General features: G+C 38.2%; 2 protein-coding genes, 2 long non-coding RNA genes and 1 other non-coding gene across 18 annotated transcripts; 2 read left to right on the top strand and 3 right to left on the bottom strand.

Moving 5' to 3' along the window:
• Positions 1–70,493: 70,493 nt before the first annotated feature.
• SIM1 (SIM bHLH transcription factor 1) lies at positions 70,494–142,278 on the bottom strand. Of its 7 annotated transcripts, none has more exons than XM_055535393.1 (12): positions 141,893–142,278; positions 140,623–141,228; positions 131,356–131,438; positions 128,087–128,176; positions 127,459–127,567; positions 127,238–127,323; positions 126,301–126,500; positions 125,997–126,103; positions 125,224–125,371; positions 100,899–101,067; positions 76,246–76,648; positions 70,494–74,021 (listed from the first exon to the last, which is right to left on the bottom strand). In XM_055535393.1, the coding sequence occupies exons 2-12, from the start codon at positions 140,795–140,797 to the stop codon at positions 73,291–73,293; spliced, it is 2,301 nt and encodes a 766-aa protein (XP_055391368.1). In that variant the 5' UTR covers positions 140,798–141,228; positions 141,893–142,278; the 3' UTR covers positions 70,494–73,290. The 7 variants fall into 7 exon arrangements, with proteins under 7 accessions (XP_055391368.1, XP_055391373.1, XP_055391370.1 ...); XM_055535398.1 differs by lacking the exons at positions 140,623–141,228; positions 141,893–142,278 and adding exons at positions 130,056–130,138; positions 134,364–134,447 and having other exon boundaries at positions 127,459–127,744; XM_055535395.1 differs by lacking the exons at positions 140,623–141,228; positions 141,893–142,278 and adding exons at positions 130,056–130,138; positions 134,364–134,447.
• A 19,523-nt stretch (positions 142,279–161,801) lies between these two features.
• LOC129619903 (uncharacterized) lies at positions 161,802–165,145 on the top strand. 2 transcript variants are annotated; one of them, XR_008698276.1, is made up of 3 exons: positions 161,873–163,431; positions 163,527–163,638; positions 164,093–165,145. It is a non-coding gene; the product is annotated as an uncharacterized LOC129619903 (long non-coding RNA). The 2 variants fall into 2 exon arrangements; XR_008698275.1 differs by having other exon boundaries at positions 161,802–163,638.
• A 17,359-nt stretch (positions 165,146–182,504) lies between these two features.
• Positions 182,505–218,178, top strand: LOC129619902 (uncharacterized). 2 transcript variants are annotated; one of them, XR_008698273.1, is made up of 4 exons: positions 182,505–182,663; positions 194,879–195,001; positions 195,709–195,846; positions 218,043–218,178. It is a non-coding gene; the product is annotated as an uncharacterized LOC129619902 (long non-coding RNA). The 2 variants fall into 2 exon arrangements; XR_008698274.1 differs by lacking the exon at positions 194,879–195,001.
• On the bottom strand, positions 197,466–548,635 carry ASCC3 (activating signal cointegrator 1 complex subunit 3). Of its 6 annotated transcripts, XM_055535388.1 has the most exons (43): positions 548,262–548,635; positions 539,789–539,822; positions 527,789–527,919; positions 526,099–526,249; positions 509,680–510,239; positions 485,792–485,912; positions 479,455–479,659; positions 478,639–478,780; positions 477,948–478,073; positions 460,540–460,740; positions 459,954–460,094; positions 418,948–419,112; positions 398,845–399,021; positions 396,321–396,392; positions 345,148–345,282; positions 331,236–331,427; positions 330,700–330,924; positions 324,262–324,381; positions 319,940–320,104; positions 317,553–317,639; positions 316,516–316,692; positions 313,033–313,258; positions 311,414–311,568; positions 308,578–308,676; positions 307,468–307,636; positions 305,128–305,348; positions 302,962–303,047; positions 301,349–301,515; positions 301,093–301,238; positions 300,852–300,972; positions 298,537–298,679; positions 280,357–280,494; positions 280,130–280,250; positions 278,648–278,780; positions 272,231–272,356; positions 266,410–266,521; positions 266,088–266,222; positions 230,066–230,290; positions 207,623–207,774; positions 205,300–205,447; positions 201,613–201,822; positions 198,938–199,113; positions 197,466–198,607 (listed from the first exon to the last, which is right to left on the bottom strand). In XM_055535388.1, exons 3-43 carry the CDS (start codon positions 527,876–527,878, stop codon positions 198,463–198,465), a joined length of 6,606 nt encoding a protein of 2,201 aa, XP_055391363.1. In that variant the 5' UTR covers positions 527,879–527,919; positions 539,789–539,822; positions 548,262–548,635; the 3' UTR covers positions 197,466–198,462. The 6 variants fall into 6 exon arrangements, with proteins under 6 accessions (XP_055391363.1, XP_055391364.1, XP_055391365.1 ...); XM_055535389.1 differs by lacking the exons at positions 539,789–539,822; positions 548,262–548,635 and adding an exon at positions 542,922–544,176; XM_055535390.1 differs by lacking the exons at positions 539,789–539,822; positions 548,262–548,635 and adding an exon at positions 542,653–542,773.
• Positions 304,379–304,451, bottom strand: TRNAW-CCA (transfer RNA tryptophan (anticodon CCA)). Its single transcript has one exon. It is a non-coding gene; the product is annotated as a tRNA-Trp (tRNA).
• Positions 548,636–576,716: the final 28,081 nt, after the last annotated feature.

Here is a 576,716-nt window from a genome sequence, read left to right as displayed (position 1 = left end):
TTATAAGAAAAAGGATTTTTAAAATGTTATTAGTGACATTATCACAGTGAAATTACAAGCCACCAGGAGAGTCCCTCAGCCTTATGGTTGACACCCAGAATTTCTAGAATTATTTATAAAATGTTCAACAAGGATTAATAGCCTATGATATTATTAATGTGAGTGGGTCCTAATCCTATTTTCAACTCCCAATTTGAACTTTCTTCACTAGAATTTTATTTTAATCTTGCAACTATCCAACAAGTCTTCAGTAGAACATTTTAAAAAGTGCATTCCACTTTTTAAAAGTGCATGCCACTAAATTTGGGTGGCAGTCCGTGAAAAAAAAAATTCATGGTCAAATAAGTTTAGGGACCTGACTATTCTTTCTCCTCCCCTTTCCCCCAAATTCTCAGTACACATTGGCGTAGAAAGGCTTCAGGAAATTCAGAAGTAAATTGCTTAATTTTGTTTCAACTAGGACTAACTTCTAAACACTTCTGTACAAGGCATCTTTCAACACTAATGCTACAAAGCTTCCTTAGAAGGATTTTTCCTGCCTATCAGAAGTACAGTGAAGAAAAATTGTTTTCTAAACCACGATGTTTTTCCAAACATCAGGGGCTGGTCAGAAAACTAAGAGTATCCACATTGTTTTATTTGGTGGCATTTATTTCTCTTTCAGAAGTTCTAAAGTCTTATTGGGTCTAATCATGATTGGGACCTTGATATACAATGGAGGAGGAGTGGTCCATCCAACGGCCCTCCTCTCTCCACAGACCCCTCTTTCTCTCTATCCTTCCCCCACACAATGAGTCAGATGATATAAAAGGCCAGTGCAACCTCTTCCAGCAGATGCCAGAATACTCAATATGTATTTCCTTGCCTAGGGTACATTGGGAATCTAATCAGTGAGACCAATGGCCAATCATTATTTTATTTCTGAATTCTAAAGTTCCTACAATCGGCTTCCCTAGTGGCTCAAATGGTAAAGAATCTACCTGCAATGCGGGACACCCGGGTTTGATATCTGGGTCAGGAAGATCCCCTAGAGAAGGAAATGGCTACCCTCTCCAGTATTCTTACCTGGAGAATTCCATGGACAGAGGAGCCTGGGGGGCCACAGTCTATGTGGTCGCAAAGAGTCAGACACAACTGAGACACTAACACTTTCACTTTTCAGAGTTCCTACAAAATGCAAAATCCAATGAGAACATAGTGAAAACAGAATATTTTAGTTCCACTGGGTAATTTCAACTTGATTTGGTTCACATGACATTTTAACTTTTACCAGCATTGACTAACACTTCTTTTATCTCTATGAATTGAAATGAAAATGTAGTTATGACGATGTAGAGCAGAAGCAGAGATTTAATCCAAGAGTGAGTATCACCCATAATGTGAGAATAGCCGATTTATGAGTCAAATCAGATGTGCTTTCACTAGTTGATGAAATGGTCCTGATATTCCTAGTTTCATTTTTGATGAAAAAGTCTTAATATGTGTATATAGTACACTGCCTATGAGTTTACAATGTAAATGGAATGGAGAAAAAAACACATTTGATATCATTCAAATGTACTATTATGGTTCCAGTTCCTAAAGCTGCTTAGAGTCATTGTTAGTTTTCTAGAGTTTTCAGTTTGTTGTCCTTTCTAGTTTTAACACATGTCATCACAGCTCCTAGGACATTTCCCTCCTCAAAACTCTTAATAGACCCAAGGGCTTTCTCTCAAGGCATGTATGCTAAAATGTGTGTGATAGATTAAAGGAAATAATATCTAGAACTTGTTCTAAAATGTGATACACTTTCCCTAATGACAAAGGGAGGAGAAAGCTGTATTTCTGAGTCAGTGGAACATTTGACAAAGTCACCCTTATTGAGGGAAGCAGAGGGTGGAGCGAATGTCCAAGGAAGACTGACTCAGGGTTCGAGTCTGTGCACAACAGGAGGCCCAGGGTTGGCTTTGTCCTGCTCTGCCCCTTCATCCACAACCTGACTGAGTGTGCCACCAACATGACCAACCTGGTGGGGAAGGGCCTCAAGCCAGAGGAACAACAATGACCCATGGAAAACACAGAAGGGATGGAAGGAAGTGATGAAGACCCTGTTATGGGATAATCATGCATAGGAGGGGATATTGGACCCCAAAGGGAGAAAAAGAAGAGTCAAGTAAGAGAAGTGGTCTCAGTGTGGGCTTTCACTTGGGATTGCCTGAGTTCAAACCCTGACTCAGCTTCCTACTAGCTGTGTGGCCATGGACAAGTTTCTAAGTTATTCTAAGACTCAATTACTGAGGGTACTAACAGGACTTATCTAAATAAGATTACAATGATGGGATTCTGCCATAGATGGTTAAGCAAAGAAGGGAGGCTGGCGTGTGGTTGGTCTTCAATTAATCTTTCTTATTAATAAGAGAACACATGAGAACATACTGCATAGCACAGGGAATTCTACTGAACGCACTGTGGTGATCTGAATGGGAAGGAAGTCCAAAAGGGAGCGGATATATGCATACTTATGACTGACTCATTTTGCTGTACGGTGGAAACTAACACATTGTAAAGCAGCTATACGTCAATAAAAATCAATTTAAAGAAAGAGAGGACACACTCTCCATGTTTTCTGTGGCAGGGGGTGTAGATTCTGCTGTGAACCTACAAAGAGAAAAACTAGGACCAATAAGGGCAAAACTAGGACCCATAAAGGGGTTTATAAAGAGACAGAGGTAAATTAAAAAAAAAAGAAATCATTAAAGTTTGAAAGTAAATTTGTGAGTAAAAGAATAGATGTCTTTTCCATTTCCAACTACAATGCATGCTGTCCACGTATGGAATAGAATCCACACCCATGCGGTGCGCTGGAGGCCTCCCAGAAGGTGACACATACGTCAACAGATGTAAAGGAAATTTGCTCCCTTAGTCAGTTGGTAGATTATTTCTGTGCTCTACTGTAAGGTTTTATGACCAATCGGCATATATGCCACAAAGCACTCCAAAAATCACTAAGTGCAGCTCTTCATAAGAGCTCATAAGGGTAAGAAAGCACACACACACAAAATGTATCAGCATTCAGGTTTGATATGAAAAATACAATGCGTGCGCGCACACACACACACACACACACACACACACAAACACACACACGCACGCACGCACCCAGACCAGCTTTGCTTGCTCCTTCTCTCCTGTTGCTCTGACATCCGCAAAGCATCTTCCAGTTCAGGACCCAGACTGTTACTGGAGCTCAGGCACAACTTTGCAACAAAAGTTGTAACAGTATCTTTTAAGAGTTCAAACTCTCTTTAATAATCCTAAAATATTGTGCCTTCTGCACAGAGGACATTCTGAAAGACCATCCTGTGTCTCTCCCCCATGTCAAAGTTTCTATCCATTTTTAAGGATTCAGAGGTAGAGGCAGGAGGACCAAAACTGATGTGAAAAGGAAAAGCAAAGTAAAGAGGAGGATGAATAGCTAGTCCACAATACACAGTATTTGGGGTGAGGATTGGAACCTGAGGCTTCAGAATCACCCTGCATCAGAGGAGTCCTCTCTAAGCCCCAAAGCTGCTCAGGCTCTCTCATCAGTGTCATTGTGGGGACACCTACCACCCGTGATCTAAGTTTCTAGAAGCACCAGACTTTACCAAGAGACTCTAATGGATGAAACTGTCTCCAGGCAGCTGTAACCAGCTGCCTACTCGACATAAAATAAGACATGTGGCAGCTGGGAAGACTGAATAGCCAAAATAATACATTTGACTTTCATTGCAAGAGGTACCTCTCCATCAAAAGGGATTATGCAACAGAGGCCCACATCATGGCCGGAGCCAAGGCAAAGCCTAATATGGAAGTCTTGTTGGTCTATAAACTATAGCATAGGTTTCCCAGGTTCTTCTCAGAACACCCAGGATGTCATGTAAATGAGATTCTGCAGTAATCTGTATTGACTGTCCTTGAAATCCCAGCTCCAAAGGTTACACATATTCTGGCAAAGGATGCAAAGGAAGGCAGGTGTGTTCTCAGTTCAAAAGCAGGCCAGTGGCCCCAGTGCTTATGACCCAGGATTAAGCTTAATTACATTACTTCTTTTTATTTCTGACACACTTAAATATTTACTATCCCGTATTGACTCAACCAGACTCTATTGCTATCTCCAACCCGTATTTCTAAATGGCCGAGAAAACAACAAAGGCACTCTCTCACACTGCTTTAATATCCAGTCTAGCTTAAATTCACTTTTGGAAATCAAATCATTAATTCTATGTGAAATTTTCCTGGATGTTCATAGGGGCAGGTTTCTGCTGTGATACAATTTTATCACTTAATTTTACATAGATATGAAATGGGAGACCAACACCTATACATAATTTGAATAATTTCATTCCAATTTAACCCAAGGGATACTAGTATTGGCCAATATGATTTAGATATTCTTTTATTCCCTAAGAAAATGATAGAAAAAAAATCAGTCAACTGTTTCTTACAGAAAAATTATATTTTTAAAAAAAGCCATTTATTCACAGTTTCCCATTCAGACTAGACAATAATTTCTTAAAAATTGTTCTGATATCTTTGAGGGGGAAAGGATTGAGACTTTGTTAGCCAGCCATTTCGGGGAGAAGAAAGACAAAATTTCGGTTAATTTTTATGAATATATTTCTTCTAAGTATGCAGAGATTTTTGATGTATAAAATGAGACCTCTAGAGGTTGGATTTGCTAAAATATTCAAAGTCACTACAGACAACCAGTAAATCTTTGAACAGTTGGAACAGAAGCTGCTGTCCACCAGCAACACTGCCTACTTGTACTGATGTTTAACACTTCCAAATGACATTTCTCATGGCGTTGACTCTAGTCAGTCCCTTCTCACCCACATGGTCACAAAACATTGTCTTCCAGCTCAGACAAGAAGATCAGATTAGCTTCCTATGGACTTAAAAACTCATAATTTTGAGAATGTAGTTTGAAATACAAAATTAGTATGCAACTTTAAACATACTTGAAATACTGAGTTGGTACTTTCTAAGAAGTCATACAGTTGCATTTCGGGACTGAGTTTGCAAGTTGTGCCAGGATGCAAAGTTGGTAGTTCTGAACTGTACAGTTACCATATTTGAGCAGATCTGTCTCAGTGAACCTCAACTTACACAATGGCAATTGGGAGCTGGAGGGTGCCTGCTGCATAAGCATCAAAACACCATGATGATGAAGGTAAGTGTACGAAACTTATTCTTTTAGAAGCATTAAAAGTTAAAAATGGAAAGCAAATTTTTAGAAGGAAAAAAGAATACATTAATAACTTGGAGAGAGAAAGGATTTCTTAATACTCAGAATATATAAAGGAAAATTTTGATGAATTTGGCCAAGTAAAGATTAACAGCTTTTTTCATCAAAAGACACCACAAATAGAGTGAAAAAAAGCAGGTAGCAAATTGAGAAAAGGTTTTACAACACATAAAACCAAGTAAAAGAGAGACAAATATACCTCAAAAATATTTTTTTTAATTCATAAAAATCAGTAAGAAATAAATAATAGAGAAAAATGCACAAGTCACACACAGGCATTTCACAGGTAAAAATATCTAGATGACTAATAAATATGTAAAATATATTAAAATATGTAATAAAATACTTTACAACTTCATTAGAATTAAAGCCACAGTAAGATATCATTTTGCACCCAAGAGATTAGCAAAAGTTTAAAAGACTGATGAGATGAGGTGCAAGGGGGTCTTTTATTCACTGTTGCGGGAAGTCACACAGTTAAAATTCATCCTAAGTGGTACAATGTAGTGTCTAGGCCAGTCTTTTAAAATACCTCTTGATTGAGAAGCTATTTTACATGTGTTTTAATTTATTAACCACAACAGCATCTGCTAATGGGTGCATATTATTGAATGCACACAGTCTGCAGACAATCCTGGGGGTACATGTGGGTTGCAGCCTCTTTCAGTAGTTCCACATTTCCTCAGGGTCTTCTGCCCACAAGTAAAGAATTCGTCTTGTCCTAACCTTTGTGAGAGCTGATACTGAGCAAGATCAGGTTTCCCTACTCTCTTTGAAGGGCAAGGAAGGCAAGAGTGAGAGATCCTCCACTCACTAGAAAAATTTCATTTGACTTGATAGAAGAACAATCTACATACAATGAAGTCAAATGAGAGCAGAGTCCAGAAAAAAAAATATTTTGGTCAACACCCTCATGAACCTGAAACCTTCTTCTTCTTGTTCCCTCTCTAGTTATCTGGCAATACTCAACTGATTCTCCCTGTTGTATGAAATTTTCTATAAGCTGCAAATTTTTCCTTGATTAGTATGACCACACTTACTTAGTATTAATTTATTCTACTCTGTGCTAGCATATGATACACTTTGAGCATATATTGGTAATATTTTTTAAAGTAACTAGAGTTCTTGCTCTAAAGCATTCAGTAGAAAGTTAGATAATAAGTGTATATACATATAATACAAAGCAAATCAAGTCTATAAAAGAAGCCATGGGTGCAGGAATGCGGCTATACCTCAAGAACAGTCAGATCAACTTGGTTGAGGCAGTCTCTGAGGACCAGCCCTTTAAATTGAGATCTAAAGGATGAAGAGGAGCCAGCTGGTTCAGGGAGGGGACACAAAAACTGATGATTCTGCTTGATTTCTAGGTGTCTTATAAATAAACAGGGCTTCCCTTGTGGCTCAGACATTAAAGAATATGCCTGCAATGCGAGAGACCCAGGTTTGATCCCTGGGTTGGGAAGATTCCCTGGAGAAGGAAATGGCAACCCACTCCAGTATTCATGCCTAGGAAATCCTATGGGAAGAGGAGCCTTGTGGACTACAGTCCATGGGCTCACAGAGAGTTGGACACAACTGAGGGACTATCAATATAAATAAACATACCATGACATCACCCACAGTGCTTGTTGTAGAATTCTAATTTGGTGCTTCCTTCTGTAAATGAAACATTATGAAGGTACTGTTATCCTATCTCTTTTTTTAAAAAAGTAGAATTTTATATTTTCCCTAAAAAATTAAAGCCAAATTATTTTACTAACCGAAACTGAAATCCCCTGCCCTAGAGGTACACTTTTTTTATTGACCACCTCAACTCCTTTTAGCCTTCCTCCTCAGTCCCCTCCAGTGTTAAGTCCTGTGGGTCTCTTTTCCCCAATCTTTTGTTTTTGTTTAACTACAGTTGATTTACAATATTCTATTGGTTTCAGGCATAGAACTAATAATTCAATTATATACATATATATATACACTTTTTCAGATTTTTTCTATTATAGGTTATAACAAGATATTGAATATTGTTCCCTATGCTCTAATGTACATCCTTGTTGTTTATCTATTTTATATATAGTGGTATAGATCTGTTAATTTCTTACCCTTAATTAATCCCCCCTTTCCCTTAGGTAACCATAAATTTATTTTCTGTGTCTACGAATCTGTTTCTGTTTTGTAAATAAGTTAACCTGTGCTCTTTTTTAGGTTTCACATATAAATTCTTCCATATAATATTTGTCTTTCTCTTTCTGACTTCCTTAGTCTGAATAATCTCTAGGCCCATCCATGTGTGCATGCTCAGTCACTAAGTCATATCTGACTCTTTATGACCCTATGGACTGTAGCCTGTGAGGCTCCTTTGTCCTTAGGATTTTCCAGGCAAGAATACTGGAGTGGGTTGCCATTTTCTTCTCCAGGGGATCTTCCCAACCCAGGGACTGAACACCTGTCTCCTGCATTGTCAGGTGGACTCTTTACTGCTGAGCCACCAGGGAAGGCCAAAGTGAAATGAGTAAGATATTAGAAGGAGAAGTAAGGAATGAGAAAGAACAAAAACACATAGAGATATAATGCAGGCATTTGTGGGAAGGTAGGAATGGAAATGGAAATACGTTACAACAGAATAAAAATATGAAGAGAAACATGGGTCATGTCAGACCCTCATTCTCTCAATAATTTTTTTAGGCTCAGGAGATAAGTTGTGATGCTATTTTCATTTCCCTCTTCTTTTCATCATCACTTGCCCCAAGCTCTGGGTCATTGTCAGATTTCTTTGTCTTGTCAATACAGATTTCAGACATCTGGGAGGATTCCACATGCCTCGGAGCAACTAAGCCCGTGTGCCACAACTATCGAGCCTCTGCTCTAGAGCGGGGGAGCCACAGCTACTGAAGTCTGAGTGCTCTAGGGCCGGTTCTCTACGGCTCGAGAAGCCACTGCAATGAGAAGCTCTTGCACTGTAACTGGGGAGTAGCTCCCCCGGCCCCGCCCCACACAACAACTAGAGAAAAGCCCACACAGCAATGAAGACCCAGTACAGCCAAAAATAAAGAAGTTAAAAAATTATTTAAAAAAAAGGTCCCAAGTTGTTATTGGAATTTTAGGCTAACTCTAGCATTTCTTTACATCTTACATAAAATAAGAAAACATCTAGGAGAGGGAAGAAATTATAAAGACAACGTGGTAAATTGACTTGGCACAGCAATTGTGCCAGATGAGGATAATCACTGCGAGTGTTTTAGAAAGCAGTGAGGAGTACAATCTGCTATATTCTATAAAGTAGCTTGCCATTGGGCTTCCCAGGTGCCGCTAGTGGTAAAGAACTGGCCTACCAGTGCAGGAGACATAAGAGATGCAGGTTCAATTCCTGGGCCAGGAAGATCCCCTGGAGGAGGGCCTGGCAACCCTCTCCAGTGTTCTTGCCTGGAGAATCCCATGGACAGAGGAGCCTGGCGGGCTGCAGACCTTAGGGTTGCACAGAGTCAAACACGACTGAAGCGACTTAGTACGCACGCACACAGCGTACCGAAGGGTTTTCTTTCTGATTTTCAGATTATTTCTAACCCCTGGTTTAAAATTTCTTGGGTTATGGTTCCCATCTGTAAAACTTCTATAACTTTTCTCTGAAGTCAAGCAACAGAGAAAGGCAATTATCATCTTCTCTTCCCATGGAATTTATCCAAATTAAGTCCTCTGGTGACCATGAAGCAAAGAGAAGTTAAGCAGTGGATTGAGAACCCAAGAAACAGGCACATAAAATCCCATCCCATTACCGAACCACCACCAGCAGCTTTTTTAATTTGCTTTTTGCTCTTTATAATGCCAAAAAAGCTTTTACACATTTCTCAGTAGTTTCATCCCTTTGCTTAGATATCATGTTGACACAGTCTTGCCCCATCAGATTGTCCATTCTTTCCTTTGAAATTTGGGCAATGGACAAGGAGGGTGAGAGAAGGCATGTTGGGTATAAGGAAAAGTAGGAAAGAGATTCTAGTTCATCAAACATCTTGGACTTGCTTCCAGCCATTTTAAACCTGTTGAAATCTAGAATGTATTTTTTTCAAATACTCTGCTCTTAATTTATAATCAAGATCTATTTTCTTGACAATTAATTCCACATGTTTCCATTCACAGCTTATTAAAGACACTGTAAAGATTACTTGAGGTCAGGTCTTGCTTGAGTCTTTTACATTTACTCAACTTTTAGATAATGGGTTAAAAAGAGGGGTAGGGAAAAAAAAAATTATCTTCCTTAACTAACCCTGAACACTGCTATCCATCTACTCTGTTTAGAAATATATTATTCTTCACAAAACTAAACAAATTGGCTTTCCAGCCAGAATAATCATCAAGGCAAAAAGTGCCTCAAGAGGGCTTCCCTGGTGGTTCAGTGGTGAAGAGTTCACCAGCCAGTGCAGGAGACACAGGCTTGATCCCTGGTCTGGAAGCATCCCACGTGCCTGCCGAGGAGTGACTAAGCGACTACTGAGCCTGTGCCCCAGAGCCTGGGAGCTGCAACTACTGAGCCCCCCTTCCACAACTACTGAGTTGTGGAATCTCTAGAGCCTATGCTCAGAAGCAAGAGAAGCCGCCGCAATGAGAAACCCATTCACTGCAGCTAGTGAACAGTCCCCGCTCACCACAACTAGAGAAAAGCCCACACAGCAACACAGACCTAGCGCTGCGAAATGAATAATTTTTTTTTAAAGTATCTCAACAAAACAGATTGATTTAATTTTATATTATAATTATAAAATAGTATAGAAAAAGAATTAAAATATTTTTATAAGTCTTCTCAATAAACCTAAAACAAGAAGCACATTGTTTCAATATGATGCACTCATAAAAGAACTTTGTGATTAGTCAGAATCTTCAAGAAACATACTTTCCTGGTTCTCTCTCCTCCTGCACTCAAAGTTCTGAAGCAGATTTAGACAAATTTGGTGACTATTAGAATCTGTCATGCTTGATTCTGATACTGTTTGGGACCTCAGCTCCTGAATAAGCACTTGGCATCACATCACCCTATAGAGGCATGTTTGTCCATGAGATATTCTTTCTTTGCCTCCATGAGCACTTTGGAGATATAGTTAACAAGGGGGCCCTAAAAGGGAGACAAGAGATGGTAAGCTAGTCATTTTGTTATCCACACTTTCTTGGAGAACCCCTTTCTTAGGTTCCTCATGGCTTCATCAGCATCCAAGTCTTTGGTGTGAGGCAATCATGAGCCAGTCTAAGTGAAATAAATCTCCCAGGAGCAAGTATTCTGAAAGCAAAGGGGAGGTGACCTTAACAGAGGATAATCTACCATCAGCAAATACAGCTTTGTCTCTGGTAATTAGGACCATGCATGCATGCTAAGTTGCTTCAGTCATGTCTGACTCTTTGCAACCCTATGGGCTGTAGCCTGCCAGACTCCTCTATCCATGGGATTCTCTAGGCGGGAATACTGGAGTGGGTTGCCATGCCCTCCTTCAGGGGATCTTCCCCACCCAGGGATCAAACTGGAGTCTCTTACATCTCCTTCATTAGCAGGTGGGTTCTTTACCACTAGTGCCACCTGGGACTATATAGCTTTATAATTTCTCAAGCACCAATGTAGGAAGAAATCATATGCAACAATTTAACTCTCAGCATTTCTCAAATATCTGCTGCTGTTGCTGCTGCTGCTAAGTCGCTTCAGTCGTGTCCGACTCTGTGTGACCCCATAGACGGCAGCCCACCAGGCTCCCCCAACCCTGGGATTCTCCAGGCAAAAACACTGGAGTGGGTTGCCATTTCCTTCTCCAATGCATGAGTGAAAAGTGAAAGTAAATATCTACTATGGGTTTACCAAAGATACTTGTGGGGAGCCAAGTCTCTGTTCTAATTTTAAATTTAAATTCAGAGTGAAAGCTATCACTCCTTATTGTTTATTTACTTGTACCTCATTTGTGCTTAAAGCTTATTTGAGTGAAGTTTACCAAAGTACCAGAGAAAATCTTTAAATGAACTCAGAAAATTTGACTCTTTACCTTCCTAGAAATACAGTAAATAAGAAAATTGTGATTAGTTATAAGGTGTGTAATATCCGTAAGTAAAAGTGAACTACTGTAACTCTCAATAAAAATGTAGGTCTTCTGGGTACCAAAACCTTGGGACATTCAGTTGTTAGATATGGCTTTTAGCAGAAAAAAAAAAAATTAAGAGAAAGTTTAGTGAATTTTTTCCTAAATTTATCCAAATACTTCAGATTTTTATGTTCTAACTTGGGTCAGCTATTCATTCAACAAATATTTTTGTACCCACTTTTGCCAGGATGGCACCCCACTCTAGTACTCTTGCCTGGAAAATTCCCTGGACAGAGGAGCCTGGTAGGCTGCAGACCATGGGGTTGTGAAGAGTCGGACACGACTGAGCGACTTCACTTTCACTTTTCCCTTTCATGCATTGGAGAAGGAAATGGCAACCCACTCCAGTGTTCTTGCCTGGAGAATCCCAGGGACGGGGGAGCCTGGTGGGCCACCGTCTATGGGGTCGCACAGAGTCGGGCACGACTGAAGTGACTTAGCAGCAGGAGCAGCAGTGCTAACCACTGAGCGACTGAGCACACACACGTGCGCCAAGCAGTGGCCAATGAACAGTGAATGACGATGGTCACATTCCTGTCCTAATGGAGCTTGCAAAGGGTCAGAGAGACAAAAAGTTAAATAAATGTTAGTGGAAAATTAACTAACAAGACTTAAAGTAAGTGCATAAAGAGAAAGCATTGAGGACTGCGCTTGAAAGAGGCACTAACCTGTTAGATCAAGGAAAGCTTTCCTGAAAAAAATGATACAAAGGATGAATCAATATCAACCAGCTTACAGACGGAGGTCAGCACAGAAAGGACACTATGGGCAGGGGAAAGAGCATACGTGAAGGCCTCAGGGGTCTTTAACACTATTTTGAGGATACACACACACACACACACACAGACACACACACAGACACCCAGAACTGTCATTATATTGTTAGGATTTCATACCATATGGGAACATTCCAGAAAGTAAAGGCACTGCTGCTGTGAACATCTGTTGCTTTTTCCCCTACCTAGTCATAACTGGACCTTATTTTTCCTTTGACTTACCTCCCCTACTTCAGTCCATGTAGTTTGTTGGGACTGACTGCACCACGACCTTCTTTGCTGGGTTTAAATCTGGCCCATCAGAGTGTCCCATCCCTCCAGAATGCTCAGAGACAGGCCTGTGACTCAAACAGGTGAACCTGAGTCACCCAGGATTGCTGACAGGCTCACGGGGTTAGTCTGGAGTTTCTGCAGCGACAGCCCCACATTCTAAACATAGTCTGCCTAAACAAGCTGATACAGAGACAAGCAGAGAGGGGAAGGGAGAGAGACCAAGTCACATGACCCCTAACTCTAGATACGCCACCAAATTTCAGTTAAGTGAATCAAGAAATTCCTCTTTTTCTCCCACTTTATTTTCTGATTTATTTAAGCCATTTTGAATTAAGTTATCATATGCAACCAAAATAATTCTTATATTAAAACTATATCCTAAAACAGCATTTCTTTTTCTTTTAATAGATTTCACACGTAACTATAAAGGAACCATTGGCTTATGCACCACTGCTCTTTTTTGTTCCTAGTTTGGTATTATTTGTTCTCCAATGTCAATATTCAGTATACATTTTCCCATCTCCACTGGATCCCAGAATCTTTGGTTCTATAAAGTCACAATTAATCTCTGCTGTAAATTGGCATTCAAGGCTTACTTCACCAAGAAATGCTCTCTGATTCCCCATGTACCCATGTTCATCTTGTTCTCTGTGCTCTGAAACCAGTCACATGAAGGAATGGCCTTGTCTCATTCTTCTCCTCCCAGAACTGTTTTATTTTCAGTCGGGAAGAAATCATGCCTTCAGTGGTCTATGGCAGAGGAAACAGACATAAAAGAATCAACTTGTAAATTGCCTGGACTGAAAGGAGAAGGATTCAAGGGCAACATAAGACCAGTAGGAGTGAATGAGCTGTAACTGTGATTCCATGGTATCTGCCTGGAATAAACTCTCTTCAGGATTGCTTGCCCTGTCTTTCTGTGTCAGTTTGGAATCATAATGACAAACGTGTGCTGTTTGGTTTGCCAAGCTGCCTGGTAAATTCCATTTTCAAATGCCAAGGTCCTATATGGCGTAATGTCTTTACCACTGCCCTGGACTGGGAGGTCGTTTTATGAGTGGATTACTCAACAGAGGAAAGTAGATTTGGGATCCTGTCCCCACCAAGTTGTCTGCTTCTCACCTTCTTACACTTCTTTCTTTACTAGCAGCGTCAGCAGTTTCCAGGTGGGATGCTTTCACAAATATAGAGATGTGTCGTGGAGATCCCAACTGAGCAACTGATCCCAAATGATCCCAAGACATCCAATTCTAGAGAAAAGTGTGACATGAATTGTTATTCGCAGTCCCTTTTTCCTTGCCATCTGCTCCAGCTCAGCACTGACCACTATCAGACTGAGCATATGCAATAACTATTGCATCTTTAACACCTTTGTCTTAATTCCAAGCACTCCTTATTTCTAAGCCTTCTCTCTGCCAAAGGATAAAAAAAGAAGGGCTGCTCCCAGCTTCTCTCAGCAAAGATCACACACTGCTGTACTGAGCTCTTAAGGTCTGCCTCCCATCTGCCACCTGGCAGAAAAGACCCTTCAAAATGTGTGACATCATCTGCGGTGAAGTCCCACTATTGTCCTGGATGAATTTAATGATGACTGTAGATGATACGTTGAACACTCAGCCTTCCCAGTTCTGTTAATGCTCTGGTTCTTCTCCACTTTATTTCTGCTATGCAAACTTACCTTGTATCTTATAATTAACATAATTGATACTATGCAAAAAAAGAGAAAAAAGAAAAAAGGAACAGAGGAGACAAATGGAAATGTATATAAAAATGGAAGATTTAAACTAATACGTGCTAGTGGCTCAGATGGTAAAGAATCTGCCCACAATGCGGAAAACCTGAGTTTGATCCCTGGGTCAGGAAGATCCCCAGAGGAAGGGAATGGCTACCCACTCTAGTATTCTTGCCTGAAGAATCCCATGGACAAAGAAGCCTGGCAGGCTACAGTCCATGGGATCGCAGAGAGTCACAGACATCACTGAGAGGCTATCTCTTTCACTTTTCTTTCATGCTAGTAATTACATTAACTGCAAATCAAATAAATACCCTAACTGAAAGGCAATAATTATGTGTGCACATATACACACAAATATATATAATAAATATTATACTTAGAAGAGTCATATTTTAAATACCGTGACACAAAAACGTTCAAAGTATATGGATTAAAAATGACATACCATGCAAGTATCAACCAAAATAAAGCTTCTATAACTATAATAATATCAGACAAAAGAGCGCTAGGGCAATAAGTATTAAATTTTACTAGAGGTAAAGAAGGACTTTCTACAATGACAAAAGAGTCAATTTAACAAGAAGATGTAACAGTCCAAATTTTATATGTGCCTAATGACATCAAACATGTAAAGCAAAAACTAACACTAAAAGAAAAAATAAACCCATGATCACCATGAGATATTTAACATCACTTTCAGTGATTTATAGAAGAAACAAATCACTAAAGTTGTGGAAGAATTGAACAACATGATTAACCAAATCAGACTAACAATAAAATTTGTTTAGAATTTAAACAGTATTCTCTAAATAACAATGATTAAAGGAAAAATGACAATAAAAATTAGAAAATACTTTAACCTGAATATAGTGAAAATGCACTATATTATAAGAAGCTTGAAGAAAGTAGTTGAAGTTGTGCCTTTATATGTAAGGGGTTCTTAATCAAGGACTAAAATTCAGGAGACCCATGAAATTAAAAAGGAAAACAACTTTATTTCTATTAATCCCAAACTGGAAAAGAACAGTTATTTCCATTATGAATAGGCAAGAAACCATTTTAATAATGATAAGTTTGGGGGAACTTACAAATGATGACAAATTTTATGTGCTGTGCTCAGTCACTTCAGTTGCGTCCAACTCTTTTTACCCCATGGACTATAGCCCACCGATCTCCTCTGTTCATGGGGTTTTCCTGGGAAGAATATTGACGTGGGTTGCCATGCCCTCCTCCAGAGCATCTTTCCAATCCAGGGATTGAACCTGCATCTCCTGCATCTCTTATGTTGCAGGAGGATTCTTTACTGCTGAGCCACGTGGGAAGCTCAGCTTGACCGCTTCCTCACAATATAAAGAAAAATCAGTTCCAGATTATCTCATAGAAGAAAATATGGAAAAGTGTCTTCTTACCTAAAAGAGGTATTTTAAATTTTTTTAAAAATATTTTAAAAATTGTATTTATTTGGCTGTACCAGATGTTAGTTGCAGCATGCAAACTATGAGCTGTGGCATGTGAGATTTAGTTCCCTGACTAGGGATCAAACCCTGACCCGCTCTGGTTCAGAGTCTTAGCCACCGGACCACCAGGAAAGTCCCAAGAGAGGCAAGTATTTTTTAAACAGAACACAAAAAGCTTTAACCACAAAGGAAAAGATTAATAAAGTAGATTTTATTAAATTTAAGACTTCTGTTATTCAAAAGACATTAAGAGAATGAGAGGTAAGCCACAGATCAGGAGAAGATAGTCCCAACATAGGTTCCAAAAGTATTTTCCAACAAGGAACTTATATCTAGCATGTAAAATCAATTCTCAGAAATCAATAAGCAAAAGACAGGCAACACATATTTTTTAGTGGGTAAGAGATTGAACAGGTATTTTATAAATGGCCAGCAAGGCATGATCTCCAAATGGCCAGCAAGCATATGAAAAGGTGGTCAGCATCGTTTGCGACTCCATGGACTGTAGCCAGCCAGGCTCCTCTGTCCATGGGATTCTCCAGGCAAGAATACTGGAGTGGGTTGCCATACCCTCCTCCAGGGGATCTTCCCAACCCACGGATCAAATCTAGGTCTCCCACGATGCAGGCGGATCCTTTACTTTCTGAGACACCAGGGAAGCCCTCATTAGTTACAAGAAAACATGAAATAGAACTGCAGCATCCCATGGCACAACCCTTAGATTGTGAAAAGTTTTTTAATTTGAAAATTGTAACTACTGGAACACCTGAATCTCTTGATTAGTGTTGATAGGAGTCTAAACTGGATACAATCAGTTTGGGAAACTATTTGATATATCTCCTAATGTTGAACGTACTTAGAAACCATGAACCAGCATTTTTTGTATGTGTGTTTTTTCCATTGAAGTGTAGTGACTTACTATATTAGTTATTAGTTTCGGGTGTAAAACTTAGCAATTCGACATTCTTATACATTACAATACCATACAAAGTTATTACAATATTATTGACTATTTTCCATGTGCTGTACATTCCACCTCAGTGACTTATTTATTTGATAACTATTTGTTCATATCTGTTAATTGCCTTCACCTATTTCACCCATCCCCATCTCCTCTCCCTCTTCTGCAATAACAAGCTTGCTCCCTGTATCTATGCAATTCTAATAGAATGTGTATATATATATATATATATATATATATGTGTGTGTGTGTGTGTGTGTGCACCAAAAAAATGTACAAGAATATTTATGCACCATAATTAAATTAACACAAAAATAAAGACAACCCAGCAGTCAACCAATAATAGACAAAATAAATTGTGATATATTCACACAGGGGGATACAATTATAATAGTTTTTAAAGAACAATCTACTGCTGTATGCAATAACATAAATATTGAGTAAAGATGTCAGATCAAAAAAAAAAAGAATACTGTATGATTTTATATAAAATTCAAAAACAACCAAAACCAACTTCTAGTAACAGAAATCAGAGTAGTTCCTCTTTGGAAGATATCTTATTGACCATTTAGTCATCTCCTAAGTAGCTTTTAAACTTATCCTCTCTTCTCTGTTTTCATTTCCATTGCTTTAATTCAAGTTCTAATTATATCTCACCAGGATTACTGCAATCATGTACAACTATCTCCTGACTTAGTCTTGCCTCACTGTGTTAAAACCTTCATTATTTGTCTGAAACTTTCTTTCTAAAACACGTCTAATTATGTTTCCTCCCCTACTTAAATCTTTAAATGGTTCTCTTTGACCGTCAAGATAAAACCCTAGGTCTTTACAACAGTACACAAGGCAGTTTATTTTGCAAACTCTATTTTGCCAGCTTCATTTCCTATGCTTCATGTTCTGTCTGTGAAGTTTCTAACTCAAGCCCTGCTAATGTGTCTGTACCTTTAAGTCTTTTTTTTTTTTTTAATTAAACTTTTTATTTTCTACTGGAGTAGGGCCAATTAGCAATGTTGTGATAGTTTTGGGTGGACAGCAAAGGGACTCGGCCATACATATACACATATCCATTCTCCCCAAAACTCCCTTCCCATCCAGCCTGCCACATGACATTGAGCAGTTTCCTGTGCTATAGTAAGTCCTTGTTGGTCATCCATTTTAAATGTAGCAGTGTGTACCTGACCGTCCCAAGCTCCCTAACTGTTCCTTCTCCCATCCTTCCCCTCAGCAACCATAAGTTCCTTCTCTAAGTCTGTGAGTCTGTTTCTGTTTTGTAAATAAGTTCATTTGTATCATGTCTTTTTAGATTCCGCATATAAGGAATGTCATATGATGCATCTGCTTCTCTGTCTTACTTCACTTGGTATGTACCTTTAAGTCTGGTATTTCTCTTCTTGCAAAACCCTCCACTCCACCCTTTCTCTACCTCAGAAACTTTTGCGCATCTTTCTAAATGTATGCAGCTCAAGGATCACCTCCTCAAGGCAGCCTCCCCACTCTCCCTCAAGCTAAGGAAAGTAAGTTTTAGGAAGGAAGAACCTTTTCTATGAACTTAGATTTGCCTCTGATTTGGTCCTACTCATACTGCATCTAATTATCTATTTACTCAACTAATTCCCCAACCAAACTGTAAGGAATCGAGAGCAAGAATCATGCCTTTTACGTCTAGATATCAATCAACAACATAAAATCAGCTATTAAAAAAAATTATTTTTTTCCATTTGTTCAATCATGCCCCAGTTAGTTATCTGCAGCTTCTTTCTTGAATCCGAAGAGTCCACACAGTTTATTTTTTTCTGTAAATCTAAAGCTTTTCCATAGACATAAAAAATATTAAGCAAATCATTTTTCAGAATTTTATGATTTTTGCTCATGAAGTTGTGTCATTATATCAATGAAACATAAAATGGGAATTCAAATAGATTCAAATCCCTTATCTATGGAATTTGAGACATGGATTCTGGCATCAGACTGCCTGGGTTCCAAATCCCAGGACCATCATTGGCTAGTTATGAAAGTGACCCAGTTACTTAAGCTCTCTGTGCCTCGATTTCTCCATCTGTAAAATAAGTGTCTCTGCCTCATGCAGTTGTTGTAAGGATTAAATAGGATAATACATATAATACATTAAGCACAATGCCTGGAAAAATTTAAGTGTTTGATACTATCTATTGGAAGTAACAGCAATGGCAGTAATTATGATCTTTTAACAAAATGGAAATATTCTAAAAAAATCGTTTGACAGGAGTCTGTGGCTATAAGGCCAAAAAAAAAAAAAAAGGCATTCTATTGATGCTTTATTTCCTGAAAAAAAAAATCTTCAAAACATAACTTAGAAAGATAATTGTGTAAAAAGTATTGAATCACTGTCATTGTAATTATGCAAAGCAAACCACAGATATCTCAAATACCAAACTTATGTTTTTAAAAAAGATGAAGATAAATTAATACCCTAGGTCTTTGCATAACATTTTAAGCTAGTAAGTTGCTTTTTCAATACTATCAAAGTCTTAGAAAATATGAAATCCATATTGATTTAAAAGTAAGATGATGAAAATACTGCTTCAAGAGTTTGACTCTTTTTTAAGAATAAAGCCATTATCTTACTTTAAAAAATTAATTTTCACAATGCTCAATTAAAATGATCTACTAATAAAATAACTTTCCAAATTCTGAATTATGGATACCTTTCCTCCTGTATTTAGTACTAACCATTATCTCTACAGTGAACAAAATTTTCACAGGCCAATAATGTCATTACCACTTCCAGCAGGGCCTTTTATGATAAAACAAAAAGTTGAGTACAAGATATATATTTAATCTTGAAAGTCTGCATCATACCTATAAACTTAAAAATAAATCTTCTGCCCTTAAATCCAAGTAACAATTTTCAACACATGCTCATTATCTATATGATATGAAATTTTTTAACTAATTATTTTCTGCATTTTGAAACACAAATAATTTTATTTTTATTTGTTTTGAAGTATAGATTTAATATAGAAACACGTCATTGTTTTTTATTCTATTTTTGCTTCAGGGAGATATCAGAAACACTCCTTAAAAACTGAATTATTCAACTGACCAGTTGTTTTTGCTAAAAGTTTTCTGACAGCTTGGCTCAAATGATTTTGTTATTAAACTTATTGTTTTGGCATCTTTTAGACACAAGCTATAATTACAAAATTCTGTCCTTTTTTGTCAACAGCAGAATATATCTTGGAATTAATGAATTATTACCTCACATGTATATAGCTCTAGTTATAGGAATAGATGAGCATTATTTTTGAAAATTGACATTGTTTTTAATCTTAAAGATCCTATTTCAGTGTAGGGCAAAATTAAACAATTATTTATTCTAGATACTAAAAGTATAACTATGAAATGGAGAAAATAACTACACCCAAGAGAAATAGAGAAAATTTAACTACACCCAAGTGGATGTTTAGAATTGAAAGACACTCTCTTGTCTTATGAAAACCTATCACATTGCACATGAAGTCAGACCAGAATGATATGCCAAGGAAATATAACATTCCAAATGAAACGATGTAAATAGAGAAAATCCTATCACTTTAAAGAACACCAAATACAGGTAATCCCTACACACTTATATAGGATGCTTCACTTCAGCCTGGCAATGGTTCCCAAACGCCCATGAGTGGCAATTAGGTAATATCACAGAAAGATCTCAGTATTAATTTTTTGCCATAAGAAATCTACAGACAAGCAACTAACTTTAAATCAAGCAAAACTCTGATCACCAAAATATTCAGATGTGAAACTTTGCAGTAAGAAGTGGCACAAAAGCAAGCCACAAAATTAATTGAAGATATATTTTTGACTGTGTGTTTTTTTCCCTATCAAAATAACCTATCAGGATTTATTAGAAAGCACACGAGATGAGGCAAGTTTCCTTCAGAGCAACCACAGGAAGAATTATAATAATTTGAAAAGAAACACTTCACGCTGAACTGACAACGCTGCTAATTCGCCAAAGTAAGGACAGAGCCCAACCTGGGAGGCCAGCTTCTTTAGACAATTCCTAAAAGCAAAATAATACAGCTGCTTAATTTCAAGCTTTTTAAAAAAAATGCTTAAATTTTATTTATTAAAAAAAATTATTAGCCAAGGTATTTTTACACAGGAAATTACAAAGAAAAAAGAAATAGCACATAATTCCATTTAAAATATTTATTTTAATCATTGACTTTGAAAAAAAGTAAAACACACATAGTTAGAAGATTCCAAATGTCCAGGACATAAAACAGAAAGTAAAAATCTTCCCCTTCCTCTCACAATCACCTGCCCCAGCTCTCTCTAAAACTGTTTAAACTAGTTAATATATCTCTCCAGAAATGCATATTTGTGTTTGTACCCACATTTACAGATACTCACCTACCATTGTACAAATATTTGTATAATGTTCTTCCATTTTAAAACACAAACGGAAAAAACTATTCTGCCTTAATGATTAAAATCCTGGTGTAGAAAAGCACAAATGTTTTCTTTTTACATACTACACTATATTTTGTAAGATGCAGAATTTTAAAATAAATTCATCTATTGTATGTGGTTTGTTTCATGTTATTTCTAGTCCCTATGACTAATTCTAATGACTCATCATATACAACATATTCAAACCTACACTAAAGTGAGAATTATCACAGAATTCTACATAGGCCCAAAGGTAAATGAAGTCAAAAAGCAAAACAAACACAAATAAATAGAAAATTTTAAAATATTCACATTTTCAAAAGTCTTAAAAGACAAGTCAGGAAAAACCTAAAGCTAATCTGTAGGAAATAAATTTCTTTCATAAACTGCTACTTAAAGCTATCTTAAAAAAAACAAAACAAACCTAACTTTATCCACCATTGCTTAGATTGAACATGAAAAGATACAAAAATGTAGATAAGAGATGAAGATATTTTTAAAATATATATTCCAGCATTCACATCTATTTTATATATTTATGAAAATAAGAAAAATTCTCCAAAAATTTCCATTTAGAATTTTTAAAAGGCAGCTGAATTAGGAAAAAAGTCTCAATTTTACAGTTTTCTTTGAAATCTCATCAAATTGTAACTCTAAATATTGTCTACTCTACTACTGTCTACTCTATCTGAACATATTTTGAATGTTTTAATTAAAGTAATTTGGTTCTGTTCTTTATTTTTAAGTCCTCAAAAAAAAAAATCCCAATTTTGTGAAAGACAAATATCATATGATATCGCTATATGCTGAATCTTAAAAAATGATACAAATGAACTTATTTACAAAACAGAAACAGACTTCTAGACTTAGAAAATGAATTTATGGTTAAGATACGAAGGGTGGGAGGGAGAGAGAGAGTGGGAGTTTGGGATTGACATGTACACATTACTAAAGATAACCAACAACAGCGTACTATAAAATTTTTTTTAATTCTTTAAAAAAATCCTAAGTTTGTTCACTTACAAGAATAAAGAACTATTTTTTCACACCTCAACATATTCTCGCCTGAAATAGAATTATCTATTAAAAACTTCATTTTTAATTAGAGATATAAAAAATAAAATTCCCATTTTAATTCTTCTACTACATATTTTATCTCATGTGAGAAAAATACTCTTCAAGTAAAATCTATAGTTGTTTTCTTAATTCAGAATTACTGATCAAGCCATTTGATAACTTTATGGCAAATCTTGTCAATATTTGTAAAGACTCATGATGGAATAAAAATCCAACTTCTAAATTGGCTCTCACATTAAGGGGAGGAAGATACCATTCAAACTGATCATCTAATAGACAAGGAGACTTCTGTCAGAGGAGGGTACAGCTCTTAATTTGGAAGAGACCCTCTAAAATTCATAATAAGCAGACAAAAATAAAAGAGCTACATTGCAGGGTAGTTTTAGGAAGCCGATTATGTGCACTTGGTCTGCATGGTTCAGAAAAAGGTTTTGAAATCTTTCTCATGATTCGTAATGGCTTGTTTTCTGTCCAAATGCCTTTGAGGTTTGAACACAGTGCGGTTGAAAGTCAGAACACCGGCATTTCAAAGTACTAACTTTTCCTCTTTGGTCTTGTCTTTTGGCAGCCAGACCCAGCAGCTTCCTCTTATTCCTCCAAGCGCTGCCGTGGAGCTACAACCAGAAGGGGAACCGCAAGAGGCCAAGTTCGTCTACCAACCCGACCCCTCCAGACACATTCACCTTTATAAGTTCTGGCAGCCTCTTTTGATTAATATTGTCATTTTCAGCCAATGAAATCAATTCTTTCACCACTTTCAAAGCTCTACAAAAAAAGACCAACAGAGGTATGGGAAATGGGGTAATTTGTCCTTTATGATTTACCAAAGTGATAAAGAATTTTAGCAGAAGAAATAGAATATTTATCAGTAAGTTAGGGGAATTCTGTCACTGGGCAAATTGAATCACCAGGTGTTTACCACTAGTTCCACACTAATATGACAAAGTATTTCCAATTCTGACCCAATTTCTTGCAGATTCCCTACTGCACCTTAGCTTGTTGCATCCCTGAGCAACTTAGAGACTATTTGCTCCGAATTTGCCATGAACTGTATGTTATAAGCAATTTGTCATTCATAGTTTGAAACATCAATCTCTTTGGTTTCTCTCTAGAAGAATTCTGAGTTGGGAGGAAATCTCTAACCCCATAACCAGCATCGTTTACTGATAATCTGAACATCTTGGTTAATTCACAATAATAAAGCACTGGTTAAAAAATAATCTTCCCCACTGGTCCTTTTACTTCCCCTCTTTCTTCTGTGGGGACTTAAAAATCTTCTCTCAGGTTTAGAGCCATTCTCAGAAATCAACTTTTAGCTTCATTCCTTTGCCTTTTCTCTTTTTTTTGTCCAGAGTGAAAAATTCCTCTGGAAAACGACATTTTCTGCCTGAATTGATAGCCCAAGCTTTCAATTCTAACATTTCAATACATGGACTAAGGGAGATTATATATGTGTCTTGTGTTTCATGGACTTAGGGTTGTGATAATTTAGGTCTAGATTGCTGATAATCTTGGGGCATTGTACAATATATAGTCTGACAGTGGCTATAAAATGGACATTTGTTACTGCATTTGCCTTCATGTTGCTTAATGGTGTCCACAAATATTTGCAAAACATAAAAAATACTGATATTTTAATGATGCAGTAGGATTACATCAAATAAAAAGCACTTTAGCTATAGCTGTGTGACAACGAAATTTACTGCACAACAATGGCTACAGAATTTAAATGAAAAGTTCTATAGAAAAAAAGAAATAGCCGGCTTTTTCAAGGTTTATACGTGTGTGTGTTTTTATTGGTGTGCTAAATTGATTCTATACCGTAAATGGCATCATTGCCTTTACATAGCATTTTGATAATTTCCAGATGGTTTGTGTTTTCATTTTACATTGGAAATTATGAACATAGAATTATTTTTCCAAAGTTTTAAAACGTGACACGGATGCAAATCTCAAACCTAGGTAAACACCATGACTATGCAAAAACACTTTCCATATAAATGTAACATTTATAGACATATTCTGGATTAACTATACAAAATCCCTTTGTGCTTAAAATTAATATCACTGTTGGTGATGACCAGACAGAAGACAGCCATTGGGAGGCAGATTACTTTATAGTCCATCCATCCACTAATAATACCCCTTCAGTTAGAGCTAATGCTGCAAAAATTTTTTCTTTTGTTCTTTATTCTCTTCCCTTTCCCCAACGGGACTCTTGGCCTGAAAGGAATTTTTCCATTGCATCTGATTTCCCAGAAGTCCATCTAGGCAGCCTATCATTTGATATTAAATCGCTGTGTTTCTTGTGCCCACCCTGCTCGTGGCGATCCCGTTTCAGCTTGGTGCCGAGCCTGCATTGTCATCCATTCTCCACACGTTCTCCCCAAAGATCTTGTGTTGCAACAGCTTTGCCACAGGGTCGGCAGCCTGGCTGAGGTCCAGGAGCCCGTTGTGGGTGATCCTGCTTTGTGTTTCATGTTAAGTACGGCTGGTGGATGCTGCTGAAGGAAGGGCACGAGAAGCCAGATGTGACGTCTAGGGAAGGCTGGACACCATCGTCATCTGGACAACTTCCATTTGGTATGAAGCTGGGTGCCATGTTGGTTTCTTGTAGTCTTCTCTGTTCTCACTGAGCATGGTTAGCAAATGTTCTTGATGTTAGTGTCTTTGCTGTGGAAACAGAGTTAAGCCAGGTAGTAAAAGTCATACTGTCTCTAATATGCTAAATAATATCATTTGTTCAATATTTGCATTTTAAGTCATAAAAAGATAGGCTTCCAACAGATGTTGGAAGATGTTCCAAAAACATCCATCCAATTAATATTTACTGAACCCTTTGCTTTATACTGTGATCTGTATGAGGTATGGGAAATAGAATGGAGAACAAAGTGTATAGGAGTTTACCACTTATCCCTGGATTGGATCTGTATTTATTTCCATCATCAGTTAACTGTTTTGGCATGATAGAACCAATTCCAGAGCTCTCTTCAATTGTACTGTCAGTAGGAATGTTACAGATTTAGATATATACCAGTATCATATTTTAACCTAAAATTGACTGAAGTATATCCAATTAAACCATTTCTTTTCTTGTTTGGGGATGGTTGTCCTATACCTACATGTAGTCTTGTAAAATATGCAAACAAAAAGAATCATACAGAACAAAACCTGTTAATCTCTGGCTCATTGCCCCTCAGGTCACCTGCAATACACATGTGTACTTATACACACATACTCACCTACTCCCCTCCCAGAAGTAACCTCTGTCAATAGTTTGGTATACATCTCATGCCCTTATATACATAATGTGTTTATATCTCAATTATACTTCATTTCTTTCTGTGTAAATTAGATTATACAGTATTATTGTTCTTGCGTTTTTCATTTAAAAATATGTCTTAGAGATTTTGCCAAGTCAATATGTGTAAGCCTACCTCTTTCAACAGCTGAATAGTATTCTTTACTAAGGATGGACTATATTGGATTTAACCCAGGTCCCAATTGATGCATCATGGAACCATTTCTCAGCTTGAAGGAATAGCATTTTATTGCCAATTTTTTTTTCTGTTTTAAGGAATTTCTGAGAAAGGCTACACCATACATATGATCTCCATTTTCAATATGCTATTTCTTTTCATTAGTTGTGTTTGAAATGTATCAAAGCTCCATAACAGAATTCTGGGTCTAATTCTCTCTGGAGTCTTCTCTGAAGTACTCATTGCTTGGAGGCATACGTTTCAAGTTATATATTTAGTGGCAACAGTAACTTTACAATGACTTCACACTTTGCATATTTTAAGACAATTAATTAGTTTATAGTATTGCATGTCCAGCGTGGAAATCTAAAAACCATATTTTGGGCAAAAAATATAAAGTGACCTTGTAAGTCTTTATTTACATGAGTTGGAAAAGGACATGTCTCAGAAAACAGAGAATAATAGTACAGTACATTATTCATTGGATGAATTTTGAAAATTTGGTCCCAATAGCAACAGAGGATGGATCAGGATTAAATCTGAGAGCTTTGGTTATAATCCTTACATAGACCAAGACCCCTTAAGTTTGTCCCCTCAAATTCCTTTTTGATAAAGAGATAAACAAGTGTCAATGAAAAAATGTATTAGTGGGTAGTGGTGCTGACGTAGTTTAAAATAATTTTGAACATCAATTTCATCCATTCTGGCTGTCACCTGTTGACCTTTGTTCCCCATCACAGATGACGAATTGCTCAAAATCACTCTTCTCTGAGATTCTCTCCCAGGTTGTGAGCTTTCTGATACCCCATTAGGAAAAAAAATGTACATACATAAGCATCAGTGGTATTCCAGGGAACAGGAATATTAACTGGTTTTGTGAAATTTTCTAAATTGAATGTTGTTATTTTTATCATCTTATGCTAATCTTTTAAAAGATCACTGAGTTGAAATTATGACCATCCACATGTCTCTACACATTTTACCAAATTCTGCATAAGCAATAAGTTTAATTTCTGGAGTACAGGGGATTAGCTTCACAAAGGCATCAGACTGGGGAAAAAGCGTCTGACGTCCATGAACCACTTTGGAGACTGAGGGTGGGGCATGATTACTGGTGACTCAGGTGTATCAGCTTTACCCTTAACCCCTGGTCAGGTTAGACTGTCTTCATGCTTTCTGCTTTCACAGCCTGAGTCTAAATGGTGTCTCAGCAACAAAGCCTGGGCAGAAATTGAAGGGGAAATCATTGTTCAACAACGGCAAATATTCAACACCATCCTCTTTTCTCTTGGGTTTAGGAGGTAAAAAAAGTGAGTCAACTGGAAAGTGACATAGTCTACCGAATGCAGCCTCTATCAGGACAATGAGAAAGGGAATTATTCAGCCTCAGAACATCTTGTCAGGAATTTTTCCTTGCTTCTACAGATGAACTGCAAGCACTCAGCCTGTCTCAAGGCTTCTCCAGCAGCTCACAATGCTGTCTCTGCCTCCATAGCCTCTTCTGTTGATGGAGTGGGGAGGTCTGTTCACTTGAAACAAATCAAAATATCCATACTTTGTGAAGTCATCTTACGTGATAAAATCCATTTAATGTCTTTTTATTTCCCTACAACATATGGTTTCTTTTCTGCCTTTTTCATTTCCCCTTATTTTCTTTACAATAACAGAAATTGACTTTTTATTATGTCTTTATTCCATTTCCCCCTATTTTCAATATAATAATAGAAATAAATGTTATAGCTTGTTTTTTATTCAAAAACTGTAGGTAAAGATCACATCAAAATTAAATGACCAGTGACAATGAGATACCAGTTCACACTCACTGGAACAGTTAAAACTAAAAAGACTGATCATACCAAGTATTGTCAGATATGTGGAACAATGGAACTCTATGGCTAGAGGGAATAAAAATTGGTAAAAAGCCATTTTGGAAAGTAGTTTGGCAGTTTCCTACATTAATCACAAGCATGGTGAATCATGCAACATGGAATAGCAGCCCCGGGCAGATTTGTTAAAGGGCCCACCTGGCTGTTCTTCCTAATCTCTTAACAATGGTTCCTCCTGGAGCTGAGACCCTTGTCTGTCATGGGGTCCCTCCATGGGCCATATATTGTTTCCTATTGATGCCATAACAAATTACCATAAGCTTAGTAACTCAAAACAACACAAGTTTATTAACTGAGTTCTGGAGAGAAGTCTAAAATGTGTTGACAGAGGCTTCACAAGAGAATCCAGTCCCTTTTTCCTACAGGTTCCCACCTTCCTTTACTTATGACTCTTCCTCCATCTTCAAAGCCCAACTTCTGATTCAGTCTTTACATTGCCTTCTTTGTCCTTCATCCTCCTGCCTCCCTATCCATTTATGATAAAAACTCTCAATAAACTGGTATAGATGAAATGTATATAAAGGCCATATATGACAAACTCACTGCTAACATCACGCTGTTCTCTCAGTCATGTCCAACTCTTTGTAACACCATGGACTGCAGCACGCCGGGTTTCCCTGTCCTTCACTATCTCCTGGAGTTTGCTCAAACTTATGTCCATTGAGTCAGTGATGCCATCCAACCATCTCATCCTCTGTTACCCGCTTCTTCTCCTCCTGCCCTCTGTCTTTCCCAGCACCAGGGTCTTTTCCAATGAGTCGGCTCTTCACATCAGGTGGCCAAAGTATTGGATCTTCAGCTTCAGCATCAGTCCTTCCAAGAATATTCAGGGTTGATTTCCTAGGCTAACATCACATTCAGTGGTATATGCTGTCAACTGGCACATAAAAAGATGTTCAGCATCACAAATTGTTTGGGAAATACAAATGAAAACAGCAATGAGATACCATCTTACACCTGTTAGAATGGCTATTATCAAAAATACAAAAAATAAAAAATGTTGGAGAAGCTGGACAGGAAAGGGAACCCTCATACATTGTTGGTGGGAATGTAAATTGGTGCAGCCATTATGGAAAATAGTATGGAGATTCCTCAAAAAATTAAGAATAGAACTACCACGTGATCCAGTTATTCCACTTCTGGGTATATATTCAAAGAACATGAAAACACTAATTCAAAAAGATGTGTGCATGCCTAGGTTCATTGTAGCACTATTTACAATAGCCAAATATGGTAACAACCTAAGTATCCAATAATGGATAAAGAAGATATGGTATGTAAATATACTGGGATGCTACTCAGCCATGAAAAAGGATGCAATACTTCCATTTGTAATGACATGGATGAACCTTGGAGGTATTATGCAAAGTGAAAGAAGTAGGATGGAGAAAGACAAATACCATATAATTTCACTCATATGTGAATTTGAAAGAAACAGATTTCCAAACAAAATAAATGAAAACAGACTCATAGATTCAGAGAACAGATTGGTGGTAACCAGAAGGGAAGGTGATATGGGAGTGGGCAAAACGGGTGAAAGGGATCAACCATATGGTGAGGGATGGCAGCTAGGCTTGAGCTGATGATTACTTTACAGTGTATACACATGTCAAATTATAACGCTACACACCTGAAACTTATATATAACTTATAAACACAGACTCATATATATTTATACATACATGTTATTGTAGATGGATTATTAGGAAGCAAGTTTGGAAGCATTGTAAAGACATGCTAGCCCACACTGAAACTTTCCCTTTGATATACTCAGAAGAATTTAGAACATTTGAAAAGAAAACAACTTACTCCTAATATGACTTGGTTTTGTTTAATCCACGTTGGGACACAAATAGCATCTCTTGTGCCATCAGCAGCGTAACTCTCACACTTTGGGAAATGCTGGTTTTAGTTAGAAAGCTGCCAAGCCAGCCTCTCTCTAAAGGAACACAGTAAGGGAACAGAGTCCTATTCTGCTTATATTTTATGGATCATATCACATTCATTCCACATAAACAACATATCAGCACTAAGAAAGGAACTTGACTTGGATTACACAGCTAAAAAGCAGCTTCAAGAGGATTTAACCCTAGGTGGTCAGACTCCAAAGCCTGGGCTTATTTCATGTCTGAACCAGTGGGGAAAATGCAAACAAGGACATACTGCTTCAGACTTTGGTCTAGAGAGGATTCATTCAGCTTCTCACATGGATGTGAACACACACATGCACACACACACACACACACACACACATGCATACACACACATACACACACACACACACACAGGTTCTGGGCCCCTGGGAACATTTAAGCCATATTCCTTGATTTCTTACCTTGTAACGGTGAGTATTGCCCTTAGCTGTCCATTGAAAATACCTGAGAAGTTTTGCTCCTGAGCTGTGGCCTGGAGGTCCCAAGATACTTCTAATGTACAGTCAAAGTTGAGAGTCCTGGAGAGGCACTGGGGGGTGGTGGCAGGGGGGCTGCGGAGGGGTGCAATGGGAAGGAAATGAGTTCTGTGGTCAAGCTAGTTCAGATCCTAGCTGCTGAGATTTTTTTAAAAAGGGTTTTTTTAAATTTAATTTGTATTGAAGTATAGATGCTTTACAATGTGGTGTTAGTTTCTACTGTACAGCAAAGTGATTCAGTTATACATATACATATGCCCCCTCTTTTTTGGATTTCCCTACCATTTAGGTCACCACAGAGCACTGAGTAGAGTTCCATGAGCTGTATGGTACGCCAGTCTTCCCTGTCCTTCACTGTCTCCCAGAGTTTGCTCACATTCATGTCCATTGAGTCAGTGAATCTCATCCTCTGTCATCCCCTTCTTCTCCTGCCTTCGCTCTTTCCCATCATCAGGGTCTTTTCCATTGAGTCAGCTCTTCACATCAGGTAGCTAAAGGATTGGAGCTTCAGCTTCAGCATCAGTCCTTCCAATGAATATTCAGGGTTGATTTCCTTTAGGTTTGACTGGTTTGATCTCCTTGCAGTCCCAAGGACTCTCAGGAGTCTTCTCAGCACTTCAATTCAAAGGCATCAATTCTTCAGTGCTCAGCCCTCTTTATGGTCCAACTCACAACCCAGACCTACTGAATCAGAAACTTCTGGGGTCAGTGGCCCAGCAATCTGAGTTTCAGTGAGTCTTCCAGTGACTCTGATGGACTGAAGTTTGAGAACACCAAGTGTGGGCAGTTTTTCTTTCTGAGTCTGTTTCTTCTTTTTAAAAAATGGAGCTATACCCATTTCTACTGTGATGCTGTTTGAATCCTGTAAGATAATGTGGAAGGATCAATGCTTGTTCCTTAGATAGCCCGTGGGAATTTGCTGTATGTTTCAGGGAACTCAAACCAGGGCTCTGGAACAACCTAGGGGGGTGGATGGGGAGGGAGTGGGGAGGGAGGTTCAAGTGGGAGGGGATATATGTGTACCTATGGCTGATTCATGTTGATGTTTGGCAGAACCCAACACAATTCTGTAAAGCAATTATCCCTTAATAAAGAAATATATAAATTAAAAAAAAAGAAAAGAAAACTAGTTCCTAGAACACACTATGTGCTCAAAAAGTTATTTTGTTCATGGAGTAATAGTTTGAAGGCACAGTGCAAATAATATGGGTGACCCTGGAGACCATCTTGTGGTATACTGATTTTTTTTTAAATATAGTTTTTATTTAATATCTTCAGAAAATACATGGTTCAGGTGGACAGGGGGAAGGGACAACATTACACAATAAAACATCTTAGAAAAGCTCTCTCCCCATTTCTGCCACTCCCCATGGACTCCACAAAGGAAGCCACCAAATCTTCTCCGATTCCTTCACAACTGCTATTCATGTTCTTGTCCTCATTTTATTCCTGTCTTGCCCACACTTTTATCCTTCTAAAGTCGTCACTTTTTCCAGTGGACACAAGATTTAGTCTTTTTCTATTCCTGCTTGAATGAAGGATTTCACCCTAAAGGAACCAATACATTAGTTATTCTGACCTATTGAAATGAGAAGCACATCGACAAGATGGGGCTACTGATACCAGGTACCTACAAAACACAAGTTTTTCCAAAAATATGCACAAATGTCCAATAACATGTCCACAAATTTCCCAAAGTTTGATTTTCCCTCATTTACAGTTTTCTTAAATCTGGCTTTGATTACATCAGATCAGATCAGTTGCTCAGTCGTGTCCGACTCTTTGCGACCCTATGAATCGCAGCACGCCAGGCCTCCCTGTCCATCACCAACTCCAGGAGTTCACTGAGACTCACGTCCATCGAGTCAGTGATGCCATCCAGCCATCTCATCCTCTGTCGTCCCCTTCTCCTCCTGCCCCCAATCCCTCCCAGCATCAGAGTCTTTTCCAATGACTCAACTCTTCGCATCAAGTGGCCAAAGTACTGGAGTTTCAGCTTTAGCATCATTCCTTTCAAAGAAATCCCAGGGCTGATCTCCTTCAGAATGGACTGCTTGGATCTCCTTGCAGTCCAAGGGACTCTCAAGAGTCTTCTCCAACACCACAGTTCAAAAGCATCAATTCTAATAATTCTTTAGATGTATATAGCACTAACTCACACTTTCACGTATAATAACTGATTTGAGCCTTATGTCAATTCTTCAGGACTTGGAAAGTGTGTACTATTACCCCAATTACATGTGAGGTATTCTTTGCTCTTCCAGAGCCATAAGCACAATAAGCTCATAGACTCCTCTGCAAATTTTAGCAACACATATTGAAAGTTTGCATGTGCCAGGCACAGTTAAGTGATTACTTTCAAAAACATATATATTATATAAGACATAGCTATATAGGATGTATATTATATCTGCTGCTGCTAAGTCACTTCAGTTGTGTCTGACTCTGTGCGACCCCATAGACGGCAGCCTACCAGGCTCCCCCATCCCTGGGATTCTCCAGGCAAGAACACTGGAGTGGGTTGCCATTTCCTTCTTCAATGCATGAAAGTGAAAAGTGAAAGGGAAGTCAGTCGTGTCCAATTGTTTACAACCCCATGGGCTGCAGCCTACCTACCAGGCTCCTCCGTCCATGGCATTTCCCAGGTAAGAGTACTGGAGTGGGGTGTCATTGCCTTCTCCAGTGTATTATATAATATAAAACAAATAGGAATGTGGCACATAATACACCTGCAGAGATTTATACATTAGGACACACTTTCTCATCCAACTCTTCCTGCCAGATGCTACCATGCTTGGTTTGTCCCCTGGCCAATCCTAGTTAAATCTGAAGTCCTGGAGCCCACAAAACCCTCTGGCAGAAGGAAAAAACTCCCAGCAGTGCACCCCACTGGATGGTACCTCACCAACTGGTGAAGATCCCAACAAACATATTGTAAAAGGAATTATTGGTGAAGCAGGAAAGAAAGCAACTGAAAAAGTAAGGACAGAGGTGGCGTCACAGGCAAGTTCAACTGACAGAACTGTCATCTTATCCTAGAAAATGCCCCAGGCCTCACTGAGATTGGGCTCTTCAGTCCTGGACAGCTTCCTGGCCTCCTCACTTTCCACTGATCCTCAGGGTCAACCTCACGAACTGAGGCCCAGAACATACTCCTGTTCCTCCCCTCCTGAGAGAGCCAACACACTGATTCCATGAAGGGAAATGTTATTCTGGATTAATTTTATTAATTAATGTTATTCTGGATTAATCTGAAAAAATCCAATTGTTTCTTGTATCATTGAGAAAGAGAGTAACAATAATCAACATTGTTTCAATATTGGGGAGAAATGGTTTCATTGTCCTGAACAAAATTCTAGTTTTAACTATGAAAGAAAGGAAATCCTTCAAACTTGAGAAGAGAAAGTGTTTTCCCAGGGAACTCTGCTCAATGTTATGTGGCAGCCTAGATGGGAGGGATGTTTGGGGGAGAATGGATACATGTATATTTAGGGCTGAGTCCCTTCCTTGTCCACCTGAAACTATCACAACATTGTTAATCAGTTACATTCCAATATAAAATAAAAAGTTTAAAAAAGAGAGAAAGTGGTTTTTGTTTCCCCTCTTCTCCATGCTCATTAAATCAAAATATGAGCAGCCAACAGAGCAACACAGTGTTAGACATAAATGAACCAAGCACACAGGTCTGCACAATTTAACAGATTGTTCAGGTCCATTTAGATCACTTTAGATTTTTATTTAAAACATATCACATTTTATTTATTGTTTATATTTATACTACAATGCTGCTAAAATGACTAAATCTAGAGGGTGCCTGCAGCAGGCTGGGGCCAGACACAAGGTTCCAGCAGACCGGGAATGTGGGGCTTGATCTCCAGGGGTGTACAGGGTGAATGCTTTTTTCCCACACAATGCACTCTTTGGAACTATGTTAGGATGAAAGCATCAGCTCCTATTTTGTGAATCCATGTTTCACTTTAAAGTCACTCTCAATGTGTTGCTGTCACTGCAGGTAAATATATCAAAAGTATATAAGCAAACAAGAAGAGAATAGACTCTTCCTGTAGCTAAAAGTTATATGACCCTTGTATATGTTTTTCTTCTCTGCTGGTTGGAGCAAGTGTATTTGGACTATGTGAATAACAAATTGGGAAGCAACAGTTTTTGGTTTAAAGGAAGAAAAACGTGGCTCCTGATTAATCTATAAACGTTGCCACTTTGTATTCTGACCCCATGACAGCAGGCTGAGTATCTCTCTTCCTTGCCCCCAACACTCACACCTGTGTGTTGTAAGCTCCAAAGTGTCATTAGTAGAAAACGCCATCTCTGTTTAAAAGATGATAACTCAGTTATTCCAAGATAGGAAGCTCTTCTTCACCCTCAACACCTGCATAAAACTGCCAGTGGTATTTAAAACAAGTGGGCTGGTATTTATTTCCAAACACCAACAGCTAGATAAATACCACATGAAGTGAGGGATAACAAACATTCGACCATGGCCTCTGATAGTTTACAGAGATTAAGTCAGACAACATTGAGAAAATCAAGCAAGCAAAGAATTTAAGATGTAACTTCCTCCCAAAAGTGTGAAAAGCAGTGGGAAATTTTAAAAGTAAAAAAAAAAACAAATGTCAAAAACAGTACAGCTATCAGTGTTAAATTAGACATCTCTGGAAAGTGAAAAAGTGAAAGTGAAAGTCACTCAGTCGTGTCCAACTCTTTGTGACCCCATGCGTTGTAAAGTCCATGGAATTCTCGAGGCCAGAACACTGGAGGGGGTAGCCATTCCCTTCTCCAGAGGATCTTCCCAACCTAGGGATCAAACCCAGGTCTCCCGCATTGTGGGCAGATTCTTTGCCAGCTGAGCTACCAGAGAAGCCCCAGACATCTCTGGAAGTGGACTTTAAATCAGACAATGAGAAGTAGATTTTGACACTGCACCACTAAGTCCAGTCTTTAAATGGATGTGAAATTGGCAGGAACAGGTATAGGACTGGTACAATTCCAGGGATATTGCTGCCTAAAAAGACCTCCCTTATGTGCTGATGAGTAAAATTCCTCCATTGCAGTTTTATTTCTGTGGGTTATAGTTTGTTTCGCATCAGAAGGCCTATGTCCTTGAGGAAAGTATTATTTACACTTTGGTGAAAATTATATTGCTATTTCCTCAGAATAGCTTTCAACTGGAATGTGGAAGAGAACAGGAGATCTTAAGAGTTGTTCTTTAAGCAAAAATATGTCTATTTTTATGTTGGAATCCCCCAAATAACCATCAAGGTATAACTATGGACACCCATTTTCACCAAAATTTCCTTTTTTACCAGATATACATCCACAATTTCTGTTACCACATGTATAATATTTAATGGAATATAAATGCATAATGAAATGAAAAAAGGTGAAAAGGATACTTTGCTGCAGAGGGTGAGTATAATATAAGAAGGAAAAATCCATGTTAGGACTCAGGGCCTCTGGGTTTCAGCTCCAGGTTTGCCTCAACTGACCATGTGACCACAGGCAAGGTTTTGACATTTGTGAAACAGAACTCTTTCCTCTGTTTATAGAAGGGGGAAACTAAAAATAGAATTACCATATGACTCAGCAATCCCACTCCTGGGCATATACCCAGAGAAAACTATAATTTAAAAAGACTCATATACACCAGTGTTCATTGCAGCACTAATTACAATAGCCAGGACATGGCAGCAAGCTAGATGTCCATTGACAGAGGAATGGATAAAGAAGATGTGGCTCCATACATGCAATGGAACATTATTCACCCAAAAAAAGGGACAAAATTGTGCCATTTGCAGAGATGTGGATAGAACTAGATACTGTCACACAGAGTGAAGTACGTTAGAAAAAGAAAAACAAATATCATATGATATCGCTTCTATGTGGAATTAGAAGGGCTTCCCAGGTGGTGCTAGTGGTAGAGGACCCGCCTGCCAACACAAGACAAAAATTAGATGTAAGACAAAAATTAGAAAGACCATACAGATTAATTTATTTGCAAAACAGAAACAGAGACACAGATATAGAGAATGGACATATGTATACCAGTGGAGGAAATGAAGGGTGGAATGAATTGGGAGAATGGGATGGACATCTATACATTACTATGTATAAAACAGATAACTAATGAGAATCTATTATACCCAGGGAACTCAATGTTCTGTGGTGACCTAAATGGGAAGGGAATACAAAAAAGAGGGGATATATGTATCAGTTCAGTTCAGTCGCTCAGTCATGTCCCACTCTTTGCGACCCCATGAATCGCAGCACGCCAGGCCTCCCTGTCCATCACCAACTCCTGAAGTTCACTCAAACTCACGTCCATCAAGTCGGTGATGCCATCCAGCCATCTCATCCTCTGTCGTCCCCTTCTCCTCCTGCCCCCAATCCCTCCCAGCATCAGAGTCTTTTTCAATGAGTCAGCTCTTCTCATGAAGTGGCCAAAGTATTGGAGTTTCAGCTTCAACATCAGTCCTTCCAGGACTGATCAGAACACCCAGGACTGATCTCCTTTAGGATGGACTGGTTGGATCTCCTTGCAGTCCAAGGGACTCTCAAGAGACTTCTCCAACACCACAGTTCAAAAGCATCAATTCTTCGGCACTCAGCTTTCTTCACAGTCCAACTCTCACATCCATACATGACCACTGGAAAAACCATAGCCTTAACTAGATGGATCTTTGTTGGCAAAGTAATGTCTCTGCTTTTCAACATGCTATAGCTGATTCATTTTGCTGGACAGCAGAAACTATAAATAATACAATATTGTAAAACAACAAAAATTCATTTTAAAAAATGAAAATAAAAGAGGGAGGGAGGCACTCTTGTGTCAAGTCTGTCTTAACTAAATAATCCGGAGAAGACAATGGCACCTCACTCCAGTACTCTTGCCTGGAAAATCCCATGAACGGAGGAGCCTGGTGGGCTGCAGTCCATGGGGCCGCTGAGTCGGATACGACTGAGCGATTTCACTTTCACTTTTCATTTTCCTGCATTGCAGAAGGCAATGGCAACCCACTCCAGCGTTCTTACCTGGAGAATCCCAGGGACGGTGGAGCCTGGTGGGCTGCCGTCTATGGCGTCGCACAGAGTTGCACATGACTGAAGCGACTTAGCAGCAGCAGCAGCAGCAGCTGAATAATCAGAATTTCTACCTAGGCGGAGAGCAAAGTTTTGCTGGGCTTCTGTGGCTCTCCCGCACTCTGCTCTTCTATTGGGCTCACACTGCATTTAGAACTTTCTTCTTAGGTTTCTTCATGATTCACTGTGAGGTTCACTGGACATGCGAGACCTGTACAGACCCCCCAGGACTCCCACTGCAAGATCTTCTCACTCTCCAAAAGCTAAACATTGACATTGATACTTTGAAAAATAGAAACATTAGGAATGGAATTGAAAATGACTTAATGCCTTCAGAATTTTAAAAAAATTTTTAACAATTTTAATCATTATATTAACAAGATCTGTAACTTATATTTGTGAACACCAAAGAAAAATCCTGTCCTATAGCATCATTATCTTGTTAACAAACTTTGCTGGAACTGATTCGTGTAGAAGGAATTGAGACACAGCAGACTACTTGTGATTTTAACAGAAATTATTTTGCCGATGGAGGCTTTCACCAGGATGTTACCCACACATACATGCCGCATGCATGTTTGTCTACTAGAGGAAGTATGATAGATACCATGTTAGGTTCTCCCTTCTCTTACGGCCCAAAGAAAGAGAAAAAAAAAAAAATTCTACTGCCTTAGCAGTTTGAAAGCAAATGAAACCAGCTTTTCACTTTCCAAAGCATTCCTCTTATTTAGAACACTATGCAATTCAAATTCACTTGCCAGAATATAAAATCAGATCATTTAAGAGGTGGGGGTGGGAGGGGGAACAATTCAAGGGAAAAAGACCGAAGGAAGCCATGTGTCATTAATTCAGTTATAAATTATTAGCCAAAAGCAGCCTCTCAGCATTTGTATTTGATGAACAAAAATTGATTGCTTCAAGGGCATTTCAGTCCTTTTGATGTTCCCATCTTTTAGCCCACCACAAATCTGAATCCTTAACAGAATGATTATAGCATTATAGTAATCCTGAGAGCCAATACTAAAGGATTTGCAAGAGCAACGGAGATCAATAGTTTGAAAAAAGAATCTCTTTTTGAATCGACAGTGCTGTCTCGCCTGATCGTGAACCTGAACAAAATAAGTGGGGGCTAAATACACAAGCAATCACCCAGGCTGCGCCGAGGGGCTGGAGGAGCCAGGACTCTCCTGCTTGAATAGGACTGAGCGCTGAATATTTCTAAAGGATTAAACCCTAACTAATGGCAACCCAAAGATATTTTGCAAACAATCAGCCTCTCCCTCAAATAGTTAAGATAATACATTATGGGTCTTGGTTTGGTATTCAAAAGACTGGGTTCAGCTACAGGTTCAACATTTGCTTTTGCATAGAGTTTGAGATTATGGGAAATTGGATTAGAGGTAACGTTGTCTTAATGGCTAGCTCCTTCGGGCCACTTTGAAATAGAGAATCCCCCGCAGTATTTCAGGACGGACTGGAGAGAACCATGTTCTTAACACACAACACATTAGAAAACCCAATGGGCCAGAATTGTTTAAAGACACAATTGCCCACATCTATGGGATTTCCAAGTTGTAACATCATTTGATACCTCAAAAGACAGCGAAAGGCAGCTGACTGTTAAAGTCTCCTTGAACAATTCGGGGATTAGCATAAAATTAGACATAAAGGCGTAAGTACAGCAGTGGCACTTGCCCACCACAGTAGGGGCATTGTTAGCAAACGCATATGGACTCAGTGAAAGTGAGAAGGCATCTTAACATTGTCTGAGGACCTGCATGCTTTAACATTGATGTATATATTTTCCAGTTCTTTGTTTCCTCAACAAGAGGCCAGCTTAGTCCACTGGAGTGAGGAGACTTCAGATGGCACACATCTGGAGAACATCCCATGGAAAATTGTGAATGGCTAAGTAATCTCTTTCAGTACCAAGACAAGGAGTGGTAATTTATGGTTTAACAGACTACAAAACCTGCCATTAATTCTAACATAACAAACTTTAAACCAAATGATTCGGAAGGGTGAAATAGGCAATAGCAATTAACAGAAGGAAAGCAGCTCTTCCAGATGACATGAGTGTCACACTGTCTTTCGAACACACACAAAAAAACTTTTCTCCATCAGAGCTTATGTTTTCGGCCATCGTGTGGGATAGTCTTGTTGGCATTACACTGTTCGAATGGCATTGATCCCCACATTTCTGGCATCTAAAAGGGTGGCTCAAATTAAAAGCATGTTAAAGTCACAATCCCTGAGTGTTGTGCTGGAGCAGATGAAACATTTTATTTGGAGGCTGTGCATGATAACATGTGATCCTTAAAGTTAACCTTTTTCTCAAGCTGTTTAAAGTGTTTTGTAGCTGTTCTTGTCCAAATGAATCAAAAGAAGGATAAGCAGGAACTGGCATAAATAATAGTGGCCTTAAAAGGGGGCAGCAAAATTGATAGCTCTACAAATGGCAGCCACCTGTACCAGGAAAACTCAAAGAAAGAGAATAAGTATTTGAAGAGAAAGAATAATTGGAGATGTGACAGCAAAGAATAGAAATCACTCCCCAGGAGGTGTTTAAAAAGCTCTTCTCTCTCCTACTTAATCACAGTTCCCTTAAGCCCATAAATTAAAATGCAGTGCGTATGGTACATGCATTATAAGTATGAATACTCATGTAATCTAAAGCATCTTAACTTTGCCCAGCTTGTTTTCCTACTGCCAGAGTCAATTCCATTAATGATATAAGAACAACACAATTTTACAGTGAACTGTTCTCTATCACATTTTCTTATACTTTAATTAAATTATCATATTGATGGTGTGTTACTTAAGATCTCAACAAAATTTTGGTTTCCCTAACTAATAAAGATTTACCATTCTTCCCTTTAGCAAAAGTATAACAGATATTTCACTAAATTTGAAAGAAACTTGTAAAAGAGTAAAGCACTTGCTGGTAATTTATCCCCAAGAGTTAAAATGGTGCGGCTTGATGTTGCCAGTTCAGTTACAGCTTTACTACATTAAAAGAAATGTTTTAAAGGAAGCTATTGTGGAAAAAGAGAGGCACAGTTTCCTAACTGTTGAAAAAAGTAACATTTAGTTCTTTCTCTTCATCAAATTAATAATTCTATTCAACCAATATGATTGGCATGAACTGATCCTATAGGAGAGATCCCAAGAAGAATAAAACACTTTACAGCAAGGATTGTAAACCAGTAAGGGTCCATGAATCAAGGCAAATTGGAAGTGGTCAAAGAGGAGATGGCAAGAGTGAACGTCAACATTCCAAAAATCAGTGAACTAAAATGGACTGGAATGGGTGAGTTTAACTCAGATGACCATTATATTTACTACTGTGGGCAGGAATCCCTCAGAAGAAATGAAGTAGCCATCATGGTCAACAAAAGAGTCCTAAATGCAGTACTTCGATGCAATCTCAAAAATGACAGAATGATCTCTGTTCATTTCCAAGGCAAACCATTCAATATCATGGTAATCCAAGTTTATGCCTGGACCAATAACGCTGAAGAAGCTGCGGTTGAATGGTTCTATGAAGACCTACAAGATCTTTTAGAACTAACACCCCAAAAAGATGTCCTTTTCATTATCGGGGACTGGAATGCAAGAGTAGGAAGTCAAGAAACACCTGGAGTAACAGGCAAATTTGGCCCTTGAGTACGGAATGAAGCAGGGCAAAGGCTAATAGAGTTTTGCCAAGAGAACGCATTGGTCATAGCAAACACCCTCTTCCAACAACACAAGAGCAGACTCTACACATGGACATCACCAGATGGTCTACACAGAAATCAGATTGATTATATTCTTTGCAGCCAAAGATAGAGAAGCTCTATACAGTCAGCAAAATCAAGACCGGGAGCTGACTGTGACTCAGATCATGAACTCCTTATTGCCAAATTCAGATTGAAATTGAAGAAAGTACGGAAAACCACTAGACCATTTAGGTATGACCTAAATCAAATCTCTTATGATTATGCTGTGGAAGTGAGAAATAGATTTAAGGGATTAGATCTGACAGACACAGTGCCTGATGAACTATGGATGGAGATTCATGACACTGTACAGGAGACAGGGATCAAGACCATTCCCAAGAAAAAGAAATGCAAAAAAGCCAAATGGTTGTCTGAGGAGGCCTTACAAATAGCTGTGAAAAGAAGAGAAGTGAAAAGCAAAGGAGAAAAGGAAAGATATAAGCATCTGAATGCAGAGTTCCAAAGAATAGCAAGGAGAGATAAGAAAGCCTTCCTCAGCGATCAGTGCAAAGAAATAGAGGAAAACAACAGAATGGGTAAGACTAGAGATCTCTTCAAGAAAATTAGAGACACCAAGGGAACATTTCATGCAAAGATGGGCTCGATAAAGGACAGAAATGCTATGGACCTAACAGAAGCAGAAGATGGTAAGAAGAGGGGGCAACAATACACAGAAGAACTGTGTATTGAACAAAAAAGAGCTTCATGACCAAGATAATCACGATGGTGTGATCACTCATCTAGAGCCAGACATCCTGGAATGTGAAGTCAAGCGGGCCTTAGAAAGAATCACTATGAACAAAGCTAGTGGAGGTGATGGAATTCCAGTTGACCTATTTCAAATCCTGAAAGATGAGGGTGTGAAAGTGCTGCACTCAATATGCCAGCAAATTTGGAAAACTCAGCAGTGGCCAAAGGACTGGAAAAGGACAGTTTTAATTCCAATCCCAAAGAAAGGCAATGCCAAAGATTGCTCAAACTACTGCACAATTGCACTCACCTCACACGCTAGTAAAGTAATGCTCAAAATTCTCCAAGCCAGGTTTCAGCAATATGTGAACTGTGAACTTCCAGATGTTCAAGCTGGTTTTAGAAAAGACAGAGGAAGCAGAGATCAAATTGCCAACATCTGCTGGATCACCGAAAAAGCAAGAGAGTTCCAGAAAAACATCTATTTCTGCTTTACTGACTATGCCAAAGCCTTTGACTGTGTGGATCACAATAAACTGTGGAAAATTCTGAAAGAGATGGGAATACCAGACCACCTGACCTGCCTCTTGAGAAATTTGTATGAAGGTCAGGAAGCAACAGTTAGAACTGGACATGGAACAACAGACTGGTTCCAAATAGGAAAAGGAGTTCATCAAGGCTGTATATTGTCACCCTGCTTATTTAACTTCTATGCAGAGTACATCATGAGAAACGCTGGGCTGGAAGAAGCACAAACTGGAATCAAGATTTCCAGGAGAAATATCAATAACATCAGATATGCAGATGACACCACCCTTATGGCAGAAAGTGAAGAGGAACTAAAAAGCCTCTTGATGAAAGTGAAAGAGGAGAGTAAAAAGTTTGGCTTAAAGCTCAACATTCAGAACACTAAGATAATGGCATCCGGCCCCATCACTTCATGGCAAATAGATGGGGAAACAGTGGAAACAGTGTCAGACTATTTTTGGGGGCTCCAAAATCACTGCAGATGGTGACTGCAGCCATGAAATTAAAAGACGCTTAGTCCTTGGAAGGAAAGTTATGACCAATCTAGATAGCATATTGAAAAGCAGAGACATTACTTTGCCAACAAAGGTCCATCTAGTCAAGGCTATGGATATTCCAGTGGTTATGTATGGATGTGAGAGTTGGACTGTGAAGAAAGCTGAGCACCGAAGAATTGATGCTTTTGAACTGTGGTGTTGCAGAGGACTCTTGAGAGTCCCTTGGACTGCAAGGAGATCCAACCAATCCATCCTAAAGGAGATCAGTCCTGGGTGTTCATTGGTAGGACTGATGCTAAAGCTGAAACTCCAATACTTTGGCCACCTTATGTGAAGAGTTGACTCATTGGAAATGACTGTGATGCTGGGAGGGTTTGGGAGCAGGAGGAGAAGGGGACGACAGAGGATGAGATGGCTAGATGGCATCACCAACTCGATAGACATGAGTTTGAGTGAACTCTGGGTGTTGGTGATGGACAGGGAGGCCTGGAGTGCTGCAATCATGGGGTCGCAAAGAGTCAGACATGACTGAGTGACTGAACTGAACTGACTGAAAGGTAGTCTATATGCCAGTCATAATATTATTTCATTTGGGCTTTCCTGGTGGCTCACTGGTGAAGAATTTGCCTGCAACACAGGAGGCATGGGTTCGATCCATGGGTTGGGAAGATCTCCTGGAGAAGAAATGGCAACCCACTCCAATATTCTTGCCTTGGAAATTCCATGGACAGAGGAGCCTCGAGGGCTATAGTCCATGGGGTTACAAAGAGTCAGACACAACTGAGCAACTAAACAACAACAACTGAAGAAGTCTATGTGCCATTTGTAGATTATTTCCTTAGTGCCAATGTCACCTAAAATCTGGTATTGATTTAAAAAATACATATAATTCCAAAGGGATTCAGGCATCATTTATAAATAAATGAGTCGTATGTAAGCAATAAGAAAGCAGGGCAAGCCAAACCACACCAGGCAACACCAACCTTCCCCAAATACTTCCCTTAGGACAATACACCCCAAATACTAATATATTCCATGGAACATTTGTCTCAAAAGATGTTCTCCACAGAAAAATGATTCCATGGCCATATACTTTAGGTATTACTACAACTATACACTGATCAGAGAATCACAAAATGTATTGTATAAAATCCTTTTATAGACCTTTAATAAAGAACTGAACTGTGTTTAAATTTCAGTATTTCATAGCATATGTGCATGCAACCCCTTTACACTCATTAACATACCTGAAAACAAGAGCTCAAACGAACAAATTTTGGTAAACTCTGCTGAGGGCCACCCTCTTGCATCAAGCCCTGGGCTGGACAAAAGTGAAGATTTTTCTGCTCTGTGATTCAACTTCCACTGATACCAGGAATATTGCAGTTCCTTTCTTTCTTTCTTTCTTAAACATAAGTTAGCACGAACTATTACAAATATTCTTTACAGAATTTAATGCAACTTCAAAAATTGGATTAGAAATGAATATATTTAATTAATCATCATATCTTAAACTTTCAGGACAATTATAAGATTAGACTGTTTCAATGTTACATAACTAAACCAAAAATGTTCTGTGTTACAAGAGGTAAAAAGAACAATTAACTATCTGAAAAACTGGTGGATATCAAGTTCCACTGCACAAAAATAGAAAGAAAATGACACAGGTCATAGGTAAGTGATGGAGGCCCTTGAGTAGATGGTAATGTACTTGAGAGCTTGATTTCAAACCCTTAATGATAAGAACCAAGAGACTTTAAGGTATTTCATTGTTACTCTGTACCTTCAGTAAAATCAGAGAATTAATTATAGAGGCAGAGAATTCTTCATGAAACGGAAGGGTAAGAATACAGCTGGGACTGCCAGGCTGTCCTGGCAGGTAGGTCAGGTCTTTTCAAATCTCTCTGAATCACATCTTGGCTTTTCTTGTCTGTTTCCATTCTTTTTCTGGCTGCAGACAGGTTTTCTCTACTCATGGCCCAATTTGACAGCCCTGTGGTTCCCAGATTTACAGGTGACAGTAGCAGCCATGTGCAGCAACTAGAGGTCTCAGTTCCAACGCTAAGTTATTGGAGAAAAAAATGCAATTGATCCATTTCAGGACAGGTGTCCAGACAGCCTTGGTTAAAAAGATGGGTGAGTAGGGTTAGTGGCTCAGTTTGTCTGACTCTTTGCAACCCCATGATTTTCAGCCTGCCATGCTCCTCTGTCCATGGAATTCTCCAGGCAAGAATACTGGAGTGGGTTGCCGTGCCCTCCTCCAGGTTATCTTTCCAACCCAGGAATCGAACCTGAGTCTCCTACAAAGCAGGCAGATTCTTAACCATCTGAGCTGCCAGAACAGCATATATATATGGGACTGCTAAGCAACCACCCTGGGGAGCTGAGAGGAGGCTCTCAGAGAGCCATAGATAGCACAGGTTTAAGAAGACTCTTCAGAAGTACCCACTGCTGGCGCTGTGACTGTGGGTGTTTCCCACAGTCCATAGCAATTAGTGTCTTGGGAAAATGGACAGGCTTTACAGTCCCAGAGATATAGGAAGATTGGAAAACACCATTCTGCTGCTGCTGCTGCTGCTGAGTCACTTTAGTCGTGTCTGACTCTGTGTGACCCCATAGACGGCAGCCCACCAGGCTCCCCCGTCCCTGGGACTCTCCAGGCAAGAACACTGGAGTGGGCTGCCATTTCCTTTTTCAATGCATGAAAGTGAAAAGTGAAATCGCTCAGTCGTGTCCGACTCTTAGTGACCCCATGGTCTGCAGCCTACCAGGCTCCTCCATCCATGGGATTTTCCAGGCAAGAGTACTGGAGTGGGGTGCCATTGCCTTCTCTGGAAAAATGCCATTACTCGTACTAATAATGGAAAGGTCTGTTAATATTAGAGCAGAACTGCAGTGGTTTACAGAATATCATAATCTCACTTCAGAGCAGGTGGTATCCTAAGAATCCTTCTCCCTCTTGTCTGACTACAAGAACTAATTTTTTAGTAAGGTAAATACCTTGAAGACAATCTTTTAGATATGGTTCTACTTAATAATTGCTAACATTTTCTGAGACACTGTTCTAGGTTTTTTAGATGAAATAATTCTTCCCTAGTGGCTCAGATGGTAAAGAATCCATCTGCAATGCAGGAGACCCACATTCAAACCCCAGATCAGGAAGATACCCTGGAGGAGAGCACAGCAACCCACTTCAGTAATCTTGCTTGGAGAATTCCATGGACAGAGGAGCCTTGCTGGCTACAGTTCATGGGGTCTCAAAGAGTTGGACATGACTGAGAGACTAAGACAAACTTCATCCCCACTTTATAAACTGTGAAACTGAGGCTCAGAAAGGTTAAGTAAATTTTCAGAGGCCACAGACCTAGTCAGTGGCAGAGCACCTTTTCAACCCAAAGAGTCACAGTGGACCCTCAGAGTAATCAGCCTGTCCGATCTAAAATCCAAGAGAAAGGGAAACTTATGTGTCTGGAGCTGAGTGATAGAACACTGCCTTGATGTAGTCTAGATATCACCCACATTTCTCATGAAATAAAATAAATATATTCCAATTTTAAAATGCAATTGAAGGACTTTCCTCATTCTCTGGTGGTTAAGACTATGCTCTCTGAATGCAGGGGTCATGGGATCAATTTCTGATTGGGGAACTAAGATCCCACATACCACACTGCTCAACCAAAAAAATTAAAATTAAAAAAAATGAATTAATTGCTTTGTACACAGATGCTCAGTCGTGTCTGACCCTTTGCAACCCTATGGACTATAGCCTGCCAGGCTTCTCTGTCCATGGAATTTTCTAGGCAAGAATACAGGAGTGCCAGCTCAATTCCAAAAAAATAAACGACCCAATCAAAAAATGGGCCAAAGAACTAAACAGACATTTCTTCAAAGAAGACATACAGATGGCTAACAAACACATGAAAAGATGCTCAACATCACTCATTATCAGAAAAATGCAAATCAAAACCACAATGAGATACCATTTCAGCCAGTCAGAATGGCTGCTATCCAAAAGTCTAAAAGCAATAAATGCTGGAGAGGGTGTGGAGAAAAGGGGACCCCCTTACACTGTTGGTGGGAATGCAAACTAGTACAGCCATTATGGAGAACAGTGTGGAGATTCTTTGAAAAACTGGAAATAGAACTGCCATATGACCCAGCAATCCCACTGCTGGGCATACACACTGAGGAAACCAGAAGGGAAAGAGACATGAGTTCCACAATGGTCATTGCAGCACTGTTTACAATAACCAAGACATGGAAGCAACCTAGATGTCCATCAGCATACGAATGTATAAGAAAGCTGTGGTACATATACACAATGGAGTATTACTCAGCCTTTAAAAAGAATACATTTGAATCAGTTCTAATGAGGTGGATGAAACTGGAGCCTATTATACAGAGTGGAGTAAGCCAGAAAGAAAAATACCAATACAGTATACTAATGCATATATATGGAATTTAGAAAGGTGATAATGATAACCCCACATATAAGACAGCAAAAGAGACATAGATGTATAGAACAGTCTTTTGGATTCTGTGGGAGAGGGCGAGGGTGGGATGATTTGGGAGAATAGCATTGAAACGTATATTATCATAGGTGAAACGGATCACCAGTCCAGGTTCGATGTATGAGACAGGATGCTCGGGGCCAGTGCACTGGGATGACCCTCAGGGATGGGATGGGGAGGGAGGTGGGAAGGGGATTCAGGATGGGAAACACATGTATACCCATGGCGGATCCATGTCAGTGTATGGCAAAACCACTACAGTATTTTAAAGTAATTACCCTCCAATTAAAATAAATAAATTTATATTAAAAAAAAAAAAAGAATACCGGATTGGGTTGCCATTTCCTCCTCCATGCGATCTTCTTGACCCAGGGATCCAACCCGAGTCTCCTGTGTCTCCTGAGTTACAAGTGGATTCTTTACCGTTTGAGCCATCAGGGAAGCCCTAAAAGAAATGAATAAATAAATAAATAATAAAATTCTTTTTTTTAATATAAATTTATTTTAATTGGAGGTTAATTACTTTACAATATTGTATTGATTTTGCCATACATCAACATGAATCCGCCACAGGTATACACGTGTTCCCCATCCTGAACCCCCCTCTCTCCACCCTCCCCGTACCATCCCTCTGGGTCGTCCCAGTGCACCAGCCCCAAGCATCCAGTATCACGCATCGAACCTGGACTGGCAGTTCATTTCATATATGATATTATACATATTTCAATGCCATTCTCCCAAATCATCCTACCCTTTCCCTCTCCCACAGAGTCCAAAAGACTGTTCTATACATCTGTGTTTCTTTTGCTGTCTCACTTACAGGGTTATCGTTACCATCTTTCTAAATTCCATATATATGCATTAGTATAAGTTATGACCAACCTAGATAGCATATTTAAAAGCAGAGACATTACTTTGCCAACAAAGGTTCATCTAGTCAAGGCTATGGTTTTTCCAGTGGTCATGTATGGATGTGAGAGTTGGACTGTGAAGAAGGCTGAGCGCCGAAGAATTGATGCTTTTGAACTGTGGTGTTGGAGAAGACTCTTGAGAGTCCCTTGGACTGCAAGGAGATCCAACCAGTCCATTCTGAAGGAGATCAGCCCTGGGATTTTTTTGGAAGGAATGATGCTAAAGCTGAAACTCCAGTACTTTGGCCACCTCATGCGAAGAGTTGATTCATTGGAAAAGACTCTGATGCTGGGAGGGATTGGGGGCAGGACAGAGGATGAGATGGCTGGATGGCATCACTGACTCGATGGACGTGAGTCTGAGTGAACTCCGGGAGTTGGTGATGGACAGGGAGGCCTGGAGTGCTGCGATTCATGGGGTCACAAAGAGTCGGACACGACTGAGCGACTGATCTGATCTGATACTGTATTGGTGTTTTTCTTTCTGGCTTACTTCACTCTGTATAATAGGCTCCAGGTTTTTTAAAAAAAAGGCCATGATACTGTATTCCCTTGTGGTGGTGGGAGGTATAAAATTATCCAGGAATGGCACATTAGACAACAAAAAACAAGAAACAATTGTTCCTGGATCTGAATAAGAAGAGGTGATGCCTGAAAACTACAAAAAAATCTTAACATGCACAGGCTGGACAGTTTAAAAAAAATAAAAATAATAAAAATAAAAACAGAATTTAAATCAGCGTGCTAGCAAAGACTAGGGAGCACACAAAATTAATTAGCAACCAAGACGAAAAATTATTGCCTCCAAAGGCAGTCAGGGACATGTCCTGTATACCATATGTAGAGAGACACTCAATCCATAGTCTCAGGAATTAAATTATTTCCTCAGTTCATAAGAATTGAGCAAGAAATTAAAAGAGTTCGTGTTGGAGTAAAAAGCTTTCTAACCAGGTTTGTTCTCTGGAGTTAAAGGACTGTTAATTTTAAAATATGTGTCCTTAAGAACAGCATTTGATCTGGTGACAAGTAAACCAAGAATTTTCAATAAAATGGAAAAAGTTAAAATCTGGAATTGATAAAAAATTGTCATGAAAAAGAAAATGTTTCAGTTGTGTGATAGCAGCTTGGTGCCAGGTCTGAGAGATACTGGGAGGATGCAAAGATTTTCAAAGCAGAGGCACATGGTAGAGAATTGTCCTGTACACCATTCAGGTGTGGTATGGTCCTCGTCTTTTTTTTTTTTTTTTTTTTCTTTTTTTTTTTAATTTTTATTTTATTTTTTTTTTAAATTTTATTTTATTTTTAAACTTTACATAACTGTATTAGTTTTGCCAAATATCAAAATGAATCTGCCACAGGTATACATGTGTTCCCCATCCTCTTTTAGGAATCCGTAGTTAAGAGCAATGGCAACCCACTCCAGTACTCTTGCCTGGAAAATCCCACGGCGGAGGAGCCTGGTAGGCTGCAGTCCATGGGGTTGCTAAGAGTCCGACACGACTGAGCAACTTCACTTTCACTTTTCACTTTCATGCATTGGAGAAGGAAATGGCAACCCACTCCAGTATTCTTGCCTGGAGAATGCCAGGGACAGGGAAGCCTGGTGGGCTACCATCTATGGGGTCGCACAGAGTTGGACACGACTGAAGTGACTTAGCAGCAGCAGCAGTTAAGAGCTACTAGAGTGTCAGTTTTCTTCTAGCTTCAGCTGGAAGGGAGTGAGGGAGACAAGGAAAGTTCTCCCTGTTTTTCCTAGTCATGGTTGTAGCCTCTGGACACGCTGTGGATGACCTGGGGTGTGCTCATTCATAGATGACCTCACATTGCTCTCAAACAGCACCTATGCTGTCAATCAGTACGATAATTTTCAAAGAGATGAGTCTGCTCTTAACTTGACAGCCCTATCTCCTGTCCATGGAACCCCAAAGGCAACAAAACTTTCAAAGGCTGGGGTGGAGAAACAAAAGTTGTAAGATAGGAGAAATTAAAGCTGGAAACAAATTCCAGGAAGTTCCACAGGACTGAACTGAAGTGTCATCATCAGGTAGGAGCAGAAACCTGAATATGATTTTCACAGGAAAGAAAATCATATCTTACCCTTGAGCTTGACTGGAATGTGAGAATGAAGAATGCATGGCGGGAAGCCCTAAAATATCCTTTTCCTCTCTGGTCCTCAGCAAATGAGCCACAACTTTAGTCCCAGAGACCACAGCTTGAAAAGCTCCACTTCAAGATGAGAAGGAATGAGAATTACAGAAACTCAGAGTTCATTGATTATAAACCATTCACAGCCTTATTAGAAACAAAATGCCCTGTTTCATAAAATTAACCCCAGTTACCATGTATAATATGTATGGATTATTAGTTTCCAAAGATATGTATGCAAAACATTACATTCATCTCATTATATGGAATAAACTTATTTGTCCCTTAGTGGTGTAGGAGGCCATGGAAGATCTCATTCTGCTTCAAGCACAACATTATTTAACACCATTTATCACTCAGCTAAACATGTGTGAAATTGCTAGTTAACACAATTCCTTTCTATGGTCTGCCAGATTACAAACCAGCTCTCACTGTTTGCAATATGTGTCCTCTCTATAAATTAATATAACTGGAGTCAGAACCACAGCTAATACTGACATTGCTATACGATTAGGCGAAGGTCCGTTACGTGTTCTGAAATTCCAGATTTCAGCCTTGCAGAGATAACATTCACAGGGACTAGGTCCACATTCCCTCCCTTGCTTGCTCTGTCTTCCCCTTCCTTTTCTCCAGGAACCCTTTGAGGACTTTCTCATTTTGCCCTTTTTTCACTTGGTCTGCTTTCCGTTTTCTGCCTTTCCTATGTCCCTCTGGATTGCAGGATATCTTCTCCAAATTTGAATGTAAAAATCAGTTCAGAGAGCGTCTCGATAGAATTTGATAGCACTACTACGGGAAAGACTTGGAGGGGGGTGGGGAATGATTTAATGCGTTGCAGAAGAATCATCCTTTTCTGCAAGCAGAAAGCATAACCCATTAGCATTCCAAACAGGCTGTTCAAAGCTTTCAAATGACGAGGCTGAGCTAGTCTTGCTCTCTCCCCAGGCACACACATCCCAGGGGTGCCTCCGACCTGGAGCCTCCACACGCACGGCTGGCACAGCATCTGGGATTTTATCACCACTGCAGAGAGTCTGGACGGACCCACTGCTGCTTACTCCAAATATTTTTCGTGACTGAATGACTTGATATGCATTAACTCACATGATATTCTTTGTAGTTGATTTTTGCAGATATCTGCTCTTTTGACACATTTGTATTACAAAGAGGAACATATGGCCCCCAAAAAACCCTTTCTATATGTATAGGTTCCAGAGTTTGCAGATCTTTTTGTTTCTAATTTGGCTTTTTAAAAAAACTTCTTTTTTTTTACACTTTAAAAGTGGTTTTTCTACAAGGAACCCATGTAGTCATACTTAAAATTCCTTAAGGTCAATGGAGTTTGAGTGTGTTCATTTTACTTAGGAGATAGATAAATAATGTTAATTAGAAGGCTACAACAAGCAAGAAATACAAAGACTGGATTCCCATGAAACAACAATGTAGTGGGTTACCAGACCCATTTTGCCCCTTATCTGGCATTTCTCCTAGCCCCTGCCCACCCAAACCCCACCTTCACCATCACCTCTAGGATCATCACCACTGAGACTCAGAGGCCATACTCCTTTGACAGCTGGAATGCACAGAGAAACATGGGTGTTGTGGAACTAATGGGAATAAAAAATAGTCCTGCCAAATTAAAAACAGAAAAGTGGATAGATCTGTTGTGTTATGTCTCTGTTGAAGAATCCTGGCTCAGCTGGGGAAGAAAACTGTGAGAGATGATACATGTCTATGTTTTAAGTGCTGAAATGAGTACCCTATGATCTAAGGACAGAGATTTTCAGCTATGAAAATTATAGTTATTTGTAGCTACTTATCACAAGATTACTTTATGATGATAAGAGCAAAAACAATTGAAACAAATTTCACTTCATGGTTTACTTCTGTAATACAAAAATAATTATAATAATAGCTCAGTAAACACCTCCGTTGGTGGGATGGGGCGGGAGGTGGGAAAGGTGTTCAAGTGGAAGGTGATATGGGTAAACTTATGACTGATTCATGTTGGTGTGTTTGGTAGAAACCAACACAATACTGTAAAGCAATTATCCTTCAATTAAAAATAAATAAAATTTAAAAATAATTATAATGTTATATTTCATAAGAAAATTTCAAAAGAAAATTGTTAAGTACATGACTTCAAGGTCATTCTGCCCTGCTTTCAATGCTGGTTCTGTCACTTGTGAGCTCCTGACTTTGGTTTAGGAACTTGTTCTCTCTAAGCTTCAGTCATTGCATTTACCTAATATTCAATAGATGTTAGCTATTCTTATTATTTCGAGTCATTTTTGTGTTAGTAATAAAAGCATTTTTACTGTTTTAGTCAAAGCAAGCAATATTAGCTGGTATAACAAACAACTCCAAAACTTCAGTGAACTTAATTCAACAAAAGTATTTTCTGTCCATGTTACAGGATGAGATTAAGGGTAGTACTTTTTTCCCCTTTCAAATCATTTTAATAACCTGGCAGTGATTCAAAGTATGAAAATAAGATTTAAATTCCTCCTGCTTAAAGGGATACAACCATGATTGCCTCATAACACTCATGATCAAGGGCAATGATGAGACCAGAAAGGGTCATAGGAAGGCTTCAGGCTCGCAGATTGAAAAGCCTGGTTTCAGAAAATCTCTTGAGGGCTAGCAGGCAACAGGAGATATGAAATTTTACGAGATTCTCAGAAGACAGGGCATGGTTGCTGGGTAATGAGCACATTGAAGCATTCCTAGATTTCACATAGGAGTACTTGTCATCCAGGCGGGGGTGAGCAGGATGAGTGGAGCAGGTCTGTTGTCCCATAGGGTCAAGATTATTCAGGTGTAAACCCAGTCGTCCTGCTTGTTGAAGTCGCCCTGGAGAAACCTGACCACACCAAAGTCAGAGGGTCCGATTCCATCCACAGCTGTCTCTAACTAAGGGTGGTTCTGCTCATCAACGTGGGGCTCAGACTCCTCCCATCTTGTAGCCTCTCCATAGTCTGTGGCCTTGGAGTCCATCACTAGATCTTCTCCATCCAGTCTATAGAAAGGGAACTCAAGAGACAGCAGCAGTAGCCTGCATAGATTTCACCACTTTTTCTCATCTAGCATTTAATCATATGGCTCCACCTTGATGTGAAGAGAATGGAAGATGCAATCTAGCATCATGCCCAGAAGAGAGGAGGGCAAGGTTCTGCAGCAAGAAGACATCCTTATTCTTACTAGTCATCCTTGACACACAGGGCATTCACTGGAGGGCTACTTGAGATGGAAAGATGAAAAGAGAATGGTGTAATTATGATGTGACATTTTGTGAGCACTAAATGACTTAACCCACAGTAGGGCCAAAGGCTCAACAATTGTTAGCTATTTTGTTAACTGCTGTATGCGAATTTACAAATCTTAGGCACATTACATACCAAATACCCTGTGTGAGACTGTACAACCTCCTTCCCACAGACCTTTCAAAACCTATGATATATTTGGTACTCTACTTGACTAAGACAGAAACAGAATATCCTTGGCAATAAGAGGATAAAACCAAGGCCCTAAATCAACATTAAGTTTCATATTTTCTAATAGTCCCGCTACTTACATCTCAGTCTTCATCTCAGCTTCTCTTAGTTGTTTTTCTGAGAGTTCTGAGAGTGGAAAAGAGTAACGGTGTAACCTGGTGACACTATTATACGATCGTTCAAGAATATGAACTTACAGTTTCTCTATCTCATAGCTCTCATGTAAAAATGAGCTAGAATTACACTTTCTTTTGCAGAAGATCTTTAAAACCAATGAAATTGAGACTATCATTTCAAGGAGTACTATAACAACCAATCTTCGCAAAACAGAGACCTGTTAAATAAAAAGAAAATAATTATGTGATTCAAATCTAAAGATGACTTGTATCTGTCAGGCCAGTGAAATACACCAAAATATTATTTCTTCCATGATGATACTCTATACGAATTAACTCATAAATGTGTCAAGAATATGTTTATTTTATTGAAGTTATAGTTATCAATGGGGAAGAAAATCTCCTCAAAAAGCACGAGTTGGTTTTTTTAAAACTCTTGCCATTTGAGTCTAGGAGAATTTGTTTCAGTTACTTTCCAGCAAGAAGAATTGCTAAGTCACTTCAGTCGTGTCCGACTCTGTGTGATCCCATAGACGGCAGCCCACCAGGCTCCCCCGTCCCTGGGATTCTCCAGGCAAGAACACTGGAGTGGGTAGCCACTTCCTTCTCCAATGCATGAAAGTAAAAAGTGAAAGTGAAGTTGCTCAGTCATGTCCGACCCTCAGCAACCCCATGGATTGCAGCCTTCTAGGCTCCTCCATCCATGGGATTTTCCAGGCAAGAGTACTGGAGTGGGGTGCCATTGCCTTCTCCAGCAAGAAGAATAAGCTACCAATATAATGTTGACAAAACAGAATCACAAAACAAAACAGAATGATCTTCCTAATACCTTGTGATGCAACAATACCAACTAACATACATATTCAGAATATTTACCAGATGGTGGTCTAGATACTTTGAGGTAGGTTATATTACTAACCTCATTTTACAGATGGAAAAATGGAGATCTGGAGAAGTAACTTACCTAAGGTCATGGTGCTAGTTTGGGGCAAAGCTAGAATTTGAATAGAGAATCTGGCTCCAGAGTCCAAGTTCTTAACCAGAACCAGTCCTTAACAACTAGGGGGTGACAAACTCTCTGAAATTGATACTTGATGCAGTATGTTAAATATTTCTCATGCCATTTCTGGGTAGAAAAATAACCACTTGGTATTCCAAGCCAAAAGTTGATCCCTAGGGCTGAATATAGGGGGTAAAGTGATGAAACTAAGAAAAGTGTTCACTACTTTCCTCCTGTCCCCTCTCTTCACCAAAAATATCTCCCTCTGAACGTGGCTGTGTGCTGCAAGCATCAGACTGATTCTGGGCAGTATGGAAATTCAATGAGGACAAAGAGAAACCAAGAACTCCATGGTGTAACCTCCCAACGGGGATGAGGCTGCCTAAGATGACAGTGCCATAGGCTCTTCAGAAGTTCATGTTCACGTGCATCTTGAAGAACGAATTTTCTAGCCCAGATCTGTGGTCCCAATTCCAATTGAGGAGGTGGTTTTGGTGTGAAGTCACATAGCCAGGGCCCAGGAACAAGAGTCCCTCATAGCCAGCTTCCTGGAGAGAGCTGGGGGCTACTCCATGGAGATGCTGTCCCTCCCGCCCCTCAAGCTTACAGGCAAGCCACAGAAAGGATGTACTTTCTCCAGCTTTTACAATATGGTATAAAGGATAATGGATGGATGGCAAAAGAAGTTATTCAAATGTTCTTGGTCCTTTTTGCTTTTTTCAGTTGGTGTTTGCCATGCAAAGGGTGAAAGCCTGTTGAGTTTTTTTTTTTTTTTTTTTTTTGGTACATTGAAGGGTATTAATGTTTTATGGAGAGGAGATGGATTGGTCTTTTTGAAGTGCTTGGTTTGCTATTACTGCTCAAAGGATGAAATCAGTTCCGCATTAAGCCAAGGCTCTCATAGTAGCCTGGGAGGCCAAAGGCTTGTCATGTCTCCACTTTCTGAACTCAAGGCACACAGCTCAGAGAAAGTCATGGGATAGCTGAGATCTGCTTAGAGCCACTTGCAAATTAGTAGCTGTAATTGGATCAAAACCACCCAGCTGTTGTTTGTTGCTAAAAGGGTGCCGCACAGAGTAGCCTCTCTTGTCCACGGTGGGAAAGACGCCTCAGTCAGACTGCAGATTAGACAAGAGTGAGGAGCCTTCTCAGGCCTCGGAGAGTCTACCACTTTTACACAAACTTTCCAAATTACTATGCAATTAAAACACTAGGGACCCATTTCAGAGTGAATAAAGAATGTATCATTCAGAGTGAATGAAGACCAAGCCATCTTCCCTTGGTCTTCCTCTTCATCATGCCCAAAAGCTGAGCAGAGTAAACTCCATGAGGAGACACAAACCTTTCCTGTTCTCTCTCCTACCTCCCCTCGGCCCCTCAAACTCTGGCTGCCCAATGTTCTCATCACAGCAGTTGCACAGCTAAGATTTGCTCCCAGGTTGACAGCACTCTAGGATTTCCCAATGCACTCAAGGGACCAAGGCCCACTGCTCTGATATACATCTGCAGCTTTACCCTTAACCAAATTATGACATTTTATCTCTTACAAAATGAAAGTTTGTAAAGTCTGATTGTGACCCAAGTGACCTAGAATAAATCATGGAGAAATCTCGGGGCCTCAGGTTCCTCACCTGTCAAATGAGGATATTAAGGTTTGGGGGGAAGAGCAAACATGCAAGTCCCTTGATGAGGTTCCAATGTAGGGCAGGCCCTCTGCCCTTTGTCTATCCCCTCATGATTAATGCCCTGAGCACCATGGAGTTCTTCCTACATGCTGGGAAAGTTATCCAATGAGAAATATTTAGGACTTCCTGGTGGTCTAGTGGTTAGGAATCCACCTGCCAATGCAGGGGACACTGATTTGATCCCTGGTTCAAGAAGATTCCACATGCGATGGGGCAGCTAAGCCCAAGCACCACAACTACTGAAGCCTGCGCACCTAGCGCCTGTGCTCTGCAACAAGAGAATTGACCACAACGGACTGCACCTAGAGAGGAGCCCCAGCTCACTGCAACTAGAGAAAAGCCTGCACAGCAACGAAGACCTAGTGCAGCCAAAAATAAACACATTTTTTAAAGTACAGTAAAAAAATAAAAAGAATTTTTAAAAAGAAATATTTAGAGTCATTAAGGACACACATATTTATATGAGCATAAATGTTCAATTGCTCAGTTACATTTCTTCAATCTCATCATTTCAGCAATAGAAGAATAAATAACATGAAGATGGAAAATGGGTTGAAGATATATGACCCCAAACTTCACACCCTCAAAAGGTTTTATTCATCAATAACTTCTTGACCAGAGAAGAAAATTACTTTAGAATATTAAAGAGAGAAGAGGAGGAAATAAGGATAAATAGTCCACTGCTGTTTCTCTGCCTTCCCTTCAGGATGGCTCCCTGTGCAGCACTGGTTGGGGGCTACCCCTGGAACTCAAATCACTGTATCAGTAGGGTAAGAAAACAGCAAATTTCTGTTTCTACTCTAGACATCAGAACAGCATATTTTACCGTGGGCTACAGATGCTAAATTATTTGAATCTTCATTCAGATGTTCCTGATTTACATTGTCTGTGGCAAATAAAAAGATAAGTACAATCCATATTGCAAATGCATCATACCATGATAAATCTGTAGCCTTCTTTCTCTGGGTCTTCTCCACCTCGTGGAATTTATATTGAAGTCATAATAATGTCAGACCTACACTATGAATATCTTCCTGCTAATTATGCCTGGTTTTTAAAACAGTGCCCGTTTATGAAGACAGTATTATGGTATTCTTGATTATACCCTAAATAATTCTGTAAACATAAAACATGCTGAATAATATTGGAATTCCACTAAAGAACTGCAATAAAAATAAAACTATCACATACATTCCAACAGTTTTTTTTTCTTTTTGTAAAGAATGCTTTTGATGAGATGCAACATCCTTTGAAAAAAAAAATCCCAGAACAAAAAAAAATTCATAAATATTAATTCTGACTTCAGTTTAATCCTTAGAAACAAAAGTTACAGAATTTAGCTCAAAGAACAATATCAAAACAATAGTGATTATAAAAATCATAGCACTTATTATAACAAATAATATTTGAATTCTGAGCTAGTTATATCCTAAGTATGATGCTCCTGTGCTTTAAAAACATTACTTTTTTAATCCTTTCATCAACCTTTTAAAAAGTAGGTTTTATCCCCCATTTTATGGTCAAAGATATTGAGACTTAGATCAAGTTCTTTGCTCAAGGTCATATTGCTGGTGAGACAGAATGCAGAATAGCAAGACTTTGGCTTTGAGTTCACATTTAAAATGCTTGGTTTTATGAGTTCTTAAAATGCTTGCTTTTATGAGTTTCCTGCCAAAAATGGCAGAAATTTTCTCCAGTTAGGCTTAACCTATCTCATCAACTCTTTTTTTTTTTTTTTTTCCAAAAAGGACCTAGTAGATGACTCTTGTACAGTTTCGGTAGCTATCATAACCATGTAAAGAAAATATCCAACAATCAGACTCTGATTCCAGGTCAAATGTGTTAGAACACAGGACATAGTTGGACCACCTGCAACCTCTGTGACTGGTTTTCTTCCTAATGCTCCCCAATCACCCAGCCCTCCCTGCTTCAGTCCCAGCCACTGTGTTCACAGCTTGCCAACTAGAAGAATTTCTCAGGACAGTGGCGGCAACAACAAGATCCCCGTCTTAAACAGGTCCTGACAACACCAGAGCAGTAGATGCAGCTGTGTGACCTTCCCAACTGTTCTTCTGACTTTTTAAAGCCTTGATTCAGATTCCAAAGCTTAATTTACATCCAGTTTGGCCATGTTTATGGTTCTGGAGTCCATGTCCAGCTCTGCAGCTGTGTGACAGAGTCCAGATATGTGGTAAGGGTTGTTATTCCCGTATCTGATGGTCACCTGTACCTTTGACACCCACTTGAGTCTGGGACAGTCCCATGGGTTGATGGGAAAGTGAAAAGCTGGGTTCAGAGTGCTTGAAGTGTTCGATTTCATTCCATTGAGCAATCCTAAACTTAGTGAATAAGATTAATAATAAAGATACACCACATGTGCTAAAGGCACTAAAATGATTTACTCACTTTGATGCACAAAAAAAGACAAACTTCCCTATAATTTAAATTTTGAAATATAATGCTAAATTAAAGAAACCTAAAAGGGTAATCGAAGAAGGCGATGGCACCCCATTCCAGTACTCTTGCCTGAAGAATCCCATGGATGGAGGAGCCTGGAGGGCTGCAGTCCATGGGGTTGCTAAGAGTCGGACACGACTGAGCGACTTCACTTTCACTTTTCACTTTCATGCATTGGAGAAGGCAATGGCAACCCACTCCAGTGTTCTTGCCTGGAGAATCCCAGGGATGGGGGAGCCTGCTGGGCTGCCGTCTATGGGGTCGCACAGAGTCGAACATGACTGAAGTGACTCAGCAGCAGCAGCAGCAAAAGGGTAATAGCTTCATTAAACTGCATTTCTCCCCACAACATCATCTCAAATCTTAGAGTAATTAAGTGATCTGGCAACTTCTATATAAAGTAATTTGAACTGTGTGAGTAGCCTCTATGTTACCCTATATCCCAGGGCACCACACACACACACACACACACAAATCTCAATAAAAATGAAATGACTCCTTGGAGAAAAAATGAACACTTTAGCAGAGATCAGTGCAAATGAATATTTTCTGATCAATTATAGTTTATTAAATAGGATTTGGTCTGAAATAAATAGCTCAAGCTTTGGGGTGCACTAATTTTTTTAATATTTAAAAGATTTATATTCTTTGTATCCTTCACAAAATCTTCTTTCCAGGGCATAAATGAAAAGGAAAATCCAGTTCAATTCATTTCTTCCAATATAGCACACTAGGACTTACTCATTTAGACTCCAGACAATGTCCCCTCCAGTCTCCTTGTCCCCTGAGCCTGAATGGAGGGAGACTCTCTCAATGTATGCTCAGCCACCAGCTACCACAAGTCACTTAAGTAAACACAGAGGCACCTCGGTGAAAGCAATTGCATGGTCTGAATACCATCAACTGATACTTCTATTCAGTGACCCTCTCAGGTCTCAGAAATGGTCTTTTCAAATTCTGGGTCTTGAGGTATTGATTTCAATCAGCAGCTTTTCCTAAGAGCATCATTTCAAAAATAGCCCTGTCACAATTGCTACCATCTCATCTTAGTTTCATCTGGGCTTTGTATTCCAATTTGAAACCATTCAGCAAAATGACACGAGAGGGTTTTCCGAGGCATTGATTCAACTTCATGCATAGGTGATAGAATTTATTCTCCTGTATATGACAAAACATTGATATTTCAGTTTGGTGGAGGGAGGTTCGGGTTTATACAGTCTAGTTACTCTTTTTTCTCTTTCTGAAGAAATAAAAACCTCAAAAGAGGCCAATCTCATCACAAAATTCTCATGCTTACTGCTAAACTGGTGACTTAAAACAGCATCAATTTTATTCTTTCAGGTTCTAATGTGGACAGACAAAAATCTTTAAAGATATGTGGCAGGTATGCACACGCGATTAAAATTGAAAACATGAAATAATAAACTATAATTTCAACATAAATTTTTTACTAATTGGCCTCTGGCATCTATATGATATTAAGTTTTTCTCGAGCTGTAATTATGAACCGCCTAAATAGTGTTTATTTGCTGACAGTGAAAAGAAGGCGGACACCAATCCGCTCATTTTGTGGTGAGAATGTAGAAGTTCAGTCACCGATAATTTTATCTGTTAAAAAATTTTTGGTTGCCTGGGTAACTGTCCCATGACAGATAAATTCAGCTTGTTTTTCTATATCAAGGGGAAGACAAAGGGAGAAAACCTTAATTACTTTCTATGCTCTAAACACTGTTATATATGCTTTACATATATTCCTTCATTTAGTCTTTATATAGACCCCTTAAGGAAATAATACTATATTTCACAAATGGCAAAACAGACTGATATTAAATGACCTGTCCACATCATTAGTAAGCAGCAGAACTTGGATTTGAATACAGGTATTCAGAACACAAATATTGGCATTGTTTTAGTATCTAGTATGTAACTAGGTGTTACGTGAGGTGAGGGGCATTTATAGTTGAACAATATATGCTTGCTGTCCTCAACAAGCCCATATTCAAATAGGGGCAAATAGAATGACTACAATTGAAAAAATAGAGAAAGGTCTGAGGTTAACATTAGCACACTGAATACAGACGTATATTAAAAGAATAATCTGATGGAGTTGGTTTTGGCCAGGAATGCAAAGATGTTTCCACATTAGGAAAGAATCCTTCAGATTAGGAAATTAGGAAAGAAATGTACTATCATCTTGAGTGCCAAAATGGCATTTGATGAAATTAAATGTCTATTATTGATGTTTAAAACTTATTAATACAGAAATTTTTAAAAAGAATTGCAAATATTAGAAAATAAATATTATTATTTACTCAGAAAATCCAAAGGGATCAACTGAACACTATTAGACATGGGTAAACACTAAAAGATCATTGGTATGAGATATATATATATAAATTAGCACTTTCCTATACACTACCAATGGGAGAAGTCAATGGCACCCCACTCCAGTACTCTTGCCTGGAAAATCCCATGGATGGAGGAGCCTGGTAGGCTGCAGTCCAGGGGGTTGCTAAAAGTCGGACATGACTGAGAGACTTTACTTTCACTTTTTACTTTCATGCATTGGAGAAGGCAATGGCAACCCACTCCAGTGTTCTTGCCTGGAGAATCCCAGGGATGGGGGAGCCTGGTGGGCTACCGTCCATGGGGTCGCACAGAGTCGGACACGACTGAAGCGACTTAGCAGCAGCAGCAGCATACACTACCAATTCAAAATTAGTAAAAAGTTATACAGTAAGGTCCACGTATTAATAGCTCACAAAATTATTGAGAACCTGGGAATAAAGTCAAGAAATACACAACACCACATGAAACAAGATAGGAAACTGTTAAAGGACAAGGATATAGTCTCGTATACTATATGGGGGAGAGTTCACTTTTACACTGTCTTTGGAAGGCAACTGGATAGTCCTCAAAATTAAAGATACTCTTTGACCCAGCAATTTTACTTCTAGAAATCTATTCTACTGAAAGCCAGTGACAGATGCAAAAGGATCTTTTTGCAGGTATTTATTGTATGTTATATATATATATATGTAATGTAAAATAGTAAATAAAAATTAGAAAGAAGTAGATGTCTACCAAAAGGGGAATAGAAAAGTAAACCATGGCACATCCATACTATAATATATAGTATATCCATTAAAGAGAATTAAAGATATATAGAAACTGATGTAAAAGGTTGCCCATGATATATCATTAAATGAAAAAAAAAGATAAAAAATTGTTTGCATTCTCATTACTAAATACATTTATGTATTGTGTCAATTTTTAACTCACCTATTGTTTTTGTAGTTATAAAGCACAACTAAAACTCACTGTACACTTGATAAACTTGATAACAGAAATATGGACCAAATAGAATGAGAGCCCAGAAAGGAAGTGTAAAACATTTCCAGGGGGAGTAGTCAGGTTTCAGGCATCACTTGAGAACGCTGTGCCATGAAGGGTGAAGAGGGACTTTCTCAACAAGGGCTGTGGAGAATTTCAGAAGAGAACCTCCTGTGCCAAGATGTAGGAAAGTGAAAGCCATGATGTGTTCCAGGAAGACTGAAAAACCAGTGCAGTGGAAACCTAGGAGGTCTGGGAGAACAGATGGAAAAAAGAGCAAGGATGTAGTCTGGATCTCAGTTGTGAAGCACCTAATGTGACAAGCTCAGAGATTTAAAGCTTCCTAGGTGGCTCAAATAGTAAAGAATCTGCTTGCAATGCAGGAGACCCAGATTCGATACCTGGATCGGGAAGATCCCCTGGAGAAGGAAATGGCAACCCACTCCAGTATTCTTGCCTGGAGAATTCCATCGACAAAGAAGCCTGGTAAAAGTCTACCAGAAGTCTGGTAGAGTCCATGGAGTCACAAAGAGTCTACCAGAAGCCTGGTAGAGTCCATGGAGTCACAAAGAGTTGGACACAACTGAGGGACTAACACATGCACAGCGGCCAATAGGAACACAAAAGGCCTTTTGAAGTACATGAAAGGCATAAATTCTGGGGGAAGACCTTGTCCAGAGTAGAGGAAATGTATAGAAGGAAGGAGGAAAGTTTGAGGGGAAGGAGAGGAATTTGGAAAAGAAAGGAAGGAAGTCGAATTTGTGGTAGTATCTCACACAGTGACAAGCTAAGATTTGGGAAAAGTATTCTTAAAAGTGAATCTGTGTCATGTAACAAACTTAGAGATCTGGAATATGCATCAGTAGTGTAGAAAGAGGACTGGGAAAATTAGGAGGCAGGGTGGGTTTGAGAGGCAAGCAGAGGTGGGAGACGCAGCGCTCATACTGACAGAAGTCAGGAACTGCCCCCAAAGTGTCACATACCTGTCGTCTCCTTCAGTATACAAGTCACAGGAGAACATCACTTACACACATGAGACCTCAGGTCTCAAAATCAGAAGATTGCAAGCAAGTTGCAACCCTTCCCCCATAAAGAGAACATGAAGCAATCACAATGTTTAGAGAATTCAGAATCCACAAGCCACAGGACCTTAAGTAACACTGACTATAGAGCAAGGCGAAATAACCTGAAATAACAGCACCATCTTTGGTGAGGGAGCACGCAGTCGAGCATGTACCTATTGTGTTTCTGTCATGTGCGGGCACTGTGCTGGGGGCTGGGGCTGCAGGGAACAGAAGGGTTGGGCACGGTCCCTGAGATGAGGGCATTTCCTGCTAATGGAAGAGCCCAGACAAGCACATTAGAGAACATCAGCTGCCAAGCTGGTGAGAACGTCAACCCTGGGGAGTTCAGGAAAAAAAAAAGTGGGTCAGTGAGGGGAGGTCAGGAGAGGTGGGCATCCGAGGAGGGGCAGCACGGGGGGACGTGGAGTGGAAGGGCATCTGGGTTCTCCCTCCCCTCTCCCACCCCCACCGTGGATCTCTTGACTCTGGGGCCACAGGTATTTTGTCTGTATTCCCAGTAGTGAGCTACATATTATCCCTGGAGCCACTTGGTACCTGTTAGTTGAATGCTCACAGGATGACAAATGAGGGGAATGTGGAAAACTGCATAATCATATTTTCAGAGGCTCAGATGCTGAATGCCAACCTCTATCATGCACTTGCTGTCCACAGAGGGCATTGTCTCATTGAATATCCACCACAGCTTTTGGAGATACAGAGCTCAGAATCCTCATTTAACACAGGAAGGCACCTGGTTCATGAGATGAGCAGGCAAAGACCCATCTATTTTGAGATGTTGGGGAGAGATACTAAGATGTTTCAGGAAATCAAGAACTACAGAACACCTAGTCTGCACCTCAGAGTGGAATTTCAATCGTTCTCAGGATTTAAAGCAGCAGCTGTGAGGGCTAAGAGTTGTTGTTGTGTTGCTAAGTCATGTCTGACTCTTTGCAGCCCCATGAACTGTAGCCTACCAGGCTCCCCTGCCCATGGGATTTCCCAGGTAAGAACACTGGAGTGGGTTGCCATTTCCTTCTCCAGGGAATCTTCCTGATCCAGGGATCAAACCAGAGTCTCCTGAATTAGCAGGTGCATTCTTTACCACTGAGCCACCAGGGAAGCCTTGAGTTAAGAATAACTGAGCAATAAACAGGCTTGATGAACTGAAGGCTGGCCTCATCTGGGAGACCCTGTATGTGTGTGTGTGTGTGTGTGTGTGTGTGTGTGTGTGTGTGCATGTGCACATGTGTGTGTAGGTATGTACCTAAATATGGCTCAAGCAAACACTAGCACACAATTAAACATCCTGGGGAGGCAACAGTAGGAGTCAGGAAAGAGAGGAAGACCATGAGGCAAGTCCATGAAGAGAGCCATGGAGGGACTGAAAGCTGCAACTGTCCAAAGAGGAGCTTCAGGACTTTAAGACATATGGACGATTTTTCAAGCCTGATCTCAATCTCTTGCATTTACAAAATTCACATACTGAATGGCAAGATAGTGAAAGTTAGTTATTCAGTCATGTCCAAACCTGCGAACCCATGGACTGTAGACCGTCAGGCTCCTCTGTCCATGGAGTTCTCCAGGCAAGAATACTGGAGTGGGTTGCCATTTCCTTCTCCAAAGGATGTTCCTGACCCAGGGATCGAGCCTGGGTCTCCTGCATTGCAGGGAGATTCTTTACTGTCTGAGCCACCAAAATGCCATACACTGAATTGCAAGAAGTTACCATTAATTTTTGCAGGTGTGAGAGTTTTATATATATACATATTTTTTAAGTCTTCACTTAGAGACAGTCGCTGAAGTAAAATGAAATGACGTCTGCAGGATGAGGGGAGCTTGAGAAAAGAGTAAAAATTTGGAATAATACAACATGACAATCTCTGAAGAAAGAGTGTACATGTGTGCTAAGTCGCTACAGTTGTGTTTGACTCTTTGTGACTCTATGGATTGTAGTCCACCAGGCTCCTCTATTCATGGGATTCTCCAGGCAAAAATACTTCAGTGGGTTGCCATTTCCTCCTTCAAGGGATCTTCCCAACTGGGGATTGAACCTGCATCTCCTGCGACTCCTCCATTGCAGGCAGATTCTTTACTGCTGAGCCACTAGGGAAGCCCCTAAAGAAGGAGACCTGGCTATAAATCAACCAAAGGGAATCTGAAAAAGTGATTGAAGCCTGTAACCATCTTATTTCATTTTGAGGACATGAAGTGGAGCAACAGCAAAGTCTATGAAAGAAAAATAAATTTCAAAAATAAAAATCTGTCTCTTACATAACAGGACACTTTCTACATATTTTAATTCATGCAGAAAAAACATCAGGACTAATTATATGGGGTATTAACAGATGTGAATATTAACAAGGTACACAGGTGAATGAGAGAAGAATTTAAGTAGTGTGAAGACTTGCTCGTTTTCCCACCACTTCTCTCACCCTGGGAGAAAAAATTTCTTAACTATGGATAACCTTTCATTTTGTAACAGAATTGTAAATGTTTTTTAATAGGGTGTCTCTGATCTTTTAAATGTAAAAATGGGTTTAGCATCACGCCATGAGCAGCCCCAGTATCTAGCCTAATTAATAGGGCATGTGACTAACACAAGGACTGAGGTTGAAATTAGAAATGTAGAAATTCACTGAATAATGAACTTCAATTATTTTCTGGATGATTATTCTCAATTCTCAACATTCAATCTCAATTCCCCATTCCTAAGTGAACTCTAGAGATCTTACCCATAAAGAGTCTTCAGGTTCAACTTAAAAAAAAAAATACATATATACATAAAATACAAAGCTATCAGAAAATCCTCACCAGATACTGAGAATGATTTCCTTATGGCTTGGGAGATTCTGCCAAGATTCCCTTTAAGGTTTACTTAGATGGCACTCAAGGCAGATTCCCATATGGAATTACTCCCCACACAGGAGCCTGACCTGGGGGAAACTGAACAAAGCAGAGATTATTTACAAACTCCCAAAGCACAGGCTGTTTTACATTTCTCCCACCCTGGATCTAATTCCACTGGTAAATACAGCACATATTAAGTTATAAAGCATAATTATGAAAAGGCCAAGAAATGCTACAGAGGATCAACCTTCCTGACACTGTGAGGCTGAGGCCAGGGACCAGGGGTGGCTGGACAGGCTGCCAGGGTTGCTGGTACCCAGGAGTTATCACCATCACAGAGGGAACCAGAGACAGACTGATGCCAGCAAGCGTGCCATTGCTTAAGGACATCTTACAGGAATCATCTGTGTTCTGAGGGAGAGTCTTACTGTCAGAAAACTTTTGGGCAGTTTTCCCTCGTATGGGGAAAATACATAATGTGGGAGTTGCAATAGCCCTCTAAGCTTTCCCTGAAGAGTATCCTTGAAAGCAGGCCCTTAAATAATACAGATAATACTGATACACATAGGTTCTTGATGGAGTGGGTTTTTGGTTGGTCTTTATCCAAAGAGGAAGGAAATTTTTCCACGAGCCAAAACAATATTTAATGGCAATCATGATAAAGTCATACCTTTCATTTTGGCTCATATCTTGAATATGTTGGTTATGTAGTTTATACTTACTGCTTAACCCACTTGTATCTTTGTTAATTGAGAGAGACTCAACATTTTTTTTTCCAAACATTATGGAGATTCTGATAGAATAATTTTGCTTGTAGCTTGTTTAAGCCCTAGACTTTTCTTGGGATCACAATCATTTAAAAGAAGCATCAGAACACTCACTTAGCAGGAAGGCAAAATATCGTGCAAGGATGTAGCAGGCTTGGCCTCTGTCTGCCTTGGACCAGTCATCAGCGTGTCAGTGTGATAATGGAGAATGACCTTAGTACAACCTGGAGACCACGCATCCAGTTACTGGAGTCACCACTAACTGGACTGAAGGAACTAGTTTATGCAACCACCATTTAGACCATATTTTCTTTCACTTATTTATTTATATACATAAAGCAGACTAAAGTAAGGTAGCCTTTTGGAGTAAACCTGTCTGGGTTCTACTTTCACCTCCACCACTCACTTAGCTGTGTCACTGAATTACTGAGTCAGTCTGTCTCACTTTCCTCATCAGCAGAGATAGAGTGTATTGGTATTTCCCTCTGTGACAGGGTCTATTCAGACTCCAGTGATAATCTGAGCTTGGTTCAATGCCTGGCACATGATGATTCAATAAATGCTTGTCATTTTTATGATGAGCTAAGGAATTTACACTTTCAAAGCACATAAGGAAAATTAAAAACCCTCTCCATGTGCTTTTCTAGAAGGTCCTACACGGAGAAAGATTCTGGTGTCTATCCTATGTGGGGCTTATAATACAGATTCCATAAGTGCTGTGAATTAAATTGGAAGTGCAAGTTATTTTGAAATGTAAAGTAAGTGAAAACAATTTTATTTTCAGAAATGGAAGCACTAAAACAAGTATGTAAAGAATCACGTAGAAAAATACCTGATAAATGCTGTTGTGTTAATGGCAATGATATTTTGTGGTACTTTGTCAAAAAGCTTTATGAAATAGAAGTACCATTTCCATTGAATTAAAAATATATCATGCAGGTTTGTTGAATTGTCTAATGGTTGACCATTTCTGGAATGCATGAGTGCTTGCTCAGTTACTTCATTTGTGTCCGACTCTTTGTGACCCCACCAGGCTCCTCTGTCCATGGGATTCTCCAAGCAAGATTACTGGAGTGGATTGCCATGCCCTCCTCAGGGGAATCTTCCTGCCCCATGGATCGAATCTGTGTCTCCTGCAGCTCATGCATTGAGGCAGATTCTTTACCCCTGTGCCACCAGGGAAGCACCATTTCTGGAATACATCAAGGTAAATCAGAAATCCCTGGAAGGGGAAAAATACCACACTGAGTTCTATGAAAATGAAAAAAAGAGAGAATCACCTGGCAATCTTTTTTGTTTGTTTGACTTTAATTTCTAAATTTTAAAAATACCTTGAGTTCCAAAAGAAAAAGTATTCAAACTATATTTTTAATGTTTTTAAATTACAACAAACTAAATAATCTCAATATTATAGGTTTTATTTTCCCTCCTTGGACCTTAAACATGTAACCTACACTTTGAAATTTCTCACTTTATTTTAGCAAAGTGGAGACTGAAATAGTCCCACTTAAGATTCTAATAAAAAAAAAATTGAGAAAACATTCTCCAGTATCTAAAGAAAATCAGGTCCTTTACTTAATAGATACTGTGCATGTGTTTAAGTTTCTATTGCCAGGTCTCTTAAAGTGTATGCGGGTGTGTGGGTGTGTGTTATCAAGAGAATCTAGTGCTAAAACAATCTTTATTTTTTTACATTGCTAGTCTTCTTGTTGGCGGTCTGTTTTGTCCTACAGAAATTTTTCTTTCAATGAATAATTCAGACTCATATTACATATTGATAACTATATTTTAAACCAAAAAATTCCTCACATAATAAATACATTTTATGCACATTAACTTCAAATTTACTTCAGAAAGCTATTTACAATATAAATAATTATAAATGGGGACACTTTGCAAGATATCATTGACATAGCTAATATTTTCTACTTTACATTCCAAAGTAAAAGTTCAAATTACAGACTTGTACTACGATATCACTAAAAACTATACATTGCAAGATGGTATTTGAAATATTGGCAATCAGTATCTTCTTTCACAAATATAATCCTTTTTATAGCGTGTCAGTCAAAAAACAAACAAAATATTTTATCTCTTCTTTGAAGTGCCTACTCATATGTTTCACTTTTTGAAATATTTCCCTTTGGGGAAAAATAATGGAAAAAAAAGTTACAGTATTTCTAAAATTTTTTCCACGCCAATTTTAGTTCTTTTGAAATGTAAACACACCAGGGTTGTTGGGTGCAAATTCAAATGTGATTAAATGTGTTCCAGATCAGAAAATTAGGACAAACTCTCTACTCTATAGGCTTATGAAAGCAAAGTCCCATGCAGCAAAACTGCAATAAATAAAATGATAAAGTTTGGTATTAAATTATTAATTAGAATTTATCATGTGAACCATCAGTTTTTCAGGAGCACAGCAGAATAGAATCTTGTTACTTGTTTTACACTTGTGTTTGTGTGTATACGTATATACACATGTACTCAGCCTTTCTGCATACTGTCCTAGAGAAGGAACTCTGAGCAAACCCCTATTTGGATATGAGCACAATCTCACTTTTCAAATTCAGCATTACCCGTAGAACTCTTGTGCACAAGAAATGAGCCCCACACAAAAACTCCTCTCCCCAAGAATACTTTCTATGCACGTGTCCATAGCTGTTCTGTCATTCATCTGACATTTAGCAGGAAAATGAATGTTTTCTCTACAATGCATTTCCCAGTTAGAACTAACCAATCGATTTTGCTGTCAAATTCTTATTCACAAAACTGACACTGACATGAAAGTTGAATCACTTATTTGGAGAACCACAGGATTCACAATTGTTACTAAATTATTCCGAAAACAAGATGCATCTTTCTGTCCTGTAATTTGAGTGAATGAAGGAACCAAATCTGGGCACTAAAACTTTTTAAATCAAAAAGAGCACATGGAAATGTAAGCTCTTCCACTGGTCTAGGTAAGTGACCCCCAAATAGCCAAATTCTCAATTTTCCAAATATCAGTGTTCACTCTGTCACTTTCAAATGCTACTAGCACTAATAGAATCACGCAGAATATTTTAGTAACATTCAGCTCTTGAAAGAAAGAGAGAGCTACAAAATACTATCTCTGTACTCGGTCTCCTTAGCTGTAGTGTCTTCTATCAAACTCATTTGGTCTAGGTCTTGGGGGAAAAAAATCCTCTCATTTTATTTTAAAATGTCAATGCATATTTTCCAAATGATCTTTTATTGAACTGATTCTCATCCCCCATTAAAAGAGACAAGACAATGAAGGATATTATCCTCTTCTAGAAGAGCCCGTTAAAGTCTAGTTTAAGTGGAATTCTCTGCCCAGAGGCAGCATGTGGCAGCAGGGTGTACCAAGAATTAAGAATAGTACCCAGTGGAAATATTCTAGCCCTATAAAATATAATCAAGAAAGAATAAATGAGTTTTCTGTATAAACACTGAAGGCAAATCTTTTACTGCATCCTGTCTTTCATATTGAGTGTCATACCAGCCCTGTGTCATATTACCCTATATCAGGCAATTACAGTTTAGAAAAAGCCAGTCCATTATATTCAGCATACTATGTCAAAAAAAAACTCTGTGTAACACATCTAAATGTTGACCTGTAGTGATTGGGACATTAATATTATGCATCCAAAAATAATATGCCAAATCTGTAAATTCTCAATAATAGTTTTAACTAAAATTTCCCAAGGAAGATGGGCAAATATTCATTTATTTCTTTGGTCATACAAGTCTTTAAGTTAGGTAGGCAGACAGGTAAAATGGGAAATAAAAATATTCCTACCATTATTAGAAAGCATGAGGTTTGTATCATCTAACGAATTGCCACACATGTACTAGTAACTGGATATAACACATTTTTATGAATCCCCAAAGTGATAGAAAAATCGTACTTCTCTCTCTATTTCAACCAATTCTCAGCATTTAACAAAGTTATGAGAATCAAATTTTAAAACTAATTCCAATTTAAGTTTAGTTTTAAATGGGAACATACATATACACATATAGGTATTATGTTATAAAGCTGCTACCATAAAATTTTTGACCTGTAAATTATACAAATGGGTTATGTAAAACTGGATCAATCTAGCAAAAATTTAGTCAAGATGTAATTCAGTTAATTCTGTCTTCACTTAAAAATATTAGTTATAACCATTTTAAAGTGCATTACTCTTTCTGAGTACCCCCTATTTGTAGAGTTCATATTTTCTTTCATCAATTAACTTTCTTTCTTGTAAAAATCACACTGAAATTTCTTTGACAGTGTTTTCTTTCATTTCAGTTCATTTTTCTTGATTCTTGAGATTCCATTCCTTTTATATTGATAACATCTGTCCTTAGAGCACTTTTGGTAGAACATGTATCCATCAGTAACACCCACCTGTATAGATTTATTTTCCAAAATGCACCATATTCTTGAGCTATGTGTACCTTTGAACCATTTGTCCATCTACAGAATTCAACAAAAACTTTAGCATTCCTAAAACCTTACTTATGTTGCAAATTGATCAAAAATTCAGTTTAAGTGTTCCAGAGCTTGTATAGTTCAATTTTTAGTTTTTATTATTCTTTGAACATTTTTTAAAGTATACACTGACTGTCTCACTCACTTGCACCTTTTTCATTAGCACAAATATTGCTGTTTAAGAACTATTTAATTTTATGTAGCCTCCTTTCTCATATACAAACAGTATTCATCTCAGATTACCATCATTCAGATTGTCACCTGCCTCTGGACTTTCAAATAACTGTGTTAAAAGATGAAGATATAGTACCAATCCCTGAGTGCTCAAAATCATGTTCTGCCTTCAAAATGATAAGTAAGTTCTTCCAATATACCCCACCCCCTTCCATATCACATGAGTTTTAGGCAAGGGACTCTTAGGAAATATTTTCTATGAAATTTCTCTAATCACTTATGTCACCTTGCTTTGATTACTAGAGAATGGTGCATTAAATAAATATTATTTATATTACTTCTCCCTCAGTTTCTACCATCTATACCTTGGCTGAACTAGAAAGTTGACTGTAGCTATAACATGTCTAAAAGAGCCCATAGACCTGCTCGAGTTTCAAAGCATCTAGACCTCTCTCTGAGTGCAGAAAAGCCAGAAAGATGAGCCTTGATAACTCACATCAGATGGTTATTAACTGGTTGACAAGTTCAGTTCCAATGAACCACAGAAACTTGGAACTTAAGAGCTGCCATACAGATAAAGAAACTGGGGCCCAGGCATGGTGAGTGCTCCCAAAATAAGTTATCTGCAGGGTCAGAGCTGGAACTCAGAGATCTCGACATCTAGTCCACATCTTCTACTGTATCCATGAACCTAAGACCAAGTTTGTTTTTGCTGTTTATAAACAATATGGAAAATGAACACTTTGCCTGCTCCTTCAGAGAACTGCTCTTGCCCTTTTAGCCACTTGTCCATCAGCCCAAGCTTTTATCTTAGACTCTCTCCTGAGGCTTTCCACGTGTCACATTTGCACATCTGTGCATTGACATGTGTTCAAACACTTCAAACAACTATACTGCTGTCATGTAGTACTTCACTGGTTTTCCTTAGTTTTTCTGTTGGCTTTTTTTTTTTTTCACTTAGCAGCCTTTTTTCCTGGTGAGTTAGTTTGAGTTTTTATTTGGTTAGTTTTATAAGCTTCCAATATGTTGATTACATCTGCTGACACTTGTTTGTTTTGAGATATCATTTCCTTTTCCTCTGCTTCTGGTCTTGTCCATCTTTACTAACCTATTTCCAATAGGGCACACCAGGCTTTTGATGTGTGTCCCAACACTCAGTGTTTTTACTTAGAAAAACCCTTAACGCTTTGTCAATGTGATCCTGTTCTTTGTCGAACTCAAAAGTAAGGTGCAAAATCACACTTCCTGATTGCTTATAATGGATACCAGGTGAAAACTCATTCTTGTATTAGATTCAGAGCCATTTCCTTAATTTATGCCTAAATCAAATAATTTGGATGGTTGAAACCACAAAGAAAAACTAGTTTATGAGATGTATCTCCCTCTTTCTTAGTTATTTGGGAATAGAAATTTCTTTCCAATGTTCTATGTGCTAGGGTTAAGGACAGTTACCCACTTGGGGTGTACTTATGAAATACAGTCAGTATGTGAAGTATATACAGCAGATTGTGGATAGTGGTCTATGTGCATGAAGTTCACTGGATCATTATAATGCATTGTCATCCATCTGTCCTTTCATGTGGTATATATGCTCACTTAATCTACACGGGTATTTTTCAATTAAAATTTATTCTGTTTCCCATATAAATAGAGGGGCAAATCTGTGTATTCACTTTAGCTCCATTATCTATGTATAACCCTGAATGCCAGTGCTCTGTCTTTGATTTCACAAGAACATATGCCAAATACCCAGTAACTTAAATTATCCATTCTAACAATCTGTGGCATTGTAAATGCTGGTAGTGGGGCATTAAATGATAAATATGTTTCAGAGATCCTTAAAGAACAAAACATTTTAGAAAAAAACATCAGCTTCCATTGGTTATTATAACAGATGTTCCCTTATGTCCTTGGGCTGGATCCGGCTGCATCCTTAGATGGGAAGTTACATCAAAGTGTGAGCCATTACAGCCCAAGGAATAGTTCCTAATGGTTTCGCTGTCATATAAGTGCTCCAGGGCATATCCAGTTAACGTGTAAGCATGCTTGTCAAAATACTGCCGGTGAGAGCCAAAGCAGTTTGGAGAGATGGCAGGATGGTCTCCTGGTGTCTGATGGGGAGACATATCAGAATGCAGATAATCTTTAGCTAGGATCAAACTGGATTTGGAAATGCGATCTGAATTGGGACTACTTATCCGAGACAGCGCTGTGGGACTGTTGTCATAGTCATTTTCATGGGGGCTCAGCATCTTTCCCTCTCTCTGCTGGATGTGGTCACATGGTGAAGTGTTGGCAAGAGCTGAGCTGTGGCAGACTTCGCCTGTCGGTGGGGGCTGCTGGTAGTTTGCAAAACAGAGGGAGTGTTTTTTCCCAGCTCCGTTAATGGAAGCCAGTTGGTCTGGGGGTGCTTTCCTTAGCTGCAATCTGTTCTCCTCTTCTTTAATCATTTGCTGGGTGGCTCTTATCAGAGTTTCGATTTTGCTAGGTTCATGCGGGCTACTCTGAAACTGCTCAGTGCGGTATCGGTCACCTGATTCGCTGGCAGACCCAGGGTCTGGAGAACTGACCACACTCTCTTCATCCCAATGACCTCGCCCTAGAAACCAGAAAAAGTAAAAAAGTAAGTGGTCTTAAAATGCACCCCCAAAATTGCAAGTGAATTTCTTTTCCCTATGAGAAGGAAATGCAACCCACTCTAGAATCTCTGCCAGGAGAATTCCATGGACAGAAGAGCCTGGAGGGCTACATGGGTTGCAAAGAGTCGGGCACACTGAGCGACTTTTCACTTTCACTTTTCTTTTCCCTATTAAAAGAAACCTTGTATCTTTCTTTTTTAATATGTGCACCAATATTTGAAACGGACACAGGCGCACATGACGGAGTGTCAACATATTGTCCTGGAATTCATAGTTCTCAGTGGCTTTTAAGTGCAGATGAAGTTTACAACAAGTTTTCTAGAAGGTAAACTTGGTTCATGCACTGTGAGTGCCAACGAGTGAAACAGTAAAGTATGTTTATATTTGTCCATGGATGAATATCCCTGAGACCTGTCTGACTGTAAATAATAAATAAAATGCGCAACATTTGGTTTATGTTATTTTCTAGAGAAGTGTTCTGTTGATGCTTAGAAATGCTTTTAATTAAGATTGAGGATGAGGATAATATCGTCTGGACTATTTTCTCAATTTCCACTAAATCACCTAAAATGTTAAAATTGCTATACGTATCTTAAGTAGAGTTACAAAAACCCTCTAATGTTAGTTTTTAAACTATTTGAGGGTTAAAAATATCTATACATATTCATATATGTGTATGTGTGTATGTGTGAATGGAGATATAGATATGTGTATATATCATCCTGATCAAAAATATAAATATGGTCTTCCTAAATCTAGTGTTAAAAAAAAAATCTCAGTTTCACACACACATAATCATATAGAAACTCTGGCATTTTAGATTGCTTCTAAAATAAAGTGAAGAATAAATAAACATTTTAAATGTTAATAATACCTATTTTGAACCAAGGAGAGAGATGGACGAAGAGTGCATCCAAACCATTATTCCATAAATTAAATTATTCTCCAAAGAGTCTGAAGTCAATATAAAAAGAGAGAAGAGAAGCAGAAAGGGACCTATGAAAGCTGAAACTGCTTAATGCAGCAGAGAAGCCCAGGATCACACTAGTCATTGCTTTCCTTTTCCCTTTTCTTATTTTATATCTAATATTTCCCTCACGACCGTGTAGGTTAAGCCAGGATTCTCACTTCACTTTCATTCTTTGGCAAGCAATTACCCTTTGCCCTGGGTTTCCATTCCCAGGCCACCAAACTAGAGAAATTAAAAATAAAAGCAGAAAAATAAAAAGCAAAAATGGAAACAAAGCAAACTCATTCATAGAAAACAGTCAGTGCCCAGGTGGTATTTGCAGGAGACTTTATGGGGAGAACCGCAATGTCCAGCATATTTCTCATTTGAGAGACACAGCAGGAAGAGAAATACCATGGCCAGCAGATCAATCTTAGTGTCACTGCCTTTTAACGAAATGGGGAGGGGTTTCAAGACCTGCCTGGACCCAAGCTTGGAGTGGACAGGATGAGGTCTCCTTGAGCAGATTACATTGAAATGGACATAGAAGAGCATTAATAACATTAAAGGTTTTAACTGCAGCGCCCATTTCTATGTGTTCACAAAGCCATGAAATAATCCCAGGGTAAAAATTCCCATGGGTTCCACATCTCACTCCATCCTCAACTCACAGCGGATACTGTGGGTTGCTGTAACGGGATGAAGGGAGCAGTTGCTAGCATTTAATGCCTAGAGGACCAGGGAGGTTAAGACACCTGTGACAGTGAGTGATAGGCCATAAAACAAAGGCAGGCCTCCCCAACACCCCCAACACCACCAACAGTGCCCTCACTGAGAAACCCTGCTAAAGGAGCCCCAAGCTACTCCCTGTCGTCCATATTTGAAGCCTGAGAATACGGAAGAAAGTAAAACAGAAGAAATTTAAATGCATGCATACTGCACATTAGTAGGAATAGACTTAATTCATCTTAACTTCTTTACTTTTTTTAATGTTAAAATGGGAATCATGTTTACTTGCCTGTTCAAAATAAACGGATTAAGCAAACATCAGCAAAATCAATACTCTTCAAAAGAGCGGATTTGGTTCTTAAGATCCCATTGGTTGGAGTTTCTGATTTATAAACTCCAAGGAGAAAACTCACTGGGTGGGGTTCACTCCAGGGTCCAACCTAGACTAAGATAACCCTGCCCAGAGGTGCCAGGCTGCGCGTCAGGAGTCTGGAGCTCGCCCTTACCGTGGATCCTGTGCACCGAGGCGATGTGAGGCATGCTGCTCTCATAGGCTTCTCTGCTCTCCGGGGAGGCCTTGGTCAGGGGCAAGGCTGCGCGAGAGCCCCACCAGGGCTCCCTCCCCGCCTGCGGCGCTCCCAGGAAGTACCTGCCTGCCTCACACCGGCCGCCCTCGCAGGCCTGGGTGTGGAAATGCCTCTCCTCCACCAGCCTGGAGTGGTCGAGCGCGAAGCCGTAGCAGAGGGAGCCGCGGTCCGAGAACTGCCTGTAGGCGCACGACGCGTCGTGCTGGGAGCCCGGCCGGTCCGCGGGGTCCAGGAGCTGCGGGGAGGCCGCGTCCGTCAGGGGACTGCCGCCCCACTGGCTTTCGTGATCTGATTCCGATCTTTCCGTGGGAAATCCGGAGTACTGAAACCGAGAGGACGAGAAAAGAACATTTCAAAAAAAAAAAAAAGACCCCAAGGTCTGAAAGCATCCTTAAGGTCATATTGGGCTCTAGCGCCAGGCTGGGCTCCCCTGACTTGGATCACCCAAGTCAGTCATGGTACCGCAAAGAAAATCCTTTAGGCCGCTGAAAGAAGGAGATAAAACTAATAACAAACATGGACTGAACTAAATGCCAGGCACTGCTGGACGCACTTCCCGTGAATTACTCAATATAATTCTTACAAGCGCTTCAGTGGAAATATGTGTTGTTGTTTAGTTGCTAAGTTGGGTACAACTCTTTTGGGACCCCTGGACTGTAGCCCGCCAGGTTCCTCTGTCCATGGGATTCTTCAGGCAAGAACACCAGAGTGGTTTGCTACTTCCTTCTCCAGGGGATCTCCCTGACCCAGAGATGGAACCCACATTTCCTGCATTGCCAGATGGATTCTTTACAGCTGAGTCACCAGGGTATCCCAAGTGGAGATACTAGTAACCCATTAAATGGGTAGGTAAGCTAAAGCCCTAGGAGGGGAAATGACTTGCCCAAGATGACAGGGTTAGCAGCTGGCAGAGCCAGAATTCAAACCCAGGTTCTCCATTGCTACACAAATGGTAGTGTCAAAAAGAGAGTCCAAGACAGCACCCTATTATTAAAAAATATTTATTTGTTTATATAATTGGCTCTGCCCCCGTGTTTGTTGTGGCAGACAGAGTTTTGGCCACTGGGACCACCAGAGGAAGTCCTGAGAGCACCATATTTTACTCCTGTTGACTTTTCACATTTTTTCTTCCATAAAAAACAAAAGAAAAGCAAGGTTTAAGGCTTCACACTGGACTGGTAACTCTCTGAGAGTCATGCTGGATACAGGGCAAGGTAGTTAATAAATACTTAACCTAATTCAGTCTCAATGTGACTTTGGGAAAGTCTTGTCCCATATAAGTTAGCCTGTTCACTAGGATGTGTTTCTTGCTTTCTAAAGTGAAACTTCAAATATGCACAGGCTCGTCAGGATAACATAGCTGCAGGCAAGGCTGCACCTCTGAGGAATCACACTGCTCACCTGCTGCCAGAGTATTTGGTCAGGTGCTTTAAAGAAAACATAAAAGGCCAGAAGACCTCCCCAGGAGGTGAGGTTCCTCAAGGGCCATTAAAATCAGTAATATAATCATTTCTACCAGGTTTTGGTCACCTAATGCTAAACACAATTCTTGGTACCATAGAGAGATTGCTGCTGCTGCTGCTAAGTCGCTTCAGTCGTGTCCGACTCTGTGCGACCCCATAGACGACAGCCCACCAGGCTCCCCCGTTCCTGGGATTCTCCAGGCAAGAATACTAGAGTGGGTTGCCATTTCCTTCTGCAATGCATGAAAGTGAAAAGTGAAAGTGAAGTCACTCAGTCGTGTCCGACTGTTAGCGACCCCATGGACTGCAGCCTACCAGGCTCCTCTGTCCATGGGATTTTCCAGGCAAGAGTAGTGGAGTGGGGTGCCATTGCCTGCTATAATAATAGATTTTATTTATTGGGAACTTACTGTGTGCCCAGCAATATGCTAACCCTAACCACTCACAATATATGATATGAATGAATCCTTACAACCACTTGGACAGTAACATAGCTCCATTTTATAGATGAGGACACTGCATCACTGAGTTTTAATAAGATGCCACAGCCATCTCACAGTCTATCTGGTTTCAAAGCCTGCTTTTATTCTTCCATGGTAAGGAAGAGAAGAGAAAGAAAGGATTCAGTGTTAGAGAGATTACCAGAAAAGTGGCTGAAACTGCTTTATAGGTTCAGGAATCAAAATACAAGTCCAGTTTGCATTTTCTTGCTCATCCCCAAGAAGGAGGGATGGGTATGTGTGGTGGGGCGTGGGTAAGGTGGGAAGGAGGTTGAGCAGGGGGTAGGGATGGGGGAGGCACAGGGACAGGAGAAATTCCCAGGCTCTATTGTTCTTCATGTCACACGCTAGTTGAGCAAATGTGATCCCTGATGAGGGCTTATCAGGACAAGTCAAACTCTCCCTTCCCTCCTAGGCCCACCCTGAACAGAAGAAAGAATCCCAACCCTCCCCAACTCTGTGCAAACAGGCAGCTCCACCAGGGAGATGAGGTACAGAGGTTCCTCCGGGGCAACTCCATAGCACACTGATAAATATCAGGACAGAGTTCCAGGTGATTCGAGGGTCAAGATTTTTCCATGGCTATTTCTAATGTTAATTTAATTATTTTCTGAATGTACATATGGACTATCGCCATATTCCATCAAGACAAAAAAACAGAAAATTGAACTTCTTTCCTGCAGGCCTGTAGGGTGGACATATCATGGCACCCCAAGCTCCGTTTCTCCTACTCACGTCCCCACCTGCCATCTGCCTTTTCTCCCCCTGAACACCAGCCTCTCATTTCACCAAGCAGGGGCTGCCACCCTCTCTCCTGACTGAGTGGGGACCAGCGTGCTATCCATTTGCCCTCTGGTAGCACCATCCACATGCTTGCTAGGAAAAATTCAAGATCATTGGTACTATTCCACACTAGGAATTGCCCAGACTCTGCTTGTTTTTATAAAAGTATAAACCAGGCCTATTTCTGAAGTGCTCCAGTCAAGACTTTTGAGCCCTGCTGAGAGGAGGAAAAGCCTTCCCTGAGTGTGTATGGGAAAGTGCTGTTGGCGCAGCAGAGAAGAACATTCTGTCCTTCGCTGACAAAGAAAATTCAACATGAGGCAACCCTGGTGTACGTGAGGTACACATTTCAAGAGCACCTGAAGAAGAATCTGACAGAGAAGCCTCTTGTTGACAATCAGGAAAGCACAGCAGCACAGGCACTGACCTTCAAGCAGGTGGGAGTTGGGTGCTTCAGTTAGACTGAGCCCTCCCACGGCTTTAGAGGCATGGAGGAAAAGCCAAGCCGTAAACCTCTGTTTTATAAGACAAGGCCTATAAACTTGAACCTGAGTGCAGCATCAAAACTGGGAGCCATGGACTTCCCTGGTGTTCAGTGGTTAAGACTCTGCATTGCCCCTGCAGGGGACACCAGTTTGATTCCTGGTGGGAAATTAAGAACCCTCATGGGACAAAAAAAAAGCCCCCCAAAACAAAAAACTGTAAGCCATGTCCACCCTTTAAAACAGACCATACTTCATTAACACTACAACCCTGTAATTTGATCTGAAGTAGTTCAGTTGTTCATGACATGTTTAAGGAAAGAGAGAGGGCAGAAAGGGAGGCAGGCAGCCAGGCAACGTATGCCAGCTGTGAATGAGTGCTATAGATGAAGACTCCTGGTCTCCCTGGCACCTACATTTGCTACTTAACCACATGTACAGTCACAGGCAACTGATGTAATTTCTTGGGTCCTAACAGGAAAAGCTGAACCAGGGTTGGGGCCATTTAATGGAAGAGGCCCTAGGGACAGGGAGGCGGGAGACTTGGTTCCAGATCCTTTCTTGATAGTAACTCTCGGGGTGTGAATGCGTGCTGAGTTGCTTCAGTTGTATCCAACTCTTTGCGACCCTATGGACTGTAGCCCACCAGGGTAACCTAGGCAAAATTTATCTTTCTTAGCCTCAGCTATAGAATGACATATCAGGTTAGGTTAGTCCTTGAACTTTTCTTCCAGCTCTAATATTCTTTATGATAAGACAATTATTTGGTATCCTTTCTAGTGTTGAAACACATGATCCCTATGCCTGTTCCTGCTCCTGTTGCACTTATTTAAAGTAGATAATTAGAACTATAATACAAGTCCAGGAATTTTTATTTTCATGGTTATAAGAAGAAGGCTATTATGTCAGTCATAATTTTGCTCTAATGTTAATTCCCCCCCCCAAGTATCTCATAACACAAATTTTATAGGTATTATGAGGACTTTTGGTCAATAAATCATTCCATTCTAGAGGCTTCTGAGTAGGAAGGATAATAGCATCCATTTGAATCTGCATCTCTTCACACACCCTCCCCCAAGAAACCATAAGGTTATCAAGGAGCACAAATTAAACCTCACATGACCTATCCTATCAGCATTACTAGGAGGCAAGGAATATGCCAAATTTCAAATTTCTTATAAGTAAAAGCAGCAGTTCCTGTGAGCCTGTAGGTACAGAGAGTAAGGTACAAAGTGGTTTAAGAAACTATGAAAAAAAGAGAGAGAGAGAGAGAGAGAGAGTGGGAAGAGAGAGAGAAAGGGATTGAGGACATAGGCAAAATGAAGAAAATTATCCTTAGAAAGAAAGAGCTCAATCAACGCCAAAATACGAACGCAAGTCAATATTTAGTAGCTCATAGCACTGACCACAGGTAAGGAACTCAAAATCAAGCAAAATCCAGAACTCCCAAACTCAACAATAAAACACTAAAATGTGTGAAAGACATGAAGAGACATTTCACTCAGTAGATAAAGAGATGACAAAACATGATGGAAAATTCAAACAACTAAGAAATAGTATCACATACCTATTAGACTGGCTAAAATAAAAAAAAAATAGTGACAATACCAAATGACAATACAAAGATGAAGGAAAACTGGCTCACTCATGCAATGCTGATAGGAATGTAAAATGATATAGCCCCTCTGGAAAAGAGCTTAGAAGTTTCTAAAAAGCCTAAATGTGCAACTGCTATATGCAAAACTGGACACTTTTTCCAGATAAATGAAAATTATATTCATTTAAAAACCAATACATGAATGCTTATAGCAGCATTTTTTCCCACTTCCAGGTCCTCTGTAACCATTCTTTTGCTTTTTAAAATTATTTTTAATTGTGGTAAAATACACATAAGAGATACCCCATGTCCAAGGAAGAGAAGCCCTAGCAAGATGGTAGATGCAGGAGCAGTGGCTGCGCAGTGCTCGAGCAACTGTGAGGAGATGCCCCACGTCCAAGAACAAAGGAGAAGCCCCAGCAAGATGGTAGGGGGGCAAAATCGCGTTTAGAATCAAACCCCACTCCTGCCAGAAATGCTCAGAGGGCTCAAACAAACCTTGTGTGCACCAGAACACAGAGACCCCCACAGAGACTAAGACAGAACTGTGTTTGAGCATCTCCTGTGGAGGTACGGGTAGCGTGGACTGCCACGGGGACGGGGCTCTGGGTGCAGCAGACCTGGGTACAGCATAAGCCTTCTTGGAGGAGGTCGCCATTAACCCCACCATAGAGCCACCAGAACTTACACAGGACTGGGAAACAAACTCTTGGTGGGCACAAACAGAACCTTGTGTACACTAGGACCCAGGAGAAAGGAGCAGTGATCCGACAAAAGACTGACCCAGACTTGCCCGTAAGTGTCCAGAAGACTCCGGCAGAAGTGTGGGTTGGCGGTGGCCGGCTGCAGGGCTTGGGGCACAGAGTGTAGCAGTGCATGCATGGGACCTTTTGAAGGAGGTCCCCATTATTTTCATTACACCTCCACCATAATTAGGCCCCAGGTAAATAACAGGGAGGGAACACAGCCCCACCCATCAACAGAAAATTAAAGATTTACTGAACATGACCCTGCCCATCAGAACAAGACTCAGTTTCCCCTTCAGTCAGTCTCTCCCATCAGGAAGCTTCCATAAGCCTCTTATCCTTCTCCATTGGAGGCAGACAGACTGAAAACCACTATCACTGGAAACTAACCAAACTGATCACATGGACCACAGCCTTGTCTAACTCAATGAAACTATGAGCCATGCCGTGTAGGGCCACCCAAGACGGACAGGTCATGGTGGAGAGTTCTGACAAAATGTGGTTCATTGGAGAAGGGAATGGCAAGCCACTTCATTATTCTTGCCTTGAGAACCCTAGCAACAATATGAAAAGGCAAAAAGATAGGACACTGAAAGATGAACTCCCCAGGTTGGTAGGTGCCCATGATGTTACTGGAGATCAGTGGAGAAATAACTCCAGAAAGAATGAAGAGATGGAGCCAAAGCAAAAACAACACCCAGTTGTGGGTGTGACTGGTGATGGAAGTAAAGTCGATGCTGCAAAGAGCAATGTTGCATAGAAACCTGGACTGTTAGGTACATGAATCAAGGCAAACTGGAAGTGGTCAAGTAGGAGATGGCACGGGTGTACATCCACATTTTAGGAATCAGTGAACTAAAATGGACTGGAATGGGTGAATGTAACTCAGATGACCATTATATCTACTACTGTGGACAAGAATCCCTTAGAAGAAATGGAGTAGCCATCATAGTCAACAAAAGAGTCTGAAATGCACGACTTGGATGCAATCTCAAAAACAACAGAATGATCTCTGTTTGTTTCCAAGGCAAACCATTCAATATCATGGTGATACAAGTCTATGCCCTGAACACTAATGCTGAAGAAGCTGAAGTTGAACGGTTTTATGAAGACCTACAAGACCTTCTAGAACTAACACCCACAAAAAGATGTCCTTTTCATTATAGGAGACTGGAATGCAAAAGTAGGGAGTCAAGAAATACCTGGAGTAACAGGCAAATTTGCTTTTGGAGTACAGAATGAAGCAGGGCACAGGCTAATAGAGTTTTGCCAAGAGAATGCACTGGTCATAGCAAACACCCTCTTCCAACAACAAAGAGAAGACTCTACACATGGACATCAACAGATGGTCAACACTGAAATCAGATTGATTATATTCTTTGCAGCCAAAGATGGAGAAGCTCTATACAGTCAGCAAAAACAAGACTGGGAGCTGACTGTGACTCAGATCATGAACTCCTTATTGCCAAATTCAAACTTAAATTGAAGAAAGTAGGAAAAACCACTAGACCATTCAGGTATGGCCTAAATCAAATCCCCTACAATTATACAGTGGAAGTGAGAAATGGGATTAGATCTGAAAGACAGAGTGCATGAAGAATTATGGACAGAGGTTCACGACATTGTACAGGAGGGAGATATCAAGACCATCCCCAAGGAAAAGAAATGCAAAAAGGCAAAATGGTTGTCAGAGGAGGCCTTACAAATAGCTGTGAGAAGAAGAGAAGTGAAAAGCAAAGGAGAAAAGGAAAGATATACCCATTTGAATGCAGAGTTCCAAAGAATAGCAAAGAGATAAGAAAGACTTCCTCACTGATCAATGCAAGAAATAGAAGAAAACAATAGAATGGGAAAGTCTAGAGATCTCTTCAAGAAAATTAGAGACACCAAGGGAACATTTTATGAAAAGATGGGCTCAATAAAGGACAGAAATTGTATGGAGCTAACAGAAGCAGAAGATATTAAGAAGAGGTGGCAAGAATACACAGAAGAACTATATAAAAAAGATCTTCATGATCCAGATAATCACAATGGTGTGATCACCAACCTAGAGCCAGACACCTGTAATGCAAAGTCAAGTGGGCCTTAGGAAGCCCACTTGAACTATGAACAAAGCTAGTGGAGGTGATGGAATTCCAGTTGAGCTATTTCAATTCGTAAAAGATGATGCTATGAAAGTGCTGCACTCAATATGCCAGCAAATTTGGAAAACTCAGGAGTGTCCACAGGACTAGAAAAGGTCAGTTTTCATTCCAATTCCAAAGAAAGGCAATACCAAAGAATATTGCAACTACTGCACAATTGCACTCATCTCACACGCTAGTAAAGTAATGCTCAAAAGTCTCCAAGCCAGACTTCAACAGTACTTGAACCATGAACTTCCAGATGTTCAAGTTTAGAAAAAGCAGAGGAACCAGAGATCAAACTGCCAACATCCTTCGGATCATCAAAAAAGCAATAAAGTTCCAGAAAAATATCTACTTCTGCTTTATTGACTATGCCAAAACTTTTGACTGGGTGGACCACAACAAACTGGAAAATTCTTAAAAAGATGGGAATACCAGACTACCTGACCTGCCTCTTGAGAGATTTGTATGCAGGTCAGGAAGCAACAGTTAGAACTGGAGATGGAACAACAGACTGGTTCCAAATAGGGAAAAAAGTGTGTCAAGGCTGTATATTGTCACCCTGCTTATTTAACTTATATGCAGAGTACATCATGAGAAATGCTGGGCTGGATGAAGCACAAGCTGGAGTCAAGATTGCCGGGAGAAATATCAATAACCTCAGATATGCAGATGACACCACCCTTATGGCAGAAAGTGAAGAAGAACTAAAGAGCCTCTTGATGAAAGTGAAAGAAGAGAGTGAAAAAGTTGGCTTAAAACTCAACATTCAGAAAACTAAAATCATGGCATCTGGTCCCATCACTTCATGGCAAATAGATGGAGAAACAGTGGAAACAGTGTCAGACTTTATCTTGGGGGGCTCCAAAATCACTGAAGATGGTGACTGCAGCCATGAAATTAAAAGACGCTTTCTCCTTGGAAGGAAAGTTATGATCAACCTAGACAGCATATTAAAAAGCAGAGACATTATTTTGCCAACAAAGGTCCATCTAGTCAAAGCTATGTTTTTTCCAGTAGTCATGTATGGATGTTAGAGTTGGAGTATAAAGAAAGTTGAGCACCGAAGAATTGATGCTTTTGAACTGTGGTGTTAGAGAAGACTCTTGAGAGTCCCTTGGACAGCAAGGAGATCCAACCAATCCATCCTAAAGGAGATCAGTCCTGGGTGTTCATTGGAAGGACTGATACTGAAGCTGAACCTCCAATACTTTGGCCACCTGATGCAAAGAACTGACCCATTGGAAAAGACCCTGATGCTGGGAAGGATTGAAGGCAGGAGAAGAAGGGGATGACAGAGGATGAAATGGTTAGATGGCATCACTGACTCAATGGACATGAGTTTGAGTAAACTCCGGGAGTTGGTGATGGACAGGGAGTCTTAATTGCAGCACGTGGGATCTAGTTCCCTGACCAGGGTCATTCATACCTGAGGGCCCTGTCATTGGGAGCTCAGAGTCTTAGTCACTGGACCACCAGGGAAGTCCCTGAGATACCATTTCTTAACCATTAGATTATCACACATTCAAAAGCTTGAGAATACATTGCTTGGCAGAGTGTGGGCAAACAGGTACTCTGTCCCACCCACTGCTCATGGAAATGCAGACGGATAACAGCCTCTATGGAAGGGAATTTGGCAGCAGTTAACAAAAACTGAAATTCCCCACTGCTAAGAAGCCACTACACCAAGCAATATATTGATACACTGAGTAGTAAGGTATAGGTAAAGAGGTATTATATATGGAACCTATTCTAAGCTGGTTCAGAAAAAATAAAAAATGAGGGCAGATGGGAAAAGAGAAAGAGAATATGACAAAGCAAAAATGGCAAAATGTTAAGCTGTAGTGAACCTAGGTTTAGTAGGCAGAAATACTTTACTGTCCTTGCAACTTTTCTTTATGTATGAAATCATTTCAAAGTTAAGATTTTGTGTTTCATTTCTGTTTGTTGGTTTTTTGGCCCCACCATGTGGCTTGCAGGATCTTAGTTCCTTGACCAGGGATCAAACCAGAGCCCCTGAAGTGAAAGAATGAAGTCCTAACCACTAGACTATCAGGGAATTTCCTCAATGTAAGTATTTTAAAATAAGAAAATCCTATATAGCAAAATATTTCATTTTTATAGAATGATTAGAGATAAGACTATTTGTTTTAAACTTTTTTTCTGAAGAAATAGACACATGCTCTGATAAAGCTATAATTTAATTAAATATCTTTGTTTTTATTACTGATGATTAATATTTTATGCATAAAAATATTATTTTAAGTTATGAATTAGGGAGTCCAGTAGAAACAGCATTCAGATCTGAATTCAAATATGGGTGGACCCTGATCTACTATCATCCAACATGACTTGTTCTGAAGATCACCTCCTGTGGGCTTTGACTTTTCCATCTGCAGAACAGGAAGAGACTGCCTGCATTATACCATCGCAGGGAAGATCAAGTAAATAACATGCATCGAAATACTCTTAAAATGCAAATGTTACAGATATATATGTAACATGTAAAGCAGAGGTCCCCATCCGTCGGGGCCACAGATCAGTAGTGGTCCTTGGCTGGTTAGGAACCAGGCTGCACAACAGGAGGTGAGCGGCAGGCACAATAAATGTAATACACTTAAATTATTCTGAAACCATCCCCCACTCCACCCCAGGTCTGTGGGAAAACTGTCTTTCATGAAACTGGTCTCTGGTGCCAAAAAGGTTGGGGACCTAAAGGTCCTTAATCAATGATTTTCTTTTCAGTAGAGAGGAATAGTTATACCACTATCTTGTAAAAATGATTTTTTCCCTAGATTATATTATCTAAAGGTCATATTTTCAGTTCTATCCTATAGGCATGTCAGAGATAAAACACATAGGTTAAAGAATAAAGAAATCAACATCTCTTTTGGAGAAAACATCTCTTGTACACTGCTGGTGAGAATGTAAATAGGTACAGCCACTATGGAAAATCATAGGGAGGCACCTCAAAAAATGAAAAATAGAACTACCATATGATCCAGCAATTCCACTCCTGGGTATACATCTGGAAAAAATAAAAACTCTAATTTGAAGAGATACACCTCAGTGTTCATGAAGTGTTATTTACAACAGCCAGGATGTGGAAATAACCCAAGTGCCCATCAACAGATGACTGGTTTAAGAAGATGTGGTGTATATTTACAATGCAATATTAGCCATAAAAAATAATGAAATATTGTCATTTGCAGCAACATGGGTGGACCTAGAAAATACCATACCAAGTGAAGTACATCAGACAGAAAAAGACAAATATTATATGCTATTACCTATATGTGGAATCGAAAAAAATAATGCAAATAAATCTATACACAAAACAAAAACAGATTCACTGACATAGAAAACAAACTTGGGGTTACCAAAGGGCAAAGGGAGGGGGGAGGGGTAAATTAGGAATATGAAATTAACAGATACAAACTACTATACATAAAATAGATAAGAAATAAGGATTTACTGTAAGGCACAGGGAACTATATTCAATATCTTATAATAAACTATAATGGAAATAATCTGAAATATATGTATATATAACAATCACAGTTGCTATACATCTGAAACCAACACAATATTGTGAATCAACTATCAGATCAGATCAGATCAACTATACTTCAGTATAAAAATTTTTTAAAAGAAATCAACATCCCAGATGCAAAAAGAAATCAGGTGACTCGCCAATCACCTAAACATTACGGCCTTTTCTTCCAAATGCTCTGATTTTCAAGGTTCAAATGCCCTTTGGTACCAACGATTCTTATCACTTAACTTTAACAGAAAGCCCACAGATCTGTTTCAAGGGGGGAGAGAGAGGACACTTATGATCCATTAGCCAGCACCTGTGGATGGTTCTCCCAGCAATTGTTGATATCTAGACCATTTTTAGGTAAAAAAAAAAAAAAATCACAGTTTAGAACCTATAGAATATATGCTCTTCTTCTTTTGAAAAGGTAATGACACTTTCTCCTCTGTTTAAAGATAAGAAACGGAATGATTTGATTCCCTATTTTAATTAGATTTTATCAACAATGAAAGAAAGTTTCAGTTCAGTTCAGTTGCTCAGTCGTGTCCAACTCTGCGACCCCATGAATCACAGCATGCCAGGCCTCCCTGTCCATCACCAACTCCCGGTGGTTAATTTTGCAGAAACCTCTGTTTTTCCTTCTTAGAAAATTTATTATTATGAATACTCTGCACTTTAATTTACCCCTATTTCTTATTTAAAATTTAATTTTCAAAACAGGCTTTCATGTTGGTAAATTTAAAAAATGAGTCAGATGTAGGATGCCCTGGTTCTAATAAACTTGAAACCACATGTCACCCACCAAAGGTGGGCTAACATCAACCAGCAAAGAGCTTGGATGTCTGCCAGCAATGGATGTCAGATGCCAGTCATAGCTCCCAGCTCTCCTCTGAGACTCAGGGCTCGTGAAAGAATCATTCCTTCTAAAAGAGACTGACACTTCATCCGGTTAAAAATCTGAGCCATCAGCTGGGGTTTTACATGCATTCAATGGAAACTATTTACAACAATTCACTCTATGATTCATTCTGATATTTACTGAACATCTAATATTGGCAAGGCCGTATGCCAAGTGATTTGAGAAATGCAGCTCCATCTTCAAGGTGTTCATATTAGAAGCAGTATAAATAATGCACAAGACATAACTTTAATACAAGTTCAAAAATGGCAAGGGCTGAACAAAGAGAAAAGCAATGTAGTTAAGAAGTTCAAAGAAGGGAGCTCTTACTCTCTATTAACACTGTAGCTACTTGGGAAGGGAAAATGAACTTATGACTAAGAGGCAGTTTACCATATAATTTGCATATGCTAACACCCATCACACTACCTTTATCAAATACTTGCTTCGCTCTGGTCACTGTACTGAGATCCCACAGACAATATCTTATTAAATGCTCACAACATCTTAAAAGTATCATTAATCCCTTTACTGATGCAACAAATGAAGCAAAAACAAAAAACCTAAACTGCCCAAGTTCACATGAGTATGATATTTAAGAGGAGAGATGCAATTCCAGAGTCTTTGCTCTTTCCAGAATCCTGGACTCGTCTAGACTTAGGTACCTAGTTAACAAAAACAGCAGTGTCCCACCCTCTATGCAGCAGTAATGGATCCCAGGTCCCCAAGCATGTTCTTAAAAAGGGAGCTTTCTCCAACCTCTACATCTCCACACAGCCTCGGTGATGTCCTCTTAGTACTGAAGCGCTCTTCCACAACAGTTACAGCACAGATATTCCCCTTTTGATAACAGTCATGAGAGTCTCTCCTGCCTCAACAGCATGTTCCAGACAGGTGCTCTGCATTCATCTGGATGTGGCAGCAACAAGGCAACTCAGGAAAAATGCCAGATGTTCCAACGATAGATGTTATCATTATCTATTTTTATTCTGGCAGCTCACTGAGGTTTTTTTAAATATCATTTTTAGCTGTAAAATACATAGAGAGACCCTCTTATGGTAAAGTCCTGTTTTCTATGAAAAACTTTCACTCTATCAGGCATGAACAGCTTTCCTCTTGATTTGTGTCTGAACCATGAGAAAAAAACATCACAGATGCAGACTGCATTGTACTATGAACATATGCATGCTTTTAAATCACTTTTATCTTACTTTTTACTAATGTAACCCTGAAACATAAAATATGTCCTTTTTTTTTTTTCATTCACTGTTATGGGAAGAACAGATGGTAAAAGGGTTAGATTAAAGTAATACAGCATGTCCATTAAAATAGCCCCCACTGCTGGGGGTGCTTCCCTCAAACAGGAGTTGTTTGCTATGAAGAACGCCTTTGGTTTATACACGTTGGAAATTGCCGGGGGTCTTGTCAAGGATAAACATAAGCGTAAGAGAAAAACTAGTGTCAAAATCAAATGCATTTTAAGATGACAATTATGCAAGTTATTTTGCTAATCTGAAGGGCTGACTGAAAACATTTGCCTGTGAAAATGTAACTGAATAGCAGTCAAATAATGAAGTCCATTTCTAACATGAAAAACTTTACTACCTAGAAATTGTAAATAAATGAAACTGCAAAGAAGATATCAAGTAGACATTATTTGTTTCATTCCTGCACTCCTATTAATGGTAGGTAGAAATTTTTGCTTTTACTTCATGTGTAATTTATTGTCTAATTAATCAACAGCAAGAATAATTCAGGAACATTCAGGAACATACGTTAAAAAAGGCTAACTATAACATGATTTCTACATAAGTCTCGCACATGTTTAGCATTGGAAAAGCATCCTCATGAAATTTTAAATGAAATTCTGTTTAATTACATACAACTTCAAAAGAGTTAAGCTTAAGGAAACCTTCAAGGAAAATTAGAGAATGCATTTTAAAAGAAAAAAAAGTCAATCTTGAGTCACATTCCAGAGTCAAGAATGACTCCACTAGAGGAACTACGCAAAAAATATTTCTGCTTAAACTATAATTAGAAAGCAAATACTGATTCAAAATTTAATCATTAAACATTTTAAATACTTAGGCCATTTCTCCCTTCATTTTAGAAAATGGTATAAATCGTCATCTTCAATCAGATGAAGATGACAGTTTTAAAGAATGGGTTCACAAGACTTTTCACTCATTATTTTTATGATCTGCTTCACTCATAGTATATAATCTGTTGTTTTTTGTGACATATTTAGCTTTAACCCACATTTTAGTTATTTTTAGTTCAAAGAATATTTTGGTGAGAAATCTTTCATACCTGTAAGTTCCTGATAAATTTCATGAAGTAGAAACATGGGAAGTTTTTTAATGTACCTCAAATGTGGTTTGAAATGTCATAGGCCTTTTCTTAATCCACCCCCCACAGTTACAAAAATGTCCCTGGGATCCGGTTCAGTCATTTTTCTCACAGAAAAGTAAGTACAGTCGACATCTCATTAGCTGTCCGTGTGACGTGCAGCTGGAACCAGCACTCGGAACCAGAGGCCGGGTTTTCTCCAGCGTAATTCTGTAAGGAATCCCCTAGACGGTTCCATATGGAGAGAGCTGTTCCCAACCATGAAATCCACAGTCCACATCCGTCTATAAATCCAAAGGTAAAGTCCCAAAGGCTGGCAGGTATCTTCACTGCACTGAAGATTTTAAACAGGTAATAAACATTTAATTAGGCCCTTTAATGTCCTGGCACACACAGCTGTAACTGATCAAGGAGATCTCAACTTTGCATTGATAATACAGAAGTGGCTCTAGCCCATTGGATAAATCCTGGGTTTCCAGGACCAGTAGCACTAGTTTTAACGGTAATCTTCTTCCCTGATGGGCTTTGAGCATGAGCCAGAACTACTTCCATCTTTTCACTGATACTGTGACTCACCCTCTGATTTTTCACATAGAAGTGGCAGATTAGATGAGCTTGAATTAGATGGGTGCAGGTGGTGCCACCTGCTCCAGCCCCTTATTGCAGCTTTGTCTGGCCTTCCATTGGTTTATTCTGAGTCTCGACAAAGGACGGCTGCCCAAGCTGCTCTTGGCACTGTCCTAGACTTGGGCCAACAGATTATTGGCAGGCATATCACTGGCCTTCTGCATGCTGAAAGAGGAGATCTATCAGACTTGTAACTTTGTGAAAAGAAACTAAAGCTCAAAGGCTCTCTACCGAGGTAATCAATTTCAAACTGGTGTCTGTAAATGGAAGGATGGATCTACTTTCTCATCTTCTAAGTCAAGTACAATAAGGAAAATAAGGAAAACTAAAAAAGCACAAACTGTTAAATAATACACATCCAGGCCTTGACCTTCCAGGAAAACACTGCAATTCAATGTGCCATAATGTGCTTAAAGGGGTTTCGTAAAAATCTGTGAAGGATGGATGAGTTAAGGAAATCTAAATTTCTTAGCAAAGATATTCAAATCCAACTTAACTCTACAAATTTCACATTATGACTGGGTCAGATCCCACCAAAAACTGTCAAGTAAGGCATTGCTCTCTTGAATTTGACTATTTGGTTTTAATAAGATTTTATTTGATAGGTTTTCTTAAAATAAATTTCCCTGGGCATATTTTGATGGTGGATTCAGCCATCCCCCTGCTTCGCCTCTGTTCAGCTGTGGGGCAGAATCACAAATTCCAGCCATCATTTCCATTAAGTCAGAAGCAGAGGCTTTCCATTTGATTTAGCACAGCTGCTTCGCCTGCTGCCCAACTTCTTTTTTGACACTAACTCTCCCCTAGATCCAAACCATCCTATGTTATGAAAGAGAGATGTGTTTAACATGAATTATGCCTTATAGCCAGGGATCTGTGGGGATGAGAGGTGGGCTGCAGCTGTGCTTTGGGGGGCTGGGTAGGATTTAAGAAGCTCAACAGGAAAGGTGTCCTTAGGCGAGTACACAGCTAGAGTGGAGAATTGATGTGGTGGGGCTAGAGGTGGCTGACAGATGCAAAGATGTAACCAGGACCAGGTTGTGAAGATTGGACTTCATACTATAACCAACATAGAGCCTCTTTAGGTTTTTAAGTAGGGCTTGGGGGGAAGGGGGTGAGTAGTGGGTACACAATTAAAACGGTATTTCAGGAAGCTTACTCTGGCAGAAATGATCAGAGACCAAAAGAACAAAGGAGGCTGATGAAGTAGTCTAAATGTGATGTGTTCTGAAGAGCCCAGAACTGGACAAAGATAGTGGGCATGGGATAGAGGAGGAGCTAAGGGTCAGGAAAGATCATGAAGGAACATGACCTGCACAAGGCCTTTGGTGTCCAGAGGTTTGGTCAAAAACCAAACCAAACAAACAAAGAAACCAAAATTTTAAGAGACTTTTCCCTTTCTTATGGAAGACAACTATACAGTACCATAAATGCACTTAGATTATTAAAAGAATAAGAGAGTTATCTAGAAAGTATCTACTGATCATGGGAATTGGACCCTGGAACTAGGGCTGAGCCCATAAACAAAGACTTGTTTCTGAGATGGAAAGCCAAACAGCATTGCTTCTACAGTAAGTCCCCTACATACAAACAAACTCTGTTCCAAGAGTACAGTTATAAGTCCAATTCGTTTGTAAGTCCAACAAAGTTAGCCCAGGTACCCAACTAACACAATCAGCCATATAGTACTGTACTGTAATATGTTCATAATACTTTTCACACAAATAATAAAAAACAAACAAATAATAAAGAAAGAAAACATTTTTACTCTTTCGGTACAGTACCTTGAAAAGTACCAGCTACATCACTGCTGCTTTTATGCTTGCTTCTGGACATCCTGGGCTTGAAATAAAGATACTGTTCTACTGTACTCTATACAGTACTGTACAGTAAAGTACACAAAAGCACAACCATCTCTAGAGGATGCATATGCGTGACAATGTGCATGAACTAACTCACATGATCGGACATGTGAACACACGTTCTCACTATTAGAAAGTTCACAACTTGAAGGTTTGTATGTAGCGGACTTACTGTATAGATACCTCAAGGCAATCATTTTGTAATCAAAACACACACATACACACAGAGTAAATATCAGTTGTCACTTCTCTCTGTGGTTGCACTGGAGATGACGGTGGAGACGTGGAGACTAGAAAGCCCACTCCAGAACAGGATGCAGATGGTTCTCTGCCTTAGAATGTGAGCCAGAGAACACTTGTTCAAAGTTTTGCCCTTGAAAGAGCTTCTAGATTCTACCACATTTAACTCCTGCTCAGCAGGTAGGTGTTTGATTTGTACTGCAAGATTTTGTATTTGTGAAAGCATCCTTAGGTTTTTTTGCATGTGTATCTTTTGCTTCTTTACATAGGTTATAAATTCCATAGTAGCTGGCATCCCATTCCAGTACTTTTGCCTGGAAAATCCCATGGATGGAGGAGCCTGGTAGGCTGCAGTCCATGGGGTTGCGAAGAGTCGGACACGACTGAGCGACTTCACTTTCATTTTTCACTTTCCACTTTCATGCATTGGAGAAGGAAATGGCAACCCACTCCAGTGTTCTTGCCTGGAGAATCCCAGGGACAGGGGAGCCTGGTGGGCTGCCATCGCATAGAGTCGGACACGACTGAAGTGACTTAGCAGCAGCAGCAGCAGCAGAATATTTTCCCTCCTTGGGGTTCTTAATGTCTCTATAGGCAACCAACAAAGTATCCACCTTCTTCTTAAAGTCTTTACTTATCCATTCATTCATTTCATTAATATTCAGTGAGTGAATAAGTGGAGGACACACAGGTGCTGGGTCAAGGTAGGGGGCAGGTATGAAATAGACACAGTTACTACTTTCAAAGATATTATAGTCCAAAAGAGAAGCTCTGACATATCCAGAAGGCAGTAGAAGATAGATTATTCTAAATAGAGGCACAAAGGAGAAAGTTATATTTCATGAAAGAGGTAGCATTCAGTCCTTAGATGATAGGCAGAATTTTGAAAAATAGAGGCAACGCAGGCAGAATAAATGCATAAGCACAAGCATGGGGGCAGGAAAGGACAAGGCATTCAGCAGAGGGAACAGAGAAGTCTGGCTGGATCACAGGGTTCATGTAATTTAGGACTCAATTATAGGTAACCTTGAGTGACAGCTAGGACTGTGGCAATTCTCCAAACACTGACACGATCAGTGGTCCTTTAAGGTCAACCTGAGAAGCAGGAAAGGCTGAAAATGAAAAATTTCCAAAGTGGACAGAAAATTAAGATGAGCTCCGATCTCCAGCATGACAGAGCTCCTGGGACACAGGCAGTGGGAGAAGAAGGATAAATGGGTAAGGGGTGAAAGCACAACTGGAGGTGGAGAGTGAGTCTGCTCTTTGACGGGGCACCCAAGAGGTTCAGGGCCTTATTCACTGTCAGCCTGCAGCCCCACTGCAAACCTTGCAAATAGGAATAATTTTTTTTTTTTAGTATTTATTTATTTATTTGGCTTAGTTGATGCATACAGGATATAGTTCCCTGACCTGGGATCAAACCTGTGCCCTTTTCATTGGGAGGACTGAGTCTTAGCCCCTAGACCACCATGACGTCCCAAAACAGAAATAAATTTGAACCCCTGGAAACACCCCAAGGTATGAGGGTCTCTAGGCCTAGAGGCTATTGTCAGCTTCCAACTCCCACCTCCAGTTCACTGCTGGAAGGACAGAGGAGCCCCCAAGACACCACCAGAGCTTCACCACTGCCAACGATGCCTTTATCACATACATGCTACACTGTGTTTAAATTTTTCGTTTACATTTTTATCTCCCCCACTGAATCTGTAAGCCTTCTGGGGAAAGGGCCATATACCCAGGTCATCTCAGTCCTCCTGTTTCTTTATCCACCTATCTTATCAACTTCACTCATCTATCATTTACCTACTCACTCAATATGTTCTAAGGGCTTCTGGGTACCCAAAGCAATTTGGTTATCAAGGGCAAAATCTCCTATCCTCAAGGATCTTAAAGTCCCCATTTACTGCCTCCAAATTTTCCTACTTTCATCTTCTAATAATAATCTCCTGATATTTCTATAGAAGAGGTGATATCCGAAGTTCAGACATAACCAGAAAACATAAAAAGCCTGTATAGTATAAGAATTTCAGAGAAGATAACTTTTTTTTTGCAAGATGCATTACAGTTTTTGTTGTTAATGGTCAAGGATTACATGTTTTCATGTAACATATAAAACATGAAATGAAGGGCTATCTATCCTAGTATTGATAAAAGTATTGATACTATGTGTAAGGGAAATTCTTGGTCCTTCTTTTCTCTGTAGCTTCAAAAGTCAGCATAGGAGTCACCGGTGTATTTTTTGAGGCCAGAAAGAACCTTTGTAGGAAGAGAGCTTCTACCTTCACCGAAAGGATTGCTGGCAGTGAAAATTAAGAGGGTTCTGTGGGATTATTTAAGGTAACAGATGTGGAGTTAAACCTGCAGGTGTTACAGTGTATCTGTAACAAGAGATTAAACGCTTTCAGATTTCAGAAGCATACATAGTTTTATGCACTGTTATTATAGAATTATATAGTGTATTGCTTATTACTGACTAGGGAGAAAGCAAGAGAAGGGCAGAATGAGGCAATAAAACAGGAGGGCACGCACTGTCTTTAATAAATGTAACAACTATAAACATGCCAAGAGGAAAAGTTTCAAAGGAAACTAGAATCAGGAGGCAATTTATTCATGATTGATGTGGCTACACTATGTCAAGATAACTCACAACTGTATTGGAGTAGCCATGACTAGTTCCTTCAAAATAGATGGAAGAGACTCTAGCAATTGCTAGAGGTAAGGTCTGAAAAATAAATTCCATAAACTCAATATTTTTAATTCAACAGAACTGTGAAAAAAATAAGTTGCTATATTCATGAATATAAACCCAGTAACAATAAAATACAACTTTCATATTGTTAAGATAGCTCTACAGCAGCACAGTAGCTACCTGCAGAATCTTTGGGAGTTATCTATAATATTTCTTACAACAAATCTTTCAAAACCATGCAAAACAATTTTGACCTCTCTTGTCCCGAGTAATACATAGAGGTACAAAGGTGACTGAGTCATTCATTAAGTGACTATAATGTAATCAAGTCTAAAATCATTCCCAAGGGCATCTCATACCAAGTGGGGACCTGAAAGTTCATCTACTACTGCAAACTGAGAAGTGACAGTGAATTACAATTTGTGCATGTCTCACATCTTCAAATAAGGGTGCCTAAATAATTCCAAAAAGCAGTGGTGCTGTTTGCTATTCATCAAATGTCTGTTAGAAATTTCCGGATATGCCTAATACATAATAGAGTAAAGAGCTTAATAAATAATATTGATAGCATCATTACATCATTTTCATACCTAATAAAAAGCACAAGATGTTACCTTATGAGCTCAATTTTTTTTTTTTTTTTTTTTGCTCTGGAAACAGTCTCTTGAAAAATCTGATGAGAATTTGCGTACTAAAAATATGTAAACATGGAAATAACAAAAAGTAAAAGATTGTATTTTTGAGAGGAGGAAGAATTTAAAATTAACTACTACGAAAATCTTCATCATTTTGTAAATAAAAATATATTTATTGTGCATCTATTATTGTCATTAAATACAAAATGTAAGCTTTAAAATACAATTTCAGAGACTTCCCTGGTGGTCCAGTAGTTAAAAATCTGCCCTCCAGTGCAGGGGACAAGGGTTCAATCCCTAGTCCAGGAACTAAGATCCCCCATGCCATGGGGTAACCAAGTCCTCACACTACAACTAGAGAGCCTATGCTCCACAACAAAGACCCAGTGCAACCAAATATATATAATTTCAAAAATAAATCTATAATGATCAAAATATATCTATAATGAGAAGAGGTACAAGCAGTCGAGGACAAAAATAATTTTATCCTTCCTTCCTCTACAGTGCTTTTCACTGCAGTTGAGAACTTTAGCTCAGACCCCCCTAGACTCACCCAGGACTATGAAAATGAGCCTCCCGAGTAGTCTGCCTTGCTTCAGCCACCTTAATGCTTCATTTCCAGTTCAAAACCTTTACTGGTTTTCCATACAACAAAATCCAAATGCCTTGACCTCACAGATATTTGGCACCAATCAATGAATGTTTCCAAACATATAACCCCTTGTCCTTAACCACAGGGACCCACTCTCCCCCACTTCACCAGTCACACTCAGGGTGTTCCTGCATCTCTTCAGAATCCTGGTCTTTCTGAAGTGTCCTCTCCTTTCCCTTATGTGCATATACCTGAATTCTACCCCCAGAGCTAGGTCAACAACCCTCCCCAGGCATATAGACTGACATCTCTCTTGAAGCCTTTTGTATACATCATCCTCTATATGCCCCTCATTCTAGTTCATAACTTATCATTCCAACTGTACTGAAACACTTAAGGGCGTTTCTTATACCACTTTTTTATAGTCTAGCACCTACTCAACTGCTATCCCCATTCATCACAATGGCCAGCATAGCATCGCTCTAATGTAGGCACTCAGCTAGCACTGACTGAACCAACACATAATAGCAATAATGCAAGAAGGTTGAAAAATAAGTATTCTTCAATAATATAGGAGCGATTTGGACCAAATAAGACTTTTGAGAAGCTACATTATTTTCTTTTCTTTAAAATTTCTGAGGATGTAGGATTCCAGATGGCAGTACTGAGCTGTTTCCTTTCAGCAGAAATGGATGAGTTTGCCCTGGATGTCATGCTTTTCCACTGTGTTGCCCCAGAGGACCTACTGTTTACCTGAGGACAATCGTCCTAGGACAATTCACTGCAAAGGCTGTTCCCTTTTCTGTCTACATGCATGGCTCCCTGAAAGCAAAGACTGTGTTCCATTTCTGATCTCTACATATCAGTGGTCCATGTGCTAGGAACTCAGTCAGTGATTGACCTAGCACCATCATTATCTAAAGCAAACGCAATTAAAGAATAACCTTTACTAGGCGCATAAATGTTAAGTAAACTTAATTCATGACTGAGATTTCAAATGAGACACAGGGCCAAAATTCTAAGGACTGCATTTATCTAAGAATTAACACAAGAATGAACATTTTAAAAAGTCAAGAGAAACTCTATGTGAACATAGGTGTGTGCACGTGAATGATTTTTATGCATCATAGTACATTTCTAAAAGAAACCACCATTTTGGAGAGGGAAAAAGAGGAAATAGTGGTTGATTTTCTACTTTCCACTCTTCTGTATTGCTTTAAAAAAAAAAAAAAAAAACCATGAAACATGTACAATTTCAAATTAACTCCTCCTCACATGAACCCAAGGAGCAGTCTAATGGCAGTTAAAACATTTTTTTTTTAATGTGTAGATAGTCTAACATTGTGTGCTAAGTTGCCTCAGTCATGTCTGACTCTTTGCCACCCTATGGACAGTAGCCCTCCAGGCTTCTCTGTCTATGGGATTCTCCAGGCAAGAATACTGGAGTGGGTTGCCATGCCCTCTGCCAGGGGATCTTTCAGACCCAGGTATCAAATCTGTATCTCTCTTGTCTCCTGCATTGGCAGGTGGATTCCCTTGCCACCTGGGAAGCCCTAGTCCAACATTAGTGTAAACTAGAGAAATTTTAGACTTAAGAGCTGAGGTGAAATAAAATGTAGATGGTGAGGTTTTGGAAGTTCAGTGGGGATATTTGGGTTTTGTGGCTTTATTTCTCTGTAACAATGGACAAATTCCTTCTTAACTTAGTATTTCCTAATTTAAATTTTTCTTTCATTTAATGTGTCCAACACTCCTATCCATATAAGGATAAAATTACCCAAAAGAGTAATTCATTCTTCCAAGTAACAAAAAGAGACAGTAAAATTCTTTCCTCAAGGTATGAGATAGTAATAAATAAAGCTTCTCAGATACTCAATAAAAAGAAGCAACTCCTCCTCTACAGTAACTTGAACTAAAATGCACTTTATACATAAAGTGCTCAGTCTTCATAACTGAACGTTTACGTTGAAAAATGTCCAGGCATCACACATCTACTCCTCTTTACACTTTGTCAGGGTAAAGAAATCTGGTCTTGGTGGGAGATTTGAAACCACGTGACTGCAGTCCCTTGGGACACAGATCTCAAACTCCCATACCAAGCTAAAATAATCCAGCAAATAGTAGCTTCTTAGTGACCCATGAGCTCAACGAATGACACTTCCTCAAACAGTACATACTTGTTGACGTTAACAGAATTAAAAATGTTCTGATGAGTAAGGAAATAATAGTTTCTGGACTCGCTATTGATTGCCATTTTTACTTTAAAAAATTAAAAACACAAATGATAAAGACCACCTTGATGAAAAATCTCCGAATCCCGGTTGGTTTTCTACCAGCCCAGGAATCATCTCCTGAATTACCCTAATGAACTGCAGGAATTGGGACATGGTGCCCTTAAAGAACGGAGAAGGCGATGGCACCCCACTCCAGTACTCTTGCCTGGAAAATCCCATGGACAGAGGAGCCTGGTAGGCTACGGTCCACGGGGTCGTGAACACTCGGACACTACTGAGCAACTTCCCTTTCACTTTTCACGTTTATGCATTGGAAAAGGAAATGGCAACCCACTCCAGTGTTCTTGCCTGGAGAATCCCAGGGACGAGGGAGCCTGGTGGGCTGCCATCTATGGGGTAGCACAGAGTTGGACACGACTAAAGTGACTTAGCAGCAGCAGCCCTTAAAGAAAAGGATGGTCACAGGGTACCAGGAGTGAAAAATCCTCAGTTCTGTCCTACTTCCTTCAGGCCAGGAGAGGGTTGTGCCTACATTTGACATAGACAAGTTTCTATATCACAGAGGCTGATAAGGAAAAATATTCTTTTCTTCCTTCCAACCATCAGGACTTGTCTTTGTACCTTGCGGTGTTTCTGGAATACCTCCTCTGGGTCTCATCAGCTCACCACCTTGCAAAGATGAGAAGAGGGCTGCTTTTTCTACCATTCCTGCCATCTGGAAGACCCTCTTTGTTTCATTCCTCCCCATAAACAGTCCATCTGTGCTCAAATCTCATGGTGAAATGTACCCTTGATCTTTTGCCTCCACCTCTTAATTTATCCTTTGACTTCAGTTCCTGTCCTAAGGTTCCATTTTTCTACATCAGGCTCTCATTTTCCATATTTTTCTCTGCTTGCCCCATCTTTCTGGTTAATCATTGTTGAGGAAAACACTCAGGACCATTCTCCTTGAAAATACAGTTATGGTTTTGACTGCAATGAAGCCTCTCACAACCTTCATATAAAAGCAGTAAACCACAAGATCACTTCGAATTTTTACTAGCACAGTTATTTTAAAGGAAGAAGATATTTTTAGAAAGCTCTCCAGATTTATAGAAGTTTTAAATGTATTAAAGCCAGATAATTAATTCCAAACAGCTTCAATACTTCCTCCACTGCGAGACCAAACCAAGTCACAGAAGAAGAAAACTGCCAAGCGGCACTGCACCTACCTGAGGGTATGGGGAAGTCCTGGATTTGGACTTGGAGCTGGAGAGCCTGGACTTGGCCCCCTTCCTGCTGTCAGTCAGGGCAGGAGTGGAGCTGCCTGCATAGGAGAAGGCTGGTTTGGAGGCTGCGATCTGATCCAGGGAGAGCTGCAGCCCTTTGTATTCCGTGTCCCTGCAGGGTGGGAAGACACAGCCCTTAATAGGCCACCACAGGAGACAGATACACATATTCTGTTACTGGAAATGACAGTCATTCATATTTGAGGAGGAATCAAGTGAAAGTTAGCCATATAACTGGTTTCCACAAACACCTTGATTATTTTGGAAGTACCTAACATTTAACAAATCTCTGTGAATGTAGCTGCCAAATTATATGATATGCTCATGAAGATGCCTTGATTAAAATATACATTGTTCATTATTTTTATATAGTCTAAAATAAATCTAGAATTCCAGTTCTCTGAGCTTTTGTGTCCCTGCTGGTGAGTTATGGATTATAAAGTCTAAAGATTTTCTATTTGTGGGATGAGCTCAGCAGAAAACTGACCAACTGGTGCTGTCTGATGGTTGACAAAAAGAATGTCTTTTATCAGCTGTTCCTTTATCAGTCATCCTGGGTAAACATTCCAAATACCCATATGGCTGGCAAACTAGGGTATCCAGGCTAACTAGTTAAAAATCCTTTTTCAACAGGCTAACTAATTCAGTTACCTGAGGATATACTTTCCCACCAGTTCTTTCTACTCCTTTACCCAGTAAGTATTTATTAGGCTCCTAAAATATACCAGACTTTGTGCTATATGGAGATGAAAGGATGAATAGGGCATGTAGAGCCCCCTACCCTTGTGCAGATTACAATCTCTTGAGGAGAAGAAACTATAAAGAAATACACATAATGACTGCAGGCTGTGATGTGACAGGGGAAAAAGTGTATCTCAAGAGAGTTCACTGAGAAGGTACTGCTGAGGTGTTCAGGGACTAAAGATGACAGCTTGACCCTGCCCACAGCTACCAACCACCTCAGCCTGCTCCCAGGCAGCAGGAAGTCTCGGCTGACTCCTCGGGTTTCATAAGAGGATATCAATCCTTCCCACTGGCAGCCAAAATAAAATGTTTCAGAGTCTTCCTTATGAGGACTCATGGGAGAATCTTCTCTCAGGTTCCAGAACTAGCCCGGCTGCTTGTGAGTAATTGAGCTCTTTTTGTCTCACAGGCACTGTGAATCATATCATGCGTCATGTTTCCTTCTTTGCAATGAAGTCAAAAGCCCTGAGCCCAGGTTCAATGTGTCACCACCTCCAGCAAGTGTACAAATCCTCGTGGCATGAATTCTGTGCAACAAACTCCACTGTCTCTTTATTTTTTTCTTATATTATTTTTCCTTTCTCTAATGGGTTTACCTTTTTAAACATTCTGCATGCATTTTCCACACTCTTCAGATTAAGATAGCTAGGTTAAGTGTAGTATTTGATAAAATTATACACGTAAGAGTGGTTGGCAGATCTCCACCGTTCAGTGACTATTCATTTACCTTCTTGTCCTTCTCCCTATCTGTCCTGCTACAGAGGGATCAGGCAAAGGCAAAAGTATAATTCAGGCAAGGAGTTCCTCCCCAAGTGACCAGAAATAGAAACCGGCTAAAACAGGGCCAATAATATCACTGTTCAGTGATAGATGTCATCAAATTACAATGGTTTCATATCAAATAGCTCATCTACTCAGAAACCAACATAATTTTGTAATGCAATTATCCTTCACTTAAAAAATAAACTTTTTAAAAAAGACAAAAAAAAATTCTCCTTATGTGAGTAACAAAAATTTAGAAGATAGGCATACAATTTGTCTTTTGGGTTTTGGGGGCTCTGATTACCTCACTGGTCTGTTATATGCTCTACTTAACTCCCAAGAACCACACACGGTGCAGACTCTGAGCACTCGCTGGTCAGAAACTTATTGCCTGCCAAAATGTGGCACCCATCTATTTTTCTGACAATATCTCAGAATTTTCCTTCATTAGCCCCTTGCTTCATCCAGAATAGTTCTCCTCAGATTGATCTTATACTTTCTTGACTTTCTATTTCTTAAAATCCCTCTTATAAAGAACTACCTTAAGTCATACTCACCTCTAGAAAGCCCTTCCCGGGTGCTAAACCCATCCATTCCTTCAGGATGTGTTTACTGAGCATCTCTGTAGTGGCCGTGGGGGGACAGCAATGAACAGAAGGACTAAGTTACTACCTCCTTCACGACCAAGGCACTGGGGCCAGTTCCCGAGGGAAGTGAGGAGGGAACCAGAAGGTTACCTCTTTCCCCCTCAAATCTTATTTTTCAAGGGATTATATCTTATCTTGCCCAGTGCATTCTGAGTTCCTGGAAGACTACTGTCAAGAGCTATTTTGTCTGTTCCAATGGCAACTGGCACAGTAGTTCACCTCGGTGGAAGAGGAAGAAGGTAAGGATGCAACTAAAAAAGGATTGCTTTCTTCAGTGACTGCTAATAACCTGAAACCCAACAGCCTTTCTCTGTGGAAAAGACCCCTGTGGGATGTGAGTCCCCAGACACACCTGACCCTGAGGTCACATGCATGTCACAGTGAGCGAGCTAGGCACTGGCAGGAGACAGGGCTCCCATCCTTGACCATATTCTGTGTCAAAATGTACTTCCGTCCACTGGACAGTGGAGTATCCACTCAGCCTCTAGAACCGACAGCAAGAAACACATACCTCTGAAAATCAGCTAACTAATTTTTGTCAATTCATTCTTAATGCAACATTTCAGCACAGAGATGTACAAGCAGAGGCTACAATCAGAAAGTAAACAGGATTCACTTTTCTCTTACACACTATCAGACCCCAGAGTATGCATCTTAACCATTGAAAAAGTCCAAAATTTTTGCATAGTTTCCAACCAATGAAATACTCCAAATTAAATAGGCTTAAATAAAGTTTGAAAGCCAATAAATGATTGTAAATTCTACATATTCATATGAAAAAGCTAATAAATATAAAAAGTCATACTTTGAATTTTTTTTTTTTTTTTTTTTGCCACATTGTGGCATGTAGAACTTCCCTAACCAGGGATTGGACTCATGCCCCCTGAAGTGGAAGTCCAGAATCTTAACCACTGAACAATCAAAGAAGTCTCCAAAGAGTTATACTTTGGATACACCAATAAAAATATTAATGTTTTGGTGCACCAAAAAATACAAAAAAGAATTCATCAAAACTAAGCAGAAGATCATGACGTCAAGTAGATCACAGTGTGAGCCTCTTACTGTGTGATAACCTGTCTAGACTTCAATTTCCTCTTTACACCTCATAGGGATGTGCTGAGGTTCAGATGAAACACTGTGAAAAGCTCATTGCACAGTGCTAGAAGATAACACATGCTCAATAAATAGTATGGTTTCCACCCCCTAGGGCACTTTTTCACACCCACTTTCCCCAGAGCAATAGGTTCACCTTGATAGCAATTGTAATACGTTTCATTCCAAACACTTCCCTATGACATATTTCTTTTTTTTTTTAATTTTATTTTATTTTTAAACTTTACATAACTGTATTAGTTTTGCCAAATATCAAAATGAATCCGCCACAGGACATATTTCTTTCCTTTCTATCCCAAACTCATTTTGATTTGCTCTGTTCCTTTTTACCCTCGAAACTCTATTGTAGTGTGGCCAAAATATTTATTAAGTTAATTAAGTTTTTTATTGCTAAGTCACCAAATGAAGATCATAGCACAACACAGACGCGGCATTCTGAGACGAGTATTTCTCTGTTCGGGACTCTAACAGCTCAAAAGATGTGTCAGGATGAAAAGCACAATAAAAAAATACCCACTTAAAGACTTTTCAAGTACGGTTGATGTGCTGCCAAGAGCCACTCTGAATGGTGGATTCACTGAGAATAAAGCATTTGTTTTACTGTTAGAATTCTATTAAACTGAGTATTTCATTTGTATAGATTAAAGGTCTAGATACTGATGGGAATCACATTACGAGTTCCATTTCCTTCCTCCAAACTCAGACACAAAGAAGAGTCTGGGTCCCCCCTCCCCCTCGTCCCCTAGAGAGATGCATTCTAGTATCACACACATATCCTTAAAGGTAGGTGTACACCTAGGAAAGTCGGTCAGTGCTTCCCTGGGCAGTAGGACAAAATAAAATACGTGGGTGCACAGATTTTAGCCCCTGAAATGAGTATGGAGCTTGACTTAGCTGACTTTAATAAAGGAAGAAGTCAGCCCTGGTCAAGCTTTTCTTATTCAGGACCCCACAGGTAACCCTCTTAAGGGCAGCTCTCCCAGATACTTATCAAAAGCTTAGCAAAAGAGGAACTGTAGCATATGCCATTTGACATATTTTTCAAAATGGCTGTTGATACCAATTTACTGTTTATTTTTCTCCTTTTAATGACTTGAACCAGCTCTATAGACATCCTCAGGTACCCAGGCCCTAAAAGCCATGTGAAACAGGTAATTTGCAATCACTAGGACCTGCAGTTTGTCAATCTCATCCATATTTGCACAGACCAAAGTAATCCTCTTATTCCACTATGGACAGCCAGAAATCATTCAATTTGCAGAATTCACCATCTGAGTCTACTCCAAACTTTATAATAGTCATATACATATTTAGAACTATTCAAATTCCAACTGAATAAAAAGGGGCTATTTTTGCATCATTGGTCTCCTCAGCCTCTCCTTAAGCAATATCCCATGACCACTCACAAGGCAAATGCCAACTTGCGATATGGGAAGCTCAGAGTGATGCCCTCTTGCAAAGCAAACAAAAGATGTCTTCACTGCTGAAAGGTACTGTCAGCTTCAGAGAGATGCATCAATATCACGTCTATCATTTGACTGGGAGCCTGGCATTCTCTATGCCCACAGCAGCACCAACACATGTATGACCCTTGAAGCAAGTTGGAGTGAGTGCACAGAGAAGTAATCAACAGGATTTGATCAGTTCATGTTGAGTCAAGATTCTTTGCAAGAATTTCCCTCTTCATCTCTACCTTACCCTATACTGCTTTTATTTTAGATTACTGAATTTTTGCTTCTGTCCTATCAGTTTTGGAGCTGGCCATTCTGGAGTTTGTTGACTTTATGTTATGTGGCGATTCTTAAAAGATGTTGCCAGATTTCCCAATTGAGCTACATTTTTTTAAACAGCTGAAGGTGATCAAATTACTGAGGAAAACGTGGAAACAAAGACATACAATTGATTTGGCTCCAAAGGCACTGACTGAAATAAGCAGAGGATTGCATTAAACCGTGATCGGATTAAGTAGGAATGACTGTGCCTTATACTAAACTTTTTAATTGGATTCTAGAGTCACTGTTACACGAAGTGCATGACCTTCTTTATATTCTGGCAGAGTTGCAGCCTGGCTACTGGGTAAACCTCCGCAGCAGAGAGACCTACTTTCTGTTTCATTTTCAGGCTCCCACGGAGCCCAGCAGAGATAGCTGATAAGGAGGATTCCACACTGTGAGGGGTTCATGAATGAAGACAATCTGCTGGGAAATTAGGCGAAGGCACCCTTGGAAATGTAATAGTCTCATACTAATAAGTGGATTTGTGTTTGCTCCTTGAGGTTTTCTCCCTTTGATTTGGTGATTTTAATAGTTCGCCAAAAGTCTTGGGTTTTATGTAAACATTGCCTCTGCCTAGAAACCTCTTTCTCCTCCATTTTGTAGGTTTCATCCAATATGCTATGGAGTGGACAGCCCCACAAGGGTAAAGGGTGGTTTACCCTTCCCATATGTGACAGTAAATATTACATAATAGTCAATGAGGTTTACAATCATGTGATTTCAAGAAGGAAAAGCAGGGGTATAAACAACAGGCAAACAGCAACAACTAAAACGTAAGTCAAGAACTGTAACGTAAGATGTGACAAAACCAACCATCTTCACAACAGGGATAGCATAATGCATTTGTGCAAATCCACGACACAAACTGAAATACAGCTAAGAAAGACTGCACATGCTGCACCTAACTCTTCCCTTCCCCTCCCTGGCCACAGTGATCTCTCCCCGCTCTCTCTTCTGAGGCCCTATACCAGTCACTGCCCCACCACTCATTCGGCACTTATTCTCTCTCATGTGAATGGAATATCTAATGACGAGCGGGTGCCTGTATACTAAGTCACTTCAGTCGTGTTGGACTCTTTGAGACCCCATGGACTATAGCCCACCAGGCTTCCCTGTCCATGGGATTCTCCAGGCAAGAATACTGGAGTGCATTGTCATGCCCTCCTCCAGGGGATCTTCCTGACCTAGAGATCTAACCCATGTCTCTTAAGTTTTCTGCAGTGACAGGCATGTCCTTTACCACTTGTGCCACCTGGGAAACCCATCTAACGACAACCTCCTACATTTTTTCTCTTCTAATGGTCTCTGTTTTCTGTCTTGCAATATATCTTACAGAGAACAAACACTCACTTGCAAATGGTTGACAAAATAATTCTCACTGCAATAAACTCTCATTCTTCTCCAATCCAAATGACCCAAAATTTAAAAACTGGCAATACTTTCTACATATATGGGAAAGAAATATCTGCTAAGTAAGCAAGTTTATGTGAGGGATTTTTAAATTCCCAGGTTATAATTAATAATAATCATTCTGAAATTCTGTGTGATCGTAAATCAAAGAAACAAATCATATGCTACCATTTTAGTGGTATGTATATTAACTTCACTTTTAAAAAATCAAGTTGTGATGCAAGTATGACATACGTGATATTAGGGAAACTAGAATACTAAATTAATTTCATCCTCAACTATGTCTTTAGAACCATTAGAGTCGTATTGAAGCGGTGAGTAGTAATAGTGCTTTAAATCCCCAGAGATATACTTCTAAAAATCAGTAAGAAATATCTATGCAATCAGATCAGATCAAAAAGGCTGTAAACAATGCACAAATTGCTGAGAAATAACTCTCTAAAGGTTCAGCCTCACTAGCAATAACCTGTGTGGATTCATCAGCTATCAGATGTCATTTTTGCCTTTCAAATTAGAAAAGAGTTTTAAGATGACAATAAATCTCAATGAAGACAAGGTGAAATGGGCATATATATATACTACCAGTAAGAGAATAAACTAGCAGTTTTTACCAACAGTCTTAGGTGTGTCCAAACCTTAAATCCAGTAATTCCACTTCTATGTTTTATGAAAATAATCAGAGATGGGTATCAAAAGTCTATATACAAGGGTGCTTATTAGCATAAATCTTATATTTAATTGTAAATAAGCAAATAAGAACCAACAATAGAAGCATTATTTAATTATGGCATACCATTGTGATAAAATATTATGCAGTCATTCTTTTTTTTTAGTTAATGTAGAAATACTATTGATAAAGTAAAAAATTATCTTTTTTAAAACTAACATGTACTGTATAGGCATGTATATGGGTGTGATAAAGAGTTGGACATGCATGAGCAACTAAGCACAGCACAGCATAGCCTGTAATATAGTGGGTGGCAAAAAGCTAAAATGTTAACAGTAGAGATCTGTAAAATAGATTAATGATGTTCTTTACATTCTCTTTATAAAACTCCACATTATCTTAATTTTTCTATAATAAACATGTGTGACTTTTATAATCAGAAAAATATTTCTTAAAAAAGAAACACCAATTGAGGCAAAATTTAGGCACTCCTATCTAATGCTGAAATGGGTTCCCAATTTCTTTTCTTTATATAGAAGAAGCCTGGGCTGCTTCTTTGTGAATAATGTTGTTAGAAAAGAGAAAGCACGACTAAACTTCTTTTTCCCTAGGTTCAACATCTCATGCACGTCATTTATAATTTTTAAACATCCACATGTCCTTCTGCTCTCTCAGTGCCTGTACATTTCACTTACTTTCTGATCTATTTTCCACCCTTCCTACCTTCTAGAATTATCTGTCTCTAAAGGCTTTCAAATGAACTATGAGGCATTTTATTTCCTTCTTGGAGACTATGACTTAAAATATTACTTATAATTGAAAAAAAGGAAGCCTCACCATGGAGTTTCTTAAAACAATTTAGTTTCATGTGAGTTATAAATGACATATTTGTCATTGTTTAAATGGCATAAACCCTACTTTGGGGACACATTTCTTGTTCTGAGGAACTTAATTTTTTATGCTCAGAAATTCATTCTATACCTGGCTACTAAAGTTTAGGTGTGTTTGTGAATTTTCCTGGTCTAAAGTTCCAAATCCTATTGCTCTTAGAGCTAGTCTATATCTTATTGTCTTAAGGTGATATTTAAAAGTCAAATAAACAAATGCAAAATGTGCTGCCTCTTTTATCAAAGGCAAATTAAAAACTGTCAGTCTCCTCTCCCATCATGAGAACCCCTAATCTGAGTCTACTTCTAGAGGAAAAAAAGTCAAATATAAAGAAAGAAAAATGATACAAATACCAATCAAGTTTTTCTTATGTTTTGAAATTTCCACAAATAGAAAATAAAATGCATACATGTCAACTCTGACTCCTCTTTTTCATCTGTTTCCATCGGTCTCACCTCCCCACCCTCTCTGTCCATCTCTCTCACCTTTGCTCTCATTTATGAAACTGATGTTTTTTAAATATATCTTCTCTTTAGAGATCTTCCAATATCTGAAATAGATGAATAATGGGGGAATCCCTCACCTAACCCCTTACATTTGGTTGAGGTTCCATTCTCACAGGAATAGCTTGCTCACCTAGTTCTCCTGACCCTTAGAAAGTTGATTCCTAAACCCTAAAACCCTTTGGCAGAGAGGGTGAAAGAGCACATCTCCCGTTTTCAACTCCACACAAACTCCAGGAACAGAAAAGAAACCTGTAATCACAAAGAAATCATCTTCTCACAATACTGAGAAGTTTCCTTGGCTCCCTTGAAGATGTCTCAAGAAAATCTACTGATTGATGTTCAAAATCTATCATTAGACACTTATTTCTTTGGCTGTAGACAAATCCTGGGCTTCCCTGGTGGCTCAGATGGTAAAGAAGCTGCCTGCAATGCAGAAGACCTGGATTCAGTCCCTGAGTTGGGAAGATCCCCTGGGGAAGAGAATGGAAACCTACTCTAGTGTTCTTGCCTAGAGAATTCCTTGGAGAGAGGAGCCTGGCAGGCTCCTCTGGTGGTAAAGAGGAGGGTGGCAAAGAGTCAGACATGACTGAGCGACTAACACACACACACACAAACAAATCCTATCCTCAAGATCTCAGGGTCCCCCAATTCCCCACAGTGTTTGAGGAGGCCTCACAAGGCCAAGCCTCATGACACTGTTGGAAGCTCTGCCCTTTTCCATACAACACAAGACCTTAGCATTTCTGCAGATCACAGAAAAGGTGAACCTCAGGTTTCAAACTCCCTGGGAAAAGATGCAGCAAAAAATGATGGTGTGATGCTATGTTTTCAAATGCACAAGTCTTCATTTGTTTAACTTAAATATTTTAAAATATCTCCTATAGCATTTATTCTTGATTAAACCTATTCTAGATAGTTAATCATTTAATGGTTTCTTTACAGTTGCTGAGCAAACAGTTCATTCATACCTATGACATATCAAATCTCACAGACGTGTTCTTTAATTGGATTCATTTATTTCTAATCTCCTTAAGTCCTTACTATTGTAATGCCTAACTAAATATATATTAAACTCTATTATTTAAATAGCTAAAACAAATTTGACGTGTATTTTATGAATAAGAATTTACAACTCAACAAATGTTCTGTTATTATTATTATGTACCTTAGTATTCAGGCTTTATTTTAAATTGCCTGATAAGTAAGTTGTGTTTTAACAAAATAAGTTCTGAACCAGTGCTAGAGATTTTGAATTGCCCATTAAAATTTTTCATTATTGCCATATGTGGAGTTGGTGAACTTGTATAATACTATATAGAATATATAGTTATAAATAGAGCCCACGCTAAAGACAGGACCGGAGAAGGCAATGGCACCCCACTCCAGCACTCCTGCCTGGAAAATCCATGGACGGAGGAGCCTGGTAGGCTGCAGTCCATGGGGTCGCACAGAGTCGGACACGACTGAGCGACTTCACTTTCACTTTCCATTTTCATGCATTGGAGAAGGAAATGGCAACCCACTCCAGTGTTCTTGCCTGGAGAATCCCAGGGATGGCGGAACCTGGTGGGCTGCCATCTATGGGGTCTCACAAAGTCGGACACGACTGAAGCGACTTAGCAGCAGCAGCAGCATCAAAGACAGGATAGGCAAGTAGGCAGCTGCCTGCTTTTATGATTTGTGGGGATGGAGAAGTTTCCTTGGCTCCCATGAAGATGTCTCAAGAATAGTCTACTGGTTGATGCTCAAAATCTGTCATTAGACATTTATTTCTTTGGCTGTAGACAGATGGCTCAGAAAAGGACAACAGGGTAAGCCTCATCTATTATCTTTCATTGATTCAGTTTATTAGTTCCTTTCCCTAGAGCAGTGATTCTCAAATTTCTGCATGCATCAGAAGCACATGAAAAATGTATTAAAACACAGCTTACTAGGCTCTACTTCTTAGAGTTTCTCATTTGCAGGTCTAGGATGGAGCTCACAATTTGCATTTTAACAAGGATGGTGCTGATGCTCCCAGTCAGTGGACCACACTTTGAGAACAAGGGCAATTGTTATCAGGGATGAGAGAAACTAACGGAATCAGAGGAAAGAAAGGGCACCACAGGGAAAATAGAAAACCACTGAAAAGGGAGGGAACATTCCAAAGACAAAATTCACACTTCCCCCAGGAACTGCCCTGACTGCATATATTTCACCAGACTACTCCCATTCCCATCCCTGACTGTTGGCTTCCTTTCAGCCTCCTCTTGGGCACTTCCTGTTCCTGCAGACTCTATACCACTCAGGCTGCAGGGCTTGGTCCTCAGGTTGCTTCTCTATTCAAATCTACTCCCTAGTGATCTCAGTCCCTTTGCTGGCTTTAAATTCCATATGCTGATGATCCCCATCTCTAGCTCAGACCTCCTCAGACTCCAAGACACACAGATCCAATTGTCTACCTGATGTTTCACTCTGATGAACAACAGGCATCTCAAAATAAATATGTCCACATACAACCCTTGATTGCTGCCCTTTCCTACAAATCTATTTCTTCCCATTATTCACTCAGATTCCTGAGGTTGCCATTCTTGACTCCTATTTTTTTCCACAACTTATATCCAATCCATCTGCAAACCCCATCAGTCTGCCTTGAAAACATCCTGAACCTGACCCTTTACCACTACCTCCTTCTTTCAAGCCATCATTTTCCTTAATCTAGGTGATTATAATCACTTCCTACCTAGTCTCCCTGTCTCTTCCCATTACCCACCCTGAAGCTTACTCTCCACATCAGCCAGATGATCCTTTCAAAGCTTCTATTACTTCATGCCATGCCTTTGGCTCAAAACTCTCCAATGGCTACCCAAGGCCTTCAAAACTCAACATGATCTGACTCTGCCTATTCTAGCATTATCTTTTTCTGTTCTTCCCCTCTTTTTCTCTGCTCCAGCCACAACTCCTCCCTTCATCAACTTACCAAGACGGTTTCTACCTCTGGGCCTTTGCACTTACTTTTCTCTGTGGAAATGTTCTCCCTGCAGGCCTCCATTTTGCTGCCTCCCTCCCTTCATTTAAGAGTCCTCAGAGAAGCCTTCCCTGACCACTTCCATCTCTTTGTCCTGCTTAATTTTTTTCCTTTCATTTTTTGACATCACACAACATATTTCTTTGTTTATAAGTACTGTCTATTTCTTCCCACTAAATCATGTTCCATGAGGGTAGGAACCTTGTCTGTCTTGGTCATGACAGGGTCTCACCACAGAGCTTGGCATGTAGGAGGCACTGGGAAAAGACTTGCCAGGTAAATTTCAAGAACCATGCCCAGTTTTCAGTAGAGAGGACTATGCTATCAAATGTTTCTTACCATCCTCTTAATTACAGCCACAGAAATTAAGCTGAACCTAATGATAGAAATTTGTTTATAATGAAAGTCCTATTGAGTCAATGGAGATAAGACAGAAATAGAAAAGAGATTATAATGTGAAATGCCATGTAGCATCTCAATATTTTCCTCTGGTTTTCAATTAGCCCTCACAATAAATGCCACCCTGCACTTTGCTATTTCTTTAACTGCTCTAATTGGAGGAATGAGATTGACACCCACTCTGCCCTCCCCTTTGTGGGCTTCATCCTTCCAGCATTCCTGAGCTGTAACCCTGCAGGGTTCCATTACCCAAATCCGGCACAATAAATAACTTCACTTTGCCAGGACGATGGTGAGATTTCAACAGCTAATAGAAATGCTGTGATGCTATTAGTCTCTTAATGGCTTTTAAAAATTAAAATGAAAACTCTTGTGTTGCATTCGGTTAATTCTGGAGGGAAAAAAAAAATGCTGCTCTTTTCCTGCTGTATATTTGGACTCCAATAGCAATTAATGGGAGTGTTGAAAGAAGTAAATCTTGTGGGTCCTCACCTTCAGCCATCAGAACACATTACAGTCATCACAAGCGCAGAGAGTGGGATGAATGGCCGGGGAGCAGCAGCAGACTGAAAACCCCTAAAAATGCTCTGAACCCAGGATTCTATTTTTATCATGGGTTTCAGGAGGAGGAGGAAAGAGCCAGCACGTTCTCAGACTATGTTACCAGAGAATGTTGCTATTCTCAGAGAGATGTTTAAGTGGCAAGGGACTTGGGTTTAAAAGTACAAACACAGAGGGAATTCCACCTTAATGGGTACCATTATGACATCCAGTTCAATGTAATGAGGCTGTTTCCACGATCTGGCCAGCAGCCCATATTAGCACGGCTTTACTGATGTGGATACAACAAATTCTGTTTGAACAAGAAATCCCAGGGAAAAAAAGAGACAGAGAGAGAGATCTTTTCACAAGCTCTATCAATTTAGCAATCAATCAAAGGAAAGATGTTCTTCTAGTAAAGAAAGTAGCTTGCATTTGAATCCTGGTAAAATATTAGATGTTCTAAATAAAATAATGATCTATAGGTGATGCTTACAGCTTGCAGCTGTGAGAACATGTCTTAAATGTTGGTGCTTAAACTGGTAGAGGGGAGAGGGCTGGGGAGAGGAAGGTGAGCTGACTGGTTCTGAGTGTACCCAGACTGGAAAGCAATGGAGACTCCATATTGTACAAGAGAGTTAACTGTCCACAGGCCTTGGTAAAAATCTCTGTAAAACATCCTATCAATTCCTGAGTAATAGGTGAAATTTATGAAATTGTTAATTTTTAACTATTCTAATGTCTAGAAATGGCAATTTCATATGTTTCACCCTAGTATGACTTTTGAGAGTCTCTTGTACAGCAAGGAAATCAAACAAGTCAATCCTAAAGGAAATCAATCCTGAATATTCATTGGAAGGACTGAAGCTGAAGCTGAAGTTCCAATACTTTGGCCACTTGCATCAATATTGATGCAAAGAGTCGATTCATTGGAAAAGACCCTGATGCTGGGAAAGATTGAGGGCAGCAGGAGAAGGGGACAACAGAGGATGAGATGGTTGGATGGCTTCACTGACTCAATGGACATGAGTTTGAACAAACTCCAGGAGAGCATGAAGGACAGGCAAGCCTGGTCGTTCATGGGGTTGTAAAGAGTCAGACACAACTGAATGACTGAACAACAACAACATCCTAGTACAGTTACCAGCTTAAAGACAGCAAGCCCAACAGGAAATCAGGTAGGCTCTGGAGTCTAGGCCCTGGATTGGTATGCTCACTCATGAGCCATGTTGTATTGGCTAAGTCACTTGGTCTCTCTGAGCCTGTGGCACGAAGTAGCCACCCCTCAAACATAAGTCCTTCTTCCCCCCTAACCTTTCCAGGCAACAGAGCACCCTCTCATCCCTCCTTCAGCTTGAGCAGACCATCATCTTCCAGTCTCTCCAGGGCAAGAAAATCTGGGAATTACCCTTTACAAGAGAAAAGCTTAAAATATTATGAAAACTTAAAATAATTAGTGACACTTTCTAAAAATGTAATAAATCTGCAAAGACTATTTTAACTCTAGAGAGATTCTTTAATTTACAATTTGTTGAGCTTCATAATCCTATTAGAAGCCAGCGCACAAAATACTCAAAAATCCCATTCAAAGCAGAACAGAGAGCTGTTCAATATCTTTCCAACAGGACAGAAGTCAACCTGGGAACAGCTGTTCTCTCTGTGGCTCAGGTAGTGAGATGCACAGGACCTGTCCTGGGTACTGTCCCTGTGAGTATTCAAGCTGGACTCATCAGCTGCAATCAGTTACTTTGCTGCCAGTCATGATTCCATACATACACACACACATGCACACACACACACGCACGCACACACACACAGCTCTCTCCAGGGGCCCAGCTCTTCCCATCGCCTCCACTCCCTCCCATCACCTAACCAGAGGGGAGTCTGACCTTCCCTACAAGCTTATCCCCCAGGGATGTCCTAACAGTCCTAAGGTACTTGGGGCCCTCTTCTTTCTAATGTGGGTGGAAACACATCCCTCCAGGAAGGAATCTTGGTCGTCAGTAAGCCAAGGGGGAAATCAAACTAGTCTACTGCCTGGCGCTTATTCCTCTTCCTGCAGGTATTGTCTTGTTCATTTTGCTGTCTCCAGAATGTAGCACTGTGCCTGACACATTATAGGTGCTCAATAAATCATTTATAAATGCTGGTAGACCCACTAGTCTAACCAGCGGAAGGAGAGTCTCACAACCCTTTTCAGATGCATCAGAATGTTTGGTGACTTTTCATTCTTGGGCAACCCTCTGCCTTCCTGAGTTGTGCTGTCCCTCCTTCAGCCCAAAGACTCACAGATATTTATTCCATGTGTACAGGTAAGCCAAAAATTGTTCTCTTTAACTTCACTGAGATAATCACCCTAATAACTCACACTTAATCCTTGTTACTTTGTAATCAGGCATAGTTCCAAGAACCTCACACATTATCTCATTTAATGTTCACAGTGACTCTATAAGATAGACATAGTCATTACCTGCATTTTACAGATTAAAAAAAGAAAGACAGTGAAGGTAGGCAATTTTTCCCATAGTCCCAGAATGGCATCACTGGGATTTAAATAGGCAATAGACCCACAGCCCAAACTCTTAACTAATAAGCTATATTGCTTATAATAAAAGCTATATAATAAAAATGTAATGACATCTCATTTCATAACACATGTTTCAAATATCTTGTAAAACATCCCTATGACTATCAGAGTTTGAAATAAGAAAGTAAGAAACCTAGGGGTTAGGCTGCATCATATTCTAACAGTAGAATTACAATGTCAAATGCAGCTTGAAGGAGGCTTTCCCATCCTGCAATCTGGAGCTGGCCACACAGGTTCTTTGCGCCTCTCTCTCCTCCAGTCTGCTGCTTTTTGTCATTCTAATGCACATCTCACATTTGCTCCCTACAAATAATTTTAAAAATAGAACCATTATACCACTGTGGCACCATTGTGTATTCATTTCAATAAGATTTATGTTTGATGCAGAATATTAACATCCCTTAAAATTTTTTAAATGGTGTTCTATACCTGGATGCTAAAAAATATATTTTTATTACTAAAGTCAGATGAACATGTTGAAGATATACTAGCATTCATTTGGGGAAGGTAAGAGCCTTGGGGAAAAGAGTTTCCTATCCTGATTGAATGTGCTCAGTTACATCAAGACAGTTCAGGTAAAAAGGTAGAGACAGAAAGAAATTCAGCTTAGACAACAGCAGTGGACAAGCACAGTTGGATCAAATTGGAAGAGTGATACTATCAGAGGAATGCTGTGGCTGCTAAGTGGCTTCAGTCATATGTGATTCTTTGTGACCCCATGGACTGTAGCCCACCAAGCTCCTCTGTCCATGGGATTCTCCAGGCAAAAATATTGGGGTGGATCCTATGCCCTTCTTCAGGGGATCTTCCTGACCCAGGGATTGAACCTGGGTCTCTTATGTCTCCTGCATTGGCAGGCGGGTTCTTTACCACCAGTGCCACCTGTCCCAAGAATACTTAATGGAAAAAGAGCAATGGGACGAATGTGCAGAAAGCACTGCTTCATCTCCAAAGACCCCACCTCTGCTTCCAGCCCTTAAAATTCTACTCCTTTCCCGATAGCTCTACCCTCACTTCAAGCTCTTTTAAATTCTGTGCCCTTAGCAAATAGGGCAAGTGGATCACGTCATTTCAAACCGGCTAATCTGAGTGTTTAAATATTTAAGTGAAACTCTTATTTTGTCAACTAAATTGTAAACTACCCAAGAGAAGCCAAGAGCTCTGCTTCATGTATATACCCAATAAATCACTGCAATCTGCCATCCTCTGGAAAACACTGGTGAGGTAGCCATATCAGTCCATGGAGAGAGATGGGGAACACACAAAAGGCTCCACTAATCATCAACAGTACCAGTGCCATAGGTTTTATTCATTTTAAATTATAATTACTGATTTGGTAAAATTGACATAACACTGGTTCCAACTAAACTAACTTCAGAAATCTGATTAAAGTTTAATTTCTTAGAATGCTCTTTTGCCCCGTAAAGCACCATATCACAATGTAAGGCACTTAGGAAATGCTGCTTTACCTCTGTCCAAGCAGAAATCTCAGCTCCCTCTAGAACAGCAGTCCCCAGTCTTTTTGGTACCAGGGATTACTTTTATGGAAGACAATTTTTTTTCATGGACCTGGAGTGAGATGGTTTCAGGATGATTAAAGCACATTATATTTACTGTGTACTTTATTTCTATTATTATTACATCAGCTCCACATCAGATTATCAGGCATTACATCCCAAAAGGTGGGGACCCCTCATCTAGAAATTAACCAAACTGTTGAAGTTACCACACACAAAGAGCACAATGCTTGGAGGGGTGTGAATGGAAGGACTGAGGAAGGGAAAGAAAATAGGCACTTAAATTTGTGGATTCAAGGATTTTGAAATCCAAATTAAAGAGGGAATTATTCATCTTCTTTCAAAGTATATCAGTTGATGTCACATAGCTGGCAAGAGGTGAGCTACCAGGAAGTCCCTTAATAACAAGAGTTAAGATATTGTGAGCATCTGCTTTCTGCCAGCTACTGTGCTATATATACATTTTCTCTTTTAATCCTTTTCAGTTCTTAAAAATGGCTTTCCAAGTGGCACAGTGGTAAAGAATCTGCCTGCAATGCAGGAGACTCAGGCTCAATCCCTGGGTCGGGATGATCCCTTGGAGGAGGAAATGTCAGTCCACTCCAGTACTCTTGCCTGGAAAATCCCATGGATAGAGGAGCCTGGTAGGCTACAGTCCATGGGGTTGCAAACAGTCAGACACTACTGAGTGACTGAGCATGCACGCCATCCTTAAAAAGTGTGTGCAAATGTCTCCATTTCATAGATGGGAAAACAGAGGATCAAAGGAGCAGAGCTGTGCTCAGAGTCTCACAGCTGTTGTGCAGTAGTGCATGTTTGAACCCAGATACATCTGACACCAAAGTCCGTGCCTTTCCCTTGCAGGTTGCTTCAAATTATACTGTGCTTTTAAAAAAGCAAAATCACAATTCCAGTGCAATATAACTTCCTAGAGTTAGGTCACAGATGGTAAACAGATGGCTCAGACTCAGTCAGACCACAAACATTGTCAATGCCCAACAAAAGCAGGTTCCTCTCTTGTGGCCCTTAGCTCTGCCCTCACCATGGATCATCTCTCGCCCCTGCCAGCTCCCTGGACCTTGGATGCCTATGGCAGAGAAAAGGAAGTGGGAAGTTACTCCCTTAGACAAAGCAGAATGTTAAATTCCTCCATTCATAGGCCCTCAGATATTTCCAAGTTCCATCCAAACTCCAGCCAATCCTTTTTGCATGGTAGCTTAAACACAGACACTGGCACTTCAACCCAAATGAGCTTTCAATCACCACCTGCTCATCGGCAAGATGTCACAGCCAATGAGAATGGAAAACAGAGAGGAAAGCCCTGGATAAGAGGAAGAAAGTAGCAGTCTTTTACTAAATTATTAAGATATGCATAATCCAAAAAAAAGGAAATCAACTATACTTCAATTTTTTTAAAAAAAGAAACGCATAATCCACCCCCCAATACATATCTTATATGAAACATAACAGTGTTTGCCTCATGACTACACTAAATCAGAAGACAAATCATGCTTCTCTGGAGTTCCAGTAGAGCCTTATTTGAATTTGTCCATCCATTCACATGTTTTTCCATGATGTGACTCAAAGATCAGAACCTTTTTCCCTCCGAACAGCCAGAGACGAGTTGTCAGGCTGGTCATTTAGTCAACACCAAGTGGCTTCCACCCAGGAAATAAAGGGGAGGTCCTGTGAGTCAGTGCCCTCCAGGTAAGGATAACAACACAGGAAGGAGGGTAAGCCAGAGAGGCCTGTGGAAGGGGAAGCAGCCAGACAGCAGCAGCACCAAAGGACCAGAGGATGACATACCTATCCAGAGCATGCTGGGAAGTTCTCCATTCCCAGCCTCTGAACAGTGTCCCCAGGAGACAACCTTTTCTGCCATTCTCCTTCAGAAACATAAAAGAGCCAATGCTGCCCCTGCCCCAATGCCCACCTACTCTCTCTCTCTCTAGGAAATAGCCTGCTGCCACAGGAGGTAATTTAGTACCTTATGTGATTTTCTTTTTTAAAAAAAGGATGAGTTGGTTTGCCAATTCAATGACTTTTGTCAAGAACATAAAATGTTAAATCTGGTTGTAGAAATGAAATAATTAGTAATATCAATTTTGTATCTATGTAATCTAAAAACAAACAATTCGATAAAGCAAAAATGTTTGCAGGCCACATTTTTTTCTTACAAAATAAAAATGCCCATAAGGGGAAAAAAGATACATCCTTAACTAAACGTCATTGAGAAGGTAGCACTGCTAATTTAACCCCCTAAACTGTCAATATCTATACTTATCAATATTTGTGAAGCAGCAACACAGAGGCAGTGTTTTGCTCCATCATGAGTTCAGATGAAAGCCTATCCAGAAGTTGGGTAGCCTAACCCTGAAGGCCTTACTCATTTTAACCCATTCCTCTCTCCCAGACATTTTCTCCCAGCCCCCAGCCCCATACAGAGAACCAGCGGATACAGTCAACTCTCCAGGCTTTAACCCTGGCTTCACCACTTACTCAACAGACCTGACCTCAGCTTCCTCACATAGGAAATGGGGAGTGTGATCCTGGCCCCAACCACCACACAGAGCTGTCAAAAAAACAAATGAAGTAATAAATGTGACAGCATTTTAAAGAAATGTGAATTCAACATGGGGAAAAATGTTGAGTATAAATGATGAATTCAAGACTACACATGATCATTTTGACAAAAGAATTACAATTAGTGAAAAGTATATGAAAGGTACGGAAGGTAAGATTATTTAAATGAGTACTGGTATTACGTACTGTAAAACTGACTAAGTGTCCCAGCTCTTTCCTTTAACAAATTGTTTTGGTAGTTATAAAATTACTATTAATTGCTACTAATAGCTTTGATTGTCAAAAAGTACTATCTACACAAATGTGACTTCAGTTTGTTTCTATGACAATTCAATTACATAACAAGTCCTTTGAAAAGGACAAGGGGTTTTGATGTTCAACTTTATTATAATAATAATTCAACACAATTAAGGATCAGTCCTGATTTGAGAGTATACATTGGTATATAATTATTATTTTTAATGATCAAAAACATTAAATCTACTCAATGAGTGCTCCATCGATCTGAGGCACAAGAATAAATTACTTTACATTTTGATGTAGATTGCTAAGTCAAAAGGTGATTCATTTGACATTATTTGTAATATAAAAGGATGGTTTTGCTAACCAGAAAAATAAAGTCCATTTTTTATAACTACTCAAATTATTGTTCAAGTTTTTAGAATACATTTTTTTAAAATTTCCTAATAGTAACAATAATATCACTGGGCCCTTAAGTTAATTACATTTTTTTTAAAATTTAAGTGCTCAAATTAACTCAACACTCGTAACACACTTGAAAGAGCAAACTAATATGAGCATATTATGTTTACTGCTTTATGGTAAGGATACACAAGGTTTATATTCACAGAATATGTTAACACTTAAAAACCCTTTTTAATTACGAGAACAATGGTTTTATGCAAAGAAGAACAAAAATTATGGGATCTGCGATAATTACAATGTAGATATCCTCTTTGTCCCCTCTTCCCCATGAAGGAAGTATGGCTCCTTTGCCATTTGCCCTAACTTTTCTGCAAATTTACAAGATTATCAGTAGATAGCAAGTTATAAGGACCACTAATGTAAATTGTCTCTATTTGTTCTGCCTTCTCTAACACTAAGACAGAAACTGTAACACAGAAAATTACCTTCTTCTATATGTTCAATGAATCACTCTAAAACAGGATGTGAGATTTTCCACTGAAACACTGTTCCATCCTAAACTTAGAAATAAACAGAGAAGGCTTCTTTACCAACAACAAAAATGGTTGAAGATATTAAATGTATCTGATTCCAAAATTACCAAATCACTCTCAAAAATCTTCTCTTTTACTTTCCAAGTGAAATATGAGATTTTATTGCTTACAATTCTCATTAGAAGTCTAGTTTAAAATACACTAACATTTTACTACTATATGCTACAGAAGAGAACAAGGGGTTTTTATGTCCCCTCACAATATATCATCTATCAATCAGCTTAAATGAGATCACACATCAGTGAGTACTTGATGAATTTCAGTGGCAGACTGTCTTTAATGGCATCAGTAGACTAGATCTCATGTATATTTTTGCAGCCTTCTACACACTATAATTTGAACACTTTAAATGTGCCATCATAAATGGTATAGTGGCTATGTAAGGGAATGTTATTTAAGGATGATGTATCATGATGTCTGTAGTTTATTTTAAAATGATTCAGCAGAGGAAAAAGTGCATACACAAATAGACATACATATAGGAAGAGAGAGACATAAAGCAAATATGGCTTATAGATGACGTGTATACAGATATTCATTGTACTATTCTTTCAACCTTTTTGTATTTTTGAAAATTCTATGTTTTAAAAGATTTTAAAATGAGATTTTTATATCTTATTGGTTTATCCTTAAGAGTAGATAATAAAAGTTTTGTTTTTAAAACACAAGGAGAATCAAGACCATTCATTTTTCTAGAAATTACTTTTCATAGTTTATTGGGTGTTCCACATTTTCAATTTTCTTCACATTGAGTATTAATGTTTTCCATCTGAACTGCCTATGAATAATTAATACTACTAATTAAACTCGAGGAAATACAAATTTAAGAAAATTACTTAGGCTTTACACAGGATGCTCTTTTTCACTCTACATTTCTCTGGACTTTGCCCACAGTCACCGTTACTAGCTAGACACTAGCTCCATTCAACTCTCCTCTTAAAAATAATTAGGGAGTAAGGCTTTGTCAGCCTGTCATACTTAACACTTATTTCAAAGCCTGTGTGCACTCAAAGTTTATAGTAAGGTTTTTTTAAAAGCCAACAGGGTATGTGTGCCTTACAAGAGTCATGAGCTGGTCAGTTTTTTGTTTTTTTTTCCTGTTTTGGGTTTTTTTAGGGGGAGGGATAGCCCTTAACGAAGAGCTACATAAGCTTCAAGGAACCTCAAAGACTCAGAGAAAAACTAAGAGAATTTTTAAAATTTAATCATAGTGTCTTCTCCTTTTCTCTGCAGATTTTCAGAATATCAACATTTTGTACAGTGGGCATACACAGCCAGTATAAGTACCACTTGCCTCTAAAATTCCTACATTCACTCACAGCCACTAAATAAAACAAGGTAACTGAATATTTCTCTTCATTATTGCTTTTGTTAGATAATAATGACTGATTTTTCTAGGCATATTTTAACTTGAACAATAAATTTACCATCAGGAAATCAGAAAAATGAGTTTCTTAGGAATGTAGCTCCCACCAAAATGTCACACTTTCATTTGACCAATGATTATCTAAAATTCTCTCTACTTTCATGACATGAAAACCCCCTCACAATATATGCTATTAAAATGACTAAATTTGGAAAACATCTGGCCTATCAAGTTATTTGGAGGGGCTTGTGGTTTGCAGTGTATTGTTTGAGATAGTGTATTTGGAAGGAATTCACTTATCATTCTCAGGCTTCATAGAGAACTAGCCCTGAAAACAAATGTATGTGGTAGTTCACTGCTACCATAGAGAATCAATAGCCATCTATTTAATTTGCTAAGACAATGTAAATTAGTAACTTCCAGCCAGATGTGTGATACACACATCAAACAAACTGCAACCTGTTCATTATGAAAATCCTGTCAACACACACAGAGCCACTTGATGACATTCCATCTAAGGCAATTTCCACATTTACAGCTATAAAAATTGTTCTCAGAATTTTTATACAAAGAATTGGAGCTGAGACTCATAAAAGGGTAATCAATTTCAGCTTTTCATCTTGTGTGCTTCTGTGTGTTTATTTCTCTTTTCATTCAGCAGTATAAAACATTCAGAAAATCGTGTGCAGTGCTATTATTTCTTCTGTAAATCATTTATCCTCATTACATCTTTTTAATCTGATGTAAAGTTGGGAGCCTAATCCTGCAGCTCTGAAGAAGTGTGTAAAGTGAAGAATGACAAAGTCAACAGAAGAAAGAAAGTACACTTACCCACTGGAAAACAAAACAGAATATTTCAAAATGACTCTAAACATAAATTAAGTTTACCCACTGGGAGGTCCAACTTGCATTCTGATCATTTATATGGGGCTGTGTGACTATATACCCTGCTGTTTGATAAAAAATGATTACTAACCACAGGCACCCACCAGAGAACAGAGCGCATGTATAATGTTCGTGATGTCTCAGACATACAAAGCACCTTCTTAAAGAATGTCCATTTCCTTTCCATGGTAAGCAGACATAATTTTTCACTCTTTAATACTTCTGCTTCACAAAGTGGCTTGTTTTAGGAATTATATTTTGCCATTTTCTCTTATGTTTATCTTAATAATGTGAAAAGCTGCATTCATTAAAATAGATGGTTTTGTACCCCCAAATATTGGTATGTTTTCTGCTCTGTATTAAAATCCACAGCCTTCTTGTTATTACAAAAACTTAACAGTATCCATTTCAATACCATTTACTAAAATGAAAGAAAGAAAAAGTTTCTTAATAACCAGCTATTTTTCTTGAATACTGAATTCTCATTTAAGCCAAATTCATTTTCCAAGTCTACTGAATTAAATTTTCTTATTAAACAGGGCAGAGTAAATAATCTTACTGCCAAGCATAATATTTCCAACTACCACATTTTTAATTTGCTAATTTAAAAGAATGTGAAATTAATGTATTCCTCATGGCCAATAGTATAGTCTGATTCAAAATAGCACCCTTTAACCAACATCCTAATGTCAAAATAGCATTCCTACTAAGTGCTTGGTGTGTCAACGCTTCCAAAGTAAATAACTGCTCAGGCTCTCTAAAATCACAAGAATTTCAACCTGCATTAAAAAATTAAAAACAACAACAAGAGGTAACTGCACACAAAAGGGTTCTTCATAAAGGCTTCAACGCTAAGCAATTCTACCTTCACAAACATTATACAGAACGTGTTTTCTTCACCAGCGGCATACCAGGACATGTGATCAGTCTACAGGGCCACATTGGCAAACAGAAATGATTATCGTTTCTAGAAAGAATAAGGCTCCAGTGTGGTCACCCGGCCGCCCAGCCAGTCTCATCCACAGGTGGCTTCCAGGCCGGTTCCTCACCTAGGGAGGACAGGTCAACAGAAGGGCCCCGCCACGACTTGCAGCCCTAGCTCCGGTGGTGGGGTCTCTTCACTTTCTAGAGGTTCAAGTTAGACCCTCCTGGTCACTTAAACCCTCTTTGTGGTTCAGGGACGAATCACTCTCAGAACTCTGAACTTTGATTGGAGACTCTGGTTAAAATTAAGCACTTCAAACCCAGCTTTGAAAAGTGAAACAGATGTCCTGTTTGTTCACTATAAATGGCTCCGTACGTGGGACCCTTCTCCCTCTCTCTCCCGCCCTCTCTCTCTCTCTCTCCCCCTCCCTCCTTTCCTCTCTCTTCCTGCCCTATTAAATTTAAGAGTGCGCTTACAAGGTTAAAAAAGAGCGAGTAGAAATCAAAAATAGACTGTGAAGGGGAAAACTCCTAAACCTTTCTCTGGAACATAAAGACCGCTCTTCATGATGATGAAAGTGCTAGAGCTGTCACCTCCCAGCGCAGTCAGCGCTCGGGGTCAAAACCGACCCTACCCAGTGGACCCCAGCCTCGCCTGACGAGACCAGGGTCGCCTGGAGTGGGCCACGGAGTCCCAGACGTGCACTCACGTGAGGACGTAGTTGACGCTGACGATGCAGTGCGGCCTGGACGAGCGACTGTTGTGCACGATGGTCGCATAGCTCTGCACCCACACCCAGCCGCCGTGCTTCGCCAGGAACCGGTAGTATTTGGTGGTCACCTGCCCCTTTACCAGCACTGATGGAGAGACAGAAGACGGCTCGTGGTGAACAGACTTGCTCCTGAATCGGCCCAAATGTTATTCCTGGCGGTGGGGAGTGCAGGTCCCCAGGGAGCCCTAAGAGCTGCGCCCAGGTAGGAGGGAGAGACATCCAGAACATTCCCAAACGAACATTTCGTCCTGTTGAGTTGCATTGAGTCCTCTGGTCCCTCAAGATTTAAAAAAGAGGGGAACACTTAAAGTTTGGGGATTCTCGAGACTCGATATTTTAACTATGGAAGGTCGGGTGTAGGCATCAACTCCCGGACGCTCACATTCCCTGTCCCGGGAGATTAAGCTGAAAGCAAAGTTGTTTCAAAGCTGCAGTGAGTCAGTGCAAGCTTGAGCCCAGTGGGGCAGCTTTAGATCCCATTTCCATCTTGGGGGAGGAGAGGAGGCGGAACGAGACCCGTCCTGGGAGAACTTCACCCGGGAACTCAGAAACTCCCTCGGCCTGCAGGAGGGCCAGGGGATGATTAGGGAGCTGAGCTGAGGCCAGGCCTGGGGCAAGGCGCGCAGGGCCTCTCCTAGCAACACCACCGACCCTTCGCTTTCCCAACACCGTCTCGCCCCCACCTCCCGGCGGGCAAGGTGGCGTCTTACGCAGGTGGTGGGCGCAGCGCAGGTGGAAGGTGTCGCAGCCGTGAACGTGGTGGTACAGAGTCTTCTCAATCAGGTCCTGAGGTTCGTACCCTGTCAGCTCCGCCACTCTGCGGAGAGTAACCCCCGGGATGAGCGCGGGCTGCGGGACTGCCCCCACCCCGAACAGCCACCGCAGAGCCGTGCCCACCCTCAATTCTCAGGGCCCCCTCAGTCACCTCATCCGCAAAATGGGTCGAGGAGGAGCTCTCGGCGACTGAGCTGGGCCGCCCTCCCGCTAGGGGGGACTCTGGGCCTGACCACCCACCTGGAGTCCAGGAAGATGAGCTTCATGTCCAGGCTGGCGCGGAACATGAACATGTTGCTGTGCAGTTTGATCTCCGTGACGGCGCTAGGAGGCAGCGAGTGGCCCACGGCCACCAGGCCCACGTTCTGGTAGCAGCCATCGAAAGGGGACATGTCCAGGCTGTACTGGCGGATCTTCAGGTAGCCGCTGCAGTGAATGACCTGAGGCGGACGGGGAAGGCCGGAGGCTCAGCCACAGGCAGGAAACACCCAAAAAGGTGGGAAAGAGACTGAAACATTTGCAGACATTTCTCGGCCACAAACGCCTGTGCGCCACAGCCGGTGCACTTAAGTGTCCACAGTTATAGGGCTCCCACGTGTCTCAAGGGAGTGACGGTCCTGCCCCACTGGACTCACTTAAGAACTGATGAAAATGCAGAGGCCTAAGCCCGGCCAACCCTAATGCATTCAGATCGCCAAGTGGGGCCCTGGGATCTGCATGGTCGCTGCCATTAAACAAGAAAATCTTGCATTCCAGCTAAAACTCGGGTTCTTAACCTCTGGCGGGGTAGCGGGCAGAATCCGACGCTATGAGTAAACTAACTCTACCAATCTACCGAATTTACTGACTGTTTCAGATGCTTTACACATCCCTAAGGCCCATTACCAGCTCGAGGTTAAGATCCCAAGCGTTCAAGGCAGTATTCGAACCCACTGAGACGTCAGCAAGCTTAAAATAGTCTCCAGCTGTTCACAAAGTTTAATGGTCCTTGCCATGCGCCGGGCCGGCGGCGCTGTGACGTTTGGGGCTGGGGCGGGGGAGAGCCGTCCAGGGTAGTCCTGGCTGCAGGAACCCCTCTCCCCACCCTCACGCGCCTCCAGTTCTGCTCCCTTTGCCCTCACGCTGCTCGGTGGGCGCGGCCGCCAGGAGGCGTGGATCTTCTTTCTCAGCCACGCACCTTGTAGCCGCCGCAGGTGAGGCCCGCGTTCCTCTTGGCCAAGACGCACTTCATCCTCAAGAAGAAGGAGCGCTCGATCTCGTACTCTGCGGGGGGTGGGGGTAGGGGTGGGGAGCACGTGAGACAAGCGGCGGCGCCACGGTCCCTGCCATACCTAAAGGAGAAAGAGCTAGCAGCTGACTGCGATGGGTCCCGGTGTCGCTTGCACGCGGCTGCCTTACCCTGGACGAAGTGAGAGTGGTAGGGCTGGTGGGCCGTGAGCACCGCTGTCATCTCGTCGTGGTCCGCCGGGTGGATGTATTCGTAAATGCTGTTCCCGGTCAGCTCTACCTGTAAAGAGGTGGGTATCACCGTCTCCGAGGTGGTGGGACGTCCCACGGAGGGGCTGAAAGATTGAGCCAGGGGGTCTGCAGGGGACAGGAGCCTCAGCTCCAGAGTCGATCCTGAGTTCTAATTCCAGTTCTGCCTGCTACCTATTGCAACCTATCTAAGCCCCAGTTTCCTTATCTGTGAGAGGAAAGAATAACAATAGTAAGTATAGTAACAGTAGCAGTAGTAATAGTAAGAGCTCCCTGGCAATCTGGTAAAGACATCATGACATAAATATGTAGCCACCTCCCATGGTCTTTGGTTTAGGCTATAGCAGCTGGAAAAGGCATCCAAAAGGGCTTAGGGTGGATGCTAAAGGACAATTAGAGGAAGGGGAAGATCCAGACCTCCTGCCAACTGAGATGTTTTCAGTCCTAGAAACACATAGAAACGCTTTGGGAAAGCCCCACCCCACCCCACCCCCTGCCTCCAGCCCTGGCTATAAATATTGAAGGCTGGAGGTGTGGACCACTCACCTACCTGAGAAAGACCCAGGTGGACTGAGGCTGTCTCAGAGATGTACATGATCTTCCCATCTGGGGCCACCACAAAGATGAAACCATCCAGGGTCTGGGGAGACAGAAACCATTGAATGGAGAGCCCTCTGGGGCATTGGGAGAAATTGGGGGTGGGGGGAGTGATACAGAAGTACAGAGAGATGGAGTAGGCAGAGGCTAGCAGGAAGGAGGGCAAAAAAAGAAAAAGAAAACTAGCCACAAGAGTTCTTTTGTTCATTCCAAATTTGTAAGCATGGAGGAAGTGGTGGGTAAGGCTACTGTCCTCCAAGACTGAGGATTCAAGAAATGAACAAAGCAGACATAGCTACACATACACAAACATTCTGGGGGAAAACCATAGCCTGTGATAAGAGGTGGGATGGGTACTAAGAAAACCAGAGGTTTCCTGTGTCAGTCTTGGAGAGTTTCATGGTGGGACATTCTATAATGGAAAGCATGCTAGTGGGGCTTGGGGAACAGTAGGCACTGGGAGATGTGGAAGGGCTGGCAGTCTGAATAGTTTGTAGACAGAAGGCAGTTGGCCAGTGGCTCTGGAAAGAGTCCAGGAGAGGGGGATTTAGGAGATGAGAGTCTTTTGGGGGAGCAAGTCCACACAGTAGTGCTACAGAGTATATGTGTGTGTTTACACTGATGTAGCAAACTGACAGGCTCTCCACGAAGAAAAGTCTTAAACTTTCACCATTTCTTTATCTCTGTGAATGAGGCTTCAGTCCAGGTGGTGGAGCATTGGGATAAGTCAGATCCTGCTCTCAAGGAGCCAGAAATGTATAAGGGACAACAGACCTAAAGCCGATATAATGACCATACAGCTGAATGCACAGTGCTGTGAGGGCCTGGAGGCTGAGTACCCTGAGACCTGGGGAGAATCAGAGTGGTCAGAGAAGCAGAATTTAGAAGAGCTGTCTGAGCGGAACCTTGAGGAGGAAGCCTCAATGTGAAAAGGGAAGAAGGTCATCCTAGACAGAAGCATGATATATAGAAAGCAGGCATTGGGGGAGAGGAGAGGATGTATCTGGTGTATTCAGGCATGGTAAGTTTGGTGTACCAGAGATGAGACTGAGGAAATACTCTGGTGCTGGATTTTTGGAGAGTTTGGGATGTCAGTCTGAGGAATTCAGAGATGCTTTGCAGGTATCAGGTTCCAACAGAGTAGGGAAATAAATAGCAGGCTTGAATGTGTGTGTGTGTTGGTGGTGTTTTTTGTTTCATTTTTCTGGCAGAATGTGGACAGTGACCTATAGGAGGAAAGAGTGGAGATGAGGAAATCAGGGATGGTCAAGCCTGAACTTGGTGGTTCAAGGAAGACAGAGTAGGGAAAGAGTCTAAGATGATTCTGGCTGTTGTGGAGTTTGTGGTGGTAGAAAGAGAAGCTGAGACTGACTTCAAGATCATTGAAATTTACAGAGGCATGGTGAGTTTTAGTATAAGTGGAAGTCTGGAAGAAGGAGACAGTGAATTCTTATCTTGGGTATGCTAAATTTCAGGTATAGGCAGATTTCCATTTGGATGTGTCCAGATGGCAGCAGAAAATAAAGGTCTGTTGCTCAGGAGGGGGATGTCTAGACAAGCAGTCATGCAAATGTGGGGAAAGGAGTTGATGTGGTGGTGTTGGCTGAGATAGCCCAGGAAGCCTTGAAGCTGTAAGAGGAGAAACAAAGCTGGAACCTTGGGGAAATGCCAGCATTTACAGTCAGACAGTGGTGGGAAAACCTAGAATAGCAAGCAGAGAGGGGGAAGAATCCAGGAAACTGTGCTACTTTAGAGACTAAGGGAGAGGCAGAATGTCAAGTAAGCCATGTCACCTCCATCCAGTCTTTGCCCAAATGTCACCTTCCCCGTGAGGTCCTCTGCAACTGTCTTACCACTAAACACAGCCCTCTTCTTTACCTTCTTTTTGTCCATGGCACCCACACCACTCTCATACTATGCACCTGAATGGATATGCAAGGCTGCTCTCCTTAGAATGTCAGCTCCATGAGGGCAGGGCTTTCTGCCTGGCATACAACTGGACCTCCTGTGTTTGTGGAATGAACGAGGTCAGGTAAGATAAGAGATGAGCATCACTAAGTCCTGTGAGGAGTTTGGGGTGAAGATGAGGAAAAAGATTGGGCAAGGACTAGAAGGGGTGACTGTTTGGGTTGTGCTCTCTTGTTTATATTGATGAGGAAAGTTAGCTGGGAATATGGAGGAATTTCGGAGGGGGTCAGTTGCTGAGAGACAACCGATGGAAGGTGTCCCCGAGAAAGGGGAGAGATAGTGCCTTTTAGTTAAATTCAGGGGTGTGGAGGCCAGACCTGGAAGGGAATGCTCACACAGGGCCTCTCTTTGCCCTATGAAACTAAAATCTCTTTTGGCCTCTGGGATTGAAGGAGGGACTGAATAGTGATGAGACTGGAAAGGCCAGGCCACTCCTGCCATGAGATGCTGAGCATGCCTGGCCAGGGAAGGAGGACTATCTGAGAATCCCCAGTGTTATGCTAAGGTTCCCACGTGAGGAGCTTTGGTGGACTTGAATAACAAGAATAAGGGGGTGTAGGGTGGGATACAAGTGTCAAGCCTAAAAATTCCACGGGGAGTTTTACTATTTTAAATATTTGCTAGGCGACTTACTCAGGCAGTGGACAATTTCAAACGGTGTACACTGCAAACAACGTGGTAATGGGCGTCTCCACAATGGATAAACTCATTACCTGGGGAGGTATGTGTGCTACCGCGAGGGTCCCTGCACGGCCTGGCAGGGCTGGGATGAAGGCGCCTGGAGAGAGGAAGGAGCCCCGGGAGCTACAGGGTGCAGATGAAACGAGTTGTGGTCGCAGCTGCATCCGGAATGTGTGGGCTTAAAGCACTGACGGGCATTTCTACCAGATCCCGGCTATTTCCGGGATAAATTCTTCATTTCGGACCGTTGTGCAGCCGGGTTTCGGCAGCTTGGCCCGAGGACTGCAGTTCCCTCTGCCGAGTGGTGTCAGATGGCGCCCCCTCCCTCGGTTCAGCAGTCCTGATTGTGGCCTTAACGGGCTCCCCTCCAAACCCAACGCGCCCATTGTCACCTGCTCCTCCCTCTCCACCTGGCCAGGAGACTTCCACACCCAGCGAGGTCTGGAGCCTAACATTTTAACTTTTTAAGGAGTCGTAGGGACCGCGTGTGAGACGGCCACCTTGGGACAGTTTCCCATTTTCTGGGGAACAGGAAGCCTGGCTCGGGCCCTCGCACACGTGCCGCGTCAGTACCTGGAGCAGGTGCGAGCCCAGTTCGCGGCCGACGTTGTCCAGAGGGCTGGTCCTACTCGAGTGGCCCCACGCCTCGCCAAGCCCTGTGAAACACAGAGACACCCTTAAAAGATGCACTCCGACCCGGCTGGAGGTTTGAGAAGCAGTTTAGTGGGTCTGTCACCCAGGCAAGCTTTCACACACAACCGGACACCGTCCGGGCTCCCTCTCCACCTGGACCGCGGGAACCCATTGAGTCAACTGCGGCTCCGCCCTCTCAACTCCAAAGGAGTTTAACAGACGTCAGACTCCCTCTCCCTCTGCACGACCGGCCCTTCTCAGGTTGGACAGGGTCCTGGCCGAGCGCCCCACTCACCCACCCTGGCAGCATCCCGAGTGGCCTCGTTTGAAGTTAGTCTGTGCCCAGAAGAGCCCCAAAACAACAGCAGAGCGATAACTTTTGTGCAGGTTCACTAATGTGCTTAGAAGGGCGAGGGACACTACTTCTCACCCCAAGTTTCATCATCCTTATCACGAGGGCGAGTGTGTCCACATATTCAGCGAATACCGCGGCCTGCCCAGAAAGACCTGAGACTGAGGGCCAAGGCCAGCTTGTCCTGGTGGGCTTTCTGATTGGCTGCGGGGCTCTCCAGCCCTTTTCCTCCCCTTGGCCTCTGACTTTAAAACGCTTCGGAAAAATTCGTTTGGTTGCGGATGGCTTCCAGCACCAGCTACCCTCCGCAACCCTTCCTCTGCCTTTCCTCTCTCTCCTAGCAGCCCCTACTTAACGCGTCCTAACCTCAGGTCCCCACCCCCGCCCCAAGAAAAACCCAGGAGCTTTTCTGAAAGCCACTTATTTTCAGGTGCTAACACCATCTTACAATATTTACGTCCCATTTTGGACATAGGGAATCATTTCCCTTCTCTAATTCCCCGGCATCAACTACTAACAAAGACTGCCCCTTCCTGTCCTTGATGCTATCACCTTAAGCTCTCTCTCCAGGCTTTGCCACAAATCAGTTCTCTGGTGATGTCTGAAAAATAAACCTCCCTGTATGCCCGTGGCTCATTTTTCAAAATTTAATATGGAGTCTGCTATAGTACCTGTTTTCAGGAAGAAAATGAAAAATAAGACAGAAGAAACTTGCAGAGGTTAAACTACTTATGGGTAATATCTTCTAACAATGTTGCTGCTGAAATTAACATAACTAGGTAGTCCAATTCTTTTATGCTTCCACCACTGAACAAGGTTAAACGTGATAAAAATTGGGGGAGGGGGATGATTTACTGAATTACTGCTTTATGGGACAAATCACTATGAAGTACCCAATGACAAACACTCGCATTGTAAATGGGGTAGGGGCGGATCTTTCAGAATAAAACACAGAGTTGGAACTCTTAAAACTGCTTCCGAAGCAAGCGATCAAAACCCTGGTAACGAGTAACCGTGAGCGCCCCTTAAGCGCGAATCGGGTTTTTCTGGGTATTTGCACATCTAAATAAATCTAACGATTTCCCCACCGCTCTGCAAACACTGATCCGCCCCCACCAACCCCCGCCCTCGCCCAGACTCCTCTCCCTTCCTCGCGTTGGGCAACTCCTCCTGATTCTTCCTCCCTCCCCAGAGTGACTCCACTGCCCTGATCCCTGCGGTCCTCCTGGACCGTTCCGGAGGGCCCTGCCACAGCAGCCGGCACACACACAATCCTTCGCCTTGTTACTTTCCCTTAGCTCCTGCCGTCTGAGTCAAGCTCTATTTCTTGGTTTCACCCCCGATCACACATACCCACCCAGAAGAAGTGGCGGGAGGGTGTAGTCGAGGAGGTCGCACGGGGGAGTGGGGAAAGGATCCTGCCGGGAGAGCCCGGTACTCGGGTGGCGCTGGCCCTTTGACGTTGGGGCCCAACCGAGGCCTGAAAGCCCCGAGCTTCCTGGGGCGAGGGGCCGGGCGCTCGACGGGCAGGGAGCTGGCCGCAGCCGCCTTGCGTCTGGGATTGTGCCTTCCGCAGCTCCCCAAAGGGTGTGAAACTTGCTCGCGGAGCCAACAAACGCCTATTCTAAAATTACAAAGGTTCTCCAAAGCGGCTGGGGACACCCGGGAGCCGCCTCCGGACCAGAATCATCTGAAACCCCCTCCCCACGAGCTGAGCTCAGAGTTGAGTACCGGTTCCGAACTCCCGGCGCCAGCCTCGACTGGTTGTGGTCTCTGGGGGCTGCCTCATTATTATGCGCCTACGAGGGAAAAGTAAGACTTCCCTGCAGGTTAATAAACAGCCGGGCCGGGCACAGGGTGACAGGAGCCTCCCGCGCCGTCTCCTGTACCCCCCACCCCCTCACCTTTTAAGGAACCTTTTGCTTTCACGGAGCATTGCCTTCTCTTCTGTTCCCGGTTGAAACCTCCCGCACATGGTTGTGTCTGGGTTAATGTTTTATAAAGAACTGGCTGCCTTCCTCTACCTGTCGGGCTTTTCTGACCTAAGATCAGGGCTCTGAGCTCTCCTTTCAGCCGGCCCAGGACACCTTCCAAGGCCGGGGCATGGGTTTCATCTCTCAAAAAGCCGGGGGTAGGGTGGGAGCAGAGACCCCTCTCCCTGGACCCCGTTACCTTCCTCCCGCACTGACGCGCTCCCACCCCCAGTTTCTGTTGGAGAGGGGGTAAGCTGAGATTTCGTTTCTGCACTTGACCTACCGCAGAAAATTCACAAATCCTTTGATTGTCTGTTTAAAATGAGGAGGAAACCAGCTCCCTTTGCGGCAGGATTACAGTGGGAACAAGATCTAAAGATTCTCTTGTAATTCGGTGAGGCCGAGGGAACGGGATTTTGCAAAGGAGAGAAGGCGCTCTGCGAGGGAGGCGATAACTAAATCGGGTTTTAGACAAAAGGATTTTCCCCAGCTAAAGTGGCCGAAGACAAAGGAAAACATAATCTATTTTGGAAGACTTCCAAGATATGCCACATTAACCTTAGCAGATAAAATTTTCTTCTCCCCGCCCCCTCTCCCCTTAAAGTCTGGTTTATCATATTTACCTAAGTAGTATTAGAAGGTATGCATCTATTATGGATCTAAAGGACTAGCTCACATTTCACGTGAAACCCCGGGCGAAGTTTCACTGTTGCTTTACCCTCAGTGCGCCGTTGAGCCATTTCCATTTAAATACCCCCTGACCCAAGGATTACCTCAATGGACTGACTGCACGGGTTTTGTAATTTCCTGAAAATGAGATTTCGATTTATAAAACAAGAAACCAATTAGTAACCAAATGAGGCGAAGTAGATCCACTAAAATTGACCTAATCCCACAGGCACAATTTAGGCCCGTTCTTGGCGAATGAATGATGAGCCCCCGTCTAGCGTGAGCCCAAAGCATCATCCAGCTGTGTTATTGCTAGCAGCAAAAATAAATTGATCGAGCTTTTCCTTCGGAATGAGTTTCATACCCTTGACAAAATATAGATTACAGACCAGGTATCTCCTCCTTCACCCAGTCAGGAAGAGGAGGAGGAGAAGAGCTTGTTCTACTGTTTCGCCGCCGCCCCCACCCCCACTTTAATAAATAAACACAGTATCTCAATAGAAAGGTGTTCTCCTTATTGTCCTTCCCGGAAACCTTCAATTCTTGGATGACAGGGAGCTGTCCCATGACCTGACCACAACTTGGTGACTGAGACGGGAAAAGCCCTCCGAGACCCCGCGTCTAACTTCTGGTCCCGGGGGACTTGTCTCAGCCACCTGGTTTGTCCACAGGGCCTCCGCGTTTTCACTGTGCAACCCTTTCAGCCTCAGAGCAAGTGGTATTCGTGTTCCGGCTCCAGGAGCCTCAGCGGCTGGGCTCTTCGCGGCAGAAAGGGACGGAGATCAGGAGCGTTTGGCCCAGACCGAGCGGTCTGGAGCGGTCGCTGGGCAGGAGGCTGCTTCGCGCACCGAAACGCACTCAGTACCCTAACCTAGGACGCCTGGCCTCTGGGCCATCTGGCGGGTGTGGCCCACCTTCCGACGACGTTGGTGGCCGCGCGGGGCTGGGGTTTGCCCCGTGCAGGGTCCCGGGCCCCGGAGTGCGCGTGTGCCCGATGCTTCCCTGCCTGCCTCCGAGACCCCCAGCCGCGCCCAGGGTATCCACTTCTGTCAGCGTGAACCTGGGGTGGAGACCGACGGTCGCAGCGCGGATACTCTCTGGGCGCTGGTTGGTGCTTCGGCCCCTGAGCTAGGGCTTCCCGGGCGGGGCCGAGCCTGAGAGAACACGAACTGCAGAAACGAGGACAGGCCGGGTCCGGCCAGGTCCCGACTAACCCGTGGGACGGACACGCACGAAGCGTTGACAATAGTGTGCGACGGCTGAGAGCCTCACGCAGTGTCTCCCCAAGATTCCGGACCTTCGAGGCTGGCCGGGCTGGGCGTCCGAAGACCGGCGCGGGCGAGGCCGCTGGTCTGCCCCGCGGCGCGGGCCTGTCCCGCTTCGGTTCCACTTGGCGGGCGGGACGCACAGCTTTCCGCCTCGGGCAGCATCTTGGCTTTAGAGGAGTTTTAGAGGAGGGCCCGGCCTGGGGGCAGTGGCCCGCGCAGCACCAGGCTCGGCGGGCGGAGACGCCCTCACGCCCCAGGAAGGCAGAAACAGGGGCCCGCGCGGAGCGTTAGGAGACACCGCGCGGAGGCCTCGAGCTGGAGCACTCTCGGCTACCGGGGCCAAGGCGAGCGGGTCACTGGCCGCCGTCGCGGGGAGAGAATGGGCCGCACGGTGGGGATCTGGCCCGCGGGCCTTGGCCTACAAGCCTCCCCGGCGGCGGGGGCTTCGACAAGGTCGCTGTCCCTGGACTGGTCAGAGCCACGGAGGTCGAGTGATAACCGCTCCGGAGCCGTCTGCCCAATGGCGCTACCAGAGGAAAAGCTTTGGTAATCAATGCTCAATGTTTCAGTGTTTTCTAACTAGGAGGCCCGTTGCAAAATAATTGAGGATTCCCCGTCCCCATGCAAAATTTAAAATTCCGTGGACCACAGACTGACAATGAATGCACAGCTATTATCATAAGGTTTTAGCTGGGACTAAACCTTATTCTCTTGAGAAACACCTGATCCGACAAAGAAATGAGGCAAGAATTCATAGATTTGAATTCTGTGTCCACATTTGTATCTGCAAAACCTGGAATCTGCCAAGATTCCCCCAGATTGAAAAATAACTCCCCCTAGAAATCAGGTTTGTCCCCTGGAAATTTAACCTGATTTTAGTTTCAGAGGAGTGTACCCTGCTTAAAAGTATTCTGCCATAGTTATCATACCCTGTTTTTATAGTTTTGCTGTTGTTGCTATTGTTTTCATTAATGATTACTCCCTTTTCAAAAAAAAAAAAAAAAGTACTTCTTCCATTGATCTGGTCTACAATTTCTAGCACATAAATCTGCCTTGCAAATGCCCAGAGTTTAGTTTTGCACTCTACATTTTAAGTCAACATCAAAACTGGAATTAAACAGAGAAACCCAGCGTGGAGCATAAACTGTGCTTAAAGGCGTTTAAATGAGAAAAACTTCTGTAAGAAAATAAACATGGAAACCTAATGCTCAATCATTTCCCCAAGCAGCAAGAAAAACAGCCTTAAATCACCCATCCACGTGGGAAATGGGGCCTCTTTTCCTCTTTCAGTTCTCAGCCTCAAAAAAACATAAGGTGATTAAGGATTTCAGTCTTGAGGTGAATATTAGAGCAAGTGTCTGTGGAGGTTTGTTTAATCATCCTTTTCTTTCCAGACTTTGTAGAGACTTCTACACAGTTACTGATTTCAATTCTGTCATTACTTTTATTTTGCCAAGACATGTTGACAAAGAAATGGCAGTAATGTTACCAAGATACTGAATGGCCATAGATTTGAAAACATTTGATCTTTTCAAAGGCCACACTATGCAAGCCACTATGCCCCCAGTAAAAACTGTATTATAACTGGATAACAAATACATATTTTAGTTGAACTTGTTCTTTTTTGTATACAAATCAAGTCATAACATCTCTCTCTCTTTTTCTTTTATCTTGCCTCTTTGGCTTTGAGAACACCAAAGACATATATATCCAGATATGCCAACTTTTCCTTTGCAAGGCTGTTTTAAAATAGACTATGTTACCACTTGGGATATGCAATTCCACTGATTTCCCACTAATTGTCCCAGAGTTTTTGTTTTTATTTTTACTATGAAATTTCCAATTTAATACTTTATTCTTAATTATTCCAGGGGCCCATTTCCCGTTCTTCTGTTCCTTCTCCCTCGATTTTTTCCCTCAACAGCTCAATTTTATCTATTGAGATAAATAAAAGCTGAAATTTGCTCCCAGACCAGGAATTTACTAGACTCCTGGGGGCAAGGTGGTTAGGAATTGTATTCAACAAATAGGGGGAGGGTAGCTATATTTTAAGTATCTTTCATTTTTTTCATGTGTAAGTATGGAAGGATTTCTGTTTAAGTCTTTTGGCATTACAGGGTATTATAAATAAAATGTAATATGAGCAAAAACAGTAAAATTTTATAGTCATTTTTATGCCTAATAGCTGATGCCACCAGATTTAGAATTATTTTAGATTATATACTTTGCAAAATCCATACATTACATGTGATAGCAGGCTTATTGTGATGAAATAGTTACCTTCATTTTTATAGTCACCTTTAAAAATTTGTTGAAGACCTACTATGTGCTAGGATGGTGTCAAGACAGATGTAAAAATGTACATTTTCAAACAAATTCTTTGCATCTCTCCACACTAAAATATATTACCTCCATAAAAAGTGCTCAGTTTCCCCCACTGCCATGGACCTCATCTTGCCCACCTTTCTGCCTTCAGGCAACAGCTGAACCCAAATTTGGCACCCTCTGCAGGTTGTGCTTGGTTCTGCGGCCTTGTGATTATTTTGCTCCTGAAAACTGTTGGTTTTATTGTTTGTTGCTGTTGTCCTTTAATATTTTAAAGGGCTGAATCTGGGTTTTGGACTTTTGAAGCTAATCTAGACTCAAAATTAAAACCTCGTCCCTAGGAACCAGCTGTCCGGATGACCCTAACTCACCCGGTGGAGGCTTCCGGTGAGTTATGAGCTCAACAGTAGCTGGGGAAATAAATGATGTGCCCAGAGTTCACACATCGTCCATCCCCTCCTCCCCATAAACTCGCACGCATCCAAAGAAGGGAGAGGAAGGAGTGGCCCCTGGCCAGAGCTCTGAAGGAAGGTGAGTGGGGCTGCAGAAAGTACATCGCCTTTAAAGTAGCCACAGGGGACAGGCTTGGCCAACAAGGGGACTCCACCGGGAGTCTTCACCCGCGCTCTTTTTAAAATTAATGAGAAGTTGACTAAGAGGGTTTACTTTTTGTTCCTTCTATTTATCACGCAATTTATAATTTGTGGAGTTAGCATTAAATTAAACAAGAAAGCTTGCTCTCTTAAAAACAAAACAACAAAACCCAGCCCGATTCCCTCCGGCCGCGCCTGCCCGGGGTCTGCACGACACAGAGGAGCCCCTGGCCCAGCGACTCCCCGGGCTCACTGTCCCTCTCTGTGCCCGTCCGGGAAGCCGACCCGCTATTCTTTTCCTCCGCGATTACTCGCAGCCTCACAAGCAGCACCATATGCTGCTTCTGATCAAACAGCGAGCGACATCGGCACCGATAATTGACGAGACCCGCTAGAAATCACGCAGAAAGGGAGCCCACTGAGACCGCAGGGGCTGACAAATCACTGCTAATAATCCTGTTAGGAACAGAGCGGCCAGCGGAGTTCGCAATAGCTTTATTTTTATAAAGTAGGCGCTGACAGTATAAAGACAACGATATCTCTTTTTTAAACAGAAGGCAATGTAGCATAATAGAAATTTTCCCACCGGCAATTCTCAGCACAGGTTGAATGGGAAGTGTGTTTTTTTTATTACATAAGTTGCCCCTCCTTCTTTTTTCTCTTTTCTTTAAAAAAAAAAACTTTTCAGGTATGTTAGGTTTTGATTCCTCTCCCAAGGTCAAATGAGATAGTTCAAGGAACTGCTTTAAGACAAAATGACCATAATACTACTTATAGCTTTGGGCTAAAACTCAACTATAAAAGTTGTCCTTTAGTGCTCCTGACTAATTTGGGGGCATGCTTTGCAAGATTTTGATTCAGATAATAACTTGTAGTCAAAATGAAGCAAAGTGAAACTCAAAGCCCAATAGTGATTCTTTCCTTCCCTCTTTTCCCTAAAAGAAACAACAAATTCCAAACATCCAAAATCAACAATAACATAAATCTCTCTGGGTCAAATAAGACGTTCTGGTTTGTAAATAAACAGGGTTCCTTCTCTTGAATTTGTTTGTTTAGTATTCTCTCCTTTACACTTCCGAATCGTCCTTCCCCAGCAAAGACATATCTAAAATATTTAAAAAATCTGTTTATATGTTATTTGAATGTGAGTAAAGGAAAAGATGGGGAAACAGAAGAGAGAGGAGTCCTTCACCTACTGAATATAAATGGTTTTATACACGACAGTATTCTATGAAGGTTACTTTGTCTTCACACAGTGAATCTTGATAATCTAAATACACATTTTAAATCATGTCAACAGTTCAGCTATTCTAACTTCTAGGCCTTATAAGACAATTTTCCCAGGGATTCATTTGCCAACCTGCCACCTAAAAGATATTTTCTAAGCAGGCAAGTAATCTTAATTCAATCTTATATCTCAGAAAAAATATCAAGCCCAGAGTTGCAAATCAGAGTTAGTCTCAGAATCTGTGACCATCTCAACAACTCAGAATAAATTTTCAATAAGTAGTTGAGAGACTGGGTAAATTCAGAACATATTTGTTCATGAACTTGCCTGCTCCTCATCTGCTGAATTACTGACATATTGAGAAATTATTATCTCCATGTACATGGGTCTGTCTAGACATAGCAAAAATAGAAGAATTTAGAGGTGTTCCTGCTCTCTACTAGATATAAATCTAACAAGAGGAATTAAAAAAGAAATACATGTTTGGGTTATTAGTACTTTCGACAGAGCCCAGTTATCTAAGTGTTGACAAAAGCACCGTTGGGCTGCTTCCCAATCAAACACATCTGATGGACAGAAGAGAAAGTATTAATGGGGAAGTAGAAAGAGCCACAGAAAGGCAAGAGAAATTCTAAATCCAGCAAGGTCCGTAGTTATTCCAGCATGCTAAACTTCCCTTTGCAGTGAGTGTGTAGGTACATATGCGTGTATTTCGCTGCCGGTAGTGTAGTGTAGTCATTCACTGGCAAATCCCTTACCCCTTCTACCTTTGAAATTCCATCTGGTCAAAGTCACTTACCTTCTGGGAACACTACTCTCATTTTGAGATAGCTGGTGGTGAGTCTGATTATGGATGCTTTGTCCAGCTGCGAGGTGATAGCTGAGGGCAAAGGCAATAATTTAGCCAGTTCATAAAATTCACTGTTTTCCTTCTCCCTCCTAGTCCGGGCAGCATTTTTGGACTTCTCTTTCATCGTGTCTCGTTCTCCCTTTCTTCTTACAACATAAGTTCCACAGATTCATCCAAAATCAAAAATAAACTTTCAATTAGAGATCATATTTGGCAAAAAATATAATGCATACTTTGACGAGACTTTTGCTTCAGTGTTTTGATGGTAGTGAAAGAACAACGGCGAACGGATTTTTTTTTTTCTTTAAAAATATGGGATGCGAATAAAATTGCTGATCCACGGCAAGCGATCTCGACAATCCTAGGCGTAGCTGGGTATCAAATGCCGGCGGGAACCCCGAAGAGCCAGCCTTTTCTTCGGTTCCGCGGTGCAAACCCCGGTCCTCCGGAGATCGACATAATAATCCCCGACGGGTTCTCTCAGTCCCAAGGCCTTGGAGGCGGCTCCGAGCCCCTCGGGGAAGAACACGATTGCCGGACCACTCTTTCAGGCCACTGTGAAGACAACAGCATCAGAGCGTCAGAAATCTGCGGCTCCACAATCACCCACGCGCTCGCCCCAATTCTGGGGGAAATGGCCGGGAAGGGCCTCAGCGCGCCTCCGCTTTTCCTTGCCAGACTCAGTGCTTTGGTTGGTTGGTTAAGATTTGGAAAAATCAGCAGCGAGACTGGGTCCCCTGCAAATAATATTCGCCTTCTCTCACCCCCGTCAGACACATTCTCCAACCCCCTGGGAAGTTGCCCAAACCACAAAACACAGGTCTCGGGAGACCCTTAGGAGCCCCAGGCCAGGCGTACGTTCCCAGGAAGGCAGGTTTCTGCAAATCAGAATTTCTCCGCAGCGCTCGGGCGCCTCTCGGTCCCCCCACTTTGGTAGGTCCGGAACTTGACTCTAACTTGGGTCTCAAGTCTCAGGGATTCCTCAAAAAGTGGCACTTATACATCGAGTCCCTCGGGACTGCCGAGGAGGAGACCCAGCGCTTCCCCTGCCCAGCGGGGGCGGCAACACGCCGGGCACGGCAGCGCCAGGTTAACAGGTGGCACAGTCGCGACAGCCCCTCGCAGGCACCGGAGGGCGGGAGGCGCCCGGCCTCTCCTCCTCCGCCGTGGAGCCGCAGGCGCCACTGAGCGGGCGCAGGCCATATTCCACTTCACCTACCTTCAGTCCCTGCCGGCGGCAAAGCATGCGGAGGCGCCCACCTCTTAATTGTACTCATGCCTACCGTCCAACTAAGCCACTCCCCGGGCCTCGCCGCTTCCCACTAGCAGAGAGGAGCAGAGCGCGTCCAGGCTCTCTCTTCTTCTCTCGGTCATGAATTGGGGGATGGGTGCGAGGGAGAAGGTGGGGAGGATTCGGGCTTTGGGACGGGTGAGGTGGTTTTAGAATCCTCCTCCTCGGTAGTTGTTATGAAGGAAGTATTATTGCTAATTGGAAGCCGAAAACGCCCCCCTGTAACTTCTTTATGGCTTTACAGGGTTTAGCTTCAACTTCACTCCCGGGCTGCCTCTCTCCCGCCCTCTCTTAATGCCACTCACAACCTCCTCGTTTCTGATTGGCTCGGTGCGTCTCGGGGTGCGGCGCTCATTGGCCAACAGGCCTGAGTGACGCGTGCACGACCGAGCCTCCCCGCCCCCCGCCCCCCTCCCAGCAGCGCGCCCCGGCTCTCTGCAAGCCGCCTAGCTAGCCGCGTGGCCGTAACGCTCCAACTAGCCCCGGGCACGGAGTCTGCGCTGCCCCTCAGCAGCTGCTGCTTTTGGCCTCCTGGCTCTTGAGGGCGATGTGCAGAATCCACGCTCCCCTCTCTCCCGGGGGTCTAGGGGCTGTGCACTCACCCCTGAGCGCCGGCTCCGCAGTGCCGAGGGCGCCCCAAAGCGACTGGCAGCGGCCTCCGGGCCTCAAAGGTCGGGCCCGTGGGCTGGGGCTCCCCACAGGCGAGGCGGGAATCGCTCTGGCTGCGGGAAACTTTTGCCCAGAGGCCAACCAGCCGGCTGCTCCCTTCGGCCGGCAAGTCGCGGGGCTCACGGCGTGCTTAGGGCTGGTGGGTTATATTTTCTTGTTCGCATCTCTGAATTCATCGCCAGAGAGGATAAATATACCCATCTTTAAATTAATCCCAAAGAGGAGCGTCTTTTTCGAGATGGGTCGAATATGGGGGCTGACTTGTTCACGGTAGAAAGCTCAGTCTCGGGGTTTTCCTATGAGGAGCAGTTAGGGGACACTAGAGGAAAAGAGGTTACACTTCAGACCAAAATAGAGTCGTTGACATAGAGATATCTCACAGCGATCTGTTACCCTAATCCTGGGGGAAGATTTTTGTTGTTGGGTTTTGTTTCAGGAAACCAAAGTCCAACACCAGTATTCCTTAACGGAAGGATACAGTCTGCATGAATGAATTTACAGCATTTACAATCCTTTACAGGAACCACTTAAACAAACGCTTGTAAGTACTATTGCTGACAAATTATTTTTAAGACAACCTCTAATTTGAATCGCCTTCTCTGTCATCTGTGGATTTAAAAAACAAAACAGCAACGGGGGAAAGTTCCTTCGCCCTGGAAAATAATTATTGCTACTTGCAAATCACTCCCTACAGAAGCGATTCCTTGCTTCCTTTTGGTGCTGCTAGTGGCTGGGGTCGCACAGAGTCGGACACGACTGAAGCGACTTAGCAGCAGCAGCAGCAGTGGCCACTTAAAGGCTCCCGGAGGTCGGCTTGGAGGCAGTTGTTTCATCAGCGATAAAAGAGAACACTCGTCATGTTGCACTCCTCGTTTGTGGCGCTAATTGCCTCGGAGAAAACATATACTCTGAAGAGGGGTGTGTGTGGCATCCTGCTGTTATTTGGAACAAATTTAAGAGTGTTTGTTCAAAAATATATACATGCACCGCCTCCTTGCAGCCCAATGGCAGTAAGCTTGAAGAACCACAGTGGGAGAGTCCTGGGGATATTTACACATCTGGGAAACACCTGGCTGGAGGAAGTGGTGAACGTTCTGGACAGGAGGGGTGGGGAACTTTTTTGTAAAAGAACTAAATGTAGAGACGTTATAGGTGTTCCCAAACTGGAATCCAGCAAATGGAGTCTAATCTAGAAGGAGGAGTCATTTCCCCAGAGGCTGTAGCCACTTAGAAACCTGGCTCTGGGCGGTTCAACCACCAAGTAATGCTCTCTTATGAATAGGAATACACAGAGAGATGTACTGGGGCTCACTTATACACAAGATTCTGGAAAGATCAGATAAGATCAAGCTGACTGGTGCCAAAAAAATAAAAAAAGAGGGTGTTTGGAAAGGGTGAAAGAACCTTTCTTGAGAGCCTTCTTTCTCCCCACTTCCCCAGCCCCCAACCTGGACAGATCTTAGGAGTGAAATGGAGCGGCCAGATGAAGCAATGATACTTCAGGGGTAAAAAGCATTTTTCTATTCCGACTGTTCTAGAAAGGATTTCAATTAAGTCGACGGTTACCGTAAACCCTATTTCCGCTTCAAACAATGTGCAGAAGTGTTGGACCTCTACAGCGGTCCGAAACCCTTGCCCACCGCTGGGACTCCGAGGTGTCAGAAAGGGCCGACTTCCCATACAGGGCGTGTTTGGCGCCAAAGAAATGGAATGTTTTGCCTTCAGATCAAGATGAGTATGGAAGTCTTCACACCAAAGAGGACGTCCCGGAGGTGGGGGCCAGGAGGGCCACTCCAGTGTCCCAGTGAAGCTCAGTAGTCGATGAACTGAGAATGTGTCCTTTAATAAACAAACTGAATGCAGGGCCATATGGTGACGGCCCCCTCGCTAAGTCCTCCGCACACAGTTGTCTGAGCCGCGTTTACCGAGAGAGTGAATTAGCATGGCGACGTAACACCTGTTTTTCTAATCTTTGAACCCGGCTGGAGCGGGAACGCGGCTCTGGCACTCCCCCGCCCGGCGACCCCGCCCCGGGGCCCCGTGGGCACCAAGCCTGTCGGGCCGGAGTCGCGACCTCGGGTGCCTCCCACGTGCTCGGAGGATCCCTGCTCACCTCTAGCAGGGGTAATTTTAAACCAGCTTCTTGAGGCTAAGAGGCTGATCCTACCCACTTTTTTGACGATTTAAGGGGGAAAGCCCCAGAAAGGAAAAAGATGGGCACCGGGACCCACCAACACCAAACGGGAACCGTAAGAGGCTAGGCCACCGCCTCCTTCCGCGGGTGCCTCAATCTGCAGCCATCTGACGCCCCGGCACTGTCTATGCTACCCCAGAACCCGGTCCTGAAGCGGGAAGAAACCAGAACCGATTTATAAACAAACATCTCCCTACTTCCCTCGCCATCTCTGTCCCCCGCCTTTTCCCAGGAAAGCCAACAGCCTAGAGTGATAGTAACATCGCGCACTCGAGGTTCCCTTCCGAGATAACCCGAGGTTGCATGGATCCTATCCTCAATGGGCCTGGATGTCAAGATGCGCAGAGGTCCAGGGTTCAAGTTCGGAGTAGAGGGAGAAAGGCGTGCCCGCCGTGGCCGAGCCGAGAACCTGCGGAGTTCCGCGCGCTAAAAGAGGATCCTCTGAGGACCTCTCGCCAGCTCAGGCAAAGAGCAATCTAGAGAAGCTGAGTTGGGTTGTAAACGAACGAGTGAACGCCCAGCTGAATTCCGGTACACACCAAGGAGCCTGTTTCAGCACAGAGGCCCCGACCCCTGCCTCGGGCACAGACTCCCTCATGCCTCTGGAAACTCCTCCCTGCGCCCTGCTGCTTCAAAACTAGACTGCTGTCTCCCACGCCGCCCGCATAACGCTTAAGAAAAAATAAAAAAGACTGCTAGGGACTGACATATGCACTTTTACACTCTATCATATCACATATACACAATCGCATAAAGCACTTCAGGCACGGATTTTACTCAATGGCCAAGGTCAGGATGAAGGATATTTATTTTCAAGATTAAAATTTGAAGATGGTCACTTAAATATCTCAGTATGTTATATCCAGATATTCACTGTCTATTAGTGGAAAGGAGACTTTATCTAGGGAAATATTAATGTCTAGGGAAACTCTAACGTTTTTCTTCTTCATGTACGTGAATGAGTGTAGCCTCATTTTATTACCAGATTTAGTCGTTGTGATGTTGACGCATAAACAAAGGCCCCTGACAAATTTAACCCCCCAGAGGGGTGAGTCTGCTAGAAAACAAAGACAAGGAGGAACCTGCAAAAAATAGGGCAGTATTCAATCTTTCTCAAATTATTGTAAGTATATTGTAAGTATTCCTTGTTTGATCAGGATGTTTGGGAAAGTATAAGTTATTTCATGAACAAAAAACAGCTCTCTTCTGAGGTCCTACTTCTCAGGCGCCTGCCTGAATTGACCAGAAAATTAACTTAACATGGACTTTAAGGCCTTAACATGGACTAACTTTCTGGACTAACTTAACATATCCAGAAAATTAGCTTCAGTGGTTACACACTAAAAAAAGAAAGGGGGGGGGAGGGAGAAAGAGAGAAGGAAGGAAGGAAAATGTGTTAACGTGAAAATGCAAGTAAAGATTTTTTAAAATAGTTTTTCTAAATAGTCTGGATATTTTCCACCCAGATTTTGAACTGTGGTCTAATATAACCTTGAATTGGTCGCTGAAAAACAAGAGTGCCTGTTAAACTGCGCGCTTTTAAAGAGCTGAACCACTAGAGCATTAAAAGTAAAGGATAAACTGATGCTGCGCATTCTGAGGACAGGAGCCGGTGGGTGTCTGCAGCTCAGAGCGCGGGAACTTTCTACAATTTTCTTTTCTAGAAATCGAGCTAAAGATGTGTGTGTGTGTGTGTGTGTGTGTGTGTGTAATTCAGCAAAGCAGAGCCCAGGAACACAAATCAAAGTGTGCAAAAGCTGAAGATGACGTTGGTTAGCTACTTGGGGTTGGAAGACGTTTCGATTCCTAAACCAGTTTCCAATTTTCAGGCTAAATCATGCTCTCGGTGCGCTACTGGAAAGCACGCCAAGCCTGGGGGCGCAAGTGGGTGGCTAAGATGCGCAGGGGTGGGGTGCGGGGTGTGAGGGGAAGCCAGGTGGCCGAAAGGGGGCCGAGAGGAGTCTGTGACTTCGAAATGGGTGAGGGGCGTCAGAATTGTGAGGATCCAGAGGGCTTGTGCTTCACTCTCCTGCGTTGAGAGGAGAGTTAATCCTTCCCTGAGCCGCAACTTTTGAGTCTAGCTCCTGGGATCGATGTGGCCCAGGGACTGTGCGGTGAGCGCCTGAAAAGGATCCCCTAGCCCCGCACTCTAGGCGGAGTAGGTAAGGCATTCTCCCGAGGCGGATGCTTCTAATCCTTAAACAGATGACGGGGCTTCCAGACCTGGTTGAGCCCGGGGGTCCCTGAGGGTGGAGTTTTGTGCCGAGTTTAGCTTTTAAGTATGGACCTTCGGGCCCCATTCTGATTTAGGATCGGAAATCCCGGTAGCACTCTGGAGTCCGCATTTATAAAGTATGGGAGGGGCGGGGTGGTCCAAGCACTAGGAAACTCCACGAGCCGCAGAAGCAGGGGTGAGGACGAGCTCCGTGAGAGGGGCGCGGGCGTCTCCTCCCATCGCTCGGTGACTGCGGTCGCAACCTTCTCTGCTCCGCCCCCGACTCTGCTCTGCCGCTTAACCCGGCTGGGGGCGCCGGCAGACTGTAGTTTGGCAGAGATGCCGCCGCCCCACACCCCCGCCCCGCCACCCCCCCGCCGGGGGCATCACCGCAGGATCCCAGCGAAGTACCTCTGTGTTTTGGGACGGGAACCAAGTGCCTCTGGCATCTGGGGCATGTTGGAGTTTCACTCTAGCCAGACTCATCACCTCTGTGCCCTTGGGAACCTGCCCTTGAAAAGCTGGGCATCCTTGCTCCTGGCTGGTGGTTTTGGAACTTGAGCCTAAATGGGGATTGCCTCGGGAGGCCTGGAAAAACACTGATGGCTCGTCCTTGCTCCCAGAGTTTACGATTCAGCAGATCTGGGATGAGACCCAGTAAAGTCACCTTTCTAACATGTTCCCAGATGATGCTCATGCTGCCAATCAGGGAACCACAGTTTGAGAACCATTGCTTTAGTCTGCCTTTTCTCAGCTTGTCTTTGGAGAAGACAGTCTGGAGGGAAAAGATTTAAAGTGAGAGTCCTATTATAGGAGCCTGAGCATATGGCATAAAAGAATCTGATTGTCTAGTTGAGGTCCAGGGGTGAGGCTTGAGGCTGTGACGATGGGTCATTCCTACCTTCTTAAGAAAGAGGATAGTGGCCTCAGGATGACAGAAAGGAGGCCAGGGAAACCCAGCCAGGCCAGCCTTCAGTGGGGTATTTGGCCTCCAAAGAACAGGGAAGTTTTCAGAGTACTCCCAGAAGGTGCCGGAGTTCCAGTGCTCTCACTGGAGAAGTCCACAGGGTTTGAGCCAGTCCACCTAGGGTAGGACACGTTGGAAAAGTGGCAGATAATCTATTGGTCCTCCTTTTGGCCTTGAAATCATTCCCTGATTTTGCAGAGTTCTTAAGCATAAAGGACCCAAGATGTGTGTGGTTTTGGTGCAGGGGGACTGTCCCTTGGAGAAGCAGCCCTGGCATGCTCTGTCCTGTGCAGCGTCACGTTCAGCATCGCATTGGGACAGTATGACTTTGTAAGTCCTTGGGCACTTAGGTTTTTATGGGTCCCTTCCTCTGTTAAAAATACTAAAGTTTATATTTTACAATTGAGTTGGTGCAAAGATTAATGCAAGTTTGGCTGAATTCATAATCTTATATTCATTATTCTTAAATATCTTTTCTTCTGATTGTACAAGAGCTTAAAATTAAAACATATTATGGGCTTCTAAAACTGCCAGGGGCTTTAGGCCCTGTTCTGTGCCTGTTGTGACAAATGCTGCCCTGGGCACAGCTGGGAGGATGGGGCTGATAGGTGTGTCTTGTCACAGGTTCTGTTCCTAAGTCTCTTTAGGCAACTTGGAGAGAGGTTTGGGAACGTCGTATTTATCCATGAGTCACAGCCCGGCTTCTGGTACAAAATGGATTGGCTCCTCAGGGCTCACACTGCAGAGGCCCTCCACCCTGCTTCAGTTATGTTTGAGGTATGACCCTAAAACTGGCTGGAAAAATCCAAACAGATTAGGTTATCAGCACCATTTCTTAACACCTGGCCTGCTTCACTTTTTTTTCCTTACCTGGATATCAGATTATTAAGTGAAATCCAGTTTTAAAATGGTATGCAAACCAAGCAGATGCAAACCAACAGACTTGGTTGCCAGTTGGTGTCTGCTGCTATACAACAATACCTGATTTCTTACTATCTTTATCAAGTTGCTTTACACATATTCAAGCAAACATTAAGGTTGATACCTTACACTGTCCTGCACCTTGATTTGTTCACTTTCCATGACAACTTCTTCATCTTGTCTTTTCTAAAATCTCTACAACATTCTATCTTATGAATATATCAGTACAATCTATTTAACCTGGCATCCACCAAGGGCATTTAGGTTGTTCCTCATCATCACTATCACAAGCAGTCAGATACCTGTGTACCAGTGTAACCACAGGACAGACTCCCCACAGTGGAATTGCTAGGCCAAGGGGACGTGTATTTGTACTCCTAATAGATACTACCACATCGCCTTCCACAGAAGTTGTGCCCATTGATGCCCCCACCATCAGTGCATGAGGGTAGAGGGTAGCTGTTTCCCCACAGTTTTGCAATGAAGAACATTATAGCTTTTTTTTTTTTTTTTTAGCCAATTTGGTAGGTGAAAAAAAAAAAAATCAGTCTACTTTTGTCTTTCTTTTATTATGGAAGATGAATATCTTTTCATATGCCTAAGGGCTTTTCAAATTTCTCTCCTCTTGAATGGTCTTTCCAGAAACATTTGAGGGTGGGGCCATCTTGGCTCTGGACAAGGTTAAGGTTCCTGGGCTGGAGGAAAAGCTGGGACCTGACTTTTAAGGGAGGTGAGGGTTACTTGAACCTCTCAGGGAGGAGAGCTCCCCAGACCTCTGGGAAATGGAAACAGTCAGAAATACAAGTTCAAAGGTCTGGAGTCATCTACTGACATTTCCCTCACCCCTCATATAAAATATTTAATATTCTTTAGTGTAAAACACATAAGATAAATATACAATTATAATTTGAATGTGTCTTCATCCAATTGATCTCCTAATTATCTTCAATTATATTGTACATATGTTAAAATACGGGTTAATTTATGGATGCTGTATGTTTTGAAATTCACTTGTCCGAGGTTGATATTTGAACCAACTGTTTTTGTATTTTACCTGCAAACACAAGGAGACTTTACCACAAAAACAACTCAAACATTAACATATGCGAGCCAATTGTGTTGTATGATTTAAGCCCATAACTTGAAGGAACAAGGGGACAGACTGATCCTGGCAGTAATTTCGCAGGAAAAACTTATAATGATCTAGTTAAGAATCTAAATACAAATGATACATGGGAGAAAGCAGAGGAAAAAACAAGGGTGCTGCAAGTGTGCAGCCTACTGTGGCTTAGATCTGCTTTGATATTTATTTTTATTCTCAGAGATCTAATAAGTTGTTTGTGAAGATAAATGTCATATGATAAGCCACCGTATATTCTCCTTGAATACTCAGAAGTCACGTGATGACAATGTGGCTGTTTTACTCCAAACCAGACAGCAATATAAATGTATGTGAAAGCTGATATGAAAACCCTCCTTAGGTTTTAAATATCTGATTAATATTAGGACTTGAGTGTATAAGAATTATAATATAGTTTTATATCAAATAACAGCCCCATCTATTTGTCTGTGTGTCTGTCTGTCTCTCTCTGTCCCTCTTCCCTATGAGAAAGACATGATAATGAAAAACTATTCCTTCAGGAGGAGCTGGTTTAGAAACAAATGGATTCCATGGCAACTCCTGACTCCACATGACTTCTAATAACTGGCATTTCAGTTGGAAATTGTCTATGTGATATTCTGTCCAACGCTGGTGCTTTATGTGGGGTTTTCCCTACTTTACATCTCAGAAATGGAGTCTTACCCTCCAGTTTCATGAATAAGCAGCAGCAGCAGCAATATGTCACCACCTGTAACCATAATGTGGCCATTGATTTGTCAAGTGTTTCTGGTTCCAATTTTCAGACTAGCTGACAGAGATGAACACTGAATGAGAAATGTTCAGAGCTGGTATCACATAGTGTAGAAAATCTGGGAGGTGTGTTCCACAGCAAATTGACAGTGAGTCAAATGTTATTCAACTGAAGAGAATGTGTGTCTCAAAGCCCGGACAGCATGTCATGACTGTTGGACTGACCACAGAGGAAAGCTGAACAAGGACAAAAATAGCCAGCCAGAGTTCCCTCTTCCTCGTTAAAGGAAACCAAAATGGTTTGAGCTTGTCTCGGGCTCAGTGATCTGCTGATCTCCCAGTGAGTACTGGCACCACTGCTGCAGCGACAAGAAAAGAAACTTGTAACAGGATGAGTTTGTAATACCTTGTGTCTAAGTATTTTGTATTTTTTCCTGTGACCCAGGAAAAAATTGTGTCAAAAAAGGGTCAAGTGATTGCTCTTAGAAACAATGCAAGTCAATGATCGAATCGGTGTAAAGGTCAAAAGGAGCCAAGCTTGTGTTCCTGAACTTGGTGGAGAGCTTCTGGGTCCAGTTGGGGGGCTTGTGCTCCACCTGGGCAGGTCAAGATTGAAATTCAGCTATGACTCAGTCCCATGTCCTACCCAGGGAAGATACCTTTTCCTAAGTTGCACAAAGGCACTCTGTGGAGTAGCTCTTGTTGGGCTAACACTGCCCCACTTGTTGAATCTAGGCTGTGTGACACATGTCGAGGAATGTTTATGACCCTTTGGAAATCATCATGCAGGGGTTTCAGTGGTTAACTCCAGTTCCCAGTTAGTCAGAGCAACCAGCAAATAATGATTTACTCTAGGAGAGTATTAGAAGTGATGCAGCAAATTTGTTTACTAAGGTCATGTTCCTGAGAAGTACGGGAGTGAAAAAGAAAGGTTACTGTGATGAAGAGAAGCAGAGAAACATGTGCAGGTGGGAAGAGCTGAGGGAAGAGTGTTTGGAAAAAGTGTTGACATCAACATGCATGAGATAATTTTTAAATCTGTTGGTCAAATTCAGGGGGAAATGCCTTAAAATAGTGGAATATATTTATTTTTAAAAAATCCACTGAGCAGTAAGTTTATGCATTTTAGGTAACTTTCAGAAAATCACACTTGCGTTGACTAATTTGAAATTTGAGGAAGGGTATAAATCTACTGTAGACCCAAAATATTTAATAATGTTATTAACCACCAGTTATCCAACAGTTGGCAATACTGTAAACTCATAAAGACTCTTCACATCATTCTAGAATGAGCTGACACTTGACAAAGGAGACACTTTGGTGGGAGCCCCTGAGCAGTGAGGAAAATGAGCAAGACGCTCCATGGAGGGGATTCTCACTCCCTCGATGATTTCAGGACTTCATTGGAACTTCTGTGAGTTTGTAATCCTCAGCATTGCTATGAGGAAGGGGACAGATGACAGCTCTCCAAGTTTCCAAGGGCAAGCTGAGTAAGTAACTTCCTCAGAACCCCATGGGAATAATATTCACCCAAGTAAGTGTTTCAATATTTTCTTTTGAAAAGTGCTTGGAACTTTTAGAACACGATCAAGTAAAAGGGGATAATATGCATTGAAAATACAGAGAATAATCCAAGGGGCAAACATCCCCACGAAATCAAGGAAGCAGAAGCATCTCTAGATCTAGAAGCATCTGAAAAAGGAGGAACTTACTAGCTGGCCTGGATCGCTTTTTGAAATTTTTCTTAACTGTTCATTTTGAACTAATTATAGATTTATACTATGTTTCATAGAAATGTATGGGGGAATGCCAAGCATCCCTTACTCTCACCCTGCCTGCCTCAGTGTTAACAGAGCTTATTTGAGTTTCTCCAGTTATGAATGCACTCGTGTGTGTGTGTGTGTGTAACATCACTACAAGTCTCTTTCACACTGCCCTTTACAGCCACACTTGTCCCTTCCCCCGCTCTATTTCTTAAATCCTAGCAATGAACAATCTGTTTTATATTTCTAATTTTTATTTCAAGAATGTTATATAAATGGAACACTGTAATATGGAAACTTTGAGATTGGTGCTTTTACTCAGCATTAACTCCCTTGAGATTGATCCAAGTGGTTACATGTAGCAACAGTTTATTCCTTTTTACTGCTGAATAATATTCCATGCTATGAAATATCAGTAACCTCAGATATGCAGATGACACCACCCTTATGGCAGAAAGTGAAGAGGAACTCAAAAGCCTCTTGATGAAAGTGAAAGTGGAGAGTGAAAAAGTTGGCTTAAAGCTCAATATTCAGAAAATGAAGATCATGGCATCCGGTCCCACCACTTCATGGGAATTAGATGGGGAAACAGTGTCAGACTTTATTTTTCTGGGCTCCAAAATCACTACAGATGGTGACTGCAGCCATGAAATTAAAAGACGCTTACTCCTTGGAAGGAAAGTTATGACCAAACTAGATAGCATATTCAAAAGCAGAAACATTACTTTGCCAACAAAGGTTCGTCTAGTCAAGACTATGGTTTTTCCAGTGGTCATGTATGGATGTGAGAGTTGGACTGTGAAGAAGGCTGAGCACCGAAGAATTGATGCTTTTGAACTGTGGTGTTGGAGAAGACTCTTGAGAGTCCCTTGGACTGCAAGGAGATCCAACCAGTCCATTCTGAAGATCAGCCCTGGGATTTCTTTGGAAGGAATGATGCTAAAGCTGAAACTCCAGTACTTTGGCCACCTCATGTGAAGAGTTGACTCATTGGAAAAGACTCTGATGCTGGGAGGGATTGGGGGCAGGAGGAGAAGGGGACGACAGAGGATGAGATGGCTGGATGGCATCACTAACTCGATGGACGTGAGTCTGAGTGAACTCCGGGAGCTGGTGTTGGACAGGGAGGCCTGGCATGCTGCGATTCATGGGGTCGCAAAGAGTCGGACACGACTGAGTGACTGATCTGATCTGATCTGATGAAGCTTCCATAGTCTGTTTAACCATTCACCCATTGAAGGGCATTCTGGTGGTTTCCAGTTTTTGGATATTATGTATAAAAAAACCATTGTGAACATTTGGATATAAATTTTTATGTAAACATATGTTTTCATTTCTCTGGGATAGATGCCCATGAATACAACTTCGGGATTGTATGAGAAGTCCATTTTTAAGTTTTAAAAGAAACTGCCAAACTATTTTCCAGAGCGAGCGTACCATTTAATATTCCCATCAACAATGTATAAGTGATCTGGTTTCTCCGTATCTTCGTCAGCATTTGGTATTATCATTATTGTTTATTTGGCAGGTCTGATACCATTATGCTGTTAATTTGCATCTCCCTAATGGTTAATGATGTTGAACATTTTATTATGTGCTTGTTTGCCATCTCTGTCTCCCTTCTGATGAAATGTCTGTTGATGTCCTTTGTGCATTTTCTACTTGGATTCTATGGTGTTTTACTGTGAGTTTTGAGAGTTTTTATGCATTTGAACAGTTCTATGAAGACCTACCGGAGAAGGCAATGGCAACCCACTCCAGTACTCTTGCCTGGAAAATCCCATGGATGGAGGAGCCTGGTAGGCTGTAGTCCATGGGGTCACGAAGAGTCGGACACTTACTGAGTGACTTAAATTTCACTTTTCACTTTCATGCATTGGAGAAGGAAATGGCAACCCACTCCAGTGTTCTTGCCTGGAGAATCCCAGGGATGGCGGAGCCTGGTGGGCTGCCATCTGTGGGGTCGCACAGAGTTGGACACGACTGAAGCGACTTAGCAGCAGCAGCATGAAGACCTACAAGACCTTTTAGAACTAGCACCCAAAAAAGATGTCCTTTTCATTATAGGGGACTGGAATGCAAAAGTAGGAAGTCAAGAAACACCTGGAGTAACAGGCAAATTTGGCCTTGGAGTACAGAAAGAAGCAGGGCAAAGGCTAATAGAGTTTTGCAAGAGAACACACTGGTCATAGCAAACACGCTCTTCCAACAACTCAAGAGAAGACTCTACACATGGACATCACCAGATGGTCAGCACTGAAATCAGATTGATTATATACTTTATAGCCAAAGATGGAGAAGCTCTATACAGTCAGTAAAAACAAGACCAGGAGCTGACTGTGTCTCAGATCATGAACTCCTTATTGCCAAATTCAGACTGAAATTGAAGAAAGTAGGGAAAACCACTAGACCATTCAGGTATGACCTAAATCAAATCCCTTATGATTATACAGTAGAAGTGACAAATAGATTCAAGGGACTAGATCTGATAGACAGAGTGCCCGATGAACTATGGACAGAGGTTCATGACATTGTACAGGAGACAGGGATCAAGACCATCCCCAAGAAAAAGAAATGCAAAAAAGGAAAATGGCTGTCTGAGGAGGCCTTATAAATAGCTGTGAAAAAAGAGAAGTGAAAAGCAAAGGAGAAAAGGCAAGATATACCTATTTGACTGCAGAGTTCCAAAGAATAGCAAGGAGGGATAAGAAAGCCTTCCTCAGTGATCAATGCAAAGAAATAGAGGAAAATAATAGAATGGGAAAGACTAGAGATCTCGTCAAGAAAATTAGAGATACCAAGGGAACATTTCATGCAAAGATGGGCTCGATAAAGGACAGAAATGGTATGGACCTAACAGAAGCAGAAGATATTAAGAAGAGGTGGCAAGAATACACAGAAGAACTGTACAGAAGAGATCTTCATGACCCAGATAATCACGATGGTGTGATCACTCACCTAGAGCTAGACATCCTGGAATGTGAAGTCAAGTGGGCCTTAGGAAGCATCACTGTGAGTGAAACTAGTGGAGGTGATGGAATTCCAGTTGAACTATTCCAAATCCTGAAAGATGATGCTGTGAAAGTGCTGCACTCAATATGCCAGCAAATTTGGAAAACTCAGCAGTGGCCACAGGACTGGAAAAGGTCAGTTTTCATTCCAATCCCAAAGAAAGGCAATGCCAAAGAATGCTCAAACTACCACACAGTTGCACTCATCTCACACGCTAGTAAAGTAATCCTCAAAATTCTCTAAGCCAGGCTTCAGCAATACATGAACCATGAACTTCCAGATGTTCAAGCTAGTTTAGAAAAGGCAGAGTAACCAGAGATAAAATTGCCAACATATGCTGGATCATCAAAAAAGCAAGAGAGTTCCAGAAAAACATCTATTTCTACTTTATTGACTATGCCAAAGCCTTTGACTGTGTGGATCACAATAAACTGTGGAAAATTCTTCAAGAGATGGGAATACCAGACCACCTGACCTACCTCTTGAGAAATCTGTATGCAGGTCAGGAAGCAACAGTTAGAACTAGACATGGAACAATGCACTGGTCCCAAAAAGGAAAAGGAGTATGCCAAGGCTGTATATCGTCACCCTGCTCATTTAATTTATATGCAGGGTACATCATGAGAAATGCTGGGCTGGATGAAGCACAAGCTGGAATCAAGATTGCCAGGAGAAATATCAATAACCTCAGATATGCAGATGACACCACCCTATGACAGAAAGTGAAGAAGAACTGAAGACCCTCTTGATGAAAGTGAAAGAGGAGAGTGAAAAAGTTAGCTTAAAGCTCAACATTCAGAAAACTAAGATTATGGCATCTGGTCCCATCATTTCATGGCAAATAAAGGGGGAATCAGTAGAAATAGTGGCCGACTTCATTTTTTGGGGGCTCCAAAGTCACTGGAAATGGTGACTGCAGCCATGAAATTAAAAGATGCTTACTCTTTAGAAGGAAAGTTATGACCAACCTAGGCAGCATATTAAAAAGCAGAGACATTTCTTTGCCAGCAAAGGTCAGTCTGGTCAGAGCTATGGTTTTTCCAGTAGTCATGTATGGATGTGAGAGTTGGACTACAAAGAAAGCTGAGTACCGAAGAATTGATGCTTTTGAACTGCAGTGTTGGAGAAGACTCTTGAGAGTCCCTTGGACTACAAGGAGATCCAACCAGTCCATCCTAAAGGAAATCAGTCCTCAATATTCATTGGAAGGACTGATGTTGAAGCTGAAACTCCAATACTTTGGCCACCTGATGCAAAAAGCTGACTCATTTGAAAAGACCCTGAGGCTGGAAAAGATTGGAGGTGGGAGGAGAAAGGGACAACAGAGGATGACATGGTTGGATGGTTTCACCAAGTAATGGACATGAATCTGAGTAAACTCGTGGAGTTGGTGATGGACAGGGAGGTCTGACGTCCTGCATCCCATGGGGTCACAAAGAGTGGGACATGACTGAGCAACTGAACTGACTGACTGACTGATGCATTCTGAGTAAATAAACCCTTTGTTGAATATGTGATTTGCAAATATTTTCTCCCTAAATTGTCTTTTTATCCCCTTTTTATGATCTTTCACATAGCTAACATTTTATATTTTGATGATGTCCAATATTTCTTTTTCTTTTTGAAACTTATTTTTAAATCCATAGGACAAAATCATCCACTAGGGAATGCTTCAGTGTCAAAATCACTCCTCTGGGAATCTGTTTCATAACCACAACAGGGAAATGAATGGCAATTCCGATTGCATAGGTATTTGTTAAGTATTTATTGTGTAGCAGGTACTGCTCTGTGTACTCAGGATTTTTCAGTGAAAAAAAGTACAGCAAAGATCCCCACCAGTGTGGCAGTTCCAGTCATGACAGAGACATAGACAGTGAACATGATGAAAAATTACATAGCAGGTAAGAGGGTTGTAAGTGCTCAGGGAAAAGCAATAGGAACAAAGAAGACGGGGAGCCAGAGAGGGTATTTGCAGGGTGAAGTAGACTTGAAGGGGGTGAAGGACTTAAGGGTATCTGGAGGGAGGGGAATGCTAGTGGAATAGCAGTAAGGTGAGTGTCTGGAGCAGAATGGAGCAAGGAAGAGAGAATAGAGAAGTGTTGAGAGGGGCAGGTCACTGGGGTGGGGGAGAGGTGTGGATGCCATCGTGATGACATCACTGAGCGAAGTGCAGACCCTTCAAGCAGAGGGCTGCCACCAGCTGACCTGGTGTTAGCAGAGTCGCTCTGGCTGCTGTGCTGATAATAGTTTGAAGGAGGCAAGAGCAGAAGCAGAGAGATGTGTAAGAGACCACACAGGCATCCAGGACAGAGATGATGCTGGCTTCCACCAGGTGCTGGCAGTGGAGATGATGAGAGGGGCTGGGATTTTGGACATATTTGAAGGTGTATCCAATAGGGCTTTCTGATGATTGGATGTGGGAGAAGGAGGGAGAAAGAAGACTCTAAGGTTAAAGTTAGAATGTAGGATAAAAGTGATGCAGAGACTAGGATGAGAATAGAAAGTTAATAAGAAAGAAAACAAAAAATCTGGAATGAGTCAATCGAAAGTGAATGCAGCCTTCTTGGGGGATGATCTAACAAGATTTATAAAAATGTATATATGCTTTGTTCCAATGGTTTTTCATTTTTTAGGAATTTATCCTTGGGGGCTACTTCCACATGTGCAGTTATGTGTAAAAGGATTTCACTACAGAATGTTTGCAATAGTGAAAAGCAGAAATAACCTAAATATCCACCAGTAGGGGAATGTTTTATAGACTATGGTACCTCCAAACTATAAATCGCCATGCCACAGTAAACCCAGTGACATATATCCACAGGAAATCCTCTAAGGTATATTGTTAAATGGAAAAAGCAAGTGGCAGAATGATATATGAAGTGGGTAAAAAAACCTCTGTCTGCACACTTATGTATCCACATCTCTGTAAATACATAGTCATAGGTCTGGAGTAATACATAGGAAACTCTTGAAAGGAGCAGGGAGTGGGTTTACTCTCTTTCTGTGTCTAAAGTCATTTAACGTGGTTCTAATTAAAGATATTTTAAAAGATTGACTTATATCCAAAGATTTTTCAGTAGTGCGGAAAGACCTTTTTTCCTTACTGATAAATTAGATTCTTCATTACCTTCCTTAGAGTTCCCAGGCGGTCCAGACCTATACTTTAGGAAACAGCCACCCCCAACCTTGGTTAGGGAGCAAGTCTGGGTTAGCTGGGGCAGCTGAGGACACTATTCAGAAAAGCTCTGGAAGAACCAGCTGGGGCTCCTTTGTGAATGATAAAACCCAGCTGAATTAGCCCGATCCCCAGTCCTGGATCATCTCGTCACTTTGTGCCTTGTATTGCGGGCAGCATACAGCGGCAGACAGAGATCAGACTTGCAATCCAAAGGTTTGGGCTCCAGTCGTCACTGCTACTGCTGTGTGTGTGTATGAGCTTCTGTTTCCTCGTCTGTCAAATCGGGAACAAGGCCGCGCCAGATGAGAACTATTGCTGGAAGGGCTTTGTTGTGGAAGGCCCTGCACTGTCAGGGCTCTCAAGGTGGTGAAGTGTGTCTTTTTCACTGCAAGCCAGGGGGTGCTGTGTTGTAGCACATTTATTTGAAATAGCTTTCCAGCTATTTCAAATAAATGCATTTGGTGCAATTCTTCCCTATGTTTTTGCAGACAAATCAGACTAAGTATTTTGTGAAGTTATGTGGGTGTTTGTTCATCGTGCATTTGTGTGAGAATGTTATCTCTGGATCCATTTTGCTATCTTATTTTCTTTCTTTAAATTTCACTTTCACCTCCATCCCTGGTGACGTTTGTTTCAAGGACACTCAAGGACAGAATGCCAGCAGTGTAAGTTTGCCACCTATAGGGGAACTTTTTCATTACAAGTGTTTGCCTGTGTCTGAGATATTGATCTAAAACAAAACAAAACAGAAACCTGTCACACACAAAAAATCCCCATGACTTCTTCTCCAACTGTGTTCTCCAAGTTTGCTTTCAGTGTTCCCATAAGGATCACCAGCAATCTTTAGAACATTAAATACAAAAAACAGATCTAGATCACCCTGTCCCACTGCTTGTAATGTAAGTGAAAGCAGACTTGTACAGATATGAAGCATCATTCCTTCCCTTGAATAATGTTGGGCAGTGAGGAAAGACCATGGGCCTCATTTTATGACAACTGAGCTCTGCCTGACCATGGCCTGAGCATGTATTTCCACATCTGTGAATGAAGTGATTGGGATAAAATTTCTGTGCTGTCCCTTCTGGCTTTAATGAACTAGACTCTATGGGCTAAAAGTAATCATAACAGTGATCGCTAACATTTATTAAGGCCTTACTACCTGTCATGCCCTGGGCTAAGCACTATCTTATCTGATCTGCTTGACAAACCTACGAAAGTGAAAATTTTAGTTGCTCAGTTGTGTCCAACTCTTTGCTACCCTATGGATTGCAGCCTTCTAGGCTCCACTGTCCATGGGATTCTCCAGGCAAGAATACTGGAGTGGGTTGCTATTCCCTTCTCCATTATGTCTTCCTGACCCAGGAATCAAACCTGGGTCTCCTGCATTGCCAGAAGACACTTTACTGTGCCATCAGGAAAGCCCATCTTATGAAAGGTATTATTTATAAGTACCTCTATTACAACTTGTGTTTCCATGGTGGCTTAGGTGGTAAAGAATCCACCTGCATTGTAGGAGATCTGGGTTCAATCCTGAGTTGGGAAGATCCTCTGGAGGAGGGCATGGCAACCCACTTCAGTATTCTTACCTGAAGAATTCTATGGACAGAGGAGCCTGTAGACGACAGTCCATGGGGTCGTAAAGAGTCTGACACGACTAAGTGACTAAGCACACATTACCACTTGCCCAGATTTCAAGGAAGTGAGCAGTAGGAGCAGAATATGAACTTGGATGATCTGATTCATGAGCCTACTGAGAGTTTAGCCACTGTAATATATTTCCAAATAAATGCTGTCCTTTTTGCATAGTCCCTTTGAAATTCTATCCATATATTCCAATGATGCTGCCACTACTTTTTTGGAGCTGTTTTAGGAATAACAAATTAGTCTAAACTGTTGGGATAGTGTGAATCAAACAAGAAATTTGGCCTTGGCTGTCTCCAGAATGAGCAAGTGATTGAATCAATGGTTTCTGTTTTTGATATTATTGGCATGCATTGCTATATGTTATTGCAGCATGAGGAATCTTTAGTTGCAGCATGTGAACTTTAGTTGTGCCATGCTGGATGTGGTTCCCTGGCCAGGAATCAAATCTAGGCCCCCTGCATTGGGAGCACAGAGTTTTAGCCACTGGAGGGAAATCCTGGTAGGAAGGCACTGGACCACCTGAATCTATTATTTTTGTATCCATCTACATCCAATACTCATGGAGCACCTAATTCTCCAGATGGGGTGGAGACAAAAGACCCAGACCTTATAAGACAGCATGTGCTTCATGGTTGAGATCCGTGGGAACCACTAAGGGTCAAGAAAGGGAGCCATCGGCTAGGCCAAAACATTGTGAAGCGGGAGCAGGATGCCGGCAAGGCAAGGCATACAGCATGGGAAAGGAGGCAGGGTTCGGAAAGTGGAGGCAGGCTGGACAGAGACAAGGGTTAGTCTCTGGAAAGTTGACATATGTGGAGCCCAGGAGAGGAGGGCCTTGCTAGGCAATACAAGATTCTCTTCAAGTCTGGAGGAACTGCTCAATGCAGGGGGCTTGGAGGACCCTAGCTGGGTCCTTTTCTCATCTCTGCCCTGCAAGCTCCCCACGTGTTCTTTACCCCAAGGTGTCGGCCATCACCCATCCCATGGCTATCAATCTTTCTTCCTGGCTTTGAGACCTCCAGATGCTTTCCAGATCTGCATCTACATTGAGTGTTGACACATCCACCCAACGGTTCCTTACTTTAAGGACTTGCCTGTCCCATTCAGTTCAAGGCCCCAGCTCAAGGCTTGACAATCACAAGGTCAACCCCTATAAGATGTCGTCATATCTCCCCTCTTCCTCCCTTCCCGGAACCCCACCAGTTCCTGAGTCCTGTCATAGGTGCATCTTCCTTGGGTAAAGCACACAGGCTCCACGGTCAGAGAGACTAAAGTTCAGATCCTGACTCCACCACCATTAGCTGTAAGCCTTGCCCAAGACACTTAAGCTAATGGAATCTCACTTTCACCATCTGTTAAATGGGTAATGAGATAATGTATGTAGCACAACCTTGCTCAGGGTCTGGTGTGCAATCAGAAGTAATATTAAGGCAATGTACATCTTTGAGAGTCACTCAGTGTCCATTAGATTGAAGGCTTCTGAACAATCTCCTTGTAGCTGTGTGTTGGTTATTTTCTATCACCCCTTTCTGGGTTTCCCTGGTGGCTCAGATGATAAAGAATCTCCCTGCAAAATGGGAGGCTTGGGTTCAATCCCTGGGTTGGAAAGATTCCCCTGGAGGAGGAAATGGCAACCCACTCCAATATTCTAGCCTGGAGAGTCCCCATGGAAGACCCTGGTGGGCTACAGTCCATGGGATCGCAAAGAGTCAGACATGACTGAATGACTAAGCACAGCACAGCACTCTCTGCTACAGATCCATTCTCTGTGCCTTTGACTCTGCTCTCTGCTCCCCAGCACACCACTGAATCTCCCCTCAGAGGATCCCAGAGGGAAGCTGGGCTCCCTTCAGCTTCTGATTGAGTTCAACCAGTGGGCAGCCTTTGGAGAATAGGAGAGGGGAAAGGCTGGATGGTTTAGTATTTTATGCTCTTCCTGCCATGGCCATGGTGGTGGTCATGCTCCCCTAGGCTCCAGCCCTGGTGGATAGCCCTCTTGTATAGCTGCAGCTCTCTCATCTCTTGCCCTCTTAGACCTGGAGGTGGTGAGGGCTTCTTACTCTTGCTAGTTTCTAGGTGCTCCGTCATCCTTTTGATGGCATCCCAAACCCTGCTCCGCTCTTCACAGTCCTTTCATCAAACTCTTCTCACTTCAACTCTGTGTGTGCCTGCCGGTTTCTATTAGAAATACCTGCCAGGACAAGGTGCTCGTGGCCTTTTGGGAAGAACAGTGGCCCTCAAGATGATAGAGAGATGGGATCCATCTGGAGAGAAGGGTAGATGAGGGCCTGGGATCGAAGAGGCAGTGACGCAAGGGTGGGGAGGAAGGCAGTTGAGAAAACCCTCTCTTTTGCTCTGCGGAGTGCCTACCTCTTCCCCTGGCTATGCTGTGGTGATGACATGTGTGTTCATTGACATGTGTTTCATTGATTAGAAAACCAAATGCTACTTTTAGATGCATGTTCAGGGAATTGGAAGATAAATCTTGAGAACTGAGCATCTTATAAGCAACCCCAGCGTCACAGAAGCCCTAATCCTGTTTTGCCCGCTTGAGCCTTGCCTCAGGTGGCGTTACAGTTGATGCTGGATTTAATTAGGAGTGTAGACACCTTTTCCCAGGTGGACCAGCAGTAAAGAATTTGCCTGGTAATGCAGGAGATGCCAGTTTGATTCCTGGGTTGGGAAGATCCCCTGGAGAAGGAAATGGCAACTTACTCCAGTATTCTTGCCTGGAGAATTCCATAAACAGAGGAGTCTGATGGCCTACAGTCTATGGGGGTTGCAAAAAATTAGATATGACTTAGCAAGTAAAACAACAACACACAAAAGCCTTTGTGTCTCTCTCAGCAAAATCAAATGCAGACTCTCCAGGCTCCCATACCCCGTCACAGACAACCCAATTTAGGACAAAGTGTTGAATTTGGGCCTTGCTTCCCCAGTGCCCAGCCCAGAGCCTGTGGACCCTCTGCTGCTCTAAGGAAGCCCCTTTGGGTGCCTGAGGTGCTGGCTGCTGTCGGTGTGGATGAGAGTGAAGGGCCCATGTCCATGGCAGGTCAGGAGAGAAGTAGTTCTGAAGTGAGTGGCTTGTGGGAGGGAAAGGGGAGCCACAGGAGGAAGCTGGTGAGCTAAACCTGCACTCTTGTCAAGATGTCACAGCACTCGTGGGAAGAGGGCAAGGCTGGTTCTCTCAGCAGAGCTGCCTCTGTGACTCTGGATTCTTTGCCTAATTCTGGATCTGCAGTGTACATATATCATGCTGGTAAGTAAAGGCCACCATCCATTGCTCATGCTACTGAACTAGCCACGAAATTGTCTCCAAAAAGGGACTTTGGAATATTTCATTCAGTAAAAACAAGCCTATGGTTTTGAGTTTTGTCTTCTTGTCTCCTTTGGGGATTGGTAAGGGTAATTGACAACATATGTTTTCATTTCAGCAGGATCCATGTTGGGTTCATGGTTGAGTTGCCATAAGGCCTAGGGTATAGCAAATGCTCACAAAATACTTGGGAAGAGCCTGATCAAGGCAGGCTGGAGGACTGGGCATCTCATTGTCAGTGCCTAGAACTGTCTGCACCTCGCCAAAGATACCATCCTATGGTGGTCGACTCTCTCATCACAAATCTGAGATTGGGTTTAAATGAAGCACATTTTGCATTCTGTTCACTTCCGCTGGCTTTCCTTTGCCTTCATCCTCCCCTCTTTCTTCATGGTAGGAGCAGAATTGGCCCTGGAAAATGTTCAGGCAGAGCAGCAGCCATGGAGCAGGCCCTGCTGTCCTGGACTTTCTCCCTTGTCTTTCCCTGGCTCTCACCCACCGCATTTCAGGACTGGGAAAGGCATCGTAAAGACTGCCCTGATCGATTCCTGGATTTAAAAGGATGGCCTGTGGAAGCTGTGATAATCACAAGAGGAGAGCGAGACCCTGCCCCAAGTAAACTCTTTCCTTTTTTGTTTTTCATGTTTTGATCTTATGAGCCTTGACTAGGCTCCACTGAAAACAATGGCAACGTCTTCAAAGAGGAGCATCAAGCCCTCTGAATGGGCTAATTCTGCTGCAGGTTCCCGCTATCCATCCGCCCTTGACAAGCGCCAGTAGAAGTCAACAGGTGGTTGTCCAAATATAAATGAAAAGGCTTAACTCTGAAAACATCGCCGTCTGAGGGGATTTTGTGAAGACTTTACTCTGTGGTTTTGGCAGTGACTATGGGTTTCTTTGCCAGCGCACAGAGAAATTTGACCTGTGTCCCTCAAGGGCTAGAGATTTTCATCATGACTGTCTCCACATAGCACCTACCCACCCCTTCTTTTCCTCAACAAGCTAGTAAATTCAAAAATAAAAAGTGAAGAGAGAGAGAGAGAGAAAGGCTGAAGAAACAAAGGAGAGGGAGTACCTGAGTCTGTATTTTATTCCCTTATTAAAACCACATTTACATGTGTCAAAAACAGGGGTATTTTGATGTGTGGGAGGAGAGATATTTTGCAAGCAGATTTCTCTCAATAAAATTTCCTCCGTGCTGACAATACTGTGACAAATTATGAGTTATCTGTACAAACAACATATATTTAAGTTACTACCAGCTTCTCAAGTGAGGATTGAGAAATAAAGCAACAAGGGGGATGGAGGAGGGAAGCACCATAGTGTATAATCCTTCTAGTTTATCCATAATTTTCTTTGGTTCTTTCTCCTCTTTACTTCTTAGGCAGCCAGCCACCAGAGACAGGCCATGTGATCCTACAGGAATACATTGACTCCAGGCAAAAACCCATTTTCCAAAGCAGATTCTGTGTGTTCCAAAGTAGCTGCAAATTTGTCAGTAGAATGTATCCTATAGAAACCTTATTACAAACTTAGGGATTCAATTCGAAATCTAACTTTACGTTCTTTGTTTTCTTGAGCAAATAATTCACCTGATGCCAACTTAGAAGAATCACCTAGCTTCACATTCCATTTTGGGAAGCCATCCTGGGTGTTTAGGAATTACAAACAATCATTGGGGCTTCCCTGGTGGCTCAGATGGTAAAGAATCCAGCTGCAGTGAAGACGACAGTCTCCAATGCAGGAGACACTGGTTCATTCCCTAGGTCAGAAGATCCCCTGGAGAAGGAATGGCTATCCACTCTAGTATTCTTGTCTGGAGAATCCAATGGACAGAGGAGCCTGGCAGGCTAGGGTCCAGGGATCACAAAAGAGTTAGACACAAGTGAGCAACTAACACACAGTTAAAAGGGATAAATATGGCACCTTTCTCTAATCTAGAGTCACAAAGATTTGATTATATAAAGAAAAGAGTATATACATCAGAGCTTACATATATGACATTAAGTTATATTAATATTATAAAAATCTCCAGGTAAACATCAGTGACAAAGATAAACACTCACATTAAAAGTAGACCAGCATGAAGTCCTTTATCCTTTTGTCCAGGGGAGGAAAAACTTGGACACCTCAACCCCAAAATATCAGGTTGGGTCAGTAGGCAAAACAACTGTCTTTAGGAGCCGCCATCTGAAAGGCTCTTTGCAAGCAGGTCCCTGTGTCGCTTGACCCGGAGTTTTCTAAGATGCCGGAGTCTCCTCCTCTGAGCACTCTCCTCTGATATGGCCCAGGGGGACACACACCCTATTTTAGCCTGATGCCAATTTCAGATGGGCTTGTGACAGCTGACCTCTGCAGAACAGGCACCCCTGGTAGCCCGGGTGACTCCACTGTGTTCCCAAACACCAGGATTCCATCTCACCCTCTGTGGCCGAGCCTCGGCGTTCACTGGAAAAGGGAAGATGCTCGTGTGCTTTATTTTCGGCTGGATAAAAGAGGCAGACTTGGACCACAAGGAAGCACACAGATGCCTCAAGTGGGCGCAGGGAGAGCATCATTTAGAAATAACTTTATCCTTTTTCTTCCCATAGGTACTACCCTGGATCTTGTGCCAGAATATGGAGAAGTTGCCACAGGAACCGAGCAAAAGGCACTTATAAACATTGTGGGTGTAGAAAAATTTTGTCTTTGTGATGAGATGGCAGGGATTAGCACTTGATAACCTTGATAGTCATGCACTTTTGAAGTAAATAAACGTCTCCTAATGAGCTTCTAAATTAGAGAGGAGAGGAGGCCCAGCTAACCTCCACAGGTTATTGGCATCAGAAACATGGTAAAGCTATAACATAACTCTAATCTTAACAGCTTATGAATGCCAGAAAATGCTGTAAACTAAAGAATAAATCTATTGGGCAGATCTACAGTGGCTCCTCCACCAGCTAATTAGTTCTGTGGGCTCTGATTTTCTACACCAGAAAGTTTTCAAAAAAATAATCACTGATCCCAGGTGAAAGGAGTAGTAGTATCACCAAGTTGTAAGTGGCTAATTAAAACTTTGTGAAAAGCGACTAGGAAAAAACTCAATACTGAGATTTAGGCTCAAGAAAACTAGAAAATGACTTTTCATACAGCTGAGTGAACATCCAGCTTGGCAGGGCAAGCCCTTACTCCAACAGGCTGCTGTTGTAGAAAACACTTTTTCAGACTTCTCTTTGGGAACTAGTTTCAAAATCCGTGTCTCTGGAATCATAGTCTCATTTTGTTTTTGACCAAAGCTGTTTTTACCAAGACTGATCATGTTCATTTTTGGTCATTTCCAAAAGTCAAATTTTCTCTTAGAGAACAAACGTTTGCCACTACTAAGAAATATACCTTGGGTTCTGAATTGATTTTGGAAAGGAAGTTTCAAACACTTGTGGGAGATAACTTCATTGTTGAAATAAGCAGAGTCTTCTGAGCTAATGACTCTGAAGACAATAACACTCATTCAGATGCCATTTCGGGGATTTGCTAAAAGTCAGACTGATTTCCAATCATTATTGTAAACTTGAGTACTTATATAATCAAATTCATAAGTCACTTTCAACCAAAGGAAGATTGTTTAAATTTGCACAATTCCTTTTAAGATGCAAGAGGAAAAAGAGAAATCCTTTTCTGTTCACCTTTAAAACGTACTGGAGTGTTTAAGATCTCTGCTTTCAGGTTCCCATGTTTATGAAGACTTTAGATCACCTGCTATTAGGACTGGGTAAGACAAATTATTATCCCATTCTTATTTTTAATTTTTGCTACTTCTCTGTCTTCCATAACCTATGATAATCTTTGATCTCTAAATATTAGGGATTTTAACTGATTTTGTTTTTCTTAAAATTCCTTTCTTGATGATAGTTCTCAGGCAGCCCAAGTGGGGCCTGTTTAGGGCAAATTGAGACAGCAAACCCTAAAAGGGGGGGTCAAGGAAAGTTGAAGTCTGAGGAGATTCCATTAATTCTATTTTCAAGGTCTTTTCTGGTAAGATTTCCCAGACATTCATAGTAGTAATATGAGAGCACAAGTGGCCTGAGCTGGAAATCATTCTCCCCTCCCACCATTGTCCTGTCTCTGAAGGTCACATTCACATCTCTGGAACCTCTGGAAAATTTTTCAAAACCCCAAAGTTTTCCAAAGTGCTGACTTAGGGAGCTGGAATGCTTGGTGAACATTTATAGAACTTTTCCACAGGTTTCCTATTCATGTGGTGAAACAATCAATATGGATGAAGTGATCGTATAAAGCCCTGATTCTTGCCTCGTTACAAAATCACCACCTCAGCTACACACAGAGCCAGCACACCTGGGGCCTCACAAGGTATCTGGGGAGAGGAGGTGAGATGGGGTGAGAGGGTAGGTGGTGGTGGTTGCTTGGAAAGAAAGAGCATTTATCTCTCAAGGCTTTTACACAATCTCCTTAGAAGCCACTGGGGTAGCAGTGTAAGCTGGCACTCCCCTGTGGCAGCCTGGTGAGGGGGACAGGGTTGGAGGAAGGGAGGAGATCCATTCCCAGGGTCACCTTGGCTGCCCCAACCTCTCCCCCGACTCACTTTTTATGTCCCAAAGGGTGGAAAGACATCAACAGCCACTGTGGTTAATTAGCACCTACATTTTGGGAGGCCCACACCCCATGTGTGAGCTCGAGCAGCTGATCTTCAAGGTCACTGTGCCTGAGTGGACAGTGTGGTTGAGCTGGACCTCTGGGGTCAGAGGTTCAAAGCCCGCCCTCAACATATGCGGGTTAACGTCCTTGAGGGACTCACTTGGCCTCTCTGAGAGTCTTAGCTGTGGAATGAGGGGGAATGCCAGGCTCACAGAGTTGCTCACTAGACTTGAAAGAGAAGGAAAATAACACATGTGAGCGCTTGCCTCATCCCTTCACACCACCCTCACAATGAACCCCTACAACTCTGAAAGTAGTTCTCATCATTTCCTCATTCAACTGGAGACCCAGTTTCAGTGAAACTACAGAGCAGCGAGTAGGTAGTGGAGACATGACTCAGTGCCAGGACTGTCTGACTCCAAGTCCTGTGTCCTTTCTGCTACTCCAAGTTACTCAGTAAATGTTAATTTCTCTTCAAGAAAGTCCCTAAAGCTGGAGGGAGGCAGGATAGTTGGGGAGCAGGAGGCTGGGGGTGCAGACAGACTCAGTAACAGTCTGTGGAAGGCGCTGGAGATTTGTTGGGACATGCTGGCAAAAGAAAGATATGTTTTCAAACCCATGTCCTTAATACCAGCCAAGGTCAACTCGAGAACAATTTGCAGTGGAAAATTACACCTGGAAAATTCTGCAGTCTGATCCTAATTAGAAGCTAACCTCTCCTATTAGGTGAACTTTTTCTTTATACCTCCACTGTGGAGAATGGACTGTAATTTGTTAATGAAACAGCAGCTAATATATGTCATCTTATAATTTGTGGATGATCAAGAGAAAATGTTATTGCCTTACAAAAATAGGGCATTCACCTCCACTTTTTTTTTTATTCTTTTTAAATCATTAGTTCTTTAAACATGTTCCTTTTATCTTATAAGAAACAAGTGTGGGGGAAGGGGATGAGACCATGTACGTCTTCCAGAGCCTTCTTTAACCTCTACCCATTTGTTCAGTCTCCTGGTTTTGCAGTCTCAATCCAGCCATTATTTCTTCAGTTCCCAGAGGTCCCTGAATAACATTCTCTGAAGAGGAGGTTACTGCCCCAAAGAAACTCACTACCAAATGCAATCAAGGCAGATGCACAAGTAGACGAATGAGAGATGATGGGGGAAAAACACCCCAGATGTTGCAGATTTATAACCCAGACCAGGTGTCACTTCTGAGGCCCCGTTTGTTGCTCTGGGCTTGTCTCTCGCAGGGCCTCTGAGTGGGGACAAGTAACAGTTACAGAAGTGTGAGACCAGATGCCCCAGTTTCTCCTTGTCATGGTGTGTCTCCTCCCTGATCCCCCACAAGGCTGTTTAGGTTCTGGGCGTTGACTCCTATTGCAGCTGGCTGGAATGACAGAGCATCTCCTGACAGGAGGTACTCAAGAGGTACTCCACTTCAGCAGGTACTCAAAGGGCAGTTCATCTGAGGAACAATGCACTGAGCATCTGTGTGTTGGATACTGTGGCAGGCTTGGGAGCAAAAGATGAAGATGACGTGGTCCCTGCTCTGGAGGGAGTTACTCTCACAGGCTGGACAGATGCACAGAGAGACACTTTCAGCAGGCACAGCAGTGGGGGAGAGGGGAGGAACGGTAGGGCTGGGAATGGGAGCTTCTCCACTCTGAGGGGATGCCTCCGCAGGCTGAGACTTGAGGATGAGTGAGAAGCGACGGCCATGAAGGCCCCCAGGCCCCTGAAAGCCTTTCAAGCATGGAGACCAACTGGGCCAAGGCCTGGAGTTGCCGGCAGCACAAGGGGACTAAAAGCAATGAGGTGAAACAGAGGGCATCGATGGGATTTGAGGCAAAAGGTTACAGGCACTGAGGCCTGGCAGAGGTCACAGAGGGCTGGTAAGCCCAGGAGATACAGGGGAGGTTCGCATTAGGACCAGAGCTGCCGTAATGAAGAACCCCAAACTAAGCAGCTCAGGACAACAGGAATCCATCGTCTGTCAGCCAGAAGTCTGCAAGCCAGGCACTCCCTCTGAAATCTGTAAGGGGAAGATCTGTCCTGCCTTGTCCAGCTTCTGACACCCGACGTGTTAACTTGGCTTCAATATCTGCCCCCTCCTTCACGGGCATCCCCCCTGTGTCTCTTCACATACATGTCTATCTCTGGGCTCAAACTGCCCTTTTAATAAGGCCACCAGTGATAGCACATGAGAGCCCACCCAAGGCCCTGATTTTAACTTGATGACCTCTGTAAAGGCCCTGTGTGCAAGCCTGGTCAAGTTCTGAGGTTCTGAGGGCTAGGATGTCAACATATCTTTTTTAGGGGGTGGGGGACACAGAGTTCTACCCATGATAGAGAGGAGAGGAGAGAAATCACCTTGGGGTTCTCAGAGACACAAAAAGCACAAACATAAAACCGCTTCCCCAGAAAATCTTGTTTTCCTCCCTACATAGAACACTGAATCCTTCCTTGTTTTAATCATCCTTTAATGAAGAATCATCTCTAGCGGCCACCCCACACAGGTTCATGGTGTCTCGTGGAGGATCTGAGGGCTCCAGCACTAGCTATGCTGTTCTCACATGCAACAAACATGTCAGAGGACCTGTGCCTGCTCTCAGGAGGGTCCCTTCCAGGCGTTACAAGGAAATCACCCTCCTCCTCCCCAAGTTGTCCTCAGCAGTAAATCAAGTTTTCTTTTTTTTTTTTCTTAACATGCCATGGAAGCCTTGTCCTCTCAGAGGCACAGCTAGTGAAATTATTAAAGGAAAACCGAGCACAATCTTTTGGTTAGGTTTGGTTTGAAATAGGTTATAATTTTGAGAGTTTATTTTCTTTTATCAAACATTTTAAACTGACTATTTTCAATGGAAAAATACTAAGCACAAGGTTAAAAAAAATAGTGCAAAACATTACACATTAAACTTCTGCTTTCTGTCCCCTCCTCAGAAGCCACCGCTCATAAATTCCTCTTACGACCTTCCAGAATTATCCAATGGAGAGTACTGAGTTCTTGCGGCAACTCACATTTGGTTGGGAACATGTTAAGTGAGTAGCAATCTGGGGTGGAGGCTGTAAAATAGTCTCCAGCAGGGTTACACATCAGGGGCATTTACTCCTGCGCCCACTGCCTGAAAAATGCCTTTAATTTCCTCAATTCCGTGCTTGCTTGATTCTCCATCAGATCATCTTTCCCGGTACAGGAAGGCATTTGTCTGCCTAATGACCTGCAAGCAGGAAGGATATTCCGTGACCTTACTTTGTTCTGTTGACCTTCCCTGGGGACCCGAGGACAGTGGGCACAGTGGGTGCTGCAGAAGCGATATTACCTTCATCCTCTGCTAGCTTCATGGTCTACATGGGACAGCCCTTCAATCTATTATTTTAAAGTTGTATTTGTGCCACAGGTATTTTTCAAGCGCTTCTTATACCTGACTGAGGCCATGGGCTCTGCAGGTGAGGGTTTAAGGTGAACCAATTAGTGGCCAGGAGAAAGGCTGCAGCTCAGGGTCAGGAGAGGAGGGCAGGCTCAGGACCAGGTGGCAGAGGAGACCGGCACTGGCTGGTTTTTGTTGCTTCTTATGTTCTGAAGTATCTACATAGCTCAATTTTGGTTGAAAGTTGTGCTTAGTATGTTTTTGTTTGGTTGACATGCATGAGATAAAGCGTATTTTGAGAGAGATATAGATTGCTTCTGATAATGACTCAAATAATGAAGGAATTTTTTTAAAAGGCAATCTTTAGGTTTCTTCTTGGATAAATCTTAGGTTGTAATGAAATGGTAATACAAGTTCTTTGAAATGTCTGACAACCCTTTAAATAGATTGCCTTCCGTGTTCCTAAGAACAACAGCCATTCAAGGCAGGGCACCGAGGGGTATTACTATATTTGTAACTTGCATCAAAGCTGGCCTTTCTCTATTTAATACTTTTGTGTCTTAATGTGGGTGGGGGTATTGGGGATAGGTTGCTGCTCTAGCTTTAGCTAAAACTGGGAGGCAAGAGTCTGCAGGATTAGGATTCTCCTTTCCTATCCACACGTGATGGGAAATATAAAGAAAGAGATTTAATACAGTAACCAAGCTTATCCAAAAATGTGATACCATTTGACCGAATACCCTGTATGGGAGGAATAATTTTTAATGTCAGCTTTAAAAGTCTGTAAATCAAAAATAGAAGAGAACCTTTTAAGACCTTTGTCACACCATGAAGCATGCAGGCATGCTTGTTAATTCATGATGACATTTTAACCAGTCTTATTTTGCCAGGAGAGCTGATGACAGAGCATATTCCCATTTCTGAGGAGGTTTACAACTTCAGTTTAACTCCTGTGGTCCCTCTAGACACAGCCTGTTGAATCCCCGCTCAACAGAGCACTGAAAGCTGGGGCTCTGCTCCCTGACCCCTTTCTTCCAGTGACGCATCGCGAATCCATCTGTGAGGACGTCTCCCACTGAGGCACAAAAGAAGCATCCACTGGGAAATTCTGCAGTTAAATCTAAGCTTAAGAGAAGAGCAGAAAAGGAAAATTCATGCTAACTAGTTTCATTTGTACATAATCAAGGAATCGTGAGCCCATGTCTGCCTGTGTTCCATCAGCCTTGGCCTGGAATATGGTTCCTTGGCTGTCTTTATTATATTTTATAATGTCAACATCACCTACTTAGATATGTTACTGTGGAGAAATCCATGGCAGATTACATTTTGCCCTAAAAATACAAACATGCCATATTAGTCTGCTTGCTTGCATGCTCAGTCTTTTCAGTCATGTCTGACTCTTTGTAACCCTATGGACTGTAGCCTGCCTGGCTCCTCTGTCCATGGGATTCTCCAGGCACAAATATTGGAGTGGGTTGCCATGCCCTCCTCCAGGGGATCTTCCCAACCCGGGATGGAACCCGTTTCTCCTGCAACTCCTGCATTGCAGACGGATTCTTTACCTGCCGAGCTACAGGGGAAGCCCCATACTAGCCTAGGCAAATCATACGTTCTTTACATCTAGTTATTTTTGATTCCTGGACTAAAATATTGACTTGAATATTTTTATGTGCATTTTTATGAAATTAAAGCTAATTCAATAAGAAGTGGGAAAAATAGGAATTCCCTGGCAGTCTAGTGGTTAGGAATCTGAACTCTCACTTCCAAAGGCCCAGGTTTAGACTCTGATCAGGGAACTAAGACCCCGCAAGTTATGCGGCACAGTCCAAAAAAAAAAAAAAAGATATAAAGGAAAAATATTGATTGCAACAATATTTTAAAAATTTTTATTTATTTATTTTTGGTTGTGCTGGGTCTTCGTTGCTGCATGCAGGCTTTTCCTAGTTGCAAAGAGCAGATGCTACTCTTTGTTGCCCTGCTCGGGCCTCTCACCTTGGTGGCCTCCCTTGTTGAGGAGCACAGGCTCTAGGCCTGTGGGCTTCAGTAGCTGTGGCACACTGGCTTAGTTGCCCTGCAGCATGTGGGATCTTCACCTACCAGGGATTGAACCGGTGTCCCCTCTGTTGGCAGGCAGATTCTTAATCACTGAACCACCAGAGAAGTCCTGGTTGCAGCAGTTTTTGTGGTAGCACATATTGGAAACAAATATAAAAGTCCATCAACTTAAAAATAAATAAACTGTGATATATTTCAGAGGAGGCAATAGCAACCCACTCTAGGACTCTTACCTGGAAAATCCCATGGATGGAGGAGCCTGGTAGGCTAAAGTCCATGGGGTTGCTAAGAGTCGGACACGACTGAGCGACTTCACTTTCACTTTTCACTTTCATGCATTGGAGAAGGAAATGGCAACCCACTCCAGTGTTCTTCCCTGGAGAATCCCAGGGACGGGGGAGCCTGGTGGGCTGCCGTCTATGGGGTCGCACAGAGTGGGACACGACTGAAGCGACTTAGAAGCAGCAGTGATATATTTATTTAGTATGGTAAACTATGTTGACGTAGATAAATCTCAAAAACTATATGTGTGTGTATATATATATAAGTATATATATATATATTTAACCAGGGTATAGTTGCTTTACAATGTTGTATTAGTTTCAGCTATCCAAAAGCAATATATTTTATAATCTAATCTTGGAAGTGATATCCCATTATTTCTGCCATATTCTGCTCATTAGAAGTTAATCCTTACATCCAGAAAAGTTCAAGGGGAGGGGATTGTCCAGGGTGTGAACACCGGGAAGAAGGGTTGTTGGGGGCCATCTTGGAGGCTGCAGACCACTACTGCTAAATAGCTTTTTTGCTTATATATGAAAATAGTGTAAAAACATGTAATAAAGTTATGTAGTGTCGCCTAAAAAATATAGTTATTTAGTTGTAGAATTAAAGTAACTCCACAACCTGAAAGTAGAGTTATCTTATTTGGTGGGAATGTTTAGGACTCTAAGCCCGGAGACAGCATGTTAGTAGCTCTGAGAAAACTGCTCCAAGGAGGCAGGAGGGAAAGTCAGGCTATACACGTGTTTGCAACAAAGGGAGCAGGCAGTGGGAACATCAAAGATCATATATCAATTTAAGGAATGTAGCATTTTGTGTATGGGAAGATGGAAGCCTCTGGCTCACTGAATTCATTCATTTCATTTGCACCTCAGCTGCTGCTGCTAAGTCGCTTCAGTTGTGTCTGACTCTGTGCGACCCCATAGATGGCAGCCCACCAGGCTCCCCCGTCCCTGGGATTTTCCAGGCAAGAACACTGGAGTGGGTTGCCATTTCCTTCTCCAATGCATGAAAGTGAAAAGTGAAAGTGAAGTCATTCAGTTGTGTCCGACTCTTTGCGACCCCATGCACTGCAGCCTACCAGGCTCCTCCATCCAGCCATGGGATTTTCCAGGCAAGAGTACTGGAGTGGGGTGCCATTTTCTTCTCAGCTATCTGGGGCCAAATCCTGTTTTCTGGTTCACCTTGAGGAGTGGCAGATGGCTGCTTCTTGCATTCCCCCAGCTCCTCAGCAATCACCTGGGGGTGGGGAGTGGCAGCATCCTCTGGATTCCAGTTTGGGGAACTTGGAGAAGGCAATGGCACCCCACTCCAGTACTCTTGCCTGGAAAATCCCATGGCTGGATGGAGGAGCCTGCTAAATAGCAGTGTATGGGGTCGCAAAGAGTCGGACACAACTGAATGACTTCACTTTCACTTTTCACTTTCATGCATTGGAGAAGGAAATGGCAACCCACTCCAGTGTTCTTGCCTGGAGAATCCCAGGGATGGGGGAGCCTGGTGGGCTGCCATCTATGCGGTCGCACAGAGTCGGACACGACTGAAGCGACTTAGCAGCAGTAGCAGCAGCAGCATTCACATTTGGAGGCCAGAAATTGCTGATGGCTGTGACATTTCTTGTTTACTGATACAGCAGGAGTACATTGATATAACTACATTTCACAGTAGTTATATCAGTAACATTAAAAAATCATATACATGAAAAGTAATAATTCAAGGTAGGGATTAGCTATGGACTGGAAGAATTGGGAACAAGTGTACAGGACACCAACTATACTGTTTTCTTTCTCTTAAAAAAAGTAAGTGCAAAATGTTATCATTCAATAAATTTGGGAGACAGTGCAGGGATATTCATTATGTTCATTTCTGCATTTTTTATGTTTGGAATATTTTATAATAAAAAAATGAGCAAAATACAAATAATTAAAACTTGTCATTCTGTTCGCTGTGGGCTTGAAGAGTGGGGTTCCAAAACCTCATAAGCATAGGTCTGGGAGATGAGGGAGAGAGAAGAAAGCCTGACTTCCTGGTGATCAGTTTCACATCATTGGAGGTGTAGATGTCACAAAGGGACCACCATCCAACCAACTGGTAACTTTGTAGTGTGTCATGGGGCTTCCCTGGTGGCCCAGACGGTAAAGAATCTGCCTGCAATTCAGGAGACCCAGGTTAATTTCCTGAGTTGGGAAGATCCCCTGGAGAAGGGAATGGCAATCCACTCCAGTATTCTTGCCACTCCAGAACTCCATAGACAGAGGAGCCTGGCAGGCTACAGTCCATGGTGTTGCAAAAAGTGAGACATGGCTGTGAGACTAACATTTTCAGGTACAAAGTCTGGGGCCAAGTGTTGGGAATGCTGACGCACCCTCTCACTCTGAGAAGACCTAGCTCGGACCTAATTGAGGGGTATGGATTCTGACAGAAAAGTAGGGAAGGGTGCATGAAAGGAAATTAGTTGCTCCACTCTCTCTTTTTTTTTTTCTCTAATATCTAGAAACAATGATCTGACAGGTTTTTGAAATATATTTTCAGTGGAATAAACTGGCAAAATGGTCTGATAAGTTTTCCTTGTGGAGTGTTTGCTTTTTCTTGTATAAATATACTGACTAGGTACATTGTCCTGAACTTTTATTAAACGTTTTGAATGTTATGTGATTTTCTTATAATTCTTCATCTTTGATGCAAGACATCAATCTGACTTTTAAAAAATAACACCTTTTTTTTGGAGTTCCCCAGTGGCCTAGTGGTCAGGATTCCAGGCTTTTGCTGTGGTCTGCATTCATTTCTTGGTCATGGAACTGAGATCCTGCAAGCAAAAAGAAACCCCAAGATGAAACAAAAGATCTTTTTTATTATGGTGAAATACACATTTATAATTTACCATCTTAACCATTTTTAAGAATGCAGTTCAGTGGAATTACGTTCATATTGTTATACAATTGTTACCAGCATCCATCTCCTAAATTTTATTTTGCAAAACTGAAACTGTACCTATTAACTCCCCATACTCCTTCCCCTAGCCCCTCGTAACCACCATCTTACTTACTGTCTCTATGAATTTGACTACTCTAGGAACCTTGTGTAAGTGGAATCATACAATATTTGTGTTTTTGTGACTGTCTTATTTAACTTTGCATCATGCCCTCAACGTTCATCCATGTTGCAGCATATGTCAATATCTTTCCTACATGTATATACCACATTTTGCTTATTTGTTCATCTGTTAATGGACACTTGGGTTTCTTCTGTGTTTTAGCTACTATGAATAATGCTGCTAAGAAAATGGGTGTAGAACTATTTCAAGATGCCGTTTTCCACTTTTTTGGATATATATCCAGAAGTAACATTGCTTGATCATATGCTGTATGATCAAGCCACTCAAGATGTCTATTCTCTCACTCTCTGAACTCCCCTGCCCGACTAGTGCCTGCTTCACCTATATCTTATGCACCAGATCTTCCTATATTCTTGCCTTAGGCCACAGCTGGTGATTGTTCTTATCAAAGGGGGCTGTGAAGGGTGTGCTCCTCTGCTGGTTTTCCTGGGCAATGAGTCCACCTAATGTCAATTCCCCTATAACTAGTCATCTCCCCTTCCCTTCCCAACCCCTACCATCTGGGATGGAGCAAAGACTGACGCCAAGTCCTGCCTGATGTCTGCCACACTTAGTGGGGTGTTGCTCCAGGCCCTTCCTTCAGACAGGTAAGCTCTGCCATCCATTAAATCTCTGATGTCTCTATCATTGACTCTGGGTTATTTCTTTGGACTTGAAGCTGAGCAAGTACAGACCTTGTAGGCCTGTAGGGTTCAGCCCAACAATTGGCAGAGCAGCCAGGAGACCAAGGGAACTCCCCTGAGCTCTGAGATGTCTGGAAATACAGGACGGGAGTGGAAAGTTGCAAGGGCATGCACTGACATTTGGGCCCAAAATTTCCAGAGGTGATCTCAAAAGTTGTGGAGCATATCCTCGGCTGTCTGTCCACCAGTATGAAGAGCGCTAGGGTGGCTGTCCTAGTTCAACCGGGGCTTCCTAGAGATCTGGAGAACAATGGCCTCTAATGGCTCTGCTACTGTACCAAACTGAGCCTTTTCTAATTTAAGCCATTGATAGTTCTCTCAAAGGAGCTGACTCTCCTCTTGTACCTTTGAGATGTAAATGATCTACCTGAGCTCTCTGGAACTTAATCTCCTGTGATCTCTAAGAGTAAAGGAGAAAAAAACAGCTTTTAGATAAACTCTAGAAATAATTGCTTGCTCCTTGGAAGAAAAGCTATAACCAATCTAGACAGCATATTAAAGAGCAGAGACATTACTTTGCCAACAAATGTCCATCTAATCAAAGCTGTGGTTTTTCCAGTAGTCATGTATGGATGTGAGAGCTGGACTACAAAGAAAGCTGAGCACCGAAGAATTGATGCTTTTGAATTGTGGTGTTGGAGAAGACTCTTGAGAGTCCCTTGGACTGCAAGGAGATCCAACCAGTCCATCCTGAAGGAAATCAGTCCTGAATATTCATTGGAAGGACTTGTCAGGGGAGTGTAATCTCCTCGGTTCTGTCTCATCTCAACAATAATTTGAAGCGATGGATGTTAAAGCCCTCGGCGGGTCACAGCTCTCAGGCCATATTATATCTCTTGGGTCTCGGACAGATCGTGTTATAGCTCTTGAACAGATCAGTGTTACAGCTCTGTGTTACAGCTCAGTTTTATTTAGAAAATAACAGGAAAATACATCCTTGAGGCATGAGGACATGCCGACCCAAAGACAGGAAGAGAAGAGGGAGCCCCGGCCCTTTGGCTCCTCTCTTTATGTTTTTTCCTCCCCCCTGGCCTGCTCTATGTAAATTGGGCTAGCCAGGAGTGCTGTTTGTTCTACCTGAGGTCCTCATTCCGGTCCTCCGCCCTTCTTTTGTTCTATTTTGGAGGGCTTTTCCCTTCCTAGTCTTTTAGCCACCACCATTCGGGGACTCCTTTTTCCTATTCTACCTACCTAACAGATTGATGCTAACGCTGAAACTCCAATACTTTGGTCACCTGATGCGAAGAACTGACCCATTGGAAAAGATCCTGTTGCTGGGAAAGATTGAAGGTGGGAGGAGAAGGGGACGACAGAGGATGAGATGGCTGGATGGCATCACTGACTCCATGGACGTGAGTTTGAGTAAACTCTAGGAATTGGTGATGGGCAGGGAGGCTTGGCGTGCTGCAGTCCATGGGGTTGCAAAGAGTCAGACACGACTGAGCAACTGAACTGAGAAATAATTATGTTTTGAGATTATCTAAAACAGTTTCTCCAGATTTTTGTAACTTGAAACTAAACTAAGTTAAATGAAGAGAATTCATTGACTGTGTCATTTCAAATAGGATAAAATATTGGAACACTAATTGCTGGGTGGGTCTAAGTTTAACTACTCTTGCCTTCTTAGGAGATGAAGATTAAAGCATAAGTTTTCCAATAGTTAGGAAACTGGTAACCAAAACCATCAACTTTGGCCAGGCCTGCTTGCCTCCTCACAACAGGAAGTCTTGATAAGGAACTTAGTGTTGCCGCTGAAAACGGGAGCCAATTGGGAGAATTTGGGAGGGGCCAGAAGAGGGAAGAGATGACCAATCTCCCAGAGTTGCTCTCACTGGAATCCATCTTGGCTGAGAGATGCAGGCATCATCAGGAAGGACCCTGAGTCAGACCAAATATGAACCAAGCAAGATGACTGGCCAGAGACAATCTGAGAACTAACCCCATTACATAAAGCCTGAGAGGGTGAGCCCCGTGGCAGAGCAGTTCTCCTGGGTCTCTGTACCCTGCTATCTGCCCTCTTCCCCGGGTGCTTGTTTTCAATAAGGTTTCCTGCTTTGTCAGCACATGTCTCCTCAGGCTATTCATTTCCAAGTGTTAGACGAGTTCACTCTCGGGCCCTACAAGGGGTCCTCTTCCTGCAGGACTATCAGAAAGTGCACAGTGGCTTGATTCTTGGTTTTTGCCAGAGATTAAGGTTTTTAAGGGTTAAGATTATAATCAGTCATAATTCCAGTTCTTATAACCAAGTTTCTTTATTGATTACATTGTAATCATGTATTTAACCATGTCTTTTTTGTCTTTTGTCTTTTATAGAGAGTTATTATACTACCGAGCTGGTTAAGAACTTAATCCTAATGGAAGACCCGATGGCATCATAAAAGGTTAACAGCTTGGTTACTGAGTGAACTGTGGCTATGGTTATGGTGTTACAGGTTTTGTCTAGAATATTACTGGTTTTGATCAGTTATTTTCTGAACAGATCTAGAGGAAAGCCCTTCCCCTCAAGTTAGTTATGACTTCCAGTAGTTTGGTAAACTGCACCTATGGGTAGTATTGAAGCATATCTCTTTTCTCTCTGCCTGATCCATCCAGAAATTGGGGATACTAGGTTCTGAGCAGCCTTATCAGGTGAATGAGAAAGACTGCCTCCTGACACGTGCAGGATCTCAATACTCTGGGGGCCTCTAGGAGAGAGAAATTCACCAAGGCAGTGCCTGATGGCAGGGCTTTGACATGGCTTAGCTGACCTTGAGAGACCTTTTGGGAATTCAGTCTGAGACTCCTGAGGAGGTCTCCCTCAGCCAGTTTGGAGGAACCTATGTGGTCAACTGGGGCTTTCCAGGTGTCTCAGTGCTAAAGAATCCGCCTGTCAAGCAGGAGACATGGGTTTAATCCCTGGGTCAGGAAGATTCCCTGGAAAAGGAAATGGTAAACCCACTCCAGTATTCTTGTCTGGAGAATCCCATGGATGGAGGAGCCTGGTGCGCTAGAATCCATGGGATCATAAAGAGTTGGACAGGACTTAGCAACTAAACAACAACAACAGCAAAGTTGTTGAGCAGACTTATTTTGTGAACAAATTAGTCTTGATTGGCTGTGTTTGGTGGAGATGTGGGTAATTTTTTTAGAGAGAACAATATTATGTTTGAAATTGTCACAGAATGTAACTACTCATGAAGTGTGACACTGCTTAGAGTCTGCTGCTAAAAGCACATGAACAATGCCTGTGTGACAACTGGGTATGAGAGATAAATTGTGTAGCCTGTAAAGCATATCACATTAACATAACCTCGGCCTGTACATGAGATCTGATTAGTTTTCACTTGTGAATGGTTAGGCGAGTATACCGGAGGCCTAGCACCAAGGGACATGATCTAAACCTGGGATAGGAGCCAGCACCCTGACATCAAAGGATAGATATTTTGTAGTCAATGCTTTTGCAATCAAAGAGGGAATGATGGAAAAATCTGTCCATGTTGAGGTATGGGGTATAAGAAGACTTATACATGGTTTAACTTAAATTTTAATGACCAGAGCAGCTTGTTCTCTGACCTTGCCAATATTCATTGTACATTGCCTTGGTTATTGAGGAAGAGAATGCATTTGAAAGTCAAAATGAAGTAACTGTGGTCCAGAGATCCAAGGTGAAACTAGATGCCTATTGTATATGTTGATTTTAGACACATTCTTATATTACTGAAAACTTGAGTTTTCTCAGCTGTATTGCAGACTGGAACAAAACCCACAGGCAGGTGTGGTGTTTTCTCAGCATGTGATTACTGCTTGTATTTTGCTTAATTGTTGTGATCTTCCCTGTATTGTGCCTGTGAGATGGCTTACGTTTTATCCCTAGCTTGAGAGAGGAAATCTGTTTGAGGATTGAGCAGCAACACAGGCCTCACTGTGAAATGAGTAATTGCTGGGTTTACAGTGAGATGCTGTTGTCATCTCCGCTGGACTTCCATGAAAAACTGATCTAGCTCATGTGACTATATGGGGACTACTGACGATGGGGGGAAAGACCCATCGTCTTCTGGTCCCATATGCCAATATGTCAGAAGGACCCATCAGTAAATGTTACTGTGCAACTGACTGCCCATGAGCCCCTGGACTATACTGTGTGAAGAAGAATAGGCTGACTTCTGGACACACAAGTCCAACTAGTGGGATTAACTCTTTTTTTCTTTGGAAAGACCTAATGGGTCCACCCCTAATGTCACTCAACATGGAGTGGCAGACTGTTTGAACCTATGACCCCTGCAGTAGAAATGCAGAGTCCTAATACCTGGACTGCCAGGGAATTCCCAACAATAGTGTTTCTTTTTGACCCAGACCCACTCCTCCCCATGGGGGTGGCTCTGGGTTTGTGAAAACCAGGGGTGACCTCTCTGTATTGTATTTGTGGTATCTGGTTGCAGTGCCTTCTGCATACCTGACCCAGGGGATCGTGTGGAAGAGGGATGGACCAAGATTGTAAGGGTTGTGCAGGGTGTCTAGGGGTGGAGTGTATGATCAGGCCACCCAAGATGGATGTTCTCTTGTTCTCTGTGCATCCCCTACCCAACCAGGTCCTGTTTCGCTTATATCCCACTCACGTGACTGACCTTCCTCCATCCAGGCCTCAGCTGGTGATTGTTCTTATCAAAGGGGCTGTGAGGTGCATGCCCCTCTGCTGGTTTCCCTGCTAACGAATGAGCCCACCTGTTGTCAGTTCCCTTATAACTGGTAATTGCTCCTTCCCCATCCCCAGGAGGGAGCAAAGACTGACACTGTGTCCTGCCTGCCATCCACTGCATAAGTTGGGTGGTCTCTCCAGGACCTTGCTTCAGAATGTGTAAGTTCCCCATCTGTTAACCACTGATGCCTCTGTTGTTGATTCTGGGTTCTTTCTTTGGTTTTGAAGTTGGGCAAATGCAAACCTTGTAAGGCTGAGGGGCGCAGCCCAGCATTTTGTAATTCAATTTTTAAGTTTTTGAGGATCTGCCTTGCTATTTTTCCACAGTGGTTGTATCATTTTACATTTTCAATAATAGTGGAGAAGGGTTCCAATTTCTCTATTTCCTTATCAACACTGGTTAAATTTTTTCTCCATCTAATTGGTGTGAGGTGGTATCATTGTGGTTTTAATGTGCATTTCTCTAGTGATTAGTGAGAAGAAGGCAATGGCACCCCACTCCAGTACTCTTGCCTGGAAAATCCCGTGGATGGAGGAGCCTGGTAGGCTACAGTCCATTGGGTCGCTAAGAGTTGGAGACGACTGAGCGGAGCGACTTCACTTTTACTTTTCACTTTCATTCATTGGAGAAGGAAATGGCAACCCACTCCAGTGTTCTTGCCTGGAGAATCCCAGGGGCAGAGGAGCCTGGTTGGCTGCCATCTATGGGGTCGCACAGAGTTGGACATGACTGAAGTGACTTAGCAGCAGCAGCAGCGATTAGTGATGTTGAGCATATTTTCATGTGACCATTGTCTACTTGCATATCTTTTTTTTTTGAGACATATTTCCTTTTTGGGGCTCATCTATCTATCTCCATTGTATGGTCAGGCCACTCAAGATGGCTGCTCCCTTACTCTCTGTACATCCCCTGCCCAACCAGGGCCTGCTTCATCTGTGTCTTCTGCACCTGACTGACTTTCCTGTGTCCTTGCCTCAGGCTTCAACTGGTGATTGATCTGATCTAAGGGGTGGTGAGGGGCATTGCCCATCTACTGGTTTCCCTGGTAACTAATGAGCCCACCTGATGTCAATTTCCTTATAAGTGCTAATCTTTTTTTTTTTTTTCTGGGAGCAGAGACTGTTGCCAAGTCCTGCCCAATGTTCAGAACCTTGTTTCAGACTTGTGAGCTCCTCTGTACATTAAACCATTGAAGTCTCTGTTGCTGACTCTGGGCTCTTTCTTTGGTTTTGAAGCTAGGCAAGTACAGGGCTTGCAGGCCTTTAGGGTACAGCCCAACACTCTTTTTTAAATCAGGTTGGTTTCATTTGTTTTTGAGTTTTACGAGTTCTTGATATGTTGTGAATATTAATACTTTATCAGATATATAATTTGAAAATATTTTCTCTCATATTCTGTGGGTTGCCTTTTTACTGCTAATGCATGTGTGCTTAGCTGTGTCAGACTCTTTGCAACCCCATGAGACCGTAGCCTATCAGGTGCCCCTGTCCATGGAATTTTCCAGGCAAGAATACTGCAGTGAGTTGCTACTTCCTCCTTCCAGGGATCTTCCCAACCCAGGGATTGAACTTGAATCTCTTGCATTGGCAGGTGGATTCTTTACCACTGCACTAGCTGGGAAGCCCATACTGCTAACACATAGTGTCCTTTTAAAAGATTTTTGTTTGCTTGGCTGTACCTCGTCTTAGTTGCAGCCTGTGGGGTCTGTAGTTGTGGTGTGTGAACTCTTAGTTTTGGCATGTGGGATCTATTTTTCTAACCAGAGATTGAACTCCAGTCCTCTGCATTGGTAGTGCCCAGTCTTAGCCCCTGGACCACTAGAGAAGTCCCATATAGTATCTTTTCATGTGTAACATTTTTATGAAGCTCAATTTGCATTTTTTCTTTTGTTGCCTGTGCCCTTGGTGTCATATCCAAGAAATCATTGCCAAATCCAGTGCAGGACATCTGACTTTTAATTATAGTTGCTACTTCTCTTTCCCTCACTGTCCAGCAGGGTGGACAGTGGACACCAGGTGTCCACCAGGGTGGAGATTTTTCTATCTACTGAATATATATAACACATGTCATTACAGCTTAGGTGTACTGTGCGTTCATGTGTGCTTATGTCACTTCAGTTGTGTCTGACTCTTTGTCACCCCAAGGACAATACAGCCCACTGGGCTCCTCTGTCCATGGGGGTTCTCCAGACAAGAACACTGGAATGGGTTGCCATGCCCTTCTCCAGGGGATCTTCCCAATCCAGGGGTCGAACCCACTTCTCCTGCTTTGCAGGCAGTCTCCTGCATTGGCAGGCAGGTTCTTTATCTTGACCAGCGCGCCAAGAGGAGCTACCAGAGGCCGAGAGGAGCTACCCTATGTCCGAGGTCAGGGGCAGAAGCCGGGAGGACCCCATGCCCGAAGGGTGGCGGCCAAGAGGAGTCACCCCACGTCGGAGGTCAGGGGCAGCGGCCCAGAGTGCCTGACTGCGACGGTGCAGGAATGGCCGAGAGGAGTTACCCAGCATCCGAGGTCGGGGGGGGGGGGCAGCCGGGAGGAGCTACCCCACGCCCCTAAGCCCGAGGCCAGGGGCAGCGGGTGGGAAGAGCTACCCCACGTCCAAGGAGCCATGGCTGTGGGGGTGCAGGAGGGCCTAGAGGAGCTATCCCACGTTGAAGGTCAGGAAGGGCGGTGGTGAGGAGATACCCCTTGTCCAAGGTAAGGAGCAATGGCTGCGCTTTGCTGGAGCAGCTGTGAAGAGATACCCCATGCTCAAGTTAAGAGAAACCCAAATAAGATGGTAGGTGTTGCAAGAGGGCATCAGAGGGCAGACACACTGAAACCATACTCACAGAAAACTAGTCAATCTAATCACACTAGGACCACAGCCTTGTCTAAGTCAATGAAACTAAGCCATGCCCATGGGGCAACCCAAGATGGGCAGGTCATGGTGGAGAGATCTGACAGAATGTGGTCCACTAGAGAAGGGAATGGCAAACCACTTCAGTATTCTTGCCTTGAGAACCCCATGAACAGAAAGAAAAGGCAAAATGATAGGATACTGAAAGAGAAACTCCCCAGGTCAGTAGGTGCTCAGTATGCTACTGGAGATCAGTAGAGAAATAACTCTAGAAAGAATGAAGGGATGGAGCCAAAGCAAAAAGAATACCCAGCTGTGGATGTGACTGGTGATAGAAGCAAGGTCCAATGCTGTAAAGAGCAATATTGGATAGGAACCTGGAATGTCAGGTCCATGAATCAAGGCAAATTGGAAGTGGTCAAACAAGAGATGGCAAGAGTGAATGTCGACATTCTAGGAATCAGCGAACTGAAATGGACTGGAATGGGTGAATTTAACTCAGATGACCATTATGTCTACTACTGCGGGCAGGAATCCCTCAGAAGAAATGGAGTAGCCATCATGGTCAACAAAAGAGTCTGAAATGCAGTACTTGGATGCAATCTCAAAAATGACAGAATGATCTCTGTTCGTTTCCAAGGCAAACCATTCAATACAGTAATCCAAATCTATGCCCCAACCAGTAACACTGAAGAAGCTGAAGTTGAACGGTTCTATGAAGACCTACAAGATCTTTTAGAACTAACACCCAAAAAAGATGTCCTTTTCATTATAGGGGACTGGAATGCAAAAGTAGGGAGTCAAGAAACACCTGGAGTAACAGGCAAATTTGGCCTTGGAATACGGAATGAAGCAGGGCAAAGACTGATAGAGTTTTGCCAAGAAAATGCACTGGTCATAACAAACACCCTCTTCCAACAACACAAGAGAAGACTCTACACATGGACATCACTGGATGGTCAACACTGATATCAGATTGATCATATTCTTTGCAGCCAAAGATGGAGAAGCTCTATACAGTCAACAAAAACAAGACCAGGAGCTGACTGTGGCTCAGACCATGAACTCCTTATTGCCAAATTCAGACTGAAATTGAAGAAAGTAGGGAAAACCACTAGACCATTCAGGTATGACCTAAATCAAATCCCTTATGATTATACAGTGGAAGTGAGAAATAGATTTAAGGGCCTAGATCTGATAGATAGAGTGCCTGATGAGCTATGGAATGAGGTTCATGTCATTGTACAGGAGACAGGGATCAAGACCATCCCCATGGAAAAGAAATGCAAAAAAGCAAAATAGCTGTCTGAGGAGGCCTTACAAATGGCTTTGAAAAGAAGAGAAGCGAAAACCAAAGGAGAAAAGGAAAGATATAAACATCTGAATGCAGAGTTCCAAAGAATAGCAAGAAGAGATAAGAAAGCCTTCTTCAGCAATCAATGCAAAGAAATAGAGGAAAAAAATAGAATGGGAAAGTCTAGAGATATTTTCAAGAAAATTAGAGATACCAAAGGAACATTTCATGCAAAGATGGGCTCGATAAAGGACAGAAATGGTATGGACCTAACAGAAGCAGAAGATATTAAGAAGAGATGGCAAGAATACACAGAAGAACTGTACAAAAAAGATCTTCATGGCCCAGATAATCACGATGGTGTGATCACTGACCTAGAGCCAGACATTCTGGAATGTGAAGTCAAGTGGGCCTTAGAAAGCATCACTACGAACAAAGCTAGTGGAGGTGATAGAATTCCAGTTTAGCTATTCCAAATCCTGGAAGATGATGCTGTGAAAGTGCTGCACTCAATATGCCAGCAAATTTGGAAAACTCAGCAGTGGCCACAGGACTGGAAAAGGTCAGTTTTCATTCCAATCCCAAAGAAAGGCAATGCCAAAGAATGCTCAAACTACTGCACAATTGCACTCATCTCACACGCTAGTAAAGTAATGCTCAAAATTCTCCAAGCCAGGCTTCAGCAATACGTGAACTGTGAACTTTCTGATGTTCAAGCTGGTTTTAGAAAAGGCAGGGGAACCAGAGATCAAATTGCCAACATCCGCTGGATCATGGAAAAAGCAGAGTTCCAGAAAAACATCTATTTCTGCTTTATTGACTATGCCAAAGCCTTTGACCGTGTGGATCACAATAAACTGTGGAAAATTCTTCAAGAGATGGGAATACCAGACCACCTGATCTGCCTCTTGATAAATCTGTATGCAGGTCAGGAAGCAACAGTTAGAACTGGACATGGAACAACAGACTGGTTCCAAATAGGAAAAGGAGTACATCAAGACTGTATATTGTCACCCTGCTTATTTAATTTATATGCAGAGTACATCATGAGAAATGCTGGACTGGAAGAAACACAAGCTGGAATCAAGATTGCTGGGAGAAATATCAATAACCTCAGATATGCAGATGACACCACCCTTATGGCAGAAATTGAAGAGGAACTAAAAAGCGAAGAGGAACTAAAAAGCCTCTTGATGAAAGTGAAAGTGGAGAGTGAAAAAGTTGGCTTAAAGCTCAACATTCAGAAAATGAAGATCATGGCATCCAGTCCCATCACTTCATGGGAAATAGATGGGGAAACAGTGGAAACAGTGTCAGACTTTAATTTTTGGGGCTCCAAAATCACTACAGATGGTGACTGCAGCCATGAAATTAAAAGATGCTTACTCCGTGGAAGGAAAGTTATGACCAACCTAGACAGCATATTCAAAAGCAGAGACATTACTTTGCCAACAAAGGTCCATCTAGTCAAGGCTATGGTTTTTCCTGTGGTCATGTATGGATGTGAGAGTTGGACTGTGAAGAAGGCTGAGTGCCAAAGAATTGATGCTTTTGAAGTGTGGTGTTGGAGAAGACTCTTGAGAGTCCCTTGGACAGCAAGGAGATCCAACCGGTCCATTCTGAAGGAGATCAGCCCTGGGATTTCTTTGGAAGGAATGATGCTAAAGCTGAAACTCCAGTAGTTTGGCCACCTCATGTGAAGAGTTGACTCATTGGAAAAGACTCTGATGCTGGGAGGGATTGGGGGCAAGAGGAGAAGGGGACGACAGAGGATGAGATGGCTGGATGGCATCACTGAGTTGATGGACGTGAGTCTCAGTGAACTCTGGGAGTTGGTGATGGACAGGGAGGTCTGGTGTGCTGTGGTTCATGGGGTCACAAAGAGTCGGACATGACTGAGTGACTGATCTGATCTGATCTGATTCCTCTTTTTAACACCTCATCATTGTTACATCATCTTTATCTGATTTTATGAAAATATTTTTCTTCTGAAGAATCATCCCAGGTATTTTATTACTGTAATTGGTATCTCTTTTTAGCTGTTTTCCAGCATCTCAAAGGCATGTATTTCTGTTCTGATTGCTTATTCATGAATTTGTTAGAATGCACATACAGACTGCATCTCTGTGAACAGTTAGTTATTTTAAATATGTCAGAATTGTCCCTAGAAGATTTCCTAAATAAAAGCTGATTCCAATCAATTTACTTAAATTCATTCTGAATTACTTCAGACTCTGTCTTTAACGCATTCAATATTTATGCAATGCATCCTCATGAGTGTTTTAAATACATTGTTTGGAGACAGGATTGAGGCATTCAAAAATAATTAACACAGTGGGCAAAGATAACAAAATGACAAAACCGAAATAGAAGATGCAAATGTATAGTCATTTTCTGCATGAAAAGTAACAATCAGTTGAGAGTAAGTCTTTCTGGGTTGGAGAGCTACAAACAGCAGCACATATGATGTTTGTGGGTTGCAGCTTTTTAGAGGATGGACAGAAGCCAGGATCATCACTGTGGTATATTTTATGATCTGGGTACAGTTATGCTTCTACAATTGATTAGAATTGTCCATGGAGAATGTTCTCTATTGCAATCCAAGGATTTCTTCAATGTTTCAGTTTCTCCAAAGGCCACTTGAAGGATAATGTGTTTTTAGAGGAGATGTATTTTCAAAAGTATCAGAAAAGAAGATTGATGTTTTACTAAGATGTCTATATTATTCTCATTGCTTCTAATGTACTCTATTAGAAGCCAGTGGCATTTTTCTCTTCCTTATTTCTTTGGCTAGATTTAGGTTTCAGAAGTTGGACAGAATGGTGTAAAAATAGTTACTACTGAAAGAAAAATCAAATATTTGCTTTTAAGAGGAAAGGGTTTAGGTTTTTACAGAATATGCTTAAATTGATTTTCACACTTATACAAGCATGGGAGCAATGATACTCCCAGGGAAATTGGACAGAGTGGGTATTGCGTGCAATATTAAGGGAAGTACACAAAGGTTTTTAAGGAAATTTTAGAACTTACTTGACAATCATTTCACTCTGGGTGCAATATGTCTTGCAACCCAAACACTTAAAAGTGTGAGGTGCCCACAGCTCTTGCTCTCAAAAGCTATTTTGCTTCCAGAATGGTCCTTGTTTCTGCTAATTTGAACATTAGAAACAGCCTTGGGAGGGTTGTAAAGTGGTGAAGCTTGTCCTCAGAAACCAGAGGGGTACAAATGAGGTAGTCAGACTTTTGTGCTGTCAGGGGCTTCTGTCTTACCCTTCACTATCATTCCCAGGAAGCATCCTCAGAAAAGGCCCACTGAAGTAATAACCATTCCCCTCTGTGCGGTGGTGGTTTAGTCGCTCAGTTATGTCTGATTCCAGTAACGCCATGGACTGTAGCCTGCCAGGGTCTTCTGTCCATGGCATTTCCCAGGCAAGAATACTGGAGTGGGTAGCCACTTCCTTCTCTGGGGTATCTTCCTGACCCAGGGATCGAATCCACATCTCCTGCATTGCAGATGGATTATTTACCATAGAGGCACCAGGGAAGCCTTATTCTATGGGTGCTGAGCTATAAATCAAAGTGTGCATGCATTTGCATTTGGAGAGGTGGAAATACTGCAACACAAAGGAATGGAACACAAGCTCATCCCTCTCTGGGCACAAAGATTTGGTATTTTTGGTGGGAGTAGCATGATGAGGCGGAGAAAGCAATGGCAACCAACTCCAGTACTCTTGCCTGGAAAATCCCATGGACGGAGGAGCCTAGTGGGCTGCAGTCCATGGGGTCGCGAAGAGTCAGACACGACTGAGCAACTTCACTTTCACTTTTCACTTTCATGCATTGGAGAAGGAAATGGCAACTCACTCTGGTGTTCTTGCCTGGAGAATCCCAGGGACAGGGGAGCCTGGTGGGCTGCTGTCTATGGGGTCGCACAGAGTCGGACACGACTGAAGTGACTTAGCAGCAGCAGCAGCAGCATGATGAGGTGGGCTCTTAGACTATTGCCTACTGACATATAAAATCCATCCCGAGGAGGAGTTTATTTCTAATTTATTACCTTAGACTTTTATTTACATCTTATTTCCTCTTTAGAGCTCCTTATCACTTTCTAAGCATTTTCACATATTTCATCAAAACTGAGAGAAAAAAAATTGAGAAAACATTTGCTGTGGCACAGTAATGAAGATTGCTGCTTTTCTTACGATGGAGCCAACTACTCTGAGAGGAAGCCTGGGCAGGCATTACCTCTCTTCCTCACCTCTGTAGGTGAGGAAATGAGAGCTGAAGAGAGCTGATCAGATGTATTGTCCTAAAATCTTCCACTATGGAGCTGGATCACCAAATATAATACAGGGGTAAGAGATCATGAGAGGAGAATAACCACCAAAACCCCAAAGCTGCTTCTCTTGATACAGCAAGCCTAGCTTTTCTAATGCGTATCTATTCCTTCTCTGGTAAAACTATGTTGTGAAAGGAAATAGAGCATATTTTCTGACAATACCCAGCTTAAGTAACACAGGTAAAGGTGCACAGTTGTGATATACTGCCCACAATTAGCCTGTCTTTGTATTGCAATTAGAAAATCTTATTTGAAAGTTCAGTTGAAGATATTGGTATCTTTTATTGAAATGACTATTAGACATTTTTGTGTGGCATCAGTTTCAGGAACTTAAAGCAGAATGCAATGACCTGTGTCTAGTACAGAATTCAGTGGAAAGACAGCTATGATGTTGAGGCAGATAATGTTTGGTTAATGAAGATTTCTGTTGGCTATGGATTATTTTATAATTGTGCTGTGCAGTTTTTTTTTTAATGGACTAAAATGCAAACATTATTGAGATTTCACTAATATTTCACTAATATTCTTTTTCATGTTTTAGGACCCAACTCAGAATTTAGTCATCATGTCTTCTTAGTCTCTATTTGTGAACTTCTGTTTTTCACAACTTTGACAGTTTTCAAGAGTACTGGTCAGGTGTTTTGTACAATATCCTCAAACTAGGTTTGCCTTATTATTTTTTTTCCTCATGATTATACTGGGGTTATATAGGTTTGCGGGTAAAATAGGAGTCAGGTAGCATGCCCTCCTTATCACATCATATCAAGGTTGCATGCTATCAACAAGCCTTGTCACTGGTGATGTTAACTTGATAACTGGTTAAGGGTATCAAGATTAACAAGATTTCTCCACTGTTCAGTTACTATTTGCCCTCTGTATTCTTTGGGAATGAGTTACTATGTTCCGTACACATTCAAGGGAAGTGGAAATTTTAGATTTTAAAGGTTAAAAGAAAATAGTCTTCAAAATACCCATATTTATCTGTCTGTCTATATCTATCATCTATCAATCAATCAATCTCCTTTCTATTTATCTTTATTCTTGGCTCAATGCACCGATCAGCACTGCAGTGAAATAGCTAGCAATGTGAGACCCAGATGGCTATCAGAGTGGAGCTTCTGAGTGCTAACTGTTGCTTTTACATGGCAAGGAAATTACTAATGACTGAAAAATGATTTAAAAATTGCAAGGCAGAATAAGAGATCAACTGAAGATGTTGAATATATTAACTACATAAAAATTGTTTACAAATACTGCCTATGATCTAAATAAAGGTTTTGCTGGGAAGTTTTGTTGTTCCAATTCAAACTTTCTCTTCTGTAATCTAAACTCATTTTATGTGTTGCTGGTCCACTTTGGTTAGAACTTACACATCCAAATAATTTCCCTTTACAATTGCAAGCCATAATGGAAACATGATTATGAAACATGAAACCTAACAATAAATCAAATAATTACATACAATTTGAGGGGTTAAGTAGAGCGATGTGGTTAGTGGAACATGTGCCAATTCTGATGTATTGCCATGAGAAACTTTGGAAGAATCTCCTTTTTCTGATGGTCTTTGGTGGTGTTTTTTTTTTATGGCAGTCAACATTACTCAGTGTTACTAGCCATTTCACTTGCAGGAATTATTTGGTTATTTCAGAAGCTCTATTCCCCTCTGAAAAGTTGGTGCCTTCAAGGCTGTTTGGGAGAACGGGCCATTGGCTGTAGGGAGTTCACAACTGGCTAGAGCAGTCCACATCCTGCAAGGTGCAGTGTTTTGAAGCTAAGAGCCAGTTGTACTTGGATGAAAGTTCAGAAATAAAATTCGCCTTAGATCAGCCTTGCGATCCTCGAATCATTAAAAACTGCTTTCAGTATAATTGGAATCAAGGGTACAATCATTTACTTGGTTTTAATGGACAGGCATGGCATCTACAGGATTTAACAAGTCCAAATAAAACCAAGAACAAATAATAAAAATAAGTAAGGAAACACAGATTTCAGGATTCAAAGAACTTTTAATTAGGAGGAGGTGCTGTAATTCTGCTTATCCAAACTTGGATTGATTTATAATCCATTATGTTCTCCAGGAAGTCTCCATAAAGAGACACAGTACTTGTGAAAATTCACTCAAGTGCTTTTAAGAAATATTTTCTGAATCACAGGCCAGTTAAGAATAACAGTAAAATTTTAAGTATCTATTCAGATGTGGCTATTGGGGCCCAAAGCTTGACCTTGGGTAGGACTGGACCCAAGATCTGAATAGCACCCCAAGGTCTTTTTCAAATTGACATGCAAAAGACTTGGGGCAGAAGTTTCAAACAAAGAAGAATCTTTGAAATCTCATTTAAAGTCCTCAAATTTGAAGCACTTAATTTTTCTGAAATAGGACAGAATGCTCTGTAATGAAAAAAGTGAACTGAGCTTGAAACTGTGGGAATAACTCTTTCCAGAAGTCTCTGTAGCCATCCTCCATTACTAAAACAGGCTTTCAGAACAACCTGGAATCAACTATCATTCTGAGCATTTTGGGGGATCTTAAAATTCAAAAAATTTATCTCCTCATCTCTTTCAGATTTAGAGCTTAGATTTCTGAAAGCAGAAAATGAGTGCTAATCTACGGGCTCAATATATATCTTTGAAGTTTAGTTCTATTTTGGTAATAGTCAAAAGATTTAAAACTTAAATCAGGTTTTTTTTTTATAAGAAGCTAGTTCATGAAGTAATACATGTCTATTCATTTGGAATTATTTCTGAAAGAGAGAAGTTATTGTCAGTTCATATTTTTCAAATGTACGGAATTCCTGTTTGGGGAGCCTTTTCACTGTGAATAGTTACAAGCAGTGATGGAGGAAAGAAAGGAGTCTGGTGAGAGGAGAAAAACTTCAGGCTAGTTATACAGAGTGATTTAAGTCACAAAGAGAAAAAACAAATATCTTATACTCATGCATATATACGGAATCTAGAAAAGTGGTACTGATGAGCCTAGGGCTTCCCTAGTGGCTTAGTGGTAAAGAATCCACCTGACAATGCAGAAGATGTGGGTTTGATCCCTGGGTCAGGAAGATCCCCTGGAGAAGGAAATGGCAACCAAATACCTCAATTTTTGTGTTTGAGTACTGTAATATCCTGTAAATATATCCTAAGCAGGTTTGTTTTCAGCACTGATGGAAAGCACCAGTGTTGATTTTGTTTTTTAAGTTGCCAACAGTTGTATGTTTGCTGGTCATTTATGACCTGAAATAATATATATCTTCTTCTAAGAAGACATTTTGTCACATAAGGATGACTTTTTTATACAACAGAATAAATTATGGCATTTCCATTGAAAAAAAAAAAAAAAGGCCTGTGTTCTTGCCTGGGAAACTCCATGGACAGAGGAGCCTGGTGGGCTACAGTCCATGGGGTTGAAGAGTTGGACACAACTTAGCAACTAAACAACAACCGATGAACCTATTTGTGGGGAAGGAATAGAGAAGTAGATGTAGAGGGCAGACTTGTGGACACAGAGTGGGAAAGGAGAGAGTGGGACGAACTGAGAGTAGCATTGACATATATCCACTACCACGTGTGAAACAGATGGGGGGAGCTGCTGTATAACACGGGGTGCCCAGCCCGGTGCTCTGATACCTAGAGCGGGGAGACAGGTAGGTGGGGGCAGGAGGGGGGAGGCTCATGTACATATACTTATACCTGATTCAAGTTGTTGTATGGCAGAAACCAACACAACATTGTAAAGCAATTCTCCTTCTATTTTAAAAAAGAGAAACTTCAGGCGAAAAGGTTTTATGATGATTTGAAATTTTAACATACATGTAATACCCAAGATCCACTGCTATATAAAAATATTCCATAGTCTTCATCATAATAAAGCTACCACTCAGTTTTCAGTATGCTTCTCCTTTGTTGACAGGTGACAGGATGATCAGGCAAGTCCATGTTCTTGGTTGAGCCTGAGAGTATTTGTCATCTCTAGAAGAGGAGGTGTCAAGTGAACTTGTAAAGTAAAATAAAGGTGTCAAGTAAAATACCACAGGTGTGTGGTATTTTAAAATCCATGGTTGTCTCTATTCATTTAGACATTCAGCAAGAATATTTTTTTAACCTTATTTTTTGACTGCATTGGGTCTTAGTTGTGGCTCATGGGCTCTAGTTCCCTGATCAGGGATTGAACCTTGGTCCCCTGCATTGGGAGCCCAGAGTCTTAGCCACTACACCACCAAGGAAGTCTCTCAGCAAGGATTTATCAAGCAGTGACCATGTGCCAGGTGATGGTAGGTCCTGGTAATGTGCCCTGAATGAATGTGATAAAGAACTCTTCCTGAAGCTTAATCAGGAAACGTAGTTGGAGACACTAATAAACAAATCATTTTTATTAGTGGTGATAAGAAAAAACAGGAAAGCGTGATGGGATAGGTGAGCTTGGGTGGGCTGACATTTAGAGTAAGATGGTTAGGCCTGTGGGTGTCTGGGGAGAGCCAGACTGAGGGAGCAGCGCAAGCCATGGTCCACAGGACATTCACGGAGTAGCATGGTGACCACTGTGGCCGGCAGGGAGTGAGCAAGAGGGGGAGTCAAGGATTGACCCCCAAGGTATTGGTGTAAGCAACTGGAGGAAGTTGTGAAGAGTGTGCTTGGGAAGCAATGTGTAGTTTTCCAAGGCTACTGAATTAGTAGTTTTATAAGCTACTAGTCACGTCAGAATCTGAGGCAAGTCTCAATTTTGTTGGTATCCATCCACAGGCATGGGGGCACACCCTCCAACTCCACGGGTTCTCTGTCCTAGTCTCAGAATTCCTTCTCATCTTCTCTGGTGCCTTCTCAAGGAATTCCATTACACTCACTTATATAAGCTTCACAACTCTTACCCTGTAATTCAAGGTAAGTATTCACAATATTTAGTCTTTTTTTGTCGGCTCAGTCCCTTTCTCCTCTCTGAAAATGCAGACCAACTGGACACCCCAGGCTATCTCAGAGCCTTTCTTAATGCTGTTCTACCTGGAGTGCTCTTCTCTGTCATCTCTGACCATCTTCATAATCACCTTCAAAACTCAGCCTAAATGTCCCTTCAAGGTTTTTCCAAATATTTCACCACTGCAGTGACTTCCTTTTATTATAGTCACCTCTTTTCATCACCAGGCCACCTGTCTAAGAGGACACGTTTCTGATTCATGTAGATTTCAGAGTATTCAACGTCATGCTTAGACTGAATATTTGACTTGCACTTCCCTGGTGGCTCAGACGGTAAAGCGTCTGTCTGCAATGCAGGAGACTCAGGTTCGATCCCTGGGTTGGGAAGGTCCGCTGGAGAAAGAAACGGCAGCTCACTCCAGTATTCTTGCCTGGAAAATCCCATGGATGGCAGAGCCTGGTAGGCTACCGTCCGTGGGGTCACAAAGAGTTGGACACGACTGAGCGACTTCACTTTCACTTTCTTTCACTTTCCATTACTATTTGGAGTCAATAAAATCCAAGAGAATGTAAGATGAAATATGGAATTAAAAATGAAATATGGAATTAATCTAATGGTTAGCACATGCCCTATATTATAGTGCACACTTAACTCTGAAATTTTGGTTGAGTAATGAGTGAGGATAAAGCCATAGACAAATAGCATTGGTCACTCACTGGAATAAGATGAACTTTTCCATCTAAGCACACCTTGTCTTACTAGTGTCTTCTTAGCTTATTGTGAACTCATCGCTTTCAATATTAAAATTAATTAGTCATGTATTTTCTTTTAATGGATATGACATTCTTTCTACTGCTCCTATGTTCCCTGTCACACATCCAGTGCACCTCCTCCTTCCCCAAAGTAGCCAGCTCTTGTTAAAAAAAATAAAAATAAAAATAAAGAATGATGCTGATAAACATGCAGACAATGAGTTCTTTTCAGGTTCTTGTATGAACTGGTAATCCTCTGTCTCTATATAATTTTCACTTTCTTTTAATTTCACTCAAACAGTGCTTATGTATGAATTGCAAGTAGAAATAAACTGCCAAATGAAAGGCAGAAAGATCTCCTTATATGATGTAAAGTCCTGAGACTAGAGCTCTTTGGACACCTCATGCCCATAGCACTCGGTACGTCCATATTAGTTGCTTAGATTTAATGTGGGGAACTGAATGCCTGGTTCTCCCCATCCTACTTTTATTCCTCCTTCTCCACTGACCCCCCCTCCTCCTTTTTTTTCTATTTTATTTTTTGGTATGGAAAACGAGGTACACATAAGCAGTATGTTTCAGTTTCAGAAAAAGCTTTAAATTCCAATACTTGTGGTGGTTACATTGAAAATATTTTAAAATAATTCATCACAGGGACTTCCCTGGTCGTCCAGTGGTTAAGACTCTGTGCTTCCAATGCAGGGGATGTGGGTTCAATCCCTGGCCAGGGAACTAAGATCCCACATGTGACACAGTGTTGTTCCCCCCCGCCCCCCGCCAAATCATTGCAGGACCAGGAATAACTGAAATTATTTTGCAAAGGTAGAATATCATTTCACTAGAAAATGTATGTTATATGGACATTTTAATCCAACAACTTTGTAGTTGGAAAAAAGTATTTTTCAAGATGGAAATTGTTTGGGTATAGAGAAATGTGCTTTATCAAAGGTAAAAACCTACCTATGGGGGTTGAACATTTTCTGGGTTTGCCTCAGGCCCATCCTAAAGCACATAAAGACAAAGACCTGAACTATGAGGTCTGTGTGAATTAGACTGTACATCTCTCCTTGTATAAATAAACTATCAGAAAGAGAACGGAAGTGACATCTTGACAGAGAAGGAAATAAAGAGTCAAGAGGGGCTATGATGGAAGGAGGCAGAGGGAGTGAGTGAGTCAGGCTGTCTTGAAGTGGCACTCTAAATATTTTATTTCCACCAGTTACAGTATCTATATTTTTAAGTCCAGTATATTCTGCTTTCTTTTAAATCATCATTGGGGTCTATAAAGTAATTTTATATCATATATTATTAATATTTATAAGAAATTCATGAAATTACTTCTATATGTGATCAAAGTATAAATTTTGCAACTGTATAAATTTTGCAACACCACATGCACTGTGTGTCACTGTACAGAAATCTGGTTAGAAATCTGTTCTAACAAATCTGAACACTGTCACTCCCCCATGTAGTTTTCCTTAAAAAAAGAGGAGCCGATGTTCTTGTAAACAGTACACTGTGAAACGTAAAATTTGATAATTCCTAAGTAGCATCTCAATATACACAAATTGAAAGGTTCTCCTACGGGCGTAGTCACTTTACATATCTAGCGATCCATGAAGACACTTATAAAAGGCAACATTTGTGAAAAGGCCCCCCTCCCGCAGCCGACTTGGTGTTGCTGGAGTCAGAGCTGCAGCCATTGCCAATCTCTGCTGCGCCTTGAGGTTGGAAGCTGGTTCCTCCAAGGCAAACGTCAAGTAATTCGACTTTGTCCAGATGACTGAACAGCCAGGCTTCACCACTTCCTTCAAACGGATTGTCTAGGTTGGGTTACTTCACTTTGAGGTCAGTCAGGGCATCAGCGATCTCGTCGGCCTGTGCAGAGATGCTGGCTGGTGTGACGTGGAGGTGGATGTCGTACTGCTGGTCCAGGCCCAGGTAGCAGTCGCTCATGAAATACAGTGTGTAGATATACCTAACATACAACAGAGGAACGAAATGGTGAAACCACTGTGTTCATCACGTGTCTGCAAAGTTGCTTCAGTCGTGTCTGACTCTTTGTGACCCTACGGACTGCAGCCCACCAGGTTCCTCTGTCCATGGGATTCTCTAGGCAAGAGTACTGGAGTGAGTTGCCATGCCCTCCTCCAGGGGATCTTCCCAACCAGGGATCGAACCTGCATCTCCTGTGTCTCCTGCAGTGGCAAGTGGATTCTTTACCACTAGTACCACCCAGGAAGCCCATAGTCTGTGGTGTTCTCATCACAGTCATGGTTAATTCTTTGGGGGTAAAGATTCTGCTTACCTTCCGGGTACTTCAGGGGTATAAAAAGAGATGGAGACCATGTGATGACTTCGGACGTAGCCCACTCTTTTCAAAGCGATAAGTTCTCTCTTATCCACTTCTCCTAATATCAAAAACCATCCTTCATCCTTTGATTTGGGAAATCGAGGAGTAACTGCATGGCTGTCTTGCTTTCCCTGTAAAGCAGAAAAAGGAAAGATAAAGTATCATAATAGCTAGATTTTCTATACCACTTGGTTGTGGTTAAAAGGCCATGTTGTCTTTCTTGGTGGCCATAAATCTGAGTATCTGGGATGTGTTTAATTTTCAGGTTTGATGTATTTGATATGCCATCATCTACCTTTTTTTTTAAGATTCTCAAAGCACATTATAGCCACATTACTACTTTGTGGCCATAACCACCAGGATTATTTGGCTCAGAACACAAAACCTTTGAATCTTGACATCAAAAAAAATTCTGACACCATTCTTGTAAAGAAAATTAATACCCTATTTGCAGATGAACAAGCTGGGATACAATCATATTAACCAAATCTTCCAAAGCTTTATATACAAGAAACCAATACTTGGGGAAAAAAGTCAATTGAAGCTGGACTCTGGAATCTTAAGATAATAAACACTGTCATATAAACATGTTCCCCCACTCCCCAAGAATAAAACTCACATGAAAAAGCACATATTCCAATATGGCAATATTAAAAAGTCCTTTCTCTAAGGAATGGGAAATTGTGAGCCAAGCAAATTGTAAAATATATTAATCACCACCACCCAAGATTAGATATCTCCATAATGACAACACTTGAGGTCTGTATTTTAGCTTGATCTTTAGAAAGTCAAAGATTCTAGAGATTCCTTAAGACAATGAGTTCACGGTGTAAAAGATGCTAATAATGACATGCTCTCAATCAGACTTCACTCAATATTCCAGAGGGAGATGTTTCACTGAAGGCATTTTAAAAGAGAGGTCCGAGAGTAATGTATTGTTTACGGCACTTAGAAACAAAATTTAGAGTTTTTCTAGCATGATTAAATCTAATGTTTAAGTACTAATATTATGGTAAAAAGAATCTTATTGTCAGAAATGTTTGCAAAGGCCTCAGAGTTCTCCCTCACTAGTGCTCGCAACATACCTTAGCTACACCTCAGTACACGCTTAGTCTGGGCACTGTATTGTGTTGCTTGAGCATTTGTTGTGAGTGAGCCCCCTGAGGCTGGGGGTCCGCTGTCCAGCTTTTGGGACTGGCCTCATTTCTGTCAGTGTGTACACACACGGCAGGTACAAAGCAAACAGGGACTGGAATCAGAGAACTCTGGGTTCCCATCCTGCTCTCATATTTTCTGTCTCTAGGACCTTGGCAAATTCCTTACTCAAGTCCCATTATTCTGTAAAATAGGAAATCACATCTTCTTACATAGCAGTGATAAAGAAAACTCTTCAGTTTTTTTCCCTCATGATTTTATCTTTGTAATTACCACTGCCTTTTTTTTTGTAAGTTTGGATACCTTAAGTCATCTAAAAATGCTCATATGAAAGCCTCTGAAATGCCAGAGGCCAATCAGTTCATACTTACACTGATTGATTTGAATTAGAAATTAAGTGAGATGAGACTTAAAGGCACAGTACTGAAAAGACATTTTAACAGAAAGTTACTGATCATTTTGTGTGTGAATACAGGGAGGAGAATATTAGTGAACCACAACCTCATTCCTGAGGGAGAGTTCTAGATATGGGAAAGCCCCTTCTCCCTGGGCTAAGGAGAAGGCAAATTCTTATTTTGATGATCATGGGACTTCCCTGGTGGTACAGTGGATAAGAATCTGCCTGCATATGCAGGGGATGCGGGTTCTATCCCTGGTCAGGGAGGATCCCACATGCTGCAGAGCAACTTAGCCCATGCCCCACAACTACGGACCCTGTGCTCTAGAGGCTGGGAGCAGAAACTACTGAAGCCTGCATGCCCAGAGCCTGTGCTCTGCAATAAGAAGCCACTGGAAGGAAGTGTAGGCCCCCCTGTCCCCACAGTGCAACTAGAGAAAGCCCGCTCAAAACAACCAAGACCCAGTGCAGTCAAAAATAAACAAACGATTGTTATGGTCCCCAAACCAATTTGCCCACATGTTGTGAACTAATATTCTTGAAGGGCTCAGTAATTATTATGGTGCCACAGACAGCAGAATAGAGCACCGTAACTTAAAATATAAATTTTTGGCCTATCTGCATGTTGACAGAGCTCTCTCATATGCATTCTAATGAAGGAAGCAGGTAGCTGTGGCAAAGGAGGCACAGAAAAACTTAACTAGTATCTTCTTCTACTGGAGTAAACATCTAGATTTTGATATTTCCTTGGGCCCTGAGACTGCTGTGGGCCTGGTATAGGGTCAAGGAACCTGTACTCTTAAAGCTACTCTAGGAAATTCTGCTGAATCTGTACACCATGCTCTGAGAACAGGACTCTAGGCATTATATTATGATGTCCCATGGGTATTCTGGGGTTGAAACATGGCACATGAGGAGAAGTGACTCATTTCAGAAGACTGACTCTTGCTGCTTAAGGCCAGTTGAGGAAGCGGGATCTGTGAAGGGCACGGAGGCATTAGTCACATAACAGACATGTGTGCTGGCACGTGCTTGTATCTGGTGTGAAGCATTTGAGAATGGAAACCAAACACTCTACCTTGTGGAACCCGAGGCTGACTCTCTGCAGGCTGACTTGAAGCACATACTCTTGATCAGCATGCAACCTGACCCATCTGTTGTCGCTGCGTTTGTCTGAAGCCACAGTTGTGATGGAGATCTCGTCGTGTCCCTCTGCCGAGTCATCCCACCAGCCTTTAACACTCAAGCCAACATCAATCACTGGCAAATGAGATAAGAAATTCCATGCCTGAATAAGAAGAGAAAAGAATGGGTAACTGAAATGTAGTGATCAACTAAGAAGTAGTGAACTTTTAAAAAATCAACCACTTTGTTCTGAGATTAATTCTGGATTCAATGCAGTTGTAAGAAATAAAGCAGACAGATCCTGTGTACCATTCCCCAGTTTCCCCCAGGCAAGCACTTTTCACAACTACAGTACAAGTATTTATACCAGGATATTAACAGTGACACAATCTATAGCTCTTGTTCAGATTTCCTAGTTTTTCTTGTACTCGTTTGTAAAAATAGTGTGCTTTTAATATTATTAAAGTCCCTTTAACAAAAACTAAGAAAGTATTAATCATTACCTAAACTTGTGACCCTTTTATCATAAATCCCTTTGAGACATCGAGTGGCTATTGACTATATTAAAAAAGTAAGTTTTAAAATAATTGTTGAACTGGCTAGTTTTAGAGAAGCATCAAGTATAAGCATTTATGTGACTGCTAAGGTGGAGAGCATTACTTGGGGATATAAAAGCAACTTGAAAAAATGCTGTGATGCAATTTTTGATGTCAGACAGCATCTTTCATTGACCATTTAGTGTACAAAATAGACGATTCTTTTGTTTTTATGCCAAATTATTCTGAAAGGAAAACATTTTATATGTTTGTATATTGTAAGGAAATCTCTAGGTCTAGGGTTCTTTCTAGAAACAAATACATATTTTTTGGTATTATCATATTGAGAATACCAACTTAACTGACACATATTAAAGGAGTAGAAAATATTACCAATTTTATTCCTGCTCTTTTAATTAAAAATATTTGTGAAAAATCAAAATGCAAATAGTAAATGCTTATCAATAATGGGGCTTCCCTTGTGGCTCAGCTGGTAAAGAATCTGCCTGCAATGCGGAAGACCTGGGTTTGATCCCTGGGTTGGGAAGATCCCCTGGAGAAGGGAAAGGCTATTCACGCCAGTAATCTGGCCTGGAATATTACATGGACTATAGTCCATGGGCTTGCAAATAGTTGGATACGACTGAGTGATTTTCACTTTCACTTTTCAAGTGCTTATCATTGTTGAATGAATGAATGAATTCCTAAGTCTATGGAAAAGATGTAAAAAAAATAACCTAATATCCTCAGATAATTGTCATCTTCTAACATTTATAATTATGTGGCAAATATCACCACTGGTCAAGAAAACTCTCTATATTGGCTGTTTTATCTGTTGTTACCTTCTAAGTTTTTAAAAGCTCATGAATACTTTAATTTTTTCCTTTTATTTCTTTAATAATATTCCATAGGTATCCTTATAGGCTTTGATTTCTTATTCGCTAAGACTTTATTGCTGTTGAGTATACCACCTAATTGAAATGAAGAAGCCCTGATGAATCAAACTATCCCTCAGGAATTCAAAAAATGTAAATCCAATGCAAATTTTCAATTCAACACCAATCCTGTAACTGGTGAATCTGAAATTATGTTTGAAATAGATGCTGAAATACTCAAGCCACAGAATGGTCTACATGGTGCTTTAAGGTACAAATAATGGCTTATCCCCTGCTAGAACCAGCTGAGTCTAGAAGCTGTACCACTGGATATTCTTAGACTAGCCAGAGCGAGGACACAAATATACCATTTCTGAATAGCATTTAACTTCGTGAGACAACACAAGTAGCATTTATTATATGAAGTAAGACTTCATATTTTTCTTGTACCTTTAAATGAGTTAGCAATATAATAATTATTAGCAACTCACTGGAACTTTATTTTACAAAGCCCCCAAAAGTCAGATCTTGCTTTTATATATCTGTAATCTTTTTGCAGTGCTTAATATTATTATTTGCAATCTATAATGCATATACACATTTTTTGGGTGTGTGTATACATTTGTACATACATATATACAAACGTATATACACATACACACATATGTAAGTATATAAAACATGAGCTGTTTTTAAAGAAATTGCTAAGACATTTCAACACCAGCCAAACATATTTATCTGTGGATTAATCTTCATCTATTGAATCAGGCAAGAGCACTGCCATGCATACAATTATTTAATTAGCAGCCAAATCCTCTGCCAGTCAGCAGCCGTTCCAGGCATACTGATGGGGTAGAAGATGCAAATCTCACAGTCGTACTGCTTTTTCTCATTACTACTGCAATTAGCACTTAAATTGATGCTTTAAACATACTAATTTCTGGAATAATTCAGGATTTGTATGTTACCTGGGATCGCCTCAGTGCAGAGCCGACACCAGATTGCTCTGCAAATTGAAGCACTTTTGAGCCAAATAACCATCATCATATCAGACTGAGCCAATTTGCATTTGGTTTTAAAGATAACAGAATGGCAATTTATGCAAATAAATTAAGTAAGTTTACTTCTGAGTTTTCCCTGAACTAATTATAACAATGTTCTAATTTTTTATCACATCTAAAACTTGGCTTGAAACCACTGTATGTTATGTTTGAAATCTGTTGTTGCTAATAGAAGCCTTGTTTTAAATATATTGTTTTTATTCATAATTTTGATGATAATTTAGCTAGAAAGGGAGGCACTTATTATGAATATTTAAATAGATATTTTGTGCCAATTCTGGGTTCAACAGAAATTGAACAATCAGACTTAAATGCCTGTTATACTTTTTCAAAGTCTTGCTTGAAATAAGTTTTACTGGGGGCGGGGGGCCAATGACATGGTTTAGAAGTTTCTTTATTTTACTACCTGTTTGGCAAGCCAGTATGTTAATTATGTTGTAAACCCTGAACATTTACATGCTTAGGGTAAAATTGCTTAAGATTTAAAAGTCTATATATGCCAAATATTTCTGGCATTGTTCATTCATATTTTTGGTCTTTCCAAAGATAGTTTGGAGCAATGACTTATGTTGTCTTTCACAACACAGATTTAGATTTTCCTGAGCTACAAAGTATACAAACAAGGAGTTTGTTTGAAGAAATACTTTAGAATCTAGGAACAAAAAGTGATTAAAATGAGGGGGGCATAAAAGAGTAATTGAGGGAGTTGCATGAAAATATATCTAAGTGTAAAAAAACAACAAAAAACCACCTTGAAGAAGGGATTATTGATAGAAGGACTCCTGGGCAATGTAGCCTAGATGACTAAGTCTTAGTAGGCCTTTCTCAGCCGGTGTAACAGCATTATACTGAAACAACCTTCTAATAATGTAGCTGCTATTTCTAATTATTGTTATAGTCATTACTTTTAATACCATCTGTTGAGCTCTTATCCTGTATCAGGACAGATATAGAGCATACAGCAGTTTACATAATAACATCTTGCTTAATCTTCCCAAGAATTTCACGAGACTGATATAATGTTTTCATGTTTATAATCATAGTAAATGGCAGGTGGAATTTAAACCCAGGAGAGTCTGACTCTGAAAGCAACACTCTAAGTTAGAAAACTTTTATGTAACTTCCCAGATAGAGTGAGGGAGTGTCTAAACATGGAACTGATCCTTACCTGCTTCATTTTGGGGGCCGGTAGCTCTTTTTCTATCATGGAGCTGAATACATGGTCTTTCCCTGCACAGGCATGGATCAGTTCTGGGAGGCACTCAATGGACCCATGGTAACCAGCATGTGGGCCCTTCATACCTGGGCTCCATTTCCTAAGAAATAATATCAACACCAAATAATTATTTCATAGCACAAATGAGATTTTCTGACAACGATGGTTTCTATAAAGAGTTTAAAAATTAAATTTACTGTATAACTTTTTAAAGACCACTATTTTGAAGCTTCAAAATCAGTCAGGATTCTTGAAGGTATCAATCCAAGGCAGTTTTGCTATCACGACATAAAACGTGTGGAGAAGGCAATGGCAACCCACTCCAGTACTCTTGCCTGGAAAATCCGTGGACAGAGGAGCCTGGTGGGCTGCAGTCCATGGGGTCGCGAAGAGTCAGACACGACTGAGCGACTTCACTTTCACTTTTCACTTTCATGCATTGGAGAAGGAAATGGCAATCCACTCCAGTGTTCTTGCCTGGAGAATCCCAGGGACAGGGGAGCCTGGTGGGCTGCCGTCTGTGGGGTCGCACAGAGTTGGACACGACTGAAGTGACTTAGCAGCAGCAGCAGCAGCAGCATAAAACGTGTGAATCACGTGTGAGCCAGGATTGATAGACAGATGGTGTCTTTCTATAGGAAGGCACTAATATGTGCTGATGCGTCCATGTGTATAAAATACTGAACTGGAGCCCTGACCTGTTTGCAATGGATGCAGGCAAATGTCTCTAATATATTTACTTGAATAAAGTTTTCATTGTAAGTTGTGTTGACATCCCACAGTTAAAAGTATATTAGGGGAATATTTCAGATTTACAGTATAAATAGTGCTGGATCACCAGGAAAGGAGTCTACCTAAATCTATTCTCTGTTTATATAGTAAGATGAAAAATATCCTTGAAATTAGACAAATACAGCCACTTTTCTGGGTAACAATAATAAAATGGATCAAATCTCCTAGGCCCCAACCAGTTTCCATAACAGACCCACGTGCTGTTGGGTTGGTACCCTAGCGTGTCTCCTTTACTGCTGAAATCCAACTCTCGTAACTTCTAGTACCATGTTGAAAGAGCTCCTGAAACTGAGCTGTAGACACGTGAGGTATCTCCTTTCCCCGGCCCCAGGTCACCTGCTGTTGGTGTGGCCCATTCTCTGAACATGGCTTTTAGTTCTCAGGGACATCTCATAGCAGGGACTTGAGCACCATGGGATCAACCGCCCTGGAAGCCAGTGTATGTCAGTCAGATGGAGGAGACCCCATGTGTGCCTGAGGTTCTGGCTGACGAATATCTCTAGATGCATCACATGACTGCCACGCCTCGTCCAGCTGATGAGAAGCAGAAGGGTGCACGATGGCAAGCACAGGCAGACTCTTTTGTCCGTCTACATGACTGTGAAACAATCTTTTGGCTGCACAGTATCTCTCAAGTGGTGTGAAAAGAAACATTTTCATTTTAACACCGCCAATCTTGCTTGTAGTATGTACCATTCTTTCCTTTGCTAAAATAGTTGTAGCCATGTACATGGGACCTAGGCTTCCCTGGTGGCTCAGATGGTAAATAATCTGCCTTTAATGCAGGAGACCCGGGTTCAATCCCTGGGTTGGCAAGATCCCCTGGAGAAGGAAATGGCAACCCACGTCAGTATTCTTGGCCTGGGAAATTCCATGGAGTCTGGTGGGCTACAGTCCATGGGGTCGAAAAGAATCAGACATGAATAAGTGACAAACAGTTTCACTTTCTTTGCACATAGGACCCAAGAGTTGAATAATTTTATGATAACATAAACTCTTCTTATAGGCACAAGTTACATCTTGATGTGCTAGATATATATATATAACTACTTGGTTTTTGGACATTTTACAGATGCAGTTTACTTTTGACAAAAGATTTCTGATCTCTCAAATCTATTCTGCAATGATAGAAATTGGTAATTTCTTTTGCTTTAGGTCACTTAAAGTACTTGCATAACATTTTTTAAAATGAAGGCTGGCACAGCAAAGAAAGAGTTAAAATGAAGATGCATTTGATGTTGCAAATGGAAAACAACTTAATAGAAGGTTAAAATGAACTGCAGTTCAGCTTGAGGCCAATGATCAAATTTCAAGTGAGAATTCCACTGTCGCTAGTCTATGTTTCCCTCTGGGAAACAGGGGCATTTTCACCGTAAGGAATCAATATTCTAGGCACAACGTGAAATTCAAGTGACCACACATGTAAAGGAAATGATTTTTTGAAATAAAAAAACCCAATTACATCGAGAATTAACATACTTACCTGAAAATGTGCAGATGGTGGTTTTCTATGTGTGGTATTGTTAGGAGGGAGGAGTCTTTCAGCCACCGTCCCTGGATCACCATCTGCACCAGGTTGGTGATGTTCAGGGCAGTCACCAGCCAGCCCTGGTGTGCAGCCACGTCCAGCATTGCCTGAACAGGGAGAATACACATGTTATAAGAGTACCATGGCACCTTCCCTCTCCATGGGGGATCTGATGTCTAGCCTTAACAAAAAGCTCCCAGGGTTATGCCTCTAAATTACTACTAATCAAAAGAAGAAACCAGAAAATAAACTACAGTTGGATTGGAAGGAAATAGTGAAACGTCTGTACTGAAACATTAGTGAAACATCTCTTACAACATTTACTGCACATTACTTTGTACAAAATGCCAATTATTTAGCTTTTTTAGGTCAGCAAAGATTAGGCAGATAATATCGGCACTATAATAAAACAAAGAGAAAAACTCAGTGTACTTTGAGAGCAAATTATATATAATTCACTGTATCAAGAGACTCCAGTGTTCTTGCCTGGAGAATCCCAGGGACGGGGGAGCCTGGTGGGCGGCCGTCTATGGAGTCGCACAGAGTTGGACACGACTGAAGCGACTTAGCAGCAGCAGCAGCAGCAGCTCCATTTAAAAAGTAAATCTCAAGTGGTGCTGGTTTAATCACTAAGTTGTGTCTGACTCGTGCAACCCTATGGACTGTAGCCCACCAGGCTCCTCTGTCCATGGGATTTCCCCAGGCAAGAATACTGGAGTGGGATGCCATTTCCTACTCCAGAGGATCTTCCTGACCTAGGGACCAAACCACATCTTATATATTGCAGGTGGATTCTTTACTGTTGATTCAAATCTCAAGTAGTCTTTCCCAAATTTAAAGGCAACAACGGTAAGGTGATAGGTCTACTTACCCAAAATTTATTTTTTCCCAGAGAGCAGGCTAAAAGCAGAGCCCTGGTTTTCAGTGACTATACTATGCCACACAGTAAAGGGGGCAAGGACCAGTGTACATGTACATGGGGAATGATGAGAAGCTATTCATATTAGTCTATACATTTAATCCAATGTTTTATGGACAAACAAACGGCTGCATTTGCTTAAGGCCAAACCAAACAGTGAAATCTTATTTAAACAAAGGAGAAGTTTACACAGGCAAAGCTATTTCAATTAAATTAGATTCTAGTGAATGCTGACTTAAAGACACATAAGTTAATATCATGATCTGAGGCAGCTAGTTTATACAGTTTTAGGGGTGCACTCTCTTGTTTTGGGAAATGAAGGTAAGAGAAATCAGATGTACTTCATAAATGCCTAAAATGATATTTCACCATCTCACTGATTGTAAAATATTTATAAAATGTAGAAAACCTACAAGTACATTTTTAGAAATGGTTCTTAAAGCTTTATTATGTTAGTAAAATTAATCTGCCATATTACTTAGTACTTATTGAGTCAGACACATTTTCCTTCCAAGTTTTGAATTTCCTATTCTGGGTTTTCTAATTTACAAAATGTAAAATAGTTTAAAAAACATCTGGCTAAACCAATCTGTGGTCTTTTTATACATATTACAAGGAAATGGATCCACATCGCTGGGTATGGGGTATGATGCAATGGTCAACTTTATACGTGTTACAGGGAAATGGATCCACATCACTGGTTACTGGGTATGATGGATGGTCAAATTGGCCTTTAGTACCCGTGAGCCTGGGCTTGCCAGGTGGTGATAGTGGTAAAGAACCCACCTCCAATGCAGGAGACTTAAGAGATGTGGGTTCAATCCCTGGGTTGGAAAGAGCCCTTGGAGAAGAGAATGGGATCCCACTCCAGTACTTTTGCCGGGAGAACCCCACGGACAGGGGAGCCTGGTGGGCTACAGTCCATGGGGTTGCAAAGAGTCGGACACGACTGAAGTGACTTAGCACTTATGTAACCGTAAGCCTACTAATTGCACATTATAAAGCTTTATGGTTGGTATAATATATGTATATGTATGTGTGCATATGAAAGTGTATACATGCACGAATGTATGTGTTTATAAATCCAGGGGAAATCCACTTCTGTTCTTCCTATTTCTCTGCAGAGCTGATTAAAACGCTTAGCCTTTGAAGTATATGAGACAAGCTGGTCACGAGGAACATTCCTCAGACAAAAATAAAAGTATTAGTTCACAAGTCACAACTCTTGAATTCTGAAAGGGAAGACAAATGAGTAATTATACCTAATGCAGTATCATGATGATGTTGGAAGTTGTAATGTAGAGTAACTATGGTGATTTTACTTGTGATTTTTATATTACAACTTGACTGGAAATAAATTCCAGACCCAAAGCTCATATACTAGAAGAGCTAGACGGACGGACCATATGTTTTTAACTTTGAAGTTTTCATGATGAAGTTGAAAAATTTCGTAAAATTTATGAGAGCTGCCCACAATCTTTCCTTGTATGAGCCAGATGTGAAAACGTAAAAAATCATGCAAAGTGATTGCTTACGTGAAGTAAATGAAAAGGCCGTATCGTGAATTGAAAACTATCACTTATCTTGTTTTAATTTAGAAAAAAGGCAGGTAGGGAAGAATCGGGGATGAGATGGTTGTGACAACCCACAAGTGCTGAATAAATGTTGCCACACGCCTGCCTACTCACTCCCTACTGGGTCCTGTTTTTTCTTCCCCCTCCGGCCACTGCCTCTGTGTAGACCCTCATCAACGCCCACCTGGAATATTATAATACATACCACTTTATCCTCATTCTAAGTTTTCTTCATACTTTGTATTGTTACCTCAGGGCATTTTTACAGAGGTAAAACGGGTTATGTCATTCTTCTGCTTAAGTTTCTTCAACGGCTTCAAGCTTTGTAGCAGACAAAAAGCTAACACTTCTCTGCAGGTTCTCTTCTTACAAATCCTGCTCCCTCTACCTTGTCTACCTGGGAAATTCCTACACATCCTTCAAGTCAAGCTCAAATGCTACTTCTTCCTGTGAAGGCTACCTAATGGACAGGAGGTACTTCTTAGGTGTCTACTGCTCCCTGCTACTATTATCATATTGTGGGTCTTTGTTTACACACATGCCCATTAAATATATAGACTCGTTGATGGCAAGATTCTGGAAGTAGTCTTGGTAATTACAGACCTAGCACAGAGCATTCAAGAAATATTCATTTTATGAACGAACATTCGTAAAAATCCAATTACAATAATTATAACAAACATTCTATCTGTTATGGCATATCTGCCAAAGGCAGCACAGTGCAGGGGAAAAAAAAAAACAACTACAAGCTTTGATGCCAGACATAGGTTTGAATGTTAATTTTGTCCCACTTTCTATGTATAAACTTGGGGCAACTACTTAACCCTACGAGGATAGATTTCTTATTGATAGAAGTGTTATGTCTGTACAGGGGTTGATGTGGGTAAAATAAGATGCTGTACTACGTAAGATATCTATTACACTGCCTGGAACAGAATAAATCTTTTAGATCTCAGTAATAGATCTCAATAAACAGGTGCTTATTTTTAATGTTCCTCTATGAGGAAATGGAAAGAACACTATAAAACAACCTAAGAGAGACTTTCTAAGAGAGACTTCCTTTGGACCTTTGGGGATTGATTTCTGCATTGAGGAGTATAGGATTTCGAGGAGCAAAGTATGGAAGGTTGGGAACAAATGCATGGAATGGGCAGAACTGTTCATCAGGAGAGGTGTGCAACTGCAAGACAGTCAGGGGACACATAAAACCGAAGGCAGACCCTGCAGGGCAGGCCAAACTGGAGCATGTGGACTCGGTTCTCGGTTTGAGTGGACAAGTCTAAGTCACCATGTAGGTACATGCCTCAAGGGGCTACAGCTAAGGGATGGTCCAGGTAAATGCGTTTGAGGGTCTGGTGGGTCACCCTGACATACCCCTGCATGACTGTGCCTAGCAGGGACTCCCTGCATCTCACTATCTTCTACAGCAGTCTTCCTGGTAGACAAGAACTAGTGAGACAGCATGGTACTGGCACAAAAACACATAGATCAGGGGAATGGGATAGAGAACCTGGAAACAGACCCATGCATTTATGGTTAACTCATTTACGACAAATGAGACAAGAACATACAATGGAGAAAACACAGTCTCTACAATAAGTCATGATGGGAAAACTGGACAGCTACCTGTAAAATACATTAGAACAGTCTCTAACACCATATACAAAAATACATTTAAAGTGGATTAAAGACCTAAACGGAAGATCAGATACTAAAAATCTCCTAGAGGAAAACATACAAAGGTAGACCATTCTTTGACATAGATCTCAGTAATATTTTTTTGGATCTGTCTCCTAAAGGGAATAAAAGCAAAAATATATGGAAACTAATTAAACTTAAAAGCTTTTGCACAGCAAAGGATACCATCAATAAACAAAAAGTCAGCCTACTCCATGGGAGAAGATATTTGCAAATGATGTTGATAAGGGATTAATATCCAACATATATAAACAGCTCATACAATTCAATATCCGACAGACAACCCAAATAAAAAATGGCCAGAAAAACTGAATATTCCACCAAGGAAGAAATGCAGATGGCCAAAAGGTACATGAAAAGATGATTAACATCTCTAATCATGATCCCTGGGTTGGGAAGATCCCCTGGAGGAGGGCACGGCAACCTACTCCAGCATTCTTGCCTGGAGAATCCCATGGAGAGAGGAGCCTGGCGGGCTACAGTCCATGGGGTCACAAAGAGTTGGACATGACTGAGTGAGTAGCACTCTAAAAATGAGGGAAATGCAAATCAAAACCACAATGAGGTATCACCTCACACCTGTCAGAATAGCTATCATCAAAAATAACACAAATAGCAAATGTTGACAAGGAGATGGACAAAAGGGAACCCTTATACAGTGTTGGGGGGAATGTAAATTGATAGCCACTGTGGAAAGCAACATAGAGGTTCTTTGAAACATTAAAAATAGAACTACCATATGATCCAGCAATTCCACTCCTGGGTATATATTTAAAGAAAATGAAAATGCTAATTCAAAAAGATACTTGCTCCACAATATTCACAGAAGCACTATTTACAACTGCCAAAATATAGCAGCAACTTAAGTGTCCATCAACAGATGAACGGATAAAGCAGCTGTGGTATATTCACAATGGAGTACTACTCAGCAATAAAAAAGAACAGAATTTTGCCATTCATAGCAGTGTGGATGGGTTTGGAGGGCATTATGCTAAGTGAAACAAGTCACACAGAGAGAGATAAATACTGTATGATATCACTTATATATGTGGAATCTAAAAAAATACAACACTAGTGAATATAACAGATAAGAAGCAGACTCACAGATATAGAGAATAAACCACTAGTCAGGGGCTACACAGGGGTAAGAGTGAGAAGTCCAAACTACTGGGTGTAAGACAGGCTACAACGATGTATTGTAGAACACGGAGAAGATATGTAGCCAGTATTTTGTAATAACTATAAATGAAGTGTAACCTTTAAAGATGTATTAAAGAGATTTCTCAAGTGTTCCAGTGGTTGGGACTTGGTGCTTTCACTGCCAAGACCCAGGTTCAGTCGCTGGTCGGGGAGCTAGTATATATTGCAAGCTACACAGTGTGGCCAGTAAAAAAGAAGAAAAATTGTGTTTAAAAAACAAAGTACTAATAAGTGTATACTCCTCCTTAGCATAGGGCTGGTTTTTGTAATAGCTGGACATCATGGTTCAGTTCCCTAAGAAATCTCAAAATCCCTTATAGAGATCTAATACTCAAAAAACAAAAAGCTGCTTTAGTACACTGTGGAGAAAAAACTGGACATTCTTCACTGGCTTAGCACTGCTATGCTATGCTATGCTATGCTATGCTAAGTCACTTCAGTCGTGTCCGACTCTGTGCGACCCTATAGACAGCAGCCCACCAGGCTCCCCCGTCCCTGGGATTCTCCAGGGAAGAACACTGGAGTGGGTTGCCATTTCCTTCTCCAATGCATGAAAGTGAAAAGTGAAAGTGAAGTCGCTCAGTCGTGTCCGACCCTCAGTGACCCCATGGACTGCAGCCCTCCAGGCTCCTCCATCCATGGGATTTTCCAGGCTAGAGTATTGGAGTGGGGTGCCATTGCCTTCTCCGGCTTAGCATTAACATTAGGCAAATACTGAAGCCCATCTCCCACCCGCTTTTACCTCATGTCCATCTTCTACTGGGCATGCCCCTTATCAGACAAAGCTAGGATGATTCTAATTCTAGGGGCAAAATGGGTGGGGACTGACTCCATGCTGGAGACTTTTTCCTATTAAGTTGGAATCAACTTCAGTTGATTGCTGACTCAGAATTCTCTATCATTTCCGACTGTGACAGACTAGAAATATGACTCCTGGCATTGCATCAATTTATAAAATTATACTACAATTAACACTATCATAATCAACAGAAACTATGGGGTGGTTCATTTCTTTATAGGCAAGCAGGCAATGAATTCGGTTTTGAACTCATTTGAACCAAGGTGCCATTCTGAAGCCAGAAGAGTTAAATGCAAGCCTTGACCTTCCAATAAAATGCCAACATACACTATATTGTTATTTGTTTTTATAAAGTTCCCTTTCTATCTTTCAGAGGGACTGTAGTACCCTTGGAGATGGGGCAGAAAAACATAAGTCAAAAAAGGAGGCAGCCTACAGTAGGCACAGAGTAAGATGTCCAGAGAGAAAAGACCCTCTTAGGATCAGAAAATGAGGTTTCCATGCGTGGGGCATGTGAGCCTCATGGAGAAGAGCGGCTTCAGCAGGTCACTGAGACTGCACACAGTCATGGCAGAGAGGGAAGCTCTGAAAGGGGATGGACTTTGATAGCACTCATATCACAGGGTATCTAGCACCTCTGTGAGTGGAGGTGATACCTCTTTCTGGGAGAAAGTACTGTAAAGGAGCATGAAAAGATCTGGAATAAGTACTGGGGGGAATTACTGATATGAATAAAAGCTAAACATTGGTGAGTTTCAACAGCATGACTTTGAAACAGTAATTATAGAAATTATTAGAAACATTGAGAAATTATAGAAATAGTAATGTTTCATGACTGATTCTGACAGTAAAGAGTAGGATTAATTTGGGTGTGAAAGCAGAGAATTCAGATGTTGAGATTTTAGGTTACTGGTGATATCACTGTTGAAGTGGACAACTGGAGGGCCAATGCTGTGTGGGTGGCAAGTGAAGTCATAGACGACTGAGGACTGGACCATGGAATCAGGAAGGCGAGGAGAGACTCCTGGCTGATGAGTAACAGAAATGTTCAGCCATGCTGATGGGTAAAGAAGCTGTGGTCAGGAGAGTGAGAGGGTGATACCATGGAGGTGATGGCAGAAGTGGTTTGGATGTAGTATTACAGCAGCGGAGTTTGGGATGAATGTGATTACAGTGTTAAAAGGGCAGCTGCTGAAGCCACTCTGGTGAGTGTAGGAGCTGGAATGGAGCTGCACGCTATGAACTGGTGTTTGAGGGAGGTGGGAAAAGAGATCCAGACTTTGGAACACAGTTGAAAAAGAAATCTTATAGACACTGAAAGTAAAATATACATGGATAAGAGAAGCAGGAATCTGAGAAGATGTGGTTGGGGAGATCTGAGGAGGCAGACTTTGATTACTGGAGAACCACTAAGAACGAGCCAGCCCAGGAGTTTCAAAGAGATCACAGAAATGAGGTGGTATATGTGTCTGCCTGACAGCTAGAGAAGGAGAGGTAAAAACAAAGATGGGTACATATACTACAAACATCCCAGACCGGATCCTCACGTAGAACTCACAGGGAACACTTAAGAACTTGGCTTTGTGCAAAGGTAAAACCACTACCGCTATCACCTCCAAAAACAGCCCTGCTTCTCATCCCCATAATCAAAAGAACTGGAGTTTAGAAGATGGACACTCTCTGGAAGGAAATTTTTTAGGCTGTAAGCATTGTGAAGCCAAGGGCATGCTTTTTGACTTGAATATACCTCATGTCTTCGACACTTATTTTGAATTGATTTCAAGAATTCCTCAAGCATATCAAGCTTGGTCTTGCCATTTATAATAAATACAACCACATTTCACAGAGATGTAAACTATTCCTGCAAAGGATGGATTTATCCAAATCTACAGATATTTTTCTTCTTTCTCCGCTACTATAGATTATACTTAAAAATGCAAGTTTGATAATAGATCTGCGTTTTGTATCAAATAAAGTACATTGCATTCAATTATTCTGAAAAGTAGCAATGAGTTATATAAACTCAAACTGTATAGGCAGCACACACATAAAGTGTGACAAGAATATTTGTACAGTAGTGTGTTGGCTATACAACACTTTTAAAAATAGCTCACAACACCAATTATGAGGCAGACATGAGTACTGTCTCCTGAAGCTCACATCAGTCCAATGACTGTAACCACCCTGGTGAAAAGTGAAAAGACTTGATCTTGGTTTTCTAATTTTATATCTGTGTTCATCACACTATATTCCACAAGCTCTGAATGACATACCCTGAAGACATACCCTGTCTTATTTCAAGAAGGATTTAAAGTGGTTTACATCTATCCTTTCTCTTACACTTAATAGAAAAATGCAAACTCCAGATTTTATTATGCAGATTCCAAATTATTATTCAGTTAACTGATTATTGTCTCAGTACATTTGTCAATGGGAATTTTGAAAACCTAAAATCTAAAAATAAATTTTAATCCACCATTTGGTTATCAGTTCAGTCAGTTCAGTCGTTCAGTCGTGTCAGACTCTGTGTGATCCCATGGACTGCAGCATGTCAGGCTTCCCTGTCCATTACCAACTCCTGGAGCCTACTCAAACTTATATCCATCACGTCAGTGATGCAATCCAACCATCTCATTCTCTGTCGTCCCCTTCTCTTCCCACCTTTGATCTTTCCCAGCATGAGGGTCTTTTCCAATGAGTTGATTCTTTGCATTAGGTGGCCAAAGTATTGGAGTTTCAGCTTCAGCATCAGTCCTTCTAATGAATATTCAGAACTGATTTCCTTTAGGATGGACTGGTTGGGTCTCCTTGCAGTCCAAGGGACTCAGGAGTCTTCTCCAACACCACAGTTCAAAAGCATCATTGTAGTCCAACTTTCACATCCATCCAAGACTACTGGAAAAACCATAGCTCCGACCAGACAGACCTTCATTGGCAAAGTAATATCTCTGCTTTTTAATATGCTGTCTAGGTTGGTCATAGCTTTTCTTCCAAGGAGCAAGCATCTTTTAATTTCATGCCTGTAGTCACCATCTACAGTGATTTTGGAGCCCCCCAAAATAAAGTCTCTCACTGTTTCCATTGTTTCCCCATCTATTTGCCATGAAGTGATGGGACTGGATGCCATGATCTTAGTTTTCTGAATGCTGAATTTTAAGCCAACTTTTTCACTCTCTTTCACTTTCATCAAGAGGCTCTTTAGTTCTTTTTTGCTTTCTGCCATAAGGGTGGTGTCATCTGCATATCTGAGGTTACTGATATTTTTCCTGGCAATCTTGGTTCCAGCTTGTGCTTCATCCAGCCCAGCATTTCGCATGATGTACTCTGCATATAAGTTAAATAAGCAGGGTGACAATATACAGCCTTGACGTACTTCTTTCCCTATTTGGAACCAGTCTGTTGTTCCATGTCCAGTTCTAACCCCCACTTCTTGACCTGCACACAGATTTCTCAGAAAGCAGGTCAGGTGGTCTGGTATTCCCATCTCTTTAAGAATCTTTCAGTTTGTTGTGATGCACACAGTCAAAGGCTTTTGGCGTATTCAACAAAGCAAAAGTAGATGTTTTTCTGGAACTGGATAGGCAGCCGTTAAATATCTTTTGAAATATGCCTGAATTCCGGATTTAAATAATCCAAGGGTAAAACTGGAACTCTGAGTATTGTAACTGAATTAAGTCAACTTCATTGTAAGGAAATAGAATCACTCACCTCACCAAAAGGAAAAACTATCATTTACTGTACACCAAGAGGTATGTTAAGAGGCGCATAAAAAGATGTAGCTCTATGATCCAGCATTAAAAACTTTCTAAACTTCAGTTTGCAGAGTCTGTGAATTCAGTCCTCAGTGTGTTAGCTGTGGCTGTGGGCTGTGCATATGGAGTACAATGAGATGTTTCAGCCTCTCTACTCCCTCTCAGCATTCTGACGACCTACAACCTCTATTCTTCCTTCCTTTCACCTTTCTCCTCTTCAAGGACATTTTCTGCTTTTCCTCACATCTCTCCGCCATATTTAGTGATGGTGCAGGGAAAAACCACATGAATACAAGGTCATGACAAAGGTTCAAATGGCTAGAAAATGTTGCTATGTTTAAATTAAATGACATAAACATAATACATGGTCAGAGTTGAAGAAAAAGACTTATTCAGTCCAGAAAGAGAAGATAACATTTTCATTGTTTTTCAGGAACCAAGTTGTTATCTATGGAATATCAAGAAAATGCAAACTGCTATGGAAATACCATCAAAAGCAATGAAAGTCTGAGAAACTCACAGCCAAGAGGAGACTAAGGAGACATGACAACTAAATATAATGAGGTGTCCTGAATGGAATCCTAGAACAAGACAAGGACATTAAGTAAACTAAAGAATTCTGAATAAGCATGGACTTTAGTTAATAATAATATATCAATAAAGGTGCATCGTGACATGTTAATTGTGACATAAGGTTGACATAAGGTGTTAACTACAGAGGAAAACTGAGTGTGGGGTATCCAGGAAACATCTATACTGTCTTTGTAACTTTTCTTCAAGTCTAAAACTACTCTAAAATGCGAAGTTTATTAAAAAAAAAAAAAAAAAGCACTATGGTAATTCAGCCTAGGCAGTCTGTTAAAACATTAGTTGTTAGACATCTGCTAGAAAATGCACTATTTAGTTCAAGAGCTCCCAGAAGTTTTACAATGATGGGAAAAACTTGAAAAAAAGCTTTCTAGACAGAAAGGCACACTCCTTTAAAGGTTCAGGTCACTTGCAAGTAATGATACAATATTTTGTCAATAATTAAAATGCTGTAAGTACATGTACAAGAATCTTTTTCAATAGCAACAGTTGTTCACAGTAACTTTCTCCTGAACTTTTACCCCCAGAAGGTTAGCATTCAGGAAGCTCAGCTGCTGTCTAACAAACTTAATTAATCAAAAAGTCATTTCCGAGCTGTAACTATGAGTAAAAGCGCTTCAAGTGCGTTAGCAAGCCTACAAGTTAATCAAAATGCTAATGCAGTACAAATTAAAGTTGTGATTAACATTTCACAGTAGCTGCTTAAGTGAATTGATCACACAAATGGGTTAAGCATTACTCATTTCCTACAGCCCCAACCGGGAAAAGGGTTGTTATGTGGGTATGAGAAGAAGAGCTGGGGGTAGAAGGATCCTTCATAATAGCATCCTAGCGTCAATAAACCAGTACCAAATTGTCATACAAAAGCTTACAGGTAGAGTCACCCAGGGGGAAATAGCCTTCCAAATTACATTATAGTCCTTGAAGGGAGATTGTCTGTAAATCCACAAGAGTAAGTGAAGGTGTTTTACACCTCAAAATCCACACATTTGTGTTAGTTTTGGAAATGTTAAATGCATTAGTTCTGTGTTGCATCTGCAGTGGGGAATGGTGCTTTGTTTTAGGTGGTGTGGCTTCCCTGGTGGCTCAGATGGTAAAGAATCTGCCTGCCATGCAGGAGAGATCCAGATTGGATCCCTGGGTCAGAAAGATTCCCTGGAGGAGGAAATGGCAACCCACTCCACTATTCTTGCCTGGAGAATTCCATGGAGAGAAGAGTCTGGCAGGCTATAGTCCATGGGGTCACAAATAGTTGGACACCATTGAGTGACTCACACTTTCACTTCGGGTGTTCTATTGTTGAATGTGACTCTGATACGGGGTAAAAGAAGCACTAGCTGGATGATGATTCTGCACCACTGTGTGGATCTTTGCATTTGAAAGAATAACCACTCAGGATTAAGTTCATTTAGAATTATTTGTTTTGAAATAGACATCCATTAATAAAACCTCATCAGGCCTTCTGTGGTAAGATATGAGCTCCTGGCAGTCTTGCCAGGAAAGCAGCCTGAATTAGACTTCCCTGTCTCTATGAATTTGATAAGGTCACATGAATGTTTACAACATACAGACATTTGTTGGTAGACAATTCAGACGTGGCAGATAATTTGAAAAACATTATGAGAATCTGCACACAAGAAATCTCCCTTTTCAATCCTCTCCTAAGAAAGAACTAGAGAGGAAAAAGTGAAATATTTATTCATTATATTCACCCATGATATATTGAGATCTGTTATGTGCCAAGAATTATGCCCAGTCACCTTAACAGTCAGTGACATTATAAATAGTTATTGATAAGGTTCCAGCATATTTTGGATATGATACAAAATCCTCCAAATGTACGCTTATAGTGTTAATATTCCTTGAAACATACCCATAAAAGTATAAAAGATATATTTAAAACTTAATAGTGTAATTTTCATTTTCAGTTCAGTTCAGTTTAGGATCCTTCAAAGACTTGAGTTGCAGAAATTAACTCTTTATATATTATTAAATACGTGTAATCCAATTTAGGAAGTCTAAAAATTATTTACTGATCATCACCCATATTTTTCTCAAAATGATTTAAAGGAGCTTTCTGAAGTCTATTGTGCTGTACTGTCCACTTAAAGATAAGCTTTTCATTTGATCTAATAATCATCATAAGCATTTAAAAATGTGAAAGGAAAGATTCTATTAAGAATATACAGGAGAGTTAACCTATGATTTGCTACATCAAAAGATTTCTTACAACTTTTGGATTAATGATTTGATGTAGTACTTCTTCGGTTAAGCTCGGTAACACTGGACTATTCACCACTAACTATATTTGACTCTGATTCTAGAACTTGTTCATTTAATTGACACAGACATTCAATACATTCACAGCCCACTGAGCCTGTGCTGAGTGCATCCATAGGTAAATACACTTCAAAGGTTACGTTAGCCTTGCTTCATGAAAGTTTTATCTCCTGGTATCATCAAATAGTCTAGCTTTTTAATCTACTACAAATGGGGATCATTTGTTAATGGGAATATAGACCCAGCTATAGTTCTAATATCTCTCAGTTAAAATATTCAGGTCAATAAAAATATTCATATCATTGTATCTTCTTTTGCTTCCCTTATCCTATTCTTTTCTATTCTGACTCTAATGATGCATACGTTCACATTTTAAGTTTACCAGTTAAAAGAGATTGAAGATGCAATCTGTTTTCAGAATAGCTGTGGGTTATAAAAATGTGATACTAGTTATTTGAAATTTAATGCACATTATCAGATATTGTTACAGAGGTCAACTTACTGTTCTGAAGTTTGGACTAAATAACAACCCTACTAATAAACTTTCAGGGATTCAGTTTCACAAATTTAAGGTTTTCTAAAAGAGGTAAAGCATACCAATTCACACATTTACCCCCTTTTTTCTGTTTATGCAGCTTATTAAAGTATATGGTATATGAGTTACATGTTATCTCATGTGAAGGAGAAGAAAGGCTGGAAACTTACCTGTTCAAAACAGCTTGGGCATTAAAGAAAAAGATGTAAAATGACAGCTCCTATATTAAAAGTTAGATGCAAGAATTTACAAAACAATGGAAACTTACCCATCAGACCATAGCTCCCTAAATGTTTTCTTTCAGGCACTGAATCACCTATTAATAAGTCATTTTCAAAGCCAGTCTCCTGGTTTACTTTTTGCCAACTTCCATTAGTACAATGGAACATGATGAATTCAATCTATATAAACATGTGCCTTGTTATACAGAGTACAGAACTTTATACTCTCCTCCAACAGTAAAGAGGAGATGTCTGTTACCTCTGAAGGGGATTGGGAGTTCTGTATCTTGGGACAAGGAATCTCTGAGATTGCCTGTTGCTTCTAGACATTTGCACTTTTTCAAAAAGGACCAGGTGCATGGACAAAAGCTCCCTCCAGGGAAGAAGAGGTGGTTACTCTGAGAGAAGCCAAGAAGCTAATCTAAGCAGAGAAAGCAAACCTTAAGGAAGAAAAGAGGAACATAAAATGCTTGTATATGTGTTATAATAGTCAGTCTAAGCAGTCATTTAATAGTGTGTATCACTAGGAGTATCTTTATTATGGCATTCCCTTTTCTTCTTGTGGTTGTATCAGCAACCTGATCTTTCCCTCATTGCTCCCAATTATTGTAATTTTTGGTGGAGAACCTGAGGAATCAAATGGCTAATTTATTGGGCAACCAAGAAAAATATAAAAACTTTGGGAAGGATCATAAGCTGTTGAAACAAAAAACATATTGACTGGCAAACAGTATATCAATTGGACATTTCAGATAATATAATAAAGCAATTACAAACATCAGTCATATTAAGAAGTCCCTCTTAGAAACTGGTTAAAGTAATTATAGGCAGGCTGTTGAAAGGGAACTAGAGTAATTAAAGGGAGGAGATTTGCGTATACTCCAAAAAGAAGGGATTAATTAAAAAATATTATTCATGTTCTAGTGGGAATTCTTGGTCTAAAAAGAAAAGTAGAAATTCCTGTGAAGTTCTCATATCTAAAATAAATCCAGACTAGACCAAGAGTACAATTCTTAGATCTATCTTTATAGGCCAAAGGGAATCCAATAAGATAAAGTTTTATTATATAGATAACCTATGCTGAAAACTGTTTTTCTAATATGATCTTGGGCAGGTTATTTAGTCTTAATCTGTAAAATGAAGATAATAATTGTATTATTTCATTGGACTATTACAGCAAATAAGTCTATGCAATCAAAGTAGAACAGAGCCTGCTACAAAGAAAATTCTCAACAAGCATTCATCAGCAACACTATTAATGATAGCCTGCCTTAGGGACCATCATTAAATAGCAATTTTTTGGTGTGGGGGTGCAGAGATAATATGCAGTTCTCCAAATATTCTGGTTGAACTTAGTATTTAACACATTAATTCCAATTTCAATTTGGAAGTATAGGTTTCCAGAGATCTTTCTAATCAATCTACACTGTCATATTTCTGCTTGTGTGTGTGTGTGTTCTCCTTTCATGAGATGTATCTTGCAGTGGTTAAGAGTATCATTGCTAAAGTGAGTGAAAGTCGCTCAGTCATGTCCAGCTCTTTGCGATCTCATGGACTACACAGTCCATGGAATTCTCCGGGCCAGAATAGTGGAGTGGGCAGTCTTTCCCTTCTCCAGGGGATCTTCCCAACCCAGGGATTGAACCCAGGTCTCCCGCATTGCAGGTGGATTCTTTACCAGCTGAGCCACAAGGGAAGCCCAAGAATACTGGAGTGGGTCGCCTATCCCTTCTCCAGCAGATCTTCCCGACCCAGGAAGCAAACCGGGGTCTCCTGCATTGCAGGTGGGTTCTTTTACCAACTGAGCTATCAGGGAAGCCCATTATTGCTAAAGTCCTTTAAAATAAATCTTAAAATGCACACAGATATTTTGATCTATTAAACTTAAGCTGCAGGGTAGATAGCATTGGCTGAAGGGTAAATTTGGCCTCTCTTTATCTGAAAGCAACTTTTCCACATTCACCCAGCAAACTGACGGCACAATTACACTCTGAATCACACATTTTGGTCCTCAGCTCACTTAGCTCCTCGAGCCATGCTTTCCCTTTTTCCCCTTAAACATCTGAAAGTGTCCAGTTACTGGTAAGTTTTGCTATAAATACTATACAAGAGGTAGTGGGAGTGGCCATGATAAATCATGTACTCTGATACTATTTGGCTCAGTATTGTATTTAATTATTTTTCATTGAAATGAAGATGATTTTAATGTGAAGACTTATGGCACTTCTTAGAAAAGATCACAGCTATTAGAGCAGGATTTAAAGTCCTGGTATCTCCATTTGGTTTCAGCATGGACTGCCTCAACAGATCACCTTTTAGCTAAATTATTTAACTTATTTGAAAACCAGTTTCTTTTTTCCCTTGCTAAAAGAAAAAACAAACAAAAAACAGTATGGCGTTAATCAAGACACCTGAAACCTTTCAACAGTTCTGACTTGGTCATCAACTTTGAAAAATTTAGGCAAGTCACTTTAATTTTTGATATTTAATTTTCCTATAAAAGCTAACATTAAGTTTTTCCTGGGTATATGTGGCACACAAAGTATGTCACATCATTTACTACATTTTATAAATATATTTAGAGTTAATGTAATCAAGGAGAGGATCTCAAAGACTACTTGCAAGAGTAATTTTATAACTGCTCAATTTATAAACTAGCATATTTTAAGCAGGTTTACAAATTGAGATATATACATGAAGTTTTACTCATTTTTGTTGAGTGGGATGAAAATGGAAATGCTATTAACAGTAAAATATTAAAAGGAACCATGACAAAACCACCTTAAACCAACAATTGACCTTGATACATAATTTCAAATGGGTACAAGAAGCAAAGACAGGTTGTATTGTGGGGTTCTGACTTCAAGCCAGAGCGAACATGACGATAACAACTATGTCTTTCTTTGTAAAAGATTCCCCAGGACACGGTAGTTAAGACTACAGTTTTCATAACCTAAATGACAGCTCATGTAAAAGGTATATTTCTATAAATTAAAGGGAATAACAGAATTTATAGTTAATTGACTATGAAAAAGCAAGGAAGTAAAAGTACTACTAAGAATGAGAAGACTCAGACCTAGTTCCTTGAGTCCTCAAATCATTGTTCATTTTATAAATATTAAATAATGTCCCACTTTCGTAAGATTTTATTTTTTATTTAGACAGCAGGGATTCAGTGACTTGCCTAAGGCCTTTATACCAAAACAGGAGCAGAGCTGAATTTATAGTAAGATGGTGGTACCAAGTCCCATACTCAGAACACAAGGTCATGCTGATGTCCCATGAGGGCAGTATAATTTTCAATCAGCCAGCAGGGCTTCAGGTTGGAAAACTGCCTGAATCAATGCTTTCCAGGCCAATGGTATCAATGTAGCAAACGAGAACAACAGTGTACAATAATGAAAACTGTCACTCTGTCATGGAAAATTATCAAGTCATGACTTACCCTCAAATTTTCCATTAGCAACCCTAATATTTCCTCTTCCTGGCTTGTTTACTTTTATCATACTCTTACAAAAAAACTGTAGGAATGAGAGGATTTAGGATATGAAGCTGGTTGCCATTTCTTTACAATTAATTTTCATTTTAGGTGGCTTCCAAAAAGCCAAATCTACATTTATAAACATAATTAAGTGTAAGTGAAAGTTGCTCAGTCATGTCTGACTCTTTGTGACCCCATGGACTATACAGTCCTTGGAATACTCTAGGCCAGAATACTGGAGTGGGTAGCCTTTCCCTTTTCCAGGGGATCTTTCCAACCCAGGGATCAAACCCAGGTCTTCCACACTGTAGGCAGATTCTTTACCAGCTGAGCCACAAGGAAAGCCCATAAACATAACTAATGCTTGTAATTTATACTAACGGAAAATTGCACACATAATGCCCAACAATGGGAATTAATTAAACAAACTGTGACCTTCTTATGAAAAAATATAACGTGGCCATTAGAAATTATACTTGACGTTGTAAACTATTAAGTTAAAAAGGTTAGAAAATAACATAATAAAAATTTGCAAAGGAAGAAAGAGAGTAAAAGCACAAAGAAAAAGAGCCTCTGAGCCTCCAACGACCAAAAAAGAACTATACACAGCTATTTACTCTAGTTAGTAAACTTGTTTTTTGGCAGGAGTAAGGGATGCTGAAGCTGAAACTCCAGTACTTTGGCTACCTCATGCGAAGAGTTGACTGATTGGAAAAGACTCTGATGCTGGGAGGGGTTGGGGGCAGGAGGAGAAAGGGATGACAGAAGATGAGATGGCTGGATGGCATCACCGACTCGATGGACGTGAGTCTGAGTGAACTCCGGGAGTTGGTGATGCACAGGGAGGCCTGGCGTGCTGCAATTCATGGGGTCGCAAAGAGTTGGACACGACTGAGCGACTGAACTGAACTGAACTGAAGGGTTAGTCATCCTAAAGCTATATCAGAAGTAGGCTAGGATGGAGGAATTAAGTAAACAAACTTTGATTAGTGAGAGCCAAGTTTCTCATGGGTAGAGAAAAGAATTACAAGTTTTTAAAAGGGAAAGACTAAAATGAACTCTTGGTATTAAACTGGAATTGGAGGTATTGGAATGAACTCATGGTTTTATGAATACAAATGTTTTCTACATATCCAAACATGCACACACACACACGTAGATAAACAAACAGATATAGATGTCTATGTATACATACTTACATTTCCTAGCCTTTCCCACTGAGGAGGCTTAGAGGTAACGACACCCAGGTAGCAATGAAGTCAATGAGCATCTCTAAAACCACTCTCTAACTACTTGTGAGCCTATACTTATATAAATATATAAAGTAAATAAATAAATGGAGGAGAATGGAAATTCAGGGAATGACAGAAAAAGATCACAGTAGTAACTGTTTCAGGAGAAAGCCTCCAATGAATGATGAAAATAATGTAGGAAAATTTGATGAGAAACAGGACAACTGCATAATCTCAAAGTTTATTACCACAACATATTAGTTACAAAAGGAAAAAAAAAAGTAACTTTACAGTGGAGAAGCCTGGCAGATGCTACCTCAAGTGTACAAAGTCAATATCTCTGGTAATAACACATCCATGTCACAAGCCTCCTGATATGATATACCAAGAGGACAAAACATCACTTCTGTGGCATTCTTAGCCAGTAGTATGTAACTTCAATGTGATTATGAGGCAATATCAGGCAAGCCCCAACTGAGGGACAGCTCTGTAAGACACCTGGCCAGTGCCCCTCACACGTGCCAATGTCCTGAACGTCAAGGAGACTGAAGGGGACGTGACAACTAAGTGCTCTGTGGGATCCTGGACTGGATCCTGGAACAGAGAAAGGTATTAGTGGGATAAAATCCAAATGGACAGAATTGGAATGAGGTCTGTAGATTAGTTACCAGGATCAGCACTGAGGCAAGATGCTAACATTAGGGGAAGCCCAGTGCAAGACACATGGGAATTTTATTGTACTATGTTTTACAAACTTTTAATGTCTGAAATTAATTAAAAATGAAAAAAATTAAAAAACATTTTTTGAATTAAAAATTTTTTAATTCATCAACCAAAAAGGGTCTCATATTCACAGGGGTGAAGATATAACTACCATGAATGACTTTAAATTTAATACATTGCTTTTCCAAATTTTCTACAGTGACATGTATTACTTTTATAGTTAAGACCTATTTCTCTTTAGATGTTGTTTAGATGGAGCAAAAAATTTTTAAGAAGTATAAACATCCAAGAAATAGTATATAAGAATATTTAAGTAGAGGTTAAAAGTACCTGACTGAATCTTTTCGTTAGAGTAAATTTAGAAAAGACTCCTTGTAAAATCACTAATTTCTATTATTTATAGCTTTTGAATCATTATTGACTGAGTGATGAAAAAGAAACTATGAATGAGTTGATATATATTATAACTTTTATATATGATGTAAATATGTACACCTATAAGTATAACTGTAAGTACAAAAATTTAATTTCTCCTGTAATGTCTCTCCAACCCTTCCTGACCCTGAGTTCATTAGTAGGTCAGCCTTTGAGGAGGAGAAAAAATGGCTACAGGAAACACAAATGAGTATCCGCGGCCACAGCTAAAACTTTAGGAGCTTTAAACTTCATTGATAAAGTGTGACTAATAAAGAGTGGCAAATCATCTTCCTAGAGAGATAAACCATATGTTAGCTACAAAAAAGGGTTAAAAAATTTACTTGTGTATTATAGCCTTATATCCCTTCTAATTCCTGATAGTTTGTGAATATTATATGAAACAGCTCTATTTTTTTAAATAATAAGATTAAGTTTTTTTTCTCCTGATAATAAAATTGTTAAAAGCTCATCTGAAAACATACAAACATTTTAAAAGAGCATAGAAAATAAATTAAAAATTACCCCAAATGCTGTGACAGAGATGGCTACTGTTAATCTTTTGGTAGATACTGTTCTGGATCTTCTGTCATTAGATATATATATTCACATATTTATGTAGATATTCTAGACAGATACAGAATTAATAAAAGGAACTGTAATATTCTGCAGTGTTCTATAACCTGAAAGATGCCTAGGTTATCTCTTAAGTCTTTAATTTTGTAAATGGCTATACATAAATCTAGGACTTCCCTGGTGGCTCAGATGGTAAAGCATCTGCCTACAATGTGGGAAACCTGGGTTTGATCCGTGGGTTGGGAAGATCCTCTGGAGATGGAAATGGCAACCCACTCCAGTATTCTTGCCTGGAAAATCCCATGGATGGAGGAGCGTGGTAGGCTACAGTCCATGGGGTGGCAAAGAGTCAGATACAACTAAGCGACTTCACTCACTCATACATAAATCTTCAGATTCATTTACTCTACCTTTAAAAACACCATGTGAAAGTCAAAGTGTTACTTGCTCAGTTGTGTCTGACTCTTTGCAATATCATGGACTGACTGTAGCCCACCAGGCTTCTCTTTCCATGGAATTCTCCAGGCGAGAATACTGGAGTGGGTAGCTGTTCCCTTCTCCAGGGGATCTTCTGGACTCACGGATAGGACCCAGTTCTCCCCCATTGTAGGCAGATTCTTAACCATCTGATGAATCACTAGGATAGCCCCAAGAATACTGGAGTGGGTTGCCATTCCCTTCTCCAGGGGATCTTCCCAACCCAGGAATCAAACCTAATTTTCCTGCATTTCAGGCAGGCAGATTCTTTACCATCTGAGCCACCAGAGAAGTCCTAAAAACACCATAAGTCTCTTGAAAACCTTAAAACTTGTTTTTGCTATAGAAATGTCCCAAAAGGCATAAAGTAGAAAATCAAAGTCTCTTGTAAGCTCAATCCTTCAAGTGTGCATCTCCCACCCTGCTCTTCTCACAGTTATCTCCCAGGAAATGGCAACTCCAGCCTTCTAGTGGCTCTGGGGAAAAGCTCTGAAATCATCTTTGGCTTCACGCTTTGCCTAAAAACCCTTGTTCAATTCATTAACAGATTCTCCTTAAAAAATATACAGGATCCAACTACTTTTCACCAGTCTTTCCCACACCAACTTGGTCCAGCCACCATCATTTCTTGCCTAGCCTTACAGCTTGATTTAAGCTATAAAGTTTATAGATAACGATTTCAGGTTCTGCATGGCAACTAACTAAGGAATATCACATGTCAAGGTTTTGTACAGTATCAGAGAATATCTACACTTTTCTGAAAAGGCTATACAAATACTTTTTCTTCTTTAAACTACATATCTGTGTGAGGCTGGATTTCCTCCAGATACTTCAATTAAAATATCATATTGTAACAGACTGCTTGTAAAAGATGATAAATGAATTGACTTCTAGTGAGATATGAAAGATATTTGCAAAAATGTAAAACACTATTACACTTCTCATTGTTTTAAAAAATAGTTGTTTCTTATGAAAAATCATTAACATATTATGAGTTTATAACTGTTATTTTCAAATGAAGTAATATTTGAGAATGTGTTTGAATTACTATGGCAAATATTCATAGATATCAATATAACCACCATAACCATTAGTGAACCACGACTCTACAGCATCTCTCTCATTTAGAGTAAAACCAAAATCCCTACCATGGTTTACAAACTCCCTACATGACCTGACCCCATTTTCTCTATAGTCTCCATTCTCTCTCTCTCTGATCTCATTTCAAACCACTCCTTTTCAACTTTTTTACAATGGCCTCCTTCATTTTTCTTGAATATACTTGGCAAGTTCCTACATGAATTGTGGCACTAGGTCTTCTTAGTGTTTAGAATCTATTCTAAATAGATAACCCATGGCTCACCCCCTTCCCTTTGTTTCTTAAATGACTTCATAGGCAAAATGGCACCCTCCATCTTTCTCCATATTTCCTTTATTATACTTTAGTACTATTTTAACATAGCAGTGATTGCCACTTGACTTATATTTTTATTTACTTATTTTTTTACTTTACAATATTGTATTGGTTTTGCCACACATCAACATGCATCTGCCACGGGTGTACATGTGTTCCCCATCCTGACTTATATTTTTAATTGTCTGTCTTTTACATCTCCAGTGAAAGCCCATTACAGCAGGGTCTCTTCTGTCCTGTTCACTGCTGTCTGCTCAGAACCTAGAAAAATACCTGGTACTCAGTTTACCTTCAATAAATTTTGATGGAATGGATGGCTGAAACTGTCACCTTATTGCATTTACATTTTCTTTTCCTTCAAAAATTCCTGATTTGATTCACTAGGTTTTTCTCAATAATGCTACAATAAAAGTGTTTAAACACAAGTATATTTTCTTCTACAACAGGGGGAAAAAAAAAGAAAAAATCCAGAAAGAACTGGCGAAAATGTAGATAACTAGAAATGACTTTCATACCTGGCATACTCGGAGAGCTTGGTCCAACACTGTCTTGGTATCAGTGTCATAATCTGGGCAGGGCAGCATGGTTCGGCTGAGATGTGCCTGCAGTAGGAGATGTGCTTTGGTGTGAGGGCTGTCGAATGAATGAGGATTCGATTCCAAGGGAAGACATTTTGCCAGTTCACTATTCATATGATCTTCATTGTGTCTTACTGGCAAATCGGTATATTCTTCTGCATCCTGAAAAAACATACAAATTCACATAGATACATATATTAATGTACTGGATCAAAAGTATAATAGTTATTGTACTTAGCTTTAACTACTAACATTTAAAACATACTTTAGAAAAACCTTTAAGATAACCATATCTTAAATACTACTATTAATATTCAGGCTTCCTTAGTAGCTCAGACGGTAAAGCATCTGACTGCAATGCAGGAGACCTGGGTTCGATCCCTGGGTCGGGAAGATCCCCTGGAGAAGGAAATGGCAACCCATTCCAGTATCCTTGCCTGGAAAATCCCATGGACAGATGAGCCTGGCAGGCTGTACAGTCCATGGGGTCACAAAGACCTGGACATGACTGAGTAACTAACACACACACTCTATTAATATTAAGCAAAAGCTAGTAATTTATAATATATCTAAAACTCATGTATGATCTTATTTATACAGTCAACAAAAGTAATACAGATTCTGCTGCTGCTGTGTCACTTCAGTCGTGTCCAACTCTGTGCGACCCCATAGACGGCAGCCCACCAGGCTCCACCGTCCCTGGGATTCTCCAAGCAAGAACACTGGAATGGGTTGCCATTTCCTTCTCTCCAATGCATGAAAGTGAAAAGTGAAAGGGAAGTTGCTCAGTCGTGTGCGACTCCTAGCGACCCCATGGACTGCAGCCTACCAGGCTCCTCCGTCCATGGGATTTTCCAGGCAAGAGTACTGGAGTGGGTTGTAGTGAGCATCAAACACCATGCTTGACAGTGGGCCCACGGCAGTAAATCAGCAACTGAGAGTTCATCAGGAAAAAACAAGTCCTACAAAGTGGAAATTAATGCTATGATATGGTAAGTACAGAGTATTAAAGGGATAGTCAGTTTGGGGACTTAGGATGAGTGGAAGAAATAGGCAGCGCTGGGAGAAAGGTGGATGAGGATAGGATTGGTGAGGTAAGAAAATGGTGAAGACCAGGATCGTTAACTTAAGACTTAACTATGATAAATTAGATTAAAATAAAATTGTTCACATTTGGCGGTTTCCAGTTCCACATGCAAGGAGCATAGAAGCCACCACTCCATCGTAACAAGTAAAAAGCTGAACAGGCTGACATTTTGCTATACAGCAGAAACTAACACAACACTATATATCAATTATACATCAATTAAAAAAAAAAGAGCAGAAGAGGTTGAAAAAACCAACAACATATGGTCTTGGATCCATATGAGAAGGGAGGACACAGGACAAACTGCTGCCCCCAAGGCTGGAAAATGCAGGGAGTCATGGCTAAGAGGAGCAGAGACTCATAGGCAGAAAATGTCACAGGAATATGTGAAGGTAAGAAAACCTGAACTGTAACTGATGAATTATGGGAGATTCAGTGTGGGCAACTCCAAGAGCTAAAAGCTCCATGGGGACTAAGTTGTAGGGGCCCCACAATACTATGAGATTTACCTTCAGGAGCCCAGCCAGATTCCTATAGTCAATACCAGAGAAAAATCCCCTTGGACTTCTGGCAAGGGGAGGGGAAAAGAACCATTCTGAAATACACCAGAGCACTCTGTCCTTCTTAGCAAGGCCAGCTCTCAGGAGAACTAGTTAACTGGAGCCTAACCTGCTGGGATATTATCAAAACCTATCTGACCTGGATAAGAGAAATACCCAACTGTAACCAGTTCCAGCTTTGCACATGGAAGAATGGAATATCCCACTTTAGCCCGAGCTAGCCATCTTATCTCACCAAAGGTGGGAGGGTAGAAAAACACTGAGAAACAGATGTGAAATTCACAGTTTAGAGTCACAAAAACATGGGGCCTTATCCCTGGACCAGAGGATATTCCCCCTACACCTCTGTGCCCCACCTCACTGCATTACAAAAGGCCTATTTACTGCAGCTCTTTTTACCCAATACACTATGTCCAGCTATCAAGAAAAAAGGTATACCAAAAGGCTAAAAACACAGTTTGAAGAAATAGACCCATCATCAGAACCAGACATGGCAGGGATGTTAGAATTATCAGAGCAGGAATTTAAAACAACTATGATATATAATTGGAGAAGGCGATGGTACCCCACTCCAGTGCTCTTGCCTGGAAAATCCCATGGACGGAGGAGCCTGGTAGGCTGCAGTCCATGGGGTCGCAAAGATTCGGACACGTCTGAGTGACTTCACTTTCACTTTTCACTTTCATGCATTGGAGAAGGAAATGGCAACCCACTCCAGTGTTCCTGCCTGGAGAATCCCAGGGACGGGGGAGCCTGGTGGCCTGCCGTCTATGGGATCTCACAGAGTCAGACATGACTGAAGCGACTTAACATCAACAACAACAATGATTTATAATGATTTATATGCTAAGAGGTCCAACAGATAAAACAGACAGCCTGTAAAAACAGATAAGGGCTTCCCTGGTGGCTCAGTGGTAAAGAGCCTGCCTGCAAAGCAGGAGATGTGGGTTTGATCCCTGGGTCAGGAAGATTCCCTGGAGAAGGAAACCCACTCCAGTATTCTTGCCTGGGAAATCCCATGGACAGAGGAGCCTGGCAGGCTATAGTTCATAGGGTTGCAAAGAGTTGGATGTGACTAAGCACACAAGAATAGATGAACAATAGAAGTGGAGAGATGGAAATCCTAGAAAAGAGCCAAAGAGAAATGCTAAAGAGAAAAACACTAAGAGAAATGAAGAATGCTTTTGGTGAATTTATTGGTAGACTGGACATGGATGAGGAAAGAATTTTTGAGCTAGAGGATATAACAATCTTATCTCTGAAAACTGAAAAGCAAAGAGAACAAAGACTGAAAGAGACACAAGATGATATCCAAGGACTGTGGGACAATGACAAAAGATGTAACATCTATATAATGGGAATACCAGAAGGAGGAGAGAAAGTAAGAGAAGAAACAGCTGAAACAATAATGATTGAAAATCCTTCCCCCTACCCATTAATGTCAGACAGGGGGAAAAAAAAAATCATGTTACCTATAAAGGAACAAAGGTAAATGTTACTTCTGAATTACTCACCTCAGAAACCATGCAAACAAGAGGAGAGTGGCATGAAATATTTAAAGTGTTGAGAAAAAAATTCCACCAACCTAGAGGTTCTATACCCTGTGAAATTATCCCTCAAAAGGGATAGAGAAATACAACTTTCTCAGACAAATAAATACTGAATTAATTTGCTGCCAACAGACTGGTAGAATGGCCTTGCAAGAAATATAAGTTCTCTGCAGAGGAAGAAAATAATATAGGTCCAAAATTTGGCATTGTATAAAGAAAAGAAGAACTCTGATCCAACAGACAACACTTAGTTCAAAATAATAACAATGTATTCAATCATGTATGCTTATGCATGTGTCTTATGCTTATGTATATGACTTGTATGTAAGTGACATGAACAACAGCAATGAAACAAGAAATGGAAGGAATTATGACTACTTTGTTATACTTACATTACCCACTGGTGTATACTGCTACTTGAAAGTGGAATTCAATTATTTGTAAATGTACATTGTAAACTCAAGGGTAACCACTAAAAAAAGCCAACCCCCCCCACTATATATATATATATGCCAAGTCGCTTCAGTTGTGTCTGACTCTGTGCAACCCCATAGACGGCAGCCCCCCAGGCTCCCCTGTCCCTGGGATTCTCCAGGCAACATCATTGGAGTGGGTTGCCATTTCCTTCTCCAATGCATGAAAGTGAAGTCGCTCTGTCGTGTCTGACTCTTAGCAACCCTGTGGACTGCAGCCCACCAGGCTCCTCCGTCCATGGGATTTTCCAGGCAAGATATATATATATATATATATATATATATAACTGATATGCTAAGACAGTAGAAAATGAAATCATATAAAATGCTCAAATAAGACAAGAAAAGACAAAAACAGGAACATAGAACAAGGGCAATAAATAGAAAACAGTAACAAATATTTGTTGAATATCCACCTTATGATGGAGACAGACACTATTCAGCCACATAAATGCAACTGTGATATGATAAATTCCATGAAGAAAAAATATGTAAAAGGGTATGAGAATTTAGCAAAGAAATCTGACCAAGTTAGGGAGGTCATAAAAGGTTTCTTGAAGGAAAAGGCAGATAGGCTGATACCAAAGATGAGCAGATGGTACCTAGATGAACAGAGACGTGAATAGTGTTCCTGGAACCAGGACATTTAATAGAAATATTAAAATAATCATGACATTTTCTCATTAATTATGTCTCTTGTCTTACTTTGTTTTTTAAATCAAAAATATCACAGCTGCTTTACACTATTTTGAACATTGTCTTCACCAGTTTGTGCTGCTTTATGTAAGAAGTGTATACTGACATGTTAGCAGTTAATAATGTTTTGCCTCTATGAGTCATCTTGGATTTCTTTTTATATGTCACTTCAACTCTTTCCTATTCTCTCTGAAGTCATCTGCCAAAGAAGGACCAGTTATACATGGCAGGGCTATTCTTTTTGATTTCAGGTGAATTTCAGGGCTAATACATTGTCACCTGATGACTGACATATCTCAACTTAGTATCTGGGCTCTATTCAAATTCCCATCAATGCCTGTCCATCTCAGCCTTGCCAAATGGCTTAAGGAAAATGCAACAGCAGATAAGGAAGAAGATGGTTCAGAAATCTAAAACATGACCTTTTATTTCAAAAAAATGAAGTGGTATCAGTGAAAACAATTATATAAATAATTATTTTAAGTGCAGAATAAAGTACTGCTATTCAGAGAAGAGGGCTGAAGTGAATTGGATGTGTTGGAAAGTTTCCTAAAAGAGATAGTGTTTGCTCGAGGCTTAGAATAATTTGCAGAAGAGGAGAGAGGGAGAGAGATTCCTTGCATTCCAGGCGCAGAAAATAATACGAGCAGATCCATAAAAACAGATAAGGAGGGGTCTAAGGTCTGAGCCGCAGGGATGAGGAGAATGATGATGCTATTAATAACAGAGAGGCTGGGAACACTCAGTGAGCAGGAGCTTTCTGTTAAGCGTGCAAAATACACTTAAAGAAAGGACTACAATCCAGATAGTTGGGTGGAGGTGGAAGGAGACGAAATCAGCTTTAAATCTGTTTCACAATTTAAAATTTATTTATATTTAGATTTCTTCAAACTGTTCAAAAAATACAACCACCTCTGATTCATTGGCATCACTGACTCAATGGACATGAGTTTAAGCAAGCTCTGGGAGATGGTGAAGGACAGGGAAGCCTGGCATGCTGCAGTCCATGGGGTCACAAAGAGTCAGACATGACTGAGTGGCTGAACAACAACAACTGATCTTTTACCAAAAGAAAAATTGAATAACTATTTTAATACTGACAACTGTATTGGTCCTCCAGGTTTCAGATATGTAGGAAACAGGTTTAGACTTATAAATTACATGAAAGTAAGGATTTGGCTAAAAAAGTAACTAAGTATGGAAAGTAAGGATTTGGCTAAAAGCACTAATTAATGGTATTATCTAAGTAATCTACTTCCTTCTGTACAATCATGTTCACATTTTATTATATACATTACACACCCCTCTTCCCCACACTCTGTGTGTGTGTGTGTGAGAGAGGGAGAGAGACAGAGAGAGAGAAAGGGAGAGAAACAGATAGATTAGATATCAATTGATTGATTAGCAGGCAACAATATAAACTAGGCATTTCCCAGTCTTAGTTCGCAAATACTTCTGAGAGTGTGACGTATGGTTCCAGTATCCAAAGATGCACATTTTTTCATAAAGCTTGACTTCCAAATGCAAGCAACTACTTCATTTGGTGCTAAAGAAACAATGATCTGCTCTAATACTAGAGGGAAAACAAGTGGTGTCGAAGTCACGGAGAATTAGCATATCTGAGCAAGACTGACTACTCAAAATTATGCTTATTCTACTTTTAGGGTTATTTTCAGGTAACTTTTATCATTAGTGCTTCTTAATGTATTTGCTTACTTTAGAATCTAAAGTAAGATGTGACTCCACTGTTCTCCAAATCATGCCAATTCTGCTTGAATTACCCCCGATTTATTGCTTTAATCCCCTGCTTCACCAGGACTGTGAATTTGCTCACTGCCAGCAGTATCAGTATCAGATGAGTCTGCTAACAGCTGAGTACATTTTAGGTTGGAAAAAATGCTCTGCAGTGGAGAGATCTTTCTAGGTTGATTAGGGGAGCAATCAAATCTTTAATGTAGGTTACTCAGACAGTGATCTTACTGAAAAATTTAATTCAGTGATGGCTTTTCTTGGTGCATAAAAGCAATCGAAGAGTTTCTTTGTTAATTAAGGGGTCCTTCATTTCTTTGCAAAATCTATACACTTTAATAATAAAAATGAAAAATACTTTAATAAACACAATGCACAATGTCTTAGTCATTTGTTTACCAAATATTTATTTAGCATATATTATTGCTGGGTACCAAATGGTGGAAAAAAAAAAAGGACATGATTGATCCCCTACTCTCATTAAGCTTCGTAGTTAAATGGGGGAGCTAAACCTTAATCAAAATTGCCCATGTATAAATGTAAAATGACAACTGGACAAGTAAGGGAGGGGTACAAATAATAACCGTAGGTCAGAGGGAATGTATCTTTGAGGAGGTTATGACTGAGCTGAAAGACAGTGAAAAGAAAATTTTTTTAAGGTAAAAAAGGGAAAGTGATAGGATAAGGTTCAAACTTGAGTTCAAAAAGAGGGACACAGCCTCTTACTACAGGAAAACACTTAAGAATACTTGCATGGATTTGATTATTTAATATTATTCTTTTGATTACTAGGGCTTCCCCAGTAGCTCAGTGGTAAAGAAAGTGCCTGCCAATGCAGGAGACGCAGGTTTGACGCAGGTTCCCTGGGCCGGGAAGATCCCCTGGAGGAGGGAACGGCAACTCACTCTTGTTTGGGAATCCCATGGTCAAAGAAGTCTGGTGGGCTACAGTCCACGGGGTTGCAAAGCCAACTTTGTAGCTGTGGGCTTCCCTGGTTGCTCAGCTAGTGATGAATCCACCTGCATTGCAGGAGATCCTGGTTCAATTCCTGGGTCGGGAAGATCCACTGGAGAAGGGATAGGTTACCCACTCCAGAATTTTTGGGCCTCCCTGATAACTCAGACAGTAAAGAATCTGCTTGCAATTCGGGAGATCTGGATTTGATCCCTGGGTTGGGAAGATCCCGTGGAGAAAGGAACATGCTACCCACTCCAGTATTCTGGCCTGAAGAATTCCATGGATGGAGTGGCCCGGCAGGCTACATGGGATTGCAGAGTCAGACAGGACTGAGTGACTTTCACTTCACTTCACTTTGATTAGCAATGTCTTTTTCATTATTAAATTTTACAAAGACAATGTTTGTGAGATCTTCAAAGAGGTGACATTTGATTTGTTTAAAAATATCAAATCAATAATAGTTTCTGTAATTAAAAATTATCCATAATTAAATGAAGTCTCATCAAAAGCTATTACTTCCTTTGAAGGTCCCTCCTTTTCTGTTTCCAGTGTTTGAATTGAAGGGGAATCCAAAGAATGTAGCAAGTAATTCATCCCCTAAGAAATGTTACAGATCATGAGGGTGGTATGCACAGTGTGAGGTGGTAGAGAGAATGCTGGGTCTGGGAACTGATATAACAGGTGGATTTTCAGCTCTGCCATTTACAAGCTATGTGACCTACTGAGAATAACTGAACTTCCCTAAGTCCCAAATTCCTTAAGTTGGGACTTGGTGTGAAGATTCAATGTGATAGTGTTTATGAAACCACTTAAAAGCTGTAAGACTCTGTATGAATGTCAGGCATTATTACTATAATAATAATCCCCATATCTATATACTATATACTCTATATAGTATATACCATAGAGAATATTAACTGAGGCTTAAGATTCAATTATTTGAGTTTTGTTCTACAGTTTTCAGTTATAAACCTTTGTTTACAATTATATAAAAATACTTCCCTACCTAAAATGACATTTAACTCACTTTAAAAATATCATGATTCTTAAATATTTTTCAAAGAAATAGGTTATTATTATTTTTTTTCAACTGATGCTTTACTAGTAGGGGCACATTCATTTTATCCAAGTAATCATACAATTTTTATGTAACTGTGTTACAGAAAATATTGATTCTTTGAAAGACAATATTGTCAATACAAGATAGCCAAATTAAAGATAAAATATTCAGAAATTATATCCTCTTGAACTACAGGTTTGATACTGCAGGTTTTAGTCTCCAATATCCACCTTGGTTTCTTTTAAATTTACATTAATTAAATGTTCACAAAAGCATATCAGTGTGTGTTAAGGAAAGATGCTCTTTTCAATCTTCTTCAGTGAACTAACTCAAAATACAATGAAGAGACAGGGAAGAGAAAGAACCATTTATATTACACACTTGCTGCAACTTTTCCGAAGAAAAAGTGTTATGGATAGTTACAGTACTCTGAAATCCTACAGTATTTTCTACTTAAAACTTAAATGCTGTGACCCACAAGAATGAAACAAAAATACTGATTTTTAAATCAATTAGAATATATAAAAACATTATCAGCATTTTGAATTTAATTTTTCGTGGTTTGATTAGGGTTCATTTAAAATAAAGACTTGGCGGAAGACACTGCTGTTTAACCCTCAGTTGTTCCACCAGACCCTTCTGTGAAAACCATGATCATTTATTCCTGGCATTCTAGTTCACAATTTTTTTGAGTTCTTTAGAATATGGTATGTTTGCTTCACCACTTTACTTAGCTCTCACTTCCTTCAAGTATTTTATTCTGTGTGTTTCAGGATACTTACAAAGGAGATTTTTTTATTTAGATTGATTAGGAAAGCAGCAAACCCAGGATCTGCAGAGAGAGCTAGTAAAATAATAAAATCCCTGCTTAAAAACAAATGGCCAAACAAAACCCCTTTCTAGCCTCTTCTTCCACAGTAAGATACTCTATTTATCTCCAAATTACTCCTCTAATTCTAAACAACTTGTCCAGTTAATTTCCTGTGTGTGATCACTAACTATAAGTGAGGTTCATTTTCTTATCTACATCATGTAGGTAATTAAAGGAAATTGAAAGTGGGCAATGAAGCTTTTATGCAACTGGGATTGAAGCTGAATGGAGGGCAGTGAGGTCAGTGGAGCCCATTATATTTTCATGTGAGAGGCTGGTTTGTCTGCCCTGTCCTTGTTTACTGTTGGCTGGACAGGCTACTAACTGCAAATCTATGTCTCTGATTTGCCCAGCTGTCCTTGAATAAAGACATCTTCCCTGCAAATGTTGAGTGACAGTGATTGACAACCTATGATGAACTCTGCTTGCAACCCCCTGCTACTGTTTTTCGATTGCAAAAGAGAAATCAGAATAAAGAAACATCTTTCATAATCACATCAAATGGGCCCTGCTATTCACTCAAGAGTTTTCATTTTGTTTCCCTTTTTTACCACAAACCTCAATCTGTTTGAGAAATGCCATAAACTTAGCTACTCCACATAAAGAAAAAAAAAAACACAACCCACAAACATATGTATGTATGCTACTACATTTTACTTATATATTTACACTGATTTTCAGTTCAGTTCAGTTCAGTCACTCAGTCCTGTATGACTCTTTGCGACCCCATGAACCGCAGCACGGCAGGCCTCACTGATTTTAGTTTAGTGAAGATATACACTCTTACATAATGATACATTCACACTGCTGTATTACTGACTTATTTTGCTTGTTTTTGGAAGAACAATCTGGCCAGTCTATACTGATGAGGTATGTCTTTCAGAGATTAGGAGTACTTGGGTTTAGTTAGGACTTGGGTACCATTATCCAATATGTAAGTCTTACGTGTCCTTGTGGCCCTTAAATTTGCTGATCATACAGCTTACTTTTTAGATTTGCTAACAAGAAGCTTATCAAATACGTAGTATATACATTGCTTCTTCTCTTGAGTGAACGTGTATAAACAAATGAGTTCTGTTTGTGCATGTGTGAGTGTGTTTACTCTAGCTGCAGTGACTGTAAGAGTCTGCTTCACCTAAGCAAATCACTGAGGTAACAAACAGCCGCAACAGGTGCTGCACGGTCTTGTGTAAGCCTGACGTAACAGGAAACTGGTACTTTGACATTGCTGGACACATCACTGCCTGCATGGAACACACTAAGCAGAGCAGGTAAGAGGGCTCCTGGACAGTGGGGATGGTAAACCTGACCAAGGTGAGCGACTAAAGATGCCTTATGCTGCAACACTCTCTGTCATGGGAAAAGCAAAACATGTAAAGTTAATGAATTCCAGACTTTAAGTAGCACTTGATTAATCTGTAACATTCTGAGGCGTTAAAACAAACCAAAATTAGTTCTTCACATTCCAACACTGTTTTTTGGCCACTTAAGCTGTAGAAAGAGCATTTCAGTAAATTTCCCAGATAGGAACCCTGTTTAATTTCTGTGCCTTTCTGAAGGATTAAATTAATTTGTATATTATGTATTTTTTATGGGAGAAGGTAATGGCACCCCACTCCAGTACTCTTGCCTGGAAAATCCCATGGACAGAGGAGCCTGGTAGGCTGCAGTTCATGGGGTCGCTAAGAGTCGGACACGACTGAGCGACTTCACTTTGACTTTTCACTTTCATGCATTGGAGAAGGAAACGGCAACCCACTCCAGTGTTCTTGCCTGGACAATCCCAGGACGGGGGAGCCTGGTGGGCTGCCGTCTATGGGGTCACACAGAGTCGGACACAACTGAAGCGACTTTGCAGCAGTAGCAGAAGCATATATTTTATAATAATATATGAAAAATAATCTGGCATTTACTGATCCAGGTCTAGATATATTAAGGGATAAAAAAAAAGTCTCTTTTTTTTAATCTTTATTACTTCAGATTACCTTTTATTCAACCATTAATCTATGAAATAACTGATATAACTTATTTTCTAAATCATATATATATTTAAGCAGTATTGTTTCTAACCTTAAGACTTATACTTTTATTCAAATTATCTGTTCAAAGTGAATAACTTATATACCGCTATAATAAATAAAGTTCATCTCTAAAATGACTGCTAAAAACTAGACCTGCATGGAACTTATAATGACCTCAAAGTGCAGTGAAAGATATACCAGGAATGCACTTAACAAGTAACAAAAGAGCCCCTTGGTTATAAAACATTTATTGGAAAATGGTAAAACTAAGATCTAGCTAAGCAATAAAATATTTGTCCAACATGCATACAATTTGCTTTACTGGAATAAAGTATCAAAATAATTTTATCATATGCAGATGGCAAACATGTAAACACTGACAGATACACTTGTAATTACTCATAGATCTATGTGTGTGTTTTCTGTCAGGCCTTATGTTGAGAATATGTGTCTGATTTATATCACTGTCTTAAACTTATGGACCTATGTTTGGCCTTCAACCAATTAGGGCAACCACAGAATCATTTGCCAAAAATAAAAAATATGAACAAGAAATAATACCTTATTCTTTCCATTGTAAGAATGACCACCTGGTTGACAGCTGGATTTTAAGGGATCTTACAATAGTGAGTACTAGTAGGTCTGTTGTACTTAAAATAATTTCAGTGGTAAGAATTCCATCAAAAACTTCTATTTCCTAGGATTTATAGCTAAGTCCTTAAAAAATTGTTCTTTGATGAAACTTAAAAAAATTCCTCAGTTTTCAAGGATATAATAAAAATGCTTTATAGCTTAACAATGTTTAGATATTTTCCTCTTAGGAATAAAAATCTCGAGGCTATCAGGTTTGAATCCTAAAAGGGAATAACTGACATTAGCAGCAATATATAATAATTATGCATGGTTAAATGTCACATTTTGCAATCCATCTTTAAAAGCTATAAACAAACTTTATTTTTACAACTTGCTCCTACCTTTAAAACTTCGCGTTTTTACTAGGGAAACTTATATTTTTTTATAATTTGCATTTCTATAGGCTATAATGACAATAAAAAAAATGCAAAAAATTAAAAAATAAAATGCAAACTGAAAACATTAAAATACTTCTAATCTACTTAACAGCTACTGTATATCTTTCTCCCAGGAGTTAAGATATACATATACAAAAAGCAAAATAAATCTAAAAGTGAAATATCAAAATACGCCAATATACAATAAACATAACAAGATAATACAGGAGTGATTGATGAATGAATGAAACAAACACTGATGTCATGAATTTAGAAAAAGTAGCAACCACTGCATCTCAATAAGAAAATATTTTAGAGGGAGCTGAGCCAAGATGCTATGGATGAATGTTAGACACATTGTCTAGGTGAGAATCATAGCAAAAGTGTGAAGTTGACATCCATATAGCATGTTTACAGGTGAGAGTAAGAAGGTTCAGACTAGAAAGGAAGGCTGTGAAGTGGATACCCAGGTTAAGGAAATAATGCTTTAAAATCCACATAATTTTAGATTTCTAAGGGGAGAAATGATGCAAATGATGTTCTAAAACAAATAAACAGATAAATGAGTTGGTGGATTAGAGGAGATAGAAAGTAAAGTAGGAAGATCATTTAGGAGACTGGTGAGCACGGTTGTTTTGAAACAGGGTGATGAGAACTCTTGACAGGAGCTGAAGAGTGAACAATCTTTAAAAAGTCCGAGAAACTTGAGAAAACAATTATGAAGAAATAGTCTTGGTAATTTGTCTAATGTGTGGAACTGGGGAGGAGAAAAGCAGGAGTCATGGATTACTCTAAGGAATTCATCTTGGAGGTATGAAAGAAGGCAAAGACAACTGACAGACAAAATGAGGACGGGAATTTTGGGAATAGTGAAAAGGAAGATTGAGACATTGTGAGTCTGGGTCACAGAGGGACAATGAAGTGGGAATGTCCAGTGAGCACGCAGAAGTCAGAACCATAGTTTGTAAGAGAGGTCAAGACGAGTAGACTATGCTATGAGGCTCACCCATTTAAAGCAACACTTGAAACTGTAACTGTGATGAGACCTGGCCGAGTACATAGGAAAGTAAGAAAAAAAAATCTGAGAACAGCTGGAGTTTAGACACAGGAAAAGGAACCAATGTCAAACAATCAGAAAAAGAATGGGATAAGATGTGAAAGAACATTTTGAAAGATGAAGAGAGTATCAAAAAGCAACCTGTGTCTGTCAAATGCTATAGAAGATCCAAGAGAATGAGCACTAAGAAAAGACAGTAGCACTGGGTAATTCTGAGGGCACTAGGGAGCTGTGAAAATTTTGAGTAATACCAACCCAGATTGCAGGAAGTTACAAATAAATGGATGGAAAAGAGAAGGAAACACGTTGAGATTTCATTTTTTATCTTGGCAGTAAATAGCAGAAAGAAAATAAGATGGTAATTTGAGGATGTTAAAACCAAATAAATAGGTTTCTTTTGTTCAGACTAAGGGTGACCTATAAATGTTCAGAAGTACTTTTTTTTTTAAGTTAAAAAATTTATTTTAAAGTTTATAAGAAACAATATCAAGAGATCTACTGAGAAAACTGTACAACAAAAGAGTTATGAGGGGGAGAACGAGTGGAGTACTACAGCCAGCTACTGAAAATCAGTTGTTATCTATTTTTAAGAATATACTGCATTTTATCTATTCATAGTTTGGATTGTTTCTGCTTTTTAACTGCTATGAATAAAACATTTGTGTGTAAGTTTTTGTCTGAACATGTTTTGATTTCTTTGGGTATATACTTAGAAGTGGAACTGGAACACCATATGGTAATTCTGCTCAACATTTTGAGGAACAGTCAGTTTCCCAAAGTGGCAGCACCATTTTGCATTCTCACCAGCAATGGATGAGGAGTTCTAGTTTCTCCACATCCTCACCAATACTTTGTCTGTCTTTTTGGTTATAATCATCCTAGTGAGTATGAAGTGGTATCTCATTGTGGTTTCAATTTGCATTTTTCTATTAATTACTGATATTAAGCATCTTTTTATGTGCTTATTAGTCATTTGTATATCTTCTTTGGAGAAATGTTTATTCATATCCTTTAAAGTTGAGTTATTTGTTTTTTTATTATTGAAATGAAAAATTCTTAATAAATTCTGGATGCAAGTCTTTTATCAGCTATATGATTTGCAAATACTTTCTTTCATTTGGTGGGCTATTTTTACACTTTCTTGACAGTATCACTTGCAGCACAAGAACTTTTTTTAATGAAGTCTAATTTATCTACTTTTTTCTTTTGTTACTTGCACTTTTGGTGTTTTATCTAAAAAGCCACTACCCAACCCAAGGTGAGGAAAACCTACATCTTTTTTCTTTTTGCTAAGAGTAGTATAGTTTTAGCTACTACATGGTTAATTTAGAGTTAATATTTGTGTATGGTGTGAGGGAGGGGTCCAGTTTTATACTCTTGTATGCATATATCCAATTACTTCAGTAGCAATTGTTGGAAAGACCATTCTTTCTCCATTCTATTGGTTTGGCACTCCAGTATAAAATCAATTGTTTATAACGTAAGAATTTACTTCTGCACTCTATTCTATTTCATTGATCTATAAGGCCTTCCTTTTGCCACATAATTTTGATTAGACTAGCTTTGTAGTAAGTTTTGAATCAAGAGGTATGACTCTTCCAACTTTGCTCTTCTTTTTTAAAACTGCTTTGGCTGTTTGCCTTGCATTTCCATATGAATTACAGGATCAGTTTCTCAATTGTTGAAAAAAAAGTCAGCTGGGATTTTTGATAGAAATTGTGTTGAACCAGTAGATGAATATAAAGAGTATTGCCATCTTAACAATATTAGCCTTCTGGTTCATGAACATGGGATATCTCTTCATTTATTACTTTCAACAGTGTTTTATAGTTTTCAGTGCACAGGACTTACACTGCCTTGGTTAAATTTATTCCTAAATATTTTACTCATTTTCTTGATTTTGTTTCAGATATTTCATTTCTAGTGTGCAGCGATATAACTGATTTTTGTATATTGTTCTTATATCCTGGAAATCTTGCTAAATATTTTTATTAACTGTAATATATTTTGGTGAATTTCTTAAGGCAAAAGCCTATACACAAGATCATGTTTTCTGGAACTGGAAACAGTTTCACGTCTTTGGAAGGAATGATGCTAAAGCTGAAACTCTAGTACTTTGGCCACCTCATGCAAAGAGTTGACTCACTGGAAAAGACTCTGATGCTGGGAGGAATTGGGGGTAGGAAAAGGGGACGACAGAGGATGAGATGGCTGGATGGCATCACCAACTGGATGGAAGTGAGTTTGAGTGAACTCCGGGAGTTGGTGATGGACAGGGAGGCCTGGCATGCTGCAATTCATGGGGTCTCAAAGAGTCGGAAACGACTGAGCGACTGAACTTAACTGAATATCTTTTACTTCCCTAGTTGCCCTAGCTAGAATCTACATTACAATGTTCAATAGAATGGTGAGAAATGACATCCCCATCTTGTTTCTGACCTTAGGAAGAAAACATCCAGTTTTTCAACATTCAGCATGTTGTCAGCTGAAGGTTTTTCGTAGATGTTCTTTGTCAGGTTGAGGAAACTCAATTGTATTCCTTTGTGCTGAGTGTTTTCATCCTGAAAGGGTGTTTGATTTTTGACAAAAGTTTTTTCCTCTATTGAGATAATCATGTGGTTTCCTCCCCCTTTACTCTATTAAAATGTGAATTACATTAATTGCCTTTTGGATGTTAAATAAAGCATAAATTCCTGGAATAGATCCCAATTGGTCATGCTGTATAATCTTTTTACTCTGCTGCTGGATTTAGCTTGCTACTATTTTGTTGAGGATTTTTATATCTATATTCACAAATGGTATTAACCTATGATATCCTTGTTTGGCTTTGGTGTCAAGGTAATATTGGCCTCATAAAATTAATTGGGAGGTGTTCTCTCCTATTTTTTTTAAAGAATTTATATTTACAAAGAATTGATATTAACTGTTAGAATGTTTGGTAGGATTCATCAATAAAGTCTTTCGAGCCTGGGCTTTTCTTCATGGGAAGTTTTAAAGTTACTAGTTCAATCTCTTTCTTGTTAAAGGTCAAATTTAGATGTTCTATATTTCTTGAGTCAATTTTCGTAGTTTGTGTCTTTTTAGAAGTTTTTCCATTTTATATAAATTATACAATTTTTTTTGCATATAGTTGTTTATAGTATTCCCTTAAAATCCTTTTTATTTTTGTGAAGTTACCCCTGTTTTGTTACCAGTTATAAGTGACTTGAATGTTCTGGCTTTTTTTTTTTAATTAGTTTGGGTAAAGATTTGTCATTTTGTTGATTTTTTTAAAGAATTAACTTTTGGTTTTATTGACTTTCTCTATTGACTTTATATACTCTTTTTCATTTCTTTCAATGCAAATCTTTAATCTTCTGCTTATTCCTCCTTTCCCAGCTTCTTAAATTAGGTAAAGTCGCTGATTTGAGGTATTTTTAATATAGGCATTTACAATTATAAATGTCCAAAATTATGTTCTTTATTTATGCAGAAGTTTTTGTTAGTGAGTATTCATTATCTGAGTCTGCTGTAAAGGTGTACAAACAAGCAAGAGTCATAATGCAACTATTCTTAAACATTTCAACGAATTAAAAATGTCAACAAACATTCTTCCTACTTGAACATTATCATTTATTTCTAGCCATCAGTCAACAATTCTGTCAGTTTCTAACTGTCTAAAGATGGAGAAGCTCTATACAGTCAGCAAAAATAAGACCCAGAGCTGACTGTTGGGCTCAGAACATGAACTCCTTATTGCCAAATTCAGACTTAAATTGAAGAAAGTGGGGAAAACCACTAGATCATTCAGGTATGACATAAATCAAAGCCCTTATGAGTATACAGTGGAAGTGAGAAATAGATTTAAGGGCCTAGATCTGATAGATAGAGTGCCTGATGAACTATGGACAGAGGCTTGTGACACTGTACAGGAGACAGGGAGCAAGACCATCCCCAAGAAAAAGAAATGAAAAAAGGAAAATAGCTATCTGAAGAGGCCTTACAAATAGCTGTGAAAAGAAGAGAAGCGAAAAGCAAAGGAGAACTCTGGAACTCTGAATGCAGAGTTCCAAAGAATAGCAAGGAGAGATAAGAAAGCCTTCCTCAGCGATCAATGCAAAGAAATAGAGGAAAACAACAGAATGGGAAAGACTAGAGATGTCTTCAAGAAAATTAGAGATACCAAGGGAACATTTCATGCAAAGATGGGCTCGATAAAGGACAGAAATGGTATGGACCAAACAGAAGCAGAAGATATTAAGAAGAGGTGGCAAGAATACACAAAAGTATACAAAAAAGATCTTCATGACCCAGATAATCACGATGGTGTGATCACTGACCTAGAGCCAGACATCCTGGAATGTGAAGTCAAGTGGGCCTTAGAAAGCATCACTATGAACAAAGCTAGTGGAGGTGATGGAATTCCAGTTGAGCTATTTCAAATCCTAAAAGATGATGCTCTGAAAGTGCTGCACTCAATATGCCAGCAAATTTGGGAAACTCAGCAGTGGTCACGGGACTGGAAAAGGTCAGTTTTTCTTCACTTTTATGCATTGGAGAAGGAAATGGCAACCCACTCCAGTGTTCTTGCCTGGAGAATCCCAGGGACGGGGGAGCCTGGTGGGCTGCCGTCTATGGGGTCGCACAGAATCGGACACAACTGAAGCGACTTAGCAGCAGCAGCAGAAAGCCTTCCTGACTCTCACTGTGCTTTTGGTAGGCGCCTCCTTCATGAAGTGGTAGTTTTTGCATTTCACTGAGTGTTTTTAAAAATGTGTATCTCCTCTTGGACTATGAAATGCTCTTAGTAAATAACAAGATTTGGACTCATTACTAACAAAAGTCCAAAAGTTAACAAAAAGATAGGTGTGCAAAGTGTGACTAGAGTCAGAGGAGGGACTGATTTTAAATAAATATCCCAGAACACATGCATGTCATGCTATTCAAAATAAATATTCTGAGAAGCTATAAATTCCTTTCAAAAGGCTTCTGTCATTCAAAACATTTTGAAACATCTTTCAAATGTTTATAATTTATAACTTCAGTCAGAAAGACTTTAGGAACTACATTATCTTGTAGTCATAATCAACTTCACAACCCCAAATTATACTCTCTGACTTCATCAATCAACTTTAGTCCTCTGAATCTAGGCTTCATATAACTGCTTATCATTTTCTCAAAACAAAAGCAAATGTTCAAACAAGAAAGAACCATTAATGAATATCTACTTGGACCCAACAGAATCAACAGAAAGTGCCAAAGGCCTGGAAGAAGTTAAAATTTTTTGTAATAAGTGTAGTAAAGGACTTTTAAAGATAAATAATCTTAAGAAGACAATACCTACTGGATAAGTTCTGTTTACTAAAAAAAGTCACCTAACTTTATTTTGAAGCCTACATTAATTGCTCAAATCTATAAACATACTGATGGATCATATAATAAGACACAGGGAACAGGTGTCACATGGAAATCATATATTGAGAATAAAAATAAAACCATTAAAAAATAGACTGACTATACATTAAGGGAAAAAAACCCAACAACACCAAACCAACTGTGCCAATCAGATAGCTAGTGCCATACCTTTCTGGTAATATACTTAAGCGGGTATTTTAGGCATCTAAGTTTGAGTCTGCTTTAGGTAGAAAGCTTTTGTTCATGTTTGTAAAAATTAGGCATTTTGTCATTAACTCAAAAAATTAATTACTTCCTCATATGTAGAGTTACCAGTATTTTGGCTCCAGGACAAACTTGTAAGAAGTTATATTTAAAGACAACAAAGAAAAATAGAGATTTTCAGTACCAGATGTGTGGGAAGATCCCATTTGAATTTGAGCTACTTAAATTTGCAATCATGTATTTATACATCTAACGGAGCTTCTGTTTCCCCTAGAATCAGAAAATTAACTAGCTTTGTAGCATCTTCCTTGATCTGCCACCCGTGCCCTGAGGATTAGAGACTCCACCTGAGCTTGTTTTACAAGCATAACAGAAAAAATTAATCTCTGCTGGCAGCGCTCCCACTGGGATACTGATGAATAATGATATCCCTCTTTTGCTGCCCTCTCAGTCCACTAGAAAAGCCACTCTAACCCAGCAACGTGGAAGCTGCTGAAACCATTCCAGCTGTGGATTAGCAGGCAGTCAAGCATCCATCTGCTCTGTGTGAATCAAAAGAAAGCAAACATGCATTCTTAAGGCTAAAGTCATATTCAAACCCCAGAACATCTTAGAGGAATATCTATATATATCGACCTACCTACGTTCCTACCTACCTATTCAATCACAGGCAATCGCATGTTGTAAGCTAAATTAACCCAATTCCTCAACTTAGTCTACATTTCCTTGGTGCTTGAAATGCTGGAAAACAAAGTGTTTAGAGTTTATAAAATATAGCTCTTAAGTCTGGTATGCATATGGGGCTCATTAACTTGAAATTTAACTTCTATAGTGCAACATGATAATATATTTCAGGCATATACACATTTCCAGATTCTCAGATGTAGCAGCCAACTACTTGCTTCAATAAGAAAAGTAAGACTGTTTAATCAGTTTCTAACAAAGTGCTATACAGAGAAACTTTTGATTTTACTTGGCTTTATTTTACTGCCACACTGATGTAGTGGTTATCTGTGGACATCTGCCTGCTCTAAAACCAAAAGAACCATTGGTTTTGGTCCACAAATAGCAAATTCAGTTTATCCGGACTCTATCAGCTCTTTTTTAATGAGCCCTCTAGCATTTTAACATATCCATAATGTAATGATGACTGATGTTTATAAAGATAGCTTCAAGACCCTGAAAGATCTTTATAGGTCTTCTGAATGATCAAAGAAACATTTTTTCAGCACAGTTCTAAGAGTATTCTATGGCATTGAAGTTCTTTGAATTCTGAAATCTGTATAAGACATATATTTATAAATTTTATTAACAAAAATATTTTAAATAATCATCACAGCATATTTCCATTCTATAATAATTAAAAAAAAAAAGCTCACTCTGCTTTTAAGCTATATCCACACAATTTTAGTGTGGTCTCAATCGCAATTAACTCTTTTTTCCTTTTTCCCTGATTTTACTTGGAATTCACTGTTTATTCTTTCCTCTCTCATTTCTCTTCCTCCTTCACTGACAAAACATAAGTAAAAGAAGTTCAAGGTTATAACCCTTTCTGTGCTCTCGTCCAGCAGAGCAGTACACTGGCAGCTCAGTCACTGGTTCTGCAAGACAGTTTATTTGTTCATCTGTCAGTAGGAGATGACACCTGTTTGGCATTTGTCTTACAAATTTGCTGACACTGTTTAATAAATAACAGAAAATACCCACAGAGTTTGGATGGAGGACCTATGTTTTAATAGGCTGAAGAAAGTATATGTAGAACAATTCTCTGTTGCCAATGGAAATCTTTAAAATCCTTAAAACAGATTATAGTGCTTCTGCCAAACTGCATTATTCTTCTGAATTACATACAAAATAATGACTAGAACATATGAACATGTAGAATTTATGTACCTGAGGAGACTGACATTTGTAAATTTTTCTTGCCTTTCAGGTTCTTTCGTATTGTGTTTTCTGTTTTTAAAGCAAAGTGAGTTCTAACCTTCTGACGTAATCAAACCTCTGACACATGCTTAAATGCTATGGGTTGTCAGCTGGAAAACATTGTGAAATAAGTTCTTTTCTAGGAGAATGTGATGTTAAAACAAAATGCAGATGGTATGAATAATACTACTGTAATAAAGACCATCTCGATGCATTTTATTTGGTAGTAATGATGATTTTTTAGAATACATGTACGTACAAGAATGGGGCACATCCATTTCTTTGTGTTGAGAAATCAAAAGATATTCAGCTTTTAATGTATCTCTGGAGAGGAAATTCCTCTAGGCTTCTGCCATATGTATAATGGTTCAGCATAAAAGTATTCGTTTTCATCCTCACAGTGGTAAAACTATAGTTTGCTAAGAATTATTAATCACTAGTTAGATATTTTTCTTGAAAGAGCTTTTCAAAGCTATTCAGTTAATCAGTAAGTTATCCTCTATTGTCTAACAAGGTCAAGCTTTATAAATATCTCCATACAAGAATCCACCTATAGGAATATAGGAAAACAAATCGAAACAAAACCCATGTTTTCTGTTGCTTATCTTTCAAAAACTTAGCATAAGCAATTATAAATTATTCTTAAAGAGATATTGATCTTTGAAAAAAAACTTTTGCAGGTTTTTTTTTCCTACTATAAGTAATGCTGTGATGAACATCTGTGTACATGTATTTTGACTTGTTTCCTTGTTTCATAGATTCCTAGAAATGGAATTACAATGCCACAGAGCATAAACTTTTAAGAGTTTTTTTTTTTTTTTTAACTTTGATAGCTATCAAATTTCTTTCTAGAAAGTTTAAGTCAATAAAAACTCTATTTGGCAGTGTCTGGGAATGTTGCAACTCACAGCACACTCACCATCAATGGGTATTATCCTTCTTGAATTTCCAACAATTTAATAGGCTAAAAAGATTGCTGTTTTTTGTTTCAATTAATATTTTCTAATCACTGAGAAGTCTGAGGGGTTTTAAAAAAATTTGTTAAGACTGAATTTATTTTTCTGCAAGTTGTTATTTAATGCCTTCTTTTCATTTTATAACCGGAGTCATAGTGGTTGCTTTTTTCAATTTAATTTGAAAAATTAAAATATATTACTGTTTTAATATAATTAAAAATAATGACAAATATTAATGCTTTAAAAATTTTATATAGACACACATATATTTTATAGTTTAGGCAAATCCATTCATCTTTTTTATAATTTCTTCAATTCCTGTATGCCTTTTGCTTCTTCCCCTCTCCCTCTTTGAAATGTAAACATTATTCTTGGCTTTAATCCTTAATCTGAATTTTATTCTGGTATGTGCTATGAAGTCAGAATCAAATGAATATTTTTCCAAAATGTTATACAATTTACCCAACAATATCTGTTGAATAAACTGCCCCTTAAGCAATAATTTTATGGTGCTTTCTTTGTATTTGGTTAGTGCGTCACACAGATTAAGTGAGCTGGTCTTGACCAATGTGTGAAAACTATCCTGGCTGAGGTGGGGAAGGAGACATACTAGGCATATGGAGCAGCAAGAGCTCCACAGAGAGGCTAAAGGGAGAAAGGGAGGCACAGCTGAAGATGGAGGCTACTTTTACTCCAATCTGTACACTGGATCTAGGCTCCGAAGAGTCTCATATGGCATGGTAAGGAATCAGAATTAATATTATAAGGTTTTTGTTTTATTTTATGTATTCATTTATTTTGGCTGTGTTGGGTCTTCACTGCTGTGCATGGGCTTTCTTTAGTTGCAGTAAGCGGGGCTTCTCATCATGGTGGTTTCTCTTGTGGAGCACAGGCTCTAGGTGGGAGGGTCCTAGAGTGCATGGGCTTCAGTGGTTGCAGTAAAAGGGCTTAGTTGCCCTGTGGTGTGTGGTATCTTTCTGGACCAGGGATTGAACATGTGTCCCCTGCATTGGCAGGCAGATCCTCAACCACCGGACCACCAGGGAAGTCCCTTATAAGGTGTTTTTGAATAGGAGAGAATAATGATATTTGTTCTATATAGTTATGGTTTATATAAATTATAATAAATCAATTACTAGAACTTATCAGTATTAAAATATTATTATTAATGAAAACTAGCAATAATAGATATGAATGATTACCATATGGCAGGTAATGTATTGATTGAGGCTTTACACATATTCCTTTATTTAATCTTCTTCATTTTACAGAGGAGCATGGAGCTTGGAGAGATTAAGTGACTAACCCAAGGTCACATAGCTAGAAAATGACAGAGACAGGTCTGTGTGACACTAAAGCTCATGTTCTTAATAACTAGACTTTCAGCATACTCTAGACATGCTGGTACAGCTTACACTTTTAAAATAGTTAATATCAAACTAGAATTACTTCTTAGACATAGGCCTCTTCCTTTCTTGAAAGCAGGGACCGCATCTTCATTATCCTCTTGCACCTAACACAGTAGGTGTCCTCTTGCACCTAACACAGTAGGTGCTATATAAATACTTGCTGGTCTGTTGAAAATGTGTATTTAAGAATATCTGTAGGACAGTAATAGGCACAGAACAGAAAAGCTTCCAGATAAGAGAAAATGAAGGACAAGCAAGAGAAAGTATAACTAGTTAAGGAAGGCAAAGAAGAAACTGAAGTAGAGGAAGGAAGAGATTAGAAAAGTGCAGAAAAATAAAAGGTATGGTCATTTATTTCCTCATCAAAAATTAAAATGAAATAATGCTTTATCTGTGTATCAAAAATGCTAATTTTTGAAAAGCTGTATTTAGCAAGTACTGAGACTTTAATATGGTCCCGTTTCCCAAGCTTCATATTAGGCAATGTAATATTTACTTAATTATTCAGGAAGAGAAACTACTATATATCATAGCCCAATTGAGAGTTGGAATGACTAATGAACTATTAATATATTAAATTGACCAGAGCTTTAACTGCAATTGAATGAAGAAAATTGTTTCAGATGAATATATGCTTAATAAAATGGCTAATTTGGTTTGCCTGATTTTTCTGTCAGCCAGGTTCCAGTGGCTTCCTGGCTGTTTTATAGCTTACTGCTTAGTCCCAAAAGAAAGGACATTTTTCTTACTAATATAGCCTCCTCATAGATTTCAAGCCAAAGCTCCTAATTCAAAGAAGTGCTAATCCATTTGCAAAGCATCTTAGTGAAGGAGTAATCACCCAGCCATAATCACTATTACGAATCATAATTACTTTATGATTTCTTCTAATTACTAAGTGGTTTTTAACAACTATGAATAGATGAGTGCTCTTAGGAGCACAGACATTGGTCTGGAAGCCAGGGTAATGTCTCATTAAAGAACCGCAGTGCTTTTTTATTTGGAGGTAGGATAATGTGGCAGTGGGGAATCATTACTTTTACAGACTTTGTCATTCCCCCACGGTACGCTAAAACCTAGAGCCATGGCCTCGAGTAAAACATTAAGCTGGGGAGAAAGGCAGAGGGAACAAGGGAATAGGGGTAGAACAATCAAGGAGTGAAAACTCAGAAAATGACACTGTGATCAAGAATGCCAAGGTCTTTCAAATGAAGTTACCATATGTTCCTTAAGAAAAAAAAAAGGAACATCTTACAGAAAAAAACAAATGAACCTTTTGGCCAATCTGATAATAATGTCATATCACTCTTTTGATAAAAATTCCTCCAATGGCTTCTCTTAACACTTGAGATAAGCTCCTAACTCCTCAGCCAGGCCAAAGACACCTCAGCCCTGCCCTGCCCACTCTTGCCAACCAGGCTTTCCTGTTGTTCCCTGACAACAAAGCTCATGACCTTTCCATTTGCTATTCCCTCTGCCTAGAATTTTTTCCCCCAAGGATTTCTCATGAGTTTTCTTTCATGTCACTCAGTTCGCTGTTCAAATATCATGTGCTCAGAAAAGTTTTCCTCAATTGTTCTATGAAGAACAGGCTTCTCTATTATCTTCAGACTCCTGCCTTATTTTTTTTTTAAACTCATTTACACATTCCTGAATTTATATGTTTATTTGTTAACTTGTTTGCTAATTTCATTATGAAGTTCCATAATTATTGGAATTTCATCAGCTTAGTGTGCTGCAGTATACTCCATGCCTGGAACACAGTGTATCCTCAGTTGCTGCTGCTGCTGCTAAGTCACTTCAGTCGTGTCCGACTCTGTGTGACCCCACAGACGGCAGCCCACCAGGCTCCCCCATCCCTGGGATTCTCCAGACAAGAACACTGGAGTGGGTTGCCATTTCCTTCTCCAATGCAGGAAAGTGAAAAGTGAAAGTGAAGTCACTCAGTCGTGTCCGACCCTCAGCCACCCCATGGACTGCAGCCTTCCAGGCTCCTCCGTCCATGGGATTTTCCAGGCAAGAGTACTGGAGTGGGGTGCCATTGTATCTTCAGTAAATATGACTAAATACAAGAATAGCTAACACTATGTACTGCAGATGAGCAAATGAGCACTGTTCTCTTCTTTGCCTATATTAACTAATTTAATCTCCCCAATAATTCCATGAGATACTTATGGAGGTGATACCACAAAAGTCACAGTTATGGAATCACTCTTTAATTGAACTATAGGTTCTTTTCTTTAAAATACAATGACTATAAAAGGAACAATTCAGAAGAATTAATGGACAAGAAACTGTCTTTTGAGAAAGTGACCAGGATATATAAATCTCTTGTTCTGTTGCTAAGTCCTGTCCAGCTCTTTTTGTGACCCCAGACTCCTCTGTCCATAAGATTTCCCAGGCAAGATACTGGAGTGGGTTGACATTTCCTCCTCCAGAGGATCTTCCTAACCCAGGGATCAAACCTGCATCTCCTGCATCAACAGGTGATTCTTTACCACTGAGCTACAGACTAAATAATGGCTAATGTATGAGGGCCAGTAGAGGTCTGATGACAACCAAAGAGATTAGAGAACAATTCATTAGTTGTTAAGTATAAAGAAATATGGCCAGAATTAACACACAAATAAAAAAAGGGTAACTGTACTGTTTTCATTAAGTGAAGTTCAGTTCTCAGTCATGTTTGACTCTTTGCAACTCCATGGAGTGTAGCCCACCAGGTTCCTCCATCCATGGGATTTTCCAGGCAAGAATACTGGAGTGGGTTGTCATTTCCTTCTCCAGGGGATCTTCTCGATCCAAGGATCGAACCCGGGTCTCCCGCATTGCAGGCAGGCGCTTTACCATCTGAGCCACCAGGGAAGACCCTTAAAAATCCCCTCAAACTTACAAAAGTAATATTTTCTATAAAACAAGATTCAATAAAATAACAACTTGCTCTTGTTATATCACACATTAGGGTACGCCTTAACACACTATTTTTATATCTAGAGAGTTTATAAAAAGTTTCTCTGAAACTGTGTTAATACAGTTTAAAATTATTTTTTAAAGCACATAGTGTTTCTATTGTGTTTCTCTATACTATTACATAAAGAGAAAGTCTGGCATGTTAGTTAACATAATGAGCTGTATATCTCTCTCTACACCAAGGAGTATTTCTATGGTCACTTTTTAAAAACTCCATGTTTCCAAAACAATGTAATACCGAAGGACTCTGAATTATACTAATAGGTGCTTGGGAAGGATATTTAATTTTCCTTTAGGATGTTTAATTTTTCTTTTGCTCTATTACACAGAAAATGATACTGTATACTTAATACAGTATACTAAATAAAGTATATTTAGTTGGCTTTAAGTATTGGGAATGATCACACTTATTTACCTACTTGACTGCTTTGTGAAAATAAAAGGCAATACTTCAGCATTATTTCTATTGGGAAGATACTTAGGACAGGAACCATGAACCTAATCAACGCTATTGAGGATGGAGCTAGCATAGGTTTTTGAACTGCTCCACCTGCTGGACCAATGAAACCCTAATCATAATTTCAGAGTACTTGTATTTTACTGGGATGAAATTAGAAACATTTTGAGCTGAAACCAATTTCTGGCATATGGAAATTATATTTTAAAATGTTTTATTCACTATTAAAGTTTCTATTTTTCACTTATTTTTATAGTCTAAATAATGCTCTACTTACTCAAAGTAGAATGAAGTGACAAATGGTTAGAATTTAGGGAAGAGATTTTATCCTCGGATAGACAGTAACCTTCAATCTCACATTTTCATTACATTTTTATTTCCCAATGTCATTGCATGTGTACTGACAATTCTAGTTATGATATCATTAAGTTAAGCAGCGAGTTACTACCAATGATAAACAAAACTATATTCAAAACCAAGTTAACAATGATTTACTTTGCCAAGTGATTCATGATAGGGTTCCCTGAAAAGCAGACTACCCTGGAGTTTTATAAATATGACTTAATTTACATGAAACCACTCAAGATTTTATTTGTAATTTAAAAATGTCTAAGTGGAATCTCCTTTTGCAAATGCTTTTAACATGACCCCCAGGAGCTTGGTGATCCAATCTTGCCCCCAGGCCAGGCTAGTAACTTGGACTTTTGAGGACAATGTCAGCAACTCTTCTGCCATGCCATAAGCAGGACTGAACACTTTCTGTGCAGAGACAAAACTATTTGGAGCAGCCCCAGCAGCAGAGACAGACATACGTGGCACAAGCCTATTCCTTTGTTTTTATGAGGTTCTTTGGGCTCTAGTACAAATATCCTTAAAAGACATAGCTCTGTCTTCTATTTCCTTGGTATTCCCCCAAGAGTGCTGAGTATTGGCTAGAACACTTTGCAAATCTTAATTGTTGTTGACAAGCCAGAAGTATTTTTTATAGACGGCTTAGGATAAGAAGGTTAACGGTACATCCATTTTTTTATACCTTAAAAAACTACATATATATATGTGATTATAATATTATATGTATAATAATAAGTATATATGTAATTATTTATATATATATATACACACACACACACCTTTTTATATACCTTGGGCTTCCCTCATGTCTCAGAGGGTAAAAGAATCTGTCTGCAATGCAGAAGATCCAGGTTTGATCCCTGGGTTGGGAAGATCCCCTAGAGAAGAGAATGGCTACCCACCCCAGTATTCTTGCTTGGAGAATTTAATGGAGAGAGGAGCCTGGGGGGCTACAGTCCATAGGGTCACAAAGAGTTGGACACGACTGAGTGACTAAATTATTTTTTTTATATGCCTTGCTTTGTAAATTTAAATAAAAGGGAAAAATAAGATCCAAGAAGGTGAAAAAGAAAATGCTCAATACAAAACCCAGCAAAGGGGAAAAAAAGAGAAGGGCATTTAAAAGGTTTCTGGGGGATAAGAATTCTAATTTCAGTTCTGCCCTTTGGGAGCAGTTTTTGTATTATTTTTTTCCATACAGATTTCTGTCATCTTGAGCAAAACTGGGTCTCTGATGTTTGAAAACATGAGAAAGTTAAACTAGGTGATAATGAAAGAAATATTAAAGCTATTCATACTTGGGTAATCTAAACTCATTTCTTAGTTAACAACCCTATTTAATCACCAACATTTGGAATTCCAGTAATTGTTAGTTGTTATTCTGTGGGAGAGAATAACTGAAAGCCAAAGAGTAACTTGAAAAAAAAAGTATCAAAAATTTAAAACAGGTCAAATTTCAGGTAATTTTACAAATACATCTTAGGCTCACCAGAACATCATTAGCTTAAAAATCATTAGAGGAATCTACTACATCACAACAGATCTATCTGAGAAATGAAAGTTTTCACCAGGAAAACTTTACTTCCGTTTTTTCTGAGCTGAGAAAACCTTGTAAGTGTGGAAAGCTAGGAAGAAGCTAAGGAAATAACAGAGAATAGGGAATGTCTCAAGGGAAAGAGACCAAGAGAAGTAGAAATATACCTTTTTTTTTTTTTTTTAAAGACATCTGCCATCTGTGCCTCTCCCAAAGATGCCAACCAACTCCCCAGACTGAAGGTTAGGGAAGCTCTCCTCATGAACCCTGGAAGATATCCCATTAGGTTTCCCCACTAGGATGATGAAGAGTAGCAGATGGGATCCTGCGATTGTCAGGAGGTAATTTGGAAATGGAAGGCCATGAGGTTGGTGATGTTCACTGTTACTCAGTTAACCTTTCCTCCCTTTCATTTTTCCTTTAATGAACTCTTTAATTTTACATGTGCGGTTCCTTACCAACGGTGTTCATATACAGCTTGTCCTTTTTATTTATCACATTTAAAACTTCTTCCTTAGGAAAAAAACCTCTTGTTCATTTTTCCAAGTCTATAAGAAAGATACGTTTGTAATTTTCAACCAAAAGATCTGTGGTTGTGTCCCAAAGAGAACAAAATTTAAGCATTAAAGATGTTGTATTACTGAAAATCTTCTCTATATGGGCAAAGAAAGAACCAGTATGTTTTTAAAGAAAGCAGTGCAGAGAACTGTCGAACCTGGAAATTTATTAATATATCAAAATTTTATCGCTTTGGAGCTTTCCTAAATTTGGAATGGTTCAATTTTACATTAACACATGAAGCCCATAATTTTAGTCAAAATCCAAGGCTTCATGGAAAAATGAGAATCTCACAAGTTTTCAAATTAGATATTTGGATATTTGGTATATAATCTCATTTCTCAGTGTAGTCACTAGAACCTTAACAACTGAGTATATCTTTTTAAAAACAATCTATTGAAAATTTAAAGTGTGTTACTTTCAGGTGTACAGCAAGATGATTCTTTTCTCACATAGGTTATCACAGAACACTGAGTAGATGTCCCTGTGCTGTACAGTAGCTCTTTGTTGGTTATCTATCTTTTATATTTAGTGTGTGTAGGTTCATCTCAAGCTCTTGGTTTATCCCTCCCCGCCATGTTTCCTCTTTGGTAACCTTATGCTTGTGCTTGATATCTGTTAAGTCTGTTTCTGTTTTGTAAATAAATTCATTTGTTTCATTTAGATCAGAATACATTTGGGGCATATTTTGCTTTCTTTCAAAACTATTAATACTATAGCAAGCATATTATGAAAAATTCACTCAAATTTCCCCTGACTTTGAAATCTCTTCATTCAATTAGTCTGTTAAAACAGGCTCCTTCTAAAACTCCACTGCACATATCAAATCACAATCCATTATTTGCCATGATGACAGGCATTTTCTACTCTACTTGGCTGTCAGTGCCAACATCATTAAGAGATTCTTCAAATTACTTTTTAAAGGTCCTTTTCCCTCAGGATTTTCACTTATATCTAATTAGACTACTTACTCCATGCCATGTAATCCCTGTTGCCAAAACTGCTAAATGCTTCAATAAGTAGGAGGAGGGCATCAATGGAGCAAGACAGATGTAATGTCATTGGTTAACAATAGAAGTGTGAAGCAGCTGCCTTAATTATGAAGCTTATTAATTCATGGTGTTAGAAAAAAATCTTGGCAAGAGTTCTTATAAAGTACCTAACCTTTCCAAAGAGCATCATATTGCTTAAAACTTAAAATATACACTTTCAATAAAGAATGTTGAAATAATTATTTTGCCAGTAATTAACACCTGTGTTTAAAACCTGTAAGTCTACGTTACAAGGTCACACATAATTTTAAAAGTAATTCTGCTTCTTAACTGACTTTTAAAAAGTATCTACCATCACATTTCAGTACTTAAAATTTTTTTACAGTTGGAATTAAATCATAGAATAAGGATAAATTATGTCTAAGAGAGGAAGTAAGGAGCAGGGAAAAGAGTTCTAAACAGCTACTTCATATAAAACCTGGGGAAACTTAAAATATCCTCATCAAACATCAGTAGCATTCTCTACATAATATTAACATTTACCATGAAGTGTTTGAGTATTATAAATAATGTATATTAAATGCCTGGCATGTTGTAGGCCGTTCACAAAAGGTAGTTGGTATAATTGTTTAATGAATATATTGAAAAGACAAGATTCAAATAAATGGGTTGCTATCATAGAATAAGTGAAGAGAAATAGTCTCAATATAATCTTCAGTTTTACACCTAGATTATTTTACTATTTTTACTATCTTTACTCTTTATAGAATATTTTACTATCATTTAAAGACAAAAAAAAGAAAAAGACAATGACAACTAAAAATGTAAGCCAGAAAACAGCTCAATTTTTTTAGGAAGAAGATAAGTGAAAATGGGATTTTCAAAAGAGGTGTTAGTAGAGAAAAAAACTTTAGTGGGAGTGTTTTCTCTTTAGGTGTTGACTAAAACAAAAGATTTATATTTAATGAAGTTATAATTAACAGGAATTAGTTCTTGAGTGTGTAACAGACTGTCACATTCAGAGAAACAAATACCACCCCCATATATTCTGAAGGATAAAAAATAGTCCAAGTATCTGGTGAACCCAGAGAAAAATACCAATATAGATGATACATTTTCATCTAAGCCTCATCCTTGCCTTTTCTGAAACAGAATGATCAGCATCTACCATACCAAATATGATATGCAAAATTCCATTTTCTCTTTTAGTTCTGTTAATAGTTTTATCATTTGTAAATATTTTCTAGTCCTTTTTGAATCTATATATTTTTTGGCCTACATTATATTTGTCAAGTGAAGTAATAAATTCTCTGAGTTTATTACCTGCAGGATCAGATGGAGCTTCCTATTAATTATGAAAGTTACCTGTGTTCACAATCTATTCTTACAGTTCATGATTTTAATATCTGTTAATTGATTCAAAGCCTTTACCTCTTTAGATTGAAATGCTCCAATAATATACTTTCCATTATTGGAGCAGCTCTCCTGGGCCCATTCTTTTGAATGATGTTCTTTTGATGTGTGGCTAGCAGAAATGTATATAGCAAATCTTATGCACAGGAAAGATTAACTTGAAGGAAGAATACCGTATCCTATTTTGTTTTTAGAGACTCTTTTTCATGGTGGACAATATTTTGCTGTGATTCTTTGAGTATCACATTTGCTGGGGACCTCAGTCAGGAGCAACACCTAAGTCTTTCATAGTTTATTACCATGCCCATAGTTTATCTGTATATTAATACACACATACACAGAGTTTGTCACTAATGTTCACTATTCTATCTCATGCCCCTAGAAAGAGCCTTATACATTATAGGCATCAAATAAGTATTTCTTAGATGAATCAATATATAGTCTGTGGGTAGAAATGTGACTGATGGAGTTTAATATGGACTTGAATAGAGTAAAATATTAAAGATAAACATCCAAATTATACATACTTCATCACGTGCTTAAAATAGAGTTTAGTTTTCATCTTTAAACTCATCCTTTGTCAAAAGGGTGATATTGTCAATATAGTAAATACTATTCCGCAAAATACCAGGCTGATCCTAACCAGCCTACTGACAGAGAAAAAGGACAGAATTCAGAAGACAGGGTACACATGTACCTAATGTTAGGGATTTTTTTTAACCAAACCTGACGACTTTTTGCTATGAAACACTGTGGTAGAGGGAAATTTTAAGGGCCAAAAACACTGTGAAAGGAAGCATACCATGAAATGACCTGATTCTATGGCTTTCTCTTTTTAGTTTTGAAAGAAAAACTACTGGCAATAAAATTGTGAAAGTGTGAAAATGTAGTCGCTCAGTCACATCTGACTCTTTGCGATCCCATGGACTACAGCCCGCCAGGCTTCTCTGTCTGTGGAATTCTCTAGGCAAGAATACTGGAGTGGATTGCCATTCCCTTCTACAGAAATGAAAGTTGCTCAGTCATGTCCAACTCTTTGCAACCCCATGAACTATATAGTCCATGGAATTCTCCAGGCCAGAATAGTGGAGTGGGTAGTCTTTCCCTCCTCCAGGGGATCTTCCCAACCCAGGGATCGAACCAGGTCTCCTGCATTGCAGGTGGATTCTTTACCAGCTGAGCCACAAGGGAAGCCCAAGAATACTGAAGTGGGCAGCCTATTCCTTCTCCAGATCTCCAGACCCAGGAATCGAACCAGGGTCTCCTCCATTGCAGGTGGGTATTTTACCAACTGAGATATCAGGGTTCATGTGTTTTTAAATGCCTGGTAAAAGTCAATGAATGTTTTAATATTCTTTTTTCATTCTATTGTTACCTTCTAGTTTGTTTTCTTTTTACCAACAATAATCACATTGGAACATAATTAGAACACCTAAAATAAAAATCTTAATGAACATAATTTCTGCATGTAATTTAACCAAAAGTTAAATATAATATGTAGCCTAAAAAATGAGAAAACTTTATGCACTGCCAAAGTTAAACTGATGAAAATGTTACAGTGAATTCAAAGTAATGCCCAAGAGAACAGAAGCTTTTCAGCTGTGATCTTTTCAGGAATACTAAAAATTCCTCTTAAAAATAATTAAATTTTAAAAATAAAAAAGTTTGAAAATGACTTTAGAAACTTTAGTGACTGTATCTAAGTAAAAGGAGATGCTGACAGCAAATACATTACAATACTGTGTTGTTCAAAAACATAAGGTGACATTATTAAACACTATAAAAACAAAAACAGTGCTGGTAGACAACAGGACTTTCACACACGCTGTTTTTCTTTGCCTTCCTGTGTTTGTCATACCCTCCTCTATAGCTCCGCTTGACCACTTCTTTCTCCTTGTTTCAAAACCTCAAGGAGATTAATATGCAGTTTTGGAAGTGAGAGCAGAGATGATAATGAAGCTATGTTGAGACTCACTTAGGAATCTCAGGTGTGGCCACAGAATAATATTTAAAAACACTTCTCATTGAAAGAATGATTTCTAGAAATTGCATTATAATTACTTCAAACACAGTCCTGATATATTATTTAATGTTTCTCTGTTATACTTACGTTCTTGTGTATATATGCTTTCTAAACAAGAAATTAGCAAGCAAAAAGCGGTACCTACAGATCTCCTTTTCCTACATTTGAGTCCTACACTCCTAATGCCCCAATATCTTCACTTAAAAAGAGGGCTCACTTAAATATTACAGACTTAGTTAGATACTACTGAGCAGAAGCTGAGAGTTTCCTGGATCAAACACCATAGGATGAAGACATTAGATCATTGTTGCTGTGGAAATCATTAAGGGGGCTTGCTGAACAATATCTATGTAAATATACTGTAGTTTACTTTAAATACATTTGCAGATGATTCGTTTTTCTTATTATTCACAAAAGAGTTGACTCTATTTTAATAAAGCTATATCAGGAGATTAGCATAAGTCATTTTAGGCAGTGTGATACTGGAAAGAAAAAGGATGCTGAAAGGATGTGAACAGACCACTTGTTTTGATCAATGTCTTTTTATGTAAAAGACAAAAGAGAAAAATGATTGCATTCCCTTGGTACTATATACATTTGTGGGCTTCTGTAGTAGGTAGTTTGATCCCTGGATCAGGAAGATCTCCTGGAGGACAGCATGTCAACCCACTCCAGTATTCTTGCCTGAAGAATCCCATAGAGAAATCTGGCAGGCTACAGTCCATGGGGTCGCAAACTGGTGGATACAACTGAAGCAACTAAGCAGGCATGCACAAATAGTGGGTGGAAGAGATTACAGAATGTAACAGGTGTATGGTATTCACAAGAGGATACAGAATGTAACAGGTGTATGGTATTCACAAACCTTTACAAAAACAATATGCACCTAGTCTTAACATGATATACTTTAGACCTCCCACCTCAGTATTTTCCACCTCACTCTGTGTGTGTGAGAGAGAGACAGAGACATACACACACACACACACAGAGGAGAGGCAGAACAGGGAAGTGGTTAAGAACTTATACTAAGGTGCTAGACTGCAAACTACTCACTGGATGTGCAACCCTGGACAAGTTGGTTAATCCTTAAAACATGAATAATAATGGGATTTTATCAATATCAAATTAGTGACTGCTGTTAGGATTAAATGTTTATCAATGTGAAGTTCTTAGAATAGTGTCTGGCACATGAAAAGTGTTATCTATTACTATGTGTTCCCAAGCACTTTAAAATACTAAATTAGGCAAATACATCAATGTAGGTAAGTATGAAAGAAACATTATATTCTTAAATCTAACAGATACTAGTTTAAGATGCTGGCTGAAATTAATCATTATTTTACTGTCTTTCTCCTAATTTTGTTTTTATGAATCTGTCTAGAAAATGATAAAAAAAATCTCATTCTTAGAAATCTAAAAGAAATTCTTAATTAAAAAATATTCTTATCTCAGAAATGAGTTAATTTGACAAAAAATAATTTTTTGATAGCTGTCTCGTATACTTAATCCTCCTCTCATTTCTATAGAGCAAACAATAGGAAACTGATTTATACAGGATCCATCCACCCATCCATCAATTCGTTAACAAATATTTTCTGACTCATTACATTGTATGTGGCCCTATAACACACACGAAAGCTATACACTAGTTTCTCAAAGGGAAAACACTGAAAAATTGGAAAATTGTGAGGATGCTGATGCCTATTGAGAATGATAAAGCAATAAGAAAGGTAGGAAAAAAAGCTAATAATAAGTGAACTACAGCAGACTCAGTGACTTTATAAGAGAAGGGCCTTAAAGACATTATAGTCCAAGGGGTCTTAATTTTTTTAAAAAGTACCAACATATCTGAGGGGTAAAATACAATATTTGCTGCTGCTGTTCAATCACTAAGTTGTGTCCAACTCTTTGTGGCCGCATGACCTGCAACATGCCAGGTTTCCCTATCCTTCAGTATCTCCTGGATCCCAACTAATATGCCAACAAAGTTTTATGGTAAATTATTACACATCAAGTCAACAAAGAAAAAAAATAATACATATATAATATGCAGGAAAGAAGTGAAGAAGATACTGCTAACAGTAATTTTAACTTCAATATTAAATTTAGTTCACAGCTTCCTGGCAAAAAAACAAAATAAGCAGAGTATAATTTTTTACCATGTGATAAAGCTGACTGTATATTTTTTCCTTGGAAGGGGGGATGGGAGGAGTTAACTTTTCTGGCATTAATTCTAAAAGAACTTAATCAAGTGGATCCTTATGTTAAAAAACTTCAGCAATATCATGGATTCCACAGAATTCCTCAAAAAAGCAATAAGAAAAGCTTTCAACTATAATTCACAAAGCTTATTACACTGAAGGATAGGGTAATCACCTGGCTGCTGAGGACAGCCCAGTTTATAACTATTATCCTGGCTTAAATATTAACAGTGCCAGATTCCATTCTCAGGCTGACTCAAGTTTGGATGATAAATTACATGGTCATCTTATCCATGGGGAATTTGGCCCAGTTATATTGCTTTGTAGTGATCATGTTTGACAGAGCAACAAACTTCATACAGTTTCTGCCAAATTTCAAGAGGAACTAGAAGGCAACAGTTTAAGACTCAAATTAAAAGAGAAGGTCTAACACGTATAAAATATAATCCCTTTATATTAAAAACAGTGCAATAATATGAAACTCACACTTAGAAATGAAAGCAGTTCTTCAGTCCCACATTCAGGTTTTAAACGCTCCTTGAACATTTTAACTGTCTGGTGCTTCAAATAGTAATAAGAGGCAATGCGGCCGTATGTCAGAGGCTCAATGCTCCGATTATCCTATTTCAGAAGAAAGATAAAGTAATGTAAATAGAAAGCACGATAAATATGTTCATAATCTTAATAATTCATACTGCACGTTGCTATCGCAACATTTCATTACAGTTTTTGACTATCGTTAGCAAAAGCCCTATTGTTAGAAAGCTGGGCAATCTTTTCAATTGGAATGTATATGACCCAGTCGTACCTCTCCAATTTCAATACAATAGGAATGTTCCAATTCAACCAGAGACTTCTCAACCAGATTGGACAGAAACTTGTTCACAGAATCATGGCTCACATCACTCAAATTGTAGTAGCTAGAAAACAAGCAAGGTCATTATTTGTTTCAAAATATTTCCTATTAAAACTGTCACTTCAATTTCACTTTGTTCTTTTCAGAATTAAAAAAAAATCCATTTATAGCAAATCAAAGAATAAAGCAACTGCAATTGTCATTTCTACCTTACAGATCAAAATCCTCATATTAGAGTTTATTGATACTGATAGAATGGCAATACATTCAAAATATGAAGGATAAGCAGATAAAATTCAGCAACACATTAAAAAGACACTAATTTTCCAGCATTAAAACTATTTCAGTTTATGCATCTACAGCAAACTGAATCTATGTACTAGATTCAGTAGCGGCAAAAAGCTTATTACATATAAACATATAATACCCTTTTATATGTAAAACTCATTTGGAGTAACATTAAAAAACTCAAATAACTATTGATTTGGGTAGTAGATAAGTTCTTTTAGGAAATTTAGTCAACTGTTGTTCCCTTAAGGAATTCTAAAGATTAGAAGGAACATCTTCAGGCTAACAAAAAAGCATTCTAACTATGCTTACCTATACAGAAAACATACAGGTTCAGCTCTATATACCTTCTACGTAAAAACTTAAGGACATGCAATTCACCTTAATGCTCTTCCCTGTAACTCCAAGAGGTTTTTGGAAAATCCCTAAGATTACTAGGAATCTATGCCTGGGAAAAGATCCAAGAGGTGAGGGACCATCCCCACAGTCATGGCAGACCGCTAATTCCTGCTGGGTGAATCCTGTTCCCTAGTCAGCGTGGAGAATTACATGCCCTACCTCCATCCAAATCAAGGATACAAGCCTCAGAAAACAGACTGTCAATACTGAAACCCCAGCAAGAAGGTTTAACATCTGTACAGGACTAGGAAGGGGTCGCACAGAGTCGGATACGACTGAAGCGACTTAGCAGCAGCAGCAGCAGGAAGTGGGTAGTCAGAACCTGGGGAAGAAAGTGTTAACAATCTCAAATGGGAGAGGCCTTAAGGCCTGCCAAGTATGGTGATTTTCTTTCTTCCAAGGGAAATAGTTGGGGTCAATACTATAAAAATTTATTTAAAAACACAAAAAGCAGGATTTAAATCATGGCAGGATATATTTTCATTAGAAAGAGAAGTTAGCCCAAATGTTTAGGTACCCTCAAATATGAGAGTTTCCACTGAGTATGGATTAATAATAGGTTATTTATTTAAATCATAATTAAATGCTAAGGATTTTCTTATAAAAGAGAAATAGTTTAAATTTTAGTCTGTAGAGAAATTATTGCCTTTCCTGGAAAAGTTCTTTTCATAATCCCAAATGAAGCAATATTTATCAATGAACATATAAACACCAGCTAGATCAGTGCTGTTGTTAATTTAACCAAAATGTAACCAGCCATATGTGAAGGTGAAAAACCAGCATTAGAAACTATTAGAAAATACTTCCTTTATTCTGAATTATGACTGAGAAGCATATAGTTAGAATAATTTATACTACATTAGAGATAAAAATAAAAATTCTGGACATTCAAGTTTCCATAAAAGAGACAGATCCCCAAAGCTGTTTCAAATTATTAACAATATTTTTTCTCTTTTATATTTTTCCCAACAAATGAAATTTATCAGCCAGACTTTGTGCAATGTAAGCGCTTACTTTATATTTCACATTCTTTTGGCTTGCTAAGCCTATAAATTTTCCAATACTATTGTCAGCTGTCTGGACTAATACAACATTGATAAAGTTATATCTAACTGGATGAAAACTAGTGAAAATGTGTCCAGGACACTGAATAAGTAGTACTATTTGCAGAACACAAATCAAGCTATTCTTTATGCAATTAAAATTACAGAAAGAAGACATTGTGAAAATAATATTACCATGAAAAATGAAAAGTTGTGATTCCATTTCATCTATAAGTTTATTAGGCTATTAGAAAACAGAAAAAATCTCATGGTTGCTGCTACAGATAATCACAGACATTCCCATATAAATATAACTGGAATGTCAACTTTACCACTTTAATGAATTACTTTAATTACTTTAATGAATTTTAATTTTAATTAATTTTTAATGAATTTGGTACACTTAAAAATAATACTTAAAACCATTAATTGTAAAAACTTCTCTAAAAATGATAGATTCTTTTTAAATTATTTATTTTATTCACTATTTTATGTATTTATAAGACATATTGTGATGGGCTAAAATCTCATCTGAAGTTTGTTTATTCAAATCTATTGGAAAATATTTTAAACTACTTTGTGGCATTTATTCAGATAAAGTAGAGTCAGGATAAACATGTTTTAAACATTTATAATGAGTTGCAAAAAAAATTTCAAGTAAAATCATGACTCTGAGACTCCAACAAATTATCTAATAACTACAGTAAAATATTATTAATAATCTAACTTGCTAAAAACTAATAGCATTTTTGGAGCAGAATAACTTAAAAAGCTTCCATTGATAAATTTCTTAATATAGTTGTTCTTTTCCAATGTGCTCATCAACATTATTGACCTGCATAAGAGTAGAAATGAAAAACTCTATTTAAGTAATTGAACTGACATTCAATACATTCAGTATTGAAACTTTTGTCCTTACTACATCTGGGGGGTTATCAAGAATTTTCAAAATCCCTAAAATTGTTTTCTTCAGATATTCTGGCACATGTAAGTGATTAACTTTATTTTTTAAAAGCGACAACTTTAAAAACACAGTACTAGTTTAAATATTACATTGTTGAATATAATAGTAAAAACTTTTCTCCTATGTAGCCAACACAAATAGTAAAATGCATCTAGTTTTGCTAGTGATGACTTCACGGATCTATATCAAGTATTATTACTCTGTTAATATTTGTATTGAGAGTCTAAGGTTATATAAAAATTTTCACATCCATTTTTTAGATCCCATAAAATTTTGAGAGTATATTCTGACACTTTTTTGTGAATAAATGATGGAGTTTATATTTACATAGTCTTCATTAGTAGCATTATATGGCCTTTGCTTTTAACACGTGAACATTCAGTAACCATGCAATTTCTAGCCTAAATAATTATAAGCATTTAGCTTGAAAATTACATATTAATTTTAATAATCACTTTACTAGCTTGAAAAAGCATGCAACTGCTAAGTAAAAAGGTTTGTTTTCATGTTGCACTTGCCACAGTAGAAAATTTATAATTTATTGGTTATTAAAGCAGAAATATTATACAACTGTTTAATTATGGATAAAGGATACAATGTAGTTTCATGCTCACTGCATTGAATCATCAAGTCATTATCTTCTCTCTGCTATAAACAGACAGCCTACCTTTTTTGTCAGCATGGTATTTCATTTATTTCACAGAGAAACCCAGTTTCACAATAATTGACTTGTCAGAGGCTGTAATTTACGAGGCTGAGCTCTGTAAGATTTCTCTATATTGGACTCAACCTGCACACAAGCAGGGTTGAATATTTACAATGCTGTTAACAGGTGCTGAGTTGTTTAATGATTCTAATAGCCAGAAGCGTACTGAGAAAGCCAGCGGGATCACAATTACAGGCTGTTTGAACACAACAATTACTAGTCCCCTGAGAGGTGTGAAAGTCAAAGGCAGTTGGATACTGACAGCATCCAGCACATGGGCTAGACAGGCTACTTCTATTAGCAGTCCACTGGGAAAAAGTTTAAACAAACCTCTCCCTATCATAAAATTTTACAAAGTTGATTACATTTAAAGGATCAAAAAGTAAAACAAGCTTAAAAAAATTAACTTTAAAAGATCTTATCAAAAGATAAACAAGAATACCTCACACGAAACCTTGTTATCTTTTCCAACCTTAAAAAGAATGAAAGTTTACCAGCTGAAAAAGAGAGATTTTATTGTAATGTAAAACATAGATAAAGTCACACCAAACAGTTTGGATTTAATGTGAATAGTGGCAGTCATTTCCTGTTTGGTTTATGTAAACCTGGCCAGAGATCTCGCTGAGAAATTTTTCATCAGTATAGAAATGCTGCTCCTATAACTGTCAGTACTGGGAAGTCATTTGTTACAGCACCATGCTTTTTTATGTTCAGATTATGCAGCAGTAATAATGACACAAATAATGGAAGTGGTTACAGGGCAGCTGAAACTACCACAACATTTTTTTCCCCTAGAAATATTTAGAAGCTTTCTCAGGGGAAAACAGAGAGTAAAATTGAACATACAAATTGAATCCAGAACTCAATTTGAAATATATTATATTTCATGATGCACCAATACATGTGTTTATATATAAACAAACTAATTTATACATATGTCTGTATCTACATATATATTTAATCTTATAAATATATATCTTTATATGTATTTACATATATTTGCATATATACACACATGCATATCAAAACATAAAAATATACATAGACAGAGAACAACCCAGGAACTGAAATCTTTCTTAACATAAATTTTATTTTGGGTGGTGGTATGGTGTGGACACTTTACAGTAATATGAATAAATGAAGAGGGTTGGAGAATTGGGTCATATTTATTTATCTATATGCGACTGTATTTCAGGAGTGGTGCTTGCTCTTTCAATTTTTAAGTAAACTTCAGTTTCTCCTTGTGACACATACATGCATGCACACAAGTGTGTATACAAGCACTTCCCACCCACAGAAAAGTCAAATCTCAGTTTATGGCACTGAATGACAGGAAATATGAAGTATATATTAAAACTACACATAATACAAGCTCTTCATTTGAGACAATGCTTTTAGCCTTCTTAAAACTTTTACTAGATCTAAAAGTAAGCGGAAAAAGTGTACCAATTTCCTGTGCCTTTCTTTGCTCTGGCTTTGTGGATAGGGGCTTTTAACACAGACAACAATAAAAAGATATTAGGGCCAATTAGAAAGAAAACTGCAGAGCATGACTATAGCGGATAAGTAAAATATGCAAATTGTTAACTTTATTTGGGCCCTTTCTCTTGATTTGAAATGTTGCTAAAAATTTTTTTTAGTGATATTTAAAAAATAAATCTGAGAATTTCTACCTTTCAACAGGGAAGTTCAAATTATTTATAACATTTATGATTATAATTGGCCTTCTTTATGATATGAGAGATACTGTCAGTCCTCTGATCAAAAACCCGACAAAGGTTCTCATTTCACCCAAAATAGAAATCAAAGTTCTTACATGGGTGCCGAAGGCCTCATAAGACTAATAAGACCACTGACCACCCACCCACAACCCCTAACCTCATCTTCTACTACTCTCCACACCCCCACTTATTCCACTTTAGCTATACCTTCTTCTTGCTGCACCTTCATCACACCAGACATGTCTGTCTTAGAACCTCTCCTGTCCCTCGGCCTGAAATGCTGTTCACTAGATATTTATGTGGTCCACCTTCTCACAGTCTTTGTTCAAATGCCACCACTTATCCTATGTCTACTAAGAAAACCATATCTACTTTCCATTTTCAAAACAATATATTTAATTTCTGATCAAGAAAGTGAGATTTGAGCAAAATTTTTAGATATGATTAATTCAGTTTTAGGCACGTTGAATTTGTAATGATGGTAGGAAGTCCATGTGGCAACATTCAGAAGGTTGGTGGAGAAATGAGACTATACTTAATGAAGAGCAGATGGAGTGAAATATTTTGGGTCTTCCACAGACAGGTGATATTTTAAATACAAAAAGGATCTTTAGAGAAGAACAACAAAGATAAATAATAGTCCTGTGCTTACCTGGGGTTCATGATAAGACGACGGAAAAAGTAAGTCCAGGTAATATAATCCATTGCATCTTGCTTAGATGTTATTGTACCACCAGCAATCTCTGCATTTAAATGGTCAGACAGCACTCCTAATAAACTACAGAGTGAATAAGACATGGGAAACATACATGAAAATTAAATGAAAGACACTTGAACACATAGTCAAGACTCAAATTTGATGTTCCAAGATATAGGACAAATGTGTTTCCTGTAATTTATATACTTTGTATATAATTTTGGCGAAATGAATTGCTAGGTGCAAATAAACACAGGCTGATAGGAAGGGAGCTAGTAACTTTTACAAGAAGAAGATGAGAGCCAACCTATGAGTAGACAAGAGACGACACACCTTGGAGAGCAGAATTTTCTTATAGGGCATTGGAGTAAGTACAGAATAATACTGAGGCAGATGGTAGAAGAGTTGGTAGGAAATAGGGGATAGTTATGTTGGAGCAAGGATATTCCCTTCATTAATTCAGTGAATATTAAGTTCAGTCATATAAGATAAATGTACTAGGTGTTGTGGAATATAGCGATGATCAGATGCACTGAAATACTGGCACAACAAAATGGTCATTTCAGTTTCTTATATAAAATACAAAAAAGGGAAGTAATGTCCAATAAAGGATAAAAACATGTAAATTATGATACATGGAACAATATGTAGTATTAAAAACAGCTTCCACAAGGATGTTTTTAAGGATATGAGGAAAAGGTCATAATAAACTGAATGGAAAAAAGTTGCTTTATTCCTCTCCAGTCATCAGTGGCAGAGTGTATATCTGTATAGCTAATTCGGAGGGCAATTTGGCAATATCTATGTGAACAATCACTATGATCCAGCAATTTTACTTTTTCATTATCACCTGTTAGGGAAACATTCAAAAGTTAGGATAGGGAAGCAAAACCCTTCACTGCAGCAATATATATAAGAAAGAAAACTAGAAACTCTGAATGCCCATTAATAGAGAAGTTAATATATAACTTCTACATATATATTTTGTAGAAGATAAAATATTACATCCAATGTGCACATTTAAATTTTTAATCCACTTTTTACTGAAGTATATATAGAAAAAAATTACATAAACTATATACATACAACTCAAGTAAAATTCACAATGTGAACACATCTGTGTAACCAATGCCAACATCAAGCATTCTAACTGTCCCAGAGGTCTTCTTTTTGTGTTTTTTAGTCACTCCTCTTGCTCTAAGACCTACAAGACCTTTTAGAACTAACACCCAAAAAAGATGTCCTTTTCATTATAGGGGACTGGAATGCAAAAGTAGGAAGTCAAGAAACACCTGGAGTAACAGGCAAATTTGGCCTTGGAATATGGAATGAAGCAGGGCAAAGACTTAATAGAGTTTTGCCAAGAAAATGCACTGGTCATAGCAAACACCCTCTTCCAACAACACAAGGGAAGACTCTATACATGGACATCACCAGATGGTCAACACCAAAATCAGACTGATTATATTCTTTGCAGCCAAAGATGGAGAAGCTCTATACAGTCAGCAAAAACAAGACTGGGAGCTGACTGTGGCTCAGATCATGAACACCTTATTGCCAAATTCAGACTGAAATTGAATAAAGTAGGGAAAACCACTAGACCATTCAGGTATGACCTAAATCAAATTCCATATGATTATTCAGTGGAAGTGAGAAATACATTTAAGGGCCTAGATCTGATAGATGGAGTGCCTGATGAACTATGGACTGAGGTTCGTAGCATTGTACAGGAGACAGGGATCAAGATCATCCCCGTGGAAAAGAAATGCAAAAAAGCAAAATGGCTGTCTGGGGAGGCCTTACAAAGAGCTGTGAAAAGAAGAGAAGCGAAAAGCAAAGGAGAAAAGGAAAGATATAAGCATCTGAATGCAGAGTTCCAAAGAATAAGAAGAAGAGATAAAGCCTTCTTCAGAGATCAATGCAAAGAAATAGAGGAAAACAACAGAATGGGAAAGACTAGAGATCTCTTCAAGAAAATTAGAGATACCAAGGGAACATTTCATGCAAAGATGGGCTCGATAAAGGACAGAAATGGTATGGACCTAACAGAAGCAGAAGATATTAAGAAGAGATGGCAACAATACACAGAAGAACTGTACAAAAAAGATCTTCACGACCCATATAATCACAATGGTGTGATCACTGACCTAGAGCCAGACATCCTGGAATGTGAAGTCAAGTGGGCCTTAGAAAGCATCACTACGAACAAAGCTAGGGGAGGTGATGGAATTCTAGTTGAGCTATTTCAAATCCTGAAAGATGATGCTGTGAAAGTGCTGCACTCAATATGCCAGCAAATTTGGAAAACTCAGCAGTGGCCACAGGCCTGGAAAAGGTCAGTTTTCATTCCAATCCCAAAGAAAGGCAATGCCAAAGAATGCTCAAACTACCACACAATTGCACTCATCTCACACGCTAGTAAAGTAATGCTCAAAATTCTCCAAGCCAGGCTTCAGCAATATGCGAACCGTGAACTTCCTGATGCTCAAGCTGGTTTTAGAAAAGGCAGAGGAACCAGAGATCAAATTGCCAACATCCGCTGGATCATGGAAAAAGCAAGAGAGTTCCAGAAAAACATCTATTTCTGCTTTATTGACTATGCCAAAGCCTTTGACTGTGTGGATCACAATAAACTGTGGAAAATTCTGAAAGAGATGGGCATACCAGACCACCTGATCTGCCTCTTGAGAAATCTGTATGCAGGTCAGGAAGCAACAGTTAGAACTGGACATGGAACAACAGACTGGTTCCAAATAGGAAAAGGAGTACGTCAAGGCTGTATATTGTCACCCCGCTTATTTAACCTATATGCATAGTACATCATGAGAAACGCTGGACTGGAAGAAACACAAGCTGGAATCAAGATTGCCGGGAGAAATATCAATAACCTCTGATATGCAGACGACACCACCCTTTTGGCAGAAAGTGAAGAGGAACTAAAAAGCCTCTTGATGAAAGTGAAAGAGGAGAGTGAAAAAGTTGGCTTAAAGCTCAACATTCAGAAAACGAAGATCATGGCATGCGGTCCCACCACTTCATGGGAAATAGATGGGGAAACAGTGGAAACAGTGTCAGACTTTATTTTTCTGGGCTCCAAAATCACTGCAGATGGTGACTGCAGCCATGAAATTAAAAGACGCTTACTCCTGGGAAGGAAATTTATGACCAACCTAGAGAGAATATTCAAAAGCAGAGACATTACTTTGCCAACAAAGGTTCATCTAGTCAAGGCTATGGTTTTTCCAGTGGTCATGTATGGATGTGAGAGTTGGACTGTGAAGAAAAGGCTGAGTGCCGAAGAATCAATGCTTTTGAACTATGGTGTTGGAGAAGACTCTTGAGAGTCCCTTGGACTGCAAGGAGATCGAACCAGTCCATTCTGAAGGAGATCAGCCCTGGGATTTCTTTGGAAGGAATGATGCTAAGGCTGAAACTCCAGTACTTTGGCCACCTCATGCGAAGAGTTGAGTCATTGGAAAAGACTCTGATGCTGGGAGGGATTGGGGGCAGGAGGAGAAGGGGATGACAGAGGATCAGAAGGCTGGATGGCATCACTGACTCGATGGACGTGAGTCTGGGTGAACTCCGGGAGTTGGTGATGGACAGGGAGGCCTGGCGTGCTGCGATTCATGGGGTTGCAAAGAGTCGGATACGACTGAACAACTGAACTGAACTGAACTGAACTTGCTCAAAAAGTATTTTCACTTTTTTTTTCTTTACCTTAATGTACTGGCTTAGGTCTCTAGCACAATGCTTAATTACTGGCAGTGGTGAAAGCAACATCCCTGTATAATTTTCTATCTCTAAGAGAAAGCATTTAATATTGAACCCTTGATCATGGTATCTGAGGTAGATTTTTAGTAGATACTCTATCAGATTAAGAACATTTCCCTATATATTGTTGGCTAACAGTTCTTATTATGAATGGGTGTGGAATTTCATCAAACACTTTTTAAAATATCTGAGATAATCATATAATTTTTCTCATGTTTTTCCTGATAATACAGTGAATTATATTCATGTATTTTCAAGTAATAAGCCTTTGCACTTATATTGTAATTAACTGTAATATGTTATCTTTCTATACATTCCTAGATTTGATTTGAAGTTTTATACAGGATTTCTACATTTATATTCATGACAGACACAGCTCTGTTACCTTCCCTTCTGCTAAATTTATCAGGTTTTGGTATTAAGGTTATTCTAATCTCATAAAGTAAGTTGGCATATATTCCTATCTTTTCAACTATTATAGAGCAGAAAAGAGTTCATGTTCAATTTCTTCCTTAAATGCTGTAAAGAATTCACTAGTGAAATGTTTGGATCAGAAAATTTCTTTGGAATGATTTTAAATTTCAGATATAATTGCTTTGATAGACTATTTAAATTTTCTATTTCTTTTTGTGTCAGTTTTAATAAGGTTTTTTAAAAAAGAATTTCACCAATCGATATAAAATTTAAAAATCTGCATAAATTTTTTCATAATATTTTTATTTAAAATTTTTTATATCTTTTAATTCCTGATATTGTGTTGTTCCTTCTCTCTTTCTTCTTGACCAGACTAAAGGTTTATCAATATTATTGATAAACTTTTGGCTTTGCTGATTTTTTTGTAATGTATGTTTGGTTTTAATTCATTAATTCTTTATCTTTCTATCTTCTCCTTTGAGTTCAATTTGCTAATTTTTTTGCAAATTCTTGAGATGGATATTCAGATAATTCATTTTTCCTCTTTCTTTTAAAATATATATTTATGATCATAAATTTTCTCTTAGCACAGGATAAGCTATGTCCCACATATTAAATATTTTTATATTTTCCAAATTAAAAAAGTGAACATTAGTAGAAATTCTAACACAGTAAAAAAATATCAATAACTGTTTACAGTATAAATGAGAAATGTGTTTTATCCTTTGCATTTAGAATATGGTAAATGAAGTTCTGTATATTAAGAAGACAGTGATAAAAAGTAGCAAGTGTTAAGAATGAAAATGTACAAATCTGAGAGCGAAAAGATTATTTTTTGCTGAGAAATGAGCAAAGACTTTGTCAAAGTTGTTGTTCAGTTGCTCAGTTATGTCTGACTCTTTGTGATCCCATGGACTGCAACACACCAGACTGTCCTGTCCTTCACCATCTCCCAGAGCTTGATCAAACTAATGTCCATTGAGTTGGTGATGCCATCCAACCATCTGTCATCCTCTTCTCCTCCTGCCTTCAATCTTTCCCAGCATCAGGGTCTTTTGCAATGAGTCGGATGTTCACATCATGTGGTGAAAGTACTGGAGCTTCAGCTTCAGCATCAGTCCCTTCAGTGAATATTCAGGACTGATTTCCTTTAGGATTAATTGGTTTGATCTTCTTGCAGTCCAAGTGACTCCCAAGATTCTTCTCCAATGCCACAGTTCAAAAGCATTAATTTTTTGGCCCTCAGCCTTCTTTATGGCCCAACTCTCACATCCATACAGGACTCCTGGAAAAACTATAGCTTTGACTAGATGGACCTTTGTCAGCAAAGTAATGTCTCTGCTTTTAATACGTAATCTAGGTTTACCATAGCTTTTCTTCCAAGGAGCAAGCGTCTTTTAATTTCATGGCTGCAGTCACCATCTGCAGTGATTTTAGAGCCCAAGAAAATAAAGTCTGTCACTGTTTTCATTGTTTCCCCATCTATTTGCCATGAAGTAATAGGACTGGATGCCATGATCTTAATTTTTTGAATGTTGAGTTTTAAGCCAGCTTTTCTACTCACCTCTTTCACTTTCATCAAGAGGCTCTTTAGTTCCTCTGCTTTCTGCCATCATTAAGATCTTTTTTTGAATAGCTCTTCTGTATATTCTTGCCACCTCTTCTCAATATCTTCTGATTCTGTTAGGTCCACACGGTTTCTGTCCTTTATCATGCCCATCTTTGCATGAAATGTTCCCTTGGTATCTCTAATTTTCCTGAAGCGCTCTCTAGTCTTTCCCATTCGATTGTTTTCCTTTATTTCTTTGCATTGTCCATTTTGTCAAAGGGATGATAGCAAATAAGTGGTGGAGACCTCAGGTATGAACCTAAGTGTTCTGGCTCCAGAGCCAACGTGACTGAACAAAGTACTTCACTGCTTCTTTTAAACAGCTTTGTTTTTTAGTGAAAATTAAAATTTAATGTTGTCTTATTGTGATAAATCTATTGTTTCACTTCAAATAATTTTTCTGAACTACAAGTTACTGATTTTTACCTAATAAATGTAATAATTACCTTATTACCTTTATAAATAAAGGTAATAAATAAATAAGGTAATAAATAATTACCTTAATAAAATGTAAGCACAATAACATCAACCTGCTAAGACATAATCCATTTAAATTAATTTACAGCAAAATTTACCTTGATTCTACTGGGAAAGGTTCATAAAGAAACTTTTTGTAAAAGTCTTTCTTTATGTCATGAACCAGAATTACAGCTTTGCCTTGGTCATCAAACTGAGGCCTCCCAGCACGCCCCATCATCTGGAGTACATCTATAAAAAAAAGAGTTATTTTGTAATATGGCATGTACCACAAAAAATAGTGACGGATTATGGCATGCTTCTACAATACCAGAAAATAAGAGAGAGTATTTTAAGACAAGGGATGCTCTCTTATGCCTACTATAGAGTTCTCTAATAATTTAATAACCAATTCACTAAGACAGAAAACTGAGTCCTCAGAAGAGCCTTGCGGTGTATGTAAAAGTAAGAAAGATCAAAGGTTCCTTTAGTTAAATGTTTAACAAATGATATTTAAGAGTTATAATTACTATAATCAAATAAGAGAAAAATAAAACACATAGAAAAACCTCTTTAGTAGGGTAATTTGATTATTTTTACCTATGGTAATGGATCCATTTAGGCCTCATCCTCAACTCACCCATTGTATAAAATTTTTCTTTTATACTGCAGGAGTCTCTGACGTAAATTATTACTGAGAAATGATATAGGTCTTCCATACATTAACTAAGTTAAAATATCCATTTGGTATATCACCCTGTTCAAAACTCACCGAAAATATTCTATCAGGTTTTAAAATATGTTACTTGACTTATACAAATTATAGCAACAAGTGCTTTGGTTCTAGAAATCCTATGGAAACAATCATGTCTATTGAAAGAGATTTAAAATTAAACATAATATTTAATTATAATTTATGGGGGTTCCTTGGTGGCTCAGACGATAAAGTATCTGCCTACAATGCAGGAGACCCAGGTTTGATACCTGGGTCAGGAAGACCCCCAGAGAAGGGAATGGCTATCCATGCCAGCATTCTTGCCTGGAGAATTCCACGGATAGAAGAGCTTGGTGGGCTACAGTCCTTGGGGTAGCAAAGAGTTGGACAGGACTGAACAACACACACAGACACTGAAAGTCACTAATAGCTACTAGTAAAGTAAACGTCGCTCAGTTGTGTCCAACTCTTTGCGACCCCATGGACTGTAGCCTCCCAGGTTCCTCCGTCCATGGGATTTTACAGGCAAGAATACTGGAGCGGGTTGCCATTTCCTTCTCCAGGAGATCTTCCCAACTCAGGGATTGAACCCAGGTCTCCCACATTGTAGGCAGACGCTTTACCGTCTGAGACACCGGTGAAGTTCTTAATCAGTACTAATCTCTTTTTAATTAAAAAAAAAATTATTGTGCTTTTGACATTTATTAACAAATTAGATAAGTAAAAATAAAAATGGCTCAACACTTTGAGTTATATTTTTACTGGAAACAAAAATTTACAATTTGCTCATCATATGTGACCAATTCTCTAAAACTTAATTCATGCAAATTCAAATTATTAAGACTAAAACAGAAGTCTAATGTATTTGTAAATTTAAAAATATTACCTGTAATAGGAAAATCCACATATCGTCGTGTTTTTCCATCATAATATTCTGTTCCCTTAATAATTACTAAATGAGCTGGAAAGTTTACACCCCAGGCTAATGTACTTGTAGCAATAAGAACCTAAAAAATAAAAGATAATATCTTACATCTAACTAAAACACAACTTTCAAGTCACTTTTTTTTTTCAAGTCACTTTTAAATGTCTGTTCATGGAAAAAAAAAATACCTGAATTTTACAGTTTACAAATAGTTCCTCTACTGTTTTTCGGTCCCTTTCATGCAACCCAGCATGATGCATTCCTATTCCAAAAGCAAGTGTCAGCTTCAGGTTGGAATCCCTTATTGTTCCAATGATATTCTCCATCTGCGAATAAAAACACAATTACAAGTTGTAGGTGCACAAGCTTTACATTTTTCATAAGACTATATTTGGTTAATTTTGTTTTTTTAATTCTTATGGGCATAAAAATCTAGGCCGCATCTGCAGTAATGATTAAAGTTAAATTAGTTGAACTAAGCAGAATATCTGCTTAGTGAGAATGTATAGCCTACATTAATTAAAATTTAAATGCTATCAATCCTATTTTTATGTATCAAGGAAAAAAAATCTGTACTCATTACCCCTTGATGAGTCACAACTATTAAAAGGGATGCAATATTGCCTAAAGAAGTTTCAGTGTCTGCTTGTCTTGTTACAGAAAAGACTTCTATTTTTTGGCTCAGTAATAAAAATTTAGGAAGGACAAAAAGTTAATGGAAAAAGTCAGTTATAATTTTACCAAAGAGTGAGCATTCATATTTAGACTTTCTCACTGAACTTAGCAACCTGGTGGCAAGTTACATACCTTCTCTATGCCTCAGCTTCTTCATTTAAAAAACCAACCTGATATATAGTTTTACTTACTTCTCATGTTTTGATCAACAGTTCAGTTAAATACTTTTCATTTTTCATTTCATTTTTAAAAATGTTTCATTTTTAATAAATTATCATAAACTTTCATCCAGTTTTATATGTATAATACTAAATTTACAATTTATTATTTATTTATCAATTTATTTATTTATAAATTTATCAATTTATTTATTTATTTTTTTACTTTATGGACTTTAAATTGGCCTTATGTTTTCTTGGTTAGAAAACTGCCTCATCTTGAGATCAAATACATATGCACTTACTATTTCTTTAACTTCTGGTATAGTTTTATTTTTACATTTAAATATTAACTTGTAATTTATTTCATAATAAAAAGTATGGTAGAAATCTAAGTTTATTTTTTCTAAACAGTCCATCAAGTATTCTAGCAATATAAAGCAATTCTTATTTATTTATTTTATTTGGTTAAGTAACTCTTTACCTTATTTATTTTAAATGCTAATTTGATTGTATTCAGAATTCTCATACATTCCATGTTTTGCATTGTAAAACAGACTGCATTTCCAGCCTCAGTTTAGCTCACTGAATTTTATATGTACAAACAGTTTCTGAAACTCATATTTTATAAATACTCTCAGAATATAGTGAAATAAATCACTTTCCATTTTCTACATGGAAAATACTTAATGCAACACAGATTTTATGCAAAGGGAACAAATCCTTTTTTGTTACAAAACTCACTAGTTTTTCTGTGTGGGAAAAAGTTGTTTTATACCAATTATCCAAAAAAAAAGAAAAGAAAGATGAAGTTTCACTTTATAATAATTATCAATGTATAAGAAGTAGTGCATAGACTAGGTAACATTTTATTAACATATACATCAGAAATGTCATTTATCCACTTTCCTGAATTGAATGCAATGTATAAACAATTTGTTCTGTTTCACAGTCACAGTATAGTCACCGGGTATTGTTGAGTTATTTTCTTTATAAACTGTTTGCAAGAATATGGAAACGTATTAGCATAAAGACTGACTACAAATGTATGCTATAAAGAAAGGTGCTGTCCTGTCTCACAAATTATGTTAGCCATTCTCAAGTGACAGCCTATTATCCTTTTTTTGTTCAATAGTTCACTGAATAAAATAGCTTCAATTTATGCTATCAAGAATTAATTTGCTGATATTCGAGCTCTGATAATTAGTTTGGGGATTTTTCAGTTTCACATCTTAAATATCACTGTATATAACTTGTATAATTTATAGTGTTCCATGGTAATGCCAATCATATCGAAAAAAGAAGATACAATTTACCATAGGAAAGAGGAAGAGTCCTATGGCAGGAGGTTTGGCAAGGCAATAATATCTTGTCCTTCCACATTAGGGAAGCCTAGCTGCTTCTCATTCCTCTGCCCCCACTTTCACATAAATCAATGCATTAAAAAGAACTATTTGCCTATCTGAACTGGTAAAGACCTAAAATCCTCATGAGGACAATCACAAAAAACAACTTCATTTATTACATGGTTACTATGGATGAATTCTGAGTTATCTGTACATTATAAAAAAGCAAAATTTATAGTAATGTTACTCAACCAATAAGCATAAAATATTACTAGGAGAGCCTGTTTAAATTTGAAAATATAATTTTTGACTAGATTATATGCATCTTTACTGCTATACTTAATTTCATCTTGATCAAAACAACATAATATGAGCAAAATTTTTTAGGAATTTAAATATGATAATATATATAATTTGTTGAGTACTTACTAAGTATCAGGCATTGTGCTTATGACTTTACAAAAATGGTAACACTTAATTCTTTACATAAAGTAATATAGCTCTAAGGTAACACTCAATTCATTTATACAATACGTTATACTTCAAATTAAAAGACTGGGTAATCTTGAATACTATATAGTAGTTTTTCTCAATTCTGGTTCCATGAGAGAATTGAACCTCACAAAAAAATATCTGAATTACCATTGTCTTAATTTTTTCAAGGACAGTTAGTACCATCTAGATGCTTAGGAGAAGGTTCATTTATTACATTCATTGGATGTCATAGGACATTAAGGCCTAATTTTTGTTAGAAAGCTGCTATTGAATTTTAAAAAGAATAATCATAATTAAAACTCCTTGCTAGAGGAAGTTTTAATGCCACAGTTCACTTCTGTTCAAGTAACAATTGCTATAAGGTACAGGTATCTTTCCAATAAACAGTCTCTGAAATATGTCTGACTATATGTTAGTGAAACCAAAAAATTTTTTTCAATATTAAAAATAAAAGGAAAACAGACCTATGCTCCTCTAAGTAGTGCTCTTTTTTTTAGGGTGGTTGGGGAGGAGGCACATATGTAAACTGTTGAACCAATTACTTTAACTTAATAGAAATTTTTTTTTTATATTTTAAATTTATTATACTCAAAAAGCTTTTGTAGAAAGATAGGATTCCATTTAAGTAGATACATTACTCTGTGCCTGAAATACATTCCAGTCAGAATATAATTCAGTGAGTTGATGACAATCCTGGCTCCAAAAGAAAGGAGGAGACCAGATTGGACAAGAATGAGCTAACAGATTGTGCAGCCCAGTTCTGTCCCTTTGAGTGTGATATATTGTTTCAAGATGCTAAAAACCCATACTTTCTCAAAGCATATCTGTTGTGCTGGTTTTCCCATTTTCACAGAATCCTCATTATCAGAACTCTGTACTCTTTTCAAAGCACGTCAGACTCAGACCATATGCCACTGAATAATGCTTATCAATTGTATAAAACACTCAATAAAAGATGCACCACACAGAAGAATAATGAAAGTTACAAACACTTTCTTTTTTAAAAAAATAATTAAATACATCATATCTGGCACAGATGTTAAATGAAGTTAAAACATTTCCTCATAATTACTATTATTCTTAAAATACACTTCTTTATGATACACCCTACAGACTAAACGGGAAAAACAAAAATAAAAGAAACACCTTAGAACATTCTTTTGATCTACTAATATGAAAAAAATTTAAAAGTAAAATTAATTAAAGGTAGTATGTTTTCAAACTTTACTGATACACCTCAGAACATATTCTTCTGTGCCCTATCTGAGACCCAAAACAACCACACCTCAAAGTAATTTACCATACTGTTAATATACAAATGTATTTATAAATGATTAAATATAAAATTATATGAGAAGTAAATATGTAAATGAAATCTAAACAATAAGATATAAATCTTTGCTATATTTGCTAAATAAACACAGTATTATTTTCAATGTTTGCTTTTAGTTTAGTCTGATTCTTAATAATAGCAGTATCAAAACTGAGCTATAGGGTGAGATATTAAAATTTTTTCTTTATTAACATTTCCAACTTAATTCATTATGCTATTGGTCAGAAATCCCAGTATAAGCGCTTCGCATGGTGGCTGCCTGCCCGTAAAGAATCTGCCTGTGATGCAGGAGACCTGGGTTCTATCCCTGGGCTGCAAAGATCCCCTGGAGAAGGGAATGGCAACCCACTCCAGTATTCTGGCCTGGAGAATTCCATCGACAGAGGAGCCTGGTGGGCTACAGTCCATGGGGTTGCAAAGAGACTCAGACACGAGTCTGAGGGATTAACACTTTCACACTATTAATTTCTGAACATATATTTTATGCTCATTTCAATTTTTGGTGAGTGCAAATTTCAAAACATTCTTGGAGAGCATTTTCATAGATGTCTGCTCTTAAAATGCAGACAGGGACTTCCCTGGTGGTCCAGTGGTTAACAATCTGCCTTGCAATGTAGGGGATGTGGGTTTGATTCCTGAGATCCCACATGCTGCGGAGCAACTGAGCCTGCAGGCTGCAACGACTGAGCCTGTTTGCCACAACTAGAGACTCTGAGCGCTGCAACAAAAGATCCTGCGTGACACAACAAAGATTGCACATGCTGCAACTAAGACCCAAGGCGGCCAAATAAATTAGGAAATAAATAAATATTAAAAGATAACCAAAATACAGAGAAAGTTGATAAAAGGGACATTATAGCATTATAATCTAAAGCAGCATAATTTTAAGCAAACAAATACTATATTAATATGAATTAAATCTGTGAAGGATCACAAGTAAAAGATTATGAATATATGATCAAATTTTACCACAGAGCTTTCAGCAAAAGAATATCTGTTTAAAAAAGTGCTATTCAATGTAATGACATTTACTGAACATTTAACTCTGTTCTAGGTCTGTCCTAGGCACATTAAATATACTAATACATTTAATCCTCACAAGAATCCTGTTGGGATAGGATTACTATCATCCTTTCATAGATTAAAGGATGAGCTCAGAAGTGAAACACTTGACCAAGGTCACTAGCTTGCAGTGGGTAGTCAGTCCTGAACCTGGGAAGCCAGGATCTAGTCCATGCTATCAACCACAATGCTACCCTCTAACCACCACGTGAATGAGGGATGTTTCAAGTACCTACTTGAAATAATGACATCATCCACTTGGCTGAGGGTTAGACCTCATTGTTTTAAACAGTATGAAAAAAATAGGTGAGATTTGAAATCATGAGTAATGTCCCAGACTCATGCAGCTGGGAAACTCTATACAGATGATCTGCAAATTTCTTTTATACTGTTGATTTCTTCTCCTGTGCTCACAATGAAGAATTCACAATTAATTATCTTCTTCTTTAAACTATAACCTATTATTGAAAATGGCACAGTTCTTTTTGATTGCTTGCATTTGATATTTTAGCTACCATCCCTATCAAAAGACACACACCCCCACTTTGACTTTTCCATTTTCTCTAGACAGCATGTTGTCCATGATTCCATAACTATGTGGGGCAATAAAAAAACACAACTCTGAGATAGCCACTCTGATCTGCAGCTCCCATGCTCTGCTCCCTTGCTTTGTGCTATTGGGCAAGTCACTTAATTCTTTTAAGTTTGCAGTTCTTGCATCAGTAAAACTGGGATAACAGGAGCAATCCTCCCAGAATTCATGATTAAATGGGATAAGGTAAGCCTTTAGGGAACGATTAAAACACTTGATAAATATATCAGTTATTACTAAGCATAATAAGAGCTTTACCTCTTTAGTCAATAGGACATATATAATATCAACTAAGACAAAACAAAAAAGAAAAGTCTCATATCTTGAAGCTGCCCTTAATTACACAAACATTCCATGAGGCCCAACTCAGTTCAAATGTCCAATGCTCAGCAAATCTGCAGATAATGTCTGTTTTGATACTTAACATTCTTAGCCTAATAGTCTTCTGTATTGGATAGTCCTTAACCCACTCCAGTACTCTTGCCTGGAATATTCCATGGACTGAGGAGCCTGATAGGCTACAGTACCACCAGAAGGTAGATTTGGGGAAATAATCTGAAGCAGGAAAGGGAATAGCTTTCTGACTATATGAAAGGTATCTAGATGTGGGAACATGAAAATCAAAGTATGGAAGATCAGTCCATGGGGTCGCAAAAAATCGGACATGACTGAGAGACTTCACTTTAAGAGGTCTGAAGCTTGATCAAAATAGAAAGCATGTGGGATGGGACTGTTGTATCATGAACTAAATCTATTTTAATTTGATAAAATAGACCTTTTAAGTTAAAAATATGGTTACCTTCATTACAGTCAATTTCTGATTTTCAAAAATCTCAACATCCATCTTCAAAGCCTGGTGCTAAATTCTTACCTATAGGAAGAGGTCAGTATGTATATGTTGAATGAAAAAGCAAATGAATGAAAGAAAGCTATAGTAAAATGTCAGTAGAAGAAACTCCACCAAACCTGAACTTGTGATGATTTTGTATAAACCTAGAGTTCATCTATGAAGGCTTTACTTGTACTGTAGTGGGGTGAGTTATGTTTAGCTTAAAAAGAGAAAAATTTTCAAGCATCAGAAAATTCCTTCAGTATGAAGCATGTGGTGTGCATGCGTGCTCAAGTTGCTCAGTTGTGTCCGACTCTTTTGCAACCCCATGAACTGTAGCCTTCCATGGAATTCCTCTGTTTATGGAATTTTCCATGCGAGAATGCTGGAGTGGGTTGCCTCTTTCTCCTCCAAGGATCTTCCCACCCAGGGATCCAACCAGCATCTCCTGCATTGCTAAGAGGATTCTTTACCACCGAGCTGCCTGGGAACCCCCAGTAAACAAGTGGAAATAACATCAGTTCTACTTTTCATGAATGTGCTCCTACTGTGCACCTATGCAGTTTTTTATGAATTCACTTTGAAGCATTGTACAAAATTATAATTAGCACATTTCCTTAATAACGCTCAATGTCATCTACCTAAGTCATATAGCCAATTAATTTGAATTAACAAATTAACAGTATTGTTTAACAATACTATGTTCCAAGGAATTTTTATCTTCCATACTTTGATTTTCATGTTCCCACATCTAGATACCTTTCATATAGTCAGAAAGCTATTCCCTTTCCTGCTTCAGATTATTTCCCCAAATCTACCTTCTGGTGGTACCGTAGACCTTAAAGTACAACTCAAACACTGTGGTGCAGGACCTTTAGGGCAAAAAATATTGTAGAATTGTGTTTAATTCATTCCTACTTGTAAGGGTGTACGGACAAAAAAAAAAAAAGGTAGTTCTCTTTGATGTGCTTTTCCTTTAGCTACCTGGACCTTATTTAACACTGGGGAGGAAGAAAGGGTGAGCTATGCTACTAACCCGATAGATAAGTAGAGGAGATGAGGAGGAGAATGTAAGACAGGCTGAAGAATAAAGTCTAGTCTTCAGCCAGGGTTCTGTTTTCCCATTCCAGATATGCATCTCATCCAAAGTGGGAGTGATGAAATAAGCGCAGTATTCTGAGCTTTCAATTAGGAAACCCACTCAGAAGAAAGGGTGTTCCCTCTGCTCTTTTATCTTGCAGAGCTGGCTGGCAACTATCCAGATCTCAGCACCATTCACCCTGCACACTGAACTAGCAGAATATTTGGCAGAATCCAACAGACCATACTTATTAGGTACTAAATTATAACATTAATTAAATTACACAGAAAAGCTTCTAGAAGGAGTTGTATATGCTATTTGCTTCCATTTCCTTCCCTGCCCACCCATTTACTCAGCTCATTCCAAACTGGCTTATGTTCACAACATGTCACTGACCGTACTTGCCAAGTTCGTTCAGGACGTCCAAGTGCTAAATCCCATGAGTGTTTCTCTGTTCTTATCTCACTCAACTTCCATTAACATCTGATGGAGTCAAGCACTCCTTCCTTCATGAACCCCTCTTGCCTACAGAGTTCAGGATGCTATCTTTCCACACTGGCACCACTATCTCTGGGTCCTTTGCCAGCTCCTCATTTTCTCCTAAGCTCACAATGACAGTCCCTCAGGCCTGCCTTCTAAGCTCCACACTCTCTGAGGGTCTCAGTTGCTTATTTGGGTTCAAAGGCTGCTTCTTCGCAGATGCTCCCAAGTTCATGTGTTCGTCTCACTCACTCTGTGAGTTTTACAGACTTAACTGTATTTAACTCCTTGAAAGTCTTGCTGTGCTGAGTTTAGTTGTGTCCAACTCTGAGCAACCCCATGGACTGCAGCCTGCCAGGCTCCTCTGTCCATGGGGATTCTCCAGGCAAGAATACTGGAGTAGATTGCCATGCCCTCCTCCAGGGTTGAAAGTCTTAGAGATCTGTCTTCCTCTTTCCATCCTAAATCTGTTCTCCGCCTTCCTCTCTATCCTACAGGCTCAGCTCTCCCCATTTAAATACAAAATACTATTACTTACTCAGACGTTTAGAGTTAATAACTGGGGCACCATTCTTGATTCTCTTCATTTTTTTCAATCACCATTTCTTATTTATTAGACAGTCCTATTGAATCTAATCCCAAATACATCTTTTAATTCCTATTGTTACCACTCTTAGGTGGCCTCGAGGTCACCACCATCATTAATTCCATGCATACTTCCACTTCAAACTATTCTCCACCAAGCAGCAAAATGAAGTGAAAGTGAAAGTCACTCAGTTGTGTCTGACTCTTTATGACCCCATGGACTATACATTCCATGGAATTCTCCAGGCCAAAATACTAGAGTGGGTAGCCGTTCCCTTCTCCAGGGGATCTTCCCAACTCAGGGATCGAACCCAGGTCTCCCACATTACAGGCAGGTTCTGTACCAGCTTAGCCACCAAGGAAGCCCAAGAGTACTGGAGTGGTAGCCTATCCCTTCTCCAGCAGGTCTTCAAGACCCAGGATTTGAATTGGGGTCTCCTGCATTGCAAGAGGAATCTTTACTAGCATACTTCCACTTCAAACTATTTTCCACTAGGCAGCAAAAGTGATTTTAAAACGTTTAGCTTAAAAGCCTTCAAAGCCCAGGGACACCCCCTCCCTTAGATTCAGCTTAGTTTGCTTCCTCACTTTCTTCAGTTCTTTGTTCAAAAGTACCTTCATCAGGGAGGCTCCTCAACTTGCATTACTCTACAACATTTCACTACTATCCCTGGCACCCCCTATACTCTTTACTTTATTTTTTCTCCCCACATCAATGATCACAATCTGACATACTTGTTTATTAGCCATCATTCCCACCAGACTGTTGATCCCACAGGGCAGCAACTTTACCTGCCTGACATAAGAAGGAGCTCAATAAGTGTTGATTTAATACATGACTACATGAGTGTCTTCTCACAGTACTGAGAATAAAAATCCAAACTCCTTAACCATGGGTCAGTGGCCTTGCATGAGCTGGCTCTGGCTTGTCTCTCAAACATAACTTGTACCACCCTCCTCCTAGCTTATTCTGCTCCAGCTGAACCTGAACTTCTCTCAGTTCCTTTAACATGCTGTTCCTTCACCTGCAAGGCTGTTATCGTCTCTCTTGGTGTAGCCAGCTTGTTCTCATGCTTCGGTGCTCAGCTTAAATGCCATCTCCTTAGAGAACACTTCTCTGACCATTCTACTTAATGAAGAACCTCCCATTCCTCTATTGTATTTCATTTCTTATTGCCTTCTTCTATAGCAATTTTGATAACTGATATCAACTATTTATTTAATCATGTATATATTTTTAAACTTCTATTTTCTTCACTTAAGCTTTTTGAGATTTGGGATCAATAAGGCTAACACGTGTGCCTAGTAAGTTGTAGACATTCAATAAATAGATGTTAAATAAATGAATATTTCACTAATTCTGTTAAGAGCTACCTATTGATTTAAGTGAGAGGATTATTTAATGGATATTTTTGAAAGGGGAGAGAAAGAATTCCTAATTATGTACTGTCAGGTAAACTTGCAACTGAAGCTGCTGATCATGAATTGGATGTCGTCTGAATCATACGGCTGTATAAGCACTCATCGTTAGTAGAAATAAAAGGACCCAATGGAAAAATATTACAAAATGTGATCCATGAACCGTCCATGTGTGTGCCTATTCCTGCCATACCATCTCTACTTCAGTCCACCCACGTAGGCCCCATGGGGTACTTTTTATGTGAAACTGACTGAGGGAAGAAAAATTTCAAAGGGCTTTGAACAAGATGGTAGCACTCTAAGAAGTACACTGACGTGGTGTTATGGTCACTTCATGCATGACTCTAAAGACAGAAGTGAAAGTTGACTGTAAGGTATTTCCCTGTCACTTTACTGTAAAATAGAGATGGAGCGAACTGATGATCCACTCTTTACTCTGTAGTTACTGATTAGCCAAATGGCCAGGAGCTTGGCAAGAGTGTTACCAGAGAACAAGAGGCAAGAAAGCAGAAGTTTTATGTGGATGAACTTTTAAAACGGTCCAAGAATAAACAGCTCCCTATATCCCATGAAGATGTTTACCAAAAAGTTAACAGCAGTGTGGAAAACACTGTTAACAGTCTAGTGGGCATCTGAGGGCACCCAACAGCCTCTCTCCCAGGCCCTAGGTCTTGTGCAATGGTTCATGTACTAAGTGGCTCCATCCCGGGAGAGATGAACTCTGCCTAAGCTAAACACAGGCTTCCATCTCCTTGGGCAGACAGACCCACTGCTGCTGCTGCTCAGCACCTAATATGCGAGCAACGCAAAAAAGCCTGGGCCTGTTGTAAGTACTTTCCCCACGGGAACAGACACCTACTTGAAATTATACTGGACCCTTTCGAGCACAGAGGGGACATCTACTTGAAATGATGTCTAGAATGCACACTATAGATTTTGATTCTCCCATGCTGCCCATCATGTCCTGTCAGTGCCTTGAATGGCAGGATAACTGAAGAAGGCTTCAGTTAGGATAAATGAATGACTTATACATCATCATGATCTCCTGTACGATAATGCTTCTGACTGAGGAACTCACGTGATAGAGAAAGATTAAGACAAAGGCTGCCAGGAGATCCCCTGTTCTTACTATGTCTCTCATTACCCAGAAAGAGCTGCCTTTATAGATCAATGACTCAGAGAGAATGTGTATGAATGCATTTGGGCAGCAGAAGGGCTGTGCTGAACCTTCACTGTTTATAGGCAGCCTGTGCTTGAACATCTCTCAATACAGGCCAAAGAAGAAAAGACACTCCTTACCCCTGCTGCATGCTAGATACTGAAGCTTAGGCACTTAGATGTTTCTGTTTTGGACGTGAAGCTCAAGTTCAACTCAGTTCAGTTGCTCAGTGGTGTCCAACTCTTTGTGACCCCGGGGACTGGAGCACACCAGGCTTCTCTGTCCATCACCAACTCCCAGAGCTTGTTCAAACTAATGTCCATTGAGTTGGTGATGCCATCCAACCATCTCATCTTCTGTCGTCCCCTTCTCCTCCTGCCTTCAATCATTCCCACCATCAGAGTCTTTTCTATTGAGTCAGTTCTTTGCACCAGGTGGCCAAAGTAATGCAGTTTCAGCTTCAGCCTCAGTCTTTCCAATGAATATTCAGGACTGATTTCCTTTAGGATGGACTGGCTTGATCTTGCAGTCCCAGGGACTCTCAAGAGTCTTCTCCAACACCACAGTTTGAAAGCATCAATTCTTCAGCACTCAGCTTTCTCTATGGTCCAATTCTCTCATCCATATATGACTATTGGAAAAACCATGGCTTTGACTAGATGGACCTTTGTTGGTAAAGTAATGTTTCTGCTTTTTAATATGCTGTCTAGGTTAGTCATAGCTTTTCTTCCAAGGAGCAAGTGTCTTTCAATTTCATGGCTGCAGTCACCATCTGCAGTGACTTTGGAGCTCAAGAAAATAGAGTCTGTCACTGTTTTCATTGTTCCCAATCTATTTGCCATGAAGTGATGGGACTGGATGCCATGATCTTCATTATTTGAATGCTGAGTTTTAAGCCAGCTTTTTCACTCTCCTCTTTTACTTTCATCAAGTGGCTCTTTAGTTCCTTTTGCTTTCTGCCATAAGGATGGTGTCATCTGCATATCTGAGATTATTGATATTTCTCCCTGCAATTTTGATTCCAACTTATCCTTCATCCAGTCTGGCATTTCGCATGATGTATTCTGCATATAAGTTAAATAAGCAAGGGGACAATATACAGCCTTGATGTACTCCTTTCCCAATTTGGAACCAGTCTGTTGTTCCATGTCCAGTTCTAACTGTTGCTTCCTGACCTGCATACAGATTTCTCAGGAGGCAGGTAAGGTGGTCTGGTATTCCCATCTCTTTAAGAATTTTTCACAGTTTGTGGTGATACACACAGTCAAAGGTTTTGGCGTAGTCAATGAAACAGAAGTAAATGTTTTTCTGGAATTCTCTTGCTTTTTTGATGGTCCAACAGATGTTGGCAATTTGACCTCAGGTTTCTCTGCCTTTTCTAAATCCAGCTTGAACATCTGGAAGTTCATGGTTCACATATTGTTGAAGCCTAGCTTAGAGAATTTTGAGCATTATGTGGCTAGTGTGTGAGATGACTGCAATTGTGTGGTGGTATTCTTTGGCATTGCCCTTCTTTGGAGTTGGAATGAAAACTGACCTTTTCCAGTCCTCTGGTCTTGCTGAGTTTTTAAATTTGCTGGCATTCTGTGTGCAGTGCTTTAATAGCATCATCTTTTAGGGTTTGAAATAGCTCAGCTGGAATTTCATCACCTTCACTAGTTTTGTTCATAGTGATGATTCCTAAGGCCCACTTGACTTTGCACTCCAGGATGTCTGGTGTTAGGTGAGTGATCACACCATCGTGGTTATCTGGGTCATGAAGATCTTTTTTGTATAGTTCTTCTGTGTATTCTCGCTACCTCTTCTTAATAGCTTCTGGTTCTGTTAGGTCCACACCGTTTCTGTCCTTTATTGTACCCATCTTTGCATGACAGATGATGCTATGAAAGTGCTGCACTCAATATGCCAGCAAATTTGGAAAACTCAGCAGTGGTCACAGGACTGGAAAAGGTCAGTTTTCATTACAATCCCAAAGAAAGGCAATGCCAAAGAATGCTCAAACTACTGCACAATTGCACTCATCTCACACGCTAGTAAAGTAATGCTCAAAATTCTCCAAGCCAGGCTTCAGCAATATGTGAACCGTGAACTTCCAGATGTTCAAGCTGATTTTAGAAAAGGCAGAGGAACCAGAGATCAAATTGCCAACATCTGCTGGATCATGGAAAAAGCAAGAGCGTTCCAGAAAAATATCTATTTCTGCTTTATTGACTATGCCAAAGCCTTTGAATGTGTGGATCACAATCAACTGTGGAAAATTCTGAAAGAGATGGGAATACCAGACCACCTGACCTACCTCTTGAGAAATCTGTATGCAGGTCAGGAAGCAACAGTTAGAACTGGACACGGAACAACAGACTGGTTCCAAATAGGAAAAGGAGTATGTCAAGGCTGTATATTGTCACCCTGCTTATTTAACTTATATGCAGAGTACATCATGAGAAATGCTGGGCTGGAAGAAGCACAAGCTGGAATCAAGATTGCCAGGAGAAATATCAATCAGCTCAGATATGCAGATGACATCACCCGTATGGCAGTGGTCATGTATGGATGTGAGAGTTGGACTATAAAGAAAGCTGAGCGCTGAAGAATTGATGCTTTTGAACTGTGGTTTGGAGAGGACTCTTGAGAGTCCCTTGAACTGCAAGGAGATCCAACCAGTCCATCCTAAAGGAGATCAGTCCTGGGTGTTCATTGGAAGGACTGATGTTGAAGCTGAAACTCCAATAATTTGGCCACCTCATGTGAAGAGTTGACTCATTGGAAAAGACTCTGATGCTGGGAGGGACTGGGGGCAGGAGGAGAAGGAGATGACAGAGGATGAGATGGCTGGATGGCATCACTGACTCGATGGATGTGAGTCTGAGTGAACTCCGGGAGTTGGTGATGGACAGGGAGGCCTAGAGTGCTGTGATTCATGAGGTCGCAAAGAGACAGACATGACCGAGCAACTGAACTGAACTTGCATGACATATTCCCTTGGTATCTCTAATTTTCTCTAGTGTTTCTCATTCTATTGTTCTCCTCTATTTCTTTGCACTGATCACTTAAGAAAGCTTTCTCATCTCTCCTTGCTATTCTTAGAACTCTGCATTCAGATGGATATATCTTTCCTTTTCTCCTTTGCCTTTCTCTTCTTTTCTCAGCTATTTGTGAGTCCTCCTCCAATAACTATTTTGCCTTTTTGTATTTCTTTTTCTTGGGGATGGTTTTGATCACGGCCTTCTGTACAATGTTATGAACCTCTCTCTGTAGTTCTTCAGGCACTTTATCAGATCTAATCCCTTGAATCTATTTGTCCCTTCTGCTGTACAATCATAAGGGATTTGATTTAGGTCATACCTGAATGGTCTAGAGGTTTTCCCTACTTTCTTCAATTTAAATGTGAATTTTGCAATAAGCTTGAGAGAGTGATGCAAGACCCAACCATTTGGGGTTAATGGTGGAAGTGGTGGCTGTCCAACTGAGAAATCCAAGATGCATAGCAGCACATGCCTACAAACCTTTGGAATCACTGCAGGAGCCTTCATAATGGTAAATATGAAAGAACATTACTATTATTAGAGTTTTCTCATTCTGCAGTATGATTTCACATCAGTGATACTTTCTAATATTTCATTTTGATGCTTTACTGGGTAAAGAATCTAGTTAGATAATTTCTTTTGTCTTTGCTGATAATCAAAATAGAACACATATATTCTTCCTTGGTCACATTCTGTTTCTCCATCCTCTTCAGATTTGCCGTAGCTTTCTTTCCTCCCTCCCCTGAATCCCTCCCCTCCCACCTCCACATCTAGGGACACTTCCTGACTTCACACCATTCAACTGAAGAATTATTTTGATGCTACTATCTTCCCCAGGGTCTCCCTGCTCTACAGCTGCTGGGATAACTGCTCCCATGCTTACCCTGCCTCTTTTGAATGCTCAAGTTTCCTACCCAGAGTACTCATGACCTACCACAGAACACCAACCTGACACTGTCCAAGAAGCAGCAACAGGAATAGTTACTAAATGTCTAGGCCAGGATATCATGGAGAGTAACTCTTACAAAAATTGAAGCCTTGAAAAATCCTAATTTATTTAGAGGATTCAACAGTGAAAACTTACTTTATAGTAGGTTTCAGTATAATTAGATGAATTCGCATAATAATCAGTTGTAAACCCTCAGAGAATTTGACTTTAAAGGTGATGGCTTTTAGTGGCAGGAATAAAAACAAAGCTTGGGTTGTCTTATTCTTGAGATGTGCTTAGTGAAACAAAATGTCCAGAAATGACATAATTTCCAACTGGCCTATTTTAGCAATGAAATATGTGAAACAGAAAAAACGATGTAGGTAATTTCTGTACGTTCTAATAAGTCTTGGTGATAGATTTTTTGCTGATAAAAAAAAAAATACAAAACAGAGAAGTAGTTTCATACAATGGTGAGCAGTCCAGAGTTTCTAAGGCCTCACACCTTTAAATGAAAAATAAAGAATAGTAGAGTTGAACTACAGCTGGAGAGAGCACATGAGGTTCACATTTGAGGCTCATGTGAGTCACATATGTGCTAAAGGCACATTCTTATATAAATATGCTTTGAGCACACACCCCCAAATGTAAATAGCTACCTTGTACCCTGACTTCAAAGAAAAGTCTCCATTAGGAACACTGCTAGGGATAAGACACAAGAGGAAAAAAACAAAACCAAAAAGAAAATAAGGTTAGATAGATGCTGTATATAAACTAAACTGTATACAGGTATATATTTCATACATCTATTTTTCAGCATTTCCTTTAAGTCAAGATAATGTTTAAATACAACAGGGTCATTTATTTGGGCATAATAAGTAAATAACACAGGATAAGGAACTTTTGACAAAATTATTTTGATTTTAAATTATCTTGAATTATATACCTTGTATACACCTACAAATCACATTAAAGGAGTAATGACGAAACTTGAAAGATAAATGATGGCTTTCACCCTACTTCATGGGTTATGTGATAGCTTTTACATGAAGTTAATTTTGGGTTCTGCTGCTTATTAGTGATTAATAAGGTCATCTGTGGTCCTACATAAGAACATCTTGAAATATTAACTGTTGCTAGTCAACTAATGTTAACATACGACTGTAATATACACAGGACCATCCAACCCTAAATGAGTTGTGAGACATGGAAGGGGAGGAATATGTGACTGTTGAGACTGGCACTAGTAGGCTAGGAGCACTGTGATTACTGTCCTTCAGGCCACATGAGATGTGCAGGGAGAAGGAAGACAATGCAACAGTTTTATCACTGATTTCAGTTACTTTTTTCCAATCATAACTCCAGCTAGGAACATATTTTAAAAAACCAGAAAAGTGTAAGAAAGAAAAAATCACTATCTATCAATCTATGGCAGGAGACAGGAGAATACCTACATTTAGAAGTACTGGAAGGAATCACAAAGAATCATATTAACAGACTGTTTCACATAAAATGCAAAAACTGCCATTTGAAAAAACTAAAAGACACTCAGTGAACTACCAAAATTTACTAATAAAGCAGATGGAAGGTTAATACATGTATATATAACTAATACATACATATGGAAAAAAGTAACATACTTCATGAGTGACATGCCTCATACCAGGCATACCTCATTTTATTGTGCTTTGCAAATAATGTGGCTTTTTCTTTACAAACGGAAGGTCTGTGGCAATTTCATGTTGAACAAGTCTATCAACACCATTTTTCCAACAACATTTGCTCACTTCATGTCTCTGTGTCATATTTTGGCAATTCCCTCAGTATTTCAAACTTTTTCATCATTATTTTATTTGTTATGATGATCTGTGATCAGTGATCTTTGATATTACAATTATGACTTATGGAAGGCTCAGATGATGATGGTGAGTGTTTTTTTTTTAGCAATACAGTCTTTTTATAATAGATTAAGCTATGTACTTTTTTAAAGACATAATACTATTGCACACTTAGATGACTATAGTATAGTGTAAATGTAACTTTTATTAAGCACTAGGAAAACAAAAATTTTGTGTGATTAGCTTTACTGCAATGTTTGCTTTATTGCAGTAGCTGGAACCCAATCCACAATATCTCTAAGGTATGTCTGTATAAAGTTTTAGGGGTGTATGCATAGGTATATGGTATTTCAATTTGGTAAGGTTCCCACACAAATATATTTTTAAAATGCTGTACTGCAACAGATAAAAGCCCAAAGGAATGAAGGGACAAAAGAGGATAAAATTAAATATATGGAAAAAAATGTTCAACTACAAAAAAATTAAGGCACACATTAAAACACTAAAACAAGAAACATTTTATCTATAACAATAAATTACAACAAGTGAGCATATACTGAGACTGTTACTCTCATACACTGCTGACAATTCATACATCAATAGGGATGATCAAAATTGGTACAGCCCTTTTAGAAAGTAATTATCAGCGTGTATGAAAAATTATAAAAAATGGCTACATTATTTGAACCATTAATTTAAAATTTATAAGTCTGTACTCAGAAAATAACTCTAAATACAGAAAAACCCATAATAATAAAGATGAATGATTATTTAATTATAGGAGAAAAGTACAATGGAATAGTCATATAATAGAATTATGCAGATATGACAACATTTTAATGATGCTTATTACTTAAAGGACAATAGGCTTTATCAGTGTTTTCTAAATTTTTGAAGATGGTCATGTTATATAGTTTATACAAAGTTAATTTTGCAAAATTGATTATGAATTTCAAGAGCAGTGAACATTCAAATATTATGAAAAAACTTAGCCAAATATTAAAATATACATAGGTGATGAAGTTAAAGGGACAAATACAGTAATAAATGGGAAGCCTGGGTGGCTCAATGGTAAAGAATACACCTGCAAGGCAGGAGGCATGGGTTTGATCCCTGGATCAGGAATCTCTCCTGGAGAAGGAAATGGCAACCCACTCCAGTATTCTTGCCTGGGAAATCCCGTGGACAGAGGAGTCTGGTGGGCTACAGTCCACGGGGTTGCAAAGAGTTGGACGTGACTTAAAAACAACAGCAATGGTAATAAATAGATTAAAACTAAACATAATTATATATGTAATTCCCATTATGCTACAATACACACTAATTTGACAGGTATAAGAAGTAGAATTAAAATATGTTGCTTACCTCTCTTTCATCCATATTCAACCACTGCTTTGGATCTTCTTCAGTAGCTAGAAAGGCTATCAATTCCAAAGCAGTAAGACGAGTTTGACGTCTTGATGAGACAAATATCAAAACAGGTTTGGCTGGAGAATGGCTTCTAATTGCTGTTGAAAAATTGTAGAAAATAAAATAGTAAGCCACTTAAACCAGAATCTGAATTTCATTAGGATATTAAATAAATGCATGAAAACTAAGGATGTAAATGATTTAATCGAATTCTTAATTTTGTCATGAAATTCTGACATTATACTGGAGAAATGATAGGAAAGGAAAGGTAGCTGTCTCTACTTAGTGGAATTTTTTGCCCAAGACAGGGAAAACTGAACTATCCTGACTCCTGGTTCAGTTCTGACCTGCCAAGGAAGGAGACTTAAAAGCTGAGACTCTCCATAAACAACTGTATATGGATACAACTGTACAGGGATACTAGATCTCAGGTTGGGTTTTCTATTTTTGAGTTGTGTTTCTGCTTGCCTAAGCAATGATATTGCAGAGTTAGTTGGTCCTGGGGTCTGGACAGAGAATCAAGACCTGAGGCAGGGGTGGGGTTGAAGGAAAGCCACAAAAAATTCCTTTTATTTTTGTCCTGTCACCAGTAGATAGAAAAATTAAGTGAGTTTGTATTAATAAATTAATCAGATATGTCATAAAAATGTTTTCCCCAAAACATAAGCATAAGGTTTAAAGTGTGAAGATAAGAGAATGCAGAAGAGAGCTGAAGAAAATACCATGCTTGAATCCATGTCTGAGTGACGGCACATAGGGAGTAGGCACACAAGATAAGTAGTTTGAAAACTGGGTAATAAGACTGAAAAAATATTACTTAAATAGCCACACAAATCATTTGACTTAACTGGAATTGAAGTTTCTTTGCTATGCATAGGTTCCAAAATACTGATAAGATGGCACAAGGAGAATTTATACTTATGTGTACATAGGTCTCTTAAAACAGTCAGAGATATGAGAAATTTTTATACTAAAAAGTACAACTTCCTTGTAATTTCTTGTTTGAAATGTGAGCTGCAGAATTTATTTTTTATGGGGTAAAAGAACAAGGTTCATAAATGGAAATGTTGACATGACCTTGGCTATATGTATACCTAAGAGTGAGAAATAAAGCTACCACAAAATCATAAATGTAAACTCAAAGAAATATAGTGATCCACTACAGGTATAATAAAGAGTTTACAAGGATAGCTGCTGTACTTATGCAATATTTAGAGAAGTGTAGGCATAGTTAATTTACTGTTGATTTACATAATATAAATTGCTTCATTTCAGTCAGTGGTTTGGAATCAGTCATTCCTTAAATGCAACCAATCCATCAAACATACTATGAAAAATTAACACATTCACAGTTGATCAGAATTTATAGAATGCAAATGGTAATACTTTGATAAATCATATTAGAGATAATTTAAAATACACATATTAGCACAATATTGGTATCATTGGTGTACATAATCATGAATGAATGAATGTGCCTCTTTTTTAAACCTCAAACATTTAATGGATTTTTGCTGCTGCAAGAACAGGTGTGGCTGAACAGCTCACGGCAGATTTATTGTTCATTAGTGATTTTGTACAATGCTTCTTTGGAGGTGTAAATAATCTGAACTGCCAAGATTGGTCTCCAGTTCACAATCAATACTTTGCTTCTGTCATAAGGCTAATTACAGCAGCTAAAAAGTCACCTCACAACTGTCACCTCACAATCAACAGCAGTTCACATTAGAGAATTTATTTTGGAGGTTATTTTTAATTGATATAATAAATATTCCTTATGCAGCCTAAACATGAAAACATGTTTCAATAAAATAGGAGTGTTATTCTTAAATCTTTCCTGCCTGCCTAATTTGTTAGAAAGGGAAAAACAAAAAATAAAACATAAACACATACATAGCCAAAAACAGTACTTAAATTTTTCAGATGATTTCTGATAAAAATTAATATTATGAGTCTAAAATAAATATTCTACTTGTCATTTACTCAAGTTACTATCATAATACCTTAATAAATTAATTTTAAGAATAATATGATTTTTTTAGAGTACATACATTTATTCTACTATGAAGACACTTTCACTTATGAAATCAAACTTTCAATAGTCAGTTCAATATATATTAATATTCCTCAACAGTTAAGGTAAATAGTTCTAGATATTTGTAGAAGTTGGAGCAGCACCACCCTTTCAAAGAAGCCCACGATATTTAGAATGCATTTAAAGGCCACCATACAAAACGGCTGTTATTCATCTCAGGAAATCTGAAGCTTACCCTGAAATGTAGGCTTATTCATACTAGCCATACGAGGACAGTAATGTTGACCTGGGAAACCCTGAATGTGAACTTCCAGTGGAACTGGGCGTACTGATGGTCGGAAGTTGAACAAGCCCATCTAGAGTAAAAATGAGAGAGAAACCATTTCCAGTTTTTATACTTTATAATGTTCTACTGCCTCCTTAATAAGGCCCTAACCCATACCATGAAATGTCTGGTTTACCAATCTTTCACATACCTGACGAATATTGAGCCAGTCAGCAAGGTCTCTGGCATTAGCTAATGCAGTGGATAGTCCAACTATCCTAACAGGCTTTTCTGTGTGGGATGAGATGAAATTCGTTCGAGATACAATGACTTCTAGAACAGGGCCTCTTTCTTCCCCTAAGAAAGAGGAATAATGGATGTTAATCATTTAACAAGTCCTGATGCTAGCTGCTGCAGGTATGAGGAGTCCAAGTTTGTAAACTGGATTCAGATGCAGTGGTACCCACCGAGCAGATGGATCTCATCTATGATGAGAATAGTGACTTGCTTTACATAGTTCCTATTTTGCCAGCTTCGGCTGACTCCATCCCACTTCTCTGGTGTGGTCACAATAAGGTCAGCCTTGGCAATGGATTTCATATCAGGAGTTACATCTCCTGTCAGTTCAATAACTCTGCAGGAGAATAAAAATGATCCCTTTAAATTTTCAGGTAACACATGAGCTTAGAAAAAAATATGGCCTTCAAAATAAAATTTTACTATGCTTAAAACTACTTTATCTCCCTTTGACTTCTGAAATTTTCTGACTTGAGTCCAAAATAGATATTTCTTAATGATTCTAAGATGATTTCCTCCCATAAAATGAAGAATGTATAAAAGCAAATCACTGAAATCTAACTTCTATGCAGATATGCAAGAGTATCAAACTTTGTTTTGATTATGTTTACAAAGTCTCTACCCTTTGTGATTTTACAGAGGTGAACTCACACCTCCTCCTTATGTTGGAATAAACACCTTTCTAATGAGGGAAAGTGTTAACTTATTAAGACAAAAGGAGGCATTCATTAAGAATATGATTGTGTGTAAGTTTCATTTCTTTTCTTAGGTTGAAATTGTCTAGATATTATAGGCAAATTCAAATATATAAGGACACAAACAAGGTAAGTTGGGGCAAATATTGTCTTCCCATTCTGAGAGGGTCTCAGAATTATTGTGAGAAAGAAGGAAAATTGAAGGCTAACTCCAAATTTTAGGTAACCATGAAGTCATTTTTATATCTGTTTTGACATTCAAAAAACAGAAAAAAAAAAAATCAAGATTAGTTCCTCCAAGGATAGCATTCCCAAAGCTTTTTGTTCCTTTTATTATTTTTTTACATTTTATTATTTTGAATAGGTAATATATTTGTATGGTTCAAAGTATATATATATATATGTAGTAAATAGTCTCTGCAAAATGGATATTCTCATCACCTGATTCTAAAACAAACACATATTTATATTCTTCACCAAGTTTTAAAAACAAAAGGGGAATACTTAAGTTAAAAACATTTCTTTAAACAATATCTTGGAAGATCTATTTCTCAGTATACAGGATTCATTTTTTTCATAGAGTAAGACGATATTTTCATTGTGTGAATGTGTCCTAGTATATTTAGTGATGCTCCAGCAGTCACTCAGGATACATGCAATCTTGCTATTAAAAAAATATTATAATAAGTAACCTTGTTAGTAGTAAAAAAAATTTTTTTTAAGTCATGTTCTCCAGTGATTTTCTTTTTGTTTTTTTGGTAAATTATTTACATGCAAAATGCCTTCTAAGCAGTTTTTGGAAGCTACTTTGAAGTGTGTGAAAGAAAAATAGAGACATATCTTATTTTTCTTTTGTTTTTGAATCTAAAGTTTTGAGAAAATTTTCTTGCCAAATAAAAGTTTAAGTAAATTAAGGGTTTTCATTTTTCAATCTTGAAACAAGTGAGAATATTGATAACATTTTAACTATAACACTTTTAAATAAAATGAAAATCATTTAAAAGCATTCAACAGTTTTATGCAAATCTTTTATTTCTTGATCCTTTTCAATTATTCATCACATATCTTCTGAAAAAGTAAGAACTTACTTTTTACCAAGTTTTTCTTCTATTCTAACTTTCCAATCATCCATTCGTTCACGTACTAGGGCTTTTAAGGGTGCAATATATACTGCCTAAAATGGGGATACAAAAAGATCTCATAAAAACAGTGACATCATTTTCAAATAAAGGTAAACTCAATAAAATTTATCAAAATATAAGTGTAGTTAAATGTATCTTTTAATACTGAAAAACTTAAAATTTTAAATTAATGGGAAAATGTCATTAGCTTAAACTACATTTAGCCAAAGTAAGACATGAATGTAACAAATCATGAAAATACTGACATAGATAATTTTAAATATTTTTTAAAAAGCACCATTGGTATTTTCTTTAGGTGGCTTATAATGAAATTATCATTTAAAATTTTTTAATTTTAATTGGAGGATAATTGCTGTACAATATTGTGTTGGCTTCTGCCATACAACAACATGAATGAGTCCTAAGTATACATATGTGCCCTCTCTCTTGACCCTCCTCACCACTCCCTACTGCACGTCACCCCTCTTGGTTGTCACAGAATGAAATTATCTTTTAACATAATGTGAAAATTTTTTAAAAACTAGGAGATAATAAATTATATATGCTATAACCCTTTCATGAAAAAAGCTACTAATTTTGAAATTATACAGATAAATAATCCGGTTGTTTAAATTTTAATGTAGATTTTATGGAAGACGCCAATGCCAGTCATATATTTTAGGTGTTCTACAATTTAGAAAACAAAAATAAATTAAAAATAAAAAACCCTGGTCTTTAATAATCTAAACTTTCATACAGATTACTTACTGGAAAAAAATTCTTTCCTCTATAAAATGTTTCGAATTTAGAACAGAGCTCTACTGGTTGTGTTAAATTTGTCTCCTAATGGCTTCCCTAGTAGCTCATCTGGTAAAGAAGGCGCCTGCAGTGCAGGGGACCCCGGTTTGACTCCTGGGTTGGGAAGATCCTCTGGAGAAGGGATAGGCTACCCACTCCAGTATTCTTGAGCTTCTCTGGTGGCTCAGACGGTAAAGAATCCACCTGCAATGTGGGAGACCTGGGTTTGATCCCTGGCTTGGGAAGATCCCCTGGAGAAGGGAACACTCCCTGGAGAAGGGAATGGCCACCCACTCCAGTATTCTTGCCTGGAGAATTCCATGGACAGAAGAGCCAGGCAGGCTACAGCCTGGGGGGTCACAAAGAGTCGGACACAACTTAGTGACTTTTGTTTTCACTTTTTTTCACTTTCAATGGATCCATAGCCACATACTAAACTTAAGAGTGAAAGAAAGTAAAAGTGAAGTCGCTCAGTCGTGTCCAACTCTTTGCAACCCCGTGGACTGTAGCCTACCAGGCTTTTCTGTCCATGGGATTCTCCAGGCAAGAGTACTGGAGTGGGTTACCATTTCCTTCTCCAGGGGATCTTCCTGACCCAGGGATCGAACCTGGGTCTCCCGCATTGGAGGCAGAAGCTTTAACCTTTGAGCCACCAGGAAAACATAAAAGTTAAGCAGGGAAGAATAGCTACTAAATGAAAATCATTGAAAAAGGAAGTTAAAACATTTCTATAATCACAAATGATGAGGAAAAGAGCGCATAATTCTAATCATAACAAATAAATTCACTTTTTTGGAAAAGAAGGTTTCTGAGAGTACTTCACATTTCAAGAAAGCTTAAAATCAACACTTATTTGACTCGACACATTATTTACATTAATAATAGCATGGCCATTTGGAGAAATGTGGAATAAAGGCTGCCTTGGTATTTCCTGAGGGTAATCAGCTGAATTTATTAACGTATTAGCATTTCCTTCACAGCCAAGGGGTCTGATTATGATTAATGATTATGAATCATTATATTTCTTATAAGTATGGCTATGAACTACATATCTTACAATGAAATTTCTTATGAATTATAGATACTTTACAATGAGGAAAGGACATGTGAGCACCAATAAGTACATTAGAAATCTAACTAAAGGACTCCAAAGTGTTAATATAAATTTCCTTGTGGCCATTTACTCATATATTGATCTGGGCCCCCCTGGAAAACTCACAAGAGAGTGGCAAATCTATTCAGTAAGTCCTGCCAGTATATTTAGAACTGGCTAATTTACAGATTATAAATTATGTTTTATAATTGAATGTAAATATGTGATTGTTTCCAACTGACCTTTGAAGTAGGGTACTTGTTGAAGACTCTGAAAATGGCTAATTCAGCTGCAACAGTCTTTCCTGATCCAGTGGGTGCTCCAAGTAGGACATTACAGTCTGTGTGATACAGCGTATGAAATATTTGTGTCTGCACAGGGTTAAAGTGGCTGAAGTTGTACAGTGCTTCATATGCTTCACAGCCCAAAGCTGTGATAGGTAAAGGCTGAAGATCCAGTAATTCTGAAAAGATTCAACAGGTACATACAAAACTGGAGAACATGCACATTATAAAATACTGTCTTTTTGAAACAAATTATAATCATCCTTAATTCTTTAAAGGGAAAAAGGATTAACCAATTCTTATATACTAGTTACAGATCTCCCCCCACCCCATTACCACAATTATGATATTGACATGTATATTAAACACTTTTCTGGCAGAGCTCCCTCTAAGACAGTGCTAATGATCTTCCAATCAGGAAAGAGATCTGAATGAGAGGTATATGGATATATGCATGTTTTAGAAGAAAACTAAATCTACACCAACCTGTAGAAGAAGGAAAACCACTTGCAAACTAAGAACAGTTACTAAGAACAAATAACTCTTCATTTGTTAGATAATTGACAAAACAGAGTGGTTGAGTGCACTGTTGTTATAGACAATGCAAACTAACATGAACTTAAGAAGAAACTTGTGTGGGAGTTTTAAATCAGAGCATGACTGGGTAAATCAGAACTGTGCGGAGAAAACACGGAAAGAAACTAGATTTAACTGTAAATCAGCATGTAGACTAGAAGTCCAGGAGATTAGAAAATCAAAATGATTTCATGAAATTTATATCTAGATACCCTGGAACTTGACAGTCATTTCATTTTCCTATAATCCAGAAAGGTATCAGTTAGCTAATTTTAGGATTATTCCATGAAGTATGACTCTACTTATTTGAAGTGAATAAGAAGGGAAAAAAAAATCAAGAAGGGAACATGGTGGTCTGTATCTTGAGTTGGATCTTCATGGTACAGTTTCAAAGTGGAAAGTATGGAAAGTTCTCATCTCAAAAAATGTATTTAAAAGTAAAAAGCTAATTTTTAAAATATTATCACTGCCCCACCGCTCTACTCTATTACATAGGTAATCGATTGAGAACTAACTGTATGTTTCTTATACCAGATTACAATCACTGATATGTTTTGAAGCACTGAAAATCAAGAAGAAAGGAATTCTTAACTTGTAATGCCAATCAAAGCATAGACATATTCTTAAAAAACACTAAAAAACTAAACATTTCAGCATTTACTGACAATGTTAAATTAAGGTCTTTTACTTCTGTGAAATACGAAGATTTTTCCTAGCTGATTCGAGCTCAGTGGAATGCCTGTATATATACTTGGATCCACACAGAACTAGAAATCATTGAGGTTACATCATGTATTTTTTAATATCAATTGATATGTCATGGTGGTACATTTGTTGCATTTAAAAATGTAATCAGAAAATCATCTAATTACATAAATAAACATGCTTATCCACTCAACAAAGAAGGGATTAAATGAGAATTAAAATATAACATCAATACATGTTAAAATCAGGTACTACAACCATAGAGACCTAGTAGTGATGTTGGTAGCATATGTTTAAAACACCCACAAAAGAGAAACAGACTCAGAGACACAGAGGACAGACTTGTGGTTGCCAAGGGGAAGGAAGAGAGGGAGAGGGATGGACTGAGAGTTTGGGGTTGGTAGATTCAAATTATTACATTTAGTAGGGATAAACAACAAGGTCCTAACGTATACCACAGGAAACTAGTCTTAATATCCTGTGATAAACCATAATGGAAAAAATATGAAAAGTGTATATATGTATATATAACTGGGTCACTGTGCTATACTGCAGAGATTGGCACAACACTGTAAATCAACTACATTTTAATCAAAAAATAAAGCACCATTTTTAAGTATTTTATTTTGATATTCTAGGTATCACAAAGCTTATTTGATGAAAGAAAATCAGAAAAGTCTTCTTCAATGAATAGATCAATAGATATTACAATTTCATTATTTTTTGAGAAATCATAATGATTATAGAGATGAAGGTACAGTAATACAGCAACAGTGAGTGTCATTCTTGTTAACTGAACTAGGCTTAGTTTAATGTATTTGGAACTCAAATTAAAAAAACAAATTAAGGCCTGCATTAGTGTCTACATTTGATTTTGAAGTCTCTTCTCAAACTCTATTGATAAATAAGATGGGTTTTTACTTAAATTCAGACAATTTTAAAGCATAGATACTTTTCAACATGAACTAAAAACAATTTTGGAAAATCAATGATTCAAGTTACTATTCCACATGTTACCTGTATGGGGAGGATGTCTCTCTGGTAGAATCAGATGTTGAAAGTTGATAATACATACAGCCTCAGCTCCTAACCATCGATCAGACACTGCTCGGATGTAGTATTGGGAAGGCAGAGGCTCAAAAATAGGGATTGTAAATACCAGTAGTTGAGCTTCTTTACTAATGACCTAATGTGAAATAAAGTATAAAATGAATATGGTTATTCTAGTGGCATAGAGGCCTTATTATTCTCTTGTAAAAACAATGGTATCTACAGCAATATGTACTAAAGAGAAAGAAAATATCTTGGATTTCTAAATAGCTGAGATATTCAGATACTTCAGAAACTTGTAGGTGGTCATCCTCTTAGGAGATCTGATATTATAGAAGGAAAAACATATGCCGAACTTATAATATTTACATATGCATATCATCATGTATTATTAAGTTACCAATTTAACTCATTATCATAATTTCCCTAACTTCATTCATTCAAGTACTTAACTTCATGTTTACCAAATTATTCATTTAATATTTAAAAAAAATCTTGCACTACCATAAGTGGAGTAACAGAACACTTGGCATAAATAAAAGATAATCATGAACACAAATGCAATGAAAATAAAATATTGCTATAAAATTCTATAGATGTCCACTCAGGCCTAAAGCTTGTTTCTCTTTGATAAAAAGAGAAATTAGGAATGAAGCATCATAGTGAATTCCATCAAACTGGGTCTTTCTGGAATTTTAACAAAGAATGTCTTTTATATAATGTACTCAGTAGTCTTAATACTGTGCCTATATAACACTAAAGTTATTTTTTATTCATTTAATTTTAAAAATTTTATTTATTCCACCCACTTGACACATTCCACCCCTCTGGAATCTATGCCTTAAACCATTAGAAAGATTACAATTCAATTTCTCAGATGAAAATCACATTGAATATATGAATATTATAACATTTAATCAATATTCTCTTTTAAAACCAAACAGAAACATAAAACATAATAAATAAAGCTTCAATGGCATTATGAAATTGAAGAGAAATAGGTAAAAACAGAAATTAGTTTATATTTTCTTTTCAATGATAGCAACAAAATAAGGATAGTCACATAGACATATTTACCTGTTTTTTTAGAACTAGGAAATACTCTGAATGATAAATATGATCATTTGTAGGATCTTCTACCCAAATCCACCAGGGTTCTCCTACTGTCCCATGGACCTAGAAGGAAAATAGTATCCTAATACTATATATTTTAATTCAAGTAAGGGATTCTATTGTTAGCATTCCCAGAACCCATTCCTTTCTCTCTTTTTAACAGATTTATTGATATGGAATTTACATAACAAAGTTTACTCACTTAAAGTATACAGTTCAATAGTTTTAATACTTTTACAAAGTTTTGTGACCATCTTTATAATCTAATTTTAGGACATTTTCATCATCCCCTAAAGAACCTTGTACCCTAACCATCTTTCCATCATATCAACCTCCAACTCTTGACAACCACAGTCTATTTTCTTTCTCTACAGACTTGCCTGTTTTTGACATTTCATATAAATGGAATCATATGTGACTGGTTTCTTTCACTTGCCATAATATTTTCATTCATGTCATAGCATGCATCAGTCCTACATTCCTTCTTACTAACAGGTAATATTCCATTGGATAGATACATTGTGTTCTGTGTACTCATTCCTCTCCATTTTTATTCCTAACAAAGCCTAGACTTGTTCAGTATGTTCATCTCTTTTTCTCTCTCATGTAACATTGAAGGTTACCCCACCTCCAAGAGTAATTTTGGTTAGCATACGCTAATCAGCTTATAGTATCCCTCTCACCAGAGCGTGCGGCAAGGGACAGGCACATGGCCAGAACTGGTCCTATCGGGCTAAAGAAAAGGTGCATGCTCTGGGCTGCTGAAACAGGGAGTATTTTTTCCCGCTCTCTGTTAACTGTGAACAAAGAAGCATGAATACATTTGAGAAGTAGTCAAAAATATCAGCAGAGAAAAGAGATGGAAAGATCCTGGGTTTGGAACAGTATTATTAAACAGAAGACTCAGTCATCTTTAGGGCCTCTTCTACCCATGGACCTATCATTCTGCAAGAGGATATATCTTCTTTGGGCTTCCCTGGTGGCTCAAGTGGTAAAGAATCTGCTTGCATTGCAGGAGCTGCAGGTGACGCAGGTTCAGTCCCTGGGTCAGGAGGATCCTCTGGAGGAGGGCATGACAACCCACTCCAGTATTCATGCCTAGAGAAGCCATGGATAGAGGAGCCTGTGGGCTACATACAGTCCATGGGCTCGCAAAGAGCTGGACATGACTGAAGTGACTTAGCACACACACACATACCTTCTTTTCCTTAAGACAGTTTGAGACTACTCATATTTGCTATTCTTACAGCCAACAGTATTCTAACTGATAAAAGCAGCTATGCATTGTGGGAGATTTATTATGTATCTTAAGAGAAGAAAATAGGGTAAAAAATCTAAAACTTCTATGTATTTCAATATATAAAAACTAGAGTTTATGGCTAATGGTAATCTTATATTTTATATAAATTTTATATTTATAAAAATATTAAGTATAATTTTCTTTCATCTTGTCCTCAACAGAAATTCTGTGATAATTATTATTATAATACATGTTTACAGATGAGGAAACTGAAAGAATGAATGGTTAGGACACTTTAAGGCCAATGGTTGATTTCAGTTAGGGCTATGGTTGGGTATAATAAAATGCATTCACCTTAAAGAGGTACTAATGTCATGCAGACGATGACATTATGACAAATATAGTAAATATGCAGACAATATTTACTTACACTTAACTAGAACCTTATAAAGTAGGCACTGCTATACTACATTTACTGATTTTCATTCCCCACTGGCCTCTTGAAAGGACTGACACTTGCTTGTCTGTACCTACAATCTCTTTTCTACTGCACTCTTTGTATAGTAACTGGTGCAAAGATAGACCTTAAAGTTATTGAGGGTTTCCCTGGTGGCTCAGTGGTAAAAGAATCTGCTTGCAATGCAGGAGACCCAGGTTCAATCCCTGGGTCAGGAAGATCCCCTGGAGAATGAAATAGCAATCCACTCCAGTATTCTTGCCTGGAGAATTCCACGGACAGAGGAGCCTGGCAGGCTACAGTCTATGGTGTTGCAAAGAGTAGGACATGACTGAGCAGCTAATACACAAAGAATTACTGACTGAATAAGAGGATCCAGAGTGGATTTTCAACATGCGTATGTGTGTGTATATATACACACACATACACACAAAGTAACAGCTAAGTTTTAGAAGAAAGAACAGAAGTAGGGGTAAAAACAGAAATAGGAAAGGGATGGAAGCCAAAGAAGGACATTTGCAAGGACAATGTATAGCACTTAATGTTCATGGAAGGAAAGGCTATTTATTATGGCAATCAGTCAGTCTTTGGTGATCACTGAAGTAGTTGTCTCAGTGGGAATCAGACGACCAGGAGGTAAATGTAGATTACTCCTTCTACAAGTCTAACAGTGAAGAAGAGAATGATAGTTTGAGAAACATCAGGATTTTAAAAGGGCTCTTTTAGCATGAAGAATCTTGAATTTTAAGTATGTTAAAATGACAGAGTACATAGAGCTAGAAAAAAAAATGAAAGAGGATAGAATTAAGCAAAGTCACTATGGAGTTGAAACCACTATACCATTGTTTCATGTGAAATTTTAGGTTTCCTATAATTCTCTGATGGAGTCTCATTGGTTGACATATTATTCATCTATTATACCACATGCTTACCTTGAGGATGAGAGTAAATACTATTACAATGTTTTAAATGATTCTTCAATGCATATTCTTTTTAAAGGATTTTCTATATGCCTTGAGGACAGATGTAGGGAGGTATAGTTGAACCTGGAGTACAGACATATTTCCTTAATGTAGGTAGATTTAGGTGTTTTCCATGTCTACCTGATCATTCCAAGAGAAATCAGGAGAGATGCTAAGCGTCACTCGGAGGACAGTCCGTGTGATGGGCTGAATGGATGCTTCCATCGTTACAGAAGGAATCTGATGAACACATTGTTTGACCTTGAGCCCAATATTCACATGATGCAGAATGTGACCTGCAGAGAAAACACCACTTAGAAGAAATGTGTCCAGACAGGAAAGAAGCAATAAAATCTGACTTGTAAATGGGATTTCAGAGAAGGTGATTTTATTGCTTGTTTTATGATTTGCTATGTAGAACGGTTGACATTCTTGACCTGGCATGTTTGAATATTTTTTAATAGTTAACTTGAATTAGCAATTCATAGCTCTGAAAACCAGTATCAGGACTTTTTCTTTTTTCAGCTATTAATAGGGTTCTTAAAATTACTGAAACTTGATAGTTTTTAAACTACTACAAACAGTTCTACTTTTCTCCTAGTCAGTTTAAGACACATTATAGGAAACACAGATAAAATATAAAATATGGCCAATCTAGCACAAAATTAACCACTTATATATACATATTTTCATAAATGTTGAGATCCTGAAATATAGATATGCAGGAAAGCATCAGGGTGGCGTTGGGGGGCTCACAAACAGACGTGACTAACTAGAAACATTTTCCTACTCTAATTCAAGCGACTAAGTGGAAATAGTTATATTTTTTATAGGATCAGTATTTCTTATGTGTCCTGGTGGTTCATAATATAATTTTTTTAAAGCACATTTATAAGTAAACCAAATGTTTTATGTACACTAAAGTTTGAAACTAAGGTGAGTCCTCTTATTTAATAAAATATTTACATTAGAAAATGCAAGTAATCCCAACTTTCTAGTTCATATTTTCAATTTCTATTTTTATTGATACCTCCCTTTTTTCATTCCATCTTAGAAGTATTCTTATTACACAGGGGTAATAACTATCCCAGCCACTCCTCGTATCTATGGACCTTCTGCCAAACCCCTCTTCTCCTCAGCCTGCCTCCCTTCATGCGTAAAGCTTATTCTATTCAGAATCTGAAACATAACCTAATCCATGTTTGTTCAACAGAATGTTAAGGCACATGGCAAGATATGCAGGGATAATTTTTCAGAATTATGTGAAAAGCATAGAAGACCAAATACTATTTACATACTGATACCAACAGTATTTAAAGATCTATACATATATAATGATGAGGCTCATTTAGAATCTGAAGAATTGTACAGTGTATTGCTGACATACTTTTTTTGTTGAAATACTGTTGATACACATAACAAAAGGCAATGAAATGACTTAAATATTGAGAAATAATTTGAGAATAAATGTCATTAACTAATTCTCATTATTTGTAGCTAAGATTGTATCTGTAAAATAATCAAGGGTATGACAACCTAAACTCCATTTTAACTAATAATTTCATTGAGTAACTACATGAAATTTAAAGATTTTTCAGAAGTTTAAATTTTGCTTGAGTTTAGATCAATTAAAAAAACAAATAAAATGGTAAAAGTTTATCTGTAGTAAAATGAAAATTCATAGTGCTTTTTGTAACATTAAGCAAAATATTTTAATTGCATGTAACAGTTACATTAAAACATTTTTGCTTCCTTCTTACCTATTTCATCTTTCCTCATATCTTTCAGCTTATCCACAGTAAGATTTTTTTCTTCTAATCTTGTTAGAATGTGTGGTGGTAAGACTGAAAATTGTCTCAAAGGGCTAGTCCAACCCCAAAGCCTCTTGTCAATGACTTTACTAAGATTCAGGAGCCTGTAGGTCATGGCAGGCCAGCGTTTCCTCAAAGCAATTTCAAAAAGAGCACGGACAATTCTAGCTGCATTCTGAAGAATGAAAAGGGGGATTAATGGTTAGGTCCAATGTCATTTTTAATTTATCAATGAAATTATTATTCAGACTCAGTTTAAAAAGTATGTCAAACTGCATCCTTTAATTGTGGGCAACATCTATCCTCATATACCTCTAATTATCTTTATTACTTTTACACAAGAATAATTGATCCTTTTATGTGGATGCTATTCTGGTTAATTCTCCAAGAATAGCTTTATTTCCAAGTTCTTAGGAAGTTCCACATTACATCTCCTTAAACAGGAATGAAGCAGATGAGACAAAAGGCATGTAAAATATTTAGGAGGTTATTGAAACCATTTAGAACCTAAGAGACAGCAGTGGATGTCCTTGGGTATACAGTGTAATGATCAAATTTATAAAGCTGTTTGGAGAAATGTAGAAGACTTGGGATCCAGTCAGAGAAAAATTAGTGAGAAAAGAATAACAAAAAATGTTGATGAGTGCAACTACCCATTTTAATGGCTTCCTTACAAACCAGACAATGTGCTCATTGCTTTATATATATTATCTCATTTAATTTTTATGACAAATGCATTTGGTCTTGATATTATGATTTTATAGATGAAGATACTAAAGTTTAGTGACTTTAATAATTTGGAAAGTTGGTGTCAGAGTATCTTCTGAAAGCTAGATCTAAACATTAACAAAGTTAACACCAAGATTCTAAATTCAGTGATCTGAGGAAAACTTCATTCACAGACATATAGAAAGACACAATGATTGAGGCCCTTTTTCACATAATTAGTTTTCATTTGTTTTGCTTCCTTCTATTATTAACTTTTCAGATCGTTTTACGGAAGATTATTTTAAAAATCATGACTTAAGAGACATCTATAATATCTAATAATGTGAATTTGAAAATGAGGAATGTTAAATTTGGTCAAAATCATAAAAACAGATTAAAAATAATGAGATTTTAAATAGAAAAAAGGCAAACATGATATGGCTTGAAATTATGAGGTGAAAAATAATCATAAGAGTTAAGGGCTTTGGTTTTACATTTTATATAAAAGTATTATTCATCTTTTGATAAATTCGACTATTTGTTTCAGTATTAGAAATTTAAAAAATGGTATTTAGAAGTATGTGAGGCTATCTCTAATATGGTTCAAAAATGATAGGATGGCTCTCATTAGGCATTAAAATGATAAATAAATTGAACATTTTTATTATTATAGCTATCAAGTAAGTATTCCTATAGATGCTCTTCTAAAAACTGTCAGCCTAATTTTTTCAACTGTGTTTGAAAATGTGTTTTAATATTTCAGAGCCTGTGGTTGTTCCCTAAAACCTAAAAGAAATGGAAAGAGAAATTCTGTGTGATATAATACAAACAGGACATTTTAATCTGGAATGATACAAATTGGGTGGGAACAATGATCAAAATCTCTAACATGCAGAAGATACAGGCTCCTTTATAACACCATAGAATAAAAAAAACTAAGGATTTATTTTAAGGGCTGAGAGAAAGTTTCAGGAGTACAGAAGGAAGTACCATTTTACAGATCTGACAGTGCTTGTGGAACTAGTAATGGCTTAAACTTCAAACAAACAAATAAAAAACCCCCAAACTCAACAAAATTTATTTAACACAGTCAAGAATGATAAACCAACAGGAGCTATTTAAGAAGAACCAGGGATGCCTTGAGATACATCCTCAACCTTCTGAGACTGACTTTCTGGGTACCAATCATGAGGAGACCATGAGTTTTATATTGTAAAGCAATTTGTAAATCAGTCTCTGATAATATCTTCATAATCTTGAATCAAGCAGAAATGTGGTCAGATTATCCATCCAGAATGCAGTAAAACTTTGCCTTTTCATTAAATCATTAACTATTTCAATACAAAACCATTAGATTATATAAAATGACAATATATTATCTTTCAGAAAAACAGGTAAAACAAAAGACTTTAAAAACAATGGTTCCTTCTACAGCTTTAGGCTTTTGAGAATACATATATTTTTCCATGGCAGAAACATATGAGTTGCAAAATGAAAAAAAAGATGTTTTCACCACATCCATATTTACTTTATATTTGAAGTCATCATCTAGTTTCTTGGTTACTTTGATTAAATTACTGCATTTCATTCAAACTGTTTGCTAATGTATCTTGGTTTATGTTTGTAAATATTTCATGTTTACAGTTGTTTCAAAGTACTCTGGTGTATACATAGTTATTAACAGTAATTCATTTAACACAAACACACTTTTTCTATATTAAGTCTTTGAACAAAATTACAAAAAGAAACCACATAATGCAATAGTTTTTATATTTAAAGGATGATTAACATTTTATTCTACTTAACCTACAAGAGGCATTACTCAATAAAAATAATGGAAAAAAGTATTTTTGATAAAAAATATTTCTCCCTAGAAGGAAAACCTCTCATCTGAAAGGTATATACCACACACACACACAAATCTACTTTATATATTGTATGAGTTCTTGAATATAAAAACATAAATATTACAACATTTTATACTATGATAATTCTAAAAACTAAATATTTAATGAGCTGCAATTTATGGATTAATTTTCTTTTTTTTTAAATTTTATTTTATTTTTAAACTTTACATAATTGTATTAGTTTTGCCAAATATCAAAATGAATCTGCCACAGGTATACATGTGTTCCCCATCCTGAACCCTCCACCCTCCTCCCTCCCCATACCATCCCTCTGGGTTGTCCCAGTGGATTAATTTTCTTTCAGCCCTCAATTTATAAGAATCAGCTTAGTAGGGAAGATCACTTTTTAAAAATAAAAGATATATCATACTGAATATATGATATGAGGTACATTTATTAAACTCTGTCTAATGGTTAAAACAATTGTTTACATTTCTAACTTTTGAGAAAAGCTACAAAGTTTCCATAATGTTTTCTTTTTGCTTGAAATATTTTTGTACTATTGCTCTAAGTAACAGAAATGAACTTGACTATTTAAAACAGAAAAAAAATCAGATACTGATATTTTTACATGCTAAAATGTAAACAAAAGCAACATAAAAAAAAGCCAAAATGACAACCAAATCTGACCTCTGTTCCTGATCTAATAGCATAAAATGAAACAAAAGACATACAAATTAAACAGAACCAGTTCTAAGATAAAATGCTGATTTGACAGCATGTCAATCATGAACCAATACATTATAGCATGAATTAATTCCTTGAATCTCTAAAAGTAATCAAGGAAGAGAAAACAGAAAGGGAGCAATATTTTTACCTGTGCAACATATGCAGAATCTGATATGAGGGAGAAACTGTCCACCTCCCCTCGGCTGATGTAAGTTTGAAGTAGGATGTTTATTTTCCCATAACTGTTCTCTACACCTCCAGGAGCTGAGAGTTCACAGAAATTGCTTAGTAAGGTATCTAACTCCTCTATTTCCTCTTCTCTGACCTGGAAGAATTATGATTTTATAGAATTATCTGGGCTGACTTATTTAAAATGTTTACACTGAAATTAAACCATACTACATGTGTTCTAAAAGTTTCCATGTCATTACTCAACATTTTTCTTTTGTATATTAAAATAGAAACAATTTTTTCATAGGCTACTAATAAAATACAATGAAAAACTACCTTGAGACTGATACAACTACATTTTATTATTCATCACCAATATTAAAATTGCCATTGACATATAAAAATTTGATACACCACAAAAATTAAATCTTCTGACCTCACCATCCTTATATTGATGAGATTTCATTTTTTATTTGACCAGAGTAAAACCTCTGCCCAAATGGATTACAGCAAACTTGAATTATCTTCAAATGCATTCATTACAGTCATATATTTTTATATGGTATAACACATTCATAGCTTAAAACTGTGAAGTACTATGATTCAAAGCATTAAAGTTTTCACTGTTAATAAGATTAAATTACAATATGAGTACAGAAATATTCATATCTAAGTCTGAATCATGCATGTCCTTTATATTTTCTTCAGTGAACCTTACATTGCAAATAAACCAAAATCTACACACTAAATTCTATGATAGTTTCATTACCGTAAAACCTACTTAAATTGTATTTGATTTGCAGTAGAGAGCAAAGAATGGTGTCAGGTATGAAATACTATCAAAATCTATAATACTGGACATTGTTGATAAATGGAACAACATGGCTGGTACTCAAAATGTGAAGTGTCATATAGTTTATATTGTATCAGGAATAACAATTTATTGTAAATGTTTATAAATGAATAAACACATATATGACATATGCATTTAATTCAAGCTTCAAGCAATCTTACCTTGATTTGATCAAATTCTTCAGCTTTGGAGACTATAGCAAAAATATCACTTTCTGTTTTGTGAGCATCAAAGAGTTCATTGAAGGTCTGCCAAAGTAAGTGTTACATTTGATTAAAATAGAAGGCCTAGTAAAATATTTTAAATTCAAAACCTGACTATAAATCACACATTCTAAAAGGACATCTGAGCCCTAGAATATGCAGAGTTACAATGTTTGTAGCACACTGCTCCAAATCATTAAACAATTAATAAAGTCACCAAAGGCTAAAAAGAATATTTAGCTAGAGAAGATCTTTAGAAGAAGAAAAAAAAATCAATAAAATCAGTTAATGAGGCCTACATTAGATATCTAAAACAATGTTCAGCACAGCATTCTGGTTTTGGCTCATTTTCAGCATGGGCATATGGAAATCTATACCATTCTCTGACTTTAAGCTGATTGTGTATCACATAAAATTGATGGAGGGATAACTAAAAATATGTAACCTGAAGATTCTGGCAAAGATATTGTAATATTGTTACTAAGGGCATACAGAAATTCAGAAAATCACAAAGAAAAAGATCAGAATAAAAATACAGTTGAAAAAAGGCTAGAGTTCCTGAAAGTGAGCTGCAAACAGGCTTAAGATGTAGTTTGCCAGCAACACACTACCAGGTGGACAAATGAGAAAGGAAACTTATTGGACAAACAAGTGGACATGAGTAGGTGATGCAAGCTGTAGAGAGCTGGGGGAAATGTTGTGGGTTGAGGAACTAAGAGATCACAGTTGTGAGATAATATATGTTAAAAGACGTTGAAGAAACCTAAAGTGCTATATGGGGCTTCCCTGGTGGCTCAGATAATAAAGAATCTGCCCGGAATGTAGGAGACTCGGGTTCGATTTCTGCATTGGGAAGATCCCCTGTAGAAGGGAATGGCAAACAACTCCAGCATTCTTGCCTGGAAAACCCCATGGACAGAAGAGTCTGGAAGGCTACAGTCCATGGAACCACATAAAGTCGGACATGACTGAGTGACTCACACTTTCAAAGTGATATATGGGACTTCCCAGGTGATGCAATGGTAATGAATCCACCTGCCAATGCAGGAGCTGCAGGAGATGCTCCTCAATTCCTAGGCTGGGAAGATCCCCTGGAGAAGGGGATGCAATCCACTCCAGTATTCTCACACGGAAAATCCAATGGACAGGGGAGCCTGGTGGGCTACAGTCCACCGGGTCACAAAGAATCAGACATGACTGAATGATTGAGCGCGCGCACACACACACACACAAAGTGCTATAGAAACAGGAGATATGAATGTGGCAAGAGAGGAAAAGCTATTAAGCACATGAAAATGTTTTCTGAAACATGTTATATGCATAAGCAGATGTTAAATAAGTACAAAACATTTAACACGTACACAACTTTTATACAGGCTTTGGTGTTCATATTCTTGAAGAAATCTCATCTTAGTGATTTCTATTACTTTTTCATTTAAGAAACAATTTTAAGAACAAAAATAAAAGTGAACATAGAAAATTCAAACTTTCTCTCTATAAAAAGAGTAATGAGTAAAATTTCACCTTGATCTACCTTCCTCCATTCAAATTTAAATCCTCTCTTCACAGGTAATCACTGTTAAGTTTTACCATGTAGTAATACATGAAGGTACGTGTGTATGTGCGTGTTAATCGCTCAGTCGTGTCTGACTCTAAGACCCCATGGACTATATGTAGCCCACCAGGCTCCTCTGTCATGGGATTCTCTAGGCAAGAATACTGAAGTGGATTGCCATTTCCCTCTCCAATGAAGGTACATACATAGGTATATAAATACACATGAAGACAAGTATGTAGTATTTAAAATGTAGATATTATGGTGGTACTCTACCTTACATAAGATACATTAAAAGGCAACAGGCAAGGATACCACTGTGTAGTACAAATTACCTTTGAGTAATCTCTTAAACTGTCCAAATAGTACAGCTGAGTGCCCTAATATTTTTATTAGTTTTTATAGTCCTTCTTGGTCAGTGTTTCTCAATAATTTGTAATTAACTTTTCAACTTCTTATTCATGGACATCAATAAGCCAACAGTCCCCACTTTAAATCATTCAGGCATTCATTCCCCAGGTTTAATGTGCTCAGTGGTTTTAGGCTTGGGTTCATCTACAGCTTGGGACATACTCATAGAACAGGATGGCAAGAAGGTCCTGAATATTTAAAGTCTTATTTTTTTTTCTTATCTTTACTGAGTGCATGTTGTTGAATTCCTAAAAGTTAAATGAATTTTGTTCCATTAGTAGCTTTTATTTTTCCATAGTAATATTATATTCTGAAGTCCAGAAAGTATATACATTTAAAAACAGACATATTATTCTATTTGTTCCACTCAGTATAATACCTCAATAGTGTTGTATTTAATATAGTAGTGGCTAGCAGTTCTACCCAAATCAGTTGAGGAGAAATATCCAGTTCGCTCCTCAAAACGAATCATCCGAGCTTTGTCTAGTTTCCGTCCAACTTCAATGACCAACTGTTCTCGGTGCTTTGCTAATGTTGGGTCAATCTATAGGAAAAAAAAAAACCAAAAAAACACTTGACTAATTGTTCAGACAGTCATCATTTGCAAAGGTATATCTATTTATGGAAATTAAATGTTTCTATTGATGCTTTAGCATAAATTTTTATTACAATGTTAAAAGAATACATTTTTTAAAAGTTAGAACAATTAGAAAATATTTTATTTCATACATAAAGAAAGCTTTTAAAATTAATGAAAATTATCAATCTGTATATTGTTTTCAGATAGTAAATTTTAGAATCTAAAATTTCTGTATAGTCTTATAATCTTTAAGATTAATCAGGATTAGAAATTAGATACATGAAAAAAATCATTGTTTTCTCCCTCCCACACTAAAATAAATAAGAATTGTAAAATACCAAATCATAGTCCTGCTTTATCAGCTGTTTTAAGAAATGATAGTGAGAATGCTTTCCTCTGCTGAAATAAGGGTATATAAAAATAAATGAAAAGTTATCTTTTAAAAAGCATGGTTTTAGTGTTCTAACAATTTTCATAACTGTGGTGGGAAAACCACTTTGCAGTATTTTTCTAAGCAGAAAGGACATTAACACTAGATATTAATAAATGTTCTTGTTACTAAGATACATGTGTGTAAATATATGTATATAGACACACATACAGGTACACACACCAAGTCCTGAAGATTGCAGTCTGGCCACAAGCAATAAAGTGAAGTATGACCTTCTAAAGGGGGTGAGGGGAAGTATAAAATACTTCAGAAATCAATTTATGAGTTAATACTCCTACTGTTTGTTCTAACAGATTTTTATATCAACTTGTTCATGCACCAAATATAGCTACAACAAATGAATAAATCAGAAAAAAATGAGGCAAAGGAAAATCAACTGTAGGGAAGTAAGGTGGAATCAAGAGTCATATTAGCAAATACAGAAAGTTTTTTTTTTTTTTAAGTCTTTATTGAATTTGTTACATTGCTTGTGGGGTTTTTCTTTGTTTGTTTGTTTTTAATGTTTTGGTTTTTCAGCCGTGAGGCATGTGGAATCTTTGCTCCCAGACCTGGGATCAAATCCTTACCTCCTGTGCTGGAAGGCAAAGTCTCAACCATTGGACAACTGGGGAAGTCCCAAAAAGGTCTTAAATATTTTCACTAAGTGACATAATACATGTTTCAGGTTTATCTTATAAAACCATGTTATTAATCACATATTACTAAACCACTAAAAAGAATTAAAGTATTAAATTATTTGTGTTAGTTCACATGAGTTTTATAGCTGTAAATTCTTATTGAGTAATAAAAACACGTAGGTCAGAAAAAAGGTTAGTTATCTGAACTGTGAAGGCTATAAAACCATGTACCTCAGAAGGGGGAAAAAAAGTCACTTTTTTATACTAGAAAATCATATAAAAATGACTTCTGATATTAACCTGGTACTTTAAGAAAAATCAATTGGTATGTTTATGTTGAGATTTGAGATGCTTTAGCCCATGGGAAAAAAAAAAAAAAACAAGTTGTGTTTTGTCTTCCTAAATTTACTCCTTCAGAATACTTTCATAGTACCATTGACCTGTCTCACAAAGCCTGTATCTGTAATAAGCTAGTGCCTTATTCTTTAAAATGTATAAAGTTACAGGTTACAACACATCTACATTTTATAGCTTATAGCAATCTGGCTGTAAAAGAAGATACCTGAGTATTAGATATCTTAATACTTAGGTATTAAGTAAAAGAGTAAACCTAAGTATTTAATATACAAATAAAGTGATTTCAGATGAACAGCTTCGTAACTAGTTGTTGCTGTTATTTTTATTTCCCCCTCCTAAATCTTGAGTTTCAAAAGTTCTCCATGGTCACATTTACTGTATATGAAAAGGAAAAATAAAGAAGAAAAAAGATAGCCATCTGCTTTGATAACACCATGGAATGTATACACAAACTAAGCCATTATTATTTATAAATGGAGGAAAACTACAATGTTAACGTAATGTTAATTGATCAGTCATGTCCAGCTTTTTGTAACCCCACGGGCTGAAGCCCACCAGGTTCCTCTGTCCATGGAATTCTCCAGGCAAGAATACTAGAGTGGGCTGCTATTTCTTTCTCCAGGGGATTCTCCCGATCCAGGGATTGAAACTGGGTCTCCCACATTGCGGGCAGATTCTTAACCATCTAAGCTACCAGGGAAGCTTTGATAACACCATGGAATACATATACAAACTAAGCCAGCATAATTAATGACTGGAGGAAGACTATAATTCTGAGTTAAATTCAACTTTTCTTCTAATTTTGATTTAACACCAGTGAAGATCGATATGATGGTGGTGAAATAGTATATTCATTAGAGAATAACTGGATTTTATCTGCAATTAGGAAGCATTTACAGGGTATAAAGCAGAGTTCTAAAGAAAAGACAAGATCTCACAGAATCTGTAAGCTATGTGGACCACACAGCTGTGAAGTTTGTAGGAAGAGCTGCAACCACATGTATTTGATTCTCAGTCTATGTTCTCATCAGGACCGATTCAGCCTCCAAACTGTTAAGATAGTAACTCATAAATGCTATCTATTAACTTAGGAACAAGGACTTAGAAGGATTTGATAAGAGGAACATACTGTATACAACATCACCCTATTATTAAAAGTAGTCTATAAGTTTCCTCATGTCTAATTTATTCCAAAAACTAAATTAAAAAAATAGTTAAAAAAAACATAGCAAAATAGTAGTATCAAATGGAAACTCATCTGAATACTAAATTGATTAACAACATAAAGATCATTAGTATCAGTAGAAAAGAGGTATAAAGAAAGTAAAATAATTACAGGGGATAAAATTAATTTTCCTTCAGTTCAGTTCAGTTCAGTTGTTCAGTCGTTTCCGACTGCGACCCCATGGGCTGCAGCATGCCAGGCCTCCCTGTCTATCACCAACTCTCAGAGCCTGCTCAAACTCATGTTCACTGAGTTGGTGATGCCATCCAACCATCTCAACTTCTGTTGTCCCCTTCTCCTCCTGCCTCAATCTTTCCCAGCATAAGGGTCTTTTCAAATGAGTCAGTTCTTTGCATCAGGTGGCCAAAGTATTAGAGTTTCAACTTCAGCATCAGTCTTTCCAATGAATATTCAGGACTGATTTCCTTTAGGATGGACTGGTTGGATCTCCTTACAGTCCAAGGGACTCTCCAACACCACAGTTCAAAAGCATCAGTTCTTCAGTGCTCAGCTTTCTTTATAGTCCAACTCTCACATCCATACATGACTACTAGAAAAACCACAGCTTTGACTAGACAGACCTTTGTTGGCAAAGTAGTGTCTCTGCTTATCAAAATGCTATCTAGGTTAGTCATAACTTTTCTTCCAAGGAGCAAGCATCTTTTAATTTCATGGCTGCAGTCCCCATCTGCAGTGATTTTGGAGCCCCCCAAAATTAAGTCTGCCACTACTTCCACTGTCTTCCCATCTATTTGCCATGAAGTGGTGGGAACAAATTTCATATGCTTAGTTTTCTGAATGTTGAGTTTAAACTGACTTTTTCACTCTCCTCTTTCACTTTCATCAAGAGGCTCTTTAGTTCTTCTTCACTTTCCTCCATAAGGGTGGTGTCATCTGCATATCTGAGGTTATTGATATTTCTCCCGGCAATCTTGATTCCAGCTTGTGCTTCTTCCAGCCCAGTGTTTCTCATGATGTACTCTGAGTATAAGTTAAATAAACAGGGTGACAATATACAGCCTTGACATACTCTTCTCCCGATTTGGAACCAGTCTGCTGTTCCATGTCCAGTTCTAACTGTTGCATCCTGACCTGCATACAGATTTCTCAAGAGGCAGGTCAGGTGGTTTGGTATTCCCATCTCTTTCAGAATTTTCCAGTTTATTGTGATCCAAACAGTCAAAGGTTTTGGCGTAGTTAATAAAGCAGAAGTAGATGTTTTTCTGTAACTCTTGCTTTTTCGATGATCCAGTGGATGTTAGCAATTTGATATCTGGTTCCTCTGGCTTTTCTAAATCCAACTTGAACATCAGTATTTTCTATAAAAAGATTAAAGCTCTGTTTTTCTTCCAGGTACCTAACTCTTTTCAGATGAGGCAAAAATAGCAAATATTTATCCTCATACCATGAAAGGATTAGAGAACTAAAAAGGAGGCCTGACTTTCTTTTTTTAATAAATGAGTTTTTTTACCTGATAAGCCTTGTGGCTGATGCCATATACTAATGGATTTGCTCTCATCCGTACATAAAGATAAGTGTAGCTTATCCACTTCACTGCTTCTTCCACATTAGTAACCGTTCCCAGAGCAATCTGCAAATCAAAAATATAACAAAAATTAAACTAATGCATTAAAGCTGAATATAAACATTGCATCAAGGACCATTTTGTCAAAAGCTAAGTTTTTAAAATGCATCACTATGATGTATTTAAAAGAAGGTAAGCATAATTATTAGCCATGACATTTCTCCAATTAATTAAAAATCAGCCCTGCTTCATTTGAGAACAGTACATTAGATATGCTACCTGCCAAAACTGACCTTACTTACTATTATTGCATTGGATTATTTTTCCCGTTTAATTTTATATAGCATTAAAAACATTTTGGTATTCATTAATTCTTCTTCTTCTTGTTTCTTTTAAATCTTGGCTTCATTTAATGTGACAACATTATTGATAGTTTTAAATGTAACTGTACCACAAATAAAACATAATATTGATGATTTTATCCCTCTTTATTGTGATTTTGTATACTGTCATCACCAAAATAACAAAGGGTATCATAACATTAATTTTTTTCCTCTAAAGATTCCCATTTGCAGCATAACTAGTATAAATATATAATATAAATACAATGGTAAATGCAATAATTTTGGCACAAATATTTTATTGGGATTTATACATATTAATAACATATATACCTCAAAATTCATATAAGAACAGGGAGTGGTTTTAATCTTTTTATTGGTAAACTTATCTTAGGGAGAAATTAGTTATTTATAAATTTGAATTATAATAAACACTGGTATTTCTTTAGATTATATTCTGAAATTTTTAAACATAGCATTTTAATGTAACTTTATAAAATGGTAATTTAATGAAACCAAAGTTAATAATTTTAAAACAATAACATATAAAATCTGTGTAATAAATGGAACTGCTAGAAAATGATCTTAACACAGAACTGCAGTGAAAAATCTTAAAAATACATTTTTTTAGACACTGGATCTATAGGTAGTCATTTTGCTTCTATTTAGAGTGTTCATTTTAATTAACAAATTTATCCAAGTTATGCCACTTCAGATTTGAATAATTTTTCCTGAATTTGTGGCTGAAAAAATTTTTACATCGTAATACTTTAATCAAAGGATAACTGATGGTCTCCACCCTAAATAACCAAATTTTAGAAGACAAGAAGGAAAAATGAATCCTGTTATTTTAGTATAAAATATTAAAGAAAATATAACCATTAATGTTTGCTTTATTCTCATATTATAATTTACATTCTGCATAATTAATTTTGTAAAGTAAGTATGTGTAGGCTTAGCTATCTTTATTTAGTTGGAGATGACATATAGCAATTTAATACCATTATAGTATTATATCATACTATTCATCCTTAAATAAATGACCAAAACTAAATAAATGACAAGGCAGATGCTGACTATCTTTTAAAAAAATTACACTATCTTGATATATGTCAGAGGAAGACAATACTGTATGATCTCCTTTATATACAGAATCTAAAAAAACCAAATTCATAAACAGCAGAATGGTGGTAGCCAGGAGTTGAGGGGTAAGGAAAATGAGATGTTGGTTAAAGGGTACAAATTTTCAGGCACATGAGTAAGCTCTGGGGATCTAATATATAGCATCATGACTATAGGTAATCCTATTGTACTCTATATGTGAAAGTTGATACGAGAGTAAAGCTTTAGTGCTCTCAACATAACAACAGACAAAATGGTCATTACATGAGGTGAAGAAGTGTTTACTAACTTTATGGGGTGAACATTTCACAAATACATATGTGTGTCAAATTATTGCACTGTATAACATTAAACTTACAATGTCATGTCAATTATAACTCCATAAAGCTGGAAAGAACAAATAAATTTACATTACATATTAACTAATGACTAAAATTGACCACAGTATAAGTAAACATATGCATTTATTAAAATGTGAACTGTAAGACTTTCTACAAAACAAAGTGTAACAAGAATTAAAATTTACCTAAGGAGTGAGTTCTACAAGACTTCCTAAATATTTACAAACATCACAGTTAAACATTTTTTAGTCTGCTTAGGCAAAGGAAACTAGTTAGATAATATGGCAAGATATCCTACAGCATTCTCCATTTTTAATTCTATTATTTGAGTTGGATTGTATCAATTCCCTTATCATTTATAGATATTTGAAAATAACATCACACAACTCCTGAGTAGAAAATTTTATAAAAAATAAAATAAACTTCATATTACTTTCAAAATCAGAGAGTAAATTAACAATAATTGGTAATTAGCTGTTGCTGGGCACTGATAAGAATAAAGGAAAAGACCAAGTAGGTAGCAAAACCTGGATCAAGTAATACAAGTCTTTCAAATGTTTACCAAAAAGGAAAAGACTACTCAGAAAAACGAATGTAAATTTATGATGGTACATCATACTGTAAGATTAATCCTTGAATGCCACCTAGTGACAACAATAAAAATTTACTTGCAAATATGTGTGGTCTCCTAGTAGCTACTTGGAGAAGGCAATGGCACCCAACTCCAGTACTCTTGCCTGGAAAATCCATGGCTGGAGGAGCCTGGTAGGCTGCAGACCATGGGGTCGCTAAGAGTTGGACACGACTGAGCGATTTCACTTTCACTTTTCACTTTCATGCACTGGAGAAGGAAATGGCAACCCATTCCAGTGTTCTTGCCTGGAGAATCCCAGGGACGGGAGAGCCTGGTGGGCTGCCGTCCATGGGGTCGCACAGAGTTGGACATGACTGAAGCGACTTAGCAGCAGCAATAGCTACTGATCTGATCTGACAGGAGGCTTATATAGAACAAGTATTTTTCATAGTATCTCTCTGAAATTTATTCATTCATCCCAATAATCATACAAGAAGCCAGTAAGTCAAGTACAATGGATATGGCAATAAATATAGCCTGGTGCCTTGTCTTAAGAAGTTCTGTAGTCCCTTAGGTGAGATACATGTAACTAGTTAAGATGACATCTATGAAACCATTATCCACAGTGCCTAGGACACAATATGTATTCAAAAATGCTTTTAAAGATAAACACCTAACATGTATAACTTATAAAAGTGCCATTAGTATATAGTGTAACAGAGATTTAAGTGCTAAGTAAAAGAGGAAAAAAATAATCTATTTTAACTTTGGTAATTTAGAAGGCTCAAAGTATCATTTTGTATCTGATTTATCTACTTGAACTTTATTCATTACAGTTATCTTGTTTATTTGTATGTACTTTTTAAAAAGCTAGTTGAAATAAAATAAAACTAAACAAGCAAATGTAATAATCATATTTAGATAAATACATATGCATACACAAATCCCTCTAGTACATGTATGCAAACAACATTTATACCACTATTTGTTTATTTATTCCACTAAAATTTGTGTGGGTAGCAAGTATAATTGGGGCTGAGCATAAAGGGACTATGAAGTAATATAAGTGGTATCATCTTGTACTGAATAACAACTTGGCACAGGTGTGTGTTAGCTTTTCACAACAATCTAGTGACACTATTCCTAATTTAAACATGGGAAGATGAGTGCTGTACAGGTGAAGCAAATAGACTGAGAGCCTATCTAGAGCAGAAGAGCTGTACTGGAAAGTAACCAGAGTCAGAACTGGGAAGATGTCAGGCTACTGAGGCCATAAATCCAAAGACAAGGTGCTTGTATTATACCCTGCGGAGATGGACAGAGGATGATAGACAGAGGAGCCAGGGGTCTAGAGTCCATGCGGTCACAAAGAGTCAGACATGACTGAGCATGCATATGCACATGCACTGCTGTGTAGATGCGAGGAACTCTGTACAAAGAATGTATGTACACTTACAGAAAGATTAATACATTTTAAAGTATGGACCACAGGGCACTGGCACAGACGAGGTACCCAGTCATGTCTGCTGAATAAATTTTCATAAGCCTCAAACATGCTTCAGTGTTTCTAACAGAGCAGAATGAAATGGTATATATAGGGCCAGAACTTCTGACCTTTTGGCATTAGTTAGCATAAGGCGGTCAGCCCGATTAGGGATCAATTAGCAAAGATGCCTCATAAAATGTCTGCATTAAAATGACTGCTTGATAGAATACTTTCTCCAGTTCTTCTAAACTAGTGTTATCAAGGATAGCAGTCTGGGCAACATTCCTAATCTAACATGACCTTGGTGTTGATCATTGCTGCTATACAGTCCGGCAAAGATTTTGGGAATCTAAAGACTGAAAAACTCATTACCTTGAGAGCACAGCACACATTCATTGTATAAACTAATTTCACACTTGGCTTCCACAGATTACCAAATTTAATTTCACATTCAAATTATAATTTAAGGGAATTTGTTTCCTTAAGAAGAAAATTTACTTTAATTGGGAACTAGTCTGGTAGACAAAATAAGATGAAGAAAATTTAGCAATGGCTATACTTCACTATATTAGTGAAAAATTTCAAGGTATATGTTTTGTTATTTGAATGTTATTTATAGTATTAAATGGAATTACGGTTCCAGACAGTTGACATTTCTGAAAATGACAAACACTAATAAGTAGTTTATGAATATGAGGTAAATCTGTGGGCTACAATTCATTTTTAATTTCTCAGGAATTGACCAAATAGTTTCACTGATGATGGAATTTTATAGTCCATAAGAAAAAGAATTCCTGAGGACAAGAGTTACTCATCTGTGTCTTTTGCATAAAAGCATCACTATTTGGTGTCTACCACTTATAAAAAGCTATCAGGGAAAATAATTCTAAGTTTACAAAGATGTAGGCTTTCTTAATATGCTTTTCTAGAAACATTATATAAAATAGTCTTGCTTTTTATTGTAATTAAGAGAAATGATTACTGCCATTTTGGAAAATATTTAGTCCTGGTCTCAGAAGGTGGCAAATAGAAGGTTAATTAATATAGAGAAATGTATTCATTTTTAACTTACCACATTTTATATAATTGAAATCTAGGCTATAATAAAAAGACTATTTTTGTAGTTAAAAAGACTTGAGTTTGAACAGTACTAGTTTCAAAAATTAGTACCTGAATGAGCTTTGGGCCAGTTATCTATCTCTCTGAGAACAATCTCTCCTGAGCATCAGTACTGAGAGAATATACAAAAAGTACCCAGTAGGTTGGCACATCCTCAGTCCATTGCTACTATTACTATCTTTGTACAACAGACTATTCTATCATAGATCCTAGTGACCCAAGACATAATTATTAAAACCATGCCATTATAGTAGGCAATGAGGATAAAAATTGAGTTATAGTATTTCTTTTGGAGACAATCCCAACATCATAATTAATTTTCTAATTTTTTTTATTTTCTTACAATTTTGCTGCGAGAAACAAGCATCTTTCCTGATTTTTTTCTAACTTCCAACTGGATCTTCTAACCCTTACCTAACTTTCTGAACCCAGATCAAGTTTTATCACCTTCATGAACAAAGCCTTTCTTGATATGCTGGGGCCAAAGGTGTTTTCTCCTTCTACTGAATCCTTCTTTAGAACTTTATTACCTACCAACACTACTGTGCTGTATTTTTGTATCTTTTTCTCCCATTCTGGACTATATACTCCTTAACAGAGGAATTGCATACTGTGTGTGTTCCATCCTCTAAAAAGACTTGTAGATAAGATCAATAGATCTAAGTGAAATTTCTACAATACTTCAAATATTTCACTTATTCATGTATTTAATAGTTATATTCCACCTACTTTCAAAAACTGAGTCAACTTGAATAGTAAGAAGGGATGTAGAGACAGAAAAGTGTTGAGTGACAGCACAACAATAAAAAATGCCATAAGAACAGCGAAAACTCGTTTGATTGTTTGACACACAGGTTCTTAAATTTAGAATGTTTATCCTCTTTACCAGTTAAGATGTTACCTAGGGTTCCAGGGTCTGCTAGTTAAGTCTGAACACAAAAACACATCATAATGAAATAAATTATAATTCTGTAGCTCAATTTAAGCAATCATATTTTCTATAACAAAGTTAATCAAATGAGCTAAAACAGAAGAGCTTTATTAACCTTATAAAAACTTTATAAAATACTTCATAATAAACTTTATAAAAGTTTGTATGAACACAGTTTTTTTATTACTATTTCCTTAGTTTGTATAGCTGTGGTTAGATTTCTGTCCTTTCACAAAACCTTGTGACTTAAAAGCAGTCTTTTAGCAATGAGTTATCAGTTCTCATTTGCATTTTATATTGCTCTGATCTAATCAAGGATATCACCATTCCACCTCTTGTGTCTCATGACTGTGTATGAAATAAAATGTATTATTAAATATTACAAAACAGCAATCAACTCAACCTTTATTTTTCTTAGTCTTTCTTGAAGCTGATGATTCCATTCCAACCTTTTGCTTATTAGCTCTTACCTCTGCATTTAGATTATCTGCAAGGCTTTCCAGAAACTGGCTCTCAATTGGGTTTTGTTGAGTGAGCAAAGAGAGGTAATGGCTGAGTTTATCATGGGTTGTTATGATGATTCCTTCTCCAAATTTGTCAAATTGTGGTCTTCCGGCTCGACCAAATATCTGCATGACATCTAAAATTCCAAGGTCAACAAAGGAGCCTCTTTTTGCAGCATATATTTGTGTTCCCTAGATGAGGGAAAGTTAATAAAAATTTACATAAACACACACAAATATAATCCTGATGACTTGAATACTGAAATTAGGCAAATATGGCAAGATCTCAAAAGTGTACTTTAACTAATCCTTTCATTATCTGTGATAGAGTTAAATTTTCACAATATAAACTAGATTCTTTTGGAGAAAATAATTCTGACCTTATATGAATAACATTCAAAGTCACTGAAGCAGCCAAATCACAATAATTTTCTAAATAAATCAACCCACAGGTTTGTTTTAAGATATCTCAAATCCATGCAAAAAGGAAGGTAAGCTCTCACCTTAATAATAACAGCATGAGCAGGAAGATTGACACCCCAGGCTAATGTAGCCGTACAGACTAGGACTTTGATATGCCCATTAGAAAACAAGCTTTCAACCAAATTTCTGTCCTGCCGAAGCATGCCTGCGTGATGAATACTAAAACCATCTGGAAATAATTCTCGTACTTGTCTATTTCTTGACTTTTGCACCTAGAGTAGAAAGCAACAAAACATAAAAGTGTTATTTAGCATTTAAAAGCAATTGTTATTTAGCATGTCTCCTGAATAAGTTTATCAAAGAGAGCACAGAATTATTGTTAAGCATCTTAAGGTCTTACTAAGTTTTAGTATATAATGTGTTATACAAGATCACTTAAAATTATATTTCAGCTATCTTAAAAAATAGGTAACCTTGAACATGGCACAAAATCCAAAAGGAAAGAAGTTAAAATCAAGTGTTTCTTTCATTCAGGTATCCTCTTCCTGTAATCAATCAGTATTACCTTTTGTATTCTTCCAAAAGAAGTATATTAAAAGCAAGCATAATTCTCAGTGGGTTTCAACTCATTCAGAGTAAAGGTCAGAGTCCTACAAAAATCATTCCCATCCCCGAACCTCACTTACTCATGCCAGACACAAATACTGGCTTTTTCTCTAAGGTCTTTTTTTTTTTTTTTAACAAATCCACACCTGCCTTGAGGTCTTCACACTGTCTGTTCTAGACTCACTGCCTTGGAAACCTCTCCCCCTTACTGAGATGCCCCTGGTTCGGCTGGTCATGCCCTCCTTCTCATGATAATGAGCCAATAAGCCCAGCTGTGCTCCTCCTCACACCTGTGTTCCTGCTGATCTCTGACAGGAGGGCACCAGCCACCTGTCTTATCTCCTCAACTGTACATCTGCCCTGAATATACTAACCCGCTTCTGAGGGCTGGTCTTTGGCCTGGTCTGAGCTCAGATGTGGGGTCTGGTCCACTTATCTGTAATTTGTGTAAGTGCTACAGCAAATCTTTTAAAATTCACTGATAGCTCATCGTACAATGGAGACATTTTTTCAGCAAAGTTAAAGACTAACATAAGTGCTCAAAATTTCTGTTTGGGCTCCACATCCTGTGCTTGTTTGCTGTTGCTCTGAAAATTTCAGGATCAGCATCTCGATAGCTTGAGTGTTTTCCATAGTTTTTATGTAAGGTGCACTACACTGGCAGGGAACGGGGTTCTAGCAGTGACCTCATCACACTGACTATCTCTTAAAATCGGAAACGTCTAAGTTAATAATAATTAAGAAAATGATCTGTGAAAACCGCACGCCATGAAATCTGCTTCGAATATAAAATGGAAGAGAATAAATTAACAAACCGCACCATCTAGTGGCCAGCCAAGTAAATAACAACTTGGAAATATATACACAAAAAGATTTATCTTTTTTTTTAAATTTTATTTTATTTTTAAACTTTACATAATTGTATTAGTTTTGCCAAATATCAAAATGAATCTGCCACAGGTATACATATGTTCCCCACCCTGAACCCTCCTCCATCCTCCCTCCCCATACCATCCCTCTGGGTCGTCCCAGTGCACTAGCCCCAAGCATCCAGTATTGTGCATCGAACCTGGACTGGCAACTCGTTTCATACATGATATTTTACATGTTTCAATGCCATTCTCCCAAATCTTCCCACCCTCTCCCTCTCCCACAGAGTCCATGGGGAGGGTATTCATTTTTGTGCAGTGTGGTCAGCCTCTTACAAATAATTTTATATGCACACTTTATGATTAGCTACACTGGCCTTAAGTTAAGGATCATATTGCCTTAACTTTAATCCTTTTAGATGTGTTAATGTCAATCTCACAAATACAGGCTCCATGTTATGGAGTATTTCGGTCTCCGTGTTATGGAGTATTTGCTAGTATCTAACAAAGCTCCTTCGCGAGGTCAAGGTAGAAAAAGAAAAACATTTTACCTACTTCATTTCTTCCCTAACATTCATGAGTGAACATTCAGAGCTAACAGAGGAAACTGAAAAATACTGCTTAGAGACATTCAGAACAAATCATACCGCTGGATGGCTCTTTTGGGTGCATCTGTTGTTTGTGGACTCCTGAACTGGAATATCTTGATAGGCTTGTTATAAATGCAGATTTTAGTCAAAGTCCTGTTGAGTTAAGCCTTGACTTGTGACACCATGACACTGTAAGAAGCTGAACCTGGAAATATGGAACTGTGGTGCAGAATATTCCTAGAAGGTAGTAGATGGCTCATGGGGTGCTGACACAGCACCTCCCGCCCTGACCAGGTGGGTTCAACCAGCCTGGTCTCTGTAAGCAACCAAGAGGTCCCAGGGGTCACTTCTGCTTTGTCTCTATTCTCGCTGATATTCTGTGCTGTTGCTTTTTTAAATTATATTACTTCAGTAGAGACCTGAAGTGACAACAATCTTAAATTAAGACTGGGTTGGTCTTTCTCAACTATCTTTGAACCTGAATCTGCTGTTTTTGATCTAGCCTAGTTCACAGTGGAAATAAATGAGAAATCTTGGGAAAGAGATCCAGGGATAAGTATGCTTTAAAACCTTATTTAAAAAATTATCCTATAGTCAAATTATCTTTTCACTTTTGGTGTACCGTTCTATGAACTTTAGTATGTGTTCAAACTGTGTAACTACCATAATAATGATACAAACAGTTCCTTTACACACCCCCTCAAATTCTCTTATTATTTCTTTATAGTTAAACCCTCCCCTCCTACAGCCCCTGGTAGATCAGACCCCCTGATCTGCTCTAGGAAAATATGTGACTAACATTTATATTAAAACTGATAGAAAATTGTAATAAGAGCAATGGAAGAAAATTTAAAGGCTGTCCAACATTTAGGTTTTCATCCTTTTTAAAAACAAATTAATTCTAATGTTAGTTAGGGACCTTAGAGCACAGAAATAGAAGTCTAAAAATTAATCTTACAGAGACAGTGTAATAGCACTGATAGGAAAACCTGATAAAGCAGCAGAAAACAGAATACAATAGAGAAATATCTCTTAAGAATATTAAACCAAACAGTAAAGAGCTTTGGAAAATAGAATTCGCCAATGCATTAAAACAACATATCACAACTAAGTACATCAAACCCCAGAAGGCAAGGCACTATCTATACCTATAAATATATTTATATGAACATGCTGATGAATGAGTCAAAGGAAAAAGAACATAGCTGATCTAAAGGCACTGAAAGCTCACAAAAGACCACATTCAATCTTAATGAGCAGAGGTGACAATATTGATTTTAAATCACACTGAATCATAAAACATTAGGAGTGTATCTATTAAAGTTAGAAACAAGGCAAAGTTGTTTACATCAGCTAACCAATGTCTTAAACAATGGAATTGGACATGAGAAAATAATAAAAAGTAGAAATACTAGAACAGAAGAAGTCAAACCAATTATTAGTTGCAGATGAAATAAACATTTACTTAGAAAATTGAGAACTAATTAAAAACTACTAATGACTGAATTCAGAAAGGTGACAGTCCCCCAAATCAATATTTTAAACAAGTGTTTCTATGTATAAACAATAACTTGTTAGAAAATAAAAGGGAAGAAAATATCACATCTATAAAAGCCATCAAAAACAGAAAAAAGCAAGAAATAGGTAGAACTCTACATGAAGAAATCATCATAACACTGCCAAAGGATATTCAACAACTGAAATCATATGCTTTGTTTTTGAGTTGGAAAAACCTGATTTGATAAAAATATCAATTCTCACTAATGTAATCTGTAAATCAATATATTAACTTAACTAAAAGGTAAACATCATTTCTTGGAAGTGATACTGAAGTACATCCTAAAAAGTATACCTGTATATTTATCCAGGAAAAAAAATTCTAAAATTGAAGAATAATGAGGATGCTTACCCCAAACACATGAAAAATACTATAAAAATAGGATAAGTAAAATAGTTTAATACCAGAGAAGAGTCAATAAGCTCAGGGAAATAGAAGAGAAAACTCAGAAACTGACTCAGGCAAATGTGAGAATTTTGTATGTTATATTCAATTTTATAATCAATGGAATAAACACGGAGTCCCGCCTGCTAATGCAGGAGACGTAAGAGACATGGGTTCGATCCCTGGGTCTGGAAGATGCCCTGGAGAAGGAAATAGCAACCCACTCCAGTATTCTTGCCTGGAAAATTCCATGGACAGAAGAGCCTGGTGGGCTATAGTCCATGGGGTTGCAAGAAGTCATACACAATTGAAGCAACTTAACACGGACATTCAGAAACTCATCTGCTTCAGCAGGTCATCAAAAAGATGTGATCACCAGTTTGACCCACGAGCTGGGCCCAGGTAATCAGAGGTGCCTCATCCTTTCCCCAGTCCTTAAAATGTGCACTCTGCTTGCCTTCACTATGCTAGTGGCTGGCCAAGAATACAGCCTTTAGTTAGAAATGCAGTGTTCACTGTATACGTGACTAAATCCCGTTAAGGCTTCTATATAAACTTTTAAAATTGTAGCAGGTAGGTTTGGAGATCTACTTGTATATAAGTTCCCTTAATTTTTAAACCTGAGACCCACCAATCTAGAATGGTCTTTAGTCTCTCCTTGCCCTCTGTATATGGAGGTTTCAGATTATACTCAGAAAGGTCTCGAGGAGAATGCAAACCAATACCATCACAATATGCAGTAAGTTCCAGATGGATCAAAGATTAAGTAATAAATATTAAAAATTAAATTTAAAAAGGGCTAGAGGAAATCATGTTTAAGTGGGTGTGGCCTTTATAAGCAAGACAAATACTATGAAAACTAATAAAAATCTCATCATGGTAAAATATTCATAAATAAATCAAAATCACAGGTTAACTAGGAAAAATGTTTGTAACACATATAATGGTACATGCAATTTACAGAAGAAATTTAAACAGCAAATGTGAAAAATGCTGTTTCACTCATAAAGAAATGCCAGGAAAAGTAATAATGAAGTATCTTTTTTGCCTTTTAATCTGTCATAAACTCAAAAATTCTAACACTGCTCGGTGCTGGCAGTTAGATAGGAGGAAGTTACTGTTCCAGGAAATGTAAATTGGAACAATCTCCTTAGTGGGCAATTCAGGACCACTCATTCGCCAAACTTTTAAATGCATGTACCATGTTGATGGATAAATTCCACTGCCAGGAATTTTTCCAATGGACATTGTTGCAACTGCCAAGAGTATGAGCAAGAATGTTTACTGTAACACTGTTTACAATAAAACATAATTAGAAACAACAAAAGTATCCATCAAGACAGGATAAATGAATGAAAATAATGTCCACATTGGGGTATATTATGGAGTTGTTGAAAGAATGAATCAGATATTTCTGTGTTGATTTGAAAGATCTCCATGATGTATCACTAAGCAAAAAAAGCAAGAGACATAAAAGTGTGCCTAACACCACGTCTAGTCAAGGCAATGGTGTTTCCTGTGGTCATGTATGGATGTGAGAGTTGGACTGTGAAGAAAGCTGAGCGCCGAAGAATTGATGCTTTTGAACTGTGGTGTTGGAGAAGACTTTTGAGAGTCCCTTGGACTGCAAGGAGATCCAACCAGTCCATTCTGAAGGAGATCAGCCCTGGGATTTCTTTGGAAGGACTGATGCTAAAGCTGAAACTCCAGTACTTTGGCCACCTCAAGCGAAGAGTTGACTCATTGGAAAAGACTCTGATGTTGGGAGGGATTGGGGGCAGGAGAAGAAGGGGACAACAGAGGATGAGATGGCTGGATGGCATCACTGACTCGATGGACGTGAGTCTGAGTGAACTCCGGGAGTTGGTGATGGACAGGGAGGCCTGGCGTGCTGCAATTCATGGGGTCGCAGAGTTGGACACGACTGAGTGACTGAACTGAACTGAACTGAACACGATCCAGTTTTTTCATACTGAAACTCACATGCAAACACACACAATGGTAGTTGTAAAAAATCTTCCCTTGAAAGGAATATAAATATAAGAAGCTTTTTTACAAGAGTTTCATCTGAAGAAATGAATGAAGGTAGATGGTTAAGCCCATGAGTTATGGAGCTGAACTTGTTTATTATTAATACAAGATGCTTGCTGCTTCCTCAAGTATCAGAACAATTGTTTTCCACCTGGCTTCTCAGGGTGAGCTCTACTCGGAGGCTAGGCTTTTAGGCTTCTGTAGCCTCTGGAGGGCTGGAGGTGTATAATCCACCTTGTTCACATTCTCTGAACAGAGTATTGGATTCTCCAAGGAAGGTATCAGGGATCCAACACTATACTCACTGGATACAGTGTCTCTATACATGGAAGTTCAAAGAACACTAAAAGCACAAAGAACATTAAACTGTAAAAAGGTAAAGGAAGTCAAGAGCGTAGTACAAAAATTATCTAAATTGGTTTTCCTGTACTTTATATTTCCAGTTCTCACAAGTCAACTTCCCATACAGGGCTTTATTTTTCAGTAAAACTAAACCAGAATGGATAACTGCTAAGAATCCATTAGATTCTTAGCACAGAGGATGCTAAATTTTTTCCCCCAGTGAAAGCACACCCCAGCTTCCTTCTATGACTTCACTTATCTTTTCCCTAACTGTGACACAGAAAATCAGTGTGACTACTTTTTAAAATGAATAAGGTTAAAATATAAACACTTTCCAAAGTTGACTTCCAAACTAACACAAATACATGGTTAAAGGAAGACTGACAGCAAAAACTGAAGATATTAAAAGAAAATAAATAACTCCATAAGATGAAAAAAATATGCATATGTAACACAAGACCTTTAGCTCAGTTACAAACCCTGAATGAAAGAGTAATGGGAAATGGCATAAATAATTTAGTGACCTCTGTAAGCCTTCTGAAGTAATTTATCTTGATAAGATATGCTTTAATGTGGATAATTTCAAATCCATTAAGAAGAAATAATTTAACTGTCATCATAAAAACTAAAATTTAACCAGAAGGAGGCAAATAGTTTCTCGCAAATTATACCATTCTTTTCCACAATTACCAGTAAGTATACCTTATTGATATTGGAAAAAAATATTATAGAGTCCTCATCTTGGGAAAGTGCTATTTTCAGCATTCACTGTTTATAAAGTTAATCAATGAACTACTCTTCTAAGGTCCTCTAAATTCTGACCAAAATCTATGTACCTAGCCCTTCCTTCACCTTACAGTTCAGTGGTCAAGAAACACTCTCATTCTTCAAATATATGAATTGGTTCCCTTTGCCCATGCTCTCGTTCTTTTTCTCTTGGAATGTCCTTTACTTTTCTTTCTTCCTTTTTTTTTTTTTGTAAAATGTCCTTTACTACTTTTTTTGTTGTTGTTGATTACTGAAATACAAGATCACCAGCTTAAATTAATCTCTTTTTGTCTTCCCACTGAACTGTTCATTCTTCTCTCATGTTATATGCCACATTTTTCTTTCCTTATATATGTATTTCTAAATCCTCTGTGGGATTGTATGTCTTGCCTCATTTGGTCATTTATTTAGAGAGGCACATTTGATCAGCTGAACTAAAATTGACATATTTAGAACTGGATGTCTAATATACTCTAAAATCAGTTTTCTTAGTAGGTATATCATGTTTAATTGAATTAACTGCCCATACTTTAAAATTCACCTAGTTTTGGATATTTAGCTGTCTCTAATTTTTTCATTATATATAATATGTTTGGATAAAACTCTTGGTGTACATTAACTTTTCCAAGGAAAGATTCTCAGGTTTAGTATTTCAAGGTTAAAGGCTCTGAAAAAAAGTTTGGCTCTTAAAATATATTACCAAAAACTTTTAAAAAAGAATTGAACTGATTACTGCTACAGGAAATCTAGGGAGTATGCGAAATCCTCAAATCACCTTCAGAATTTGACATTATTTTTAGTGTTTGATAATTTATTGGGTTTAAGAATATACAGTCTATTAATTTATACAACTTTAGTAATTTTTTCCCATAGTTTATCTGTTTTATTTCCTTCTTTTCTTCATTTACTTATTGGAAACCATGTTTTAGTTATTAAACATAATAAGTACAACATCTAAAGATATAGATATTAACTAGTCTGTTGTATTTGTGACTAATATTTCCCTAACCTATTTATTACTTTTTACAATTCAATATAATATTTTTTGTTGTCCAAAATCTTCAAATTTAAATGTTGTCACATCTACTATTCTTTAAAACTGTCATCTTCTTTACCTTCAAAGTTCATACATAACCATTTACAGAGTGTCTGCTATGTGACTGGCAAGATCTACGTTACCTCATTTTCATTTTGTTTATGACAAATTGTAGCCCAAGGAAGGCAAAAGACTGATATGTTAGAGTGTGTGAGTCAAGATTAAAACCCAGGTTTGCCTGGATTCAGTCTTTATGCTCAAGTGACTATTTTCCTTTGAAAATGAAAAAGTCATGCCTCCAAAAATCCAGTTAAACACTCAGATCTATTGTTTAATTAATTTTCTTTGATTTCACTTAAAAGTTAATATACTTTTAACATTCTTTTTATGAGGTTACAGATAGACAGCAGAATTAATAATATTAGCCTTCAGAAGGAAAGGGGGTTGATATGCCTGAGGAAAGAATAAACTCTGAGATAACATTTTACACTTATTTAAAGTAAAAAAGTAAGAGAAAGGGGGTTATTAGGCACCTGTTACTCTCTTTAGCTAACAGATATCATCTATTCCTGGAAGAGGAAATTCTAATTTTATTAGGCTATAGTGATGCTGGAAAGCTGCTAAAGCAGAAATAATTAAGGCTATCAATATTAAGTATCTGATAACTTATATCAAATCCCAATTCCTATAACTTAGGCAAAGGCTAAGGCTAACCTATGAAAACAGGAGATGGTTGGTAGATACAGATAATATTAAAAAGTCATAAAATGATACTTCAAAGTAGCTTGAGGGTACATACCATTACTGGCTTTTTCCTAGTGTTCTGATTTGCTTAATAGATATCCCTAATAACTACATTCATGAGACTTGCTGCATGATAGACCATATCTACCTGTGTGTGTTAGTCACTCAGTCATGTCTGACTCTTTGCAAACCCAAAGGACTGTAGCCCGCCAGGCTCCTCTGTCCATAGGATTCTCCAGGCAAGAATACTGGAGTGGGTTGCCATGCCCTCCTCCAGGGGATCTTCCTGACCTGGGTCTCCTGAATTGCAGGTGATTTCTTTACTGCCTGAGCTGCCATGGAAGCTCATATCTACTTTTAAGGAAAACTTTTAATATCACTAATATATGTAAAAAATTGAACCACACTGGTGTCCATAAATCAGAGAAATATGGTACAGAGTGGGTAGGAATACCCATCTTAGTACTAAAATATTTAATGCCTATTAAAAGTTTTGTCCCTAAAGGAAAGAATTTATTTCATTGAGATGGAGAGTGAAACAGAATCTGAAGATTCTAATTGGAATAATTTATTCAACTTAAAATTATAATTAAAAACAATCGCTTACCCAATGAAAATGTCTGTATCCCTAATGATAAACTTCTGTGAATAAACACAATCTACTGCCGCTATTCCCTAAAGTATGTTCTATCTTATCGAAAATAGTGATTTCTTAAGAAGAGTTTCTCTGTGGGAGAGGGTGAAAATAATATGCAAAGTAAATTTCTAGAAGTAGATTACCATAATATGACATGTAATGTTTTCATTTTTCAGCTAGTTTGCAAAATAATTTCATATATCATTCCATTTGTCTCTCACAGTAAACTACTAGAACAGGTATTATTTACCCCATTATTATTCCACTTGATAGAAGAGAAAGTTTAGGTGTTTAAGGCCACAGGGCTTCTGAGGTGAAGTCAGAGCCAAAGCTTTTTGTCAATGTGCCCTCTTACTATGGGCCTCATTTGGAATTCCTGAGATGCTCCCTTCCTCTAGAACTGCAAGTACCATCCTTATAGCTTAAGTTACTCTCAGAGTACTTCACTTTCTGTTCTGTATTTTCCTGTTTCAGTGGACAATTTGGAAATAGCAGTTGATTTTGCACCTGGGAGTGAATTTGAAATCAAAGATGGGACTGCAATGAGGGGTCTTGAAATATAACTGCTACTGGGAAGAAGAGATTCATTTTCAGCTGTGATTAAGGTACAGACATAGCCTTATTATATACACACACCACTCCCCCAACTCCATGAAAAAAAATCTGTAATGAGTCTTATTTATTATTTAACAAATAAAGTGACTGTATGTTGAATAAAACTGAAGAAATGTTTTTTAAAAACCATACTTGGTGAGTTAGGAATTGAGATGGTTAAACACTTAGGAGTAAAGTATGGCTATGGGACAATAGGTATTGAGCTGTATTTCCAGCAATAGGAGTCATGAGACTAAATTTTTATGTACTACCATAGCAAATTTACCTTCTAATTTTCATGTTTTGAATACTTAATTTTCCATTTTTCAAATTCATGAGAAGAAATATCTCCTACCACCATGGTAATAGTGTCCTTAGATTGCTTGCAAGTTAATACTATTCAAGTTTAAAAGGCATTTCAAGGAATAGGAACGAACATATATCCTGCACTAGAAGAATAAACTAAAATCCTAGAGCTTTGAGAAAACATTCAGAATATCTTTTGTTATAAAATAATTTCCGTGGTGGAGGGGCCAACTGTTTTAAATCTTTCTTTAGGATATAGTTGGGCCGAAGAAATGTTCTTCCACTTAATTAAAAAAACAAAACAAAACACAAACTCAAAGCTCTAAAGCCTTTAGTAAACCACAGGTTGGGTTTGATATACTCACTTTTGAACAAAGAGGATGCACTGTTTGTGAAATGGGTGGTGAAAAGGTAGACTTTGGAGTCAGACTAATTCAAATCACAGCTCCACTTACTACATGGGAGTCCCTGGGAAAATTTATTCTTTTTTCTCAGTTTTCTTATTTGTAAAATAGGGATGAGAATCCTTAAAAGACAGAATAGTGGCATTCTGTCAAATGAGATAACTAAAGTGAGAACATCTCTTCAAAAGGCAATTAAGAAAGGTAATTTTAGGGTAGCTACGATCAGCCAAATACTATATTAAAAAATATAATGGAGAAAAGGACAATGTTCCTTGAAAACATGTACTTATTAATAAATCTTGGTGGAATCCACCCTTGTTCAAAAAAATAATAACAAGTAGGTCAGGATAAAAATCAAGTATAATAAAAATATCCAAAAAAAGGTTCAATAAAATGATTAGGGGTTTCCAAGTCTACCTAACTGTAGGAAAACTCTACATTTCTCTACTTTTTTTCTTTTTTCCAGTTTAGAGTTCTGTGATTACATGTTTGGTGGTGTGGCCTTAAATAAATATCATTTGAAAATGTCTCTACATAAACTATTCCTACATGCTTTAGACTATTTAATGCTATATTTCAATTACTTATGCATATATGTCACATCAAGAGATAATAACAGTACAAACCTACATCATAAGTTGTGACCACTGAGTAAGTAATAGAAAGCAATGAAAACAGCGCCTGGCTCAAGTAAACTCTTGATAAATACTGAATATTATTATCACAATGAAACAATAAACTTGTATGATTTAGAACAGCAATGACTCTCAGAATGGAGAGGTATGAAATAACCAGAAATCCACAAGGTGGCTCTCAAGGCTTGGCTTTTAAACACAATAGAGCTGCTCTGTATTTCCAAAGAAAATGAAACAGACTTATGAATGCTGACCTGACTTTTCAAAGACTCTCATAAATTCATAATTAATAGATAACTGGAAGAATACAAAGCTGCATAATAAGTGGTATGTAATAGAAAATTTTATAAAGAGAAACAAATGGATAAATTTTGTAGTTACACTGAAAGAGAATCTGACATTCAAAACAACCTGTATCAGATTATCACAGATAGAATTTAAAATATCAATGCAAAATGGTAAAATTTACAGCACAATCCTAATAACCAAATACATCTTATTAAGCTAGCAAGTACGAAGGTAAGAGCATATGTAGCAGCTGCTCAGCAAATATCAGTTCAATCTTATGCATACAAAATATTTTGAAGTTCCCACCATTTTATGCATACAGTTTTTTTTTTTTTTTATTAAAAACTTATTTGTATAGCTTTAAATCAAGGCAAAATTTTCTTCAAATGGGATACAGGGCATTTTCGGTTTTGTGAGCCATAAATCTTGATAGAAAGTACTCAATTTTCCCCCCATATGTAAGGACATCCATAGAAGATAAAGGAAGGGCTCTGACTGTTTTCTAGTTAAACTAATTACAAAAAACAAACTAATTACAAAAATTGCCACCTTTGGCCCTCAGACTATAGTCTGTCCACTCTATCTAAATCATTATTTGATATGAGTAAACAAAATCTTTGGTAAATCTTTGAATACTATCAATACCCAAATAACCTACAGGTGTGCTTCTCAAACTATGATGTGCAGAAATCCTCTGGTGATCAAGCAGAAATGCAGATTGCTGATGCTAAGTCACTTCAGTCATGTCCGACTCTGTGCGACCCCAGAGATGGCAGCCCACCAGGCTTCCCTGTCCCTGGGATTGTCCAGGCAAGAACACTGGAATGGGTTGCCATTTCCTTCTCCAATGCATGAAAGTGAAAAGTCAAAGTGAAGTCGCTCAGTCATGTCGACTCTTAGCGACCCCATGGACTGCAGCCTACCAGGCTCCTCCGTCCATGGGATTTTCCAGGCAAGAGTACTGGAGTGGGGTGCCATTGCCTTCTCTGAGATAGCATCATAAGGCAACCTAATTTCCAGGAGGCAGTAAATCACAGCAGGGGTGGGGGTGCTGAGGCTTTGCCTTTCTAACAAGGACCCAGACTTTTCCAGCCCTTTGAGTATATACTGAATAGCAAGGCAGTTGTTCTGAATCTTTTTGGTCTCAAACTTGCACTCTCAAAAAGAGCTTTGGTTTATATTATTTACAGGGAATTCCCTGGTGGCTCACATGGCAAAGAATCTGCCTGCGATGCGGGAGGCCAGGGTTTGATCCCTGGGTTGGGAAGATCCCCTGGAGAAGGGAATGGCTACAACTCCAATATTCTTGCCTGGAAAAGCCCAAGGACAGAGGAGACTGGTGGGCTACAGTCTATGGGGTTGCAAAGAGTCAGACACGACTCTTTCATTCCTCAATGTTATGTGGCAGCATGGATGGGAGGGGAGCTTGCAGGAGAATGGATACATGTGTATGTGTGGCGGAGTCCCTCTGCTGTCCACCTGAAACTACCGTAACAGTGTTAACTGGTTATGCTGCTGCTGCTGCTGCTGCTGCTAAGTCGCTTCAGTCGTGTCCGACTCTGTGCGACCCCATAGACAGAAGCCCACCAGGCTCCCCCATCCCTGGGATTCTCCAGGTAAGAACACTGGAGTGGGTTGCCATTTCCTTCTCCAATGCATGAAAGTGAAAAGTGAAAGGGAAGCCGCTCAGTCGTGTCCAACTCTTGGTGACCCCATGGACTACAGCCTACCAGGCTCCTGCGTTCATGGGACTTTCCAGGCAAGAGTACTGGAGTGGGGTGCCATTGCCTTCTCCATAACTGGTTATACTCCAATATAAAATAAAACGTTTTTTTAAAAAAGAGCTTTTGTTTATGCTAATTACGTCTGTCCATGTTTACCCTAGAAACTTAAAAAAAACTTATCTTTAAAAGAAGAATCCATTAGACATTAACAGACTTTAGAATATTTAACTGTATTTTACACTTTAACTATATTTTAAAGAGAACTAAACATTACAATTATAATCACATAGAAAAAAGTGCTAATTGAACACATCAAGCACTGAGATCCTTTGAAAGTCAAGAAAAAAGTAAAATTATAACATGATAATTCTATAATTTAACTTATTGGAAATTAGAGACCATGGAGCCTTCATATATAAAATATCTGGCACATTATGTACTTTAGTTCTTGTATTGTTTTATCATTTGTTCCCTACCTGTTTTTCTGCATGTCCATATTCAGGTCCTTGAGTAGGTAAAAAGTAGGAAATCTGGCCATTATTCTTGGCTCTCTCTATTAGAGACATAGCTGTTCTTACAGTGGCATTTCGAGCATGTACAAATACCATCACCTAAAATAAAGGAAAACAGTGGATTTAATATTCACATTCATTAACAGATAGCTTAATATTGGTCTGGAAATCACAGTATATAAACAACTATTAACTTTTCAAAATAAACCCCTAGTTTATGAACATGTCAACATTTGCTTATTTTAGAACAAATTGCATTTGGATAAAGGCAAGTTAAATAAAAGTCAATACTATGGTTTTGTTTATCATTAATCCTAAAAAATAGGCAGACGTCAAAATGAAATTAATGGATTATATAAAATGTGAAATTTAATTTATGCATTTTTCTTTTGAAGATGTGATTCATTAGCACAATCATATATTATGAGGACAGAGTATAAAAACATACTAGAGCCTTATTCTCCCCAATCAATGAAACTGCCAGTATCATTAAGATGTTTAAGGAAACTGAAAACAATAAAGATCACTTTTCCAAATATCAATACAGTTATGTAAAGTTTAAAAAAATAAAATAAAATTTAAAAAAAAAAAAAAATAAAAAAAAAAAAAAAATAAAGATCACTTTTCTTTGGATGAAATCGTGTCTAAGAACAACCTTTTAAAATAGAGTTTAGGGGACTGCTGGAGAAGACAAAGCTTCTAGAGAGGTATTTGGAATTTTCTGTTGTGGCAGCCTTTCTACAAAGTGACAGTGGAAATCTGAATTAGGGGAAGTTGAGTGTCTGGATGCTTCCTCAAGAGGAAGAGGATAAACGTCCTTTCAGGGATAGTAGTCAGGCAGAAAAGAAAGTAAAATCGGGGAGTGACTGGCAGTCTGCATTTGCTGTCTGTCAGGTCCTGCCTTCTCTTCTATGTGATGTTTCTTCTTTGGTCTCCACTCTCCTGTCCCCTCCCTTCATAGTTGAACCCCAGCCTTCTGAAAGAGCCATGACTAATTCCTAATTTTTGCCTCTCCATGTTTTTCTGTCAACTGTGTTTTCCCAGAAGCTGGAACTTTGGTGTTATCTCAGGCTACACATTTAGAAGGATATGTAACAGACTGCTTTCAGTCAGAAAATTAATACGCTCATGGGAGTTGACCTGAGTAAGAGATCATTTTGACCTGCATACACTTCCAACAAAAGTGAAAATGGGAAGGAGGTCTGACCAGAAAGGAGACAGAATGATACAGATCGAGAGCTCATGCTATATAATTAACCCATAGTAACCTTTGACTGTGTGGATCACAATAAACTGTGGAAAATTCTGAAAGTGATGGGAATACCAGACCACCTGATCTGCCTCTTGAGAAACCTATATGCAGGTCAGGAAGCAACAGTTAGAACTGGACATGGAACAACAGACTGGTTCCAAATAGGAAAAGGAGTACATCAAGGCTATATATTGTCACCCTGCTTATTTAACATATATGCAGAGTACATCATGAGAAACGCTGGGCTGGAAGGAGCACAAACTGGAATCAAGATTGCCGGGAGAAATATCAATAACCTTAGATATGCAGATGACACCATTCTTATGGCAGAAAGTGAAGAGGAACTAAAAAGCCTCTTGATGAAAGTGAAAGAGGAGAGTGAAAAAGTTGGCTTAAAGGTCAACATTCAGAAAACGAAGATCATGGCATCTGGTCCCATCACTTCATGGGAAATAGATGGTGAACCAGTGGAAACAGTGTCAGACTTTATTTTTTTGGGCTGCAAAATCACTGCAGATGGTGACTGTAGCCATGAAATTAAAAGACACTTACTCCTTGGAAGGAAAGTTATGACCAACCTAGATAGCATATTCAAAAGCAGAGACATTACTTTGCCAAAAAAGGTCCATCTAGTCAAGGCTATGGTTTTTCCAGTGGTCATGTATGGATGTGAGAGTTGGACTCTGAAGAAAGCTGAGCACCAAAGAATTGATGCTTTTGAATTGTGGTGTTGGAGAAGACTCTTGAGTCCCTTGAACTGCAAGGAGATCCAACCAGTCCATTCTAAAGGAGATCAGTTCTGGGTGTTCTTTGGAAGAACTGATGCTAAAGCTGAAACTCCAATACTTTGGCCACTTCATGCAAAGAGTTGACTCATTGGAAAAGACGTTGATGCTGGGAGGGACTGGGGGTAGGAGAAGGGGACGACAGAGGATGAGATGGCTGGATGGCATCACCGACTCGATGGACATGAGTTTGGGTGAACTCTGGGAGTTGGTGATGGACAGGGAGGCCTGGCATGCTGCAATTCATGGGGTCGCAAAGAGTCGGACACGACTGAGCGACTGAACTGAACTGAACTGAACCTTATACTGGGTTGGCAAAAAAAGTCTGTTTAGGTTTTTCGTGACATCGAATTGCAAAGCTGAATGAACTTTTTGGCCAACTTAATGATTCACTTCAGTTCAGTCACTCAGTCGTGTCCAACTCTTTGCGACCGCGTGAACTGCAGCACGCCCGGCCTCCCTGTCCATCACCAACTCCTGGCGTTCACCCAAACTCATGTACATCGAGTCAGTGATGCCATGCAGTCATCTCATCCTCTGTCATCCCCTTCTCCTCCTGCCCCCAATTCCTCCCAGCATCAGGGTCTTTTCCAATGAGTCAACTCTTCACATTAGCCCACAATAAACTTGTCAAAGGGAATGTTTCACATATGGGATCTGATAAAATTCACAGTGAAGTAAAATCTGAGATAACTATTGTTCAAGAAACTGGAATACTTAAGTGACACTCATTTAGGGTGTATTAAAAGTAAAGGAGAATGGATATTCTGGAGAAGACCAGAAGTTACTCAACGAAAATCTCCCAAAGTGTTTACAGAGAAAATAGAACCAGCATGCTAGGTCATTTGGTAAAATTTAACATAAGTATACCACGGCCTTCAAGGACATAAAGCTGGAGTATTCACACTTTATCAGTGCTCTAAGGAATGGGCATATTTAACTCAGATGACCCGTATATCTACTACTGTGGGCAAGAATCCCTTAGAAGAAATGGAGTAGCCCTCATAGTTAACAGAAGAGTCTGAAATGCAGTACTTGGGTACAATCTCAAAAAAACCGAATGACCTCTGTTCATTTCCAAGGCAAACCATTCAATATCACATTAATCCAAGTATATGCCCAACCAGTAATGCTGAAGAAGCTGAAGTTCAGTGGTTCTATGAAGATCTTCGAGAACTAACAAGTATACCTGTGGCGGATTCATTTTGATATTTGGCAAAACTAATACAATTATGTAAAGTTTAAAAAAAAAAAAAAAAAAAAAAGATGTCCTTTTCATTATAGGGGGCTGGAATGCAAAAGTAGGAAGTCAAGAAATACCTGGAATAACAGGAAAATTTGGCTTTGGAGTATAAAATGAAGCAGGGCAAAGGCTAAAAGAGATTTGCCAAGAGAATGCACTGGTCATATAAAATATCCTCTTCCAACAATACAAGAGAAGACTCTACACATGGACATCACTAGATGGGCAACACTGAAATAAGACTGATTATATACTTTGCAGCCAAAGATGGAGAAGCTCTATACAGTCAGCAAAAACAAGACCAGGAGCCAGCTGTGGTTCAGATCATGAACTCCTTATTGTGAATTTCAGACTTAAATTGAAGAAAGTAGGAGAAACCACTAGACCTTCAAGTATGATCTAAATCAAATCCCTTATGATTATACAGTGGAAGTGACAAATAGATTCAAGGGATTAGATCTGACAGACAGAGTACCTGAAGAACTATGGATGGAGGTTCGTGACATTGTACAGGAAGCAGGGAACAACACCATCCCCAAGGAAAAGAAATGCAAAAAAGCAAAATGGTTGTCTGAGGAGGCCTTACAGATAGCTGAGAAAAGGGAGAAGCCAAAGGCAAAGGAGAAAAGAAAAGATATACCCATTTGAATGCAGAGTTCCATAGAATAACAAGGAGAGATAAGAAAGCCTTCCTCAGTGATCAATGTAAAGAAATAGAGGAAAACAACAGAATGGGAAAGACTAGAGATCTCTTCAAGAAAATTAGAGATACCAATGGAAAATTTCATGCAAAGATGGGTTCAATAAAGGACAGAAATGGTATGGACCTAACAGAAGCAGAAGATATTAAGAAGAGATGGCAACAATACACAGAAGAACTATACAAAAAAGATCTTCATGACCCAGATAACCACAATGGTGTGATCCCTCACCTAGAGCCAGACATCCTGGAATGCGAAGTCAAGTGGGCCTTAGGAAGCATCACTACGAACAAAACTAGTGGAGGTGATGGAATTCCAGTTGAGCTATTTCATATCCTAAAAGATGATGCTGTGAAAGTGCTGCACTCAATATGCCAGCAAATTTGGAACACTCAGCAGTGGCCACGGCACTGGAAAAGGTCAGTTTTCATTCCAATCCCAAAGAAAGGCAATGCCAAAGAATGCTCAAAATACCACATAATTGCACTCATCTCACATGCTAGCAAAGCAATATTCAAAATTCTCCAAGCCAGACTTTAACAGTATGTGAACCGAGAACTTTCAGATGTGCAATCTGGACTTAGAAAGGGCAGAAGAACCAGAGATCAAATTGCCAATATCCGTTGGATCATCAAAAAAGCAAAAGAGTTCCAGAAAAACATCTATTTCTGCTTTATTGACTATGCCAAAGCCTTTGACTGTGTGGACCACAACAAACTGGAAAATTCTTCAAGAGATGGGAATCCCAGACCACCTGACCTGCCTTCTGAGAAATGTGTATGCAAATCAAGAAGCAACAGTTAGAGCCGGACATGGAACAGACGGGTTCCAAAATGGGAAAGGAGTACCTCAAGGCTGTATATTGTCACCCTGCTTATTTAATTTATATGCAGAGTACATCATGCGAAATGCCGGGCTGGATGAAGCTGGACTCAAGATTGCTAGGAGAAATATCAATATCCTCAGATATGCAGATGACACCACCCTTATGGCAGAAAGTGAAGAAGAAATAAAGAGCTTCTTGATGAAAATGAAAGAGGAGAGTGAAAAAGTTGGCCTAAAGCTCAACATTCAGAAAACGAAGATCATGGCATCCGGTCCCATCACTTCATGGGAAATAGATGGGGAAACAGTGGAAACAATGTCAGACTTTATTTTGGGGGGCTCCAAGATAACTGCAGATGGTGACTGCAGCCATGAAATTAAAAGACACTTGCTCCTTGGAAGAAATGCTATGACCAACCTAGACAGCATATTAAAAAGCAGAGACAGTACTTTGCCGACAAAGGTCCATATAGTCAAAGCTATGGTTTTTCCAGTAGTCATGTATGGATGTCAAAGTTGGACTATAAATAAAGCTGAGAGCCGAAGAATTGATGCTTTTGAACTGTGGTGTTGGAGAAGACTCTTGAGAGTCCCTTGGACTGCAAAGAGATCTAACCAGTCCATCCCAAAGGAGATCAGTCCTGAATGTTCATTAGAAGGACTGAGGCTGAAGTTGCAACTCCAATATTTTGGCCACCTGATACGAAGAGCTGACTCACCGGAAAAGACCCTGATGCTGGGAAAGATTGAAGGCAGGAGGAGAAGGGGATGACAGAGGATGAGATGGTTGGATGGCATCACTGACTTGATGGACTTAAGTTTGAGCAAGCTCTGGACGTTGGTGATGGACAGGGAAGCCTGGTGTGCTGCAGTCGTGCTGCAGTACATGGGGTCACAAATAGATGGACATGACTGAGTGACTGAACTGACTGACTGAACTTATTTTCTGATAACTAATGTGATTTGAAAAGAAATATGATCATAAGCGTATTTCTGAAGGGAATGATAAAATGTATTTCAGTAAGTTTCATGGATACTTAGAAAATTTTTTGATTTCCTTATTTTCAACCACCACTGCCAAAAAAAAAAAAAAAACAAACCCAAAAAATAAATCTGCTTTTCATAGGCTTTCTAGCTTTCTGAGGAGTCATCTTTACCTCAGAGGATGCCAAAGATATGTTGACATTATGTTCATTATGATATTTTCATAATTCCTGACATAAATTGTTTAATACTAATTTAGATAGAATATTCTGTTAACCATAATGCTGTGCTGAAGCTTCACCAATTTATAATCTGTCAAATTCCACCATCTTGTCTTCTTAAAGGTAAGGGCATTTCAACTATGAATTTCTTTTTAAAGGGTAAGTAAGGCAGACTTTTTTCTTTTATATAAAAATATATTTGACCACACATAAAATCTCATTTACCCCAACATTAAATTTTAAGAAACTCTCAATTAGAATGAAGTTATATTTTATTATTTTATTTACTTAAATTACTTATATTTTATTAATTTGCTTAAACATTTCTGGGCATGCAGTCACTACCAACCCCTGAGAAAACTGCTATGAAAAAGAGACAAAGTCCCTATCCTCATAGAGATGGGAATCTTGTGTGATGGATTCAGTTCAGTTCAGTTCAGTTGCCCAGCCGTGTCCGACTCTTTGCAACCCCATGAATCGCAGCATGCCAGGCCTCCCTGTCCATCACCAACTCCAGGAGTTCACTCAAACTCAAACTGGATTAAATAAGCACAAAATATTTTTTTTTAACTTAATATATATTTATTGGCCATGTGTGTGTAAAATACTGTTGAGAGACATAGGAAAATAGATAAGGCATGGTCCCTTCTATACAATTTAAGGAGGGAGATAAAACTGGAAATAATTTAGGGAACCAATCCAAAAGACAGATGAAGTGTGGATAACAGCAATGGTAAACATGGAGCTAGTTGGTTTTTTTTTTTTTTTAGTTGGTTTTCCGTATTCATCTTTGCCAAGATGCATACACATACCTACTGAGTGCCAAACAGTGGCCAAAGCACCAGGGAAACTATGAAAAGTATGTCCAAAGCACCAAATTGGAGCTACACTGTTATGGCAAGATAGAATCACTAGGAATTGACCCTTCCTGGGTGTAGAAGCTGGGTGCAGTCTGCATGGAAAAAGCTATGGTAGTCTATAGAGTATTTAGCCCTTGTGGTTTTAGTGTGTTAGCTTGAAGTAGATTCTCTTTCAAAGTTTCTTACACTGAGGCCCAGGGGCCACTTCCTCAGAATTACTGCTGGGGCTTGTTAAAATAGATTTCTCAGTCCTTTCCTAAAACTGACCTGAGTAAAAATATCAAGCGGTAGGGGCTAAAAACTTAATTATTAACAACTATTGAGATCACCACTGTATTACTGTGTGAAAACAGTTAATGATTACCACCAACTTAGTTTTCTTTTTCTAAATTAAAAGGAGTTCAAAAGGAAACATAAGTAAAATCACCACTACAAAGATTCCCTAATAACCTATCTTTATTTACCTATACATATGAAATATCAGATATTATTAAGATATGTTATATAATTAGTATTGCCCCAAGGTCATTTTCCAGATGGGCAAGAGTTTTAGAATACAACAAGATTTCTATTCTCTATAACTCAAATACCATATTATGTAAATCCTGTTAAAATAACAGATATGGAAAACATAAGGGAAAATAAAATATGACCCTAAATCTTCATTAATTATTTCAGTCTGACTTGTCAATATATCATTTTGCAAATTGTCTTCTACTGCAGCCAAGAGAAATATTAGTTACAACTTAAAGTAGCAATTTCTTTTTATTAAAGAATACATCATGTCTTGTTCAGTAAAATAAACTCTTTTTCTTTTAAGAATTTTCTGTCTAGAGGCTTCAATAGAAGCCATTACAAGGTTTTGGGTCTCTATAAACATACTTGATTTTATGGTTTGCTAATTTGGTTAATTAATTTAAATAGGCTCATATGAAAATGATAACTAACAGAGAGGACAGCACTGTTTCATTTAACAGAAATAACTCCAAATTAATCTTAGAAACACTGCTGGTAACCAAACAGCAGTTAAATGGGCATGTGTCATTAAAATAAGATTAGAAGAGTAGATTCAAGTCAATAATGCTGATAAGTTTTAACTGTTTTATTGAACTGCTTATGTTTTTAACTTGGGGTTTGTTAGGTTAATGGAATTAAAAATATTTTATATACTTATTTTTAGTTTAAAAAGCCATTTAAGAATGTACCAGGGAATCAGTTCTGGACTAGGAAAGAAAGTATGTGAATTTGAGTTCTGGTTCTGTTATTTGACTTGTCAAAGAAACTGTTTTTCAAATAAGATGCTGATTAAAATTAATGAAAAGTAAAAGTTCAGACAACAATCACTCACAGTACCAAAATGCTAAAGTAACTGATACTGTTTCAGTGTATTCAAAGGAAAGAAGGACATATCATCTTAAAAAGACAATTCTACTTTGCAGTTTGTTAAATAGCAGTGTGAATGAGAACACATTATTTTATCTCTGATCCTCATTTCCTCTATGACATAGTTACTAGTGTCACAAGATTACTGTAAGGATTAAAGGATATCCTGTAAGTGAACTACTACATTTAATAAGACAACAGTGCTCAAATTTTAGAGAGGGAGAGGGTGGGAAGATTTGGGAGAATGGCATTGAAACATGTAAAATATCATGTATGAAATGAGTTGCCAGTCCAGGTTCGATGCACGATACTGGATGCTTGGGGCTGGTGCACTGGGACGACCCAGAGGGATGGTATGGGGAGGGAGGAGGAAGGAGGGTTCAGGATGGGGAACACATGTATACCTGTGGCGGATTCATTTTGATATTTGGCAAAACTAATACAATTATGTAAAGTTTAAAAATAAAATAAAATTAAAAAAAAAATTGAGAACCATCAAAATCACCTGGCAGGCTTATTAAAAATACAAACCATTGCTCCTTCCCTCGATACCCTTTCTATAAGTAAGTCTGAGGCAAGACAAGAATTGGCACTTTTAACAAGTTCAAAGGAGATGCTAAAACTCTTTGTATAGGAATTTGGAGACCCTTAGTCAAAGCTGGTAAGTATTAACACCATGATAAAAGTAATAAACATTAATAAAATTAATTTGACCCCAAAGACCAAAGGGTTAGATCAGTGAATGAGTACTATAAATTGTCACCTATATAAACATTTATTCCTCATCTACGCAAGTGCGTGCATATCTAACACCATGTGCTTGGTGCATGCATGCTCAGTAACGTCCAACTTTCTGAGACCCCTTGGACTGTATAGCCTGCCAGGTTCCTCTGCCCATGGAATTTTCCAGGCCAGAATACTGGAGTGGGTTGCCATTTCCTCTTCCAGGGGATTTTCCCAACCCAGGGATTGAACCTGTGTCTCCAGCACTGGCAGGCGGATTCTTTACTGCTGAGTCACCTTGGAATCCCCATCTCACACCACAGAAAATAATTAAAAAGAACACTTCAACAACCTTGGAAGGGTGTTGTGCCAGATGAACTAGGAATAAAAGGAGATTAACAGAAATATTTAAGCCTGAGATTATTTTACAACGGGAGGAAGGCCAAAGATTGACTGTAAAATCTTGAATGAAACTCTCTTCCCTAGACATTTCCACTAAGAAGGAAGAATCAACATAACTGAAAAAGATACAACAACATGGCAGATAGATGTCCAATAGGAAATGCTGCTGAGAAATATAACATTCTGTAATATATGGTATTGGCTATTGCAGTGATTAAAGAATAAGGCTTGAGGGTGAGGAAGTTTATGTCATGGTGTTCATGTTAGGACTCTAACCACCATAGCCATTTATTTGTTTTGCTCTCAATTCTTCCTAACATTCTTAACCCAGGATCCTCAAGAGAAATAAGCCCCAATGATCTAAACAAACAGTGATTCTAAAAATGTGTCCCTAGACCAAGAGCATCAGTATCCTCTGGAAACTTGTTAAAATTACCAATTAATAGTATCACCTCACATCTGAGCCAAAAATGAGGAGGATGGGACCAAGCAATCTGGTTTTATAAGTCATTAATAAGATGAATGTTAAAATTTGAGAGTCCAGGGAAATGGCAGCCATTGGAAGTAAAAAAAAAAACAAAAAACAAAAACAAACCCCTAAACCTGTCCTCTGTGCATTTAAAATGATTCTATAAGTACTATCTTTAGGAGAATGGAGAAAGTAGCCAAATCATTTTCTATGATGTATAGTCTGAATGAGGAGTGCCACTGCAGATAGATTTCAGATTTATATACCACAAGGGCAGGCAGGCAACAAGATCATTTTTATTGCTGTGATTATATTAACTTATCTGTGATATCAAGTAAATGTAATTTTAAAAGGCTTCATTCTGATTGCTGTGAATCAGTTTTCATTTTAGTCCTGCCAATACTGACCAGTTGAAGACACTGGTCATCTGAAGATCTTTTTCACATCTATACTAAGTTTCCTCATTTATTTTTTCATTTGCAATAGTATTCCTTTACTTAGAAATACCATAATTTATTTAACCAATCCTTGTTGTATTTACGTTGTTTCTAATCTTTTCTTATTTAAAGTAATGCTGTAATAAACAACTCTGTATACAAGTAATTTCATATGTTTGTAGATATTTTCCTAGAAGCCAAATTGTTGGGTCAGGTATATATGACAATTGAACTATGTCTCTATTTTGAATATTGTCTATTTTACTATTGGGCATTTTTGCTTATTATTTTTTAGGTGCTCTTACAATATAGAAGATAGTATGTTTTGTCTTTTTTTCTACATTGCAAATATTTTGTTCTAGTCTATGCTTTATCTTTTGACTGTTTATGATATCTTATTTAGTATGGAAATGGTTATATTTTTCTTTAAACCTGTCAGGATTTTCCCCTATGACTACTGGGAAATTCATAGGCAAGAAAGTTAAAATAGTCATCAACACATGAAGAGGTACGGGACTTCATTAGTACAGTGTGGCTCTCGAAATCCAATGAAGGGCACAAGAAGAACTGGATTTTGTTCTTGTACACACACACACACACACACACACACACTCATGCACATGCACAGGTCTGCAAAGATATCTACAGAGATATCCATAATACAGTGGTACGTAAAAAAATTAAATTGAAAAACAATTTCCATAGCATATTTCGGAGTATATTATAAAGTGTGTGTGTGTGTGTGTGCATGTTTAAAAAGAGACATATATGAATGGACACCCACAAAATTAATTAACTCACAAATGAAAATAGGATGGGAGTATAAAAAGATAATCTTTTCTCTGTATATCTTACATTACTTGTCTTGCCCACTGAAACAAGCCTTAAGTTTTATAAACATATAAATTATATTGAAAATCAGCAATGATCAATAATGGGGTTGCAAAGTATATTTATGATATACTACTGTACTACTATATTTGATGTGATTATTTTATTGGTAAGGGATTTATAGCATCAAAGTAAAAACTTACAGAACACATATTTAATAATGGACTTTTAAAGGGTAGTGGTTGTACTTTTGATCAAAAAGTTTTAGTTTACCTGGAAATGCTTTAGGAATAAAAGAGAGACATGCTTTAGCAGAAGAAAATTAATAGTACTTCCTAGGAAAGTATAATATACAGAGGTCAAAGGCACAGAGAAGACACCAAATCCATATGGATTTGGTGAATACAGGCTCTAAGTAGAAATGGACATTAGACAGATGAGCAGTAATAGTTGGAAAGGTAAAACATAACCACATTATGACTGTATACAATAAAAAAATTCATTCAAGATTCAGAAAAACATGATAAACCACTGAAAACAGTCAGTTCCGTTCAGTTCAGTCACTCAGTAGTGTCCAACTCTTTGTGACCCCATGAACTGCAGCATGACAGGCCTCCCTGTCCATCACCAACTCCCACAGCATACCCAAATTCATGTCCATTGAGTTGGTGATGCCTTCCAACCATCTCATCCTCTGTCGTCCCCTTCTCCTCCTGCCCTCAATCTTACCTAGCATTAGGGTATTTTCAAGTGAGTCAGCTCTTTGCATCAGGTGGCCAAACTACTGGAGTTTCAGCTTTAGCATCAGTCCTTCCAAAGAACACCCAGGATTGATCTCCTTTAGAATGGACTGGTTGGATCTCCTTGCAGTCCAAGGGACTCTCAAGAGTCTTCTCCAACACCACAGTTCAAAAGCATCAATTTTTCGGCGCTCAGCTTTCTTCAAAGTCCAACTCTCACATCCATACACGACCACTGGAAAAACCATAGCCTTGACTAGATGGACCTTTGTTGGCAAGGTAATGTCTCTGCTTTTTAATATGCTGTCAAACTAAGATCATGGCATCTGGTACCATCATTTCATGGCAAATAGATGGGGAAACAGTGGACACAGTGGTTGACTTTATTTTTCTGGGCTCTAAAATCACTGCAGATGGTGATTGCAGCCATGAAATTAAAAGACGCTTACTCCTTGGAAGGAAAGCTATGACCAACCTAGACAGCATATTCAAAAGCAGAGACATTACTATGTCAACAAAGGTCCGTCTGGTCAAGGCTATGGTTTTTCCAGTGGTCATGTATGGATGTGAGAGTTGGACTATAAAGAAGGCTAAGTGCCAAAGAATTGATGCTTTTGAACTGTGGTGTTGGAGAAGACTCTTGAGAGTTCCTTGGACTGCAAGGAGATCCAACCAGTCCATCCTAAAGGAGATCAGTCCTAGATGATCATTGGAGGGACTGATGTTGAAGCTGAAACTCCAATACTTTGGCCACGTGATGCGAAGAGCTGACTCATTGGAAAAGACCCTGATGCTGGGAAAGATTGAGGGCAGGAGGAGGAGACAACAGAGGATGAGATGGGTGGATGGCATCACCTACTCGATGGACATGGGTTTGGGTAAACTCTGGGAGTTGGTGATGGACAGGAGGCCTGGTGTGCTGCGGTTCATGGGGTCGCAAAGAGTCAGACGTGACTGAACTGAACTGAACTAGGTTGGTCATAACTTTCCTTCCAAAGAGTAAGCGTCTTTTAATTTCATGGCTACAATCACCATCTGCAGTGATTCTGGAGCCCCTAAAATAAAGTCTGACACTGTTTCCACTGTTTCCCCATCTATTTCCCATGAAGTGATGGGACCAGATGCCATGATCTTCATTTTCTGAATGTTGACCTTTAAGCCAACTTTTTCACTCTCCTCTTTCACTTTCATCAAGAGGCTTTTTAGTTCCTCTTCACTTTCTGCCATAAGGGTGGTGTCATCTGCATATCTGAGGTTATTGATTTATCTCCCGGCAATCTTGATTCCAGCTTGTGCTTCTTACAGCCCAGCGTTTCTCATGATGTACTCTGCATATGTTAATTAAGCCGGGTGACAATATACAGCCTTGATGTACTCCTTTTCCTATTTGGAACCAGTCTGTTGTTCCATGTCCAGTTCTAACTGTTGCTTCCTGATCTGCATACAGATTTCTCAAGGGGCAGGTCAGGTGGTCTGGTATTCCCGTCTCTTGAAGAATTTTCTGCAGTTTATTGTGATCCACACAGTCAACGGCTTTGGCATAGTCAGTAAAGCAGAAATAGATGTTTTTCTGGAACTCTCTTGCTTTTTTCATACAGAGTACTTAAAAATTATTTTTATGTTAGACAAAGATTTTAAACAGGGCCATTAAAAAGTATGTCATCATCATGAAAATAAAATGTGTTTTTATAAGGAATATATATTACATGATGACAAAAAAAAAATGACTCAAGTTAGTGTAAAAGAAAAAGGTGGATAAAACACTGGAAAAACCTAAAGATGATTTTGGAACTGTAAAGTGAAAGAACGATGGAGAGGACATTTTAAACGGGTAAGGGTATTAAAAGGAAAAGGAGGGCCATGTTGTTTATGAAGAGTGAAGATGAATGAGAAAGTGTTAATACTTAGGGAATGTTCCCTGAGAAACAGTGTGATTGTTTAAGACAGATCTTATAAAAGGGATTTAGCTAGAGCAATCAGAGAAGAAAAGGAAATAATAGGAATCCAGATAGAAAAGAAGAGCTCTCACTGTTTGCAGATGACATGATACTGTACATAGAAAACCCTAAAGATAGTATCAGAAAATTACTAGACCTAATCAGTAAATTTAGCATAGTTGCAGGATATAAAATCAATACACAGAAATCATTTGCATTTCCATATGTTAACAATGAAAAATCAAAAAGAGAAATTAAGGAATCAATCCCATTCACCAGTGTAACAAAAAGAATTAAATATCTAGGAATAAACTTACCTAAGGAGACAAAAGAACTATACACAGAAAATTATAAGGCCCTGATGAAAGAAGTCAAAGATGACATAAACAGATGGAGAGATATTCCATGTTCCTGGGTAGGAAGAATAAATATTTTGAAAATGACTATACTACCAAATGCAATCTACAGATTCAATGCCATCCGTATCAAATTACCAAGGGCATTTTTCACAAAAGTAGAACAAAAAATTTCACAATTAATATGGAAACACAAAAGACCCCGAATAGCCAAAGCAGTCTTCTTTCTTGAGAAAGAAGAATGGAACTGGAGGAATCAACCTTCCTGACTTCAGATTATACTACAAAGCTACAGTCATCAAGACAGTATGGTACTGGCACAAAAACAGAAATACAGACCAATGGAACAAGATAGAAAGCCCAGAAATAAACCCATGCACCTACAGGTACCTTATTTTTGACAAAGGAGGCAAGAATATACAATGGGGCAAAGGCAGCCTCTTCAATAAATGGTGTTGGGAAAACTGGACAGCTACATGTAAAAGAATAAAATTAGAACACTTCCTAACACCATACACAAAGATAAACTCAAAATGGATTAAAGACCTAAATGTAAGATTAGAAACTATAAAACTCTTAGAGGAAAACATAGGGAGAACAGTTGATGACATAAATCAAAGCAAGATCCCCTATGACCCACCTCCTAGAGTAATGGAAATAAAAACAAAAGTAAACAAATGGGACCTGATTAAACTTAAAAGCTTTTGCACAGCAAAGCAAACTATAAGCAAGGTGAAAAGACAACCCTCAGAATGGGAGAAAATAATAGCAAATGAAACAACTGACAAAGGTTTAATTTTTGAAATATACAAGCAGCTCATACAATTCAATCCCAGGAAAACAAACAACCCAAACAAAAAGTGGGGAAAAGACCTAAACAGACATTTCTCCAAAGAAGACATACAGATGGCTAAAAAACACATGAAAAGATGCTCAACATTGCTCATTATTAGAGAAATGCCAATAAAAACTACAATGAGATATCACCTCACACTGGTCAGGATGGCCATCATCAAAAAGTCTACAAATAATAAATGCTGGAGAGGATGTGGAGAAAAGGGAACACTCTTACACTAGTGGGAATGTAAATTGATACAGCCACTACACAAGATGGTATGGAGATTCCTTAAAAAAGTAGGAATAAAACCAACATATGGCCCAGCAATCCCACTCCTAGGCATATACCATGAGGAAACCAAAACTGAAAAAGACACATGTATCCCAATGTTCATTGCAGCACTATTTACAATAGCTAGAACATGAAAGCAACCTAGATGTCTATCAACAGATGAATGGATAAAGAAGTTGTGGTATATATACACAATGGAATAATACTCAGCCATAAAAAGGAATGAGCTTGAGTCAGTTCTTATGAGGTAGATGAACCTAGAACCTATTATACAGAGTGAAGTGAGTCAGAAAGAGAAAGATAAATACCATATTCTAATACATAAATATGGAATCTAGAAAAATGGTACTGAAGAATTTATTTACTGCACAGCAATGGAGAAACAAACATAGGGAATAGACTTATGGACATGGGGAGGAGGGAGGAGAGGGTGAGATGTATGGAAAGAGTAACATGGAAAGTTACATTACTATATGTAAAATAGATAGCCAACAGGAATTTGCTGTATGGCTCAGGAAACTCATACAGGGGCTCTGTATCAACCTAGAGGGGTGGGATGGGGAGGGAGATGGGAGGGAGGTTCAAAAGAGAGGGGATATATGTATACCTATGGCTGATTCATGTTGACGTTTGACAGAAAACAACAAAGTTCTGTAAAGCAATTATCCTTCAATTAAAAAATAAATTTAAAAAAAGAAAAAAGGGAGAAAACAGAAAGAGAAATTAAGGAAACAATTCCATTCACCATTGCAACGGAAAGAATAAAATACTTAGGAATATATCTACCTAAAGAAACTAAAGACCTATATATAGAAAACTATAAAACACTGGTGAAAGAAATCAAAGAGGACACTAACAGATGGAGAAATATACCATGTTCATGGATTGGAAGAATCAATGTAGTGAAAATGAGTATACTACCCAAAGCAATCTATAGATTCAATGCAATCCCTATCAAGCTACCAACAGCATTCTTCACAGAGCTAGAACAAATAATTTCACAATTTGTATGGAAAAACAAAAAACCTCGAATAGCCAAAGCGATCTTGAGAAAGAAGAATGGAACTGGAGGAATCAACCTGCCTGACTTCAGGCTCTACTACAAAGCCACAGTTATCAAGACAGTATGGTACTGGCACAAAGACAGAAATATAGATCAATGGAACAAAATAGAAAGCCCAGAGATAAATCCACGCACATATGGACACCTTATCTTCGACAAAGGAGGCAAGAATATACAATGGATTAAAGACAATCTCTTTAACAAGTGGTGCTGGGAACTCTGGTCAACCACTTGTAAAAGAATGAAACTAGAACACTTTCTAACACCATACACAAAAATAAACTCAAAATGGATTAAAGATCTAAACATAAGACCAGAAACTATAAAACTCCTAGAGGAGAACATAGGCAAAACACTCTCTGACATACATCACAGCAGGATCCTCTATGACCCACCTCCCAGAATATTGGAAATAAAAGCAAAAATAAACAAATGGGACCTAATTAACCTTAAAAGCTTCTGCACATCAAAGGAAACTATTAGCAAGGTGAAAAGACAGCCTTCAGAATGGGAGAAGATAATAGCAAATGAAGCAACTGACAAACAACTAATCTCGAGAATATACAAGCAACTCCTACAGCTCAACTCCAGAAAAATAAATGACCCAATCAAAAAATGGGCCAAAGAACTAAATAGACATTTCTCCAAAGAAGACATACAGATGGCTAACAAACACATGAAAAGATGCTCAACATCACTCATTATCAGAGAAATGCAAATCAAAACCACTATGAGGTACCATTTCACACCAGTCAGAATGGCTGCAATCCAAAAGTCTACAAGTAATAAATGCTGGAGAGGGTGTGGAGAAAAGGGAACCCTCTTACACTGTTGGTGGGAATGCAAACTAGTACAGCCACTATGGAGAACAGTGTGGAGATTCCTTAAAAAACTGGAAATAGACATACCTTATGATCCAGCAATCCCACTGCTGGGCATACACACTGAGGAAACCAGAAGGGAAAGAGACACGAGTACCCCAATGTTCATCGCAGCACTGTTTATAATAGCCAGGACATGGAAGCAACCTAGATGTCCATCAGCAGATGAATGGATAAGCAAGCTGTGGTACATATACACAATGGAGTATTATTCAGCCATTAAAAAGAATACATTTGAATCAGTTCTAATGAGGTGGATGAAACTGGAGCCTATTATACAGAGTGAAGTAAGCCAGAAAGAAAAACACCAATACAGTATACTAACGCATATATATGGAATTTAGAAAGATGGTAACAATAACCCTGTGTACGAGACAGCAAAAGAGACACTGATGTATAGAACAGTCTTATGGACTCTGTGGGAGAGGGAGAGGGTGGGAAGATTTGGGAGAACGGCATTGAAACATGTAAAATATCATGTATGAAACGAGTTGCCAGTCCAGGTTCGATGCACGATACTGGATGCTTGGGGCTGGTGCACTGGGACGACCCAGAGGGATGGAATGGGGAGGGAGGAGGGAGGAGGGTTCAGGATGGGGAACACATGTAAACCTGTGGCGGATTCATTTTGATATTTGGCAAATCTAATACAGTTATGTAAAGTTTAAAAATAAAATAAAATTTAAAAAAAAAAAAAAAAAAAAAACAAAAGCCAGGAATGCAAGAGCCAATATTAAAAAAAAAAAAAAAACAAAAAAAAAACAAAAAAAAAAAAAAAGAAAAAAGAAAGGAAGAAAAGAAACTCATACCTACATGGAGGGAGATGATGTTACTATTATGATTAAATTAAAATAATAAAAATTTCCCTGATGTGTCCAGGTACAAGTGATACTTTATTCTTTTTGAGCATCCAAAGAATTCATACGTTCCTCTCTTAAGCATTTATTACTGGCTTCCCAGGTGGCTCAATGGTGAAGAATCTGCTTGCCAATGCAAGATATGCAGGTTCAATTCTTGGGTCAGGAAGATCCCCTGGAGAAGGAAATAGCATCCCACTCCAGTATTCTTGCCTGGGAAATCCCTTGGACAGAGGAGGTTGGCGGGCTACAGACCATAGGGTCACAGAGTGTTGGACACAACTTAGCAACTGAGCACAAACATTTTAAAGTATTTTTGTGCTCGATTTAGCTCCTCTGTGTCTGCGATCATCTAACACTTCCATGAGAGGTACTGGGGATGTAACAGTGGATGATCCTAGCACGTGTTCCTGTGTTCACAGAGCTAATACCCAGTTACTATTATGAATTACTGGAGTGTAGGAACATGGCACACACAGAAACTGCCACTCATTACATGAACAACTATAGGAAGATGCAGCTTTAAAAAAAAAGAAATAAAAATGTAATCTAGAAATTAACTGGGGTCCTCTGTTAAAGCTGGTAAATTCCTTAGCTTAAAGGTCATGACATTCCAAGTTTCTTCATTATTGGCTTTGGGTGTCATCTCTCTAAATCCTTCCTGTTGATCACAGCCTCCATGCATCTGTATCAATATGTTCCCAAGCCTTTACCCATGTTTTACTTTACCTAGTTCTCCTGCCAACTTTACCTGGGGAAATTCTACAAACCTTTAAGGCCCAGTTCTAAATGACACTTCTCCAATCTCTCCAGAGAAAAATGTCACTTCTGTGGCACTTTGTTCATGGTTGTGCCCTGTGTAATCTGGAGATGTACATAGATCTTTCCATTATTGTTAATAATTACCAGGACTAATAATAAAATATTTATTAAGTACTTACTATGTGCTAGGCCCAGCACTAGCTGCCAGCACAGTTATCTAATTTACTATTAACAACACAATTAGGTAGGCAATTCCATTAGTATTTTACAGGCGAGAAAACAGAAGCTCAGAGTTTTAATAACATGCTACTCCTTCAGGAGCAGACTGGGAATTAGCCTCAGATATGATATTCCAAAGTCTATTTTCTTTCTGACAAGTTATAGTGCCTCATTGGGTGTGGACTGAGGGTATGTTTACATCTTACTAATTTTGAGGTCTCCTTGTGACCCCCCATGCCATTCTCCCTGCTATCATCCAACCAGCAATACTCACAAGTGATTGCTGAAATTCCAATGCTAAAAATGCTCAGCTTTCACAAAAAAACACTTATTTTTAGCATATTTTTGAGCAGATATGAATTTTTTTCTTTTTTTATGTCTTTATTTTTTGTTTACTTTTTACAAATGTGGTGTTGGTTTCTGCCATACAACAACACAGATCAGCCATAATTATACATATATCTCCTCCTTCTGAGCCTCCCTCCCCTCCGCACCACCCCAACCTCTGTAGGTCACCACAGAGTGCCAGACTGTGCTCCCTGTCTTATACAGCACCTTCTCACCAACTATCCATTTTATACATGATAGTGGATGTATGTTGATGCTATTTTCTCCATTCCTCCCACTCACTCCCTCCCCATTGTGTCCACAAGTCCACTCTCTACATCTGCATCTCCATTCCTTTCTAAGAAGAGATGGAAATTTATAAGTTTATAAATAATAATAGGATGTAGGCTGAGTTAATACTTTCACTGATTGTTGTTTAATTGCTAAGTCATGTCTGACTTTTTTGCAATCCCAGGGACTATAGACCATGAGGCTCCTCTGTCCATGGGATTTCCCAGTAAGAATACTGGAGTGGGTTGCCATTCACTTTCACTGATATCTTTTATTAGATATACGGTATAAATCTAACTTCCAATTACTCAATCAGATAATTAATTTTCCTGGATAATTTATTTAAATTTATTATCAAATGCTCCATTGATATTTAATAACTGAAATTGTTACTATTAGTTTTTTGATACTGTTGTATCAGTGTATACAGTTGATCACTGAACAACGTAAGTTTGAGATGGGCAGGTCCATTTATTTGAAGATTTTTTTCAATATTAAATACTACAGAACTACACAATCCATTACTAATTGAATCCTATGCAGAACCACTGATCTGGAGGAAACATGTATATAAATGAAGCAGGTATTGGGAGGGCCGTTTAAGGTATAGGTACATTTTTGACTGCAAAGAGGGTTGGCGTCCCTAACCCCCAAATTGTTAAAGGTCAACTGATATTTTAATGCCATTGCAAAGTTAAAAATTCAAGTTTTAAAAAGAATTCATAAAATAAGCTATTCTAAGAGCATCTTAAAAAAAAATATTCTTGACTTTGAAGTCAAAAAGTTCCTAAATCAAAGCTAACTACATTTACAATGAATCAAATTATTCAGATTCATTAATTAAAATAATATCTAACTGATGGATATGAGTAAAGAAAGCATTTTTATATTTTCTAACAGTAGAAAATTTGACAATTCCCTGATGGCCCAGCAGGTAAAGAATCTGCCTGCAATGCAGGAGACACAGAAGACATGGGTTCAACCCCTGGGTTGGGAAGATTCCCTGGAGGAGGAAATGGTAACCTACTCCAGTATTCTTGCCTGGAGAATTCCATGGACAGAGGAGCCTAGCAGGCTACAGTCTATACTGTCGCAGAGTTGGACATGACTGAGTGACTAAGCATGTATATTTGGATTACTATATATAACAGTTTACTGTTACTATGTAACAGTAAAACTATTACTAAAAATAGGGGTAAAATAATAAATTTTAAAATTCTCTATTTTATTAATCATGAGTATAACAATTAGCATTTATCATCAGATATTCCTGCCAACCAGTTGCATTACTATATATATATATACATATATGGCTGTGCTGGGTCTTAATCATGTACTCACGATCTTTTAATTCTGGCTTGTGAACTCTTAGTTGTGGTATGTGGGATCGAGTTCCCTGACTAGGGATTGAACATGAGGCCCCAGCACTGGGAGTACAGAGTCTTAGCCACTGAACCACCAGGGAAGACCCAAGCATATTTTTTAGTTTTAAAAGACATGGCAAAAGCTTTATCACATACATAAACTACCTCAAATAGGGTTACTTGTCTTATCTATATCAGAAAACTGTATCAGAAAACTATATAATTCATTGATTAGTCTTCATGCATTAAATTATGCAAATAAAACAAGGTCAGTAATCAGGGGTAGAGAGAAGTGGTTCCACAGCTCCAAGCTGTGTAATTAGATCTATATTCGGCAGTTCAGAGCCAATTCTGAACTCTCACACTGAGATCTATAGTTCTTCTTGAGAAATCTAAGCTTTTTTAAGTGATAAATAGACTCAGGTGGTCATTACTGAATTACATTTAGGGTATTACCCTGAATGTGAAATATATTCTCTATCAATTTCTCTAAAGGAATCATTTTAATATTTATCAGTTTCTGTTTCAGTTGTATGGAGCTGCTATAGTTGGTTAAAAGAAATCCACAATATTTTACATCTTCTAAACCCTAAAGATACTAGTTATCAAATATATAATAATTACAAAAAAACAAACTTGGATAGCTTAGTGTCTATGTAATATAACAGCAAAAATATATTTCTAGCTTAGCTCACTATAAAAAGTATTATTTTACAGTCAGTTCAGCATGTGTCAGGACATTGTACAGTACACTTAGAAGCATAAGACAGTTACATTTCTGTATGGCCTGTAAAATATTATGACCACAAAAAAAAGAATAGTTTTTAAAAACATAATTTTAAAATGGTAAGTATTTTGAATGCATTTTCCTTTTGCTATAAAGTTTTTAACATAATTAAAAACATTTTCTTAAGTATCAAAGGGCAGTGGAAAAGTATACTCTACTTTCTGGTTGAGTCCTAGTTTGTAGGGGTATGGTGTAGCATTTTCAGCTACTGGTCTCTCTTATTATGCAAATACAATACTTTGTACCTTATTTGGACATCGAACAACAGACTGGTTCCAAATAGGAAAAGGAGTACATCAAGGCTGTATGTTGTCACCCTGCTTATTTAACTTATATGCAGAGTACATCATGAGAAATGCCGGGCTGGAAGAAGCACAAACTGGAATCAAGATTGCCGGGAGAAATATCAATAACCTCAGATACGCAACTGACACCACCCTTATGGCAGAAAGTGAAGAGGAATTAAAAAGCCTCTTGATGAAAGTGAAAGAGGAGAGTGAAAAAGCTGGCTTAAAGCTCAACATTCAGAAAACTAAGATCATGGCATCTGGTCCCATCACTTGATGGGAAATAGATGGGGAAACAGTGTCAGACTTTACCTGACAAAATCACTGTAGATGGTGATTGCAGCCATGAAATTAAAAGACGCTTACTCCTTAGAAGGAAAGTTATGACCAACCTAGATAGCATATTAAAAAGCAGAAACATTACTTTGCCAACAAAGGTCCATCTAGTCAAGGCTATGGTTTTTCCTGTGGTCATGTATGGATGTGAGAGTTGGACTGTGAAGAAAGCTGAGCGCCGAGGAATTGATGCTTTTGAACTGTGGTGTTGGAGAAGACTCTTGAGAGTCCCTTGGACTGCAAGGAGATCCAACCAGTCCATCCTAAAGGAGATCAGTCCTGGGTGTTCACTGGAAGGACTGATGCTGAGGCTGAAACTCCAATACTTTGTCCACCTCATGGGAAGAGTTGACTCATTGGAAAAGACTCTGATGCTGGGAGGGATTGGGGGCAGGAGGAGAAGGGGACGACAGAGGACGAGATGGCTGGATGGCATCACCGACTTGATGGACATGAGTTTGGGTGAACTCCGGAAGTTGGTGATGGACAGGGAGGCCTGGTGTGCTGCGATTCATGGGGTCACAAAGAGTCGTACACGACTGAGCAACTGAACTGAACTGAACTGAAGTATACCTGATTTAAACAACAGCAGAGTCATAGCTGCCTGGTGACTAAAAGACACTATATATGAAAACTTTTAGGCTACTGCATTCAGCCGGTATATCCAGTTAGTACTCCACCTAGTTTTCAAAGCCCATAAGGAAAAAACTACTGGTTTTCTTAGTCTAATATATATATGACAAAGTGGAAGATCTAATCCTATCCCTACATGAAAAGTTAAACTGATACTGCATACATGAAAGATCAGTTCATTTGGTATCACCACAAGAACAGAAATTGCTCATCCCTGCAGAAATTATGAAAAGTTAATGCCATAGGACAGTGGTTTAAAAACTTACTTTGGTTGTGTAATTATTTCTTTCACTACACTCTTTCACAGGAGCTATTAAAACAATAACCACCACAATAAAACACAAGGCTACCTAAGTGGACCTGATAGACTCAAATCTCATTTCTGCCTCCCAAACAGCACACCTCTCCCAACCTCATGCCAGCCTTTCCCATCGCCCGTTAGAGGACGCTGGAGCAGTCTAAAAATAATAGCTGTGAGAGAAAATCTACTAGGGGAAAGGAACTGCTCAAAACTGAATTTCCTTTTGGTAAAACGTTGAAAATTCTAAAACCCCTAATTTCTCTTTCATTCTGGGTAATATTTTGGGGAAAAAAATAAGAGGAAAAATTCATTTATGAAATAAATTACTTTCACTGGTTTCTAAATACCATTCTCTACACCAGATTTGCTTGCAGAAATGATTAATCAGAAATGATTAATTCCAGTTCTGGGATGTGGACATGTCAAAAGGATAAAGAAGCCAGTTTGAAGGGGCTCCCAACTGCCGCATTTGGGCTAATATGGTTATTTTATAATAATGTAATAATGGATTATAACCTTTTGAATAAAATAGGAATCTGAGTCAACAGAGAAATGAACAAATGGGAAGAAGGGGAATGCTCTTTCTTACATACAATAGAATGAAAGGAAAGATGGAGTTAGAAAATCATCAACATGCTAAAATGAGTAGGTAAAAGTTTATTGTGAAATCTGTAATTTACATTGTATGCACAATGATTTAATTAACCTTTGGTTCCTTCATCAGATTATAAGCAACACAAATGTAGAGTGTCTCTGTTTTTTGTATTTAGCACAGTTGCTGGCCCACACTGGCTATTCAAAAAATACTTGCTGAATATTTAACAGCATTGCTTTGGTCTAGTTTTAAAAGCCATCTCCATTCTTTTCAATACCTAGAATTAATACTGACAAGTCAGATATGGTTCACATGCTACAAGAAAAGTGTAGCAGTTTCTATACTTAGCACTCTACCCACTGTAGCTCTCACCTTAAGAAGGCAAACAGGCTCCTCGAAGAGATCCCAATTATGAACCATTCTTAGTAATTTACTCTCTGCAACCCCATGGACTGCAGCCCGCCAGACTCCTCTCTCCATGGAATTCTCCAGGCAAGAATATTGGAGTGAGTAGCATTTCCTTCTCCAGGGTATCTTCCTGACCCAGGGGTCAAACCCTGGTATCTTGCATTGCAGGCAAATACTTTACAGTCTGAGCCACCAGGGAAGTCCCAGTAATTTATAAGCTTCTAAAGTCTACAATTCAATTTCCATTTAAAATTTCAGTCTACATTGTAAGTGTTAAAAGATTATAAGTGTTCATACAGACACACACATAAGTAAAACTTTTAAGAAACATTATATTGAAGCCAACCTACTTGTAATAATTAATTTAATAATGAAGTAATTTAATAAAGTTCTAAAACTCTAACCACTCTGAATACATGCTTTATCAAAGATGTTTTCAAATATGACTAATATCTGAACCAAACTACACCACTCTCAGTTAGTCCCCATAGTACAACTGTGTTAACTTAATTCATTTCTAAACCTAGGTCAATCCACTAAAGACTGATAAAACAGAATAAAGAGTATTTCAATACATTATAGCATCACACACAGAAAAATGCTTTACTGATGTCCATGACAGTCCAAATTTCATTGACGTTTGTTATTGACAGTTCCAAAATAGCAACATCTATTCTGTATAGCAAATTAAGCAAGACTGGCTAGTCTATTACTATGCAAATAAAATTCATTAGTGAGCTAACAATTTCATTTCTACAGATGCTGCTGGACTTGAAGTTCTAGTATTATTCAATATTATAAGATGTTTTTGACTGAACTGAATTTCAGTAAGATAAGAACATAAAAATGTATTTTTAAGATTTCTATCAGTATTTTGTATTTATTTTCTTAGACTATAATCACTACTTATAATTTCTAAATATCCAACTGTGTATTTAAACATTCTCAAGTAATACACTTGAATAGATTCTCCAGAAAAAGAATTGTTTAAACCTTCTTGAGCAGAAAAAATCCCACTAAGCCAATAATCTCTCAATAAAATTTACTACTAGACTAATTAAAACTGTATTGCTATAAAGAGAAAATCACAAAGTTGTAATTCCTCTTAGACTGGCTCTTAAATGTCTCCATTTTTTGTGACTGCTCTTGTGTTTGTGCTTACAAATAAAAAACCACCTTAGTTCTCCATATATCTGTACTGTACTCTTTGATTGACCCATCAACAAAAAAAAAGAAAAAAAGGGGGGAGGAGCCAAGATGGCAGAGGAGTAGGACGGGGAGAACACTTTCTCCCCCACAAATTCATCAAAAGAGCATTTAAACATCGAGTAAATTCCACAAAACAACTTCTGAATGCTGGCAGAGGACATCAGGCACCCAGAAAAGCAACCCAACTCTTTGAAAGGAGGTCGGAAAAAATATAAAAGACAAAAAAAGAGAAAAAAGAGGGAGGGACGGAGTTCCATCCTGGGAAGGGAGTCTTAAAAAGAGAGAAGTTTCCAAACACCAGGAAACCTCCTCACTGCCGAATCTGTGCTGAGCTTTGGAAGCATAGAGGACAACATAACAGGGAGAAAAAATTAAATAAACAATTTAAACTCGCAGATTGCGAGCCCTACGGTAACTCCCCCAGCGGAGAAGCAGTGCAGACGCCTGCACACGCCATTAGCAAGTGGGGCTGGGCAGGGAGGAGCGGCGCGGGCTGCATCGCTTAGAGTAAGAATCTGGCCTAAATACCCTGAGCACTATCTGAGCGAAATAATTTGGGCTAGCAAACCAGACTGTGGGATATCTACCATGTGAAAAGCCAGCCCTAACCTAAGACACCGCCAGGCCTGTGCACGGAACAAAGGACTGAACAGAGATAGCCGGCCACAGACCTTCTCCCTCTGGTGACAGGCAGCCAGAGCCGGAAGGGGGCAATCGCAGCCCCAGAGAGACATTATCTATAAAACTGTAAGCAGGCTTCTTTGCTAACTAAAACTTCTTAAGGGTCTGAACGGTCAACATCTGCCTGAGAAGGTGCGCCGGTTTTACACCCAGATAACAGAGAGGCGGGGAGGCGATAAGTCGCAGCATTGGCGCTCGCCAAACACCTCATCACCTGAGCTGCTCGGACCTGGGAAGAGCACAAAACGCAGGCCCAACCGAGTCTGCGCCTCTGAGGACTACCCGAGTGCCTGAACCTGAGCGGCTTGGACCTGGGAGGTGCATGCTGCCCAGGGCCAGCCTCGGATTGTTCCTGGAGGAACAACCTAGAGCCCGAGCAGTGTGGGCAGGGAGGCTACACGTGCTGTGAGCGGGGGCAGACCCAGTGTGGCTGAGGCACTGCGAGCGCACGCCAGTGTTATTTGTTTGCAGCATCCCTCCCTCCCTCCCCACAGCGCTACTGAACAAGTGAGCCAAAAAAAAAAAAAAAGTGTCCTCCACCGTCCCCTTTGTGTCAGGGCGGAAACCAGACACTGAAGAGACCAGCAAACAGAAGAAGCTATAACAGAGGGAAACGCCTTGAAGGCTACAGGCAATAGATTAAAACCCTGTGGTTACTACGGACTATATAGGAAGGGGCCTATAGATCTTGAGAAATATAAGTCGGACCAAGGAACTAGCCAAAAATGAACTGAACCCACAATACTCACAACAAAACCAGAGAAAGTCCTAGATATATTTTTACTATTTTTACAATCATTCTTTCTTTCTTTTTTTTTTAAATTTTAAAAAAAAAAAATTTTAAGTCCTCTATTGTTCCTTTAATTTTCACTTTTATAACCTATTACTTTGCAAAAAAAAGACCCTATTTTTTTCTTCTTCAGCAAACTTCATATATATATATTTTATAATTTTTTGATTTTTTTTTTTTCTTCTTTTCTTTAACATTGTAGTTTTGAAATTCCAAACTCTACTCTAGATTTTTAATTTTAGCTTTTTGGTATATGTTATAAATTTTGTACCTATAGTTTTTTTTATAATTTCTGTGACTTTTTTTTCTCTGTTTCTTTCTCTTCTTCTTTTATATAACATTGTATATCTGAAATTCCAAACTCTACTCTAGATTTTTAATTTATGCTTTTCGGTATTAGATATCAATTTTGTACCTGTATTTTCTTTATAATTTTTGTGACATTGTTTTTGTTTGTTTGTTTATTTTCTCTCTTTATTTTTCTTCTTCTTTTTTTTTTAACATTGTATTTTTGAAATACCAAACTCTACTCTAGATTTTTAATTTTTGCTTTTTGGTATTAGTTATCAATTTGCACCTGTATTTTCTTTATAATTTTCGTGACCTTGTTTGTTTTTCTTTGTTCGTTTTTTCTCTCTTTCTTTTCCTTCTTCTTTTCTTTAACATCGTATTTTTGAAATTCCAAACTCTACTCTAGATTTTTAATTTTTGCTTTTATGTATTTGTTACCAATTTTGTACCTTTAAGAACCCAATCTTCAGGACCCATTTTTCACTAGGGAGCGAGATTACTGGCTTGACTGCTCTCTCTCCCTTTGGACTCTCCTTTTTCTCCACCAGGTCGCCTGTGTCTCCTCCCTAACCCCTCTCTACTCTACCCAACTCTGTGAATTTCTGTGTGTTCCAGATGGTGGAGAACACTTAGGGAACTGATTACTGGCTGGATATGTCTCCCTCCTTTTCATTCCCCCCTTTTATCCTTCTGGCCACCTCTGTCTCCTGCCTCCTTCTTCTCTTCTCTGTATAACTCCGTGAACATCTCTGAGTGGTCCAGTTGTGGAGTGCACATAAGGAAGTGACTACTGGCTAGCCCACTCTCTCCACTATTGATTCCACCTCATCTCATTTGGGTCACCTCTAACTCCCTCCTCCCTCTTCTCTTCTCCATGTAACGCTGTGAACCTCTCTGACTGACCCTCACAGTAGAGAAACTTTTCATCTTTAACGTAGATGTTTTATCAATGGTGCTGTATAGAAGGAGAAGTTTTGAAACTACTGTAAAAATAAGACCGATAACTGGAGGTAGGAGGCTTAAGTCCAAACCCTGACTCCAGGGAACTCCTGACTCCAAGGAACATTAATTGACAGGAGCTCATCAAACGCCTCCATACCGACACTGAAGCCAAGCACCACACAAGGGCCAACAAGTTCCAGGGCAAGACATACCAAGCAAATTCTCCAGCAACAAAGGAACACAGCCCTGAGCTTCAAGATACAGGCTGCCCAAAGTCACCCCAAAACCATAGACATCTCATAACTCATTACTGGACATTTCATTGCACTCCAGAGAGAAGAAATACAGCTCCACCCACCAGAACACCGACACAAGCTTCCCTAACCAGGAAACCTTGACAAGCCACTTGTACAAACCCACACACAGTGAGGAAACGCCACAATAAAGAGAACTCCACAAACTGCCAGAATACAGAAAGGACACCCCAAACTCAGCAATTTAAACAAGATGAAGAGACAGAGGAATACACAGCAGATAAAGGAACAGGATAAATGCCCACCAAACCAAACAAAAGAGGAAGAGATAGGGAATCTACCTGATAAAGAATTCTGAATAATGATAGTGAAATTGATCCAAAATCTTTAAATTAAAATGGAATCACAGATAAATAGCCTGGAGACAAGCATTGAGAAGATACAAGAAAGGTTTAACAAGGACCTAGAAGAAATAAAAAAGAGTCAATATATAATGAATAATGCAATAAATGAAATTAAAAACACTCTGGAGGCAACAAATAGTAGAATAACAGAGGCAGAAGATAGGATTAGTGAATTAGAAGATAGAATGGTAGAAACAAACGAATCAGAGAGGATAAAAGAAAAACGAATTAAAAGACACGAGGACAGAGTTCCCAGCACCACTTGTTAAAGAGATTGTCTTTAATCCATTGTATATTCTTGCCTCCTTTGTCGAAGATAAGGTGTCCATATGTGCGTGGATTTATCTCTGGGCTTTCTATTTTGTTCCCGGTCAACCACTTGTAAAAGAATGAAACTAGAACACTTTCTAACACCATACACAAAAATAAACTCAAAATGGATTAAAGATCTAAACGTAAGACCAGAAACTATAAAACTCCTAGAGGAGAACATAGGCAAAACACTCTCTGACATACATCACAGCAGGATCCTCTATGACCCACCTCCCAGAATATTGGAAATAAAAGCAAAAATAAACAAATGGGACCTAATTAACCTTAAAAGCTTCTGCACATCAAAGGAAACTATTAGCAAGGTGAAAAGACAGCCTTCAGAATGGGAGAAGATAATAGCAAATGAAGCAACTGACAAACAACTAATCTCGAGAATATACAAGCAACTCCTACAGCTCAACTCCAGAAAAATAAATGACCCAATCAAAAAATGGGCCAAAGAACTAAATAGACATTTCTCCAAAGAAGACATAAAGATGGCTAACAAACACATGAAAAGATGCTCAACATCACTCATTATCAGAGAAATGCAAATCAAAACCACTATGAGGTACCATTTCACACCAGTCAGAATGGCTGCAATCCAAAAGTCTACAAGTAATAAATGCTGGAGAGGGTGTGGAGAAAAGGGAACCCTCTTCCACTGTTGGTGGGAATGCAAACTAGTGCAGCCACTATGGAGAACAGTGTGGAGATTCCTTAAAAAACTGGAAATAGACATGCCTTATGATCCAGCAATCCCACTGCTGGGCATACACACTGAGAAAACCAGAAGGGAAAGAGACACGAGTACCCCAATGTTCATTGCAGCACTGTTTATAATAGCCAGGACATGGAAGCAACCTAGATGTCCATCAGCAGATGAATGGATAAGAAAGCTGTGGTACATATACACAATGGAGTATTATTCAGCCATTAAAAAGAATACATTTGAATCAGTTCTAATGAGGTGGATGAAACTGGAGCCTATTATACAGAGTGAAGTAAGCCAGAAAGAAAAACACCAATACAGTATACTAACGCATATATATGGAATTTAGAAAGATGGTAACAATAACCCTGTGTACGAGACAGCAAAAGAGACACTGATGTATAGAACAGTCTTATGGACTCTGTGGGAGAGGGAGAGGGTGGGAAGATTTGGGAGAATGGCATTGAAACATGTAAATATCATGTATGAAATGAGTTGCCAGTCCAGGTTCGATGCACGATACTGGATGCTTGGGGCTGGTGCACTGGGACGACCCAGAGGGATGGAATGGGGAGGGAGGAGGGAGGAGGGTTCAGGATGGGGAACACATGTATACCTGTGGCGGATTCATTTTGATATTTGGCAAATCTAATACAGTTATGTAAAGTTTAAAAATAAAATAAAATTAAAAAAAAAAAAAAAAAAAAAAAAAAAAAGAATAGCATCAGAAATAAAATACAGACTCTTGTCCTTAAAAAAAAAAAAAAAAAAAAAAAAAAAAAAGACACGAGGACAATCTCAGAGACCTCCAGGACAATATTAAACGCTACAACATTCGAATCATAGGGGTCCCAGAAGAGGAAGACAAAAAGAAAGACCATGAGAAAATACTTGAGGAGATAATAGTTGAAAACTTCCCTAAAATGGGGAAGGAAATAACCACTCAAGTCCAAGAAACCCAGAGAGTCCCAAACAGGATAAACCCAAGGCGAAACACCCCAAGACACATATTAATCAAATTAACAAAGATCAAACACAAAGAACAAATATTAAAAGCAGCAAGGGAAAAACAACAAATAACACACAAGGGAATTCCCATAAGGATAACAGCTGATCTTTCAATAGAAACTCTTCAAGCCAGGAGGGAATGGCAAGACATACTTAAAGTGATGAAAGAAAATAACCTACAGCCCAGATTATTGTACCCAGCAAGGATCTCATTCATGTATGAAGGAGAAATCAAAAGCTTTTCAGACAAGCAAAAGCTGAGAGAATTCTGCACCACCAACCCAACCTTCCAACAAATACTTAAGGATATTCTCTAGACAGGAAACACAAAAACGGTGTATAAATTCGAACCCAAAACAATAAAGTAAATGGCAATGGGATCATACTTATCAGTAATTACCTTAAACGTAAATGGGTTGAATGCCCCAACCAAAAGACAAAGACTGGCTGAATGGATACAAAAACAAGACCCCTACATATGTTGTCTACAAGAGACCCACCTCAAAACAGGGGACACATACAGACTGAAAGTGAAGGGCTGGAAAAAGATTTTCCATGCAAATAGGGACCAAAAGAAAGCAGGAGTAGCAATACTCATATCAGATAAAGTAGACTTTAAAACAAAGGCTGTGAAAAGAGACAAAGAAGGTCACTACATAATGATCAAAGGATCACTCCAAGAAGAAGATATAACAATTATAAATATATATGCACCCAACACGGGAGCACCACAGTATGTAAGACAAATGCTAACAAGTAGGAAAGGAGAAATTAACAATAACACAATAATAGCGGGAGACTTTAATACCCCACTCACACCTATGGATAGATCAACTAAACAGAAAATTAACAAGGAAACACAAACTTTAAACAATACAATAGACCAGTTAGACTTAATTGATATCTATAGGACATTTCACCCCAAAACAATGAATTTCACCTTTTTCTCAAGCGCACAAGGAACCTTCTCCAGGATAGATCACATCCTGGGCCATAAAGCTAGCCTTGGTAAATTCAAAAAAATTGAAATCATTCCAAGCATCTTTTCTGACCACAATGCAGTAAGATTAGATCTCAATTACAGGAGACAAACTATTAAAAAATCCAACATATGGAGGCTGAACAACACGCTGCTGAATAACCAACAAATCACAGAAGAAATCAAAAAAGAAATCAAAATTTGCATAGAAACGAATGAAAATGAAAACACAACAACCCAAAACCTGTGGGACACGGTAAAAGCAGTCCTAAGGGGAAAATTCATAGCAATACAGGCACACCTCAAGAAACAAGAAAAAAGTCAAATAAATAACTTAACTCTACACCTAAAGCAACTAGAAAAGGAAGAAATGAAGAACCCCAGGGTTAATAGAAGGAAAGAAATCTTAAAAATTAGAGCAGAAATAAATGCAAAAGAAACAAAAGAGACCATAGCAAAAATCAACAAAACCAAAAGCTGGTTCTTTGAAAGGATAAATAAAATTGACAAACCATTAGCCAGACTCATCAAGAAAGAAAGGGGGAAAAATCAAATCCATAAAATTAGAAATGAAAATGGAGAGATCAAAACAGACAACACAGAAATACAAAGGATCATAAGAGACTACTATCAACAATTATATGCCAATAAAATGGACAACATGGAAGAAATGGACAAATTCTTAGAAAAGTACAACTTTCCAAAACTCGACCAGGAAGAAATAGAAAATCTTAACAGACCCATCACAAGCACGGAAATTGAAACTGTAATCAGAAATCTTCCAGCAAACAAAAGCCCAGGTCCAGACGGCTTCACAGCTGAATTCTACCAAAACTTTAGAGAAGAGCTAACGCCCATCCTGCTCAAAGTCTTCCAGAAAATTGCAGAGGAAGGCAAACTTCCAAACTCATTCTATGAGGCCACCATCACCCTAATACCAAAACCTGACAAAGATCCCACAAAAAAAGAAAACTACAGGCCAATATCACTGATGAACATAGATGCAAAAATCCTGAACAAAATTCTAGCAATCAGAATCCAACAACACATTAAAAAGATCATACACCATGACCAAGTGGGCTTTATCCCAGGGATGCAAGGATTCTTCAATATCCGCAAATCAATCAATGTAATACACCACATTAACAGATTGAAAAATAAAAACCATATGATTATCTCAATAGATGCAGAGAAAGCCTTTGACAAAATTCAACATCCATTTATGATAACTCTCCAGAAAGCAGGAATAGAAGGAACATACCTCAACATAATAAAAGCTATATATGACAAACCCACAGCAAACATTATCCTCAACGGTGAAAAATTGAAAGCATTTCCTCTAAAGTCAGGAACAAGACAAGGGTGCCCACTTTCACCATTACTATTCAACATAGTTTTGGAAGTTTTGGCGACAGCAATCAGAGCAGAAAAAGAAATAAAAGGAATCCAAATTGGAAAAGAAGAAGTAAAACTCTCACTGTTTGCAGATGACATGATCCTCTACATAGAAAACCCTAAAGACTCCACCAGAAAATTACTAGAACTAATCAATGACTATAGTAAAGTTGCAGGATATAAAATCAACACACAGAAATCCCTTGCATTCCTATACACTAATAATGAGAAAACAGAAAGAGAAATTAAGGAAACAATTCCATTCACCATTGCAATGGAAAGAATAAAATACTTAGGAATATATCTACCTAAAGAAACTAAAGACCTATGTATAGAAAACTATAAAACACTGGTGAAAGAAATCAAAGAGGACACTAATAGATGGAGAAATATACCATGTTCATGGATTGGAAGAATCAATATAGTGAAAATGAGTATACTACCCAAAGCAATTTATAGATTCAATGCAATCCCTAACAAGCTACCAACAGCATTCTTCACAGAGCTAGAACAAATAATTTCACAATTTGTATGGAAATACAAAAAACCTCGAATAGCCAAAGCGATCTTGAGAAAGAAGAATGGAACTGGAGGAATCAACCTACCTGACTTCAGGCTCTACTACAAAGCCACAGTTATCAAGACAGTATGATACTGGCACAAAGACAGAAATATAGATCAGTGGAACAAAATAGAAAGCCCAGAGATAAATCCACGCACATATGGACACCTTATCTTTGACAAAGGAGGCAAGAATATACAATGGATTAAAGACAATCTCTTTAACAAATGGTGCTGGGAAATCTGGTCAACCACCTGTAAAGAATGAAACTAGAACACTTTCTAACACCATACACAAAAATAAACTCAAAATGGATTAAAGATCTAAACATAAGACCAGAAACTATAAAACTCCTAGAGGAGAACATAGGCAAAACACTCTCCGACATACATCACAGCAGGATCCTCTAGGACCCACCTCCCAGAATATTGGAAATAAAAGCAAAAATAAACAAATGGGACCTAATTAACCTTAAAAGCTTCTGCACATCAAAGGAAACTATTAGCAAGGTGAAAAGACAGCCTTCAGAATGGGAGAAAATAATAGCAAATGAAGCAACTGACAAACAACTAATCTCAAAAATATACAAGCAACTCCTACAGCTCAACTCCAGAAAAATAAATGACCCAATCAAAAAATGGGCCAAAGAACTAAATAGACATTTCTCCAAAGAAGACATACAGATGGCTAACAAACACATGAAAAGATGCTCAACATCATTCATTATCAGAGAAATGCAAATCAAAACCACTATGAGGTACCATTTCACACCAGTCAGAATGGCTGCGATCCAAAAGTCTTCAAGTAATAAATGCTGGAGAGGGTGTGGAGAAAAGGGAACCCTCTTACACTGTTGGTGGGAATGCAAACTAGTACCGCCACTATGGAGAACAGTGTGGAGATTAATTAAAAAACTGGAAATAGAACTGCCTTATGACCCAGCAATCCCACTGCTGGGCATACACACTGAGAAAACCAGAAGGGAAAGAGACACGAGTACCCCAATGTTCATCGCAGCATGGTTTATAATTGCCAGGACATGGAAGCAACCTAGATGTCCATCAGCAGATGAATGGATAAGAAAGCTGTGGTACATATACACAATGGAGTATTACTCAGCCATTAAAAAGAATACATTTGAATCAGTTCTAATGAGGTGGATGAAACTGGAGCCTATTATACAGAGTGAAGTAAGCCAGAAAGAAAAACACCAATACAGTATACTAACGCATATATATGGAATTTAGAAAGATGGTAACAATAACCCTGTGTACGAGACAGCAAAAGAGACACTGATGTATAGAACAGTCTTATGGACTCTGTGGGAGAGGGAGAGGGTGGGAAGATTTGGGAGAACGGCATTGAAACATGTAAAATATCATGTATGAAACGAGTTGCCAGTCCAGGTTCGATGCACGATACTGGATGCTTGGGGCTAGTGCACTGGGACAACCCAGAGAGATGGTATGTGGAGGGAGGAGGGAGGAGGGTTCAGGGTGGGGAACACATGTATACCTGTGGCGGATTCATTTTGATATTTGGCAAAACTAATACAATTATGTAAAGTTTAAAAATAAAATAAAATTAATTAGAAAAAAAAAAAAGAAACAAAAGATCTACAAACCCAAGTTGAGATACTTATAACTGTTCTTTAAAAAAGGTACATTATCATTTGACCATCCATAAGCCATGTTAACTTATTTGGCTTTTCTCCATGTGATTTAAAAAATATAGCTCCAAGACAGAGCAGATAAAATAACATAGTAAAAAATCATGAGATCAAAGTCCACAGATAACAGAACAAAGGACAATTGGAGAGAGTTAGGTGAGGTTAGAAGGATGTTTATAAAGCAGTGGTAGCAGAGAACTATCTTACTGGGATAGTTTAGTAGAGTACCTGTCCTTGCAAAATACCTTTAGGTCTTGTTGGAAAAAGATCCTCCCTGAAGTTCCTGGTGATCCTACATGGTCAGGGCCTTCCGAGCAGTGGAAACTGAAGGGCTCTACTAGCAGAGAATGTCTCCACTCTCCCAGAACCATTTCTTCCCATTCTATAGGTAATGAAGCCTAGAGGCTTCTTCTTTTCATTCAAAGAGATATTCCAGGGTACAGGCGCCTCTTCCCTCCTCAAGAGATAATCTATTTATATTCCAGAGTGAAAGAGAAGGTCCTTGGGCAGGTCAGCTGGTCTACTTCTTTGTCTCCTCTGTTCCTTCCCCCTCTCTTCCTTACATCCTCTCTTCCCCTACTAGAAGGAAGGATGTACCAGCAGTGGCTACATAAGTTTCAAGTTTTATAATTTTGGAGCATTCCTATGGGGCAACCCCTGTACACAGAGGTAGCTGGCTCTTACCATGTTATCCTGTAAAAAGGGGCAACCAACACCATGCTCTATGAATACACTAAAGGTCTGTACCCTACCTAAGTGTCTCCTATTTCTGTGTGCGCATGTGTGTGTGTGTGTGTGTGGTTTTTAATAAAGTTAGCCTGTGGCTAGCTAGCATGCATGTAGAGTAATACCTTCACAAGACTTAAGTCGCTCACCGTATTTCAAGAGCAGTCACTAACGTGATGAATGCTGTACAGGTGGGAAATGCCCACTTTATTTGCCATAATATAGTCAGAGCTGTACTTCCTATCCACTCATTCACAAAACCAAGAAAAAAGTAACATAAGATCTGACACTATTATACTATTCTAAAAAACAGAATATTTTACTATTAACTATAGAGACATAGTTTCTTTTTTCCCATCCCTTCTCACTTAAATATGCTGCTGCTGCTGCTGTTAAGTCGCTTCAGTTGTGTCCAACTCTGTGCGACCCCATAGACGGCAGCCCTCCAGGCTTCCCCGTCCCTGGGATTCTCCAGGCAAGAACACTGGAGTGGGTTGCCATTTCCTTCTCCAATGCATGAAAGTGAAAAGTGAAAGTGAAGTCTCTCAGTCGTGTCCGACTCTTCGTGACCCCATGGACTGCAGCCTACCAGGCTCCCCCGTCTATGGGATTTTCAAAGCAAAAGTACTAGAGTGGGGTGCCATTGCCTTCTCCGTTAAATATGCTACTACGACAATAACCACAAAAAACTGAAAAAAACCCTAGTTACAAGAAAAGACAGTAAATGTTTGCAGTGGTTCACTGAATTTAAATATTCAGCTCTCTTTTTTGCACTTTTAGCAAATACACAAAGAGCTGTATCAGATTTCTGGGACACAAAATTTTATACTTAGCTTTAATAAACATGGGAAGGAAGTACAAAAGGGATGGGATATATGTGGATGTATGGCTGATTTATTTTGCTGTGTAGTATATACTAACACAGCATTCTAAAGCAACTATACCCCAATACAAATCAATTTAAAAAGAAAAAAAAAATACTGTAAAAGATGGCTACAAAAATGTAGTCAACAAATCCTTGGGGTGGTAATTAAACTTATTAAATATACCTACCAACTGCTTCCAAATATCAACTGCTACCAAGTCCAAATATCAGCTGGAAACCAGCTAATAGAAATTTAATGTATCATTTTCTAAAATGAAATAAACATCTGTCAAATTAACTTCCAACAATTTAATGTAAAATATTCTGAATTACTGTCTGGAGAATTTTCCATGGTGCATAAAAGAAAAATGATTACAAGCAGTCAAATGCTGTTTTACTTCTTCCCAAATCTATATCATTACTGTTATTTGAACAATAATATAAGTAATTAAAATAACACAGTATAAAATAAACATAAATGTAAACTATGAAACATGCTTTAAAATGTAAATTTAAACCATGAAACATAGTTTACATTTATCTTTATTTTATACTGTTATTTTAATTATTTATATTATTGTTTAAATAGAATTAGTGAAAATTCCAAATATACAGAGTATTTGACAAAAGTAAATACCACAAAATAGTCAATGCTTCCTGATAATTATACATTTACTGTAATTTAACATTGCAATTACAAAAATTACATCAATAAATTACCAAATAATCTAATAAATTCACTTCCTAAGTTTGGAATATTTCATTTAAATCAACTGTGGATCTATATCAAATCTTTCAAATAATAAAATTTGTAACAAATTATATACAATTTAACTAATTTTACTTTTCACGTAAAACATGCATTTATACACTGGCTACTTGCAAAAAGCATATATGCAAAGTCTGATAGTTACAGTTATACAGATCTGACAGGAAAATTATATAATAATATGGTAATAGTTGGAGAAGGCAATGGCACCTGACTCTAGTACTCTTGCCTGGAAAATCCCATGGACTGAGGAGCCTGGTGGGCTGCAGACCATGGGGTCGCTAAGAGTCGGAAATAACTGAGTGACTTCACTTTCACTTTTCATTTTCATGCATTGGAGAAGAAAATGGCAACCCACTCCAGTGTTCTTGCCTGGAGAATCTCAGGGACGGCGGAGCCTGGTGGGCTGCCATCTATGGGGTCACAGAGAGTCAGACACGACTGAAGCAACTTAGCAACAGCAACATAATAGTACCTATAAGAGGGCAAAGCAAAACTCGTACTATCTTCACATTTTTCTACTTAAATATGAAGAGGGGCAACAAGACACAGAATGAGAAAATGGATAGAAATGGTGGTGATAACTTCTATAACGAAATTTTACTGATTCAACATATAAAAATAAAACCAGTTTCAGGAAAGTAAAACCACTTGTATTACTTCCAATTTTATTCTAAGATTATACACAGCATTTTTTTTTCTTTTGATCTTTTGGCTGAAGATCTATAGGCTGTATAAGGATAGATGAAAATTTAGTTTATATCTTGAAAACTTCTAAAAGTCATTCTGAGACAAACTGTTCCATGTGCTTGAACAATTTGCGCTGTAATTCCAGAAACCACTGATTACCAACATTAAAAAGCTCAAACACCTAAAGGTATGTACATACCTGTATATGTCTGTATGCGCCAGGAGAAAACTGAATACACTCAGGGGCAAGGGCACTGAAGTGAGCAGAGGTGAGGAGACAACAGTAATTCACTAGTCTTTTCTTTTCACATATTTGTGTTGATTCAATTGTTATAAGAATGTGTTATTTTAGTAATAAAAGTCCTTGAAGACTTAGCAAAAAAGTAATGTTAAGAACAATGAAGGAAAATGCAATTCTAATATTCCTCATCAAAAAGTATTCCCTGTGCAAATGAAGAAAACATTACAAAGCTAACAAAGAAACTGATAAAATCTCGAGTATAATTGAGTACTCCTTTAGTAAACTATAGTTCAGAAACTTTGCTTTCTTAAAATTGTAGAATTTTTAAAGGGTTCAAAAGTTACTCCTCTAGGGCTTAAAAGAAAGAACATATTAACTTAAAATAACTGGTGGCACAAATGTTACCCATATCATGAAAAACAGCTAAGTCACATGGACATTTTATTTTAGGAGAAAATGAGATAATTTAGTACTTCTAACAGAGAAGACTATAAATACATGAAATAATATTAAGAATAAATGTATGTAATAAAATATTTTTAAGGAGAATACCAGCATTCTTTCATTGATCTTTATAGACTACAGGGAGGAAAAAACTCCTTAAGAAAGTAATCAAAGCAATCTTTGATGTCATGCCACTTCTCCAAGTGTTCTTTCCTCAGCCTGGGCGTTCGGCTTACTGTGGATCTAATTATTATTTTCTTTGAAGTTGATTGCTCCCTAATCCTTTAAGAATAAGTTAAGACTTACAAAGACTACCATATCTTCCATTCACTTATTCGTCACACAATATGTGAACACCAGCTGTGTGCTAGGTACTGGTAAGGCCATAATAATATGATTATGAGCCGGAGCAGAGATGCCCCCTTTCCTATGTGACTTACGATCTTCTACTGAAAAGTGGTTATTAATCAAAAACAGCCAGGAAAAATGTAAATCTATAGTAAGAAAGAGGAAGAAGACATACATTGTGTTATTATATAGTTCATAACAGGGAGGTGAAAGAGGTAAAAAAAAAAAAGGCTTCTTTAAGAAAGATGAAATCTAAAGGATTTAGTAGAGAACAACTAAGTGGAAAATAAGGAAGAATGTGTGAGGCAGAGAGAACAAGTTATACACTAGCTCAGGGGCAAGTTAAAGAGCATCTCTAAAAGAAAGAAGGCCTGAAAGAAGACCAGGAAGATGGGAGGTGGGAGATGAGGGAAAGACACATATGTGATGAAAATGAAAAGAGGTAATGGCCAAACAATATAGGGCCCTTTGAAAGGAGCCTTAAGTACTCATGTGTCATTCTGGAGCTGTACCTTGAAAGGATACAGCTCCAGTGGACAGAACAGCTAGAGCAAGGCCAGAATGGACATAGAAGGAAGAGTTAAGAGAGGCAAAGCAGCTAAGAGGTGTCATGGATGACCTGATAGGTACCTGGATTAGATGCTGGAGGTGATGGTGCAAAAGAAAGTGATGGAAAGAAATGAGAAGACTTAAGAGGCAGGTCAAATCAACAGGTCTTAATGATGGACTAGAAATGAGAACACAGGAGACAGAGTTGACTAGGGTGACTTTTAGGTTTCTGTTTTACAGAACTCGATCTACAGTTATGCCATTCACTGAATTGAACCAAGGAATAATGGAAGAAATAACCATTGGTTTAGAGGGGGGAAATTATGTACTTGGTTTGGAATACTGTATTTGTGATATCCAGGAGGAGAGGTCAGCCAGGATAATATGGACCTAGAGTTCAGGGAAGAGTTCTGGGTTAGGAATATAAATATATAAGTTATTTCATAAAGGTCAATAACTGGGATGGAATGATACAAGAAAGAGTGCTAAATTTTAAAAGGGTCTAGGAACAAGTCAGGTAGAGAAGGAATCATTTGACCTAAGTATAAGGCTTAGGTCCTGCCCCATGGGGTCCTGAATATGTGGTGACTTGTTGCTTTCTCTGTACCAAAAGGGAGTTATTTATCAACCAGAAGTCTAGCAAGATGAAGCACAGATCCACTAAAGGCTACAAACAATGAAAAAAGATGGCCCAAAAGGTTAGAAGGTAAAGACAAGGAAGGTGAGTTTGTATTACAAGAGCCAGAAAAGAAAAGCACAAAGAAAAACTGGCATTTTGCAACTACTTCCACTGTATAACCTCTTTGTAATCCCTTTGATTGTTTTATTCCCAGCTGTGAGTGACCATCATAAGGGAGTTTCACCTTAAAAAAACAAAACAGACTTTCATTAAGCATGTATCAAGTTTTGCTTTGACTTAACATTTAGTTGGAACTCCCTTTGGCTTTGGCAGGGGAAAGAGCAGAATGCCTCGGCTGACATCATTTTCCATGTTCCTAAGTTAGGCATGACCAAAGTACCCAGTACAGTGATCACAGGATCAACCTTGCAGCTGATAGTGCTAAAAAACTACTTCCCTGAACTATACTGTCTAATTTTAAAATTTTGACTTCTAAATATAACTATAATTCAATTCTCTTTGATACATTTTCATTATGTCATACCAGAAATTCCTTCTATGATAATAAGAATGTTCTGTTTTAGTCTTCATTTTAACTAAATGTACACAGATATACTATGGAAATCATACAGAGAGAAGACAAAAAAAAAATATCTAAGTGAACACTAGTAATACTGATTAAAACATAAAATATAGAACTCAACAGTATCAAAAACTAATTTTTGCCTGTGAAATAAGGAAGAATAAGGAAATTTCAATTTGATAGCAGACTCATCAGAGTTTTCTTCTGATAGGTAGGGAGGGTTTTTGTTTTTCTTTTCCCCAAAGGTGTTTTAGTGAATGCTTCCTTTAGCGTTTCTTATACTTAGAAAACACCTAAAATGTTTCTTTAGTACTACCATCTTTAGCAGCAAAGATGAAGGAGAAATGTCCTTAATTCTTATGCTCATAATTGTTAAAATGTCCCCTCCTTATACATTTTGCTCAGATTGGCTCAGAAGGTAAAGAATCCGCCTGCAATGAAGGAGACAAAGGTGATCTGGGTTCAATCTCTGAGTCGGGAAGATCCTCTGAACGAGGAAATGGCAACCCACTCCAGCATTCTTACCTGGGAAATCCCATGGACAGAGGAGCCTAGCAGGCTACAGTCCACAGGGTTGCAAAGAGCTGGACACAGCTGAGCAACTAAGCACAATGGGGCTTGAATATGAATTTTTCTCTTCTATTCCTTTGGGGTTATGTCAAAGTTTGGGGAAGGAAGGAAGCAAAGAAGGCAGAAAAGAAAGAAGCTCTGAAATACTTTACCTATAAAATTCATGCTGCAGACAAACTTGATATGACAAAACCATTAGTACCAAGAATGAGAGATGGAGGAAGAAAACTTTTTAGGCAAAGGGTCAATGGAAAAATTCCATTATTAAAGTTAGCAAAGTAGTTTCTTCAATTGGACATAATTATTTTTAGATAAACTATAATTTAATGCTAAAAAACAAAGAATTTCCTTAAGACAGTAATAAATTAATATATAATTATTAATCAATTTTAAGGTGGTTTCTTACTAGAAACATATATATCTATGAAAAACTTACAAATAATGAAGAAAAAGGCATGTATGTGAATAAGGAAAAGCTGATGTTTAGCATTAATCCAAGGTTGAAACTATTTTTTTCTTTTTAATACTGCAAAACCTTTTATTCTTGAAACTGGAGGTAGACTTTGAGTAAGAAGCTATTGAGTAAGGATCTTAACATTTTGATAATGTGAAAAAAGAACAAGTAAACTTAAAAAATATGCTATAACCTCTGAGGCAGTTTCTAATTTCTTTTCCTATCACTGTAACAAAGTTTGTATAACTAAAAAAATCTCAATAGGGTTAAGGCATCAATTATTTTCCCATTCTGCGAGTTACACAGGAGGAGGGGAATTATTAACAGGAATGATAAAGCTGTACTTGCATTTGGTAACGCAAAGAGAAGCTTACAAATGAGACGTCTCATTAGTTTGAGCAGATGGATCAAAATTAAAGGCTGAATCGCCAACTTTTAATTTCCCAATAGCCAAGAAGAGCTTGAAGTCTTGCAGAGTATGGCTGTTGAAAAGTCAACATGAAAAGATTTTCTCCATCTGTCATCACACATGCTTGAGTGGAACACAACTGCCTCCTACTGCTTTTAATACTTTTAAGACAAAGTTGCACATGAAATCTATTAAGTACATGAACACACAAGTTTGGATGATTGGTACACTGAAACCCATGCAACATTATGATCAGAGACCATCAGCATGGCTTTTGAACATGAAATTTGCTAATTAAATTTAAGTGGAGAGAAACAAAATTAATTCATTTATATATATAAGAGGAAACTTAATTCTCAGCATGAAAAGTATTTATTTGCCTGAGAGTTATAGTTTTTTTTTTTGAAACGGACACATATTTTTAGTCTTAATAATGGTCTGAAAAGTAGTTGCTCCAATAAAATTGTTTAGGGGAAGCACAACTAGAGAGAAAATCTAAAATATGAAACAACTTGAAGGCAAACAAATAAACAAAATTAAGGAATAGTCATTGAAAGAATTTTTTTAACTAGTTGGCAAGGCAGTGGGGCATGCTGCTGCTGCTAAGTCACTTCAGTCGTGTCCGACTCTGTGTGACTCCATAGACGACAGCCCACCAGGCTCCCCCGTCCCTGGGATTCTCCAGGCAAGAACACTGGAGTGGGTTGCCATTTCCTTCTCCAATGCATGAAAGTGAAATGTGATAGTCAAGTTGCTCAGTCGTGTCTGACTCTAGCGACCCCATGGACTGCAGTCCACCAGGCTCCTCCATCCATGGGATTTTCCAGGCAAGAGTACTGGAGTGGGGTGCCATTGCCTTCTCTGGGTGCGGCAAGAAGTGGTAGCAAAAAAAAAAAAAACTGAATGTTTTCCTGAACTAGAACAGACTGACTTACAATTTTTTACTACTGTACACTAACTGCTAAGCTATATTTAAAAGGCAATAAAATAAAGCTATAGTTTGTTAGGTATACAGCCCTATAAGAAATAACTTATGCTCCCTTAATAATAAAGAAAAGTACATTTATCAAATATATACTGGCTGCTTAATAACAATGCACTAATGTGCAGTTAGTTATAACTGAATTCCAGACCAAAGCTTTCTGTCTGCCTATTTCTCTTTGTGTCTCTCTCTGTACACACACAGACATACACACACACACAATTTACTGCACTTTCATATGTAAAACAAAACATTTATACAGAAGAATTTCTTAGAATGAAGTACATATTGTTAGACCTTTCAGTCACTAGAGTTAGGCAGAATAATATAATTGAAGAGTTAATTTAGCTGTCAGTTTTTGAGATAATAAGTTAAAAGATTGTTGAATTATCTATTTTTCATTTTCTGACAGATGGATACAAACTCATTTGTTGGAATTTATCACTTGGAGCCTTACACAAAGACAGCAAGTGACTAGGATAACATTATACTCAACCTCAATTATGAGGGAAAAAATGAAACTTTAAACTCTACTCCACTGGGGACTTTTCTGTTAACCTTCTAATAAAAGCAGAGGACCATAGCTTAGTGAAGGCATTTCTTCATGGAGATAAGAGAAAAATAATCCAGTGAAGGAATGCAAGGCCCTGAAAACAAACTTCCACATGAGCCTTAGTAATCAAAGACTACCATGAAGTATCAATAGCAATTCTTGTGTGATGGATTCAGTCAAAGATTGCTAGCCTTGTTGAAATAGGTATCTACCTCAGCTGCCAAAGTCAAAATGCGTAACAGTCCTCTTTTCCAAGTAAGCACACTTTTCAATCCCAGTTCTGGACATATTACAAAGACAATCAGCAGAAGCTGCCACCTATCAAGCTAACTGAACTTCTAAGCCAACAGTATTTGGCAGAGAAACTTGCAAATAGAAGATTTAAACAGACAGAACGATCCTTTTGAAAAGACTAAAACAGAAAAAGATTTTAGTTTTGGGCAACTTTCCCAAAGTTACATACATAATACAGATAATTTAAAGAAATGAAAAAGAGGTTTGTTCTCAAAGTGTGTTGTAAAAGAGCTTTCTACTGAAATGATCACATTAATGTAAAAGACTAAGATGCTGCCTTAACAACCAACAACATAGTACTTAACATCTGAAGGTACTGGCCTGGGCATTTGTAATACCAGTAATGTTAGAGGCAAGTATCAACCAATGGGCCATAGTCCTGATGCATTCAATATTTCCCAGTATCCCCAATAAACTAAGGATCTATGAAGATCAGCAATTTATCGAACAAAATCCTATTTATCAGAGTCCCCATGTACATGACATCACACTAGGAACTTAACCAACAATATTTCCTTATAACCCAGTCTTACTTAGTGGGACCTGTTCCACTGGAACACAAATCCTAAAAAAAAAAAAAAAACCCACAGCAAAGAACAGTGATTAAACTTTTAAAATCTGACTTTAAGCTAGAAAGAAAAACACCAATACAGTATACTAACGCATATATATGGAATTTAGAAAGATGGTAACAATAACCCTGTGTACGAGACAGCAAAAGAGACACTGATGTATAGAACAGTCTTATGGACTCTGTGGGAGAGGGAGAGAGTGGGAAGATTTGGGAGAATGGCACTGAAACATGTAAAATATCATGTATGAAACGAGTTGCCAGTCCAGGTTCGATGCATGATACTGGATGCTTGGGGCTGGTGCACTGGGATGACCCAGAGGGATGGTATGGGGAGGGAGGAGGGAGGAGGGTTCAGGATGGGGAGCATGTGTATACCTGTGGCGGATTCATTTCGATATTTGGCAAAACTAATACAATATTGTAAAGTTTAAAAATAAAATAAAAAAAAATATGAGATATGGAAGTATGGGATACACAGATTATGCTTTTGTAGTTGGGCCCAAATTTTTTTTAAAATACATATTATTAAAAATAAAAAGTTTGTTATAAAAATGAAAAAAAAAATAAAATCTGACATCTTTAAGTGTTTATTTACATGTTATTGTTTCCATTTATTTTTCTATCATATCTTTAGGTAGAGAAAATAGAGAAATTAGAAAATTAAGGGAGTAAAATGCATTTTAAGAAAAAGAAGGACATACACCAACACTATCTCTGAATGGTAGAATTCAGTCATTTTTTCCCCCCTCATTATGGAGTGCCCAAAGGTTAAATTTGTTTAAACTCTTTTACTGGTCACTCTCTGTTATCAGTATATTAATCATATTTTATATTAAACATTTAAAAGACGTAATTACAGAGGCCAAAGACCACAGGGTCACACATGAAGCAAAAAACACAGGGAAGAACATGTTTTTCTAATTGAAAGTAGCAGCACATCCAAAGCAAAGCACGAACAAAATGGTATGTAAAACACGTGTTTTTGTAATCATAATTTAGAGGTAATTGTAGACAAGAAAAAATTTCACTGGTAAAACACACGGTCTTATACACCTTAAAATTGTAAAACAAGTTCAAAATGACACACACACATCAGATCATAACCTACATCATACAACTTGATAAAATTATTCAGAAGGACATGGTGTATGTTTGTAAAATCCTTTGTAGGTCTGCTATGACAACAAAATGTGATAACCCATTTGGAGTGCATGATAGGATCATGGGGTAAGATCACAAAATGTGGCCATTTGTGCCATAATCTTATTTTAGACAACTTACCCTAAGTAAACGTTTCAATAGAAAAAATAATATAAAGATGATCACTACAGCAGCCCTGTCCTTAATAAGGGACTTCCCAGGTGGCATTAGTGGTAAAGAATCCACCTGTCTTAAGTCAGGAGACTTAAGAGACACAGGTTCAATTCCTGGGTTGGGAAGATCCCCTGGAGAAGGGCATGGCAACCTACTCTAGTATTCTTGCCTGGAGAATCCCATGGACATAGGAGCCTGATAGATGACAGTCCATGGGGTTGCACAGTCAGACATAACTGAAGCAACTTAGCACATCTTTAATAAGAGCAAGCCTCAAACATTTAATGTACTCAATAATGGCAGGATAACCAATAATAAGAAGAACAGCTGACATTGGCTTACTGCTAAAGCGACAGTGTCAAGTACTGAAGATGCTGTGTATTTTATCAACATAAGCCTGTATTTCAATCCTGGTGTGACCTTTTACTAGCTGTATGGCCTTGAGAAGCTGCTTAACATGTCTTATGCTCATTTTCTCTTTTAACAAAAGGAGATTTAATGCTTATATTAGAAGATTATGAAGATTTAAAAGTCCAAAGTGACTTATACAGCATCTAAAACTTAGAACTTAATAAAAACTCCCTTCTGTCTCTTACAGACATTAACATTGAGAAGATCATGGAGAAAGAATGAAAAATATTTACTATTCATTAAGGAAAACAGTGAATATAAAACTGTATATACAGTGTAATTATAATTTAGCAATGGACTGTAACTAATAATTAAAATTAAGTTTGAATGAGGAAAATTAAAAGGTACATGTGCAAATGGATTAAAAAAGACCAGCAGGTCATGAATAAAAATTATAATAATAATTTGAAATGGTAAAATAATAGTAGAACTATGAAAAAAAATTTAATACAGTTATTTTAGTTTTACAATTTAAAAAAGTAAATGGATATGTAGTATGTGTAGAGAACTGAGGAAAGTCCCACTATTATGGAAAACAAACATCATCACTAGTCATTGAGACAGAAACTGTGAGACCTGCAGCCTAAACTCTACTTCTTAGGGCAGAGGGATGTGAGCACAGATCTGGATAGGAACTGATACCGAAGCGTTCCAGTGGGTTCTTAAACTGCAACCACACTTTACAGAGTCACCCACAGTGCATTTTTAGCCAGATCAAAGTGTACAGAAAGGAGACAGCTTGGTGGTCACGCATCCTTAAAAGGCTAGTGATTGTGGACACCGTGACATGCACACAAAAAACGGGAGGTAATGCATGTGTGTAACTTCTGCCGTAGTTTTGCACTCTCTATATTCCTGGGTTCCTCCTCTCCTGAGGCTTCCCAACTTAGTTGTCCTTTCTAAACAGGAACCAGCACTGTGAACCTCACTCTCCATCTCACTCTTGTCTGCTCTGAATTTACTACTAGAAGTGCCTGCCCTATGGCAGTTATTGTTTTGAAAAGTAATGCAATGGATGGCATCACTAAGAATGAAAGGGCTGGCAGTGAGATCTAATCTCTACTGACGAAACATGCCCAGCCAGCATTTGAACTTTATGATCTCTAGAGGGATATGTTAGCCCCTGTAACAGCCAGAGAACAAACTATGCCAGAAGAGGAAGAGGATATAATCTTCCTAGGATTCTTTAAATATATTTACCTGGACTTTTATCTACCTACAATAGAAGATATAACCATTATATTTCCCAATATTTAGGAATAAAGCTGCATTTTATTTTTTTAAAAAGACATATTTTATAACATAAGATTATATGGAGAAAGGTTGAAGTAGTTTAATAAATATTGATCTTGCAATTGCACTCCTTGGTATATACCCAAAGGAAGTGAGAACTAATGTCCACATAAAATCTGTTCAAAGCTGTTATGTACACATAAATTGTGGTACATCCAGACAATGGAATATTATTAAGTGCTAAAAAAAACAAGCTGTCAAGCCATGAAAAAGCAGGGAGTTACCTCAAACACATAATATGAAAGAAACCATTCTGAAAAGGCTATAAACTACAAAAGGCTACAATCTTATATGATTCCAACTATATGACATTCTGGAACACACAAAACTACAGAGACAATGAAAAGATGAATGGTTAGCAATGGTTAAGGGGAAGGAAGGATGAATCAGTTGAGCAGAGAGGGCTTTCAGGGCAGTGAAATTTTCTGTATGACACTATAATAGTGGATACATTGTCCAAACCCATAGAAAGTACAACATGGAGAGTGAACCCTAATGTAACCGATGGACTTTAGGTGATACTGATGTGTCAACATGAGCTCATAGACTGAAACCAAAGTGTCACACCAGTGGAAGATAAGTTGATGGTGGAGGAGGTTGTGCATGTGCCGGGGTAGGGGGTGTATGAGAACTCTTTCTACTTCCTGCTCAGTTTTGCTGTGAACCCAAAATTGTTCTAAAAAATGAACTAAATTAAAAAAAGTTAATGGAGAAAACATTGAAATATTTACTGAATATTTCTAATATGGCATAGGCTCCAGAGCTAGATTCCTTAGCTAATAATATAGTTGATATCATCTGTAATATAAAAGTTGGAAATAAATGTCCATGGTGGTAACATCTAGCTAATTACACTTAATTTATCCTGTTCTTTTACAAGATGGTGCAAACACTGGTGGCTATGCACCATATCGCTGTGTTTTAGGATTTCCTGTGAAATGCTACCAAAAGTTTCTCAAGATAGCATTTTAGGATCATCAGACATTTGCTACAAATAAATCTCATGAGGAAATCTAGAACAAAGGTTGGTATACTACAGCCTGCAAGTTGAATGCATCTGTTCCTGTTCTTATAAATAAAGTTTTATTGGAACATAGCCATGCCCAATTGTTCCTATATTGTCCATGGCTCCTTTCATGCTACAACAGCACAGGTGAGTACCTGAAACATAAGCCCCACAAAGTCTAAAATACTTACTATCTGGCCCTTTCCAGAAAAGTTTTCTGTCTCCAGACCAAGAATAAACTGGTGGCATTTGGTCATATTTTTGTATTAAAGAAAGAACATTGGTTTTTTTAAAGTTCTTTGCTTGTACATGATAAATAATGGAACCCCACTAAGCAGTTCTCTAACGAAGATCAAAGAGGACCAAAACTATAAAATAAATCCAAATAAAGTGATATGAGACCATGGTTAGCCAAGATGCTACACTTGCATGGTCTTATTTGTAAGTGCACAAGTGAAAACAAAGGCAATGTGTTACTTCATTCAGCATAGCATCTCATCTTATCTAAGAAATTAGGATAACAGTGTCTGCCTCATTGGCTGCTGAGAGAAGTCAATGAGATAATAAGTATAAGGTAATTTTAGCAGTTTCAGGTATTTATTGATCATTAAGAAATATATTAATAAGTTACTAATATTCTCATACAATTTAATCATGATTTCTTTTCCATAAAAGTTATTCCTATAACTAAGGACATTTTTTTTTCTGCTCTTTTCTATTTGTTTTTGTTTTATTCTTATTTATTATTTTTTTACTTTACAATATTGTATTGGTTTTGCCATACATTGACATGAATCCGCCATGGGTATACATGTGTTCCCCATCCTGAACCCCCCTCCCTCCTCCCTCCCCATACCATCCCTCTGGGTCATCCCAGTGCACCAGCCCTGAGCATCCTGTATCATGCATCGAAACTGGACTGGCGATTTGTTTTTACATATGATAATATACATGTTTCAATGATGCCATTCTCCCAAATCATCCCACCCTCGCCCTCTCCCACAGAGTCCAAAAGACTGTTCTATACATCTGTGTCTCTTTTGCTGCTAAGGACATTTTCTTGAGGTTAGAATTTTAAAACTGTGCCTTTAAGGGGGAAAAATGCATCAAGAATGCTGAGTGGGCAGTATTCCACTTTCAATTCTAGTTTATCTTTGTTTTATATATTGAGGTTCCAAACAATATTTAGTCTGGGGGAAAAAGAAGATGTCACTGCTTTTAAAATATTTTAAAAACAAAGGACCAGAATTTCATTTTACGTGCCATAAAAGGCTAACAATGTAGAAAAAAAATCCCATAATAATATAAAGTGACCTGAAGAACCATATACAATTTGGCATTGGTTAGCTTTTATGTAAGTAATTATCATGATTCTACATTTTTCTTAACAATCCTTATTGTAACATCTTGAACCTTGGAATTTAAAGTAAGAGCAGTTAATATCCAAATAATATGAAAATTTATTATATATATATATTTCAATTGCTACTACTTCATGAAACAACAGTAATATAACATGTTAATTTCTCACATTATGCAAATAAATTAAAATTTTTGATGCGTGAGAGAAGGTTGGTATTTTTAAATAATTTAAAATCTTAAGGATGAAATTCTTTTTCCTCTTATCTATTTAATAAAAATGGCAAACAAAACAGCATGATCTATCAATATCAGAATGATAGTATTATCTTTGAAAAATTTATGACTTAAATGGTTACCTAGTGGACTAAAATATTACTAAGAAATAAAACCTGTGGATCATTATTTCAGAATTGAAGAACACTTTTAAGACCATAAAATTAATAATTTTAATCATTATGCACTCTAAAAACAGGATAAAGTGTACCTGATGTCCAGCCTTTACTTGCTTCAAAACACTTTCATAACATACTTCATCCATGTTATTCAACTGCTGCACCTTAAAGTTTTTAAAAATGAAAAATATCAAATAGAGCAATTATAAACTGCTTAGCTACAAAACATCTTTACCAATTATGATGCATCTCCTTTTATTTTCAGATTAGCCAGAATGCTGAAACAAGAAGTGCAGTATCAATACGTAATACATAACAACCCATAGGAAGTAAACACAATGTAATTAAAAACTACAAATAAAATACCTCATATGCAACACTTTCAGTGTACTAACTTTATTAAGGATGCCAAGTTTTTTAAAGACAATAATTTTAAGAACAATATTCTAATTAGAGATATTTTAAAATAATTTTAAGTTTCTTTTCACTGTTTTCCCCAGAGAAGCCCATTCTTCAGGCTGTTTTTCTTCTGTTTCATTCCATAAAAATACAGAGCTTTCCTAACTCTCAAAATCAGAGAATATTACCACAGAATATCAAAATGTAAGGAAACTTACTATTTCTGTAATGAATATGGAGTTCAGTAAATATTTTTCTACAGAAACATTTTCCAAATTGATTGGAAATTTAGTATCAAATTCATGAATTTTAAAAAGGTCTCATTTTCTGTATTAATGATGAAATGACTTCCAACCAAAAAAAGGTAAGGTGGTTACCATAAAGCAGGAGGCATGTGACCAAGCTTGCGTCTCTCTATTTAACACTGATTAAGACTTTGCATGGGATGAAAATGTTATAAATCTAAAATGACTATAATTTAGATTCTTTCATTTTAACATTCTGGAACTCTTATGACTTAGTGATTAAGTAAGATGAAATAATCACAAGACAATTGACTCTCCATTAATTATTAAAAAAAAAAACCACCAAAACTCCTCCAAACAAAATTCTCAATCATTAGACACTATTTTCCCATGTTCTTCCACAACAACTGAATCATATCATGAGCTTCTGAAAGAAACTTTCAAAAATCTACAAGGATTTCTTAGTATAAGAAATGACAAATTAACAATGGTTACAATATATTAAACGACACCCTGGGGAGTTGCTTAATTGTTACCAACTGTATATGTCAGCTGAGTGTAAAACTAATGCATTTTAGTTGCCTTCTCCGTTTAGTAAACTAATATGTATAATTAGTTTATTATTTATACTACATAAGATTGATAAAAGTATTTTGTAAATTTTGCCAAATTTCTGAACCTTATAATTACCACAGATCAACATCTCACACCATTCCTTTTATGATTACAATGCTAACATACTGTGGTGAAAATACTTAGAATTTAATTAGGTTTAAGTGATTTAACAATTTCTATGATAAAAATAAGTTCTATGATGGCTGAAAGCATCTGAAAACACTTTATATTTTTCTGTGATAAGCATCTGCTATCATTCAAATTATAAATTGAAAGAACAATCTTATATACAACTCTACATCTGTTCTAATGATACATTAAAATAAACTAAATAATCAAATATATTTTAAGATATAACAAAAAAAAGCAGCAAGTAATACTGAAAAGCACTTGAAACAATCAAAGAAAAGATGCATTTCATAACTATTATTACATCATGAACTATCCTTTGTGTATACATTTTGAAATGGTTCCCCACAATTCTAAACATATCTTAGTTAATAAGCAGATAGAGTACATTAACTGTTGCAGTGATATTGGCTCTTAGTATTTTCTAAGCTAAGTATTTTATTTATAATATTGTAAGGTAAAAATAGCTCGATTTTAGTAACAAAATTATTTTTAGACAAGAAGTAATATAATACACTAAAGACCAAGTTTGACACAGTAACACATGATTCTATCTCATTTTCTTTCATAAAGAGGTCATATGGCCCATGAATCTTCTCCTAAAACTATTTGTTCCATAGGGGGAAACAAGTGTCATGAAACTTAATAAACGTATAAATTTTAAGCAAAATATTCCTTCATGATTCTATAAAAGCCTAAAATAAGCACCCTGATAAAGCAAATGGTACATGGTAATAACATTTAAGGAACATCACAAAAGAATTTCAGAAATTCTGATTGTATATATAATTAATATGATAATTATACAACAAATTAAACAGAACACCTCATTTAGTAGTTGTTATCATGAAATTATTTTTCAATTGTATATATGGTATTACTTATTTTAGATGAATAATATATCATAATATATATTACTGATTTAACTAGAGTCTTTTATTATTTACTGCCTTCAATCCTATCAAAATAACTTCTTGAATATATATATAACTTGTATTCTTAGCTAAGAATACAAAATATTCACTGATAACAGCAATGCAAACTATTACAAGCAGCTTTTTGGAGAGGAGACATTCTCCTACATATAGTTGAGGAAAGGCACTTGATTTTCTTCTAAACTGTCATATTTGTAATGGTGGTCTGAAGTCTCTAATGTCAAACAAGTATTAAACAATACATCAACAAAAATATTTCTAGAAAAGCATAATTTTTTAAAAGAAGTATTTACCTTATTTGCACTTTTAATCCCTAGAAATGTCTGTCCAAGAGGAACAGGTCGAAAACGGCCATCAAAGAAGAAAAGTCCGATGCAGGGATTAACATGTAAAAATGTAGCAACGTCGAGGTAGTTGGGTAAGGTAGCAGAGAGTCCAAGAATTCTTATCATACTCTGCGTGGATTCAACCTATAGGAGTTAAATAACATATAAGATATTAAATAAATTATTTAATTAAGTAATTTATAAATAACATGTATAAATCTTAAATAACATATAAGACTGGATTTGTACTTAGTTTAAAGTAAGCTTTGGTAGTATAAAGTATGAAATATTTGCAGAAAATAAGATCACTAAAGATATCAAGATAAGAGTAACAACACATAGTCCGAAAGATAATATGAAAAAAATTGGCCTAAATTTGGCATGTGTAATGATATAAAAATGATTAAAAATGTATTTTTAGTGTATTTCCTGAACCAGAAAATTCTATTAGTTAAATGGTTTCTTTTGTTTTCCTCCTAAAAATGTAACAAGGCAATTGACATGTGTTAGGAATGACATGTGTTAACTTATAATTTCAAGCATTTAAAGTATATACTCTTTATTCTCAAGTTCAGTAATTTCAAATTCATTTTAAACACAAACACTTAAAAGTCTGAAATAATTAAGGCAGATTCTTTTAGTGTTTTACAAATTTAAATTTAAAATGATATACTGTATAAGGGAGAGTTTGCGTGGAATAACAGCCAAAACTTGGGGGGAAAATTCACAAGTACATTCTCAAAGAACGTACTAAGCTTCATTCTTTGTGGTCATTCAGTTCAGTTCAGTTTCTCAGTCGTATCCGACTCTGCAACCTCATGGACTGCAGCACGCCAGGCTTCCCTGTCTATCACCAACAGCCGGAGCTTGCTTAAACTCAGGTCCACTGAGTCGATGATGTCATCCAACAAACTCAATCTCTGTTGTCCCCTTCTCCCGCCTTCAATTTTTCCCAGCATCAGGGTCTTTTCCAATGAGTCTGCTCTTTGCATCAGGTGGCCAAAGTATTGGAGTTTCAGCTTCAACATCTGTTCTTCCAGTGAATATTCAGGGTTGATTTTCTTTAGGATTGACTGGTGTGATCTTGCAGTCCAAGGGAGTCTTCCCCAACACCACAGCTCAGATGCATCAATTCTTCAGTGCTCACCTTTCTTTATGGTCCAACTCTCACATCCATATATAACTACTGGAAAAACCAGTAGTCCATATAACTTCGTCTATATGGACCTTTGTCAGCAAAGTAATGCCTCTGTTTTTTAGTATGCTGACTAGGCTGGTCACAACTTTTTTTCCAAGAAGCAAGCCTCTTTTAATTTCATGGCTGCAGCCACCATCTGTAGTGATTTTGGAGGCCCCCAAAATAAAATCTGTCATTGTTTCCACATCTATTTGCCATGAAGTGATGGGACTGGATGACATGATCCTAGTTTTTTGAATGTTGAGCTTTAAGCAGCTCTTTCACTATCATCAAGAGGCTCCTTAGTTCCTCTTTACTTTCTGCTATAAGGGTGGTGCCATCTGTACGTCTGAAGTTATTGGTATTTCTCCCAGCAATCTTGATTCCAGCTTGTGCTTCATTCAGTCTGGCATTCTGCATGAGGTACTCTGCATATAAGTTAAATAAGCAGGCTGACAATATACTGCCTTGATGTACTCCTTTCCTAAACTGGAACCAGTCTGCTGTTCCATGTCTAATTCTAATTGTTGCTTCTTGACCTGCATACACATTTCTCAGGAGGCAGATAATGTGGTCTGGAATTCCTATCTCTTGAAGAATTTTCCACAGTTTATTGCGATCCACACAGTCAAAAGCTTTGGTATAATCAATAAAGCAGAAGTGGATGTTTTTTTGGAACTCTCTTGTTTTTTCGATGATCCAGCAGATGTTGGCAATTTGACCTCTGCTTCCTCTGCCTTTTCTAAATTTTTGAATATCTGGAAGTTTACAGTTCAGATATTGCTGAAGCCTGGCTTGGAGAATTTTGAGCATTACTTTGCTAGTGTGTGAGATGAGAGCAATTGTGTGGTAGTTTGAGCATTCTTTGGCATTGCCTTTCTTTGGGATTGGAATGAACACTGACCTTTTCCAGTCCTGTGGCCACTGCTGAGTTTTCCAAATTTGCTGGCATATTGAGTGCAGCACTTTCACAGCATCACCTTTTAGGATTTGAAATAGCTCAACTGGAATTCCATCACCTCCATTAACTTTGTTCGTAGTGATACTTCCTAAGGCCCACTGGACTTCACATTCCAGGATATCTGGCTCTAGGTGAGTGATCACACCATTGTGGTCATCTGGGTCGTGAAGATCTTTTTTGTATAGTTCTGTGTATTCTTGCCACCTCGTCTTAATACCTTCTGCTTCTGTTAGGTCCATACCATTTCTGTCCTTTACTGGCATTCTTTGGAACTCTGCATTGAGGTGGATATATCTTTCCTTTTCTCTTCTGCCTTTTACTTCTCTTTTCTCAGCTATTTTTAAGGCCTCCTCAGACAACTATTTTGCCTTTTTGCATTTGTTTTTCTTGAGGATGGTATTGATCACTGCCTCCTATACAATGTCACGAACCTCCGTCCATAGTTCTTCAGGCACTCTATCACATTTAATCTCTTAAATCTATTTGTCACTTCTACTGTACAACTGTAAGGGATTTGATTTAGGTCATACCTGAATGGTCCAGTGGTTTTGCCTACTTTCTTCAGTTTAAGTCTGAATTTGGCAATAAGGAGTTCATGATGTGATCCACGCTCAGCCCCAGGTCTCGTTTTTGCTGACTGTATAGAGCTTTTCCATCTTTGGCTGCAAAGAATATAATCAATCTGATTTTGGTATTAACCATCTGATGATATCCATGTGCAGACTCATCTCTTGTGTTGTTGGAAGAGTGTGTTTGCTATGACTGGAGCATTCTCTTGGCAAAACTCTGTTAGCCTTTGCCCTGCTTCATTCCATACTCCAAGGCCAAACTTGCCTGATAACCCAGGTATCTCTTGACCTCCTACTTTGGCATTCCAGTCCCCTATGATGAAAAGGACATCTTTTTTTGGTAGTAGTTCTAGAAGGTCTTGTAGGTCATCATAAACTTGTTCAACTTCAGCTTCTTTGGCTTTAGTGGTTGCGGTACAGACTTGGATTACCATGATATTGAATGGTTTAACTTGGAAATGAACAGAGATTATCGTGTCATTTTTGAGACTGCACCCAAGTACTGCATTTCAGATTCTTTGTTGACTATGAGGGCTACTCCATTTCTTCTAAGGGATTCTTGCCCACAGTAGTAGATATAATGGTCATCTGAATTAAATTTGCCGATTCCAGTCCATTTTGGTTCATTGATTCCTAAAATGTAGATGTTAACTCTTGCCATCCTCTTGTGTTCCCTGCTAGGGTGTAATATTTTAATTTTGCTGCTAAACACTGCTGATAACATTGATTAATTTGTTTGCCAGTCATTTATTAAGCTTTTAATGCAGTGCAGGGAAAGCAGGGGTTTAGAGTCTGTAAAAACCACAAAAAAACACTGCAATGTATGCCATTAACAGTAGCACCTTCTAAAAATTGTGAGAACAATGAAGAGGGATGACACGCAGAGGTGACAGCTGTTGTTCTAAGAGAAGAGCAGTTAAGAACGTGGCCAGGAAGAAAGGGGTTTAAGACACTGTACTTGGCAACACTGGTGGTACCAGTTACAGAGGGAGGCAACAGAAATGTAGAAATGATTGTGAGAAATCCTGCAGCCAAGAAGTTTCTCCATTTTACTGCTTATGAACACAGGACACCATCCCATTCTCAATTACGTTTTTATGATGACAGCTTATAGTATTCTGATCTTTTTTCATTTCTAAACATTCTGTAAAGTTTCTTTATCCTTTCTAATTTTGTTCACTCATAGGTTTCCTACTTGTGATTAGGTTTGTTATAAGATTATTTTACTTTTTTTTTTTTTTAAATTTTATTTTATTTTTAAACTTTACATAACTGTATTAGATTTGCCAAATATCAAAATGAATCCGCCACAGGTTTACATGTGTTCCCCATCCTGAACCCTCCTCCCTCCTCCCTCCCCATTCCATCCCTCTGGGTCATCCCAGTGCACCAGCCCCAAGCATCCAGTATCGTGCATTGAACCTGGACTGGCAACTCATTTCATACATGATATTTTACATGTTTCAATGCCATTCTCCCAAATCTTCCCACCCTCTCCCTCTCCCACAGAGTCCATAAGACTGTTCTATACATCAGTGTCTCTTTTGCTGTCTCGTACACAGGGTTATTGTTACCATCTTTCTAAATTCCATATATATGCGTTAGTATACTGTATTGGTGTTTTTCTTTCTGGCTTACTTCACTCTGTATAATAGGCTCCAGTTTCATCCACCTCATTAGAACTGATTCAAATGTATTCTTTTTAATGGCTGAATAATACTCCATTGTGTATATGTACCACAGCTTTCTTATCCATTCATCTGCTGATGGACATCTAGGTTGCTTCCATGTCCTGGCTATTATAAACAGTGCTGCGATGAACATTGGGGTACTCGTGTCTCTTTCCCTTCTGGTTTTCTCAGTGTGTATGCCCAGCAGTGGGATTGCTGGATCATAAGGCATGTCTATTTCCAGTTTTTTAAGGAATCTCCACACTGTTCTCCATAGTGGCTGTACTAGTTTGCATTCCCACCAACAGTGTAAGAGGGTTCCCTTTTCTCCACACCCTCTCCAGCATTTATTACTTGTAGACTTTTGGATCGCAGCCATTCTGACTGGTGTGAAATGGTACCTCATAGTGGTTTTGATTTGCATTTCTCTGATAATGAGTGATGTTGAGCATCTTTTCATGTGTTTGTTAGCCATCTGTATGTCTTCTTTGGAGAAATGTCTATTTAGTTCTTTGGCCCATTTTTTGATTGGGTCATTTATTTTTCTGGAGTTGAGCTGTAGGAGTTGCTTGTATATTCTCGAGATTAGTTGTTTGTCAGTTGCTTCATTTGCTATTATCTTCTCCCATTCTGAAGGCTGTCTTTTCACCTTGCTAATAGTTTCCTTTGATGTGCAGAAGCTTTTAAGGTTAATTAGGTCCCATTTGTTTATTTTTACTTTTATTTCCAATATTCTGGGAGGTGGGTCATAGAGGATCCTGCTGTGATGTATGTCAGAGAGTGTTTTGCCTATGTTCTCCTCTAGGAGTTTTATAGTTTCTGGTCTTACGTTTAGATCTTTAATCCATTTTGAGTTTATTTTTGTGTATGGTGTTAGAAAGTGTTCTAGTTTCATTCTTTTACAAGTGGTTGACCAGAGTTCCCAGCACCACTTGTTAAAGAGATTGTCTTTAATCCATTGTATATTCTTGCCCCCTTTGTCGAAGATAAGGTGTCCATATGTGCGTGGATTTATCTCTGGGCTTTCTATTTTGTTCCATTGATCTATATTTCTGTCTTTGTGCCAGTACCATACTGTCTTGATAACTGTGGCTTTGTAGTAGAGCCTGAAGTCAGGTAGGTTGATTCCTCCAGTTCCATTCTTCTTTCTCAAGATCGCTTTGGCTATTCGAGGTTTTTTGTTTTTCCATACAAATTGTGAAATTATTTGTTCTAGCTCTGTGAAGAATGCTGTTGGTAGCTTGATAGGGATTGCATTGAATCTATAGATTGCTTTGGGTAGTATACTCATTTTCACTACATTGATTCTTCCAATCCATGAACATGGTATATTTCTCCATCTGTTAGTGTCCTCTTTGATTTCTTTCACCAGTGTTTTATAGTTTTCTATATATAGGTCTTTAGATTCTTTAGGTAGATATATTCCTAAGTATTTTATTCTTTCCGTTGCAATGGTGAATGGAATTGTTTCCTTAATTTCTCTTTCTGTTTTCTCATTATTAGTGTATAGGAATGCAAGGGATTTCTGTGTGTTGATTTTATATCCTGCAACTTTACTATAGTCATTGATTAGTTCTAGTAATTTTCTGGTGGAGTCTTTAGGGTTTTCTATGTAGAGGATCATGTCATCTGCAAACAGTGAGAGCTTTACTTCTTCTTTTCCAATTTGGATTCCTTTTATTTCTTTTTCTGCTCTGATTGCTGTGGCCAAAACTTCCAAAACTATGTTGAATAGTAATGGTGAAAGTGGGCACCCTTGTCTTGTTCCTGATTTTAGAGGAAATGCTTTCAATTTTTCACCATTGAGGATAATGTTTGCTGTGGGTTTGTCATATATAGCTTTTATTATGTTGAGGTATGTTCCTTCTATTCCTGCTTTCTGGAGAGTTTTGATCATAAATGGATGTTGAATTTTGTCAAAGGCTTTCTCTGCATCTATTGAGATAATCATATGGTTTTTATTTTTCAATTTGTTAATGTGGTGTATTACATTGATTGATTTGCGGATATTGAAGAATCCTTGCATCCCTGGGATAAAGCCCACTTGGTCATGGTGTATGATCTTTTTAATGTGTTGTTGGATTCTGATTGCTAGAATTTTGTTAAGGATTTTTGCATCTATGTTCATCAGTGATATTGGCCTGTAGTTTTCTTTTTTTGTGGGATCTTTGTCAGGTTTTGGTATTAGGGTGATGGTGGCCTCATAGAATGAGTTTGGAAGTTTACCATCCTCTGCAATTTTCTGGAAGAGTTTGAGCAGGATAGGTGTTAGCTCTTCTCTAAATTTTTGGTAGAATTCAGCTGTGAAGCCGTCTGGACCTAGGCTTTTGTTTGCTGGAAGATTTTTTATTACAGTTTCAATTTCCGTGCTTGTGATGGGTCTGTTAAGATTTTCTATTTCTTCCTGATCGAGTTTTGGAAAGTTGTACTTTTCTAAGAATTTGTCCATTTCTTCCTCATTGTCCATTTTATTGGCATATAATTGTTGATAGTAGTCTCTTATGATCCTTTGTATTTCTGTGTTGTCTGTTGTGATCTCTCCATTTTCATTTCTAATTTTATTGATTTGATTTTTCTCCCTTTGTTTCTTGATGAGTCTGGCTAATGGTTTGTCAATTTTATTTATCCTTTCAAAGAACCAGCTTTTGGTTTTGTTGATTTTTGCTATGGTCTCTTTTGTTTCTTTTGCATTTATTTCTGCTCTAATTTTTAAGATTTCTTTCCTTCTACTAACCCTGGGGTTCTTCATTTCTTCCTTTTCTAGTTGCTTTAGGTGTAGAGTTAGGTTATTTATTTGACTTTTTTCTTGTTTCTTGAGGTGTGCCTGTATTGCTATGAACTTTCCCCTTAGGACTGCTTTTACCGTGTCCCACAGGTTTTGGGTTGTTGTGTTTTCATTTTCATTCATTTCTATGCAAATTTTGATTTCTTTTTTGATTTCTTCTGTGATTTGTTGGTTATTCAGCAGCGTGTTGTTCAGCCTCCATATGTTGGATTTTTTAATAGTTTTTCTCCTGTAATTGAGATCTAATCTTACTGCATTGTGGTCAGAAAAGATGCTTGGAATGATTTCTATTTTTTTGAATTTACCAAGGCTAGCTTTATGGCCCAGGATGTGATCTATCCTGGAGAAGGTTCCATGTGCGCTTGAGAAGAAGGTGAAATTCATTGTTTTGGGATGAAATGTCCTATAGATATCAATTAGGTCTAACTGGTCTATTGTATCGTTTAAAGTTTGTGTTTCCTTGTTAATTTTCTGTTTAGTTGATCTATCCATAGGTGTGAGTGGGGTATTAAAGTCTCCCACTATTATTGTGTTATTGTTAATTTCTTCTTTCATACTTGTTAGCATTTGTCTTACATACTGCGGTGCTCCCGTGTTGGGTGTATATATATTTATAATTGTTATATCTTCTTCTTGGATTGATCCTTTGATCATTATGTAGTGACCATCTTTGTCTCTTTTCACAGTCTTTGTTTTAAAGTCTATTTTATCTGATATGAGGATTGCTACTTCTGCTTTCTTTTGGTCCCTATTCGCATGGAAAATCTTTTTCCAGCCCTTCACTTTCAGTCTGTATGTGTCCCCTGTTTTGAGGTGGGTCTCTTGTAGACAACATATGCAGGGGTCTTGTTTTTGTATCCATTCAGCCAGTCTTTGTCTTTTGGTTGGGGCATTCAACCCATTTACGTTTAAGGTAATTACTGATAAGTATGACCCCGTTGCCATTTACTTTATTGTTTTGGGTTCGAATTTATACACAATTTTTGTGTTTCCTGTCTAGAGAATATCCTTTAGTATTTGTTGGAGAGCTGGTTTGGTGGTGCAGAATTCTCTCAGCTTTTGCTTGTCTGAAAAGCTTTTGATTTCTCCTTCATACTTGAATGAGATCCTTGCTGGGTACAATAATCTGGACTGTAGGTTATTTTCTTTCATCACTTTAAGTATGTCTTGCCATTCCCTCCTGGCTTGAAGAGTTTCTATTGAAAGATCAGCTGTTATCCTTATGGGAATTCCCTTGTGTGTTATTTGTTGTTTTTCCCTTGCTGCTTTTAATATTTGTTCTTTGTGTTTGATCTTTGTTAATTTGATTACTATGTGTCTTGGGGTGTTTCGCCTTGGGTTTATCCTGTTTGGGACTCTCTGGGTTTCTTGGACTTGGGTGATTATTTCCTTCCCCATTTTAGGGAAGTTTTCAACTATTATCTCCTCAAGTATTTTCTCATGGTCTTTCTTTTTGTCTTCTTCTTCTGGGACCCCTATGATTCGAATGTTGTAGCGTTTAATATTGTCCTGGAGGTCTCTGAGATTGTCCTCATTTCTTTTAATTCGTTTTTCTTTTATCCTCTCTGATTCATTTATTTCTACCATTCTATCTTCTAATTCACTAATCCTATCTTCTGCCTCTGTTATTCTACTATTTGTTGCCTCCAGAGTGTTTTTAATTTCACTTATTGCATTATTCATTATATATTGACTCTTTTTTATTTCTTCTAAGTCCTTGTTAAACCTTTCTTGCATCCTCTCAATCCTTGCCTCCAGGCTATTTATCTGTGATTCCATTTTAATTTCAAGATTTTGGATCAATTTCACTATCATTATTCGGAATTCTTTATCAGGTAGATTCCCTATCTCTTCCTCTTTTGTTTGGTTTGGTGGGCATTTATCCTGTTCCTTTATCTGCTGGCTATTCCTCTGTCTCTTCATCTTGTTTAAATTGCTGAGTTTGGGGTGTCCTTTCTGTATTCTGGCAGTTTGTGGAGTTCTCTTTATTGTGGCGTTTCCTCGCTGTGTGTGGGTTTGTACAGGTGGCTTGTCAAGGTTTCCTGGTTAGGGAAGCTTGTGTCGATGTTCTAGTGGATGGAGCTGTATTTCTTCTCTCTGGAGTGTAATGAAATGTCCAGTAATGTGTTATGAGATGTCTATGGTTTTGGGGTGACTTTGGGCAGCCTGTATCTTGAAGCTCAGGGCTGTGTTCCTTTGTTGCTGGAGAATTTGCTTGTTATGTCTTTCCCTGGAACTTGTTGGCCCTTGTGTGGTGCTTGGTTTCAGTGTCGGTATGGAGGCGTTTGATGAGCTCCTGTCAATTAATGTTCCTTGGAGTCAGGAGTTCCCTGGAGTCAGGGATTGGACTTAAGCCTCCTACTTCCAGTTATCGGTCTTAATTTTACAGTAGTTTCAAAACTTCTCCTTCTATACAGCACCACTGATAAAACATCTACGTTAAAGATGAAAAGTTTCTCTACTGTGAGGGTCACTCAGAGAGGTTCACAGCGTTACATGGAGAAGAGAAGAGGGAGGAGGGAGTTAGAGGTGACCCAAATGAGATGAGGTGGAATCAATAGTGGAGAGAGTGGGCTAGCCAGTAGTCACTTCCTTATGTGCACTCCACAACTGGACCACTCAGAGATGTTCACGGAGTTATACAGGGAAGAGAAGAAGGAGGCAGGAGACAGAGGTGGCCAGAAGGATAAAAGGGGGAAATGAAAAGGCGGGAGACATATCCAGCCAGTAATCAGTTCCTTAAGTGTTCTCCACCGTCTGGAACACACAGAAATTCACAGAGTTGGGTAGAGTAGAGAGGGGTTAGGGAGGAGATACAGGTGACCTGGTGGAGAAAATGGAGAGTCCAAAGGGAGAGAGAGCAGTCAAGCCAGTAATCTCGTACACTAGTGAAAAATGGGTCCTGAAGATTGGGTTCTTAAAGGTACAAAATTGGTAACAAATACATAAAAACAAAAATTAGAAATCTAGAGTAGAGTTTGGAATTTCAAAAATGCGATGTTAATGAAAAGGAGAAGGAAAAGAAAGAGAGAAAAAATGAACAAAGAAAAACAAACAAGGTCGTGAAAGTAATAAAGAAACTACAGGTACAAAATTGATAACTAATACCAAACAGCAAAAATTAAAAATCTAGAGTAGAGTTTGGAATTTCAAAAATACAACGTTAAAAAAAAAAAAAAAAAAAAGAAGAAGAATAAAAATAAAGAGAGAAAACAAACAAACCAACAAAAACACTGTCGCAAAAATTATAAAGAAAATACAGGTACAAAATTGATATCAAATACCAAAAAGCATAAATTAAAAATCTTGAGTAGAGTTTGGAATTGCAGATATACGATGTTATATAAAAGACGAAGAGAGAGAAACAGAGGAAAAAAAAAGTCACAGCAATTATGAAAAAAACTATAGGTACAAAATTGATAACATATATCAAAAGGCTAAAATTAAAAATCTAGAGTAGAGTTTGGAATTTCAAAAATGCAATGTTAAAGAAAAGAAGAAAAAGAAAAAAGAAAAAAAAAAACAAAAAACAAACAAAAAAAAACCACGGTCAAAAAATTATAAAATATATATATGAAGTTTGCTGAAGAAGAAAAAAAAAAAAAATAGGGTCTTTTTTTTTTTTTTTTGCAAAGTAATAGTTATAAAAGTGAAAATTAAAGGACAATAGAGGACTTAAAAAAAATTTTTTTTAATTAAAAAAAAAAAAGAAAGAAAGAAAGATTGATCGTAAAAATAGTAAAAATATATCTAGGTCTTTCTCTGGTTTTGTAGTGAGTATTGTGGGTTCAGTTCATTTTTGGCAGTTCCTTAGTCCGACTTTTATTTCTCAAGATCTATAGGCCCCTTCCTATGTAATCCATAGTAACCACAGGGTTTTAATCTATGGCCTGTAGCTTCCAAGGCGTTTCCCTCTGTTATAGCTTCTTCTGTTTGCTGGTCTCTTCATTGTCTGGTTCCCGCCCTGACACAAAGGGGACGGTGGAGGACCCTATTTTTTTTTTTTTTTTAATTTAGGCTCACTTGTTCAGCCGCGCTGTGGGGAGGGAGGGAGGGATGCTGCAAACAGATAACACTGGCGTGCGCTCGCAGTGCCTCGGCCACACTGGGTCTGCCCCCGCTCACGGCGCGTGTAACCTCCCTGCCCACACTGCTTGGGCTCTAGGTTGTTCCGCCGGGAACAATCAGAGGCCGGCCCTGGACTGAGCTCCCAGGTCCAAGCCGCTCAGGTTCAGGCACTCGGGTAGTCCTCAGAGGCGCAGACTCGGTTGGGCCTGCGTTTTGTGTTCTTCCCAGGTCGAGCAGCTCAGGTGATGAGGTGTTTGGCGGGAGCCAATGCTGCGACTTATCGCCTCCCCGCCACTCGGTTATCTGGGTGTAAAACCGGCGCACCTTCTCAGGCAGATGTTGACCGTCCAGACCCCCAAGAAGTTTTAGTTAGCAAAGAAGCCTGCTTACAGTTTTATAGATAGTGTCTCTCTGGGGCTGCGATTGCCCCCTTCCGGCTCTGGCTGCCTGTCACCGGAGGGGGAAGGTCTGCAGCCGGCTATCTCTGTTCAGTCCTTTGTTCTGTGCGCGGGCCTGGCGGTGTCTTAGGTTAGGGCTGGCTTTTCGCGTGGTAGATATCCCACAGTCTGGTTTGCTAGCCCAAATTATTTCGCTCAGATAGCGCTCAGGACATTCGGCCCAATTCTTACTCTAAGGGACACAGCCCGTGCTGCACTTCCCTGCCCAGCCCCCGCTTGCTAATGCCGTGTGCAGGCGTCTGCGCTGCTTCTCCGCTGGGGGAGTTACCGTAGGGCTCACAATCCGCGATTTTTAATTGTTTATTTTTTTTTTTCCCCTCCCTTTTATGTTGCCCTCTGTGCTTCCAAAGCTCGGCACAGATTCGGCAGTGAGAGGGTTTCCTGGTGTTTGGAAACTTCTCTCTTTTTAAGACTCCCTTCCCGGGACGGAACTCCGTCCCTCCCTCTTTTGTCTCTTTTTTTGCCTTTTATATTTTTTCCTACCTCCTTTCGAAGAGTTGGGCTGCTTTTCTGGGTGCCTGATGTCCTCTGCCGGCATTCAGAAGTTGTTTTGTGGAATTTACTCGACGTTTAAATGCTCTTTTGATGAATTTGTGGGGGAGAAAGTGTTCTCCCCGTCCTACTCCTCCGCCATCTTGGCTCCTCCCCAAGATTATTTTACTTTTTTAAAAACTAGCTTTAAAAATATTTTTATAGGACTCTAGTTAATAAATCTAGTTTATTGTTTTTCTATTTTGTATTTTATTTTACTTTTTCAACTTTAGTATTTTTCCATTTTTTAGCAATTCTATTTAATATTATCTAACAGTTAAAATTTAATAATTAACCTATTATAGTCCCTACATATCTGTTTCATTTTAGAGTATAATTTGAACTCTGAATTATAAATTTGTCTGTACTAAGTAAACTTTCATTATTTTCTAATAAGAGTGTTGTCTCTCTCTTTTCCTTCTATGAGCACTTGCTGAGCTCTAAGTGTCAGAAGAATAGTCTTTCAAATGGTTGGGTTTTATATCAATTTATCAAATCCAAAGTGTAGAAGGTATGTGTGTATGTTTGTGTCTATATCTATCTGTATATACACACATATATGTGTGTTTGTATGTAGATAGGAATAGATATATATATATTTGTGCGTATATAGTTTTTTATCATATAGAATTTCTTTCTAAATTTCTATTGTATTTTGCTGTTGTTGTTCAGTAGCTCAGTTGTGTCCAACTCTTTGCTATCCCATGGAGTGCAGCACACCAGGCTTCCCTGTCCTTCACTATCTCCCAGAGTTTGCTTAAATTCATGTCCACTGAGTGGGTGATGCTATCTAACCATCTCATCCTATATTTTTATATATTTACTAGGCTTCCATGTAAAAGTCTAATTTTAAAAACGGCTTCTTACCTGGGAAAAAGTTTGAAAATAGCTGACGTGATTTAAGTACACATGACTTAGAATGAATTTGGTAAGCTAATTAACTTGAAACAAATTCCTTTATGAAAGAATGCATAAAAAAAGATTCTCAATCTGTAACAAAAAACTATACAGTACTATTTTTTTTAATCTAGGAATGTTTAATGTTCTTGCTATCATAAATAAAATAAGGGGATTCATGGGATATACTTATTTGAGCATATATTTTAATTATTTTTTTAAGTTTTTTATGACTTTCTTAGTCAAAAGTTGCTTGCCTCATATTAGTATCTTCAAGTTACTATACCTAAATGAGCAGCTCCCAACATTGGATTTCACCTTGAATATTTCAACATAGTGCATACAGTGGCTGGGAAAATCCAAGGTCCTATACTCCCTGACACAAATATCACTTACAGGAACTAAGAGAAAATTTGGCCCTGTCCCTTCCAAACTCATTCTGTAAGCAGGACAAAAATGAATCTTCTTACTCATTGTACTGGGTTATATATCTGGGCTTATTTGAGGATTAAATAAAACACTATGAGATATACACATAGCTTCCCAAGCAAACCCAACCTAAGCCAAGGAACCCTACGCAAGGGGAACAGATGACCCTACCTGTTATTTAAGAAGTCTCCTTTACATATTATAATGAGACTCCTTTACGCCATTAGAATGCTGTTTTGAAATACATTTACTGATTTGGCCGTACTACATCTTACCTGCGGCACATGTGACCTTGCTCTTCATTGCGCTATGCAGGATCTTTTAGTTGCAGCATACAGGGATTTTTAGTTGTGGCATGCAGGACCTAGCTCCCTGACAGGGACTGAACACGGGGCCCCTGCATTGGGAGCATGGAGTCCTAGCCATGGGACCACCAGGGAAGCCCCTAGAATAATTTTAATTATGCCATAGTTCTATTTACTATTGGTGGTGATTTGAAAGAATATCAAAGTAATTTTTAGTATTAAAATAATTTAACACATAACTTATTGAGTATATTTTTAATGTCTTTTGATGTTAAATACATGACACCTTGCAAACATTAGAGATATTTTTCTGCTAAACCCCCATTTTAAAACTGTTACCTTTTTATTCTAAAAATAATCTATTATACTCATAAATCTGTATGAGAAATATTTTCCTTTAAATATGGATAATTTGAAACTTTATGTCTTAAACCACATCTTGAAACTCTACACACTATAGAGTAATCTGAAAATATTAATAGTTGAAAACTAAAAAAAGTTAACATTTTGCAGTTTCTTCTTTATCATTAGCCCAAAAAATAGGCAGTAAATTTTTATAGCATTTTCCCTCACATAAAATCTAAGTTTGGACAAAGTCTCCCTACTTACTGAAAGCAAATTTAGTTAAAACAACTAATGTTAGTTCAATGTTAAATACAACAGATTTGGGTTTAATTCTACTTTTCTCTTTTCCAAATCTCTCTCATGCCAAGGATGTTGTGAATTTAGTGCCTAATATCATCATGTAATTTTAGAACCTGAACAGAATCTACATCGCATTAGAAAAGCTCCCTATGGTGTGTCTATGTTAGTTACAAAGTGCCATGTGAAGCACTGCCATCTACTGGGAATGTCTGCTAATCACAGGAACAAACAAAAATAGGAACTTCCCTTTTTATAAAAATATTTATGAGCACTGCACTGCACTAATACACTGGAAATATGAGGAGAAGCATATAGATCATTCTGTCAAGGAGATTAAAATCTAGTGAGGGGCACAAATAAAGACAGAATTAACTATAACAAGTTGTGAAATTATAAGGAAGACTGTGGTAAGTGCTAAAAATGTGCAAAGAAAGGGAATACAGAGGGAACACAGAAAAGGTGGAATTCATGCTGAGCGGGGAACTAGGAAACACTTCATAGAAGAAGTGATACTGGGCAGATTCTAAAGAACAGTAGGTTTTCAACAGATAGATCTGCAGAGTGATAATACACAATTTTGCATTTACAACCCTTAATCTCATAAAATAAAGATACATTCTGACTTAAGTAAGATTAGTTTCATCTCTGAAAGAGATGGGAAAAAAAGAGGCATTGGAAAAAAAACTGGAGAAGGAAAAAATTTGGTTCTGTGCGGTTGGAACCTAAGTAGCTAAGGAATAGAATGGAAAAGTTAAAATTAAACAAATAGATCAGGGTTTTAATAGACTTTTAAGACCAGCTAAGGTATTTAAACATTTTTCTTAAGATAAACAAACAGCAAGTCAGCAAAGATTTATGAGCATAGTACTGATAAACTATACAATTGGAATTTGGCTATATTATGAAGATGCTAATGTGCAGGATGAATTAATATTTTATATATTTAAATATTGCTGTACTATGTTGAGTTGCTCAGTTGTGTCTGACTCCGCCAGGCTCCTCTGCCCATGGGATTCTCCAGCAAGAATACTGGAGTGGGTTGCCATGCCCTCCTCTAGGGGATCTTCCCAACCCAGGGGTTGAACCCAGATCTCCTGCTTGCAGGTGGATTCTTTTACCATCTGAGCCACCAGGGAAGCCCAAGAATACTGGAATGGGTAGTCTATCCTTTCGCCAGGGGATCTTCCCAACCCAAGAATAGAACCGGGGTCTCCTGCATTGCAGGTTTCTTTATCAGCTGAATTACCAAGGATATTTACATATTATATATCCATATTACATACAACATATGATATGTTCCTGTATCTTCTTTTAACATGGTATATTTATAATTGCACTACATATAATTGAAAAATAATATACAATTTTATATATTTTACATCATATAGTTTATAAACTACATATAGAAAATTATACTATTAAAAATTCATATATTACAACATATTTATGAATTTTAATGAATGTCTCAAAGTATATATGATACAAATGTGTGTGTGTCTGTGTACATGTGTATACAAGCAGCACTCCTGCAATCTATTTTCTCCCTCAATTGGGAATGCTCAAGAAAGAAAGATGCCCTGGTCAAACTCCCTTGAAAACATGCTACTGATAGTCCTCTCGGCAATTATACTAATGGTATTTACTTGACCTCTAATGCTCTATAGTTGCAGGAAAGCCTTATCTTTGTAATGCTTTTAGCTGATGGACATGGTCTCTCCAGATAGCTCAATGCAAACAAACCAGGAATGTATGGAGTCATGTGGCCTGGGCTCCCTGAAAAACATCACTAAGCTATGTACATATCAAGGTACCAAATCAAAACATCTCATGATCAGGAAGTATCACCATGGAAGTAGGACCTCCTGTTAACCACAAACTCACTTTACCCCATATGCTAATCATATGCACTGCTTTGTATGTCAAACATATCTCAATAAAGCTGTTAAAGTTTTTATTTAAAAATCTCATGATCAAAATACCTCTCTTTTGCATAAATGATGCCTGGAATGATTCTTTTCAAGACTTCACAAGTAAACTAACTGCCAGAGCAAAAGAAGAGAACAGAGGCGGCAGCTGCAGACTTTTCACAACCACGTGTATTCTTGACGCTGTTCTAAGTTGAGTATTAGCTAAAATCTCGGACTTCTGTGTGTGTGTGTCTACGTGAATATTTCAACTCTTTGTATTCTGTGTCTGCATGTCTGTATGTATGTATGCACATATTTTTATATGGTAAAAAGTGAACATGTCCTAAAAAGTTCTCTAATTCCATCCCTACTATAAAACCACTTTTACACTTATTGCATATGCTTTCACATCTATGCACCCTACTCTACCCAGCTTAAAAATCTAAATGGAGGCAAGAAATTTGTTAACTACATCCACATCCACCTAGAACCATGAAGCTGGCACACAGCAGGTACTTAACAAATGTTCAGTAAATGAGTGAATGAGAATATAAATATATTGCTTTTTTTTTTTTTTTCCTGGGATTGTGCTATATATATAGGACCCAGTTTGCCTTCTTAATGAAGAATATAACCTGGATATCTTTTAAGTCTGGTTCTTATAGCTCTGCCTCATTCTTCTTAAAAGACTGCAAAGTAGCATTTTATTTGATGACTGTAATAAGATTTATTCAATCATATTTTCTTTTGTTGAATATTTGGGTTGTTTCCTACATATTTTACATTAACAAGAAAGCATCAGTGAATACTGGTGTTACTATATCTATGTTTCTATGCTATTATTTCCATAGGTTAGACCTCTAGAAGGAAAAGCATAGTTTAGTGAGAGTTTTCAAATTACATTCTTTTTCACTTTTGCCAATCTAATGGAAGAGGAATGTCTCAAGTTAATTTGGATTCTTTTTAAGCTTCTTTTCTATGATTTTCAGTATTTTTATTTCTACCGTAAAGTGCTTTTTCCAAATTTTCAAAAAATTTGTATTTCTTACTATCAACAACCTCAGATATGCAGATGGTCCTGTCACTCTAATGGCAGAAGATAAAGAGGAACTAAAGAGACTCCTGATGAAAGAGTCTTGGTGAAAAGGCTGGCTTGAAACTCAGCATTCAAAAAACTAAGGCCATGGCATCTGGTCCCCTCACTTCATGGCATAAAGATGGGGAAACAACCGAAACAGTGACAGACTCTATTTTCTTGGGCTCCAAAATCACTGCAGATGGTGACTGAGCCATGAAATTAAAAGATGCTTACTCCTTGGAAGGAAAGCTATGAGAAATCTAGACAGCATATTAAAAAGTATAGACATTACTTTGCCAGCAAAGATCCATACAGTCAAAGCTACGGTTTTTCTAGTAGTCATGTATGGATGTAAGAGTTGGACCATAAAGGCTGAATGCTGAAGAATTGATGCTTTCGAATTGTGGTGCTGGAGAAGACTCTGGAGAGTCCCTTGGACTGCAAGGAGATCAAAGCAGTCAATCCTAAAGGAAATCAGTCCTGAATAATCATTGGAAGAACTGATGCTGAAGCTCCAATACTTTGGCCACCTGATGCGAAGAGTTGCGTCATTAGAAAAGACTGATGCTGGGAAAGACTGAAAGCAAAAGAAAAGTGGGGCATGGATAAGACAGATAGCATTGGATGGTTAGACAGCATTACCGACTCAGTGGACATGAATTTGAGCAAACTGGGAGATAGTGAAAGACAGAGGAGCCTGACGTGCTACAGTCCACGGGGTTACAAAGAGTAGGACATGACTTAGTGGCTGAACAACAAATATTTATTAGTTTACCACAATCTTTTAATTACAAAGGACATCTAAGCTTATTTTATGTGTGACAAATAATTTCTATTATTCTTACATTTTATCTTTTTGGATCTTTACTGGTCAAAAGTTTTTAATGCATATTCAAATGAGTCACGTTTCCTTTATAGCCTTTGGAGTTTTATACTTTGCATAGAGTGTATCCCAGAGAAGGCAATGGCATCCCACTCCAGTACTCTTGCTTGGAAAATCCCATGGACGGAGGAGCCTGTTAGGCTGCAATCCATGGGGTCGCTAAGAGTCGGACACGACTGAGCGACTTCACTTGCACTTTTCACTTTCATGCATTGGAGAAGGAAATGGCAAACCACTCCAGTGTTCTTGCCTGGAGAATCCCAGGGACGGGGGAGCCTGGTGAGCTGCCGTCTATGGGGTCGCACAGAGTCGGACACGGCTGAAGTGACTTAGCATAGCATAGCATAGAGTGTATCCAACAGCAAGGTTATTTTCAAAATGCTCTCTTTAATACACTGAGTTTTGCCTGATAGAGTTAAATCATTAATTCATCTAGAATTTTATGGTATATTTACCAGATTAAAATACATTATTTTAAAATATTTGAAAATGCAACATAAATTTCATAAGTTCTGTATTCCCTTTTTAAATTTAAATTCCCATAACTAGATCTAGATGACAGCTATTCAAGATAGGAAATGTAAAAGAACTGATGTCTAACTAGTTACTGGGGTGAGGCAGAGTGTTAAGGCCAAGTGTTAAGGTGACTCCCACACACTCAATTTGGGCTTGAGAACTGAGTGAATTGTGATGCCCTATATAAATATATGGGAGAAACAACAGAGTTTCTGACATGTTTAGCAAGAGATGTTTTTGGAATATCAAAGTAAAAATACCAACTGTGTTTGGACAGGACTAGAAGTCAGCGGAGAGATATGGACTACATGCAGAGACTTAGGTGATACTGGCAAGGAAGTGCTTTTTTTCCCAGGGAAAATATTTAGAATAAAAAAGAACATGGCAAGTGACTAGATCTTGTGCTAGAAGAGGTCACTGAGTGGATGTGAAAGTGAAAGTCATTCAGTCGTGTTCGACTCTTTGAGACCTCATGGACTATACAGTCCATGGAATTCTCCAGGCCAGAATACTGGAATGGGTAGCCTTTCCCTTCTTCAGGGGATCTTACCAACCCAGGGACGGAACCCAAGTTTCTCACATTGCAGGTGGATTCTTTACCAGCTGAGCCACCAGGGAAGTCCAAGAATACTGGAGTGGCTAGCCTACTCTTTCTCCTGGGGATCTTTCTGACCCAGGAATCCAACTGGGGTCTCCTGCATTGCAGGCGGATTCTTTACCAACTGAGTTATCAGGGATGAGTGGATGTGACTGCTGATTAATTCACAAGCTGAACCTTGGCAGTCAGAGGATTCTCACTCCCTTTTCAGTGGGGAGAGTTTAGGCATGGAGAAAAGTGGATCAATCACTAACATTTTCCTATGTTCTATCATTATGTTAATATTGTTTAGTCAACTGCTCCTCGGTCTTTTCGCTAAGATCAAGTGTAATATTGCTTTGTCAATAATAGATCCAAAACACAGGTTTAGAAGGTTTCCTGTATTTATTTTGGTTAATCTAAAGAGACTTCAATAAGACTTGGAAGGAAGAACAATCAGGTACTTTTAACATAAAAATGAAATACCTATAGGTTTATCCACACTAAAATTATCTTTTTCCCCATACACAACACATATTAATATTTCTTTGAATGCTAGATTAAAGTTTAAAAACTTACCCCTCAAAATAAGCATACATACAACTTCCTCTTACCTGCCGTAAAGTTCGTGCCACTATGCTTTCTAATACTGGTCCTCTATCTTCATGCAGTAAATGGACTTCATCAAGAATAAGGAGCTTTACAATTTGGGAAAGAGCTACGTCTCCAACACTCTTTCTTGTTACTACATCCCATTTTTCTGGTGTGGTCACAAGCATCTAAAACACAAGAAAAGATAAATTTAAAAGAGGAAAAAGATCATATATTACTTAAATTTTCACTGTCATTCAAAAAGAAATACAATTGACCACTTACATATAGATTAAATAAAAGGTGTTAAAGATACCCAAAATGATATCTGATTCCCTATACACAACAGTCACTTCTCTATAAGTTGTGATATTAAGCAGTTCTTTAAAACTCAGTGAAGGTAGTCTGTCAGTAAATTGTAAAGTGTACAAATTACACAAGCATATTTCAAATGTATCTTACAATGTAAAAAAAGAAAAACAAATGACACTATTCTTTAAACAAGTGTGTACTGATAATGGCTTTCATTTGAAAAGGGATAAAAACAAGTGAACAAAGCATTAAAATGAAATGAAAAGGATACCAGGAATCTACTCTAGGAATGGTCAGTCACCTGTTTATACTTCTCCAGATTTGGAGGAAACTTGACTACTGATACACAGTTTTAAAAAACTACTCCCTTTAAAAAAAAATAAAAAAACTACCCCCTTTAATATCAACCAGTATATGCAGCTCTTTATTCTAAAAAACAATACATATACTACAGCATAACCTGCACATAATAGCAATAAAAACAATGAGTCACCGGAGATCCACAGTACCTAGAGCAGAAAGCGAGCCCAGGGTATTTATGTTAAGTTCTTAGAAGAGACCATTTGAAGTGAGCTGTGATTATAAATCTATTTGCTTTCTACATATTGAATTGCTTTTGTCCTCTAAAAGCATACTATGGCAGAGAAAAAGACAAGTGTAATAAACCTCCTACTATGGTAACATTACACTAGTATATATTTAACATGTGAGGTAACAAGTCAAAAACTGAAGTTTCTCTTAGCCAGTATATCAGATTATAGAGCCTGATGATAATCAAAATTCAACTATTTCGTGAAGAAGTTAAATGAGATGGGAGTCACATTGTTCAACATTTTTGTTGTGCTATTACTCTCATGTCTGTTTTGAAGTTGCTTACGGGAATGGTAATCTTATTTTCTTAGACTGCAAATCACATACACTTCTTAATAAATGCATAATCCAAGTTTGTCAGTATAATCTGTTGCATTATTAGAGATATCATGATCACTTTGAAATAAACTGTATCAACCACAAAATTTAGCATCTGTATTTCAATATAACATTAATTGGCAAACTATAATGAAACAGATTAAGGCATTCATATCTAAGGTGCAAAATACTATGAATCTGAAGCTACTTGGTTAATCTGCTAAAGTTAAATGGTAATATTGAAGCCACATCAAATGTTACACTGAAAAAAATGTCTACTAGAATTAAGTATAAACAGATGTATAATGAATTTTAAGATCTAAAATGGTTTGAAACATTCACTATGCATTAATTAACATCTTTTATATTCCAATAATTTAAACATAACTTCTACTTTGAAAAATGACAATTTAAAACAATCCAAGATATATCATACAAATATGCTCAGGGATCACTCACTAACAACTCTTTTACTGAAAATCCTAAAAAACATGCCCATGTGTTTTCAAAAGCAACAATTCTCCTAAATTATAAATTCACGTTACATTAAAATATAAAATAAGCTTACAATTAATAAATGTTAAGAAAGCTACAAAGTATACTACAAAGCTAATAATTTGGTAACAACTAAATTTTAAAATAAAAATTTTCAGATATAAGAAAACTATACTACCAAACATTAAAAATCCATTTTAGCATTTTGTTTTCTATACTTTCAGCACAGTGAGAAATGACTTCATTTATATTACCATTTCATTACTCTAATTCCCTGAACAAAAATGGCTAGAAAATAAAGTGTCACATTTGCTTAATGAATTGGAACTCATGCAAGACATTTCCATCTGCTCCTGTATTAGGGCATGGGTTAACTGTCAATATTTTTACTGTCAACTCAAATTTCTCTCAATACATGTACTTTATTCCTTTTGGAGTGTAAAAATCATTATTCCAAACTGTTTCAATTTTAGCCTAACCACTGGTAAAATGGAATAGTTGAGATGCTACAACCACTATTGTGTCAACAATTTGGTATATTCAATTTAAAATGCTCCATCCATTTGACAGCTAAACAAAAAGACCTAAGACTTGCTAGAACTGCTTCATCTGGTAACTAACATAAACATAATCTTTTGCCTTTTAAAACATTGTGACCTAGGGGAAATCACTTTCTCTCTCCTTCCCTTTTTGTTTACTGCATTATTTCTGACATGTAACATATACAGACTTAAGGTGCACAATGTGATGATTTGATACACATACATATTGTAAAACCATTACCACAATGAGGTTAATTAACACTTTCTTCCCCTCACTTCATATTACTTTCGTGTTTGAGTGTGTGTGTACATGTGTGTGGTGATAATATTTAAGATCTGCTCTCTTAATAACTTTCAAGGATATAACACAGGAATGTTAATTATGCTCACTGCACTGTACATCAGATCCCCAGAACACATTCATCTTATATCTAGAAGTTTGTACACTTTGACCAACATTTTCCCATTTCCCTTATCCCTAAGTTCCTGGTAACCAACACTGTACTCTCTGTTTCTTTCTTGAGTTTGGCTTTTCTTCCCCCATACATAAGTGAGAACATAACAGTATTTGTCTTTTCTTTTCTGACCTATTTCACTTAGCATAATAACCTCAAGGTCCATTCCTATTGTGGGAAAAGGCTGAATTTCCATTTTTTATGGCTGAATAATATTCTATTCTACATATATGCCACATTTTTTTTGTCCATTCATTTCTTGAGGAACACTTAGGGTTGTCTCCATATCTTAGCTATTGTGAATAAATGTGAAAAGAACATCAGAGAGCAATCTCTCTTCAAGGTAATGATTTCAATTCCTTCTGATATATACCCATAAGTAGAACGGCTGCATGATATGGTAGTTCTATTTTTAACTTTTTAGGAGACCTTCAAAGTGTTTCCATAGTGGCAGTACACGTTTACATTCCCAGTTTACAACAGCAACTTACAATAGTGCACAAAAGATCCCTTTTCTCCACATCCTCGCCCATATTTGTCCTCTCTTGTCTTATTTGATAACAAGTCAATCTAACAGCTGTAAGGGGATATCTCATTGTGATCATGACTTGCATTTCCCTGCTGATTGGTGAAGTTAAACATCTTTTACTGTACTGGGGGTCATTTGCATGCTTTCTTTGGAAAAAATGTCTATTCTAGTCCTCTGTCCATTTATTGTTGTTTTGTTTTTGGTTTGGCTTTTGTGTTATGTGTGTGTTTTGCTTTTGAGTTGTGTGGATATTAACTTCTTACCAGATAGATGGCTTGCTAATGTCTTCTCCTACAGGTAACCTTTTCATTCTGCTATTTCTTTTGCTGTGTGGAAGCTTATTTTCACTTTTGTTTCATGGGTTTTTGGTGTCATATCCAATAATCATTCCCAAGATCAATGTCAAAGAGCTTTTTTTCTCTGTTTTCTTGAAGTAGTAGTTTTACCATTTCAGGTCTTACATGTAAGTCTTTAATCCATTTTTGTGTTAAGTTGCTTCAATCGTGTCCCACTCTTTGCGACCCTATAGACTGTAGCCCACCAAGCTTCTTTGTCCTTGGGATTCTCCAGGCAAGAAAACTGCAGTGGGTTGCCATGCCCTCCTCCAAAGGATCTTCCCAACCCAGGGATCTTCCCAACCCAGGGATCAAACCCTCTTCTCTTATGTCTCTTGCATTGGCAGGCAGTTTCTTTACCACTAGTGCCACCTGGGAAGCCCCTTAATTTTTTGTAAGCAATATAAAATAGGTGGCTATTTTCATTCCTCTGTATATTGTTATCCACTTTTCCCCATGCTAAGTCACTTCAGTCGTGTCCGACTCTGTGTGACCCCAGAGATGGCAGCACACCAGGCTCCCCCATCCCTGGGATTCTCCAGGCAGGAACACTGGAGTGGGTTGCCATTTCCTTCTCCAATGCATGAAAGTGAAAAGAGAAAGTGAAGTCGCTCAGTCGTGTCCGACTCCTAGCGACCCCATGGACTGCAGCCCACCAGGCTCCTCCATCCATGGGATTTTCCAGGCAAGTGTACTGGAGTGGGGTGCCATTGCCTTCTCTGACTTCTCCCCATACAGTTTACCAAAGATATCATTCTTTCCCAATTGTTTTCAGCTCAACTGTCAAATATTAGTTGATGGTATACGTGTGAGTTAATTTCTAGTCTCTCTTCTGTTCCATTGGTCTATGTGTCTATTTTTCTGCCAGTGCCATACTTTTTGATTACTATAGTTTTGTAGTATAGCTTAAAATTAGGAAGTGTGATACCTCAGCTTTGTCCATTCGCAGGATTGCTTTGACTCTTTGGGTCTTTTGTGCTTACATACTAACTTTAAAATGCATTTTTTTATATCTGTGAAAAATTATAATGGAATTTTGATAGGGGTGCATTGAATCCACATTAACAAATTGAAAAATAAAAACCATATGATTATCTCAATAGATGCAGAGAAAGCCTTTGACAAAATTCAACATCCATTTATGATAAAAACTCTCCAGAAAGCAGGAATAGAAGGAACATACCTCAACATAATAAAAGCTATATATGACAAACCCACAGCAAACATTATCCTCAATGGTGAAAAATTGAAAGCATTTCCTCTAAAGTCAGGAACAAGACAAGGGTGCCCACTTTCACCATTACTATTCAACACAGTTTTGGAAGTTTTGGCCACAGCAATCAGAGTAGAAAAAGAAATAAAAGGAATCCAAATTGGAAAAGAAGAAGTAAAACTCTCACTATTTGCAGATGACATGATCCTCTACATAGAAAACCCTAAAGACTCCACCAGAAAATTACTAGAACTAATCAATGACTATAGTAAAGTTGCAGGATATAAAATCAACACACAGAAATCCCTTGCATTCCTATACACTAATAATGAGAAAACAGAAAGAGAAATTAAGGAAACAATTCCATTCACCATTGCAACGGAAAGAATAAAATACTTAGGAATATATTTACCTAAAGAAACTAAAGACCTATATATAGAAAACTATAAAACACTGGTGAAAGAAATCAAAGAGGACACTAACAGATGGAGAAATATACCATGTTCATGGATTGGAAGAATCAATATAGTGAAAATGAGTATACTACCCAAAGCAATTTATAGATTCAATGCAATCCCCATCAAGCTACCAACGGTATTCTTCACAGAGCTAGAACAAATAATTTCCCAATTGGTATGGAAATACAAAAAACCTCGAATAGCCAAAGTGATCTTGAGAAAGAAGAATGGAACTGGAGGAATCAACCTACCTGACTTCAGGCTCTACTACAAAGCCACAGTTATCAAGACAGTATGGTACTGGCACAAAGACAGAAATATAGATCAATGGAACAAAATAGAAAGCCCAGAGATAAATCCACGCACATATGGACACCTTATCTTTGACAAAGGAGGCAAGAAGATACAATGGATTAAAGACAATCTCTTTAACAAGTGGTGCTGGGAAATCTGGTCAACCACTTGTAAAAGAATGAAACTAGAACACTTTCTAATACCATACACAAAAATAATTCTTTAAATATATGACAGACATGAGCTATCTTTCCATTTATTTATTCCATTTATTTCCATTTATTTTTCAATTTCTTTCCTCAGTGTTTTACAGTTTTTTGGTGTATAGATCTTTCATTTCCTTGGTTAAATTTATTTCTAAGCATTACATTTTTTTTGATGCTCTTGTGTACAGGATTATTTCTTTCTTTTTCTGATAGTTTGTTGTTAGTGTATAGAAATGCAATTGCTTTCTGCATGTTGATTTTGTATTCTGCAAGTTTACTGAAGTTGTTTCTTAGTTGCAGAAGTTTTTTCCTGGAGTCTTTAGGGTTTCCTATATATAAAATCATATGTGCATTGACCATATTACTTCTTCTTTTCTGATTCAGAAGACCTTCTTTTTCTTGCTTAACTATTCAGGCTAGGACTTCCAGTACTATGTTGAACAGGACTAGTGAGAATCTGCACCCTTGTCCTGATCTTAGCAAAGAAAGATCAACCTTAGGAAAGTTTTCATCCTTTCACTGTTGAGTATGATGTTAATTATAGGTTTGTTATATATGGACTTCATTATGCTGAAGACAATTCCTTCTATACACAATTTGTGGGGAGTTTTTAATCATAAAAGGATGTTGAATATTGCAGGAAAAAGTTTTAAAATGAAAGACATAAAATACCACATGTTTAGAGAGCATGTGGAAGAACTAGAACTCTCATGAAACAATGGTGGAAATGAAAACTCACACAACCATTTTGAAAAGCTGTTTGGGTATTACCTACTAGAGAGGAACATATGTAAGCCTTGTGACCAGCAATTCCATTCCTAGTGAATTATGCACTGAACAGAAATGCACACGTACTTGTACCTAAAGATGTATATTAGAATTTTCATAGCTATACTATTTATAATACTTCAAAATTGGAAGCCAAATTTCCATCAACAATAATACGGATAAATAACTTATAACAGTTATACAATGAAACAATTACACAAAACAACAAAAATGAGTAAACTACTGCTATATGCAATAATACGGTAAAAATCTGAAAATCTTGTTAGTCAAAGAATCCAGTTATACAGTACAAAACTTCATGGATAGGAAGTTTTGAAACAGGTGAAACTAACATAAGGTGTGAAAAGCTAGGAGTCATCTCTGAAGAGGAAGAAAGACACAGCAAATGGGAGAGAAATGAGGAAAGATTCCAAAGTGTGGTAAAACTATTTTGATCACTGTGGTGCCTATATCAGTGTATTCAGTTTAGGAAAATTTATCAAGCTGTTCACTTAACAATTTCTGCACTATTATTCTGAGTATATATTTTACTCAGTAACAGTAAGCTGTGCACATACATGCTATTATACTTACAAATAATTTACAATTAAAAACAAAAATTAAATGGCAAGAAGGGATATCTGAACTGAACAAGCGAAAGGTAAGTCAGAGTTTGCTAGATAAAGAAAAAAAATATTGCATGCTACAAAGAAAAATAAGCAAAATTTGTTCTTCGTGCTTCTAATATGCATTAGTCACGTATCATCTCTTGTATAATCTTTCTATGCACACCACAAGCATTCTGAGGAAGGAATCAAATATAAAACGTTTTACATAGAAGTCCAAGTTCTTCAACCTACTGATTGGATTTCTTTTTCATACAAATGATAATTTCTAAATTTATGTCAATTTCCTGACCACTTATCAATCTTCTCCTCAACCAGAGACCTCTATAAGCACTAAAAGCAAAGAAATAAGAAAGTTTTGGCATATTTATAAATGTTTTTTAACATTATACTTTTTGAACGAAGTTTTTGAATGAAGAAGGAAATTAGACACCTATTTTAGAATTCATAATTCCCATATTTCCTTAATGTTATTGTTGTTGATATCTATTTAAAAATAAGATTTATTCTTATTTTTCAATATTCATGTTTTCCATACATAGACCAGTCCATAAAATTTTCTAATTCCAACAAATTAATTCATTATACAAAAAAACAGTCTTGAAATTATATCACTAATAGCAATATATATCCAGCTTAAGACAGAATGTTTGTGATGTCTAAATACAGTTTTATGCTTAACAAATCCTGTTATATCTATTTAAAGCTATACAAGTCACACTGATATCCTACTGAATTTTAAACATTTTTAAAAAACATTTTGACTGTTGGAGCAGTATTTTTCCTGGAGGCAGATGGCTATAAATTAAAACTAGATTTAAAATGTTAAGTCAAAGGAATATAACAAATTTTAAAAATGAAAGTATGCTTTCTTACCTTTACAATACTTAAAATAAATTTTGAAATTTTTGGTACTTAAGACTATAGAAAAAAATTTTAATTGTTTAAACTCATTACATTAGATTTTAAAAAACAGAATGGTAAAATATTAAAATATAGTCATTAAAATCTAAGAGTATCTCACTATACTTCATCAGATCTCAAGAGCTATTACTGAGTTTGAGCTATATCATCATTTCATGTGTCACTAGGAAGTTAAAAAAAACACCACCACCAAATACATTTTTCTAATGTCTTATAATTGATGAGATACTGTACATTTAGTTGAAAATGTTGGGGATCTATTAACTATGCTAAAGAACAATATTCAAGAATGTGTGCTCAATACATTTTCTGTGTGAAAACAGTCAGCCTGGAGCTGTTACAAATCACATTTTAATGCTATAGACTTAGACCATGCAACTGTTTGCAGGATTTAGGAAATCTATCTTCCTTTTTAAAATACATAATCACATACTTACTCAACCAACAAGCCTATAAATTATATGAATGTTTTAATTTAAGGATAAGATCTAAAATGTCACACGGTTTAAATTCTGTAAAAACACATATAATTACAGTTATACTAAACTCTGCTTTACAAATGTCAGTTCTGATTGATGGCAACAACCCCCGTAATGGAACCTGACAGCCCACAGATTATACCTGCCACTTGGGACACTACAACAAATCAGTTTTTTCCAACTACTTCCTTTTCTACCTTTTTTTATGCTCCCTCCTCTCCCACCAATTCACACGCCTGAGTGCACATGCACACATGTAAAGCCTAAAGTATTCTGAAGTATCTAGCTATATACTTATATCCAGGATCACAGCTTTCCATTATAAAATGAAAATATAAAAGTTAACTGGAGAATCTTCATCTACAAAAGTATCCTTATGCATATTTTTGTTGAAAGTACAGATATGGCCAGGCTAAAGCATAAGGAATATAATCTGAAATATATCTTGGCATCTTGATGTTAAAAAAAATCTGTACGATACTATTTTTAGTTAAAAGCTCAAAGGTAAACATTTAATAAATAAAGAAACAAAGTATAATTCAATAAGAAATCCTAATACTTGCAAAGGAACAGAGCATGGATTTCTGGAGTAAGGGAGACAAGGCTCCTATAATATATAACTCAAAATTAAACATATAAGAAAAATACTTTCTAGATTGCATGTGTTTATAACTGGAGCAGAATTATATTTGCCGTTCTTTTTCTCGATTTAAAACACTTTCCAACAATCTCAAAACATATATACTGAACTATAGCCTCATCACCGAAATCAGATTGATTATATTCTTTGCAGCCAAAGATGGAGAAGCTCTATACAGTCAACAAAAACAAGACCAGGAGCTGACTGTGGCTCAGATCATGAACTCCTTATTGCCAAATTCAGACTGAAATTGAAGAAAGTAGGGAAAAACCACTAGACCATTCAGGTATGACCTAAATCAAATCCCTTATGATTATACAGTGGAAGTGAGAAATATAAGGGACTAGATCTGATAGATAGAGTGCCTGATGAACTATGGACTGAGGTTTGTGACATTGTACAGGAGATAGGGATCAAGACCATCTCCATGGAAAAGAAATGCAAAAAAAGTAAAATGGCTATCTGGGGAGGCCTTACAAATAGCTGTGAAAAGAAGAGAAGCGAAAAGCAAAAGAGAAAAGGAAAGATATAAGCATCTGAATGCAGAGTTCCAAAGAATAGCAAGAAGAGATAAGAAAGCCTTCCTCAGCGATCAATGCAAAGAAATAGAGGAAAACAACAGAATGGGAAAGACTAGACATTTCTTAAAGAAAATTAGAGACACCAAGCGAACATTTCATGCAAAGATGGGCTCAATAAAGGACAGAAATGGTATGGACCTAACAGAAGCAGAAGATATTAAGAAAAGGTGGTAAGAATACACAGAAGAACTGTACAAAAAAGATCTTCACGACCCAGATAATCACGATGGTGTGATCACTGACCTAGAGCCAGACATCCTGGAATGTGAAGGCAAGTGGTCCTCAGGAAGCATCACTATGAACTAAGCTAGTGGAGGTGATGGAATTCCAGTGGAGCTATTTCAAATTCTGAAAGATGATGCTGTGAAAGTGCTGCACTCAATATGCCAGCAAATTTGGAACACTCAGCAGTGGCCACAGGACTGGAAAAGGTCAGTTTTCATTCCAATCCTAAAGAAAGGCAATGCCAAAGAATGCTCAAACTACCATACAATTACACTCATCTCACATGCTAGTAAAGTTATGCTCAACATTCTCCAAGCCAGGCTTCAGCAATACATGAACAGTGAACTTCCAGATTTTCAAGCTGGTTTTAGAAAAGGCAGAGGAACCAGAGACCATATTGCCAACATCTGCTGGATCATCAAAAAAGCAAGAGAGTTCCAGAAAAACATCTATTTCTGCTTTATTGACTATGCCAAAGCCTTTGACTGTGTGGATCACAATAAACTGTGGAACATTCTTCAAGAGATGGGAATACCAGACCACCTGATCTGCCTCTTGAGAAATTTGTATGCAGGTCAGGACGCAACAGTTAGAACTGGACATGGAACAACAGACTGGTTCCAAATAAGAAAAGGAGTACATCAAGGCTGTATATTGTCACCCTGCTTATTTAACTTCTATGCAGAGTACATCATGAGAAATGCTGGGCTGGAAGAAGCACAAGCTGGAATCAAGATTGCCAGAAGTATCAATAACATCAGATATGCAGATGACACCACCCTTATGGCAGATAGTGAAGAGGACCTAAAAAGCCTCTTGATGAAGGTGAAAGTGGAGAGTGAAAAAGTTGGCTTAAAACTCAACAGTCAGAAAATGAAGATCATGGCATGTGGTCCCATCACTTCATAGCAAATAGATGGGGAAACAGTGGAAACAGTGTCAGACTTTATTTTTCTGGGTTCCAAAATCACTGCAGATGGTGACTGCAGCCATGAAATTAAAAGACGCTTACTCCTTGGAAGAAAAGTTATGACGAACCTAGATAGCATATTCAAAAGCAGAGACATTACTTTGCCAACAAACGTCCGTCTAGTCAAGGCTATGGTTTTTCCAATGGTCATGTATGGATGTGAGAGTTGGACTGTGAAGAAAGCTGAGAGTCGCAGAATTGATGCTTTTGAAGTGTGGTGTTGGAGAAGACTCTTGAGAGTCCCTTGGACCGCAAGGAGATCCAGCCAGTCCATTCTGAAGGAGATCAGCCCTGGGATTTCTTTGGAAGGAATGATGCTAAAGCTGAAACTCCAGTACTTTGGCCACCTCATGCGAACAGTTGACTCACTGGAAAAGACTGTGATGCTGGGAGGGATTGAGGGCAGGAGGAGAAGGGGATGACAGAGGATGAGATGGCTGGATGGCATCACTGACTCGATGGACGTGAGTCTGAGTAAACTCGGGAGTTGGTGATAGACAGGGAGGCCTGGCGTGCTGCGATTCATGGGGTCGCAAAGAGTCGGACACGACTGAGCGACTGAACTGAACTGATAGCCTCACCAACATAAGTATGTAAAGAATATAGTGCTTGATTATCCTAAAACTTAATTATACATAAAGAAAAATGCAAAAATTGGTTTATACTGCAATATGTAAAAGTCATGAAGACCTAAGATCTTCTCATTCTAACTGGCTGTCCACAATACCCTAGGATTTAGTTTAGTTCCATTAAAGTCTCAAAGAGCAGGGGTCTGATATAACTTACAATGATTCCTATTCTGCTCACTCATAAAAGGTATTTCTTGAATATGACTAATTTGCAGAGAAGAAAATGGCAACCTAAGCCAATCTTCTTGCCTAGGAAATCTCATGGACAGAGGAGCCTGATGGGCTACTCCATGGATTCACAATAGAATCTGACATGACTTAGCAACTAAACAACACAACAATTGACTAATTTGCAGTGGAAACCTGTCCTGTTGTGAATCTTGTCCTGTACAATGAGGATATGACTCATACTGAATGAGTTTCCTCGGTTTATTATAAAGTAGTTTTTTTTTTTTCCTCCCAAATCAAACAGGTATATGTGCCCTTTGAAAGTGGGAGAAACATCCTGTCTCATATGACTCTGAATATTTGATAGTTTGATAGTCATTACCTCTTTCCTAACACCTGTGAAGAGCTCAGACTGAGGATCAGTTTCTTACTAAAGTGAAATATTTTAAAATATCATATTGTAGTATCAAACGTAAAACCTCAAATGTGTTGAGCTAAAAAACAAAATGTATTCTGCAGCTCTTCATAAAAATGCTAATACGAAAATAATACCAATTTCATCTCTTCAAACTAACTCTAAACATTCAGTACTAAGAGGTTTTACTAATTCAAGAATAATTAATCAAATGTTCGGAGTACGTTATTTCAGAAAGAAGAGACACTTGAAGACAAGATTCTAAAATCTTAAGAGGAAATTATGGCAGGACATAAGCTGATGAAAATGACCGCAATTAAGGAAATTAGTTGTTTTTATTGTTAATCTACTTCCTTTATTTGGATTCTTGTTTCTTTTTTTTTTAAGGCAGGACATGTGTACTATTTAATTATAATGTATGGTTATCCAAAGGAGAATTTCTTAATAAAACTTTGTGATTAACTCACTCAACTCAATGTCTTCTGATATTTTTCTATGGTTAAGAACACAAAGATAAAAGGCAAGAAATTCAGAAGCTTGTACTTCAAGGTGAAAACACAGCAAAGAAGTGAAAGCTGGTCTAAATTCTCTCTCATACAAGGCTATGAAATGCAAATGTCGCCTAAAAAGGGGCAGTTAACCTTGTTCAAGAAACTGCCACTGAATCCGCCCACAACCACACATGTATAAATTACACATACAGCTCCAATACAACTACAGTGCAGAACAGAGTGAAATTATACATTTTTCTGCATTTCCCCTCCATTTCCTAACATTTCCTACAATCGAATTAACTTACAGCACAGAAAAAGATCAAACAAAATTACTTGCTATTGGTGTTGAAGTGGTTTAACAGAAACTCATATTCAATAAAAACAAGGCTTAAGAAAGTGATAAAGAAGGACAAAAGCAAATATACCCAAAGAATTAGCTAATATATTATATGTGATTAAGCATAAAACCTGGCTGTAAGTTTTCTTAACACCAAATTGAAAAAAAAATAAAAAACAACTGGGAGTTAGATTAGTAAAGGTGGGGGGGCACAGGAATTTCTAGCATTCATCTCCTCCCCTCAGAAACATTAAACATTAATTGGAAGAATTATGTGCATACAAACACTGCTTCGCAAAAACCAAGGATTCCAGGTAAGAGATTACCACATGTGGGTGAAGCACAGAAATAAGACACAGTGAGGAGGGTAGGAAAGATACATTCACATTAGCCCCATGACGTCTTCTAAGCCCAGGAAACCCAGCACAGAAAGAAATATCTTTCCAGTTGGAGAAGAAAGTAAAACGAAGTACCTAACTGCAGGCCCCAACATCAGGCCAACCCCAAGGCTGTAGGGCCTCCCAACCTAGGTCCCCAGCTTACGGCCAGCTCCTACTAGCTCCAGCCACCCAAGGCAGGGCTGCTCCTGAAGCCTCAGGAAGCAGCCATGGTATACCTACCAGCAGGCTCCCGTGAACCCATACCTGGTAACTGAAAAGATGCTCAACATCACTAATCATCTTGCAATGCAAACAAAACCACAATGATCCTAATACCTCACACTTGTTAGGATGTCAATTACCAAAAAAGAATACCAGTGTGTGCAGTAGGAAAACACTCCCCAAGTGATTATGACATTGCAACTGAAGAAAATTTGGTTAAATCTTTCAAATTTCCAGGGCCCCAGGACTCCCACATTCATTCTCTATTCAGTAATTACACTGTTTTTCACTGTACTATACAGATTTCTTTTAAGCAAATCAGTCAACAAAAAAAGATTTTGCCACACTATGTGCAATGGCAGAGAGCTGAAATTACAGTGTAGTTCTGCCTGGCTGGGGCATTATCATTACCTTTACTAACTTAACATGGAGAAGCAGCTTTGTATTTTAATTTATATTTATTTGATTGTTAGTAATGTTTAACACCTTATTTATGAAACTGCATCTTTCCCTTGTGGTAAGAGTCTACTCTTATATATAGTATTTGGGTTTATATCATCAATTCACATAAATTTCAGCTTTTAATGGAGATATTAACCATAACTAGTGACTTTATTTTTCTGGGCTCCAAAATCACTGCAGATGGTGACTGCAGCCATGAAGTTAAAAGACGTTTACTCCTTGGAAGGAGAGTTATGACTAACCTAGATAGCATATTAAAAAGCAGAGACATTACTTTGTCAACTAAGGTCCGTCTAGTCAAGGCTATGGTTTTTCCAGTAGTCATGTATGGATGTGAGAGTTGGACTATAAAGAAAGCTGAGAGCAGAAGAATTAATGCTTTTGAACTGTGGTGTTGGAGAGGACTCTTGAGAGTCCCTTGAACTGCAAGGAGATCCAACCAGTCCATCCTAAAGGAGACCAGACCTGGGTGTTCATTGGAAGGACTGATGTTGAAGCTCAAACTCCAATAATTTGGCCACCTCATGCGAAGAGTTGACTCATTGGAAAAAACCCTGATGCTGGGAAAGATTGAGGGTGGGAGGAGAAGGGGACGAGGATGAAGGGGAGGAGAAGAGGATGAGATGGTTGGATGGCATCATCGACTTGATGGACATGGGTTTGGGTGGACTCTGGGAGTTTGTGATGGACAGGGAGGCCTGGCGTGCTGTGGTTCATGGGGTCACAAAGAGTCAGACATGACTGAGTGACTGAACTGAAATGAACTGAAGGTAGATCTGCACACATTGATATTAAGTGGAAAAGGGAAAATTATATACATTTTCTACAAACACATACACATGTGTACATAAATATATGACTCACTATTAAACTAAAACAAAATCACATATACATATATTTCTCTACATTCTCCAGCTCCTGAGTTGAAATGTTTAGGCAACTTTTTTTAAACCACAATACCCTAATACTATTTCCTTTTCAAAGGGTTCTGCAGCATCACTGTGCTCATATTTTCTCTATCAGTATCTAATACAGTATATTGCTTGCTTAAATATTTGTCTCTCTCAATAAACCTCAGGCACAGTCAAGTCAGGGCAGTGATCGCTATTGTATCTACAATGTCTTCAAGTGGTCTGTTGCCCTGTCCATACTCAAGGACTGCTGATGGATTATATATTTTTGCAGACAGTAATTACTCCACATATTAGTGGTAACAATTCTTGCCTAATAAGAAAGTAGGACAAATATTTCTGTATTTAATAGCAGGATTTATCCAACTTATGTTCTACTACATAGATACTTGAGTTTTAAAAAATTTACATTTAGGATACTGTCACATAATAAAGTTTGTGAATTAGCCAGAGAAATGCTCTCCTTAATTCGTTCATGTAAATGTACCAAATTGACAAATCGAAAAGCTTATACAAGAAAGAGTTCCATTTACTGAGTCCTGGGGAAAGACAGCGGCACTGGCACCCCTACCGCTCTCCCTGTGGCCTCAGGGGATGACACTCCAGGTTTCTCGTCTAGATACTACCTCAACTTAGGATGAATATGCTGAGGAAAGGTGGGATCTAGATGGCTCCTTATGTAGTAAGCTAAATAAGCTAAGTGGCCAGTATCCTCAACTTACCAGGAAGAACAGGATTGCATCTCAGAACATCCTCCAAAGAGGATTAAATATAACTTGAACATTTTGCAATCAGGACTTACAGGTTTTTATAATGTTTCCCTCCTGCCTCTCTTTCTCCACCCCACCCAAACCTGCCCCAGGCTTTTCCCATCAGAACAGGCCAGCTTTTCACTTCCTATGTCTCATAGGCAATAGCTAAGGACTCCAAACATTATTTCCTACTAGGCAAAGAAGGAGAGTGGATAGCCCTATTAACATAGATCAAAACCTATATTTCTATAAGCAAATTTATCAACATTCTAAGTATTCTTATAGCCATGTCTCATTTATCAATGCATTCTAATATACTGTGAATGCTTAATAAAAACACATTCCCTATCTTTCATTCATGCATTTATCAAATACTTATTGTGTCTCTACTACAAATCTTATAGTTTCTGCCATAAATTAAAAAAAGTACTGACATGTTATAGGGTTTTAAAGAAAAGTAAACAGCATAATACAATAAAACATTTAGAACAACGCCTGACACAAAATAGGGATCCATTATGTTTTCTAACATCACCGGTATCATCTTCTTCTTCCTATTGTAGTGAGCCAGGCATGATGCCATGAGCTATGCAATGGTGAAGAAAGATAAAGACAGATAGCCCTTGATCTCACAGTAGTGGAGGTTGTATGGCAATACACATTAGTCAAAAAGTCATAAAATACAAATTTTTACTTGTGATAAGCTACTGAGAATAAGTTCTGCAGTGTTACAACAAATTATAATAGGAAAATTTGACCTAACCAGAATCAGAAAAGCCTTAATTAAGAAAATGACATTTGACATAACATCTAGAGGATAAAAGGGAATTAATTAGGTGAAGGAGAAAAAAGAGAGTAATAAGCAGAAGCAGTTACAGGCATAAAGCATAGTGGGAGACAACATGGATGGGAGAGATTGAAGACAGGCAGTGTGTAGTGGAGCAAGGAGGATGAGAAGAATGGAGACTAGTGGAAATAAGACAGGCAGGGGCAGACTACTTGGCCATTTAGTCACTTTCAGTTGTATTCTTGTCACTCCTCACAGTAGCCTGGAAAAGTACGAGAGGCTTTTTCTTTTTTTTGCTATTGTTTTTCATACAACAGAGTTATGGGAATAGAAAAGGGAAGGAGTAAAACTGACCAGGTTGCTTTCCTGACTGTGGAGGAAGAATTGGAGGGGGCAGATTGGATGCTGATATTCAAGTTAGAATACTATAAAAGTAATCAAGGTGAAATATAATTGGAACCTCAAATGAGGAAGATGTCCTAGTGAAGATGGAGAGGACATGGACAAATCTAGGGAATACTTAGGAGATAAAACCAAAAATCAATAGGGAGGGGTGCTGGATTGACTATATTTACCTTATATTTAAATATAGGCTATATATAAGCTAAGTATAGTCAATGACTTTATCTAAATATATATATAATATAAAAAGATACGCTGCAGAAAATTCCTCTGTGTCAGATATTTTACTTCTCTTTACTAAACCCCTTATTCAGGATGCTGCTGCTGCTGCTGCTGCTGCTAAGTAGCTTCAGTCGTGTCCGACTCTGTGCGACCCCATAGACGGCAGCCCATCAGGCTCCCCCATCCCTGGGATTCTCCAGGCAAGAACACTGGAGTGGGTTGCCATTTCCTTCTCCAATGCATGAAAGTGAAAAGTGAAAGTGAAGTCGCTCAGTCGTGTCTGACTCTGCGCGACTCCATGGATTGCATCCCCCCAGCCTCCTCCGTCCATGGGATTTGCCAGGCAAGAGTACTGGAGTGGGTTGCCATTGCCTTCTACGTATTCAGGATGAGATAATCACAAATAAAACATTAAGAAATACTCAATACAGCTACAAGTTACCCTCTGACACTTGATTTGATAATATAATAGAAGAAAATTAAAGCTGGTTAACCTCTTTATCCCTCCTAGGTCATTAGCTGCCAACATTTATGTGTCAAACTCCTTTTTACAGATTCTACCCCCAATAACTGTAAGATTAAGTTATGAGGTTAAAAGGGGAAAAAAAATACTGATATAAAGGAATTCTAGAAGCTGATGCCTATTATTTATTGACAATAATTAACTTCCAAAAAATTTTAGTATGCTGCAGATTTCATTAGAGTCTTTGAGAACTAAAGAAACACATGTATGTTTACGGATCTGCAATTATGAAAGACTACAGAGATAATATGGAGAAGGCAATGGCACCCCACTCCAGTACTCTTGCCTGGAAAATCCCATGGATGGAGGAGCCTGGTAGGCTGCAGTCCATGGGTTCGCTAAGAGTCGGACATGACTGGGCGACTTCACTTTCACTTTTCACTTTCATGCTTTGGAGAAGGAAATGGCAACCCACTCCAGTGTTCTTGCCTGGAGAATCCCAGGGACGGGGGAGCCTGGTGGGCTGTCATCTCTGGGGTCGCACAGAGTCGGACATAACTGAAGCGAATTAGCAGCAGCGACAGAGATAATATACCCTTGACTATTTAATACGTATCATATAGCTGAGAAAGAGAGGTAATTTTTTCAAAATGAAACTAATATTTGTGGTTAGTGAGCTCCCATCTGACCATATAATGGTGGAAGGATTTTTCTGAAATTTAATAAGTAATCAAAATACTTGGGATGAACATCATAGTTCTCTTGATATTTCCTTTAATTTTTATGTCCCTGTTTATAGGAAACCCAGATTGCTTCTAAGCATGCTATGTATTGTATTATAATTTTACAATAGAAGACATTCTGATTTTTCACTTTAGGAAGAAGAAAATAATAAAATTTCTTTCGGTTTTTGATCTGAGTTTCAGTAAGTTAACACGATATACTTTACAAGCAGGGTTCTTTAATTTGAAAATAAACTTTTTAAGTACTTTGCTATTTTTACTCAACATCCATAGGAGTATAAAACAGTCACATAATTAAAAAAAGAAACTAAATGTTGATGGAAAACAATACAACTAAAAGAAAAAAAAACATGGACAGAACATAATCCTTACGCCTCTCCTCATTCCTCTAATACTATGAAACAAACTAATTTTTTTTTTTTTTGCAAAGGAATACTCATGGCAAAGTTGTTATTTTAAATTGTTCTCAGGGAAAGTAAAGATAGATTCCTGACTACTTTTAAATTATTCTCTAAGAAAAGCATCTCACATAATACATAATTTGTAATCACTACACAGACATTCATGTATCAAAAATTATAGCTCTCTTACTACCCTTTCCAACTCAAGTTTATTACAAAGAACAAAACAGTTTAAAACAGTAGTTTAAATCTAGAAATGGGCTTTTTTACTCAAAGCATTTTAATGTATTTTATGAGTAGCTATTAAACCTGGTAAAAGTAAAAATAATCAGTAACTAACACTAAGAACTCCAGGATGCTTCCAAGCAATTTATAGCTTACTTACTAATAAAAGAAATGACACATTCTTCAAAATGGAACTCTCATTACTTCTTAATGGCACGCCTTAGATGCAGGAAATAGCTATCCTGGCAAATAGTATTTACATTTCATCAAGGGATTTTGAAAGTGGTAGCCTTCTAGTTCAGTTATAAACACATGGCTAAGCCTTTTAAAACTAACTATTCTCTTAGAGATCAAAGCTTTCACATTTCAGGTTCTATTCCCATTTTCTGCTACGTCTCTTAATGAAAGGAGGTTTAAAAATTCATTGTGGTTATTAGTTATTCAATTATATAAATCAGAAATTCAAATTTAAAAAATAGAAAAAGAAAAATGTTTTTTGACTTATGAAAGACTGAAAATCATTACTGCCACCAAAAACACACTAATTATACTTGTGCAGTCACCTGAAAAATTAAGCTTAAGCAGTAAAGATTCACCTTCAAATTACAAAAGAATATTGTCTTTTATTCTGCTTCTGAAGTAATACTAAAAAAAAAAAAAAAAAATCCTCAAACCCAATAAAGGCAACTAGGGAAATAAGAAGCAACACTATAACAAATATAAATACCACAGTAATTTCTAAACTAAATCAATACATAGAATATTTAGATTTCTTCATTAAGACCCTGCATTTTTCAACTGATTTTAAACTATACTTAAATAGCTTAGTAAACAATGATTTTAAATGATTAGCTTTCTTCACTGATTTATGAAACAGATACACTGTTTTTAATGAGCTACATCAGTGATTTTATCCTTAGTTGTACATGGCAGAGGTTCATATCTATACAAAACCCATAAGTAGAACCAAATTCTTTTGCGCTGATAAAATTTTCATTCTGCCTCATTTTCACTTGCTCTTGGTTTTTTATTCCAGATTTTATCAAGCAGTTGAAATTTATGTTATTTTCTTTTTAGCTCTTCATACAAAATACAGCATTGGGTGGAAGATGGGGTGGGGAGGGATGGTGATTATTATAAGTAAGTTGTAAAACTATATTCTCCAAAGCAAAATACAATCAACATAGCAACATGACAATTCAATGTCTAGATCTGTAATATAAAAGGACATGGACTGGAAACTAAGCTGGTTTCTAGTATGACTAGATAACAATAAAAAAAGGATAACATAAAAAATAATTTTGCAATAATAAATTTTGAAACGATGAATTGATGAAAAAGCTATTTCTAGTTACTAATTTAAACATGTTACAATGTTAGTACTTTACAGGATTGTTCTGAAAACTGCAGTGTTTTTATTAAGCATTTACACCAATTTTTCAAAAACTGAAGGGGTTTTAATTTTCTATTATATATGCCTTTTTTTTTCAGTAGTCATGAATACTTTTTGGTTTTTTTAATAGGAAAAGTTTGAAAATACTGTAAACAAACATCCAAGCAAGAGTTAAATAAAACATAAAATACCTATACAGTGTTGTGTACTACTATGAGGAGAGGGTTCTGCAGGACCCTGGGGAGCTAGAAGCAAGGATTTCTCAACTGTACAATTGAGAATTGAATCAAAACGGGTTCAGAAACAGAAAAGACTGATGGTAAACACTGCCTTAAGCTGAGGCCCAGAGACTGAATTCTACAAAAGAGGAATGGCTAAGTGATGCTTGGCTTCTTTCTCAATTATCGCAAGACCCTTTTGCATTCTGGAACACTGTATGCTCCAGATCAAAAGAAAATGCATGTGCAGACATGTACACTGCCTCAGCTTCTGCCTCTGTATTAGCACAATGCTTCCTCTAAGCACTATACTGTCATTGTCCAGCAGAATTTTCTGTGATGGCATAATGTTCTACATCTGCTTTATCTTTTTTGTTTCATTTTTTTTATTGAAGGATAATTGCTTTACAGAATTTTGTTGTTTTCTGTCAAACCTCAAAATGAATTAGGCATAGATCTGGTAATGACTGATGACTACTGAGTAGCTGAAATAAGCCTAGTACAAATGAAGGAAAAAGCTTTAAATTTTATTAAATTTTCATATAAATAGTCACATATGGTAACTGACTACTGTACTGAACTACAGTGCTCTCTATATTCCCAGTTTAATTAATCAGGAACACACAGCAGGTTTGTGTGTGTGGTCCTCTTTCAACAATCAGTAATCTGCTTTGTTCAGTTAGTTAATATCATTAAAATTGTCATAGACATATATACCTATTGACAAGGATGGTGAGCTGTTTGAGGTACCTTGTTAAATAATTAAAAAAGGCACAATACAAAGCAGCTTGCTTGTATGGTTTTATTAAAAGACAGCTATTGCTTATTAAGAACTTTATACTGATAAGCACAGTTCTAAACACTTCACATGTAGGAAATCAATTAACTTCTACTTATCACTATGCCATACTGCCATTCATTAAATACATGAATATATTTTGGCACAAAAACGAGAAATAGAAAGTATACACTCACAACAACTGACAATTGGACATGCTGTTTCTGTTTGCCTATTGTAAAGTTTTTCTGAAATGAAAGAATATGCTTTGAAAAGAGGAACAAAAATTCAAGGTATTAAAAAGAATTAAATACTTGAAAAAGATCTGTAATCCTAAGGTGTTGTGGATAATCTTTCCCTACTTTTCAAAATATTTCTAATCTCTTTAGTCACTTTAGCTTCTACTGCCATTAAGCAATGTTTTTAGGAGGTTCAAGTTCTGCAAAACAATTAAAAATAAATAGCCATAATTCCCCAATTCACACTTTTATAACACATTCTCTCTCTACAGTTACTTGGCAAAATTTCACAGTAATAAATGGAGAAATGTTATCAAAATCAACCACAATATATAGAATTTATATGGAAAAGAGAAGACCTGGAATAATCAGACAACTGAAAAAGAACAAAGTTGGAGAACTTATACTACCTGATTTCAGGACATACAGTATATATAGTGTAGCAATCAAGACAGTGTAGTACTGGCATAAAGATAAACATATAAATCAATGAAATAGAACAGAATTCAGAAATAGAGCCATATATATAGTGAATTTAGTTTTTAGTAATACTGCCATGGTAATTCAAAGGTGAAAAAATAACCTTTTCAACATGATGTCAGAACAACAGATATACTGAAAAAAGAAAAAAAGAACCTCAACCTGAACTTCTTACACAAAAATTAACTCAAAATAGATCGCAGCCTAAAACCAAAAATTGAAACTATAAAATTTCTAGAGAAAGTTATAAAATTTCTAGAAGAAAACATAAGAAAAAAGTTTAGGTTTGATAAATATTTTTAAAACAGCACACAAGTATGCACTATGAAGGATAAAGTCAGTAAGTTAAAACTCTATTAAAATGTCATGCTTAATTTTCAAAAGACAGTATTACAAACATGAAAAGGTAAGCCTGCTAATGGGAAGAAAATACTTGCTGAGCACATATGCAACATGGAACTTGTATTTCGAGTCATGCAAACTCTTATGACTCTAAAGTAAGACAAACCACCCACATAAAATACTTCAAACAAGACAAAAGACTTGAAAAGATACATCACCAAAGATGGCATACACAGATGCCAAAAAGACACATAAAATATGCTCAACATCATTAGGAAAATGCAAATTAAAATCACAATGAGATGCTACTACAAAGTCACTAGAATAGCTAAAATTAAAGTTGAAGTATTAAGGAGGATGTGAAAGAACTGGAATTTTCATACATGGCTGGTAGGAATATAAAGTATTTCAGCCACTTTGCAAACAGTTCTGTAGTTTCTTAAAAAGTTTACTATGCATCTACCATAATCCTAGCAACTGTACTCCTAGGTACTTATCCGAGAAATGAAAGACATATGTCCACAGAAACGAATATACAAGAATGTTCATAGCAGTGTTACTTGTAATAACCAAAAACTGGAACAAAGGCACAGAACTATGAAAATTGACGGGATAAACAAATCATGATATGTCCATGCAATACAATATTACCTAGTGGTACAAAAGAATAAACCATTAACACAAGCAACAACATGGACGAATATAAAAATAACTACATTGAATGAAAGAAGCCAGATTTTTTTATAAAGCATACACTGTACTATTCTACTTACATAAATTTTCTTTATTGTAAACGAACTTTTATTTTAATGACAGAAAGCATTTCAGTGGTTGCCTGGGGATATGAGTGGCAGATGGTGAGAGACAGATTACAAAGAGACGTGAGGAAACTTTTAGGGCTGATGAATATGTTCATTATTTTGACTGTAGTGATGGTTTCACTGGTATGCACATATGTCAAAACTCACTAAATTGTGTTCTTTAAATATGTACATTTTAGCACATTAGTTATACCTCAATAAAGCTGAAATAAAATGTTTAAAGATCAATTAACACACCTGCATTAAATATGACATATAGTACTCTCTAGCGCTTTCCATAGAATGTAATTATTATTTTTCTTTCTGGTGAGAAAAGATTCAAATTTAGGAATGAATGAATAGCTTTAATTTTCTTATATATATAAAAAAAAGATCAAACTTAACATAAAAGCATTCTCTTAAACCTTCAAAAGGTTTTCTCCCAGAATCAATTCCACAGATTACTATTCTGCCAAAGGGCTAAGTCAAAAGGATACTCTACTTATAATACTATCAAATAAACACCACTCACTTAACTACACTGTCACTTCTAACACTGGAGGGAAAGCCATCATTTTTTTCCTTTTCTCCTGGATTTTAACAGCCAGGCCTCGTTCAAAGCGTCAGTGTAGCACAAATCAAGTGTAAACTCTGGGGTTATTTCTCATGAAGTACAGTGGGTTAGGAGAATAAAGAACTCAATGAAGATGCAGAAAGAAACTAACATTTGTTGAAGGCCAACTATGTACAAAGCTGTTATCTTCAAAATATCTTTTATATGTTATATCAAATAACAGTGAGACACTTAGAATATTTTAGTCTTCTTTAACTTAAAGGAACAAAGTACTACACAACAAAAATGTTTTTAAGGCAAATAGGAAAAACTAGGTATTATTCTTTTAGACTAATATCTTTTGAGGCTTGGCCCTGATGTAATCATGACTGATTCCACATACAAAGCACCAAGCCTTACACGCTATAGATAAGGTACCTAATATTTCTTTAAAATAAAAGAAATATTTATAATATATAGATTAGACAGCAATGAGAATTAAGGTACCATATTAAAATACCAAAGAAAATAATTTTTATTTTTCTAAATATAATGGATCCAAAATTAGCTTGCATACAGATGTGCTTTGAATAGTGGAAAAAAAAGAATTATAATTGGAACACCAAGAACTAGATAACTCATGGCCCATCCTATGAGTAAGCCTACGAGAGTCCATCACCCATCAACAGAAAAGACAAGGAACTCTTTCAAGGAAACTAGACCTTATGAATCCCTGGATTAAAAAAAAATGTAAGTTTATGCTTATGGCTAAAAGTGAGCAAGAAGACATTTATGGTAATGTGTTTGATAAATGTGAATGTAAACGAAACCCCTTAACCAGGAGCTCTTAAAGAATACACTTAAAAACTAGAAGAGAAAATTTTTTTTCTTCACTATATCAATTTAGACTCTGAAATATCCTATTTGGCTCTTTTCCCTCAATATTCAATCTGCTATGAATAAGTAAATAAATGTTATTTTCAATAAAAAGTCATCAGAAGTACATAATGACCACATATCCAATAAAGGGAGTGATCTGCAGCCATCAAATATCATGTAATATAAACTAATCCTTAATAATATACAAACATATTTATTGGAAAAATTTAACAAAATAATACACAATAACTCATTTTTAACATTATACATCCTTGCCTAGCAAAAAGATTAATAGGATATATACTAAACTCTATAATTATCTTTATTTTTAAAACTTTTCTACAATGGGCATGTTATCTTTTGGAATAAAAAAAATGTAGAGTAGAGGAATTTTCAAAATAAATTTAACTTTTAATTCACATTGACTTTAAAAAAAGTGCCACAAAACTCCAATTAGAAATGTAAAACTATGCAACAAAATACACAGAAAGTGACCTGTAACCTACAATGAAGTTTAAAAATACATGATCTAACAGTGTTTATCATAATACAAACAGGCATGCCCTCTAAGGTTGTGGTGACTCTGATTATCCACGAACCAACAGACAGTAAATATTTCTATGTAATGAATTCAAATTAACAAAGGCTCAAATAAATGATGAACCCAAGTACAGTTAGTTTCCTTTAGGAAAGTTATTTATGGCTGTAGCAGCACAAAGCTCTGCAAAAATAAGATTTCATATATTTCCAGTTTTGATATAGGAAAGATGATTTTTTTACAATAATGTGAAAATGAAAACAATACATCTAAGAGAAGCTATTTAGATCAGTCACAGAAATTACAGAAAACACAGTTCCCTACAAGCCCTAAAATTAGCCAGCTCGGCACTTGCATTTTAGGTTTATAGCAACTTTACAGTTCTGTGGCAGAGTTTGAGAAATGGGCCTTTTTGACAACAATTTCCTTGAAGAGTGATTAAAGCACTCGTAACAACAGAAAACTTGCTTTCAAATCAAGAAGTAAGAAACTGCCCCGACCTAACAAGCTCTCAGGATCTTATAGGGCTGTATTTTCTCACTGATATCATACCAGATCAAACTATAGCTTTCTGGAGAAAACACAAGCATTTGGTATTGTTTAAGAAAGTGTAAGAATTCAGATTAATATTGAAGATTTTCATTCATCAGCTCTTTTAAGCAGAGTTGTTTTTTAATTCTAGAGGTAAATGATAAGAATAAATTCACAATGTCTCAGATGCTAATGAGTATATAGAATGTCCTTATGTTTCTGTGGATGCCTTAGGAGAAGAAACTTGAAGATGTACTTGAATTATAAAGTCTATGCTCTACCCAAGGCAGTTCAGTTTTAGAGAAATTGACTGTTTAAAAGGTAAATTATGCCAAGACAGTAGTTTCCCAGAACTATCATATATTACTGGGTACATACCAATATCTGAAAAGCACATGCCATATCATTAAGACTCATAAAATGTATTTGCCCTAGAGTCGTCAAGAATCATTCTAACTTTTATAGAAGAGGAAGCTCTCTCACCGAATTTTTATTTTTTTAATAACTGCATACTTTTTACATAACTGCATACTTTATAAGGTGTACAAAACCTTTTAGCTGCTTTTGTATAATAGCTAACAAAATAATGGCATTACTGTAGTATTTAACAATATACATGCCAGCAGTGTTAATATACAATGTTTGATCCCCAACACAGGAAAACAACAAGCGTGGCACACTAAAATGTGTAGTGTCCTACTCAAACTGAGGGCCATGTAAGTCTGTATAGATTCCAGCGAATGCTGTGCCCAAACAAGGTATTCTAGGATTATAATTCCTAAGTCATAGCATTCTCTGCTTTATGAAAAAATGGTCACAGGGTTGCCTCGCCTGAAATGAGTGAACCATTAGAACACACTGTGCAGAATGGCATATCATTGTTGTTGTTCAGTCGCTAAGTCATGTCCGACTCTGCAACCCCATGGACTACAGCATGCCAGGCTTCCCTGTCCTTCATTATCTCCCAGAGTTTGCTCAAATTCATGTCCACTGAGTTGATGATGCTGTCTAACTATCTCATCTCTGCTGCCCTCTTCTCCCAGTCTTTCCCAGCTCAGGGTCATTACAATGGCATATACTTGTGCATATTTGCTCTTCCAATTCAAACTCAAGGGGAGAGTAAGATTCAGGAAATCCTAACACACGCCTACCCACCACAAGTATGGAACATTTAGCACCTTTTACCAGATCTATTAGAAATTATACGTGAAAGCAAAAGTAACATTACACGTGTGTGTGTGTGTCTTACTTGCTCAGTTATGTTCGACTCACCCATGAGGCTCCTCTGTCCATGGACTTCTCCAAGCAAGAATACTGGAGTCAGTTGCCATTCCCTTCTCCAGGGGATCTTTCCAACCCAGGGATTGAACCTGGGTCTCCTACATGGCAGGCAGATTCTTTACTATCTGAACCACCAGGGAAACCCCAAGTAACATTATATTCCTAACATTCCAGAAAGGTTACCCAAGTTCTTTTGGATTAGCTTGCCCTTCCAACTCAATTTTGTTTATAACTCCAGACATCTTTCATGCTCTAAATATTTAAACCCAAACTCTATTCTTACAAGAAGTTATTTTGTCCTACTACATATTCAGGTTCAAAACTGTCTGCTAGGAAAATGTTATTTTGGTATATTACATCCATTTACTCTCCAACCTGTCAGAACTTTGTCCAGAATGTTAAATGGACCAATTCTACTTACATAAGTCAGACAGAAGTCATAGCCTCAATGGCACTGTATAGATTTTGTCCACATTATAAGATCTATGCAATGTACAGTTCAAGGTATTATATATAAGATGTTCAGAAAATGCTTAAGTATAGTATGTTTTTACATTATTGTTTCTTTCACAGTCAAGAATACCAATTTAAATGCAAAATTCTCAAATGTGGGAAAATGTGAAGTATGAAAAAATGAAAGTAAATGATATACCTATCAACCTCCTTTTCTGCTTACTTTCTTTCTAAATATGTAATAGGAAATATATAAGAAATGAAAGGGTATACTTCAGAGCACAAGGTGCAAGGGTCTCTAAAGCTTAGATCTGGGCTTTACCAATCAATCTATCATCCTCATCAAAGATTTTTGATTAAAGTTTTCCAATTTAACATGTTGAAGATTCCAAACTTATTCAATTTGTACCTTAATACACACCTAAATCCCAAGTAACTAAACTGAATTTTGTGATATTTAAATAATTTCTTATAAATTGAAACGGAAAATTAGAGAAAGAAAAAGTAAAAATTTTAATTAATATCTTAAATTTAACCAAATTTGATCAAGATGTCTGAAAAATAGTCTGCTGCTCAAATATTAAACAGCAAAAAAAAAAGTATTCTCTCAAAATAAAAATGGGTATCAGCTGTACTAAAATACCAGAATTAATGGATACGATATGGAAGACAGTTGTATTAAATGTCATAAAAGGGCATGGAGGAATGGATAAATTAAAAAATGCCTTCTATCAGGAGGAGAAAATTTCAGCACTCTAAGAATGTCTTGATATTTCTAAAAGAGAAACCTGACATCAATGAAGGAGAGGCTATGTTAGAAAAAATAACTGTTTTTGAGACTCATTTTGGCTCAGAGCAATATTGTACACAAAACCATAACCTAATTAAACACATATCAAACATGAATGCATATTATTTCAAAATATTTGATATTAACTATTAACCTGTACACTATTTGATACAGCAATTTCTGAGTATTCTCGGGAAGACCAGAAGAGTTTATCATTAATTTTAGATCATGATTAAATTCCAAGTATTCAGTTATGTAGTCACTGTGCTGAAAATTGACACTCCTTTTATAGTTAAAGGATTTGAGCAATTTGTTTTTTGTTTTCTTGGCCGCGCCATGTGGCATGTAGAATTTTAGTTCCTAGACCAGAGACTGAACCTGTGCCCTCTGCAATAGAAGTGCAGAGTCCTAACCAATGGACCACCAGGGCATTCCGTGAGCAAACTGTTTTAAGAAATAAATACATTGCAAGTCACTACTAACAATGAACAGAATTTTCTGGAATATAAATATCAACATTACAAAATTTTTAACATATAATTATACATAAAATATTTGAAGCAGTTGTAAACATTGAAAAGAAAATTTGGTTTAAAACAGACTACTTTCAACATATTCAGGTTTGGTCAGATACATTAAATCAAAGACCAGAGCAACACAGAATATTTACCTGAGGCTGCTTTCTTAAGACTATCAAAACCATCTTAAAACTATCAACTATCTTAAAATTAACTTTTCTTCCTGGGACATGTCTTCACTAGACCAGTGAACATGCTCACTGGTAGCACTTCTCAAGCAAGTTCTAATAATAACTGCTCTGTGAAAGAAGTGATCTATGGTCATTAAGTTTGAAAAATGCTAAGTTAAAGTTAAATAAGTTACATTCAACTACAAGGCACCTTAGTTTTTCTTATACACGTAGGATTATCAGTCTCTTACAGGGATCAGATCATCTGACTATCCGACCATACTTTGCAAGTCACTACCCACAATGAACAGAATTTTCATTCTGTTCTGGCATTCACTCATCAGCTCCCCAAAATACTGTACTGCCACACATATACTGGGACAATCTGTTATGGAGTAAAATAAAAGTTAAAATTTTTAATTATTTGTCTCATTTTCACTTATGTTCCCTGCATGTGTGCTAAGTCACTTCAGTTGTGTACAACTCTTTGTGACCCCATGAACAGGGGCCTGCCAGGCTCCTCTGTCCATGGGATTCTCCTGGCAAGAATACTGGCACAGGTTGCCATGCCCTCCTCCAGGGGGTCTTCCAGACCCAGGGATTGAACCCACATCTCTTATGTCTCCTGTAATGCAGATGGGTTCTTTACCACTAGCGCCACCAGGAAAGCCCATTTTTGTTGCCTAAATGAACTGAGAACTTCCAGATGTACAAGCTGGATTTAGAAAAGGCAGAGGAACTAGAGATCAAATTGCCAACATCTGTTGGATCATAGAAAAATCTACACAATTCCAGAAAAACATCTGCTTCTGCTTCATTGATTATACTAAAGCCTTTGACATTGCAGATCACAACTGTGGAAATTCTTCAAGGGATGGGAATACCAGACTACCTTTCCTGCCTCATAAGAAATCTGAAAACAGGTCAAGAAGCAACAGTTAGAACAAGACATGGAACAATGGATTGGTTCAAAATTGGGAAATGAGTATGTCAAGGCTGTATATTGTCACCCAGCTTATTTAACTTATATATATTTGGAGTACATCATGTGAAATGCTGGGCTGGATGAAGCACAAGCTGGAATCAAGACTGCCAGGAGAAATATCAATAACCTCAGATATGCAGATGACACCACCCTTATGGTAGAAAGTGAAGAACTAAAGAGCCTCTTGATGAAAGTGAAAGAGGAGAGTGAAAGAGTTGGCTTAAAACTCAACATTCAGAAAACTAAGATCATGGCATCCAGTCCCATCACTTCATGGCAAATAGATGGGGAACAATGGAAACAGTGGTAGACTTTATTTTTCTGGCTCCAAAATCACTGCAGATGGTGACTGCAGCCATGAAATTAGAAGACTCCTTGAAAGAAAAGTTATGACCAACCTAGACAGCATATTAAAAAGTAGGGACATTACTTTGTCAACAAAGGTCTGTCTAGTCAAGGCTATGTTTTTTCCAGTAGTCATGCATGGATGTGAGAGTTGGACTATAAAGAAAGCTGAGGGCTGAAGAATTGATGCTTTTGAACTGTGGTGTTGGAGAAGACTCTTGAGAGTCCCTTGGACTGCAAGGAGATCCAACCAGTCCATCCTAAAGGAGACCAGTCCTGGGTGTTCATTGGAAGGACTGATGTTGAAGCTGAAACTCCAATACTTTGGCCACTTGATGCGAAGAGCTGACTCATTTGAAAAGACCCTGATGCTGGGAAAGACTGAAGGCAGGAGGAGAAGGGGACGACAGAGGATGAGATGATTGGATGGCATCACCGACTCAATGTACATGAGTTTGGGTAGGTTCCGGGAGTTGGTGATGGACAGGGAGGCCTGGTGTGCTGCAGTTCATGGGCTCGCAAAGAGTCGGACACAACTGAGTGACTGAACTGAACTGATGAAGGTGAAAGAGGAAAGTGAAAAAGTTGGCTTAAAACTCAACATTCAAAACTCTAAGATCATAGCATCCAGTCCCATTATTTCATGGCAAATAGATGGAGAGACAATGAAAACAGTGACAGACTTTATTTTCACAGCCTCCAAAAATCACTGCAGATGATAACTGCAGCCATGAGATTATAAGACTCGATCCTTGGGAGAAAAGCTATGACCAACCTAGGCAGCATATTAAAAAGCAGAGACATTACTATGCTTACAAAGTCAAAGCTATAGTTTTTTCTGTAGTCATGTATGGAAGTGAGAGCTGAACAATAAAAAAGGCTGAGCACCAAAGAACTGATGCCTCTGAACTTTGAAAAAGACTCCTCGGAGTCCCTTAGACAGCAAGGAGATCAAACCAGTCAATCCTAAAGGAAATCAGTCCTGAATATTCACTGGAAGGACTGGTGCTGAAACTGAAGCTCCAATACTTTGGCCACCTGATGAGAAGAGCTGAATAATTGGAAAAGACCCTGATGCTGGGAAAGAATGAAGGCAGGAGGAGAAGGGGACGACAGAGGATGTGATGGTTGGATGGCATCACTGACTCAATGGACATGAGTTTGAGCAAACTCCAGGAGATGAAGGACAGAGAAGCCTAGCATGCTGTAGTCCACAGGGTTGCAAAGAGTTGGACACAACTGAGCAACTGAGCAACAACAACAACAAGCAAAAATAAATAAAAGAATTATTGAAATCACAAAGTTGGTAAGTTCTCAGTTTTAGCTTTAGCATAAAACCCTCATACTAACTACTGAACACTGAAAAAGTGTGCAGCAAAATTTACCTTCAGGACATACAAAACTTCAGGGTAGCTTGCAGCACAATTAGTGTCTGTCCCCAGGCACTGAACATCTTCTTGACACCTGACGCCCACAGAGGCAATCCACAGAGAGCTCTTCTCTCTCATTTTCTATGCAGACCAACCAGACCCGATTTAAAATCAGCTAAGACAATTTAATAAATGGATACTTTTGAAACTGCTAAAAAGGCACATCACTTCATGGGAAATAGATAGGGAAACAGTGTCAGACTTATTTTTTGGGGGCTCCAAAATCACTGCAGATGGTGACTGCAGCCATGAAATTAAAAGATGCTTACTCCTTGGAAGGAAAGTTATGACCAACCTAGATAGCATATTCAAAAGCAGAGACATTACTTTGCCAACAAAGGTCAGTCTGGTCAAGGCTATGGTTTTTCCTGTGGTGATGTATGGATGTGAGAGTTGGACTGTGAAGAAAGCTGAGCACCGAAGAATTGATGCTTTTGAAGTGTGGTGTTGGAGAAGACTCTTGAGAGTCCCTTGGACTGCAAGGAGATCCAACCAGTCCACTCTGAAGGAGATCAGCCCTGGGATTTCTTTGGAAGGAATGATGCTAAAACTGAAACTCCAGTACTTCGGCCACCTCATGCTAAGAGTTGACTCACTGGAAAAGACTGATGCTGGGAGGGATTGGGGGCAAGAGGAGAAGGGGATGACATAGGATGAGATGGCTGGATGGCATCACTGATTCAATGGACGTGAGTCTCAGGTGATGGACAGGGAGGCCTGGCATGCTACGATTCATGGGGTCGCAAAGAGTTGGACACGACTGAGCGACTGAACTGAACTGAAAGAGGCACAACAAATGAGCCCTCAAGAAGATGTAGGATTAAGACACTTTTGGAGATACAAGTTCATAATTCAGTAAATAGCTACTTAATGATGATTTTACATATACCTCAAATGTGTCCCTTAAAACACCAGCCTTGTTATGACTCAAATCTAGGATTCTTTCGCGAAACATTTTACATTTTCTGTCTAAAAGTACTAGGTCAAGTGATAATTTTATAAAATGATCTGGTTAATTCAATTAGAAGAGTAATTTATTTTTATTATAAATAGAGTATGAATGAATTCCTTAGAGGTGAAGTTACTAAAAGTAAATTTTTTGAATTATGTCTAAATGGAAGATGGAAGAGCACACAAAATAAAATATTTTATGTTATAGATGTCATCAGGAGATTTAAGATTCGTATGTTTAAAGAATCCTGTTTTTTTTTTTTTTTTTTTTTCTCGAATAAGACACAAAGGTAATTTATCAAGAATTTCCCCCTTAAAATAAGGTCTGGAATTGTTATTAATCAAAGAAACACTGGTAGTTTAAAACTTGCTCTGAGTGGGTGTTTATATTCAATTAGCCAAATTTAAAAGGACAAATGATGTTTCCAAATGTCATAATAGTTAAACCTCTTTCTCACAAGTAAAAAATACATTAGAATGATTTTGAACTCTGAACATTATACTACTTTTACTTTTCTGTTTTATGACATTTTTTCTTCTCAGAGATAAAAATATTGTTCTGTTTTCAACTTTTAATTCAGTAATTCTGCAAAATATATCAAAGCTCCAGACTTCTAAAATAAAAAAAAATCAACTTTTTTAGTAACCCCTCACATACATCTTAGTCATTATTTTGTGATCATTTTAATTGTCTTGTCCATTACCATAAGAACAGTGAATTTTCTAACTTTCACTCAATAAAGCAGAATGAACTGGTGTAAATTCCACTCTTCAGTTCAAAAACACATAAGAGGAACTACTTAAAGCAACACAAACACACATACACTAAGCTAAAGAAATCAGGGTCAGCGACTGCTGCTGCTGCTGCTGCTGCTGCTGTTAAGTTGCTCCAGTCGTGTCTGACTCTGTGCGACCCCATAGACGGCAGCCCACCAGGCTCCCCCGTCCCTGGGATTGTCCAGGCAAGAACACTGGAGTGGGTTGCCATTTCCTTCTCCAATGCATGACTACTCTCAAAGTTATTGAGACCAAACTGCTGTAATTTATAGATTATATCACCATCAACAGAGACAATCGATCAAGGCTTCCTGGTAATCAGGGGTAAAGAATCTGCCTATAATGCAGGAGATGTGGGCTCACTCCTTGGGTCTGGAAGATTCCCTGGAGAAGGAAATGGCAACTCATCCCAATATTCTTGCTGGAAAATCCAATGGACATAGAAGCCTGGCAGGCTACAGTCCACGGGGTCACAAAAGAGTCAGACATGACTTAGTGACTAAACAACAACGGAAACATAGACAATGAAAGATATTTAAGATAAGCTGTTAGCATTCATAAGAGCATATAGCAGGACGATGGGATGTAATATAAACATACAGAAATTGATACTGTTCTTAAACTCCAATGGTACCTATTACATAAGAGAAATTTTAAAAGACAGCAAATGATAATACAAGATCCTCTGAAATAAATCTTAAAAGAGATGTATTAATAGAAGACTCACAATGAAAATTACAAAACATTTTGAAGGGCAAAAAGGACCTAAAAAGTGGAATATATACAATACTCATGGATGGAGAGATGACATGATAAACCTGTCAGTTCTCCCCCAAACTAATTCATAAACTCAATGCAATCTACAAAATCACAACAGATCCTTTTAAATTAGAGTCTTATTTCAAAATGAAAATACTCAAATAAAGGTTGAAGAACATTTAAAGTTATTCTGAAAAATAAGAATAAAATAAAGATGTGGAATTTGTTTATATTCAAGACTTATTCTAAAATAACAGTAATTAAAACAGCATAGGCCTAAGACCAGGCTAGAGATACACAACATGAATGCAATAACAGAAAATTCAGTCACAGCCACAACAGTAGAATTTTGAATATCATAAAGATGGCATTTCAAATTTACCAGGAAAATTTATAAAGAAGGTGATGATGAAATAGTTGGCTTTTCTTAGGTTAAAAAAAAAAATTAAAAAAAAAAATTAGAATTCTGCCCTCACAGATACAACAACTAAAATTCAGAGATTCAAGACTTAAATATGAAAAACAAGTTTTAACTCTACTAGAAGAAAAATATAGGAGAAAGATCTCATAAACTTGGGTTAAAGTATAGGCATTCCTCGTTTCCCTGCATCTCACTTGCTGTGCATTGCAGATACTGTGTTTTTTTTTTTACAAATGGTGAAGGTTTGTGGCAACCCTGCACTGTCAGATGATAGCTAGCGTTTTTTAGCATTACTAATTTTAAAATTAAGACATTACATTATCTTTTAAGACACAGAGCTATTGAACATGTACTCAGCTAAGGTACAGTATAAATAACTTTTACATGAATTGGGAAACCAAAAAATTCATGACTTGCTTTATTGCAATATTTGCTTTATTGTGGTCATCTGGAACCAAACTGGCACTATCTCCAAAGTATGCATGTAGTATTTCTAAGAAAATAAAACAAACTTCTTGTAATTTTAAGTCTGGCTGGATAAGACAGATTAGACACATTTCATCTCATCAATAATTTATTATACCTAAAAGCCCTAGAGACTTCCCTGGTGGCTCAGACGGTAAAGCGTCTGACTACAATGCGGGAGACCTGGGTTTGATCCCTGGGTGGGGAAGATCCTCTGGAGAAGGAAATGGCAACCTACCCCAGTACTCTTGCCTGGAAAATCCCATGGATGGAAGAGCCTGGTAGGCTACAGTCCGTGGGGTCGCAAAGAGTCGGACACGACTGAGTGACTTCACCTTACCTTACCTTATCTTACCTTAAAAGCCCTAGATAAAATACATGAAACAGACATCAGAAGACTCTAAAATTCAGAAAGAAGAAGTGAAGAGGGATCTCGGGATTCAACAAATAACATGGCAGTGAGTTCCCTGGGGTTTCTTTCTTTGGCCTCTATATATCCCAACCAGTTGTTGAAGAAGCTCAAAATGAGATAGCAAAAAGGGTGCAGAACCCACTCCCAAAACAAAATAAAACATTCAAGATCCAAAGATACTTTTAGATATTTTCTCTAAACAAAGTACTGATGGAGGGCAGCCCTGATGAACAGAAACTTTTAGATAACACCAGAGAAATAGGGGAGGAGAAAAAGGAGAGGAGAAACCTTTTCTAAAATTTCTGACCAGCATTTTCACTGAGATTCAAAAGAATACTGCATCTCTGATATTAGGAAAGAATGCAGAAGGGATAATCTGAATTGAGGAAATAATGCAAGAAAAAGTGTGACTGCTCCATGGAACCACTGAAAAGCCAAATGAATATTATAAAATAGCAATTTATCTTGATAAAGCATACATTTAGGGGGAGAAGTTTGAAATTAATGGTAGGTATAGAATACTGAAAAATAAGTTCTGAAAAGTGGATTGATGCTTTCACTGATGACAACCTTACTGTTTAAAGTTGCTCTTCAGTTGAACAACAAAGAGGTGTCTGCTCCCTACACAGACTATTTCTCATGACTAATAAATCTTAGAACTATACAATTCTCTCTTGTAAAAGGAAATTTTATATCAAATCTCAATAAAATCATAACCTCTGCTTGACCTGACAATCCCTGCTGCTAAGTTGCTTCAGTCGTGTCCGACTCTGTGCGACCCCAGAGATGGCAGCCCACCAGGCTCCCCTGTCCCTGGGATTCTCCAGGCAAGAACACTGGAGTGGGTTGCCATTTCCTTCTCCCACGCATGAAAGTGAAAAGTGAAAGTGAAGTCGCTCAGTCGTGTCCGACTCCTAGCGACCCCATGGACTGCAGCCTACCAGGCTCCTCCATCCATGGGATTTTCCAGGCAAGAGTACTGGAGTGGGGTGCCATTGCCTTCCCTGTGACAATCCCTAGTGAACCACAAAACAGATTACATCTCACATTATATTTAATTTATACAAGATTCTTAACAAGCTAGGTAGTTGCAGTTAATTCAATAAGCAATAAAGAGCCAATGAAATTTTATGAGCAAGGAAATAATACGATCAGAACAGCATGACAGAGAGCTTGCAAAATGAGATCAATTTGCCTTCCCATGCTGAAGTAAAATAAAATAAACCAATAACATTGAAAACATATTTTTAAAATGACAGGGAAAATTTAAGATTATATTTAATTGTTTAAGTTATCGGGAAACTTACTTACCAAAAGAAATATACAATGGGAATCATTAAAAAGCTATTAAAAATTCTAAAAGTGGAAAAGGAAGGAAAGCAGGAAATTAAAAATTCAAAAAAAGTTGAGTGTGTGTGTACTCCCACATGCCCTGCAATATTCCTATTCTGTTCTCTCTGCAGCCCAATCTCGAAGGCAGTGACGGCAGTGCAGTCTATTAATCTGTAAGAATGTGAGAACACATAGAGAGATAGGGTGGAAGAGGTTAATAGCTACATAGTTTCAGGTCTACAAAAATTACTGTCACAGATAGTAGGGGTATGCTGGAGGAGAATGAAAAGCAAGCATAGAATAGGAAGCCACTGATAAACTATTACCGTGGCCAAGCACACGGTTCCTGCCCTTACAGAGTTAACAAATATTGCCAAAGCATGCAGAGAAGATCTAGGGAAGTACGGAGATGAGCAAACGAGAGACAAAGAGATGGTAATCAATCTTCTGAAAATATAATACATAAATCGAGATAGATTTTGACAAGTTTTGCTTTCTGTATGTATGAAATGAAGACACTACTCAATAAGGTTACTGTAATGCCTTAGTGAGAATGTATATATGCACTTACTATAGCGATTGGTCCATAATTTGAATTCAAATGTTATAATCTCTTTCCATAAGTATTCTTTCATAAGCATCAGTAATGCAACTGAATATGGCGCAATAGCAATCAAAATTTTATTTGAGAGTGGTCCAAATTTCTAAGACCAGATCCAAAATCATGGGCTTGGTGGACTAGGTATTTTTTTATGAATATAAATGAATGATGCTACAGGACTCAGGCAAGAGGAAATAAGGTACTTACAGAGTTCAAACTGAGTTTTTTAGAACTCAGGGTAAGATTCAGACAAATGTCAATGGATAAAGGAAGATATGAAAAAGAGAAAATGCAAGATGAAACTTACTAACCAGAAAATTCATTTGAGAAAATGTTGAGTAAAGTGATTTTAGAAAAATCAAAAACAGTCTGGCTGAAGTCTATATTAGAAAATCATTAAAAAGGCTGAAGATTAGACTGGTTGTAGATTATGAAGAGAATCCAGTGTAATATACAAGGAGCTTTCTCCTAAAGTAGTGAAACGTTCTTAAAACGTTTTGCCTTTGGGACTCCTCTGCACTCTTAAAAACTACTGAGGCTCCAGAAAAGCTTTTTTTTCCTGGATTAAATCTATCAATATGTCTTATATTATAAATTGAAACTAAGAGATCCTTACAACACACGAATACAAAGTACTCATTCCATTAACTGTCATTGATGATGAAAATCACATGTTATGTAGCTGGAAAACCAACTGAATTCTTGTGAGATAATGAGAGTAAAAGAAAAAAACATCATAATATTGTTACAAAAATGCATTTTAACCTCTTTGCTCCCCTGAGGAGTCTCAGCAAATTCTGGGTGTCTCCATATCCATTTTGAGAGTGGCCTTTCTATAGCAATGAGAATGACCAAATCAATGCAGGGAATTGTTTTTGTTTTTGTTTTTTTAACCAGTCTGTTATTGGTATGCAGAAAGACTAGAGCAGAAAGATACAGAGGAAAAGCCCTAGATTTGGCATAGCAGTGAGTTAGATATGATTACCACAGCCAAATTTAACATTTACAGAAAATTTCATGAGTCTAGAATTGCAAGTAGCAAAAGAGAAACAAACTGACTTAATTTCTTCCCTTAATTTCATTGTACCACTTTTTCCCTCCATGGACATACCATACCCTTGTTTTACTGATTTTCTTTCAAATACTACCAAGTTCCTTCGGTATCCTGGTGGTTTAAATCACCAAGACCACCACCAACAACAATAAATTGTGTTGGCAAAAGTGACATATTTTAGCAGAAACATCACAGACTTTGAAATCTGAAAACTTGGAATCCAGTTCTTTCTACATGATTGACTAGAAATGGGACCCCAGGCAAGAACTGTTACCTCAGTAAGCCTCATTCTCCTCAATAGAACTGCAGTGTTACATTTGTATTGAGTGATAGGTTATGAAACAACTGAAGAAAAATAATTATGCTAAATAAAACGATGCCTAAAGTAAAATGAAAACTATGCATATTTTATAGATGATAACATTAACACATTCTTATGGTAGAAAACATGGGGGGAAAAATCTTCCATAATCCTACAACCAGACATAACTACTATTAATGTAATTATTCCTCCTGATAGTGATTTGGTTGTTATATAGAATAGATAATTATATTAATACAAAGAGTTGTTTCTATATTTTTTTTCTAAACTTTAATTTCTAAGGTCATTACAAATTCCCAGAAAACATAACTTTAAGGAATATTTTACTTCATCAAGTGAAATATCATACTGTTCAACTAGTCTTCTATTCATATAGATATTTAACTTCTCTTAATCTTTGCTATATATTTTTTAAAATACTACAGAACACTGTTGCTGTTTAGTCACTAAGTCATATCTGACTCTTTTGCGACCCCATGGACTGTAGCCTGCCAGGCTCTTCTGCACATGGGATTTCCCAGGCAGGAATACTGGAGAGAGTTGCCATTTCCTTCTCCAGGAGATCTTTCTGAACCAGGGACCAAACCTGCATCTCCTGCATTGGCAGGTGGATTCGTTACCACTGAGTCACCAGGGAAGCCCCTATATGAACATGCCTGTATATAAATATTAAGATTTGATTTTAAGAGTGTCTATGAAAAAAGAAGGGTATGGATAAAAAGTAAAAATAATAACTGGCAAAACTGACCAAAATGTTTATTACAATGCACTCTATCCTTATCAAGTCCAAAATACATTCAACTGGAACTTGATTTTCTATCTTTGCTATGTGGTTCACTATATCCAGTATTCCCATTGTTGGGTTGGATTGTTGCATCCCAAAATGTACATCTACCCAGAAGTTAACCTTATTTAGAAAAAGTATCTTTGTGGACATACTGAAGGTAAGGACCTTCAGATAAGATCATATGTATTAGGGTAGGTCCTAAAGACTGTTCTTAGAAAAGTAGGAGGAAAAATATGCAGAAGTGTCCATGTGAGAAGCAGGCAGAGACTGGAGTGATGTGTGTACAGGCCATAGAATGCCAAGGACTGCCAGCAGCCACCAAAAACTAGGAGAGATGTGAAAACGATACTGTATCAGAGCCTCCAGAAGGAACTAAATCCCACTGTCACCCTGAACTGTGAGAGAATTAAGTTTCTGATATTTTAAGCTACAAAACTTGTGATAATTTGTTATGGCAGCCTTAGGACCTGAAGATAATCTCCAATCACATTTTAAATCAATGCCTATTCACTGTTTCAAAAGCCTCATCACCTATTTCCCACTAAATTCCCCTGAATTCTCCCGTTAATATTTGGTTATATATTATTTTATTTTTTTAAAGCACTATAAACATCACCTTACTTACATGTTGCATCCATTAATGATAATCTAGTTGCAATTCTAATGTAGTTTTTGTTTACTCAGTCATAATACAAGATCTTCACAGGCAGAGACTGTATCTTAGATGTCTTAGTTGTCATACATTTCACTTAACACAGTGCTATATACAGTGTATGATTTAATGGTATCCTATTTGCTAAAAAAGTGAAAGTGAAGTAGCTCAGTCGTGTCCGACTCTTAGCGACCCCGTGGACTGTAGCCTACCAGGCTTCTCCCTCCGTAGGATTCTCTAGGCAAGAACACTGGAGTGGGTTGCCACTTCCTTCTCCAGGGGATCTTCCCGACCCAGGGATCGAACTCTGGTCTCCCGCATTGCAGGCAGATGCTTTAACCTCTGAACCACCAGGGAAAAAAAGGATGACTAAAAACTTTTTTATGTACATTAAATCATCTTCATGGAATAGTTTAGAATGCTTATGGGATCATTTAAAGGTCTATATATTTTCCTGCTCTTAAAACTGAAGCCTGGTCTTACCTACATCCTCACTGCCTATTGTTTTAAAAGATCAATATCTATTGTCAATGACTTAAATATCTACACTAGCAATCTAACAATATTCAAGATACAGCAAGAATTATGGAAGTTAGAAGGGATATAACAGAATAAAGCACCAGTAAAAACCTCTTCTGTAGATGCTAAGATGTGGTTACAAACAAAAGAAGTTCACCATATAATATTCATATTACATTTTATAGTTACTTAAGGAACAGCTGTTTAACAATTTTCATAACTACCTGGAAAAAAAAGATAGTATTAAACAACAACAAAAAAATCTAAGTATACAACATACCTGAGTTCGTAAAATTTCATTTTTTGACAACTGCATGTCACCAGTCAATTCTTTCACAACGATGCCCAGTGGCTCCAAACGTTTGCTGAAGTAATTTGTCATTTCAGCTGCCAAGGCTTTCATTGGAGCAACATATACAATCTGTGCCCAAGAAACACTAGCTTGATGAATGAGTAAAACTACAATGTCATTTGTTTCAAAGAAGTCAACTGAAGTCATATTTATTACAACATATGATTCTAGCCACTTATGGTGAAAAATCTTAATACTGATAGATGAAAGATACTTATCTTTGTTGTATAAGTGTACAGCTGTTTAAAGAACTATGGAATGTTTATATAGCATCATCACTTTGAAAATTGGTGCTTTAAAGCTAAGTGCATTTTGATAGCTTTCACAGGGATAGTGGGACTTTCATAACACAAAGAGGTATTGCCTAAAAGTAATGAAGGAAACCATGCAGCATTCTTTATATGACTTCATTTATAATATCCTTAAAAACTACCACATATCAGACAACATATACAACTGCAAAATGATTTTAGATTTTACAATTTAAAAAGCTGTTTTTCAATTTAGTTCCTACCTTAAATTCATTCTTTTTGATAACACCTTGCTGAAAATGTTGGCGAATTTCATGTAAAACTGTAAGCATCGCAATGTTGGTTTTTCCAGCTCCAGTAGGGGCACAAATCAGCATGTTCTCATTGGTGTTGTAGGCAGTCTCAAACACAATTGACTGGATTCTATTGAGTCTCCTCATTCCTTTAAAAGCCAGCTGTCCAATCTAAAAAGAAAAAAAAAAAATTATCCACGATAAACTAAAAATATGAAGGTCCCACACAAAACATTAAATGCCATCTTTTTTTAATTAAAAAGAAAGACTTTTTTAGTCTCTCAAATCCTGTATCTAAGCTGTATGCAGTTGAGAACAACTCACAACTACTGCATAATTCTAATGCACCTGGGAATTGAAACTCAGTAAATTTGAAAAATATGATGAGACTACACCTGTATCCAGCACAAGCTGGAATCAAGATTGTCGGGAGAAATATCAATAACCTCAGATATGCAGATGACATCACCCGTATGCCAGAAAGTGAAGAAGAACTAAAGAGCCTCTTGATGAAAGTGAAAGAGGAGGGTCAAAAAGTTAGCTTAAAGCTCAACATTCAGAAAACGAAGATCATGGCATCCAGTCCCATCACTTCATGGCAAATAGATGGGGAACAATGGAAACAGTGAGAGATTTTATTTTGGGGGGCTCCAAAATCACTGCAGATGGTGACTGCAGCCATGAAATTAAAAGACACTTACTCCTTGGAAGAAACCAACCTAGACAGCATATTGAAAAGCAGAGACATTACTTTGCCAACAAAGGTCCGTCTAGTCAAGGCTATGGTTTTTCCAGTGGTCATGTATGGATGTGAGAGTTGGACTGTGAAGAAAGCTGAGTGCCGAAGAATTGATGCTTTTGAACTGTAGTGTTGGAGAAGACTCTTGAGAGTCCCTTGGACTGCAAGGAGATCCAACCAGTCCATTCTGAAGATCAGCCCAGGGATTTCTTTGGAGGGAATGATGCTAAGGCTGAAACTCCAGTACTTTGGCCACCTCATGCGAAGAGTTGACTCATTGGAAAAGACTCTGATGCTGGGAGGGATTGGGGGCAGGAGGAGAAGGGGACGACAGAGGATGAGATGGCTGGATGGCATCACTGACTCGATGGATGTTAGTTGGGGTGAACTCCGGGAGCTGGTGATGGACAGGGAGGCCTGGCGTGCTGTGGTTCATGGGGTCGCAAAGAGTCAGACACGGCTGAGCGACTGAACTGAACTGAGCTGAATTGAAGGGCTTATATAAATATTCTCTCTCTTAACAAAAGTTAGAGAGTATCTAAAATGATCCTTACAACATATTAGTTTGTGGTTTAAAGGGGGGAAAGGTGATAGAATTGTATTACATCAGTTTAGCTGTCTATATTAAAGACACAAACTATGTGCTGAGGCATTTGAGGAAGAGTTTCAGTAAGCAGAATGCTATTTCAGGCAGAAGGAACAGAGTATTAGAAAGACATCTGGAACTTGTTAAAAGTTAGTAGTGGTATGACAGAGATGGGAGGAAGGGGCAGCAGAGATGATGTAGATGGAACAGGAGGTCATGACCAGACTAAGAAGACTGAACTACTGTAGAGAACTCTATATTCAAAACCACTGCAAAAGAACCCTTAAAATATTGTTGCATATATACACTCTTTACTAGTAACATACCATGCTGATGAAAAAAGCAAGTTACCCCCCAAAACCCACAAAAATTTATAAATTACTTTAAGCAGCTCACTTTCTGCCCCCTTGTCCCAAGTTTCTTTTTGTTTTTTATTTAAAATTTAGAAAAATTCATGAAATAATTTTCATGAATAAACTTGTCAGTAAAAGAATAAAAAGAATGTGCAGAGACAGCAACCATAACTTTATTTAAAAATATCACTAGAAGATTCATTGTACTTCAAATTAATTCTGTGAGCTACTGGGACATGAGATAATTAAGTTAAAGCTCATTATGCACAAGGAATTTCTTGTATTTGAACAATATTCAAATTATATTCACAAATATCTTAGGAAAACTAAAGATTAAAGAGGAAGAAAAGTGTGACTATATCAAAACTCTAATTTACTCAAATTTCAAACTATGTAATAATAATATTCATCATTTTATTTATACACCAAACATCCACTAATGTCTAATTAAATGGCACTAAAAATCATTGCTTCCAAATATTTAATATCCTTCTAACTCATGTATTGACTTCTTATGCTAATGAGTACAAAAAGTTAAACTGTAATTATTTTTCTTAGTATGTTAATATTTGCTCTTAAACAGAAAACTGAGTATCTCATGGCTAATTTATCACAAAGGCTTTATGTTTAGCTTAGATAGTCATTCTAAATAAGTACCATTTTCCCTTTTAGTTTTACTACTCTCAAAACATTATAATCAGTAGATGAAAATGTTACAAGTTTCATCCTAAATCCACTTGTCTATACATATTTTGGATTCATCATACTACTAATCTCACAGAAATGACATGGCTCATATATGCAAATCCACAGAAAGTATGTTTCTAATATATTTTACCAAACACTAGCTACACAGACTGCTCTCAAATGCAGGTTTTATCTTTAAAAAATATTCTGTATAATACGATTTACCTGGAAGAACAAAAATGTACATGAAACATACTGCATTAAATGTTTATAATAATGAAGTGTAGGTACTACCAGTTAAAATGCATTAACTAGGTACCTAAGACGAAGCCAGGATCATGTCATCCCTCCCAAGTTAGTGTATGTATCATAAGCTTAAGTTCTAAACAGTAAACATCAATCTCAGCATATATTTAGGAAAAATCATAAAGATACCAGAGACATATATAATTTTCAAAGTTTAAGTTTCTTTCAGTTTTAGATAGCATGTGCCTTAGGCTCAAAATTTCACAACTCAGTACAGTCAGTCCAAGCTCTATATGCTGGAATCCATTGCTCTCATGTTTCTTACAAACCATATTCCATACTATAAACTGATTAGCCATGGAATATATTCTGCTTACTAAGATGGAAAACAGCAAGATGCACAGCAATATTATACTACTTTTCTCAAAGATGGTAGGAAAGCAACTATACATCAATAAATTTTTTTTTAAAAGATGACAGCAGTAGGGAATAGGGAATAAGAATCTACTATTTGTATATGCTTAATATTTAACATTAAAATATGTTCATATTTCTTGTAGACATTCTAGAAGGATACACACAATCTAATATAGTGATAGAAGAAGTAAGGATCTCGGCTGACAGGGGACAAGGATAAATTAAAGAGATATTTTGCTATTTAAAGATTTCTAGTTTTTACAATGTGATAATACTTACAGAAGAAGAAAAAGATAACAGACATGCACAAAGATATACAACTGACTTCCTTAAAAAACCAGAAAATTAAAGATGGGTCTGATTAAGTTGTGATGCCTAAATGAGCTCTCAAGTGCTGCAAAACTATTTCATATTAAAAAGTTCTTCTCACTATTCCTAGAGTTCTACCCTACAGAGAGAAAAAGGAAAACTGAAGGACTTCCTTGATGATCCAGTGATAAAGACTCTGTGCTCCCAATGCAGGGGACATGGGTTTGCTCCCTGGTTGGGGAATTAAGATCCCACATTTTGTGCAGCATGGCCAAAAAAATCTTAAAAAATTTTAAATAAAGTTAAATTGAATTACCCTCCTGAAGTTTCTTTAAATTAAGTTCTATGTCCCTCCTCTCAATGTCTTCCTCAACATTCTCTTTTTTGGTCTTAATATGCTGAATTCCTCAAAGGCTTTTCTCTATCATAAGTTTAGGAATAGAAGAAACAGCAGAACAGCAGATTCTCTTCCTACAATATCTAATACCTATAACATTAGATCAGGGATCTCACCCAAGACGCTACGGTTTCATCAAAAGTCCAGATCTATTATTATATGCAAAGCCTAAATTACACTCTGCTGTTATCTCAAATGTACCCTCCCACTTGTGCATCATGCACCCAACTCTACCTAGCAAGTGCCAAGCTATCAGGGCTTATATTCTGTCTTGAAGAGCTAAAGGTGGAGCAGATAAACCTAGGCCACCAAGAGTTTGTTACTTAGGCCCCAACCGGCTGGATGGCATCAGCGACTCGATGAACGTGAGTCTGAGTGAACTCCGGGAGTTGGTGATGGACAGGGAGGCCTGGCGTGCTGCGATCACGGGGTCACAAAGAGTCGGACACAACTGAGTGACTGAACTGTACTGAACTGAACTGATAGCTCTACTACTACACACCTCCACACCACAACCTTTGAAGACCTGGCACACTACTTCACTGGCTGCTAACCCCAAACTGATGATCTGTGGCAAGATCTGTAGATGTGTATGTTACAAAACAAAACCTAAAATGTTATTTTTAATACTCTTGAATTATAGATAAATCCAGGAGATAGTAAATTCCTTATTATTTAAATTGGCAGGTAAATTATTCAAGAGTTAATTTAATGATAATAGTACCAGTTAGCTAGCATTTCTATTGAGCACATACTGCATATGAGGCTTTGCTTTATATGCTTTAAGGGGATTGTTTCTCTCAGTATCCAAAGAAAACCCATGAAGTAGGTCTTTTTTTATTATCCTTATTTTAAAGATAGGGAAACTGGGCATGGAGAAATTGAAGACTGTGCCGTAGGACAAATGGCCAAGAAGTAGCAAAGCAAGGACTGGAACAAGTTCAGATTTTAAAGTCCAAGTTAAAAACTTATAAAGTTTACTGATGTCATTATGTTTTACACTTTTATTCCCTATAATGATCTTTTTAAACCAAGTATAACTTCATTTTATAAAAATAAAAATATATATAGATAGAAAATATAAAAATATAAAGTCACAAAAACATTGACCATACTAATAAATAAATGCAAAATACAGTAAGAAGGTTTTTAATCTCAGTGTTTAAGACTTTTAAAACTGGATTATTCTTGTAATTTTTATGTCTTCATATACATTGCTTTTAAATGATCATTGCTTTTAAATCATACACGTTGCTTTTAAATGATCAACACTGAGAAATCTGCATATCATTTAGCCTAAAAATTCCACTTCCAAAAAATTTACCTAAGTTAACTAATTGAACAAGAATGCCAGATTAAGCTCAAAGATATCTGCTAAAATATTATTTATAATTTAAGAAAAAGCTAATACAATTTGAATGTACATAAACAGGAGACAAGCAATTCAGGATGCATTCTTTATAAATTACAGTAGTTACAGAGGATGTTATTGTTTAGTCGCTAAGTTGTGTCTGACTCTTGCAATTCCATGGACTGTAGCCTGCCAGCCTCCTCTGCCCATGGGATTTCCCAAGCAAGATTACTGGAGTGGGTTGCCATTTCCATCTCCAGGTGACCTTCCTGACCCAGGATTGAACCTGCATCTCCTGCTTGGCAGGTGGACTGTTTACCACTGAGCCACCTGGGAAACCCTGAATAGGATGAGGAAGATATATATTCTTAAAAACAAACACACCTAAAAGGGGAAAACAAAATATGCCACAGAACAGTAACATAATTAATTAAATAGAAACTGTTATACAAAAAACTATGAAATGATATATATCACACTGTTTCACTGGATCTGGGGTTATAAAGGAATTTTACCTTCTGTTTTATAAATTTAGATATTAAATTTTAGATATTATTTTTTATAGAACAGATTTTATAATCAGATTCACAAAAATGCTTTTCTCTATACATAAGAAAAATATCTATCTTGAGGAAAAACAAAAAGGGATTTAGTCTATGTTGTCTTAATGTATTAAAAATAGTAATAATTTCTTTCTTAACAGCTATAAACACCTTCGACTGCAAGGAGATCCAATCAGTCCATCCTAAAGGAGATCAGTCCTGGGTGTTCATTGGAAGGACAGATGTTGAAGCTGAAACTCCAAAACTTAGGCCACCTGATGCGAAGAGCTGACTTATTGGAAAAGACCCTGATGCTGGGAAAGACTGAAGGCCGGAGGAGAAGGGGATGACAGAGGATGAGATGGTTGGATGGCATCACCGACTCAATGGACATGGGTTTGGGTGGACTCCGGGAGTTGGTGATGGACAGGGAGGCCTGGCGTGCTGTGGTTCATGGGGTCGCAAAGAGTCAGACATGACTGAATGACTGAAGTGAACTGAACTGATAAACACTTAATGTTTTATGTTAATAAAAAGTAACTGATTCACTCTGTTTTAAATTATGTCATATGAAGAGTTCTGTATCTTTACCAAAACCCAAATTTCCAATTTGTACTCCTACTTGAAAACACATTGAAAAATTAATGAATGCTGTTAATTAAGAGATAAGGGGTAAAAAGAAAAAAAGAGATAAGAAAGACAGTGTATGGTCATTATTAGTTACTCTTTACTGGAGAGTTATATGTTTTAATGTTTTATGATATTAAATCATTTTGAACCAGGCAATCTGGGTAGAGGAAATTAAGTCTTAGCAACAAAAGACCTCAGGAGAGTAATCTTCTATTAAATCTTTGAAGGAAATGAGATGATAAGATTTTGTGAAAATCAAGTAAGTTAGTCATTGTCTAATATGAAACTGAGCCAATTTTCATTACATACAAAAAAAGCAGTAAGAAATCACAATGCATAATTCATAATCCTTTCATATTATTTAAAGGAATGCATTTACATCATTTAAAAGAGTAACCAAAAATACTCCATATGCCCTGAAGTATCAATTTCTAAAAATTCTCTCATCCTGAAGATAGTCCATTTGACAACAACCCAAAAAATCCAATTAAATAAACAGATGGATCTTCTGAATACACTGAACTCCCTGATGACAAAATGATAAATAAGTAGCTATTACTGGCCTTGAAGAGAAAAATACAAGGAAAGAAAAACGAATAATAGCAACACTAGCACCTTTAATTGAGAACTTAAGGCATAATGGGTGTTAGAAAAAAGGAGTACTATCCTCTTCTTGGAAGGGGAAGGTATCCTCCTTACTTCCAGGTTTGAGCTAAGGCTTAACTACTGAGAAAACTGAAGAAAAAAATCTCAAGAGGAAATTTTAAAAGACAAAACTCTGTCTGCACAATAACGAATTCCACTGATAAATCATCATGATTGCACTGTGGGTTTCTACCAGCACAGTCAGCAGGTCAGATGTCCTTCCGAAACACCTTCACCAATGTGCTGTGGCAAGAGTCACATTCCCAGTGCACAAAAAGACAGTAAAAGGGAACTCTCTGGCAGTCCAGTGGTGAAGATTCTGCACTCCGAGGTCAAGGGGCATGGGTTAGATTCCTGGTTGGGGAACTAAGATCACACAGGCCACACAACAGGGTCAAAAAAACAAAAAACAAAAAACACAAAAACATGGTGGAACCTCAGTTTTAAGTCTGAGTTGGCTAGGTTTGGCTTGCTTCTCTAGAATAAACAAGGGGGGATTCACAAACCAGCACTATAATTACATATACAAACTTTAAATGCTTAAAGCAGAAGTAAAATTAGAGGCAAAGAATAAGGCATTTTCTACTAAGCAAATGGGAGAAGGCAATGGCAACCCACTCCAGTACTCTTGCCTGGACAATCCCATGGACGGAGGAGCCTGGTAGGCTGCAGTCTGTGGGGTCGCTAGGAGTCGGACACTACTTGAGCGACTTCACTTTCACTTTCATGCATTGGAGAAGGAAATGGCAACCCACTCCAGTGTTCTTGCCTGGAGAATCCTAGGGACGGGGGAGCCTGGTGGGTTGCCGTCTATGGGGTCGCACAGAGTCGGACACGACTGAAGTGACTTAACAGTAACAGTACTAAGCAAATAAATTATTTTCATAAGGGAGATGAACTTATCCTGACATTATATATTGTAAACAGCCCTCCAGGATATCACTTTTTTTATGTGTTAGATCTTAAAAATGTAAGACACTATTATTTAATTGGTATCACAGTCTTTTTGACCAGAATTGTGAGGCCTGCCTCCTAATAAACAGCCATACTTCTAACCATGGCAATACAACAGAAGAATTTCTGTCCAATTCGGTGGAGTCCCACAAAGAAAATGTCATTTTCAGTTTCTTGGCTGGTATTTATAGTAATAACCAGTTTTAGCTCTGACCTTAACTTTTAAATTACTTTCATTAGCTTGCTTGAAATCTTTAAAGCAGGTGAAGTATTTAGGCACTTAAAGCGGTCAAGTTCACAAAAATGTTATATTTATTAAATTATAGGTAATTTCTTCATTTAAAATTTAAAATGTTTTTACAGTATGAATGACTTTAAACTTCTCAAAACTAATTAAATAAATCAAGGATGTCATTTTAAATATATAATCCTTAAACAAGAAAATGTAATATTAAGAGAATCCTCATAAAATGAGGATATGGCTTCTCTTGTGGCTCAGCTGGTAAAGAATGTGCCTGCAATGCGGGAGACCTGGGTTCAATCCCTGGGTTGAGAAGATCCCTTGGAGAAAGAAAAGGCTACCCACTCCAGTATCTTGCCTGGAGAATTCCATGGACAGAGGAGGCTCGTGGGCTACAGTCCATGGGGTTGCCAAGAGTTGGACATGACTGAGCAACTAACACTTTCATATTACATAATTATTATTTTCATACAACTCTAAAATGTATTAAGAATTTAAGAGTTTGCAGAGAATACAAAAAGCAAGGTAACCCTATGTTTATTTAGCTACTGCTTGATATTTGCACCATTCAATCCAATTGAAACTTGTCCTTTCTAAAAGCTCTTGCTTTCAGGGTTTGTACAAGGGGATTAAGTTAAATAATGTGATATAATGTGCCTAAAAAAGTGTACAGTATTAACTAAAAACATGCAAGTTCCTTTGCTTTACCTTTATCAATTTAAAGCCATTTTCTACATTACTTCAATATTCATCTTTGCTGTGTGCTGTACTATGCTCAGTCACGTCTGACTCTTTGTGATCCGATGGACTGCAGCCCAGCCAGGCTCCTCTGCCCATGGGATTTCCCAGGCAAGAATACTGGAGTGGGTTGCCATTTCCTCCTCCAGGGGATCTTCTCAACCCAGGGATTGAACCCGCATCTTCCGTGACTCCTGCATTGCAGGCAGATTCTTTACAGCTAAGCCCTCGGGGAAGCCCCAGTATTCATCTTTGAGGAATTTTAATGTTACTTATACCAAAATAATTTCACCTTTCCATATGTCTTAATAGAAAGATTCAAAGTATGCCCTGAACCTTGTCAGGATTGCAATACCACACTGCAATTTGGGTAGCCCATCTTTCAAAATATATCACAGATACTGCTACACATTTTCTGTGTGCTGACTCATATAGTCTTCTCAGAATAAACAGACTGATAAAGAAACTGAAACTTAGAGGTGTTATGTAACTTGATCCACGTCACAAAATGTGCAAATGGTAAAGCTGAGAATCCCCGTCAGTTCTAATTGCCTAACGGGATAGTAAGTTCCTCAAATGCACAATCGTAATTCCAAACCTTTTGATACCCACTGTAGCACAGTGACTTTCATCAATCAAAACTCAAGAAATGATTCCTGATGACAGATAGCCAATTCACATATATTTTCAAAGACAAATAATGAACTCTATAGTAGCAATAGAATCCTACCCAATATTTTTGTCTATTTGTGATAGGCCTGCGTAACTACAACACACAGATATGTTGGAAAATATGGACAAAGTTCATTTCTAAAGCAACTTGAAATTCCCACATTACAAGTTAAATTCATGTACATTTCAGACTTTTGAAATCATCTGAGTTCTAACATTACCATTCTGGGGAAGCTCAATATGCTGCTATGCCTCTAATCTTCTCTCTTCTAATTTTCCTCCCCATAAAATCAATAAAGTATAGGTTATAAAGAAAGTTATTTTGTTCAATTACTCCTAGCTAGAGGCAGATGTTAGTTATAACTCTCTTTAGCAGGTGTTTTTCAAGCAGCTGGTGCCCTTTTCCTAGTTAGTTGTTTGCAGCGTTCCCAGTATACTTTATGGTATAATCCTACAAAAGTTCAGGGCATACAGACAAAATTCTTTTTTAGAAAAGAAAATATAGATTCACTCCTTCAAATCAGACTTAAATATTTCATATATTTGAACTATAATGTACTTTCCTACCAAGCAAATATTACTTTTTAATCATATAAATGTTTGCTGAGAGTGAAAACATATAAGCATTTCTTATGGGAAAGCTTATCTCATGGAACAAATTTTTATATACTGCACATTTATTGACTCCTAAAACAGAAAACCCCTAAAATCCTTTTGTTTTGTTTAGTTGCTAAGTCATGTCCAAACAGAGAACCCATTTCAGCCCATCCAAATCAGACCTCCAGAATGCTGAGATAATAAATGGATGTTTTAAGTCACTAATATCTTAGTAATTTCTTATACAACAACAGAAAGTTAATACAAAGTCACATCATAATCAAACTGCCTAAAACCAGTGAGGAAAAGAAAATCTAAAAATCAACCAGAAAAAAAAAAAAAAAGACTTATTATATAGAGAAGAAGATTAAGAATGAGGACAAGTTTCTTATCAGACACAATGTAAGCAAGAAGACTACATCTGTAAGCTGCAAGAAGCAGCTACATCTGTAAGTACTAGGGGAAAAGCCCATCAACCTAAAATTTCACAGCAAATGAAATATTCCTCAAGAACAAACACAAAATAAAGTTTTTTTTTTTTAGACATACAAAACTGAAAGAATTTATCACCAGCAGACCTGCACTAGAAAAAAGGAATACCAGATGGAAATCTGAATCTCCCTACACAAAGGCATAAAAGAACTGATAGATGCACATGTATAAGGACGTTTCCTGGTTATCATTTAGACATCTTAATATCTTAAAAAGACTGTTAACTGCAAAAAGAATAACAATGTGTTGTGGGGTTTACAACAGATGTAGAAGATGTCTATATTTACATATTTGTTTGTTCATTTGTTTGTTTTGGTGGTCATAAGTACTGAAAAATCTGACAAATATAATAGCAAATACTATCAGAATACTCATGTTTCTTTGATTGCCAGGTGAGGTGAGACATGTATCAAGGGAAATTATAATTTGGTAAAATGATCAGAAATTTAATATTTGTCACATTGTTTCCTTCCTGGTGAAATTTATGAAATCTTCTTCGCTAAGATCTCTATCAGTATGAAAAAGACTGTAAGCTCACGTTTCAGTTTTGAACTTTAGATTTTATTATTTCTTGATACCACCTCTAAAAAAAGGAGTGAGGAATTCAAGGTCATGGTGCTGATGAAACTGATAATACACTTGACAGGTACTAAGCAGCCTGTGGGAAAAGGCTTTTTATTTGGGTGTATGTCCAGGTTTTAGTCACATTTTTTCCTGTTCAAACTGATCTCATAAAAATGATTCACATTCTGAAGTGTTTTTCCGGATGACTCTTTAGCTTTCTGGCTTTTGTAATTTGATTGAATCAAACTGTGTCAATAAACTCTTTCAGATTTAGGATCCCTTCAGGCTCAGAGAACACAGTAAAACCACAAGAAAAGTAACAGTTTTTTATACTCATTTTACTTCCCTTTTCCCAAACTCTTAGTCTTGAGATAGCAATCAATACAATGACAGGTTTCTTTATTTTCTATCAATTAACTGGAAACTACCCTATGTCTTCATAGAGTGACTATGTACTTGTAATGAAAGAATACCTGAAGAGCATAAATGAACATACAAGTAATGTATTTAATAAATATAATTTCCAGAGAAACAATAAGTCTTTTCATGTTAACCATACTCAGATTGATCTCACCAGTTGTCTGTTTACATTTATCATTCATTTTAAGCTAACATTCTATCTAAAATGTCTTAAGTACTCATAATTCTTCCAAGTGTTTTACATATATTAACTTATTTGATGACAGAGGATGAGATGGTTGGACATGGACATGAGTTTGAGTAAACTCTGGGAGTTGGTGATAGACAGGGAGGCCTGGTGTGCTGCAGTCCATGGGGTGGCAAAGAGTCAGACATGACTGATCGACTGAACTGAACTGAACTGAACTCATTTGATCCTCACAATAAAATGATGAGGTAGGTACTATCATCCCAATTTTACAAGTGAAACACTGGATCTCAGAGAGTAACTTGGCCCCATTCTTTCAGCTAGAACATGGGGAGCCAAGATTCAAGCACAACCGCCTGGATTCACAGCCTCACTCTTCACCAACATGTGACCTCCTGGACGTAACACACACACTCTGTTCCCCCTCTCCTGGTTCTCATCTTAACGAATGACACCAGCACTCACCCATGTTGCCCTGGATATCATTTCAGTTTCTTCTCTCTGCTTCATCTCTTGTCATTTAACCTGTCATCAGATGTTATACAACTTCTAAACTAACATTTACTAACATTTAACTAGCAGCTATCTATTCTTCATTTCCCACTTTCTATATAGGCTCCACTTTCTTCATTCAGGCACACAGCATTTCTCCCTTGAATTATTGCAGCAGCTCTACTCTTAACCATCAGTTTTTCTTTTCTCTCTCTCTTTTTTTTTTTTTTTTTTACTGCAACCAGAGTAATTTCTGTAAGTGGAAAAAAACCTTTTTATTTACTTTTATTTTTAAGAAGTAGCATTTCCCACAACATTGAATTTAAACTTACTATGTATGGTTTTCAAAGTCCTTCATGTGCACTAGTAAGTCTCTTTTTAGACTAATTTGCTGCCACACTACATATGTAGCTTGCATACTACTAATACTGAAATACATGTTTACAAAAGGTCACATCCTGTTTCATGGAGCATCCTTTGCCTATGATACACTCCCCACCATGTCCTTTGTCTATCTGGCAAAATCCTATGCCCCGCATTGACCTCCATGAAGACTTCTGTGAACTTGCTAATCTGCTTTCTCTGTGCTGCCATAGAAACCTGCACAACATACCCCTACTGTATTAATCACTTCCATAGAAATGGTGTGGGTCAAATACACTACATGGAGTAACTTAAGATCAGCTCCTTTTTAAAGATAACAGCTTCATCTTCCCTTTGGGAAACTCCTCCTTGACTCCTGATGGCTCACAGAAGGCCGAGGGTGAGGAAACTCAAGTGAGCTGCTGCTGCTGCTAAGTCACTTCAGTCGTGCCCGACTCTGTGCGACTCTCTGATCTTAAGTTACTTAAATAACTTAAGATCAGAGATCTGATCTGTTTATAATTTCCCCCAGGACCTAGCCTGTAAAAATGGGATTCAGTAATCTGGGGTCACAAAAATCCTCAAACTCTCTACATTCAGATTTTATAGGACTCAACTTTCTTAACTTCTCAAATGAAACATTATATGCATCTTTTACATTACTTTTCCAAACTAAATAGCAAATTTGGATCAGTATTCTGATTCTGCCAAATAACATTCTATTGGCTATTTAAAAACTGTAACTCCCACCTGTGGAAACAGATAGCACTCAACTGATTTAACACCAACAAAAATGCAAAACTCACTCTTTCATCAAAATATCAAAGACACCGTTCTGTCTGCTACGCATCTTTCACATGCTCCTTTTTAAGGATAACAGCCTCATCTTCCCTTTGGGAAACTCCTCCTTGACTCCTGATGGCTCACAGAGGGCTGAGGGTGAGGAAACTCAAGTAAGCTGCTGCTGCTGTTAGGTTGCTTCAGCCGTGTCTGACTCTGTGCAACCCCATAGACAGCAGCCCACCAGGCTCCCCCGTCCCTGGGAGTCTCCAGGCAAGAACACTGGAGTGGGTTGCCATTTCCTTCCCCAATGTATGAAAGTGAAGTCGCTCAGTCATGTCCGACTCTTAGCTACCCCATGGACTGCAGCCTAACCAGGCTCCTCCGTCCATGGGATTTTCCAGGCAAGAGTACTGGAGTGCTGGAATACTGGTGCCATTGCCTTCTCCAACTCAAGCGAGCAGGCACAGTCAATTAAGAATCCCACACTCCTACCGTGGTAGAAAAGTAGTTCAGAAATGAACTGGTGACACAAGTCAAGAAGATAAGAGTCCATCCCAGGAGTTTTTTTTTTTTTTTTTTTAATGGAAAAAACCCTCTTGCTTTTAGAATGAGGGGAGAGAAAAGCTTGAAGTTGCTGTCTTATGTTCTTCCCTGATTACATGTAAAAAGTATGTATCTGAGAGTCGGGATAAAAAGAACCAGAGAAATAAAAGGAAGGGAATAGAGGGTAAAAGAGAGGGAGGAGAAGATAAGGGAGAACGGAAAGAGAAGGAAATAAAGAAAGACAGAAATAGAGAGAGAGAGAAAGAGATCAAGACCGAGGAAAAGATCTGATGACATCATGTGAACTTATATACCCATCTGAATGCATAGGCAGCTTTATTCCCAGATATTTTGGTTAGAAAAGCCAACAGTCTGTATTCATTGCTAAAACTTATTTTGAGTTTCATTTCTCTAACTTCCAAATGAGTGAGTTCTATCTAATACAGAAGCCCATCTAATGATTTTTTTTGGTTCTTTTTTTGGATTATTCCCTCTCCAAGAAAGTACAAAACCCATTTAAGAGCATTAACAGCAATTTTGCACATCATTTTAGAATTTTTAAATTATCCTTATCTTTTTAATCAAATTACAGAAGTATTTTAAGAAGACAAGAAAGACAGGACAAATTTATCTGATGTGACATTCAGTCAGTGAGAGGACATAAAAGCATTGTATCTATTATTCCACAGGACTGTCAGGAGCAGAATTCAATTATGATCTCAGTGAAAAGAGAAAGATAACATCTTCAAGAGCATTTCTCCTGATACATAAAGATCCTGGCTTTTAAAAAAGATCCAAACTAACAGATGCATCTAAACTAACAGTCTGTTAACATCTATATTTTTTCCTGAGCTCTATATTAATATCCACAGTAACAGCATCTAGTTGGGATCATTATCTACATTGTTAAGACATCAAAGAGTTTATTTATGTACTTGTGACACAATGCATTTGAATGTGGTATTCCCCAATTATTGCTCCTTATGAAAGTGCACATTTAAACCACAAGAAGGAAAATACAAATACTATATAAAAATATGAATTAAAATGGCTAAAATAAAAATTTTAAAAAGTGATACCCACCAAATGCTGGTGAATATGTGGAGAAACTAGATCACACTGGATTACTGTTGGGTATATAAAATGATACTTTGGAAAAAAATTACGATAGTTTCTTAGAAAACTAAACAATTATAATATGACTGAGTAATTGCATTCTGGGATATTTATCCCAGAGAAATGAAAACTTACATTCGCATAAAAACCTGTACACCAATATCTGGAGCAGTTATTTCCACATTATGGATGCAAGTATGTATTCCGAAGTTTCATAAACTAAAGCCCTAACTCCCAAAGTGATCAAAGTTGGAGACAGAACCTTTAGGGTTCTGAGGTCATCTGAATGAGACCCTAATCCAATAGGCCTGGTGTCCTTATAAGAAGCAGAAAAGACACCAGAGGTCTCTAGACACATAGAGAAGAGGCCATATGAGTTCGTGAGGACACAGAGAAAAGACAAAGGGCTGCAATCCAGGAAAAGAGTCCTCAACAGAAAACAAAACTGTCGGCACCTTGGCCTGGGACTTCCAGCCTCCAGGACTGTGAAAAAACAAATGTCTGTTCTTTAAGCCACCTAGTCTGGGCTTAGGGCAGCTCAAATAGACTCAGAGAATTCATAACAGCCAAAAACTGTAAACAACACAGATGTCCGTCAACAGGTGAATAGTTAAATTGTGGTCATCCACATCTCGCGTGATAGAGAGGATAATGATAGCCAATGATGGCCACATCCTAATCCAGGGAACCTATAAGTGTGTTAGGCTACATGGCAAAGAGGCATTAAGGTTGCGGATGGAAAGAACCCATTCAGAAATCTCTTTTACTCCTGTAATCTACATTAAAGTGAACAAAGTATTTATTTGGAAATAAGTATAAGAGAAAAAGAAGCCTGGTCCATTCATTATAAAGACAATGAATGTCATTGATGCTCTTACATGAAAAAAAGTTAGTATTTAATATATAAAACTAAATAAATCTTTATGATGATAATCCTTATAATGATTGGTAGGGTTTAAAAAGAATTATATATATAACTATTTAATTCTATAGGCTCTCAGCCTTGCCTGCATTTCAGAATCACCTATAGAGCTCTAAAAATCATCTTCAAAATATAGATATTATGTGTCCCACCCAAGAGATTATGATGTAATAGGGATCAAAGCATTTGGATCTTGAAAAAATTCTACAGTAATTTTGATGCAAAGGCTGAATGAAACCCACTAATGTAAGTTTTAATGACAATTTTAGTCTACTATAAAAACTTGTAGGAAACTTAAAATTCTAATAATAAGAAATTAGTGTAAAAGTAATGAACACATAAGTTGGAATACCACATAGTGATTTAAAATAATGTCGTAAAAATATGTCTATTGACATAGAAAGATGTATGTAAGTGTGTATATATATATATATATAAACAAACACATAAAAAAGTATTTATGGATATAATTCTATTTTTGTAAAATCAAAACACATATGCACCCATATGTATAGAATGGAGCTAATTTTGATTGGCTATAGTTACTCCTTATGCTGCTCCTTTTGTATGCCTATATTATTTGATATTTCTGAATGACTTCATATGACTTACATATATATAAAAATAAAGCAACTTCACTTTGGTGATGAAAAGGCTAACCTTAAATAATATATGTACTTTAAATGAAGAAATATTTCATTCTGAGATAAAGCAACTATAGCAAAGTTTTAACTAATGGTAAATCAAAACAGAAGGGAATTATTATTCATGCATCTTTTCCATAGGGCTGCAATTATTCAAAATTTAAAAGTTGAGGAAAAGTTAGTTTAGAATTTGGTCCTATACTCAAATAATATTCTGTTTTATTATAGGCTGACCATTTGATATGTCAATACATGAATCCTTTAAAACAACTTACTTGAGTCAGCTTACATAAGGTAAATCAAATATGAGCTAAAATAAACATATAATTATAGAAATATACACAAAATTTTTGTAAATATGTTCAATGTGTAAAGAAATACATGTATATGTATTTTTTTAATTTAAATTCCCCTATTTCATTAGTAACCAACTGCATGTATCTCTTTACTGTATTAACCGACTTTTAAAAATAATTTTTCCAATATAAATGCATTCAAAATCATACCAAGCATCAAAACTATCAACTTGGGGCTGGTGCACTGGGATGACCCAGAGGGAGGGTATGGGGAGGGAGGAGGGAGGAGGGTTCAGGATGGAGAACACAGGTATACCTGTGGCGGATTCATTTCGATATTTGGCAAAACTAATACAATATTGTAAAGTTTAAAAATAAAATAAAATTAAAAAAAAATAATCATTAAAAAAAAAAAAAAAAAAACTATCAACTTTATAAAATGAAAATCTTACCTCATCTAAGTCTTGGATATAAACTGGTTTTTCCTCAAAGCCAATTGGCATTGGTTCAGTATAAGGAATCTTTACTTCTTCATATATCTTGTTGTTCTCTCTTTGGATTCCTTCTGGTAAAATCATCTACAAACATCAAAAATTTAAAATCCAATAATAATACAAAATAGAATAATGTCTCTGGTAAAGATTCTTTAATTAAAGAGAGAGGGAAAAACGCTATTGGTTTCATGACATTGCACTAGCAAATAAACGTAGCTAAAGGAAAACAAAAACAAACAAAACACCACACATACATATACAAAAAGCATTCATGAATCAGATATCTCATATAACACACAAACCATATTACACTGATGAATTTTAAGCACACAGTAATTACATGGTATTCCTGAAGATAAATGTAGTTATGCAGCCAGGGAAAATGTGCAATACACAGTGTAAGGTTTAGTTAAAAAGTGGTACAACTGCTAAAACTCAAAAACACAAGTTGCAGAGATAATGAAAGGGAGGAGAACAAATATGTTTTGAATACCTACTATGTGCTAAGAACTTCACATAAACTGCACTATCTCATTTTATTCAATATTTAAATATACAATTTAGCATAGTAAAAAGAACGGAAAAATCTATGTGTCATTTCTCTAGAACAGACATGTTATCCAAAAGTGGTCATATACCAATGACATACCTTTGCACCAGCAATGAATGCTGATGTTCTCATGGCTTCAGCCTGGGAATCATAAACATGGGGATAACGTATTTTTTCAACATCTGTGTCTCTTTGCCTGCTCAGAATTGGAACATTTCTAGCGTTCATGAGTGCCTGCTCTCTGTAAATACAAAAATAATAGGCTAAATCTGTCATTTTTATCTCACAATAGAAAGCATATACTAAAACAAAGTCACTATAATAACTCTTTCACGTAGTCTTCAATTACAAAAGAGAAGAAATTAAACAACACAAAGTTATTAGCAAGCCTGACATTTCCCGTTAATCACATAAGTATTAACACATTTTCAGGTACTATTTTTAGATAACCTCATCTGATAAGTTTGACTTAATGTTTTTTATTATAATTTTCTTTTTCACAATCCAAAGATATTTAACAAAGTATAAATAAGTTCATTTTTTAAATTGGGTTTCAATATTTTAAATACCATGTATAATAATGCCTTTATTTCATTTGCCTCCTTTCTACTTCTCAACAACATGGGAAAGAGCATTCATTAAGGTAGGAAAGAAAAAGGTCTCAAAATAAATTTGTGTACACTTCATAAAGCACAGCATCTAAATCTCTCACCTCTGTGGATGCAACCAAGAATATTCTAATTAAGCAGATCACCGCTTTCTTATCCTAGAAAATTAGGTTTTCATACAACAAAATTCTATTCTTGTAAGAAAACGTGTCTAGAAGAATCATCCAAGTTGTTAAAACTAAACTATTATGATACATAAAAGCAACAATTACAACACAAGCATTTTTCAACTTCTGGTTTTTATTACCTGTGTATCCGCAGTTCCTTAGGATCAAAGCACAGGAGTCCTTCCGTAGCTTCTCCATCTTCTCCAGCCTTTTTTTCTCGTCTAGCAATTCTTTTTTCCTCCCGGCGATACTGTTTCATTAACTGCTTCTCTTGTTCAGACTGAATAGTGACTTGACAACCATAATTAGGTTTAGCATTTTCTCCTAAAATTTTTTTGCAATTGTCTGCAAAGCAAATTTAAGATCCATATTTTTACAAGTTTAACCTTTATGAAAACCAGTTTTCCTCTTTACCAAAACATAAGCCACACAATGCTCTAAGAATTCATTTTTTTAAAGTGGCACATTTAATTACATGTTCTAAGGAGAGTTTTTCTAAGTAACAATTTCTAAATGATAAAATACCCTTGCTTAGAAAAAGTCAGCAGATATTGTTTTTCTACAGACTAATATAAATTCTTAGATATAACATCAGGAAACTAAAAATTATATTTCATAATTTTGAAATAATCTAAATTATTTCAAAATAATTAACAATACTAATCAGCATTTACTGTTAACATAATAAAATAAAGATATTCTTTACATATAAGATTTAACTTTTTCCCATATAATAGGTCTCACTCTGTTAAATTGTCTACATGTCACTACTAATTTATACATGAAATAAAGTAAAATAAAAATAAAATACAGCTCAGGATATATTCAGAAGATGACTAAAGCAAACTAACTATGATCCACATTTTCATGGAAATGCAGGGTTTTTTAACCATTTTTTAAACTGCTGCTGCTGCTAAGTCACTTCAGTCGTGTCCGACCCTGTGCGACCCCATAGACGGAAGCCCACCAGGCTCCCCCGTCCCTGGGATTCTCCAGGCAAGAACACTGGAGTGGGTTGCCATTTCCTTCTCCAATGCATGAAAGTGTATAGTTAATTTATAATGTTGTGTTAATTTCAGATGTACAGCAAAGTGATTCAGATGTGTGTGTGTGTGTGTGTGTATATGCTTTTCTAGATTCTTTTCCATTATAGGTTATTACAAATATTAAATATAGTTCTCTGTGCTATACAGTAGGTCTTTGGAATTTTATATACAATACTATATATATATTTATATACAGCATAGATACATGTTTATATGTATGTTTATGTTTATAGTTATGTTTATATACAGTTTATGTTTATATACAGTAGGTCCTTGTTTGGAATTTTATATACAGCACTATGTATATATATATGTTAATTCCAAACTCCTATTTTATCTATCCCCCATCCCCTTTGTAATCATAAATTTGTTTCTATGTCTATGAGTCTACTTCTGCTTTGTAAATAAGCTCACTTGTATCCTATTTTTATATTCCACACATAAGATATCATATGATATTTGTCTTTCTCTGTCTGATTTATTTCACTTAATATGATAATCTCTAGATCCATCCATGTTGCTGTAAATGGCATTATATCATTCATTTTTATGGCAGAGTAATAGTCCATTGTATACATATGACACATCTCTATCCATTCATTTGTCAGTGGAACACTTAGGTTGGTTCCATGTCTTGCCTATTGTAAACAGTGCAGCTACGAACACTGGGGTGCATATATCTTTTCAAATTAAGAGTTTTATCCAGATATATGCCCAGGAGTGGGATTACAGGACCATATGGTAAATCTATATTTATTTATTTATTTTTGGTGGCGGTGGGGGGGAACACCACATGGCTTGAGGGATCTAGTTCCCCAACCAGGGATCAAACTTGTGCCCCCTGAAGTAGAAGCACCTAACCACTGAACTGCCAGGGAATTCCCTATTTTTAGCTTTTTAAGGAACCTCCATACAGTACTCCATAGTAGCTACACCAGTTTATATTTCCACCAACAAGGTAGGAGGGTTCCCTTTCCAGCATTTACTATTTGCCAACTGGTAAATGATGGTCATTTGACTGGTGTAAGGTGATACCTCCTTGTAGTTTTGATTTGGAAAATACAGCTTCTTTAAAAAATGGAAGAAGTCTAGAACCACTTAAGAGGAATCAGGTCAATCAAAGCTCAGTGTTTACAAGGGAGAATTAAACCTGCGGTTGGTCAACTCAATATTCAGGAAAAATGGTCTAACAGGATTACCTTCTGTGTTTAATTAAATCTTTCTAAGAAATAGTATCTTGGCTCACTGCAGCCCTAAAGGAACTGACAGGAATGTCACTGAAGGCAATCCAAGTCAATACAAGCTTACTGTTTTAAGGACCTACTAGGTCCCAGGCACTGCTGCTAGGCTAGAAAAACAATGAAGAATGAAATTGGTCCACACTCTGAAGATGCACGGTGCAAGTTATTTTATCAAGTTCCAAGACCTAATACAAAACAAGGAAGGATTTAAACATAGCATCAAGAGGGGGAAATTAGCTTTCTAATTCACTCTATTCACAATTCTCAGGCATGTGTCATTATCTCATTACATGATTTTGAATAAGTCATTTTAACTCTCAACCACATGAAATAACCCCTGTGTATAATGGCACCATCAGTCTCAAAAAGGAAAGTGAGAAATAAAAGTTACATCTGAAAATTATGAAATAAGATATAATCTTACCTATATTGGAACTACATTTTATGGTTCTGAGAAAAGTATTTTTCTAAGTCTTACATATTTTGCTTTGTAAGTAAATCTTATTTATCTATTATAATGATTGAATTTATAACCAAGAAACTCTAGTGTTAGAGAAAGAAAGAAGCATACTGCCACTTTTCAAATGTACTCTGAAATATGAAAAAAAAAGTAACCTATTTGCAAAGTCACATGCTCAAGAACAGAGATATTAAGCAGATTTTTTAAAACATATGAATAATGCCATAAACTTATTACTATAAATGAATGTTAAAGGTTGTGTATGTGAAACTAAATTCTCTGGGTGTTGTTCAGTCACTAAGTTGTGTCTGATTCTTTGCAATCCCATGGATTGCAGCAGGCCAGGCTCCTCTGTCCTCCACTATTTCCTGGAGTCTGCTCAAATTCACATCCATTGAGTCAGTGATGCTATCTGATCATCTCATCTTCTGCCATCCCCTTCTCCCACCTTCAATCTTTCCCGGCATCAGGGTCTTTTCCAATGAGTTGGTTCATCGCATCAGGAGGCCTTTAAAGTACTGGAGCTTCAGCATCAGTTCTTTCAACGAATATTCAGGGTTGATTTCCTTTAGGATTGACAGGTTTGATCTCCTTGCAGTCCTAGGGACTCCAAGGGTCTTTTACAACACCTTAGTTAGAAAGCATCGGTTCTTCAGTGCTCAGTCTTTGTGGTACAACTCTCACATCCACACATGACTACTGGAAAAACCATAGCTTTGACTGTATGGACCTTTGTCAGCAAAGTGATGTCTCTGCTTTTGAAGGGGTCTTCGGGTGACATATTATATTTTATGCTAACATCATTAATATTTTAAACAAATGTGACGGGTACAAAATACTATTGGACACATCTGTGATCATCAAAATAAGAAAGTAAAAATTATAAGAAGGAACTATATTTACCTTATTAATAGTTTTAAAAGGCCTCAGTCAGAATATACTGAAATCCCATAAGATTGAACATAATAAGCGACTTTTAAAATCAAGTTATTAAGCACAAATGCTTAAGTGTATTATTCTCTTTGATGAGTTCAGCTAATTGTAGAGACTGACAAGCAGAAATGAAATGAATAAGTTTAACAGCAAGTCTAATACAGAACTTTACTGAAGAACATGTAGAGCTTGTATCCTTTTAAAACGCTACTATGACAGACAAAGTTTTCTATAACTACTCAAAATAGTGTCATTTGACAGCATAAGCTAACTTAATCTTTTTTTATGATACACCCTATACTAAACATTCGCCACAACAGCCCCCAAAACAGAATTCAATTTATAACTATCAACTTAGCAGTTAGTACACTATTCTCACTTCTAGCCTACCTTATATTTCCTGGTTATAAGAAAAGAGATAAAGTAGGGTGTGTGTGTGTGTGTGTGTGTGTGTATGTGTGTGTATATATATATATATATATATACACATACATACATACATAAAGATTCAAAGAAAAGCAGTATAAAAGATAGAAAATGCTAAATGGCAAAAGGCTACTGCTCTCTGAAAGTGAAAAGTCACTCAGTCATGTCTGATTCTTTGCAATCCCATGGGCTATAGCCCGCCAGGCTCCTCTGTCCATGGGAGTCTCCAGGCAAGAATACTGGAGTGGGTGGCCATTCAGGATCTTCCCAACCCAGGGATCGAATCCGTGTCTCCTGCATTACAGGCAGATTCTTTACCATCTGAGCCATCAGACTGCTATCTAAGACCATGATTTTGTGGAACAGAGAAAAGAATAGGATGTGACTCTCTTACTAAGGTAACTTAATAAAGAATGGAACAATTTGGTAGTTTTAAGAGAATTTTGAAAGATCATTAATACAAAATTATATCAAAATACATAAATGGATGAGAATAGAGATAAAGTAACGAGTCCAATGATTCTTTTCTTCAAGAGTATTTCCTTCCCCCACTCCTCACAAAAAGAAATTAAGGAGAATCATTTTTAATGCAATTATATAAAAACTCTATTTAAAAAATCTTTAATATATGCTCATTGTCAGTTTCTTTCACCACAGTCCTTAGAAGAAATTAGTCTGTTTAAATGTCCCAAATTGTTGATGGTTATAATTATATCCTTCACTAATAGCAACATGAATAACAACCTATCATAGACGAAAAGAGTAAATGCCAATTGGGAAGAGTAGAAAATATTTCAGGGCAAACTGAAGGCTCAAAAAATTTTTAATAATTCAAATTTAATATGTGGTTTTAGGTTAAAAAGTGTGCTGCTTCTTAAAAGTTATCCTAGCAGAATAAAGTTTGTGTTATACAAAAATGACCATAATGAAACAGAAAAACAACATTCACTCATCACCTACAGCTTTCTTAAAAAAATACATATGCTGAACATATTTTGAACTTTTGTTAATAAATTAGAACTAATGAAAGGTGGGATCAGTAAGAATCAACACTTTAAAGACCGAAAAAATGAGCACCAAATTCTCTGAAATTACATTGCAAGATTAGATATTTAAATTCATTCCTTTTCTTCTGGCAGATACCCATTTTAAACACTCAGTTCTGCTGGCTTATTGCAATGTCTGCTTAATCACGGTTTAACAGGTGAGAGTCCTTTTAGAGCAAGGTCGTTTATAAGTATTCAATATACTTAAAGAACCAAAACACCTTTAGAAAGACAAAGTGGCTAAATTCCAACCTTCAAAGTTTCTAGAAATCTCAAAGCAACTCCAAGGCAATTACCAGTAATCAAAGTGTAGGATAAAAAAACCCTTAAGAAATTTTGGATTTAAATCAAGGCTGGTTTTGTAATTTCCTTTCAGTGCCACACTCATAAATGTAAGAAAAAAGTGATATCACTTACTTAAACAAAGGGTAAATGTTGACTGCTTTGAAGAGGGGTATCTAATTTCTTATGCTCATGCACTTTTTTAAAACTTCCAAACTATTTACAAGGCTGGCAAAGAAATTTGGTAAAGGTAAGAAACAGTTTTCCTATCAATACTTACCACCTAAAACCTGAGTTTGGCATCAGTTGTCTCATAGTAAGTCAGGCTTTTTTTTTTTTTTTTTTTTAATAATTTTAGCTTCCTTGACAACTCTAATTCTTCTGGGGGTCTTCAAATATATGTAATACATGACTATACAAATGTTCAACTTGCTGGCTGTGATAATTATACTACATGTTAAGTAGGAGACTTTGTATGTTGAAGATTTTATATCTAAAATATTATGATGTGTGCAACTTCATATTGTTTAGCAAAAATTTTAACTGTGAACATGTATGAGTTCATGTATGCATACACCTGCACATGTGTGTTTGTGTTTGTGTGTGTTTGTGTGAGTGTGTGAGAAAGATAAGGGGTGGGTATGGAAGCAAAATGTTAATGACTGGTGAATCTACATGAAGAGTATGTGAGTAGTTATTATACTATCCTTGCACCATTACTAAGGTCTGAAATTTTTCAAAAGTAAAAAATGTGGTTATAAATTGTAACTCTATTTGACCCTAAGCATTATATGTAGTTGCTTTAATTCTTTTTTTGTCTATCCAAATCTTCTGCCATACTTAAACATAGACTCTGTGACATAAAACCCTATTTAGGGCATTGATAATTGTTTCATAATCTTCCATATCTAAAATCTACTTGAGAGAATGTTATCAGTAAGTTATATAACAACCAAAGAATATTAAAAGTATAATTGTATTAAAAAATTGCTAAACAATGCGTTTTTCCTTTAAAGTAAAATTACCACTGATTACTTTCTTACCTTGAAGAGCTTGCAACTTATGATCATTTGAAGAATTAAGAAATCTGTCCACAATTGTAACTCTGTTCTGGAGGAGTTTCTCAATAAGTTCAAGTCCATCAGGTCCCAGCAGCTCAAACAGCTTATAAAAAGAGGAAAATCAAAACAAACTGTTACCTCAAAATTAACATTTTCAAATTATTAACATCTATTCAACAGAGCAATGAAGCTAAACTAACACAGAAGAACCTAAAAAATATTTAGAAAAGAATTGTAAAAAAATAGTAACTTAGGAAAGAAAAAAAAAAAAACCTCATATTGCTAAGGAGCTTTCAGTTTTATAAGGCTATCTGCAATTATATGGGATTTCCCAGGCAAGAATATTGGAGTGAGTTTCCATTTCCTTCTCCAGGGGATCTTCCCGACTCAGGGGTCAAACCCTGGTCTCCTGCATCGCAGGTGGATCTTTATCACTGAGTCACCAGAGAAGCCCTATATAATTAAAGAGCATGATCCAACAGTTAAAATAATTATGATTCATATATAAAACTCTAAATCACAGACCAAAAGTTTCTTACAATTGGTTTCTCTTGGGATAACCAAGGCCATGAAGTTGAAGCCAAAGAGCTATCTCAAAAACAGCAGAGCTGTGGTAAACCACAATTAGAAGATTCACAGATTCAACAACCAAGTTGCAGAAGAGAACTGAGAAAAGACACAATTGGGAGGACCCCTCTTGGGGTGAGAATAAACATCAACACTAACCTTTGGAATTAGTCCTTCAAAGGGGTCACAAATTTACTGGATTAGTTCATGGAACCATTTAGGGCCCAGGGCATTTTTGCAAACAACAGAATGGTCAGCTGGTAATTAGTAAAAATTAATGGCTGCGTGGGGTCAGGGGAAGTGGGAAAAAGGGTTCAGCTAACACTACCTTTGCCCCAAAGTGACTTCAGGTAAACTCTCAGATGTGTCTCCACAAGGAACATCACCAGAAACTAAACACTGTGAAGTGAGAAAGAAATGTCTGCACTGAAATAATCCAGCTGGCCACTAAACCAACACGCAAACAATAACAAGCCTTGTAGGTGGAACTAGAAGAAATGGACAACTTGCTAGAAAGACACAGACTACCAAAACTAACTCAAGACAATCTGAATAGATCTAAAACAAGTGAAAACTGAATTAGTAATCAAAAACTACCCACAAAGAAAAATCCAGGTTCAGATAGCTTCAATGGTGAATTCTACAAAGCATTTAAAAAGTTAAAACCAATTCCTCACAAACACTTCCAAAAAACAGAAGAGGGAAGAATACTTCACAATTTATTTTATGAGGTCGTACTACTCTGACCCCACAACCAGACAAATACATCAAAAGAAAACTATAGACGAGTATTTCTTAGCAATATAGACACAAAAGCCTCAGGGAAATACAAGCAACCCAGATCAAATCCAGCAATTTATGAAAAATGTATATACCATGACAATGTGAGATTTATTTCAGGAATATCAGGTTAGTTCAATATAAGAAAATCATTTATATATTATATCATAGCAATAGAATAAAAAGCAAAAATCACATGGTTAGCTCAACAGATGCAGAAAAACCATTTGATAAAATCCAACATTCTTGTGTGATAAAAACAATCAATGAGCTAAGACTAGAAAGGAACTTCCATAACCTGATAAGGGGCATCTATAAAAATCCCACAGTTAACATCATACTTAATGGTGAAACACTGGATTACTTTCCCACTAAGAATAGAAACAAGACAAAACAGTGTGCATTTGTGACTTCTATTGAACATTGAATAGGAGGTTAAAGTCAGGGCAATTAGGTAAGAAAAAGAAGCAGAAAGCATGCAGATTGAAAATGAAAAGGTATAACTATTTCTATTTGTAGAAATAGTTGGAAAATAGAAAATACTAAATTTTCTCTATGTGGAAAATACTAAAGAACATACTAAAATAGTATTAGAACTAATAAACAAGTGAAGTTTTCAAAAAGCACACCAAGACCATTCAGTGAGGAAAGATCAGTCTTTTCAACAAACGATGGGACAACTGGCTAGCCCCATATGAAAAAAATTGAAGTTGGACCCTTATACCACACATGAAAATTAAATTGAAATGGATCAGTTATCTACATTTAACATACAAACTTATGAACTCTTTATTGAAGTAAATCTTAATGGGTTCAGATTTGATAAGGGATTCTCATACATGACATCAAAAGCATGAATAACACAAGAAAACACAGATAAACTGGACTTCATAAAAATAAGAAACATCTGCTTCAAGGACACCATCAAGAAAGCGAATAAAACAACTCACAAGATGGGATAAAATATTTGCCAATCATGTATCTGTGAAAGGACTTGTATCCAGAATACATAAACAGTTCTTACAACTAATAAAAAGGTAACCAACGAAAAAATGAGCCAAGGATCTGAATTTATCCAAGGAAAATCGATAAATGACCAATAAGCACATGAAAAGATACTCAACATCATTAGTCACTAAAGAAATGCAAAGAAGACCCACTGGAAAGAAGAATTTTTTAATGGGAAATAATGTGTTGGCAAGGATGTAGAGAAAACTAGAATTCTTATACTTTGTAGGAATACAAAGTTGTGTAACCATTGTGAAAAACAGCTTTCTGGTTCCTCAGTAAGTTAAACATAGAATTACAATACGACTCAGCAATTCCATCCCTAGGTATATACCCAAAAGAATTTAAAACTTATCCAAACAAAAACTTGCACATGAATAGGGCTATTAACATAGCCAAAAGGTAGGAATAACCCAAATGTCCATCAACTCGTGCATGGATAAACAAAAAGCAGTATACTCACACAACAGAAAATACTAAGGCATAAAAAGGAATGAAGTAGTATACAACATGGATGAACCTTCAAAACACTTTGCTAAGTAAAATAAGCTAGTCATAAAAGGTCATATATGATTCCATTAATATGTTATGTCTTAAATAGGGAAATCTCTAGAGACAGAAAGTAAGCTAGTGGTTGTTCAGGGCTTGGGGGTTGGGATAAGGAGGCAGGGTCAGGAGGGAGTAGAGAAAATAAATAGCTAAAGGTTCAGGATTTCTTTTTGAAGTTTTGTAAATGCTTTTAAGTTGACCACGGTGATGGTTGTACTTACCTATGAATATACTAAAAATTACTGATTTATATACTTTAAGTGAGAGAATTGTATGGTATGTGTACTATTTATCGATGAAGCTATTTTTTTAAATTATGAACCAAAATGACTTATAATACTAAAAGTAACCAATAAACTGCTTAGGGTTGGAAATATTAAAGATAAAGATTAAATATAAATTTCCTGATAAGCATGTTAAGTAGGTTTTGAATGGCTGTTAGACACAAGCCAGCCTCATGCTTAAGGTAAGGGTGATATTAAAAAACAAGAAATTCAAAAAACATAAATGTAATACATACCTACAGAGTTAATTTCCCCTGACACTCCAAACAAACTGTATCAGGAAATGCTCTCTACATACACCATGAAATGTCTTTATATCCTACCAACTTTCAAAGACTGTGTTAATTCTTAAATTGAGACCATTTCCCCATAAGAATGTGATTTACTGCAGCAGTTACCCTGACATATATTCCCAGCTACTCAAGGTTATTTAATTTGAAATATAATGTTGACATATGAAAAATTAGATTCAGAAATTTTTAGTCTAACATAATTTTAGGAAACCACCAGTGTAATTGGAAGATAACTTCTAGACAAAATATCTCAGGTATAAAATCATAGCACATAGAACATGTTATTAATATTTCTTAAAAACAACATATCTGTAGATCTAGCAAAAAGACAAGAAAGCGGTTTTGCTCTGAATAGGAGGACTTCCCTAACCCACAATGAAGAATCCCCAGCAGAATTCTGAGATCAGCTGCCATCAGATTTAAAGCAATCCCAAATTCTGCTTTTCCTAACATTTGCCATTTTCATCTACACTGAGAGCAGGTGCAGTTCTCATTCAAGATTTGCACTACAAACTAATCTGGCACTGAGACTAGCTGTTTATAAAGGTACAGCTGTCTGGATCATTGCAAACAAGTTCCAGAAGCTATCAAATTGAAAAAAAAAGGGGGGGCAGGTAGGAAAAGTTAGCTATGGGTAGAGAAAAAGGCATCAACTACAGAGTTTAAAAAAAAAAAAATACAGCTCTCAAACAATAAAAAGACAAGTTTTACTTGGCTTTAAGTAAAACTTTACTCTGGCTATAAGTTAAGGATATGAGATTTAAAGGAACAAACACAATAGGAACAGACAGGTAATATCCTATTCCTGGTAGATTCTGCTAAAGCCAACATTATCTATTAAATAATTTATCAACAGATAAAGGTGCTCAGAGATCTCACTGTTATCATAATTCCTTTTTTATTAAATTAGATGATCAAATTAAAGTACCTCCTCATTAGACTAAAATAATGGAAACAATAAGAAAAATTAACCAACAGACTACATTCCTGAAAAGTCAAAAATAAATTTCAGAACATGTACAGACTAACTTTAAAGCAGCATTACTTCTTTGTTTCTTACACTTGTAACAGATGAATGTAGTTTGTGAATCTCTCAGGAAAGGCAATCCCCACTTTCCACTGTATTCTGACTTATATCATTTTTATTCCAACAGGAACAAAGCTATAGTGGATGCTATATCCCCAACACAGTATCAAATAAATCAGAAACATTATATTATCATAAAAGCAAAACATAAAGTAATGAAAACCTTTAAATAATATACCATGGAAAATTATACTACAAATCTTAGGAAAACTGGTAAGAAAAAAAGTTATCATGGCGCTAAATAAGAACTATAAATCTGTTCAAGAACTAGGGTATGCAGAGATATGCTGAGGGTTTGTGAAACCTCAGAATAAACATGATAAACATACTTGCCTTATGGGTTTACTCAAAGATTTTCATGCAAAACATTATTTCCAAGTGAAAGGTTCTGCTCATGTTAATGTCCTATTTGAATCCTATTTCTTAGGTTAGTCAAAAAATGTTAGACAAAGTATTTAATCACTAAAACAGCTTTAAAGCAAATAAAACTCAGGTTTTTAAAAGGTTTGTCAGTTCCATTCTGTTTCCATCTAGTCAATATTAAGGAATTCATTAAAAGTCAAAAATAAGTCTATTTGAGGTTCCCCAAAAATCACTTTCAAAATAAAGACCAATCAGTCTCCCTTCTTCCTGTGAAGAAATGACTCATTGGAAAAGACTCTGATGCTGGGAAAGATTGAAGGCAGGAGGAGAAAGGGATGACAGAGGATGAGATACTTGGATGGATCACCAACTCGGTGGACATGAGCTTGAGCCACTCCGGGAGCTGGTGAAGGACAGGGAAGCCTGGAGTGCTGCAGTCCATGGGGTCGCAAAGAGCTGGACAAGACTGAGTGACTGAACTGAACTGATTCTCCCTATCAAATAATCAATGGGCATTCTGAAAAACAGCTAGTGATGCACATTAGGCATAATACATTCATGTGAATGAGGTACAACAATACAGTTAAGTGGATTATGGAATTAACCACAATATAGAGACTACCCTCTAAAGCTGTTCTTCAAAAATTGGCCATGGTGATAGACAGGTACACACTGCTATACTCAAAATGGATAACCTGGCTTCCCTGGTGGTCCAGTGCATAAGAATCTTCCTTGCAATGCAAGGGACATGGGTTTGATCCCTGGTCCAAGAAGATCCCACTTGCCTAAGTCTTTGTACTACAACTATGGAGCCCGTGCTCTACAGCCTGGGAGCCGCAGCTACTGAGCCCACACTCTAGAGCCCATGCTCTACAAAAGAAGGCACGGCCAACTAAAAAAGCCCTTGCAAAACAACAAAGCGCCACAGCCCAAAAATTAAATAAATCAATCAATCTTAAAAAATAGATAACCAACAAGAACCTATGGCATAGCACAGGGAAACTCTGCTCAATGTTCTGTGAAAGCCTGGATGGGAGGGAATTTGGGGGAGAATGGATGTATGTACATGCATGACCGAGTCCCTTTGCTGTCCACCTGAAACTATCACAACATTGTTAACTGGCTATACACCAATACAAAATTTACAAGTTTAATGGTAAAAAAAAGAAAATTAAAAAAAGAAGATTGAACATGGCTTTGTCTTGTTCAAAATTTTATGATATATAAACTACAAGACATATTAAATCAAATTTACTTCAAGTATTAATATGGTTCATGATAGAATCAAAATTTTGAAATTTTATAAATAGTCTGATATAATCTGCCAGACCAAAGGAAAAGTAATAGAGGTAAATATAAAACCCCACAATTATAGAACCCACATGTAAAATCAACAACACTAAAAATTCAAATAGAAAAAGCTCCTGTGTATTTGTACAAGATGAAGAAATATTATCCCACAAATAAATTCCTAAGAAAAATCCAGAAAAGACAGTGTGTGTGTGTGTGTGTGTGTGTGTGTATGTGTGTGTATGTGTTAGTTGCTCAGTGGTGTCCAACTGTGCAACCCCATGGACTGTAGCTGGAGAGGTTGGTTATTTACTGACTCAATATGGATTTTTTAAAATGCAATGAAGGCCAGGGAAAAATTTACTGTAGTAATTGCAATATTATATCGCAAAAATCCCATTTAGCATCTCAAAGGATACTACATTAATTGAATCATATTTAGAAGGCTGAGTTCAATTTTAATCTATACATTTTCAAACAGACAAAAAAAGAGTAGAACAAGAAAAAGAAAGTAAAAATAAGATATATCTATGCAAGATATATATCTATGCAGATCTCTTATCTATTATTATCCATTCTGTTTGAAGGATCCTCATTCATAGATTTGACAAAGACAATGAATATTATTCTGGGTCCATCTTCCTTGATCTTCCTCCATATATCATTCCTTATCCTTCTTGAAACACACTTTTCCTTTGATATCCTTGACACACCGTTCTTTTGATATGTATCCTATCACTCTGACTGTTACATTCCTATCTTCTCTTCAGGTTCACTTTGACTATTACACACTGGAGCTCCTTAAGGTTTAATCCCAGGCTTTCTCTTACTTACACTCCTTGTTCTTTCCTTAACTGCTCACATACGAGCCTTCAACTCCCATTAGCATGCATATAGTGATAACTCATACATTTACACATCCTTCCCAGATCTCTATGCTGAACTTCATGTATCTAATTGCCCAGTTGTCATCTCCCACTTGGAAGTCTTAAGACCTCCCACAATTCCACATATGCCCAAAACTATCTCTCAGTTTTCCACATACTTCACTGTTTTATACTTGCTCTTTATTTCCATGAATGGCACTGCCATCCTTCTAGTTACACAAGTCAAAAGCTAAAATGCATCCTTACCACCTCTTTACCCCATCACACCCAACTCTAACCCTGTCATCCAATCCACTCTCAAGTTCTCTCAATTACTAAACAGATTTCAAGCCTTTGTCCTTGTCTGTCTTCAACTCCCAGTTATTGCCTATACCACTCAAAGGGCTTCCTAAATGGTTTTTGCACATCTATCCAAATGACACAGAGCACAGAACAATGATGATTTTATGAAATGTAGGTTTGATTAACGTTCACTGCCTTCTGTCTATCCCTTGACAACAAATTTTCAATTGCCCTCCACTGTTCTCAAGATAAAGTACTGAATTGAACTGAACATAGAACCAGAACCTTAAAACATCACAAAGTGCTAAATGAAGAGTCAATAACACTGATACTGAGGTATATTCAATTGCACTGCTCTGACTAGAAAGAATTTTAATATCAATAATAAAGTTAAATACTCTTCAAAACGGCATCCTTTTTAATACTCCTCAGTCACAGTAACCACATGTCAAGAGACAAGGCTAGTGATGAGGCTAGTGGCTACTGCATTAAAGAGTAAACGGAATACTTTAATCATCACAAAAAGACAGCACTGGGCTAGAAGATATTTTGATTCTATTATAAAAAACTCTGCTGAGATCTAGATAGAGTGTTTTTATACAGAAAAATTTATCTGTCTAGTTGTATCACAATGACTACCAAATTAGATTTTCTTTAAAGCTCATAGTTTTATATAGAGTTTATTTACTTTTGTATATTCTACAAGTTTTGGCAAATGTATGATGCCTACATGTATCCATCATTATATTATCATAACAGAAGAGTTCACTGCCCTAAAAATCCCGTGTGCCATCAATTCATCCCTTTGTTCTTTCTCCCCAGACCCTGGTAACCACTTATCTTTTGACTGTCTCCAGAGTTTTGCCTTTTCCAGAATGTCACATAGTTGGAATCATACAGTGTACACCCTTTTCTGATTGAATTCTTTCACTTAGCAATAATCATTTAAAGTTCTTAAGTTTTTTCATGGCTTGCAGGCTCATTTTCTTTAATCACTGAATATTATTCCATCATATGGATATACCACAGTTTATTCATCTATTTCCCTACTGACGGATATCTAGTTTGCTTTTGACAACTGTCTTTATTTTTTATTTCATTAAATTCTGTTTTTTACACAAATTATCTTATCCATAAAAATATGCAAGCAACTCCTATTGAGAGAAATGCTGAAAAAATATCACTAAATTGCACATTTTTCATTTTTGTCTTTTCCAAATTTTCTACAATAATAAACATATATTACTTAATCAGATGAAGTTTTATTTTTAGATAATACAAACCAGATTCTGGTTTAACAATTGTTTTTTAACTTTTTGTCCATTAAGGGTACAAAGCATCACTAACAATAAATAAAACAGATTTTCACAAATTGCCATTATTTGGAATGAACACAAGAAATTATATAAACCAAAAAATCCCTTATCATGTTGACGAATCAGCTGATACTTAATAGTCTGTCTAGTTGTATCCTGTCAAGGAATAAACTTTTTTCCTCTACCAAATCTTATTTTTCAAATGAAAAACTTTTTTTAAAATCAAGTACAGTGTAACCACATAGGAATCAGGCTAACACAGCATTTTCTAAAAAATCTGACCACTGAAAAACTATTTCAGTACCTTTAACAACATTATAATTATCAGTTCGAATGGCAATAAATGTGTAACAACTTAATCATTTGAGTTAATAAGTAAATCCATTATCCTAATATCTAACTGGAGAGGTATAGAGATGCAGAAAGTGTGGAAAATACATTGTATTCTAAATATTAACAAAAGAGCCATGATGGCACTTTGAACTAAGCTAGTTAGAGAAAGGAACAGCAGCTTGCAAACAGAAATTAAAAATTTGCTTGAGCATTTAAACGACTAGATTTACAAAATGGAGCAAGGGAATAAAGTATTACTCTCCAAGTAAGCTTATTTAATTGTATATCAAAAGCAATTTAACATTTTCACAAAGTAATACATGTAACTCCTCAAATATACATTTAATGTTGGTATGAGACTTATTTATTATGTTTCATGGTTAATACACAGGGAATAATGTTCAGCCTCTTTCCTTACTGGCAGAGACAAGGAAAATCACAGCATTTATTAGGTGTACTTTCTATCTGGAGGATTTGTAAGACACTATACTCTCTACCGGAGAAGGCAATGGCACCCCTCTTCAGTACTTTTGCCTAGAAAATCCCATGGACAGTGGAGCCTGGTAGGCTGCAGTTCATGGGGTCGCTAGAGTTGGACACGACTAAGCGACTTCACTTTCACTTTTCACTTTCATGCATTGGAGAAGGAAATGGCAACCCACGCCAGTGTTCTTGCCTGGAGAGTCCCACAGATGGGGGAGCCTGGTGGGCTGCCGTCTATGGGGTCGCACAGAGTCGGACACGACTGAAGTGACTTAGCAGTAGCAGTAGCATACTCTCTACACAGAAATTGAGTCCCCAGGAATATTACAGAACACATCACTTTTTCTGGGTATTAGTTAATATATAAAATGCATAAGCAATAAAGTTATGAGAACCAAATACCCATATAAACAAGACACAGGGTTAATAGGAGCAAAATAGGGCTTCCTTGGTGGCTCAGCGGTAAAGAATCTACCTGCCGATGCAGGAGACACAGATTCGATCCCTGGTCCAGGAAGATCCCACAGGCCTAGAAGCAACTAAGCGCATGTACCACAGCTATTGAGCTTGAGGTCTAGAGCCCACATGCCACAATTACTGAAGCCACAGAGCCCTAAAGCCTGTGCTCTGCAACAAGAGAACTCACCAAAACGAGAAACCCGTGCACTGCAATGAAGAGCTAACCCCGCTCCCAGCAACTAGAGAAAAGCCCCCACAGCAACGAAGACACAGCACAGCCAAAAGTAGATAAATAAATTATTTTAAAATAACAAAATAAAGCTAAATAATAATGTCCCTGCAGAAAGAAATGGCAACCCACTCCGGTATTCTTGCCTGGGAAATCCCATGAAGAGAGGAGCCTGGTGGGTTACAGTTCATGGGGTTGCAAAGAGTCAGACACAACTTAGTGACTTAGCCACTAAACAACAACAAAAATAATAAAGTAAGTAACAATGAGTTGGACTGTGAAGAAGCCTGAGTGCCGAAGAATTGATGCTTTTGAACAGTGGTGTTGGAGAAGACTCTTGCGAGTCCTTTGGACTGCAAGGAAATCCAACCAGTCCACTCTGAAAGAGATCAGCCCTGGGATTTCTTTGGAAGGAATGATGCTAAAGCTGAAACTCCAGTACTTTGGCCACCTCATGCAAAGAGCTGACTCACTGGAAAAGACTGATGCTGGGAGGGATTGGGGGCAGGAGGAGAAGGGGACGACAGAGGATGAGATGGCTAGATGGCATCACTGACTCGATGGACCTGAGTCTGAGTGAATTCCGGGAGTTGGTGATGGACAGGGAGGCCTGGCGTGCTGCGATTCATGGGGTCACAAAGAGTCAGACACAACTGAGCGACTGAACTGAACTGAACTGAACAATGAGTTACTGGGAATTTTTTGTTAAAATTATCAAAATACTTGTAAAGGCTACAAGTATTAGTTATTCTTATTAAAACAACAAAACCATCGTGATTAATTTTCCATTGTCTTGAGCAAACTTAAGATTTCCATTTTAACCCTAAGTAGAAAGAACAGCTGAAGAAGTGTTTATTGGTCATGGATTCTGACAGTACAACTGACTTTCCATATACTGAATTTAGTCTACCATTTTCAAATTGTAGAATGTTTATAAATAAAAAAAACCCTTAAACAGTTTGTCACAATAAAAAATAATGATGATCTTAAAGGATAACCACAGTCATTTCTCTTTTTTAAAAAATACAATATATTTTACATTTAAATTTCTTCTTAAAATTATTAAAAAAAAAAAAAACAACAACTCCCTTTTACCCTTAACACAGGAAGGAGGCTGCCTTCTGATAACAAGTATTAGCAATTAAGATGAAAAAGAAGGTATGGCATAAAATTCACACTTGAATGCACCTTCTCTGGTAAGACAGAAAAAGAGAAAAACCTAAAAGATACCTCAACCTTAAAAAGAAGAAAAATATCTCTCTTGGCCATAAATAGAGCAAAATAAAGTAAAGCACTGAGTAGAGTAAAAGTGACAAGTTGAGCTCCAGTTTTGGACAGCAAGGCCAGGAGCCTGGCTCCTGTGAGATAATCTAGATGAAAAATGCTGCAAACAATGTGGGAAGCAGAGCCAGGGGACTTAGTTGAAGCCAGAGCATGGGCACAGAGCTCCCATGTTCATGAGAAGGGCCTGAAAAGAACCACCATCAAAATGAGACTTGGGGCCACACCTTCTACAGCAATCTAGGATGGGGAGGAGGGGGAATGTGGAGGGAAGATCCTACAAATCAACATCAGCATAAGAATTAAAATTTTAAAACATATGAACAAATCTTAAACTAAAAATGACAGTCAACAAAATCGACACAGGAACTTCAGTTTACTCAGAAGAAGGTAATTTGGAACAATGTGATAAAGACTTTCAAGTAAGCACTAAAGTTCCAGGAGATAACAAAGCAGTTGTTTTCTATTAAAAGGATTTATGAAACAGAACAAAAGAAGGTATATTGAAACATTCTATCCTTTTTGCTCAATTTTTCTGTAAACAATGCTGCTATTTAAAAAGTTTATTAATTTAAAAAATGATGATAACTGATTCAAGGAAAAATAAATTTTAAAGCTCTATCAATCAAGGTGATTCTCCTACTGCTGATAAATATTTATAAAGTTAAAGGACCATACACTTGTGGTTTAAGTAAAAACTACCTAGTAAAATGCTTTACATATAAAAAAAAAGATGCTTAACAAATCTTTGTGAAGAAAATGAGTAATGAAAAGAGGGAATTAATGGCCAATATGAGGTCATTTTCAAACCGCATTAGTTACCAGGTTGTAAAATATACATATCTTTTAATATTCTCATTGGGATCTATTTTATTTTGCAGATACAATAAATGTCCTTGATGTCATTTTATATTTTTAGAGTATTTCAAATGCTATCATGATTATTATTGATAGCATTTAAAAACAAGTAGTTATAAACAGGTTAAAAATTTCAAAGAAGCAACCCATTTCCACTGTGAAACAATTATATCTGTTATAACTGGATGTGACTAGAAGGACATCCGGCTTGTCTCAAACCCTTTGTATCTAAAGATGGGAAACTACCAGATGTCTTATTATTTAAAACGGATACCCGCTATATGAATAAAAGCCAAAACTTATGTGAGAAAAAATAAAGACCAGCAAAATTAAAATGTGATTCTTTGAAAGCAAACAGTCTTGTATCAAAAATTAGAAAGTACAGATAAAAAGACTGGGGCAACATAACTAAAAGTTGGTGTAAAAAAATTTTTTTTAATTAGAAGACATTTATGAGCAACTTTAGAGCAAAAAGCTTGAATATGTGGCTAATGAAATGGCTAATTTCATAGAAAAATATAATTGTCAAATGATTTAAGAAGAAATAGAAAATCTGAATAAACCAACAACTGGAAAATATGAACTGCTAACTACAAAAGACACCAGGTGAGATAAGTTTATTAGCATACTAGTGTCAAACTTTCATGAAAGAAATAATTGCTTTCTTTAAGAAACCTTTTTAAAAAATAAAGAAACCTCCAGAAGTTTACTTTATGAAGTCAGAATAACCTTAGGCGTTAGTATTAAAATAGGCTTCCCTAGTGGCTCAGATGGTAAAGAATCCACCTGCAACGTAGGAAACCTGGAGTTGATCCCTGGGTCAGGACGATTCCCTGGAGAAGACAATGGCAACCCACTTCAGTATCCTTGCCTGGAGAATTCTATGGACAGAGGAGCCTGGCAGGCTACAGTCCATAGGAGTCAGACATGACTGAGCAGCTAACACATTAGTATTAAAACAGGGTAATTTACAAATTATCTGCTCAGGTTGGCATTCTAAGCATAGTAGGAGGACTGGAATATCATGTGACTATCCAATAAAGCCCCATGACAAAGAGGAGGCATTCTGATTTTCATAAATTAAACTAAGGCAAATCCATGTATTTCCATTTTTAGTTACAAAATTTTAAAACGTAAGAGTTGTACCTACACCTCTACTGTATGTAATAAACAGCATACACCATACACTATAGACAATGTGGTATCCAGAGAAAAATGATACTCAATTTAGGGAATGTCTTCCTTTGAGACAATAAGCAACTTTCGTTAGATTTATACATGAAATGAAAAAGATGTGCATACTGAAAACAAAGAATAATATAGTATAATAAAATAAAATGCTGAGTAATTCTGAAAAGTTTGAATTAACAGTCCATGTGGAACTCAGTATCAGAATAATTATATAAAGCAGAGCGTGTTATTTATAACACTGTAAATTATTCTTAGTTTGATTTGTGGCATAAAAAATTATTAAATATTCATACATTCCAAAATAAAGTCTTAAACAACAAAAGAAAATGACCATGAAAATTAGGACAGTATTTATTTAACATTTATTTTTCTCTCAAGAAAAATGTACTATGCAAATTGTTGCTGCATTGCAGAGAATTAGATAAATTACATTTTCAGAAAAACTTACTCATTATTTACAGGTACTTAATCTATCATAACAACTTAACAAAGCTAAAACCAAGGTCACTTACAACTTAATTAAAACTACTTGGAATGTAAATCTATTTATTCCTCACATACTATAATTAATTAGATGTATAAGTTAAGGTTAAAGTTAAGTATCATTGTATATTTAAAAGTTTACTTTACAATTGCATGCACATGGCAAATTTATAGTATACTAGATTATTAAAAAGAAATTATGCTGATTTTTAAATGCCTTAGTGAAAACAAATTTATAGCCATCATATGCATGTATGAGTGGACCCATATCATTCATATATATATAAAGCTGAACAAATATTAAATTTTAAATATTTAAATAAATGCTTACAGCAATTTCTAAATCTAATAGCCATACTTATTTATGCCTATAAACTGACAACTAAAACATTATTCAGAATGCTTTTTTATTCATCTCAAATACTTTTAAAGCACAGAAATTTATTCTTTATTCTCATATATTACTTTTCTGTATCAATACATTACAGATATTTCTCAATATATATTTAGAAAATCCACATGCTCTTCCAAATTAGTCATAACAACATTCATTTATCAAACATAATTTTCTTGCCCATTCTCCTTTTAAGTATATGTGTGAAAGTTCCAAGAGGAAGAGACTTAAGAAAGCAAGATAATGGGAATGGGATGATTGAACTCTGTTACCTTACCTTTTTGTCTCCCAAAACCAGAGTACTTGACACACAGTAGAGAATGAATGAATGAGTGAATGAACAGTACCAAACAGAGAAGAATAAAACTAAATGCATGAAATTTGGCAAAATGTCTTACTCTTTGAACAATCATTCCAACTAAGGGCAAAATAGTCTGAAATCTGTTATTGCCACAAATTGGAAGCAAGTAAGTATTTTTAAGTCCTCATTGTGAGTTTAACATATTAATAATATCTTTTCCTCCATATCTACAACAAGATGACACAAGACCTTGAGAACTTTTGGGGATGAAAGGTATCTTAAAAGTCATATAATTCAACCCTCAACAAATTTCAACAAACTAATCATTGAGTATACATGTCTGTCTTTCCAATAAAAGATCTCATTATTTGCCAAAAGAGCACCTTATATTTAAAGGATTCAGAAAATGTTTGCCTGAGCTGAGATCTGTCTTCATGTACCTTCCACCCAGAGCACTAGTTAAAATTTTGGGCCATCCTTCTTCCACGTACAGATCTTCAAATATTATGCCCATCCTCCTATCCCATCGTAGATTTCTCTCAAAAAGAATAAACAGTTAGAGGTTTTTCAAGTGTTCATCACAAAACATTAATTCTACTTCCTTCACTGACCTCATCACTCTCTTCTCTATGCCTTTGTAGGACTGTAACTCCCTTAAAAATCTATGGTGGCCAGGTGCGGCCTAAAGAGCACAAAAAAGAGCTGAACTGTCATTACCCATGTATAAGATTGTACTTTTTTAATATTAAAATTGTCTTGTTAGCTAGCTACATAAGACTGCTTACAAAAATAATACATATGGAATACTTAGCATCTGCTAGGCACTATTTTAAGTGCTTCAAGTGCTTTACATCGTATCTGCACAGCAACCTATATGGTAAGCCTATCACTTTCTCCACATAACAATTACAAAAGCTGCACCTTGGAGAAGTGACTTGGCCAAAGTCAGTTATCAGCAGGAGAGCTAGGATTCATACATGTGTCTGCCCTAAAGCCCATTCTCTCTCTCTCTCTCCCTTTTTTTTTCCATTCTCTCTTAAACACTTGAATTCACAGGTCCCATGGCTAACTCACACTGAATTTAGTTTATTCAAATGCTGCTGCTGAACTAGACCTTCCTATCTAAAATTAACAGTGTTCCTTGTTACAAGTATATGAACTTATATTTATCTGTTTTATCATGTCATATTCAGCCCATTGTTCTAACAATTTGAACCATAAAGAAGATAAAAGCAACATTCAACCAAAATAAAATATATATATATATAGCTAGTGCTTTCCCAATACAGACTGTAAAACTTAAGAGACCTGTTACAGCAGGTAAAACACTTCAACTGTCTCGACCTTTCCTGATTTTTACATTCAGATAAAGTAGAACATGAATTTTCCTCATAAAAATTTTATCCCTTATAAAGTAAAAGTAGGAATGAATAATCTGAAGTGGCAGACAATGTGGAAGTAACAAGAACCTTGGGAGAAAATGGCTATATCACTTCAGAGCATGTAATATGAATATATTCATATATGTACCTACAAATTAAATACAAAGATACATCTGACCCAAATAACATTCTGACTAAACCCAGTGAGACTAAAATGAAAAAAATTCATAAAAGAGAGGTTCAATCACGTCCTGAGGATTGCCTTTCTAAGCAGAACACCAAAAAAAAGAAAAGATTCGTAAATGAAAAGATGAATAGACTTGCCTATTTATATACCCAAAACATCTGCAAAAACATTTGCAATCTCATTATAAATTATCTTATTAATTAAGAAAAAGTAACTCAACTTCATCAAATGAAAAATTCGCAATTCTCATAAGAAAGGAGTAAGTGGCCTATAAATATATGGGGGAAAAAATCTTTACCTCAGTAGTAATAAAAATGTAATTAAAACAGTGAGGTATCATTTTCTCCCTAATAAACTGGGCTAGCCAAGAATGTAAGTTCAAGGATACTCTTATACACTACAGGCAGAACTGTACACTGGTGGACTCTTCCAGGAAAGAATTCTGTCAGTACTTCTGGATGCAAAATTTTAAGTACTAGGAATATATTAAAGGGGAAAATGTGTGTGAGCAAATATTTAGCGTAAGAGTTTTATCATAGAGAAAGGCTAGATTTAACTTAAATCTTCAGTAGCAGAATAAACTAGGATATGATGAAAAATGTATACTCTGCAGCCACTAAAAAGTATTATACATTAACCAAATCACCATGATATATACATGAAACTAATATCACATTGTAAGTCAAGTATACTTCAATTTAAAAAATGTATACAATAGATAATGTATTGCAGATTTTATTGTCATAAAAATGTTTTATTGTCTCACACAGAAGTGTTAAGTAACAAAAAAGCAATTCATAGACCATATGATCCATTTTTAAATTATTCATATTTTTAAAATATACATGCCAAAATAGTTGCTATGACCATGACCAGATATACTGAGAATGCAGATGATTTTGTTTCTACATGTTATATATAAGTGTGCTCTAAATTTTCTACAATGATACATTTTTTTAATTAGAAAAATAAAGTTGTGTAAAAAACAGTGGACATTAAAAAAATGAAATGACACAAAAGGCTAGAATTTCCAGTAGTCTTGAAAATAAATAATAAGGGGAAAAAACTGGATTCTATAAAACACTATGGCTAGGCAGTAACCATAAACTAAAAAAAAAAAAAAACCTAGAGGGACATGAGAGAAAGTATGGTAGCAAATCACAATAAAAACTAACATAATTATACATATATGTCTTTAAAACATAGTATTATAGTATCTATAAAGTTAAATCTCTAAGAATATCTTGGCACATAAAAATGAGAGAAATAACAAAGAGCTTTCTTTACCAAGTTTGAAGCAAGGAAATAAAACCAAGACACATGTTTCTCCATGAGGAAGAGAAAAGAAGTCCATTCTCACTTCTCCTACAGGAAACATTAGCTTAAGACAGGAAAGAGCAGAATAGATACCATAAAGACTGAATGCTACCTACAGAGAAATACTGAGCTTTATCTTATGGAGAAAGTAGTAAGGAATCACTTAACGTCTTCAGATAAGTAACTTCAGGTGTTCAGACCTTGATGAATCATATCCCAAGGTTCAAAAACTACTTACAGATTTGAGGCCAGAGTCTTTGCTATCTCTGAGGAATAATAAAGGAAAACAGAAGTGCCAGATGAAGGCAAAAGTCCCCAATTTAAAAAATAAATGATGTAAAAGATGGATTGTGAAAATTACTTAATATCAATACATGGAAATGTAACAGAACATGAACAGAATTCACAAGTAAAATCATGGCAAAATAGTCTTCTTTTTCCTATGAGATTGTTAGGTTAGTTGTTCTTAGATTGGAAAAGCAACTGAAAGTTTGATACCTTTGAAGATGAGATGATGAAAGCATTCTACACGTCAATAGTGTTAGATCTATAGAGGACTGAACAGCTGTATCCAAATTGTGTTGATAATGGATTAATGCTAACAGAGGAAAACTGGGAGTTTTACACTTAAAAAAAAAAATACTAAAGAAAAGAAAAATATAACTGCCATCACATGTCTAAAACACAATCATATAAAAGAGGAGACATCTATAACTTTACTTCCCCATGTATAGATACAAGACTAAATGGCAGATGTAATAGGAGCAGTTTGTCAGTTTAATAAACAAATAAGTTAGACGAGGGCTACTCAAGAAAGGGGTAAAATGCCTTTTGAAAAAAAAAAGAAACTCATTAGAATAAGTAGATCTTATTATATGGGCATCACTTGGATAGAATGCTAGACACACACATAATATACTTTGGGGCAGGGTTGGGGGAATGCTATGATTCTAAATATTCTCTAAGTATAACTTTACCCAATGGCAGCTCTCTACTCAGACTTGGGGCAGGGGCAGGGCTCTTCTGATTATTTGGTGAAATGACTATAGAAAAAACAACACATAATTGGTCCTTACAATTGAAGAGATACTATTTTAATTTCAACCTCATTAATGTTGGTGTCCTTATATAATATGAAGACTTTTCATAAAGCATTCATGTTAGACATTCAGCTCGATAATATTTTAAATTTCCTACTCTGGGTACCAAAATCATCACTATAGCCTCCTTGCCAAGCTATAGTGTATATATCAATGTGTGGTCTAGAATCTCCGAGACCCTTTCAGGAGGTCCATGAACCAAAATTTTTTTTGTGATAACAGTCAAATGTTATTTGCCTCCTTCATCCTCATCCTCCCATGAGTATAAAGTGAGTGGAGTTTTCAGAGGCTACATAATGTGTGATATATGAACAGACTGCATGCAGAAGCACATATGGGAATCTAGTTGTCTTATATTAAGCTAGATACTGAAAAGACTTGAAAAAATGCCATACAATCCCATTCTTCATACTTTATATTCTATTTTAGAAAAGTTATTTTTCATAAAAATGTTACTTATATTAATGTAACATATTTAGTGTTATTGGCATTAATGTAATAGATTTAGCTATTTACACTAATGTAATAGACTTAGTATTATTTTAAATGATTTTTATTTAATAAATACAGTATTTAATAACATATTAAAAACTTTGTTTCAATTTTTAACATAATATTCCGTTCAGTTCAGTCGCTCAGTCATGTCTGACCCTAGTAGAACATTATGATAAGCAACATAAAGAAAACTCTATGAGATCCTCCATAATGTTAAACAATGTAAAGCTTGGGAGCCACTTTATTAAGCCATGCTAATTATTCTATATTAAAATTTCAAAGGATGCTGGAATCATTTATAATGCAAATGAGTATTTAAAAAAATAGTCTTTCCTCAAAAGACATTCTAACCAAATAAGTCCTAATTTTTAAGATCAGGTACATATCTGGAACAGGACTGGGTTCAGAAATGAACTTTCATGGGTTAAATAACACCATCTGCATAGAGTTGATAATGCTAATAGGGAATGTAAAATTAGAAAAGCTATAAAGAATGAACCTCAGCTGCCCAACTGCAAACTATGATAATATCAATATAACTCAAAATTCACTTTTCCTAAGAACTTGTTACACATAGCTTATCAATATTTACATCAATATTAATAACTCTGCAAATAGCATTTAATCCTGAAATAATACCAAGAGATATGTATACTCCATTTCCAATATTTTCAAGTACTTTTCTATTAATTTCTTTTCTATTTTACCAAAGATTTTAAAATCAGAACTCACTACAAAAACTGAATTCAAGACTTTTAGAATAGTGAGACTTATAAAAGCAAAAGAGGAAAAAAAAGAAGTAAAAATAATAATTCTCTGAATTAAGAACTACCCTCTAAGCATCATTTAATTAACTACTTGAAACATCTATATATAACAAGGCATAGATAAAATTTATATACTGATCTGTAAGGTATCCACTCTAATAAAACTTTGCATACATGGAAATATATAATCCTTATTAATGTGGAAGGCAAGAATCTAACATCCGAGAACCTACAGTTTGTGGAACATTATGCTAGGTAGGTACTTCGTATATAGTCTCTCACAAATCCTTACAGAGACATTGTGAAACAAAGGTTCACAAGAGTTTAATAACCTGCCCACCGTCAACAATAGGTAAGTACACAAAGACAGAATTTCCTTCAGAGCCCTTTAAGTAAGTGTGCTTCTCTTCAAAGAATTCAGTGACATACCAGCGAGGACAGCAGGCTTGTGCTGGTGACTAAAACAAAAGGCCCAGAATACCTACCAGTGTCTTGCTTTGTGACTTTAGGAAACAAACTGGGACGCGGGTTTGGGGGGTTTTTGTTTGTTTGTTTGTTATCTTTATACATAGTATACCATCCTTACCTTGCAGAACTATGAAGAAACTGGTTATATCAAGTGAGACAGCTTGGTCTAACTCTCTATATAACAGGCATTCAAAACATGGGAGTTTTGCTGTTATTAAAACTACTACTTTCTTGGGGAAAGTTTCTGTTGAAAGTTCACTGACTATGTGATCCTATTAGGACCAAACCTATTGCTACAATTCTGGTTACAGAAAAGCAGCAGCCAAGAAGATGTCCATACCAACCACGGATGAGTCCTGATTAAGAACATAATCTGAAATGTTTATATCTTATCTTCTTCTGGGTAGTTAAAATGTACTAACTTTAAAAAGTATTTTTAGAAGTAAGTAAGTCTCAAGTGTATAAAGAATAAAGAGTCTAGCCCAATCAAATTCTTAGGCTTAATCATAGTAACTATGGCCTTAACAAATAAATTACCGGGAGTCAGAGTTTAAACTTAAAGATGCAAAGTAGGAAAGGAAAAGAAGATTGTACTCAGAAGCCTAAGTTGGCTGTTTTATTAGTTCAACACTCAAAGAAACACAGAATTACTATAAATGCAATTCCCCACAGAAATTTTAAAACTCATCTTTAACAAGTTCTCAACATTTCTTCCTTTCTCTTATTTCAGCCAATTCCATATCTGGAATTCTGTATAAGGAACAGATATTGTTTCTGAAGAAATTGTAAATTAGAGTAAATGCCAAAGAATCCTAACCATACTTAAACTGCTTGATGTTTCAAAGCATCAAACCTAAGGAAATGTACAGAACTATTTCTTTGCAAAGAAAGCACACACTGGAGTCACGGATGTCTGAGTTTAAACCCTGAATTCACTATTTATCCTGCAACCTTGGACAAATTTCCCAGCACCTCTATAAAACATGTATCTCCAGTGAGCAATAATCCATGAGGCCACCAAACATGTCCTTCAAGTACCAGCAAAACAGGGGTACCAAAAAATGAGAAAAACTTTTTTTTTTTTTTAAGAATTTGATGTTTGAAAAAGACATCAATTCAGCCACAATGGTAAAAATAAAATAAAATTTTATTAGACTTTCTTATATTTGCTGTAGCATGCTTTTAATTTTTAAAAAAAGTCTATGGGAGGGGAGAAGAAATGCCTCAGCATTTAACATTTTCGGTGCTTAAGGTCTCTAACAGCTTTTAATCCAGTACGTGAAATATTCACTTACATGTTAAACTGTCCATAAAATCCTGGTTGAAAATCATTAAACAAGATCAAGCAGGGTGCATCTACAGGTTTTAGAGTGGCTCACAATATACCTGAACAAAGTGCATAAGGCTTTACCTTATTTGGCCCTTACCTCCCTGCTCATCCTTGTCTCTGACCGTACCCACTCTGCATATCTTGCATCTTCACTCTAGAGACTACAGCCCTCAAAACACACCTTGCTTTTTCTCACACTTAAAATATGTTCCTTACCTTTCTGATCCACTTGAAGAAGTTAAATCTTGTTGTATTTTAAGGTTTGGCTCATGCTTACCCTCCTCTATGAATACTTTTCCTACCATTCTAACTCCCCTACGAAATTTATGACTGACTCTTTTACGCCCCACTTCTCTTTGTATACAGTATCATCATACCTAGGTATCTGGGAGCACTTACTTATTGGCATGCCTCCTCTGACTAAACAACAAATTCCCCAAGAGCAAGGTTGCTGTCTTATGCATCCTTTTATGTTCAGTAAGTAGCACTGTACCTAGTGCTACAACATATGATGAATGGATGAAAGCATGAATTCACTCTGTCCCTGAAGTTAGGTACATTATGAAAACAATCTTGAGAAGAAGAAAATGTTCTTCCAACAACCAGTTTCAGTTATATACTTAAGAATTGTGGTGAAAAACTAAGAAATGCAAACTTCACTCTAGATACTCTAAAATAAAAAGAATAGTTTTATGGCTCACTCAGACAAATATCCATGAGTTTGATGTTTGTAAGTTTCAGTTTACAATAATCACAGCAAAATTGCTATGTATTCAATTATAACAAGCAAATAGTAAAATTTTCTTTATATCACAATTTTTAAAAGAATGTTACTTTTCAGAATGTCAGAGAGAACCACTCATATCTGATAAATTAAGTGTAAAACATTAAAGGTAAACAAGACTGATCAAAGAATTAACAGCATGTTAACTTACTTTGAAACTATAGTTAATGAGTATAATATCTAACTACCAGGGGTTTAGTCCTCCAATACCTATTTCTCCTATTCCTTAAATTTTTCTCCCCCTTCTGGAAAAAAAAAAAATACTACCGAGATTTTTTTCTACATTTCTGATACTCTGTGTGATTTTAAAATTATTAATTTCAATAACAACAACAAAAATAATTGCAGCTACCATGCAGTATTTACAAATGCTACTTATCATTTCACATATGGTATCCCATTTAAGACTTATACCAACTCCATAATCAATGTATTCTTTTTACCCTGAGACAGTTCAACTACAAAACAGATTCCAGGAGATTCAACTACCTCAAGTCTCACTATCAGTAAGTGGGAAAGGAAGGACTTCTGATTTCAAAGCCTCTGCCCTTTCTATTAATACAACAATATGCCACCTCTCTTCATCCTCATCAAATATATTACTCATCCAGTATTAAAACTGGGTTGACATTATTTGACATTTATATCAGAAAATGAATATAATGTCATGATTGAAAGCAACCGAAACCCTTCAAGATAAACTTTTCATGTGACAGTAAGAGTAATTCACCATTTTTTGAGTAACATCACCAAATGGTGGCATAGAAAGGAATTAAAATAATGTTTCCTTTGTGTGATATAAAAAAATTTACAAATACACAATTCTTTATTGAACAAGTAATATAAAATAGTCCAATTATTTCCAGATCAGTTTGTTTTTGCAAGTTTATTCTTTCAATCATAGAAACTAGCCAAAAATATTTTGTAAATCAGTAAGTCATTCAACAGACAGATAAAATTTGTGTTTTGAAACTTATTTTCATCAGATATTACTAGATTAACCATGTAATTTATCATTCAAACCTATATACTTTTTGAAGGGACACTTCTAATTATTACAATGTATCAACAGGCTTAACCAGAACTGTCCCAGTAACCAGGTCATGTGGACACCCTCACTATTCCCCTATTCATTACACTCGCAGTCCTCCTGCAACACAGTGGAGAAATATGCATGCCTACCATGTAAAACCATTTGGCTACATATTTGATCACTGCAGCACAATATTAAAGTACTTTCTTTGCTAGACACCCATATTTTAAAAGGCTATTCCATTAAGATAATGCACATTAAGATAAAACTGCAATAACTTCAACTGTACCTCATCCTGAAGTTCATCACCACTTTTAACAGAGGCAAGCATATCATATAAAGTACAGCAAAGATCTTCTATTCTTGTTGCTTCAGCCATTTCGTTTAAAGTTGCATTTAAGTACTTCTCAACTTCACACCACAAAAATGACTCGTTTGTTTTTTCTGCAGGCTTGCGGTTCAGGGTGGAATGCTCCTGAAGGTGGTCAGTCAGAAACTTCTTATAATCCAAGCTTATAGTTTTCTGGGATTCACCATTTATTGGCAGTTCATCAAAGTGGTCCAAATCATGCATGTCAAATGAAAATGCTAAATTTTTACCAAATAAAACTCGATCACCATTTTCATCGGTTGTCATCTGGACAAGAGCAGTAAGACTGTCTTTACAAAAATGAGAAGTAATTCGATTAGTAGCATCACAAGCTGCAGTGGCAGATGATGATGGAAAGGGACCAAACATCTGTTTGATAGCCTTTGTCTCCTGGTGACCAACACAGTCCTTCAAGTGAAATGTCTTGAAGAGAAATGCGGCTGCACTTTCAATGGCTTCTTTCCCATTATCTGTTCCAACTATTCAGACAAAAGAAACAGTATTAGCTTAAATGGATCATGGTTCAAGCTTCCATTTTCCAAAAAAAACTACTACAAATATTCCTCTGAGCAAATTCAACAGTGAAAATATACTGATATTTAGATATAGTGAGACAGATGAAGATAACCAATTCAGGAACAGGAAAATCCCTTTAAGGCCATTCCCAAATTCCCAAAGAATGGCATTAGGTAAATAACCCATTGTCAGTATTATACGTAAGATAGACACTACCTATAATAATCCCTTACCTTTTTCTAAAAACTATTTGAGGCATTAGGTAAGACTTATTTTAAAAAACCAAATTTTGAAACTTGATTTGATGAGCTAGTTAAATAAAAAAGATGCAAAAAAAAATCTGAATTATAGACTTCTGGAGCTGGAAGGAAGCCAGCTCCCACAAGTTACAAATCCATAACTTTCTTTCCATGTACCATACATCTGAGATGGCAAGAACAGATTTATAGTTTTCATTCAAAAATATTTATTACTACATAAATCAACTACACTTCAACAAAAAATAGTTTTGAAAATATTTAATACTATCAAGGATGTACATGAAAAGAATCTTTTAAAATAAACTCAGCCACACTACAAAAGTTTTTTTAAATTCTGCTATTGAGAAGAGGCCAAAAGTAAATTCTTATGAAAGTAAGAGGAAGTTAAAAGGAGCAGCCCCTAATTTCTTTAAGGCATTAGTATCTCATATCTAATTCTCTCAAAAAGAAGAAGAGTCTATAATTATGTCATAGAATTCAAAGAATATTCTTAGAGTAAAAAAGAAATTCTGAGAAGGCCTGAAAAGTCAGTAAGACTTCCTAAAGTAATATTTGTAATGTTAGTAATAATACAATTAACACCATCATCTTCTTCAAACCATAGCTCCAATTACATCATTAATCACAAATCTTGAGCAGCTTATGATAAAGTTCAATGCCTGCATACATGCTAAGTTGCTTCAGTTGTGTAGGACTCTTTGTGGCTCTATGTACTATAGTCCGCCAGACTTCTCTGTTCACCAGATTCTCTAGGCAAGAACACTGGAGTGGGTTGCCATGCCCTCCTCCAGGGGATCTTCCCAACCCAGGGATCCAAACCAGGTCTCTATGTAAAAAACAGGCATGTTTTTTACCACTAGCGCCACCTGTGAAGCCCCATAAAACTCAGTAATTCAACCTAAACTCCTATACTTTATTTTAAAGTCATGCCTGACGCTGATCCATTCTGTTTTACCTGTTTTACTCGCTACTATACATTTCCTACTCTAGCCAACAAGAATTTCTTAACATCCAAAACTCAGGTCCTGTTCTAGTTGTTCAGTCACTAAGTCGTGTCCAACTCTTTCCAATCCCATGGAGTGAAGCATGCTAGGCTTCCCAGTCCTTCACTCTCTCCCAGAGTTTGCTCAAAATCATGTCTGTTGAGTCACTGATGCCATCCTACCATCTCATGCTCTGTCGTCCCCTTCTTCTCCTGCCTTCCTCCTGCTGGGTAAGCCCAGTGTCAATGAGAAATGATGATGCTGAGTCGGTTTTTTGAATCAGAGGGCTAAAGTACTGGAACTTTAGCTTCAGCATCAGTCCTTCCAATGAATATTTCAGGGTTTATTTCCTTTAGGATTCACTGGTTTGATCTCCTTGCTGTCCAAGGGACTCTCAAGAGTCTTCTCCAGCACTCAACATTCTTTATGATCCAACCCTCACATGTGTACATGACTACTGGAAAAACCATAGCTTTAACGATACGGACCTTTGTCAGCAAAATGATGTCTCTGCTTCTTCGGACAATGACTGAAGCCATGAAATTAAAAGATGCTTGTTCCTTGGAAAAAAATCTATGACAAATCTATACAGTGTATTTAAAAAGCAGAAACATCACTTTACCGACAATGGTCCATATAGTAAAAAGTGTGATTTTTCCAGTAGTCATACATGCATGTGACAGCTGGACCATAAAGAAGGCTGAGCACTAAGGAATTGATTCTTTTAAACTGAGGTGCTGAAGAAGACTCTTGAGAGTCCCTTTGACTGCAAGGAGATCAAACCAGTCAATTCTAAAGGAATTCAACCCTGAATATTCATTGGAAGGACTGATGCTGAAGCTCCAATACTTTGGCCACCTGATGCAAAGAGCGGACATATTGGAAAAGACCCTGCTGCTGGGAAAGACTGAGGGCAGGAGGAAAAGGGGCCAACTGAGGATGAGATGATAGTATGGCATCACTGACTCAATGGACATGAGTTTGAGCAAACTCCTGGAGACAGGACAGGGAAGCCTGGCATACTGCTGTCCATGGGATTGCAGAGTCAGACACCATTTAGCAACTGAACAACAACTAGGTTTGTCACAGTTCTTCTTCCAAGGAGCAAGCATCTTTTAATTTTGTGGCTGAAGTTACCATCCACAGTGATTTTGGAGCCCAAGAAAATAAAATCTGTCACTGTTTCTACTTTTTCCCAATCTATTTGCCATGAAGTGATGGGACTGAAGGCTATGATATTAGTACTTTGAATGTTGAGTTTTAAGCCAGCTTTTGCACTCTTGTCTTCCACCCTCATCAAGAGACTCTTTAGTTACTCTTGGTGTTCTGTCTTTTTTTTTAAGATTTGAAGTCCTTAAAAAAAATGGTTATTATTATTATTAATTTGGCTGTGCTGGGTCTTAGCTGCAGCATATGGGACCTTTAATCGCTGCATTCCAACTCTTAGCTGTGGCGCATGGGATCCAGTTCACTGACCAGGGATTTTAACCTTGGTAACGGCAGGTCCCGCTCTACTCTGTGCCTATTTCCATGCCTTTATTAAATCTTCCCCAAGGCCTGACCTGCCTCTTGAGAAACCTGTATGCAGGTCAGAAAGCAACATGGAACAACAGACTGGTTCCAAAAAGGAAAAGGAGTGCGTCAAGGCTGTATATTGTCACCCTGCTTATTTAACTTACATGCAGAGTACATCATGAGAAACGCTGGGCTGGAGGAAGCACAAGCTAGAATCAAGTTTGCCGGGAGAAACATCAATAAGCTCAGATATGCAGATGACACCACCCTGATGGCAGAAAGTGAAGAGGAACTAAACAGCCTCTTGATGAAAGTGAAAGAGGAGAGTAAAAAGTTGGCTTAAAGCTCAACATTCAGAAAACTAAGATCATGGCATCCAGTCCCATCACTTCTTGGCAAATAGATGGGGAGACAGTGGAAAACAGTGGCTGACTTTATTTTTCTGGTCTCCAAAATCACTGCAGATGGTGATTGCAGCCATGAAATTTAAAGATGCTTTCTCCTTGGAAGGAAAGTTATAACCAACCTAGATAGCATATTAAAAAGCAGAGACATTACTTTGTCAACAAAGGTCCGTCTAGCCAAGGCTATGGTTTTTCCAGTGGCCGTGTATGGGTGTGAGAGCTGGACTATAAAGAAAGCTGAGTGCTGAAGAATTGATGCTTTTTGAACTGTGGTGTTGGAGAAGGCTCTTGCAAGTCCCTTGGACTGCAAGGAGATCCAACCAGTCCATTCTGAAGGAGATCAGCCCTGGGATGTCTTTGGAAGGAATGATGCTAAAGCTGAAACTCCAGTACTTTGGCCACCTCATGTGAAGAGTTGACTCATTGGAAAAGACTCTGATGCTGGGAGGGATTGGGGGCAGGAGGAGAAGGGGACGACAGAGGATGAGATGGCTGGATGGCATCACTGACTCGATGGACATAAGTCTGAGTGAACTCCGGGAGTTGGTGATGGACAGGGAGGCCTGGCGTGCTGCGGTTCATGGGGTCGCAAAGAGTCGGACACGACTGAGCGACTGAACTGAACTGAACAAGGCCTCTAATTTCTCAAATCCTACCCATGTTTCATAGTTTAGCTGAAATGTCTCTCTCAAAGCAAATAAAATACTGTGTGCATTGTTTTATTCCCTGTTACCTAGCCAAAATAAGTGTCTCAATAGATTTAAACCGTTGAATTTGGGGGACTTTCCTGATGGCCCGTGGCTAAGACTCCACTCCCAATGCAGGGGGCCCGAGTTCCATCCCTAGTCAGGGAACTAGATCCCACATGCCACAACTAAGAATTTGCATGTAGCAATTAAAGATCCCACATGATGCAACTAAAACCTAGTGCAGCCAAATAAATATTTTTTTTTTTTTAAAAAAGACTATAAATCTTAAAAAAAAAAAAAAAAAGAAGAAGAAACTGCTGAATTATCTGAACCCAGGCCTCAAAGACACCAGACTACTGTTTTTACATTATACCACCTGCTTAGGTAACTTTCTATTGTATCTGATATTTACACATGTGTGTAGAAGACTAACAATTTATTCAAGTGAAGTTAAGCACACAATATAAGTCCATTATTTAATCAAGTATAAAGTCTATAAAATCTTCCATGATTATAAAGAATTCATAAAGCACCATCTGACATATTCTTTTAGTACTTAGGAAAATACATAACAAATATCTTCTAGAGATCAAATAATGCCTTTAATTAATTAAATAGTTTTTGTGTACATTTTAGTTATTCTGTCTATATATGAGATTTGGAGAACTTAGGTTTTGGATAAGTTATGGATTGTGATAATTCAATAGATAATTCAACAGGACTGGGACTAAGGAAGTCTGACTATAAACGGAATTCACATTTGCAAACTCATTCTGTACCTAACATTATACATGTGCTCTTTGGTAAAGGTATTATTTTGCATCTTGGATTTTTCTTACACAATTTACTAAGAACTTTTAAATTAAGTTATCTTAATTCTTCTTAACAAAATTATCTCCATTTTATAGATACTACAAGAGACTTTAGATTAAATTTGGGAGAGATCAAATAGCTATTTAATGAGCAAGATTCAAAGAAGTCTTCTAACTCCTAAATAAACTCTTTCTACTACACTACACTTCTGGAAAGTAGATTTATCTCTTAGTTATTTGGGGTTTGTTTTTTTTTTTTTTTTTGGTCACTTTTGTGACCCCATGGACTGTAGCCAGCCAGGCTCCTCTGTCCATGGGATTTTCTAGGCAAGAATACTGGAGTGGACTGCCGTTTCCCTGTTGCCTGCATTGGCAGTCAGATTCTTGACCACTGGGCTTACTAGGGAAGCCCAGATTTATCTCTAATTCTCATTTGAAGTTGCTCAGTCGTGTCAGACTCTTTGCTACCCCATGGACTGTAGCCCACCAGGCTCGTCTGTCTATGGGATTTTCCAGGCAAGAATACAGGAGTGTGTTGCCATGCCCTCCTCCAGGGGATCGAGAGCCTAGCGGCCTTGTCTCTCCAGTCTCTTATTATCTCCTGTATTGGCAGGCGGTTTCTTAACCACCAGCGTGATCTGCAAAACCCAAACATAATGCAGTGATCCATGTATCTTGCTATAAAATAATCTCCACAATATATTTTAAGTGAGGGCGAAAAAAGTAGGTTATCAGTTCACTTTTGAAGAAAAAATAAATTGCAGATTCATTAGGAACACCTATAAAGATCTAAAAATTTTCTCAAGGTTTTAAATTTTTAATTTGAGCCCTTTTGTACATCTATAAAAAAAATTTAAGTAACATACAGATACTTTTAAACTTGGTTCATAATGGTCCTTCACACATATTATTAATAATAGCCTTGCCTAATTACTAATTCTTCTGGATAACCTGCTGTGTGTTGCGCTTTGCAACACTATGGACTGTAGCCTGCCAGGCTCTTTTGTCCATGGGGGTTCTCCAGGAAAGAATACTGGAGTGGGTTGCCATGCGCTCCTCCAGTGGATCTTCCCAACTCAGGGATCGAACCCAGGTCTCCCGCATTGCAGGCGGATTCTTTACCGTCTGAGTCACCAGGGAAGCCCTGCTTTACCGCATCTCTAAGGCAGATTGCTAAGAATGAACACAGTTCTACAGCACAAATGCTGTCACTTCAGTCATGTCCGACTCTGTGCGACCCCATAGATGGCAGCCCACCAGGCTTCCCCGTCCCTGGGATTCTCCAGGCAAGAACACTGGAGTGGGTTGCCATTTCCTTCTCCAATGCATGAAAGTGAAAAGTAAAAGCGAAGTCGCTCAGTCGTGTTCGACCCTCAGCGACCCCATGGACTGCAGCCTTCCAGGCTCCTCCATCCATGGGATTTTCCAGGCAAGAATACAAAGGGGTTTCTCAAAATTGAAACTCTGCACCGTGCTACTCGAGAATCTGGGAGCTGCAATTTTTGAGAAGTATTTGAAAGCAGCATTCTTAGCACTACTGGCTCTCCAAGAAACTGACGATCACATTTTGAAACTAAGGAACTTCTCTACAGCACTAACGCACTTCTCCACAGCACTAACGCACTTCTCCACAGCACTAACGCATAATGAAGACGTGGATCAAGCCGCGTTCAGGTGACTGCACATGCGTGTCTTCCAGCCTGGGGCGGAGACGTGCGTCACTGCGCCCGGTCCGCATGTGATGACGTATAACCACAGGGGGACTGGCTGTCAGAGAACCCCCGATAAGAAGGCAGCTCAGGATTGGAGCAGAGAACTGTGTGCCCAAGGAGGTCAGCAACAAGGGTGCCACCCCAACTTGCTAGTAAAGGCCTTCCTCCCCCCCCACCCCAGCGATCTTTTAGTGCAAAATATTAAGAGTTAAAAGGTTGAAACTTACAGCTTTTTAAACTGCCTACCTAAATAATTAAAAAAGATGAGTAGGAAATTTGAATTGAAAATGAATAAAAAATATCTATCAACTGTTTACATCGTTGCTAAATATTCAATTTAGAAATTGTCAACAAACGAGTTCCCTGACCAGTTAAATCTTTAATGTATGGGAGAAAATATTTTACAAATTTTTTGTTTCACGTTATGGCCAAACTTTAAATGTCCATTTTACCCTTGACACTTGAAAAACTGTAAATACCAAAATATTACAACCCTGCATCACAGAGTTAACTTAAGCTCATTTCACTTGTTAAAAATAGCAAGGTAGGAAAGAGGCTATAAACATTTTATATTTGAATAGAGATTATCTAACTGATAATTATGATTAAATTTACTTTATAAATATGGAAAATACTTGTATCAGCTTTCCGAGAACATTACATATAAAAAACACAAGTGATTTAACTTAAAAAATTTATGATGCAATAGAGGTAAACAACTACCCATATGGGTTTTGGGGGAATAAACTGAACAATTTACGTGATGCAAATTTTAAATTGCCATAGTAATGTAATAATAATGAGTTTCATTATATTAGAGAAATTGTAACTCTGTGCATGAAAGTACCTCATCAAAATCTTGCGTTAAGTGGGTAAAGTATTCAAGAAATGTTCAATGTATTAATTTGAATGAAGTGCTTAAATACTAAGATTATTTCTAGATTGATATAGAAATTACTGCCTTCCGGGTGAGCAAATAATTAAATGAAAGAAAATGAACAGAGAAACATATTTGGTACCAAAAAAGGGAGTAGTAACTAACACAAGAGATTAAAAATAGACCAAAACATGTCCCCATGATTTAAAGTCAACTATTTAATTTTACATATATTCATTACAAAATGTGAATACTCATCTTACATGGCAGACTTTTAAGTCAGCATCCAGTCTCTATATTATCATTTCTACTAAAAATTCTGCATCAAATTACAACCTGACTTCTCAAGTAACCAAATGGCTAACATAAAAGTTTTGATGTTATATAAAAGCTTTTTTATAATAAAACCATATATTGAACATCACTAAGCAACATTCTGAGCGACTTCACTTTCACTTTTCACTTTCATGCATTGGAGAAGGAAATGGCGACCCACTCCAGTGTTCTTGCCTGGAGAATCCCAGGGGCGGGGGAGCCTGGTGGGGTGCCGTCTATGGGGTTGCACAGAGTCGGACATGACTGAAGTGACTTAGCATGGCAAAATCACTGCAGACTGTGACTGCAGCCATGACATTAAAAGACACTTACTCCTTGGAAGGAAAGTTATAACCAACCTAGATAGTATCTTGAAAAGCAGAGATATTACTTTGCCAACAAAGGTCGTCTAGTCAAGGCTATGGTTTTTCCAGTGGTCATGTATGGATGTGAGAGTTGGACTGTGAAGAAAGCTGCGTGCCGAAGAATTGATGCTTTTGAACCGTGGTGTTGGAGAAGACTCTTGAGAGTCCCTTGGACTGCAAGGAGATCCAACCAGTCCATTCTAAAGGAGATCAGTCCTGGGTGCTCATTGGAAGGAGTGACGCTGAAGCTGAAACTCCAATACTTAGGCCACCTCATGCGAAGAATTGACTCATTGGAAAAGACTCTGATGCTGGGAGGGATTGGGGGCAGGAGGAGAAGGGGACGACAGAGGATGAGATGGCTGGATGGCATCACTGACTCGATGGACGTGAGTCTCAGTGAACTCCGGGAGTTGGTGATGGACAGGGAGGCCTGGCGTGCTGTGGTTCATGGGGTCGCAAAGAGTCGGGCATGACTGAGCGACTGAACTGAAGGAAATAGAAACTCTATCCTTGAACAAATCTTATAGCTCACTGAGAATTAACTGACCTTTTTTTTTTTTTTTTTTAAATTCTAAGGGGGAAAAATGTTTTAAATATACACTTGAGTGCTGCATCCATTTATCAGGCACCTAGTAATATTATACCTGCTAATACAATACAGAAAATTAACTGGAAACTTTTAAAAATACCTCTACCAGAGGGCAGTATAAATTGCCTTATACTTAAGGGAGTCATAATAATTTGTAAATGAAGAATATACTGATAAGCTAAAGCAAATTGTGAAGAGTTGATCCTATTTCCAACTCCTGCCATTGCTACAACAGCCATTTAACTTACAGCTGTTTTGCCATATCGCCAAGTAATCTGGACTGCCTGTTTATACATTTGTAAAGTCATCTATGATTTTCATTAAGTTATTCAGCTTTTTCATGTTGCAATTTCTCTTGTGAAAGAAACATAAATATAACACACCTCTGTCCCTTAGCATTCAAACCACAATCTAACTCTGTCCCAAGTTTCCCTCTTTAAGAATTCCTTCCTGATTTACCCTAGGAAGTTCCTGACCTTTTGGCACCACATCACTGAGCATATACATCTATCATAACATTTAACCACTCAGAGCACTATTTGTTTACCAATGGCTACTGGTACATCTAGGTTATAATAAAAGTATTCACTGACAATCATTTGCCAGGCTTTACTTTAGGCACTTTGTAGTACTTCTTCATGTAACAACAACTACACATAAGAATTATTACTATCATCACATTATATAAGAGGAAACAGATTCAGGAATATTAATTAGCTCTCTATGGCTCAGTGGATAAAGAATGTGCCTGCCAGTGCAGGAGACAGAGATGCAGGTTTGATCCCTGGGTCAGGAAGATCCCCTGCAAGAAGAAATGGCAACTCACTCCAGTGTTTTCACCTGGAAAATCCCACGAATGGAGGAGCCTGGCAGGCTATAGTCCATGAGGTCGCAAAGAGAAGAACACGACAGAACAACTAAGCACAACACACACAAACACAAATTAGCCACCCACTAGTAAATGACAGAACTGAATTTGTACCACATATATTAACTGATAACTTGAAATTATCTAGGCTAAAAGAAAATATGAAAACTGAAAATAAAACAAAAAGATGGTACAAAAATACAGTTGCAATATCCTAAACAAAATACTAACTTACTAGAATCATCCATATTTCTAAAAAATAAACTATAAGCAAGTCGAGTTTATTTCAGGAATGCAGAGATGATTCAATTATCAGAAAACCTAGCAAAATAATCTACTCTCAAAAAATTAACAAAGACTCTAATGCTAAGATATGACAGCCAGAAGTAGAGCAGACATGGTGAACAAAAGCCAAGAAGTACAAAGAAAAGGACAAACCATTAGCAGCCTTAACCCCTAACATAACCAAGCTGAATTCTGCAGAGGGAGGGTGTCAGAGGAAAACAAATAAACTTACTTGCTCCCTATCACTTTAGTAGGTTTTCATATTTGAGTTGAATACATTCTTAAAACATATATTTATGAATATATAAATGTCATAAAAACAAAAATAGGCATGAGAGTGATAAATACCAATTTTTAATTCTATTTATATCAGTTACCAGAGACTGAGCAAGGTACATAAACAGTTCTGACCATGTCAGTAAGATTTTATTTTTTTAAAAAAGAAAACTGGAAGGAAAGATAGTCAAGTGTTAAGCTAAATGGTGAATACACAGGTATTTGCTATATACATTTTTAATTTTATCAGTCTGAAACATTTCATGAAAACTGATAATATGAAAAGCACAATTTTTATGTTTTTGAATATAACAAGATATATACAATACAAACACAACTTAAAGAATTATCACAAAATGAACACACCTATATAACTTGGGTAACTACTTCCAGAAACAGAACATTATAAACTCCCTAGAAACTTCTCCCATATTCATTCCCAGTCATTACTATCCTGACTTCTGAAACCTGACATTAGTAATGTCTAGTTTTCAATTTCATATAAACAGAATCACATGATCTGTTCTTCTGTTCAGCTTCTTTAAGTCAACATTACATTCATAAGATGCGTTTACAAAGTTACACGTAGCTGTGGTTTATTATTGTTATAAGGTAATCTATATATCATGATTTATCCATGCCACTACTTAACAGTGAATTGGGCTGTTTCCATCATAAGGTTTTTACAAATAATGTAGCCATGAACACACATGTCTCTGCATGTACAGGCACTTACACTGGATACTTATGTACCTATTACTTTGTATCAAGACTTAAATTTCACTTGTCCAACCACAGAGGAGCCTATCAAACAGTTATTCAAAGCAGTCATACCAATGTAAACTCTAATAGAGGTGGATGAAAATTCTAGTTTTCATATTCTTGAGCCTCACCAACAATCGGTATGTCAGTCTTTTTAATTTTAACCATTTTGATGGGTATGTAATGGCATCTCCCTGATTACTATCAAGGTTGGGCATCTTTTCATATTTATTAGCTATTCCATTATCTTCTGCAAAGTGTTCAAGACTCTTGCTCATTTTTATTTACACAAAATTATCTGTCCTTTTCTTATTGATTTATAGAGCTTATTGTAGACACAAGATATCTTTTTGGTCATATGTTGAAGATATATTCTCCCACTCTATAACCTGCCTTTTTACACTGAAAGAATAAAATGCATTAATTTTAATGTAGTCCAATTTACCAATCATTCCGTTTATGAAAGCTGTTTTTTGTTTAAAAAATTATTCTATATCCAAAGATCATGAAGATATTCTTCTATATTATCTTTTAGATTTATTGTTCTGAGCTTCAGTTTCATTTTATAAGTTGCTTTCAATTATTTGTATTGATACATTTTTTTTGTCATATGTACATCTAGTTGACCCAACACCACATACTGAACAATCAGTCATGGCTCACACTTGAAGTCCTTCATGATAAATCAAGTATTCTAATATCCACAGGCTAGTTTCTGGACCCTCTTCCATCTGGTCTGTTTGTCTATCCTTGGATCAATACCTCACTGTCTAAATTACTGATCTTTATAATAAATCAATATTATTATATCCAAAGAGTAAGCTCTCCCTCTTTGTTTTTCAAGGTTGACTTGGCTGCTCGTCACCTTTAATTTTCCATATAACTTTCAGATTATCTTGACAATTTCCATGTACACACAACTCACAAACACAAACCTGCTTAGACCTTGATTAGATCACACTGAATCTGCAGATCAATTTGGATAAAAATGATAACTTTATTGTAGTGTTTCCATCTTTTGTATATCCCCCTATTGATTTAGGCCATCTTTAATTTCTCTCAATAATACTTTAGTTTTTCATGAAGAAGTCCTGTTCATCATTTGTTAAATTTACTTCCAGGTATCTGATAATTTTTAGTACTTTTGTAAATGGCGTTTTTACAAATTTGCTTCTTGTAAAGAGAAATAAAACTGATTTTTATACTGACCCTGATAAATTAATTTTCTAATGACACATCTATGTCTACAATGAGTAATTAAATAAATTAATATTAAGGGCCAAAAACACTATTTTAAAATAATTTATAGTATTTTCTTCCTCAAGCTAAGTTTTATTATTAAAACATTCTTGAACGGAGAATAAAATTGTAAAAAAGACACGGGAATATATCAAATGTAAATCTGAGAGGTAAGAAAGTACTTTAAAATTACAAAACTTCTTTAAAAGCTGTTACTTGAAAGACACTATCAGGATCACAGGTAGTCAAGACCACAGTCAACTTTTAGTTGGATTCTCAATACTTCATTTCCTTATTGAACATCTACTATATGCCTCATACCACATTAGGCACTGGAGTACAAAGACACTGGGATTCCTCGGATTCCTGTATCATTAAGGCATTCACAGTCCATCAGTGAAGGGACTGAGGTAAATACCAAACAATGAGAAAGTACTCTTAAAAAGGTATGGAAGAGATGCCATTCGAATGGAACACCGTCTGCTAACATTAATAAGGAATAACAACATTAGAAGAAGACATGGATGAAGCCTAAGCCATTTCTTCAGAGATGAGAAGCATTTTACCAGATGAACACAATGGGGAAAGTTATTCTAACACATAATTACAAAGAGAAAAAATAGTGAGTACTTCCCAGTAAAGTATTACAGTAAATATTACATATGTTAGGAATAAAGGTTACATGTGACAGAATGGGAAGAAGATAAATTATTCCAATTCATAAAGGAGCTTTTCTTTTCCCATTCTAAGGAATCTGGTTTAAAAAGTTAATAAAGAAAGAAAGTGAAGTCACTCAGTCATGTCCAATTCTTTGTGACCCCATGGACTGTAGCCTACTAGGCTCCTCTGTCCATGGAATTTTCCAGGCAAGAGTACTGGAGTGGGTTGCCATTTTCTTCTCCAGGGGATCTTCCCGACCTGGGTCTCCCACATTGCAGGCAGATACCAGCTGAGCCACCAAACTGGGGCTAAAATGAGCTTTACTTTTTATAAAGATCAGTCTAGTGACAGTGAAGTTGAATAAGAAAGGAAGTTTGAGACAATAGGCTACCGCAGTGGCTCAGACACGACATGGTAAAAGCCTGAACTAGGGCAATAGCGAATATGTAGAGGGAGTCAATTTGAGAACAGCTGTTCAGTAGACTTGACAGAACCTGACCTCTGACCACAAGGAAAGAATCTAGAATTCCATCATGTTTCCATTTCAAACTTTGGGTCCAAGCCTAGAAGTGCCACAACTCAACCACAGGATTCACTGAACTTTGGACCCTGTTTCTTCACACACAAAATGATGGGACTGGACAAGATGTTCCCTGATGTCCCCTTGAGCTGAAATACCCATTACTCTGACTCGTCAATATACATGGTCTTAAGTACCTCATACCAATACGCTCAACTGAAATACAAGTAATTTTCTTTTTCTTTATTCTCTTGTTCCACCTTTTTAACACAATTACATAAAAATTACCTGTGTTAAAAGAATGATATAAGAGAAAACACACAGACTTTTTTTTCCATAAGACTAATCCTCTTAATGCTGCTAGCTTTAATAAAATTCCCAGTCTCACCAGTATTTTTCATTCAGACTAGATGACTACCAGTCAACTACTAATTTCACTAAAAAGCTAACAGTTATTTAACTTAAACACACCATTAAAAAGAGCACCTGCCTAAATCCGACCCCAAGATTTCATCTGTCACAAAAGTATTAAACTTTTGAGATATTACATCTCAAAATATTCAATTATTTAAATACATCAGTCAATAGTTTAGTCCCTGAGTTTGAATCAGATGTTTTGCTAACAGGCAAAACTCCTAGGATTATATTTAATAGATAATATTAAATACATTTAAAGTTATATTTTAAATGGCTTTTAAAACAATAATTTTTGACTTGTCAGGGATATTTGCAGAAAGTAGTAAAGGAAAACTTACTTTTTTAAAATCTTAACTTCCACATCATTTAATAAAGAATTAATTCAGTCATGGTGCTGAATAAGCTTACTATTTTGTACTGCCTTTGCTAGGTATTCTGAGGTATTTTTATAAATTAAAGAAGAGGAATGACATTATAGTTTTTGAAAACTATCTGAGTCAGACACCCCAACCCAAAATCATTCTAACACCTTACACATGAAGACAGTGAAGCCCGGAAGGGTTAAGATCCTATTCAAGGTAATTTAGTTAGAGTGGAGACTTTGCATTTTCACCGTTATTTTCCAATGAACCCAACTGCCACAATATTCTTAAAATATAAAGTATGACTGTATGTCAAATGCTATCACAAATCACATCAGTGTGCTCTATTTTTCCCAGGCTTAATAAACAAACTCAAGTCTTACCAAAATCCTTGAATTTCAAAACATTATCTCACTGCAAAAACATATATGACATTCATTTTATATTTTCACAACATAAAACTATGAGGTCATTAAATTTAACATCATACTATATTGCAAATCAATGATAACTGAATGATACAGCAAAGTCAAAATATCAGAATAATAAATTCAAAGATTTGATGATCATAAATGAAAATTATTCATGTATATGAGATAAAATAGAAACACCTTTCAAAATTGGTCAACCAGCATATGGTGAAGTAAGAATCTAAATTTTCCTTCTACCGAGAAATCACCTGAAAAAAATTTTCATTTATTTGTCAAGTGAACTGTCATTAAGACTCTAAAATATACCAAGCACTATTCTAAGCACCGGGGATGGTGTGTGTTGAACAAGAAGAAGAAGATCCTGTTCCGAGCAAAACAAAGGCAATAAATAAGCAAAATATCAGGTAATAATAAATGTTGTGGAGAAAATGTTACCAAGGGTTACAAGATAAAGAATGGGTAATCATTTGAGATTAGATGACCAATGAGAGTCTCATTAAGGGAATAACTTCAAAAGAAACAAGAAAGGATCTACCCACTCTAAGACTAGGACAGAAGAACATTCTCAGCACAGGGAAGAGCATGTAGAAAGAACCCCAAACAGGTGGCACCAACCTGGTGGGTTTGAGGAAGTGAGAAAGGCTGCATGTCTGTGAAGCACAGTTAGGAAAAGCAAGGATGACTCCTGATCAGATAGAAAGATGAAGGCCAGATCACACAGAGCCACAGTTATCAGTCTCAAGCTTTTGTAAGTAAAAACCTGAATTTGAAGTTAGAAGTATACTAGAAGGCAATGCCACCCCACTCCAGTACTCCTGCCTGGAAAATCCCATGGATGGAGGAGCCTGGAAGGCTGCAGTCCATAGGGTCGCTGAGGGTCGGACACGACTGAGCGACTTCACTTTCACTTTTCACTTTCATGAATTGGAGAAGGAAATGGCAACCCACTCCAGTGTTCTTGCCTGGAGAATCCCAGGGACGGGGGAGCCTGGTGGGCTGCCGTCTGTGGGGTCACACAGAGTCGGACACGACTGAAGTGACTTAGCAGCAGCAGCAGCAGTGTTAAAGTATGCTTTTTAGTTATCAGAGTCTGGAATGAAGCAACGAATTTCAATGAATAAATTCAGATGCTTTACCAAAGAGGCATTTGTTTTGCTCTCTTCAATCTTGGGAAAGTAGCCTGAGTAAAAACTACATGGCTTTTAAGTTTCCTTCCAGCTGTATGACAATTTTAATTTACCCTATCCTTATTTCAGTAAAGACAGTGGTTTAAAACTCTAAATAGATTCCTAAAGATCCTTCAAATTTAATTTTACTATACTAATTAGCTTACTTCTGCATCCCTGAATCCTAAGCTCTTTGATAGATAAGACTATCTTATAATTATGAATACTTTCCTGGGAATTTTAGTATATAGTTTAAAAAGAATCTATTTTTTGAACTTTAGTGGTTTAAAAAAAACAAAAACAAGACTATACCTATTTGTTTTGCAGCCTGTAATATAGCTTTTAAGTCTTCATTTACTCTTTGCATTTCACTCTTCTCCAGTTTTTCATTCAAAAATTTTACAATCTTCATCCATGTCAGGTCCAAGCCTACAATTTGTTCATGAAGTTTAGACCGCTTCATCTGAAACAGACAGCATAATACAGAAACATACTGGTTAAAACTTTTCTCGAATCTATCATTTATCACATATATTTTTCATTAATCATACAACTTGGCACCTTCTATAAGAATGCAAAATTGTATCTACTCACATCCAAATTTACAGCTCCCAGAAGGAGCTTTATTTAAATGTGATTTAAAAGGGCCTCATTTATTCAAAGATATGTTTTTTAAAGCTTCTTTTTCTCTAGTTTAATCACAATGAATACTCATTATGAAATAATTTTCATATGGCAAAGTAAAATGCAAAAAGTCCAACACCCAGATAACAATTGGTAACATACCACAAACCTCTTTTCATTTTCCTGCTTGTTTTTTACATAGCTTAGACCATATTGTATATAAGAGCTTTATGTCATGCTTTTTGATGAAAGGCATTTAAAGAAAATAAGACTCCTATGATGGGAAGGCAAAAGGAGAAGGAGGTGGCAAAGGATAAGACAGTTAGAAAGCATCACTGCCCCAACTGACATGAATATGAGCAAACTCCGGGAGATGGTGAAGAATGGGGGGAGCCTGTGTGCTGCAGTCCAAGGGGATCACAAACAGTCAGACATGACTTAGGGACTGAACGACAGCAACAAATGATGGGTTCAATATATTCAAATCAGTATTGCTTTCCTAAGGTTGATCCTACAACAGGTTAGGAATCCAGGAGATTCTTATCTGTACATAGTCTTTCCATGAGACTAAATCTTTCCAGCCTCAAGAACTGACACAGAAAGCTGTAAATATTTTACTTCATATCACTGAACTTGATCCCTGGATTAAACTTTGTGACATCCTCTGACCAAATGAAAAGCAGTGAGTCAGATGTTATTCCTGTCATTTAGCTGCTAAGTCATGTCCAACTCTTTAATTTTCCCCTTGGTTGTACTGATGATTTTGGACCCAAGAAAAATATCATGCATTTACCAATTGGATGTTACCAATTGTTTTCTTGGGCTCCAAAATCACTGCAAATGGTGACTGCAGCCATGAAATTAAAAGACATTTGCTCATTGGAAGAAAAGCTATGACAAACCTAGACAGCATATTAAAAAGCAAAGATATTACTTTACCAACAAAGGCACATATAGTCAAAGCTATGGTTTTCCTGACAGTCATGTATGGATGTGAAAGTTGGACAATAAAGAAAGCTGAGCACAGAAGAATTGATGCTTTTGAACTGTGGTGCTGGTGAAGACTCTTGAGAGTCCCTTGGACTGCAAGGAGATCCAACCAGTCCATCCTAAAGGAAATCAGTCCTGAGTATTCATTGGAAGGACGGATGCTAAAGCTGAAACTCTAATACTTTGGCTACCTGATGTGAAGAACTGACTCATCTGAAAAGACCCTGATGCTGGGAAAGATTGAAGGCGGGAGGAGAAGGACTGAGTGACTGAACAGAAATGAAGGTAAAATTTACCATTTTTTAAAATGCACACAGAATTGAGAAAAGGAATATCAAATATCTGCCCATATTTTATATTTATAATCATTTTATCTAAAACAATGTACCTGTAAGTCAGCCACTTCTTCATTATAATTATCTTGCTTGGTGACATTTGAAAAGGAGCGCAAGGCTCCTGTGAGTCGAGGTAAAGCCATCTATTATTCAATCAGTGATCCATACAACGAGAAACTTGAAACTGAAACAAAACAAGATGATATTTAACTGTAGAGAGGAGGTGGGAGAGATAATCACATTCAACAAATTAGCCTGTATTTAAAATAAAGAAAACACTTATAAAGCAATTGCTACCAACGCTGAAAAGTTCTCTTGACACATTTTCTACCCACGTAGTTCTTTTATAACACATTGTCTTATAGGTGGGGGAAAAAAAAAAAACAGACAAAAAAACACCAACAACACTTGCTTGTGGGTACTACTATAACATTCCTTCAAATGAATTGTATAGATTTCTAAGTACGACAACCAGGAACAATGACAGAGATAAAAGCATTTGCCCATCTTTTCTCCAATTTCATTTTATGCTCATTGATTTCATCTCACATAATCTCTTATTTTTTGTCTCACTGGCTTTTTCCAGTTACATGCATTTGTATTACCTGGAGTGCTCTTCTGACGTTCATACAATTGCCTCCTTAAACAAAGTTCTTGGCCTAAAAGATCACTCAATTACAGACAGGGCAGCTACCCACTTACTATCATAATACAAAACTCCTATTCTCTTTACAGGCACTAATTAATATTTGATAGTCTCTTATTTACTTATTTATATATTGTCTCACCTGACAAAGAGTAAGCTTCATGACAAAAAAAAAGAAAAAAAAAAGACCTTCATTTCACTCATCTCTGCTAGCAAACACAACAGAAAAGCAATATGTTTGGCAGTCAATAATGTCTTGGTTGGGCCTCCCTGGTGGCTCAGTTGTAAAGAATCTGCCAATGCAGATGTGGGTTCAATCCCTGGGTTGGGAAGGTCCCCTGGAGAAGGAAATGGCAACTCACTCCAATATTCTTGTCTGGGAAATCCCATGGACAGAGGGGCCTGGTGGGCTACAGTCCATGGGGTTGCAAAGAGTCGGACACAACTTAGCAACTAAACAACAACAATTGTGTGGTCAATAATAGAAGGATGAAAAACTGAGAAAAAGAAATCATGGTAACAATCAGAGCAGCTGAGGAAGGGGAGAACTCCCAGGCAAAGAAAAGTCAGATGATCTGATCTAATCCTTGTTTACATGCTAACAACTGAACAACTCGTCTTTTGGCAGATAGACTATTTATTATGAAGAGGGTCCTCAACCTTGGAATACTCTTAGAGGGCTATCTTGGTTTAAGCTTGCTTATTATAATAAAACTACAATATATACATTTATAAGGCATGGCTCCCTGGAGAATGTCACATAAGCTATGTGCGTGTGTGCTCAGTTGTGTCCGACTCTTTGCAACCCCATGGCCCCTCTGTCCATGGGATTTCCCAGGCATGAATATTGGAGTAGATTACCAAGCCCTTCTCCAGGGGATCTTCCCAAGCCAGGGACTGAACCTGCATCTTGTGTTTCCCGCATTGGCAGGTGGGTTCTTTACTACTAGTGCTACCAGGGAAGCCCAAGCTATGAAAGTTGTCAAACAGAAATAATTTTGCCCCACTTGGGTCATTTGGCAGTATCTGGTGACGCTTTGGGTCACTGGAGAGTTGGGTGGGTGCAACTGTCTTCTGGTGGGTAGGGCCTATTGATGCTGCTAAACACACTATAAGGCACAGGACAGCCTCCTCACAATAAAGAATTATCTAGCCCCAAATGTCAATAGGGCAGAGCTTATTAGGATTCCCACTCCAGAGTCTAAAAATAGAGATGTTTTGTAACCCAAGCACTTCTCAACGTGTGAAAAGACCTACACACCTCAATTAAGAGACCTCACTAATTATTCTGAGCCAAAGAGTATCTGTCCATTAATGGGACTGGAATAGCAACTAGGAGACCATATAGGATGCCTCAGACCACTCCCTGTTTCTGCTCTTCTTGATTGCATACACCCTTGAAGTTATTATAAAATTTGATTCTCAGTAAAATCTCCAGTTCCTATATTAACTATATATAAAAAAATTGTATGAAATGTTTAACAAAATAAGAGAATTTTTTAAAAATGAAGAACAGCAAAATGACTAGGCAAATTGGAAAATATAACTTTTAGAAATAAAACTACATACTTAAATAAAAAAACAATCAATAGTGAGTTAAATAATAGATTAGATACAGTGAAAACAAAAGTGGTACTCTGCAAGAGAGAGATATCTGAATAACGCAGTATGCTGTTACAACTAGACCAAGTATAAATTAAGTAGATCAAAGAGAAAGAAGCCCAAATATATCAATACTCACAATAAATGTAAACAAATTAATCTTAACACCAAAAGATTGACAGCCTGAATTACTAAACAGCAATCAAGTTTATATATATATAATAAATATATATTATATATATATAATAAATATATATTATATATATATATAAAATATATATATATATATATATAATAAACACTAGAGCTATACCTAAAACAGGACAGAGAAAGGTTGAAAGTTAAAAGATGGAATAAGATCCTCCTGTAAATGATAACCAAAAGTATCTAGTGGCTGTATCAACAGCATCAGATCAGATCAAAGAGACTTTAAAACAAAAGGTATTATTAAGGATAGGAGGAAAAAAAAAAAAAACCTCTCTACATAATATTAGAAGTTATAGCTCACTAAGGTATAAACATTTTGAATTTGCATGCCCTGATAAAAATTAATTAAACCTCAACACGCCTCAAAATAAAACAGATTTATAGAAAAAAGTAACAAGTCCAACATCAAAGTGAAAGTTCAATAATCGATCAATTATTGATAGGTCAAATCAACAACAAAAAAAATGGAAGTTGAGCAGTGAAATTAGTGAATTTAACCTAAAATAAATGAAAATATATATTCTTTTCAAGTACATTTGTAACAATTTTAAATGGCCTATGTATCAGTTCAGTTCAATCGCTCAGTTGTGTCCGACTCTTTGCAACCCCATGAATCGCAGCACGCAGGCCTCCCTGTCCATCACCAACTCCCAGAGTTCACTCAAACTCATGTCCATGGAGTTGGTGATGCCATCCAGCCATCTCATCCTCTGTTGTCCCCTTGTCCTCCTGCCCCCAATCCCTCCCAGCATCAGAGTCTTTTCCAGTGAGTCAATTCTTCGCATGAGGTAGCCTAAGTACTGGAGTTTCAGCCTCAGCATCAGTCCTTCCAATGAACACCCAGGACTGATCTCCTTTAGAATGGACTGGTTGGATCTCCTTGCAGTCCAGGGGACTCTCAAGAGTCTTCTCCAACACCACAGTTCAAAAGCATCAATTCTTCAGTGCTCAGCCTCCTTCATAGTCCAATTCTCACATCCATACATGACCACAGGAAAAACCACAGCCTTGACTAGACGGACCTCTGTTGGCAAAGTAATATCTCTGCTTTTCAATAATGCTATCTAGGTTGGTCACAACTTTCCTTCCAAGGAGTAAGCGTCTTTTAATTTCATGGCTGCAGTCACCATCTGCAGTGATTTGGGAGCCCAAAAAAATAAAGTCTGACACTGTTTCTACTGTTTCCCCATCTATTTCCCATGAAATGATGGGACCAGATGCCATGATCTTCGTTTTCTGAATGTTGGGCTTTAAGCCAATTTTTTCACTCTCCTCTTTCACTTTCATCAAGGGGCTTTTTAGTTCCTCTTCACTTTCTGCCATAAGGGTGGTGTCATCTGCATATCTGATGTTATTGATACTTCTGGCAATCTTGATTCCAGCTTGTGCTTCTTCCAGTCCAGCGTTTCTCATGATGTACTCTGCATATAAGTTAAACAAGCAGGGTGACAATATACAGCCTTGATGTACTCCTTTTCCTATTTGGAACCAGTCTGTTGTTCCATGTCCAGTTCTAACTCTTGCTTCCTGACCTGCATATAGGTTTCTCAAGAGGCAGGTCAGGTGGTCTGGTATTCCCATCTCTAGTAAATCTCAACAAATGTCAAAAAGTTAAGTATAGTATAGACTGGCGGACAACAAAATTTGCAGAAAAAGAGCAAATATTTTAGGTGTGGCAGGGAGCCTCTGCTGTATATTCTTTTTTTTTCTTTAAATCATTCTTGGGCTCAGGGTAACCAAATTAATCTGCTGATTCCAGATATAGTTCACATTTTCTGAATAAAATACAATTAGATTAGAAATCAGAAACACAAAAGATTAAAAAACATAGTTGTTTGCATTGCCAATCTGTAAGTAAAGGGTATGATTCAGGTGAGGTAAAAACCAGCTGGATTCTCCACATCACAATAAAGAATTTCAGTCAGAAAAGTAAAATGATCCAATTTGCAAATAAACTCCCTCACTGGCTGACTTTAAATTTCAGCTACCCACTGGGAATGAGTTTAGGAGAACATTTCTGGAAATGAGATGATTCAAAGAATCACACTGGGATTTTTCTAACACAACATAACATACTTTCTGGAGCATGTGGAAGAATAAATGAAAGCAAGAGTCAGTGGACATTGAGGTTGCAAGACTTCAGTGTGCACCACAATCACCCGGAGGGCTTCTCAAACTGCTGAGCTTCACCCCCCTACTTTTCACCCCCAATCTTCTATTCAGCAGACCAGATGGCACTGAGATGGGACACAGGATCTTATCTTCCCAGCAAGTTCTCTAGTGATGCAGCAGGTCTAGTACCACATTTGGAGAACCACTGTTTCAGAGGTATTATCTTTTATTCTAAAGTCACCATCTCAGTCCTGTCTAAACCAACAGTAACCACGAAGTTTCCACCTATATTAAGAACTCAGCGGCTTAAGTTCAGTGCACAATCTGTTTCCCAGCAGTATTTCTCAATGAGGATCTGTGAGAGAAGTCTTCCTGAAAGTGAACTGAGTGACTTTTTTCTCAATTCTCCTACAGATGGAACATAGTTAATATCATCCATTGAGTAGTAAAGCATAAAATGTATGCCTCAGGGCACTGGAGTTTAAATTCTCTACCTAGATTGAGAGAATTCTATTCAAAGATAAGAATTCTATTCATGACTGACAAGTCAGAAGTCTTTAAAGAAAGGTCTTGACACTAAACTGAACAGTATTCTGCCTCAGAACCTACTTTTTAACCATACATGTTAGTGCTTTCAAAATATAATATCAGAACAAGAGACATGTGATACATGGAATATTCTACCTCAGGCAAGGTCTTAAGAATTAACAGAGTTTGGCATCTCTCATTATTATTTTGACATATCTCACAGTAATCTGAATGTCCTGTCCCTCTCCTTAAAAAGCAAGGAGTAAGACTTCATTGATTTTTATTCAAACTCACCAATCCAACAAATCCTAACAAAACAACAAACTGCTCACACCCAAACTCTAAGAAGAGATCTAATTATAGTAGGGCCTGGTACTGAGGTCACACTGTTAGACTCTACACTAACAGGAAACTTTAAAGCTCCCCCAGGGATCATCAAAATAATCAGTATGAATTATACGTCTCAAAAAATGAAGTAAAGCACATTCCTTGATTTTTTTATTTGGTTTTATCTACTTTATTCCTCAAGTTAAATGACCACCACTGTAAAATATAATAGTTCACTTCTTCATAGTTACCTGTTAATCATTTATTCACAATATTTTAGGATCTCCTATCTAGCAGGAACTGTGTTAAGCACTGGGTATAAATAAGGTTTACAGAACTCTATTCTTCAAAACCCACTGTATCCTATACCAGTAAAAAGATCGCCAAACATTTAAGGGTATCTGAAATGCATAAAGTTCAAATTGAAAAAATAAATTTTCAATCTTATGGTTATTCATTTAATCAACAAATATCTATAGATCACCCACAATGTATTAGATACACTGCAGGATCTAGAGATTTAAAAAGGGGGAAAAAGAAACAGTTCTAGTATGACTGCCTCTTACCCTAGATAACAAGTATACAATACAGCTGAAAAGAAAGAAAAACAGCTGCAATAATTAAGCAGATATAACTGTAGGAAGACAAGGGAGAAACACCTAAGAAGGTGGAAACGAAAGTAGGTAAGAAGGAAGGAAACTGAGATTTTAAAGGACTTGAGTGGGGGAAAAAGGTTATTCCAAGGTAAATATATAAAGAGGAAAACTAAACCAACAGATTATTGCTTTAAAAAACCTATAAAATAGTTCATTTGGAGACTCATGAAATTAAAGATGTAAGCAGAGATCCAACAGCATGTCTCAATTTAAGTACTTTTTATCTTGCTAAAAAATGTAACATATTGTAGAAAAATGACTCAGATTTAAGTGTAGTGAACAGATTAAAGGTGAGGTCAAATTGGAGACAAGCAAACTATTTGGAAATTTATTTCAAGAAACTAGGTGAAAAACAGAGGATACAATTGAAGCAAGAAAAGACAGAAAAGGATGGATTTGACAAATGTTTTTATTTGGGAGACATAATAAATTCACAGATAGGATGTGAGGATGAAGGTGAAAGAGGCAGGACCCCCACCTTTCTAGCTCAGGAAAGGCAGAACAGCAGAGTGTGTATGTAGAGAAGGCATACTGGAAGAGGAAAGATGATTAGTTCTGCTTTGGAAAGTTTTCATCATGAGCCATCAAGTGGGAAATATGGTTTAGGGTTTCCTATCAGAGGTCTGGGGCTAGAAGGACAGAATTTAGTGTTATCCCTTCAATGTAGTTAAAAGCATGGTTGAACATACTCCTTTATGTGAAATTATTTATATAAACCTGCAGACTCTCTCCCTAAGAAAATAGACATACACACATACAAACATTTTGTAATTCACTTCAGAGGATGCATGAAAGCCATGAAATCCATCCATGTATCCCTAAAAACCTCTTGAGAGTAGACAGTAGAGGGCCAAGGACAGAGTCCTAAAGGGTCAAAAAAGAGCTGTCATATAAAGAAAGTGGTATCACAAGAAAAGGTTTCAAATGTTATGCTACATAGTCCAGTGCACTCAGCCACTAAAGTCTTAGATGACTTTAGAAAACACATTTTCAAAAAAAAAATGGTGGAAGAAAGCATATTTCAGTAGGTGAAACATAAATGGAAAGGAAGAAATTGAGTACTAGCGACTCTTTCAAGGAATGTGGTTGAGAAGAAAAAGCAAGAAACAGTGAAAACATAGGGTTAAGACTTTTTAGTAATACAAGAGAGAGTTCAGCACAATTCTATAAATCTGATGAGAGCCAATAAAGACAGGTTGAGTAACCAAAGCAAAGACTGTGAACATGACTTAGGAGAGTAGGGTCCCTGAGAAAGCAAGAGAGACAACCATGGGTCTAGATATACCACTTGGATAGAAGGAGTGTGGCGGGCTGGGTGAGTAGAAGTGCATATATGTTTATAAGGGAAGCAGAAGGTAAATAGGGAGAGAAAAAAATATGGTAAAAGATAGTTCCACCAAATGACTCCTATTTTCTTTGACATCCAAAACCAGCCAAAATAAAGTGAGATGGAATTTTTGAAGACAGAGGCAAAAGTTTGACCTTACCATCAACAATGAGAGGAAACTGACTAATAAATCATAAAAGGATTTTTCAGGTGGCAAATGAATGCTCATCCCATATTGGAAACCATAAATTTAGAATGGCAACAATCTGGCACAGGAACAAAGGTTGGCATTATATAGGGTTAAGGTTTTATAACTCAGGGACAATAGGAGGGCAGTGGAGCCTAAATGGTGCAAATGATTGAGTGCTGGATTTGAGGTCTAAAACAAAAGGAAAAGACATTCAACTAAGCGGTCTTAAAGACAGACATCGTAATGTTTATTATTAAACTTTCTGATATAAGATACAGTGAAGGCTTATCAAGATAACTGACCTACAAAGCAATTGCTACCCCAGTAATTTTTATTCCAACCAAAACTATGTAAATAAAAATATCCCTCAAAACAAATATATCTATCTTTCTAAAAGATAGAAAGCCTAGAAGTCACTTTTTTTTTTTTCCTATTCCCTGAAGTACTCCTCTATGGTTATCTGAATAAGCCTTTAGACTGTCAATTAGATATATTGACAGATATACAGAAACAGATAAACAGAAACTGTTTTGAAGAAGTTAACCGCCCTTTTTAACATTCAAATAAGGAAGAAAAATATCTGACAGTAACGTATTTCCCTTTGTGAAATAATATTAACCAATAATTTGTAAGCTAGAATTTTAGTACACATTATTCTAAAGTAGCATATTAAAAATGATAAGATTTATTTTTCATATTCCAAACCATGTTTCTCAACTCTAAAAAGGGTCCAACTGCTTGATAGCAATTTTAGGAAAATACAGTTACAATATTTTTAATTACAAATAAATAACAAAAGCTCAAGAAGAAACGAACTATATTTCCTAATAAGTATAAAGTCAAGCAATTGCTTGTTGGTGATCATGAATACCAGGTAATTATTAGGAGGGGAAAAAGAAAGTAAAAGAGAAATAATGTAGGTAAGGGATAAAAGCACTGAAAGGATGGATGAGGCTGTGAATGGAACAAAAATTAGAATTTAAGATTTCAATAGCCAAAACAGAATTATATGTCCACATACAATACCTTTTAGAAAAAATAAGCTAAAATATTTATATTTTAATTCACCTGTTTAAAAAAATCAAGTTGTGATATAGATATAATTAACACTGTTAAAATTAGAATTCAGAAAAATAAGCCTTAATAGATATTATATATATATATGAAGTGAAGTGAAGTGAAGTGACTCAGTCGTGTCCGACTCTGCGATCCCGTGGACTGTAGCCTACCAGGCTCTTCCATCCATGGGACTCTCCAGGCAAGAATACTGGAGTGGGTTGCCATTTCCTTCTCCAGGGGATCTTCCCCACCCAGGGATTGAACTCTGATCTCCCGCACTGCAGGCAGACACTTGACCCTCTGAGCCATGATGGTAGTACATATATATATATATACATACACATACACACACACACACACACACGTATATATAAAATCCTCTACTATACCATTTCAAAAGGGGGAGATTTTTTTTTCATGGTAAATCCTAAAGAAAAATTTTAGTTACTTGTACTGAACTTGTATTCCTTATTTGCCTTGTACTTTATGCCACCAATAGGTTAATGTGAAGTCACATCTTAGGTATATTTAATTAATTATTTGAATCAAACAAAGGAAACCAAATACAAGGTATAGACAGACATAAAAAATAATGCTAGAGATTCTGTCCACTATTTCATATTACTCAACACATGCTCTTGAGTGAACGGGGGTGAGCAACAAGAATATGATGCTCCCTTAAGTCTGTTTCAATAACTACATGCATATCCAACTGAGAATCCTGCTGTACTGCAGGACTCCAAGGTTTAAAACCCAGTTCCCTTTTTAAAAAAATATACATGGCCATTAAACACAAGCCAACTTTTTCATCGTTCATCCTTAGAAACTACCATATGTCCCAAGTTTGGAGGAAAAGTGTGGCTGTATATGACATATTGAGAGACAGTAGGTTTTGACAACCTGGTGTCTTCCTAAAGGACTTTCAAGGGAAATTTGTAACTATTCATAACCTTCACCAAACAAGTTCACTTTAGATCTTAACTCATTCTTAAGTAAGAAGCAATGGCTCTTGAATAGTTTCCAATCAAGTTAGGAAACACACCTGGAACATGGAGAACTGAGAAAGCACAGCAAAGATAAATATATACATACATATACATTTCTTTTCATGAATCAAAATCTAAAAGATGATGCTGTTAGTGCTGCACTCTATATGTCAACAAGTTTGGAAAACTCAGCAGTGGAAAAGGTCACTTTTCATTCCAATCCCAAAGAAAGAAAATGCCAGAGAATGTTCAAACTACCATACAGTTGCACTCATTTTGCATGCTAGCAATGTAATGCTCAAAATCCTTCAAGCAAGGCTTCAACAGCAAGTGAACAGAGAAATTCCAGATGTACAAGCTGGATTTAGAAAAGGCAGAGGAACCAGAGATCAAATTGCCGACATCCGCTGGATCACAGAAAAAGCAAAGGAATTTAAAAAAAAAAAAATGTGCTTCATTGACTACTCTAAAGCCTTTGACTATGTGAATCACAACAAACTGTGGAAAATTCTTAAGGAGATGGGAATACCAGATCACGTTACCTGCCTCATTAAGAAATCTGTATGCAGGTCAATAAGCAACAGTTAGAACTGGATATGGGATAACAGACTGGTTCCAAATTGGGGAAGGAGTAAGTCAGGTGTATATTGTCACCCTGCTTATTTAACTCATATGCACAGTACATCATGAGAAATGCTGGGCTGGAAGAAGCACAAGCTGGAATCAAGATTGCCAGAAGAAATATGAACAACCTCAGATATGCAAATGATACCACTCTAATAGCAGAAAGTGAAGAGGAACTAAAGAGCCTCTTGATGAACATGAAAGAGGAGAGCAAAAAAGCTGGCTTAAAACTCAGCATTCAAAAAACTAAGATTATGGTATCTGGTCCCGCACTTCATGTCAAATAGATGGGGGAAAAGTGGAAACAGTGATAGACTTTATTTTCCTGGACTCCAAAATCACTGCAGATGATGACTGCAGCCGCAAAATTAAAAGATGCTTGCTCCTTGGAAGAAATCCTATGACAAACTTAGTGTATTAAAAAGCAGAGACATTACTTTGCCAACAAAGGTCCATATACACAAAGCTATAGTTTTTCCAGTAGTCAGGTATGGATGTGAGAGTTGGACCATAAAGAAAGGTAAGCGCCGAAGAGTTGATGTTTTTAAACTGCGGTGTTGGAGAAGACTCTTGAGATTCCCTTTGATAGCAAAGAGATCAAACAAGTCAGTCTTACAGGAAATCAACTCGGGATATTCATTGGAAGGACTGATGCTGAAGCTCAAATACTCTGGCCACGTGATGCAAGAGTCAACTCACCGGAAAAGACCCTGATGCTAGGAAAAATTAAGGACAGGAAGAAAAAGGGGCAACAGAGGATGAGATGGTTGGATAGAATCACTGACTCAATGGACATGAGTCTGAGCAAACTCTGGGAGATAGTGAAGAACAGGGAAGCCTAATGTCCTGCAGTTCATGGGGTCACAAAGAGTTGGACACAACTTAGCGACTGAACAATGAACAACAACAACATATACACCTTTCATATGAATCAAAATCTATAATGGCTTGTTAAGAATAAAATTTATATATACAAGATTCTTGTTCTCTAACTTTTCCCTCCAACTACTTACTTACATTAACTCCAGGTTTACCAACCACAGACAGGGGAGAAAACCTAGACAGACTCGTAACTATTAACCTAAGAGTCTAGAGAAGACCTCCAAGGTTATACTTACTTTTAACAAAGGATAAGAAAAGCCTTTCTTTTAAATATTCCTGGGACGATAAATGGCCAGAATAAGATATCAGCACAGATGAGAAGAACAGTCAGAAAAAACACCCCACAAGGAACAAACCAGCACACATATTCCAGAGAACGTGTGGAGCAGACTCACTACATACAAGGCAATACATATTTTCCTTTCGTTCCAGTGGAAAAGGTTGCGGCCCAAATTAGCTGAAAAAGGCAAAATTCTCATTCCACTCCAATCTATGGGCCTCTGGAAAGATCGACTCAGGGACTCTGTTCCTGTCCCCTAATGAGCCCTGAGAAGATTAATTTAACTGAAACCTCTCATAAGGTACCCTCATACACCAAACCCAAAACTCAAGTGATGCTCTGGAGTTAGCTTTAGCTGTTTAGAGAAAGCATTTTCCTGACCTCGCACACTTGTTCCTCTGTACCACAGTTATATGGAACACCACCACATTCCCAAATATGAGCTCCAGTGATCTTTTAGAAATCTGATAGTTTTTACATGCAAATAAACTAGGATTATACACTCCAAATCCTAAAAAAAAAATTTATCAAAGAGTATAATGGCTTTGATCTTTATTTACTGTTTTGTGTAGAGGAAATTCTTGAACAGCCCTAACTCGACACTATGTAAAAGAAGTTGGCACATACCTTGAAATAGCAGATGAAATCTCTACCCCTCTCTCTGAAGTAGAGAAAAAATAAGCATTAACAACAGGACTGAGGTGAATTTATGTTGTAAACAAGAAATATAAAAACAGAAAAGGAAATTACTAACTCATTGGGTGTTACAAATTAGAATACATAAGAATTTTATCATAGTTACGTGTTATTTAATGTAATGCGTGCTTTATTTAGTCTTTCTGAAACAATGTACTGCCAGGACTGTTACTTAACATTCTAGTCTGAACTGTTTGTTTCAATCTTATTGAATTAAAGATTTAATTACTAAAAGAGGGTACTCTCTTTCACTCTGTATTAGCCAGAAATGCACCCTGACAAATACAGTTAATAAGAATACTTTCTGTGTGTCCTGTTCTGAGCTGAACTCTCACTCCATACTCTGTTACTCACAGCTTCCTAAACTGAAAGATGTCTGAAAGGCTCAGATTCGTATTTCTCCTTCTTTCTTATATTCTAACGTTCTAAGCCATTCTTCTTACCAACCAATTATATATACTACATTTCAGAGAAAAAAATGAGTATGAAACAATGACATCTCCAACCTTTTTAGAACATAATTACTAAAGGAAACCTCTAAAGATTGCTAGTTAACCATTTTTACAGTAAAGATACCAAGAAAATCATGGTAGTTATTGATTGTTTAATAAAAATGACACCTGTATAGGTTAAACATCGATGTTTTTCAGTGGCTTATAAAAATCTCCAAGTAAGTATAAATCACAAAGTATCTGGGTCACTAAGTACTAGATGTTAATTTCTGATCTTAAAAGTACTTTAAAAAAATTATCTGTACTGTCTAATGTCAGTGAGTTTTCAAAGTTAAGTACTCCGTTCACATAAGTGACTTCTAGATATAAACCTGTCATCTTACTTTAAATGTTCTCTTCACCAAGGTAATCAGTACCATTTCTTTCCACCAATACCCCCATTAAGCCTTGGCTTATATCCTGTCACTCAGAAGTATGTAGAAACATGCATGAGAACTTTATACAACAGCTTCAAGGCAATGGATTGAGAGGCAGCAGAGAAGTGACAAAAGAGAAAAAAAAAAATTAGCAATGCTTTTCAAGAGAAGAATTGAAGCAACTAAAAAAAAAAAAAATTCGAGGAAGGCAATGGCACCCCACTCCAGTACTCTTGCCCGGAAAATCCCATGGATGGAGGAGCCGGGAAGGCTGGAGTCCACGGGGTCACTGAGGGTCAGACAAGACTGAGCAACTTCACTTTCACTTTTCACTTTCATGCATTGGAGAAGGAAATGGCAACCCACTCCAGTGTTCTTGCCTGGAGAATCCCAGGGATGGGGGAGCCTGGTGGGCTGCTGTCCATGGGGTCACACAGAGTCAGACACGACTGAAGTGACTTAGAAGCAGCAGCAGTAGCAGCAAGGCAAAAACTACTCCTTGTTAAATCTGCATGGCAATGTGTGTTACATTATTTTCTGAACATTTTCCATTTTCTGGAAATATATCAAAACTAAAGTTTTAATTAAGTTTATTTATTTTTAACTGAAGGATAATTGTTTTACAATATTGTGTTGGTTTCTGCCATACATCCACATGAATCAGCCATAGGTGTATGTATATCCCACTTGAACCTCCCTCCCTAATTAAGTTTTAAATAAACACAGAAGCCTAATAAGAAACAGAAGAGTTGTGAAAGCATCAAACTGAATGTCTAGCAAATCGCAGCTTCTGAAAGCATTCCTGAAAATGCTCTGGCTTATGAGACTTAACATTGAACACCTGGGCGCTCTTTTAATATTGCCACCCATAATGTACTTCAATTCCATTTAACCAAATTAATTCTGCCATTTTCAATCCAGAGTCCATTCTCCTTAGCATAAAAGAGGGAAGAGAATTTAGCAGTTAATTAAATCTATTTTCTCTTTTAACATCCTAGTAATTGCCCCAAGAAATACACTGCTAAATGTAGCTTAAAAACTGTTTCACTATCCTCAGTGTTTCTTCAAGGATTCACATCACAGGTTCTACAAATTCACTTTTCTTTAATTCATTCTTAGTTTGTGTACTCTTTCTCCATTGTTGAACTTATATTTTTAAAAAATACTCAGGCACAGCATCAGTTTCTTGAGACACCTCTCTCTTCTTGATCATTGGAGTTAATGTATGATTAACTTCAGGATTACATTTTCAAGAGACCCAATCTACCTTTGTGTCTATGCTCTCAGACTAAGAATCACACAAATTTTTTTTAAGTTACAGTTGCCAGATAAAAATATAAAGTGCAGGGTTAAATTTGAATTTCAGGTTGTTTAATAAATCATTCTTTTAGTATAATATATCCTATGCAATATTTGAGATATTCTTAAATGGCTTATAGTTATACTAAAAAAAAAAAATTGCTGTTTCTTACCTGAAATCCAAATTTAACTCTGCATCCTGTATTTGGAAACACTACTCTGAATATTCAAATATCTGTCTTCCCTAACTCTTCTGGTAAATACTGTATCTTCTTAAGAGTAAAAATTAATAAGAGATCTCCAGATTTTTTTAATAGGTATCAACTATTTAGAAGTTTAAATGACAAGAATGAACACAAAGTAAAAGATTAGACAAGTCTGTAGTGGTGACACCTGACCATCTATGAGGGCAGCTGCAGTGACCTGAGAGGCACCAGGTGCCCGGGGCGAAGGAGTCAACTTCAGGAGGGTAATCTCACAATCTGGTGCAGAAGACAACCCAATGAGATAAGCTATCTCAATACAGAGTAAGACTGCTGGCTCTCAAAGAGGGCAGTAATGAGCGTTTTTGGAACACAAAGCAGCTGCATCCAGCCTAGCAGAAAAGGAAACCGGGAAGAAAAAGTACCTTCCTTCCTTGAGACAACAGGGATGAGGAGTCAATCAGGTACACATACTGATGAGAGGTGAGAACATGCCACATTCCAAGAACTAAATAGATGACTGAAGGATAGTAGTCAAGGAGTATGTAATGTGGCAGGAGATGGGGCTGGAGAGAGAGGTGGGAACAAGGTCATCAGGGCCTGGTAAGTCATGTTGTTTGGAAACTCTTTTAATAGTAAAAGAAATCTCCGAAAGAGTTATTGACTTGAGCTGTGTTTAACAGGGATTACTTGCCTGGAGAATCCCATGGACAGAGGAGCCTAGCAGGCCATGGTCCATAAGGTCGTACAGAGTTGGACATGACTGAAGCCACTAAGCACGCACACACGCACTATGACTGCAGAGAAGAAAACGGACCACAGGAAGGCAAGACCTGAAGCAGAAAGACACTATGAGGTTGTTAGAGTAATCCAGAAGAAGAGATGAGAGTTCCTGAACTGTAATGGTAGTGAATTAGAGGAAAGTGGAGGAATCCAATCAAATCTATTTGGCTTAGTCTGATTATTTTTATCTGTGGTGGGGAAGGAGGCAAGGACCACAGTTGACTTCCATGTTGATAGGTGATGATATAATTCACAAAACTAGACCAGAATATCATGAGTTCAATCTCAAACAGAGTGAGTCTAAGATGTCCACATGACATTCAAGTAGAAATGGCCAGCAGGGACTGAATATTCAGGTGTGAAATTCAGGACAGAGGTCTGAATATAAACATGAGAATCATAAGGAATACCATGGGAACAGCTGAAAATCATCCAAGGATTTATGTGAAGACTAAAGAAGACAAGACAGCGGAAGGTGGAGAAACACAAGTCTTTACAGAAAAAATAGCGGGGGTGGGAGTGGGGTAAGGTCTATAAAGGAGATTCTGAACAGCAGAAGGTCAAGTAAGGCCAGACTGGGGTTAGGATAACGGAAGGATAAGTTTTAAACAAGCAATATGGTCAACTATGCCAAACGCTGTCAAGAAATGTAGTAAAATATCCTTGGATTTAGAATTTAAGCTGTGTTTTTCCAGTGTTCCGTTTCTAATAAATACAAATAGAAGAGTTCTCAAAGCTTGGTGTTAAGTCAAGCAACCTTAAACCTCTCTAAAACCCACTCAGTTTTCTTTCTGAGCTGATTGCCAAAATCTCTGACTTAGGATAACAGCTGTTTCACCTTTTTAATCAGCGACAGGGCCTCTACTTTTCTAACTTCAGATGGCCAGGAGAGCAGTCAGTGGCCATGCATTAATACTTGTCCTTGCCTTAAGGAACTGCACTGAACACTCTCACAGAGCCAACATCTTGACTATAATCTCCAAGAGAGAATAAGTAATGTATATCTTCATCTCTTTGGTACCTGGCAAAGTTCTTGGCCTATGCCAAAGAACTCAATAAATATCTATTCAATGATGTGTACTCAGAGTATTACTGTGAAGTCTTCCAGAAGTGATTATTAGGTTATTCCTTACCTCTCCAGTCCCCAGGGTAAAAGCATTGCTAATATTTTTGCAAAGCTTCCTTCACTCATTAAAGAATGCTCAGAAAGAATGTTTAATGGGCCCCCTTGGTGACAGAGGTACTACTTAAAGCAGGAGCCACCCCACACCTGAGGTCAGGGGCGGCGCCTGAGAGGAGCTACCCCACGTCCAAGGTAAGGAGCAGCGACTGCACTTTATTGGAGCAGCCACAAAGAGATATCCCACATCCAAGGTGAGAGAAACCCAAGTAAGATGGTAGGTGGACAGGGAGGCCTGGCATGCTGCGGTTCATGGGGTCACAGAGTCGGACACGACTGAGCAACTGAACCGAACATTTTAGAAAAGGCATGTGCACTAGGAAAAGGTGCACTGAAATCATTTTTGCAAATTGTAACCTGCCCTTAACATTAATTTCTTCTTATAAATTATTTATGTAGAATTTTATAATTAAATCTCTTAAATCAAGATGAAGCTGTATCTATTTGTATTTATAAATAAGAGTAGAATTTACCATTTTTATATTGTTACATTTGATTAGCCTGTTGAACACTTTATGCACTTCCAAGAATTTTTTGGCAAACCCAAATTGTCTCATCAGTAAACAAGAATTTCCTCGCTTGAAATGGAATGTAGTTTTCCTTTCTCAAATTCATATGCCACATTTCTTAGCTACACACAACTGAGGAACTTGCTGGTCACTCACTTCATTTGAAATTAACCTAGCAAGTCTTTGAAAATGCTGGAAAACATTATCAACTGCCTCTCTAACTACTCTACAATCCTAAGATAAAATTACCTTCCTTCTTTTGAAGTTCTGGTTTAACAGATATTATCTATAATTAAGAGGCTCTTGAATTCATATGCTTTAATATGAAGTCCTTCAACAATATGAATTGGTTGCACTGGAATCATTGGGAATTCACTTGAAAATAGACATTTCCAGACACCACTTCCCAAAATTATGATTTAGTAGTTTGACAATCTTTGGTTTAGTCATTAAATAAGTAGCTGTGAACTTTTTCTTCTTCAAATATAAATATTTCTTCCCAGTTATCTTATTAAAACATATCCCAAGAGTTTTATTATTACCTGAAAATTTCTTACATATTACATTTTTCAATTATGTATCTTTCCAAATTCCCACCCTTATTTTCCATGTCATTTCAAACCTTTGATAACAAATGCAATTCCTATGAATTCTCCTTGAAGAGGAAATCACAGAAATGGAGAAAAACTAACCCCAGACTCCAACACCAGGAAGACAAAATGGGAATCTAATTTACAAAGGTCCCCAAGGGTTATTCTACTCAAATAACAATTTCTTAGAAGTAGAATGCAGTGGGAAGAAACAATAAAAATAGAGGTAAATTAGTTCAGAGGCCAATTTGTTTGATGGCAGAAAACCAGTTAACTTCTCAAGGTATCAATTTTCTGATCAATAAAATAAAGAGGGTTACAAAATGATTTTTTTATGCCCCTTTCAGGCTGAATAATCTGATTAAACCAGAATACTCAAACAAGTTTAACTGCACTAACTCTGAAACACATAGAGTTTCAGAAATATAAATATGTCTATAAGACATTATTATAAGCCAACACAGCAGGAAAATGAACAAACAGTAGACAAACTCACTCAAAAATATTCACTTGCTCATCTAACCACAAAATACTCAAATGAGATGGTACATATTGAATGAATGAACATTTACATGGGTCTGTCAACCATATGCCAGATATTATACCAGGCCAAAGAAATAAGTAACTATTTTAAGTAACTTTAGAGTATAATGTAGGAGATAGACACATAAAGTCTGCCTTTGGATAATTATTAAACATATACTCCCAGGTAGCTCAATGGTAGAGAATCCACCTGCCAATACAGAAGACACAGATTCGATCCCTGGGTAGGGAAGATCCCCTGGAGAAGGAAATGGCAACTCACTTCAGTATTCTTGCCTAGAAAATTCCATGGACACAGGAGCCTGGCAGACAACATCGCATGGGGGTCACAAAGAACAGAACACAACTGAGCAAACACAAATATTTTATTCTCTCTTCCTTGGTAATTAAGCACTTTTTCTTTCCATAAATGTGTTTGCTACAATTTCAGTTTCAGGTAGACATCTGCTCAAAGTTGAAAACTGTGCCACATTACATCAAGACAGCGAAGTCTGACACGCTGCAGTTCACGGGGTCACAAAAGAATGGTAAACAACTTACTGACTGAACAATAACAACACATCAAGACTATTCTGTACTAAAAGGGCTTATGTTAACTACTGCCCCATGGAAAGTATTATTGGACAATAAATTCACTTCAGTCAACAAGTATTATACATATTTCTGATGAAAATGCTCTGTGCATAGAACTACTATGAATTACTCTAATGAATTACAAGTTATTAACACATAGACCAACAGACCAATGTAAAAACTGGAAAAATTACTTTAAAAACATTTTTAATGTTTAAGTATTATTTTTCAGGTATAAACTGACTTCTGATTCTGAATTTTATAATTAAGTCAACTTGTCCAAAAGAAAACTTACTCCTCTTAACCGGCAAAACACAAGCATGCATACTATCTTTTTGATCAAAAACAAAACAAGTCATGCTGTTCAAGTAAAATGATCTGCTCCTCTTTCAATGCCACTTTATATATAAACACTGACAGTAACTTTTTCTTGCAAAAAGCCTTGCTTTTGTCAACTAGATATCCGTGGCATGAGGAGGAACCCTAATCAAGATTCTCTATTAGAAGGAGGAAGGACTATAGAAAGTTTCCTAAGTACAGACATCCTGTCTCTCTTGACTGCCTAGGCCTAGCATAGTGCCTGGCACATAGAAAGACATAAATAAGTGAATGATGAATGAAAGAAAACTAAAATTATACAGCAGGGATCACAATAATAAGCCATGAAAAATTAAAGAAAGAAAATAAGTGAAGTCGCCTAGTCGTGTCCGACTCTGCCACTCCATGGACTGTAGCCCACCAGGGTCCTCCATCCATGGAATTTTCCAGGCAACAATACTGGAGTGGGTTGCCATTTCCTGCTCCAGGGGATCTTCCCGACCCAGGGATCGAACCCAGGTCTCCCGCATTGCAGGCAGATGCTTTACCGTCTGAGCCACCAGGGAAGCCCCAATTCACTCCAATAACACTGTTTAGCTTACACTTAACTGGCATCTCTAAAGAGCATTTTTCTTATGCAAGAATATTATTATAACCACGATTAAAAATAAAAGATATATGAACAGGAGCACAATTCAGACTGGAATCAAAAGCTGAATCCTCAACTTTTAAGAACATTTTGAAAAGTCGGAAAGATGATTTCAGTCTATGAAACATGAAATGTGGTGATGGAGACAACAGCTACTCAAGTCTAATTTTACTTAGGGAAAGAAAGAAAATGAGATTACTAGTTTGAACTGCACATGTGATGCCATTCGTGTTAAACTTTTAGCTAGCGCTAAAATGACGTTTCTTTTAAACCAGAGAGCAAATACATGAGCACACTGCAATCAGTGAACAAGTTAGTGTGTGATAAGAAGCCTATTTAAAATAAACTGCCCACGTACCCACGACATCGCAGCATGCTCGCACATACAACACACTTTCTTCAAAATAACATTCTAGATTCCTCGATTGCTAAATTCACCCACAATTCACCATGGTCCACTCCCTATCCAGTTTATTTACTGTTCAGTGTGAAAGTAAAAAACACTGGGAAGTTGATTTCTCTCCCAAGTCCACGTGAAGAAAATGAAAAAGTTATTACATTTTTGCAAAGAAAAAAAAAGAAAACGAATGAAAACAAACTACTCACGCACAGGGGAAAAAAAGCACGCATCTGGTCTTAGCCTTGTGGCCTAACACCTTGGCAACATGTGGCCGTGTTCATGTTTTGATCCCCACCCCCACCCTACAAATTTCCTGAGCAGGACGAGACTATCCGAGACCACGGAAAAGTCTCAGGCCCAGAGAGGAATGACAGGTCCGAGCTCGCCTCCGGGGCCGAAAGACAATCGCACCTGGGGCGCCCTGGCCCCGCCTCCCGCCGGCTTCCCCGGGCCGCAGCTCCCCTTCTCCTCCCAGGTCCCCCTCCTCACCTTCGGCCCCGCTTCAAGAGCTTCCCATCACTCTGCCAGCTCGTCTCCCTCCCTTTCGGTTTGATCTTTACTTCCCACGCCGGGTGGGGGGCAGAGGGCAGGGCAGAGAAGGCCAGAGGACAACTTCCCCGCCGCGTCCTCGTCCGCACTCCACGCCGGCCTAGCCGGATCCCTCCCAGTCCTGGGGCAGGGTCCACGAAGACGGCTCGACCAGGGGACTGACCCACAGACCCGGCAAGCAGGGAGGGGGCGGAGGAGACGCGGGCCTACACGTCACCGGCCGGCAGCGGCGCCAACGTCGCACGTCGGCTCCTTCAGCTCCACCCCGCCCGCGCGCGCGCGCCGCCGCCCCGCCTCCTGCCCGCGGAGCTCAGATCGGGACCGGCCAATTGCGAGGGCGGGCTCTTGGGCGGGCGCGCGTGCGCGCGATCCTGGGATTCCGGGTGTGTAGGTCAATGGCAACCCACTCCAGAACTCTTGCCTGGAAAATTCCATGGACGGAGGAGCCTGGTAGGCTGCAGTCCATGGGGTCGCTAGGAGTCGGACACGACTGAGCGACTTCACTTTCACTTTTCACTTTCATGCATTGGAGAAGGAAATGGTAACCCACTCCAGTGTTCTTGACTGGAGAATCCCAGGGACGGGGGAGCCTGGTGGGCTGCCGTCTATGGGGTCGCACAGAGGCTGACACGACTGAAGCGACTTAGCAGCAGCAGCAGGTTGCTGTCACCACACCTCTCCTGCCACCTCCAAATTGCCTGAGCGTCTTTCTTTGCAGTAATTATACTTGGATCGGCCTTATCTTCTCGCCCATTTCTAAGGCGAAGACCTGGAGGCTCAGTTCAGTCGCTCAGTCGTGTCGGACGAAGACCTGGAGGAAATAATGCTTATTACAAATAAGTGAGAGAGGAGTCCTGAGTATGAGCGAAGAACCAAGTTAATTGCCATTGTCATCACCAGCCAGCAACCCTGGCCACTGGTCACTTTATACATGATTCCTTGCTCTCAAGTCCCGCCTTCCTTAAGCTTTCTGATTCTCAGTTTAGTTGTCTCAAAGTTATGTCTTCTAGTTGGTCCTTTTGTCTGACGAACCCCACCAAAAACAAAATGCCTGGAGATTACCTGGCTCAGTTGCAAATCAGAGAGAGGTTAAGAAAAACTAACCTCAAGCATGTGTGTACAGTTCAGTTCAGTTCAGTTCAGTTGCTCAGTCGTGTCCGACTCTTTGCGTCCCCATGAACCGCAGCAGGCCAGGCCTGCCTGTCCATCACCAACTCCCGGAGTCCACCCAAACTCAAGTCCATTGAGTCGGTGATGCCATCCAGCCATCTCATCCTCTGTCGTCCCCTTCTCCTCCTGCCCTCAATCTTTCCCAGCATCAGGGTCTTTTCAAATGAGTCAGCTCTTCGCATGTGTGTACGATTCTAGACTAAAAAAGCAGAGCACGCAAAGGTGGTATGAGCTAATAATGTGTTGTGGCTCCTTCTTTCTCTTCCAAACACACTCTTGTAAGGAATGTGTCTTGATGCCTCATAGAACCGTGTTTTATAAAGGCTGCCAGTAATGATCCAATTATACATTTCACTGGCCCAACTATTACTTCTGGGGTTCTGCCCTTCAGTTCTAGATCAAACACTTCAAGAAGACCTCAAAGATGCTGGAACTATTTCAAAGAAGAGCAAAATGATGACGAATTCTCAAAAGCATGACAAATGAAGTATTATCTGAACTTGGGAAGATTCTCATAGAAGAACAAAAGCTACTGGGACTGTCTCCAAATATGTAAAAACTTGTCATGTGACATAGATTTGGTTCATGTGGTCTCAAGAGATGCCGAGTTGAGAGAAACAGATTTCAGATCCTGAGAAGATTCCCTTCTGGCACTCACCAGAGAAGGTGTCTGCTTTGGGTTACATGGTTGCCTTGACCACTGGATTTGACTTTTAAGTAGATTGTGAAGGTTTACTTAACAGGACCTAGGTATAGGAGAGCCAGGCATCAAGAGAAGAATTAGCTGATGGTTTTGTTAAAGGTGTTTACAACCTGGAAAGTCAATCAGTTCATGGTTCCAGCCTTAGAATTTACAAGTTAGCTGTGAAACAAATGCATCAAAAGGTAAAAAATGCAAGGAAGGCCAGATGATAAAGAGAGGTGGTAGCAATAAGTTTTAGGAGTTCACATGACAGATTGTTCTCATCACAGTTTCAGAGACTTAAGGGATAAGAAGGAAATTGAAAATAGACTGTGTTTAGAATTGCCCTGTCCAGTAGGGTAGCCACTAGCCAAATATAAATTCATATACTTGTAATGTGCTTTCCTGGTAGCTCAGGTGTAAAAGAATCTGCCTACAGTGCAAGAGACCCCAGTTCAATTCCTGGGTCAGGAAGATCCCCTGAAGAAGGAATAGGCTACCCACTCTAGTATTCTTGGGCTTTCCTGATGGCTCAGTTGGTAAAGACTCCACTTGTAATGCAGGAGACCTGGGTTTGATCCCTGGGTTGGGAAGATCCCCTGGAGAAGAGAATGGCTTCCCACTCCAGCATTCTGGCCCCGAGAATTCCAAGGACTATATAGTCCATGGGGTAGCAAAAAGTGGGACAGGACTGAGCAACTTTCACTATCATACTTGTAGCTAGTCCAATTTCAGAAATACAGTAAGTGTGAAATACACATCAGATTTAAAGACTTAGTACAAAGAAAAAGCGAAAAATAGCATAATTCTTTCATTAATGATGTGTTGAAATAATATTTGGTAGATAACTGAGTTAAATTTCACTTGTTTAGTTTTACTTTTTAATCTACTTACTAGAAAAATTTTAAATTACATGAGTCACTTGCATCGTTTACTTGCATCTTATTCTATTAGATAGTCCTGATCTAGAAGGAAATATACTTCATTGAACTTTAAGAACTGTCTTTGTATTCTTAATAGTCCCTGGGGGAATTTTCTGAAACATTAATGGAAAGACAATCTGATGACAAAGATTCCTGATGAAGACAAGGAACACTGTCCATAAAATATACCCTGAGCAAAGGTAAGGAAACAAGAGTGCAGACGCATTCTTTGGTGAGTAAAATGTTTGTCCATGATAGAAGGTTCTTATTAGAAGATAGTGACGAATAAAGTCAGAACTAGCTAGAAAACTGTCTATAAAGAGAGACTCAATTTTTAATTTAAGGGATTTAGTTCTATTGGCAATCAGGATTTGGCAGTTTCAAAATGGGATTGTAAGATTATCTTGGCAATATTGAGTATGCTGCTGCTGCTGGTAAGTCGTGTCAGTCGTGTCTACTCTGTTCGACCCTGTAGATGGCAGCCCACCAGGCTCCTCTCCCTAGGATTCTCCAGGCAAGAACACTGGAGTGGGTTGCCATTTCCTGCTCCAATGCATGAAAGTGAAAAGTGAAAGTGAAGTCGCTCAGTCGTGTTGGACTCCTAGAGACCCCATGGACTGCAGCCTACCAGGCTCCTCCGTCCATGGAATTTTCCAGGCAAGAGTACTGGAGTGGGCTGCCATTGCCTTCTCCGAATATTGAGTGTAGTGGGTTGAAATTAATGGATGATTGGGAAACCAATTAAAACTCATGGTACTTAAAAATGTATTATACCAAAAAATGTTCAGTAGAGGGTTGATTTAAATAAATTATGGCACATCTGTAAATAAAGTGAAATCTGTATTGTTTGATATGGAAACATATTAAGATGTACAGCTGAGTAAATAGTTTTCAAAACAATATATGTACAATATGAACCCATATGGGGGCTTCCCTGGTAGCTCAGCAGCAGATAATCCACCTGCCAATGCAGGAGACATGGGTTTGATCCCTGGGTCAGGGAAAACCCCCTGGAGAAGTAAATGGCAACCCAGTCCAGCATTCTTTCATGGAGAATATCGTGGACAGAGGAGCCTGGCAGGCCCCAGTCCATGGGGTTGCAAAAGAGTCAGACACAACTTAGCAACTAAACAGCAACAATACAATGAACCCATATATGTAAAATTATATATGTGATGTATGTAATTATGTAATTTAACCAAAATTACCTTAATTATTCCAAAAGTGTCTCAAAAGTAAAATCTCAGGGTGGGATGTTTCCAACATATTTTCAGTAACTCAACAAAGTCATTCATGTTTTTAGCCCTCTCATTAGCCTTTAATTCTCAGCCTTGTCACCTCCTGGGTTGTCAGGATGGGTTAATAAGCTGCAGACTCATTTTCAGCCAGTCAATCTCTTAGTATCTCAATATGTAAGACCAGTAAGTCTGTTCAGCTCACCAGTGTCCCACAGCCTTACCTCATATGCCTTTTTTGCTTTTACCTGTTCTTAGTCCAGTGTCCAGCTGTCTTCCTTACTCCAGTTTGTAACATTGGATCTTAAAATTCCATCTGTGTTGGACCCCAGTGCAGCTCCCTACCTGGAGCTGACACTTAACTGCTGGGCAATACTGATTAATAAAAGACTCAATTCTAAAATAAGCCTCCCTAAACTTTTTGATGAGCTATGTTGGGAAGGAAAAATGGATCACTACCATGGCAGACTATTGGTTGCCTATGTAGACTCCATTTTTGTCCTCTTTCTTAATGAATTTGTTAGCGTTCCAAAACTAAAGAAATGTGAGCTTCTCCCATTACCCTGGTAGTAATTCTATTTCCCTTTAAATAAGACTGTTGTAGAGGGCTTCCCTGGTGGTTCAGTGGTTAACAATCCACCTGCCAATGCAGGAGACATGGGTTTGATCCCGAATTTGGAAAGATCCCACATGGCTCATAGAAACTAAGCCCGTGAGCCACCACTCTTCAGCCTGCGCTCTAGAGCTTGGAAACTGCAACTTCTGAGCTCAAGTGCAGCAACTATTGAAGCCTGCATGCCCTAGAATCCCTGCCCCTCAACAAGAAAAGCCACTGCAATGAGAAGCCCAAGCACTGCAACCAGAGAGTAGCCCCCACTCTCTGCAACTAGAGAAAAGTCTCCACAGCATTGGAGACAAAACTCAGCCAAAAATAAATAAATAAATAATTTTTTTTTAAAAAAAGAATGTTGTAGAGATGGTCCTGTGACCAAGCTAAGGAGGATTCTGCAATATGTTTTACCCAAATGGCAAAATAGGTGCTTATAAAATATAGAGTTATTCTTGGGTTTCTGTTCAAGATGATTGACTTGGCATGTAATCTGCTAGCTAGTCTATCCTAGACATTACTGAAATAAAAATGTAGAAGTAGAAAAACCAAAGAATAAAGATATGTGTTTGTATGTATGTGCTTAAGTTAGGAGAGGACAGTAGGTAGCAAAGGGGAGAAAACTAAATGAAATTTCAACAGTTTCCTGGATCACAGAGCTACTAGTAATAACACCCAAAGCCATTGCCTCTCAAAATATAGTGAAGATGCTACAGAAGAGTTGGTTGGAGGCATGGCACAGGGAAGAAGTGAAAATAAGGGCTGAAAATGGAGATAACCTTCTAAATATGGTACAATTGAATCAACACCACACACATTTCCTTCTCTCATCCATGCACACAGAGAGCAGGCAAAGACACATCTACCAGCAGACAAAAAGAAAAACCAAAAGACCCCAAAATCTCCTTCAAATTAATTGTACAAATTACAGAGAAGATGTGAGGACTTTCATGTTAACAACTCAGAGCAAAACCACTGTCATTCTGGCATTCAGGGCCACCATCCAGAAAACCAGTTACTTGCCTCGCCGTCAGCAAGTGAAGCCTGATATCTGGCATCCCTGGCCCTTCCTTATTCAACCTTGCTAATTATTCAGAATTTCCACACAAGACAGAGAACTAGAAGAAACCCTACTTACTAAAAGCAAAGGAAAACCACATCAATGACCAGCTGTTTGTATATAGGAACATCCAATGAAGAATCAACAGGGAAATCAGGAAAATCAACATTGTGAAAGAGAAAGACAAAGAAAAACAGATACAGTAACTAATACCTAAGGAAGCAGTTAAAATTCGGGAAATAAAAAAAAGAACATTTTTTTTAAAGCACTCCACTTTATGTACCCCAGTTTCAGAATGTACTGGATCTGTGAGATACAAAGTACTCTGAAAAAAAAGAGCAACCAAAGAATGAAATCGAGTTCTGAAATACTAAAAGCATGACTACTTAAATAATAAAATTCACTGAAAGTATTGGAGATAAAAATCAAGGAAATCTAGACTATAAGATATAAAGACATAAACGGAAAATATGAGAAAAATTAAAGAGTTGTGGAAAGCCAATCCAACTGACTAACCCTGAATCAGTAGAAGAGAAAGAGATTTCTTTTAACTGAAGAAAAAAATCAAGAATAAAAACTAGGAGAGACTTCCCTGGTAGTTCAGTGCTTAAGAATCTGCCTTCCAATGCAGGGGATGTGGGTTTGATCCCTGCTCTGGCACCTGAGATCCCACATGCCACAGAGCAACTAAGCCCATGTGCTGCAACTACAACCTGACAAGGTCAAAAATAAATGAGTAAAAAGAGGGGAAAAAAATAAAAACTAAAAATACTAATAATAAACCTGCAAAATTTCTAAACATAAAAGACATTTTACTAACAAAGGAATAAATATGAGACCTCTTCAGCAGCATTGGATCTAAAAGACAAAATTTAAATGGTAGATATTTTTCAGTCTAGAGCTCTGTACACATTCAAATTATTAATGAACTATAAGAGCAAAAGTAATTTTCAAATCAGCAAGAATGCAGAACTACAGGATACTTTCCCCCCGTGTGATCTTTTAGAAAGTGATCTCCCATATATTCCAGCAAAATTAAGGCAAAAACCAAGAGGAAACCATGGAATTCTGGAAAAAGTGTATCAATCCTAGACAAAGGCAAAGAAAAAATCACTGAAGAGGGCTGTGCATCAAGCCTAGAGAGAAAGCAATGTAGATGGGATCAAGAAGAAGGGTTCAAGGAGCAAGGTCTTAGTGGAGAAAATGCTGGGGCGGGGGAGGAGTGCTAGACGGGGCATTCAATAGAACAGATGACGCATGTGTACCAAGTCACTTCAGTCGTGTCTGACTCTTTGCTACCCAATGGACTGTAGCCCACCAGGCTCCTCTGTCCATTGCATTCTCCAGGCAAGAAAACTGGAGTGGGTTGCCATGCCCTCCTCCAGGGGATCTTCCCAACCCAGGGACCCATATCTCTTACACCTCCTACATTGGTAAGATAAGGGATTTGAAAATAAATGAAGGTGTAGTAAATGAAATGGTGCCATGATAAAACGTAGACAGGGGTAGTTCCTTAAAGGAAATTCAAAAAAAATTATTATCAGGAAAAGGGTCATTTCAGAATGTATCCATTATACCAATATTGAGAGGGAGAAGAGAGCTAGCAAAGAAGAAGAGTGGTGAAAGAGATAAGTGATAAGCAAAGACATATAAAATTATTACTTTTTAAAAGTCATCAACAAGGTTAATTCCTGCTCCAAAGTCAAGGAGAGTATACACTGAGTAAATGTCTGTGGAGATTTAGGAGACTGATGAATTGGAAGCATTTTTAGTAAAAAGATGGAATCATATAGCAAATCTAAGTGAGTAAATGAGAAGTGAGAAAATAAAAACTTTGATGATAATCGTTTTTGTCCTAAAAAGTCAACACAATACATGAAGAAATATTAGGGTCTGAGAAAGACTTTTGTCTGTGTGTGTTTTTTAGATAGAAGAGTAGAGGCAAGGATTGGTGGAGGGAAGGAACCTCCAAGAAAGAGATAAGCAAAGAAGGAGATAATTAAGTGAAGGCAGACAAAGATGCCCTGAAGACCATGGGGGAGGTTATACTTAATTTTGGTAGAAGGACATTTTTCTGTGAGATAGAACAGAACTAGAGGATCGACTTCACTTTCACTTTTCACTTTCATGCATTGGAGAAGGAAATGGCAACCCACTCCAGTGTTCTTGCCTGGAGAATCCCAGGGATGGGGAAGCCTGGTGGGCTGCCGTCTATGGGATCGCACAGGATCAGACATGACTGAAGCGACTTAGCAGCAGCAACAGAGAATCCTGGAATATATAGGAGTACATTTAAGGTATTGAGATATGTGGACTTCCCAGGTGGCCCTAGTGGTAAAGAACCTGTCTGCCAAAAGAGACAGGAGACAAAAGAGACATGATTTCAATCCCTGGGTTGGGAAGATGCCCTGGAGGAGGGCATGGCAACTCACTCCAGAATGCTTGCCTGTGGAATGCTGTGGACAGAGGAGCCTGGCAGGCTACAGTCCATAGGGTCACAAAGAGTCGGATATGACTGAAGCAACTTAGCACACAGGCACATTGAGATATGTATAGCTATAGAAATTTCAAACTTGAATATGCAAAGTGAAAGTTATTCATCTTTTGGCAGCCTTAAAATTATGAATTCTTTGGTAGATGAATATATTTAATTGCTTTATAATAACATACATTAAATTTTCATAAAATATTACTAAATGCCGGGTTAACACCATTTCAAGGATGTAGTCAAGGTTAGATATTAAAAAGCAACACTATTCAGTCACTATAAAAATATGTAATGAGAACTACTATTCACACAGTTCTTATTGGCTACTTTAACTTGATATCCAATTGGTTGCCCAAATGCCAAGAGACACCCCATGATAAGTGTGAGTATATGTTTTAGGGGAAAATGATTAGGGGTATTTAGCTCCAAAACTAAACATTTTTAATTAGTGTTTTGATAACAGAAGCTAGGTCTGTTTTTTTCATGCAAGCCAATGATCCAGCCAAAATTTGGGGCTGAAGCATATTTATTCCTGAAAGCACTGTGTGGGAAGGGAAGATTTATTCTGTGCCAACTGTTACCATTCTATGATTATTCCCATTGATAAGGTAGGAAATTGGTTAAGCTATATATAATGAGCTTCCCTGTGTCTCAGATGGTAAAAAATCCACCTGCAATGCAAGAGACCTGGGTTTGATCCCTGGATTGGGAAGATCCCCTGGAGGAGGGCATGACAACTCACTCCAGTATTCTTGCCTGGAGAATCCCCATGAACAGAGGAGCCTGGCAGGCTACAGTGCATGGGCTGTACATGCTGTGTACAGTAAAGAGCTGGACACAATTAAGCAACTAAACACAGCACAGCACGATGAGACCCAAGTGGTTCAGTGGTAGAGAATTCAACTGTCAATGAAGGAGACATGGATTTGATCCCTGGGTCAGGAAGATCCCCTAGAGAAGGAAATGGCAGCCAACTCCAGTTTTCTTGCCTGGGAAATGCCATGGACAGAGGAGCCTGGTGGGCTACAGTTCATAGGATCGCAAAGAGTCAGACATGACTTAGGGACTAAACAACAATAAACAATAGATACCTCATGTACAGAATGCAAGAGTGATCCTAAACTGTTAAGCTTTCTTTCTCAGTTTTCATCCAGGGACGCAGGCACCTTCTCATCACTCTGCCCTTTCTAGGGTGTTGTCCTCATTTAATAGTGCAAGAGGACTCCTACTCATATTCCAAGTAGCAGCCCAAAGGAAGAGAAGGAACCCAATGACATCCCTTTGGGAACTGAAAGTATACTTGTCACTCACAGTCACATGACCTACTTAGTTGCAAGGGAAGCTGTAAAATGTAGTTTTTATTTCAGGTGACTCAGTCCTAAATTGAAAATTCAGGAGGTAAGAAATATTTGGAGAAAAATGTTTCATCCAGAATGCTTTTCCTTCTCAATTAAAGCAAGTATACTTGTATTAAACAGATGAGAATAAGCTCTCTTCCCTTATCAGAACTGAGCCACAGAGAACAGAATAGAATGTCAGGAATAACTTTTATCTCTTTCTAGCACTTAAAAAGTGAGCTAGTGAAAAAAAATGGGAAAATGAAATCCTGATTAGTAACTACATTAAGGATCAGTTTTTCCTGAAGTTTAAACTATTCTTCAGTTCAGTTCAGTCGCTCAGTCATGTCCGACTCTTTGCAACCCCATGAATTGCAGCACGCTAGGCCTCCCTATCCATCAAAAACTCCCAGAGTTCACCCAAACTCATGTCCATCAAGTCAGTGATGCCATTCAGCCATCTCATCCTCTGTCGTCCCCTTCTCCTCCTGCCCCCAATCCCTCCCAGCATCAGAGTCTTTTCCAATGAGTCAACGCTTCATATGAGGTGGCCAAAGTACTGGAGTTTCAGCCTCAGTATCAGCCCTTCCAATGAACACCCAGGACTGATCTTCTTTAGGATGGACTGGTTGGATCTCCTTGCAGTCCAAGGGACTCTCAAGAGTCTTCTCTAACACCACACTTCAAAAGCATCAATTCTTCAGCACTCAGCTTTCTTCATAGTCCAACTCTAACATCCATACATGACTACTGGAAAAACCATAGCCTTGACTAGACAGACCTTTGTTGGCAAAGTAATGTCTTTGCTTTTGAATATGCTATCTAGGTTGGTCATAACTTTCCTTCCAAGGAGTAAGTGTCTTTTAAGTTCATGGCTGCAATCACCATCTGCAGTGATTTTGGAGACCAAAAAAAGAAAGTCTGACACTGTTTCCACGATTTCCCCATCTATTTCCCATGAAGTGATGGGACCAGATGCCATGATCTTAGTTTTCTGAATGTTGAGCTTTAAGCCAATTTTTTCACTCTCCTCTTTCACTTTCATCAAGAGGCTTTTGAGTTCCTCTTCACTTTCTGCTATAAGGGTGGTGTCATCTGCATCTCTGAGGTTATTGATACTTCTCCTGGAAATCTTGATTCCAGCTTGTGCTTCTTCCAGTCCAGCATTTCTCATGATGTACTCTTCATATAAGTTAAACAAGCAGGGTGACAATATACAGCCGTGACATACTCCTTTTCCTATTTGCAACCAGTCTGTTGTTCCATGTCCAGTTCTAACTGTTGCTTCCTGACCTGCATATAGGTTTCTCAAGAGGCAGGTCAGGTGGTCTGGTATTCCCATCTCTTTTAGAATTTTCCACAGTTTATTGTGATCCACACAGTCAAGGGCTTTGGCATAGTTAATAAAGCAGAAATAGATGTTTGTCTGGAACTCTCTTGCTTTTTCGATGATCCAGCAGATGTTGGCAATTTGATCTCTGGTTCCTCTGCCTTTCCTAAAACCAGCTTGAACATCTGGAAGTTCACGGTTCACATATTGCTGAAGCCTGGCTTGGAGAATTTTGAGCATTACTTTATTAGCGTGTGAGATGAGTGCAATTGTGTGGTAGTTTGAGCATTCTTTGTCATTGCCTTTCTTTGGGACTGGAATGAAAACTGACCTTTTCCAGTGCTGTGGCCACTGCTGAGTTTTCCAAATTTGCTGGCATATTGAGTGCAGCATTTTCACAGCATCATCTTTCAGGATTTGGAATAGCTCAACTGGAATTCTATCACCTCCATTAGCTTTGTTCGTAGTGATGCTTCCTAAGGCCCACTTGACTTCACATTCCAGGATGTCTGGCTCTAGGTAAGTGATCACACTGTCGTGATTATCTTGGTCATGAAGATCTTTTTTTGTACAGTTCTTCTGTGTATTCTTGCCACCTCTTCTTAATATCTTCTGCTTCTCTTAGGTCCATACCACATCTGTCCTTTATCGAGCCCTTCTTTGCATGAAATGTTCCCTTGGTATCTCTAATTTTCTTGAAGAGATCTCTAGTCTTTCCCATTCTGTTGTTTTCCTCTAGTTCTTTGCATTGATCACTGAGGAAGGCTTTCTTATCTCTTCTTGCTCTTCTTTGGAACTCTGCATTCAAATGGGAATATCTTTCCTCATCTCCTTTGCTTTTCACTTCTCTTCTTTTCACAGCTATTTGTAAGGCCTCCTCAGACAGCTGTTTTGCTTTTTTGCATTTCTTTTCCATGGGGATGGTCTTGATCCCTGTCTCCTGTACAATGTCACAAACCTCTGTCCATAGTTCGTCCATAGTTCATCAGGCACTCTGTCTATCATATCTAGTCCCTTAAATCTATTTCTCACTTCCACTGTATAATCACAGCCTTGTCTAACTCAATGAAACTAAGCCATGCCTTGTTGGTTCACCCAAGATGGGTGGGTCATGGTGGAGAGATCTGACAGAATGTGGTCCACTGGAGAAGGGAATTGCAAACCACTTCAGTATTCTTGCCTTGAGAACCCCATGAACAGTGTGAAAAGGCAAAATGATAGGATACTGAAAGAGGAACTCCCCAGGTCAGTAGGTGCCCAATATGCTACAGGAGATCAGTGGAGAAATCACTCCAGAAAGAATGAAAGGAAGGAACCAAAGCAAAAACAATACACAGCTGTGGATGTGACTGGTGATGGAAGTAAGGTCCGATGCTGTAAAGAGCAATATTGCATAGGAACCTGGAATGTCAGATCCATGAATCAAGGCAAATTGGAAGTGGTCAAACAGGAGATGGCAAGAGTGAATGTCAACATTCTAGGAATCAGCAAACTAAAATAGACTGGAATGGGTGAATTTAACTCAGATGACCATTATATCTACTACTGTGGGCAGGAATCCCTTAGAAGAAATGGAGTAGCCACCAATGTCAACAAAAGAGTCTAAATGCAGTACTTGGATGCAATCTCAAAAACAACAGAATGATCTCTGTTCGTTTCCAAGGCAAACTATTCAATATCATGGTGATTCAAGCCTATGCCCCAACCAGTAATGCTGAAGAAGATAAAGTTGAACGGTTCTATGAAAACCTACAAGACCTTTTAGAACTAACACCCAAAAAAGATGTCCTTTTCATTATAGGGGACTGGAATGCAAAAGTAGGAAGTCAAGAAACACCTGGAGTAACAGGCAAATTTGGCCTTGGAATACAGAATGAAGCAAGATGAAGGCTAATAGAGTTTTGCCAAGAGAATGCACTGGTCATAACAAACACCCTCTTCCAACAACACAAGAGAAGACTCTACACATGGGCATCACCAGATGGTCAACACCAAAATCAGATTGATTATATTCTTTGCAGCCAAAGATGGAGAAGCTCTATACAGTCAGCAAAAACAAGACCAGGAGCTGACTGTGGCTCAGACCATGAACTCCTTATTGCCAAATTCAGACTTAAGTTGAAGAAAGTAGGGAAAACCACTAGACCATTCAGGTATGACCTAAATTAAACTATTCTTAAGCATGTTTAATATGGTCAAAGTGAAGTTTTCATTCATTCTACCACACGTACTTCTACTTCTTGAAGTACAAGTTCATTCTAATTCTGCTTATTGACTATGCCAAGGCCTTTGACTGTGTGGATCACAATAAACTGTGGAAAATTCTTAAAGAGATGGGAATACCAGACCACTTGACCTGCCTCTTGAGAAACCTATATGCAGGTCAGGAAGCAACAGTTAGAACTGGACATGGAACAACAGACTGGTTGCAAATAGGAAAAGGAGTATGTCAAGGCTGTGTATTGTCACCCTGCTTATTTAACTTATATTAAGAGTACATCATGAGAAACACTGGGCAAGATGGAGCACAAGCTGTAATCAAGATTGCCAGGAGAAATATCAATAACCTCAGAGATGCAGATGACACCACCCTCATGGCAGAAAGTGAAGAAGAACTAAAGAGCCTCTTGAAAGTGAGAGGAGAGTGAAAAAGTTGGATTAAAACTCAATGTTCGGAAAACTAACATCATGGAATCTGGTCACATCACTTTATGGCAAAAAGATGGGGAAACAGTGGAAACAGTGACAGACTTTACTTTTTGGTCTTCAAAATCACTGCAGATGATGACTGCATCTATGAAATTAAAAGATGCTTGCTCCTCGGAAGAAAAGCTATGACCAACCTAGACAACATATTAAAAAGCAGAGACGTTACTTTGCCAATGAAGGTCTGTCTGGTCAGAGCTATGTTTTTTCCAGTAGTCATGTATGGATGTAACTGTTGGACTATAAAGAAAGCTGAGCACCGAATATTTGATGCTTTGGAACTATGGTGTTGGAGGAGACTCTAGAGAGCTCTTGGACTCCAAGTAGATCCAGCCAGTCCATCCTAAAGGAAATCAGTCCTGAATATTCATTGGAAGGACTGATGCTGAAGCTGAAACTCCAATACTTTGGCCACCTGATGCAAAAAGCTGACTCATTTGAAAAGACCCTGATGCTTGGAAAGATTGAAGGCAGGAAGAGAAGGGGACAACAGAGGATGAGACGGTTGGATGACATCACCGACTCAATGGATATGAGTTGAGTAAACGCCGGTAGTTGGTGATGGACAGGTAGGTGTGGCATGCTGCAGTCCATGGGGTAGCAAAGAGTTGGACACAACTGAGTGACTGAACTGAACTGAGCTGAACCCTCAAGTAATTAAGCATATATCACAAAACCCATACTTCACTGAGCAGTGTGAAACGTCCCAAAGAAAAAATGTGATATGATCTCTAGTCTCAAGGAACTTAGAAGAATTTACAGTTTGGGTAGAAGACGAATTTAATACTCAAGACTATTCAGAAACAATTACATCCTGAGTTGTATGATACTTACTTTATGAGTACAAAAGGAATTTAAAGTAAAGGTAGGCCATTCCTGGCTGCAGAACGTTTTTGTTCTGCACAAAACCTTGTGAAAATAGTGAAAATTGAACTAGGCATATAAGAATAGCTGTAATTTATTTATAAAACCCTTTCATCTGCAAAGTCATATAAAGTTTATTTGTAGGGTTAATCCTTGGGGAAAAAGACATGTTGAATTTAAAGTCCAAGCAGCTGCTGATAGTAGCATAAAGTCTAAAAATGACTAACTGAGTCATTTATAAGCAGTTATAGTTTCTGTTTTTTGTTTTATGATGTATCCACAAGTAATAACAGAATGCCTGACACAGAGATTTCAGATCAGATCAGATCAGATCAGTTGCTCAGTCATGTCCGACTCTTTGTGACCCCATGAATCGCAGCACGCCAGGCCTCCCTGTCCATCACCAACTCCCGGAGTTCACTCAGACTCACATCCATCGAGTCAGTGATGCCATCCAGCCATCTCATCCTCTGTTGTCCCTTTCTCCTCCTGCCCCCAATCCCTCCCAGCATTAGGGTCTTTTCCAATGAATCAACTCTTCGCATGAGGTGGCCAAAGTACTGGAGTTTCAGCTTTAGCATCATTCCTTCCAAAGAAATCCCAGGGCTGATCTCCTTCAGAATGGACTCGTTGGATCTCCTTGCAGTCCAAGGGACTCTCAAGAGTCTTCTCCAACACCACACTTCAAAAGCATCAATTCTTTGGTGCTCAGCCTTCTTCACAGTCCAACTCTCACATCCATACATGACCACAGGAAAAACCATAGCCTTGACTAGACGGACCTTGTTGGCAAAGTAATGTCTCTGCTTTTGAATATGCTATCTAGGTTGGTCATAACTTTCCTTCCAAGGAGTAAGCATCTTTTAATTTCATGGCTGCAGTCACAATCTGTAGTGATTTTGGAGCCCAGAAAAATAAAGTCTGACACTGTTTCCCCATCTATTTCCCATGAAGTGGTGGGACCGGATGCCATGATCTTCATTTTCTGAATGTTGAGCTTTAAGCCAACTTTTTCACTCTCCACTTTCACTTTCATCAAGAGACTTTTTAGTTCCTCTTCCCTTTCTGCCATAAGTGTGGTGTCATCTGCATATCTGAGGTTATTGATATTTCTCCCGGCAATCTTGATTCCAGCTTGTGCTTCTTCCAGCCCAGTGTTTCTCATGATGTACTCTGCATAGAAGTTAAATAAGCAGGGTGACAATATACAGCCTTGATGTACTCCTTTTCCTATTTGGAACCAGTCTGTTGTTCCATGTCCAGTTCTAACTGTTGCTTCCTGACCTGCATACAAATTTCTCAAGAGGCAGATCAGGTAGTCTGGTATTCCCATCTCTTGAAGAATTTTCCACAGCTTATTGTGATCCACACAGTCAAAGGCTTTGGCATAGTCAATAAAGCAGAAATAGATGTTTTTCTGGGACTCTCTTGCTTTTTCTATTATCCAGCATATGTTGGCAATTTGATCTCTGGTTCCTCTGCCTTTTCTAAAACCAGCTTGAATATCAGGAAGTTCACGGTTCATGTATTGCTGAAGTCTGGCTTGGAGAATTTTGAGCATTACTTTACTAGCATGTGAGATGAGTGCAATTGTGCAGTAGTTTGAGCATTCTTTGGCATTGCCTTTCTTTGGGATTGGAATGAAAACTGACCTTTTCCAGTCCTGTGGCCACTGCTGAGTTCTCCAAACTTGCTGGCATATTGAGTGCAGCATTTTCACAGCATCATCTTTCAGGATTTGGAATAGCTCAACTGAAATTCCATCACCTCCACTAGCTTTGTTCATAGTGATGCTTTCTAAGGCCACTTGACTTCACATTCCAGGATGTCTGGCTCTAGGTGAGTGATCACACCATTTTGATTATCTGGGTCGTGAAGATCTTTTTTGTACAGTTCTTCTGTGTATTCTTGCCATCTCTTCTTAATATCTTCTAAGATCTCAAGTATCTGTTAAATAAATACAATTTTACTTTTACCCTCAGTGTTTCTTTTGTTATATAACTAAGGACTTAACATTTTTCTATTGAGGTATAGCTTTTTTAAAAACTGAAATGTACTAAAGTGTACAGATTTCTTTGGAAGGAATGATGCTAAAGCTGAAATTCCAGTACTTTGGCCACCTCATGCAAAGAGTTGATTCATTGGAAAAGACTCTGATGCTGGGAGGGTTGGGGGCAGGAGGAGAAGGGGACGACAGAGGATGAGATGGCTGGATGGCATCACTGACTGGATGGACGTGAGTCTGAGTGAACTCTGGGAGTTGGTGATGGACAGGGAGGCCTGGCGTGCTGTGATTCATGGGGTTGCAGAGAGTCAGACACGACTCAGCGACTGAACTGAACTGAAAGTGTACAGATCTTAATTGTACAGTGCCATATACCACCTCATGTAACTACTTCTCAAATCAAGTTATAGAACATTCCTAACTCTCCACATTACTCTATGACCCTCCCAGTCAACATTCAGTTCAGCTCATCCCGCCCCAGCCACCCAAAGTAGCCACTATTCTGATTCCTATCAATATAGATTATCTTCCTAGTTTTTAAATTCATATAAACAAAATAATATTTCACTCAACATTTTTTCAAGTTGTTGCTACCCTGGTCTTAATCTGTGTAGCTTGTTGATACTTGAAAGAGAGATTTCCACCCTCTAGTTTAAAGTCTTTTCTTATGGGAAAACCCTATAAAAGTATAGGAAAGGTGTTTATTAAGTAGTAATTTGCATTCGAGTTGTCATTAGTCTTTACACTTCAAAGACAGGTTGTGTTTACTCTAAGGGCAGGCACAGCCAGTGTAACCGGTACTTCCACGATTACAATCAAGTTAACTTGCTGTGACTTTTTACTCAGACAAATCTGGAAATTACAAATGAGAAGTTTAGGTCAATTACAAAGTTAGAGGTACAGGGCACAGGGAGGAAGGATGGAGGGGAGGGATAGTTAGGGAGTTGGGGATGGACATGTACACACTGCTATATTTTAAATGGATAATAACTAGCAAGGTCCTACTATACTGCACATGAAACTCTGCTCAATATTATGTGGCAGCCTGGATGGGAGGGGAATTTTGGGGAGAATGAATACATGTATATGTATGGCTGAGTCCCTTTGCTGTGTACCTGAAACTATACCAACATTGTTAATTGGCTACACCCCAATATAAAAAAAAAAGTTGAAAAAATTTAGAGGCACAGTCCTTATACAAAACCACCCTCACTTCTGACACCAACTGCAAGTTTGCAAGGGTTTGAACGGGACCCCAAACTACCTCAGTTTCAATAATTTGCTAGACAGACTCGTAAAACTCACTGAAAGCTGTCATGCTCATGGTTATGTTAAAGGGAAAGGATACAGATTAAGATTAGTCAAAAGAAGACATGGTAGAGCAGAGTCCAGGAGCGGGTCACACGCAGAGTTTTAGTTGTCTTCTAGCCATGGAGTCAGGACATGGTACTCTCCCAACACTGATGCGTGACAGCATGTACAGAGTTCTGCCAGGCGGCCAGCCAGGAAGACTCACCTGAGGTTAGTGTCCAGAGCTGTTTTTTGTTGTTGTTGTTGACAACAGGGGGGAGTGGGGGGCTTTCTTATCTTTTGGCTGCACTACATAGTATGTGGGATCTTAGTTACTTAGCTCCTTGACTAGGGCTGGAACCTGCACCCCCTGCATTGGAAGCACAAGCAAGGAGTCTTAACCACTAGACCACCAGGGAAGTCCCTGGGGGCGGGGCGGGGGGGTCTTATTATGTAGACATGATCAATTGATTGCCCCCTTATTTAATCCCAGTTTCCAGGTCCATGGACACTTTGTGACCCCAAACCCCTACCCTAAGTCACACAATTGGGCCTGTGACAGGGCCAGCCCCCAACCTAAGATTGTATGGTATGGCCAGACCCCACCCTAAATCATATTGCTAGACAACCCACTAGGACCCACAGCCCTCTGGCAAACAGCAGATACTGTGTGGCTGAGGGCAGAGGCCAAGACTTCTCTTTGGGCAAGCCCCAATTCTTTACTACATACCCCCAAATCTTCACCTCACTGACAGGAGAATTTGTTTTTTGCAAAAATTAAATCGTTTCTTTGAAAAATTTTTTCTCAATGATTAATTTCACAAGTTTGTGTTTCTAAGGATTCTGAATTTTTATGAAGCATCTCAACATGTTTGACAAGAAGTTAAGATTGAAGAAGGAATACTAACATTTTATTTCTCCCCCAGTTGTCCAATATATATAAATACAAGGATTCTACCAAGATTACTGACTTGTACTTCTGAAAGTTAGTTCTTTTGAGAGTTTTCCAGGAGCTATTAACACCAGTACTGGCAATGCTGAAAAACAAGGTGAATTAGCAACAATTCAGTGATTTTGAGGCTTGGGGGTTGAGTAAGATTCCCCCAGAAAGAGTGTTAACTCCCAAAAACCTCCATAAGGAAGGGTGAAATTGGTGAAATTGTCTAAAATCATTCCTATATTTTGAATATTTTTTTCTTTAAGTGAATATTTTGAGAAATCATCTTTGAGGAATTAATACCATCATGGCTTAAAATGAAATAAAAAAATATGAAGGGTTATGAGGCCAATTATTATTTATGTCAAATTTCTGTTTAAAATCATTATTATTATTATTTTGATAGGTTTAGCTCTCTTCCAAGTTTAAAATGAATTGTGATTTTGTTGTTGCTATTGTTGTTAAAATATAGTAAGATACAAGACTTAAATTGAAACAAGTTGGAAACTGAAACACCATCTTAGCCACCTTAGCAGGATCAGAATGATTAAAGTCAATCAAATCACAATCGGGCAGGCAGATATTATAGAGTCACTGGTCAGGAAGGCCAAGGTTCAAGTCAGGCATAAGATTCTGATTTCAAAGGCTCGAAAGTCTCAGACTAAAAGCTATGTTTAGCTAACTCTGTAGGTTGATTTGAAGGCTCATCCAGCCTTTCATTTAACTGATATACTGTATATTGAATACCTACTCTGGGTCAGCAGGCACAGTAGCAGAGAAGACAAACACTGTTGGCTTTTAGGGATGACAGCTAACATTCATTGCCCATCTATCTGCTGTTTGCCAGGCATTGTACTAAGCACTTCTTCCGGAACTCTATTATTCACACTTTTATTATCTAGATTTCACAGGTAAGGAAATTGAATCTCTAAGACATTGACAATCTCACTGAAAGAGTGTGTCTAAATGCCTCTTGGCCCATCTTCCAAAGCTGAACTTCCTTGCTAGCAAAAGGCCATTCATTGCTGGCTGTAATGAACATAAATACTTGTTATCTGAAAAAGTGGGCTTTCCTGGTGGCTCAGCAGTAAAGAAACTGCCTGCAATGCAGGAGACATGAGTTTGATCCCTGTGTTGAGAAGATCTTATCAAGGAAAAGTTGGCAACCCACTCCAGTATTCTTGCCTGGAGAATTCCATGGACACAGGAGCCTGATGGGCTGCAGTCCATGTGGTCACAAGAGATAGGACATGACTGAGAGATTATGCAACAGCAATCTGAAAAATTATCCTCCATCACTTTCAGTTTCTGTGTTGGATTCAAGAGCCCCATCTTTTGCCAAGATGTGGAATTTCAAATAGGAAGACTTGACCTGGGGACTGGTGACAAAGGTGTCAAGGGTTCCCTCATTCCCTTCTTTATTGTATGGTTTATCATCTAGAATTCTGGTATTTTCTAGGCCAGAAGAAAGGACTCGTTTTGGTTGCAAGTCTGTCATTTGATGTTTATGTTGCTATAATGCAGAAGAAAGAGAAATAAAGACAGATAATTCATTTCAGTATGTTAGTACTTAAAATATATATCCAAGGTTGCCTAAAAATAGGTTCCTCCTTAGAAATATGATGTGTATTTCATCAATGCATCATTTTAAAATTTAAAATCTAGGTACAATCGATGTACAATGATAAAAATTGTCCTTGCTTGAACATAAAGCCTCAGATTATACAACTCTGAAGAGATTTAGTTATCTAACAACCACCAAAGTGAATTTTACAAAATACGTTTTGACATATATACTCTGTGGGAGAATTTCTCCTTTTAAGCCTTCGCAAAGACACACGAAATTATGAATACATACATATGCAACCCCATGAACAGTATGAAAAGGCAAAGAAGTATGACACTGAAGGATGAACTCTCCAGGTCGGTAGATGCCCAATATGCTACTGGAGAAGAATGGAGAAATAACTCCAGAAAGAATGAAGAGACAGAGCCAAAGCAAAAACAACACCCAGTTGCAGATGTGACTGGTGATGGAAGTAAAGTCTGATGCTGTAAAGAGAAATACTGCATAGGAACCCGGAATGTTAGGTCCATGAATCAAGGCTTATTGGAAGTGGTCAAACAGGAGATGGCAAGAGTGATTATCGACATTTTAGGAATCAGTGAACTAAAATGGACTGGAATGGGTGAGTTTAACTCAGATGACCGTTATATCTACTACTGTGGGCAAGAATCCCTTAGAAGAAATGGAGTAGCCATGATAGTCAACAAAAGAGTCCAGAATAAAGTACTTGGATGCAATCTCAAAAATGACAGAATGATCTCTGTTTGTTTCCAAGGCAAACCGTTCAATATCACAGTAATCCAAGTCTATGACCCAACCGGTAATGCTGAAGAAGCTGAAGTTGAATGGTTCTATGAAGACCTACAAGACCTTTTAGAACTAACACCCCCAAAAAATGTCCTCTTCATTATAGGGGACTGGAATGCAAAAGTAGGAAGTCAAGAGCTACCTGCAGAAACAGGCAAATTTGGCCTAGGAGTGCAAAATGAAGAAAAGCAAAGGCTAACAGAGTTTCCCCAAGAGAACACACTGGTCATAGCAAACACCCTCTTCCAACAACACAAGAGAACACACTACACATGGACATCATGAGGTGATCAATTCCAAAATCAGAATGATTATCTTCTTTGCAGCCAAAGATAGAGAAGCTCTATACAGTCAGCAAAAACAAGACTGGGAGCTGACTGTGGTTTAGATCATGAACTCCTTATTGCCATATTCAGACTTAAATTGAAGCAAGTCAGGAAAACCACTAGACCATTCAGGTATAACCTAAACCAAATTCCTTATGGTTATACAATGGAAGTGACTAATAGATTCAAGGGATTAGATCTGATAGACAGAGTGCTTGAAGAACTATAGACAGAGGCTCATGATATTGTACAGGAGACAATGATGAAGACCATCCCCAAGAAAAAGAAATGCAAAGAAGCAAAATGGTTGTCTGACGAGGCCTTACAAATAGCTGAGAAAAGAGAAGCTAAAGGCAAAGGAGAAAAGGAAAGATATGCCCATTTGAATGCAGAGTTCCAAAGAACAGCAAGGAGAGATAAGAAAGCCTTCCTCAGTGATCAGTGCAAAGAAAGAGGAAAACAATGGGAAAGACTAGAGATCTCTTCAAGAAAATTAGAGAAACCAAAGGAACATTTCTTGCAAAGATGGGCTCTATAAAGGACAGAAAAGGTATGGACCTAACAGAAGCAGAAGATATTAAGAAGAGATGGCAATAATACACAGAAGAACTATACAAAAAAGATCTTCATTACCCAGATAATCACGATGGTGTGATCACTCACCTAGAGCCAGACATCCTTGAATGAGAAGTCAAGTGGGCCTTAGGAAGCATCACTATGAACAAAGATAATGGAGGTGATGGAATTCCAGTTGAGCTATTTCAAATTCTGAAAGATGATGCTGTGAAAGTGCTGCACTCAATATGCCAGCATATTTGGAAAACTCAGTGGTGGCCACAAGACTGGAAATGGTCAGTTTTCATTTCAATCCCAAAGAAAGGCAATGCCAAAGAATGTTCAAACTACCACACAATTGCACTCATCTCACATGCTAGCAAAGTAATGCTCAAAATTCTCTAAGCCAGGCTTCAACAGTATGTGAACTGTGAAACTCCAGATGTTCATGCTGGATTTAGAAAAGGCAGAGGAACCAGAGATCAAATTGCCAATATCTGTTGAAGCATCGAAAAAGCAAGAGAGTTCTATAAAAATATATACTTTTGCTTTATTGACTACGCCAAAACCTTTAACTGTGTGGATCACAACAAACTGTGGAAAATTTTTAGAGAGATGGAAATACCAGACCACCTACCTGTCTCCTGAGAAATCTGTATGCAGACCAAGAAGCAACAGTTAGAACTGGACATGGAACAACAGACTGGTTCCAAATAGGGAAAGGAGTACATCAAGGCTGTATACTGTCACCCTGCTTATTTAACTTATATGCAGAGTACACCATGTAAAATGCTGGGCTGGATGAAGCACAAGCCGCAATCAAGATTGCCAGGAGAAATATCAATAATCTCAGATATGCAAATAACACCATCTTTATGGCAGAAAGAGGAGAAGAACTAAAGAGCTTCTTGATGAAAGTGAAAAAGGAGAGTGAAAAAGTTGGCTTAAAACTCAACATTCAGAAAACTAAGATCATGTCATCCGGTCCCATCACTTCATGGCAAATAGATGGGGAACAATGGAAACAATGAGAAACTTTATTTTGGGGGGTTCCCAAATCACTGCAGATGGTGATTACAGCCATGAACGTAAAAGACGCTTGCTCCTTGGGGGAAAAGCTATGATCAACCTAGACAGCATATGGAAAAACAGAGACATTACTTTGCCAACAATGATCCATCTAGTCAAAGCTATGTTTTTTCCAGTAGTTATGTGTGGATGTGAGAGTTGGACTATAAAGAAAGCTGAGTGCCGAAGAATTGATGCTTTTGAAGTGTGGTGTTGGAGAAGACTCTTGAGAGTCCCTTGGACTTCAAGGAGATCCAACCAGTCCATCCTAAAGGAAAACAGTGCTGAATATTCATTGGAAGAACTGATGCTGAAGCTGAAGCTTCAATACTTTGGCCACCTGATGCGAAGAGCTGACTTATTTGAAAAGACCCTGATGATGGGAAAGATTGAAGGCTGGAGGAGAAGGCATGGGCAGAGGATAAGATGTTTGGATGGCCTCACCGAAGTGGTGGACATGAGTTTAAGTAAGCTCTGGTAGTTGGTAATGGACAGGGAGGCCTGGCATGCTGTAGTCCATGGGGTAGCAAGGAGTAGGACACAACTTAGCAAGTGAACAACAACAAATAAAAATTTCACTTATATGTTTTGCAGATAAAATATACATAAACTTCAATATTCAGGCAATTCAATCCACTCTCAAAAGCACTTTGCAAGAAGACCAACTTCTTTGCCCACATCCCCCAAAGATGCTTTTGTTTATATTCCTGAAGGTGAAATCTTAAAATCTCTGCAAAGAGTGAAGAGATAATTAGCAGGGAACTTCTCCAGAATATAGTGCTTCATAACAGAGGTGCAGCATGAATGATGCTTTAGAGGGGTGTGCATGGAGCATGGTGAGAAGATCCTGCAGCCCAGCGGGATGGCCCCACCTGCCACGCATGGCCAGCATGGCCTTCCGGCCCCTTCCTTCTGTTCACAGCCTGAAGTGGGCATCACTCCTGGAGGGTCAGGCTCTGGAATGGCATCTGTCACTTTACTGGAATTTTGGCCTGTGTGGTTACAAGGAATATTTACTAAAATGTTTTTTAATGACTAAAATATTAATGTAATCTGCATACTGGAGCAAACATAGCTTTTAACATAACCAGAATGAAACATTTTTTCTCTCACAGTTCCTTTAACTTTTGTTGGAATGTCTTACTTGTTTCCAGATGAAAACTCATGAGATTATAGTTTCATTGTTTTTGTTAACTTTTAAATTATATAGCTTTCCATTGTCATTTTAGATCACAATTGCTACTGTGATTCAGTGATTAGACTATTTAATACTATTCACTAGAGTATAATAACAAAAATGAAAAACTGGATTTAGTGTTAATTCTCACCCACTCCAGTACTCTTACCTGGAAAATCCCATGGATGGAGGAGCCTGGAAGGCTGCAGTCCATGGGGTCACTGAGGGTCGGACATGACTGAGCGACTTCACTTTCACTTTACACTTTCATGCATTGGAGAAGGAAATGGCAACCCACTCCAGGGTTCTTGCCTGGAGAATCCCAGGGATGGGGGAGCCTGGTGGGCTTCCGTCTATGGGGTCGCACAGAGTCGGACACGACTGAAGTGACTTAGCAGCAGCAGTAGCAGCAGCTTCTCACCCTTTTCCAACAACACAAGAGAAGACTCTATACATGGACATCACCAGATGGTCAACACCGAAATCAGATTGATTGATTATATTCTTTGCAGCCAAAGATGGAGAAGCTCTATAAGTCAGCAAAAACAAGACCAGGAGCTGACTGTGGCTCAGATCATGAACTCCTTATTGCCAAATTCAGACTTAAATTAAAGAAAGTAGGGAAAACCACTAGACCATTCAGGTATGACCTAAATCAAATCCCTTATGATTACACAGTGGAAGTGAGAAATAGATTTAAGGGCCTAGATCTGATAGATAGAGTGCCTGATGAACTATGGAAGGAGGTTCGTGACATTGTACAGGAGACGGGGATCAAGACCATCCCCATGGGAAAGAAATGCAAAAAAGCAAAATGGCTGTCTGGGGAGGCCTTACAAATAGCTGTGAAAAGAAGAGAAGCGAAAAGCAAAGGAGAAAAGGAAAGATATAAGCATCTGAATGCAGAGTTCCAAAGAATAGCAACAAGAGATAAGAAAGCCTTCTTCAGCGATCAATGCAAAGAAATAGAGGAAAACAACAGAATGGGAAAGTCTAGAGATCTTTTCAAGAAAATTACAGATACCAAGGGAAGCTTTCATGCAAAGATGGGCTTGATAAAGGACAGAAATGGTATGGACCTAACAGAAGCAGAAGATATTAAGAGATGTCAAGAATACACAGAAGAACAGTACAAAAAAGATTTTCATGACCCAGATAATCACGATGGTGTGATCACTCACCTAGAGCCAGACATCCTGGAATGTGAAGTCAAGTGGGCCTTAGAAAGCATCACTACAAACAAAGCTAGTGGAGGTGATGGAATTCCAGTTGAGCTATTTCAAATCCTGAAAGATGATGCTGTGAAAGTGCTGCACTCAATATGCCAGCAAGTTTGGAGAACTCAGCAGTGGCCACAGGACTGGAAAAGGTCAGTTTTCATTCCAATCCCAAAGAAAGGCAATGCCAAAGAATGCTCAAACTACCACACAATTGCACTCATCCCACACACTAGTAAAGTAATGTTCAAAATTCTCCAAGCCAGGCTTTAGCAATATGTGAACCGTGAACTTCCTGATGTTCAAGCTGGTTTTAGAAAAGGCAGAGGAACCAGAGATCAAATTGCCAACATCCGCTGGATCATGGAAAAAGCAAGAGAGTTCCAGAAAAACATCTATTTTTGCTTTATTGACTATGCCAAAGCCTTTGACTGTGTGGATCACAATAAACTGTGGAAAATTCTTGAAGAGATGGGAATACCAGACCACCTGATCTGCCTCTTGAGAAATTTGTATGCAGGTCAGGAAGCAACAGTTAGAACTGGACACGGAACAACAGACTGTTTCCAAAGAGGAAAAGGAGTATGTCAAGGCTGTATATTGTCACCCTGCTTATTTAACTTCTATGCAGAGTACATCATAAGAAACGCCGGACTGGAAGAAGCACAAGCTGGAATCAAGATTGCCGGGAGCAATATCAATAACCTCAGAGATGCAGATGACACCACCCTTATGGCAGAAAGTGAAGAGGAACTCAAAAGCCTCTTGATGAAAGTGACAGTGGAGAGTGAAAAAGTTGGCTTAAAGCTCAACATTCAGAAAACGAAGATCATGGCATCCGGTCCCATCACTTCATGAGAAATAGATGGGGAAACAGTGGAAACAGTGTCAGACTTTATTTTTCTGGGCTCCAAAATCACTGCAGATGGTGACTGCAGCCATGAAATTAAAAGATGCTTACTCCTTGGAAGGAAAGTTATGACCAACCTAGATAGCATATTCAAAAGCAGAGACATTACTTTGCCAACTAAGGTCTGTCTAGTCAAGGCTATGGTTTTTCCTGTGGTCATGTATGGATGTGAGGGCTGGACTGTGAAGAAGGCTGAGTGCCGAAGAATTGATGCTTTTGAAGTGTGGTATTGGAGAAGACTCTTGAGAGTCCCTTGGACCACAAGGAGATCGTACCAGTCCATTCTGAAGGAGATCAGCCCTGGGATTTCTTTGGAAGGAATGATGCTAAAGCTGAAACTCCAGTACTTTGGCCACCTCATGCGAAGAGTTGACTCATTGGAAAAGACTCTGATGCTGGGAGGGATTGGGGGCAGGAGGAGAAGGGGACAACAGAGGATGAGATGGCTGGATGCCATCACCGACTCGATGCACATGAGTTTGAGTGAACTCTGGGAGTTGGTGATGGACAGGGAGGCCTGGCATGCTGCGATTCATGTGGTCGCAAAGAGTCGGACATGACTGAGCGACTGAACTGAACTTCTTCTGTCCACCAGCTTAATTAAGCTTGAAAGTGTGAAAGTGTTAGTCACTCAGTTGTTTCTGACTCTTTGCATCCCCCTGGAGTGTAGCTCACCAGGCTCCTCTGTGCGTGGAATTCTGCAGGCAAGAATATTGGAGTGGGTAGCCATTTCCTTCAGAGGTAGTGTTAATTCTTCTCCCTTCTACCAGCTTAATTAAGTTGACTTAAAGCCAAAGAAAGGCCTGAACCTAAGTTTTGGGATGTGCCTTTTCTCTCCTTTATGCATATCATAGCATACTCCCACCCCATTATCACTGTCATTTCCAAGGCCACACACATTCCTTTTTGTGTTTGAAAGGAAGTTTCAAACCTTTTGGGGTTTGGGAGGAAGTCAGAAGATGGAGGAAATTTCTTACTTGGCTGTAAAGCCTGGTGTTTTCCCTCTCTGAGTCTAAAGGCAGGGACCCTTGCAGATCCTGATTACAGGTAAATGATTAAAGCAAACTCTTTATCTTGGGGCCTCTTCGAAGGTTCTCAACCAGACCCTCCCAAATCTTTCAGTCCCCTGACACATGCGTCTTTCCTTCCGCAGGCCCTGGGAAGTCTGCTGTGCACCTACACTTTCTTTTCAAGGGGAACCTCTTCTTCCTCCAGATGGCTTTATTAGAAAGACTCCCAAGATGACTCACTCCAGCTCTCTTCTCCCTGGCTTACACCCCTTGCTCTGATAAGTTCTGGAATGAAGACCAGTCTTAAAGCAATGGCACTCTTTTGGCTCCACATCAAGTTGGCAGTCATGCTCTTAGCCTCTGGAGTGGAAGTAGAGTCATATCCCAGTCGACAGTCCATTTAAGCTTTTTTGGGACATCAGCATCAAAACACTAGATCTTTGCATTTTCTAGGTGCAAAAGGCACATTTCAAAGCTCTGCTATGGTCCCCTGGAAGTACCCCATTTGGATTGAGATTGGAAGGTCATACTCACCTACATCTATTCTCTGCAGTGGGTAGGTATCAACAACACAGTTGCAGTTCTCTGAGGAAGTTTATTTCTATGACACTTTTTCGTAACCTAAATCTGATTGAAGTCCCAGAGAATCATGTAACAGTTTTTTGAACACATTTCCTTTGCAAAACTGCCTTTGGAGAAGAGAATGTATCTCATACTCTCTTGGGTATCCTATTATCTGTTGGTGCTTCAACAGAAACTATGCCCAAAAAACTCCTTTTGGAATCCTGTTAGAAATTGAAGCATAGGGACTTCCCTGGTGTTCCTGGCTAAGACTCTTCACTCCCAATCCAGGGGGGCTGGCTTCCATCCCTTGTTAGGGAACTAGATTCCACATGTCGCAACAATCCAGGGCTAAATAAATGAAAGAAAGAGAAAATAGTCGTGTCACATTCCTGTCTGGAACAACTTAAGGTAAAAGCTTGCAGTTGTGTGGACCACTTATGTCTGAAACTAAGATGTTTCCTTCTTAACAAGTTGAAAATAGTTTCAATAAAAAGCTTTTTTAAAAAAGAAAAGAAATTTAATCATAAAGAATCAAGACGTGTTATAGAACCTAGGTAGGA

This window comes from Bubalus kerabau, chromosome 9, assembly GCF_029407905.1.
Source record: "Bubalus kerabau isolate K-KA32 ecotype Philippines breed swamp buffalo chromosome 9, PCC_UOA_SB_1v2, whole genome shotgun sequence".
Taxonomy (NCBI): domain Eukaryota; kingdom Metazoa; phylum Chordata; class Mammalia; order Artiodactyla; family Bovidae; genus Bubalus; species Bubalus kerabau.
Note: the sequence above shows the minus strand (reverse complement) of the source record. Positions and strands in the feature narration are given on the sequence as shown.

Excerpts from the sequence above, each read along its gene's own strand:
- SIM1 (XM_055535393.1), bottom strand. The coding sequence starts at position 140,797 with ATGAAAGAGAAGTCCAAAAATGCTGCCCGGACTAGGAGGGAGAAGGAA. Across the intron at positions 127,568-128,086 it reads TCCACCTGGGTCTTTCTCAG|GTAGAGCTGACCGGGAACAG; the intron begins GTAGGTGAGTGG and ends ACCTCTTTACAG. Across the intron at positions 126,104-126,300 it reads CTCATCTTCCTGGACTCCAG|AGTGGCGGAGCTGACAGGGT; the intron begins GTGGGTGGTCAG and ends TACTCTCCGCAG.
- ASCC3 (XM_055535388.1), bottom strand. The coding sequence starts at position 527,878 with ATGGCTTTACCTCGACTCACAGGAGCCTTGCGCTCCTTTTCAAATGTC. Across the intron at positions 478,781-479,454 it reads AAGGAACTGCGGATACACAG|AGAGCAGGCACTCATGAACG; the intron begins GTAATAAAAACC and ends TTGTATTTACAG. Across the intron at positions 301,516-302,961 it reads GAAGAAAAACTTGGTAAAAA|AGTTATTGAACTGACAGGAG; the intron begins GTAAGTTCTTAC and ends ATTCTCCTGCAG.